This window comes from Camelus bactrianus, chromosome 7 (genome assembly GCF_048773025.1).
Source record: "Camelus bactrianus isolate YW-2024 breed Bactrian camel chromosome 7, ASM4877302v1, whole genome shotgun sequence".
NCBI lineage: Eukaryota > Metazoa > Chordata > Mammalia > Artiodactyla > Camelidae > Camelus > Camelus bactrianus.
This window is the reverse complement of record NC_133545.1, coordinates 77,529,271-78,031,625: the sequence shown is the minus strand read 5'-3', so window position 1 is coordinate 78,031,625 and position 502,355 is coordinate 77,529,271. Positions and strand designations below refer to the sequence as shown.

General features: G+C 37.5%; 6 protein-coding genes, 1 non-coding gene and 1 pseudogene across 15 annotated transcripts; 2 read left to right on the top strand and 6 right to left on the bottom strand.

Moving 5' to 3' along the window:
* Positions 1–19,664: 19,664 nt before the first annotated feature.
* On the bottom strand, positions 19,665–59,642 carry LOC105063053 (B cell receptor associated protein 29). 3 transcript variants are annotated; one of them, XM_045510983.2, is made up of 8 exons: positions 59,622–59,642; positions 58,883–58,989; positions 55,789–55,889; positions 49,401–49,551; positions 48,173–48,308; positions 42,993–43,101; positions 22,963–23,063; positions 19,665–20,802 (listed from the first exon to the last, which is right to left on the bottom strand). In XM_045510983.2, the coding sequence occupies exons 2-8, from the start codon at positions 58,972–58,974 to the stop codon at positions 20,767–20,769; spliced, it is 726 nt and encodes a 241-aa protein (XP_045366939.1). In that variant the 5' UTR covers positions 58,975–58,989; positions 59,622–59,642; the 3' UTR covers positions 19,665–20,766. The 3 variants fall into 3 exon arrangements, with proteins under 3 accessions (XP_045366939.1, XP_074223763.1, XP_074223764.1); XM_074367662.1 differs by lacking the exon at positions 59,622–59,642 and adding an exon at positions 59,452–59,594; XM_074367663.1 differs by lacking the exon at positions 59,622–59,642 and adding an exon at positions 59,206–59,309.
* On the bottom strand, positions 39,865–39,988 carry LOC123614685 (small nucleolar RNA U109). Its single transcript, XR_006722146.1, has one exon. It is a non-coding gene; the product is annotated as a small nucleolar RNA U109 (small nucleolar RNA).
* A 1,925-nt stretch (positions 59,643–61,567) lies between the features above and the next one.
* On the bottom strand, positions 61,568–75,890 carry DUS4L (dihydrouridine synthase 4 like). Of its 2 annotated transcripts, none has more exons than XM_010947521.3 (7): positions 75,774–75,890; positions 71,273–71,409; positions 67,891–68,012; positions 65,447–65,564; positions 64,282–64,404; positions 63,278–63,504; positions 61,568–62,164 (listed from the first exon to the last, which is right to left on the bottom strand). In XM_010947521.3, exons 2-7 carry the CDS (start codon positions 71,386–71,388, stop codon positions 61,905–61,907), a joined length of 966 nt encoding a protein of 321 aa, XP_010945823.1. In that variant the 5' UTR covers positions 71,389–71,409; positions 75,774–75,890; the 3' UTR covers positions 61,568–61,904. The 2 variants fall into 2 exon arrangements, with proteins under 2 accessions (XP_010945823.1, XP_010945816.1); XM_010947514.3 differs by having other exon boundaries at positions 75,664–75,802.
* On the top strand, positions 75,679–316,085 carry COG5 (component of oligomeric golgi complex 5). The gene is made up of 22 exons (XM_074367660.1): positions 75,679–76,043; positions 81,101–81,240; positions 84,175–84,232; positions 88,268–88,322; positions 88,423–88,492; positions 106,839–106,959; positions 181,397–181,527; positions 203,437–203,602; positions 210,923–211,035; positions 211,283–211,360; positions 229,076–229,157; positions 243,137–243,341; positions 250,140–250,301; positions 252,724–252,823; positions 274,101–274,211; positions 275,722–275,784; positions 284,979–285,082; positions 288,867–289,104; positions 294,440–294,516; positions 304,047–304,173; positions 304,642–304,721; positions 311,279–316,085. The coding sequence occupies exons 1-22, from the start codon at positions 75,683–75,685 to the stop codon at positions 311,391–311,393; spliced, it is 2,757 nt and encodes a 918-aa protein (XP_074223761.1). The 5' UTR covers positions 75,679–75,682; the 3' UTR covers positions 311,394–316,085.
* GPR22 (G protein-coupled receptor 22) lies at positions 133,047–142,726 on the bottom strand. Of its 2 annotated transcripts, XM_074367658.1 has the most exons (3): positions 139,730–142,726; positions 137,842–138,779; positions 133,047–136,100 (listed from the first exon to the last, which is right to left on the bottom strand). In XM_074367658.1, the coding sequence occupies exon 3, from the start codon at positions 136,073–136,075 to the stop codon at positions 134,774–134,776; it is 1,302 nt and encodes a 433-aa protein (XP_074223759.1). In that variant the 5' UTR covers positions 136,076–136,100; positions 137,842–138,779; positions 139,730–142,726; the 3' UTR covers positions 133,047–134,773. The 2 variants fall into 2 exon arrangements, with proteins under 2 accessions (XP_074223759.1, XP_074223760.1); XM_074367659.1 differs by lacking the exon at positions 139,730–142,726 and having other exon boundaries at positions 137,842–138,930.
* Positions 312,342–340,579, bottom strand: HBP1 (HMG-box transcription factor 1). 3 transcript variants are annotated; one of them, XM_010946710.3, is made up of 11 exons: positions 340,478–340,579; positions 332,602–332,785; positions 329,669–329,897; positions 326,544–326,682; positions 326,099–326,210; positions 325,894–326,006; positions 323,601–323,757; positions 322,797–322,941; positions 316,736–317,053; positions 314,494–314,635; positions 312,342–313,425 (listed from the first exon to the last, which is right to left on the bottom strand). In XM_010946710.3, the coding sequence occupies exons 1-11, from the start codon at positions 340,490–340,492 to the stop codon at positions 313,408–313,410; spliced, it is 1,572 nt and encodes a 523-aa protein (XP_010945012.1). In that variant the 5' UTR covers positions 340,493–340,579; the 3' UTR covers positions 312,342–313,407. The 3 variants fall into 3 exon arrangements, with proteins under 3 accessions (XP_010945012.1, XP_074223762.1, XP_010945013.2); XM_074367661.1 differs by lacking the exon at positions 312,342–313,425 and having other exon boundaries at positions 313,479–314,635; XM_010946711.3 differs by lacking the exons at positions 312,342–313,425; positions 340,478–340,579 and adding an exon at positions 340,391–340,414 and having other exon boundaries at positions 313,479–314,635.
* Positions 340,580–350,330: 9,751 nt separating this feature from the next.
* PRKAR2B (protein kinase cAMP-dependent type II regulatory subunit beta) lies at positions 350,331–438,847 on the bottom strand. 3 transcript variants are annotated; one of them, XM_045510510.2, is made up of 11 exons: positions 438,312–438,847; positions 415,326–415,361; positions 387,281–387,333; positions 377,082–377,165; positions 367,111–367,217; positions 363,942–364,095; positions 358,629–358,730; positions 357,120–357,194; positions 354,729–354,794; positions 354,522–354,602; positions 350,331–352,258 (listed from the first exon to the last, which is right to left on the bottom strand). In XM_045510510.2, the coding sequence occupies exons 1-11, from the start codon at positions 438,616–438,618 to the stop codon at positions 352,205–352,207; spliced, it is 1,119 nt and encodes a 372-aa protein (XP_045366466.2). In that variant the 5' UTR covers positions 438,619–438,847; the 3' UTR covers positions 350,331–352,204. The 3 variants fall into 3 exon arrangements, with proteins under 3 accessions (XP_045366466.2, XP_010945010.2, XP_045366465.2); XM_010946708.3 differs by having other exon boundaries at positions 354,464–354,602; positions 438,312–438,832; XM_045510509.2 differs by lacking the exon at positions 358,629–358,730 and having other exon boundaries at positions 354,464–354,602; positions 438,312–438,833.
* Positions 438,848–485,493: 46,646 nt separating this feature from the next.
* On the top strand, positions 485,494–487,318 carry LOC105062445 (large ribosomal subunit protein uL22m-like; annotated as a pseudogene).
* Positions 487,319–502,355: the final 15,037 nt, after the last annotated feature.

The following is a 502,355-nucleotide window of genomic DNA, read 5'->3' as shown; positions in this document are numbered from 1 at the left end:
CGAAAGAATTCTTTCTAAATTTATGTGGCAGTCCATTCCAATTTAAAGCAACTTCCAGTGTCAATAAAAATTCATTTTTATATAATGTAATTCAATAAATGTCTCACATAGTAGAGGTACATTCTGTACATTCTGTAATATGAATCCAAATTTGATATGTGGCTTAGTAAATTTGTCTCTCACTGGCATGAAATAATGGCACAGTTTTTTTTTTTAAACAAAGTAATTTAAAGGCCTGCCCAAGTTTCTTATTATTTAAAGGTATTTAACTTTTAAAGTTATCTTTGCTTACCTATTCCATGAACTCTATGGTTTTTCAACGAAGGGAGAAAAAAGAAACTTGAGCGATGTTTCAAGTAAACACTGATGTTCTGTGTTATCCTGAGTTGGATGTTTAAGTATCTCATTCATTCATTCATTCATTCATTCATCTGGACATATATTCAGACACTCGTTCATTCAGTGAGCATTTATGGAGTCCCCTACTTGTGTCAGACACCATCGTAAGCACTGGGGATACAGCAGAGAACAAGCCCTCAAAGGGCATGGAGTCTAGCGGGGGACAATGACTATACACAAATAAATCAGATACTATTCTGTGATGGTAAAACCTATTAGAGAAGTAAACAGAAAGGTGTCATGTAGAATTACCAGTGGGGGCAATGACAGCAGGGCGAGAGGAAGGCTTTAAATGGGGTGGTCAGGGGAGGCCTCTCTCTTTTGAAGGAGCTGACATTTTAAGAGGAATCTGAGTATGAGAAGGAGACCAGCCTTCCTGGAAAAGAGAACAGCGAAGGCAAAACCCCTGAGTCAGGAAGGAGTGTGATGCGCTTGAGAAACAGAAAGGAAGGTTGAAATCTGGATAAGGCAGATCTGGAGATAGCAGATAGTCCTCCGTACACATGCGGCAATTATAACCTGGCATTTAGGGAGAGAAGGTGGACAGATAAAACAAGGCCAGCACTCAGCCCCTGAGAGATCCCAGCAGGAGGGGGAGGGGGCTTCTTTCTGCTGGAAAATGCAGAGAATCCTTGAACTCAGGTGGAGGGAAAAAAAATCTAAAATACTTAGAATGCTTTGAAGAATTATTCTCTGAATAAATGTTTTTGGTAGCTATGCTTTTAAATAACACATGTAAAGGAAGAAATCCTAATATTTAAAATGTATCCTATTGGTTTCTAATTATTGCCTGTGTGCTTAATAGTTTACTTTTTTGGTACTGGTGGTGCCTTCCATTCAGTAAGTTCTCAATAGTCAAGGTAACTCAAGTAGTTCTGAGCAGAAATTGATCCAGGCAGTCACACCAACTTCCTTTGGTGGAAAACAACAGCAGATCACTTAAGGCTGTTTGTCTTTCTTTTGAGGAGAGGGAGCTGGATGACAGCTACTTTGCTTTAAAAAGAATGCTTTTAAAATTTGGTCATATCTCCTCTATCAAACTACAGATTAGTAACAACACAATTAATCCTAGAGTCTACTGTCTAATTCTTCATTTAAAAAAACGAAGCTTCAGTATCAACAGAGAGAAAGCGTTTCCTGCATAAAGGAAGAGGCTGGTCCATGAGCAGAGAAGAGAGAGGGAAGGACAAAGTGGAGGGAGGCAGAAGAGAAAAGAATCAAAGGACTGGGACAGGGGAGAGAGAGCAGGACGGAGGCTCAAGGCATTTTTCCCGCTGGCTGTGCCCTATTGCCCTGTGTGGTCTGAATTGAAAACTAAACTGCTTTTGAGCATAAGTATCACGGTGGATATTGTTATTCCCATTTTACAGATGAGAAGATACACCCAGAACGGTTAAGTCATTTGGCCAGGGTCACACAGTCTGGCTGAGCTGGGGTCTGAACCCAAGAAATTTGACTCCAAAGGCCACTCTTGTCACTTTTCTGAAACTACCCAGGACTTTATCAACATCAGCTCACCTTGCCCCCAAATCACAGAATGTCTAGTCCTGTCTTAGTGCCCCAGCCCAGGCTTCACAGTCCCTCTGCTAAATGTCAGCTTCAATTTCTCCTCTTTTGATATAATATTTAGAAGTATGATATACACAGAAAATGGGGTACTATAGGATCCTACCAAAGTGGATCAATGTATATGACATGGAAAGAAATCCAACATGTATTATAGATGAAAAAAGGCAAAGTACAAAAAATGTGTAGTGTGTGTTCATATCTGTATAAATGAAGGGGATGTACATTCAAATATGATATGAATCAGAGTCCTAGGAAGAACGAGATCACACACTGAGATAGAGCTATTAAACGGACTGTTTACAAAACTGCGGGCAGGCTCAAGGAAAACCAACGAGGCAGAGTGAAACCCCTCAGGGCTGGCTGAAGGGAGCTGTCAAAGGTCAGAGAAGAGAGCAGTCAGCAATCTTCACCCCAGGGGGTGGAGGAGGGAGCTGTTATCAGGACCCAGAGTGTGGCTGGAGAGGGCTGCCCTGCTGGACAGGCACTGTGGCCTAGGGTAGAGGTATGGAGCCTGCTAGTTCCAGGCTCAAGGAGGAAGGAGCTGGAGGAATGAGTACACATACTCCTCCCCTCCCGTCTGACCTCCTGCTGGTAGGGACTTCCCCACCATCCCTTCCTCCCTCCACTGCTCAAGTTCTATGGGAAGAAGCCAGAGAGCTGAGGAGCCTGTGGGCATCGCACATAAGGTGAGTCCTCAGGACACAGAGCAGAGGAGAGAAAAGTGCAGAGAGGACAGGGAGGAGCCAGTAGAGACTCTCTATGTATAAGCATAGAGTATTTCTGGGAAGAGTCACAAGATGATAGGTTCTGATGGAAGCAAGAGACTTTTTAAAAAATACACTTTTTAGAGCAGTCTTAAATTCACAGAAAAATCAAGAAGATAATACAAAGAGCTCCCATATGAACATCTTAAATTTGTATGGCATATTTGCCACAGTTTAAAAGGCCATAGTGATACATTCTTACTAACTAAAGTCAGTAGTTTGTTCAGATTTCCTTAGTTATTATCTAATGCCTTTTTATTCTGTTCTGGGATTCTACTTTACATTTAGTCATTATGTTTCCTTAGGCTCCTCTTGAAACTGAGCAAGACCCTGTAGGGACTCTTGGGTGCAAAAGCGCCTCAGTGTCCCCCATTTCTTGTTTATAGAAAAAGAGTTTGGTCTCCTAGGTCTTCCCTGAGTTCCAAAGAGCAGACTCAAGCAGTTACTAATTAGGGAAGTGAGGGAATACATAAAGAAAGAAAAAGAAGTCAAGACACAATAATTCAAGGATAAGACAGAGTCCTAGTTTCTCCTCAAGGGATATAAATAACAATCTAATGAAGAAACTAAGACCCCACCCACCCCCCAAGCAGAGGATGACAATATGCTGCCCCAGACTGGCTGGAACCAGAAAGCTGATGATTAAGATTCCTGAAACAGAACCCTGTTACCTCACTACCAGCCAATCAGAACAAAGTCATGGACCCTGCAGCCCTTGGGCCAAATTTTGACTTAAAAAAACTCTTCCCTTGGGGAGGGCCAATCTTTTGAGCATAGCTACCCATTCTCCTTTCTTGGTGCCCTGCAAATAAATGCTGTACTTTCCTTCGCCACAACCCCATTTTAGTAGATTGGCTTTGCTGCACAACAAGTGGGCCCAAGCTCCCTTCAGTAACACTCTTAGCGGTGACAGTTTCCCAGATTTCCCTTGTTTTTGATGACCTTGACAGTTTTGAGAAGTACTGGCCAAGTATTTTGTAGGATGCGCCTCTGTTGGATTTTTTTCTGTTTTTTCTCATACTTAGACTGGTGATATGTTTTTATTTTATGGAGGAAAACCACAGAGGCAAAGAACCATTTTCATTACTTACCAAGGATACATAGTATCAACATGACTTATTGATACTGACCTTGAGCACCTGGCTGAGACAGTGTTTGTTAGGTTTCTCCACCATAAAGTGACCCTCTCCCCCTCATCTCCTTTTTCTATACTGTACTCTTTGAAGAAAGTCACTATATGCAGCCCACACTTGAGTAGAAAGTTAAACCCCACCTCCTTGAGGATGGAGTAACTACACAAATTGCTTAAAATTCTTCAGCAAGGGAGATTTCTCTCCCCCACTCCCCATTGACTCAATCATTTATGTCACTAGGGAATCATAAACATTTATTTTATAGTTTGCTTTATAACCCAATACTACTTTATTTTGTTGATCAAATTGTTCTAGCTTGGCTATTGGGAGCTGTTTCAATTGGCTCCTGTGCCTCTTTGACATGTGCTGTCAATGGGTGGCTTTGTTTTTTGTTGTTGGAGCACTTCCTTACTTTTTGGTACTTAAGGATGCTACAGGCTTATCTTGTGTATGTCATATGCCAGTCCTGAAATCAGCCATTTCTCCAAGGAATCCTGGGTTCTTTTATTGGGAAATGGTGTTAGAAACCAACATGTGGACAATAGATGTGCTCTTTGCTACTGGAATGTCATTGCTTCCAAGCTCTCTTAGCTGATAGAACAAAGAAATATATGTGTGTGTGTGTGTTATGAAATAATACTATATAATATTTTATTATATAATATATTATGAAATATATTATGTATATAGACATATATAATATTTCCATATGTAACCATCTGCATATCAAGCTAAACATAAGTTCATATTAATGAAGAGACTTCTTTTTTTATTTTTGGAGGCACTGGGGATAGAACCCAGGACCTTATGCATGCTAAGCATGTACTCTACCACTGAACTATACTCTCTCCTCAAAAAGACATTTTTGTTGTATTTTGCACTGTTTGAGTTTTTTTTTTTGCTAGGTCCGTATGTTAGTTTTTCAAATATTTAAGAAATAATATGATGTTTGAAACTCCCTAGTGATGTGATAAACTGTGTATATATTTGTCATCATAGTTATGGATTATTAGATACAAAAAAAAAGTTATATTGGAAGACAGTGTGAATTTTGTGAAATTTTGTGAATCAAGCTTTTTAAAATAACTTACATGAGTTATTCTTTCATAAAGTATAGAATGATCCCCTGTGTATCTGTATGCTGCATGAGGACCTCCACACAGTCAAAATGGAATTAATTATCTTCTTTCCACCCTATTGTTGAACCTGCTTCTCTTTCAGGATCTCCCATCTTGGTGGATAACATTCCATCCATCCAGTTGCCCAAGGTAGAAACTTAGAAAGCCATCTTTGATTCCTTCTTCTTTGTTACTTTTGATGTCATTGTATGGTCACGTCTTCTTGTTGAATACCTCCAGTTCCTTACTTCTCTCTATCTTCACTGCTACTGCCTGGGTTTAGGTCAGGATTACCGACCAAGGCAATAGCCTCCTATGAGGTCTCCCTGCTTCTCTTCTTGCTCTCCTCAAATGTCATTCTCCAAACCAGCCAAAAACAGTTTTAGAAATGCCAATCCAGTCAAGTTCATCCTTAGTGTATAATCTTTCCAAATGGCTCTCTGCTGCCATTAGCCCTTTCCTTCTGGGCATCCATGGTCCCAAACTCTCTTTTATCTCTGGGCTTGGAGGCCTGCTTCCTCCTCTGCTTGGAATTCTTTCCCCTTTCGCCATTCCTAGCTTCTGCTTAGGTTTAGTTGTCCCCTTCATGGAACCTTTCCTCAGAGCCAAAAGCAAGCTTAGATGTTCTTCCTAGTAGGCTCTTAGCACTCTTAATACACGTGCACTTACCACGTTGAAGAGTACTTGTTTGAATTCACTATTAGACTACAAACTCCTTGAAGGTAAGGACTTTGTCCTGACTGCAGTGGAGTCAGACTGTCTTGAGTTTCAGCCCTGGCTCTGTCATTTTCTACCTTTGTGACGTTGGACAGTTACTTAGCTTCCCCTTGACTGAGTCTTATCATTTAAAAAATAAGGTTATGTGAGAATAGTATCTAACTCAACACGTTGGTGTGAGAATTAAATGCAGTTCCTGGCACATAGTAAGCACTTGATAAACGTTAGCTATTATAATTGAGTTTTGGAGCCTTGGGGAGTAGTTTGAGTTAGATCTTGGTATATTTTAAGCTTCATTTCAAAAAAAGGTACATGAGTGTATGTATATGTTATTTGATGTTGCCAGGAATAGCTAATTTTATCTGTCAAAAATTTCTTCCTAGCACGCTCTTTTGAGTCACGGATTTTGGTTTTTAAGTAAGCTAAAGGTTGTTAATTGGGAGAACGGCCAGAAAAACTTATCCACGGCTTTTGAATCACATGTTGAGCAAATTTGGCATCACAAGCATCAAGCTGCCTTCTGTTTCTAATCACTTTTCTTTCTAATTTAGTTTCTCCCACCAAAAGGGATTATAATTGATTTTCATTGCAGAGTCCATGGAAGATGTCACAAGATGTAAAGGCAATTATTTTCGAGTAGATGGAACCCATGTTTGCTGAACATTGCTGTTGGCTTCCTCCCAAATGCTAAGGAGTAGCAGTACTTCCCGAGATTGGGGAGGAACTGCACACGTTCTGACTGAGAAACTTTTCTTCTCATCTACCCCTCTGAAATTCTAAAAAAAAAAAAAAAAAAAGTGGCAACATCTTATTTATGAAAACATCTCCAATAGCATACAGGTCAGTGGTCTGCGCCACGAAGGCTCTGAAGCCAAGTCCTGTCTCAAGACAGACTTCCCTCGGGGAATTGCACTCTTTCCTAAACTCTGGATTTTCTTTTCTCTCATCCCTTCATTTCCCGGCATGTACCCTTCCCTTATTCTAAAGAGAACAGCCTTCCTCCTCTTGAGTTTCCATATTCTACTCTTTCACTCATGCCTCTTCATTTTCTAAGCTTAGGCAACTGGTGTCGGCTTTGAAATTCCTATAACAAGGGAGGGATCTGGGAAGGAGTTTTTGTCAACACTATCTTGGAAAATAATAAACATTTACAAAAAGAGGGAAATCGCAAGTATATAAAAGAATAATGCTGTTCACCCTTCCCCTCTGTCTATCCAAAATCCACACATCAAGCCTACGCTCATGAACATCCTCTAGGAAGTCTCCCAGCATCTCCCTTGGAGTGAATACTCCTTCCTTGGAGATCTTCCGGCACTTTTATTTCTACCACACATTTGCCATCATCTGTAGCTGTGCCAGTTCCTTCTGTGTGTGTGAACTCCCAGTAGAAATATGTTTCTTGAGAGCTGAAGCTTATCTCTGTGACTGTGGGAAAGTTTCCTAACCTCTCTCACAAATACAAGGAAGTAATAGTCATTCATCACATTGTCATGATGATTAAACACAGGAGAACTCTTTGGACCATAGTAAGGTGCGTAGCAGTTCATTCTTTCCTCTTTCTTTGGTTTTGTGGCCTCCTCTGTGGTGCTCAGGCTGTCCAATGGGAGGGGACAAACAGCACTGATTCAGAACATGGGCTCTGGGTTTGAGTCCCTGTTCCGCCCATTCCTAGGGAATCCAGGAAACATACTTAACCTCTCCATGATTTGTTTCCTTGTATACAAACTGGAGATAATAAAAGTATTTGCTTCATAGGATTCCTGCAATAATTAAATGAGGTAGATAAAGAAATGAAAAGCCAGCATATGGTGAGTACTCATCCAATATTGGATGTTGTTATTATCATAGTGCTCAGTGTAGAGTGGGTTTCTAAAAAATACTTAAAATAAATTGGAAAAAAATTCATAGCATGGTCCTTTTAATAAGCAGTTCAACTGAAGTAACCTTGGTCACTGTTTTCTACCCAATGGCTGTCTTCTTTTCTTTTTAGTTTGCCAATTTATCTTACACCTGGTCCTTGTAAACCATTTGCTGGACCAGTTCAAACTGCATTCATGTAATAAAAATCAAAAATTGTTTGGAAGACAAAAGCCAGGAGGAATGAGTAAGTGGAATTATAATCAAATAGGAAAGGTGTTTAACAGAGGGTGAATGAGAGATTCCCACCGGTATACATCTTACTTAAAATCTTAATTAGAGTTCTGGAAAAGGCAAAGTCATATGCTAATGTAATGTTAATATAATTACACTAGGGAAGAAGGGAGATGCTAGTAGGGGCCAAGGACCAATAGAAAGAAATCTAAGTAAGGCTTTTTTCTTCCAAAGAACTCCTAATGTATTATAAACATTACATTAATCTGAACAGTACTTCCAGAGAAGTAAAATAAGATTCCTAACTTAGCAATATTGTTTTCCTTTAACATTTAAAAAATTTTATCAGTGCTATGATTTAAGGAGTCGACTAGTTCTACAAGGGTGAATAAGATAAAATAGCAGTCCTCGTCAGCCCTGTCCCCTGCTTTCCCCTTCCCAGGGACAACCGCTTTTAAATCCTTTAGCTGATTTTTTGATCAGCCTTCCCATATCTCTAAACAGTATTCATGAATGTCTGGTTTGTTTCCTGTTTTCTCACTACGTGAGGTGAGAATGTAACTCTCTTTCCTGTGTCCCTGCCACTGCCAAATTTGTACACTCCCTGTTTCTCCATCTCCCAACCCAGGGGCAGAATTTTGGTTAGATTAATAGTGAGGATTCACGTTATTATAATTGTTTTCCATTCAGAATGGAGCTATGTGCTAAGCTGCTCACTTTTTACTTTCCGGACTGTTTTTTGGGTGGGGGTGTCTCTGAGTTTTGATTGTCTTGGGGTGTTTTTTTGTTTCTTTATGTTGTGTTATTTGCTTAGTTCCCCACGACTGGTAAAACTGATCACTATTTAACCTCAAATCCTCATCCAGCATAATTCAAGGCTCCTTTCAACATGTTTCATTGTGTTCAATATGTTCATTCACATCAGAAATTTGATTAACTTCAGGTTCTTGAAAAGCCTCTCCGAGGCTGAGCTGCTTTGAAGATAAAAATCTCCCTTCACCATCAACCTGTGGGTTTCTGGGTCTCTCTGACCGGGATCTCCATTTCCTGGTTCCCGACTTCCCCTTCCCGTTGACTCCTCCTTTGGGTAGGGCGCCTCCTCCACCCACAGCTCCCTAGTAAGGGTGCGTGGGAGGGAGAATTTTTGAGAACTTGTAAGCCTGAAAACGGTCATATATTTTCCCCTCATACTTGATTTGTAAATTGGTATCAATTGATTGAGTCTAGAATTCCAGGAGGGATATCATTTTCCCTCAGACTTTTGAAAGCCTGCCTCCAGTTTCTTGTCTTGTCTTTCCTTTTGAGAAATCTGAACTCATGGGGATCCCTTAATCTTTGTGTGTTGCATTTTCTCACTGGAAACTTGTAGCATCTTCTCTTTGACTCCAGGTCATTGGTAGAGGGCGGGGAGGGGTGTGATTTTTCTGTTTTCAGACACTGTAATGAGGATTTGATGGGTCCTCCTATTTTTTCCTGAGGGCTCATTTTTACTTTTGGAAAAAAAGGTTTTTTTCATAGCTTCCAATTCTATTTCTTGGGTGTATTAAAGTAAGAATCCATGACTTCTCTGAAGAGTTTAGTTGTTTTTTTTTTTCCTGGACTTTTCTTCCTCCTGCACACTTTGTATTTTCACATTTTTTAAAACATTTTTTATTGATTTATAATCATTTTACAATGTTGTGTAAAATTCCAGTGTAGAGCACAATTTTTCAGTTATACATGAACATATATATATATTCACTGTCACATTTTTTTTCTCTGTGAGCTACCATAAGATCTTGTGTATATTTCCCTGTGCTATACAGTATAATCTTGTTTATCTATTCTACAATTTTGAAATCCCACCTATCCCTTCCCACCCTCCACCCCGTTGGCAACCACAAGTTTGTATTCTATGCCTGAGTCTGTTTCTGTTTTGTATTTATGCTTTGTTTGTTTCTTTGTTTTTAGATTCCACATATGAGCGATCTCATATGGTATTTTTCTTTCTCTTTCTGGCTTACTTCACTTAGAATGACATTCTCCAGGAGCATCCATGTTGCTGCAAATGGCGTTATGTTGTCGGTTTTTATGGAGCATCCATGTTGCTGCAAATGGCGTCATGTTGTCAGTTTTTATGGCTGAATAGTATTCCATTGTATAAATATACCACATCTTCTATTATCCATTCATCTGTTGATGGACATTTAGGATCTTTCCATGTCTTGGCTATTGTAAATAGTGCTGCTATGAACATTGGGGTGCAGGTGTCATTCTGAAGTAGGGTTCCTTCTGGATATATGCCCAGGAGCAGGATTCCTGGGTCATACAGTAAGTCTATTCCTAGTCTTTTGAGGAATCTCCATACTGTTTTCCCCAGTGGCTGCACCAAACAGCATTCCCACCAGCAGTGTAGGAGGGTTCCGTTTTCTCCACAGCCTCTCCAGCATTTGTCATTTGTGGATTTTTGAATGATGGCCATTCTGACTGGTGTGAGGTGATACCTCATTGTAGTTTTGATTTGTATTTCTCTGATAATTAGTGATATTGAGCATTTTTTCATGTGTCTATTGATCATTTGTATGTCTTCCTTGGAGAATTGCTTGTTTAGGTCTTTTGCCCATTTTTGGACTGGGTTGTTTGGTTGTTTCTTATTAAGTCACATGAGCTGCTTATATATTCTGGAGATCAAGCCTTTGTCAGTTTCATTTGCAAAAATTTTCCATTCTGTAGGTTGTCTTTTTGTTTTACTTATGGTTTCCTTTGCTGTGCAGAAGCTTGTAAGTTTCATTAGGTCCCATTTGTTTATTCTTGCTTTTGTTTCTGTTGCTTGAGTCAACTGTTCTAGGAGAACATTTTTGAGATGTATGTGAGATAATGTTTTGCCTAAATTTTCTTCTAGGAGGTTTATTGTATCTTGTCTTATGTTTAAGTCTTTGATCCATTTTGAGTTTATTTTTGTGTATGGTGTAAGGGAGTGTTCTACCTTCGCTGCTTTACATGCTGCTGTCCAGTTTTCCCAACACCATTTGCTGAAGAGACTGTCTTTATTCCATTGTATATTCTTGCCTCCTTTGTCGAAGATGAGTTGACCAAAAGTTTGTGGGTTCATTTCTGGGCTCTCTATTCTGTTCCATTGTTCTATATGTCTGTTTTTGTACCAATACCATGCTGTCTTGATGACTGTACCTATATAGTGTTGTCTGAGGTCTGGGAGAGTTATTCCTCCAGCCTCTTTCCTTCTCTTCAGTAATGCTTTGGCAATTCTAGGTCTTTGATGGTTCCATATAAATTTTATTATGATTTGTTCTAGTTCTGTGAAATATGTCCTGGGTAATTTGATAGAGATTGCATTAAATCTGTAGATTGCCTTGGGCAGTGTGACCATTTTAACAATATTGATCCTTTCAATCCAAGAGCATGGAATATCTTTACATTTTTTAAAGTCTTCTTTAATTTCCTTCATCAGTGGTTTATAGTTTTTCACCACTATTTTTTTTTTCCAGTTAGTTTTTTGGTTTCTATTTTCTCACATGAAAGGCTTTTCTCAGGTCTCCTCAGGCTTGATTGCCTGCTTGTTTTTGGGCCTCAGGAAATGCCTGGCAGCTCTGAGTGGGTGGGTGGGTGGGTGGGGGTCCTGTAGGGAGAGCTGGCAAGAATACTCACGTCAGTGTCATAAGGTCTTTCTTCTAGGGTCTGCCCAATTCCCGCCTAGAAAAAGACTCGTTTGGTCTTCTGCATGGAAGTAAGGGACCAGCTGCTCTCATTGTGGGTTGAGGAAGAAGTTCTGCAATGAGTATGCAAACATCACTTCACTCCTCTCTTTTCTGTTTAGTAAAAAGGCCCTCTGCTTTACCTCTTCCAAGAGAGAAACTGTCTTCTGCTGGGGTGAGGGAGTCAGTCTCCCCACACTCTGCAGGAAGACCCAGGAGCATCTCGGGACCTAACTGCTTCTCAAATTGCTTTCAAGCAACCCTTCTCATCTCAGCACACGTCTCCTTTCCCGGAAGCAGCTGGTGCCACCGATGCCTTTCGTAGTTGGGCTTTGTTCCAGACTTTCCCCACAGAGGAAGTAGAGTTCATTTTTCCTCAGTTCTACTAGGTCAGTACGACTTGTTCATCTGCTTTGCAGCTTCCAGAACATTGGTACTGTTTCTTCTCATACTCACTTTATCCTTATAGGTCTATGCCTTTAAAACCTCTCTTTACTATTAGTACAATCTAGGAGAAAGTAGGAAAATGTGTGTTTCATCAGCTGTCTCTTGGCAATTCTGTTTTCTTTAGGCAAAAATTCTGCATCTAGTATTTTCTGTTGTTGGGAGAATTTTGCAGCTGCCTCCATTTGGAAAAACCAAAGGCAGCAGGCTCTGGGTGTGCTGAACTTGGAGTCCCCGCTCCCTTTCAGTTCTGAAATGTACAATCATGCTTTGGCTTCCCTCACAGATGGTCTTAATTAAGAATAAAAATTCTACAAATTGAGAACCAATAAAACATTATGGGAATCTGATCGCAAAAAGTATTTTCAAAAGTACTTGGTATTCAAAGAGTTTCCTCACGGTGGTAGACAGAACAATGGCCTCCCCAAAATGACCATATTCTAATCCCCAGAAACTGTAAGTGTGTTAAATTACATGGCAAAGAGGAACTGAGGTAGCAGATGGAATTAAATCAAAAGCAGATGTCCTCAAAAAATTAAAAATAGACTTACCATATGATCCAGCAACCCTACTCCTGGCATGTATCTGGAGAAAACTATAATTTGAAAAGACACATGCACCCCAATGTTCATAGCAGCACTATTTACAATAGCCAAGACATGGAAGCAAACTAAATGTCCATCAACAGATGAATGGATAAAGAAGATGTGGTGTATATACACATATACACACATACACAAAATGGAATATTGCTCAGCCATAAAAAAGAATGAAATAATGCCATTTGCAGCAACATGGATGGATACAGAGAATATCATATCAAGTGAAGTCAGAGAAAGACAAATATTATATGATATCACTTACATGGAGAATCTAAAAAACTGATACAAATTTTATTTACAAACCAGAAATAGACTTAAGGACATAGGAAACAAACTGTGGTTACCAAAGGGGATAGGGCAGGGGGTAGGGATAAATTAGCAGTTTGGGATTAACAGAGGTATATTACTATATATAAAATAAAAAATAGTAAAGACCTACTGTAGAGCATGGAACTATATTCAATTTCTTGTAATAAGCTATAATGGAAAAGAACCTGAAAATATATGTATATATGTGTATGTATACGTAGAACTGAATCGCTTTGCTGTACACCTGAAGCTAACATTGTAAATCAACTACACTTCAATAAAAATAAAATCAAAAAAAGAAAAGAATCCGCGGGAAAAAAAAAAAAGCAGGTGGTAGCAAATCAGTTCAGATAAAGAGATTATCCTGGACAGTCTGGGTGGACACAGTGTTATGACAGGGCCCATCAAAGTGAAAGAGGGAAGCAGAAGACCAGTGTCAGAGTGGGTGACGTGAGAGGAGAAAGATACCACTGACCATGGCTGGCTCTGGAGCAGAGCAATGCAGAGCTGGAGGCGAGGAAACGTTCCTCCTCTAGAGCCTCCAGAAGGAACCAGCTTTACTAACACTTGGATATCAGCCCCATCACACTCATTTCAGATTTCTAACTTCCAGAATTGTGAGAGAATGCATTTGTGCTGTTCTAAGCCACAACACTGTGGTATTGTGCTATAGCAGCAGTAGGAAACGAATATATTTACTAAAAAAAAAAAAAGTGATTGTGACTCATGTTCCTTTACAATTTGAGTTTCCAGCAACTTGACTGGGTTAACTTAGCCCTCCTGTTACTTACCTAGAGGCAGATTTTCACGGAGTTAATGATGTTTAATTTTCTATTCCCTCAAGTGCACAGATGCTGGAACACTGCAGTGGTAGAGCGTTTCCCCGGGAAAGGAGAAGCCAGGTGCAACCAGGAAGCATTCCTGATAAATTGCCCACAGACACCTTAAAAGAAAGGGATCTGGACCTGTAAGTTTCTGCCAATTTGCTGTCATTTCTGTTCTTATCCTGAATAAATTCTCATGTTCAAACCTCATTTTGCTTTGGTAATTTTTTGTTTGTTTTCTTCTTGCTTTGGTAATTTTATATTTTTTTCTTACAGAGCTCTCCCCAGACTTTATCTTCTCTAGTCTCCCCCAAAACCGTAGATCCACCTCTGCCCTTGACTTTTTTTCCCAACGAGTTAAAAGTATCATGCACAACAGGGACACATACCCAGGTGTTTATCTATATATTTGGGGGGCGGAAATCAGGTTTATTTATTTAATGGAGGTACTAGGGATTGAACCCAGGACCTTGTGCATGCTAGGCACATGCTCTACCACTGAGCTGTACCCTCCCCACTATCTATAGTATGATCATTGGGAAAGGAAAAATAAGAGTTGCAATTAAGGTTCAAGTGGCTCATAAAACACCCCAGACCCAGGCCCTTCTGCAAGATCAAATCTGCCAGTGGGATCTTTAGGGAAGTATGTTACTGGCCAGGAATAGGGGTTTATTTATATTTTAAGGAAGTTGGTCAAAATTGTAGCTCATTCTATCACAATCTTAAGACAACAGGACACACTCTGAAGACAGGGAATGGGCAGAGTCATCAGAAGAGAATCTGATGCAGTAGAACTGAATGCAATCCAAATAAGCAAATGTTTACTGTGTTCCTATGCAAAGCAGGTCCTGTGCTTTGCTTGGGGCAGGAGGGGAGGAGTCAGGGGAGTGACTGCCTGACTGCCTGTAGTTGCTGGGAAAAGTCATCCTACACTGCACCACAGCACATTTTCATGCTAAAGAACTAGGGGGTCCACTATTAAAACATATTTATAAATTCTCCTTCCAGATGATCTCTTTTTCTTTTTTGTTCCTTCCTTCCTTCGTGAAGAAGGCAATTTACCACCGGGTACCAGTTTTTGTATAGTGTTCAGAATAGCTTACTGCCAGGAAAAGATCTTAGTATGTTTTACCTCATTTGATCCTCTCAGTAGGTCGGTGAGGTAGAGCCTTACTGTCACTTTAAAGATGAAGAAACAGACTCAAGAGGGATTTCAGCCCAGGTGGTCTATGCATGTAATCACAATGCTCTACTGCCTCTAGAGCATTTTCTGCCAATAAAGGTTCTCATTAATGAGAATGTCCAACAACAGGGGGTAAATCACATGCTCTGTGTCACAGGAGCATGGGTCTCATCCCCTTTTCTGTTCTCACCCACTGGGTGGGTGTGGCACAGTCCCAGCACTAACACTGGTTGCCTGGGTCAGTAATTCTCAATGGTGTAGTGGTGGACGGAGCACGTGAGTATGACTGTATGTAGTCTGAAATAAACCCTGACACCTCACATGATGTTTATATGACCTACTGGAGGTCCTGTTGTAGAAAAAATATTACTGACGTGGGGGGAATAAAAACAGGTCACAAAATAGTATGTATGGTACGATCTCATTCTTACAAGTATTTGCATGGTAATGTGTATACGAGCATTAACCAAACTGCTAACTGTATGTTTTTCTGTGATTTTTTTTTTAATGTTTTCTGTTAGTCATGTGTCAATTTTGTTCCAAGAGATAAATACAAATAAACTTAAAAAAACTTTTCAGGAAGTAAACCCTGGTGGAGGATTATTTTGAAAAGCCCTTGGCTCAGAAGTGGCGGTGCAGAAGTCGTCTGTGTTCCAGGAAACTGGCAGCCTTTGGAAGAATGAAAATGAAATTCTTTACCATGGGTGTTGCTTCAGGGAGAACAAAGATATCTGAAGGAGCAAGGCACTGTGGAGAAACCTGGTTGACCGGGAAGGCATCTGGTTTAGGGGGTGAAGCCAAAACTTCAAATATGTTCTTTGCTCAAATTTAGGAAAAGGGGTGACCACCAAGAACAAAACCCTGTAGGAACTTCAGTCTTTCCAAATTTTGTCCCAATTAGATGTCAGGCTCTTAAGGTCCGTGTGTGTATACAGGATGTAACTGAATGTTCTTGTGTTTGTGTGGTTTGTTCCCCTTGTGACGAAAGTCACAGTAAAGGACAAGGAAGGAGAGACCAGAGGTCTTCTCTTGCAAACTCTTACAGTATGAAATGCACAAATATTGTGGAGGCACACTGTATGATGTTGATGCACTAATAATGGTTAAGTATAAAAAGCTGGACGTGCTGAGAAACTAGAGGATGTAATTTAAAACCATGACCCTAACGTCAATGGTAGGAAAGATGAGATGAGACTGTACAAGTAGGAAAGAGAAAGAAGAAAAGGCTGATGGTTTTGTGCAATCATGTTTTTGGCTTTTTATCCTTGTCTAGGCCTTTAGAAGAGAAAATGCCTTAAAAAAACGTGATGTCATTCATTTATTCAACTCTTTAGTGAGAAGCAATTCAGGAGTGGTCCGGTGCTCTATGCTGTCAGGGACACTGATCTTTCTGGCTTGTTCCTTTAGCTTGCAAAGCCTCAGTCTCATGATCTAAGATGCCAGTGCTTGTTTCAGGTGGCAGGATGGAGGAGGAAAAAAAAAAATGCTACCACATGACATTCCTTCCTATTTCTACCTACAAGGAGACTGGGAAATACTGTCTTTATGCTTGGCAGCTGTGTGTAAACAAACTGGGGTATCTACCACCAGAGATGCATGAGAGAATGGATACTGGGGGACCCAAGCATCTAACGCAGGGTAGCTCAACCTGGGGGACACTGACATTTGGGGTCAGATAATTCTTTTTTGTGGGGTCCATCCTGTGCACTGTAGAGTGGGTTTAGCAGCATCGCTGGCCTCTACTCACTAGTCCCTTAGCTTTGACAACCAAAAGCGCCTCTAGACATTGCTAATGTCCCCAGAGAACATCTTCCCCACTCCACTCCCAGGAGAGAAATGCTGTTCTACTGTGTGCAGGAACTGTGTTAGTCACTGGGACAGAGACAAAACCAAACCACAAACGAGACAGTTTCAGACAGTGATAAATATGAAAGTAAAATATGATGACAATAAAATAGGGGAAAATAAAATAGGGTTGGCATGCAGAGTGTGCTGTGTATGTAAAAACCCTGAGAGGGGAAAGAACTTGGCTTGTTCTAAGAAGAATCTGAATGCAGGTGTGATTGGCAGGGGAAGGGGACTGAGATGACGCTGGAGAGTAGGTGGGAGCCTGATGAGGTCCTGGGATTTTGATCTGAAGTGCAATGAGAAATAACTGGAAGACTTTAAGCATGGAAGGAAGGCCATGACTCCTGACAGCATGCACACAGGAGAGGGGAATGGAGAGAAAGCAGGGAGATGGGTAGGAAGCCGACATTGTAGTCCGGGTGAGAAATGATGGCTTGGTGGCAGGGGCAGAGGGAATGGAAAGAAAGAAAATTAAAGGAGAAAAAGAATGAAGAGGAGAGATGGTTAAAGCCAACCCTGGGGGAGGACCAGTGGCGTGAAGGGGATCTGTCTTCCACTCACTGTGAATCAGTCCAGCCCAATGCAGATTTGCCCTGAATGTGCCTGTGTTCGTTTCCTATGGCTGCTGGAACAAATTTCCATGCACTTGGTGGCTTAAAACAACAAATTTATTGCCTCACAATTCCGGAGGGCAAAAGTCCAAAATCAGTCTCGCTGGTGTCTGCGGCGACCTCCTCCCGTGGGAGGCTCCGGGGAGAAGCTGTTCCTCACCTCTTCTAGCTCTAGGGGCCACCACACCGCCACCTGCCTCCGTGCTCACAGTATCATCCCTCCTCGCTGTGGTGACATCTCCCTTCGTCTCTTTCCTGTAACGATACCTGTAGATTGTGTTAAGGGCCCACCCAGATTATTCAGGACAGTCTCTCCATCTCAAGATCCTTAACTTAATCATGTTTTTTCACCATATCAGGTAACATTCACTCTTTTGCTAGAGGAGAATATTCCCCAGTTCCCAGGATTAGGACATGGATATCTTCTGGGTGGCTGTTTGCAGTTTTGTAGTGTTGGAAATCCCTGTTGGCCACAGAAGGAAAGACTAATAAAGTTGTATGTTTAGAGATCAAGGTGGAAAGCAATACTGTGAAATAATAAAATGCTGTTTAGTAAGTTGGTTAGAGAAAGACATGCTAAAAAAACTATTTTCATCAGTGGAATTTTAAGAATTCTAGGAAAGGTAGGCTAAAGAATTAAAAAAAAAATCAAAAGGGCTTCAGACTTCAGACAACTCATTCTAGGTATCAGTCAAGGCCTAAAAAGGACTGCAGTATTTACACATGGTATAGTGGGTCCTCAAATGCAAGGTGCATCACACGTCAGCAGGGCTGGACATGGCTGTTTAGTTGTGGAGGGACGTAGATGGGAGGGATGGTGAGAAGGCGGTGGACAACCAGATGCAGGACCAGATCAACCCACAGAGGCAGAGCCGGACGACAGAGGCGGGGGCATCCAGGTGGCTGTGGCTGGGAGGTCCAAGAAGGCCAGGCTCTCTGCAGGCCAGGAGAGCAGCACCAGAGTCACAAGCATGAATATTTAGAGATCCAGGCAGGCTGGGGGCATCAGGACAGCACCACAGAAGGCAGTTAAACTTCAGGCTCTAGATTGGGGTTTCAGGTAACCTAGTTACCAGTCCTGGGGCCCAAGACAGACCCAGGCAAGCAATGAGGATGATTAATGTCAAATTTTAGATGCTTACCTAGAACTTCTTAGGTGCTCCCTTCTGGAGTCTGGAACTTCAACGTAGATTTGCAAATAGGGAGAGTCTGAGAAAACTCCTAAGTAACTAACTCTGATAGAAAAGGGTAAGGGTTACACTTCTGTGTGTGAATCTATAGTATAGCCTAAGATGTAAGGAAGTCATCACTGATGGGGAAACGTGGCTTAACATGCATATAACTAAATCCACGGAATATCTGTTAGTTTTAATAGGATTTGCTACATAACATCTCTGGCACAGAGCATCATAAGAACCAACAAGCAGAGCCTAGAGGCATTCGTTGTGGTAGACAGCACACAAGACTCGGGAGCCAAGCACCCTGGTTCAAACCTTGGTTAATACATGGCAATTTTTTTTTTTTTAAAGCAAACTATAGCTAATTTGTGTATAAAGGCTAGCATAATATCTGGGGAACCAGGATACCTGAACTTCAGACCCAAATTCTAGCCCTGGGTCTCAGATCCTTGTTATCTTGGGAACACTGCTCAAACTTCTGAGGCCTCAGTTTGCAGATCTGTAAAACAGAGAGTTGAGAGACTAAGAACACTTAACTGTACACTTTCAAGTGCTCTCTCGGGAACTTTCCAATCCTCCTGCTCTTCAAAGAGCGCCTAGATTTCCCCTTGCTGTACCATCTGAACAACTTTGAGAATCACTGTGTCATCTTAGTTTCTGTAGTGATCTTGACCCAAACCTTATGATTCCCACCTTGGAGACGACGAAATGGATGTCTAGCAAGTTTAAAGAATTCGTTCAAAAATCCGTGGCTAAATTAGTGGTGAAGCTGGGATTAGATTTTGGTTCTACCAATTCTAAAGCTGTGTATTTTCTACTTTTCTGTGTTGTTCTGTCAACAGATCTGATTTCTGTTCACTAGGCCAGGATCACAAACACTCAATATCTACCTGTTTACCCCAGCGTTTCTCAGTTGCTGCCCCAACCTGTCCTGTGGGCAGTTCCCTCCACTGTCAGCACTCCCCAGACTTGTTATGTATGGTGTTGTCAGCCCATATGGTCTAACTCCTATTTCTTACACTGCTAAATGTCTCCTACATGTCTGTTCCCTAGCAGTACCTCCTGATTCTTTCTGAGATAAAATTCTTATGTACTTGCTCATTTCACCCAGTTTACAATGAAAAAAAATACACATGAAGTTCGTGCTGAAATGACAGTAAACAACAAAGGATAAAACAAGTATCAGGAAAGTTAAAAACTTCAGTAATTATTTTCCATTTCTTTTACATTTAGGTCTTTATGAGACAAGGAAGATGGCTTTCAAGTCTAAACACTGGAATAACCTACATCACATTAATATTACAATCATCATCATCTAAAGGAAACTAAGTAATATTTGAATGGAAAAATGGTACTTAATGTTTAGCTTTCAGAATACAGAAATATCTCAAAGAAATTGTGACACCAGTGTATTTATATTTGAGGTAATATCTGTATAATTAGCAACTCTCACGCGATGGGAAATACTGCTTTTTGGGTATGTTATACATTAACTTCTAAGTCAAGAATTCCACATTGTTGTAAAATAATTTCCATTCATTGCTATGGCAGTTATGCAAATAGATGTAAACTCCATTCCTGGATTAACTTTTTAAAAGGTAGAATGCTTACCAATTATGTGCTATTAACAAATGTCAACACAAATAGTCCAACAGGTGTAGAAGCACAGTAAAAAAATATAATTATCAATATAGCTGTCTTATGACAGTAAACTATAGTACCAGCAGGCTTAAAAAACACAATTGAGGTCATTGTTTTTATTTTTGCTCTTTCTGACTCTTCCCTCTAAATACAGTGGCTAATTCTAATCATTTATCCTTCTTCAATCTCCCTATGAACAAATTTTCTGATATTGAATACTAGTTTCAAATATATCATCATCTGAACAAGCAGATTAGTATTATTATTGGAAATTCATCAAAGCTTTTAAGGCCATTTAATGGTTTCATGCAGCTTAAAAATTAATTTTGGAAGTAACTGGCTAATGAATTTTTCCTTTTATTGGTAAAGGGCCACCATACACCAGTGTTACTATCAGTATCTAAAGAAGGTGCTTAACATGCTTACATTTTACTTAAGACCTAGAATACAGACTTTACAATATACCTGAAAATCCATCAAATATTGTGATAATGCCATTATGATAACGGCCTATGTGTGTGGCATTAAAAAAAATATTGGCCATAGTACATTTTTCTGAACTGAATTTTAAATATTCTAGAGGCTAACATGATAACAAGTTCATCATCTTGACAGGGTGTATTACGATCTCCTTTCATAAAGTTCACAGGCCTTTCTTGTTGCCTTGCCCTGCACGATCCTGCAAGAAAAAAACATGACTTAGGTAGTTATAGCAAGAGTGAGAAAGATTCATGAATATGACAAAGACTTTGAAAAAAATCCTCTTTTCAGTGCACAGTTATTAATTATGAGAACAGTCAAACGAAAATACAAATTCAGAAAGTCTCAAATTTCAAAAAAAACTACAAAATTTGTTAGTTTTACTTCAAAAAGTGTCTAGAGGGAGAAAAATAAGCCTCTTGGTAAGTTCATTTTTCCCCCTGCTTTAATCTATTTTGCTTTCACTTCACAGGTTATACCAGGAAAACAAAATTTCTAAAATTCCCCTCTTGCAAACCCAATTAAGATTTTTGGCAAAGAAAGAATGAAGGGAACCAAAAAACCCATATGGGGTGGCCTTTATTTTTGTTCTTTACTTATTTGCCAACAGAACTGGCTTCTCCAATTATACTGTTTGCTGATCACAAGAAGACTATCGTACGTCATTTAAAACTGGAAGTGGGGTAGGGTACAGGTCAGTGGTAGAATAAATGCTTAGCATGCAGGAGGTCCTGGGTTCAATCCCCAATGCCTTCACTAATAAGTAAGTAAGTAAGTAAATAAATAAATCTAATTACCTCCCCCTACAAAAAAAAAAAAAAAACTGGAGGAAAATTGGGTAGAAATTAACCTTAAGTCCTCGCTCGCACTAAGAAGGCAGACGTCTAACCCTGCGAAAACAGCTTCACCAGGAATGGCCTTGGAGTGTTACTGCTGTGCAAGGAACGCTCATTATGCTCTGGTTCAGGCTGAGCATTAACACTTTCAGTAACAGCAACTCTGAGCAGTAAAGTCACAAGACGGGCTTAGAGGAGGGAGTCCAAATAGTAAGGTACCTAGTTTATGTGTTTCTGTGTATCTTACCACTTTAGATAAAAAGCGCAGCTTTAATTGAGCTGCTATACTGGACGAGTCCCTTAAGTGAAGGGTGATTTTCCAAAATGAAATTTACAAAATGGCTGGTGTTGACGGGTTTGTGCCGCCAATGACCGTTAGCAATTCTGTGTTTTCTTTTCTAGGAGACAGCCAGGGCAAACAAGGAAAGGCAAAGGCCACATATTTTCAAGGGACTGTTTTCTAATATTTATTTAGTGCCTATAACAGGGAGGGTATCAGATGGGGAAATCCAAACGGATTTAAAAGATGTAAAGTGAAATTTGTTTACAGCTTTTCCCTCTTCCACATGTTTCTTTAATATTTTAACAGTCCTTTATGTTATGACTATTTTGTTTAAAGTAGATCAAGTATGTAAAACTGAAAAGTTAAATTTCCCACTGAACTCTATAATGTAATCCAATTACTGAGGCTGGTTTGACAATAGAAGTTAAAACTCATGAAGGACAATTTGGGGTAGCTTCTTACTGTAGATGGTCTACAGCAATCTTCTGCTTCTCATATGGGTTCAGAACATGAATATCAAAGTGTAAGAATCGCTTTCAAGAAAATGATTCTTGTTTAATGACATCTAAATCTCAGAATCTTATTCAGGTTCTCATACTGGACAATGGAGGGTAAGCAGGTTGCTAGGAAAAAATGTGGCCGATCAATAATTAACTACTAGCACCTTAGGGGTGTAGAGAGTTTTTCTTGTTTAAAGATATTTAAAATGCTTTCTTCCACAGGATCTGATTTAATGCTGAGATATTACAATCCTCATTTAAGTATTAAAGAAGCCAACGTGCATGAATGTCAAATGATTCACCCAAGGTTTACAGAACGGGTAAACTACAGAGCTGGGAGTGTTTTTCTTCAAACAGGTATTACAGGGAATTGGTTTTATAGGTGATGAGAGAGTAGACACACCAAACAGGGTGGTACGGCACCTATGGGATTTAGTATCTCCAGAACCAGGCTGTTTTTCAATGCTGCCATTTTTATGGATCAATTCTTTTCTTTAAAACGTCACCAAAACTAGAATGCTGTAAGTCAGCAGGTCAGTAATTCTCTATGTTTTGATTATATTGAATTTTCATGCAATAGCCCGATCTTCACTCTCCAAGCAAAAACTGGCTTATTTAATCATTTAGCAAAGTCGGGATTAAGCACCTCCTCTTGACTTGGGAAGGGCAAATAACCCAAATAGATGACTTAGGAATTACTCCTTCAAAAAGCTGAGGCTCACAGCACGGACGGCACCTACCTGAAGTTCTGAGTGTTCTTTCAGGAGTCGGTCGTATTCTTTCGAAAGCCTCTCTGATTGTATCTTCATTGTCATCACGTCATTTTGTGCCTTAGAAAGGGCTAGAAAACATTAAACAGAATTTTTTAGTTTTTATTTTGAAATAATTTCAAATTGACAGAAAAGTTACAGTACTTTAATAGAGAACTCCTGTGTAGCTTTTACTCAAATTCACCAACTGTTAATGATGTGGTGCATTTGTCATTGTATTCTCTCCCCACACAAACACGATTATTTTCTTGAATGATGTGAGAATAAGTTACAGACATCATGCCCCTTTACCCTTAAGTACCTCATTGTGTGTTTCCTAAGAACAAAGATATTCATAGTACAGTTGCCAAATTTTGGAAATTTAACATCAATACAATAATTTTTATCAGATCTACCATCCATATTCAAATGTTGGCAATTGTCCCAATTATGTCCTTTTAATCATTTTTTTTCAGTTCCAGTGTAGGGATCTAGCTCTAGATCAAAGATTAGCATTAAGTTGCCATGTCTCTTTAGTTTCCATTAATCTGGAAGAGTTTGGCAGCCGTCCCCACCTTTCTCTCCATCTTGCATGACACTGACATTTTGAAGAATACAGGCCACTTTTTTCTGATAGAATGTTTTTCACTTTGATTTTGTCTGCTCATGATTAAATTCAGGTTATGCCTCCCACTTACATACAAATATGACGTAAATGACGGTGGATGTCTCTCAAGGTATCACATTCAGAGGCCCATCTGCCCCTCACTGGTTTTACCGTTTTATAGTTATTTTCCTCCTTGTAAGTAAGAAGCAGTGGGAGGACAACTAAGACTAGGTAAACATCCTGTTCCTTGTCAAACTTCCCCCTTATATTTATCATCTACTGATCATTCTTGCCCAAACCAATCTTCATTATGTTGGTGGCAAAATGGTGATTTTCCCACTTCACCATTCCATCCCCATTTATCAGTCAGCATTCTGCTATCAAGAGAGCCTCCCTTTCTTCTCTATCTATCCATCACTGTGAACTAACCAATCCCTATTTTTTCAATGATTTATAATTCATTACCATACTTAATTTCCCCCAGATTTGCCCAGTGGGAACCCCCTTCAGGCTGGCATCTATGTCCTTTGACTACGCCTCCAACATTTTCTGGCACAAAACATTATAGGCTTATGCTAACCCTTTCCTGGCTCGGCCTGGACTCATTATAGAACAGAGTTTATCAGAAAGATCTGCTTTTGAAAAACCTGAGGGAGAAAAAAATCAAGGGATCGACAACCAAATTAAGAACAAAGACAATCACTTTCTTATACAAAGTTGAAAAATATGGGGGTGAATAAGTAGCACTTAAACGCTTTACTTCAAGATGACACACAAATATTTATGTATTGGTCTTTGTCTGCCAAGGAGCTACAATCTAAGCAAGCAGATTAGACAGAAGTTAAAAAAAATATATATAATAAACATTTAAGTCAATACACTGTGGAGAAGCTAATGAGCAAATGTGGAGAAGGGAAGAGCAGCGTTAGATGGACTGGAGAAATTCTGGGAATCCTAAACTAGCTCTCCGTACAATTCTGCACATAAAGCCTTCAGAAGTTCTGCACTGGTAAATCTTTTAGAGTAGAGTTTTAGGAAAGAAAGTGGGATTTATAAACTTGAAAGTCACTTTTTTGGCAAAGTGAAATTAAACTATAGGTTCTATCTATACACAGTTTGGTTTCCTTTTCTCTTGAGAAGCCATCATATGGGTGTTTTATATATGTCACTGTCAATTGAAGTGCCTTCTGTATCAATACCTTCTAGACTATTTTGTCAAATTTAATTCTCTGCATTGTTCTACATCTGCATCGTCCAATAAATGTTGTATGTATGCATTGTTCAATATGGTAGCCACTACCTACACGTGGCTATTGACCACCTTAAATGTGGCTGGTGCAAATGAAGAACTGAGTTTTAAATTAAATTTAAATTAATTTAAAATTTGATTTAAATAGCCATGCATGGGCTACTGGATAGCCAATATTAGACAGTACAGCTTTATAATGTCCTCCACATTACTTCTACAAATGCATAAATCTAAATTAGGTGTTAAATGTTGAATTTGACAAATTTAATGTGTCACTTGGTAAAGGTATGGGTTAGATGTGGAAGAGAGATTTTTGGTGGTGGTTAGAGTTCTCTGGGACCACAGCCACAACATAGAGATTTATATATTTGTTTTTAATTCAGGCATAAGGCATTTCCTAGATGATACTTGAAAATATAAAGCATGGTGTTATCTTCAGGACCTTCCTTACTAACAATGTTTAAGAGACTGGATTTTGGTATATAAAAACCAAAAAATATTTTAGAACTTTAAAATGTCTGACTAGTCTATAATGGTGGTTTAAAAAATGTTAGTTAGGAGCTTATATTGAACAGTTCATCTTAATGTTAAAAATGATTTACACTTAGATTTCTGAAATGAATAAATTAGGAAATTCAGTAATCCTAGACATCAACTTCATAGTTTCTTATTAAAAGATACCATTTTCTCTTCAACTGTTAGGAGAAAGAATGAATCAGGTGGTCCTACGAGTTGGTAAAAGCAGCTAGAAAACCACGTGTTCAGCCCACCCGCAAGTTTCTTCTGATCATTACTGGTATGAAGCTACAACAAAACAACTGCAGGCAAATCCTGTTTTTCTCACACTTACCAAGCCAAGGCATGAACTGTGTTACTTATTTTATTCTATATTTTAGTGAATATTAATAAATCTAATGATTACTATCTTACTGAATCCAGATTAGTCACTCCAATCCAGAGAGGCTGTTAATTTGTCTAGGAGCCGTCTGGACTGTTTCCCAATCCTTTCGCCATCTCTCATTTTATAAAAATTACAATATTCTGTTTTGGTTGTCTTCTGCCTCCTTCTGGAACTGCCTTCATGACTAAGGGATTATATAAGCTTGTTATCTGACATTTGAATATGCCTGTTTTATTTTGAACCATGTTATTTTGGAAACAGCATATATAGGGAAGACATCAGACGAGGAAGCTTGAGGTGATACATCTAAGTCACTATTTCAATTTTCTCATCTGCAGAAATGAGTTGCTATCATTTGCCAGTGGCATTATGGAAATGCTGAGGTATTTTAAGACAATATTGGCCAGTTTCATTATGCTCACTGAGAACTTTGAGGCATATGCATCACTCATTAATATAAAGATAACCCCAATTAACGTTACGTGACATGTAATAAGCCAAAATGTTTGTGTAAATTGACATGTAAGCAGGCCAAAAATATCTGCGGTTTTCCAAGCACTAAGCTTACATTTACGGGGCTATTTGCACAGTGGGAGGGGCTGGTGAGACCAATGTGCTGTGTAAATGTACTGTCTCACTATGATTTCTACCTGAGATAACAGACACTATCAGCTAAGCTATGCCAGGAAACGTAGGAGGAAATTTTTAGAGGCACTGGCGTGACAGCTCAAGTTGGCTGTTGTAAAACAGCTGTAAGGATTGCGCCACAGGAAGACATCTTTAATTTGAAAAATTTTCATACATCCGGTGTCAATTTCCTTTCAGTTTATTTGGTTCTGTTTTTGAGAACTTGAGAGTGTGATATACCAGAGCTCTTCAGTACTTAATCCTCACATGTACTAGTCCTTTACTGTGATCAATCACTGGACTGTTAACCTACAGGAATACTTCCAAAATACTTGGAAAGTAAACACACAAACTTCTGGTCAGTAAGGAACATAGACTGTGGTGTTAATTATATTATGGTTATTTTTATACATGCCTATATTGTCAGGTACATGCAGGTAAGGTCTGTTTTATTTATCACTTCAGTCATCAGCACTCTCTTTTAACCTCACAGCCGAATGTTGATAGGGTGTGCTGATCCTTATCAACAAATCTATCCTTTCACCAATCTATCCACTCCATTTCACCTCTGTTTAGATTTTTTAAATGGATTCTTCACCTTGTGTCTTGGCTATTCTAATTCACTGTCCACAGTAATGTCAAAGTGACTGCTCACTCATCTTCCTGAAAACCCTCCAGCAGGGCCCCCCAAATGTTAACATATAAACACAGCTGAGGAGGCCCTGTAGGATGGATCCCAGGCCTGCTTTTCAACTCTCACCACTGCCTCCAATTTACTTTTTGCTCCAATCACACTGAGCTCCTTGGAGTACTTCAAAAAGATACACTCTTTCAGTTACATGCTGCTCATTTTGTTAAAACATCCTTGCCCATCTCCCCTAATATCCCTGCCTTACTCATTCTCTTGACCATTTCATCTGGCTAATTAACATTATCCACTGAAACGTCAAGAAGTTGTCCCTGATCTCTTCTGTTGGCTTCTACTTCATCTTTTTTCTTATTTTACATTGAAGTATAGTTGATTTACAATGTTGTATTAGTTTCAGGTGTAAAGCGATTCAGTTATATATATTACAAGATATAAAACGTAGCTCCCTGTGCTACATAGTAGGTGCTTGTTGTTTATTTTATATACACAGCAGTATTTGTTAATCCCAAACTCCTAATTTATACCCACCCCTCTTCCCTTTGGTAACCATTAAATATGTTTTCTATGTCTGTGAGTCTGTTTCTGTTTTAGAAATAAATTCATCTGTAACATTTTTTAAGATTCCATGTATATGTGATGTCATATGATATTTGTCTTTCCTTATCTGATTTTACTTAGTATGATAATCTCTAGGTCCATCCATGTTGCTACAAATGGCATCCAGTCCTTTTTATGACTGTATAATATTTCATAGTAAATATATATGTCTTCTTTATCCATTCACCTGTCAATGGACACTTAGGTTGCTTCTATGTCTTGGCTATTGTAAGTTATGCTGCTATGAACACTGGGGTGCATGCCTCTTTTTGAATTAAAGTTTTTGTCTTTTCTAGATATATGTCCAGGAGTAGGATTACTGAATCATACAGTGAATAATTTTTAGTTTTTTAAGGACTCTCCATACTGTTTCCCATAGTGGCTGCACCAATTTACATTCCCAGCAGCAGTGTAGGACAATTGCCTTTTCTCCACACTTTCACCAGCATTTATTATTTGTAGCGTTTTTGATGATGGCCATTTTGACTGGTGTAAGGTGATACCTCATGGTAGTTTTGATTTGTATTTCTCTAATAATTAGTGATGTTGAGCATCTTTTCATGCTTCTACTTCATCTTGAGCTTAACTTTATCATAGTACTTATGCTGAAGTGTAACTATGTCTCCACTAGATTGTGGACTACTCAAGAAAAGAAGCTGTCATCTCTATGTTCTGGGCACACAGCACTGTGCCTAGTCCATGGTAGGTGTTTAAAATATGTTCCTTGAAGGAAGGAAAGAACAGACAAGTGAAAAGTCTAAGCCTTAATCATCTGAAAAATTCACTTGTGTGGAGCTAGTTCATTTTTTGAAAACATGGTAAAGGTCAGGTAAAACAATGAGGCCCCACTTTAGTCACCTGCTAGGAATCTTGGTTGCAATAAAAACAATTATACCTTTAATGAAAAAAAATACTCAGGATAGCTGGAAAGTCACAAAGCAGACCATTCTTGAAATACTCAGATAAAAATATAATCAAGTTACAAATAACTCATGCCAATTCAGAATTCAAAACAAAAACCAAACAAATACTGTTACAGAATCCAGTTTAGTTTTTTTTTTTTAAAACTGATTGCAGGAATGGGGCAGGATACATACAGATAAGCCTGAAGCATTTTACAGTGTCAGAAAATAAGGATGTACTCAAAAAGGTAAAACAAGCAAAAAAAAATCCACAGTGATGGGGATACGTCAAAGGACACAGCAGCCAATAAAGGAGCTCCCAATGGCCAAAGCTGAAAAAATGACTTGAATAACAAAATAAATAAAACAGTATTAAGTTATAACCTAGAGTATAAAATGAATATCCATGAGTCCTTCTGACATAAATAAATACATGAAGCAATAAATAGGGGTAATCAGACAAACCTGCACAGAAAAGTTCCAAAAATTTATGTAGACACTCTATCCTCAAGAAGGTGGGGCATAACTCCCCAATTTCTAAGCATCGGCTGCAAATAGCAACTTCCTTTCCAAAGACTATATAATGGAAAGAGAGGGGGAAAAAGTAACTTTGCAGCAGAGAAATCTGAGAAACACTACCTCAGCCAGGTGATCAAGGTCAACATCAACAGTGACATATCATGTTGATATGTATTCTTGATATAATGTGATAAAAACGGCACTTTACCTCTTATGACTTTCAAGTTCCATAACCCCAGTCTAATCATGAAAAAATATGAGATAAATTCCAATAGAGAAGCATTTCACAAAATAACCAGTACTTCTCAAAACTGTCAAGGTCTTCAAAAATAAGGAAAAGCTGAGAAATTTTATAGCCAAGAGGAACCTGTGGTGTCATGGCATCATGAATGACATCCCAGAACAGAAAGAAGACAACATGTGAAAACTAAGGAAATCTGAATAAACTACGGACTTTGTCATTAATAATATATCCATATTTATTCATTAATTGTATAAATATACCATATTAATGTAAGACACGAATAACAGGGGACACAATGTGGGGTATATGAAAAGTCTCTGTAGCATCTTGCCTACTCTTCTATAAATCTAGACTGTCCTAACATAAAACGTTTATTTTAAAAAAGAACAATGGGAAAAACAATCCCACACAAAACACATGAACATAATAAAGGACAAGATATAGTATTATATTATATAAGGGTATAAGAACTTTCTAAGTAAGAGCCTATCAGATATGACCCCCCAGATTCCTTTGTTCTAAATAAACAAAAATTTAATTAAAATTTTCTTTTGTGAAAAATCTTCTGATGTTTTAAAATTATGTATTATAGCATGTATTAAAATGAAACACCAAAGAGGTAATCTTAAAAAAAAGTCACTGAATGTGGGTAGTGAGGAAGCAGATAAAAGAAAAGCAGGCATTCTAGTAAAGAAGCAGGGTTTAACACATTTCACGAATATCAAAGTATAGGTCACTTAACCTTCATATATAAATCTTATGTGTAAAAGGCTTAAGTTACTTAAGAGGAGGTTGGGGGCAATGTGATAATAAATGTCTTAAAAATATTTCAAGTTAGGGCTCATAAAAAAACTTTTATGAAACCTACATTAGGTCACTATGTACAACAAATACAGAAGGGTTGTGAGAATTAAGCTTAACAGTAATGACATATCTTTACTGTTTTCATAAAGAATACGAAGAAGGAAATGTTTCTCCCAATATCTCTCCCTGTTGCTCGTGACTATGAAAGATGAAGCTGTTACACAGATGAAACTGCCCTGGGGGTCATCCACTCATCTCTCCATTCAACAACACAGGAGATGCCTGCTAGGCATCAGGCGATTAGGTGCTGAGGATGAAAAGATAGTGAGGGTCTCTGATCTCATAACGCTCATCTAGGCAGGGAGCAAGACACACAATAAAGGAACCGACCAACTAACGGTGAGTAATGAGCGTCATGCACAAAGCTAAAATAGGGCGACGGGACAGAGAATGACTGCAGACACATCAGACTGAGTACTAAGGAAAAGTTTCTGTAAAGGTGAAATTGAAGCTACTATCTGTTCTGTCTGCTGCGGGTGCCTAGAAATAATGACACCCTAGTAGTGATAAGCACACTGGGGTCCAGATCTTACTTTCTAAATTCCATTCTCCACTTAAGGCTCACTGGAGTCATGCTTGATTCAAGAGCTAGCAGAGGAAAAGCACAAGATGAGCTTGGAATATCTTGTTACAGCAGAATGTAAGTGCTGATAGAATAAGGGCATGACAAAGTGATAAGGGCCAGCTTGAAAAGGCTCTCGGTAGTCAAATCTGAGATGAACTGAACACTCAAGAGATAATGCTCATAGCGAGTTATAACCCACTGAGTATATTAAACAAGCGAACAAGTAAATATGGGGGAAGAAAAGGAAAGCTCCTCCTTACAACAGAATGGCATCTAATAAATGAGAAGGGACAAGAGAACTGGAAAACCACCACTGGGAAAACAAAAAAGTAAGTGAGAGGAAAATATGAAGAGGGAGCAGGATAAAGCAAGTGTAAGATGTTATCATTTGGGTAACGGTGAAGGGTATAGAGGATTTTTTTTTTAGTATCATTTTTGCAACTCTCAAGTGATTTGAATCACTATGTGATTTCAATTTATTATGTGTGAATAAAAGGTTACAAGGAAAAAAATTTTGCTGTGAAGTAGAGCAGAGAAATGGGGCAGTAAGTGAAAAAATATGAGATGGAAAGAAGTTTTGTTTTTTTTTGTTTTTTGGCCAGGAGATGCCAGAGGATGTGTGTCAGATGGTACTAAGTGAGGAAGTAACTGCAGGAACATCGCCTTGTGGGGATAGGAGCCACAGCACTAGAAGAACAACTGAAAATCCACTGTGAACAAAGGACAGGCAGAGAATCTGAGCCCAGCTGGGGAGGGCGGTAGTTCTGCTGCTGAGAAGACGTCGTTTTTGATGAATTCTTTGTGCCCAAAATAAAGGAGGGTGGATTTAGAATTTAGAAGTGACAATGAGAAGACTTAAAGTAGTTCTGGATAGTGAAGCGGTGATTTTGGAGGAGTGCAATAGGAGTGTCCTTGCAGTGTTGAGGCTCATGGGAATGCAGTAACCACTTGTTTAAAACAAGAAGTCAGTTCCTTCAGCAGTGCTGAGATGTTTGGGTGGAAGTACCAAGCAGCTGGATGTGTGACTATGACCAGGGCTAGGCCCTTGAGAGAGGAGGGGAGTGGAGGAGGAAGCGGGGTAGGTGAGGGAGAGGGCAGGGAGTCGAAGGAGACAAGTAGTTTGCAAGAACCTAGTTACAATGAAACATGGACTCTAAATTGGGTAAGGAGGGAAGAGAGGGCATCCGTGTTTGGGGATGAGATTTATTAGAATCTATTATTCACCAGGCCTGGAACACTAGGCACATGCTGGGGACAAAGTCTTGACTTAGATGGGGCCCTTGCCTTCATGGCTCTCACCATTTAGTAAGAAAGATAAAAAATTTCTACAGGGCACACTATTAAATAAGTAACCCTGCAGGAATATAGAGGTTCAAAAGGAGGCCACTCAACCCAGCTTGAAGGGAGACAGATTCAGGGCAGCGTCTGAGAGGTGGCAGTGCTGCAGATGAAGGATGAGCAGAAGCCAAGGAAGAGGGAAGGAAGCGGGCATTCCAGGCGGACAGACCTGCAGCCCTGGACAAAGGTGAGAGTGATGATGCACCATGTTAGCAGGACTACACACTCCAGGATTTGACAGAGTAGGAGTGTAAGATTCAGACTGAACAAAAGCGGGGCGGGCAAAGCTGGAAACGTGCTGGGGGCCAGATTGGAAAGGAGCATGTGTGCTGCCCTGAAGAGTAACGGTGGCAGGAACCATCGTGCAAAAGCATAATCGGATCTGTGGTGCTGAAAACCGGCTCTAGTAGCAACGTGAAGAAGCCAAAGTAACGGTGGAGAGACTAAACTGGGACATGCTTAGAAGACTGCTTGCTTTGCAGGAGGAGTAAGACACTTTTGGAATGGAAATAAAGCTGCACAATTATACTACAGGGTAAATATTACCGAATAAAACCAAATACAGCTCTATTTTTCACATGCAAAGACAAAGGGGAAATGAATGATTTTTTGCATGTATCTCAATTTCTCCACCTACTACTAGGTATACCAGTGCCTGCCCATACTCTCTGGGGTACTGGGAACATAAATGAGGTTCACGGGTGAATTGCTTTTGGGTCTTAAAGAGACAAGGACTTAATTAAGGCATGCTGACACTTAGAAAGATTACTGATACTCTGGGTGGGGGAAATAATGAGTGGGCTTTCTAACTGAATAAATAAAATCAGCCCCACTGTTATGCTGTTGGTGAAAAAAAATCAATAAATGCATAAAGACTTCCTTCATTAATGTTAGGTAGCTAAGTAATGTATTTAAGAAAACAATTTTGGCTCTGTGATTTAGCAAAGAATAATTACAAATTATATTAATATGTTGGCTTTGCACTTAAAAATCAGGAATGTGCATTTTAGGCAAGGCATCATGTAGGTATAGCTTATATAAACTGCTTTGAAAAGGGTATGCTTTATAAAGCAATTTCATGTGTAAGCCGAAGCAACGCGTGAAATCTAGAATTTACAAATCGTCATATGTGAGAATTGAAGGAGTCAATTTACTTTGATTAGAAACAAAGAATTAGTCTGACTATACATAAACATATATAATTTCTTGAATTATGTGATCAATATTCATTCAACAAGCATTAGGTGCACAGCAAATTTTATAACCATACTAATGGCAGGAACCAATCTCTTCAGCATCACCTCATTTATACAGAAAAAAGTATACTTATTTGAAGACTGTGAATAGGAGTTGGCAAACTATTTCTGTAAAGGGCCAGAATGTAAATATTTTAGCTTTCTATGCCAGGCACACTCTGTCCAGTTTACCTAACTCTGCAGCCATAGAAAAAATGTAAACAAATGAGCATGGTTTTGTTCCAATAATATTTAATTTCTAAATACAAGTCAGCAGGCTGGATTTGGCCTACGGGACATAGTTTACTAAAACATACTCTTAAGTTTTTTAATTTTCTCTTAGATTATAAATTTACTCAAAAGAACTATAAAATAAAGTATCAGAACATGAGAGGATCCAAATCTAAGGAAATTTTTAGAAACCTTCTAAAAAGTTTCCCATTTTATCCATTACTTTTCCTTACAGGAAGAACAAAGGCTATATATACAGACAGGGGATGCTGTGATGACACTTAGTTTTAGGTAGAAAAGGTTTTTCCTCCTTCGATTTTCCAGCTCATTTTCCTAGCTGACTGCTTTCCATCCATTTCAAAAGTGACTGGGTCAGGAACCAAGAGGATGGACCAGATATGGACCAATATGGACCAGAAGATGGTTAAGTTCAATTTTGGATAAGCTGACTAGAGACTCTGGGTGAGTTGTCACGTGGAAATGTCCCCATCAGCAACTCTGAAAGCAAAAACACACTCTGGTCTCTAAGGCAAAAAACAAATTCATCTCACTGGTGTTCTGCATTTTTAAACACTGGGCAATTAGAACACCATGGATCCAAACAATATATTTCTAAGACACCCACAGAAAAGAAGAGTGCTATGGTTATACTTTGGTTTTATAAACCAACTCCAGATTTACTTAGCAAACGAACAACTCAAATATCTAACACTGCATGTTTTACCATTGAGAAGCACCCCCCCTTTTTAAAAAATCTTATTCAATTTAGAAACTTGTAAAGTATTTTACCTTAATTTTGACTACTGTTTTATTATAATATACAAAAGAGGCAAAATTACATGGATTTGTAAAGTAAGATAGATAGTGCCACAAAAATTATCCCTAAACTCGAGGACCATGTTTTTAATTAGTTTTGATTTTTTTTTTTTTTGGTTGAAAGTGAAGGTCGAAGCTGTTCTTTTTTGCTTTAGTAATTCCTTATTTAACTTGGAAAATTTTCCAATAGAAAAAAAATAATGATAACACCTAGTAACTTATTAAGTTTTAACATAGACAAGGCCCTGAGCCACATGCCTGATGTATGCAACAATTCCATGAAGAACTACAGCTTAGCACAAGTCCCTTCCCCGAGGTCACACACAGGCTCATCAGAGAAAGCCAGTCTCATATCAAGCCTGAGTAACTTTAAACTCCACATTCCCAAATACTAGTTAGATGCTTCCAGCATCTTTAAACAAATTAACTGTGCAAGAGAATTCTTAGAGAGATTTAAATATTTGAGAGTTACTTTATTCTCTTCTCTAAGCTAAATCTCTGTCCACAAATTATTTGGCAAAAGACTTTGTGGCTCTGTATTTTCTTCCTAAGAATCTGCTGCTGCCTCTGTACTTATTTTAGAATAAATTTTGGACTTCTAAGGATGGTCCTGGTGGCCCCTCAGATCTGGCCTCAGCTTTCTTCCAGCCTCATCACCCCTGCTCTCCCCCCTGGCATAAGCCATAAGCTTAGGCACAACGGCCTTTCGCCCTTGATTCCTGTGTGTTCCGGAGGTGAGGGGAAGACATTGCCCATTTCTGCTTCGGAAATCAGTTATGCCTGAGACCCACATCAGATAATACCTTCCTCAGGAATTTTTCCTCAACTCTGCCAGTAAGAATCACTCACTGTCGGCGCTGCACTATAATTACCCTTTGTATTATGCCTTTATTTTTGCTTAAAAATTTTAACTTTTCAAAAATGTTTAAATGGAGATACTGTGGATTAAACCCTGGACCTTGTGCATGCTAAGCATGTGCTCTAACACTGAGCTATACCCTCACCCTATTTTGACTTTTAACATCCCTTGCCTTACATTTTTGTTACCAGTGAATCTGTCTACCTTTCTTGCTAGACATCCTTGAAGAGTGGGATGACAATGTATCCATCTATGTCTCCCTCAAAGCATCCAGCACAAAGTACACCACAGGTACGAGTAAAAGTTCATGAACAGAACTGAAAAAAGACTCTGTGTCACTAAAATCCCTTTAGTATGCAACCGCACAGGAACATGTGGCCATCTGCAGAATCCCCCCAGGAAATGATCCTATAAAAACTGTTGAGGAGCATGTGGTTCACAAAGGTTGTGGGAATGCTCTATGAAGCAGAAGAGTATGCCACTGAGCCAGTGTAGAGGGTAAAGGGTTAACCTTTTCTGGGAAACTCACTTTGTGTGAAGATATACTGAAACAGAATACAAAGAAATCTTCGGAATTAGTGAGTAAATGAAGTTTACTTTTTGACAGCAATCTCTTGCCAACAATTAAGAAGGAGAAATGGAGGGAGGAAGTGAAGGATAACACGATCAGGTTACCTCTGAAGAAAAGATCAAGTTGCAGAGATGAGTGAAGAAGTCCAGGGGGAGAGGAGGGAGGAGCACAGCTAAGCAGCAGTTAAGTATTTGTTTCCTCATATACCCTAACTTCCTCCAGCTCCCGTTACCATCCACCTCTCATACAGTCTGCTCCTTTTTTGCAATTTAAAGGTATCTTCAGAAGAGTAAGATTTTAGCAAAAATTTTATAATTACACGTAGCATTTTATACTATCAACACCTTCTAGGTCATCAGTAGACTTAATGTTACTAATACACAGTGAAAAGACGTATCACCTGGGAGTCTTTACTAGTTAAAGGACTGAGAATTAGATGACTGGTGGCGAATCGCTATCAGGTAAAACCCCCGCTGATTCTCCCTAGCCTCCACCTCAGGCTGGCATGTGCCAGAGCCCTACGTTCAGGCTCTATCTGTCTCAGTCGATACAGCCTTTGTTGATAATCCCATCAGCTCCATGATTCAACTATCAGATCCACACGGATCAAGGTTTAGACTCTATTTTGAGACTACTTTACTTCCAAGCTTCAAACTTGTATTTCCAACTGTTTCTTGGGCATTTTCACTAGGATATCCTGATGTCCCTCAAACTCAGCATACTTATAACCAAATTCATTATTTCTGCTTCCCTTCTCCCCAAATAAAAGCACCCTACTACTCCTTTGGTCTAATCTTAAAAAGCATTACCTACCTAGTCAACCAAATTAGAAACCTGCAGTCATCTTAAACTTCTACCTTCCCTCGTTCCCCAAATCCTACTGATTCTGCCTGCTTCCTAACATATCTCTCAGGATGAAATTTCTGCTGCTTCACAGATTGTTTCCACAACCTTCGCGAACTAAGTACTCCTTGACAGTTTCTACAGGATCAGTTTCTGGGATGTGGGATTCTGCAGATGGCTGCATATTAGAGGGATTATAGAAAACAGTTTAAACTCCAGAAGAAAATTCTTCATTGTGCATGCCAAGGTAACTATTATTAACAGTTTGGTGCATTTTTTTCCAATTGGAAGTGTTTTTAGACTAGAGTTGTCCAGCTGAATTTCTGAACCTCACTCGGCAGTAAACAGAAGCCTGATATAGGATGATCCAATAGACATGTCTGTCAATTTATTCTAGAGAACTATGCTTGATCACATTCTTATCATCTGGAAAAGTCCTTTATTCAGTATGCATTTAGCGCTCTCCACTCCATGTTTTTTAGTATAGTAAACTAACTCATGTAGTTTACAGGGGAAGAAGAATATAGTCATTTTATGTATATATGTTGGATCCATCCCTCTGGGCTATAACCTCTTCAGAGAAGAGACTGTTTTCTCTTGCTTTAATGTCCCTCTGAAGTGATTATAAAAGCTTTTCCTCCGGTAGCATCAGTTATGGTTGCTGGTACTGTCAATGATATGAATTTCTGTCTTAAGTCACTCGCTCACCCATAGCTATTTCTCCTGGTCACTGGATGACAATTAAACAGTTTATTTTACATGTACAGGCCCTGGGAACAGATAACGCTCACAGGAAAAGAAAACATCACAACTAACCGGGAACGGAATAGGGAACCAAGCAGGAGAAAATACCACCACGACATACTAGTACCAGAAAGCTGCAAGAAAGCCTCCTTCTTCTGGTTTGACAATAACGTCAACTGTATGCGGAGATAATACAGAAATAAACTAATAAATGGTAACATACCCTTTGTTAAAAAACAAGCCAACCTAAGAGCTAAAATCTGACAAAAAGGTCGGGTCATGTATTTTATTTGCTTTAAATAACTGGTATACTATTAATCACATATAGTCATTGCACATCCATCAAGCAAACTATGCTATTCTTTCTCAATATGGGCTTTTATTTTTCAGTGAGTAAAAGAAGGGAAGGAGATGTCAAAGAAGCAGAAACCTCCAGATAAGTTAACAGAGGAGACAAAACACGCTTTCTCTTAATCCAATCATAAAAACTCATTAAAAGGTAATAAATATAGCAAAAAATATAATACGACCAAAACTACCAAAATAGTTAAAGCATTACAAATTTTAAAGTAAGATGGTAGCTTTGATATAACTGCAAGTAAAAGATAGTTTAGTTCCTGCCCACAAGAATTTGCAACTGTTAATATGCTTACGTTGGACTTAGAGAATTTATTTGTAGAGAGATAGATGGTTCAAATAGTTTCTTTGAAAGGAACTGGAAACCCCACAGTTTAACATTTTTATAAAAAGTTTATGCCTTATTCTTGTTTCAGACTCCAGAGGCAAGAATTTAGGGTTACTGGTATACAGAATAGTAATTCCTCTGTAGTTTTCTCTTATCTTGACTTTCAATTACTTCAATTCCTCTTGTAAAGCACTTCAACAATTTCTACTCCCTGGTCCTTATGTTAGAATGCCTTGTTTATTACCAGCATTAAAGGATGATGACTTTTTTTTTTTAAACTCTAACATCTTCAAGGGCAGTGAAGTTGGTCTTTAAAAGGAAATGCCAGAATGTTAGTTCTTTTGCAAGGTAAGCCACAATGATATGGAAGCATTTATCCAGGAAGAGAGTTGAAACTAGCTGAGAGCTGAATAAAATACATCTTCTAGTTGACAGAAGTTTAAATAGGAGTAGAAGATTCTGATTCCTGGTTCAAATCTCAAGTCCCTATTATATGCTGCTAATACTTAGGTACACAGAATGGGCCTTTACACTCAGTTTCTGTTCTGTTTGTATATACTTTGTTTAGGCAATATTTAAAATTTGCTTAATCTCCAGCAATACCCACTCCTGGGTATTTATTTGAAGAAAACAAAAACACTAATTAGAAAAGATATATGCACCCCTATGTTCACTGCAGCATTATTTACAATAGCCAAGATATGGAATCAACCTAACAGATGCATAGATGAATGGATAAAGACGATGAAGTACACACACATAAATATTACGCAGCCATAAAAAAGAATGAAATCTTGCCATTCGCAACAACAGGGATAGACCCAGAGAGTATCAGGCTAATTGAAATAAGTCACATAGAGAAAGACAAATATTGTATGATTTCACTTATGTGTGGAATTAAAAAAAAATGACAAACCTAAAACATAAAGAGTTATAAATACAGAGAACAGGTGTTTGCCGGGGGTTGGGGGGCAGAGCAAAGAGAGAAACAGGTGAGGTGATTAAAAGGTACAAACTTCCAGTTGCAAAATAAATGAGTCCCGAGTATGAAATGTACAGTGTAGGGAATACAGTTAATAGCTAACATTTTTGTCTGCTGACACAGGTAACTAGACTTATCATAGTGATCAGTCTGAAATGTACAAAAACATCAAATCACTATGTTGTGTAACAGGAACTAACACAGTACTGTAGGTCAGTAACACGTCAAAAACAAACTCAGAAAAAGAGACCAGATTTGTGGTTACCAGAGGTGGAGGGTGGGAAGAGGGAACTGGATGAAGGTAGTCAAATAAGTACTAGGTATATAATATACAACATTAAAATATAATTAATGCTGCTCTATGTTATATATAAAAAATCATTGAGAGTAAATCCTAAGAGTTCTCATCAAGAGGAAAAAATTTTTTTTCCCTATTTCTTTTCTTTTGTACCTATATGAGATGAAGGATGTTCACTAAACTTACTGTGATAATCACGTCATGATGCATGTAAATTAAATCATTATGTGGTATATCTCATATAGTGCCACATGTCAACTATATTTCAATAAAACTGGAAGAAAAACAAATAAATAATTAAATAAAATAAAAATGTGCTTTATCCTCTAGGTATGCTTTTTAAGGACAGTTTTAATTATGCTCCATGTTAAATGATCTTACAATGAATAAATTATTTGAAAAGTTCCTAAAAAATTGCTGATAAAAGAAAGAAAAAGAAAGGAAGGAAGGGAAGGAAGAAATGGAAGGGAGGGAGGGAAGTAGGAAAGGAAGGAAGGAAGAAAGGAAGGAATAATAAAGGCAGGGTCAAGGGATTTGACCAAGCATACTTTTCTTTTCTTTTTCCCTTCATGTAGGAGAAATACACCACCTCTCAACTTCTACTATTAGGGTGGTAGCTCTGACAACTTTCAGTGCAGCATGCTACGGATATGTCCCTAAAGGAAGGAGGAAGAGACATTTCCACATGCAACTCAATCACTTTTAAAATCATGCCTACTTCTACCACCGCCTGGATGCACACAAGGACTGAATGGTACATACTTCCACTAGTTTTAAGAATAAATACTGGGAAGATATTAAGAATAAATAATAGGAAGCTCTCCTAGAAGAGCCTTTGAAGTCAATCTCCCTGGACATCAGAAGCTTTCCCACTACATACAAGGTCTATTTTTATCATGAGAGCTTGTGAGCTTCATAAATTCTTTAAAGCTCAAGTTCTCATTTTTTTATGGCAGTGCCCTTTCCCAACTACTACACATGCTGGGACATCAGAGTTACCATTAAACAGATCATTAAAAATGACAGATCAGGTCCTTACACCTGACTAGGTTAGTCCTGAGTGTAAACTGGGTGCTTTGAGACATGCACGCTTGCTTTTGACTCACTAGGGTCATATTACTGCACTGAAGCACAGGTGATTTACTAACTCTGGTCAAAAATCTGAGCTGCTGGTTAAAAACTGATGGAGAGTTAGGTACTACTGGTAGAGTAAGTGCCCTTAATACCTGCCTGCAGATTAACAGTTTTTTAATTTGGGGTTAACCAGCTTTAATAGACATTTGTATTTACACTTTACTTTCACTAATACATTCAGAGAAAATGTTGCACTTAGATTCAAGAAATACCAAAGGTAAGACAATTCATATGGAAAATACTCTGTTTACCTCTATAAAAAACAAACCACATTGCTTTTCTACTCAATTATGAAATATAAAAGAACTTTCTGAAACATTTCTTAAGCACTGTCAGCCTTAATGTCCTCAATTTTTAGAAATCAATGAATATGTTTGAATGGTACTATGTACAGAGCATTGTGCTGCTGAATTCATCCCAATCTTGTACTAGTATGTTATTTCTTAGTTCTTAATGAATTTGACTGGTATAGGTCAAGAGAATATAGCTAAGGTTGTACTTCCTTTAGAAATGGAACTCTGATCTTCTCAAGGTCATTAATAATGTTATCTAAAATAACAACTTTGGGTAAATAAAATGTGTTCATAAAATACCACACACTTTGCAGGAACCAAATGGGACATACTCAAACAGGTAAAATCTGTTTTTACCTCAACACTGATTCACTTTGAAAGTAGCTTTGCAGTCTACATTTCAAACACAGAAGCTTGGTATCTCCTGTTATCAGATTATAAACAAAATGCCTATATTTTCAAAGTTCGTTTTCTCCAAACACCTGAATTGTCTGTTAAAGAAATATTGAGTTTCCTTATATTACTGAAAATAATATTGAGTTTAGAGTTATGTATCAGACTTCTGAGGTTAAAGCTCAAAATATCTCCGAGTTGGAATTCTGAAAGGCAAAGGAAGAAGAACCTAGCTAGCCAGGGTTGAGGGAGGGGCAGCACAGCACCCAACCTACCCTCGTCTTTTATTTCTGTAATACTCTGATTACAACATATGGAAAAGGATGCTTGGCAGATATGAAAAAAAGAAAGCAAGATTTTAAAATAATTTTTAAAAAACTAATTAAAGGTATTTTGGAAATAGTCCCTTGCATTCTTCAGAAGGATTAGCAGCAATATTTTGTGTTGGGTAAAAAAAGAACACTATTTCTCTTTTGAAATGTCTGATTACTAAATTCATTTCCCTATAAATGATAAAACTTCATGGTCATGTTCCAAATCTTTTGGAACTGCAGAAGAGCCAAGAGTACCAACTATGACAAGATTAGAATTTTGGGCTGTACTATACCAACCACGCATATAGTTTACCACCTTGTCTAGAAGAGTAACTTATTTTTTAACTTACTGCCGCTAAATGATTTTCTTTTTTTTTTCACTTTAAATAAGATGTAAGAAAGTGACTATATATTTTATATCATATTAAATAGGCTGTGATTTTTTTTTAAGACAAAAGTAGCTTTTATCTTCAGGCTTTCCATCTCAAATTCACATATATCTTGATGAAGTCAACTCTATCCAAACAATGTAAATAGATAACCAACAGTAGTTTATATTACTGAAACTTCTATTATATTGAGGCTTATTTTTAAAAAATCTAACCTTACAAATGACACAAAATCAGTTCTTGATTCAGTCACTGAACATTCTCCAATTTACTGCCAACACAAAACAGTGGAAGAGATTTGAAACTGGAGAAGGTCTACGCATTGATCATTATCTTGACTCTGGCTGAGAGGCTCCCCAGTTTCTGGACAACATCAAGGACTATCTGTCATATGCAGGAATGTTGCCAGGGGTCAAGCCATAAACTTATTCAGAGTTTCCTGGGATGACATCGGACTTGGCTATCTATCTTTCTGTGCTATGTGGCTGCAGGTAATAATGTGTTCTTTAACTCAGAAGAAGAAAACACTACCAGAACTATTTTTCAAAAAACAAAAAATGCAGATGAAATAGCTGCCTTTAGGGAAATGGAGTTGGGATGTTCTACTCCAAGCCTTCATTGCAATGTTTTTTTTTTTTTTCATTGCAATGTATTTTGGAATGAGATGTTTAAATTCTCAGCTGACATCCCAGACTGTAGCTTATTCTATCCCTGTCCATCTCTCAAGGAACGTTTACCTTCCATTTGGCAGGTAGAAAATACTAGGGGTTGAGATAAGCAATGTATTTTTTTCTTGTAACCAAAATTGTCCCCCTGCAACTGCCTCCTTCAAAGAAGCAATACACTATGATGGAAAAGTGTGATTCATTTTCCAAAAATGTGTTTACAAGCAACTTTCCAGGAACATAGCTCTTTTGCTGAGGCAGGAACATCTGTATTTACAACACAGATCTGAAATACCTACATGTTTTCCTGTATAACAGAGCAGGTTTCTCTTGGCTGAAACAATGTTTTATCTTCATATTTGAACAAGAATTTATAAATAGGTCACTCATGGTATTTCAGCCAGAAGAACATTTAGCCATTGGTTTTGTTTTAGAGAAAACAGTAAAGTGTAACAGCATAAAACATCATGCTACTCTTTCTACTTTTGCACATGCAAACAATGTTACCATCTGATGCCTTCTTTAATTCAGTCTTCAGTTTTTCTTTGTCTTCTACTAGTTTTTTATTTTCTGCTTCCAAAATGTGTTCTTCTTCCTTGCCATAGCTTTTCAAGAGCTATCAGAAAAGAGTTATAGAAAGAAGTAAGCTTAGACTGCAATAGCCAGACATCCTTCCAGGAAAAGGGATGAATGATATATTTTAAATTATTGGTCTTGATTTTATTCTTTGTCCTTTTCAGTATTTTATGCTTTATTACAAAGTATTTTTGCTGACAGAAACTTGGTATCTGGCAAACACACAAAAAGGATTTCTTCTTACTATGACTGAAATCTTTGAAATGAAAATAACAAGAGTTCCTGGTTGGGCTACAATTAAAATTATTATTTTCCAAAGTATTTAGATAAATGTGAATGTCTTTTCCTTAACTGTGTTAAGAAAATCTAAGGAAAAAAAAACAGTTCTGAGAATAGTATTACTTTGAAAACTATCATGTTCCAATTGTAGAGCTGTCTACTCAGACTAGGTTTATATAGACGAAGTAACAGGAGAAGAATGTAACGTCGTCAGAATAGAGAAAGGTAAGTGGAGAATGACAGGGCCACCTCTGTGTTTGGAAAATTCTATATAATTTTCATTGACTAGTCTCCAAATAGCTTTTATTCAGTTAATCCTTTATAATGCCCTTTATATTTAAAAATCTATTTTTGCTTTTAAAATGTTTATGTTTGGCAGCTTATCTTTTCTAGGCCAGAAAAATTAAGGTATGAAGAGCAAAATACTTGACTGAAATAAAATGGAATAAAAATTTCATAATACACTATGTCTGGATGGAAATCATAATTGTTAAGAGAATTAAGAAGCTGACTTATCTAAAATAAAGTTTAAGATATTTAAGTTACCAAGAAAGGCAAATTAATGTTTGAAAAACAGAACATGTACTACTCACTGGCATGGATTATCTGACTACATAAAGTGGCAGCAATTTGATGCTGAAAGCTTCCACAGTTAGATGAAACAGCAACTCAGGACAATTTTAAATAAACAGACACAGAAAAGAATTTCTACCGCAGGGTGATTCCTGTTCTAATGTAAGCAGATATATTAAATTAATGAAACTCACGAAGTTCTACTGAGCATTGACTACATGCAAATATTTTACAATGCTAAGTACTGCAAGCGATAAAAATGTAAGAGAAATATGGTCTCTGCTGTCAGGTAACTTTAATTTAGTGGAAATGATGAGACAAGAGCATAAATACTGTAGCACAAGATCACATACGCTGCTACTGTGTTGTAACAGAGATTAAGCAGATCCGAAGGAGGAATTAAAGCTCAAATGAATATATTATATACGATTTCAAGAAATTGTTTAGGAGATAAAGGACTAAAGTACCTACTAAAACTGAAGGTGTCTTATATCATCAAAATTTAAAAAAAAATTTTTTTAAAGAGAAGAAACAAGAAAAAAAACCTCTCCAAATCTCTATAAATTTGTTGATCACTTCAAATTCAAAACAATTCTAGCTATTACTTCACTGAATTCAGTTCACACAGTCTCCAGTGATTACCCAAATTAGAAGAGAACCACTGAGCTACAGGAATGTTTACACTGACTGCTTGAATTATTATGCCATTGACTTGGAAAAGTTGGATTTGGTGTTGGTCTTGTAAAAAAGCTTTCATTACTGCACCCAAAAACTTGTTCAAATTTATTATGTGTAACTTGATGTTGGAGAAAGACCAAGAGCCCTAGAACCAGAAATTCAATATCTACCAGCTACAATAATGCACGTGTTCACTATCCCACCACAGTAAGTGCCTGGGACAAAGATCAGTAAACAATATAACTCCTGTTGCCTGCCTTGCAGGGAAAAGGTGGTTGCTTAAAAAAAAAAAAAAAAAAAGAAGAAGAAGTAAAACTCACTGTTATTTTAAAGCAATTAAATTAAAAGTTAATTGGATTTTCATAATTATTTCATTTCATTAAATAAATATCAGAACAGAAATGGATCTCAGGTACTATCTGCAAGAACACGAAACAACGTGGTTAAGTGTGTGGATTCAAGAGACAGTCTGCTTGAATTTAAACCTTAGTTCTGTCTTAGTAGCAGGATGATTTTGTGCAAGTCACTTAAGCTTTCTGTGGAAGTCACTTTAACCATTTCTTCATACAGAGAATGCAGGCAACAACATTACCAACCTCATGGGGTTGTTACAACAGTTGACAGAGTTAATACCTGACTGTGAAGCATCTGAAGCAATGCCTGAAGTGATGTTAGCTATTATTTACAACCTTGAGGCTCAGAACATTTGAGGTGACTTGCCCCAGATCACAATGCTAATTATTGGTAGAGTTGGGACTGGTACCCAAGTCTCTTGGATCTCAGGGTAATGCATTTTCCATTAGATAACGTGTCTCTGATAGAGAATGATAAGGTGTTTTGGCAATTTTCTCCTTCCTCAGGTAGTATTCCAAAATCTACATGAAGTACACTGCAACAGAAGTCATCTTTGATGTCCTGACCTGTCTTTTATTGGTCAGTCAGTTATGCTTCGGGGACTGACAGTATTTATATCCAGCTTGCAGACTTTCTCCCAACTGTGTATTGGCTTTAGCCCAGTGTATCTGTGCACCCGTGATGATCAAGGGCCACTGCCTAGGTCACAGACATGCAGAAGTAGGGAACCAGGATGGCATGGAAACAAAGGAGAGGAAAACAAGAAAAACAAAGAAATTTGGGGGGATCAAAGAACCAGTAGTCATTACATAAATTTCCTTGCCAATTAGTACCTGGTTCTGTAAACAATCTCCAAAGAAATGTTTTGAGGAAGGCATTTTTTCCTGAAGGACAAGACTGGTAACAATACCACAACTACAAAAACACTTTCCATTTTCTCAGAGCGGAAGAGAAAGAGGAAAACAACAGAAGAATAAGAGGGAAAAAGCAATGTTCTATTAGTAGTTACTACTCATTACTCAAACACGATGGGCAAAATTTTTAATCAAGATAGGTACATGGTAAGTCTATAGATAAAGGGCTGTCTGCTTTTAAGTTTCACTATCATATATTAATAAAAAGCCTTGAGGGTTTTGTTTTGTTTTTACTATTGTGAGATGAGACCAAAGGATAGAAAATGAAGCAAATAATATTAAGGTACAAAATGAGGATGACTGTGTTGCTGAAACACTCCAGCGATGTACTGTTTGCTTCTGAATATAGAAATATTGATAGCTTCATTTCCCCGAACTATGTTTACAACAAAGGGAGAGTGACACCTATGACATCTACGCATCAATGCCTTTTCAAAACAGTAGAAAACAAAATAAAAAAAAAAAAAATGGCGCTTATCCTCTAAAAGTTTCCTTAAAAGATGCTGGCTATTTCCGGAGGGAACTCTAATTTGAAAAGATACATGCACCCCAATGTTCATAATAGCACTATATACAATAGCCAAGCCATGGAAGCAAACTAAATGCCCATCAACAGATGACTGGAAAAAGAATTTGTGGTATATCTATACAATGGAATATTACTCAGCCATAACAAAAGACTAAAATAATGCCATTTGCAGCAACACTGATGGACCTAGAGATTGTCATTCTAAGTGAAGTAAGCCAGAAAAAGAGAGAAAAATAACATGTGATATCACTCATATGTGGAATCTAAAGAAAAAAAAAAAGGACACTATGAACTCATCTACAAAACAAAAACAGACTCTCAGACATAGTAAACAATCTTATGGTTACCAGGGAAAGGGGGGTGGGAAGGGATAAATTTGGGAATTTGAGATTTGTAAATGTTAGCTGTTATATGTAAAAATAGATTTAAAAAGTTTCTTCTGTAAGCACAGGGAACTATATTTAATATCTTGTAATAAGCTTTAATAAAAAAGAATATGTAAATGAATATATGTATGTATATGTACGACTGGGACGTGCTGTACACCAGAAATTGACACATTGTATTTGACTATACTTCAATTAAAAAAATTTAAAAAGATGCTGGCTATAATCTACCCAAAGAAACATTTCTGAATCCTGTCTCTATGAAAAGGTCTTTCTTAACCTTCTTGCTGTAGTGGAAATAAGGCAGACACCAAAACATGGGCTTTGAATAGGTGACCAGGACAGTGTAGCATCAAAAAATAATTTTTTGCAGTGAGTTTTGCCTGGAGAGGTTTTAGAAACTATAACATTGTACTATGTAACAGCTAACTCATTTAGAATTGATGAAAGGTGGTGCTTACAGTTCTTTCTGTAAGCCGCTAAGCTTTAGGACTTATATAATTTTCTACTGTTGGACTCAATACTTTTTATACAAATATAGCTTGATGCAATATATAATTGACTGTTTATATTTCATTACTTTACAACAGGGAAATCATCTTATCACATTATTCTAGAAATGCTTTCTTCAAGAAAATTTGTTTTACTTCTGAATGGTTCCATTGATTATTCTTTCTAAGCATAAATTAGGAAAACTTATGGGACTTAATATGAACTGAAAATACTCAAGCTATGAGATCTGACTCCTAAATTTTAAACTTAAGGGAAAAAAAAAAAAATCCCAAGGCAATTTTGTAGCTTTCATTTTTCCATTCAGTCTTCTTTTTACTTAATGTAGAAAACATTAGTACCAGATTCACATGCTCCCTGAGTAGCAGGGAAAAGACAGCACAGGGTTCTCAGAGAAGAATTATCAGCAGCATAACCAAATTAAAGATTTTAAATACTACATGCAGTCATCAATCTATATCAACTATTTTTCTCTGCTTCCTACATAACCATCATTTAAACAAAAACAAAACAAACAAAAAGGGCTTGAAAGTAATTTAACTAAAAGGGAAATGGGAACATAGGAACTTCTAAAAACTTGCTTTAAGTTATAAAGTAAAATCAATGGTAATGAAGGAATTAAAATTCATATTCCCAGAATACTGTTTTCTCCTTGAACCATAGGAAGAAGGTCCAATGGCATTAACCTACTATGGAGGGAAACTGAGAATACACAAATTTAAAGGATGAGAACATGCTTCTGAAACAATCATATTGTTGAATTTTGTTATTTATGGTCATTTTCTGCTTATAAATTATGAAAACTTTCTTTTTGATGCTGAAAAATAATATACCACTCCTTGGGAATACCAGCAATATTTGCACCAATTAAAAAAAAAATTTAAATACCCGTTTTAGTCTTTCATTCTCTTCCATGAATTTTTTGGCAGCCTGGTTAGTATTTTCTGCTTGAACTTTAAGTACTCCTTTGTTTGACAGTTCTTTTGCCAGTTGAGTAATAAGAGTAACCAGACGTCGCAACACTCTAAGGAAATAAAAAAATGTCAGAGTAATGTATAACTAGACTAATTATCAGGAACTGTGACTTTAAGCAATCATTATCCAATGACTCCCCTTCAGGGGTGGGTGTGGTGGAGGGAGGTGCTGTTTAAGGAAGACACTTTTTTTTTTAAATCCAAGTTCTTCCAGTCAAAACAAGCCTATGTCTCATTTCTTTGGAATCTTGTTAGAAGACTAACATTTGGAATACAGGTTCAGTGGTACTTACTAATTTAATCATCTTCATTGTAGAGGCCTCTGGCCAGGAGGAGCAGAAACAGAATTTCAGAGTGTGGTAGGGCCAGTAAGAGATTCACCCCCCCACCCTCCGTTCAAGGAACATTGTGTGAGGCTGGCCAAGCCCCCAAACTGCTCATTCACATATATTTATGGGTAGCTTCCATTGTTAGAAGTAGTAATTGTCATTTTCAGTTATTCATTCAACAGACATTTCCTCAAGAACTGCTAAGTGTTAAACACTGGGCCAGGCACTGGGGATACAGCAGGAAACAAGACAAGTCCCTGCTCTCCAAGAGTTAAGGTTCTAGTTGGGGAAGAAAGAGTTAAAACAGTATTTAATTACAACCATGAATGAAGAAAAGTATATATCCATTCTCCGGGAGCATACAACAGGTGAGAAAGGGGCTGAAGGATGAGTAGAAATTAGCCAAGGAGAGAGGGAAGGAAAGAGTAATCTGGCAGCAGGGAAAGCTGGTGTGAAGAAGCCCCTGGAACAGGAAGGAGACAGGTACACAACGGGAACTCAGTGTAAATTATGCTGCAAGAATGAATGAATGAATGAACAGCGAAGGTCAGTGTGGGTGGGATGTGGTGCACACGTCAGAGAATAGTATGAGACAGGGCTCCAGGGAGAAGCAGGGCCCAGATCATGCAGGGCCTTGTGGACCAGTCAAACCTACAAGCCATGACTACTGTTGGTTATTGGGGTATGTCATCTCAGTTGTTTTATGAAGATGTTAGTATACTAAACAGTACAGAAAAAAAAATCTATATTATAGGCAGGAAAAATGAGAAACATAAAGCATGTTTTTAAGTTGTGCTTAAAAAAATAACTTACAGCCAAAAAAATAATGAAAATCCAGAAATGTAAAGATTTCTTTGAGACCTAAAAAGTTTCATCTGTGTATGTTCATAAGCAGCAGGTCTGTTGGCTGTGCCCTTTTCAATGGCATGAGTTGAGGAGTATTTTCTTACTTCTCTTACAGCATCTATTAGAGAAAAAGAGAAAATAGTACTTTTGGCTTTTAAAAATATAAGATTATTATTGAAATGGGAAGCAGTTTTAGAACTACTGACATAACTTTTAGGTAATGGACTTTAAGTAGGGACTCTCTATCTTTCCTCTACGATACCTGGGAGGGTACCATGCTCAAAACAGATGCTCTGTAAGTGGATATTAGCCATAAACTTTGAATATAACAGCATTTTTATTTTTTACTATTTATCTAGGACTTAGCACCATTGTATTGTCTCTCATCTCTAGCAAACTATTATCCTTTACTCTTTCGGTCCCTAACAGGTTGATGATAATTCAACTATTGACGATAACATTATATAGGTCATATCCCATTATAATCAATTCCAAGAGACTATTCCGTTTCTCTTACTGCACTAGCATTTTATTATACCATTACTTTAAATTATTGAGATTTTAGAAATATTTCGCTACACTGAGATTTCCACAGGCACAGATTTGTTACAATGTGATCTGACCTATGGTGGCATATGGTCCCCAACTGGCTTGTGGATGACACTTGCTACTGGAAATGTTCAGATAACTGCTCTTCTGATGCTTTCAGTTCCACTAAGTCTCAGATTCCTGGGAATCACCTCTTTCCAGTGGAAAACAGATTTCAGATTAGCAGCATCTATATTTAATGCACTCTTAGATACTGGATTCTTGTAGGTCCTAGGGAGGGTACCTGCGTTAGATGTCAGAGGCCAGTGAAAGTGTAAGCAAGTTAGGCTGCTCCTTTTGTGTAGCCACCAGCATTTTCAGGAAAGACTCATTGTCATATGGGAAAGAGATTCTAATTGGAAAACTGAGGCCATTTTAACCACTACTTTTTTTTTTTCACTGTGACTTCAATCCAGGACCTTGTGTATGCTAAGCACATACTCTGTGACTGAGAGTTATACTCACTCCCAATTTATTTTTTCATAGCAGCTTTATTGAGGTAAAATTTACCTTTAAAGTGTTATTGATTTCTCATTTACATATTCTGCATGGTTTCAATCTTTTGTAATTTTCTGAGACTTTGTGGCCTAAAATATAGTGCATCTTGGAGAAGAGAGGACAGTGTATTCATGTCCCCTTGCAAAGATTATGTACATATTACAGCTGTAGGGGGAGTCTTGATTCTCATACTTTTTAGAGAAGGTCAGCTTTGGTTTTATTTTCAGTTACAGTAGATTCCTAACTCATGGGACAGACTCTCTACTCCTAAGGAGTAGTACCCTTCTATGATTTTGGTGGAAAGGTCCAAGGTGTCCACCATGCCCCTCTAATTTGATGGGACTTAAGCTCCAAACCCTGTTTCTCCTTGGTGGGTAAACTCCAAACCCTGTTTCTCCTTGGTGGGTAAACTCCAAACCCTGTTTCTCCTTGGTGGGTAAACTCCAAACCCTGTTTCTCCTTGGTGGGTAAACTCCAAACCCTGTTTCTCCTTGGTGGGTAAACTCCAAACCCTGTTTCTCCTTGGTGGGTAAACTCCAAACCCTGTTTCTCCTTGGTGGGTAAGCTCCAAACCCTGTTTCTCCTTGGTGGGTAAGCTCCAAACCCTGTTTCTCCTTGGTGGGTAAACTCCAAACCCTGTTTCTCCTTGGTGGGTAAACTCCAAACCCTGTTTCTCCTTGGTGGGTAAACTCCAAACCCTGTTTCTCCTTGGTGGGTAAGCTCCAAACCCTGTTTCTCCTTGGTGGGTAAGCTCCAAACCCTGTTTCTCCTTGGTGGGTAGTAGCTAACATTTGTGCTCAGCCCTTTCAGTTCTTTCCACTGAGCTTCTTGGAATCTTCTCTATATATCCATGGTTTAAGATTCAACCAAGGATTTGAGGGGAATTGATACGCAGATTTTGGGGTTCACTTTCTGGGCCTCTCTCCTTTCTTGGATATCTCCCCTTAAATTTCAGCCTCTTTAACACCTGACACCTCAAGCCAGTTAAAAGTGCGGCTGTCAACTTTGACTTTTATCTACCCATGCCACATGGTCTGAGAAGCACCCTCAGAGGAAAAGTGAAATGCATGTGATCACACACAATGTGATTTCCTCATTTTTAACGGCTGATTTCCCTCCAGTTTCTGTCTGATTTTAGTTACTCTCCTATGCCTTCAAATATTTTTTTTTCAAGCTTTGTCCACAGTTCTTAATTGTTACCACAGGAGGGTTAGTCTAATACAAGCTATTTTGCCATTACCAAAAGCAGAACTCCTATGTCCTTTTAAAAATTATTTTAAAAAATTTTAGGTGAAATTCACACAACATGACATAAACTATTTTAAAGTGAACAATTCAGTGGCACTTAGTATATCTGCAATGTTGTACAACCACTACCTCTAACTAGCTCCAAGACATAACCCAAATAGATCACTCCAATTTTAAAAAACATTTCTTAATTTTTGACTTGGCATGCTATTTCTATTACTCAATTGCTTTATGTGGCAATATGCATAAAACAGTTCTCAAATTATTAACAATGAAACTAAGTAAAGTTTTGGATTTCTTTATAATCACTTTCGTTCTTGAAATATAGGCCGTCAAGGAAGTAGAGTACTATGTTCAAGAGTTACCTGAAACAAACTCTCTTCTCTGTGTCATATGTTATCAATCTTACATAACATTTGGTTTGTTTGTTCTGGTTTATTTTCAATTCTAGAGTTTATTTTTTTCTAGCTACATAAAATTTGAAGTTTTCTTTTTTTTTTTTTCCTTCCTGGTCAGGGGAAGGTAATTAGATTGACTGACTGATTTTTAATGGAGATACCGGGGATTGAACCTAGGACCTTGTGCATGCTAAGTATGCACTCTACTACTGAGTTGTAACTTCCCCCAGAAGCTTTCATTCTTTAACTTCTGGAACGGTTTAAGCAGCATTGGTAATATGTTTTTTGAAAGTCATGGAAATTCTTGCAAAACTATCTGTTTTTATGCTTTTCTGTAAAGAGGGGGTCGCTTTTTGATAACTTTTTACAATTCTTCTATGGAAAGTGGTTTGCTTAAAATTTCTGCATCTATTAAGCTTCATCTGGTAAATTATATTTCTCTACAAAATTATCCATTCATCTCGGCTGTCAAATTTGTTTGCATAGAGCTATTTTAAGTAGTTTCTTAAGTTATCTTTTTAAAATTTCCTTGGACTTAATGGTTATTTCCAGTTAATCATTACTCAGATTGCCTTAATAATATAGCAAGAGCAGGCCAACCACTATAAAACAACTAAACAAACAAACAAAATAGTATTTACGAGTTATTTTGAAAAGGCCAGAGGAACGAAATATGAAGGTCATTATTACTTGGCAATTAAACAGGAATAATACTTCTGGATCCATTACGCAAAAATGTTAAAGATTAAGCAATAGTATCAAAGAATAGGTGTAAGTGGTCATACAAACCCACTTACATCCGGAATCGCTTGCATAATAACAAAGAGACCATATCTGAAAAGTGGAATGGGGGCAACAATAAGGGGAGGATGTGACAACAGTCAATTTTCTATAAACCATATGGAGGCAGTCTTTTTTTAGATCACTCGTGGACACTTTTAAACTCCTGGGATGCATTTCTGCTGAAACTAAACACATTCCTGGGTTTCTTGCTTCCTTTCTGCCTATTCCAGCCTACTAAAACACACAGAGATGACCACATAATTTTCTAGTATTAGCTCTAGAAATATAAACATCTTGTAACAATTACGTTATTACAGAGATGATTAAAAATAAAAATAAAATTCCCAAATAAAAGATGAATTAGGCTTGAGTAACCTACTGGGTTTGCATTAGTGGACAAGAACACTGGACTATGTACTCTACACGTTACTATAGTTAAACCTTCCAACACCTCAATGAAGTAGATGTTATTACTCTGTTCTGAGATGGAAACACTGAGGCTGCATGGATAAGTCCTCATCTGCCTGTCTTTAACCATCCATGGTTAAAGCTCTTGCATTAATCATCTGCGATGTTCCTCTTCTCTGGGAATTAACTACCCCTGTGCCCACAGATGTAGGCTCCAGCCAGCAGTCTTATTCTGCTTTGTGATTCTGATCCCTGGCCATAGCTTATCTAATGGGGGTTGGATACGTGGTGCTAACTGGTCTGATTTTTTTCCCTTAGAACTGGAATTGGGATACAGAAATGGCTAATTAATCCTTGCATATGGCTGGAGTGACCACACTAGGCAGCTGTGTCGTGCCCATTTTCTGTCCTGGGAATAGAGTACAGAGTCTGCAGAGATAAGGAAGAATGAAGTAAAACCAGGAGAAAGGACATGGAGAACACTTCAGCTCCTGGGAAAGTCCCTCCCTGGAATTTGGCTTCTGCCCTTCCCTGGTCTGCCCTGAAACAACCCCCATATTTTATTTTAAATTCCTCTTTCTTGCTTAAGTGAGCTCAAGTTGGTTTCTGATATATGTAATCAAAAGAAATTTGGCCCAAGTTTCCCTTCCTTCTATGGAGATGTGGCAGTTTTCAGCAGACATTCTTGCGATGATTTGAGAGTTAGAAGGTCATGATACACTTCGAGAGCTAGTAAGAGCAGCAGAGATTATTTCCCCTCTCCCTTTACTGTGCAAATGGATAAACCAAACTCAGAGAGATGAACTGCCATTCCAAAGGCCACTGAGTAAGCTGGTGGCAAAGCTGGGACCTGATTTCCTTATCATTCTTTACTTGCTTAGTGTTATGTCGTCTATGGCTGGACATGCAATCAGTAACATTAATAACTTACTATGAGACAAATACATTTTGAAATGAGGCACAAAGCCATTCACACCCAGATACAATTACCTACTCATACCTTCTCACACCAGTTACTCATGTTTTATGAAGAGGATTCCATTTCAGAGGTTGGTGGTATGGAATGTGAGAAACATTTTCTGAAAACAGTGGCATATATGGTGGTTATGGCCTCAGGTTGGCCCCTGTAAAATCCAATTAACCCACAATACAATTCTGAGGCAATTCTGAGGGAAAACATACTCTGCAATGTATATCAAAAACTGAAGTATCAGGGTCAGGGGTATAGCTCAGTGGCAGAACACATGGTTGGTGTGCAGGGGGTCCTGGGTTCAATTTCCAGTACCCCCATTATGGCAAAATTTTTTTTTTAAAGTTTAAAAAGCTGAAGTGTCGAGAAACAGCTGGGTGATCTCAGACAAGTTACTTAATCTTAGTTCAGCTACTCCTCCTAGAAAACATAATTACTTAGACTCCTGGAATTTTTGGTTTGACAAAAACCTTAAAGGTCTACTTCTAACTTCTAAATACTTGTTATCATAAAAATTTCAAACATGCTGAAAAATTAACACAATAAACATCTCTATTTCCATCACCTAGAGTCAACAATTGTTAACACTTTGTCATATCTGATTTACCTGTCTTTTTTTCAAACATCTGAATGTAACTTGAAAATACCAAGACACTTTACTTCTAAATATTTCAGCATGCAACTCCTAAGAATAAGGACATATTCCTATGTAACAGGTGCTGGTAAACTTTTTTTGTAAAGGGGTAGATAGTAAATGTTATAAACTACACAGCCTGTGTTTCAACTATTTCACTCCGTAGCTGTTTACGGAAACATGCATGCATAATACATAAACAAATGGACATGATTATGTTCTAATAAAACTTTATTTACAAAAGCAGGCATTTGGTTCGCAGGCTATAGGCTGCTGACTTCTGCTATGTAACAGCAACACTAACACTTATACCTCAACTGAAGTTAACAAAAGTTCCCTGATTTTATCTAACGACCAGTTCATACTCCCCCAAATGTCCGTGTTATAGTTGTTTTTAAATTAGGATCCAATGAAGATTCACACCCTGCCCCTAAAACTCCTTTTGAGGGCCTAGTGAGTCCATTCCTCTGCCTCCCAACAGCTAAGCCCCTGGGTGCCGAGGAGACCACAGTAACAAAGGACTGTATAATTGGTAACTCTGAAAACTGGGCTATGCATTGCTGCATTTAAGTCTTAAAACAACTCAAGAGGTTAAGAACCATTGTACTCTGCTGAAATTTATGCTTGTGCATATATAACAGTAATATCTATCAACTACTTATCAATATATCAATTACCTAATCTAGATACGATCAATATACCACATAATATAAAGTCAATTGTACATCAATAGCAACATCAACTTAATTAAAAACTAATGAATCGTCAGTAATAATAACGATAATTAACTACAGTTAAACTTCTTCAAAGGAGGAATCTAGTACTTACCTAGAAACAGAACAATCAATAGGATTATAATAGTAAGGAAAGCCTTGTTCCAGAAAGTTGCAATTTTACCCCAGACGTTAAATGAAAAAATCTTCTGCCATCTGTAAAACAATACATTAGGTGTAAAAAATAAAAAGAACATCTTGATATACTCTCTAAAAACTGATGTAACATTTTGGTAATTGCATAGTGAGTGAAAAGAATTACATAAATTTAATTTCTTTATCTCATTAGAGAATTATCAATTCTTATCAGTAAGAATGTCTCATGAAATAAACAACTTTTCAAATTTATTAATAATATGACATTTGATTATCTTCTGTCTGGTGGCTTAAATATACTAAAATAAAAACTTTTAAAGTAAAGATACATGATCAAAACCTCAAAAAGGAATTCTTATAGTAAAATGTTAAATTTCTGATAGAAGTTATCACTTTATATCGTTTCCCTAATCAGGGAACTCAGAAATAACAAAAGATCTATTGGTCTAACAATTAGCAATGTTTCAGGAATAAGGAGTTCTATTCTCTGCACTATTTATTTTTATATAGCTCATTTTTAACATTTACTCCAAGAGAGTTTTTCTACTTTTACAAGAAGAAAATTTTAAAAATTGAGGTATTACACACATGAAGTCCAAAAATCTTAAAGTCCAAAAATCTTAAATACACAGGTTGATGAATTTTTACCCATGTAATTACCACCCAGATCAAGATCTGAACACAGAAAATCAAACAGGGAAATAAATACGCTAGACAGAATGAACAGTATAAGCAAAGACAAAGAGGTAAAGAGTGACAAAGTAATCCATCACATAATTGCAAAGGTGACAAACTTTGTACAAGGGCATTTTAAATTAATAATACAGTAACTGAGTCTAAAGGAGACAGCAGAGATAATAGGCACTTAGGTAAACTTCAAGTATTTACAACTTAAAAAAGTTTCACTTTAAGATTATGGCAATTTATTAACTAATAAGTTTTGCAAACAACTTTTAAGTAATAACCTAAAGTTGGTGGGGAGAGAGAGACATATAGATGCAGTTTCTTTTGCTTCTGTGCTTCCAATTCCAAAGTTGCTATTCAAATTTTACATGACAAACATTTGTGTTTTTAGAAAGAAAATGTAAGCGGCATACCTTGATCTAGGTCCAAGTGTAAATTCACATTTCAAGTAAACTGAGAGTATAAAAGGACACAAAAGAGACCGCCTACAGGGAACAACTAGCGGTTTGTAACAAGGCTCAATTCAAGGAAGCACTAATAACAGTTTACATAGAGTCCTTCCTACACTACTGTTCTAACCACTTTCACATGTTTTAGCTCATTTAATAACCACAACCACCCACTGAGGTGGATACTAGTATTACCTTCATTTGACAGATGAGGAAACTGGCCGGAGATGGTAAATAACTTGCCCATGGTCACACAGAGTTGGGATATAAACCTGGGCAGTCTGACCTCTGAGCATGTATCTTTCTTTAACTAGTGGGTTATGTGAGAAAAAAGTAGAGGGTCAAAATAAATGAAGACGGAAGTCTTGTCTTTGAAGAGTATGGTGATTACACAGAGTAGGGACATAATGTAAATGATCTGTGTGCATATATACCATGTTTTCATTATGTACGTGAGGATATAGTTATATAATGTGTCTGTATATACACAAATCTAACAAATAGCTATTTGATCAGGATAGGAAAGAAACTACTGCATTTGCCAGGAAGAAAAAGATGCATAATTTATGGACCATTTTGATGGAGAAAAGATCAACTGACAAAAAATAATTTTTCTGTGAAGTTAAGCCTTAATTATAAGTCAGGTGTTTATAAATAACATCTTTCTCTTGAATATAGGATTCTATTGTTGCAAGTATTACCGAAACACTTAACAGGGTATTTATTGCTGAGGATCTAAAACAAAGTCAACAGGACAAGAGATAAGGTGATGGAATAGAAGAAAAAGCACTAGACTCAAAGTCAGATTCTTGTCTGGATTCTGTCACAGGTCACCTAGATAACCTTAGGCCACTTTCCCGCAGAATGAGTGGGTTGAATAAAATTATCTCTATGGCCCTCCCTACAGTATGATTCAATTTTTTTTCTTTTATAAGAAAGGAAATATTGATGGTATAGCCGACAGACAATAGAAGTGAGTAGAAATCCAGGTAGGTAAGAAGCAAGCTACAAGTGACTTGTTAAAAGTCTACTGGACCCTTGAGTCAAGGTGAAGACTTTCATAAGTCTCTTTCAGTCAAGGGATCTTACTAAACTTCAGTGGGTTATTTCTAGCATCTCATTTACGAAAGATTTTCTTTTAAGTAAATAAACGTCTTGCAATATTTTTATAGAAGTGTTATTTCATCATTCACATTATCAAGTCTGGATCTAAAACTGCTCTAATAAGTGGATTATTACAGGGGTAAAGTGCCAATGCTTCAATTAAAATACTTCGCACAGAAAGACCTTTGAAGGTTCTTTACTAATGAACTTAGGCTAATGTAAGGTTCTGATACTTTTCATATTCAGCACTTTTCATACATATTAATTAATTCTGTGTGGAAATAAAGTACTAAGACTGCCATTAAACAAACATTAATGAATTGCGTAAGGCCAAAACTAAGAATCATTTATTGGCTTAAGTTTCGAAATTATCATTCCACTTCTCCAATGAAACATTCCTGCATCCATGCTGCGCTATAAACATCAATTATCCACTTACCTTTTTTTAGTTCACTGTTCTAACTCAGGGCAATAAAACAAAGGTAAAACCTGACCACAAGACAGGCGTCAAAAGAACCACCACTGCTTTGTTACATCTGTAATCAACAGAACAAAAAGGACTAGGCCCTTTTCCTTTTAGAAGGGAGGGGGAAGTTATCTGTATATATATATATATATAATAAGTAGTTTTATATAAAGTGCCATTTTAATATGGCCATTATATATTACTAATTTGTGAGTTTATTTTTAAAGACTACCTTTTATATAATGAGCACTCAGGCTTTTTTAATCTTAAGAAAACTTTTCCATCACACACTAAACCGTCTAAAGAGCTAACCAGCTATTTATTATTGTAGCGATTTGGAGGCTTCCTACCTCTGAGGAGGAATAAAAGGTAGACAGAAGATTAAAATGAGTCCTATTTCAGCATAAAGAAAAGTTGCAACTGCCGCCCATTGGAGTGTCATTTTTTTTCTTCACACCTAAATAGACAAACACTTAGTTTACTTCGCTGCCTTTCAAAGAAAGCGGGGTTAAACGAAAGGCCCCTGGGGCGCAAGGCTCTCGTCCAGGGGTTTGCGGCGTCCCACCTTCCCCCAACTGAGGCGCCCAGCAGTGACCCGGGGCGCGAAGGGAAGGGACGGGAGGGGAGGGGAGGGGAAGGGGACAAGGGAGGGCCTGGAGGCCGGCGTCTCCACCTCCCGGGCGAGCCGAGCCGTGAGCTGCTGGCCGGGCGGCACCGTGGCCGTCTTTTCGCCGCGCTCCGCGTCGTCAGTAGCCTAACGCCACCCTCCGCTAACGCCCGCGCCGGGGGCCCTCCCGCTTGGCGAACGCGCAGCGGCAGGGCCGACCCCGCGCACCAACCGCGGCGGGAGCGGCGCGACCCCGCGCCCCGTGCCGCCGCCTCAGGGGCCGCGGCCCACAGGGCTCCCGCCCGGCCTTACCCCGCCTGCCGCCGCCCGGCTCCCCGCGCTGCTCCGCGGCCGCCGACGGAGGGACGTCACACGCCACGGCGGGGGGAGGGGAGGGCGGCTGGGCGGGGGGGAGCGCCCCATCCCCCCGCCCTTCCCCCACCCCGCCCTCAGCCCCGCCCGCTCCCTCTCCCAGTTCTGGCCTCCCCTGCCGGTCCCCGCTGTGGTCTCAGGCGGTGCGAATACGACGATTAGCAATAATTGTTTTCTAATTGGTGGTGGAGGTAGCGGATGACTCAGACCCTTCGATCCAGTGCTTGGGGCTCCCAAGTGCGACTTCTTGGAGAGATCCCGCTTACAGTTTCTAACGCAGTGTGGTTTGGGTGGGAGGGGCGCAGTTAACCGACGTCCTGGAAGAGCTTGGTGGGGTCCAGGGAGGGGCGGTGGCGCAGGGGCGGGAGGGAAAGGTCGGGCGCCGCACGTCCGGAGAACGGGTTTAAAACGCTTTCCCTCCCTGTTCCCTACTTTACCCTAGACACAGCTTCGTCGTTAAGCTGTAGTTAAATAGGCCCTGGTTGCGTGGTTGAGCAGCATTTTGTTCTGAGAATGTCGGAGAATATGTAGCGTCAAAACATACTATGCGTGAAGCTTTCTTTTCTGCTCTTGTCCATGGCCTGAGGTGATAAACTGTAGGGTGATGTATGGGGACTGACAGGAAAGAATATGCCCGTACCATGTGTTCATGGGTATATTCTTTCAATTACTGTTTTCCAGGTTTCCAAATTAGTGTGAATACACTCAAATTATTACAAGTTTTTTTTTCAATATTAAAATCAGGAATGAGCACATAAGTGTTATCCTCCTGGAAACATTTTGGGAACATTAAACGATGAAAATAAAGTGGTGGCTATTGAAAATAAAAACACATTTAAGTCAATGCTTTCTCTTGTCACAAATATACTTGACCACATAGAAAAGAAAAAAAAAGACAACATAAATTAAGCGTAGGAACTTAAGAAAACGCGTTTAGAACTCCTTGCCCTTCTACACTGTTTCCTTCGAAAGGCTCTACACCTTCCTCTAAGCTGCTGTGCTCACAACCCTCGTTTAATTCACTTCTGAGTTAATTTACGAACAAAAATGACTAAGTTTTGACTATAGCTCCCTGTTTGCTTATATACTTAACATTAAAAAGCCAGTTATCTTAAAAAATCCATAAACTTATAAATGAAAGCACAAAATGTGCCTAAAAAATGGCAACATAGTGCTTATGTTAAAAATGGATTCATTTAATATTCCCAAACTCTTGAATTAAAGTTTTAGTTAATTGTCTCCTTATAATTTTTTAGAGGGTAATATAGACCCATATCTTAATTACAGAACTTTTATTTTAACCTGAGATAATTCTTGCAGTGGTACAGTCACCACTAACAAAATTCTACTAGTATTCCCAAACCATGGAACTTTAAAGTTAAAATTATCATCAACTGCTGGGAGGAATAAAAATGTTACTAAAAACAGGGTATGAAAACTAGGTTTTTAAATTAAAATAAAACCTGGTTACTATTCTCCAGGAAATAATATTTCAAATACACAGGTGTCCCTCAGTATCCGCAGGGGATTGGTTCCAGGACTCTAATGGATACCAAAATTTGTGGATGCTCAAGTCCCACATACAAGCGGTCTGGAACAGTGTAGCACAGCTGACTCTCCGTATCCCTGGACACCGAGGGCCAACTGAGTAACTATCTACAGATTAGTTACCACATTGTTTATACTTAACATGTGGGAGATGGAAATTAATATTATCATTTTAGATACAGGTATACTTACCAAGCTCTCAAACTTCTAAGTCTCTAGAAGTCTTGAAATGTAACAAATTTAATGTCACTTAAAGAATTTTTTGGAATCTTAGTTTTAAATTATAGAAAACATCACATCTAATTAAATTCTGTTACATACAAATTTAGAACAAATACCTTGAGGTATGTAATTCATGAATTAGGAAGTAGTTTGGTTTTCCAATTTGAACTTTTAATTTAAACCCTGAATGCAAGTCTATACAGAATTTCTTGTTCCTTCTGCACTTGTTTTTATTTAAAACATACTTCATGTTAACTTAACAGATACGATACTACATGAGTCATACTTTCAGTATTAAAAAGTTTCATTTATTAAAAAATGTTAAAAACACAATTCCTTTAGAAAAAAAATTCCCACTTTTTAAAATTCATAATAGGCTTCAGAGCAATGTTTGTCAATGTTTGAACCACCTGGGGTCTTCTTTAAAACTAAATTTTGGGTCCATCCTAGAGATCTACTGAGTTGAAATTTCTGAGGATGGGGTCTAGGAGTGATTTTTTAAAATTCTCTCAAGGCATTGTTTTTATACTAATGTTTGAGAGCCACTCATTCAAAGTAAAAACCAGGATGTGACCTTGAGTGGTTTCACTGAAGATATAAAATGAAGCATACGTTAAACTAATTTAGGAAGTCCAGTCAATCCCATAATGGTCTGTAAGGTAATCTAAGACTGCTGATGTGCTTGACAAAGCGTTAAATACTCTTTTTTCCTGCCTTGAAGTTATCTTTTCCATCATGTACATTAAATGTTGATGGAAACACATATATGGAGTTCCAAGTTCAAGAGCAATGTCAACCCAGTCCCAGATGCATTTCAGTGGGGTTTCCTCATATCCAGCAAACATGGCCGGGTTTCCTAAGAGTCCTCTTGCAACCATGACACCTACAAATTAAAGCACATCACATTTGTCCACACATTAAGAACTCATGGTTATAAGGTCAAACTCAATTAAATAAATTGAGAATATTAAAAAATAAAGTACTATTACAAGGTTTCACAATGTCCTTATATTAATCTAATTCTTATTAAACAATTTATTTTGATACTTTTTCTAAAAACCAGTTAGGTTTAAATGTACTTACAGTACTTTTTTTTCTTATTTTTTAAAGACTTCTACATCACAAAATTAGTCCTTAGGGTTTTTTTAGGGTAAATCTGGACTGTCATAAAATGAGTTTGCTGAAGTTAACTTTATCTGCATTCTCCCATCTCACAACAGGTATCACAGGGCTTGATATGCCAAAGTTTAAGGGGATAATGAAACTGCACAGCAGTCTGGGGTTCCTTTGGCTCCTGTGTCTACTCTTTAAAAAAAAATTAATTAATTGAAATATAGTTGATTTATAATGTGTTAGTTTCTGTGTACAGCGAACTGATTCAGTTATATTCTTTTTCACATTGTTTCCATTATAGTTTATTACAAGATACTGAGAATAGTTTCCTGTGCTATCCAGTAGGACCTGGTTGTTTATCTGTTTTACGTATAGTAATTTGTGTTTGCTAATCCCAAACTCCGAATTTATCCTTCCCATCCTTCCCCTTTGCTAACCCTAAATTTGTTTTCTGTGTTTGTCTATTTCTATTTTGTAAATAAGTTCATGTGAATCATGCTTTAGCGTCTACGTGTAAGTGATACTACAAGATATTTGTCCTATGACCACTCTTGTTTTCATTAATTTTCATTTCTATTCTACATAGTCTATTTTACTAATAGGCTATCTGGAAGATTCTTAACTGGTCACTCACTGCATATGATGGTAGGAGAAAAGTAACTGAATCACTTTTCCTCAATTAAAATAATCTCATTTCTAAATAGAAGAATTAAAATCATTTTAATAAATTGCTTAGCTTAAATTAGTACAACAGGGAAATATGGCTCTGTTTGAAAGAGAAATCATTAAAATCACATTAACATTACTCTCCTACCCCCACTCAAAAAATTTTTTTTTTTTTTTTGCTAATTAAAAGACAAAAACTCAAGTACTTATTTCTTACCATCTGTCCCAGTAGTATGCCACACATTTTCTGCTTCTTTTAGGCTTCTGATGTCTCCATTAGCGATTACAGGTATAGACAAACTTCCCTTAATTATTTTAATGGCCTCATAGTGAACTGGCTGATGTCTTTCTTCAACAGTTCTTCCATGGACTGTGATCCAGGAAACTCCTGTTGCTTCAGCCTTTCGACAAAGATCTACAGTTCTTGTAAGGTCATCATGGATCCTATAATTTCAGAATTATATCTATCTTTTCATGGCACACAAAGCTTAATGCTAAAATCAGTAAACTGAAAAAAACAGTATTTCATCTATTATTTAGTTAGCTTTGCTATGTCATATTATCACTGCCTGTCACTGTCAGTAAAGTTTTGTTCAGGAACCAATTTCCATTTAAGACCTTGAATTTAGCTATTTCATGACTGGAAACAATAGGATGACCAATAAGTTTTACCTAGTGCTCCTCTCTTTTGGTTTTGATAACTGAAAAATTCATCAAAGTACTGTCACAGATGAATTGAAAGTTCGTATCTTAATATCTGCTGTGCATGCCCCAATCCACAAGTTGGAAAAGTATAATCATGAATCTTAAAATAGATTTTTTAACCTATTACCCCAAAGCTAATTTATAGTTTATTTTCTTTTCATTGTGAAATTTTAGCGCAAATATCATTCCTATTTTCTACTCTTGGCATCAGGAATGTTTCTTAGCATGAATTAGTTAAATAGTACAAGGAAAAAATTATTTCTTTGGGGAGAAGTTTTTTTTTTTAATAATAAAGGGATACTTTAATTTTTCTTAAAAAATATGAAGAAGTTGTTTTGGATTATAAATGAAAATTATGGTATATATTCATTTACTAAATGCTTGTTTCAACATTTTTATATCCCAGATGCCTATTTATTGAGAAAGGATATCCCCACACCCCTAGACAAAAGGAATGTTCTTTTATTCCCTAAGTAATGATTATCTTGTCAATAGATTAAAAAATATTGTCTTTACCTTATTTTAATAGATACTGAAAATCTGGGATCTTCCACTTGATGTTTTACTTGTTTCACCATATCTTGAACAAGCTCTGGCCTGTTTATTAAGCAAGCTCCGTAGCCTTCTGCCAGTGCCCACCTGCATAAAGTAAACACAACAATAAATAAATTGTAAATAGCTGGAAGAGAAGATACAATTCTAAAAGCACTGTAACTGTATCTACCTATTTTTCTGCCTAGCAATCTGGAATGGAACCAGATTTTTAAATTCATTGATACAACATTTCGAAGTGTATCAAGATTAGAAAAACATGTTCCCAGGTCAAGAAGTACTTAGGGGAAATAGTTTTCACTGGCAAGTGAGAAAATTAAAGTTCAGTCAACCAAAACAGATTTAAGTATTTATAATTAATTGGAATTACTTCAGGTTTTTTAAATTCCAAATTTGATGTTTATTGTACATAACAAGAGATTTTATTAATCTTAAGAATAGAAACCTATTTTTGGCCTACAGCATTCCAACACCACTAAACAGCTTATTGAACTCCCCTAATGAGTATACAAATATGTCTAATCTGATTTGGATTATACTATACATAAGACCTCAGTTTTATTCTTTGAACACATTTTAAGTTATTGACAGATAATCTAATACCGTACCAGGAAGGTAGGGATATTACCATCAAATTAAGTACATCCTATCCCAGTTACTCAGACTCAACCAAGTAACTACAGTATAGAAAGAAAAGGTAATTATAAGAAGGAATGGAAATTAATTAGGAGAAAGCAAGTGGTGATCTCCCAAATTGTAGAATCATAATGTTTAGAGCAAGTATGTCTGACATAGCAGTAAAAATATGTTTTAGAGATTGCTATAAACATCAGAATCTCACATTACTATGTATGGATGTGTTTCAAGGCAGATCCACACATAAAAACATTTTTAGCAGGGAGGTGAGACAAAAACTTGTCAAGGGTCTATACATTGTTTTAGCCACCAGAAAATACCCTTGTATGTATGTTTATAAATAGTATTTCCTTATTTTTTTCTTCTTATTTAAAGCCCAAGTTTTTTTATCTCTATTTTCCTTACTTTTTAATTTTTGGCAATGGTAGTTTACCATGTTCACATAATTTTTTCTAATCTTTTTGAAAATTCTTCCAACTTCTTTGAGCTTTACCTCTGAGGGCAACCACAGTTAATGTCTATTCCATTCGCATAAGGACAGACTATACGAGCAGCATCAGATAAAATTCTTGCATCATTAGCAGCAAACTGAACAATCAATGGGCAATCACCTGATAAAATGAATAGCTCAACATTAAAATTCACAGAAACACACACACATACACACACACATGAGATATGAAATTCTAACATCTGTACGGGATAAAATAACAATAATTATTTTTAGCCTAAGAAGCATCTGTTCAAACAAGATAGCATTAAGATATTTTAAATTATATGCAATTTACACTTGGTACAAATTCAAACAATATAAAATATGATAAAATGTAAAGTTCAACATTCTTGCCAAGCAGACCCCTTTCCCAAAGGTGGGAATTAGTTTTCTGCATTCCACAACAATTTTATGTATACTTGTAAAATTGAAGTAAATGTGACCATTCTATGAACATTGCTGTGCCTACTGCTTTTTCCCCTGGATGTATCTGGAAGCTGCACTCCGACCTGTTTTCCTCTTTCTAGTGGCATATTCCGGTGTATGGATGGACCATACAGTGTACTTCGAGATTGTTCTTCATTTGTGGCTCTTGGAAACAATGCTGCAATAAGGATACTCCTATATACATGCTTCTGTGAGTATATTCACAGAGTAAATTTCTAGGAGTAAAACCGCTGGGCAGGTATCTAACATTTTGAAAGATATTAAAATTTTTCTTTCAAGAGTTTACCAATATAGATACACACCAATGTGGGTGACAGTTCCTGTTTCCTTATAACTAATCCTACCCTAAATACACACCCCTCCCCTCACAAATAAAAATAAATAAAAATCAATAACTGCACACCCAACAGCATGTGTTTACTTGTGGGCTCTCTATCCATAGTCTTTGCACATTTCTCTATGTGCAGTTTTTCTTTTAATTGTTCCTTTTTTTCTTCTTTAAGTTTTAAAAATAAAACAAAGAAATTAACTCTGTTCTCTGTCATAAATACAAAAAATCTTATATTTCCCCCAGTTTTTAGTTTGTCTTTATCTTTGCTCTTTCTTACACATAAAAGTTTAAATTTTAATATAGCCAAATGTATCAGAGCTTCCCTAGGTTTTAAAGGACATATTTTTCTCATTTTTGGGTGTTATAAATTCTGAATAGATATATTTCAATTTTTCTGAAGTTTTTTTGAGGACTGCCCTGTATGGGATTCACCAGGTGCTTGCCAAAGTGAAGACCAGTGGGTTCTGGGTATCACTCTTGTTCCACTGATTCAGAATTTCTGTGGCAATCCCGATTTACAGTGTTATTATGGGATAGGAGAATTTGCTTTTTCCTGAGGATGTAGGGTGCTTTCTCTTTTGTAACTCACGGGAGTTAGAGAATTTCAGTTTAACAACTATTTATTGGTCAAACATATTTTCAACACTGTACTAGAAGCTGAGGGTATAAATCAACAAGTAATAGTTCCAACCCTCAGGGAGCCCATAGTACAGTGAGGAGAGACAGGCATATAAAGAGGAAATTATTGTACAGTAGGATTAAGTACAACAGAAGGCCATGCTTAAGAGAGGGCACATGAATGGAGGGTGATTAATAAAGGTAATAAACAACTTCAGAACATTAAGAAGCATGAGCTGTCCTTTCCCAGAAAGACAGGGATCTGAGGGACAGGCACTGACTGTGAAGTAGAAGAGTGTGAGAGATTAGGGCACGTTTAGGGACTTAAAATAACAGCATTTTTAAAGAATAAAGTCAGTGGGCTATGAAGAGAAATCTAATGACAGATAAAGCTGCAGAACATGTATTCAGAGGCTAGATCATGAAGAACTTCATATATCATCCATGGGTGCTGGAAGTTTACTCTTTAGGTCAGTGGTTCTCAATCTTTAGCAAGATCAGAATCACCTGGAGGGCTTTTTAAACCACAGACTGCCCGACACATACCCACAGTTTCTAATTCAATAGGCCTGGGGTGGAGTCTGGGAATTTCCATTTCTAACAAGTTTTCAGATAATGCTGATGCTACTGGTCTGGGAAATCACACTCTGAGAACCACTGTTTTAGGCAATGAGAGGCTGAAGGAAGATTCTGAGCAGGGAAAAGAAGTGATCACATTTACATTTTAGGAAGGTCACTTTGGGCTGCCTGGATGATAGTCTGAAATGGGTTATGACTGGAGGCAGTGAGATATGAATCTCAGCTAATAGTCCAGGTGAAAGGACAGGGCCTTAATTAAAGCTGACACGCTCTGATAGAGTGTCCATAGTTTACAAGGCACTGAGTAAAAACATATTGAAAAACTTATTAAAAATGTATTTAAAAACTAAAAGATTTAAAAATAAAATCTCCAAACTGTGTTGTCTCTGATTAGTCAAGATTGTTTAGATTTTTTGTTTGTTTGTTTTTTTAAGTTTTACAAAGTTAGCAAACTCTAGCTTTCACATACCTCGGTTTGTGGTGAATTCACTGTCTCTGGCTTTTGTGGATTTGACAAAATCCGCAGCAACTATCATTGGTGTATAGCACAGATCACAACTGTATTTTCTGACTAGTGTTCTAAAAGCCAACCTGTGAGCATACAAAACTTTAATTAGGCATTTAAAAAACACCATAATCATGTATACTTCGGAGTTTAATTTAGTTAGTTATTCAATATTTATTAGAGGAAAGTTCTCCTATAAGTGGATGCAGCAGATGGGCCTTCCCCTGTTCCTCCTGCTCAGATAACTAAAACCCTGGCTATCACGTACAAACAAACATAGGGAAGCACTGCAAGGTGGAGAAAAGAGAGCAGTGACCTTGGGCAGGACCTAAGGAATGACAATGGTGAGTTGTCTGGGTTTTCTTTTTGCCTCAAATATCCCAGATTTGAAGCTGCATAAGCTGACAATCTGAAAACACCAGTGCGTGCAGACAAAAACAGCCCCAATAAAAGCCCGCTCTCTCTAACCAAAGGGCGGCCTGGCAAGACAAAAAGGTTTTAGATAAGAATGGCTCTACTCCAGCCCATCACCAGAGAAAAAACTGTGGCCCCCTACTCCACAAGCAAAGGTCGAGTGAGGAGGCTAGACTTCTACCTTTCCAAAGCTGTAACAAGGTTCTCCAGCACCCCTCCACAGAAGGCCAGGTAGGGAGCTGAGGCTTTAATCCCTGCTGGCCAGTAAACAAGGAGGGTATTAGTGGAGACCACGTGGGGAGCCAGGAATTCCACGTCTACCCAGCACTAGTGAGGTGCCCTGCTCCCTCCTCTCTGCGAGTAGTATCAGAGAATGCCTGGCACAGAGCCAGGACTTGCATCACTGCCCACCAATTACCAGGACACCCCCTGCATGGGGAGCTGGAACTCTCACCTCAGCTCAGCAGTAATGAGGAGCCCCATGCCCCCAGGGTGTTAAAGGAGACCAAGTGGAAAACCTAGACTTCTACCTCCACCTGAGAGTAATGAGGTGGTGCCTTCTCATCCTTCCCCTGCTGTGGTGGTGTCAGGAAAAGCTAGTTAAAACAGACATTTCAATATTCAGAATCAATCAATGTAATCCACCATATTAACAGGCTAAAGATGAAAAAAAAAAATCACACGATTGTACCAACCGATGCAGAAAAAGCACTTGACAGAACAATATTCATAATTTTAAAAAAAACAACTGACTCCCAGAAAAACAGGAATAAGAGGGAACTTTCTTGACATGATAAGAAGTATCCACAAAAAATTCTACAGTTAACATTACACTTAAAGGTCAAAGACAGAACAATTGTCCCCTGGATCAAGAACAAAGGAAAGATACCTGCTCCCATCACTCTTTACATAGTGCTCAAACTTCTAGTCAGTGCAGTCAGGCATGAAAAAAGAAATGAAAGGCATATGATGGAAAGGAAGAAGTAAAACTGTATCTACTTGCAGATGACATGACTGTCTCCTTAGATACTCCCGAGGAATTTATAAGAGCCTCCTAGTACCAGTGAGTGATTTTATCAAGTTCATAGGATATAAGATCAACATAGAAAAAGCAATTTTACTTCTATAAACGAGCAATGAACAAATGGACACTGAAACTAAACATACAATAACAACTGGTGTGAGCCTTACAAAATAGGTTAAGACTTTGCATGCTAAAAACTATACAACACTGATGAAAGATGCCAAAGATCTACATAAATGACTGTGTTCACGAGGAGACTCAACACAGTAGGGAATTCAATTCTTCCCAAATTGATATACATAAATCAGCATCACTACATAATATGATTCTTATGGAAATTCCAGCAAGATTTTTTTATAGATATAGAAAAGTTCATCCTAAAATTTATTTGGGAAGTCAGAGGAACTAGAATACCTAAAACAACTTTGGAAAAGTGGGATCTTTCAGTCTCCCTAATTTCAAGACTCATTATATAGCTACAGTAATCAAAACCGTGTGATACTGGTGGAGGGACAGATACACAGATCAATGGCTCAGAAAAGAGAATGCAGAAGAAGAACGACACAAACATGCCCAGGTGATTTTTGATAAAGATGCAAAAATAATTCAACAGCTTTTTCAATAAATTGTGCTGGAGTAATTAGACATCTATAGGCAAAAAAATGAACCTCAACGTAAGTGTCACACTTAGACAAAAATTAACTCAAAGAACTTAAATGTAAAACATAAACTAGAGGACTTTCAGAAAAAATTTAGGGGAGAAAATCTTTAGTATCTAGAGAGCTACACAAAGATTCCTTATTCTCAACAACAAAAGCACAACTTGCAAAGGAAAAACTGTTAAATGGACTTCATTACACAAAAACTGTTGCTCTCCAAAAGATCTTGTTAAGAGTATGAAAAGACAAGCCAAAAGGAAACATATGCATACCACCTACCTGACAAAAGAGTAGTATCTGGAATATAAAGAGAAACTCTCAAAACTTATTAGTAAACAAAACCACAACAACAAAAAATAGGTTTGAAAAATGGGCAAAGGGCTTGAATAGACATTTCTCCAAAGAAGATATACAAATGGCCAATGAGCACATGAAAACATGCTCAACATCACTAGAAAAATACAAATAAATACTACAGTGAGGGGAGGAGGGTATAGCTCAAGTGGTAGAGTGAATGCCTAGCATGTCGGAGGCTGTGAGTTCAATCCCCAGTACCTCCATTAAAAAAAAGATTAAATAAATAAACCTAGTTACCTCCAAACCTTCCCCCTCTAACCACCCCCCAAAAAACTAAACTAACAAAACTGCAATGAGATGCTCTACATCCAATAATATGTATAATAAAACAGCAACAACAAAAGCCCCAGAAAATAACAAATGTTGGTAAGAATGCTGAGAAACTGAAACCCTTGTGCACTGCTGGTGGGAGTGTAAAATGGTGTAGCTTCTACAAACAGCAGCATAGCAATTCCTCAAAAATTAAAAATAGAACTGCCCATATGATCTAGCAATTCCACCTCTGGGCATATACCCCAAGGAACTGAGAGCAGGGTCTCAAAGAGATAATGATATTCATGTTTGTAGCAGCATTAGCCAAAGCAACCCCCAGCTGGGTTGAATGTATGAATGCATACACAAAATGTACTATATACACACAATGGAATATTATTCAGCTTTAAAAAGGAATTGCAGAGATTATGCTCAATGAGATAAGCCAGTCTCAAAAAGAAATACTTTGTGATTCCACTTACATTACACACATACCAGGCAAGCGGTACGACCAGCCTAAAATCATGATCCCAAAGCTGGGCATTTGGTGATCCATTTGTGGTGCCATGGTTTTACTTTTTAAAAGTCAGAGCTTAAAAAGGAAATCATGTTAGCTCATTAATCACATAACAATACTTACTTTGAATATCGAACCATGGGGGCGCAGACTTTTACCAGCTGCCCAGAATGCAACATTTCTATTGGATCTTTTTTTCTTTCTTGACATGTTGTGGTTTGTAGGCAGTCACTCTTCATGAGTACAGATTTGTTTCAAATCTGAAAAAGATAATCAGTTTGTATAGAGAAAAGGTACTTTCACTTGATGAATCCCATCACTCTTAGAATTTCAATTGCTAAGAACATATTTTTCAACAGGTTTCCGGGGTCAGGACTCTTTTTAGTTTCTTTTCACAGTATCAAATAGTCTACTACAGAATTCTGCCTCTATAAGTTACAGATAGTTGTCTGCACACTGTGAAATTAAGACATTTATATTCTGTACAAATTACATTTGTTCAGGCCAAACACTAACATTTTTGAATTCTATACTTAACACTGTAGTACCATTTTCTGCTCAAATTAATAAATGCTCAGGATGTGGAAAATGAGATTTTCTTCCTTAGAATACATGTCATGATTTTCCATGTTACTTTTTAGTTTTTCTATGTAACTTTGTTTGGCATTGATAAGCCAAGAAATTTGATTTGAATTATTTCACATATAGTACTCTATGTTTGGCACTTTGAAATATCTTGTTTTATCCAGGAAAGTCAAATGGCATTAACAGAACTTTATATAGTTAGCATTTCAAAGATATATTGGTATATTTAATGCTTATTCCTATTCTCAAATCCTATTTTTTTTTTATTTGAATCAGGAGGCAAACAAACCTTTAATTATTGAAAAAAATTTAAGTGTGGTATTGTTTCATGGAAATTTCAACTGTAATCACATAATTGCATAGTAAATCACTATTATACCCAAAGAGGTACAAGTGATTAAATTAGGTAATTCCGAAGTGTTTTATAGTTGCTCTACTTAAAATCCTATCATTTCATAGTGCTGGCTGCTTTCCATATTTCAATTTTGGCCTTAATAACTTAGAAACAAAGATGGGCCAACTTTAGAAAAGTCTAATTGCTCAACATGCAAGTTTTTATTTGGCTATTCCTCAAAGTACTGATATAACCTAAATATAAACCAAAAACTTCAACTTATTTAGGTGGAATGTACAGCTGAAATAAGACTAACTAGTTTTAATGCACTGTTCATCACTTTATCGCTGTTTATCAGTCTGCCATCACCATCCATCCTGATGCACTCAAGTCAGAAACCTGGGGCTTGTCCTCCATCCTCCATCTCCTAGAAGTATGTCAACTAAGTAGTAGCTTTAATTAAACCTTGAGCATATCTTCACTGCCTCAGTCTCTGTACTCATAACCCCCCCACCGTGATGACTCGGACAATCTTCTCTGAATCCCAGTTGATCTTATTTTTATTCATTTAACAAATATTAAGTTCCTGCTACATGTCAGGAATACAGATAAAAATACACTTTCTGTTTCTCTAAAAATGTATTAGACTTAGACAAACTTACACAACACAATAGCTCTGATATACACACTCAGACACGATTTAAGCATTGTGGAAATAACTGTCTAGAGAAGTGAGGGAAATCAACAATAGAGGAGGGAAAGCTTAAACTGACCCTACCTGGGAGATGGTGAGGCATCCAGTTACAGAGCACAACACACACAAAGCCGAAGAAGCATGAAAATACTTGATGTTTTCAGTGAACCATTAGAAGTATAGCGCTGCTTCAGCTGTAACTAGACTAGAGAGGGTGTGAGAGGACCTAGATAGTAATGGGTCTTGATACCAAGTTAAGAGTTTTTTAGACTTTATACAATAGGACCTTGGTTTTCCTACTCCATGGATGATTTTTACATATGCACACAGCATGTTAACATGTACATATGGCATACTTCCATGGGTATATATTTTTGTGCAAGTTGTACGTCTCTCCTTGTATACTAGTTGGAACTGAAAAATTTTAGCAGGGAAATGACGTGAGCAGATTTCTGTTTTACAAAGATTCCACTGGAGAGTTTAGGGCTGTTGATAAAATATCAATAAGGAGGCCACAGTAGTAGACCAGGCCATGTGTAATGAGTGTGTGATCTGGGACAGTGGGAGTGAGGACAGAGGAAAGGGAACACATTTAGGAGTTACTTAGAAGTGAAAATAAACCAGCAAGACATTTAGGAGGTGAAAATCACTTGATGACAGCACACGTTAGGTAATGAGAGAGAATTCTAGTATGGTGTGTATACTTTTAGCTTTAGAGACTAGGTGGATGGTAATTCCAATCAATGAGACAGAGAGACAGAAGGAGGAACAGGCTTTGGCAGGGAAACATGGGAAACACACTTGGGCACACTGAACTTGAGGTACTCGGGATTTCCTGGTGGTGATGCCTCATAACTGGTTATATAGATATGGTGCTCAAGAAAAAGCTAGGGATATAGATTGAGAATCTTTAACCTTTAGATAATTTTTTTTTTTGGCGTGGGAGAGGGAGGGAATTAGGCATATTTATTTATCATTATTATTTTTTAATGGAGAAACCGGGGATTAAACCCAGGACCTTGTGCATGCTAAGCATGCACTCTACCACTAAGCTATAGACTCCCCACTAATCTTTAGGTAATATGTTGAAACTAAAAACATGGACAAAGCACTTATGGATGTCATATATTGTAGAAATCCTTAGAAGCACCAACATTTAAATAAAAGAGGAAAAAAAGAATGCAAAGGAGACAGAGATGAACTCTTGAGCTGGGAGGAATGAACTTGAAATGTGAAATTCAAAACCCAAGAGAGAGGATAATTACAAAGGAGGGAGGGGATAAGCATCTTAAATATTACAGAAAAGTTAAGTAAGGTAAAGACTAAAAAGTGTCCAATGGCAACTAGGTCATTAGTGACTTCAGCAAGAATAATTCCATTCTTCTTCATTCTTGTAGACCCTGTACATGGCACAAAGAATGGCTCCCTTAACATGTATTTGCTGAATGAATAAATCAGTAGTTCTCAATCTTGGTTATGTATTAGAATGATCTGGGGAACTTTTAAGAAGCAGGATGCCCAAACCATATGCAGACCAATTACATGCAAATCTCTGGCCTTAAGATTTAGGCATCAGGGGTTGTTAAAAGTTCTCCAGGTGATTTTAATATGCACCCAAGCTTGGGAATAAATAAACCCACATTCTTCAAAGCACCTGTTACAATTGTTTGTTTAAATGGGCTTCTACCTACCTATCAGCTCCTTTGGGATAAGAGAGGGATTGAGTCATGTTTGTAAACTCATGCTGCTATATATATAGTAGGGACTCAAAACTCTTCCTTGAAGGAATGACTACTATGCAATTTTTCAAAAAATTTTCAATCTAAAAGCCAACGGGGAAAAAAGCAATTCATAATCCAAAGATAATGCTTATTCATCGTTAATATTAAAAAATTATCAAAACCAAATTTTGTGTATTATAGATAACGAAACAATGTGAGACTGAGCACACTGCCCCCGACAATCTGTGTGACCTCCATTCATAACAATCAATCTTACTCACACCATGACTGATAACAAATTATATTAAGGAAAAAGGGAAAGAAACAAAGTAAGGAGAAAGTATAATGCAGTGTACCAAGCCTTTCTTACCTGAGTTGTTAGGAGTATTTAATGCATTTAGACTTATAAAGTACTTCGAACAGCGTTTGGCACAGGTAAGGACTATTCTCACACCTTCTCGAAATACTGTTAGTATAATCAATTGAACCTTTAGCTTTGGCACGGGGGAAAATTGGGTCCCTGTGTACATACTTACTTTACACAAAGTAAAAGATATATTACAGTTTTTCTTATGAGAAAATGCTTAACCTTCTTGCATACGTGTGGTTGACCGGTTAACTTATTACTATTTATTTTCAGAGAAACAGAGATGAAAAATGCAGATGTAACAGCGGAGAATATAGTAGGAACTAGCTTGATGACTTTACAGCTTCAATACCGTTAGCTGAGATACGGAAAATCCATCAATTTGTAATAAGGAAAAGTCTAGCGTCGCTCTTTGCACGGGTGAAATTAAGAGGCAGAAAAAGCATCAAGACACCGTCTTACGGGAGAGTGGGCAGAGACTGAGTCCCACTTGCCTTTTCCTGGTTCAGTCTTCGTATTTCACCGACTCTAGGCTCTCCTTAATTCTTCCCCCTATTCACCGTTTCCTTTCACAACTTTCCTCCCCAAGCTTTTTTCCCCCCCAAGCTTTTCCTGTCGACCTTTATGCCAGGAATGCGAACCAAGGCGTGTGATAGATAAAGCTGGGTCGTTATTAACACCCGCCAGCTGTGCTCGTGGGATGCAAGCGAAGCTCCCAGAAACCTCGCTCTCTTGCTTCCATCGAGAGGTCCCCGTTCTTAGGTTAAATATTTGCTTCAGAGGTAAGCGCTGTGGCCCCGTTCCGGCGCCCACCTTTTCTTGCGCCTGCGGAATGCCGCCAGCCCCAGGGGTGCGGCGGGAGACGGAGGAAAGCGCCGGCCCCACGGCCTCAGCTCCGGGTGCGCTGGGCCCTCGGCACCAACCTGCTCTGGGTCCCAGCCAGCTCCCAGCCTGTGACGGTCCAGCAGCCACAGCTGAGCGGATTCTCCAGCCCCGCCGGGAGCCACGGGCAGGGCGGAGCGGCCGGCGCCTGGATTCTACGTCATCACCCGGGCGGGCGCGGGCCGCCGCTGACGCCATCATCCCGGCACCTGCCAACATGGAAGGCGGCGACGGCGGCGTTGCTGGGGCTGGCCGTGGAGCTCCGGGCTGCGGAACGGCTGCAGCGACAGTCCGAGAGCTCCTGCAGGACGGTAAGGAGTCGGGGTCTGGCCGGGCCTTGGAGCAGGGAGGCTGTCTTGCTCCGCACCTGGGCCCGGGTAGTGGACTCATCCCGTCGCTTTGCGGAAACTTTTCCAGTCTCGACGTGACCACTCCCCTCCGCCCGGCCCCCTAGAGTCTGAGTGCTGGCCTCGCCAACCTGTTTCTTCTGGGACCTGCTGTCCCCCTTTTTTCCCGGGTGTCCCGGGGATACCTCATTTCTAGATGCTTCTCAGTTCAGCTCTACCTTCTTCGCTCCTAAGGCTTCGCTGATGTTCTGATAGCCCGCACCTGGTGACCCACGTTGGCAGCCCCCGCCGCTGCCGCAGTTCTTGACCCAACGGTGAAGTGTTTAGTTCCTTGAAAAGTGTAAGACTTAGAACAGATGACAAGCGCTTAATGAAAGCGGGGCTTCATTTTAAAGTAGAGTTGGAAACATCTTCTCTGTTAACAAATTTTTGGACTACACAGGTGGCCCCACTGAAAAGCTCGTTTGCTTGTTTTTCGCTAAGCGTTTATCCTCAACCAGACGTGGGGGAGGGTTGGGAACTTTTCACTCAGGCTGGGATTAACCATGTGTGTTGAAAGTAGCAGTCAAGTTTATTGATAGTTTTGGACAGACGTTGCTAGAAATAAGAAGATAAATTAGACACAATACATTTGAGAAGCACATAAAATTGTGTTAATTAAATTAACATGCCCCAAATCTCTTTTCTTTCAGAATAAAGTTTAAATTTGTAAGACCCTTCTCATGTTTTTAATTTTCTTCCTTAATCGCCATCACATTCTACTTTGTATTAAAATAATTTGTATTCTTAATTTTTTTGCTGCATTGTAAAACTACATTTTATATTCTGCAGTTAATAACAGTACCTTGCATACAGTAGGTGCAGAATAAGTGTTTTTTTTTTTAAATTGAACATCACAGAAGCATATGCGCACATTTGTAGACCAAAATAGGTTATAAATGAATTAAATAAAGTTTAAATTATTGTTTCCTGTTTCTACATTTTAATCATTGCCCTTAATTACTTGCCTTCTGATAATGTATATACTTTTGTCAAAACTTGTAATGATGTTTTCTGAACTAGATTGTGTTAGATTCTCTAGGATAGGCTCTCTGGCTAATGCATCTTTATATCTTAATTTAAATTCAGTTTAACCAAGTTTTGAGCTCCTAGTATATGTGCAAGTCCCACCTTCAAGTAGCTCACCCGTTTTGGTAGGGGAAATAGTCTTGCAGAGGTATAAGGTAGGCAGTGTAACATAGTGTTGTAAGGGTAGCAGTAGAATTGTGTACAAAGTAAAATATTAATTCAGAAGGGGATGATAACCGGGAGTGGTTAAGGGAGTGTCAAGAAAGCTTTTCTGGGTGGAATTGGTTTTGAAGTGTGAGTAGAACTTCCCCAGGTGAAGTGGAAGAAACATTATATGTATGCCACACATGGCTGCTTATTTCAGTAGGATGTGTCCCAGGAAGTACTCTTTTGGTTGTTTTTGGAGGGTAAATAGGCCTCAATTCTGCTTTCTGTGTTTTCCTATTTAGTTCTCTTTTCCATTTTTTTAGTGTAAGTGTTTAAATCTTCTTTACTCTTTTCAAGCCTCTCCCTTCAAGCTCAACAAATAACTTTAAGGTTTCCTAAAAAGGAAAAAAAAGAATCTATCCGATAATGAGCTTCCTCCATTTCTTGCCTTCAGACCTGTAAACAGCCTAAATTTTCAGGCATCCTTTCTTTTTTTCCGTTGTATTTTCAGTTACAAAAGGAGTGGAGTCTCCGTTCCTACCCTAAGGACAGCCCCTCCTCTTGATGCTCTGGATTTTCTTCCTGGCTCTTCAAGGACCATGTCACTCTCATTCTGTGCCATTGCAATCTCTTTGCCATGGTCTCCAATGAATTTCTTGTGGATAAATCAAACCAACACTGTTGTGGTCCATATCCTACTTGAACTTGTAAAAGGATTTGACTTTTTTCTTGAAATACTTTCCTCAGGTGGCTTGTGAGTTTCATGCCCCCTCCCCTTTTTTTTTCCTTTCAATTTCCTGATTCTCTGAGTGCTCTTTTCTGGCTCTCTTTAAATGCTCATTCTTCTTCATTTTGCCCTTAATTCAGTGGCTCACTCCTGGCTTCCCCTCCATAACATTCCTAAGGAATTAAACATTTCCATCAGTAACAGTGTTTCACTCTGTCAGGGATCTCCTGATGACAGAGGATAGGATTGATAGGGTTGGTGAGCAGATGCATAGTTTGAAATTTAGTGAGGTGTTTCTGATGTGCCTCCTGTAGGAATGAGAAAACTATAAAAGAGAAGCATTATGTGACTTGTCTCTTTAAGGATAGTCTGTCCTCAGACGCCAAATCCAGTGGCCGGTATTCAACCTTCATTGTATTTGATGATCTTTGACACTACCGACTACTTACTTTCTTTTTAAACTGACCCTTCTTTTGGTTTTTGCCATTCTCTCCTGTTTCTCTTTCTCGCTGAACATGTAATTTCTTTGATTGCTTTCATTTTTTCTGGCTACCCTCAAATTTTGGTGTTTTTCTGCTTCTGAACTCTATCTTAATTCTCCTGTTTTTGTGCATTCTAAAATTTCTTCCTAAATCATCTGGTCTTTTTTTCATGGTTTGAAAATTAATGTCTATGTACATAAATATACACATATATGGTTCTACCTCTCTTCTGAGCTATAGAAACAATCTCTACAAGACATTTCTATCTTTATGGTGAATAAACACAACTAATTCTACATATAAAAACACGTGAACAAATTGTACAGGTTCTGCATATGAAAAAGTAAAATGAATTCTTTTTAATTGAAGTACAGTCAGTTACAATGTGTCAATCTCTGGTGTACAGCACAATGTCCCAGTCATGCATATACATACCCCTCTCCTCTAACCTTTTCCTCTGGTAGTCTCTGTTACCATTCATTATATGTGGTAAGTTAGATGTGTGCTTGTTCCCCATGTAGGTTATGAGTTCCTTGGAGGCAGGGGTGCATTCATGTTCATCTTTATACATAGATTCCTGGTTGTCTACTTAATGCAAAGCTGAATTCCCTATGTCAGTTACTAAGTCAATCTAATGAATCTCCCATTTTCAGCCTGTCTCTGACATGGGGAGCTCAGCTTGTGCTTTGTCTCATCCCCCATTGTCAGCTCTATAATGCCTATACAGTAGTGTTTGAATATTTGTCAAATTTGTCATTTCCTTGACATTCTTAGTGTCACTGTCTTAGGTCTTCATCCTTCACTTGGGCTGTTAACACAGCACCTTACTGGCCTCTGTGGCTCTATTCTACAGGTGTGCTGGTAAACCAGCTTTCTGGAAAAACAGAAAAAGCCTGATTTTGTGGTGTATGCCAATGTTCATGGTGTAAATACCATGGTCAGTTTTAAGATACCTACGTGTGATATGAGCTGGCTCACACAATTGCTGAAAATTTAACAGTTGGCTTTCGGGAGCTAGTCCGAAGTCAGCTCCAGGACACGACTGCATGACCGATCCTTTCTCGGTCATCCTCTGTAGGGCTGCCAGAAACTCTTCTACAACACAAGGCTGAGCGAGCTCTTTCTGGGCTTTAAAACCTTAATTGGGATATAGTCTGAACATTTTGGATGTTTTTACCAGCCTTTCTTCAAACTGCATCCCGACCTTCCTTTGGAACCTCAGATCCTATCATTCTTTACCTTTTCTGCCCAACACACACACTGTGATCTACACATACTGAAGTCAGTGTTCCCCTTATTTCTCAAAACAGGCCATTGCATTTGCTACCTCTAAACATTCCCTTTTGGAATAGCCTTCTCCACTTGTCTGCCTGGCAGGATCCTTAATTCTGAGACCTACTTGGCGAATTGGAAGGAAATGGAGTTCTTAGAAATAAGGCCAAAGTAGCTGTTTCCTTCTTTCACTCCCCTGCACTTTGAGAGTAGTCAGGAATGAGTTTTTGCTTTTAGTACAATGATACTTCCAGCTCATGTATAGATTGATTAATTCATTCAGCCAATAATGAGCACCTGCTGTGTGTCAGGCATTATTCAGACTATGGATGTGGCAGTAAACAGCAAAGACCTTGCCCTCATGGAGCATACATTATAGTGGATACAGACAACTGAGGTTTTCTCATAAGTACTCTATTTTGCTTGTTAGTTTCATAATCTCTGTCAGGGCAGTCTTACCTATGTGTACCATATAGCTAGGAGACAGTGGTGTATGACTACATTGAGTTCACTTCTGTGTATCTACTTTTAACTCACAATTCTCCATTTTTTTTCTCCCACAAATGTGTGGATTTCTATACAGAAGGGTGTCTTAACATCTAGCATCACTTCTTTTTCCTGTCTATTAAAGGTCTATTTTGAACAGTTTCTCATTCCATTTACTTATTTCACCCATAATTCCAAAGTTTCAGTAATACCTATAACTTTGTATTTGTCTGCTTCTATTAAAAGTCCAGATTCACTTTATCATAACAGTATTTGTGCATCGATCTGGAGATAACCAGAGATGATAAATACCGAATATAGTCAATTTTCTTATTATTGTTATTAGTCTTGTTTTCTTGAGTTAAAGGCTATGGTTAGTAGTTGTTTTAAAATTTTTCACTTAGTATTTTCCTTTTGACTCACGGCTAAGCTTTTAGCAGTCTGCACAGTGGTCTAGAGCATGGGTTCTGCAGCTAGACTGCCTGGGTTCAGATCTCAGACAGTGAGGTTGTACAAGCTGCATGCCCTGCCTTTGCCTGTCTGTTTATCTGTGAAATGCGGAAAATGGTAGTTCCAACAGGGTTGTGTGACTGTTGAATGAATTAATGTGTATAAAGTGCTTAGACACGTGATAAATTCTTAGTGAATATTACCACTCTCTTCTGCTGTTGCCCTCGCTCCTTCTTATTTTCAACAGAAAGCATTTACAGCAGTTCCTGGTGTAAAAAAAGACCTCAAAATATGTTAACTATGGTTGTTACTGTTCTGTTGATTAATATCTATGGTTTCGTGCAGTGTAATTAATAATCAAAGACTTTTGTTCTTTATTTTTCCCCCAGAGTGTTACAGTGATTTTTTAAATGAAGACTTTGATGTAAAGACTTATACTTCCCAATCTATTCATCAAGCTGTGATTGCTGAGCAACTAGCAAAACTTGCTCAAGGAATCAGTCAGTTGGATAAAGAACTACACCTACAGGTAATTCCAGTATTTTGGGTCATACAGATTATTCAGCCCAAAGTGATAATTTATCATTTTTATAATCCTTTTATTTAATCTAAATGTATATTTACAAGAACAAATACATATTTTTCATGGTGTGGCTTATTTTTCCAAGTATATTCACATACACATATTTACATACACTTACAGTATTATTTAAATTTATTTAAGTAATAAAAGTATTTAAAATTATTTAAATACTTACATATTTATATATAGATAAATTTTTTTGATTCTTGTAAGAAGGCACTGGGGATTGAACCCAGGACCTTGTGCATGGTAAGCACTCGCTCTACCACTGAGCACTATCCCAACTGCCCCCACCAAGTATACTTCTGAAAAGCTTTCTGTAAACTGCTTTTTGTTAGTTGAAAAATTAATATACCCACCTCTCCAAAACCTTTATTTATGCTTTGTTTTCATCATCTTAACTGATATGAAAAGAATATACGTAGGCAAAAAATAGGATGTCTTTGATACATATAATAGAAAATGGAATTGTAAAGCAGAACAGCATGAATAAGAAAAACTGGAATGTTCCCATTGGCAATTCACATTCCATGAGCACAAAATGTAACATTTGATTAAATTATAGAAAGCTGGTAAATTTATGGTGGATAGAACATAATGAGGGGAGTTAGGAGATAGAGCCTAATCTCAGTTGTGCTGTTGCCTTTCATATCATGTAATGTCTTCAAGTCTTGGTTTAAAAAAAATGTATAGAATGGGTTGGAATAAGTAAGGAGCAAGAGGAGATTGTAGTCAAAAATCTTGAATGTTCCCTCCTCTTATCTAGAATGCTGTAATTTTCAAAGAGTGGTTTTATGGTGTATTTTCTAGTGTTGCCTTTTTTTCTGAGTAGGCACTGAATACATATGTAAATGAATGAACAAATGCATGAATAAATGAACTATTTACCAGGAAATCTGGATCTGGTATAACATGACCCATGTTCACTTAAATTGTATCTTTATCAATTAAAAGAGTAGCTTAGTTAGGACTGGGATGACTTCTAAGGTCTGTTTAACTCAAATTCTGATTATATAATTTGAGGTCAGTATTTATTGAGACACATTTATAAGATAGTTTTAATTGTCAGGCTTTGCATTAGGCTTGGGGATAGAAAAATGAACACATTTCCTGGCTCTTCAAGGATTCACAGACCAGTGGCAGGTACAGACAGAAATAATAACAGGCAAGTGATGCCTGTTTTTAGTACATAGTGTTTGTGGAGCAGAGAAAAATGTACTTAACCCTGCGTAGGTTTCTCAGAGGGTAGCTTTTTGCAAGAGCCACATGAAATTCTTTCTGCCTTTTTGTGATTGGTATTTTCCTTATTCTTTGCATCTAGTACCTTCTCTGAAGGAATCAATGAAAACAAAATATATTTAACATCTCTAAGTGGGGGCAAGTTGTATTTATAGTAGTTTCGGATGTGAGGTAAAGGAAGTCTGAGTCCTGGTCTGAGATCTGAACGTGCTATAATTGTTTTTATGCAGAAGCAAAATTGGGATAATGCTAACCAAACCCATAAATAAAACATAATAAAATAATTTAAAATATCATTGAGCTGAGTAAAATTATAAACGATGTACCGAGGTATGTATTAGTCTGGGCTTTAGTGCAGGAGCGGAAACCACTCTAGGTATTTTAAGCAGGAAGATATTTAACACAGAGAATTGGATGGACAGCTAGTGGACGGAGGCAAAGGATCTCCCATAGATGCAACACAGAGGCCTGGAAGCTCCCACTGCTAAAGTTCAGCTTCTAGGTACCTGGTAACTCTGGAATGATCAATATGACTATCTCAACTGTCTCTAAATCCTCAGGTCTGAGGACCTTGCTTACTAGCTGAAACAGTAATGGGAAATAGCTTTCCTCTTTCTTCTTTCTTCTAAATCTCTTAGAAATTCACCCAGTTGACTGCAGGAGGAGTCTGTGAAAGTGTAATTTTAGGCTTTTCAACCTTTCCACAGTATTTATTCACAAGGGACAAAGAATAGAGAATAAAAGAAAATTTGTCTTGTTAGGATGAACACATTAATGACCATATCAGTGGACTGGGAAAAATTCAAACATCTTCTGGGGAAGAGGCATAGGAGACCAAAAATAACACGTATTTTAGATGGATATGATTGAGATACTCGATAGAATGACAGTGACATCTGAAACAGGACAAAGTGGAAGATGTAAGGGTTCTAGTGAATGAAGCTTTGCTGATTAGGAGCTTCAGTTCACAGACTAGACATGAAAATTATTCATTGCAATAAAATGTACAAAACAATAAGGATTCCTGCATTATTCTGAAGATTTGCTTGATCTTTTGATGTCTCTGGGAATCTTTTGCATGTGTCCTTCAACTCTTAACATTCATTTATTTTTTTTGGTGTGCTTATTCACACTGCCCTAATTTTCTTAAAAATACTAGTCTTCTGCAAGGAAGAGGATTTGCTATGACATTGGGAAACTGGAAGCGGAGGGATATTCACGATAGGTGGACACTAACTCTGCTTTACTTTCCAAATTAGAATGTGGTCTTGATAATGTTAAGTTCAAGAACTAAAGGAACCTGATGTTTGAAAACATTCTTTAAAGGGAAAGCATGTATTAGCATGGCAAGAATTCGTTGTTTTTTCAATTTTGGCACAGCTCTGCCTGTACATCCCACTGGGAAAGGAAGGAGCTAGTGAAAAGACTGTATCTTCTTTGGCTCTATGTCCAACTATAAGCATGTTTGTGTTCCTACTAATAATTCATCTCAAGCACACCTTTATAACCTGTATTGTTTCCTTGGGTGTTAGCATTTTCCCCCTTTATCTGTGGAGAGAGGCCTTCAATTCTACATTGTAGTTAAAAAGAAAAATACCTAATACTTAGAGCAATGCTGATTATTCATTTCTTAATTTTCAGGTTGTTGCAAGACATGAAGATTTATTGGCACAAGCAACTGGGATTGAGTCTTTGGAAGGTATATTTCCATTAACTATTACAGATTATTATAGAGCTAGTCCAGGGCTCAGAAACTTTTCCAGTGAAGGGTCAGAAAGTAGATATTTTAGACTTTGCAGGTCATACCGTCTCTGTTGCAGCCGTTAAAACCTCTGCTATTACAGAGTGAAAGCAGCCAGATAACATGTAAATGAATGTGTATAGCTGTGTTCCAACAAAACTTTAGTGACCCCTGAGCTAAACTATCTGTGTTTAAATCCTTGCTTTGCCACTTACTAGATGTGTGACTTTGGACAAGTTACTTAACCTTTCTGAGCCTCAGTTTTATCTATAAAGGAAGAGTATTAATGTATACTAATTTGTTATTTTGAGGATTAAGTGAGTTAACAAAATGCTTAGAACAATTCCTGGCACATATTTAGTGCTTCTGTAACTGTCAGTTAATTAAAACAAGCAAACAAATCAACACCACCCAAGTAGTAGAAATAGGCTTGAATTCTTTCCTTATATTTGGCTTTCCTTAAAATTCTTTTCAGAAGTAAGAGTATAGTAGAATAATAATACATCAGATTTTTATTATTATGAATCCTCTTAATTTTGTTTGACTACAGCTTTTATGAATTTTTCATTCTCTTTATTAAATTAAGCTACATCTCAAATATGAAATGTTAATATTTTACATTATCATTTGTGTTGCGATTACTATTAATCATTGCACATCAAGAGAAAGCTATGTGATTTTTCCCTGTTGATCAAATTCTTAAAGAGGAAGAGTTTTGCTTTCTGTGATACAATGTTTAATGCTTCCCCTCCGTAAGTATTTCGTATGTGCACTCCAAGGTATTATTCTCAGCATGTACACAGTTTCTAAGACTTTGAAGAACATAATATTTCAGACAAATAGTTTGGTTTATTGAATATTTAGGATCGATATCAGACTATGGAAAAATTAAGAGGCTCTAAGTACTGATTAACTATTGAAAATTATTTTTTTACATCTCATAATACTTTTATGTGTTTCTGGAAGCAAATAAACAATACCCTACTTTACTGGTAATTTTTTAAAACAAATGATAAATGATTTTTTCATTTATAGAAACCCATAAGAATGTCATGGGTTCTTTCACATTGATTCTGAGTATATATAGGTGTAGATGAATCATCACAACAAAAACACTTCTCAGTGTGGTTTTCTCATATGTGTTTAGTTCTATAATATGCTTGTTTCCCCCAGGATGCTTTTCAGTTATTACAACATTTAAAATATACTGTTAGAGTTGGAATAACTATCCAATGGATGAGTGTATATAGTATAAAAGCTGATTTCTCTGAATTTCTATGATAATCTAAGAGTATTCTCCAGAATATTTGAACATAAAAAGTCAAAATATTAATCAGTTAGTATTCATTTAGGCATGATGTGTATTTCTAAGCACTTATTGAAATATTTGAGATATGTGTCATGTAATTGAAAATGAATTATTATTCCAACTTGTACTTCAACTGCTTTTTCTCCTATATATTAAACTTTTGCCATATAATTCATTTAGACATATATTTAATAAGTCTATTTTGTTAAAATTTGCTCCCTCTTCATTTATGTTCATTTAAATTTTGGTTGAGAATTTGCTAGGTTCTAGGAAGCAATAACAATATGCAGAGTCCCTGTCCTTATGAAATTTGGAGGTGTATTTAATTAAGCCTATTTTATTAAAAAGGGAGAGCCTAACTTACTAATTTGTTTGTTCAATGAGTCAAATAGTAATTGAGAACTTGTTAGATGCCAGGCACCTATGAGCAATAGACAAAGTCACTGTCCTCATGAAATTTATGTTCTAGGTGGGGAATTAGGCCCCCCCAAAATGTACAAGTAGGAAACGTCAGGTATTTGTAATTCCTAGAAGAAAAGAAAGTGGAGGAAGGGGAGTCCCTTACTAGCTAGGACAGGCAGGGGATGGCTTTTTAAGATGACGTTTGAGCTGAGATTTGAATGATCGGGAAGGAGAATGTTGTAAGCTGAAGGACCAGTAAATGGAATTAGCTTGGCATGTTTGAAGGGCATATAAAAAAGACCCATATGACTGGATTTTAGTGAATGAGGGAAGGAATTATAGATGTGGTTTTTGGAAAGGAATTTTGATTTTCATTCTAAGTGCAATGGCAAACCATTGGAGGGTTTTAATTAGGTATGTTGTATGATTAATGCTGTAAAAAGTTTTCTCTGGGGGCTCTATAGGAAGGCAAGATTAGAATCCAGCATACCAAGTTAGAAACAGAAGTAGAAGTTGATGGTACCTTGGGTTAGAGTGGTGGGTGTAAAGAGAGAGAAGTGGGTAAGATAGAGCTAACAGGATTTGTTGATGGGAAATGAAAGGTCTGAGGGAAAAAGTCACCAAGAATGAGTCCTAAGATTTTAGTCTGAAAAATTGGATAGATGATGATATTAGTAACTGAGATGGGTTAGACTAAAGAAGATTATGATTTTGATGGGGCAGGAGTAGGGCAGAAATTATCTTGGGTGTCTTAAATTTGTCATAAGAAAGTTCAAGGCTAGAGATCTGTGTGCGTGTATGTGTGTGTGTATATAGATAGGCAGGTATAAAGAAAATCTGTGTAGATATATGTACATATGTGTGTGTATAAAATCAGTATTTTATTGAACAGATTGTATGCAAAACACTGGGATTGAACGAAATCCCTAAGATTATAGATAGAGAAGAGAAGACGGTGGAGGATCAAATCTTGGCATACTCCAGCATGGAGAGATCTAACGGAGAAGTAGGAGCAGCTAATAAGATAGGAGGAAACCTAGGGAGTGTGATGACTTGGAAGCCTAGAGAAAAAAAATGTTTAGGGAGGGAATGGTTTTAACATATTGTAACTTCTGAGCGTTCGAACAAAATAAAGACAGAACTAACAATAGAATCTGGCACTCTGGAGTTTTCTGGTGACCTTGGCAAGATCTGTTTTGGTGGAATATGTATGAAAGCTATTGAGAGTGGGTCGTGGAGAGAGTAAGATATAAGGAAGTGATAATAACAAGTAAAGGCAGTTCATTCTTGGAGTTTAAGGTCAATGAACCATAAAACCAGCAGAAGTAAGGGAATCCTCGGGCTAAGAGAGGATTCTGTTGAACAGAGCCTTATTAAAACATATTTGTATGCTGATACAAATGTTTATTTTAATATTACTTCATCGAATATGTGACAACATTCTATACTTTAGAATACTGTGTTTCAAAACTACAACTATGGCAGTTGAATATACAAACTGGGTTTTAAAGAATGGAGTTCAAAATAATTAAATTTATTACAGATTTAATTTAATCTATTATAATATTGGACAGTCTATTTTTAGGCATATAAAATGGTAAAATTTAAGCTCCATCTTCCTGAAAATCATTTTACAATTTTGTAAGCAGTTCTTCATGTTGTGTAGATAGAAAGTGACAGCAATAAATACTTGCTGTCCGTGTTTATTATTTATGTAGCATGGGGGTTAGAGAGAGGATACCAGGCAGAGACTATCTCATTTCCAGATTATTCAAGGCCCTGTAGACCAAGCTGTGGACTTTAGTTTTAATGAAGGAGTGAAGGGGAGACTGTGAAAGGGTTTTAGCAGGTGTGTTATGTAAAATTTGCACTTCCAAAGATCACTCAGGCTTCTTTTTTTTTTTTTTTGTAATTTTATTTAGTACAATACATATTAACATGAAATTTACACCTTTAGCCATTTCAGTGGCATTAATTACATTTACAGTGTGGTGCAACCATTACTATCCAGTTCCAGAACTTTTTCATTACCCTAAATGGAAACCCTGTACGCATTAAGCAGTTTCTCCTCACTCCTTGTCACATTTGTTTAGTGGAGCAAGGATTGGAGGGAACCACTAGTTAGAGGCTTCTACGATAATTTAGGTAAAGATATTGGTTGCTTAGATTACAATGATGGCAGAAACAAATTGAAAAATTTCTCTATTCTTTTCTTTTAATTGTTTACCCAACTTGAACTCTTTTAAATTTATAAAGTAATATAAGCTGTTACGTTTTCCTAGGTGTTCTTCAGATGATGCAGACAAGAATTGGGGCTTTACAGGGAGCTGTTGATAGGTACTGTTGTTCATTTTATAAATAAATGAAATTTAGAAGATTATTATCCATTGATATTTTGAAGATGACTTTGTCACTCCTCTTTTTGTTTCTCCTTTAGGATGAAAGCAAAAATTATTGAGCCATACAATAAAATAGTAGCCCGTACTGCTCAACTAGCAAGACTTCAGGTGGGTTCCCACTGTCATTTCTTTGTACTTTTAATTCATTTTGTTTTTATAAGTGAACAAGTTTCAAAAGAATGAATTCTGAGGAAATAAGAAAATATGAGAGAAAAGGGGAAAGATACTAAAGAGCTTTAAAAGAAGATAATCCAGTCTAAAAAATAAAAATCTAAACTACTATTCAGGTGAACAATTTTCACTCTTATTGCAGTATATAATCATTTTACTAAATTCTTAGAATTCAAAATTATTTCGTTTAGTAGGAAGGGATAAATTGGGAGTTTGAGATGTACAAATCCTAACTACTATATATAAAGTAGATAAAAACCAGATTTCTTCTATGCAGCACAGGGAAGTATATTCAAAATCTTGTAGTAACCTATAATGAGAAAGAATATGAAAACAAATACATGTATGTATGACTGAAACGTTATGCTGTACACCAGAAATTGACACATTGTCACTGAGTATACTTCAATAAAAAAAATTTAAAATAAATAGGGAAGGGAAAAATTATTTTTTAATAAAGAACAGAAAGAAACCTAACTTTCATTCTTATAGTATGCTATGATCAAAAGTAAGGAACTCAAACCGATATTTTGTTCTAATAGCAGTACTAATTCGTTATTCTGGAAATTCGGTTTTTGACTAAAATGTAGTGATTTTCTAGCTTTATAAGAGAGGTACACAAAACATTTTAAAATTTATTTTTCACATAGTTTCCATGATTATTCAAAAACTATTGCCTGTAGTTAGATATGGAAATTGTTTCAGACTTTTCACACTTACAGATACTACTGCTATGAATAGTTTTATATTTGAAGTTTTTTCCTCTTTGGGTTATTTTCCTAGGAAATCTGTTAACTTTGCACACCATTTTACAAAGCAAAGTAAAAATTGCTTTTATTTTCTTCATTCCCTTTGTATGTTTTATTAATGTAATCTGAGGGTCTGATACTATCCTGTTATTTTTTTTCCTTGTGTGTGTCTTTTATTAGTAACACTTTTCCCTTCTCGCTTGGGGATCTTATTTACCATTCTTCTGTCAACACTGTTCATTTCCCACTGGTTTTTTATTTCCTGTTTTTTTCCTACAATCGTACTGTTTTATCCATACCCACTCCCCTGTTTTTATCTTTAATAATCTGGCTTCTAATATCCAGTGTCTGCTGTGTGACAGAGCTTTAGAAATCCTAGATTGGCCTTGTGTCTTTATTCAGTTCACTAAACATCACCAAAACTGTGCCAGACACTGTTCTAAGGCTCTGGCTAGAGGCATTCTTCTGACTATGAAGTCTTCTCTCAAATAGCTGAGTAGGGGGAGACAGGCCGATGATTACAATGTATTGTAATAGAGGTAGTAATTGTGGCAGTTGACACTACAGAGTGTCTACTATATGGTCAGTGCTTTACCTACGTGATCTATTTATTCCTGATAGTAATCCTAAAAGATTGTTTTATAGATGGAGACATTGAAAGTTTATCATTTACCTATTTTTGTCTCATATTTAAAGTGCATTTCTTGTAGGCAGCATTTAGTTGGGTCTTGCTTTTTTTAACCAATAAATGTGCTTTTTGAGATGCTTAGGCATTTGTATTTAATGTGCTTATTGTTATGTTTAGGTTTAAGTCTTTCATCTTCTTATTTTTTTCATTTGTCCTGATTGTTCTTTGTTCTTTGTTTCTTCTTCTGCCTTGTTTTGGGTTAACTGAGTATTCCTATGATTCCATTTATTTCCTTTGTTTGCTTATCAGCTATAACTTGTTTTTGTATTTTCATGATTGCTCTAGGATGTATAGTACACATTTTAACTGTTGATTTTGACTGCTAGTGATATTATAACAATTCACATGTAGTATACGAACCTCACAGTAGTATACTTTCATTTCATCCCTCCCAGCTTTTGTGCTGTTATCATGCATTTTACTTTCACATGTGTTGTAAACCCCACAATATATTGTTAAAGTTTTTCTTTAAACAGTCAATTATTTTCTAAAGAGATTTAAAAAGAAAATCTTGAATATTTACCTCCGCAGTTACCTGCTTTTCTTTTCTTTGATTAGACCCATGTTTCTAGGTGATATCATTTACTTTTGCCCTAGGAACTTCTTTTTAACATCTCTTGTAGTATGGGTCTGCTGTTGATGAGTTCTTTCAGCTTTTGAAATAGTCTTTATTTCATGATTTTGAATGCTGTTTTTGCTGGACATAGAACTCCAGGTGGTTTTTTCTTTTAGCACCTTAAGGACACTGCTCAACTGTCTTCTCATTTGCACTGTTTCCTGTGAGAGATCTGTTATATTTATCTTTGTTCCTCTGTACATGATGTTTTTTTCTCCTCACTTTGTTCTTAAGGTTTTTACTTTATCACTGGGTTTTGAGGCATTTGATTATGATGTACCTTGGTGTAGTTTCTTTGTGTGTGTGTGTGTGTGTGTGTGTGTGTGTGTGTGTGTGCGCGCGTGCGCTTACAGTTCTTTAAGCTCTTGGATCTGTGAGTTTATAATTTTCATCAGTTATGGAAAATTTATGGCCATTATTTTTCCAAATAGTTTGTCCCTCCCCTTTCCTCTCCTTTGGCGACTGCAGTTACAACTAAGGTGTCTTAAAGCTGTCCCACAGATCACCAGATACCTGCTCACTTTTTTTCTTCCAAACTGCTTTTCCCTGTGTGTTTTATTTTGGATAATTTATATTGCTTTGTCTTCAAGTTCACTGATCATTTCTTTTGTACTGTCTAATTTGCTGCCACTCTCCTTCAGTGTATTTTTCATTTTAGACATTTTTGTTTTCATTTCCTTAAGTTTGATTTGGGTCTTCCCTGAACTTTCTGATTTATCTACTCAACTTTTTGAACATATGGTATACTACTAAAATAACTGTTTAAATATCTTTGCTAATTTATAGAGTATGCCGGTCATACCACAGTCCAGTTTTAGAGATGCAAAAAGATCCCTTGTTGTCTATTTGCCATTTTCTTACTCTGTTCAAGCTGCTCTAACAGAACACCATACACTGGGTGGCTTATAAACTACAGAAACTTATTTTTCACATATCAGAAGGCTGGAAGTCCAAATCAGGCTACCAGCGTGGTTGAGTCCTGGTGAGGGCTCTCTTCTGGGTTGCAGACAGTCATTTTCCTGTATCTTCACATGGCAGAGAGGGAGAGAGCTTTTATAAGGGCACCAGTCCCATTCATGAGGGCTTCTCTCTCATGACCTACTTCCCTCCCAAAGGCCCCACTTCCTAATACCATCACATGGGGGTTAGAATTTCAACCTACGAATTTGAACATTTAGTCCATTCCAGCCATCAATTGCTGCTCCTATCCCCAGTCCTAAGGCAACCGCTCATCTATTTTTTTGTCTCTGTAAATTTGCCTTTTCTGGCCATTTCATATCAATGGACTCATAAAAGAGATACTAGTCTTTTGTGTCAGGCTTTTTTTGTGTGTGTGAAATGCCTTTAAGGTTCATCCATGTTGTAGAATGTCACTAGGAGTTGTTTTTTTTATTGCTGAATGTTGTTTTATGGACACATTTGTCCATTTACCAGTTGACAGACAATTGGATTCTTTCTAGTTACTGGTTTTTGTGAATAATGTTGCTGTGAACATCTGCTTACATGTATTTGTGTAGATCTATGCTTTCATTTCTCTCTGTGTATTTTTTAAACTTGGTGTATTCAGAAATATTTTAGAAGTTTTACATGGCTAGTTGTTATCTCATTGCTTGTCTTATTGTTAGGTAGATTAACTTCGTTGATGAAACAAAAACCTAATGTGTGCCTCAAAGTTATGCCATTATAATTAATAGTCATCTAAAGGAATCATCATTATACAGGAGTTGGCAAACTTATTTTGTAAGGGGTTATGTAGTAAATATTTTAGGCTTTGTGGGTTATGTGTCTGTGTTGCAAGTACTCAACTGTATTTCAATAAATTGAAGATTGGTTTTGGCTTGCTCTGTGATAACTCTTGTTCTATACATTGCAGATCTGTTTTCTTTGGAACATTCAGCTAATTAATCAACTTTGAATGTATTGTTGGACTTTCTTTTTAATTGTATATTATGTGTGACTACTAGTGGACCCTCCTCCCTCTGGGTCTATATGGGACCATTAGAGACTAGTGCTGATTGGTGTTGGGCTCCCAATTTTTCTGGTCGTTATGTACAATCACCAATACTAATTGGGCCTTTCTGTTTTGAGTAATACTACTATTTCTGGAATCATTTGGTTCGACATAATTTTTGTTCATTTTTCTATGTTTAAGCTTTTTTCTTTATGTTTTATAAACCATTATGTACTCAGAAGAAGAAATAAAATAGTGATATGTCTATATTAACACTTTAAATTAATGAAAAATTATACTTCTCATGTTCTTATAACCATCTTCTGTCTACTTCAAATTAATCTTTTCTCTTTTGAGTATCTATTTGGAATCACAGCCTTTCACAGACTCAACCTCTTCCAATTGATTTTATTTACGATACTCCTGTTGATGTTCAAATTACCAGAGTTTGATATGGTTTCACACTGGCTCTTTTGTTTTTTCAGTGAGCCTCTGCCATTCTTGAGAGTTTCTTTGTTTTCTGGGTGCAATGGAATATTCTAGACACATGCTGCTGCTTCTTGCTGGAAGAGATAGGCTCAACTAAACTTTAAGACATCCTGGTTCCTCTTAATGAATAATGTTATAAACTAAAATTTGGGCCTAGGGGAACTTAGGAGAATGGGTGATGTACAGAAAGTGATGCTGTTGTTAGCAACTTATTGTGACATCCAAAGCAGAAGTATTTCTTTTTCTGCTCATTAATTCACATTGTTTTTTTATTGTGTTGAAAAGCACTTAACATTAAGTTTACCATCTTAATCATTTTTAAGTATACTGTTAACTATATGTACATTGTTATGCAAAAGATCTCCAGAAATTTTTCATCTTGGAAAACTAAAACTCTGTACCCCTTAAAAATTAATTTTCCCTTTCTTCCTCCCCTCTTCCCTCTTGGCAATTATCTTTCTACTTTGTTTCTATTACTTTGACTACTTTGGGTGATACTTTATACAAGTGAAATATGCAGTATTTGTCCTTTTGTGACTAGCTTAGTTTGTTTAGCGTAATAGCCTTAAGGTTCATCCATGTTTTATCATGTGACAAGATTTCCTTCTTCTTTAAAACTGTATGATACTCCATTGCATGTATATAACACACTTTTTTTTATCCATTCATCCACTGATGAACATGAGGGTTGCTTCTACCTCTTGGCTGTCATGTATAGTGCTGCAGTGAACACGGATGTGCAAAGTATCTCTATGAGATCCTGCTTTGAATTCTGTTGCATATGTACTCAAATCATACGGTAATTTTATTTTTAATCTGTGGAACCTCCATACTATTTTGAATAGTGGCTGTACCATTCTATATTCCCACCAGTAGTGCACAAGTTTTCCAACTTCTCTGCATCCTCACCAGGACTTGTTATTTTCATTTTCTGTTATTTTGATATTGGTCATCTATTGGGTGTGAGGTGATATCTCATAATGGTTTTGATTTGGATTTCTATTAATTAGTGATGTTGAATATCTTTTCATATGCTTGTTGGCCATTTGTGTATCTTCTTTGGAGAGTTGTCTATTCAAGTCCTTTGCTCATTTTTATTGGTTTACTTTTGTTGTTGTTGTTGAGTTATAGAAGTTCCTTGTAAATTCTGGATATTAACTCCTTATGAGATAAATGGTTTGCAAATATTTTCTATTTTTTAAGTTGCCTTTTCACTCTGTTGACTATTTCCTTTGATGCACAGAGGTTTAAATTTGATGTAGTTCCATTTGTTTATTTTTGCTTTTGTTGCCTTTGGTTAGTGTCATATCCAAGAGATCATTGTCAAATTCAACATACTGAGCTTTTCCCTATGTTTTCTTCTAGAAGTTTTACAGTTTTAGGTCTTACATTTAGGTCTTTAATATATTTTTTTGCATGGTGTGAGATAAGAGTCCAACTTCATTACTTTTCACATGGATACCCAATTATCTATTAACCATTTGTTGAAGAGACCATCTTTTCCCTATGGTGTAGTCTTGGCACCTTGTTGAAAATCATTTGGCCATATATGCAAGAGTTTTATTTCTTTCTGGGCTTTCTGTTCTGTTCCATTTACCTATGTATCTGTCTTTATGCCAGTACCGCCCTTTCTTGATTACTGTTGCTTTGTATAGTATGTTTCAAAATCAGAAAGTGGGGCGCCTCCAACTTTGTTCTTTCTCAAGATTGTTTTGGCTATAAATTCACAGTGATTTTTGTAATTTAAAATTATACTATGATACCTTGCTTTTTGAAAACAGTATTGTGCTTATCAAGATTCATCTATGTTGTTTGTTGTGTAGTTAGTTAATTTTCAGTTTCCATTATATGATTATTCTGCTGCTTATGGACTTTTGAGTTTTTTGCAGTTCAGGGCTATAAACAGTACTGCCATGAATAGTTCTGTATAGGTATACTGGCTCATGTAGACACCCCTTTCTGTAAGGTATGTGCTGGGAATAGGATGGCTAGGTTATAGAATTTATGATCTTTAACTTTATTATATAATGCCAAACTGTTTTCCCAAATAATTATGCCATTCCTACCAGCAGTTTATGAGCATTCCTGTTAATTTGTATCATTGTGAACATTTAGTTTTTCAGACTGCTTAATTTTGCCAGTATTTTGAGTGTGTGGTGGCCTTTGTTTTCCAGGGAACTGACTACTAAAGATGTTGAATACCCAAGATAAGTCCTCTTATTATGTGTGTTTCACATATCTCATCGTGCTTGATTTTTTTTCCCTCCTCTCTAGAGTGTCTAGATGGTTAAAAGTGAAATTTACAGTTTTTCTTTTAGGGTTAGTATCTTTCTGTCTTGCTTAAGAGAACTTTCTCTACCCTGAAATCATGAGAGACTCCCTGTTTTCTTCTGAAAGTGTATTGTTCTGTATCGTATGTTTCAGCCTGTAATATACCTGAAATCTCCCATCCAGGGTGTGGCTTGTTTTTTTTTTTTCCCATAATGTATTTTTCATCTCTGGTGTTTTTATCTTCTTTTATCTTTTCCCTTGTGAAGTTTATGTTTTCGTATACCTTCTTGAACATACAGAGCATATTTATAGTAGATACTTAAGTATTTCAGTCTTCATTATTTCTGGGTCTGTTTTTGTTAATTGACCTTTCTTCTTGTTAAGGGTTTTATTTTTACACTTCTTTGCGTGTGTGGCAATTTTTCACTAGAAAGGGATATTTTATGTTTTAGGGTGCTGGATTTTTAAAAATGTCCTTGAAAGAGTGTTGGACTTTATTCTTGTTCATAGTTAAGTTACTTGGAATTAGTCTGATTTTTTGAGGATTGGTTAGTGCAGGTTCAGAGCAGCCTTTAGCCTCAGGATAGTGTAGCTTTGTTTACTACTAGGTCTTTCCACTGTGAGCTCTGTGGATTGTTTTAGTGTTTCTTTTCCTGTATTTCCTCTCACACATGCGCAGATCGGCACTTAGCCAGAGACTTGAGGCCATCTTTCTGCAGATCTCCCCAACCTCTCCTTCCTTGCTAATTCTCTGCCCATAGACTCTAGCTCTTTTTGGCTTTCCTGCCGTCTCCTCACTTCAGAGAGGCTGTCATGTTTGCCTTCCGTTTGCTGCAGCCAGAAAATTGTCTCCCAGCAGTAAACTGGGATAGCTGTTAAACTCATTTAACATTTTTTTCTTCAAGGAATCCCAGTCCTGTGCTTTCTGTTGTTCAGTGTCTGAAAATTATTTCTATATTTTGTTCAGTTTTCTAGTTGTTTAAGATGGGAGGGTAAATCCAGCCCTATCATTCCATCATTGTTAGAAATAGAAATTGCCTTCATTTAAAACAAATTGAATTATGACTCACATACTATAAAATCCACCACTTTAAAGTGCATGTTTAAATGTAAACTGAGTGGTTTTTACTATATTCACAAGATTTTGCAGGTGTCACCAGTATCTGATGTCAGAACATTGTCATTAACCCAGAGAGAAACTTTATGCTTTATGCCCATTAGTAGTCAGTCCTCTCCTAACCCCCAGCTCTCTAATCTGCTGTCTCTCTCTATGGATTTCCTGTGCTGGACATTTCATGTAAACACATCATACATTATGTGGCATTTTTTTTGTCTGACTTTTTTCGCTTAGCATAATGTTTTCAAGGTTTATCCATCTTGTAGCATGGGTCAATACTTCATTCCTTTTTGTGACCAAATAATACTCTGTTGTATGGATATACCACATTTTTGTTTACCCATTCATTTTGTTTACCCATTTTATTTGGGTTGTTCCATTTATTGGCTGTTATGAATAAGTACTGTTAGGAACATTTGTGTACCAGCTTTTGAGTGGACATGGTTTTTCATTTGTCTTGGGTATATACCTGAGAATATGTATGCTGGCTTATATATGAGAATATATGTGCTAACTCTGTCATAAAATTTTGATGTACCAGATCAATATACATACACCTTAAACTTATGCAATATTGTACGTCAGTTATATTTCAACAAACCTGGAGAAGAAGAACATTTGGAGGAGTGCCAAACTATTCGCCAAAGCAGCTATACCGTTTTACATTCCTAGCAGCTGTACATGAGGTTTTCAGTTTCTTGCTTGCTTGCTTCTTTTCTTTTAAGTGTAGCCATTCTGTTGGGTATGAAGCAGTATCTCGTTGCGATTTGAGTTTCCCTAAGGACTAATGATACTGAGCGTCTTTTATTGTGCCTGTTGGTCACTCTGGAGAAATGTCTATTCACATCTTCTATTAATTTTTAAAGTGGGTTATTTATCTACTTCCTCCCTCTTTTCCTTCCTTCCTTCTTTGTTACTTTCTATACTTAGAATATATTTAGTTGTTGAGAAGCTGTCAATCTGACTTGGTCTTTTGAAGGTAATCTGTAGTTTTCCTCTGGCTTCTTTTAGGATTTTCTCTTCTTTTTGATTTCCTTCAGTTTCAAAGTGGTTTCTTTGCATTCATTTCATGTGCAGTTTGTTTTTCTTTTTCCATCTGTGAGTCTGTCTCTTTCATCATTTCAAAGCTATGCTTTTTTCAAATATGTATCATTCTCTTTCTCCTTTGTCTTTAGATTATGATTAAATATATACTGAACTTCTTTTATCATCTAAGTCATTTACACTCTTTGCCTAGTTTTAATGTATCTTTAACTTTACTTGCTGTTCTCTGGATTTTTTTCTGATTGGTTTTCCATTTCATTAATTCTTTCCTCAGTCACTTATGTATAGTCTGTGGTTAAATCAGTCTATTATTATTTTCCTGAATTTTGGTTATTGTTTTATTTTAAGAAGTTCTGTGTTTCTTTTCCTAAAGTATTATATGACCTATTTCTTGTTCCTTGACTTTGATTTGAGTATATTCTGCTGAGGTATTCTGTTATCTGCCTCTAGTAGGTGTAGTATTTGTAGTCTTTGTGGGTATGTTTACTTCGGTGGTGTTTGTGGGCTCTGTCTAATAGAGTCCAGTTTTCCTGGGTGCCTAGTTATCGCATGCTGTGTGCTGGACGTTTTATTTGAAAAGTTATATTTTACAATATTTGAGTCCTTCAGAGAGGATTTGCTTTGTTTTCCTGTGGCAGCAGAGATTACTACCAGTCCAAGAACAACATTAAATTAAGTTTAACCAATTTTAACTCTCCTCTCCCACTTTGTCTCAGAGGCTATCAAAATGTAGGTTCTAGTTTTCCAGGGCTAGCAAGTGCTCTCAGTTTGTGAGTGGATTTGCTTCTTTTCTCTTTGGGTTCACTTTTGGATTGATATTCCTATTTGTACTATCATTTTTTGATGCTTTTTGAGACCTTTTTTTTTACATTTTTATACAACAGTTTTAGTTCTTAGAATGGTAAGCTAAAAATCTTGTCTGCCATTACTGAAAATAGGAGACTTACATGTCTTATCTCTTTATAAAATAAATACCAAATTATTTTATTCTCCTGATAAAATTATTTAGTACCTTCTTAACACTAAAGAGAGTGAAGTCTCAAGTCCTTAATGTGGCATATAAGGTCCTTTGTGATAGGACCTCTGCTTGCCTTTATCAACTTTACCTTTTGTCATTCTAAAGAAATTTATTGTGGATACTAATCACACTGAACTACTGACTATTGCTGAATGTGCTGGAACTTCTGGCATTTCTTGCTTTGCACATTTTTTCTTGTTATTCGACAAATTCTAATTGTTGTGTCAACATCTTTTGTGACGTCCTCTCCTGCCCTTCTGACCAAACAGAGTATTTCTTTTTCATTTTTTGGTTCCTTTAATATCCTGTAGATACTTCCATTATAATACTTTCTACATCGTTGTTCCCTTCCTCATACTCTCCTGTAAGACTAAGCTCTTTGAGGACTATGCTAATATGTTGTTAGTATTTGAATCTCTAGCCTTAGCCTAGTGTTACATACCGTATTAAATGCTTAAGAAATGAGTAAACTGACTTGTTCCTTGGTCTTTGCCTTAATGGTAATATTTTTTAAAAATATGTAGCATATGTGACTCAACAAAACATATATGACACTAAATTTTTTTTATTGTTCTTAAATATGTCTCTCATAACAATTTGGGAAATACAGCATGTGAGACCGGTTTGCTGTCTTAGTCTTTTTCAGAAGGAGGAGAGATACTTTCAAGTTATATCAGAGATAACCGACCTTAATGTATGTAGGGCAGTGAGGATACACAGGAACCTGTCTTAACATTCAAAGAGATGTCATGAGATGCTGGAATGTCACTCAGCCTCCAACAGCACCCGACAATCACCCTTTCCTGTACCTCAGTCCTTGAATCTTTGCATCTCTATCTGCTGCTTTTTCTGCTAATTTTCCTGCCCCTGTGGATGAACTCTCATTCTCCTTTTCACTTGCTCATTGTTTCTTCTCACTCGTGCTGCTTTTGTCTCAAGGCTTCTGCTTATTACCACCTCAGCTTCTGCTCCATTCTGTACACCCACTTTCCTGAAGAGAACAGAGACTGTCAGTAACAGTTTTGGGTATTTCTTATACACGACCATGTCTCAGGTCACTGATGACAGACTTTGTGAGGCTTCCTTTGAGCTAGTATTGTTCCCCTGATCTAGTCAGCTGTGGCTAAGGTCACAAGGTCACATGACCTGAAATAAGGTGAACCACACATGAGGAACTACCCAAGCTATTTTCCTGAAGAAGGGTGTGGGCACTGCAAGTGCTGCTCAGAGCATTGAAGCTAATGTTTTACTTTTCTGTTAAAATATACATTAAAACAGTACCTATTCCCCACAGTTGAGTTGGGATTTAAGTATTGCTTGTTAGAATGTCTTCTTCATTTTGTACTAAAAATCTTGGCATTAAGTTTACTGGAATTCCTTTTCTTGTGAAAGAATAGACTAATATGTGAGGATGGTGAGGATGGTATTGTTAACTAAGAAAGTGAGTATGCTGCTTGTATCTTCTTTATAGACTTGTCTCTAGTAAAATTTTAGAAAATATTTTGGTGTTAAGGACATTGATGGAAATTAATTTTTAGTTTATTAAACTTTAAAATATTTTTGTATATGAAGATATAGGAGTTTTTTTTATTGGCAAAACTATCCAGGGCTTTTAGTCTTGCACGTGCATCATATGTTTTAGTTATAGATGGTTGCTTAATTTTATGCAATAAATTAAAATTTAATTTGTTACATTAAAAATTTAAGTTCACTTTTTTGGTTTCAACTCCAGATCTTAAACATGTCAGAATCATGCATTTCTTTTTCTCCTTTGTTCAATATAATCTTTTGACAGTAACTTTTAAGAATCTTATTTATTTTTGCCACCTAGCTAGGTATTCATAAAATTTTTTTCATGTTTATGCAGGACTTGATAATGTATGAAAAATTTCAAGTATTATAAGTCATTTCATTTTTATAATAATTATGTTTAAAAGTTACGTACCTCATCATTTTGTGGGCGAGTAAACTGAAGTTCTGGAAGTTACTTCCTGAAGTTCATGTAGCCAGTATGCAGCAGCATTGACTGTGAAAAAGGATTTCTTTCTCTAAATCTAGTATTCTTTTCTTCTGATTCTGTGGAATATGTAAAAAAGTAGAACCTGTGGTTCCTGTTTTTCAGAAGCTTGCTTGTAGGTAAATAAAAATCAAATCCAGGTTCATAAAGCACAGGTGAAGAGGACTAGTCTAGGAGTTCTGATGCCTGACTGCTTTCTTCTTCCCTCTAGCTGCATGATGATGAACAAGTTGTAGTGTCTTTTTTTTCCTCCAGCTTTGAGATATAATTGACCTATAACATTGTGTAAGTTGCAGTTATTTTTATTGTTATTAAATATTAGCCCTTATATTCTACACTCTTTGTAAAAAATATTGTACTTCTTCTGTATAGGGACAACTAAGTTGAATACTTTGTTCAAAGTATTCAAAGAGAAAGGGGGGGGAAGGAGTATGTCTAGGTACATTTTGATATCTTTATTTCCAGTATTAATTTTTTCTGATTCAGCTTATACACAGTCTTACCTTAGGAAGGAAGTTCACCTTACAAGTTTGTTGCCACTCAAACTGCTTTGAAGTCTAAGAGCTCTTTGGAAGTTTATTTATGTTTTAACCATTTTTATTCTGCTCACTTTGTCTAGACATTTCCATTTTTAACTTTGGGGAAACTTTAATGTTCCTGTTTGATCTTTCTGTTCTTTGAGCTTTTAATTCATTTAAATGCACGTGGTATGAGAAAGCAAGAAAGAAATAGTTATGAGGTTGTTTTGCCTTGAATATAAAATCCTTCTGATTGTGCCTTCAATTAGAAGAAAGGACTTTTAATTTCTTTTGCTTTTTATCCCCATTTCACTCTTCTAGGAGAAAGAAAAAAAAGCAGAATCTTCTGACTTCATCTATATACATGAATACATGAGTTGAATTTATTATCACCCCAAGAATCATCTCTGTCTTAGCTTATTTTAGTAACATTGATTGCTTATGAACTGCCTCAGAGTTTCTCAGAAAGAAATGTTGAAGCGCTTATTACCCCTTATATAGAGTACTTAAATTTTTTTAACTTTAAAGTTACATAAGAAAATGAATTTTTAACTTTCAAATCTTGTGTTTCTAATACTTTTAATCCTTTAAAAAATAGAACAGCTTTATTGAGGTGTAATTCACATACCTATTATAAATTTTTTTAATCTTTAAAAAATTTTTAACTTTTTATCATTTCACTTTTTAATTTTTGTCATAAACATTTGCTTTTCAATTAAAAGTCTTTTAATTTAATTTTTAAACTTTGAAATTGTATAGGTGAGAAAGTTTGAGAAAATGTTGGAATGGAGTAGGAGGAAATGGTTCATAAAACCTTTTTTTTTATATTTATATTTTATATATACATTGTTTTCATCGTAAACTTTTGTAGGGTCCTTTTTAGTTTTCAGTTGATATAATATCAGGTAATTTCATCTACATTGTTGCAGGGGTTGGTAACTTATTTTCTTAGCTTTTTAGTTACCCACCAAAGAAATGAGCGTACTAGGAAGGAAGGAAGAGGGAAGAGAAGAGCAGCAGCATAAAATGCCAGTGTCCCCAACACTGTGAAAACATATAGAGCAGTGGGCCTAGTGATGCCAAAGAGCCCGTGCTGCTGGATGTGATGATGTGCTAGTCTGGGACTTAGCCATTAAGGGGTGCTAGAGAAACACTGAGGCACCAGATGTGTGAGTAAAGCCTCTTTGCTAGCTGAGTGCAGCAGAGGAAGTAACTCAGGTGATTCCACATGGAGGCCTTGAACCTGCCTAAGTTCCTGACTCACAGAATTGTGGGAAATAACAAATCATTTTAAACCACTAAGTTTTGGGCTGTTTTTTGTGTAGCAGTAGATACTTGATATACCAGCCCACCTGATTTTGACTGCCATGCACATAGAATCCAGGGAATACTATTCCTGGGACCCTTTCCTTAGGAATCTGATAGACAAGTTACTTGAGACAATCAGAATGACTGTGGAAACATCAGAGTGAAAGCTAGTGATGAGCATTAGAACTAGGGTTAAATGAGGGATATAAAGCAGTGTGTGATGGTTGTATGTTTTAATAAAGGAAATTCAACTTTCAAAAATTGGGGGGAGAGTATGTGCAGAACAGTTTTTTAAAACTTTTCAGCAGTCATATTTGTGTTTGTAGTGTTGGTTTTGTATTCAGATAGTGTTTTCTGCATATTGTGCAGCAAAGCAAATGAATAATTTTAAATATTCTAATTCTGTTATCTCTTTTGTCTGGAGCCAGGAGTCTCTGTGTGGAAGAAATAATTTACAGATGTAAGTTAGGAGATTAAGTAAACACCCTGTGCTCCTGAGTTTTAATTGAAGTATCAGTATGAACTCATGAGATATTTTAATTTTATCTTAAAATGGTGTATATATACTATATGTATATATTTTTGTACGTATGTATATGTATAATGTTAATCTGAGAATGTTTTATGTGTATTGCAGAATAAAGCCAATGAATATTTATGTGATATTTTAATTTTGATATTTCCTAGCTCTGTCTACAAAAAGCCTCAGAAAATGAGCAAGCCTAATTCCCAGAATGTGATATTCAGAAGCTGTTGACTTCTAGAAGAAACCAGGACTTCTTTGATAAATCTTTGATTTCAGATCTGGGGCATGAAATACAAAAAGTGATCCTAGAATGTTTTTGTACCATGTACCAAGGAAATTACCAGTAACTACTAACTAGAGTCATGACAAAAGGATTCAGGAGCCAACTTGAAGAGGCTCGGGGGTGACCAACTATGTATGTCAGTTTTAGCACTGAAAGTCCTGTGTCCTGGGAATCCTTTGAGTCTCAGGCAATTCAGCACAGTTGATCCCCCTCAGATGCTCCTACTGGCTGAAAATGGGACACTGTGAGCATCTCTAAGGATGAGAGCTGCAATGGATTGGCATTTTTTTAAATGTCTAAATTTAAATTTATGAGTCCATAATGATAGCCAGAACAGTGAACTAATTGTTCATCTTTGGTGGGTATTAGGAAAGCAGCCCTTCATTTTGAAAACTGATAAACCAAGAGAAAGAAGCAAGTGTTGATTCTTACTTTTCTGTATAAACAGTACCACTGGGTAAACAAATGGGTGTGGTAGTTTCTTTTCATAGAGAAATTTTATATGCTAGCAAATAAAGACAAAATGATAGAACTCGAGTATCACCATTTTGCAGTCATTATGTTTTAATGGATTTTGACATCAAGTGTCAGTGACTGTCAAAAACACACAAAAAGAGAAAGTCATACATATGTTATAAATACACCACTACCTAATGAATAATTTTGCCGACAATATTAAACCTGAATCTGATGAAGCTGCCTGCATCTAATTACTAACACACGGGAAACGTAGAAAACAGAGGGACTTACTAAACTGCCCTATGGGATGCAGTCAGGAAAACCCAGTCTGTGGGGAACTGTATAGAGCAGATGATCCAATATATTCAACAGATGGCGAAGGGAAGAAGGAGATGCTAATGAAACCTATGTAGACTTTTAAAAGGGTGAAATTAAACTATAGCATATAAGGATACACACTTCAATAATAAAACCATAAAAAAAAAAAGTAAGTAAGTGGTACCACAAAAGCCAGAGTGGTGTCTCTCTTGGTTGGGTTGGGGGATAGAGGAGATGGGTGGAGGGCGTCGTGATTGGGAGTGGGTACTGGCGGGCTTCTGTAGTGGCAGAGGTGGTTTTGTCTCCTGATGTGCATGGTAATTCCAAGTTCATTTAGCTGTAATTTCTGTATGTGGTTTTCTTTATTTGTAATATCTAAATCTATATTTTAAAATACTTTCATGTTTAGAGCAATTTAGATTCACAGCAAAATTGTGAGATACAGATTTCCCATATATCCCTTGCCTCCACACATAGCCTTCCCCTTAATCAGCATCTACCAGCCGCGTGGCACATTGGTTACAATTGATGAATCTTATTGACACATCGTTAGCAAAGTCCATTGTTCACGCTTGGTATACATTCTCTGTGTTCTGAAAACTGTGTAATGGCATACATGCATTATTATAGTATCGTACAGCATATTTTCAATGCCCTGAAAATCCTCTATACTCTGTTCACTCCCCCAACTCCTGGCAACCACTGATCTTTTTAACTGTCCCCAGAGTTTTGCCTTTTCCATGATATCTTATCATTGGAATTATATAGTATGTAGCCTTTTCAGATTGGCCCTCTCACTTAGTAGTGTGCTGTTAGGGTTCCTCTATGTCTTTTCATGGCTTGATAGATGATTTCTTTTTAGTGCTGAATAATATGTTTGTATTATATTTGATGGTAAAAGTCTGAAATAAAAATGAAGAAAAGGAAATGGATTGGAGTGGAGGCAACTGTATTATGAAATGGTGGGAATTGATGCCTTATAGATTATTGAAGACGTGTTGACTGAGGATTTTATAAAGTGCTGTTCTGAAAAGATTCAACATAATCTGTTAGTAGAGAGCCACTGAGGTTTATTAAAAAGGGGGCTGGAGTGCTGAGAACTGTGTTTTAAGAAGATAAATCTGACAGGATGGATTTCAGTAAGAGACTGGAAAGCTACCCAGGAGACCGTAGTGTTAAGGTGAAGGTGTTAAAGATTTGGATTAGAGTGATGCTTGTAGGAATAGAAGTAAAATAACTGTTGTGTTACACAACAGAAGTATAATCAGTAAGACTTGGTAACAAATGAAGTATGGTTAAACAGAAGAGCATTAGAAATAAGCTCAAAGATTTCACGTTTGAGGGCATATTCTTTATTGGGGAATACTGGCAGGACAGTTCTCGGAGATTGTACTGAAGTAAGGTCATGTTATCTGTCCTCATGATCTATTTAGAACCCCAGAGGAATGATTGCTAGGGATTCTGCGTTCCAAATGGTACATCTAAAAATGTAATTCTGACAAGCAAGAAACTGATAACAGTGATTATTTTTGGTAAGTGCGTAGTTGGGACAAAGATATGAGGGTGACTTTGTCTTATGAATTTTTTGAATTTTGAATCATATAATTCTATTACTTATTCAGAAAACAAAATTTATTTCAAAGATAAAAAGATACTCCAAATTCCAGTTTACAGGAGGAAATCCTTATTTGGCATCCTTTTATTATTTCAAGTACTTTAGACTATAGTTACTCAGAAAAGCAGTCAGGTAAACACATTTTATACTTGGTTGCCTTTGACTTACATATGTTTGTAAATGTTGTATATTTGATTGTATGTGTATGTTGTGTGTGCATATGTGTGTGCATAAACGTAGCTGTATGTGGCTCTAGGGTGTGTATATTTCACTCAGAAAAGATGTTTATAGCTGGAGCCTCAGGGACCTTGTATTCCTAGCGCTTTTAATTCTTATTGCCACCAGTTAGGATCTTCCTTCTTAGGAAAGGATGTGTTCTTGCTTCTCAAGCAGCTTCAGGGCCATTCAGAGATGGTGGTGATGAAGCAGCATAGACTTTCTTGTGTCTTCTTCATTATCACTGCTGGAGCTGAAGGTCACTCCATATCTGTTATTCGATCAGTCTCCCTTCTTCTCATTCTCCCCAGGCAGTTGCCCTGGATTGCCTCTGTAATAAAGTGTCCTGAAATACACAAGTATTCATTTCATGTCTTAGTCTTTCGGTTAGGTACAGACTCAGTACTGGATCTGGTAACGAAAAAGGGAATAGGACGTGACACATAAATGTTAATTTTTTTGTTTTAATAACTTTCTCTTTTACAGTTTGTCATTGATGATTTTAAAATTAGGAAAAATCAATAAGGACACGCTTATTCTGTGAGGTCTAGTGCAACTGGGCATTTTAAGTTTGTTCCCCTAGGGACACAGGGAAGAGAAACTAGGATTGGAAACGGTAGTAGGGAGCTAAGCAGCCCTAGCACAGTGGTTGTCAACCTTAGGCACACACTGAGTCCATGTGAGAATATTGGGGAAAAAACAAAACTGGTGCCTAGTTCCATGGAGATTCTGGGTTAATTGGTCAGGGCTCTGTCTACCCTGGGCATTGGAACTTTTTGAACGTACCCACTTGAATTTAATAGGAAGTCAAGACTGAGGACCACTGGCCTATAGAAGAAAACTGTCTAGGACTGAAGAGAGCAGTACCTGGGTTTCAGAACACCTCAATCCCAAATTCTCCTTGATTAGGATAAATTGGAGTTTATTTTAAAATTTTAAGACTTGTGATTATTTAGGTTTCTGATTGGTAGAAGGAAAAAATACATGAATGAACTTTAGCATCTGAAAAGAGTGGACAGATTCACATAGTAATAGTAATAAAACTTCATGGATTAATGTTACTTATTTAACACTGCACAGGTTGCCTGTGATTTGCTTCGGAGAATAATTCGCATCTTGTATCTCAGTAAGAGACTCCAAGGACAATTGCAGGGGGGAAGTAGAGAGATAACAAAAGCTGCTCAGAGTCTCAATGAACTTGGTAAGTACCTTTTGTTTATTGATTCACTGTTTGAAGGAAGTTTGTTTTTTCCAGTTCTTGGTGGTTATGAATAGAGCTACTTTAGTATTTCGGTACAGGTCTTGTGTGAAATGAAGTTGTCATTTCCCTAGGAGAAATATCCAGGAGAAATGCTGTGTTTTAGGTAACAGATCCCATGTTGACATTATGTCTAGAAGATCTGTTGATTTCATTTCTTCATTCGTTTATTCTTTTCTCTAACGTTTAGAGCAGACTCTTGACATTCAAGGGTTTTGCATTCATCGTTTTGGCTGTTAACAGGCTGCAAGGTTCATGATGAAGCAGTTCATGATTTTTCAGGCAAAATTTTGAGTATCTACTGAGTGCACATAGAACTACCTAACCACATGCATTTTAATGAGGCTTTGTGGTTTTCTTTTTTTCATTCGGTACCCAGTGATTTTTCTGAAGTGAATGTGTTTGTGAAATTTGTACTTTGTAAGTTCAGAAGGTCTTTGATTATATCCATCTCATATCAAGAGTCTCCTCATTATTGGTAATGTGCTTTGGAAGTAGTTATGCCAAAAGAATATCAGAAAGATGTGCATTACATGTTCTTTTTGAATCTTCCTGTCTTTGGTATTTCAATTACATTGTACTGTAATGCTTATTCCCTGTTTTTTTTACTAAGAAAGTGCAATATCCGTCACAAATCATGTTTCCTTTTAACCTATTACATTGCTCAAATACATTGCGTAGGCACATCATTGGGAATATAACTTGTGATTTAGTATTCTTGGAATATATTGTATAAAAAGTTAATTTTTAAACAGTGAGTAATGCTTCAGTGTTTCTTCCACAGTATGTGATAAATATAGAAGTGTAAAAATCCTAGTATCAGCTGTTATTTTTTGCTTTATCACATTTAATTTCTGTACTCCAAAAAATACACTGCAGGATAATAGGATCATTAAAAGCAAACACAAATTATTTCAAGACTTATTATGTATATTTGTCATCACTGATACTTTACTATAGTAAAAAGTAGCTAGATTGTGATTGTGATTGTCATCTCTTATAGAAACAACAGATGCTGTAATGCAAATGGTGATGTCTTCTTTTTTAAAAAAACAGGCACAATTATTAGTCATAATGTTCTAAGTTGTTGCAGTGTAGAATATAAATTCATTATCCTTCCGATGAGGCATTGGCTTTACCCAAAGTTTTATAAATAGTAAGTGAGGACAGGTTGTTGAGAGAGTATAGTAAATGGTCAAGTTATCTCAAAATGGATAGTATTAATTTAAATTTTTAAAGCTTTGCAGATTATGTGCTATTCAGAATTTGCAAAGGCATCATGTCTTCATCATTCATCACTGTGGTTCCGTCTTGCCTAGTCCTGACATTGGTAATAAAGGGGAGCCAAGAGGGAGAGAAAGTTTCTACATTTGGAATTAGTATTTTAATAAAAGCAATAATTTCATAATCACAGTTACTCATGTACACTAAATATTTCTATGAACATCTCTGATGTTATCAATGTCTGTATCTGTATGGTTCTGGTTCTCATTAGAAAGAATAAAATGAAGAGTAGCAGCCCTTGAAATTAACTTAAAACCAATCTATCAAATGTGAAAGATCTTGAGGCTTGAAACGCAGTGACCGGATGAAATACATTGTTATCTAGAGATTAAGTATATTTTGAGGGACTGAGGGGAATGTCAGTGACTGCTGGTGGGACAGATTTCTCTTTGAAGTGATGGAAATGTTCTGTAATTAAATAGTAGTGATGTTGCACAACCTTGTCAATATACAAAAAAGCCACTGAATTGCATGCTTTAAAAGGTTGAATTTTACGGTGTATGAATTATTTATCAATTAAAAAACTATATTCTGGTCCCTAGTGACTATTATCTCATATTGGTCTTTTTTTTTCTTTTTTTTTTTTGGAATTGAGGTCTAAGTGACATACAGTAACCTGCAACATATTGAAAGTATATGATTTGGCCAAGTTTTGCCATGAAACCCTTACCAATATTAAGATAGTGAACATAACTATCCCCCTGTAAAGTTTCCTTATGCCCCTTGGGAATCCCTCCTCAGGCATCTATGGATCTGCTTTCTGTCACTATAGATTAGTTGCATTCTACTGAATTTTATGCAGATGGAATCATGTAGCTTGTATGTGTTTTTGCTTGGCTTCTTTCAGTCAGCTTAATTGTTTTGAGAGTCATCTAGGTTGTGTGTATCAATAGCTCATTCCTTTATATTGCTGAGTAGTTTTCCATTATGTGGATATCCCACAGTTGGTTTATTCATTCACCTGTTAATGAATATTTGAGTTGTTCTAGTTTTTGACTATTACAAATCAAGCTGCTATGAACATTCATGATAGCTATTTGTTTGGACATATGCTTTCATTTCTCTTTGATAAATATGTGTGTTTAACTTTTTTGGGGGAGGATTAACCCTACCTGATTTGGAGACTTATTACAAAGACTTACAGTACACAAAACAAAAAGATAGACAAATAAGTCAATGGAACAGAATAGAGAGCCCAGGAACAGACCCACACATATAGAAACAAAGGATTTTTTATATATTTAGTGGAGAAAAGATAGTCTTTTCAACAGATGGTACTGGGACAATTGGTTGTGTAAAATGGTGAACTTGTGTTCATGCTTATCTTCATGCAGAAAACTGAAAATAGGTCATAATCCTAAATGTAAAATCTAAAACTATAGAACTTCTAAAAGGAAACATAGGAGATCATTTTTATGACTCTGAGTTAGAAAATGATTTCTTAGCTATATTATCTAAAGCACAGTCCCCCCTCCCAACAAATTGATAACTTAGACATTATCAAAACTTAAAACTTCTGCTGTTTAATACTGTTAGAAGAATGAAAAGTCAAACCATAGACAAGGAAAAAATATTTGCAAAGTGTGTATTTAATAAAGAGCTTGTTTCCAGAATGTATAAAAAAAACTTTCAACATTGCTAAGAACACAAACAACCCAATTTAAAAATAGACAAAAGATTGGAACAGATACTTCACTAAAGAAGATATGTGAATGGCAGATATGTGTATAAAATACTCAACATTATTAGGCTTTAGGGCAATAAAAATTAAAATCATACTGGTGTCTTACTGAAAGAGAATAAGCAGAATTATTTTAGTGCAGACTTATGCATACTTTTTCATGCAGATTATTATGTAATGATTGAAAAATAAAACTACTTAGTATAGATTTCAGGATTAAATTGTAGCACTTTGATTTATGGCTTTTTTTCAAGGAAAGTCTTGTGACTAGATGAAAATTTAATGGGCTTTACTACAAATTGGTAACTTGAGCATTAGTTAAGATGATATACTTAAAAATACATTTTTTTCATAATGTTGCCAACTACCTTTTAAAATTGTTGTTAGCCCATCTAAGCAGTCTCCACATAATTTAGTGTAAATTTAGTATTTTTCAGAAGTTTTTGAACAGCTCAGTAAACTGTCTTTGTGAACCAGAGGAAGGCAACTCTTAAAATTATTGTCTGACAGTCCTTTATCAGGATTAGAAATACAGTTTTCTCCTGCTATCCAAAAGTAGAGTGTTTCTTATGAAACCTTGTATAAGCTGAAATGGCAGAAAGTGAGGGAGCAGTTACCTTAGGACACATCTTGTTAAGGGATACACAAAACAAATTGAGATTAACGCACAGATGCTCACAAAGCTATGGCAGCTTGGTGCTGAGGTCTGAGTGTGGCTCTGGGGAAGGAGCTTGGTAATGTTACCCTCGCTGCTTGGGGTATGTGTTGCTCTTTGTGATGGCCTGCTGCAAAACAAACATTAAATGCTATTTTTGTATTTTGCCTTTTCTCAGATTTCTTTTGGTTGGTGAAAACAGGTACTAATGTAGGTCTTTTAGAAAGTGAAATGGCATATAGCAAAGTTATGAATACCTGTATTGAAAAGGTTCTCATAATATCAATACAGTTGGCCTGTATTGGTGGGTTTTGCTTCTGGGGATCTAACTAAAAACCAGGATCAAAAATATTAGAGAAAAAAAGGTTTCAGAAAATTCCAAAAAGCATAACTTGAATTTGCTATGCTAGCAACTGTTTACGTAGTATTTACAACTATTTACATAGCATTTACATTGTATTAGGTGTTATAAATAATCTGGAGATTTAAATTTGATTTAAAATACATGGGAGGATGTGCCTGGGTTTTATGCAAATACTAGGCTACTTTATATAGTGGGAGTTGAGCATCTGCATATTTTGGTGTCCTAGGGGGTCCTGGAACTATCCCTCATGGATACTGAGGGACGACTTTATATCTGGATCAGGTTGAGTAATAGTTTTGCTCTTTCTGTGGAGTGCATTGTGCTTTTTCTGTGTTGAATTGAAGCTATAATAGTGAAACCAGAAAATGCTATACTTCCACAGTCAAAATTAGCACTTTCTAGTTTCTCCTATGGAACATGATCAGGTATTCTACCCATAATACAGACACGTTGCTCCGCCTATCATACAGTCAGTCATTGGTGAGGAATCTAGTGTACTCTTTGCTTCAGTGTGATCAAATGATAAAATTCTGCTGGATACTGTTGGATTAGAATATTCAAATGTAGAGAGAACATGGGAGATGTATATCTGTACTTCTTAGAATTTATTAGCTGATTCTTTTCTTGTGTAGAGGCATACCTTGTATTTACTACGTGTTTGGTTCCAGACCACGGCAATAAAATGAATATTGCAACAAAGCAAGTGACATACAGAAGTTATGTTTATACTATTAAGTGTGCTATAGTATTATGTCTTAAAAAAATGTATGTACCTTAATTGTAAAAATACTTCATCGCTAAAAAATACTAGCCATCATCTGGCAATGCAGGGTTGTTACAAAACTTCAATTTGTTAAAAAAAAGTGCAATAAGCATGAAGCACAATAAAGTAAACGCCATAAAATAATGTCTGCCTGTACTAGTTTCCTTGGACTTGTTGAGAAACAACAGTTTGAACCTACTTCCTCTTTACCTGTAATTCATTTCAGTTCCTTCCATTTTATTTCTCCTTATTTTTATAAGAAATGACTCTTGCTTTTGAAAGAATTTTTAAAATGAATATCTTTATTATTTTGAAATTTATCAGACTTTTTTTGATAGTCATGACTACCAAGAGGCACTATTTACTTTGGTGAATTTATCATAATTCAAGATTTCTCTCAATTTTTTTGTGGCTTAGAAACTTTATTTTGTCAGTGGAGAGAATTGAGTTGATAAATATTTAGGGTGTTTTTATTGTCTGACTTGTTCTACAGAAGGCATTAATTTGACTTAGGAGAATAACAGAAATAACAACAAAGCAGAGATTGTCAGTAAGAGTGAAAAAGGAATAAATTGTATGGGCTTCCTATTGCAGCCTGGCCTTTCGTTAAGTCTTCATTTGAGGCTGTGAGGACTCATTCCTCCTCTTCCTCCCAGTAGTAGACATTCTTTTTCCCTGCTTTTGGAGAGAAATGGAATAGGGGATTCATACATGGGGAGGGGTGATTGGATCATTCACAAACCATAATGACAGCTAAACCTTCTGAAATTTTCTCAGTTCTGCAAATCCACATTAATGCTTAATCTTTCTCCTCATATAAACCAAATTCACAAGATACTGGTTTATAACTCAGAACAGTAATTCATTAATTTGCAGTGAGGATGTGTACTATTCTTTGGACTTGAAAGCATGTAATTCCTCTCTGGATAGATTAAATAGAGTAACAAATTTGTAATTGGAAACTTATTTGGTAAAATTTGAGTTAGATCAAGGCAAGCTAGTTGTATGATTCAGACATCTGGACTAAACTGTGATTACTCTGATGCTTATTACATCTTCACATTAATAGTACGCCTGCTTTACCTGGAGTGCTGAATATAAGTCTTGGGTCATAGGGAACGCTCTCCTTGGTCACTGCCAGTCTCTTGACTCTTAATTTTTTATTTCTTCTTTTCATGTTGTTGACTACTCCTATTTAGTTTATACAGCTTCTTCAGTTAGGACACAATAAAATTGATTAGGTTTCTGCTTCCAGTGAAAATTATCTCATTGCCAATTTCAGTTATATTCCAGGTATGGATTGGATTAGAATAATTTTCTACTAATCCCACTTGCTAAAACTAACTTGTTAGTATATAGATACTACAGATTTATAGATTAATATGATAAACTGTATCTTTTTATAGTATTAATGCTTTTTCTAAACAGAAACATCATGTTTCAGGCTACTTCTATAGTTTTTTAGTTTTTAAAAATAATAAATGTAGATTCTATATATTATATCCCATGATAAGTTCATTTCCAGGTAGTTTTAAAATTTTTATTATCTAATTATTTTTGACTTATTCTACCAATAGGGATTAAAGGAAGAAAAATTTTCCATAAAAAACTAAGCAGAACGCATTTTCATGGATACTCTGTAATCTGTTTATGAAAATCATGATTTATAATTCATTTAATTTATCAGACAGTTGGGTTGCAATATACATATAAGCCCTGTGGCTTGTTAGGAACCTGGTGTAAAAATGAATGACTAAGATACAGTTTTTGTATTTGAGAAGTTTAAGGTATATCCTTATCTAAAATAAAACTAAGCATAAAATATGATGATGATGATGATGATGATGATGATGATAGTAGTAATAATAGTATCATCCTTGGGAGAAACCGGTCTCCTCTCCTCCCAGCTTTCTCATTTTCGCTCATCTGCATTTTCCATGAAACGATAAGAAAAAAGTTTCGGTCATTCATTTACCGTTAAGACTTAGATAAATTTATTCATTCATTCAGCCAATGTTTATTGAATGCCTACTCTGTGTGCCATGTGCCATTCTAGGGGTTGAAAATACATTACTGAACAAAACAAAAACTCCTCTAGTCTTTATAGAGCTTATATTCTAACAGGTCCTAAGGTCACACACCTTGTGTATCTGTAAAAATCTGATTCTATAGCCTGACCGCATAACCATTAATGCTTTACTCCTTTTGAAAAACTCTGTGGCAGCATTTAATTGCTTCACAAAAGCTATTGCTGCCATTGGTAGATCTCCTCATGTCCTTTAAAAAAAAAAAAAAAGCTAAAAAAAATCACATTTAAGATATACCATGTTTATATAGTGAATGTATTTTATGTTGTGATAGTGGATTAATTGTTGTTAGTGACTTAACATTCTGTATCAAAGCTTTATTGAGTTATCATTTAAAGACCATTTTTAAAAAAAGAATAATCAAGTAACAAGTTATAATCAAGCAGTTGGATATAACAAAATGTTTCCTCCATTAATTTTAATTGTCTTTGGTTTGTTCTCTGAGCTTTATAATTTTGTTGCTAAGCTGCACTATATTAACACCATATATCATGAGAAAATATTCTTAAAACCAAATTTATCACTGAAGCATTTTATGAAATATTTATTATAGAAGGAAGGGATAGTCTGTTTCATCCACTAATGTTCTTACTGCAACTGGTATTTCCTCAGTCTGATAAAACAATAGTTTATGCAAACATTACTGAATGCATAGGTCAGAAAAAGTGTAATTTATATTATTTTTGTCACATTATAGGTGATTGATAGTGAACTAATGAATGTTTTTTGAGATGTCTATAAGATGATGTAGTTGGTGAAGAGTTTAGAAAGTTTTATTATTTCAAGCTTTAAAAAATTTTTTTTTGGTAGGAAAATTTGTAAATATGCCATATAACTGTTTCCAGTATAAGTGTTTCCAGTAAATTAGATCTGAGATGACTTCTTAAATGCATTTAATAGATACATAGGTTTTTTTTTTTTATGACAACTTCAGCATAGCAAATTCAATATGCCTTTTTAAACCTACAGTGTAATGGCATATGATGATAAACATCTACAGTAACTATGTTTGATTTAAATGGTCCCTAAATTATATGTGAATGGATTCAGCTACCACAAGGTAGGGGTGATGCTGTGCTCAAATCCAGAATAATGGATTTATGCTTAGGTATAGGTTTGCCAGTTACGGAAAGTTTTAAGCATATCAAAATCACACACACACATCCCATTTTTAAAAAACTAATTGAATGTGATGTTATTCAGATTTATATTTAACAGATGATACTCAGAGCATTTGTAGCCCTATATTATTGGTTTTATCTTTCATCACATAGTGTCAAAAATGAGATAATATCCAGACAAAAATAAGCAGCTTACATTTAGTAAACTTCAGTGTATTGTTTTTCATACATTTCAAAATTACGGTACTCTTTCCAGGTATATGTTTTATTCCATATGGTCAGGTAATGCTTATGGAACCTCTGTATTTTACCTTACTGTTTGTCACCCCCTGCTGGAACATTTGTCATTGTTTGAGAATTAATTCATTTAGTGTAAGGTTCTTCAAACTAGTAATGTATCAAATTTTTGATATCTCTGTTCTAAGGGGTTTTCTTTTCTACTTTGACCCTTAAGCCAACAGTTCTCTTTTACATTCTAGTATATGTAAGTTTTAAAAATTACAGTGTATCTTAAATGAATATAGATAATATCTCAGAAATACAGATTTATTATTTTATTGAATGTTCCTTTTTATTGATTATTTTACTGACTATTCCATAAAAATGGTGTCAGCCTACTTATAGTGAATTGCAGCTGTGAGTCTCTAAGTCTTACTTTTTGGGGACTATTAGGTGGGCTGTTCTACTTTTTATCACCATTGTACCTGATTACCTTATGTGTGTAAAAGCTAAGGACTGCATGAAACAGTTTTTACCAGTGTTTGGTTTAGTACATTGACATTGGCTATGGGCTAAGTTGAAAGAGTTCAATGTAAATTTATGATTATAGGTATACTTACACAATTCTACACTTTAATGCCATGTAAACAACAGGGCGGGTAGGCAGGCATGATTTTTTGAGAGACATGTTAAAGTAGGATGCAGTTTTATTATTGATTTGCTTTAATTTCTGTTTTAGGGACTTGAAATCTGTTTCAATGAATCAGAAATGTGTTTTTCTACCACATATAAATGGAATATGTTTATGATAGAGTTTTATTATCACAACCAGGGATATATTCAGTAGTCTATATTATTTCTGTGTTAAGTATATGAGAAATAATTCCACTTTGAGAAAAAGAATCTTCAAATCATTTATATCTGACTAACCATTCTCTAAAATCTAGTTGATTTAGACCATGTAATTTGAAATGGCCAAGTTAGTTTTCTAGGGATGTATTACCTATATCTAGATGGCTAATTTATTCTAGTGGGTACGTCAAGAAAGCATGACACTCAGAATAGAATTGTACATAGAGATTTATGAAGATTTTCCTGCAGCAGTTAAAGGGGTTGGTAACATCTTCTTTGAAATATCTCCATGTCTAAATTATATGGTCTGCATATCTGGAAAATTTTGAATTTGTCAGCAACTGAAGACCTCCTTCACATGTTGCAAGAAAGAACAATTGAATATGATTTTTATATTTCAAAACAGGATGCCAACCCTTACATTTTAATTTGGTTTCCAAAGCATATGGATCTGCACTTGGCCAGTCTAACGTACCATATTGGTTGACTTCCTAATTCCTTTCTCCTCATTCATCCTTTCTGGCAGAGTCCAAGTTGAGTTTTTATCTTCCTGGTAACCTTGGACTCTAGGAAGGCACCACTCCCCTGCTCCAGGACTTAAATCATGATTGGTCCTGATAGTTTCATTATTTTCTATAATTGTTTAGATACAGACATGTGACCTCATCTGGACTAAGGAGACTTGAGGGAAGTGAGCTGGGAAGTTCTAAACTTTTTGGAAAGGTTTTCTGTGCAAATAAATGCAGAAGAAAGGAGGAAGTAGAGGTGGAGCCTAGATACTATCCTTGTGTCTAAACTTTGAAGTTGAGGTATTCTACTTTACTATTTGCACCAAATAAACAGGCTCCAGATCTTTTTACCATTTGTTTCAATTCTCTCACTTTTTAAAAATATATGAACATAGTATTCGAATTTCTCCACATCCTCAGAAACCCCTGTTATTTTCTTTTTTGTTTAATAAAAAAATCATCACCCTAGTGAGTGTGAAGTGGTATCTTACGGTTTTGATTTGCATTTTCCTAAAGACTGATAATGCTGAGCATGTTATCATGTACTTATTGGCCATTTTATATTTTATTTGGTGAAATGTCTTTTCAAGTCTTTTGCACATTTTTAAAATTGGGTTGTTTTTTGTTGCTGAGTTCTAAATATATTGTGGATAGTAGACTCTTATCAGATATATGATTAACAAATATTTTCTCTCCTTCTCTGGGTTTTCTTTTCACTGTCTTGATAATATCCTTTGATGCAGAATTTTATATTTTGATGAAGTCCAATTTATATATCTTATCTATTGTTTTCTGTGTTTTGGTGTAATACTTAAGAAATCATTACCAAATCTAGGACAATGAAGACTTCCCCCTGGGTTTTCTTCTAAGAGTTTTGTAGTTTTAGCTCTTCAATTTAGGTCTTTGATGCGTTTTGAGTTAATTTTTGTATGTGGTGTAAGGTAGGACCTCACTTCATGCTTCTGCATGTGGATATCCAATTTTCCCTGCACTGTTTGTTCAAAACATTATTTTTTCCATATTGAATGGACTTGGCACCTTTGTTGGAATTTAATTGACCACTTATGTGAGGGTTTATTTTGGGGCTCTGTCTTCTATTCCATTAATGTATATGTCTATCATTAGGCCAGTATCGTACTGTTTTGATTACTAAAGCTTTGTAGTAAGTTTCAAAATTGAGAATAGCAAGTCTTTCCACTTGGTTCCTTTTCAAAATTGTTTTTGACTATTTAAGATCCATTGAAATTCCATATGAATTTTAGGATGAGTTTTCTATTTCTGTAAAAAAGTGTCTTGGATTTTTATAGGGATTGTATTTATATTTTCAGGTCACTTTAGGTGGTATTGTCACCTTTTTAAAGTATCAAGTCTTACAATTCATTAACACAGATGTCTTTCTATTTATTTAGCTCTTTGATTTCTTTTGGCAATCTTTTATAGTTTTCAGTGTACAAGGCTTTCAACCTTGGTTAAATTTATTCCTAAGTATTTTATTATTTTTGATACTTTTGTAAATGGAATTGTTTTCTTAATTTTATTTTTAAATTGTTCATTGCTAGTGTACAGAAATACAACTGATTTTTGTGTGTTGTTGATTTTGTATCCTGCAACTTTGCTGATTCATTTATTAGCTCTTAATGTGTGTGTGTGCTAGGTAGGGGAGGGGTCTTTAGGATTTTCTGTATATAAGATCTTGCCCTGTCTGTGAACAGAGATAATTTTGCTTCTTCCTTTCCAATTTGAATGCCTTTGATTTATTTTTCTTGCTTAATTGCACAGTAGTACATCTTCCAGTACTATGTTGAATAGAAGTGGTGAAAGCAGACATTCTTTTCTTGTTTCTGACCTTAGGGAAAAGCGTTTGGTCTTCATTGAGTTTGATGTTAGCTGTAGGTTTTTTATGTATGACTTTTTTGCTGAGGAAGTTCTCGTCTACCTAATTTATTGTGTTTTTATCACAAAAGGATGTTGAATCTTGTCAAACGCTTTTTCTGCATCAATTGAGATGATCATGTGTTTTTCCCCCCCTTTATTCTGTTAATGTAATCTACTGCTTTGATTTTCATGAGTTGACCTGTCCTTGCATTTCAGAAATAAATCTCATTTGGTCATGGTGTATAATCCTTATAATACGCTGCTGAATTCAGTTTGTTAGTATGTTATTAAGGACTTTTGCATCCATACATGTAAAAGATACTGGCATGTAGTTTTCTTTTCTTGTAGTATCTCTTTCTGGCTTTGGTATTAGGGTAAGGCTGACTTAATAGAATGAGTTAGGAAGTGTTCCCTCCTTTTCATTTTTTTTTTTTTTTTACCTTAAACTTGTTTTTATTTTTATTTTAATTCTTATTTTGTATTGATGTGTAGTCAGTTTACATTGTTAGCTTCAGGTGTACAACAAAGTAGTTCAGTTATATATATACATACATACATATAAATATTTTTCCAGTTTCTTTTCCATTATGGCTTATTATAAGAAATAGAGTGTAGTTCCCTATGCTATATAATAGGCTCTTGTTGTTTATCTATTTTATATATAGGAATGTGTAGCTGCCTCCTCTTCAGTTTTTTGGAAGAATTCGAGAAGTTTTTGGTGTTTATTCTTCTTTAGATGTTCGGTAGAATTCACCAATGAAGCCATCTGCTTCTGGGCTTTTTTTGTTGGAATTTCCTGTTTTCTTTTCTGTTAATCAGATACTTACGTGTATTCCATTTCATTTTGTCTGTGAACTTTTTTGCTATAAGTTTACATTATTTTTGTAGGAATTCCTTTAGGAATTACAACATACATCTTTAATTTAGCAGAGTCTGCTTGGTGTTTGTGTCGAGTTACTTCAGGTGAAATATTCCTTTGAAGTCATTGTCTACTACATTGCTCGTATGAGCTCACTTGCAGAGTCAGTTTCTCTGGACTGCCTGTAATTTTTTCCCTAGAGTATGGGTTATATACTCCTGTTTCTTTGCATATGGAGTGATTTTTTATTGAAAACTGGACATTGTGGATAATATATTTTGGTCATTTTAAAATTCTTTTATATTCTCTGAGGATTGCTTTTTTGGTTGTTATTGTTCTAGCTGGCAGTTAACAAACTAGACTTTCTTTCCCAGTACTGTGTAGTCTTAGTCTCTAATCAGTTCTTTCAGCTTATAGCTATTGCTTTAGTAACCTGGTACCTGATAGATCTCCCGTGTACCTCTGTAGTTAAATGGCACCAAGAATTTTGGTAGAGTTGATGATAAGATTATGGGCCTCATCTCTGTGTATATCTTTTTTTTTTTTAACATTTTTTTTATTGAGTTATAGTCATTTTACAATGTGTCAAATTCCAGTGTAGAGCACAATTTTTCAGTTATACATGAACATACATATATTCATTGTCACATTTTTTTTCATTGTGAGCTACGACAAGATCTTGTATATATTTCCCTGTGCTATACAGTATAATCTTGTTTATCTATTCTATATATACCTGTCAGTATCTACAGATTTCGAACTCCCAGTCTGTCCCTTCCCACCCCTCTCCCCTCTGGTATCTGTGTATCTTTTCTTCTTCCGGAGTTTCCTCCCTAAATTTCCAGCTGTTCTTTCAGCTATGAGCTCTGTCATCTGACAGCTCAAGTTAGTAAGGCTCCACTTTCTGCTGCTTGAGCTGTGTACTGTTTGGGGAATACCATCAGTCTGAAAAAGCAGTAAATGCATACATCTTGCAAGTCTTTTAAGGACTTTTAAGACTCCCCTCTGATTTTTCCTTGCTTTTCTGTGAATCCTCTTGGGTCCTCCCTTTACCGCTCCCCTGTATTTGAATGGTAAGCCAGGGATTTGGATCTTGCTCTTACTGCAGCTCTGTTGCTTATAGGATTTTTCTTTCTAAATTTATAGCCACTGTCTTTGCCCTGATTCCTGTTCTCTGGCATCTCCAGACTATAAATCTGTATTTTTCTGCTGCAAGAGCTGTGGGCATTGGAATGGTGATGTTGGGAATATTGGTGGTGAGTGCCCTCAGGCAGAAAAGCTCAAACTTATAATTGTTAACCATTGCAATTTCTGTATTTCAGATGTAACCCTTCCTTTGGTATGTTCCTGCCTTTGTCCAGTGCCTTCAAATAAGTGTGTGTGTTTTTAATTTATTGATTATTATTTTTACAATATATTTTTATTGAAATATAGTCAGTTTACAATGTTATGTCAATTGCTGGTGTACAGCACAATGCTTCAGTCACGTAGGAACATACATATATTCGTTTTTCATATTCTCTGTCACCGTAAGTTGCTAAAAGATATTGAATATAGTTCCCTGTGCTATACAGTTGTCAAATAAGTGTGTTTTTAAAAATGGCTTATCTAGTTTTAGAAATTATCTGCAGAAAACTGGTTGACTGCCATTAGAGGAAGCTGGACTAAAATAATTTGTATTTACCCATTGGTCATATGCAGTCAGAGTCCATAAAATCAGATGAGCACTGTAAATTTGAATAACTTCGATGAAAATCTGTGTAGGTTGAGAATCCATGTGTTAATTTTAGTTTTGAAGTATGATAAGAAGTAATGTTCAATGCAGACTTAAATTTTATGTATATAAAATCTCTGTATTCCCAAAGAGTGGATGAATACAGGAATGTTTCATAGAGTCTAACCTACAAACTAAGGATAGAACAAACATTTTATCATTACTTTGCCTTTTGGAGTCTACTACTATTAAATGTTATTACTTTGTTTTGAAAAGGTGACCTGTTATGTGGAAATTTTTACTTAAAGGCAAATTAATTTCTTGGAATCATTTTTTCTGGCAGTTTAAAAATCTGTTTTCTAAGGCAAGTCTTTTTTCTTTATTTGAAGAGCAACAGAAAAACTACACCCATTGAAGTAACTCTTTTTCCTTGCCAAAACTAGTTTAAAGCAGCAACACCCCTTCTTTAGTCTTAAGGGATATTTAATAAAGGGATTCAAAGTTTCTGGATGGTTGTGTCTTGCACTCCTGTATCTTATTACCATTATAAAAATTTCATTTTTGTTTCTGTAATATGAAAAGTGTCATGCTTTCCAGAAGATCTTATCTAAGCCTGTGTGTCTTCCAGTGTGTCTTTAGCTTTGTGGAAATAAAAAAATGAGCAGAGGGAGAAGAGTTTAATGGTAGAAACCAGTGCTCTTTTACAGTGAAAGATACAGTTAGCCTCTAGTGAGTTCTATTAAGATATTTAGGTGTTTATCCATTTTAAAAGAGGTAAGAATTTGGTGATAATGCCTATTTAAATTGTTGGATTCTCTGATAGTGGTAGTATTTCATGAAGATTGCTTAGCATTTTGAACTCTGTGTTTTATCCTAAGAACTCTTCTAGTTGAGCCAGAAAGTGGTGACATGCTGTTTTGTTCCTCACTTCAAGTCAGTACAGCTCAACGAGTATGGTTTGTATGGTAGGGACAATAAGGTCCACCCTCTGCAAAGATAATCTCATCTTAATCACTGGAATTTACGAATATGTTACATTACATGGCAAAAAGGACTTCACAAATGTGATTCAGGTTATGGACCTTAAGATGGGAGATTATTCTGGATTATCCTGGTGGGACCATTCTAAATACATGAGTTTTTTAAAGTGAAAGAGAAAGGCAGAATGAATCAAAGAGATGCAATGATGGAAGAAGAGGCAGGAGAAATCTGAAGTGTGAAGGTATTGACGGCTCTGAAGATAAAGGAAGGGGGCCAAGGACATGCAGATGTCCTGTAGAAGCTTGATAGCCAGCAAGGAAATGGGAACCACAGTCCTATAACCTGAAGGAACTCTATTCTGCCAGCAAATTACATGAGCAGGGAAATGGATTCTCCCTTAGAACTTTGAGAAAGGAATGCAGCTATGCCAACACCTTGATTTTAGCCCTCTGGGACTCATTTTGGGCTTCTAACCTCCAGAACTGAAAGATAATAAATTTGTAGTTTGCAAGCCTTTAAGTTTGTGGTAACTTGTTTGGGCAGCAAATATGAAACAAATACATATGGCATCTCAACTTCCAGCTACCTGGAAGGAGGATTATTTGTGTTTTAGAGGAAAGAGAATGACTAATCTTTTATTTATAATCTTTAAAGTTCTGCCATAGGAAGACAGAGTCAAAACAGAATAAAATATACACACAGTATTTTAATGTGTTCTGCTTGTCCTCACAGAAGAAGAAAGTGCCACAGTTGGCAGGAAACAGATACCTTTTTTATACACAGATACGAAATATTAACTGATGATTTTACAGTAAACAGCTATAATGGGATAGGGCTTATAAAAATATCCTGAATACTTTTCTGGTATCGTAGCTAATGATACCTTTCTTCCCCTGTTGCTCTTAAGAAACACATAATGGCTTCGGCCGCATTCAAGATTTTTATAGGAAAACAGTTTGGGATTTAAAGAAAACTACTTTTTATTCTAATCAGATTTATATTTCACAATTCTGTGCCTATACATATGTTTTAAAGCCTTACTATGTGCTTGTCTCTAAGACTGTTCGGGAGTTAGGCTGATTAATAAAATCCATTCTTGATCTCTGGAACACTTGCAGGATGTTATTCCAGATCTGATTATAGGCATGTGATGGAGCCTGGTTATAAGCTAGAGTCACTTAATTTCTAGCAGAAATAAGTACAATATTTAGTCAGAATCTCAGTAAAGTGAACAGGACATTTCTCATAGAATTTCCTAGTAAGGTTAGTAGTTCAAAAATCATGGTTTTTTTTTTTTTTTTTTTTTAACTGTGGGAATCCTCCTTGGTCTTCTCCATAAATACTGAACTGTAATAATTGCGAGACAGAGGGTGGAGGAGAGAGAGAAGGTATTTTGTTTGTCTGTTTTAAATAAGGTTTGAGGGCACTTAAGAATAGCCATCTAATTGATGTAGAGACTTTCCACCTAAAACAAAGTAATAAAATTGGTATTTTAGAGTGGGTTGAACTGCAGCAATGAAAATAAAAACTGAAAAAGAGTAGCTGGGAAGCTGGGAGGATAAATCACTTATGAACAAATCTTGTTGAATGGGCACACGGAGGCTAGTTATTTTAATGTAATAACTAGAACAACACAATATTCACAGACTTTTCTTTCATTAAAGTAATATTCACTTTACTAACACTTTAGAGACTTCAAAACATCATAAAATTATACCATAAAATAACATAATTGTTCCTGCTATGTAATTTGTAATTAAGACACAGGAGAGCATAGGCTTTGAAGCCACCTAGAGCTGGATTTAAATCCCATTTCTATCCCTCTTGCTAACAGCTATGAATTTCCACAAAGTAAATTCTCTCTCTGGTTTCAAAGGGCCGTTGGGTAGATTTAATGAGACAAATTTATAGATTGTCTTCAACCTCAGCTAGCATATAGTAGGTCCTCTAAATATTGCTGTCCTCTTACCCTTCTTTCTTTAGAAATAGAATGATAGGATGAATTTGTATGATATCTTGATGGTCACATTGGTTATGTATCATCATCTGTGGTTGTGTGTTCTGTTCTTATGCGTGCAAAAATGCTGCCATCCTCGTTTTTTCTCTAGAAAAGTCACATGATATATGTACATTTCTTGTGCATTTTTTCTGGTAGTAAAGTATTTAAGTATTATTATAAAGACTTTCAAGTAAAAGATGGGCACTGGTGTAGAATAAACACATTTAAGTGAAAATCAAGTCTCAAATACTGAGACAAGAAAAAGTAGCTTTTTGAGAAACTAGAATAATCAATCCATATTGATTCCTTTTCTACAACTACATCACATAATTGATTCACAGAATTGAAAATATGTTTATTTTTTAAAATAAAATTCCAGAAAAATGATGAAAGCCATCATGTATTGTTTTCTGGCAGGTATTGTGCTAAACATTGTATGTTTTATCTCACTGAGGCTTCACAACAGCCCTCTTCATTTTAAAAATGGGGAAACAGTATGGGTGAGATTAAGTAACATTCCCAGGATCACACAGCTAGTAAGAAGAGGATTTCTTTTTACACTTTTTATTTCTTTCACTTGTACTCTGGTGGAGGTGCTAACGAGAACCAAAGTACTATGAGACAAAAGTATTATGTGAATTTGGGACCTGTAAATTTTGTCTGGAGGCTATAACAATATTATTTGTTAATAGAAGTCGAAAGACCCGTACAACTTAAAAACAATTTAAAAATTTTTAACGTAATGGTTCCTCTTTGCTTCCATTTGATGCTGCCTGCATTTCCCTTTTGAGATACGGCATTGGTTTTGTAGTTAAATGTGTTTGTTTTGAGTATTCCAAGAAAATAAAAATACATCTTAGTCAGTGGTTTGTTCTGTTTTTGTTTTTGCTTCTGGTTATTTAAATGTATTCTGGAGAACATTTAAGAGCATTAAACAGACATCATTTCAATAGATGTCATAGTTTTAACATTTTATTGAAGTATAGAAAAGATACACAAACCTTAAGTATAAGCTTGATTTTTTATTTTTTATTTTTTTGGTTTTGATAGTCTGGTCTATTAAAAGTACAAGATAATAGCAGAAAAATTCTAAAAAGAACATCTAAAGCTGGAGAAATCACAACTTATGTGCTATTTATGGAGTTGCCAGGGTTTTTTAAATGAAGAACATTATGTTTCATATATTTAGCATTTTAACTTTGGGAAAATACATAGTTTTGAATGTAGTGGGAGGAAATGAGAAATAAGCTATCTATTACTGTTTGGGTTTAAAATAAACCAAGAAAATCAAATAACTATGATATGCTTTATCTTCTTTAATTTCTACAAAATATGGCATAGGAATAAGTATTTTATAAAGTATGCTCATAAATGAAAGGTAACATAAAACTAAAGATAAACAAGACTTGGATATTGACAAAGTAGTCTCAATCTGGACAGTACTTTTATGAGGAAAATAATCTGTTTTAAATATTATATCCAAGTGACCAATTAATTTGACTTTCAAAGGCTCAATTTTATTTGTATAAGTTTCATTTAATAATATGATCTTATACTTATGCTTGGTGACTATTATTCTTAAATACAGCTAAGAAGGAATTTTGACAAGGTCTGCCATACACTATATATTTTTATCTTTATTTTTCAGAATAATGAACTCACTTCTAGTGTTGTTTAAAAAATTAAGTACTACTCTCATACTACTATCAATGGTTTAATAGAATAGTTTTTTAATTTATAACACTATACTAATAACATATGTTCATTGTGACAACTGGAAAATTCAGATATATATTAGTTGCTGAAAACTAGAAGGTATAGGTGGGTATCACCTATGGATTCATTTTGGGAAACCCCCCAACTGTTTCCTTGTACATTACTGTATCAGTTATACATATTCTTTGTACTTAATATTTACATTATGGACATCCTTCCATGTTAGTAAACGTAAATCTACTATATTTTAATAGCTAGATAATCGCATGAAAACTTTCCAGTAATTTATGTATGTAAATAGTTATTATTAACTGTTTGCTCATTTATATATTATTTACTGTATAACTGTCCTTTGATCACCTTGTTCAGAAATACATTTTTTGCATAATTACTCCATTATTTCCTTAGCATAAATTTAAGAAGTTGAATCTTGGTCAAAGGTTATGTTAAAGGTTTTGCTTAATATTTCATAGTGAAATTTGTTTCTAATACTAATGTGAGTGAGAATACCTACAACTTTGTCATAATTAATAGGTATTAACATTTAAAATTATTTGCCAGTTACATATGTGAAAAATAGTATATTGTTTTTAACTTAGTCCAGTTTGCATTTGTTTTTGCTGTGGGTGAACAGTTTTGTATTTATCATTTGTTTTTCCTTGATGGGTTATTTGTTCTTGGCCTGTTTTCCTATTGCTATATTGGTTTGGAGGTATGTATTCCTTATACCATAGAAGTAAACTTGCACCATATAGGCTATAAGTATGATTCCCAGTTTGTTTTATCTTATTCTTTGATTTTTTAGTATAGTTTTTGCACCTAATGCTAGTCATCAGCCAGTCTCATTCCCCAGTTTATTTCAGGTTTTCTTTCTGCAGCTTTTCAGGGACATACGCTCCTTTTCCTTTGAGCTCCATTGCTCTTTGTACTCTTGTAGTCACATTTTGTCTTGTAATATTGATGTTGACATATTTGTTTTATTACCACCGCTTTTGTAACTGCGTGCAACACAAACCTTTTAGGAAATGTTCAAATTTGGGCAAGTGAGGGCTAAGTGCTATTATAATGAACCTTATAAAAGTGCTTTTATGTTTTTTAAAAAATGCTTACAAGATAACAGACTTGTTTATGGTAGTAACTAGGATTTTATGGTTATTGCTGCTCGACATTTCATTTTGTGATCTGTCTATTAGATCCTGTGACATAGGTTATTCATTAAGTTTTTGGAAGCATTAATGTGGTTTGAGAAGTTAGTTGTGTTGTAGAATCCATGTATTTGTTAATGTAAATGGTACTGATAGAATACTATATTTAAAAGTAAAAGCTTGTACCTTATTTCTTGTGCTTAACAGCAGTGATAAAATATTTATGTGGTATCTTTTATCATGTATTTGAAAGCACAGTTTTCTTTTGGCTCATTGTGTCTGTTCCAACTGTATCTTTGAATCATTGGAAAATGATGTTTTAATGAGGATTGGAAATTTCAAGATTTATCTTAAAATTAGTTGATGAAAATGCAGTTCACTAACCTGTCATTTCAGAATTTGCTAACAGCCATATCTGTGTAGAGTTGGAGTGTCATTCTCAGGATGTTAGTCTTTGCCTCACTCAGCTCAGGTGGCTATTCAAGTTTATGGGTTTTCACTTAACCATTTCTCTGCCAATTTTTTCCCCCAGAATTTTGTTGAGAGAGAATATTTATGGAAGAGTTTTCTGAAGGCTAATCTGTCTATCCATTTTTCACAATTACTGAATCTGAAAGGTGGGCAGTGGGGGGATGAGAGGAGTGAGTACATCAGAATTACACTGGGGCCTTTTTTTGGTTTGCTTTTAAGTAAACCTGTCTTCTTGTCAGTGGAAAGTGCCACATCTTTCTTCCAACCAATAATCTATCCTTGAATTAAACTAGAAGTGTAGAGAGGGTTTTATACCTGGACAACATTTTATTATTCATTCCCATGAAATTCTTTTCACTGAATTTTCCTTTAGTTTGATGCCATCGTTGTACATTGAGGAAAATTGTAATCATCAGCCTTATGAAACTTCTTGTTCCCTTTTCTGTAAGGTTGTTGTGGCCATTTTTATATCTTGAAGGACCTAAGAAACTACCATATGAGATTTTGGTTGTCTTTATAGTTGTAGAAACATCATTTACACATTATATACTTTCTGAGGATATCGAAAGGCAATGCTCTCTGGTCTCAGTATTAAGAATAGTTCGTACTTTTGAACAGCTAGAGGATTTTCATTTTATCAAAGCTAAGGGTCATGTAATCAACCCCCTTTCTCTCTTCATCTGACCTAATGGAAAACATAGGGAACAGTTTTGACTTTTGCATTTTTATTTCATACCAGGATTAATTTTAATTTAATTTCTTTCATTCTTTTCATCCTTCTTGGTCTGATTTTATTACATATTTTCTCATTTAATTAACTTTATCTAAAATTGTTCACTTTTTACAGTTGTCTTATAGTCTCCTTAGAATTAGGCAGGATGCAAAATAAATTATGGATAACATTTACCGATTTTGCTTTCCTACTTTTTTCCTAACATTTAGAATAGTTTTTGTTTTAGTTTTGATCACATGCTGTTGTGAGTATCTTTTTGAATTTGTAGATGTTTGCTCCAGAGGAAAAAACATGTACACATAACCAGTGACTTCTACACACAATTTCAGGGGACTTATGTGACTCCAGGAAACCCTACACCAAAATCATTGTTTATCTGAAATATATTATTTGGCAAATGTTTTCCTGTAAGGTAGCCATATCCAATCACCTAAACTGCTGTCTTTATATAACTTAAATTGTATTCAGTAGCAGCTCATTTTCAATAGTAGTAACTTGCTATGGGTTGATTCTATGACTCAATGAAATGCTACAAATAAAAAGCAAAGGAGTTATAACAGAAGAAACTAATATTGTTAGAAATAGTTCTTAGTGAAATGGTTAGTAAGAAGTGTTCCCAGAGTAGTGTTTCTGTAATATTGTTTGAAGTATTTATTGAGTATCAGTGTTACTTAAACTGTTACAAAACAGAGTAGGAAGTTTAAATTGTTGTAAATTATCAAAGAGTAGCCAAACATTTCCTAAATTGTGTTGATGGCATAAAGGAAATTATCATAATGAAAAAACGTTTGACTCAAACCATCTACCTAACTCAAATGACATCTATTCAAAAGATAGTCCAACTAAAATTTTATTAGTTAAAATGAAATTAGCTCTTTTTTTTAAAAAGAAATCACTATGGCCTGAATTGAGTTCAGAGCTGCTTCTGTACGTCTTCATTTATTAGTTACTTGACTGTCACTTTGATACATAGTCTGTCTTCCAGTATATAAAGTAATAATTCTTAAGCTTTAGCACATGAATCACGTAAGAGAACTTATTAAAACTTATTATTCAGGGCTGCAACTATAGAGATTCTGATTCATTAAGTAAGGGGAGGGCCCAGAAATTCAGACAAACACCATACAGGATTCTGATATGGGTGGGGTATGTTTTGAGAAACACTCTTCTAAACAAGAAGGGTCAGAAGTTTAAAATTGTTCATTCCAATTTCACAAATATTTGCTCATCAGTTATTATTTATCAGGCACTTTTGGGGAAGCATTATGAAAGGTTACATTAGTATTGCAGACTATTATTTTATTGTGTGGACTAAAGACAGTTTTATAAAGTTAGGTGACTGCAGTTTGCCAGCATTTTGTTGCTTGTAAGAAGTGATACTTGACTCAAACCATCAGTTGCTTTCATGGAAGCAGGGTGACGAAAATGACCTCAATCCCAGACAGACTCGCCTCTCCTTTTTTATCTTACTTGATGCTTCAGGGTTTGATAATGGTACACGGTTGATATGGGTGGCCCTGACACAGGAATGACAGCACTTTTTATCACTTGGTGGAAGTACAAAGCTGCCATGCTTGAAAAGCATGGATGCAGCTTATAGAGGTCAGTTTAAAAAAAAAAAAAAAAGGTGTGAATAAAAGGGTAGAGATACTTAGGGTTATTTTCACATGTTATCTTATCATGAACCGGGGAGAAATATTATTGTGTTGAATTTGCTCAGCTCTTTTTCTCTCACAAAAATGAGTACTCTTTAAAAAGTGATAGCTTTCATATTAATAATGAGCCCAATTTTTCATTTGTTTCTACATCTCAGTACTACTTTGTTCCAGATATTTGTGCTTTGTTATAATATTCCTTTATTCTACTTCTTATGATGTGATATATGTCATCATGTTACTAATCTGTGTAGCCTGTCGACTATTTTTTAAAATCCCTTCATTGTTTTGAATACTTTTCAGAAAAAGTCAGTCTTCAAATTAGTTTTCTTCTTTAAACTCTAACCCACAATTCTGTGTTCCTTTTGTATTTAAGAGCTGAGCATCTCTGAGTATTTTAGATCTTTTTCTTGCCTTATCTGGGTTTAATTACCTCCTTATTTTTGTCATTCATAATATAATCTGAGCTCCTCTTTTCCCTAACTTTTGTTATTAGTCATCTAATATTTGGCTTTCCTTGAGTTAACTGCAGTCCATAGGGGTTCACATTCAGAACGAGTGCACAGGTGTCCATCTCTGGGATGTAAAGAAAGTAAGTGCCAAAAATTTCCTTTAGTTCCATATTTGTCATCGTACTTAGTGGAAAGGAAGAAAAGAATTAGATTATTTTATGAGTTTTCCCTTGCTTTTAACCTCCATTTAGAAAAATAATCTGCGTCACAGTTTGCCAAGCTACCTTTCTTACCTTTTTGAAATTTAGCTTGAAGCTATTTAATTATAATAGAGTTTAAGTATATGACATTTTATCAGTTTTATTTTTTAAGAAACTTTGCCTTTTTTAATTTTTAAAAATTTTATTTATGCAGTCATTAACAAAGAATGAGGGAGATATGTATATAATGAGTTGAATGGATATTTATAATAAATTAAGAAAAAAGCAAAGGCTGATGTTAGTATTTTTTACTTTATATACCTTGGAGTTTTGCCATTGTTTATAATTTTTTGTAATAAAAAAATTACCGAAGAAGAAAATAATACGCTTAATGGAAAAACTGAATAAACCAATATGTAGAATATAAAGTAGATAATTTAAAACATCAATTTGAACTTTTCATTTTGAATAGCTTCTAATAACTGGAACATTCTTGAATAATGTTCTTTATTTTACTTAATTGAATTTTCTGCTTTGCCAGAAATTCTTTTTGTTTTTGCCCTTGTTACCCATGGACTCTATTCAAAGCATACTAAAAAGTTCTTAGATCATTGAGGATAATCTGATTTCTTGTAGCCCTTTTTATGGCCATCTTTTGTCACTCTTGAGTCTCTTATGTCAGTTGTCTCTCTGGTAGGTTGGCGTACACTGTTGATTGCGCCTTCTCGTTGCCTGTCACATGTGCTCCTTTGCAGAGCTACTGCCAGCACCTTCTGCCAGGCCTTTCTTTCCCTGTCAAGGTGATGGCAGCAGCTTCCCATCCTCCGTGCTTTACCCACCCAGAAATTTGCTTTCTCAGCTTCCCATTTCTGTGTCTTACTCCATCAGCTCTGTCTATGTGTTGCTGTTTCATGTATTTCTTTTTTGTAGCTAATTTCTTATTATTCCCCTGCTCAGATTTCTCTTTTGGCATTTAAGGTCTTCTGTCTTTGGTTCTAATTTAACTTAGAGATCAATTTCTCACTTCTGTAATACTTTTCTTCTAGAGAGGACAATTTACTGTTTCAAGACTGTGCTTTCCCAGCTTTCCTCAACAATCCTTTGTTTATATTTTGTTATTAAATCTAATAAAGTCTCTTGTTATTAAACCTGTTAGGAACTTTACTCTTTTTTAATACCATTTGCTGCATTTGCTTTTTTAATAGGTATCACCGTACTTTTTACTACCTTGATACTAGATTTTAAGCTCTGAAGTTAATACATGAGTTTCTGCCATATGCCGTCTACATTGTAAGAATTGAAATGTTAATTCAATTACAAAGCTTACCTAAAAGTACAGTCATAAAATTTAATAAAACAAAAAATTTTAATGGAAAATAGTTTTGAAATTACTGTGTTAAATAAAGCACTTGCTTTCTCACAGTTCTAGGTTTTTACCTTTAAGTCTAATCTCAGTGAAATGAGGACTTTAATTTTTTTTAATGTCCAGAGAACTGAGAGTTTGCTATAACTTTATTTGGGGATTAAAAAATAGATCTATACCTAATAATTGACTTACCATGGGTGAGAAGTATGGAATTATTATGTATGCGTTTCTTTAAAACATAATTGTAAATAATTCTTTTCATAATATGTTTGAACATCTTTTGGATACTAGTTGGTAGAATAACAACCTTCTTAAATTAGGAAACAAAACAAAAGAGAAAATAACAGATCCATATCTTACTGTGCTCGTCTTTGGTTAGTTTTTAAAATAATAGTTCTTATTTCTATAGTTTTGAAGAACTAATGCAGTTAGTTATATAGAAATTGATATCTGGGTCTGCGATTTGTGGCATGTGGGTAAAAAAAATGTAATTTTAAGAAAGATCCTGTATTGAGTTTACTGTTACCTTTCTTGCTTTTGCATTTAAAATTTTCATTCTAACATGAAAAATTAGTATTAATGCTTTTTTGGTAAGATTACTTGAAATAAAGTAAAAAAAATTACACATTGTAGTTAGGGCCGTCATGAGAAAAACAAGTATTTCATCTTTTCATTGAACAAACATTTTTTAAAAAGTTGTCGAAGCTTTTCATTCTCTCCTTTTACCTGAGGTCAGCAGTTGCAAACATTTGTTTTTAAAAGCTAAACTTCTAACAAATACTATTTTGGTTTACATATTACATATTAACACTATAGAGCTATTAGAGGTTGTCTGGTAAATATGAATATTCTTTGTTATAAATCAGTGGATGCACTTTTGTATACCTGAAAGAGCATTGCAGGTGGGCAGAAATGCTTGTTAATTATTCCAGTGTCAAATGGACAAATAGTAAGTTTAGAGGGCAACATTATAATATTTGCCATTTATTTCTTATTTTCTTGGATTTCTTATTACAGAGAATAAAAGGTCATGAAAGTAGTTCAGGCAAATTTATTAGAAAAATGTTTTTTAACTGAGTTCTTTGGCATGTTTATAGACTTGGAGATTTAAAATATTTAAAACAAAGGGTTTTTTCTAAATTTGTCTGATTTTTACTAAGATTATAAAACTAAATATTAAAACTTTAATTTATGCTCAGAAATCCAAGTATAAAATTAGTTTAAAATTTTTAATATATTAGGAAGTATTCTGTGCCAAATACATTTATCAAATGAAAATTTTCTTAATATCTTTATGAAGTCTTAATTTCTCTTTAGGGTTTCAAAAAATAAGTCTTACTTGCTTATGCTACATTTTGTCAAATTAAAAGATTTCTTTAATTCCATAAAAGAATACAAAGTAAGGCAGAAGGAAACTGCTCCTTTGCCAAGATTTGACATTATGTTAACATTATTAATCAGAAATATATCACTGTTAAATTTGTCACGTAACCTCAGTGAATTCAAGCTGTTGCATGGTGCTCATTTCCCCAAGGGTTAAGGTATTCAGTAAACTAGATTGCATGAATTTCATTTATTTACATAAAAGTGATATACTATTGAATTGTTTGACATAAAAAATTTTAATTTAAAAATGAGTTGCTACTTGTTTTAGTGAATACAGTGTAAAAAGAATAGAATAAAAAATTACCCAGTTAACCAATGATAAGGTAGCAGGTATTTGCCTACTTTAAATAACTTATTGCTTTTTTTCAGATACAGTGATAATTAGCACTCATTGATAGACTATTAGATTATAACAATTGGAAAACACTTGTTTGATATGAGATTCTCAAAACTGATATCTATAGCTAGGATTAGTAATTTCATAGTTTTCCAACATGAATTAAGGATTGGAGACAAAATGCTTTAAATTAAGTGGTGTGGAGTAATAAAAATCACAAGATTTATTGCCACTTCATTGATATTCAGAGTTGAAAAGAACTGCTGTATTTTGAAATACCTGGAAATGCTGATACTGTGGGAACACTGTGTAAATTGAATTACTCTAAAGTTGCTATGTATCTAGATAAATTAGAAATAGTAGGCTTTTCTATAATGATATATAGTCTTTCTTTCCTTCCTTGTATTGAGATTTTAGTAATTAACTTTATTTATACAAAAAGGCCAACTTGAATAAAGGTAGAATGTCCGTTTATTTTAATGCACTGGTTTTAGCAGTATACTTTATTAATCCAGAGCATTTGGCTTAGACTCAACAAAAGTGAGGAAGGAAGAAAGAGGCTGGTGCTTTAGGTTTTCTTTCTTCCTTTTATTGTCAGTTCATCTATATATTATAGGCATGGTGCCCTCAATATTAGGAAAATCAATCTCCTTTTCATAACAAACTTGAGTTTCAGAGTTTCCCTATCTTGGTGTGCATATACAAAGCTGTTTGTTTTTTGGTTCTTGAATTTTAAAATCCTGATAAACCCTACAATTTTCTACATTCCAAAAAGGATAAAGTTTCATACATAGTTCATTATTTTTGATGCATCAATTATTACAGCAAATAGATTATAGTAGAAAACACAATATAGGGATATAGGAAATCCTGGATTGTTTTGGTTGTTTGGAGCCAGTAATTTTGTTTTTTTTAATATAAAAATGCTACTCCAGTGTCAGCATATAAATACATCTACATTGGCTTAGAAGCAATACACTTTATAAAAAAAAAAACAAGAATATCTGTGTCAGTTATATTTTAAAGTTATACACTGTTTTAAGGCTATGTATTTATTCTTTAGAAAATATGACTTACATGAATATCTTCTGATGGACATAATATTGACAAAATATACACATGATATTACTTTAACAAACTGCCATGCAACAAATACACTAAGTAAAGAAGAAATTGAATATATATGACCTAATCTAATCTTGACATTTACATTGAAAATTTACAACATAACCAATACTTAAAATGTTTTTCTTATATTTGGCAGTAATTTCATTTTTTTACAATTTAAATTTAAAACTTCTGAATGTGGGTTTGGTGAAACTTAGACTTTTCCCTAGTCTGTGACAACCTGAGGTACTAAACACTTTTCTCTTATTTCACTATCTTCAAAGGTAATTTTTTTGTTTCTTTTAGGATCTATCCAAGAGTTGTGTATTACAGCATTATTAGGCATGGGGTCAGCTTCCACTATGGAAACAACTCGCTTTTTCATTTTACTTTTCAAGACCTTTTGAAATTTTTGTCTAGTGAATGCATATAATAGAGGGTGAAATATAGTTGTTCCATAACCCATGACTAGAAAACATAACCTTAATTTTACTAAAAGGTCACTTGGGCCTAAACATAAAATGGTGGTATTTAAAACAGAAATTGGTGTCCAGCAGAGAAGAAAGGTAGAAATAATCAATAGAGACATTTTGAAGACTCTTTTTTGCCTTTCTCGTCGTTCTCGGTGTCGTTTCACAGCTCGCCGGAGGGCAATTATTACAGAGACTGAAGTTCTAACACCAAAGACCACATTTCTCCCACCACTGCTTTGTGACATGTCTGTAGTCTCCTGTTGTGTGGTTAGAGAAATTGTCTTTTTCTTTCTTGCCTTCTTCTTCTGCCCTGTGGAAAATCTTGTGCCTATTCGAATATTAAGAGCCTGAAGTATTTTGGTGTATGTGATTAACATTACTATGACAGTGAAAAAGAATATTGGGATCTGTACTAGCAGGTGATAATACATTCCCAGTTCAGTGTAGTACTCATTCGTACTGACACACAAAAGTGTCTTGTTTTCCCATGTATTGCCGCTTTGAAGGCTGAAAAAATTTACCTCAATAAAGGGTATCAGGAAAGAGAAAAATGAAAAAATCCAAATGGATGTCATTAGCATTACAGCTCTGCCCATTGTCAGAATTCGGTTTGCAGGCTTCACAGAGATGTCGTATCTGTCCAAAGTGATAGCAAAAACGTTGATTGCTGTTGAGACACTTGCAAATGATACACAAGCCTCGTGGAAACAGCAGATGAGAGCAGTGTTACTCTCCAGTGAAAGCAGAAGGATAACTATAGTTAAAGGAATACATCCCACACAAATTATTACATCAAGTACATGAAGATTCATTGTAATAATGTTACTGACAGAGTTGATTAAGTTGGATTTCATGCAGTAAAGTACCAGTACGGTGAGGTTGCTGCCGAGTCCCAACACAATTTCTAACATAAGAAATCCGGTGAGAGACACTTGAAAGCTTAATGGATATGATAGTGGTTGGTACATATTGGTGTTGATGCCATCAATGTCATCTCGCACTGTAATGTTAGATTCAGACTGCATGTTGATTTCCAGAATGGGAGAAAAACACATTCTTTTGGAGCAGTTGGTTTTTTCCCTAGAAAGTGAAATAGAATAAACTATTTGATATTTGGCAATTTAAAGGACTCATAAAACCTGTGTTCCTCGTAAAAAAACCTTTTTATTGTGTACTTAATTTTAATTTTGGAAATTATTAATGGAAAGGTAGAATCAGGAAACTTCAGGGTTGCATTGTTTTGATGTAAAAGGAAGTTGGATTCCCCATTTGAAGAAATAACTCTATGGGGGTTACTCCTGTATGGTTCAAAATTATTCAGTAAACTAAAAAGGTTTTCCTTATTTGGGTTTTTCACGGTTATTATTTGAGATACAGTATATTTTTGTATAATAAGAATAGCCAGTGTGCAAAACTAATTTTAGCCCAGTGTTTTAAGATTTCATTTTAAAATGTTGTGAGTAGGTGGAAAATAAATACTATTTTAGTATGTTCCAACATAATTAGTGTAGGTGTCATTATTCCCATGAGATTTCAGATGAACAGGACAAATGTTCATTTAAAATGATAAACGGCACTGAGTACTAGTTTATTTTAAATCATTTTGTCCATGTTCTTGCTTAAAATTTATATTCAGAAGTCAACAGTGTGCTTGGGGATATCTGGAGTTATTTCCCACTGAAGTAGGCAAATGACAAATATTTCATATTTCACAGTGAAAGTGTTCACTGAACTTTATAATGAGCAAACTTACAAAAATTGGAAGAAAAAGGACATTATGTTGGAGTAAAACTCCACAAACCTTGGTAAAAGAGCACTAATCACTTCTGTGAATGAATGATTTATTTTGTGACCACACCCTTTTGTATCTTTTGGAAGGAGAAAATTGAAATTTAGTATCGTATTAAGAAATAGCCATTTTTGAGGTGGTTCAAAATAACATAGCAGTTGATTTTATTTGGTTAAGCAGAATTTTTAAAGTAAGAAATGAAATTTTAGTGAAAGGGAGTATCTGAAGCCCATTTTCTGAGGAATCTATTAAAGTTACACATAAATTCCCTGTGAAACCTTTTGTATAAATCACCCAGTGTATATAATTTTGAGGAAAATTAAAAACAACCCAAACTCTTGCTAATTCATGCATATCTATATTTTAATATATAGAAGTTTAGAGTAACTTAGAAAATAATGTCTGCTTTTCTGTGCTAAAATGTCAGTAGTTAGTATAGTTAAAATATAAAATCATACAACCAACTATATTTCACATTTCAAGTACAGCATTTTGACTGCAACTCATAAACCGATTATAAAAGCTACTAATTTTCAAACTCATGTTAGCCTTTCATTTAATGTAGCCTCTGACAAGTTTTAGAATACAATTTCATTTATGCATACTATTTTAGAGGTAGTATCTCAGAATGTAAATGATAACATTATTTTTTTCTTAGCTTGATATAAAGAATTATTAAAGGCATATATTCAAGTAAGGGAAGGTCTTAGCTAACACTGAAATCTTATAAAAATGGAAAATTTTAAAGTATGCCAATTTTCTGAACTGACAAATTAAACACCAGGTCTTTGTCACATCAGTTAGATTTAGAATTAAATAAAGCAGAAATGTCAAGTTAGATGATAATTAAAGAAAATGCATCTTCTCTAGAGCAAGATTCTTTCCTTTTGTAAATGTTAAACAGTGTGGTGGGATGCATGCATCTGCTGACCTACCTGTTTGCTGCTGCCTTATGGGCCTTTTGGCTCACTACAGCAGTTTTTCACAATATGATACATGATGTCATTGACAGATTTTAACATGAATTTTTACCTGACAACAGTGAAGTAGCTGTGTTTTATTTCATGTCTTGTAGGAATTCTTTCATTTTTCTCTCCAACACTTCAACTGCATGAATTGTGAGATTTAGTTGGCTGATGGATTTCTAAAGACCAGTAAAATATTTGTGTTTGTTTTGCCTTAAAAAGTCACGATCAAGAGAAACTTCCTCAAATGATAGGAATTGTTTCCCGCTGAGGGAATATATGATGATGTCTCTTTATTTTCCAGAACATGTGAAAACAAAAAAGGAAACATAAGGTTTCTAGCTTCTAAAATGTATTTAGACATCCTTTTGTTACAAATGTAAATCTGTTTCTATTGCAGTCCTCATCATTTTGAAATGATTTCTTGATCACATAACTTGCTTTATATTGTAAATCCAGTCCATGTTCTCTTGATAAAAACCATCTGCTATTTAATTTGGTTTGTTTTCATTAGAAGAGGATACATAATTGGTCATAAAACTCAGATGGAAAAATCCTTTAGTAATAGCAGTTGATATGAATATCTGAATATTTAGTGCAGAAAATACTTGCTAAAGCTTCATTCAACTTGGTGGTAATGTATGTCATTCTTTTGGCAATCCATGTCTCATTGTTTCTTCAATAATCAGTGGCTCCACAATTCCGGTATGTTGAAGTGTAAACTCCCCCTTTAAAAATGCTCACCATTTTATTTTCAGGCTTTTACAATTATATTGTTTTTCGTTTTGTGGCTATTTTAAGCATCTTCTTAGGATGATTACTGTCGATGTGTTATATCCCAGCAGTAATGTAGACCTAGGTTCTCTGGTTTTAACTCCTTAATGTCTTAAAATCATGTATTACAAGAATATCCTGCAGTTTGTGGTCCAGACAGCTAGGGAGATGATCGGTCGGATGCATTCTTCATATTGTCAGTTGTAATTACTGAATTAGCTGCTTTGGGCCCTTGTGAAAAAGAAGAAAAAACTAGTTAAGGAATAGGGTTCCTAATAATTTCAAATTAATTGAATGTTACTTTAGTTGCACTTATTTAACACCACACACAGTATTTGTTATCAAAGTAAGCAGACTGTATGTATTATTCGAGCCATAGCTTATGCATAAATTTAAGGGTTTCTTTAAATAAAACATTCTCTTTTCCTAACAAAGATTGTAAATATTATTTAATAATAGAATTAATCTTACAAATATTACCATGAAAGAAAAGATGTATATTTTTAAACTAATTTCTGTTCTCATTTTAGAGGCTAACCTGTATTTTCAGATTTTATGAGCAATTAGCAAGCATTAAACATACTGTCATTCCCTCTTTCTTTATAATAAATCTAACTATTTCCTGCTGTAAAATATTGTAGCTTACTTAGTTACTAGCACATGGTTAGAATTTTAACTGATTAAAACAGATTCCATGATAAAATACTATGGATTTCCATTAATGCTGTTTATGTAGTTGAAATGTAAAAAGTAATGCAAAGTGTAACAGCAAATGAAATAATTTTCAGTGAAAATACCCAATAATAAACTTAACCTAAAATTGCATAATAGATAATAGCTAAATAGAAAACCTGATTCTTTCAAGAAATACATTTTTGAACTCTTGAGAATGACTGTATTGATGACATTAAGAATATTTAGTATATCTGAAGTGACATAAAAGCTGATATCTTCATAGTGATTCAACAAAGAATATTCTTTGTATTTAACAGTGCATTCTAAAAAATTACATTTAAAATATATCATGTTTTAAAATAAATAGATCTAAGAGGTACATGTTTAGCAATAAGTAGAATTAAGCAAATAAACGCCTAAAATTAAGGCTGAAATTTTTCAAAGTTATTTTATCCCACTATGCCAGTTCAAAAGCAGCTGTATACTAAAATAAGGAACAGTCTTACCTCCGCTAAAGATTTGATAAATTCTTGATGTAGTTGAAGCGTTTCCAGTTTTGATTGATTCATTTTGTTCACTTGTTAGTAGAGGACTAGGGGAAGAGGGTCATAAACATCTCTTCCAAAAAGACCTTAATGAAAACATGTGTCTGTACCGTGCCATTGTTTCAGCAGGACTGCTAATGTATGGAACATGTAGTGCTGCTTAGAGGCTGCTGCAGTCTCTCACTCTTCCTACTGTGGAATCAATAGGCTTCTGAAAATACATAATGAAAGTAATTTAACATACTGAAGGCTTCTTGTCTCCAGAGACAGCATTTAGATTCAGTCTTTCTAAAAAGGAATGGCACTGCTTTTCAGAGGAAAGCCTGTTCTGGGCAGCTTTTGCAGAATGACAGCCTACCTTGTCGCTTCTCTCCACTGCAGAGAGATGCAGTGCATTCACTAATTTTGATTGGTCAGTTGTGTTGAGCTTAAATTGTGCTTCATATGTATAGCAGGGATTTTTCCCCCTCACTGTTTTATATAAGGATGCTTTTTTGAAAGGCTATATTTATAAGTGGTTGTATGTTGCTCTTAAATAGAACATGAGTAAATTAGTCTTTAAAAATGTGTATTCTATTCTGGTTAGTTGTTCACTTATGCTAAACATTAAAAAATACAGGGAGATGGCAGGGGGAGGGGAGCAAGAAAATTATATAGTAAAATGTATGTATTCTTTTTAAAGCCTGGGATAATTGCACTTGAAAATATTTTAGTTGTGTATGTTTTTGGGTGAGATTCTTTGTTCTACACATAGAAAGCCACTGCATCTTTACTGTGAACCACGTTGAATTTCAACTAGTTTGTTTGTATTCAAGTCCTCTTCTCTGTGTATTCCAAATTGTTGTGAATATATCAAGGTGTTAAACATTGTTATGACTGCAGTATTCATTTACTTCATTCATTCATTCAAAATATTAATAAGGCTTGATCTAAGGTGGCTATACCTTAAACTATTTTTTTTTAAATTCCATTGCTATTTAGCATAGTCTTAGTATGTAAAGATTTAATCATGTACATTACTTTTGAGGTTACTACTCAGTCTTCACCTCTGGTACCTCGTTCTGTTCAGTAGTTATACAGATCATGTGCCATAATATTTTATTTCAACTGGCTATCTTTCTGTTTTTAACCTGGGTACTTAGAGTTGATTGCTGTGCTTTAATATCATATGCCGCTATATGCTAATGTTATTGGGTAAATATATTGGTAAAGGAAAAAGGAAGTTAATTACATGTCTTCATAAGTTATAAAGCTAAATTATTTTAAGATAGATATGATGTCAGAAGAATAAAAACAATGGTATAAGTAATTTAAAATATTACTTTAAAATTAAATTTCTATTAACTGGTTACTTATAAATAGTATTCTATTTTCAATATTGAGGAAACCTTTATTGAGAAAAACTTTTTGTTTAAACTTGAGTATATAAAGTGGCTGGATTCTATATCTGTTAACAAAATAGAAGACATATTGCAAATGATTGAATTATTAGGCTATTGATCACCTATTTCCATTATTTCAGGAATATTAGTGATACTCATTTTTTAAAAATGTATGCCAGATTTTTAATTTTTAATTGGAATTATTCTTTATAATTTTGACAAATCAGTATACATTTTAATAATCTTCCATTGCTAGTGTTTAAGCTTCTTAGAGGCTGGCTGAGTAGTATGAGCTGTGAATTGCATTTTCATAGAAATTGAGAGTAACGTGGTGGAAAATTGTGTCGTGAATTTCTAAAATTTTCTGCACAGCGTTGGGTGGCAAAGCTTTGGTAATGATAAAAATTAAAATAGTATGCTACTTTTCATGAATTTTGAAAATTGGAGAAAAAATATTGTTAGAATGCCAGCCATGTTGAAAGGTAGCATGTGTGTGCGCTGCGTGCGCAGCGCGCACACTCACACACACACACACAATATTATTAAAAGCTTAAAATTAAAACCAGAGAGCATTAGTTGAAACTTGTGGTAGAGATGAGAAGTTATTAACCTGATGAAATACGTGTAGTGCTTTTTTTGCCAAAGAATTCAAGTATTTGCTAACATTTATCATCAAAATATTCCCATGAAGTAGAGTAAACAAAGGCACAGAGAAGTTTAATGACTTCAAAAAGTCTAGATATGTTAGTAGCAGAGCCAGTGTTAAGACTCTGCAAACCCCTCTCTACCTATAGCTTCCTCCTTTCTCTTTGGAAAATTCTGAAGGTACTTGGAACTTAAAATTGGATGCTTTGGGTTTAGTCACTAGTTATTAGTTATATGACTTTTGGCAAGCTAAGCATTCTCTAGGTCACAATATAGCTTTGCCTTTTTTAAATTGAAGTATATTTCTGTGCTTTGTTTAGCTCTCTCTGAAACAGTATTTCTGAGTTATATTCAGACCATTTTGAAAAAATAAATTGGGAATCTCTGTAAGAAATAATGACAGCAAAAAATTTCAGGTCTAAACAATGCTTTTTATTGTCTGTGCAAGTGACTTGGGGTTAAGGGTATACAAGATGTCACAAATAAATTACTTTTTATTGCATACAATGCTTAGTATAGTTTTCTTTATAAGAAGTACAAATTAGTTTGGTGATGATAAGATTCTCTGATTTCTTAGCAGGATAAGTCTAAATTCCTTTGTTTTTAATAAAAAATGAAAGTATCTAAACCCCTGAATTGAGAATCCGATTATATTATTTTCACACACAAAAAAATCAATGACAAATGTCAAAATTTACAAAGGTTCTTATTTCCATAGCAACAAATTTTCACAGATTTGCATTTAATATATTTTGTATTCATATAGGATGCCAATTTTGAAAAATATTACAGTTGGTGATTTAAAACCAGATGTTATAAAATCATTTTATAGATTACTTATTAATTAGTTAATTACCTGGGAAAGCAATTTAACTTTCCTAGTGTTAGCTGAGCAACGAATGTGAATCTGACCCTCAAGTATCTCTATTAAAATCCTTTTTCACAAGTTGTGTTTTTGTTTTAGTTATAAATATTTTGATAGGGGAGTCTTTGATTTTTAATTTTATGTATTCGCCCCCTTAAGTTAGGACAACTCCGAGTATAAGAAAGTTATTTATTGTTCACATTTACATTTCACTATTCATATCACATCATTCTTAGCCAGCTTGTGTCTGGTTCTGCTGCTACATTTTTGGTGATGCTGAATTTGTAAGTGAAAAAACTCAACTTTGTGAAATATTGGAATTAACCACAACTGAAAGTGCTTTGAAACTATTTGCGAAGTATATATGCAAAAACAGTTTTTAATTGCTGGAAAACCACTTTTTAAGTTGTATTGCTTCAAGGGTACTTTTTCAATGAATACTTACCATAGCTAACTCTCCACGCCCTCTGATACTGGAGGCCAAGGTAGAAAGGAGTATTTCTGTTTAAAGCCAATTCAAAAATTTCATTTGAAAAAATAAAAAAAAATAAAAAATAAAACAAAAACAAATTTCATTTGGCTTTTCAACTTAAAATTTCTTTCACAACAAATGTTTTACCAGAAAAATAGAAATGGACCATCTGCTGAAACCTCCATCAAGTGGGGAGTAGCCAAGGTAGGAGAGAATCAACAACATTGATGATTCATCGTCTATAAGAGAATAATTGAAAACTGATTGTAACTGGATAAAGGACATGCATCAGAATTGTATACTCTTAATTGAAAAATTCGCAAAGCAATCCTCCTCTTCCTTCCCTACCTTACCTAAGTTGGGCATTTAAGATTTTCCATTTTATTTTTCACAGTATGTAATTTTAAGTCATCTGTCAGCATCACATATGTTATAAAAGTAAATACATGGTATTTCTTTTCATTTTTCTCATCTAAACCTACATTTTGGACCCTGTCTCTATTACTACTACTTTTGTTTTCCCCAATATATTACTGCTTTCTAATCTCTGTCTTTTGTCCTGCTGTTGGCATGTTTTCTTTAGGGCCTTGTCCAGATTATTACCACCCCTGCCCCCAATTTTCTGGCTTACTCTTTTGATTGCCTTACACCCTTTTTTGCATCTTTAAATATTATAGGTTTTGTTGTTTTTCTCTTATATTTCCAAAGAAGTACACAAACATGTCTGCTTTTTATTCCCCCACACTGGTTCCTCTTTCTTTTCTGTTGCTTCTTCATTTTATTCTTGTAATTCTCCTATTGTAGGTTATTATGCAGAGTCAAATTCATTTCTGTGTTCTGAAGCTGAGTCAGTTGATTATTTAGATTATACATTTAACAGAGCTATGGCAAATCCCCTCTTCTGTGCTGTGATGAATCCTTTGCTCTGGTGGGAGATGTAGCTGAATGGCAGTCTATGAAATAGTAGTCTCTTATTGAAACTAGTTAGACACATAATGCTTTTGTAAGAAGGCTGCCATTCTTTATGTGTAGAGCCAGAGAACAGAAGAATTCCACTATAAACTCAGTAATTCCACGGTACTGCATGGGGCATCCATTTGGGAAAATGGATGCATTTTGAGTTTACTAATAATAGTTAAAGTCTATGCTCACTGGTGATATTCTTTTACTAAAATACTGCAGTGTATCTTCAGTTACTGCTACCTTCTAGTCCCCATTTAGGGGATATACTGTCTATGAAAAGTCTTGCTAATATCTACAAAAACTTCTGTGATTTTGGCTGATGTTGCAGAGGATTTATTGATCAATTTGGGGACGTCTGACATCTTAACAATACTGAGTCTTCCAATTTATGGACATGGTATCTCTACCATTTTTAGGTCTTATTTGTTTTCTCAGTGTATCATAGTATTTAGCTTATAGACCCTGCACATATTTTGTTATATTTATACCTAATTATTTTATATTTTTAGTGCTATTGAAGTAGTACCCAATTTTTAAAACAAAATTTCAATTGCTTAGTTTTAGTGTATAGAAATACATTTTTTTTTGCATATTGACTGTGTATCCTGCAATTGTACTAAACTCGTGTATTAGTTTTGAGAACTTTTCTTGTGAATTCTGTGGTATTTTCTATACGATTAATGTCATCTGCAAATAGAGACAGTTTACTTCTTCTTGAACCATGTGTAACTTTTACTTCTTTTATTGCCTTATTGTACTGCCTGCACCTCTGGTATTAGATTTGATAAAAATGTGTTGGGAGAAGCAATCTGCCCTCTGCCCTGAGTATCCCTAAAGGCCTGGGGCATGCTGGGTATTGCTGGGCGTGCTAAGAATGAGAAGACCTGACTGCTCTTGGTCCATTTCTCAGGGTTGTGTTTGAACCTAGCAACCTTGAGGAATGCAATAATTCCTCAGACAAAGAGCAGACTTGCTTCTGCTTATTATAAAAATGGTTTATTGTCCAGCCTAGTGTTCTTCAGCTGTGATAAAAACCCACTGTATCCAGAGTATACATCTAGGCCCCCCTGCCAGGAGGACTTGGATGGGACGGTGAACTGTCACTGACCTGATCCCTCATACTGCTTGCTGTATTTTGGGTCATTCGCCACTGATCCAGATCTCTTAAGTCTTCTGCCAGCATACATGACAGAAATAAGCTAGCTTCATAGCTTGCAAGTAGGGTAAAATCCTAGACCCTTCACTATTTTTGACAATTTGGCAACAAGGACAGGATGTTGACTGAAAATGGTTTCCTATGAAAGAGAAGACAAGGGCCCTTGTGGGCGGGTTTCGAGGATATGAGATCCAGCAGCGAGTACTCTTACTTAAGTGGTGGGCTAGGAGATCCTCTGGTGACTTCCCTGTAAATGAGTTTTTAGAGGCTAAGCAGTGAGAGAATTAAGCAAAGCTACCCAAATGGTACTTGGGTTGTTGGTCACACTCTAGGCTGTAGGAAGAAAGACTTACTACATCAATGAGGCAGCAGAGCTCTGGGGCTAGGCAAAAGGCAGTATGGCTGTAGCTGCTGAATCAGGGGCTCCACAAAGCCAAAATAAAAGGCATCAGCATTGAGGATGCAGAGCGTTTGGTAGACTGAATACATTATAAGTTCATTTGTTGAGTCCAAATAGGCAGTCACCTGAGATTAAACGTAGATAACAGAGTCTTGCTGATTGGTCCAGAGCTACTCATTCCCTTTGTGCCCTCTGATACCTCTCTCCTCCTCTGCTGTAACATCAGCTCCTTAAAATATAGGCCAAGTATGGTAGAGGACCTCAAGGAAGGGGAGGAATTCAGACTTTTACAGCTCTGTTGGATAGAGGTGCCCAAGCACCATCCAGCATCCTGTGGGGAGAAAGCATGGTAGGAAGCAGGAGGCTGAAACTGAGGACTGCAGGGTGGAGCTGCTGCAGCATGCACAAGGGCAAATTAAAGACCCCTAGGCTCAGGGGCTGAAAGGAGCTCGGAGGCAGGAAGGAGAAAGCGGCACTGACCCTGCGGCGTCAAGCCAAGCAGAAGAAAGAAGAGCCTCCCACCACCTCAGCCCTCTTCTGCAAATTGGCCTCCTGCACTTCCCTGTACTCCCCCTGCTCACAAAATAATGTCATCTCCTGGGAGCTATGTCTGTAGTCCCTTTTGTGTATGTGTTAAATTACTTGGTTTGTGTTCCTGCAGTGGGGGAACACTCAAATTGAAGAAAAGGAAAGTGTGGGCGGAGCCTCTGGGTTTATTCAGTATACTGTTCTGGCTTTCTCTGCCAAGTGTATACTTGGTATTGACGTTTTTTACATGTTTATATTGTGAATGCTTATGAGTTCACAGAAGAGTCTCCCATTCATGGGCTCTGGCATGTCCCCTCCCCAGTGATCCAGCACAATATATCATCCCAGGAGGAAAGAAAAAACCCACAGCTTTAGTTAGATTCTGTGGCTGCTGAAGAACTCAGGCCATTTCTTAGTACAGCAGTGCCACCTGCCTGACCCAGCTACCAAGTGCACCTCTTTTGAACACGCCTACTGTTAAGGTCTTGCTAAAACCAAACACCTGTCCCATAGATGCCTTGTGACTCTCTCACTGATGACACCATTTTGAGGAAGGTTAACTTGTACTTGAATACTGATAAGGAAAGGGCCCAATAGACTTCAATGATCAAATGAAAATAGTTTGTTCAGGGGCCCAGCTGGCCCTGGCTTTGCATGAAGGGGTGGAAGCGAACCCTTTTGGGGAAAACCTTGTCTTTCATTCCACAAACCACTGGCTCAGTGGTGCCCTTGATTCACAGAAGTTCCTCTAAGTACCAGGGCCTGGTTCATGATAGTTCGGCCAAGTTAAAGTTGATGGTATCCATTGTGCTGCGGCTGCCGTCCAACCTCAGTGCCGGCTGCAGGAAACCCAGAGTGGACATGATGCCTCCACTCCGTTCTTGTAGCTCTGACCACTGCTCTCCTTGATTAGCATTCTTACATTTTTCCTGACTCTTGGGCTGTTGCCTGAAATATAGCCTTTAGGTGTACCACTTATAAGGTAGATTAAGGACCAGTCTCTTTGGGCCTGCAAACTGTGGAAACAAATTGCAGCCACTGGTCAGTTTGGGTCATGCAAGCCTGTGCATCTCAACTGCTGCTGTTTCTACTTGGATCCATTATCAAAAATAGCAACGTTATCATCATAATATACTGAGTAACCGTGATGCTCTGGCTTTCAGGAAAGAGGATTTCTCAATGTCACTACCCTACTTCCACTTCTAGTGGAAGTCCTTTCCTCCCCTAGGGCTGCAGGGTTTTTTGCTGTTTCCTTGTCCTAGCTCGAATGGGTTTTCAACAGGGTTCAGAAAATGAGAGAGTTTGTTGCACTCCATCAGTGGTTTTAGGCTTTTGTTCCCACTTGTGTTAGACATGGTAGAAAGGATCCAGGCTGCCCTCCATGCCTTTCTCTCAGTGGCTGCTGTTCTCCTCTCCAGGCCTGCACCACCAGGGATGCTTTGTCAGGCCTCTCACTCTGTACCTGGTCTTTTTTTGTGCGAACCAGGTGAGGTCTGTGAAGAAGAACCTATGAATGGGTATACTGCCTTCCCTTTGTGTTTGTGACCTCCATGAGTTCTGTATTTTCTTTGTAGCACACATTCAGCCTTTAGCAATTCTTTAACAATTTTAGCTGAACTATTCTTACTGGTGTCCAGTACTGTCTTACCCAGGTGCTCAGGTGCTCATGTCCCCTCCTGTCCTTCAAGGTAACCTCTATTTCCTAAGTTTGAGTTGATTGGTTGCGTTACAACCTCAGCTTTCCCAGCAGCTGTTTACCATGATGATATAGATTAATTCCATGACCCTACTTGGTCATGGTACATTACCCTTTTAGATACTGCATGATTTTATTTGCAGTTATTTTGATGAAGTATTTTGTCTCTGTTTTTAGGAGGATATTGGTTTGTCTTTCTTTTATTGTAAAGTTTTTGTCTGGTTTTGGAATCAGGGCAATAATGTTGGAGTTATTAAACGAGTTGAAAAATGTTTCTCCCTTTAGTTTTAAGAAAGTTTAAGATCAGAACTAGTTCTTACTTACCTATTTGACAGAATTTAATACAGCATACATGTGAACCAGGAGGTTTTATGTTGCCTCAGGCTTCTAATTACAAATTAAAAAAAATTTAATAGGTAGTAGATTCCGGTTTTCTATTTTTCTTGTGTCTGTTTTAGTGGTAAGTATCTTTCACGTATATTGTTTTATCACTTAATCTGCCAAAATTATTAGCATAAATTTGTTTTTAACATTTTCTTATTACATTTTAATATCTGTGGGATAGGTACTGATACTTTCCGTTTCATTACTGATGTTGGAAATTTGTATCTTTTTTCTTGCTCATTTTGCCTAGAGGCTTATCAGTTTTACTATATTTCAATTTTTTAATAACCAGCTTTCATTTTCATCGTTCTTCGTGAACTGTGTTCTTATTGTTCATTTTCCGTTTTATTGATTTCTACACTTACCTTTAGTATTTCCTTTCTTTTACTTTGGTGAAAGTTTCTTTAATAGCTTTAAATCCATTTTTGTCAAATAATGTACTCAGTATGGCTTTACCTACATCCCACAAATTTGATTGTGTTTTATTTTATGTCACTCAGTAGGTTCTCTAATTTTCTAATTTCCATTATATTTCTTTGCTGACACATGGGTTATCTGAAAGTGTTTTTCAGTTTCCAAATATTGGGTGATTTTTCTAAATTTTGTTAGTGATTTCAAATTTAATTCTGTTAGGATCAGAGAACATATTCTGTACACTTTCAGTTTTTAAAAAATATTTCAGTTTATTTAATGACTCAGAATATGTGCTCTTAAAAATAATGTTTTCTCCCATTGTTTTGGGCATCGTGTTCTATAAAATGTCAGTCGTCAGTTCGATTGATAATATTGTTCAAGTCTTTTCTTGCCTTACTGTTTTTTTCTTTATTTGTATTATTAGTCTTTTGCTGAAGGTAACTTTTTACTGAAAGAAGAGATAGGAAGTTCCCAACTATAATTCTGAATTTATCTATTTCTCCTTTGACTTTTTTCAGTTTTTGCATCATGTATTTTTATTGGATGCATGCATATTTAAGTGCATTATGAATTATATGTCTTTATTCCCAGTAGTATTGCTTGTTCTGATGTCTGCTTTGTCTGATATCAATGTAGCTACGCCAGGTTGTTTTGATATGGTTTACATCATATATATTTTCTCAGTCTTTTATTTTTAACCCTTTGTTTTTATTTTTAAGGTGTGTTTTCTGTAGATAATACTTTGTTTTTGCTTTTCTTCCATTCTGATTTCTATCTTTTAATAGTGCAGAGCATTTACATTTAATATAATTTTCCATATGGTTAGGTCTCAGTCCTCCACATGGCATTTTTTTTTATTTTTCATTTTTCATTTTTATTAAGTAGAATTGTTACAATTTGACTGCACATATACAATATATTGCATATAATACATTACACAATATACTGCACATTTTAACAAATTTACATATATGTACCGTTCATTGTTTCTAAGAATGTTTAGAGCTTTAGCTTTTTAAACGTACATAGTTATCAAAGGAATGAAGCCAACCACAAAATAAGAATTAATTCATAAAGAAAAATACCCCTGCTATTAACAGCAACATTCTTTATAATTACCAAGGTACGGAAGCATCTTAAGTGTACATCAATAGATGAATGGATAAAGAAGATGCAGCATATGTATGTAATGGAATACAACTACCCATAAGAAAGAAGGACATTTTGCCATTTGTGGCCTTTTATTCGCTTTTTTTTTTCTTTTCACTTCAAAAACCAGAATTTTATAACTGGCGTAAACATTTCCATTGCATCAAAAACAACGAAGTACCTAGAAATAAACTTAACCAAGGAGGTTACCTATACTCCCAAAAACTGTACAACATTGATGAAGGAAATTGAAGATGATATAAAGAAATGGAAAGATATCTTGTGCTCTTGGATTGGAAGAATCAACATTATCAAAGTGCACGTGGCATGTGTTTTATGAGTTCTTTTTTTCATATTTTCTTCCTTTTCTACTTCCTTTTGGTGAGGAGTTTCTGCTATTCCGTTTTGCTATTCCAAACAGAATAGTAAAACTGGAATAGTAAAAATGACTATTTTTAGTCATTAATGAGTAAACAAAATGGAAGAGTAGTCTATTGGTTTATTAACTGTGTCTTTTAGATTTCTTTTTTTTTTTTAACATTTTTTATTGATTTATAATCATTTTACAATGCTGTGTTAAATTCCAGTGTTCAGCACAATTTTTCAGTCACGCATGGACATATACGCACTCATTGTCACATTTTTTTCTCTGTGAGCTACCATAACATTTTGTGTATATTTCCCTGTGCTATACAGTATAATCTTGTTTATCTATTCTACAATTTTGAAATCCCAGTCTATCCCTTCCCACCCTCCGCCCCCTAGATTTCTTATTTTAGTGATTCCTTTAGATTTTATGATACACATAGTTAACTTACCACAGTCTTTTTATGAGTAATAGATCATATCACATATAATGTTAGATCCTTACTTATAATATCACTTCCTTCGGCTCTCTTCCATCTTACGTGCTATTTTTAAAAAAAGTTTACTTCTACTTACATTATAAACTTCATAGTAGATCATTACTATTTTTGCTTTAAACAGCCAATTATCATTTAAATACATTTTAAAGATAGTTTATATTTATGCATATATTTATAATTTTTGACACTTTCTTTTTGTACATCAGAGATTCTGGTATTTTCTTCTAATCTGAAGAACTTTGACTTTTTTTTTGTAGTACAGGTTCTCTGGCAACAAAGTCTGCTTTTGTCAAAGATGCGTTCCTTACATCTTCATTTTTTACTCGTTTTCACTTTATATTAGAGAACTATATTGACCTTTTTTCATCATTTAAAAATAATTTTGTTGTTTTCTGTATACATAGTTTCTGATGAGAGGTCTGTAATCGATGTTATCTCTGTTTATTGCTATGTCTTTTTACCTCTGGCTGTTAAGATTTTATTTCATTGTTTCCATAGTTTTTTTTATGATGTACCTAGATGTGGTTTCTTTGTGTTTGCCTTCCTTTGGGTTTACTTATATTCTTGGATCTGTGTTGTTGCTACTGCTTCTGCTGTTTGTTGTTTGGGGATTTTTTCATCAAATTTGAAAAAAATTCCATTCTTCAAGTACTTTTTCTTTCTGTCATCTTTTCTTCTGGGACTCTGATAACATGTACTTTTGCTCTTGGTATTGTCCCACATATTATTAAGGCCCTGTTTGCTCATGTTTTGTAACTTTAGTTTGGGTAGTTTTGTTGGCTCTGCTTTTAGGTTCATTAATCTTCTCTTTCATAATGTCTGATCTGTACTGAGCCCTCTCAATGAATTTTTCAGTTCAAATACTGTGTTTTTCAGTTCTGAAAGTTTTATTTGATCAATTTTTTTATAGTTTCCATTTTCTCTTGTGTTCATATTTTTTTTAAATCAGTGGACATAATTAAAATAGGTATTTTAATTTTTTTTAATTTAATTTATTTTTTAATTCCATCATCTTTTTGCATCTTGGTATTTCTGATAATTTTTGATTGGATACTGGCCTTGTGTTTGAACATTGTTAATGGATTTTTTTTTTCTTTTTGGTCTTTCTTTAATGACAATTGTACTTTGTTCTTTCAGGTAGTCAAGTTACTTGTGGATCAACTTGATTCTTTTGAGATTTGTTTTTAGGCTATTTTGGGCAGCTTTAGAGGAACCTTTACTCTAAGACTAGTTTAGCCTTACCATTAAGGTATAATCCTTCGTAGATCCATAACGAATTGTGTTCAATGCTATCTACTCATTTTGGCTTTCTAAGCAGGAATATCTTGGGGTGCTCTCTCTGTGAGCTCTGAGAGTTGATCAGTTTGCAGGCTTTCTGGTAGTTCTTTGCCTGGCCTCTTTGTGTCTTTCCATATTTATGTATAACATAATAGTCCTTTGAAGACTCAAGAACCCCTATGTAGAAATTTCTGAAATTGCTTTTTTCCTTAGCTTGCTTTTTTTCTGCCTCAGCTGGCTGCCTCAGCCTTCCTTAACTCAGATTTGTCCCTTCAACTCGTCTAGACACATTATGCTTTACTAAGGTTTTCTCTTGTGTTGTAGGGGAATGTGTACGTAGGCAGAAAGCCTGGACAGTTATAGAGTTCACCTCATTTATTTTCCAGGGATCACAGTCTTGCACTCGCTGTTGTCTAATACCTGAAAATAGTATTTTCATAAACTTTGTCCAGTTTTCTAGTTGTTGGGGTGAGTCCTGTACCAATTACTCTCTTGGGTAATAAGCAGAAGTTCCAAATTTGCTTTAAAAACTAAATATCCTTGAATTTCCTTTAGTGATTAATTATGAACCATCTTATGGCATACCTTTCATTGCTGTCTTAAAATTATTAAAATCTTTGATTTTTACTTTTTATGCCTAATTTCTTAAGTTACAGTCTAATAATAGGCTGATAATATTTTGTGTCATGTAATTCAGATTCTTTGCACTTAAGATATTTGCCCAGCACAATTTTCTTTTGTAAGTACCTCTATTATTTCTTTTTCCCTATCGGAGAAAAAGATAACACTGTTGGAGAAGAGATCATACTGCTATATAGATTGATGCTTTTGCGAATTCATGTCTTCTAATCTCTAGTCATTTCCTCGCCTCCCAGGTGCTATAAGATAGACCAGGGATTGACAAATCCCTTTCTGTGTAAAGGGCCAGATGATAAATATTTAGGCTTTCTGGGACACATATAGTCTGTGTTGCATACTCTTCTTTGTTTTATTTTCTAACTGTTTAAGTGTATAAAAACTATTCTTAACTTGAATGTTTGGTCCAAAGGCCTTAGTTTGATCACCCTTGACATAGACCATCACAACTTTGTTCAAGGAACCGTCCTCTCTCTCAGTTTTACCAAAAGACCTTCCTTTCTTCTTCGTTGGAAAAACCAGGCTTGTCAACTTCTTGCTTCCTGTTTATCCCATCTAAAAGTTTATCAAGTTCTTTAGTACAACTTAATAAGAACAACAATAAAAAAAAAAACCCAATCCAAAAATGAGCAGAAGACCTAAACAATCAATTCTCTAATGAAGACATTAAAATGTCCAATAGGTACATGAAAAAAATGCTAAATATCATTAATTATCAGAGAAATGCAAATCAAAACTACCATGAGATATCACCAGTTAGAATAGCCATCATTAAAAAGTCCACAAATGATAAATGCTGGGGAGGATATAGAGAAAAGGGAACCCTCCTACAGTGATGGTGGGAATGTAGTTTGGTGCAGCCATTATGGAAAATAGTGTGGAGGTTCCTCAAAAAACTAAAAATAGACGTACCATATGATCCAGCAATCCCACTCCTGGGCATATATCTGGAGGGAACTCTAATTTGAAAATTTAAATACACCCCAATGTTCATAGCAGCACTATTATACAGTAGCCAAAGCACGGAAGCAATCTAAATGTCTGTCGACAGACGACTGGATAAAGAAGTTGTGATGTATTTATACAATGGAATACTACTCAGCCATAAAAAAGAATAAAACAATGCCATTTGCAGTAACATGGATAGACCTGGAGATTGTCATTCTAAGTGAGGCAAGCCAGAAAGAGCAAGAAAAATACCATATGACATCACTCATGGAATCTAAAAAAAGGAAAAAAAGAGGACACTAAGGAACTCATCTACAAAAGAAACAGACTTGCAGACATAGTAAACAATCTTACAGTTACTGGGGAAAGGGGATGGGAAAGGATAAATTTGGGAGTTTGAGATTTGCAAATGTTAACCACTATATATAAAAATAGATAACAAATTTCTTCTGTATAGGACAGGGACCTATATTCAATATCTTGCAGTAACCTTTAATAAAAATATGAAAATACATGTATGTACATATATGCATGACTGAGACATTACGCTGTACACCAGCAATTGACACATTATAACTGTACTTAAAAAATAAAAAGGATCTTCAATTATTTGTCTACCTTTCATTCTGTGCCAAGTGAAGCATGTATGCATATTCTTTCATTTAAGCCTGAACCTACTGTATGGATTCCTGCTTTCATTCTTTTCCAAGTTCATTTACACCTTGTTCCATTTTGCTCTCTTATGTATTATCTTTCCTAATTCTTCCAGTGGTACTCTGTCAACATGTGCATATTTGTTACTTATCCTGCTGTTTTAAATTTTGTATTTATGACATCTTAAAATGTTGATCTTTAGGAAAAAATTCCAAACCACCAGAATAGTTTTCCTTAGGTACTTTTAGTTGAATTTGAATTGAAAAGTAAAAAAATTGCTTTTAGACTATAATATAGTTTATACATATAAGGTGCTTTTATGATACATACTCATTTCTTAATTTTGGTCATGTTTTTCGTCATTTTATAAATTTAACATCCCCCCCCAAGTGACAACATAATAAGACTAATGAATTAGAACATGTCAAAGCAAAAATGTTCTGTTGTAGTGAGGGATATAGTTCTCTAAAAGGAAAAACATCATGTACAAATTTTTTTTTTTTTACTTAGAAATCAGACTACATCTAGGCACATTGTGTTGCAGGCATCACCTCACAAATCTGCCAACGCATGTCCTTTCTGAGCTTCAACACAGCTGTTGTCCCTAGCAGTCTCTCTTCTCTCCTTTTCCTGGTAGTGGTTTGCATTGGTGTTTTGGTTTATGGTAGGGAAAGAAAAAATAAAAAAGAATCCCTTCCTCATTTTTCTTATGATGTTATGGATTTAAAAAAAAAACAATACTGTGAGTCGATTAGCAGTGACTTCTGGATTATTCTCATACTAAGAAACATGAAGGGCATTAGGTGTTTTAAATATAGATGAGTCCATTTATATTAAAAAATAAACTTTAAAGAATAAAGTTACTTCTGAAGAATAAAGACACATTTAAAAACTACATGTTCTTACAACAGTTTGTTCTATTCTTTTTTCTGTAACACAGTTATTCCTCCCCCGCTCCCCACACAACAGATTTGTAATGTAAGAATAGAATCGTGGTTCAGCCTGCAACTCCCAGAGGTAAAACACACAGTACTAGACTTCCATCTGTAGATTTTACTTTTCAGATTTCATGTCATTTTTTGAGTTAAATTCAAATTTGAAATCATCTTAAGCTTTCAAGGACTGTATTTATGTTAAGTTGTTGTCTAAAGTGGCTACATCATAGAGTAGTTGTTTATCCTCTGTGTTAAGACTGTTTATGTTGTTAGATGCAGTTATTCTTTGATTAATCTTTTGCCATCACATATACTACAATTTTGCTTTTGCCATCACGTATACTATAATTTTGCAGTGCTCTGTGTCTTGAATTTTAATTGCTTGCTTTCGTCTGATTTGATTAGTTTGATGATGATCTTGAATTTTCCTGTCCCTGCCTCTTTTTGATGGATATACAATAGTATCACTTATAAGTGTTTTATCTATTTGAATAAATTTCTAAGATTTGTTTTTAGATATGTAAATATAACTCAGAATTCAAAATTGAAGAAAAGTGCTAAATGACCTGAAAGGATTCATAATACAATAATTTAATATTTTAAACTGCATATTTGACATCACACTTGGATTGAGAGTATTTGAGCCTAGAATAAAGAAACATAAATTTATTAGTATCATAATAGATGTGTCAGACATTTCAATCTGTTGAATCACAGATGAACTCTTACTTTTATACTCTTAGTAGAATCCAAATTTATGCTGTGCTATTCTTTTTTTTTTTTTTTTTGAACATGTGATGTAATGAAGATATTTCAGATAAGTTAAAAATACAGTTGTTTTCACTTTAGAAAAGAAACCAGTAAAAGTGCTATCACCATGACTTATATTACCTGGGACAGTTGCTCTGTGAAAACATTAGATAATTTCACATTTAAGGTTTTAACTGTTTTTCACTTGTCTTGGAAGATTCCTTGACTAAAGCTGATTTGTTTATTTGCTGAGACAAGAATATGAAACACAGGTTAAGAGTTGCTGATGCTCAGGGAGTCATTTAGTTAATATGTGAGCCTAGCCCTGCCTGCTTTCCTAGTCTCATCCTTGTCAGTTCTCTGTATTTGTCTGATTTTCATTAATGATATCGTGTGTAATAATTCTCATGAGTCATATATAATAACTAGGGAATTCTCAAAGTTTTTATCATTTACATTTTTGAATGTACTATTATTAATGTGGGAGATTTTTCTCTTCTGCTTTCAGCTGTAATTCTTATTTTTATGTTGCCAAGACATGACTGTTGTTCAGGGAGTTATTTTAAATGAAATCAAAATCACCATAGGAAGGTCTGATCATTCAGCTAGTCATTTAATGTATTTATCCAGTACATTCTGTGTGTCAGATGGTGCATAAAGTGCTAGGGAAACAGTGATAAATAACAAGTTTGTGGTTTAGTAAGAGAGACAAATAAACACACCATGATAGTATAGAGTAAGTACAATACTAAGGGTTCAGTAGGAGATGCTGTGGAATCATAGAGGGGCAGTTATCTGGAGGGAGATGACTGGGAAAGCTTTCCGGAGGAAGGAAGTAAGGTGAGATATGAATGATACTCAGGTATCTGCCAGATCAAGGGGATGGTGAAAGTATACCAGAGAAAAGAGACAGCCTTTTCTAGAAGAAGTTAGAGGAAGGGAAGACAAAGGAAGAGGATGGGGAAGTGGTGAGAGTTGGGGCCAGATGGTAAATATGAGCCATGTTAGACAACTGGAACTTTTAGAGGAGAAAAATGATGACTCCAGTAAAAGCCTTTATGTAAGAGAATAACATAATCAGACTTGCATTTTAAAAAGATCACTGGATGGCAGTGTCGGGTGGATTGGAAGGTTGGGAACATAATTAGATACAGGGAAACCTAGGATGTTAGACAAGAGTTGATGGTGGTAAGAATTATTGGAGTATTGAGGGTGGACCAAATAGTAGGATCCATTTTAAGGATGTGTAGAAGCATTGAGATTTGGTGAGAGGAGTAGGGCTATCTTGATAAATTAACAGGATAGTAGGGCTATTCACTGAGTTATGGCCCTTGGTTTTGTGGGGGGTGATTCTAAGTGTACGTTGCGACACGTTGAATTTGAAATGCTTGTGGGACACCCAAGTGCAAGTATCTAATAGGGAACTGTTTTTATGGATCTGAAGTCTAAGAGAAAAAAAGACACAACAATATACAGATATGAAAGTTATTTCCACATATAGATGGTGATTGAATGTGAAGAGGTATGGAGTGGGATCCCCCCGAGGGAATGGAAATGGGACTGACCCCTGAGAAATTATAATGTGTAAGGGATGGGTATAGGAAGAGAAGACCACAGAGAAAACTGAGAGACAATAGCCAGAGAGGTGGGAGGGTAAGCTATGATGGAAGCTAAGAAAAGAGAGTTTTAATGCTAGAAGTAGTCGATATTGTAAGATATTGCTGAGACTTCAAAGAAAAGAAGAGTGAAAAGTGGCCTTAGGATTGTGGCCCCCACAGAAAGTAGTTGACTTCAGTAAGCACAGCCACTGAGATCAAGTGAACACTGGTGTAAGAGCACTTTCCGTAGACCCCTCCAATGGAGAAGTAATTTCAGTTGTCAGTGCAATAATAAAGCACTTCACGTTTGACAGGGAGGGGTATCAGAATACAATAGTTTGTGGAAAATTATTTTTCGAAGACTATAATTAGAAAAAAAATCTAATTCTTGAAATGCTGTAACTTGAAAATTTACAAAAGAGAAAGAGGAATAGGTGTCATAAATATAGTTTGAATTTGAAATAGCTAGGGTTTAATCTAAACTACCAATTACTAGGACTTTCCTTTTGTAGATAATAATATCTTATTGACAGGATTTAATGAAATAATATATGAAAATGTTTAGCATAATGCCTGACCAGTGTACATGTGTGTATATAAATATGTGATATATTGAACACCTTATATATAACTGCATATACTGGTTAATAATTTCAGGGCACTTCTTCCCTTGGTTATTTGTTGTGTAAGAAATTAGTAGAAAGTTCAAGACAAAAACATTTGTTAAATCACACTGTTTCTGGGAATGTGGTAGGCGGAATAATAGCCCTCTAAAGACGTTCATGTTGTATTTCCTGAAACCTGTGAATATGTTACATAACAAAAGAGACTGTGCAAATATGTGTAAGAGTATGGACCTTGAGATGGGGAGATTACTTGGATTATCTGGATGGGCTCAGTTTAATACATGAGCCCTTAGAAGTGGAGAACCTTTCCCAGCTGAAGTCAGCAGAGCATCTAAGTCATCCATGTCCTGCTTAATCCTTTTTCAGATGCCTTGTCCTTGAAATTGTACAGAAGTTCCTTTCCTTATCTAGCAGGTATTGCATTCACTCAGTTCAGGGGTCACAGTGTGGTATAGTGGGAAAGAATCTTATTAAATTAATGTAATGGTAGGGTTTTCATTTTGAGGAGTATTTTGAATTTAAAAGTTCACTTAATTTACTAAATAAATCCCTGACTGATGGAATTTAAAATGTCTTAGTGAAGTGAATAGCTTTGGGCAGTGGGAGAGACTTTTCAGCATTAGTCATTAAAATTTAGCACATATGGTTTAAGCAAATGCCAGAAAAAATACAAGTAATATGCTGTGAAAATTCAGAAGATAAATTATTTACAGTTTGGGAGAAGACGTTTTGTGTAGTTAGCACTAAAGATAGAGTTTTATTGGGATGTTTGGAAATTGGGACTGTGCAAACATTTAGGGTTAGAGGAGAATCGTTACTATTTTAGTTTGACCAAAATGTAAGCTCTAGATTGCTGGTTAAGTATAGTGGATTGAATGCACACCTTTATTTCTGCCTCCTTATTAAAATTCACTAAAATGACAATAAAAACCTAAAAAGCACAAACTCACAAGGCTACAGAATGCAAAAAGAAATAGAGCAGATGAGAGAAATTAAAGAATTTTGCAATATGGAAAGCAGATAAATGAGGGTAATTGAATTACTGAAGTGTAGAAAGTAGAAACATAAATACCTGCAAAGGAGGAAGCCAAGGAGAAGCAGGTCACCCTGCAGAATTCTGGAAGGGCTCAGAATCAGAGCATCATAGCGCTTGAAGATGGGATAAAGGATGGGACTGAAAAAAGGGAATATGTTGAATTTCTTACAAGCTGTCACTGAGAACTTTGAGGAAAGCTGTTTGGTGTTGGAAAATAGGTACACTGACGGGTAATATTCTCTTTATTAGCAACTAAACATACCCTAACATGCACGCATACGGTCATTTGAAGGTTAGCAGGACAGACCATAAAAAACTGTGAAGTATATGGTTGTTCTAACTCTAGAAAAGATAGAGGAAAATTAGCACTCTTTAGTTCCCTGTGGGTAAATCCTTTCTCCTCCCTAATCTCCTCTCCTCTCACTTTGAGCCCTGGGTTTTCTCTTCTTATCAGAATCTGTTTTGATTGAAGTGTTTGCATGGTGAGTCTCCTCTCTGATTGTGTGTTACAAGACTGTAATCTTGTTAAAGCATTTCTTGGCTCATCTATCATGGTAATAGCCACAAATGTATTTGACTCACTTTGTGTGCGTGTATGTATGTGTGTCTAATTAACAAGGGAAACTGCTATTTCCTTCCTGCTTTTCTACCCTGTTTTGCTCTCTGCTTCCTACTGAGCATATACATACACATACTCCATTTTGCTTCTTTTTCAGGAGGAAGAACTAAAACTAGGTTGTCTTGTAGCTGCCAGACGTTTTAATTCTTTAACTGATTTCTGAGAGACTGCAGAATTAAGACTTATGAGAATTAACCTTCTGGTAATTAATTCATTCAAACAAGCATTAATTGAAGTTCTCTTGTGTCTTAGATATTGCCCTAAGCACTATGGATACAACAACCAAATCTTCTGCTCCCAAGGAGATTATGAGAATGTTTTATGGGGCAGTTCGATCATGTAAATAAATACATGGTGCTATTTACTGATACAGAGAATACTGAGGGAAGAGCTGGTTTATGGGGGAAATAACAATTCATGTTAGACACACTAAATTTCAAATGCCTTTTAGCTCCCCAAGAAGAAGTGATTTGAGTTACGGAATTCATGGTGGAGGTTAGGGCTGAGAATATAAATTTGGGGTCAGTATGTGTGGATGGTAATGACCCTAGAAACTGAGCTCTTTACCAGCAGGAGCATAGGCCTCTTTTCTTGGCTCCTTGTCCACAGTCTCTCCCCTTTGCTTAGACTCCCGCTCTCCTCCTCTCCCTCTTCCTCCTCTTCCTGCTGCTGCTCCTCCTCCTCCCCTTCCCGTCTCCTCCTTTTTTCCAGGCTGTCTCATTTTTAAATACCATTTTGGTACAGAACTTTCTCTTTAGCTCAGTTTTTCAGATTCTGGTAAAGTACAACCCATTTCGAATATACCCTCATCCAGTCTCCCATGCCTCATACTTTCAAGTCCATTACCATCTGGTAATTTTACTAAGGCTTACTAAGAGTTCAGAATGGCATTTTCTCTGGCCTCACCACTCACTGTAAGCCTTTACTTTCCAGAAACCTTGTGGATGAAGGAAAGGAATAGTGTTCTACCTATATCGGATGACCTATTAATGGATACTTGAGAACTCAGAAAAACTTTGTTCTTAGGGTAGAAGTCTTGAAAACTGTGACTTCTAAAGTGTGGGGGAATAGTGAGATATGTAGCAATATTGGAAAAAACATGGCATCTCGAGAAAGCTGAGTTTGAAGACTGCAAATTTAATTCAGTTTTAGAATAATCAGTTAATTATATGGACAATTTAAATGACAAAACATTTTCTAAATAGGTGGAGAAAACCTATAAAATATATTAGCATCTTTTTAAAAGAAAAACTTACGTAACAAGAGATAGTAGGGGCCTTCTTTAATCTGATTGTGAATATAAAGCAAATGCGAGGAGAGCCAGGTTTTAGTTGGAAGGGGAAGGTATAAATTTGTTTTCTTCATACAGACTTTGACTCTAAATTATACTTCCTTTCATGGTCTTCTCTTTTTAAGTACTTAAATTATAGTTTATAATTACTTATTTATAAGTACCATATATCAACCCTTGGTTTGTCTGTGAGTAACATAAACCCTGCTGTACCATGGCTTAAAAGTAACAGATGCATCTTTCTCATGTAGTTCAGGGGTGGTGTCAAGGAACCAAGTTTCTTCTCTTTTTCTACTCCACTAGTATTTTTATCCTTAGGGCCTCAATATGATTGCTGCCCTACCATGTATCATATTCAGGTTCCAGGTAGAAAAAAGATAGAAGTCCACAAAGGAACACATGTTGTCTATCTGATTAAGTGAAACTTTCTTGGAAGTCCTTGACACATTGGGTAACTTATTGACCTGAACCGAACTGAAGTTCTGTTAGTAGTGAAGCAGAGAAAAGCGGATATTGATCGGGCAACTTGCAGTGACTGCAGTTAACAAATACTTAATACACTACTGTTATAGGGAAACAGATATTGTAGTTTCTGTGAGGAATATCTGATTCTGTTACTGTTTTAAAAAAGCATTGTAGTATGCATATTAAAATGAGGCTCTAAATATACTCATATGCCATAAATAAGAAGAACAAACAAATAAACTCATGTAAAATCTTATAGTTCCTATCTCAGCAGTGAGGTGTAGAAGAGCAGCTGTGACACAGCAAGAAGCTGTTCAATAATAATTGTCCAGTGAAAGGAAAAACATATTCAGTTCTGTTCTAGGCACCAGCATTTTAGATCTCTAAGGTAGAAAAGATCACATAAGCAAGAATAAAAATTATAATAGTCTTTTGTCTAAGATACTCAAACCTCAGGTTTCAGCTAATTATATTTAAAAATGACAGTGCGAGCTGTGTGCACATATCCTAACATAATAGATTAGTGTCAGGTAGAATGCACAGGGGCTAGGTATTCACCTATTTGGAGCAGAGTGGGTGGAGGAAAAGGAGCTTCGTGAAGAGTAGGAGGAAAGAAAGAACCATGTGACAATATATCCCTTTGCTTCCTGTATTTAGTAAAATTTCTGATTATATTAACTTGTATTTGTATAAAACATTAACATTTTCTAAGAGATTTCACAGATACTTCATTTGAAACTTGTAGTAATCCAGAGAGATGATCCCAGTTTAATAAATGAGCAAACTGAGACTCTGAAAGTTCCTCGTCCAGAGTTTCTTGGCCTATAAATGGTGAAGTTGAGATTTGATTTCTATAATTCGTGACTTAGCAGTCTAGTTTTTGGGTGATACATGCTGTTTGACCACAAATTGTGTCACTGGAATGACTTATTAAGTCAGATATTACTGTAAACGGATGTTCACTTTTTTAAAAAGATATTTCTGTTTAATATTTATGTTATAAATATATCATGTTATTGATTTGCTTTAATTAATAAGTAATACACTTTTAGTTATCTTTAAACAGGGAACAGTGAGTCTTGATATTTGTTGAGCCACTGATAATTCAACTCTGCTTTCATTCTCTATTGCTTTGGTTTTTCATTATGTGAACCAATGAATTCTTTCCCCGCCTTTTGTTAAAGAGAGATTTAGTTTACTTTGTCAGTTACAAACAAAAATAAATATTTTAAAAACTTGATGCTACTGTAAATGAGACTGGGTTTTAAATTTCCTGTTCAGATTTATTGTTAATGTATAGAAATTCAGTGTTATTTGTGTGTGAATTTTGTGTCTTGCAACTTTGCTGAATTTGTTTATTAGTTCTAACAGCTTTTTGTTTGTGAAATCTCTAGGGTTTTTTACATATAAGGTCATGTTGTCCACGAGCAAAGATAATTTTGCTTCTTTCTTTCCAATTTAGATGCCTTTTCTTTCTTTTTCTTACTTAATTGTCCTGGCTAGGACTTCCAGTACTGTATTGAATAGGAAAAGTAGAAAAATCTTTTGGTAGAATTTTTACTGTAAAAAAAAGATGCATCCTTATATTTTTTATGATACATGGTAGAGTATATATAGTAAGGCATACCTTGCGCTTTGCTGTAGTGTGCTTTGCAGATACTGCATTTTTTTTTTTTAACAAATTGAAGGTTTGTGGCAACCCTTTGTTGTCAGATGATGGTTAGCATTTTTTAGCAGTGCAGCTTTTTTTTTTTTTAAGTATGCATATAACTTTAACACGCACTGGGAAACCAAAAGAATTGTTTGGCTCACTTTATTGTGGTACTTGTTTTATCATGGTGCTCTAGTGAACCCATGATATCTCCAAGGTGTACCTGTATAAACATTATATGACTTTGGAAATCCCCCTTTTCCTAGTTTGAATTATTTGAGTTGTTAATTAAGGAGAAAAGACTTTATTTTCGTCAAGAGGCAGTTTTGTTTTTTTTTTTGACGAGTCTAGTTTGATACCTTTTTTGAGGGTAATCCTTCTTTAACTGAGGTGCTTACACTGAAACTCTTGTGTTTTAGTATATGTATTGTAATATTTGCCTTCCGAGCTATACTCAAGTTACAGTATTTCAGTATCATAAGATACCCCCAGTGGATTTAATGGTTCTGTCTTGTTAACTCCATGTGTGCATGTGTGCACGCACCTGTGTGTCTGATATGTCAGTTTTGAATTGCCAAATTGTTTTCCAGCCTGGTGTATTTTATCCTAGCGGTGTTTTGTCTGATCTCCCTGTGCTTGACTTTTCAACTTCAGTTAACTAAAGGTGATTTTTATAGCACACTTCGGTCTTTTCACTTGACATATTCTCCTTGATAATTCTTTTGGTACTTAAGATGAAATGCTGATGCTGAAGTATATAGGGGAAATAACTTGATTTCTGAGATTTGCTTTAAAATGTTACAGCAAGACAAACATGGACAAAATAAGATTGATAAAATGATGAGAAGTTTTTAAACTCAGTAATAGAGTAATAGGGGGCTCATTATACCGTTCTCTCTCTTCTTTTTTAAAGTTTTCTTAATATTGAAGAAAATCCACAAAATTAACTGTCCACAATAACAGTTCTGTAGACTTTATGTCTGAAGGCTGACCTATGTTTAAAAATCAGTGTAGCAAATAGTAGGACTTTTCTAGTAAATAGCAATACCTCAATGGTAAGATCATCAAACTTGATGATGCCCCAAATAAAAATAGACTGCCTTTCATATATTATTTTCTCTGTACTTCAGTGATTTTTTTCCATCTTACTGTTTTGCAAATTTTCAAACTAGAGAAAAATTGAGAAAATAGTGAAGTATGTAGGCTTTTACCCATATCCTAGGTTTACCAATTGTAGAAATTTGGCAGTGTTTGTGTTATCACTCTCTGTAAATATCCTTACTAATTTTCTGTATGCTTGGGCTATCACTTATTAAGAAAAGGATATAGAAACATCTAACTATAACTATAGATTTTTCTGTTTTTCATTTTTATTAGTTTTTGTTACATGTATATTGAACTCTTAGTATGTGCCAAAACACTTAGGATGTATTAGGTGTGTTGGTTTACTATGGCTGCTGAGACAAATTACTACAAATTTAGTGGCTTAAAAAAACACCAATTTATTTTCTTTGAATTCTGAAGGCTAGAAATCTGAAATGAGTGTTAAGAGACTAAAACCCAAGTGTTAGCAGGGCTAGTTCTTTTTACAGTTTAAGGAGAGAATCCATTTTCTTGCCTTTTCAGGTTCCTGGAGGCTCTCTTCATTTCTTGGCTCATGACTCTGCATCCCATCACCTTTTCTTTCCCTTGCTTGCATTCTCACATTGCCTTCTTCTGGAGTCAGATCTCCCTCTGCCTCCCTCTTATATAATAATTATATTGGGGCCACCCAGATAATCCAGGATAATCTCCCCATTTCAAGATTCTTAGTTAATCACATTTGCACAGTCTCTTTTACCATGTAAAGTAGCATATTCAGAAATTGTGAGGCTTAGGATATGGCTGTCCTTGGGGCACCACTGATGGTGAAACTCGCCAATTAATCTACAGATTCAGTGCAGTCCCTTTCAAAATCTCAACTGGTGTTTGCAGAAGTTGACATAGTAATCCTAAAATTCATATTGAAATGCAGGTGACTCAGAATACCTAAAAGAAGTTTGAAAAAGAGCAGTTAAAATAAACTTGAAAAAAAAAAAAGTTGGGATTTCAAAACCTCCTGAAGGGTTACAGTAATTACGATAGTGTGGTATTGCCATAAGGATAGACTTATAAATCAATGAAACAGAATTTATAGTCCAGAAATAAACTCTTAAATTATAGTGACTTTACAAAGTGAAGGTAATTCAGTGGGGAATGAATAGTCTTTTCACCAAATGATGCTGGGACAAGTGGATATCTACACACAAACAAGTGAATTTGTATCTCTTCCTTACATCAAGCAAAAAAGAACTCAAAATATCATAAATCTAAATATAAGAGATGAAACCAAAAACTCCTAGAAGAAAACATATAGGAGTAAATTTTTGTGACCTTGGTTTCTTAGATAAGACACCAGGAGGATAAATAAAAGAAAAAACAGATAAATTATACTTCATCAAAATTTAAAAACTTCTGTCCATCAAAGAAAGTGTAAAGATAAGACAAGTGAAAAGAATAAGACGAGCCTCAAGAAAGTGAAAAGATAAGACACCATCAAGAAGGTAAAAAGACAATCTATAGAATGGGAGATAATATTTGTAAATCATGTATCTGACAAGGTATTTGTATGCAGAATGTATAAAAAACTCATTCAACTCAAAAATTAGAAAAGACAGCCCAACTAAGAAATGGACAAAGGTCTTGAATAGGTTTTTGTAAGAAGATATACAAATGGCCAATAAGCACATGAAAATATATTCACCATCATCGGTCATTAGGGAAATGCAAATCAAAACTACAAGGAAATACCACTTCATACCCCCTGGAATGGCTAAAGTTAAAAAGCTAGACAATAGTAAGTGTTGGTAGGAATGTAAGAAAAATTGGAACTCTCATACCCTGCTGTTGGGAATGTAAAACAGTACAGTCACTTGGGAAAGAGTGCTAGTGTCTCACAATGTTAACAGAGAGTTCCCATATACCCCGTCAGTTCCACTTGTAGTACCCAAGAGGAATGAAAACGTGTCTGCACAGAAACTTATACATAAATATTCATAGCAGCATTATTATAATTGCCCCAAATTGGAAAGAACCTAAATGTCTATCAAATAATGAATGGGTAAAGAAACATGGTACATTCATATGTAGAATATTATTTGTCAGTAAAAAAGAATGAAGTACTGATAATATACTGCATCATGGATGAACCTTGAAAACATGCTAAATGAAAGAAGCCAATCACAAAAGACCAAATTGTATTATTCTATTGATATGAAACATCCAGAGTAGGTAAATCCGTAGCAACAGAAACTAGACTAATTATTACCTGGGGCTGGGGCAGAGTCGGTAGGAGGGGAAACAGAAATAGGAAGTGACTGTTAATAGGCCTGGAGTTTCTTTTTGGGGTGATAACAGTTTTCTAAAATTAGATTCTGATAGCTGTACAGCTCTAAATATATACATATATATATTTGATATATAATCTATATATACATATTTTTGTATATATATATACACACATGCACACATACAGTTTAAATGGGTAAATTTGGTGGTATGTGAAATACATCTTAATAAACTGGAAAAACAAACACAGAAGTACCTAAGAGATTATTTTATAAAGTCATCTGGAACTATACCATTATTTTACCCATTCTTAAAGAGGAATCATTAGAATATTTTGGTTTTTGAATTTTCTTTACCTTTTATAATGGGTAATAACTTGTATTCATAGTTTATGTAGTATGATCAGGGTTTTATGTGTCATCTAGTCATCTAGAATTTCCCAGGACTATTCAAGAGCTAATTCAGAACTTTCATAATTAGAAGCATTACACTTATTCAGAGCTGTCACATTAATACTGTGCTTACCATAGCTCTACCAAGATTGCAGTGTATTTAATCACTTTGAAAGTTTAAGTAAAATATGGTTGTTCCATAGATTCAATACAGTAAAAGCTATGTATTTGTATACATATAGCTAGTATATTTTAGGTAAAATTTTGAACAGTAGTCTTCGTAAGATTCTAGTGCCTAGTATCTTTCATTGTTCAGTTGACGTTTTCATGCATAATTCTTGAGTATGTTCTTGTAATATAGAGCAGATAGACAAATGCTAATGGTGGAATTGACATCATGATCTCCATTTTTATTTCAAAAAATATCTGATTCCTTTGCTTTAAGCCAGAATAGTTTTTTGTTCAGTTTTCTTAATTGCTCCTTACAAGCATAATTCATTCATTGTGAAAACTGTATTCACTAGCTCGAGAGCTCTTAAGCTAAGAGACTCCGGGAACTTGCTGGTAATGGGCCAATGACTGTTGTATAGAAGATTAAATGGCTCATCCTGCAGCTGCTCTGCATGTGGAACCTTCGTTGACTTCAATTCTCAATTAACTCATTTGGTATATAGCTTCAGGCCTAAATTGTGGGTTGACTGAAGATGGGGAAAAGTGCATATATTAGAGAGAAGATGCATTAGTTTCCTAGGGCTAGTCTAACAAATTACCACACTAAGTGACTTAAAACAACAGAAATGCATTCTCTTACAGTTTTGGAGGCTATGAGTCTGAACAATCAAAGCTATTTGCAGGGCCACACTGTCTCTGAAGTTTCTAGGGGAAGAATCCTTCCTTACCTCTTCTAGCTTTTGGTCATTTTTGGAAATCCTTGGTATTCCTTGGTTTACAAATATGCCATTCCAATCTTTGCCTTTATCTTCACATAGCCTTCTTTCCTGTGCATCTCTCTTTACATGGCAGTCTTCTTTCTGTGTGTCTGTGTCTAAATTTCCCTCATTTTATAAGGACTCCAGCCACTGGTCCAGGGTGACTTTAGCTTGATTACATCCACAAAGAACCTGTTTCCACATAAGGTCACATTTATAGGTACTGTGAACATTTTGTGCACAACTCAGTTCATAAAAGAAGAGTATGTGTTTTTTGTTGTTTTTTAGTTTGATTTGGCTTTTTAAAATTTGTTTTTATAGAAGTGTAGTTGATTTACAATGTTGTATTAATTTCTGATGTGTAGTATAGTGGTTCATTTATGCATATAGAAGAGTATGTTTTGTTTTAAAGTGTTTAACTATCAGGTTGTGAAATAGTTTGTGAGTGCAGTGTTTTCACTTTGTTGCAGGGAATTAACATGAAGTGAATTTGATTAAGCGCAATGAAAGATAAAGAGAAGGAATTAGCAACTTTGGGCTATTGTCTCCTTTGATGTGTAGGAGAAGCCAAGCCTCAACTACTGGTATCTAGTCTCCTCTTTTGGAGCCCCTGGTATTTGGGACCCCTCCATTGTTCTCCTTTTTCCCTGCCCTCCACCCCTCAATTGAAGTCCAGCATCATCTCTGTAATATAGCCTGGCTTTTGGAGAGAGGTCTTGAAGCAACTTTAAGATCAGAGAAGTTAATTTTTGTGGCCAGGTTTGTCGGGTAGGCCCTTGACTACCTCACTGCAAAACTTAAAACTCACGTAACAAGCAGTAGTTAGAGACCACTTGGATATTTTCCTGGCTCTGTGACCACTGCCAGATTCTGTTAAGTACTTAAGCTTTCCCCAGCGCTCGAGTTCCTTCTGGAGTTCTCCTTATCTATCAATCATGGCTCCTTGTTGAAGCCAAATGAATCTACTCCTGCTAGTTTAAGCAAAAGGGAATAATTAGAAGATTTTAGAGAGTGTATGAAGAGAACGAAGCTTTAGAGGGCCAGAGAATCAAACTTTAATGTTGAACAGCCAGACAGTTGAAATATTCTGCCATGCTACAGGACTGTTCTGTCCCCACCACCGCTGGTGTCACTTCCCAAATCCTGCCTTTACAACTTAAGAATTGTGAATTTGGGCAAGATAATTAAATGCTCTATGCCTCAATTTTGTTGTCTGTAAATAGATGAAAGTACCTAACTGAAGGGTTATCAGATTAAATGAGTAGTGTACAGGTTCTGATAATAGTGTCTGGACACGTAGTGTATTAGCTTGCTAGGGCTGCTGTAACAAAGTACCACAAACTGGGTGGCTTAAACAACAGAAAAGTATTGTCTCACAGTTCTGGAGGCTGGAAGTTGTAGGAGAGAGAAACTTTTCCTTTCTTTCATTCTAGGTTCTTTGGCATAGGACAGATTAACGGAAGAAAAAAATTAATTTCATGTGTAAGCAAACCTCAAAGTTATGAAGCTCTCAGAGAGTCAGGCATTTGAGGCTCGTATGCCATCTTGAGCTAAGGAGAAGAGGGTAGGGGTCTGAGATCTGAAAGGGGAGGAAGGCAGCTCACAGGAAGATGGGAAGAGCAGATGTTTGCTAAGCCAGTGTTTGCCATGCCAGGCAGGACTCTGGTGTAAAAAGTTCTCTCTACGATTATTATTTGTCTTCCTGGACGGACTCTACCTAATTTTAGGCAGTTAAGGGAGAGGTAAAATAAACTCTCCCTGCGTCTGTTAGGGCTTAATTGCCCCTAGCTCAAAATAATCCATATCTCTAGTGATGTATTTTGGGGTCATGTGTTCAGTTCCCCCGCAAAGCCCAAAATCCAGATGTCGGTAGGGTTCATTCCTTTTGAAGGCTTCGAGGGAAGAATTTGCTATGTGCCTGTCCCCTCCTTATGGTGGTCTATAGGAGTCCTTAATGTTTTTTGACTTTTGTGGAAGCATTACGCCAACCTTTCCCTTCATCTTAACATGACATTCTCCCTGTGTGTTGGTGACTGTGTCCAAATTTCCCCTTTTTGTAAGAATATCAATCATATGGGATTATGGGCCTCATTTTAACTAATTACATCTGAAACTACCTTATTTCCAAATTAGGTTATATGCTGAGGTATAATCTTAGGACATCAACATATGAAGTGATGGTGGGGGATACAAGTCAGCCCTTGACACATAGTAAACACTATATAATTGTTAATTATTGCTGTCGTTATCCTGGTGACTAGTTGTGTGTGATTTTCATATAGCCATATGATGTTTCTTGTGTTTTTTCAGTAACATTCAGATATAGAATATGATCTAGGCTTCTGACCTAGGCTAAATAAGGACAAAAATCCCTCCTCCCTTTGGGAAGGTGCAATTGGAATAAAAAATCAGGGAATATAACACCAAACCCTTCCCTCCCCATGAATATTCTACCCATTCACTTTTTTAAAATTTTTATTTTATTAAGTTAGTTTACAATGTTGTGTCAATTTCCAGTATAGCATGCAATTTTTCAGTCATATATGAACATGCATGTATTCATTGTCACATTCTTTTTCACTGTGAGCTACCACAAGATCCATTCATTTTCACACCCTATGTAACCAACTTACCAAAGAAACTGAGGGCAGCTACTCACCTGAGCCTGCCTGCTCTCTCCTTGAGAGTGGGCTATCTATCCCTTAATAAATCCCCATTTTACTTTCTTAACCTCCGAGTCCTGTCTCTGAATTCTTTCTGCAACAAGACAAGAACCTGATCACTGGCAACATAAGGAGTCTTCATAGAGCGTGGGTTTTTATGATTTTCATATAGCCATATGATATTTCTTGTATTTTTTCAGTAAAATTCAGATATAGAATAAAAATTAATACAGCTAAAAATTGTTCTATCTTGTATGTGTGTACATATATATAGAGACAGAGATTCTATGGTCATAGTTTAATAGGTACTGTTCATACAAGAGTAAGACATGTGGATATGTATCTTCCTCATTTTTTGTATTATTGCTTCTTGGTACTTTATACTATGTAAATAAGATCCTTTATTGAAAATTTTAAAGGAGATAAATGAAAGAGTTGTATCAGGATTTACATGGGTTTTGTTTCTTTTAGTATTGCATCTTAAACCAGTGTGGTGTAATTACTGTGTTTTCCTAAGTGTGTTCCATGAGTGCTAGTTCTACTAGATCTTCTGTAATTTGAGGGGAAAATATGAGGGACAAATAGATTTGGGAAATATTATATATTATATGCCTCTTTTAGATGATTCTAGTACATATTATTGGTTCTGAGGAATAAAGAAACCCACTTCATTTTGTGCTTAACTCAGCATCTCCTAAACTTGTCATAATGCCTACTAATACAGTACAGAGTCACTGTCCACTAAAGATTTAATCTTTTGAAGTGCCAAGACCCCAGAAAAGCAGTCCCTTGAGTATCCATAATTAGGAATTATATGGACAAAAATCTTCTAGTGTGTGAGTTTATTGTTAAACTTTTTGGCTAGAAGGACTGCCTGGATTACAGTTCTGTTTTCTAGCTTGTCAGCAAAGCTGTCATATAAATGTTTTGAAGGTAGGATTAGTGTCTGTTGTCTATGTATTCAGGCAGTACCTAGCACATAGGAGGGCATTTAAATGGCTGTTTGAAATAGAAAATCAAAGCAGTGCAGATGCTTCTTGATGTCTTTCATAAGCAAGATGAAGAGGGAAAATGATTTTTTGTTGTTGTTCAGTAAGCCCTGTAGTTCTGTTTGATGTATTTCTGTTGCAGTTTTTCGTCATTAAAAAAAAAGCTTCATTGAGGTATGATAGATACATGATAACCTGCATATTTTTAAAGTCTTTCACAAAGCATAATTATTTGAGTTACCTATGCTGTTTGTAGTGTGAAGTTACTCATAATATTCCTTTTTTAACCATTTAGTATTGGTAATTTCTTTATTGATGTCATCTGTCTCAGTCCTGATATTGGTAATTTGTGTGTTCTTTTTTCTGACTCAGTTTAGCTAGAGGTTTTCATTCCTATATGTCTTCTAAAAGAAGTAGCTTTTGATTTCATTAATATTCTCTAAAGTTTTAGATTGCTATGTTGTTCATTATTGTTTCCTTTATTCTGCTTGTTTTGGGTTTTCTTCCTTTTCTAATTTTTTAAGTTGGAAACAGAGTTCATCTATTTGAAAACTTTCTTCTTTTGCAATATAGGTCTTTGGTGCTATAAATGTCTAAGTATTACTTTGGCTGAATCCTGGAAACTGTGCTGTATTGTGTTTTCATTTTCATTTAGTTTAAAATAGTTTCTTTTTTGATTTCCTCTTTCATCATGGTTTTTAGAAAGAAGTTATTTTGAATATTTAAAAATTTCTAGGAATCTTTATGTTTTTGACTTTTATCTATCCCACTTTGTTCAAAAAGCATACTTGATATGAATTGAATCCTTTTAAATTTATTGAAACTTGATTCAGGCCCAGGATGTTATCCTATTTGACAAATAATCTTTGTAATCTTGGAAAGAATATGTGTTTTGATGTTGTATAGAACTTTTTATAGATACCAGTTGGATCAAGTTGGTTGATAGTTTTGTTCAAATTTCCTAGTTCTTTGTTATCTTCTTGTACTGTAAACTCTTGATAGAGAGGTGTTGTAATCTCTTCCTATATTTTCCAATTTGACTATTTCTCTTTGCAGTTCTATCAATTCACCATTTTGAATCTCGTTTGTTAGGTGTATAAGTGTTTAAGATTATATCCTTTTAATGATTTAATCCTTTTCTTATTAAATGAAACCCTCTTCTTGTTATTCTTTGCTTTGAAATCTACTTTTTAAAAGATAAATTAATATAATTCAGGTGTTTTTGGCTTATGTATCTTGTGTGTGTGTGTATATATATATATATTATTAGCTCTATATATTTCTTTTCTTTAATTGAAGTATAGTTGATTTACAATATTGTGTTAGTTTCAGGTGTACAGCATAGAGATCTGTTTTTTTGTTTTCTTTTGTTTCAGATTATATTTCATTACAGGTTATTACAAGATATCAGGTAAAATTCTCTATGCCATTCAGTAAATCCTTGTTGCTTACCTATTACATGTATGGTAGTTTGTATCTGTTAATCCCATACTCCTAATTTGTCCTTCTCCCCAGTCCCTCTCCCCTTTGGTAACCATAAATTTGTTTTCTGTGTCTGTGAGTTTGTTTTTGTTTTGTAAGATGTAGATTCATTTGCATTATTTTTTATATTCCACATGTAAGTGATACCATATAGTATTTATTTTTCTTTGTCTGACTTACCGCACTAAGCATAATACTCTCTAGGTCTATCCATGTTGCTGCAAATGGCAATATTTTATTCTTTTTAATGACTGAGTAATATTCCATTATATTTATAGAATATATGTACAGACACACACACGCGTGCGCGCGCGCACACACACACACACACACACACACACACACATCATCTTAACCCAGTTGTCTATTGCTTGGCACTTGGATTGCATTCATGTGTTGGCTGTGGTAAACAGTGCTGCTGTGAACATTGGGGTGCTTGTATCTTTTTGAATTAGAGTTTACTTCTTTTCCAGATATATGCCCAGGATTGGAATCGCCACATCATATGGTAGCACTATTTTTAATTTTTTAAAGAAACTCTATACTGTTTTCCAAAGTGGCTGCATCAGTTTACATTCCCGCTAACAATGCAGGAGGGCTGTTTTTTCTCCACACCCTCTCCAGCATTTATTATTTGTAGACTTTTTGATGATGGCCATTCTGACCAGTGTGAGTTGATACCTCACCATAAGCTTGATTTGCATTTCTCTAATTATTTGTGATGTTGAGTATCTTTTCATGTAACTGTTGGCCATCTGTCTTCTTTGGAGAAATGTCTATTTAGGTCTTCTGCCCATTTGTTGATTGGGTAGTTTGTTTTTTGATACCGAGTTGTATGAGCTGTTTGTATATTTTATATGTTAACCCCTCATCAGTTGCATCATTTGCACATATCTTCTCCCATTGAATAGGTTGTCTTTTCATTTTGTTGATGGTTTCCTTTGGCTGTGCAAAACCTTGTAAGTTTGGTTAGGTCCCATTTGCTTATTTTTGCTTTTAGTTCTTTTGCCTTGGGAGACTGATCTAAGAAAAATATTGTGACAATTTATATCAAAGAATGTTTGCCTGTGTTCTCTTCTAAGAATTTTATGGTGTTATATCTTATATTTAGGTTTTTAAATCATTTTATTTTTGCATATGATGTGAAATGTTCTAATCTCATTGATTTATATATAGCTGTCCAGCTTTCTCCACACTGCTTGTTGATAAGACTCTTTTCTCCATTGTGTATTCTTGCCTCCTTTGTCATAGATTAATTGACTGTGGGTGTGTAGGTTTATTTCCAGGCTCTCTATTCTGTTCCATTGATACATTTGTGATCCATTGATTATTTAGAAATAAATGTGTTGTTCTTTTATTTTCAAATATTTGGGATAATTATAGGTTTTTTTTATTATTGATTCTTAGTTTGATTCTATTACAGTCAAAAAATACATTTTGTATGATTTCAGTTCTTTCAAATTTAAAATGTTTGTTTTATGGCTCAGGACATGCTCTGTCTTGGTCGGTATCCCTGTGTAGTTAAACAGAATTTATATTCTGCTTTTGTTCTATCGGAGTCCGTTAGAGTCTCTTGGTTTATGGTAGTGTTCGTTTTTTCTATATCCTTGGTGATTTTATCTAGTGCTTCTCAATTTTTGAGAGAAAGATTATTGACGCTTACTTCTGGTTAGGTACTGATAGGAAGGTAGGCACTGAACAAAGCACTTGAAATATCTTCCTGGAGGGAAAAATAGTTGGTTTTATATAAATCCATGTTTTAAAACTATAATGCCATATCAGTAGCACCATGGTTAGAAAGTCAGAGTAAGGGGAAAAAAAGGTGCCCAGAGGAAAGACTAAGGCTTTAGATGCTAAATTTCATGAAGCTTTGAAGAAGATCAACATGTCCTGAGAAGTACTTTGGACTTTCATGAAATATAAAGATTTCACCCAAAGGAGTTTACTTAAGCCTGAGGTTTATTCTCTGCATAGTTCAAGAAGCAGTATCAATTAAGAATTGGTTAGAAAAGTACAGATTTTAACCTCTTGTGTGTTATTTTTAATAATACTGAATTCCTTGTCTGATTTTGAAGGCCCTTCTCCCTTCCTTCCTCCATTAAAAAAAAAATAGAGGTTAGTAACTAATATCCCATTTATGAAAATAATAACTTACATGTTTAGGGAGGTTTGCAAAAACATTCTTCATGCGTATTATCTCATTTGATCCATAGAACCCTGTGAGATTTGTAACACAGGTATTTTATTCTTTACTCTTGTAATCTAAGAAAGATTAAGGGATTCTTCTCAGGTCATAAAATTGAGTAGAATAAAGGTCAGGTATTCTCACTCCTAATTCAACATTCTTTCTCTAATACTCTGCTTTTGAAAGGATGTACCTGTTTTCTCCAGAACTTCAGTAGAATTGACTTCATTTAAAGAATACTTTTATTGATTTTATAAGTGTTCCAGTTAGCATATATTATTTCAGTTTACATCAGGATAAATTGCAAAGATTATTAGAAAGCTTTAGTAGATTTTTAAACATTGACTTAATCCAGAATTTTCTCTTATATAAACTTGTTTTTTTAATATTTTTTGATTATTTACCCATTGATAACTATAAATTTTTTTATGCTTTTAATGACAGTACCTTTATGTGTATTCATATTATTTTATTCTCTTTTTCTGATTTTAATTTTACTTTTCATTAGAAAAAGTTAGAAATTGTATATTAATGGTTTTGAAGTTGCCCTTGTAATTCATTTGGATTAGAAATTATTTTCCCTCATAATTGGAATAAATATTTTATATTGTTCAAAATCTTTTCTATGATTGATTTTATTTGTTACAAGAAGCTTTTATTAATAATTTTTCCTATTTGTTTAGTTATATTTTGATTATTATATATTAAAATCTTACACCTTTTAAACCTATGTTATTCTGTTTTTCAGTCTGTGTCATCATTTTTACTTCTGTGCAAATACCACATTACTTTTTTAAAACTTTGCTTTATAATTTCATTGTTTTCATTTATATTACATATTATTGAAATCACTCAAATTGTAATAAACATTTTTCTTGAAACTATTTTTTCCTATAGGCCTATTTTGTTATCAGATTCAAGATACCTACTTAAGTATGATTAAATTATGTCAAGTATAAAACTTTTTACACCTAGAATAAGGAAATGAAAATCAGTGTGTGTGCATAGTTGTCATTTTTGGAGTTTTGTTGGACTTCTTGACTTTAAAGTTTCCTCTAACTTTGTGTGTTTTCTAAGGCTGCTTTAGTGAAATAATTTTTTTTAATCGGGGGTAGGGGAGTTTTTAAAACAACCCTATCTTAGACTTAACCATTTGAAATAAATAACAAATAGGGATTCTGAGATGATTTTGTTGTGGCGGTGGTGATGATAATGATACTTTCAGTACTTGGACGCCCAGATGTCGTTGTTAATTGGATAATTCAGTTTTACCAGTATTTTAACCCCGCAGCATCCATGTTGTTTGACGGTGTTTTGTGGTTGTTTTGCCTTAATTTAAATTTGTTATTTAGCTCAGTATTCTCCAGTAACTGTATTTTTTATAAAACATATGATGTGGGGGCAGGAAAGATTGATGTTGCAGAGCAAGGTAAAACATGGTCATTGTGATAAGCCCTGATCTTACAATACTATTTATTTTGATTTAAAGGTAACATTTTTATTGAGTGGATTCTACAGTGACATCTTTCCTTTCCAGATTATTATTCATCAGTCTGCCAGATAACCCTTTATAAATCATAGCCTTACATTTTACTATTTGCTTTTGTAAAAGACAGGCTTTAGTCTGCAGTTTCTTAATACTCAAGGCTTTGTAGAAAAGTCAGATGTGGTGCTTTTTAGATAATTGTATGATTGTATTCTGCAAATGGCCTTAAGAAGTAATATATAAATAAATAAAAATTAACAAACCAACAGACTGGGAAAGTATTCATAGCAAATATATTAGGCAAACAGTGCATATTATTGTATAATCAGTACAAAGTGATGTAAAAAGAAATAGGGGTGAAAATTCATAGAGATTTTCAAAAGGAGATACAGATAGTAAAAAAATTAGTTATTCAGCCTCATCATTTAAAAGTTCATGTTAGACTGCAAATAAGAACATACTTCTAGCAGCATATAAAATTTTCAAAACAGTGATACTATCCAGTGCTATCTATGGTGAGGTAACCCATAAATTACTGGGAAATTGTATAAACTGGTTATACCCTTTTTGAAAAGCAGTTTGATAATTTATGTCAATAAACTTACAATTGTTACTTTGATCTAATAATTTTATTGTTGTTTCTCAAGGAAATAATTAAAGATATTTAAAATCTTTATTTTTCTTTATGATAAATAATTACTCCATATTAGGAAAATGGTTAAATACTTTTTCATTTATTTGGTGAAATGTTGGGCAACTGTCAAAAATTGGCATTTATAAGTGCTATAATATGGGGGAATGCTTATAACATTAAGTTGATAAGAAGACATTGTAAATAAATATAATTAAAAATATGAACAAGACTCATGGGTAAGTTAAAAAGTAGGTTAAGAATGTAAAAAAATATAGTAGATCTTTACTTTTAAGCACAACCAAGATTTTAAGTATTTTAGGAACATCTGAAGGTTGGTTGAAATTTCTCTGAAGCGCTCATCTGAGTTGTGCTCTTTGCATAGTTGGTGTGTAGGAGGGGAGTCACTTTCATCAGTAAGTGACTGTAGCCAGCTGCCCAGTCCCCGTATGTCAGTTTTTGCTTTTCTGTTCTTTCTCACACAAACATCCAGAGGGAGGGAGTATGCTATTTTGATGCTACTTGGGAATTTGAAGATACGTAAATTGCTCAGACATATTCATGTATATTTCAGTGATTCACTTGGCAGTTGTGGCCTCTGTGTTGTGGGGTTATATAATTTCCTCCCTTCAAAATATTCTGATTTTCAAAAATTCTTTAATTAGCATGGCATTTTTAAATGGAAGAGCCTTTATTGAGTTAACCAGTTAATAATCTTAGTGTTAAACTCTTCTTCACGAGAAACAATGTATTCTGTTTTTCCCAGTGTCTCATTTGTCACTAATCCTATCCAGATCTGACACTTTTTATCTCTAGAAGTTCAATTTGTGCTTCACTTTATTATACGTGTCTTTACTAACATGTTTAGTCTTTTTTTGTTTTTGAACACGAGATATGGTTATAACTGTTGTAATCTCCTTGTTTATAATGCTATAAACTCTGCCATTGGTTCATACTTGTTTAATATTTAATGGGAAAATGTGAAATGCAAAACTGTTTTTAACATGTGTAAGCTACAAATACTGCCTACCAAGTTTAAGTATTAGAATATTTTAAGCATGTTGTATTGACTGTCTCTATAACTTTTCTAAATGTTGTTAATGTTTGTATGTGTCCCTAAGTAACTTATCATTTAATCTTACGCATGTTAACTTAATATGAATTACCTCTTCTGTGTGTATTATTCTAAAACTTGTTCTTCTTCCTTAATATTATGTTATTGAGAGGCATCACATTGATGTGTATACCTGTTTTTTACTTTTCTGTAGTAGTGCTTAGAATGAATATAGTTTTATTTATCTTCTGTCCAGTTGATGGTCATTTCAGCGATACTTGTTTTTAACAATGCTGTTATGAAATTTCCCTAGATGTGCTTCACAAGGAACAGATGCAAAAAGGCTTGCAATGGTGATAGTAATTGTATGCAACAGACAAACAGGAGGAGGGATTTAGTATGAGCCATCCGTTCTCCTGGGTGGGTGGATAGTGTTGCTACTTTTTTTTTTGTCTGTCTCCTCCCAACCCCCTGTTTCTACCTTTGTCTCTTTTATTGAAAAGCAGTTTTGTGAAATAATCAGGAAGAAAAATAATACGGCACTTTCTCTCTCCCAGCTGGTAGAACCCTTTGACTCCAAATTTAGCATATCTTTTGGTTATTTCTTAAAATGAGTGATTGTAAATATAGAAAGGTTAAACAGATTGGGGAGTTGGGAAAGGGAGGTGGTTAGATAATGTGATGAGGGCCACTGTTTACCTTAAAAATGTATTGGGGTTAATCATTTATGTCTCTTCTTTACTAGATTGTAAACTCTGTGAGGCCATACACTATATTTAGTTTTTTCTGTTTGTCCCAGAACCTGATATAATACAGATATTTATAATATATGTATTAATATACATGTATATAATACAGATATTTATAATATAATGACAGATATTTGTATCTGTCAGTGGTTGTAACTTTGTGCTTTTTCTTCCTGTCTTAGACTTGTCTACTTGGGCTCAGGATTTATGTCTGATTCTTTCCTGTATGTTTGTGGCTTATAAATGACTGATACTCAATAAATGGATTGAATGAATGATTTGAATCGTCTCCAGAGTTACAGATCAATGTTCACAAGAGTAAAGGAACTGTTGGCTTTGCTTATCCCTAGAAAGTTATAACTGGAGGGAACATTAGGGTTTATGTAGTCTAGTTCTTCATTTTTCAGATAAAGTAAGTGGTATCAAAGATTGCAAGACTTACATCCAGAAACATATATGGCAGAAGTAGTTAGAAACCAGCCAGATCTCTTACTCATAGTGCATTTTCCTTTTTTTAACTTAATTGTGATATTTTTTCTCAGATAACAGAAAAAAAGAAAAGTTGTTAACAAGCATGAAAAGAAGATATTTTCTATTATCTGTATGTTTGTAGTTTGATTCTATATGGTCTAGTCAGTGTTTCAGGGTGAACATAGCATTTCCTCATTGATCATTACCACAACTTAGGTAAGATAAAATTTTCTCAAATTTTTATGAAAAATAAAATTTAAAAATCAGATTAAAAATATTTCCTGTGGATTATAATTCACCCTACATTTACATAATAGATTGGTGTATAAAATGCTTTGTTATTCATGAACTTATATTCATTCTTCTGATAGTCTAAAGAGTTATGTAGGATGTAAATGATAAATTATTGACATTTTACTGATGAAAAAACTGAGGTTCAGTGAGGCTGTATTGCTTAATTATGATAACCTAGTGAGTAAATTATGAGGCAGAATCTAAGCTCAAATGATTTAAAGGCATTTTCAATACTCTTCCCACTGTAGAAAGCCAAAAGTCCCTTTAAGATAGACACATTTTTAAAAATGCTTGTGGTTGAAGGACAATTCGTAGTAACTACCATTAGCTACCCTTTGCATTGTTTCCTTTCATCCGCTTAGGTAGAACTACTATATAGTGTTCAGTCAGCAGATGCTTGGGTACTGCTAAGTGGTCAATTAGCATTGTACTGGATGCTTTAATGTAGTTTCAACTAGGTAGTACATTATGACCCACCTTAAGTAAAATACGATAGTATATAAGTGCTAGGGATATATTTTAATAAGATTTAAAGTTTAGAAATTAGTTCTAATCAAGAGAATATAGTGAGAGACACGTTTGATATTCTGTTGAGGAACTGGAAAACAATCATCATCTGTGTAGATCAGTTTTGTTTTTTAGAAATAATTTATCTTGTTAAAATAGAAAATATGAGTTTTAGAACTATGTCTGAGATGCTTAATAAAACCTTGATCTTTATTTGTAGCATGTTTTTCATTTTTCAAATCTTTTTATTAAAGCATAACACAGACTTTTTGTAGCATTTTAGTTACCTTAGGTATGTCTAGGATTAAGCCAAAAAATAAAAAAAAAAATTTCTATAAATAGAAATGTGCAGAGACAACTGTTGTAACATATTGTTAGATTTCTTTTCATACGTCTTGTTCTGCAGGTATAATTCTATAAATAGAATATATATAATTCTATGGAATTTATATTTATGTATTATATTTATAGTTTAATTCTATGTTTACATATTATTATATAAATACATATATGTTTACATATAATTATATAGATAGGTTAATGTCTCTGTAATTTTTTTATTCAATAATACCATGAAATTCCTTCAATGTAAATTAGGTCTGTATGATCATGTAATCATTCTGCAAATGTTGGACATTTGTTTCAAATGTTTTGTTATTACAGAATAACTTTTAAAACTGTCTTGCAACTTGAGAAATTTCTAAGATTATCAGGATATTTACTTACACTAAATAAATTGGGCACACTTTTTTGGTAATCTGTTGATAGTACTTTGAATTTAGGATAATCATAATTTTTACTCTTGCTCTACCAATTCTGTCGTATTTGGAATATCTTGCTCCAGAGTAAAGTTGCTTATTAAGTAGAAAATGTTTGGGTGACTATTTTTTAAATACAGATTTTGAAAGGAAGTAGTGTTCAACAACAAATCTACAATATTTTGAAGAAGTCAGACGTGATGCTTTGATACCTTGATATGTATTCAGTATTGAAATATTTAAATGTATGTTCTTTTTTTAATAGATTATCTTTCTCAAGGAATAGATCTTTCTGGAATTGAAGTAATAGAAAATGATCTACTATTTATTGCAAGAGCTCGACTCGAAGTGGAAAATCAAGCTAAGCGTCTACTAGAACAGGGTGTGGAGACTCAGGTAATAAAAATAATAATGCTTTTTTAATATGAAAAATATGTCATAATATAGATGAACATTTGATTTTGGTTTTAAAAAAGGGATATATGTCCTTGTTTTATCACTGAGGAATTATGGATTATGGTCTACGGTTTGAATTGGAGTTTAGGACATAAACTAAGTACAGGGAAGTTTTTTAAATATGTGTTTATTTACTTCTACTAAAAACAGATTCTAAAATTTCTAATATATGTAATATGCAGTATATTTAATATCGTGTGTATATGTGGATAGATAGTTAACAGATGTTGAATATACTTAGTTTGTCCGAGGCATGGTACTCACGTAAGGCTTTCAGTACCCAGTAAGCATGGTATCATTGCTGCTTCCATTTCATAAATGCGGAAACTAAGAGCTTACATAATTTGTTGAAGATCACGCATCTAGGAAATGATATAGTTTGGCAAACATGAAGCACTCTGACCCCAGAGACTTGCACCCTTAATAATCTCTCGGTTAGAATTAAAAAAAAAAAAAAAAAAAAAAGACTCGAGATTTCTCCTAATGTATCATTTTCCTGATGCTTAATTTTCTGAGTTAGAGGAAACCTAAAGGTATTGATGTAGTAGAATCAATGATTTAGATGTAAGTCTCGGTTCTTCTCTATCTGTATTGCACCAGATATTTTCTCCATTTGTATTGGACCTAAATACAGTTATTAATATACATTTTTATTCATATTCTTTAACCCAGGAATTTCATTTTATGCATTTGTATTGGACAAAAACAGTTTTATAAATACTCAGTTCTTTAAGTAGTCTCTAAATCAGGAAGGTATTTATTTGACTTCTGATTCTTAATTATAACTGATGTCAGTTACTGTTTTAAATGAACTTTGAAAGTTGATTATCGTATACGTGTTGAAAAGTGAACAAATTAGAGACATACAAATAGAATAAAATACCACACCTGTGAAATCAAAACTCAGGTCAAGAAATAGGACTGGAGTCTATTCACTGTCTCTCACAATCACCACTCTCTCCTTTTTTTCAAAGGTAACTTTTGTTCTAACACTGGAGTTTAGTTTTATTTGCTGCCAATTGTGTTTCAACTCTAGATCTCACTATAAAGATAAAATGCTTATACTGTTAAAAAAATAAGATACTTGTCTACATCAAATAAGAGATGATACCTTTTTCTCAAAGAAATGCTCAAGGAATTGCAAGTCAACTTTGAATTAAGATGAATATTTGTATAGAAAATTGGTAGCAGCCCAGTTCATTAAAAATAATCTCTGATTTAAATCTCTGTTTACTGTTTAAAAATTTTTACCTGTGAAGTTTTTATTGCTATATATGTACATATATGCATATATCTTTAACTTACACAATTCTTAATATTTTACTATATTTTAGAATCATGAGGAAAATGGTAGAAGGGAAACAATATTGAAGTTTGTAGAATTAAAATATAATTTTTAACAGAGACGAGGGATTTTAACACCCAAAGGAATGGTTACTTAAAAGCCTTTTTAAAATTATATTCTCATATTTTAAATATTTTCTAGAGATTCCTAAGTAAACTATTTTAGGTATGTTATTATTTTGTGTACATTTTAACATTTGTCAAGTATAACTTTGCTTCAGTTCTTAAATCATACTGAAATTAAAGTAGAACTGATAAACTTTTAAGAAATTATTCCTTAAATATTGATAGTATTATTATATATTCAGAATGTATAAAGTTAATCAAAAGATTATTCAGTTTTTCAATGGGTGACTGTTGTTTCACTAGTGGCCCGTATCTTATCAATGAGATTAAATAAGATAAAGAAGAAGATTAAAAATACTGTGTGTTTACTGGGTAGATGTGCAATGATCTGCGTGGAACCAGAAAGCTATAATTTTGGTGTATGTTTCTGTGTGGCTTGGAGGAGGGCAGATTTTTCTAGGTGGAAGGGAATATTATCTCTTTGTGAGACTGCATGTATTATATTATCAAAGTTTCTTAACATTAATCATTAATATTTTCTAATTCATTTGTCTTGTTAAATTCCATATGTATAAACCTTCAGAGTATAATTTGGCTTCCTACGTAATTTTCTGAAAGGGAGAAAATGTACTGATTTGCCAGTGTTAGTATGCTGGTTCATTTCACAGTTTTTACAGTGTTTCTTAGGTATAAACTGATATTCATTCTTATAATATCATTTATTTCTGAATTTAGTCATGTGTGTGTGTTTCCCTCAGACCTGGGTCCTGTGGGTTATTCTCATAAAGTCAGGTTTCTGGCTTTGGAGAGATGAGAAGATGAAACCCTCATCAATGATGATGTCACTGAGATAGTATTTTTGGGAAGCAGGATGTTTTAGTGGAAAGAGTCTGTGTTTTGGAGCCTCTTTCCTATTCCTCTTAGAAAGCAACAAGACAGAGGTAACATCCAGCTGTGTCAACAAGCAGTTTAGGAATTAAGGATGAAACTAACCTTTATTGAATGCCTGTTCTCTGTCAGGATTTGTGTTAGTCACTTTATATTTTTTACCTCAGTCACAGTAACAGATCTGGGAGGAAGATATAATTATCCACTTTTTATAGTTAAGAAAACAAAGGCCTGGAAAGGTTAAGAAATAAGCTGCAGACTACTCAGCTAGCAAGTGGTAGAGTCATGGTCTGGAGTGCCTGCTTTCCCTTTTTTTTTTTTTTTTCTTAACAGGACCAAGCAGTTTATTCTAATTTTGTTAAATAATTACATTTTATATCATTCAAGAATTTGTGAAGCAATTTATATTGAAAAAGGAATTTTTATAGTATAAAAATTTCTTTGCGAAGTCTCCATGTGATGACTAATCTAAACCAGTTTTTCAGTACTCCTCACAATTGTTATTTCTCACTGTCCAACTTTTTCTTTTTTTTCCATTCTCTGAAATGACTCTTTTAGACTGTCCACTGTCCATCAGCCCTCCCCTCACACCCCACACACCTAGTAAGGCAGATGCCCTTAATTTCTACTTCCCAGAGGTGCCTCTTGCAGCACCTGTACCCTGGGTCCCGTTTTCTTAAGAAACCTTATCGTTTGTATTTCCATCTCATTTATTACGTCATCCTCTCTCTTACCCTTTTCCTTCTTGTCAGCATTTAAATATACATCTTTTACGCCACTCTCCTCTGCATTCTCTGTTTCACAAGCTTTCTTTTAGTTGTTCACATGCCCATTTTCCTTCCTCCTTTAGGTCCTTCTTGTTCTTTTTATGCCTGGAATATTCTTTCCACTTCCCATTAAAACAGTTGGGGCCCTTATATCTATTTGATTCTCAAAATATATTCCCATTTATAAGAAATCATTGAAATAGTTAAACATATTATTAATATTTATTATAAGTATAGACTAATAAAATAATTACAGCATTTTAATTTTTAATTAATATTGCATGCTTGAAATATTACACTTAAGTAGTTTATAGACTCATAACCTGAATAGAGATACTCAGTAAAGAAGGAACTTTTGAGAAATTGCATGTCATCACTTGCATTTAAGAATTAACTTCTGATATTAATTCGGTTTTTCAAAAATATTAGTGATCTTTTATTGAGTCTGTAGTTGGTGGCCATCATTTTCAGTGTCAATTAATTGTAAAACTCAAATTTACTAAAAGAAAATTAGTGCAATTTCTTTTTGTAGCATTCTTTTTCCATAACCAGAAATGTTAAAATTAATGCAGATAACTTCTTTTTGAGCATTACTGTTTTTTCCCTAGTTAATTCCTTAAGTGTGCTGTATTCATTTGTAGGTTTTAATAGCTTTGTAGTACTACAAAGTCTCTAGTACTCTATTATAAAACTTAGGTCTTGGAAGACATAAACTAATAATCATTTAGATGCTAATGAAGTGTCATTTCTAATTATATTAAAAAAACTATAAATTTCTGACCTCACAAAGTCATGTTATTTCTGTATGAAACAGTTTCGTAGTGATACCACTGCCACTTTCTTTATAAAAAGTTGGGAAGCATACCATCATCACCGCATTAGGAAAAACATTCTTCAATTTACTTGGCAGTCTTTTTCACAAACATGGGGCTAGGTATGGTGACCATCTGCAGCTCTTCCTTGACTCCTCTTTCTTTCTTTCTTTTTTTTTACTGATTCTCAGAATCTTTCATTGACACATGCTGGACAAAGAAAGAGAGAACCTTATGGTGTTTTCAAAACTGCAACAGACTCCATTACCTCAAGCTCTAACTAGCTTTCAAAAATAGGTGATAGAGATTTTGATCTGGATGAGTTCCTGCATCACCATAGATACCAGGCCCCCACAGTGAAATGGTGACATTTTAATTAGAAAGATGGCTTTAACTTGTGAATTACAAGCTTTCCCAGTAAACAAGTGCAGGACTTTCTGGAGGTTCCAGGATGGAGGAAGATGATGTTCTTCTTTGTCTTTAAAAGTCACCAGGAAGAGGGTCTGCGCGCTGAGGTCTTTTCAGCTCTGTACTGGGCTATAATCTCCCTTGTGGTAGTTGTTGCCAGTACTAGGATGTAAACGTGCACCAACCCGCCTTTTCCCTGAGTCAGAAAATCTCTGTCAGGCCCAGAGTACCAGTGCTTAGCAGTTGTCAGCTAAAACTACCAGGACAGCATAATCTAGACAGACTCTCTAAGATAACAGTGTGGAATTGAAGTTCAAAGGCTAACTGTCTCCATGGCACACAGTAGATGATTATGATGTTAGGAACCGTTTTTACTCACGTAGTTAAAAATTCTAAACTGTTTCTAGTTCAGAAAGAGTACCAATTCAGATGTGTTGTGTTGAAGATTTCTGGAAGTTAAGCATTTTCTTAAGCTTCAAAAAGAACTTTCTGGCAAAGTCGAACCCACTGATTCCTTTTGTCATTAATTACGATAATTCAGTATGCAACAGTTCTTTTGTGATCCTTTTCTGTGGGCCCAACACCAACAGTGGGCTCAATGTCAATTGACTTATCAAGCTTAATATCTGCTTTAAGAAGTCTAGCTTTCCTATTGTTAGGGGCTGTTTTTCCTGGCTTGACTCATTAATTCTAGAACAGATCTCATCATTGAATCTATAGAAATGTTTTGCATATTTGGTCAAAATGTTTTTGCCATTTACTAAATATAAATTTCAAGAATTTTTCAACTCTTGTTTGAAGCATTTTCTCTTGACACACAGTAAACAATTTAGGGGAAGGGCGAGATGGGTGAAGGGGCCAAAGGGTACAAACTTCCAGTTATAAAATAAGTCACGAAGATATAACGTACAATATTGTGATTATAGCTAATAATACTGTATTGTATATTTGAACGTTGCTAATAGAGTAGATTTTAAAAGTTCTCATCACAGGAAGAAAATTTTGTGACTATATATGGTGACAGAGGTTTATTAACTGAACTTGCTGTAGTAATCATTTTGCAATACATACAAATATGGAATCATTAAATTATATACCTGAAACTAATATAATGTATGTCAATTATATCTCAATTTTAAAATGTATAAAGGATGATCATAGTATGAGCTCTTCAAGTTACACAGATCTAAAGATACCATACATTTTCTTTATTTTACCAGCCTCAGTAGATAATTTGCCACCCCTGTCTTTTGCCTCTATCACTGTTAGCTTTCCTTAGATTCTAAATTGATCATCTAAATGGTTTCCCTAAAGCTTAATTTGTCTTGCTTGTCCAGCTTGTGCTTACTATTTTATTCTTAAATTTGAATGGATATTAATTTGAACTCTTACTTAACACTCTAAATCAGGGGTTGACAAACTACATACAGTCTGTGGACTGTTTTTTTGTGGCCCAAGTGCTAAGAGTTGTTTTTAATATTTTTAAGTAGTTGGAAAGAAAAACAGAAAGAACATACAACAGAGACCATATGTGGCCTTCACAGCCTAAAATATTTACTGTCTTGCCCTTTAAGAACCTTAAATGTGTGCTGATCCCAATTTAAATGTATTTTCTTCGTGGTGGGTGCTTTAATATTTTCCCTCTTCCATCCTTTCTTCCTCCCAGCACCGTTTCCTCTTTTGCAGTATTTCAGTTATGTTATTTCTCTGTGTTTTTGTTCCATGCCACATGTAAAGTAGTAATGTTATTCTTGTTTCTGTATTGTACAGTCATGTTACTTTCTTCTTTATATGGTCTCTTGCCGTGAACAATGCACAGGAACACTGGCTGCTTCGTTACTTATTGTGGTCTTGCAGTGCAGATTCACATCTGACTACTTGCTTCCAGCCCTAGGGTCTTCAGTGTTACTGCCCTCCATGGTTTTTCACTTTGCTGAATAATGTCTCATTTTTATCCTGCCCTGTGAATAACTTTTTCAGAAACTGACTAAGGTTTCTTTATATTTCATATAGAATTCTATCACTACTCTTTGATTAAAATTTGGTAATCACTCTTTAATGTATGTAAAATTGTGTTCTGTTTCTCAAAAATTCAGAACTTTTTAATTTGGATAACTCTTCTTTATATTATTTTACTCAATTTAAACATCCTTATGCTGGCTTTTTGTTAGAGCAGTAAATGCTACAATTTTTATTTTGCAATTCAGAAAAAAAAGGGAAGAACCAGGCAACCACTTTGCATCACTATAGATTACTTTGCATTTTCCATAGATTTATACAATTGAAGTCATACAGTGTGTTCTTTCTTGTGTCTGGCTCTATCCATTCAACACAGTTATTTTGAAATTGATTTGTATCATGTGCATAGGTAGCTGGTCCTTTTTAAATTGCTAATTAGTATTCCATTTTATTGAAGTACATTTATCTGTTCACTTATTGACAGTCATTTGGGTTATTTCCAGTTTGGGGCTACTGCAAATAAAGCTGCCATGAACAGTCAAGTACATGTCTGTGTCAGCATGTTTCCTTTTGTTGAGTAAATACCTAATGCAAAGAATAGTTGGGTTTTTGTCAAAGAAGGGTATGTTTACTTTTTAGAGAGACTGCTAGTTTTCCAAAGTGGTTCTCCTATTTTATATTCCCATATGAGTAGATTAGAGTTTTGGTTCCTCCAGATCCTTGCCAAAATTTGATGTTGGCAGTCTTTTAAATTTTAACCATTTCAATAGGGTAGATTCTCACTATAGTTTCAATTTACCTTTTCTTAATTGCTGATGTGACCAACTTTTCAAATGCCTAATAATCTTACAAAGATCTCTGCCCAACATTTGAAGAATTTATTGTCTTCTTACTGATTTGTAAGGATTCTTTTTGTTTTGTTTGTGTTTTTTTGGAGGGGGGTGGTAATTTTGTTTATTTATATACCCCCACTGCCATTTTCTTTTAATGTCTTCCTGTTTCTTTTTTGGTTTTTGGTTTTTTTTTTTTTATGGTTTTGGAGAGGGAAGGTAATTATGTCTATTTATTTGTTTATTTATAATGGAGGTACTGGGGATTGAACCCTAGACCTTGTGCATGCTAAGCACGTGCTCTACCACTGAGCTATACCTTCCCCTCTGTAAGGTTTCTTACTGTATTCTGGGTACATTCTTTTGTCCTACATGTGTATTGTAAATATTTTCTCCCATTCTGTGGCTTGCCTTTTTTGTTTTAGCATTGTTATAGAGGTGTAATTTACACACCATAAAATTCATGCATTTTAAGCATTATAGTTTGATGAGTTTTACTAAATTTATAGTTGTGCAGCCATCTCACAACCCAGATTTTTTTTTTTAAAAACTGGTATCACCACAAAGCAGTCTCCTAATGCCTGTTTGCTGTCAGTTCCTCCTCCCACCCCTAGACCGAGGCCATTACTGATTTGCTTTCTCTCTCTCTGTGGAGTTGCCTTTTTCTAAAAATGTCATATAAATGGAACTAGATAGTAGGCAATCTTACATATCTAGCTTCTTTCACTTAGCACAATGTACTATTTAGGTTCATCTATAGTTGTTGAATATTTAAGTAGTCCTTTTTACTGCTGAGTAATGTTCCAATCTATGGATATACTCAGTTTGTTTATTGATAAGTTGATGAACATTTGATTGGTTAGTCTTTGGCCTTTAAGACTAATGCTGCCCTCCCCATCCCCCTGCCTCAATATCATCTTTTTGGAGAGCAAAATTTTTTAATTTGATAAAACCAGTTTATCCAGTTTTCATTTGTGTGTTATATAAGAAGTTTTTGTCTACCCTAAAGTTGGAAAGCTTTCTTCCTACGTTTCCTTTTATAATCTTATAATTTTATGTTTTAAGTTTAATTTTTATGTAAGGTTCACTTTTTTCTCATAGGCATATTCAGTTGCTCAAGCACCTTTTGTTGAGAAAGATTATTTTTTTCCTCCATTGAAATACTTTGTGAATTTGTGTGTATTATGGCACCTTGAGAGTATTTTAACTCCCTGTCAATCTTTCTGCTAATGGTTTTAACATCTATTGATAATTTTTGCCTAAATCTTTTTATTTTTTTCAACAGAGATTGTAAAAGAGTGGTTTTATATTTTTGTTATTACTGTGTATTTGTTAGCCATGATTCTTTTGTAAAGAGGAACTTTCACTCAATAGATAAGAATACTTGGTTACCCTGAACTGCAGTTCCTTTTTAAAATGATGAAAATGATGGGTAAATACTTAAATTTTATACTTTCATTACCAATTTAGAGAGTAGTTTATATAATAAATCACCTTCAGTGGTGGCAAATGACACATAATTTTGTTCTTTGGTTTTCCTTTTTTTTTTTTAATTGTTATGGACTCATGTATTTTTAAATATTGTTCTTTGATCAGTTTGGTGCTGGGTGAGACTGCTAGAGCTGTAACGAGCTAGACCAGCAGTGGCTTAAACAGTTAGGGGTTTGTCTGGATGTGGGCAGTGCTAATACTGTTTCAGCTATTTGACAAGGATGCAGGTCTTTCTTTCCATTCTACCTTCCTTAGTGTCATCTTACTTGTCACATCATGGTCACAAGATAACTGTCACACCCATAGGCATTATGTTCAAGGTGTGGAGACAGGGCATGTCAGCTGGCAGTCAAAAGGCTCTGTCACAAAATCCTTGTTCATGATTGTCCCAGCAGACCTGTCCTTATGTCTCATTGGCCAGAGATGGGTCTCATGGTCACCCCAGCTGTCAGGAGGACTGTGAAAACAAGGATCTGGTGAAGAGAAATGGAATTGTCAGCGTTGGCTTAGGCTGATAAGGAGCCATTGCCTGCTGCAGTGCACACTGCCACTCCTTGGGAAAATGAGGTTTTTACTAATTAAGAAAGAAGGAGAGAATGAATTTGGGGGAATAACTAACAATGTCTGCCATAAATACCTTTGGAAAAGCCCAGAATGACTAGAATTATTATATGGTATTGTTTTATTTAAAAGTAAGCTACAAATATACATTTAACTTAAAAATTATATTGTAGGAGGCGGGCGTAGCTACCTCTGTAGGTAGACGGTGTGCTTAGCATGTACGAGGTCCTGGGTTCAATTCCCTAGTACCTCCATTTAAAAAAGGTTTTTAAATAAATAAATCTAATCCCCCCCCCACAAAAAATCCAAAATAATTTATATTTAAAGAGTAAGATTTGGGGGCTTGCCACATTATCATTTCATGATTACTTTAATTTTCCTATAAAATTCATTTTATTATTACCCATTTTTAGTGTCCTTGAAATATATTCTGCTATTATCTAATATGATTAGAATATTGTTTTAAGTATTGACATCGTTTAAAAACTTCAGTGCCAGACTATAGTTCGTATAGACTGTGTTCTTCAGATTTGTTTTATATAAAGAAATTTGGAAGTTAAAAGAAACTTTCTGTATATTGATCATCTCTTTACCTTCTCCATTTTCTTAGGCTCTCTGCATGTTACTCTTTTTCTGCAGAATCTTCCTCTTCCAATCCATGTTCATTTTCATTCTCTTCTCTCTTTTTTCTTTATTCTCTCATTTTCCCTGTGCCTTTCTATAGATCTTCTCTTTTTCTGCTTCTCTCCAAAAAGGGCTAGAATAAAGTTGATTTCTGGTTGATAAGATTATATTGCACTATTAAATGTTCATCTTAGTTTCTTAATTTCATTTGGTTATGCACTGTTGACTGCTGATTGTTAACAGGATCTGAAATAATCATATTAGGTTAGCCAAGCAGTACATATCAAGCATTAGTGTGCTGTATGCTAGTGAATCAGAAAAGCCACTGGTAAGCTCTGGATCACAACCAAGATAGCTAATATAATTCTTGCTTTTAAATTGCGTTGTTTAATGTGATTGTCTCTTCCTTCAGTACTTGTAATCTCCCATGGGGCTCCATTAGGTTTTCAGTGTTTTAGGCATGTCATAGCCCCAAAAAAGTATCAGGTGTATGTGTCATGTTAGGGCACATGAATATTACAAATTGCCGTAAGTGTTTTGACCTAATATATACTTATTATGTGGAAGGTGTTGTGGATTTATTAACACTACTCTTGATAAATAAAACGCTTGGATTTTAGAATGCCTCATTTATTGTGCATGATGAAGGTGCTGTGCTTTTTTATTGTGTTAAATTTAAATGAAAACTAGCCTCAGTTTATTAAATACATATATTCGAATGAGGGAGCAGTTTAAAGAATTGTCTGCTTTTTGATAAAAATTCTCAGATCTGACTCCTTTCTATGCTATAGAAAAATAAAACAAAAATCTTTGGGGGGTTTTCAACAGTAAATGTTGTCTGTTTAGTGAAAGATAAGTGTTCTTTGACTCTTTGCTTGAGCTGACTTTGCATCTTTGTCACTATGATCTCTTTGACTTTGGGGAGCCAAGTTGGAAACATGTGGATCATTTTTCTCTCCGTCCCCACCTTTCTCTGTCACTCCCCGCTTTTTAATGTGATTCTAGTGTTCATCTTTTATTTTAATTGAATATGAAATGGCTTTCTAATCAAACCTTGAGGAAATGTTGTAGTCCTGAAACCTCCTCACTAACGATCAAAACAGCAGAATAGCAGCAGCAGAGTTTGTTGCGTTTGTCCTTTTCTTTCCCTCTGCTTATTGCATTCTTTTATATATGAAACCTAAAGAAAAAGATTTAGCTGCTGAGGAATTATTTCATTACTTTTACAAAAAAGTTAAATATGATCGTTAGTCTTTATGATACAAAGGTTATTTAAACCTCGCAGAGTGAACTCCTGGTAGTGGACAACTATGCAATGTTTGCATTTTGTTTCTGATTAGATCAAATTCTGTCACCTTTTCCATTTCTAACTTCAGTTATTTTGAAGCTTTTAAAATCCTACCAAACTTTTGGTTTAGTGCTGTATTTATGCTCAAAGAGGTCATCTGTTTTTTGCCTGTAGCTTAGTAAATGCTAGACTATTGCTTGCTGTTTTATGAACAGACTTGACAGCAGTGTTGCTCTATCTCTGTTCTATTAGCTCAGCACTAGCGGTTGCTTTGGTTACACTGCTCCTGTTTTGGCAAGCTTTTTAGGGTTCCTAAACAACTATGCCTCTTTTCTGACTGTATTCTTGTGGGATTTTATTTTCCTCTCACGTAATGCTACAGAAATGTTGAAAAAGAAAGAAAAAAATGCATCATATGTATTTGCTTCCAAAGCAGGAGAAATAACTTTAGTTTAATATAGAAAATGATTGTGCCATCTCCTGAAATGTTTTCGAAGAGGTTGAAGTCTTTCTTGATCTACTTACGAAGCTGTCCTTTTACCCTATTACATGACCTTCATTTTTATGTAACTATAGTTGATTTACAACATTGTGTTAGTTTCAGAAGTATAGCTTCAGTTTCTCTTCCATTATAGATTATTATAAGATACTGACTATAGCTCCCTGTGTTATATATAGTAAATCCTTGTTGTTTATCTGTTTTACATATAGTGGTTGTGTATCTGTTAATCCTGTACACCTGATTTATCCTTCCCTCTGCCCTTTCCTCTCTGGTAACCATAGGTTTGTTTTCTATCTTTGTGAGTCTTTTGTAAATAAGTTGGTTTGTATTATTTTTTTGAATTCCACTTATAAGTGATATATAATATTTGTCTTTGTCTCACTTAGTATGATAATCCTTAGGTCTATCCATGTTGCTGCAAATGACAGTAGTTCATTCTATTTTAAGGCTGATTATACTCCATATTTTGTGTGTGTGTGTGTATTTTCTTTATCCATTCACCTGTTGGTGGACATTTAGGTTGCTTCCATGTCTTGGCTACTGTAAATAGTGCTTCTTTGAACATTGGGGTGCATGTATCTTTTCAAATTTTGTCTTTTCTGGATATATGCCCAGGTATTGCTGGATCATATGGTAACTCTATTTTCAGTTTTTTACGGAACGTCTATACTGTTTTCCTTAACGGCTATGCCAATTTACATTCCCACCAACAGTGTAGGAGGGTTCCCTTTTCTCCACACTCTCTTCAGCATTTACTATTTGTAGACTTTTTGATGATGGCCATTCTGCCTAGTGTGAGGTGATACCTCACTACAGTTTTGATTTGCATTTCTCTAATAATTAGCGATGTTGAACATCTTTTCCTGTGCCTGTTGGCCATCTGTGTGTCTTGTTTGGAGAAATGTCTATTCAAGTCTTCTTCCTGTTTTTGATTGGGTTTATTTTTTTGATACTGAGTCATTTGAGCTTTCTAGGGTTATTTCGAAATTAAGCCCTTGTCAGTCACATCATTGCAAATATTTTATCCCAGTCTGTATGTTGTCTTTTTGTTTTGTTTATGGTTTTCTTCACTGTGCAAAGGTTTGTTTGATTAGGTACCATTTGTTTATTTTTGCTTTTATTTCTTTTGCCTTGGGAGACTATTACGTGGTCTTTCATCTCATTTTATACTATAGTTTATGAATTTTGGAAATTTGATGTAAGGTTAAGTGATTTATTGAAGGATACAGTAATAATTTGTAGGTAAATTATTCTTAGAATATCGACTCATTTAAAGAGAAGATGTTGTCTGGAAGAAATTGTTACCTTTTCAGTAGAAGTTTCTCTCTTCCTATCATGGTATTTTTCAAATGTGGTTATTCTGTTTTGAGATCTTTTGCAAATACCTGCAAAACTGGTATATGTGGAGATCTAAAGTCAAGTGGTGACAGGATGACATGTTTCAGAATAAAGAATAGGGAGTGACCAGGCTGAGGCCTAAAACTGGCCTGCCACTCAGCAGCTGTGGGCCTACCGTCTTAATGCTTTCTTTTTCGTAAGTGTAAGGTGAGCATTGAGATACTTATTCTACTTATGTTGTGTTGTCAAAATAAAACTAATGGCTATGAAGGCCATTTTAAGCATTGTTGTCGAGGGGAGAAAGCCTTTCCATGAAGTATACTCTTGCCGCAGATCAGGATGGGACGTTGCAGTGAATACAGACCTCCCAAGGGCTCCAGATTCCAATAATGGGTCTGGTTTTGTAAAGCCGGGGTTTGGGTGGGTGGTGGAAGGAAACAAAGAGAAGTCCTAGAACTGATCCTGGAGCATTGAGAAAGGAGGCCCACAAAGCTGGCAGTTCCAAGATGAGCAGTGAAAATTTGAAGTATTCACATTGTATTTGTCAGGATCACCCATGTGATGAGAAAGAGGATCCTATTAAGGGCAATTTATGATTTTACTGACTTATACTATGCTTAAGTTGTGATATGCAGCAGAGAGTAGGGAGTAGGGTGCGTGAGGCAGGAAGTTGATTAACTATTTGCTGCTGAATTAGAACCATCAAACTTCTAGAGAACACAGTGTCCCAGTGTACTAGGAGAGGAGGACTTTCTTCACAGGCAGTTTTCAGGGAGAGTTTTGGCCTGAGGCTATGCAAGAAGATAGGCTAACCTGTATATTTGTACAGAAAGATAACATAAGTGCCGGTTTCCCAACAGTGACCTGTAGATTGGTAGCAGTCATGCAGAGGTTTTATCAGCTCCCGTTAGAATTCAAAATAAGAACAAGGTAGTGACTTACTCTCAGAATTCCTCCTGTTTTTCTTATTATTTAAATAATCTTTCTTTTATGAAATTGTGATAGTAGATAGTGAGTTTTAAAAAATGTTCTTACTTAGCAAAGTAAAAAGATAGCATTCATTAAGTAAGTACGAGAGCTAGAGCTGGTCTCTGCCAGGGCCGCCTGGAGCTGGAGGTAAGCACGGCCCAGCAGCTGGCCCAGGTGGAGGTGAAGAAGTTCAGGCAGGTGACAGAGGCCCTGGGCCCCAGCACCATCAGAGACCTCTCTGTGGCGGGGCCAGAGATGTAGGTAAACCTGCTCCAGAGCCTGGGCCTGAAATAAGCCCTCATCACCGATGGCTCCACTCCCATCAACCTCTTCAGCACAGGGCCAGGGTCTGAGGCCCAGCCCCCAGCCAGGAAGAGGGCTTGCTTACCCAGGCCATTGCTGCCCCTCAGGCTCTGGGAGGTGGCCAGTTGTGCCTTAGCTCTGTACTGCACTGACAAATAAAACTGGCATTAAAAAACTGGGCATTAAAAAAATATTGACTTAAGGTTATTTTCCTTACTTTTAAACTTTATTTTACTGTTTAAAGAAAACCAGACTTTTCTTTAATTGATACTAATGGTTATTTGCAAATAACCGTTGTTATTTGGAAAAAGGGTGAACTTAAAAATCAGACATCTTAATGCTCGAATCCGCGCTCTGCCATTTATTCTTTGTTGTCTTGGAACTCCTGTTAACTCAGTTTCTCTGTCTTTCAGTAGGGAACAGAGACAACTGCTCTGAATGTTTTGTTGGAGAAGATTAGACATCACGTGGGTAAAGCCCCTAAAACAATGGCTGGTTCATAATAGGGCCTTACTAGATGACTGCAGCAGAAACATTATTTTTACCACAGTGATCCAGATTCCTTGGCCTCATTCCTAAACCTGTCAAATTAGGGTGTCTGAAGATGGAATCCAAGCATATGTATTTTTAAAATTGTGATAAAATACATGTAACATAAAATTAACCACCATAACCATTTTTAAATGTAGAGTTCAGTAGTGTTGGTATGTTCTCCAGAATTCTCTTCTTGCTCACGTGAAAGTCTGTATCCATTAAACAACAACCCCTGTTCCTCTCCTTCCCTCAGCCCCTGGCAACCACAGTTCTGCTTTCTGTCTCCATGAATTTGCCTGCTCTAGGCACTGTCTTCATATAATAATACATTAAATAATATTATCTTCATAAAATGTAATCATACAGTATTGTGTGTGTGACTGGTTTATTTCATGTAACGTAATCTGCTCAAAGTTCATCCATGTTGTAGCATGTGACAGGATTTCTTTTTAAGGCTGATTAATATTTCATTATGTGAATACCACATTTTTGTGATCCATTCAGTGGACATTTGAGTTGTAAGCATATGCATTTTTTTCTTGTTGCCCTTAACTCTCTATATTGATTTTCTAGGATTGTGGTAATATCAAATTACCACAAGCTAGGTGGCTTACAACAACAGAAACTTATTCTCTCACAGTTCTGTGGTTAGAAATCCAAATTGAGGTGTTGGCAGGGCCATGCTCCCTTGAGGGCGCCAGGAAAGTATCATTCCTTGCCTCTTCCTAGCTTCTAGTGGCTCCAGTCACAGTCAGGCCTTGAAAGTTCCATGGCTTGTAACCGTGTCACTCCAGTCTCTGCCTCTGTTGTCACAAGGCCTTTTTCACTGTGTGTGTGTCTCTGTGTGTGATGTTCTCCCATAAGGACGTCAGTTATTGGGTTTAGAGCCCACTATAATCCAGTGTGACCTCTTCTCAACTAATTACACATCTACAAAGACCCCGTCTCCAAATAAAGTCACATTCTGAGGTTTCAGGGAGACTTCAGTTTTGGGTGGACATATTCAACCCCCTGCACTCTCTAAAATCTAATCCATTTGTAAAGCATGTAAATATTTGGCAGCTTGTGCTACCACAACAAAATAACAAGGGCTGGGTGCCTTAAATAACAGAAATTTATGTTCTCATAGTTCTGGAAGCTGGGAAGTCCAAGATCAATATCTGATGAAGGCTCTCTTCCTGTCTTGCAGATAGCCACCTTCCTGCTATGTCCTCACCTGGTAGAGGAAATACACAAGTTTTCTGATCTCTCTTTTTATAAGGACACGAATGCCGTCAGACCAGGGTCCTACCCTCATGACTTCACCTCACCCTAATTAGCTCCCAAAGGTCCCATCTCCACATACCACATGGGGGGTTAGGGCTTCAGCTGAATTTGGAGGAGATACATTCAGTCTAAAACAAAATTCGAAACCAAAGTATATATTTTATTATTAGGCAATGTTTTGGAGTCAGTTTAGTTTTAAAAACAATGATACGTAATTGTGATTGTGTATACACACACACATACGCACAAAACTTGCTTATATTGTCTTGAGATGTAAGATTCATGTTTATTTAATTGTTTAAGCATTCATGTATTATTTTATTTAATATCTTTGTTGCAGAATAAACTAAAGCATTAATGAATGATATTTTAGGTATTTAAGCAGAGACCTTTTCTGATTTACATTTTTTGTTATGATCTATCTCTTTGATTTCTTATTATTTACTTTAGACTTTTTAATGAAAATGTAATCGATAGAAAAGTGCATATATCATAAGAGCACAGCTCAGTGAATTTTTCACAAAGCAAACAGACATGTATTACCAGCATTCAAATTAAAAAAACTAAAATCTTACCAGCAACTCACAAGTCTTCCATATGCCTCCCTTTTCTGTTAGCAAGTGCCCCAGGTAACTCTTCTATGTATACCAAAAGTTTGAGAGCCACTTACATAGGCACCTGGATTTGTAGCAGGTATTTTTGTAGTTCTGTTATCTAACAGGTGTTGTATTAGTGAATTTAGTTTCCACAGTATGCTCTTATTCATAGGCTTTTATATATACTGTTTCTCTGCTTGGAGCAGTTTTCCTTTTGCTTTTCCCACTCCTTCTGTAAATCTTCCACACCTCCTTACCTCCAGCTGCCAACACCTTCCCAAGACAACTTCACTTCAGGTCTTGGTGGGACTTCTTCCTTTCAGGAGCATTTCCTGACTCCTCCTTACTTCCTTCCCTCCCCAATTCTGAGTTAATCGCCCCTCCTGTGTGTTTTCATTAAACTCTTATTCCTCGTTTCATCATACTATACATTCTAATTGCTGTTTTAATTGTCTTTATCTCCCATTATTTCATTTCCAGTTTTTCTTATGTTCCATTTAATTCTGATTAGAGTATTCTACCATCCCAATTCTATTCTCTCTCACCAATTATTTTCTTTCTTTACTCCTTTTGTGATTTATAGTTTCCAACATGCCTATTTTCACTATTTATTACTTGAGTTTAGCTTACTTCTCCTTTGATTATCCATTTCAGAAGTGTTCTCATATCCAACCAAGAATGCCCCCACGTTGGCACCGCAGACTCAGCATGTCCGACAGCTAAGTGCTTCAGCAGCAGCCTTTCCTTCTCCCATCCCTGCACTCTCCCACCTGCTCGCCCAAATGACCTTTTCTTTTTCTTTTTCCATCCTTTCAGTCCCCCACACTTCAAACTTCAGAGATAACGGGAGACTCCTCCTTACCTCTTGTCCATTGTAGTCAGTGAGCATCCAGTTACTTTTCAGTGTTTCAGAATCTCATGTATCTGTCCTGCTCTTTATATTCTCATTGCAACTCCCTAGTTCAAGCCATTTTTCCTTTTTTTTTTTAAACTATTGCCAAAGCTGATTTAATTACTTTTATTTCCTCAAACGACTTAGATTACGATATTTAGAAAACATGAATCATTTTTCTATTACCAATGAAATAGTACAAAATAGAAATTTCACAGAATGCTATTCAAGGTTGTCAGTGACCTGACCTGTGTTTGCCTGAGCAGCATTATCTTTTATTATTTTTTTCATGTATGCAAAATTTCAAGCAGTGAAGTCTGTGCATCACTCCTGAAGTATATACTCTGTAGTTTTCCTCTGTCATTTCTCTGTGTATTCTGTTCCTTTACCACAGCATCCTATCTTGACATGAATAAATGATTCTCATTTTTTGAAATCTGGCAGAATCATCTAGTCAGGTGGTTTCCAAATGTTGCTTCCCAGGTGGCTGCATCTGAAGAGCTTTGAAAATACTATAACCAAGCCTCAGTCTGATTCAGCTGAATCAGAGTTTTTAGAGTTGAGATCTTGTTGGCTACATTTTTATTAAAAAGGATTTCCAGCCAGCTTTGGGAATCCCTCCTTTCATATATTCTCATCATTTTTAAATTTATTAATTTGAGATACATAGGAGAGACCTGAATCCCTCAGAGTTACTCAAATTGTATATATTGGGTAACTCTACTTATTTCAGTGCTAACTAAAATGAAGTGTTAAGAATTTCTTAGAACCTGGAACAAAAGCTGTTAAAAACATTTTTAAAAATAGGATATTAATAAATGATCTGAGAACTAGTATTTTCTGTTACTCATTTACTGAAAGCAGGTATTTTATATGTGTTATCTCAGTAGTCTTTTCAGTAGTCAAACAAAGAATATATTAACAAACCAAATATAAAATTTACTTACTCATTCACTTATTCAACTGATATGAATACCTATCCTTTCTAGCACCTGTGCTAGATGCTACAAGTAGAGCACTGAACAAAAATTTGGACCTTCCCTCAGAGATCTTAAAATCTGGTTAGGAAGTAAACATTAATTATATGAATAATTTAAAATTTGATCAATGATAAAGTAATTTGCCTACAATCATATGGCTTATTAATAACACAGCTGGGTTTTTGTCTTAGGACTATATAATTTTAAAAGCTCACATTCTTTTCACTATACCACGATGCCAACAGAGCCAGGAAGAGGTAACAAGAGTTTATTGAGCTCCTTTTCCCATCTCCAGTGCTAGATCAGTTGTAAGGATTACTTCACTTCTCTGTTTATGTTGGTGCTTTTATTTTTGCCATTGTGCAGATGAGGAAACCAAGTCTCAGAGAAGCTTAAGTAGTTTGCTAAGGTTTTGGCTTGGATTCTGTGATAATTCATAAAGCTGTGTTTACATAATTTTTGCACTCCTCTGTATGTATGTTAAATAATTTTATTTCAAATTTTCATTTTTTTATAGTTTCCCAAATCACAAATGATATATTTATATTAAACCACAAATATGAATAACAGGCATTAATAGAGAAGGTGGTCATGTTAATTAACAAGCTTAAAATTACATGTAGAATTTGTATAAGTGTATAAATTAGAATTATTACAAATATTGCTGTATTAGGTACTTTTCATTGAAATATAGTTGTGTACAATATTATGTTAGTTTCAGGTATACAACATAATGATTTGACAGTCAAATGCATTATAAAATGATCATCACAATAGGTCTTATTACCCTCTGTCACCATGCAAAGTTATTACAGTATTATTGATTGTTACTTCCTAGGCTATACATTACATCCTATGACAGATTTATTTTGTTATGGGAATTTTTGTTCCTCTTAATCCCCTTTACCTATCTCATCCAACCCCCCAATTCCATCTCCTCTGGCAACCACCACTTTGCTGTCGGTATCTGAGTCTGTTTCTGCTTTATTTTCCTTGTTCATTTATTTTGTTTTTTAGATTTTCCATAAAAGTGAGCTTATATGGTATTTGTTTTTCTCTTTCTGACTTATTTTATTCAGTATAAACCCTCTAGGTCCATCTGTGTTGTTGCAAATGTCAAGATTTCATTCTTTTTTATGGTTGAGCAATATTCCATTGTATATACATCTTTTTTACCTGTTCATCTGTCGAACACTTAGGTTGCTTCCATATGTTCGCTATTGTAAACAATGCTTCAGTGAATATAAGGGTGTGTGTATCTTTTCAAATTTGTGTTTTTGTTTTCTTTGAGTAAATACCCAGAAGTGGAATGAATGGATCATTTGGTATTATTTTTAACTTTTTGAGGAATCCACATACTGTTTCCCATAGTGACTACACCAATTTACATTCCCACCAACAGTGCATAAGAGTTCCCTTTTTTCCTCATCCTTGCCAACACTTATTTGTTGACTTTTTAATAATAGCCATTCTGTTATTAGGTGCTGCTTTAATAATGAGCTGTTATTGTTTTGAAAGGTTTTTGGAAGTTAATAATGTTTGGAGTAGGAACCTAGGAAGATGGATCCATTTTAGCCAGATCTTTCAAGTGAAATATGATTTAATGTTTTTCAATTAACATCATGTATAACTTACAATAAATCTACATTGTAAGTTATTGAAGTTACAGAGTTATAAGTTACTGAATTCCTGTATGTTGGGAAGCTGTGCTTTTTAACTCTTTTGAGGATAATAAAGGCAATAAATATAATTTTACAGTGTATCTCTATATTCTAGTTTTATAGGTGAAAATATTCTTTAAAATTGCTCCGATAATGCTTTCTTAGATCATATAGACACTTGAATAATGATAAGGGAAATTTCTTTACAGTTGCCTGATTTTGATTCTTGATATCTACTAGAAAAGTAAAAAAAATCATTACTTGGATGCAATGGAATTAACAACCACCAAAGTGCTTTACCCTATATTTTCAATTAATAATTTTGTATGAAATAGCATATTTTCTCCCTTTTTCTTTGTTAGTATGCTGATACAGCATTGACAGTATATATTTGAATAAAATTCTATTATAACCATATTAAGCTTTTTTCATTAAAACGTATTTTAACATAAAACAATGATCATTTGCTTCTTTTTCTTGTTTAATTTTTTAAAAAATCTAAAATGGGTATTGGTATTCACCAACCACGTTTCCTGATATTTGAAGCTGGTTCTGCTCTGCCTCTGAGTTTGTGTGTGTGCATGCGCTCGTGTGTGTGTATGTGCACAATGTACTATTACTGACTCCGATAGATTTCAGAAATAACATTTTGTCTTATTTATAAACTTAACAGTGAAGGAAATGTTAATGAAATAATTTAACTTTTTACCATTTGCCTTTAATAAGAGACACTGAATCATCAGTGAAAGAGGAATTTCAGCTATCTGGGCTTGGAAATACATGTTGGTGTACACCATCTCCCTTGATAATTCAGTCATTTATTTAGTAACAAATCCAGCGACCTATTTATATCATTGTAGACTTAATCTACTCATAGGTAGTGTTTCTACTACCCACCTCATTGCTTACCTCTCTCTGCTTCAGTCAATCTGCTCCAGCCACCATCATGGCCTAATTGCTGTCTCACTAGCTAACAAGCATGTTTCTACCTCTGCACTTCTGTTGATACTTGCGCCCAGATTTGTATTTCCCCATATCCTCCGTAGATTCTCTCCTTTGTTATGTGCAGGTCTCAGTTTAAATGTCACCCTAGAGATGCATTGTCTGACTTTTCCCTCTATGATAATCCCCATCATTCTCTATTCTTAGTCCCTGTTTCCTTTTTATAGTGTTTATCACTCCCCGATACTCTCATATTTATTTTTATACATTTCTCAGTAAATAAAAGTTCATGAGGGCAGAAACTCAGTTGGTTTTATTTACTACTGTATTTCCAGCGCCTAGAAGCAAAATAGACCTGTAGTAACACTGTATTATTATTTGTAGTTTGAATGAATGAATGAATGAAATGAATAGTAGTATCAGTCTGCATGGCTCAGCCCTCAGTCAACTCTGTAGAATTCATTTTTTAATCTTCTAAACAAATGTAGGGTTGTTACTTCCATCATGGCTCTCTTCATAGGGATCAGTGATGAATTTTAAATAAGCGCTAATAATATAAGAGTTTTGGTTTTTGTCATTATCCTTTAAAGAAGGAGGAAAAGGAAAGAGAAGGAAATCATGTACATAATATTTAACTTTGTCTTTTGTGAAATAAGTAATGACTAAAAACATTTTTTCCTAATGCATTATTTTTATTCTTGTCTGGGATAATTTTAAAACATAGTAGTAACTGCTCAAGTACCCCTTACAGATGTAGATTTATATTGGTTTTGTTTGTTTTCTTGTTTATATGGATTCCTAACCTTATGCATGACCACATTTTTAAAGAATCCAACCCAGGTCGGAACAGCTCTTCAGGTTTTCCACAATCTTGGAACTTTGAAGGATACCATTACCAGTGTCGTGGACGGATACTGTGCTGCTGTAGAAGAAAATATCAGCAGTGCATTAGACATCAAAGTTCTGACTCAGCCTTCCCAGTCAGCTGTGAGAGGTATGGATGTGCCTTATATTTAGCTTCTTTATTTATTTATAACTGAGAAGCCCTTTGAATAGTATGTGAAACACTAAAGTTTCAAAGTGATCTAATGACTCATTTGTTTAGGAGACAGAAAATGAGAGAAGAAATTATGTTTTAGAATTTATTTATAACTTTTTTGTCTAATCAGTGAGTTGAAGTGGCCAATTGGTATATTCAGAACTTCTAGATAAAAAATATAAACTGTGGCTTCATTTAGTTCAGAGGAAACAGATGCAAGAAAAAAAGAGAAGGAACATATTTTTCTTTCTGAAATCCTTATCCTTACATATACTTCTTATTGAGACAGAAAACATTTTTTAAGGAAATAAAATCTCAGCCTTATCGTTCTGCTTTTCCTTATGGTAATTCTGGTACTCAGGAGCAGTGATGGCTAAGTGTGGAGACAGAAGCTGATAAAAGCTTTGGGAACATTACAACTGTAACAAAATCTAAAGCAAATCAAAGACAGGTAGATTGAGAGTGGAGTAGGTAGATTCGAGGCAGCAGTCTGCAACACTTTTCCTGCCAAAATGAACCTGATGATGACATTCACATACAAACACACTTCATAGATAGGAAGGACTACATGTCATGTGTACCTCTCATTTTTCTAAGTAACCCCAACTCTGCATTTCTCCTCTTTAATTCTTTCTTCTTTCCTGTTAATATGAATGAACTGTACTTGCTCCTGGCAGAGACCAAGTATGCTACCTTTGCGTTAAATCCCATCTCTGAAAGGCATTGCTTTAGCAGATCCCCTCCCCCTCCCACGTTATCAATTTTTCCTTCTTTACATCTTTTTGCCATCACATACAGTTGTGCTGTTGTATCTTCTGCTTAAAGCCAATCAGACAAATCTGTCATGACTCCATTTCTTTCTTCAGTTTTACTGCCTTGTTTTATTCCTTCAGACTACAGAAAAATTCCCCAAAGTGTTTTATATTCTTACTGCCTCCAGTTTTTCTTTTCCCATTTTTCTATTGAAGAAGGTACTCAAATATCATGAAGTTGTCCTAAAGAATAAATAACGCATGTAGAATTAATAAGAGTTCTTGATACAGGGCTAATGCTAAAAAAAAAATTTGCAGCCATTGATTATTATTTGTAGGTTTGTTATATAAACGTAACCTTGAATAACACAGACTGTATGTCACTCATACATAATTTACACTAGAAAAAAAGATAAAAGAATCTTAGATCTTGAAGGGATTTTTAAAGGTTAGCTCTAAACTCTGAATAGGTCTTTACTGAGACCATCCCAGGAGAGCTTTGAAAAGTAGCCGGGGGAGACTTCACTGTCAGCTTTTCTGAGCAATTAGCCTCAGAAAGTTTGATCTCATCTTCAAATTTCCAGAAACAGTTTAATCTCATGCCCTCTTGTGTTGTCAAGAACAAGAAAAAAATGAAAGCAGTTATTCAGGTGCTGTCAATCCTAATGTATGCTCCCTCTTTTTGAACGACGAAGGAGTTTTAAAGCCTTATCATTTTGGGGGGAGTGGATACCATGATTTAGTGTAGAAACTTTAGCATGAATTCTTTATTTTTTAAAAACAATCACTTTTATTTTAAAAAAAATGTTACATTGGCAGTATTAATGTTAATTTTCTGATTTTGTTGGTTATATTGAGATCATGTAGTAGAATGTCCTTTTGGTTGAAAATACACATTAAAGCTTTCAGGGGTGATCAGGCTTCGTGTTAGTAAATGATTCAGAGGAGAATATTTTTACTATACTTCAGAATTTTCTGTATGTTTCAGATTGATTCAAAATTTTAAAAATATGTAACATTAATATAATTTTAAAGGAAAGTGTGCTTCCCAAGATGTAGCTAAAAGTTTATAATTAAATAAGATAAAGATAAGAAACTTAATTGAAAAAATAAAGAGTACGAATAGGCAGCTAGCAGAAGAACACATCCAGGAGATGTGCAGCCTTTGTAGGGGACGTGAATAGTTATTAGAGAAATGCAGACAGACAAGATGTGATTTCTCAGCTGAGACTGACAAAATCTGAATCTAAGAAAGGAGTAAATTTCGGGTGAGGACAGAAACACTTGTTCTCCGACTGTTCAAGAATAAAATGTTTCAACCCCTTTTTCAGTTTTATCAAATAGTGCATTTAGACCATTCAGAGGGATCATTGGTATGATTGAATTAAAACCTACTCTTTCATTACTGTTTTGTTTTTTGGCCTTATTCTTTGTTTCTCTTTTTGTTGTTAACAATTTTTCTGCCTTTTGGTTTTAATTGCACACTTTATGTGATTCCATTTTTTCCTTTCTTTATGTATCAGTTACACTTCTTTAAAAAAATTTTTTTAATGGTTGCCCTAGAGTTTGCCATATACATTTAGAACTAACCAATGTCCACTTTCAGATATTACTATACCACTTCCTAGATAGTTCCAATGCCTTGTGACAAGAAAATAATCCTAATTCCTTCCCTCCCATCCCTCGTTTCGTTGCTGTCATTCATTTTACTTGTATGTAAGTGTATATAAGCACATATACATATGCACACATAATCCAATTCAATGTTGCTGTTATTATTTTGAACTGTTATCTGTTAGATTAATTAAGAGTAAGGAAAGTTTTTATTTGACCTTCCCTTCCGTGTGCCTTCTTCAGTGCTCTTCCTTTCTTTATGTAGATCTGAGTTTCTGTCGTATATTATTTTCCTTCTCTCTAAAGAGCTTCTTTTAACATTTTTTGAAAGCCAGTCTGTTTGCAACAAATTCCATCATTTTTTGTTGGACCAAAAAGATCTTTACTTATTCTTCACTTTTGAAGAATATTTTTGCAGAGTACAGAATTCTAGGCTGGTGGGGTTGTTTTTTTTTTTTTTTTTTTTTTTTTTTTCTCTCAACATTTCAATATTTCACTTTCCTCTCTTCTTGCTTGCATGGTTTCTGAGAAGTTGGATGTAATTCTTGTCGTTGTTCCTCGATAGATAATTTTTTTTCCTCTGACTGCTTTCAGGACTTTTTGTTCTCTGTGATTTTCTTTAATTTGAAAATAATATACATAAGGTATTAGTATTTTTTTTAAAATCCAGCCTGGTGTTCTTGGAGCTTCATGTGATTTGGTGTCTGGCACTACTTTGAGGAAATTCCCAGTCATTATTGTTTCAAATATTTATTCTGTTCCTTTCTCTTTTCTCCTTCTAGTTTTACTATAATATATATGTCACACCTTTTGTGGCTGCCTGTAGTCCTTAGATATTCTCTTCTATTTTTTTTTTTTTTTTAACAGTTTTGGGGATTGTGTTGATATAGGCTGTCGCTCAAAGACTTTCCTCAGCCATGTCCAGTCTACTGATAAGGCCATCAGAGGCATGCTTGATTTCTGTTACAGTGTTCTTTTTTTATTTTTTTCTCTCTAGCATTTCTTTCTGGTTCCCTCTTAGGATTTTCATCTGTTTGCTTACATTACCCATCTGTTCCTGCATGTCTGCTTTATCCCTTAGAGACTTTAGCATGTTAATCTTGGTTGTTTTAAATTCCTAGTTTGAGAATCTCAACATCCCTGCCATGTCTGTTTCTGATGCTTGTCCTCTCTCTTCAAATTTTTTTTTGACATTGTGATACGCCTTGCAATTTGGTAAAAGGTACTTCTGTAAATATGTCTCTAATAATATGGGTGAGGTGTGTGGGAAGGGAAAGCATTCTATAGAGTTGTTATTAGGTCTCATTCTTTTAGTGAGCTTGTACCTCTGTACTTGGAACTTGACATGGGTATTAAATTTTCTTTCCCTCCTTTTGGTGGGAGAGAGGATGACTAGGGTGAGCTGGGGTTGGCTATCTCCCTTCCCCATGTCCGTTAGGCTCTGATAACACCCTAGCAGGTAGGGCTCTGTTTAATTAGTTTCTCCTGAAAGCAGGCCTTGTTAAGAACAGAGCGCTCACTCTCTGTTATTTTTTAAAAAAGAAATGAAAATAGAACTACATTTAGCAGTTCCACTCATGGGTATTTATCTAAAGAAAGTGAAAATATTGATTGGAAAAGATATATGCAATTCTATGTCCATTGCAGCATTGCTTACAATAGCCAAAATGTGGAACAGCCCAAGTGCCCATCACTGCGGGAATCAATAGCGAAGATATGGTATATATACAATGGAATATTAGTCACCCATAAAGAGATTGAACTCTCACTGTTTGCAACAACATAGATGGATCTAGAGGGTACTCTAAGTGAAGTAAGTCAGACAGAGACAGATAAATACTGTACAGTTTGATTTATGTGTAGAATCTGAATGTGGTCTTAATCTCTGTTACACATTTACACCGAGAATGTTTCCTATAATTACTTTGAGAGAGTAGGGAACTGAATAACCCTTCCTGTTGTTTCTTTGGGGAGTTTCTTTGGACCTATGTTTGTCATTGTTTTTTGTTTACGTCCCTTTCCTCCCTGCACTAGGGCCTCTCCCCCATATCTGTTTTCGGTCCCCTGTTACTTTGTTTCTGATCATTATTCATCTTTGAAAGGTGCTGTTTGTTGGTTGAAGAGTAATGTGGGAATGGTTGTAGGGAGAGACCTGGGACAGTCTATAACTTTGACTTAGGCTTATTATCTAGAATAACAGTTCACCATCTTATTTCCTTCTGCTTTGGGAGGACTTCTTTCCTCACATTTTGGACCATTCTAGAGCTTTGTCTGGATCCCAGTAAATCCATTCAAGCAATTTCTGTATGGAAACCTTAAATTCTCTTCTTTTCCTCTTTCACCTCATTTTACCTCTAGTTGTCTTCCTAAGCTAGAGGGCTGATTCTTAACACAGCATAAATTGCATTTTATAGTGGTTTCTCCTTCAGCTTTTCTTTCTTTGCCATTCTGCAACATTGAACATTTTTCTGGCTTCTTTCCTGGCCCATCCATGTCTGTCCCTCTCAGCCCTAAGCAAAGAATCATTGGATAGCCTAAATTTTTACAACTCATTTTTAAGAGCAGTTTGTTCCTTGCTATTGGTCTAGAATGTCAGCTATCTAGTTCTTTGTTCATTTTGACTTACCTACAGCATTTGGTATACAGGCTTCATAATCTCAAGTTTGAGGTTTTTTAGTTGATTTTTTGTTTCTTTGAAGTTGACATTTTTCTCTACTTCTTGTTCTTATTTCCAATAACCTTCAAGATACTAGAGCAAGAAAATGATTTTACTCCACCACCATTAACTAGAAATAACTCTTAAATATTATTTCTTTGAGAAGCTCTTAGTTTCTTCTATCACTTAAGTAAAACTTAGTTTACGACACAGTTATTTTGTTTCCTGAGTCTCCAACGACTAACTGATAGTGGCATCTGTTTTTCTGTTTTAATTGTTCTTACTCCCCTTCCTATATACCGCTATTCTATGTTCAGTTGATTATTTATTCCTTGTTATATTTTCAACAAGATATATTTAATATACTTACTAATAAGTAAGAAAAATGAAGCCTCTAGATGTAGTTGAAGCAGTGACTGTGATCTTGTTTTTCTGTGCCTCAGTTTCTCCAAAATAAAAAAAAATAGAAAATAACGCCTCCTTGTATTTCTGCCCATATTTACTGTAAGAGAGTAGTGGATTGATGCATTCCATAATTCTTTAAAATAAAACCAAGCTATACATATTCCAGGAATTTAATTAATATTTTCTAATTTTCACAAAGTTACTGCCTACCTGTTCTTTACTGTCACGTGTACATTCCTTATGTAACTTCTGAAACAATTGCATATTGTTTCAGCATTACCTCTCTAGTCTCTGTGTACTTTCCCTTCATATTCTTTGTAAAACACTGCAGATAATGTTAAAAAATAATTAGACCTAGATTTTGAACAGGAATTATTTGTATTTTTAAAGCCAGGCTCGCTCTCTTACATGTTTCTCTTTTTTATTGCTTTCCACTGTTATCAGAATAAAAAAATAAGTGTCTCTTTACTAAAATAAAGTGTAGTTTTTTCCTAAACTTATAATTTTTAAAATCACTATTTTAAAAGCTATTATTTTTGATATTACTTTGGATGGCCAAATATTCCCAAATTTGTTCTCTCGAAGCCCCCTCCAGTCAAGTTCCTATGTCCCATGACAAATCTCCATTTGTCTTTGAACCCTTTTTTATTCTGGCCCAGTGTGTACCAGGTTCACCTTCTATTTTCACTGCTCCAGATATGGAATTACTTTTTTCTTCAATGAGCCTTGGTTTCTTTTATTGGGGAATGGTGCATAGAAGTCAGAATTTGGATGTTAGGCATACTGAATTCTATTAAGGAGTCGTCTCTCTGTCCTTATAGTGAACAGAACTGGCAAATACGTCTAATCCCTGTTACATATTTGTGTCTGTATCCTGTTCACAGTGATAACTTTCATTTGCTCTATTCTAAAATACACCTAAACTAGTTTCAGTATTACAACGTCAAGCAACACATTATTAAATAAAGTACAGTATTTCTTTCTTCTTCTTTTTTTTTCTCCTTTAACAGAGGCACTGGGGATTGAATCCAGCACCTGGTACACACCAAGCACACACTTTATCACTGAGCTGAGCTGTTACCTCCCCCCCGCTGCCAAACCCAAGCACAATATTTCCTTTTTTTTTTTATTGAGTTATACTCAGTTTACAATGTTGTGTCAATTTCTGGTGTACAGCACAATTTTTCAGTCATACATGAATATACATATATTAATTTTCATATTCTTTTTTACCGTGAGCTACAACAAGCTCTTGAATATATTCCCCTGTGCTATACAGTATAAACTTGTTTATCTACTAATATTTCTTTTCAGTTCTTTTTACTCCAAAATATATCTTTCTAAAGTTGGAGTTCTGTAATTAAAAATAACTTCAATTATTTTCCCATGTGTGGTTGTATTATTAATTTGAAATAACATTAGTTGTGTGTGTTTCTGCATTTGTATTTAATTATAGAGTTTACTTTTTTCATTCTTTAAAATTTAAATTTATTTTGAAATAGATAAAACATTGGCATGGCTCACAGAGACTCACTACTTCTGTCTTCATTCTTTTACCTGGTGTTCTTTCACCACTCCAGCTCCCCCTTCTAGGAAGCCGTCTTCATTGATTTCTGTTTTCTGTATTGTCCTTCCTTGGTGCGTGTGTGTGTGTATGCGTGTGTGTGTGATCTTGTTTCCCTTTCTAAAACACAAAAATTTAAGATTCTCTTGTATATCACTCACAAGAAATTATTATTTCTTCAAAAAGAAATTTCTCATTTTTTAGCCTATGTATGTGTTTCATAACATACATTTTGTTATATTTGAAAATTTGTATTTTTCCTATTTTTTGTCACTCATAAACAGGGGGACCTGGACGATCTACCATGCCAACCCCAGGAAACACTGCAGCGTTTCGTGCATCCCTCTGGACCAATTTGGAAAAACTTGTGGATAATATCTATACTGTGTGTGGACAGGTAAATATTTTAGAGAGTGAAAAGAATATTAATTGTGAGTTAATTCCTGGTTATTCTAGGTTGTGTGACCTTGGACAGGTTTCTTAAAATCTTCCAGCATAAGCTGATTATAGTGTATGTGAGGGCTCAAGCACAATGCCTTTTGCCTTCCCTCCTTCCCTTACTGTTTCTAATGCTTACGCTTTACACTTGTTTCACTTCAAAATACTCAGTTATGTGCATTCGCCCTCTCTTTCCCCCCTTATAGGTACATCATTTACAAAAAATATTAGCCAAGAAGAGAGATCCTGTTTCTCACATTTGTTTCATTGAAGAAATAGTTAAGGTATGTTTAAATGAAAATATTTTTATATCTTTATTGAAGAATGCAGGAAGATAATGAGCCAGCATTATTTGTGTTCCAGAGAGGCTATATGTCAGTATTTGGCTGAAGGGAAGTTTATTTCTTGACAATGACAAATTTTCTATGCATGTTTGTTTATTGAATAGATGCTAGCAGTAATACTATTTATAGTCTAATTTCTGAAATGCATATAGTAATTTCCCATTTCCTGTCATACAGATGATTTATTGTGAAAGTTTTTTGAAGTCCTGCTATGTAATAAGATGAAAATTTTTGGTATATAAACAACTTAATTGTGGTTATTAAAATGTCTTATAAAGTCTTCTCTGAAGATGTTAGGGTCCATTCAGTTGTTCATTTTCATATAAAGTACATTACTGAATTAATTTTTCATATTTTAAAGTCTCTCTTCTGTCATCTACCAATATCCTGGCCTCATGGACCACAAGAATTCCTTCCACGCAAAGAAATCTCTGACTCTACATTTTATTCATTCTTTTTGATATGTTTTTGATAATGATGAATAGAAAGACTAATTACTATTTTCATCATTAAATCTTAACACCTAGTACTCCAAAGAAAAAAATTCTCTGTTTCAAGCATCATGCTGTGGATTGTTTTCTTTGTAGTTCAAAAATTTAAGTATTTCCTGTGTTGAGGATCTCTGCAGTCACCCCTAATTTTGATGATTTGGTAGGAGTATGCACAGCACTCAGTCATGCTCATGACTGTGATATATTGTAGTCAAAGTGTATGAAGCAAGTCAGACAGAGAAAGACAAATACTGTATAACTTCACTTATATGCAAAATCTAAAAAATGAATGAAGAAATGGGGTAAAATAGAAATTAAGGTATAAACACAGAGAACAAACAGATATTCACCAGAGAGGATGGATAGTGAAGAGAGGAGAGAAGTAGATGAGGGAGATTAAGAGGTACAAGCTTCTAGTTGCAAAATCAATGAGTCATTGGTATGAAATGTACAGTGTGAAGAATATAGTCAACAACTATATAATATCTTTGTATGATGACATATCGTAGCTTGATTTATTATGGTGATTGTTTTGAAATGTATAGAAATACTAAATCACCTATGTTGTGTAACAGGAACTAACATAATGTTGTAGGTCAACTATACGTCAAAAACAAATAGACAAGCTGAAAAAGAGATCAGATTTGTGGTTGCCAGAGGTGGGGGGTGAAGTTGGGGGGAATTAGATGAAGGCGGTCAGAAGATACAAACTTCCAGTTACAAGATAAATAAGTACTAGGCATGTAATGTGAAGCATGATGAATATAATTAACACTGCTGTACGTTATTATCAAAGTAGCAAATCCTAAGAAATCTCATAACAAAGAATATTTTTTTCTATTTCTTTAATTTTGTATCTGAATGAGATGTTGGATGTTCACTAAACTTATTGTGAGAATCACTTCATGATAATTATAAGAATCACTTACTGTGAGAATTACTTCAAATCACTATGCTGTACACCTTAAACTTATATAGTACTGTATGTCAATTATATCTCAGTAAAGCTAGAAGAAAAGAAACGAAATGAAGAAAAATAAGCAAAGGGAGAAAGTGCATAGCGTGAAATCCAGAGGAAACCAGGTGCAAGCTTCCAAGAGTCCTCTTCCACTGGAGTTAGGCAGGACACTCTTAATTCTTACCCCAGTAAGTTGTGACAGCACACGTGGAACGTTGTCTTCCCTGGAAGCTCACCTTCAGCCTGGGATAACTAATGCCAGGTCTTCATTTTTACAGGCAAGCAACCGCCCATACAGTGATACCATTCATTTATTTTTCTGGCTATGGTCATTTTTCTACCTAGGTTAATTAATTTAGTCTTTATGTGTAGTGATTTGATTGCAGTCTTTTACTATCTAATCCTTTGTATATATTTTTATTCCTTTTCAATAGTTTACTTAATATTCTGTTAGCAACATAAGAAAAATAATAATGAAACCATTATATTCAAGAGAGTCTAACGGAAAGGTTAAAATTTAAAAAAAATTTAAGGATAGTTACATTTGTGATATTACTGCATTGGGCAAAGTTTTACATAAAAACTCATATTACTTCTTGTCAACAGTCAGTTATTATAGTGAATGAACATTGGCAACTTACGTTGGCCAGGTTTTAAATGCATGTAAACTATTACTGATTAAAAAGAATTATTAGGAATAGGGATATATGCTTTCACTTCATTTGTCCTTTTCACTTACTTATAAAATTTCTTATTTAATTAAAAAAAGCCCTAACAATTGCTTTTCAAACGCTGTTAAGTTTTTTAAGAATATAGTTATATACAGTATACACATACATATTTACTTTTATTATAAATGTTAATGTAAATTTATAGTTTAGTTGACATTTGTTCTTTTAAGGTAATATTTATGAATAAAAATGTAGTCCCTCTTGGAATTCAGTGTATCACCTGTGTTCAGAAAGATCAGTCTTTTGTGGAAGGTTTTTAACCCTACATATTTGGGTATTCCAAGGCAAGAGAAAAGTAAAAATACCCTAAGGAAAATATCTGTCATAAATTGCAAAGTAGCACCTCAATTTTACTTTGTTTACTATAATTTCTTTAAGTAGTCCTTTCCTTTATTGTAAGGCTATAAACAAGTATTTTTGCTAATTATGTAACTATAGTGTAAGAATATTATTTAGTTAAAATAATTGTCAATGGCTTTGTAAAGAGTGTAGGATTTTCAGAATAATTTGAGACCCTAAATAATGATCCTGAAAATCTTCAGAAATTTTAAAAATTCAGGAGATGGTGGTATGCATCTGGTGTCTTGGGTCAGTGAAGAGCAATATCTGAACCAAGATCGCTGAGTCTTTGTGTAATCTGTTTTTGAGGAAAAGTTTATAAAAACAATGTTCTTACACTACTAGGTTTTTTGCAGCTGTTAAGATTTTTAAGAAGGATTATATCCTGGTATTGAAATTTCTTTCTAATTTAGGGGCTTACCCTTTTAAACCCCCAAGTATATTTCTAAAAAAAAATCAAAACACTGTAAATAATTCAAGTTGAAACAATTTAGAATTTATGCCATATACTTTCTACAATATCTTTTTAGAAATTAGTGCTGTTTTCCTAGGAAGATAATTTCTAGCAAATACTTGTTTTTAGATTGCAATCTACCAGAACATATTTTTTATATTTATGTATTAAATTTTTATAAGTAGTAGTTAATATTTTAAAATTCACTGAAAGCTAAATTAATAGATATTTTCTCTTTGGTTTATAATATGGAATATAAACAAAGTTACACTATCAGTTTCATATCAAGTAAGAAAATTAAGAATTCATTTTCCAGGTTTCTTTGTTTTTAAACCAGTTGATTCTAACACTTCTGTAATTCACTTTAAAATGTGATAGAATTTCCACATTTGACTTCTTGCCAGCTTGCTTCTTTTCTACCCCAAAGATTTTATTTTGCATTTTGCTTTGTTAAATATTTTCTTGTAATTATTGTCTCTTTGTTGTAGTCCAGTACCTGTAGATTTTTTTAAAAATTGATGGCTTTTATTTTTTTGAGCAGCTTTAGGTTTACAAAATAATTGAGCAGAAAATATATCTGTTACTTATTAGGTTATCATAACATCTGTTACACAGTATGCAGAACTTATAACTGCATAGCACAGTGAGCGAATCCTAATGTAATCTGTGGACTTTAGTTTATTAATAATGTATCAGTCATGGTTCATGAATTGTAACAAATGCACCACACCAATGCAAGATGCATAATGCATGATGCATTATGCAAATGCTTATTTCCCACATCCACCATTGTAATACCATACAAGAGACGTTCAGTAGTATTACTTCCTTAATAATCCTCTGTACTCTACCTGTTCGTCCTTCCCCCACGTATCCTCTTAACCCCTGGCAACCACTGATCTTTGTACTGTCTTTATAGTTTTGTCTTTTTAAGAATATCATATAATCGGAATCACACAGTAGATTGCCTTTTTGTATTGAATTCTTTTGCTTAGTAATATGCATTTTAGGTTTCTTCATGATTTTTTTCATTGCTTGGTTGCTCATTTCTTTTTATCACTGAATAACATTTCATTATATGGATGTACTTAGTTTGTTTACCCATTCACCTATTGAAGGGTGTCTTGTTGCTTCCATTTTTTGGCAGTTATGAATAAAACTGCTATAAACATTTGTGTGCAGGTTTTTGTGTGGATATAAATTTTCAGCTCATTTGAATAAATGCTGAGGAGTACGATTGCTGTATCTTAGGGTTAGGATATATTTAACTTTGTAAGAAACTGGCAAGCTGTCTTCCAAAGTGGCTGTATCATTTGCATTCCCACTAGCAAAGACAGAATTTCTTTTGCTCCACATCCTTGCCAGCATTTGATATTGTCAATGTTTGGGATTTTAGCTCTTCTAATAGGTGTGCAGTGGTATCTCATTGATTTAGTTTGTATTTCCCTATGGATTTTTTTTTAAAAATTATGTCTATGGGGAAAACTTGATTAGTAAAGTTTCTAAGACTTCTTCTGTAGGAAAATGAACTGCCTTGCATGCTCATTGTTCAATATTTATCTGTTTACTCATCCAGGTACTTAAAATATCTTCAAACATTGAAAAGTAATTTTTAAATGATTAACTATAGCTTTTTAGCATTTGGAAAGCCAAATACTTTAAAGGTCTTTCTGAACACCTAGGGTAGTACAGTGATTAAGAACTGAGTCGTTGGGCCTTAGTACTAGAGCTAAGATTTCCTTCACTGATTATGCAGCCTTGGGTAGCTCCTGTAATCTTTCAGAACACCAGATAGCAAATGGGGTAGTAATACTACCTAAAGAATTGAGATATTCTGAGGGAAAATTAAGTAATGTAGACTTAATTCAGAGATTGGCTCAGTAATTTGCTATCATAATTATAATTTCAGTCTTTATTTTTTAACTTTGAAACTTTTAAGAGTCATAGAATTACCATGTGCAAGGTAATTAAGAGCCTACCATAGGAGAAATTCAGGTTTTTTAACAGTTCTAATAACATGACATGCATGTACAGAAATTTACAGATTTGGAAATCTTAGTACCAGAAATTTAATTTAAGAAATAATTCATCCTTAAATAAGGCAGTATCAAGGATTTATTATGTATGTGTCATGATTGTATGTCTCACCTTACTAAAGAATCATGGGTTTATGATCTAACTTTGGGTAATTTTGTAGCCATAAAACAATGAGAATGATGATTTTCCTTCATTGTGTTTTCTGAGGTCTTGTGAGAATTGTTAAATTATTTATATTATTTTTTAGGCAAAAAAAAAAAAAAGGATTTACTTTAAAAATGTGTAGTTTTGAAGTTAATATTGCCAAATCTGCCTTGCTGTTTGTTAAGATATCTGATTCCAGATGATAGAGAACTGTACGTATTAGTATTCAGAGTCTATTCTTAGGAATGTTCAAGAGGAGAAAAAAAATCCTACATGATGGTGGTTTCTGTTCTGCTTTATTAATTCAGAAGGTTTTGCATTAGATGTTCATCATGTTACAAAGAATACATCAGAGTGTAAAGAGGGGATAAATGGATTGAATAAAGTAAAAGTGAACCGATTATATCAGGTATGACACATCTTAGGAATATAGTTTTAGTGTTGAGCCTTTTGAAAGCTTTTCTTTAATTAAGATAACTAATTCTGCTTCTGCTTAATTTAATAAATGTTTGGCTAACAACTTGTAACATTAGCATATTTTTTTCACTTTCTACTATAGTTTAAAGACACAGTTATATCAGTCAATCATATTAATTATTTATGGCATTCAAATGTGGGATATACTTTTTTCCTCTTTCTATATTGTATTTTCTAAGGCTTCTTTGAGTCATAAATCATTTCATTTTAAATTAGAGTTTTAGGCTGTTTCTTAGACATCAAAAATTCAATTTTGGTATCTTTTAAAACCAGCTAAGAATTCTAGTATCACTGTGTAATTATCAATACTGTATTGATAATACTTCCAGTGAAAGTGAGTGTAGCAAATTATTGACAAATTTTTTCAGGATCCACACAGTGGAAAACAGATTGTAGGTTCTCATCTGCAGAATTAAGCCAGTTTAGCTATATGTGGGAGTGTAGATATGATACTTTCATTTTCTGAGCCAGCAATTTTTATCATGGAACAGAATCTGGTAATCATGTGTGTAGGATGTATTAGGCTATGTTTGGAATGTGTTCAGTATTTTGAGCAGCTATAGTATGAACAAGAATTGTAACCATGAAAAAGAGTGTGCTTTATTTTGCGCTTTTAGACATATCAAATGATTTGGTAACAGCATAAAAAGACTCAGAAAAAAATTTAGGACACCCAAATGTGAAATTTTTTAATATTATGAGAAAAATGTTTAACCTGTTAAAAAAATCAAGTAGCAATAAGCCAGTTAAATTTCTAAGTCAGATATTATCAATAAATACTTTTAACCTATAAAGCTTAGGAGGTTTGTGCTTTTACTAGTATGGGGGCCAGATATTTTTAAGGTCCCTCTCTACAGTAAATACAAATTGTAGATAAATTTAAAAAGCATACTTTTAAAAATAAAACCTTTTCTTTTTCTTTTTTTTTTTTTCTTTTCCATTATGGTCATTTATAAGATACTGAATATAGTTCCCTGTGCTATACAGTAGACCCTGCTGTTTATCTGTTTTATATATATTAGCTAGTATCTGTTAATCCCAAACTCCTAATTTATCCCTCCCTCCTCACTTTCCTGTTTGGTAACCATTAAGTTTATTTTCTATGCCTGTGAGTCTGTTTCTATTTTGTAAATAAGTTCATTTGTATATTTTAGAGTCCACATATAAGTAATATTATATGATATTTGCCTTCCTCTGACTTATTTCACTTAGTATAATAATTGCTAGGTCCATCCATGTGGCTGCAAGTGGCCTTATTTCATTCTTTTTTTATGGCTGAGTAGTGTTCCATTGTGTGTGTGTATCTGCCTGCCTGCCTGCCTGCCTGTCTATCTATCTATCTATGTCTATCTACCGCATCTTTATCCATTCATCTGTCAGTGGACATTTAGGTTGCTTTCATGTCTTGGCTGTTATAAATAGTGCTGCTATGAACATTGGGGTGCCTGTATTAGAAAAGCATAATTTTAAATGCACTGTTTGCCCTGAAAAATGTCAGAGACTCTCTTAGGGGCATGTACATATATAGGTATACATAAGCACGTAAAGTAGTTGAAACTGTAGTGGAGGTTTGTGAGTTATAAGTAATTGTAAAAGCTGGAGTTGCCCTGGGGTCAAATGTCATTCAGAATGATGGGATCAGTTCACTAAGGCTCTGGGGCTACGGCAAGATGGAGGAATGAACCAGATAGTTTTGCATTAAGCTGAGACCTGTGACTTCAGCTGTCATGGTGCTTGGTTAGTAACAGTACCTCCTCCCACAAGAAACAAACGCAGATCCTCTGTAAAGTAAAACATTTCTAGTTTTAGCTATCAGAATTCTCCACATATTAAGGTCAGCCAACTATGAGCTCACAGTTAAAAATCGCCAGTCCTATAAATAACCTAGAAGCTATGATTGAGAGTCAGCAGGAAAAATAAAGATAATGCAAAACAGACTTTAGACTCTTAAAGAACTTCTCAAGGATGCTATGGATTTCAGGTGTTAGAATGAACTGATAAGGAATCTAGAATATCTGTATATAATTTAGAAATAAAGAATGGAATAAAAATGAGAATCAAATGACTGGTAAAAAATGACTAGGTAGGACTAAAAAAGAATCAAATAGAACAGTTAGAAATTAAAAACAAAATCAGTGAGGTAAAAAATTCAGCAGATAGATTAAACAGAGTCTACATAAAACCAAAAAAATGAATTACCAGTCTGGCAGTTAGAATTGATGAAATTATCCAGGCTGCAGCATAAAGACAAGAATATGGGAAAAAAGAAAGGCTAAAAATTATGGGGGATTGAATGAGGCTTTATTATAAGGCTAATGGGAAAAGGAAAGCCAGCAAACTAAAAAAGAAAAACTGTGTGATCATCTCAATGCATGCAGAAAAAATATTTGACAGAATCTAACATCCATTCCTGAAAAGAACTCTCAGCAAACTAGGAATAGAAGGGAACTTGATAAAAGGCATAAAAATCATGCATAAAGGTGAATACTGAATGCTTCTTCCTTAAAATTAGGGAGAGAAAATATTTTTTTCTGCTCTTAATACTTCTATTCAGCATTTTCTGAGCTAGTGCAATTAGCAAGAAAAAGAAATAAAACACTTCCAGTTTGGAAATGAAAAAGTAAATGGTCTTTATTTACACAAGACCTGATTATCCATGTTAATCCAACTTTGAAGGAATCTACCCAAAAAAAGCCTATTAGAACTAATATGTGATGTTTTGCAAGGTTACAGAACAGAAGGTCAATATATAAAAATCAGTTATACTTCTATATATTAACAATATACTATCAAGAATTGAAATTTATTAATTCCATATACAGTAACATCAAAGAATATGAAGTCTTAGGAGTAAATGTATAAAAGATGAGCATCTGTACACTGAAAATATTGCTGAGAGAAATTAAAGAAGACCTAAATAAATGGAGAGAGATCTTATCTCTGGGTTGATAGATTTATTGTTGTTAAGATATCCATTCTTCCCAAATTGATCTATAGTCCCAACCGGTGTATTAGAGAAATTGACCAACTGATTCTAAAATTCAAATATAAATACAAAGGTTTGGGATATCTACTACAAACTCTGAAAAACAAAAGCAAAATTGGAGGGTTAACAATACCTGATTTCAAGGCTTATTATGATACTACCATATTCAAGAAAATGTGGAATTGGCATAAAGTTAGGGTGTAGATCATTGATGCAGAATAGAGTCCAACAATACACTCACATTCATATGGAAAACTGATTTTCAAAAACAGTTGCAAAGGCAATTCTATGGTGACACAATAGTCTTTGTAACAAATAGTGGTGAAACATTTGGATATTCAGATATAAAACCTAAAAGTCTTAAACTTACAGAAGAAAATAGAATATATAAAACATTATGACTTAGGGATAAAGATTTCTTAGATTCAACAGCAAAAGTTTTATCCATAAATGGAAAGAATGATATTTGGACTGACTTATAATTAAGAATTTCTGCTCTACAAAATACCCCATTAAGAGAAAACAAGATAAGGCATTAACTGGGAGAAAATATTTGCAAATTATATATCTAATAAAGGACTTACGTCTAAAGAACTCTCAGAATTCAGTAAGAAATCAAAAACCCAGCTTAAAAAAGTAGACAAAAGACTTGAATAGACACGTTAGAGATAGATGTCAATTAAACACCTATCTAAAATTTAAAAGACCTGACCAAACTAAGTGCTGGTGAGGATATGGGGCAACTGGAACTCACATATATTGCTGATGGGAAATGTGAAATTGTACAGCCACCTTGGAAAACACTTTGGCAGTTTCTTAAGAAGATAAAAATATATGTATTATGTGACTGAGCAGTATCACCCTAGTTATTAATCCAAGAGAAACGAAGGAATACATCCATACAAACACCTGTGTACACATGTCCGTAGAGCTGCCTTCTCCGTGTTTTCACATCATTGTCCTCCTGTATGTGGCTGTGTTTCAGATTTCCTCTTTTTATAAGGACACCAGTCATTACTGAATTAGAGCCCACTCTGATGACCCCATTTTAATTTAATTACTTTAAAGACGCTGTCTCCAAATATGGTCACATTTTCAAGTATGGGGGTGAGGCCTTCAACATATCAATTTTGTGGGGACACAACTCAGCCTATATTGACAATTTACGTTGATGCCAATGAAAATGGAGAGAAGTGAACTGATTTGAGAGTTATTCCCGATATAAAACTGACAGATAGCAGTGATAGATTAGAAGTGGTGAGATGGAAAAGATGGTATCAAGGAAGATACCAAGGGTTCAGGTCTGATGAGGATTCTGGTAGAGTAGAGTAACTTTACTTGAGAGCATGAACTGAGAAGCACATTTAAGAGCAGACATAAGTTCTGCATCAGGTATTCATGTAGAATCTTGTTTTCCAAAGTGTGCATACCTTTTGGCATGCAAAAGGTAGTTATAATTTCTACCTATTCTTTGTCAAAAGCAAGGCTAGAATGTGTTAATTTCTTTCATTTACCCACTAATATTTACTGAATGCCAACTGTATCCCAGACCATCTGGGAACAGCTGGAGCTACAAGGATGAACAAGACAAACTTAAGTATTCAGGAAATATAGGTTAATATGTTTTTGACCCTACTGTAGGAAAGAATTTCTTTTCAAAAACCCAGAAAATGCTACCATGAAATAAAAAACTAATAAATTTGACTATATAAAAAAAAATAATTTCTACCTATTCTTTTTACAAGTTTTATCCTTTAAACTATTTTGGTACGTTTTATATTTTACATATTTGGTTAATATAGTAATATTTGTATATAATTTTAAACAAGTAAGTAAGCATATATTATTGTGTGTATTTAAAAATCTTTACATACAGTGAATTTAGGAAAACATTGTAACAGAGAACTCCACAAGTTGTGTCTCAAGAGGGGAATGAAACCAAAGAGAATAAGGTGAGGGAAGCCAAAGGAACAGTTTTCAGGTGTGTATGGTTCATAATAAATCTGATTTGATTGATACTATATTTAAAATGCCAGTCTACTATGCCTTCTCACCAAAGGCAATATTGACCCCAGAAAGGGAGAAATAGTTCTGTTTTGGTGGGGGAGGGGCTAGGCACAAAAGATCTTAGATAGCTCTACCCCCAGAGCTCAACCCTACTGGTACAAAATCTTATTCCTTAGTGTTTAATATCTCTTGTTAGGAGAAACTAAGCTAAATTTAAATTAAGTAAAATTACCTTATATAATTATATAATATGTGTTATATATGTTTATAATTATTTAAGTTAGTTTTCTCTTTGGAGGGGCAAGAATGAAAAGAAAGTTTGAGAAACACTACAGTAAGCCATATGGAAAGGGTTTTAAAACCCTTTAACACTGTGGTTTAACTGATCTCGAGAGATATGTGTGGGATAAGGGATTTGAGTTTAAAGAGGAACTTTAAATTTTCACCACACATATTTCAGTACTGAATTTTTTTTACATAAAGAATTCATTCTTCTCTCTAGAATTAGATTATCTTAATTACGCCTCCAAAAAATCGACAATAATGGAAGCATCATATTTAATCCTATCATCCAGAGTAACTTCTGTTAACATTTTGTATAGCTTTTTTCTGTTTAACTCTATACATTTTAACAAATCCTTTCTCTTCTGCCATCACAAAGTATTTGAAGTCTGAGTACCTCACACTTCAACTGCCACTTTAGTCTAAGTCCCCATTTTTTAAAAACAAAAAGTAGCTTATACCATAAATACTGTTCCTTCATCTTTTGAACAATATACATATAAAAGCCAGCATTTTTATTTTAAGTGGGATTCTTTTTGATGTATAGGCTTTCTCATTTTGCTCTGTGGTATTCATCTTTAAGCCCCAACTAAATTTCTATTCCTTCCTTCCTTTTGTTATCAGACCCTGCAAAATATTTCTCCCTGAAGGCTATTTTCCAGTAAAGATAATTTTTTCTTTGCTTTCTTTTTGCCCAGCAGGATCCCTCTGCTTTTATCTAGAAGATGATTAAGAGCTAATTTAAAATTCGTATCAATGTGGTTTCTTTGATCAAGTCTGCAAGCTTTCTTATTCACAACATGGTCTCTCCACAGAGATCTCTGGCACAGACTTTGCTTAATGTTTTACTTCCTCTTCTCTTTCGACCTTAACTTAGCTACCTGTACTTCCCTCTGACCTCCGCTCATTAAGCTCACTGTGTTACAAGATCTTTATCTGAACTCTTGCTCACCTTCCCCTTCTGTATCAAAGATAGAGGTAGATTGTATCTTCTCTTTCCTTAGACTTACCCTCTACTTTGGTTTGTATTCTTCATCTTATACTTGTCTAGGACATTCTCTGCTCTCTCCAATTACAGCCTTTCCCAATTACTTCCTCTCAAGGGTCTGCTGTCTAAAACCAAAACCAGAACAAAATCCCTGGCCCTGTGTCCCCCTCTAAGTATTTCTTCCCTTCATGGCCAGGTCTTAGGAAGCTACTTTGTGCCTCTACCTCCTTGTTTTGTTCCAAACCACTGAAATCAGGATTCTGATGCTCTGAAACAGTTCTTGCTAAAGGCATTTAAATAACCAACTACCAAATCCTTCTGCTCACTCTGTAGATCCTTTTACTTCACTCCTTTGAGGTAATAACTACTACTTCTAATATTGCTTTCCTCCTTCACAGATACTACATCTCTTCAGAATCCTTCACTGATTCCTCTTTCCCCACCTGCTCTTCCTTTTAAAACGTTTTATTCATAAAATTTCAAACATATGCCAAAGTATAGAACCAAAGTATAGGACAGTAAATCCTTGTGTAACTTATGACCAATCTTTTTTTTTTTTTTTAGTAACTATCTCCACCCACTCCTCTTTCTTCACTCTAAATTATTTCCTCCCCAACCTTTAAGTAATATCCTATCCTCAACATTCTTTTCTTCGCATGACACATGCAATCTCCGGAAAACCTCACTCGAGCTGTTTCCATCACCTGCAAATGCCGAATACGCTGAAATCTGTTTCTCCGGCTTAGATCTTGTTCTTAAGCAAGAGATTTGTATGTATGCACTGGTTTGGATCATCTTCACTTAGATGCCCCACAGGATCTAGAAGCATGCATTTAAATGAGCTAAGTAATCTTCCTCTCTTCACCTGCTGTTCCTTATAAAATTCCATTTTGGTTGACCAGTCTCTATCCTCCTTATCCTATGCAAATATACGTACTCCTAGTTCTTCACGAATAGGACTTGCTCATCCAGTCCTGTCAGTCTCCTTCTGCCCATTCTTCTCCTCCACTGTGGTGGCTGTAGTAAAGTCCCTTTCACTTGTGTTTTTTTTTTTTTTTTTTTTTTTGTAAATTCATAAATGATCTTGTGGTGCAGGTTCACCACCACCCCACACACTGTTTATCTTCTACATTATTACCAGAGTGATTTACTACAAGCTTTATCATGGTATTCTCTCATTAAAACCCTTAAATGTTCCACTGATGTCTGTAAGATGAATTAAGCACTCCTTGATCTGATCCTTGTCCTGCTTTTCATTCTCACCTCTTCCTTCTTTCCTGAAAACTCATTGTACATTTAGAGGATAGAAAATGCTTTTTCACATCTCTGTCTAGAATACTCTGGGATGCTCCTTTCTTCTTCCCTTGTGTATGGTGAATTCTGATCTTCCTTTAAGGTCTAACCCAAGTTATCCCTACTCTTCATAAAAAACTAAATCCTATGAAGTATTATTTCCCCTATTGCCTACATAGTTTACAAATTAGAAAGATGAAGCACCAACCCAAGGTTATAGAGCCAATAAGTAGCAGACTTCATGGATTTAAGTCAAGTTCCAGAGGCCAAGTCCTGATATCTGCAGTTTAATATATCAGTCACACAGACCTTAGATCAGATCCCAACTCTGATACTTTCTGTTTAATTCTAAGAAAATCACCTTTTCTCTTGACCTTTGTTTTCACTCTAGAAAGGGACTAAAAATGCCATCTTATAGATTGTTCCATTCATTATTTCAGTAAATATTTTTGTGTGCCTGTTATGTCCTGACCACATTCTCCATCCTGAAATTACAGTAGTGATAAAAAAGACAAAATGGGACCTCTGCTATCATGGAGCTTACATTCTCATAGTTGTTGTAAGATTTAAATGAGATATCCAGTAATGCTGTTACATAATAGACATTCAGAAAATGTTCATTTCTTAGCTATTTCTTGACATACATTCTAGAGTATGGACACTTTGTCTGAGTTCTCAGATTAGGTTTAAAGCACATACTTCTTGACTCTGAAGTTCTTAAGTGACTAGTCATTAAGAAGAAGTAGCCAGATTATCTGCAACCCTATTTTTTTTTTCAAAAGGTCATGTCTAAGGGTTAGGGTTTTCTTTTTACTTTGGCACTTCTAAAAAGCCTTGAAGAATTATTTCTAGAAATCTATTTCAGTAATTCTATGGAATTACAAAGATGATTTGCCTCATAGTAATTTATTGCTCGTTACAGGAATAGATAATAACAAATCCAAAAGATATACAAGAAAAAGGCTCTAGGGAAGATAAAAGCAAACAAAAATAATTTGCTGAACAAACACAGAAAACAAAGGAAACACAAAGAAAGCATAAAATAAGACGATAAAAGTAAGAGCAACCTATTAGGTGAACATAGACATGTTATTTATGAGAGTCACATAAACAATGTGGAAAGAATAAAAATAAATGGATTGGCAGACATTTCTCAAGTGAACGCAATAGTGACTGTTAATTTCAGATAAAATAAGACAAATTATAGTTTATATAGTAACGAGAGTCACACAAACTTTCTATTACTAGTCCCTTCAACAAATGATGATGGAAAAACTGGATATCCATGTGCAGGAGAAAGAAATTGGATCTTACCCTTAAACTGTACTCAAAAACAAATGCAAAATGAATTAAAGCCCTAAGTGAAAGATGTAAAATTTAAAACTCCTAGTAGAAAACATAGGGGAAAATCTTCATGGCATTGGAGTTAGCAGTGATTTCATGGATATGACTCCAAAATCACAGGCAACGACAGCAAATATAGACAAGTGGAGATACATCAAACTTCAAATCTTTTGTGAGACAAAGGAAACTATCAACAGAGGGAAAAGGCAGCCTACAGAATGAGAGAAAATATCTTCAAGCCATATATCTGATAAGGGGTTGATGCCCATTATACAGAAGAAACTCCTACAACTCAACAGCAGCAGTAACAACAAATGACTCCAGTAAAAAAAAAATGTATAAAAGACTTGAATAGACATTTCTCTAAAGAAGATGTACAGATGGCCAGCAAGCATATTAAAAGATGATCAACACCACTAATCACTAAGAAGTACAAATCAGAATCATAATGAGGTATCACCCTGCACTCATTAGGATGACTGTTGGAAAACAAACAGAAAACAAGTGTTGGTGAGGATGTGGAGAAATTGGAACCTTTGTACACTGTTGATAGGAATGTAAAGTGGTGTAGCTGCTAAGAAAAACAACATGGAGGTTCCTCAAAAAATTAAAAATAGAATTACCATATGAGCCAGCAATCTCACTTCTGGAGATAAATATCTAAAAAAAATTGAGAACAGAATCTCAAAGAGAGATTTACCTAACCATGTTCATTGCAACATTATTCATAATAGTCAAGAGATAAAAGCAATCCGAGTGTCCATCAGTGGATGAATGGCTAAAGAAAATGTGATAGACACACACATATACATACATGCAGTGTAATATTATTCAGCCTTAAAAAAGTGAAGTTATGTCACATGCTGTGAGATGGATGAAACTTAAGGATATTGTACTAAATGAAATAATCTAATCAGAAAAAGACAAATATTGTGTGATGCAAAATGAATTAAAGCCCTAAGTGAAAGATGTAAAATTTAAAACTCCTATAATTTAAAGGATCACACTCTTAAAAATAGAAAGTAGACAGGTAGTTGCCAGGGTCTAGGGGAGAAAGAAAATGGGAGCTGTTGTTCAGTAGGTACAGAATTTCAGTTTTGCAGGGTGAAAAAGTTCTAGAGATCTGTTGCTCATACAGTTACTACTGTACACTTAAGAATGTTTAAGATGCTAAATTTTTTGTTTTTTACCATAGCTTTTAAGACAAGAATCATATTATGCATTGTTTTCTATGAATTTATAAAAATATGAGGACTGGGTATTAAGTATTTTATTAACTAAACTAAAGGACATTAATTCCCTTTTGTTCACTCAGCTAAATGATCCTGCAGATTTCCTTATTGGAGACATTGAGCTATTATGTTAATAAGTCCTAATGTTTAATGATACATTGCTGACATAAATCCTACTTCTTTAGGTAATAATTCAAATACTGAAATCAATTTGCTTTCATGTCTGAGAATTTGGTATCTGTAGGCTTAAGCAAGTTTAATCCAAGTTCTCTTTTTAAAGTATATGTATGTGTGTATGTATAAGTAAGTATATAATCAAATTTTCTTCATCTTAGAGGGAAGCTTTCAGTTTTTTAACATTATGATTTTAGCTGTGGGCTTTTCATATATGGCCTTTATTATGTTGAGGTAATTACCTAGCTTGTTCCTAGCTTGTTGAGTGGTTTTATCGTGAAAAGATGTTGAATTTTGTTAGATACTTTTTTGTGCATCAGTTCAAATGATCATCTGTTTTTTTTTCCTTCATTCTGTTAATGTGATGGATCACAATAGTTCTTTAAAATGTTGAAAAACATCCACTTTAAGGTGTATGATACACATATTGCATACAGTCTTGGTCATCTGAATCTGTTTTCCAGTCACTGCATAAGAAATGAAAAATTATTTAATTTGCCTTTTTTATGATACCTGTATAAATTCAAAGCAAAAGATGAAACATAACAAGGAACATAGTCATGCATATAGGAACAAAAATGAGAGATCAGTAGTTTTCATTGGACGTTTTCTTCATTTATAACCTTGAAAAGTAGAATTTCATTTGTTGCAAGTTCAAAACTAAAACAGAATTAATGTATTTCCTAATTATTCTTTTTTATGACAGTAGTCATATTTGAACATTATACACTTTTTTTTATGTTACTAGGGTGAGCCATATGAAATTGGCCTTCTTGTACTTTAGACTACCTGCAATTTGATAGTGTGCACCTTACATGTAGAAGTACCTTAAAGGACTCGGTAAAATGTCTAGAAGTATCGTTCTGTTTTAACAGTGTTAAAGTACCTTGTCTTGTTTTAATAAGTGATTCTTGAACTAATGTTGATCTTTTCTTTTTAGTAATTACTTCTAAAATATATACTCATAGTTGAGTGACAATATCCTGCTGAGCTGATTAGCAGTAATTCCTATGACTTAAAACTGTATCAGTACTGCAGGCAGTTCTCTTTTGTAATTGGTGAATTATACCCTGGTGGTCAGTCTTGGTCTGAGCATGCTTGTCCTTCATTTTCTTATGGTCACACAAATTGCCTTTTGTATGTCAAAGGACAATGATGATAATAATAGTTGTAATAATAGTAACTAACATTCACTGAGGATTTATTGTATGTCAAGAACTATCCCAAGAGTTTACTTTTATAAATTTTTTTAATCCTCATAATAATCCTTCAATGTAGGTACTGTCATTCCATTTTACAGATTGAAAGGAGGCACAGAATGATTAAGCAACTTGCCCAAGCTCACACAGCTAGTAAATAGCAGAGAAGGATGAGACATGATTTGAGTCAGTTAATTAATAATTCCATTGTCTGAGATGGGGAGGGTATAGCTCAGTGGTGGAGTGTGTGCCTCATGCCTAGCATGTACAAGGTCCTGGGCCCAATCCCCGGTACCTCCATTAATATAAATGAATGAATGGATGGATGAGTGAATGAATGAAAAACCTAATTACCCCCCCAAAAAAAATAAAAATTAAAAAAAAAATAATAATTCCATTGTTTGATAGTTAGATGTCTTAGGAATTTTGACTTAATTTTTAATACATTTTCAGTGTTGCATCTTATCCATTATAATTTTTTTAAAAATTAATGAATATATCCCCTTTTTTGGGTCATAGGATGGACAATCTGAAATACTATACACATTTTGGAACTCAGTTACTCAAGCACTTTCTTCTCAATTTCATACAGCAACAAATTGTAAGTATAGTATTATTTTGCAAAATAACTTCAAAGTTTTTCAGTTACTTTAAAATTTAATGTCAAGAAGTTTTGCTCTGTTGGTTTATAAAAATATCTTTTTAAAACTCCTGGTTAATTGTCATTTCTTACGTTGCCTGAATATTTAGTTCTGTAAGCAATAAGATCATTTTTTATACTTTTAGAATAATTGGTATGTGAAATAAAATTCTCCAGAAGGAAGGTTAGTTCTTCATAATTCAGTCAGAGGAACTCTGTCTATTTTTCTATGTAAGAGGTGTTTGATGTTGAAGAATTTAGTTAATGCTTGTAGAATATATTAATTCCCAACGGAGATACTAAAATTTAGACTTCATGGCTTTTTCCTTATTGTTAAAAATGAAGATTTGGTGAGTGAACAGATGAAATACCCACATCATGAATTAAAAGTTGCTTAGCCAAATATGACCCACAAAATTTTTCTTGGTTTGTTTTTGTCATGTAATAATGGCACAGGGTGGTTCTAAACAATAAAATATACAAACTAGCTAATATCTTATACGTGTTTGTTGTCTAGTCACTGAATATAAGAGTATTGAATGTACTTAGGCTTTTAAAAAGGGTTTTGAGAGTTTGTGTATAGTTAAATTTTTATTCACAAACATTTACTACCTTGAATACGTAAACGTTATTTAATCCTGGGCAACCCCACATTGAATAAACCACACTACCTACCTCCATACTTCTATTTCTATAGAAGTATACAGTAAGACAGTGACCACAGCGGAGGTCTTCATTCATGTTTGGCCAGACAGACCTTAAGCAGAGGGTTTATTTACGACTGATTCACTCAATTTACTTCTACAAATCACACTACTCAGAGAATACTGTGCTTCTCTCTACATTAATCTGTTTTGGTCAGGTTTTTTGAGACGTAACTTTCATACAGTACAATTCACCAATTTTGAACAGAAAGTTCTATGAATTTTGACAGTTGTTTACATGCTTATAACCACCATCAGAATTAAGAAACAGAACATTTTCATCACTTCCCCTAGAGTTCCCTCCTTTTCCCACCTCTTGGCCCCTGGCAGCTAATGATTAGCTTTTTGTCAGTTTAAGTTAGCTTTTCCTAGATTTTCATAAAACTGGAATCAGCAGTATGAGTTTTTTTATACCAACATAGTTATTTTAAGATTTATTTGTGTTGTTGCGTGTATCAGTAGTCCATTTCTTTTTATTGCTGATTAGGATTGCATTGTGTAGAATAGGATTTGTTTATCCATTCCCCAGTTGCAGAATAACTGGGTTGTTAGAGTTTGGGGTTATTATGAATAAAGATACTGCAGTCAGCTTAATTGGTAGAGCACGTGCTTAGCATGCAGGAGGTCCTGGGTTCAATCCCCAATACCTCCCCTAAAATTCAATATTATAATAAACCTAACTACCACCCCCCCAAAAAAATAAAAGATAAGATAATAAAAGACAATGTTTTTTTTTTAAGCTACTGCAGTCATTTACCTACAAGTCTTTTGTAGACATATGTCTTCATTCCTTTGGATAAAAATACGTCAGTGGAATTTCCTGATATTTAATAAGTATATGTTTAACTGTAAATAACAGCTAAACTGTGCCCCAAGATGGATGTACCATTTTGTATTCCCATCAACAATGTGTGATAATTCCAATTGCTCTACATTCTTATCAATCCATGATATTGCCATTTTAATTTTAGCCATTCTTGTGTTTAGTGGATTTTCATTGTTTTAACTTCCACCAGCCTAAAGACTAGTGATGACTTATTTTCATATGTTCATTTCCCATCTGTATATCTTCTTTAGTTAAGTGTTTGTCAAAATTAGTTACTTTTTAGTTTTATTTAATTTTTTTAGCTTATTGCTCATCTTCTATATCTGGATTCAAAGTCCTTTCTCAGATGTATGTTTTGCAAATATATTCCTGTCTGATTTGCCTTTTCATTTTTTTAACAGTATCTTCCAAATGACAAAAGTTTATAATTTCGATAAAGTCCAGTTTACCAATTTTCTTTTATGATTTGCATTATATTATTTTGACCTAAGAAGTCTTCATCTATCCTAAGACCATGAATATTTCCTCCTATATTTTATTCTAGAAGTTTTACTAGATTCATTTGGAGTTAATTTTTGTGTATGGTGTGAGATAAGGTTCAGGGTTTATTTCTTTGTATATAGATCTAGAAAGTTATACTCTGCCTGTTGACTGTCCTGGTGCTTCTGTTGAAAATCATGTGGTTATACATGTGTAAGACTATTTTTGGCTCTTTGTTTCATTTTTTTTGCATGTCTGTGTTTATATAAATATCATGATTTCAGTCACTAAAGTACAAATCCTCCTAATTTATTTATTTATAATAATTTTGGTTATTCTAGGCCTCTTGCATTTCCATATATATATTTCAGAATCAGGTTATTTTTCCTATAAAAATTTCTCCTGGGATTTTGATTAGGATTGCACTGAATGTACAGATCTATTTGTGTTGAATTAACATCTAAACAATATTGTGTCTTCTGAACCATAAGTATGATCTATCTTCCCGTTGATCTAGGTCTTTTACATTTTCTCTTATCAATGCTATGTAGTTTTTAGCGTGCAGGTCTAGCAAATGTTGACTTTATCACTGTTTCATATATTTTGATGCTATTGTAAAGGGTATTATTTTAATTTTACTTTATAACTGTTCATTGTTATAATATAGAAATACAATTGATTTTTATATACTGTCCTTGTATCCTTGACTTTGCTAATATTACTTAGTAGTTCTGGTAGTGTTGGGAGATTTCTTAGGATTTTCTTTATCAATAATCGTATGCTCTGCAAATATAGACAGTTTTACTTCTTTTCCAATCTGGCTTTGTATCATTTTTTTTCTTGCCTTATTATACTAGCTAACACTTCCAATACAGTGTGAAGTTGAAGTAGTTTTTGCTTTGTTTACAATCTTAAAGAGAAAGCATTCAGTTAACCTTAATATGATCTTTACTGTAGGTTTTTCAATGATGCCCTTAATCAAATTGAAGAAGTTCCCTTCAACTTTTTTGAGAATTTTTATTGTGAATTGTTGATTTTTTTCCAGTGCTTTCCACATTCACTTTGATGATCAAATGATTTTAGTTATTTTAGTCTGTTAATATTACGAATTACATTGATTGAGTTTTTTCAGTGTTGAACTAGCCTTGAATTCTTGGATAAACCCCACATAGTCATGATGTATTATCCTTTTTATATGTCCCTGGATTCAAATTGCTAAAACAATTTAAGGTTTTTTTGATTCTCTGTGTATAAGATATTAATCTCTAGGGGTTTTTTTCCCCTTGTAATGCCTTTTTTCCAGTTTTGTTATCAAGATAGTGCTAACCTTAGAGAATGAATTGGTAAGTATTCCCTCCTCTTCAATTTTCTCAAGCAGTTTGTATAAAATTGTTATTATTCTATCCTTACATATTTGGTAGAATTCACCATGGAAGTCATCTAGGTCTGGAATTTTCTTTGGGGGAGGTTTTGACTACAAATTCAACTTCTTTTTACAAATACAGGGTTATTCCATTTATTTCTTCTTGCGTGAATGTTGGTAGTTTATGTCTTTTGAAGGACTCTTCCAGTTCCTTGAAGTTTTCTAATTTATTGGCATAAAGTTCCTTATAAGACTTCCTTATTACCCTTTGAATGTATGTAGAATCTGATGGAATGTTCCATATATCTCATTGAGGTCATTAGCTTCTTTCTTCTTTTTTCCTGTTAATTATGACCAGAGGTTTATTAATTTTATTCATCTCAGAAATCAGCATTTGATTTCATTGATTTTCAGTTTTATTAATTTCTGCTTGTATGTTTATTTTTATGTTCTTCTCTTTGCTTTGAGTTTGATTTGCTCATTTTCTTGTTTGCTAAGGTAAAGTTTCAATTATTGGTTTAAAGTTTTATTTCCTATGTTATGCTACGAATATCTCTATAAGCAGTGTTTTAGCTGCCTGCCACAGTCACCTTGCTATTTTGCCAAAAATGTAGAAAGATATAAACAAACATTGTAAGCAAGTTATGTTTAATGGAATACATTACTAATGTACAGTAAGGAAATTCAAAGATATAATTTACCTACAAAACATATAAGCATAATTACAAAATTCATTAAACCTCAGTTTTTAGAATAAAAGGAAGCAAATATAAAAGGTTATTTATGGCTGTTGTAATTTTTCTGTTTTCAAGCATTCATTAAAATGTACTTTATCACTTTAAAGATTTTACAACAATCTTGGAGTTGTTATAGACAGTATTTTATTTTCTTTCTTTAATGAATAAATTTAATTTGTATTTTGAATATTTCTTTTTTCAATACGACAGGAATGTACCTAAAATATAACCCTTAGCATACTTGGAAAATTTCAAACCTTTAATCATTAGATCTTCCAATATTGTTTATTATTAGTTGATTTAGCACATTTTTAGTAAAAATTATATAAGGTAAACTTCATCTCAACAAATCACACAAATGTTAAGAGAGTGGAACTGTAGAGAGTGGGACTGGAATGGAAATGCCCTTGTCTCTAGTTTACTCCTCTGTGTCAGTTCTGGATCTGGTTGATTGGATTGGATTTTCTTCTCATCATGGATAATTTTTCCTACTATTTTGCATGTCTAGTAATTTTTGATTGAGTGTCAGACATGTATGTTACCTTCTTTGGTACTAGGTATTTCTGTCTTCCTGTAAATATTCTTATTCTTAAATACTGTCAAGTTTCTAAAAAATTGTTGGGTTCTTTTGAATCTTGCTTTTTTAGATTTAATGGCAAAACCTGAACAGTTTAGTCTAGAGCTAATTATTTCCCACTGCTGAGGCAAGACTTGTTATTACTGTATGAATTATGAGGTTTTTTAGTTTGGCTTTTGGGAACAGGCACTCTTCCTGGTCTTGTGAGAGGAACAGGTCTATTCTCCCTAATCCTTTGTCTTGTTTTTCTCCCCCGAACTTTGGAAGTTTTCTCACACACTTATATTGATTAGTATTTTGCCAAATGCTCAAGGCCAAACCATTTGCAGGTCTCTGCAGTTCCCTGTTTGTGCAGCTGTCTGCTCTCTGGCATGCTGTCCTGTGAATTCTGTTGCTTCTGTCTTCCTGGTCTTAGGGACCGTAAGAATAGAGAGATCTCTTCCCCTTTCCCATGCTGTAGCCTGGAAACTACTGGTGGCATTCATATGGTTCACGTCATTTGTTTCCTCTTTCAAGGACCGTATTATGTTAAGTGTTTTAAAAACCATTATTTCATGTATCTTGTCTGGTTTTTGTTTTTTGGTTGTTTCAGATAAGAGAGTAATTCTGGTCCTTGTTATTCCATCTTACCAGAAGCAGAAGTCCATCATCAAGTTTTAAGAACAGTGATTAAAAATACATTTCAGAATATTATATGGTGTGTCTCTATGTTTAATGGTACTGTCATTTACTTACCTTTAGTCATCTGCTTCCTTGTTTTCCTTAACCATTACAAACCTTTGGCACTCTCCACATACTTTCTTTTCTCCAATTCTGCTCACTTTGAGTAACCAACCTTATTTCCTGGGTCATCAGGAACTCAGTATTCTGTACCTTCTCTCCAAAGAAAAGTGTCCTCCTTGTGGACCTAAGAGGGTAAGATAACTTTTTTCTTCTTCAAAATCACCCATTTACTAGTGATTGCCTGCCTGCTTTCTTTTACCCCTTCCTCTCAGCAACATCATTCTCTCTTTTTCATTTTGCATTTCCACTTTTCTTTTGATCCCCCCCCATTAAACCTAATTAAGTTGCTCTAATCTAATAAAAACTAAAACAAAACTGGAGGATTTCTCTTTACTTAGAATGTAATCTCTCCTTTTTTATTCAAACTTCTCAAAAGAGTAGTTTACTTTTTTTTTTCTTCATGTTCATACTGTTGATTTCTCAGCTAGGTGTACTCTGGCTGTCTTCCATTCTACTGAAAGTATTCTCTTTAAAGTAAACAATGAACTACCTCTTAATTACCAATTCCAGAAGATGTCTTTTCAGTTCTTATCCTAGGGTACTGATCTGGCTCATGTAGTTAGAGAAGCTACTGAGAGGAAATACAATATGTTTAAGCAGAAAATCCCATTAATGTTTCACATTCAGAGTAGTTGGTTACTTCTGCTAACATTATTACTGTAATAACTTCCTTTGGGAGAACTCCAAAGTAAGTTTTTTGTTAAGCACTGTCCATTTATCTAGTACATGCAGTCCCTGAAGTGTACTGTAGTATTCCTTAAAATTATAGACAGGCAGTATTAAGGAAATGCAGCCATCTGCAGAGTTGAAGATTATACACAATGTAACAGATTGTCTAAGTAAGTAATATTTTGGCAGAAAATATCTAAAGGAAAAATTTCCTAGTTAAGAACATGTTCTTTCTGATTATAAATGTTCATGTTTAGTAAAAAGAATTTCTACTAGATATAATAAGAATAATCTAGGGATTTGACAATGAAGTTACTTTATTTAAAAGGAAAAGGGCCTGAAGTTGTCACTGTGAATATTGAAAATAGCTTCTATAGGAAATGTGCTGCTTTAATTATCTATGGCTGATAGTTATTTCCAAGATGATCTCTAAGCTTTATCCCTGTTATTTCTCTATTATAGTTTCCAGATAATAATGTTTGTTCACCAGCCTTTTGGGTTATGATACATTTTTTCAAGTCTCAATAGGAATAAGCAAAATAAACATTACCATTTTGAATTCTTTGAAATGACATCATACTTCTTTGTTGTAATCTGACAATTTTCCCAGAGTGTCTCATCCTCCTTACTTAATTTTTCTCCAAAGCTTTTTATCACTTCCTAATACACTATTTATTTATTTATTTAGTCTGGCCCCATCTCTCCCTCCACTAGAATGTAATTCCCCATAAGACACAGAATACTGTATTGATCATTGTAGTATCGTCAATGGCTAAAAGAGTACCCAGACCTTAAAATATGAATATATATATGTATATATAATAAAGAGGGACACAAAAGCATGTTGCAAAAATATTAGGATGATTATTGTAGGATAATAAGATGTCAAATAATTTTTACATTTTCCCTTATGCCTTCATTTATTTGATTTTTTACAATGTGCATTTTATATCATTAGTTATAAACGATGAAGCAGTTTTCATTGAGGTAAAAGAAGAAAGCAAATATCGGAGACTAAAATATTTAATTACATCCTCCATGAAGATGTGTTGAATGGATAAATGTGAGCCAGTAGTTATGGAAATGAGTAAAGTGCTCAGAGTTGAACAGTAGATTGAGATAAAAAGAGCTCAGAGGGAAAAATCCCCACTTTACCTCACAGAGCAGGGTGAATTCGAAGTGGATCAAAGAATTAAATTGAAATATGAAACCATTCAAGTGCTAGGAAGAAACATAGTGAGCAAGCCTAGGAATAGGGAAAACTTCTCTGATTTAATATCCGGAAGCAATGATTGAAAGATTGATAAATTGCTTATATTTAGAAAATTACATGGCGGAAAAAAAAAAAACCTCAAGCAAGATAAAACAACAAATGACAAATTAGAAAAATATAACTTACATTAAAGAAAATGAATTAGTATCCCTGATACATAAAAAGCTTCTAAAATAAGAAGAAAAAGATCAACGACTCTACAGAAAAAAAGTGTAGATATCTCTTAAGTGTTTGGAAAAAGTTGCTCAATGTCACCCATAAATAGAGAGATGGAAAACAAAAGTATACAGAAACATCATTTCTCATCTATCAAATCAGAAAAAGTCAAAAAATTTGGTAACACCCTCTTGACAAGCCAGTGGGGAAATAGTCATGCTCACATTGTTAATTAGCATACAAACCTTGTGGAGGGGAATTTCCAACAAAATTATCTAATGAAGTATATAAGTATCTAACAAAATTATATAAGCAGTTGCTTTTTTTACTCAGCAGTTCTACTTCTAAGGATCTATTCCATATACGCACTAGCAAAAACAAGAAGAGACATTACTAAGGATTCATTGCATTATTATTTGAAAAAACTTGGAACAGCCCAAATGTTCATCACTGGAGAATTAGTTGAACAAACTATGGTGCATCCATAGAATAAAATACCATGCAGCTGTAAAGAGGAATGAGAAAGCAAAAAAAAAAAAAAAAAAAAATGAAGAATATCTTTGTATACTATCATGGAGCAATCTCCAAGTTACATTGTTCATTTGAAAAAAATAAGTAGAGAAATATGTCTATAGTGCTGATAAGAAAGGGAGTGATATAAGTAAATATACACTTTTGTTTATTTTTTTAAGAAATGGAAGGGTAAACCATAAAATCCAGAAAAAAATGGTTACTGATAGTGCAGAAGAGAGTGTGTGAAAAATAAATAGGAGAGGCCATGGATGAAAGCTAGACTTCTTTGAACATACTTTGTTGTGAAGATTTAATTTTGAAGTTATATAATTATTTTATATAATTATAAAATAAAATAATGAAAGAAGAAATTACTAAAAATCAAAGTAAAATGGAAAATCTTAAATGAATTCAAGGTTAACTATTTAAGAGGTTGGAGGAGAATGTGTATACTTTATATTCCTGCTAAAAGAGAAGGTTGTAGCATACAGTGCATACCCAGTTGCGTTGGAAAAAAAAACCCAAAACCTAAGTAACCTCTTAGGAACCACAGCCAGATATTTTCAGACAGCTATTCCATCCTAATTATTAATATAATTAATTATATATAGAGAGTTTATACAAAAGGATAATTTTAGGGTCCTGTTTTTTTTACTCATATTTTCCATTCAAAGGTTAATGTTTTAGGCTTTGATCAAATTTTTCACTTAAAACTTGCATTTTAATGTCTGTTCATCTTAAATGGAGTTTCTCTGATTTTTATAAAGGTCTGTTTTCTACTCTGATTTTAGCTTTTTAAATCATAATTTTAAAATTAAATCAAAGGCTTACTAATCCTCAATAAAATGAATTTGTGGCTAGTTTTAGTTCATATAAACATTCTTTACCTTTTAATATATGTCTTGGACCATAGGTTTCTGAAACTTAGAAAAAAGTTCTTTTTAGGCATAATGGGAAAACAGTAACTTGGGTGCAATTGACTTACCCATATTTTATTCTTTACTTTAGTTTACTTCTGAACTATTTCTGTAGTTTGCTTGGGCTGTTTTTTCAACAATACTTTAAATAATTTTATTATATAAAACTTTTATATAAAGAAAGAGTAATATAGTCCATAATATTTCAATATTTGAAAAGTAGTTATTGGCCAGACTACTATATGGCCTCAACATTTGACTTTTATAATTATATGATTTTTGTTGATTTGAATGAAGTATGGTTCATTTTATTGTGACAGATTCTAAGATAGCTCCGAATTATCCCTGCCTCTGTATTTACGTCCTTGCTAATCTCTTCCCCGTAAGTGTGGGTACAACTTGCTTCTAACCTATAGAACATGCAAAGAGGGTGTCCTTTATGTGATTATGTTACATAAGAGCAAAACTTCCATCTTGGTAGCAGGCTTTCTCTGTTGCCTTCCTGGATTAGAAGCTTTGATGAAATAAGCCGCCATATTGGAGAGGTCCACTTGGCGGGGAACTAAGATTGACCTTCAGCCGTAAGCAGGCTAGGAACTGAGACCCTCAATCCAATTCAGTTTGTAAGGAGCTGAATCCTGGCAACAGCCACATGAGCTTGGAATCACATCCTTCCCTAGTTGAGCCTTCAAATGAGACTCCAGCAGTTGCTGACAACCTGATTATAGCCTTGTGAGAGACCCTGAAGCAGACAACCCAGCATGTCTGACCCACAGAAACTATGAGATAATGAATGTATTTTTTTAAATAAACAGCTATATTGTAGCAGTTTATTATGTAGTAATAGATGTCTAATGCAGTTATGAAACAAAATATTGTCTAAGACCTATCGAACCCAGTGTATTACTGGCCTCCTTTACTTTCATAATGCACGGTGATTCAGGTGCGAGACTGACAGTTTTTATTGGGGACTGAGTCAGTTAGGAAAGGAATGAACTAGAAATAGGTGGCAATGTACTTAAAAAGGGGGGACTCAACCTAGCTATGGAGGTGGACTCTCTCAGGCCGACATATTTAAAGAGCATGTCAAGTTGTTAAAATAAGAGCAGTGGTCTCTGCTGGGTTTTGCTGTTTCTTCCCTCTGAATTCTTTCCCCAAGTACCCAAATGGGTCAATCTCTGCTTCACTCAGAGTCCTCCCTATCTGCAGTGAATAAAATCCCACTTCCTATCACTGTCTGTCCTCTAACCTTGTTTTATTACTCTTCAGAGACTTAAGGCTGCCTGACATTATGATACATAATGATTTGTTTATTGTTTTTCTCCCTCACTAGAGTGTAAGCTCCTTATGGGTAGGAACTTGGCTTATGTTGTTCACCACTGCATATGCAGTGGTTACAGCAGTACTTGTCATATAGTAAATGATCAGCAAATATTTGTTGAGTGGATAAATCTACCTTCCAGATTTCGCATTGCCCAGAGTTTGGTCATCTGAATGTTGGTGGGAGTTTTAAGGAGTGATGCCCATTCTCAGTGGCCTAGAGACAGGGTACTCAGTCTTTCGACAGGGAGATGCAGTAGCAGAAGCATACACACAGGCTGAGAGTGAGCACAGCTACTCAAGACTAAGGCAAGAACTATAAGAGCTGCAGCTCTGGGATAAGCAGATATTAGGGTTGTCCTCTGAAGCCTTGAACCAAGGGGAATGGGAGGAGGGAGGCAATTAAGACTAGGCTATTAGAATCTGGGGAAATGATTTCATTCCAAACCTAGACCCCTCTTCATTCTTTCTGCAGTTTGTTTGTTCATTCAATAATTCAATGCCTGGTGTTATTCTAGGTAAAGGAAATACAGAGACAAGTCAAATAATACCCCTGTTCTCATTAAAGTTGCATTCTAAAGGAGGATGGTAGTCAACACAAACTAATAAATAGTTTCTTCTAGTGCTCATTGCTATAAAGAAAGTGAAACAAGGTACTGGGAATAAAGATGAGTTTTATCTCCATGTTAGTGCCTATGTTGGAATCACTAGTTACTGTAAAAAAAAAAAAAAAAGCAATTGCTAACACAAGGACATAAGCTGAGTAATGAACTACTAAGTAACTGTCAATTAGTAACCTGTCATTTTCTAAGTGATTTGTTAGATTATTAAGGTGTGCAATATGTGTTCTTCAAATATTGATTATAATCAAGTTTATAGGTAATCAATGGGAACACTTGATAATTAGTTTAAAAGAAAGTAAAGTAGAATTTAGCTTCAAGATTTAACACCCAATATTTATTTATAAGCTTGAAGTATATTCACTTAAGTAGCTTAGAACTGATTAATCACATTTACTGAAATAAAACGATCAAAGTTTGGCTATCTGAAACACTCCACAATGATTTGTCCTATATAGAACTACTTTCTACTACTTCGGGCACTGTACTAAATACCAAATACTCATTGAAGAAAATAAGTATTGTCCCTGTCCTCAGGGAGTTTACAGTCAAGTAAAGGAAGCATACTTTAAACAAAATTAGAAATTGTGGTAAATGCAAAGGAGGCCAAGAACAGATTGTTATGGGAGTGTAATGAAAGGAATATGGTTTAGGTTAGAAGAGTTCAAGTACAGTGAAGGATCTGAGATTTTGTCCTGCTTAAAAAGGCTAGCCTCCCAAAGCTTTCTCAATATTGTCGGAAGACCTAAGTCTCCTGAGTCAGAGCAGAAGGAATATTACTCACAACCCAGCAAGCCGCGTGAGCGTTGGCATATTGTCTGTTGGTTCTCCATGCCTTCAGGTCTCCTGGGGAGACAGGATTTGAGCCCCTGTGAAGGGTATGTGTGCTGAGTTTGCATCACAGGTGAAAACCGTAAGCTTGGAGAGTCTACCACTTTTGCCTTAAGCAGTAAGCAAGCCTGCTTTCGGTGTGCAGGGCGAGGTTACCTCATCCTTCAGATTTGCTTGCTACAAATACAAACCTGATAAATGGCCTGGATGACGAGCAGCTGGGGCCTCGCATTATTACAGAACGTGCAAGAATGTGTAGGGACACTCAGGGCCATGGTGAATTGCTACTTCGTGGGGTCGGGGAGAGGGGGGGATTTCAAAGACGTCCTTTCTGAGGTTTTTTTTTAAAAAGGATTTTACTAGAGTATAATTGTCATACAATAAACTAAACATAATTAAAGTGTACAGTTTGGTAAGTTTTGACACATATACACACCCATGAAACTGTCAAGACAGTTAAAATCAATGGGCATATTTATCACCCGCGAAAGTTTGTCCCCTTTGTAATTCCTCTCCCTGCCGTCTCCTTTCTCCTTCCCCAGCTGAATTCTGAACAGCTTTTTGTCACTGTATATTAGTTTACACTTCCTTGAACTGTGTGCAAACTGAATGATAGAGCATGTATTATGGATTCTTATGTGTCTTTCATGCAGCGTGATTATATTTAGATTCATCCATATTGTAGTGCGTTCTTACTGCTGGAGAGTATCCCATTGTACAGATATACTGCAGTTTGTTTATTCATTCACTTGTTTTTGGACATTTGGGTTGTTTCCAGTTTTTGGCTATTACAAATAATGGTGCTTTGAATATTCATATATAAGTCTTTGAATGGACATAGACTTTAGTTTCTATTGGATAAACAGCTGGAAAAGGCATGGTTTCACCATATGGTAGATACATCTTTAACAATTTAAGAAAATGCCAGACTCTTGCAAAATGATATATAATTTTTCCTTTCCACCAACAATGTATGAGAGTTTCAGTTCCTTCATCTTCACCAACACTTGTTTTTTTAAATTTTAGCTATTCTAACAGGTACATAGTCATATCTCATGATTTTTTTTTTTTTTTTTTTTGGATTTGACTCCAAAAGCAAAGACGGCAAAAGGGAAAATAAACAAGCATGACTACATCAAACATAGACGCTTCTGGACAGCAAGGAAATCAACAAAATGAAAGGGCAGCCTACTAAATGGGAGAAAGTATTTGTGAATCATATATCTGATAAGGGGTTAATATCTAAAATATATGTAGGACCTATATAACTCAATAACAAAAAAAAGTAAACTGTCCAGTTAAAAAATGGGCAGAGGATCTGAACAGACATTTTTCCAAAGAAGACATACAGGTGGCCAACAGGTACATGGGAAGATGCTCAACATCACTAATCAGCAAAATGTCAATCAAAACCACAATGAAATACTACCTCACGCCTGTTAGAATGGCTGGCATCGAAAAGATAAGAAATAACAAGATATGGTTGTGGAGAGCAGGGAACCCCTGTGCATTGTTAGGGGGAATGTGTGGCCACTCTGGAAAACAGTACAGAGGTTCCTCAAAGAATTAAAAATAGAACTGATCCAGCAATTCCACTCCAAATATTTATCCAGGATTTTTAAAAGATATCTTTGTTACTGATTTCTCATCTAAAACTATTTTGATTAGAGAACATACTTTGTATGACTTGAAACCTTTTAAATCTACTCAGATTGTTTCTTGATGTCAGAAATTATCAATCTTCATAAATGTTTCATGTGTACTTGAAAATAATGGCTACATTGCTGTTTTGGATGAAATATTCTATAAATATCAATTAAGTAAATTCTGAGTTGTGGTGTTTAGGTTTTTTTTATATGCTTCCTGATTTTCTCTGGACTTAATTTTATCATTTATTGGGAGAATTGAAATCTTCAGCTGTAGTTATCAATTTGTCTATGTCCTTTTATATTAAATTTTGGAAATATGGTCCACATATCAAATACATTAGATAGGAAGGAAGATTACTGTTACTAGCATTATCTCGAAAGGCTTTATTAGAATACATCTTTGGTTTGTCCTATAGCAAACGCTTATTTGTAGCACCATCTTCATGTACAAAAGAAATTCTTTTTTGCTTCTTTTTATTATTTTATCATGAAGGTAATTCAAGTTACTATTTTGCTTGGCAGCTTCTATGTTTTTGAAGCAGGCATTTGAAGGAGAATACCCTAAATTGTTGCGTCTTTATAATGACTTATGGAAGCGTCTTCAACAATACAGCCAAAGTATTCAAGGAACATTTAATTCAAGTGGAACTACAGACCTGTATGCTGACGTGCAGTACATGGAAGATGACACACAAGATGGATTCTTACCCAAAAAGCCAGATTATGAGTATGTTTGTTTAACTTGTTTGTTGGCATGTTAAGGATTTTGTGTTTTATTTTTATTGTAAGTTAGAAAGTGGGAAAATGCTAATCTTCTCAACATTCTAATGATTATTATTTATTTGTTTACCTTAAAAGACTTCACAACATTTTTAACTGAAGAAGTTAAAGAAGTCAAACTTTATCCTGGCAGCCTGGTCCCCAACTAGAATTCGTTTTAAAGTATAACACCAAGCAAGGTGAATAGAAGCTAAGAGATGAGCATATGTAGTTATTATCTTTTAACTGATATTTTAGGATACCTGTGACTACATCACATGGCACTGTTACTGATTGACCAGTGGCATAAATATGATATCAGAGGAACTGGTGTGTTGAGGAATTACAGCAAAAATACGTCTTACGCTGGGATCGGTTTCTTAGTTTCATGGGAAAATACTAAGTAGAGTTGCAATAAACCTGCAGATCTGTTTGATCATTCGTGAAGTACAGCATATGTAGCCTTATTTAAGAGCCACATTGAAAACTACTGTACCATCTCAGGAAGTTTAAATTGGCCAGCTTTTCCCCCCACATTGAGAAAGAGTATTGTTTTCAGATTTCTGTTGGAGCACCAAATCAATTGACTGGTTTGCACACCTTCTTTAAACACTAGAGTCATATTTATTATGATGAGACTGACTCAGTAACAGCAAATCCTTATCAACTACCTTGTAAGAAAAACGTTGGATAGGTTTATGAATGCTGTTTTAACGTTTGTTTCTCTTTCAGCTTTTTTCTTTCTAAGTACTTATAGTTGAATTTGTATCTACTGTAGTAAGAAGTTCTGTCTGCTAAGGATGTACTAGTTTTGACTGGCAAAGTTAGTGGCATGAGGGTAGGATGGAATGATATATGAGACTGTTCTCGTCAGTTACTCTTTCATGCTAAACATGGAGATGCGGTAAGGACTCACGGAAGAGGAGACAAGACGACTGAACCTACAAGTATATAAAATAGCATATACAGTATCATTCTATTTTCGGCTGTTTTATTTTTAAATTCATATACTTGCACCTTAGGTCTGAAATACTCATAGCAAATGGTAATAGTGTGTTACTTCTAGGAGGTGGAGTTTTTATTTTGTATTTTCTGCTTTGATTTAAAATGAGTATATGTAAACTTGTAGGGGTAGGGAGAAAGGCAGTAAATTCAATGTAGAGGAAAAATTCAGAATGAAAAAAAAAAACCACTGTGTTTTGACTAGTGAGACATTGTCACCCTTAGGAGACTAGCTTCAGTAAAGTAGTTGGTGGGGAAGAGGAGGTATGACCTATATTCTAGAAAGTCAAAAATTAATGAGGGTAATAAGGAAACAAATACAATAGGTTTCATTTTTAAATTTTTTTTATTGAAGTATAGTTTACTTACAGTTTTGTGTAAGTTTCTGGTATATAGGAGAGTAATACAGTTATACATATATATATTCTTTTTTATTATAGGATATTACAAGATAATGTAGTTCCCTGTGTGCTATACATTAGAACCTTATTGTTTGTTATAGTAGATTTTATAGGTTCTTTTGAGAAGTGAGGCAAAGAAGAAAACATAAATTTGACTATGTTAGCTGATCCATAGGAAAGGTTTTTGTTGTTGTTGCTGTTTTTAACAATAGAGGAAGAATTGAGATTGTTTATAGCTAGAAGTAGCCAGTGGAGAGAGGAAGAGATAGGAGATACAAGAAAGAAAACAGGTAATGAATGGAACAGGGCCTTAGAAGAATTAGAATAGAATCAAGGCACAGATAACCAGGTTAGCATTTTTCATCATTGGGTATTCATGCTAAATTTTTGAGAGCCGTTAGTGCTATGAAGAGAATAAAACAAGATAATATGATAGAGTGCCTTTTGTAGTGAGACGGTAACGTTTGATCTTAGATCTAAATAATGTGAAGAAATCAACCACGGAAGATTTGGAGTAATATTTTTGCAGGCAAAGAGAATGGCATATTTAAAATCTGCAAAAATTAAGGTGGGGAGGTCGAGGAATAAAAAGCTGGAACACAATGAATGAAGAAAAGGGGAGGGTATAAAATTGGGTCAGAGAGGAAGGGAAATGTAAGATCATGTAGGGCTTTTACACCATGATAGGGAGTTTGGAGTTTATTCAAAACAGTGTTAACCATTGCTTTTAAACAGAGGAATGATATGAACTGATAAACATTTTAAAATGAGCACCCCAGCTTCTGTGTGGACAACTAAGGGGGAGGCTCACCACAGGGAGAGAGAAGTGGGAAATGGGGGCTATGTTTATGCAGGCAAGAAATGGTAATGACTTGAAGTAGGATGAGTGGATGAGATGGTAAGAACTGGTCCAGTGATTCAAGATACAGTTCAGAGAGCAAGTCAGTAGAACTTGCTGATAGATTGGATTTGAGAGGAAGAGAAGGATCAAGGATAAGCTTGGACAGGTTGGGAGAAGACTGTAATGACTGGAAGACATCATTCCATTTATGGAGCAGTGCTGATTTAAGGTTTTTCTTTTGAAACTATTGAACTGAAGTTGCAAATAATGTTTTAATAGAGTTGTTGCAAAGGTAGTTGAGTATGAATCAGGGCTAGAAAAAGATAGCTGAGAGTCATCACTGTGCAGATCTGTGGAAATCATGGCACTGGAGGAGATTCCACAGGGAAGATAGATATGAAGAGAAAGGGCCCTCGGCCCTAGTTAGGCACTCCAATATTAATAGATTGTGCAGAGGAGAGGCGGCCAGCAAGCCTAAGACAAAAATATGGAGAGAGAAGAGGAAAACTCAAAGTTGTCTGCAACCCCAAGGAATGAGCTCATTAAGTTGGAGGAGGAATAGTTAACTGTGTCACAGGCTATTGAAAAGTTGAAGAAGCTTAGAACTGAGAATTGACCTCTTGATACAGAAAAATAAGTTGTTCAGGACCTAGACGTGGAATGGTAGATACAAAAGCATTATTAGAATTGATTAAAGACAGAATGGGAGAAGACTGACTTCTAGGGTGACAGTAGTCCTTACTCTCTCACCCACTCCCCAGTGAGCCTGGTGAAAACTATAAAAACCGATTTAAAGGCTCTGAAAGTGGTTTTAAAAGCAAACAGCAAATGAAAAATCTACTCAAAAAAAAATTATGAAAATTTGGCAGAAAGAATTCCTTAAGAGCCTGTGACATTAGAACCAGGACTGTTGTTTCCTCCCTCCCTGTTCCCAGCTCAGCAAGGCATGGACTCCACTCTAGCCTAGGGCAGCCCAGAACCAAGGCTCCCTCCCTCCCTTGCTCCGCACTGGAGGGCTGCTTCCATAAGAGGAGCCGAGCTGCAGCATCTCTCCCCCTGCCCCTGGCTGCCAGTTAGCTGAGGCTGTGCCTCACACAGCTGAGATCAGTACGTGGGCGCTTCCTTTTGGTGCACAATACCCACGTGTTATGTATATTTTATCACAATAAAAATTAAATGTATTAAACAAAATTTTTAAAATATGTTCACTCACATATTTGTACACAACTGTTTATAGCAACATTCATAATAGCCAAAAAATAGAAGCAACCCAAATGTCCATCAGCAGACAAATGAATAATCACATGTGCATCCACACGGTGGAATACAATTCAGACATAAAAAGGAATGAAGTACGGACACATGTTACAACATGACTGAACCTTGAAAAAAATTATGCTAAGTGAAAGAAAACCTGTGCAGTGTATGATACTATTCACATGGAAGTCAAAAATAGCAAAATCTATAGAGATATAAAGCATATTAGTGTTTGTGTAGGGCTGGGGGTGGGGTGAGGGGGCAGAGGGTGAAAGCTAAAGGGTATGAGGGTTCTTTTGGAGGTGATCAAAATGTTCAAAGATAAGCATAGTGATGGTTGTGCATACCTGTGAATATGCCAAAAACCAGAGAATCGCACACTCTAAATGGTTGAACTGAATGTAAGTTAAATCTCAATGAAACAGTTTTTTTAACAAGAGAGAAGAGGAAAGAAGGAGCTAGGTTCACTTCTCCTGTGATGTTTTGATATGAACAAAGAAATAAAGCTACAGAGGGTAGATGAAGTTACAGAGAAAAAAAAAAAAAAACCCTTGAGAAGTGCCAGGCTGACTAAGGTCACTGCCACTGGTTTTGGTTTAGTAGAAAGTAGAGGCAAATGATCACCTGTAGAGAGTGAAGGGGGCTGCAAAGGTAGAATTTTAATGCCTTGAACTTCAGATCTCTTGAAGTTAAGGGATTTGCATACGTGTTCAGTATAAACAACTTTTTCTCTGCAGTACTTGGGCAGCTTAGTGACAGACGTAGAGACCATCTAAATGAGATTTTCTCATTAAGAGCTTTGAAACAAAGGTAAATTAGAAAAATGAGGATGCTAACAAGAACACCTTGAAATGGTCAGCTGCGGATAGAGGACATGAGACCTGGTGGGCTGATGGGGGATGCGCATGGGAAAGGGGTCCCTAGCACTGATCACAGTGAGGTCAAGAGAGCAAGTTCTTTTGAGTAAAATAGCACTTTCACTGATAGACAAAATCCAGCGTGATTTGTTCCATGTGTTTTCATCTTGTACTTCTACCCCTTCAGCGCTCTGCTCCTCTTAACTTTTTGGCAGACACAGCCAGGGAGGGTCCATTCTCAGGGCCTTTGCACTTGCTCTTCTCTCACAGAAAGTGCCTACCCTGGAAACCTGTTTCACTTGCTCCCTCTTGTCCCTCAGATCCTCTCAGGAAGCCTTCCTGTGCCTTGTCCTATCTAAAGTTGCATAGAAGAAGTTCTTTGCCTTTCATGCTTCATTTTTCTCTTAGAATTTGTTATTCTCCATTGTATTCCATATTTAACTCATTTAAAATTTTTAATTTTGTGTGTGTGTGTCTCTCATAAGCATATAAACTTGAAGAGGGCAGAGAATTTTTTTTAACCGGCTTTGATTGCTGCATTTCCTGCATCTAGGAAGTACTTGCCAAAATGTAGAAATTTAATAGTATTTGTAGGAGGGAAGGAACTAGGGGCAAATCAGGGTGTGGAAAGTTGTCTTCAAGCTTGTAGATCTTAGAGGTGGAGCAGTTCAGAATGATGACTCAAATATGGAAGCTCCATGGTAAAACTATAAAATAAACATAGACTTCTAATACAGAACACGTAGTAGAAAAGTTGTCTGTTTTGACATTGTAATCACCAAAGATCCTTACAGCAGACTTGGAGAACAGGAAGAATATTAGTGCTTATAATTTAGTGCTGAAATTTATGCAGAAGAGGGAAGAGGCTTCTTAAGGTCAGTAAGTGACAGGAGCACAAACAGGGAAGACATTTAAATAGCTGGTGTGGACTTTAGTAGGGGACTGACTCAGACAGATTGAAACGCTAATTTTTCCTGTTCCCTCTGTGGTCTTTCTATCTGCATCCACTGTAGAAGTTGTTATAGTCAGCACTTTACCTGCACATTTCTTCCCTAGACTGTAAAGCGATTTTAATCTCTGCCTTCCTAGCACTTAACAAGGGCCTGGTACAGTATTCTCAGGAACTATGTGTTGAGTGAAATATTTACTGAATGAGAAAGTGGTAAGAGATAACTGGAATTATAATGTAGGAGCCAAGAGTGTTCTGACCTCCAGGTCTCGTCAGTTGACCAGGAAGTGTGGAAATGGAGAAAGCCAGATTTCCTATACATGAAGGAGCTGGTCAGGTGTTTTCAAGATTAACATTTAGGAGGAGGGATTTTTGTTTGTTTGTTTTTAAGACAGTGGAAGGACTGTTAAGAAGGATCATAAACAGGAGTGATGTGAGAAGATACAGAGTTAACTATAGGAGTAAGAAAGCATAAAGAAAAATTGGTTATAGATACTTGATAGCAATTGTCAACGGTAAAATGTAAGGTCCAATAGATGGACTGCTAAATAAAAAGCAACGCAAATAATTGAAGACGTGGGAGGACTAAGATGGAAAGAAGTGTCTCAAGGCTGAATTCTAGCTTGTGAAGAATGCTGTAAAACTTAATTAGCTTAGAACTCCAGTTGGGAGTATTTATGTGGTTGTATGACTTTGACAAATACTTTTTATTTTGTCTTCATTCTTGATAGTAACAGTTTAATATTAGAAGGTTGATAAAAACCTATACCTTCGCACTTCCCTCTAAGACACTGAGCCTATGAGAGGGCAGCTGTGGGTGAAAAGGGTTGAGCTAGTGAGAACAGGTCTCTGCAGACTTGCCTTGTGTGCTCTGTGAAGGCATGCCCCATTAGAATTAATGTTACTCTTTTAGTTTCAAGTGACAAATTTACTACAGTGGGTACAGTGGGTACTGGTGCATATTACAGTACATTTATACCTAGGATTTATGTATAAATTAAAAAGTTTATTCCTTAATAAATGTGTAATTATGAAAAGTATTTATAAATGTATATATACTTTTTTAAATGTTTGTTTGTTTGTTTATTTGTTGTTTTAACGGAGGTCCTGGGAATTAAACCCAAGACTTTGTGCATGCTTAGCATGCACTCTACCACTGATACCCACCCCCCATATATACAATTTTAAACAGATTTTTAAATTTTCTTCAATAGAATTACATTTTGTATAGGAAATATGTTTTTAAGAAAGACATTTACAAGGTGAGGAGGGTGTAGCTCAGTGGTGGAGTGTGTGCTTAGCATACAGGAGGTCCTGGGTTCAACCCCCAATACCGCCATTAAAAAAAATTAAAAATAAATAACCACTCCCCCCCAAAAAAGAAAAGAAAGGCATTTACAACCTAATACAATAGCATTTAGTTTTATATATTTTAAGTTCATTTTTTTCACTCCCACAGTCCAGAAAAGGCTTTGAAAGACTCTCTGCAACCCTATGAGGCTGCTTATCTATCAAAATCTTTATCTCGACTCTTTGATCCCATCAACTTGGTTTTTCCCCCTGGTGGTCGTAATCCTCCTTCTGCTGATGAACTTGAAGGTATCATTAAGACTATAACAAGGTATGTATTTTTTATATAATCGCGTGCAGTAAAATCCCTGCCACGTTTGTTAGTGATGTGTGATGACAGTACGTTTTTATCTCAGACTGTTTAAGTAATTAGTCTGGCAATTGAATCAAGAGTCTTGTGAATGAGTGCACATATAAGTACTGGAGATTCCAATTAATAAGACCATTTAAATACAGTCTAAAAATAGGCAATTATAATTATTCTGTATCTTGTCAGGGATATAAAGTAAACCAGCCTAATTCTTTATGCCTTAGTCGATTTCTAATATTACACTGGAAAGTAGGTGTAAAAATAATTTTACAAATGAGAAAAATAGTTTTACAAATTACAGAGATTAATGGGGTTTTTCATCTTAAATCCAGAAAGTACTTCAGAGCATAGAAGGATTATAATCCTGATTAGCCTCCTCATGTTTGCTATTTTAAGCTTTCTAAGTGAATGTGACAACTTTTAAAACTCTCTGAAGGGAAGGTATCCTGACAGAGGTGCCACCTGGATGCTTGCAGACAGTGTAGTTGTACTGTTGCCTTTAGATACTTCTCAGCTACCCGGGTTAATTTGCAGTTAGTGACTATCTCAGTTCCTGTCATAGCCAACACGGTGTCGTAACAGGAAGTCTATACATTTATAGGTGAACATTTTGAGGAGTAAAAATAGCAGTTAGGCAATAGAGGACCAAGTCTAGATTCTGTTAGATCACAAATTTGAAAATGCTGATTCTGAGGCACGTGAGAGCCACAGGTGTAATATACATAAGCATGTCTCCAGCTGCAAACACAACTATGCAGTGTCTGGATTGCCCAGCATCTCGATCCTAAATCCCTCCACAGTTATCTGGACTTTCCAGTGCCCTGACTCTAGATTTTTTTACCGTAATGTCTCCACTATCTGTTTGGTATGATAGTGACAAAAACAGTCCTGGATTCAACTTGATCTCTTTGACCTGTTTATGGAAATGTTAAAGAGGTATTTCTCCCATTCCCCTGTGCAGCCTGACAACGCTATAATCAATTAGAATGTGGAACTTGAAGAAGCATACTTATTCCATTGTTTAATAGAATGTCAAAGTGAGCATTATAAATTGTGTCTCACTGTTATATGAAAGGGCATTTTTGTCACACATCCTATGCACTAGTGTTGTTTCAAAGTCCTTCACTTTCTTCATAAAGAGAATCTGAAAAGTGCCAAGATTTATTCTGCTACTTCAGAGACAATAATTACTTTTCTTGCTTTCTACTTGTATATGGGTTTTCTTTTTCTCTTCTTTTTCTTTTTTTTTTGAGATTAAGTGTTTTATTGGTTGATGACTATTAAAACAGGTCCATAATACTCTGTCCAAAATGCCAGTTTAAAAAATAATAAGCATGTGCAATAAACTAATTAGAATTAATAAACAATTTCAGCAACATAGCAGGATATGAGATCACTTGCAAAATCAATTGTATTGCTATGCACCAGCAGTGAAGAATGTAAAAATGAAATTAAGAAAACAAGGCCATTTATCATAGCATCAAAATGAATATAGTATTTTAAAATAAATTTTTTAGAAAGTGCAAGATTTGTACACTGAAAATTACAAAACATTTTTGACACAAATTAAAGAGTACCCAAATAAATCAAAGGATACCTCATGTTCATAGACTGGAAAACCCAGTATTGTTAAAATGGCAACACTCCACCAGCTGATCCACAGGTTCAACACAATCTGTATCAAAATCAGAGCTATATATATGGGTTTTCATGCAATTTTTAACTCCTAGTATACTTTCTGTGGTCTTTGTAAAACTTTTTTTTTTTTTTTCAATCAGCTCAAACGTCCTAATTAATCCAGTGTTAAAGTTGAAAATAAGCATGACAAAGAAATGCTTGAACAATTCAGATTTTTCAAATTTCAAATTAAATCTCTGTTTTGCTTTTGATGTATTTAAAAAGCTACTCTATCAAAATAAGCATGAATTGGCATAATTTCTGCAGAAACTGAGTACCTCTATGTATCATGTAATTTATATTTTTAGCTTATGTCCTTCCCAGGTCATCATTTCCATTCAAAAGCTGTCATTTCCTTGCAGATGTCTGTGATACGCAGTGTCTCTAATTGCACTTATCAGTATTAACAAGAGTGCTACTTTAAAAATCTGTACACAATTTGCTCTCTTAATCACAGCCTTAACCCACACATGACATGCTTTTATGAATGAGAAACTGGTCATTAACCAAACTATTTCAGAGCACTTTTTTCTAATGCTGAATTTAGGAGGGAAAATGAAACAATGCAATCAATTCTTAGAAGGAATCAGTGAAATCTATAAAAAGAATCACCACATTGTTTATTCGGTGTAGGTTTATATGTTGTTCTTTACTTTGTTGGTGAACTATGTTGCTAATAATTAAAGTCTGTTTGTGTGTTCTCCAGTGAACTGAATGTAGCTGCTGTTGATGCAAACCTCACATTAGCGGTGTCAAAAAACGTGGCAAAGACCATCCAGTTGTATGGTGTAAAATCAGAACAGCTGGTAAGTGATACTCTCTTCTGTAAACTTTCATAATTTTGTTTAAAATCACGAACTATACAATACTTGACTGACTATAAATATTGAATTGACAGTATTAATTTATTGGAAAATTTTACAGTGAAATTTTGAAACTTTCTTATAAGTTTAAACCAGTAAAAAAAATGTTACATCTATTAAAAAATGGCCCTCCTACCATTGTTATATTTTCAGAATGCAGGCAGGTTTTATAAGACTTTTTAAAAAATGCACGTTCCACTTTATATATATATGTGTATGTGTGTGTGTGTATATATATAACAAATTGTGTATATATGTATTGTGTATATATATCACAAATTGATCAAATTTCCTCTCTCATGTGACCACTCACCCCAGATATCATTCATGTGCTATTACTTAGTGTGAAATTGACTTGAACCATTAGAAAATGATTGCAGGAAGTGAATGCTTAAAATTGTAATAGAAAAATGTGGATTTACTTACTGAAGATTCTAACCATGGACCCTGGGGGTTTAACTCCAAAATTACTCTATTTGAAACAGCTGTTTGCATATGTTTGGTAGCTACATGACTGAATCATAATCTTAATTCTCTACATTAATATTTTAAAGTTAAACATACGTATTTAATTAGTATATATGTATGCTAACTGAAATCCAAGGAATAAGGCTTTAGTATATCTTTAACTGTCATTGATGGACTAATTTTAGGGAATGTGCCAAAACCTGATCTACTGTCATTGTAGGGGTAACCAACCATGTTTTGGTTTTGGTTTAGCCTCTCAGACTGCTCTCAATTGAAACATCATAAGATGAGGTGCATTTGACCCTTGAACAACTTGAGGGTTAGGGAGACCTACCCTCCCTGCAGTCAAAAATCTGTGTATAATTTATAGTCGGCCCTCCATATTTGTGCTTTCTCCTTCCTTCCCTCCTGCACAGGTGGATTCAGCCAACTGTGGATCATGTAGTACTGTACTGTTTACTATTGAGATAAAGTTGTATGTATACGGACGCTTGCAGTTCAGACCCGTGTTGTTCAAGAGTCAGCTGTAATCTGGTTTTGCCTGTATCCTAGTAGTTCCAGCTGGTCCTGGAATAACTTTTAGGGTAGGTTGGTAACAAATTGAAAAAATTTGCATAAAATGATCCTTGGTGGTAACAGTCATGTTATGAGGCTTCCTGCTTTCAGTTCCAATGGATGGCTCCATTTTTGTTTGCATATTAATATGGTGCTATTTTCTATTCAATTGTTTTTGCAGCCTTGACAAATAATTTAGAAGCATCTTTTTTAAAAATTTGTTTATTGAAAACTGGCCCTGCAGAGACCAGTGAAGCAAGCCCTTTGTAGGTAATTAGATGACTAATTTTTCTCTCAAACTTTTTTAATAGAAGCTTTATTTTGATATTTATTACTTTTAAAAACATGGCTTATTGCTATAAATGAAATTTGGTGTTATACCCAATAGAGTTCAGTGTAATTACTAAAAGTGTCAGGAAAACAATATCCTTAGAAGATGGTCCCACCTGAAGAGAACATTATAAGGAAGAGCCAATATGTACGGAAAGTGTTTTACTTCTCTGTGTCAGACGATGGGCAGTGGTGGATGTAACATGTAACTTTAGTTAAGGCAGTAACAGCAAAAGGCTTTGACAAAATATACCAATAAACATTTGATTGAATTAATATTTGTTGGGCAAATAGTCAGTGACCCTAAATTACTCAGGCCTACCAAATCTACAATGACGAAGTCACCGACTTAAATTTTTTTCAAGTAGATTTTTCTTTTTTTTTTAAGCAGTTTTTACTTTTCTACTTTCATTTTAGTGTTTAAAGAATAAGAGTACAAAGAGCATCATATGCTTCTTAAAAAAGTATTACTGATTAATGACAAATAACAATGTTCATCTCTCATTTTTTGGCTATTAATAACACTATATGTGCCACTCCTCTTTGTTTTTAAATTTGACAAGTTTTGGTCTTTGATCTTGCCATATTCCTCTTTTATAATTACTTCACTGAAAACATTTATAGGAAAATAGCCAAATATTAAATCTTTAGTGGGAGAAAGGTTAAAACAGATTTTAAAGTAGAATATCTACTCTATTTGTAGGTGGAAATGTTGCCTTGAAATTTGGTATAATGAAGTCTATAAATGGATAATTCTTTTTATAGATGAAATACTTAAGCCTCAGGTCCACAAGGTTGAAAAGTGACAGAAATCAGATCACTTATGAATGTTTAAGCAGTGAGGTAAAGGAAAGCTAGAATTTTAAAGACAATATACTTTCAAAAAGGATGACTTGAAAATACAAAACTTGAAATGGAGCAGCTTTCCAGAATCCTAAGTTTATTTTCCTAAACGTTACTTGTGGAAGTTTCTTGGCTATGAGAACATTTTATCATGCTTAATTATAGCTTTAATTCACATCAGGAGAAAGGATCATAAAAAGATTTTTCAGGTTGATCCTTTCCGTGGACCATCTTTATGGTCATCTAAACTCACTATGTGTATTCAGATATATTCTTTCATATGCCTACAAAAGCCATATGTTGCTTCTTTTCAGCCTTACTATTTTCATGTTTTAGGCTCTAGTAGAATATAACATATATGAATTATACATAGTATACATATTTGCTTATAATAATGTAAAATTTTATCATTACACATGTATTACTTTTTTTGAAGTCTTCTCTGTTACTAACCACCAAAGTTATGTGTCATATAAGCCTAAAGCCCTATAGGGACAAATCCTTAAATCCTTTTTCTTGACTCTTAAATGGTACCAGCGAATTCTTTTCTTAAGGTTAGGGTAGGGCCATAAAAATAATAACCATTATTATGCATCTGCAGTGGCTGGGATTGTGCCAAGCCTTTAAAGTGTATGATCTCATTTATTTCACAACAACCTTTGAGATGGAAGTATCAGTATCTGCCACTACAAAATGTGGAAATTGAGTCTGAGAAAGCCTGCCCAAGACAGATTGCTAAAAGTACAATCCCAGCTATTAAATCTTGAAACCAGCATTCAGACTCAGATTTGAGTCCAGACCAAGCTTTAAAACTCTCTTGTACAACAGTGCACCTTTCTTTTCTACTTAAGATAAGCAGTATAGTGCTATACATACTGTTTTGTGATTTTCTTAATAATCACTTTACAATATGTCATAGAGATCTATATCTACTATCTTAATCCATGTATAGTATATTTATGAACCGTTTCCCTTTTTGTTCTTAGTGGATAGGCTTAGTCCATTCAGGCTACTATAACAAAATGCCATAAACTCTGTGGCTTATAAACAATTTATTTCTCACAGTTCTGGAGGCTGGGAATTCCAAGATCAAGGAATCAGCAGATTCAGTATTTGGTGAGAGCCCCTTTCGTGGTTCACAGATGGCTATCTTATTTCTGTAAGCTCACAGGGTGGGAGGGGAAAGAGGGCTTTTCAAGACTCCTTAATAAGGGCACTGATCCCACTCATGAGTGCTCTGCCCTTATGACCTAATCACCTCTCAGAGGTCCCACCTCCTAAAAATAGTACTATCACCTTAGGCATTAGGTTTCAACATATGAATTGGCAGGGGTACAAACATTCAGACTGTAGCAGATATTTAGATGATTTAATTGTCTAATTTAGAAATAACAGGGATTTAGCCTTGAATGCTCACATGTGAGTTGTAAGTCATACGGTTTACATCCTTTAACATGTATTTAATTTAGTGTGTGTCATGTTAATGCCAGCTTCCAAGATGCTCTTTTGTGAAAACAAGATCAGTGTTTTTTAAGACTCTCTTCATTTAAAAATTATTCATTTGTCTTGACGGCAATTGTGAAGTTATAATTAACTTACTAAGTAGAATTTTATGTTCCAAATACACATAACACCTATAGATGTATTTATCATAATATTTTATCATTGAACTGAACAAATTGTTTATTTAATGGTGATATATTGGTAGTTCATATAGTTTTGAAATGTGACCTTTAGTAGAAAATGTCACTAGACCTCGCTATCACAAGTTTGAATCAATATTTTCTTTGTTCTCTGTATGTTAAAAGGAAATTAAGGGGGGAAGGGTATAGCTCAAGTGGTAAAGCACAGGCTTAGCATGCACACAGTCCTGGGTTCAATCCCCAATACCTCCTCTAAAAATAAATCAATAAGTAAACCTAATTACCTGCCCCCCGCAAAGGAAATTAAAATATTAGTGTATAAGGAATTTATTGTGGTACCTTGATAATATATAGGTTTATAAACTATTATAATAACAAACTTATAGACAAATATACTAATAAGTATTCCTTTTAAAAGGTAAACTGTTAGGGCATTTTCCAACAGTAACTACTATCTCATGGTTTCCAGGAATGACATATAGAATCTTAGTGTAAATGTCAAATAATATAAACTATGAAAAAGTAGATTGGCATTTAATTCGGTTGCAGACCATTTGAAACAATAATGGGAATGACATTTAAGGGGAAGTTTCAACTCCAGTGCAGGTCAGTAGCTGTGTGTGATGAGGTCAGAAGCTCTAGATGGCAGTAGGGTTTTTTTTTAAAGCTTTGTAAATATACACTTTATTCTTTGTATAATTGGTAAGTAGTTTGGAGACTTGACATTCCTACAATGGAAGGAAACCTACATGTGTGATATTTAAATGCTGACATAGAAACATACAAGTTTAACTTTTTTAGTTTTAAAGGGATTGTTTGATGCAGATTTAAATGTCATCTGCCTGGATACTGCTTCATATATCATATGGTAAGCTTGTTTTATTAACATTCAAATAACAGATTTTTTAAAAATATGAAATCACTTGGAAGGCTTTTTATATTATGTGCAAACAGAAGAAACTAGTAGATTCAGCAGATTCTCTTGGACCAAATGCACTATAGCTGTAATACAAATACACTTCTCCCCTTTGGTTACCTACCGTCTTGCTTCTTTAGACAGCACCCTGCTCTTGGTCACTCCTGTTCTCACGTTGGACTGTTTTTAGGATCACTCCTTCTTTTCTTTATGGTAGCTTTCTGACTTGCTTCCCAGACTTGTTAGAGCTAGATTTTCTGGGGGCTGTGCCAGCTCAGTAGTAAGTGGTCATGCTGTCTCAGGTTCAGTAGGCCGTAGTGAAGACAGGTATGTCAAGTAATGGTTTTTGTAATTAAGAAATATTTTCAATACACAAATATTCTGTCATCAGTTAAAGTCTGTCAAAGTCTGTATCATCTTTTGCCACAAGAATGTTGCATAATAGCCACAAAATCTGAGTGGCATACAATTAGCATTTATTCCTCACACATCGTGCTGACCTTGGCTGGATTTACTCCACAGCAGGCTGGCTGCTGATCCAGGCTGGCTTTAACTATAGTCAGTCCTCTGCTCTGTTCTTCATGTCTCTAACACTGCAGCAGGCCTTTCTGGGCTTGATCTCACGGTGAAGGCGGAGGCACAAGAGAGGAAGTATCTGCATAAGTCTGGCTCACTAAAACAGCCCATCCACAGTGCATTATTAAATAGCAAAGAGTGTGGGCACAGAAAGAGATGAAGGATTGGGGCCATTTGTGCCATCTATCACAATGCCAAGTTGGGAACATGACAGCAAAAAAAGAGTACATAACTTTTCTTGTTAATTCCCAAAGGCCTTATCTCCCTCCTGGAATCCTAATAGTGTGTACTGAGTTATTAAAATATTTATGTAAATGTGTATTGGAATATAATTGACATATAATTTTATATTTCAAATACACAACCTAATTTTTTTCTTGTGATGAGAACTTTTAAGATTTACTCTTTTATCAACTTCAAAATATGCAATACAGTATTGTTAGCTGTAGTGCTTCTATTGTACATTAAATCACCAGGACTTATAATTGAAAGTTTGTACCTTTTTGACCATCTTCTCCCATTTTCCCCACCCCATACCCCTGGCCTCTAGCAAGCACCAATCTGTTCTCTATACCTATGAATTTGGTTTGTTTTGTTTTTTAGATTCTATGTATGAGTGAAATCATATGGTACTTTTACTTAGCATAATGCCCTCAGGGTCCATCCGTGTTGTCACAGGTGGCAGGGTTGCCTTCTTTTTCGTGGCTGAATTACATTGCATTATACATGGATCCCCCGTTTTCTTTATCCGTCCATTTGTCCATGGACCTGTAGGTTGTTTCCATGTCTTGGCTAGTGTAAAGAACGCTGCAGTTAACACAGGGGAGCATGTGTCTTTTCCAGATAGTGATTTCATTTTTTCAGATTGCTTCATTCATTTCTTCAGAATCATACAGTAGTTCTCTTCATAATTTTTGCAAGACCCTCCATACTGTTTTCCACAGTGCTGCACCAATTTACATTCCCACCAGCAGTGCCCAGGATTCCCTTTCATCCACATCCTCACCAACACGTTATTTCTTGTCTTTTTGTTGCTAGCCATTTTAGCAAGCATGAGGTGTGTGGTTTTGATTAGCATTTCCCTGATAGTTAGTGATGTGGAGCACTTTTTAATGTACCTGTTGGCCATCTGTATGTCTTCTTTGAAAAATGTCTGTTCAGATGCTCTGCCCATCTTTCAGAGTATTTGTTTTTTAGCTATTGAGTTGTATGGGTACATGATTTGCAAATACTTACTCCCAAGTGTGTATTAAATTTTTATGGCATTTGGCTATCAGCTTCGTAGCCAAAGATGATAGAAATTCATTACTGTGATAATTCACTTAATGATTTTAATTACTGTTAATATTACTTTTAAAACATTTATCCTTTTTTTGTGTCTCCTATTTGATGATATGTATTTTGACCCCTTATCATATTTTCTAGTCTTTATTGTCCTAAACTTACTTTTATTACCACAAGCATATAATATTCAAATGAATATTTTCCCTCTCCTATTTTTCTTCAAGTCTTTCATTACAAAATATACTTCCATTTATCTTTCACTTTATTTCAGAATGTGAACAAGTAGCACAAATAGAATTTTCCTTACCAACTCCAGGAATTACAAGTAATAATTAGAGGCTTGAAACAAAGAAATTGGACAACTGAATTATGCCGCATGGGTTTTCACTGCTGTGTTAGTGCTTTGATACGATGAAGATTTTTTAAATATATAATTCAGCCTTTTAGGTGTTCTTGTTGACAAGATTGGTCTGAATTACCTGGCCATTTTTACCGGAATTGGAAGTCTTAAAACTGTAGAGCTTTTATATTTTTTCAAGCATATTAGTAATAAAGAAGGGCTTTTAGTTTTACCCCTGTTTCAAGGTATAGGAATATAATTTAATTCCCTAATGTGTACTTCAAAATTATACTGTTTTAAAGTATATTTCTGGGAGAGAGAGTTGTCAGCATTTAGTCAGGGTTAGGCTGTGATTTACTTAGAGCACCCTCTTCCCTAGCACACACAGGCATACAAATACACATAACCATAATGATATAGCTGTATTCACAAATAAAATATAAAGAAAACCTCCATTTACCTCCTGTAGCTGCCATACATATCAACTTACTGTGACATGAGGCAAGATTGCCTTGCAGCTGGAACCAAGGCCAGAATACTCAGGAATTGCATCTGCAGTATCCCAGTGTGCCAGAATCTCTGAGCCACCAGCATTAGATGTGGTTGTGAACTGGAGAGCTGTGGTGGTAGTGGTGGGGAGGGACACATGGTTGAAAAGGCAACTGTAAAACCCCCAGACACCAGGGACGAAGACAGGAAGAATAAAGAACCACTGACCATAGAGGAAGACAGTTTTCACAGAGAAACCTCTGAGAGCCTCCTCAAGCTACTAGGCTAGTTCTCATATTTCTTCCACATTTGTGACACATTTGTAAGTTCAGGGTGCTATTAAACTGAAAATGTATTGCTTTCTACCTGTAGATTGTGTGCTCCGGCTCTCTCCTGTTCTCACATGCAGAATATCAGCAGTAAACAGCAGTCTTAATTAGAAAAAACAGCAGCAGCAAAAACAAACAAAACTCCTTCCTTTTAAAAAAAAAATAGGAAGCAAGCTAAAAGTCATTGCAGTTGAGTATAAAAGAACTCATTTGTATCTTAGAGGCTCCTGAATATCTTTATCCTTTACTATATCAAGCACATAGCAGCTAACTTTAGGGCAGCCAACTTTTACTCAGCTCATTATATCTTATGAGAGTTTGCTAATTTAGATTGCCAGTTTGGACTTTCTTTTTCCTTTGTTGCTTCCTTATCTTTTCCTTTCTTCAGACTCTGTCCAAGGAGATGCTTTCCCCAATCTTCTGCAATCAGATTCCTTTCTTCTTCTCTTTTTAAGGAGAGAGGAACAACTGGTTTTTAGGCGAAGGCTTTTGGCCATAGTGTTGGACTAGTTGAGAGTGGTGGGAGATATTCCTTTGGTTCTAAGATTTTCAAGATGCTGTGGTCACCCTTGCAGAGTAATGGGTTAATCCCCAGGTCCAGGGTCCATATCCATCCTGCCCCCCCATCCCCCACCCCACCAGTGGTAGGTGGGGTCGCCTAAGCCACCTTGGGCTTGTCTACCAGCCCGGAGAGTCCCTTCCACACTCTCTGAGCATCTAAGCTGCCTCAGGTTCCATTTGTTCCTCTCCTTCCTGGAAGGCTTCCTTTTAAAATTTTAGTCCCCAAAATTGGGGGGAATGTTTTTAAGTGTCTTAAGGGTTTGAGCCCCTTGTTTTCGTTCTGCTTCCTTTTTTCCCTCCTTCCCTCTTCATGGAGTGATTATGTTGACAGTAATGTATAATGCACGTTCTCTTCACTGGTTTATCTTCAGAAATTTCTCTGGGCTTTTTTTTTTTTTCAGTTTGTGATTCAACACTGCATTAAAGGGGGATGTTGCATTGAATAAAAGAGCAGTGTGGTTTTAAAAACAAAATTTAGATTATTTTCTGAGACATACCTGAAAAAGTGGTGCATGTGGAAAGTGTTCTGTCTGATAGGAATCCAGAAAATCTTTTTTCTGCTTTGCAAGCAGCCTTTTTGAAAAAGCATTCTACAGTATCTTAGGGTAGGAATTGTTAATCTAGGAGGTCTATGAAGGGGTTTCAGGGCATCTACGAACTCTAGGGAACTATGAAATGTAATTTTATATGAGTTTTTTTCTGGAAAAATGTTGTAACAGATTTGAAAGAGCTCTATGACCCCCTCCTCCCAAAATAACCCAAAAATACTTGGAAAATTTCTCAAATATTTGGAAATTAAATAGTGTACTTTAAAATAATCTCTGGGTCAAAAAGGGAAATGTAAAAATATATTTTGAATTAAATAAACTTGAAAATATACCATATCAGAATTCATAGGATGCAGGTAACTTAAGGAAGTACATAGCATTACATACTTATATTGGGGGGGGAAAATGTCTCAAATTACTGTTTGAATCTTCCACCTCAAGAAACTAGGGGAAAACAAAACATATAAAACTCATAGCAGCTTAATTTAAAATAATTAAGGAAATGATAAGACAAGAGCAGAAATTAGTCAATTTGAAAACAAAACCAATAGAGAAAAGTCAATGAAACTTAAAGTCTGTTCTAGAATTATAAGTGACTTGTGTAAAATCACTGTACCTATAGGGAAGGAAAGACTTTCCCTCTGCCCTTAGGTTCTATGTCTGAGTCTATGAAGTAAATAGCAGGCAGAGTAACAGGAGAAAAAGTATATAAATTTATTAATTTTTAATAGTACATACATGCATTAGGCACGACAGAAAAAAAAAGTGAATACCCAAAAAAGGGATGAGATGGAGCACTTTACATACCCTCTTAATAAGGGAGGGAAAAGAGGAAGACATAGACTATGTAGGGGAGAGTAGGTGATTTTTAGAAGAGATGAATGGGCCCTTAGAAGAATAGATAGAAAATATGATACTTTATGGTAAACTTTGGGTGTAATGTCTACTTCTCATTTCCTCTCCTGTGATAAGTCAGTCTTGCCTGGTTGGGTATAGAGTTTTCACTTTTGTTAATTTCAAAACATGTGACCACTGTCTTCTCTGAGAACCCTCTTTAGTTGGGAAATCTAATTTCTAACTGTGATCACTCTAATAACCTTGAAAGACTAATAGTAATGACTAGGAATGTTGAGATCTGGGGAGTTCAGATCCCCTTCCTTCCTTTCTCAAGCATCCAAAGAAAATGCTTCAAGAAGTTATTGATAGTTTGGGAATTTCGTTACTAATCATTGAGAGAAGTTCTTTGTAGTCTTGTAAAGATTTCTACGTGCAGATTTGGAGACATCTCAAGGTTTATTATTATGCTAGAAAAAGAAGGTGAAAATGGTACATTTAGTAGTCCCACCTGTAGGTGAAATAAGCTGTTTTATGGTTTTTCTTTTTCTTTTTCTTTCTTTTTAATAGACGGCGACAAGAAACTGTTAGCATGTAACTCTGAACTAAGAATGTGGTGGGAGAACTTTGTTTTTCAGTTTATACCTTCAGTTAGCTCTGTTTCATCTTTACCATATGCAAGCTTTAAACAGAAGCAAGAATTGAATTAGAACCCAAGGGACTGATCACGCTGAATGAGGCTGAGGAGGCCAGCACAAGTAGCTTTAGAACCAACACGAGCCTGTTAGCTGTTGAAGCAGTTTGTGTTGTGGCCTTGGTCACACCATCACGGAGTAGCACCTTCAACCCAGAACCTCTAGTTCCAAGCACTCTGCCTTTTCAGTCTTGCTTATGTGCTGGGATTCCTGCGTACTGAAAGACTAGAGGCTGGCCAAATGCTCTTGCTTTCTTAGAATTCCTGTGACCCACTCTAATATCCTTCAAACTCTGACCTCAACTCAGGATTATGCCAGCCCTTGCAGGATATAGTAAGGTTTTTGGCCTTCACTCTTGAGTGAGAGGGAAGCTCTTCAATGGTTGAACACAGAATGAGGAAATCTAACTCAAAAGGAAGGCTTGAAATGCAGTAAGGAATAGTAAGCACAAACAGTTGGGTAAACATGTAAGTAAATCTAAGCCTTAATTTCATAAAATAAGAAGTAATGGTGACTAGTCAGGGGCATATAAACAAAAAACATCCTAAAATACAAGTCTGTGTTAAAGTTTAAAATGAGGAAGGAATAATGAATTTTAAAGCATTCTGAAAGGCTTGTATTGTTCAGGAGAGCTATAAAGCCATAGATACGTTGACTTAAATTGAGTATGGATTTTAACAATTATGACCACTGAAAGAATATAAATAGAATATATAACTTGTAAATTAATTGATGGGGAAAATGGATAAAAAAAGAAAAGCATCAGTTCAATTAAAAGCTGAAAAGTAAACAATAAAAAGAAGCAAAAAAAATATAAAAAGTTCATAGTAAAATGACTTCCAAACATATATATATATATAAAATTGATCTCAGTAAATGTAAATAGGCTAAACTGACCAGTGACATTTCTCAAATTGGATAGAATTAGTAACTAAATTTAGCTTTGTGTGATATACCTAGAATGTAATGAAAGTAAAGGAGTGGAAAAAAATATTTCAGGCAAATAGTAATTAGACAAAAGCTGATATAACTATAGTAACATAAGGCAAAACAGACTACAGCAAACGCATTATTAGGGGTTGGGGAGAGGGGTGTCATCAGAAAAGGAACAATTTACTAGGAAGGTATAAGAATTATGACACACCCTACAACATAGCTTCAGACTAATAAAATAAAGTGGATGAGATTTCAGAGAGAAATTGACAGTTCTGCTATCAAAATGGGAGATTGTGGGGGTTAAAGAGGTCAGTCAGGCCACAGTAGAATAATACTCTTTAGAATTACTTCCTTAAACTCCTTGGACAATTACAGTCATTTGTGGAAGACACAAACGTAGAATGACATTGGCAGATTTTGCAAAATACATCTCTAATTTTTTAGATAATCATTGCTCTCAATCAGGTAATTAACTTTTTTTTTCTGGTTTGACATTATGAACACAGCTATTAAGATTAATATTCAGAGAGCACCTCATTAGCTTGGAGCGCAATAATACAATTATTTAGGCTTTAGTTAAACTGAAAGTTATCTTTAGACTGCATAGAAAGAACTTCTTTGCTGTGAAAATGAATAATGCATACAAGATTATAGGTTTAATTACATTAGAATTCACATCTCTCAAAAACTGTGAAAGTACTAGTCTATATACTAATATATAAACTACTAATTATTTTTTAAAATTTTATTGGCTAACTTAAGCCTTAATATAGGATGCTGGGATTTTTGGTTTTTTTTTTTAATATCCCTAAGTGTAATAAACCTAACTTATTTTAGAAAATCTGTAGTCTGAAATTCAGTCTGTACTAAACCTAAATTACCCTAAATCAAAGAGGTCTTATGCTTTACAGTTTATGTGAAGAGTTTTTCTGTTGAGTCATAAATTAGTCTTAATATTCATTATTGGAAAATGGGAAAAGCTCAGTATACCTGACAGTGAACTGTTCTTTCTTCTTCAAAGAATTAAAACATGCAGACTTGTGACTCTTAAGTTTAATTAACAAGGCCAGTGTTTATGAGCCAGTGATCGGTTGTGGGTAAGTGGAAACTCTACCTATTGTTAAAAAGCATAAGGTCCTTTGAAGGAAAATAAAGTAAAAGCTCCAAGTGATCCTTTCTTAGCAAACTGTGTTTGCCTTTCTAACCCTCTGTAGTTACTAAACCCCATATACCAGGTGGAGTTTTTATAGGACAGGAGCATGGGAGGAGATCTAGAGGAGGTTGATGGGAAAGATAAATTGATTAAAGGACTTTGTAACAGTATTACGGGGCATCTGAGCAATACAGCTGTGAATTCCAAAGCTATATTTGATTCCTGTCATTCCTGATGAGCTGGTTTTGCTCATCTCTCATATATAGACAAGATTTGGTTCCCAGCTTTTTGTTACATGTTAATTGTCCAAAAGGGACCCCATCTCCAGCTGTTATCTCTTTGATAGCAGATTTGTGTGACGGTTTAGTCTGATGTCAGGAATTTACATCATCATTGAATTTGTTCTGTAGTTGAATGTACCTGTCCTTATTTTTAGCTAAAGAAATACGGAATAACTCCTTTTTTTTTCAAATCGAGTAGTCAAATATTTGACAAATTCAACAGTATGAAATATAAATAAGAACGAGGAAGGAAATTAAAAGCATGCTCTGACCTTCCAGAACTGATGTCACAATGGCCATGCATGAAAGTTGGCACTTACTTCCTAGGAAAGCCTCACAGCTTTCATGTGGTTAGTCCTCTGGTTCCCCACTTGAGAGCAAATTAGACCAAGATAATCAAAAAGAGAAAACTGACACCTTAGGAATAAAAGGAGTCTTAAAATCACCAAAATTTAAAGGGAAGGGAAAAGGAAACACAAAACTTCAAAAGATACAGTAACCCAACTGTTTAATGAGTGAAGGAGCAATATATACCCCATGAAGCTCTGACAGAGTTACTTTTAAAACAAAGATGTGAATGGCACAAACACCGCTCACTAGTGAACATAGACTGTACTTAATTTAAGTAGAATTTGCCTTTTTATGGTATACGTCCTGTGTATTTTATTTATGAAACCAGGAAAGAGTCACTATACGCTGTAGCCAAGATTTTCTCGAAGATATTTTCTGATAGTTTTAGCACCTAAGAAAATTATTTTTATTTATTAGGGAAGTTAGGTTGACATGCCAGGGAAATGAATTGCTCTGTAAACTTACGGACTTGTCCTTTGCTATACACTTGCAGAAAGATGCCTTATGTCTGGATTCTAAATACAATGCAATTTCTGATACATAACAAACTATATTTAGTATTCGGGGTGTTAGATAGTTTAATTGTGAGTGTGTGTATATATATTCTGTTTTATAAGAAAATTGGCATATTATAATAAGCTGATATTTAATTATAATTCTTGTTTTCTTTACTCTGAACCAGGTAAATCTGTGATGAAAGCATTTGATAAATAAATACAAGTAAAAATCTGTTATTTTAATCCATCACAGATTAGTAGATCAAAAGAGATTATCTTTCCCAAAAACCTTTTGGGGATAAACAATAACCAAAGTACTTTATTTCCTTATTTTATCTTAAATGTTTCAGGGATGGAATTGTATGTACACCTTTCATTTTTATAATAGATGAAATTATCATGTATAACAGTTTCTAAGTGTGTTGTACGAGTGAACCTGTTAGATGCGTTTTGAATTTCCCAGTGCCTTTTACTAGTGTTCTGGTAGCCTTCCACGTTATGTAATGCTTCATACCACTTCTTAACATTTTTGCTTTATTTCTTTCCAGTCTTTGAGAGCAAACTGATGCATAGGCAAACCTGCTTTTTAAAAAAACAGTAACACTATAACATAAGCATCTCCTGTGATTATTTGTTTCGTCATGTGAATTGCCTGTTATACCCAGCTATTCTCTTATTCTTAGACATGTAGGGTTTTCCAGTTTCTCTGTTTTATAAATAACATTATCCTTCTGCATTTAACTTTATTATTTTCTTAGGATACATTTCTAATAGTGGACTACATAAGGATACAGCAGTTTTGAGGTTCTTGGAATATATTGCTCATTAGCATCTCTTGACCTTAAAACATTTAGATGAACCATGGAATACATTTAGAATCACTGGCTCATATGTCCAGAAGAACTGATATGACATAGCTCAGGGATTACAGATAGATTTCATCTCCTGTGTCAGGTGTGAGATTTATGGTCACTGCCTGGAGCACATACCAGGGCCACAGTTGATTACCGATTTCTTCTCTGTGTTGAGGGGGGTAGTGATGATCTGAGAGCTAGATATTTACCTTTATAGTTTTCATTAAAATAACAACAATTATAATGCTTTGCCTTTTGTGTGTGTTTTTGCTGTGAACCCCAAAATTGGATAGAAAGCATGTATTGGATCAAAAGAATTCATCTTAATATAAATTTCACATTAAATTTTTCAATTTGTTAATTGTAATGCACATACTCTTACCACTTTCAGAAAAATAAGTGTAGATATAACTATAGCTGAAGGTTCAGCAGAACTTAAAGTTTTTGTTAAAAATATCTGATTTAATATAAAAATGCCTTGACTTGTTTTCATTCAGAAAGCATTGTAGATGAGTATACTTTTTGCATTGTTCTGCTCTAAACCTATGAAATTCTAATACATACTTTTTTCCTCATTTGTTTTATGTATGCTTGCAAAGAAATATTTGGAATTACGACCAAATCCATGTAAAAAGGAATTATCCTGTAGTCTTGATATTTCCTTAGCGGTAATGGAAATTACAGATAACAAGAACACTAGTGATATTTCCATAATATCTGGAAAGTAACTTAATCTTCTGTATTTCATAAATAACCCATAATGTATTTTCTTATTCATTTTAGACATTCTTTAAGTGACCAACTTTATAGTTTCCCAAAAGTAATTTTCAATAGAATTTCTGAATAGAAATTTAAAGCTTTCATCCAACTCACCTCTTGAATCGTGAAGTCTGTTTCTTTTACTTGTAGCCCTCAGCTGTGATGTTAGGGTGATCTTGGTCATTTCATCTATAAAGTAACAATTTTATAAAAACAGTCTGCATGTTAACTGTATAGCTTATCACTGTTTCAGGAATTTCATCTCAGTTGTTTCTCACGCATTGAATTCACACAAAGTTCCCAGTGAGCAGATGTACAGAATTAGAATTTCTGAAAAATATTTTCTTCTGATAGTTAAACTTAAAAAGGAATAATATCTCTTGTCATTTGCACATAGGAACCATTTTCATTATTATTCACTTAATCTTTGGATTCCCTTTCTTTGTGTGTATGTGTGTGGGGGGGGAGATTTTCAAAACTGGAATGCAACTCTGTTGGTTTCTGACATCCTTCCATACTATATTAAATAGTGTGACTTGATTAACCAGTATGTACACTTCTCACTGTTTCGAATATTCAATCTCTCACCGCTTTACCTTTCTAGTCCTCTTCTTCCGAATGTTCTACAGCCAAGGCTGTGTTTTTGTACCTCCAGAGAAAATTTTATTCACCTCAAATAAAGTGGATTTTGAACATGCAACAAGAAACCATTCATTCATTCCACAGATATCTAATAAGCATCTTCTACTTTAGGATGCCGCCCTGAAAATATACATGGATTAGTGAAAAGTCAGTTTCAAGGAGTTTAGATGAAGGAAATAGCTTGAAACAATGAAAGTTAAAATGGCTGAAGGTGAATGGAAGCTTCTGAAATACAGAATGCCTACTCTGTACAAGATGCTTTGATACTACAACCAAAAAGGAGCCAAGATTGAATCTGTACCCCTACGGAGCTTCAGTGGTTTTTGGTTCTGATTCCTTCACAGTCCTCCTAATCTGTGCCTGTGGTCCCTTCGCCAGTACTGAGATAGGCTAGAGCTTGGAGGAGTGGCTTGTAGCGAAAAGGACTAAGCAAAGGAGAAGTGAGGAGAATATGAGAACAGGACATAGACTTGTCTGGAGATAAAAATGATAGTACTTTACATTGCTAAGGCATTTTACAGTCTACAAAGCATAGTTTGGTATCAACTGTATTGTTAGTTTAGTGTTACAGATGGGGAAATTGAAGCCACAGGTTACTCAGCTAGCAAGTAGTAGAGAAAAGTCTAGGTTCTTAAGTGTTGGTTCATTTTATTGCAGACATTCTAGGAACGGCAGGAAAATCGGTAAAACAAACTCAGATAAATTCATACAGTAGAATAGTACACAGCAATAAAAAGGAGTAAATGTGGGTGAAAACCAGTAACATGCTGAGTGGAAGAAGCTTTACACTCACACAAAAAAAAACTTTTGTAAAGATACAGAACAGACAAAACTAATCAGTGAGTGAAGTCATTGGTAACAAGTATAGTGATGTCTACAAGTTATTTTGAGTTGCATCAAAAAAATATAAAATGGGTAGTGGGATGGATAACATAAGCAAGTATTATAAAATGTTAATTATAGAATTTAAGTGGTCAGTATATGAGAATTCACTGTACAGGTCTTTTAAGTGTTCATAATACAATATTAGAAAAAATCAGCTGTGCATTACTTTTAGTGGTTTTGAAAATAATATGTGTGAACAGAAATAATTTTCTTTCCCCCAAGAAGAACACAGTGGCAGCAGGAGCTGGTAAAAGACTGAATAATACGTGAAATACTGCCTTTGGAACTCGTTAAAAATATCTTTGCATGTTATCTGGGAATATAGCCCCACTTAAAGCCAAGACTTAATCAAACCAGAATTAGTGGGATTGACTGGGGAGTGGGATGAAGGACCCTCCTGGAGTGATGTGGTTAGCATCACATGAGTAAAACCGTTTACCAAATCTCAGTGAATTGTACACTTCACGTCTGCATTTCATTATGTATAAATTTTACCTTCAAAGCAAAAAAAAAACCTGAGTAATATATTGAATTCCATTTAATTATATGCATGCTTAATTGTTTAGGGATGAAGTATACTGATCTCTAAAAATTATTTTGAAAAGAATGAAAAATATAAAAGGAATTGAAGATAGGTAATAGATCTGTGATATAAAGCAAATTGTAGAATGTTAATCGTGAAATCTAGGCTATCAGTGTATGGGAATTCACTGTACAATTCTTCTAACCTGAAGGAGAAAAAGACAAGGAACTAAGTGAATCACCTGTATAAATACTGAATTAACTAAGAATTATTACAGGGGAAAGGAGCAGTGAGTACACCTACTGCCCACATCTTGGTCTCTAATACCACTTCCCAGTAAGAGAAACTGGAACTTCTTGGAAACCTGGCAGATTCCAGATAAAAGTATTGTTCCACTATAAATTTATGAAGTTGGTAACTGAACTGAAGTTTTGTAAGAGAATATTCATTTTCTTAGGAAATACTCACTGAATTATTTAGGGATAAAAGGCCATAATGTATGTATGATTCAGAAAAAATATGCATATACGTGTATGTGTGTGTGTGTGTGTGTGTGTGTGTGTGTGAGATTTTGAGTAACAAAGCAACTGGGATAAAATGTCGACAGCAGGTAAATCTGGGTAAAGCATACATGGGTGTCCCTTGTACTTTTTAAACTTTTTGTAACATTTGTAAGTTTGAAATTACTTTCTCCCAAAAGATAATGACAGGAATGGTGCTGGAGAGAAACACAGGGAGATCCACTTAGCTAAGGTTTTGAACTGATATACTCTGTGCTGTAAGGGCAGGATAAGCAGCAGGTCATGTTTAATTTTCCAATCTTCCAGTGTTACATTTCCACCTTGATATTTAAACCTTGTTCCTTGTTTTTGGCACAGTGAAATTTCATTTTTAGGTTTTGGGTTTTTTGTTTTTTTGTTTTGTATTATCAGTGTTTTGCTCCTGCAACTATAAGATTTTCTTCATTGAACTTTGTAGGTCTTTTTTTTTTTTTTTTTTTTTTTTTTTGTAGGTCTGTTTAACTGAACCATTTATCTTAACCTTAGTTTTCGCTAGACTGTCAGGGCATCCATCAGATAACCCTTGAAGTGTGGGAATTTTTCTTTCTCTACTTTTTAAAAAACAGCTTTATTAAAATATAATTCACCCATTCAAAGTATACAGATCAGTGGGTTTTTTAGTATATTCACAATCAAATTTAGAACATTTTATCATTCCAACAAGAATCCTCCTACCAATTAGCAATCACTCCCCACTTACCCCTCTTCCAATTACTGATTTACTTTTTGTCTCTGGATTTGCATGTAAACATAATCATTTATTATGTGGCCTTTTGTAGGTGGCTTCTTGTTACTTTCAGGGTACATCCATGTCATAATATATGTCAACTTCATTCCTTTTTTTATTTTATTTTTTTTGCTGAGTAATGTTCGTTTGTATATATATACCACATCTTACTTAGCCATCTATCAGTTGGCTGACATTTGGAGTGTTTCCACTTTGGGGCAGTTACGTTGCTGAAAAACCGGCCTCTGTACCCTAATAGCCGGATTGAGAGTCAGAGGCAGAGTTTGGGGAGGAGAGAAAAAGAATAGCTTTATTGCTTCACCCAGCAAAGCGGGTCACAGCAGGCTCATGAGCCTAAAAGACTGCGAGCCCGTCTTGGGATTGGGGTCTTGAGGTTTTCATAGAAAAATTGAATGGAACAGAAAAGGTGATAATGGTCCAGGTGTGAGGGGCTACATTCCTTTCATTTTGACAAGAACTTGCTGTTGTTATGGAGGAACTGAGGGTCTGCCCATTTTCTTGGCAGTTCATTCCATGACCTTCTTTCAAGACCTCTAGGATAGAAGGATGTTATTATAAAAAAAAAAAAAAGTGCACAGGGAGGGAAGCCTGTTAGTCATAAACTCAGTTTAGCTGGAAGTACAGGCTGAACAACTCAAGAGCCGTCTTGTTAGTTTCCTACTCTTTCACTTATGCTGTGGAATAATGCTGCTGTGAATAGTTGTATACACGTTTTTGTATGAATATATGTTTTTATTTCTTTTGTGTATATAACTAAGGGTCAAATTGCTGGGTATATTCACTCTGTTTATCTTACGAACCGCCAAACTGTTTTCCAGAGCGTCTACTTTATGTTAAATTCCGACCAGCAATGCACAAGAGTTTCACTTTCTCTGTATCTTGGCCAACATTTGTTATTATCTGTCTTTTTTATTATAGCACCCTAATAGGTGTAAAATGGGCCTTTCTATTCTTTTAAACTCTAAAAATATGATCGGTTCTCAGTAATAAAATGATCCCCACCCTTTTCTAGCAGCAAGCCTGTCTCTTTATTAAATATGGAATACATAAAATAAGTGGAAATAAGATAATGTAAGAAGAACTCTTCCCATTTATTTGTTAGTACTTCAGAATTATTTGGAGAGAATCTCAGAGAAATCCAATCTCTACAAGAGAGATTGGGTTTTTAAAAAGTAGTACTGCTAAAACTCAATTTTTAAATGCCCATTATAGACAGATACACATTTAGCACCTAACCCCGAGTCTGCCGTACTCATTGATGCTACCGATCATTGCCACTTTAATCTCCAAAGTGGCTTTAGGAACCTTTCCTCACCCTCACCGTAGCACAGAGCCCATCGTTGGCTTTCCTCTGGGAGCTCAGAGCTTCTGAGTATTGGTTCACCACCATATATATTAAACTGGACTTTGTGGGCTCATTTGAGGTCTGACCATTAATTTTTAAATTGTTTCTATTGGAGAAATATGGCTTTTTTTTTCAGCCCACCAGCTTACAAATGACCATTTTGTAACTTGATTTTAAGTTGGTGACTCTCTCTGTCCATGAGGAAAGACAAAATAAGCTGGAGTTACTTAATCTGATGTCAGAAAGCTTTATGTTGACTTAAAGTCATCCTCATGGATTCTAACTTTAGCTCAGGATTATTCTCTTTATTTTAACTGCAATTTTTTATGTTCTTAAATTGTATTTTATTGCCACAAGTGGGAATTAAATGGAGGTTGAATTTAATTTTGGAAGTATATGTGTGTATATTTATCAAAGAAAGTAGAAAGAAAAATAGTATTTCTTTCTCTCATACTTTGTTTCACTATAACAAAGGAAGGTGCTCTTAGTTTCAGCTCTCCTAAAAGGCCAATTTTTCATGTTTGAGATGTACATCCACATTCATAGTTACTTACATCATGTTTTATCTTCCTGATCAAATTTAACTGACCTTTAAATAATTGTTACAGGGGTTTCGATTAAAATCTGATCAATATAAGAATCATTTATATGTGATTTTTTTTCTTAAATGGAACTGTAATAGTTATAGATTAATTCAGTAAAGTACTCAATGTCCTTTTCCCTAAAATGCATGCATTAATACCACTTCTACTGATCATCCATACACAGTATAATCATAGGCAACTTCCTTTTTAATCTATAAAAAGTGAGGGTAGTACCCTCTTTTCACCACTTATTGCACTTGTAATAGTATGATGTCTGTCAAATGTACATATGTTTTTATTCCTTTCCCTCCCTTCCTTTTCCCTTTCTTTGCTTTCCTTTTTTGTTTATTTGGTTTTGAATAGAGAAAAGACTGTTGGCAGAAGGTATTCCCTAGATGTACTATTTTGACATATCAGAATAACAGCACATACTGGGCTTTTGGGTCACACTTGCCTCAGGGGTCCATCAGCTATGAAGTAACTGATCAAGGATGTCCTTCCTGTGCAAGACTAATTAGGCCTCCAGGTTCATGCTGTTATCTCTGTGGAGGTTCCTGGCTATGCTTAAAGTCCAAAGTTTGACCTGAACATTTCCAGTTAACATTCTCTTTGTCAGGGGACCATGAACTTCCCCCCAGTTAAAATATGAACTATCATTTTGGTAATTTCTTTTTGTGTTGAATTCTTACAGCTCTCCACACAAGGAGATGCAAGTCAGGTGATTGGACCTCTTACCGAAGGGCAGAGGAGAAATGTGGCAGTAGTGAATTCACTCTATAAGTTGCACCAATCGGTAACAAAGGTACCCTTTAATCTTTATTTTAATTAAGTTCTTCTTATGTAACTTTAAATTCTTCTTTCTTCTCCTCAAATTTAAACAATTATGAATTATTAATTTTTTGCAGAAAGATACAATGAAAATGTGGTTGTAAAATAAGCTGAAGAATGAACTCTTTCTAAACAGTCTTTGACCTAGGCATTTATTATTTGTATGACTTTTTGTCTATACATTTAGTTTAAAGCTCGTGAACCATAGATCCTCAAGTTTGCTTGGTATAATCAAGTTTATTGAATAAATGATCTAAGGGTAAATTATATGTATTTTATCCATACTAAAAACAAATAATTTGATATCATATGGGTGATAGTAAGTTATAGCAAAGCTTAGTAATGGAATAAGAACTTGAAAGCCCTCTAACATATCAGAAAGGTACTATCTTTGCACAAAAATGGTGGGGGTAGGATGCGTTACAAACAGTGAACTATTGTTATATAATCATTGAAGACTACTTGTAAGTAGAAAATATTTGTTGTTGTTGTTCTACTAATGCATTTTTTAAATGACTGAATTTTAACCTTTTTGTCTTCTTATATTAGATCTAAGATGAACTGTAAACATAATTATTAGGAAAGCAGCATTTTCAACCCCATCTTTGATTTTTGAATCACTTTGCTCTCTATTAATGATTTGCAAAAATATTTAGTAAGTAGGGAGGTAATTAGAAGACCTGAAGGAAGCCAGAGGTTAGGTGATGTTCTTAAAAACCTGACTTCTAATACGAGCTTTTATATGCTAGATAATATTTTAGAATAATTATAAGTGACAATTATTCATTTATTTAAAAATTCTAACAAGTCCTTTTATCCATTAGAGGTTTCAAAAAAGTGTGTATTTTGCACACTGAACAAAATATATTTTAAAAGGTTATTAACAGCTAAATCCCAGAAAAGTAAATAACAAAAGGAAATAAAAAGAATAAATGATACATTTTCCATTTCCTTTCATTTTTACTCTAAAACACCATAAGCAATGAAAAATTGTATTTATTTAGCCTGATTTAAATGTCTTTATTGATACTTTCAGAATTGTCATAATCTTGGTATTGATTTGTAAAAAGGGAAGTGGTTGACATTTGTATTTTAAAGACGTGTTAAAAATTATAGTCAGCCTAGAAAAAAGTGAATTTTTAAAAGAAATAAGTAAATATGGCTTTTGACTGGCCTTTTCAAATTAAAACTGTATTAGAAACTATTAAAGTACATAAAAGAAAGCTAGCTCTTAGAGTTCTTAATGTTTCAATTATTTGAAGCAGTTATTTACTTTATACAGGAAAACATTTTTTAAAACTATCCTAACTACTAAATACTAATGGGTTTTTAAAATATATCTGAGATACTACTCTAAGGTAAAAAAACAAAACAAACAAACAAAAAGAGCTATTTTATGTGTGGCTTGTAGAAAGTTTTATGTTATGATCAAAGTTAATATTTATAAAAATAAATGACTTAAACTATAACTGAATTTGTTCTAGGTGGTTTCCAGTCAGAGCTCATTCCCACCAGCAGCTGAGCAAACTATAATTTCAGCCCTAAAGGTAAAAGAATTTGATTTAATTTTTGGCTCTATAGATCAAAGAGTTTTAGAATTGTTTGGATGAGTGGGAGATGTCATTTGTAATTCAGAATCTTCTACATATGCCAAAAGTAGCTTGTTGATAATTATCCTAGGGAGAGAGGCTACATGTGTGTTTATATTTTCTTGAGTTTAAAAATAGACCCTGTTGGTGTCTACAGATTGTGTTCCACTTAGATGATTGTATCATAAGCAAGAAAAGCAAGAGTCTTACAAGTATTCATTGTATCTTAGGGCAGTACAGCCCAGTATTATCCCAGTAAAGCGGTAGCTCTCCACCAGGGTGATTTTGTCCCCTGCAGGGCATTTAACAATATCTAGAGACATTTTTGATTGTTGTGACCAGGAGTGGGGTGCTACTGGCATCTATTGCCAGGGCTCCTGTTAAACATCATGTAGTGAGTAGGACAGACCCCCACAACACAGAATTATCAGACCCAAAATGCCAGTAATGCCAAGGTTGGGAAACTAATGTGTATCTCTAAGGTGGGAAACCAGAGGAAATTCCCATTTTTAAAAATATACTAACATAAATATACCCCCTGTCTAGCACTCAGGAAGTTTAATAAAAAATGATTTTGGCATGAGATTCAGAGCTATATATAGTTCCCAATAGGTAACTCTTTATAAATAAGCAAATAATTCATTCTTATAATAGTAATAGATACTCTTTATTAGTCACATGCATTATGCTGAAATGTTATGGCAACTGTTCAAGTTATGTATTATCCCCATTTTTTACAACATTTTATACAATATCCTGATTTTATATAATTACTTGCTCAACATCATATAGCTGGTAAACCTAGACCTCACTGACTCAGGAGAGTGATATCTACTACACCTTGCCACCATCATCCACTCAATTCATTTACTAATGTTTATTTAGTACTTAGTATATAGTAAAGCAAAGACTCGGGAGCTAAACTCTCTCTGTAAATGAAATCTGTCTCAGCTATTTAACTAGTTGTACGACCTCAGACAAGTTAGTAAGTTTTCTCTTGCCTTAGTTTCTCCGTCTGTAAGATGGTACAATATACCTAAACAGAGGTAATAAATGTCAACTATTAAGCTGAATTTAGATCACTTGGGTAGAGCTGAGAGTGAGAGAGGGAGAGGGGGGAGAGAGAAAGAGAGAGAGAGATGGTTTACCAGTAAACTCCAAGGAGGAATAATTATATTTAGAGAGTAAAGAGGATACAAATAAAGCACAGTCAGAGAGAGGAAGAAAATTGGGAAAGGACAATGTCACACAAAGGGAACTTTTGAGGTGAAACCCTCCATCAGTGACATGGATGGGGACTTAACAGCCGCAAACCTTAAGGACACTGCATTCATATCTGACGTAGGAGGAGATGGTCTGTTTTCCCACAACATGGTAAAAGTACACTTGGATGTCTCCTCTGTATCCTTTTCTTTTTCCAAGCATGCTTACCTCATTACGATGAAGTATTATTAAAGCTGCAATAGTAAAAACGATTGTTTTTAGTAAGAGTTGTCCAATTTATTGATAATCATAAATATACTATAAAATTGGGCCATTAAGACAAACCAAAAGGTCTTAACATTCTCGCTTCCAGGCAGGGAATACATGCAGTCTTTTCTGTATATGGTTCCACATTTTGTCTTTTAACAGTAGCTGTCAAACATTACTTGATCACTACCCAAGATAAATAAGTTTTAGTTTGTATCCCATACATAATGCATAAGCATTTATAAATATATTCACACATATAATTGTATATATGTAGAATGTGCATCTATGCACATTTCTGTAATTGAAATAAAGATTTCACAAAACAATACTTTTCCTTATTTTGTGCAGTGATTCTGATATTTTCTGTACTCATCTGTTACTTTTTAAAACATTATGATAATGATCCACTGAATTGAGTTTTTGACCCCCTAATAATCACAACTGATGGTTTGAGAAAGTCCATTCGGTAGGTTAAGAAAGAGTGCTTACACCGTGCCTGATGGTAAAAGTCTCCTGGGCAAGTTAAAAATAGAAATTCTTCAGACACTATAATTCATTATAGGGTGGACTTTCCGAATCTGCATTTTTAACATACAACAGAGGTTATTCCTCATGTTAGTTACTTTGGGCTGAGAGTTGAGGCCAGTGCAGTTAACATTGTCCTGATGTTCTGAGCCCTCGTTCTGAGCTTTGCTCACCAGGACTGGTGTCCACGTCCCAGGGTGCTGCAGTTTGCCAAGGCACCACCACTTGTGCCTCAGAACTGGGTGAGAGAAGAATAGCAGTCAGTCCGAGGCCCTCCTGCAGTGACCCTGCCCATTAGAGATGAAACTGCCTGTGTTCACAGACCTCAGACAGTTTTGGCCATGCGTTTCAGTTACATCTTGTTAAAAATCATTGTGGCATAATAAGTGAAGGACAAACAAAACCCTTGGACTCAAAGGAAACAAGAATCTTGAATTTCATAAAATTATTATCGTATCACTTTGAATTAGGGATAGAATGTTATGATACATCAATGACTGTAGACCAAGAACCAAAAATCTATTATTTGACAGAAAAGATTTATTTTTCATTTGAATTTATATATTATTGTATTATTTAATTATTTTATTTTGGCAGGGGAGGGGTAAGTAGGTTTATTTATTTTCAAAGGAGGCACTGGGGATTGAACCCAGGACCTCATGCATGCTAAGCATGTGCTCTACCACTTGAGTTATACACTCCCCCTGCCAGAAAAGATATTAAACATACTCTTTTACTTACTAAAAAATATAGGTAAAGACACATAATAGTCTTTTCTTCTCAACCTTATTGACATTTTATCCAAAATTAAATTTTAATTTGCGTTCAAAGTTTATCATCTCATATTGTGAGCATTATCTACTGTGTCTTGGATGGCATAATTCATGTTAATGATTATACAGTCAGAGTCATTTAATTAGAACCACCTCAGCGATGAGTAGCATTTAAACAGCTTGGCCCAGTAATTCCGACTGAGATTGTCTTGTCCAGATAGTGATTGTGTTGCTAAGTTTATGTATGACAGTTCTTCCTCACTGTGTGGGTTTGATGTTCTGTATGAGGGAATATTCCAGATTGTTGAGATTTCAGTATCTTCATCATCTCAACTATTTTAGGGATATCTTTTAACAATGTATGACACACTTCCCTGCTTTGTAAAGAGCTTATGAAATAAAATCTAGTCTGCGTTCTCAGTTTCCTCCAGGGGTGGTTAACCCTCTACCCATCTTTTACATGAAGGCTTTCCCCAGGATGCTCTCTTGTCTGCTCTGTGTTTTCCCTAAGTGGGAAACCTCGCCTGGCTGTGAAGTTTCCTGTCCACCATCATGTCATACACAGACAGAGGCAGTTCAGTTCTTCCTTTCTGGTCTTTACGCCTGTTTTCCATGCTTGTTCCACCTGCTAGAACCTCTAGTACCACGTTGCATAGAACTGGTGGAAGTGGACTTAACTTGTTCCTGACCTGGGAAAAGGCACTCAGCATTTCATGACTGAAAGTAGGATGTTTTCTTAGATGACCTTTATCAGATTGAACAAGTCCTCTTCTCTTCCTAGTTTACTGAGGCTTTTAAAAAAATAACTGACGTTCCATCAGATAGATTTTTGTCTATTGAAATGATCATATGTCTTTACCTCTTTATTCTGTTAATAAGATACTTTACAGGAATTCATTTTCAAATATCAAACCAACTGTGGTCTTGTAGCATTACCCTGTTTCTGTGTTCCTGGATTGGGTTTGCTTAATTTTTGTTAAAGATGTTTGTATCTGTAATTGTAAGGGGCATTGGTATGTGGTTTTCTTTTTTGGAATTCTTTGTCTGGCTGTGAAGTGTTTCCTCCTCTTCTGTTTTCTGGAGGAATTTGTGTGGAATTTGTGTTGTTTTCTCCTTAAGTGCTTGGTAGAATTCACCAGTGAAGCCATCTGGGCCTATGGTTTTCTTTGTAGGAAGTTTTTAACTACAAATGTACTTCATTTAATAGATTCAGGGCTATTCAGGTTATCTGCTTCTTCTTGAGTGAACTTTGATACTTCGTGGCTTTCAAGGTATTTACTTGTCTGTTCATCTAAGTTATCTAATTTGTCAGAATAAAGTTGTACATAACATTCTCTTACTGTCTTTGTAATGTCTTTAGAACCGATAGTGATAATGTCTTTTTCATTTTTTATATTGATGATATGTGTTCTTTTATCTTTTTTTTCTTTAGCAGTCTAGCTAAGGGTTTGTCAGTATCATTATTCTTTTCTTTTGGCTTTATTAATTTCCTCTACTGTTTGTCTTTTTATTTCACTGATTTCTGCTTTTGTCTTTCATTTCCTTATTTTGGATTTTCTTTGCCTTTTTTTTTCCCCAGTATTTTTGAGACCTTATACCATGGATTTTTAGACCTCCCCAACCCCCACCAAAGAACATTTAAAGTTGTAAATTTCCTTCTGAGCACTTTAATTTTGATATATTGTGCTTTCATCGTAAGTAGTTTGAAATATTTTTTATTTCTTTTGTCATTTTTTTTTGATTCATGGGGTTTTTAGAAGTTTTTTTTTTAATTTCTATTTGCTTGTGGTTTTTCTAGATACTGATTTCTAGTTTAATTATTACCATCAGAAAATATATTCTGTATTATTTCAGTTCTTTTAAATTTATTGAGTTATTTTGTGGCCCAGCATGTGGTCTGTCTTGATGAATGAGCCATGTGTGCTTGACAAAAATGTGTATCTGTAATTGTTCAGTATTATGTTCTATAAATGCCAGTTACGTATCGAGGTGTCGTGATACAGTCAGATCTTCTGTGCCTCTCCTGATATTTTATGTATTTGTTCTATCAATTGCTGAAAGACAGGAATTACAGTTTTCTGTGATCGTGGACTTGCTTATATCTCCCTTTAATTCTGTCAATTCTTGATGCCTCAGTTCTGAAGCTATGTTTCTAGTTGTTTTGAGGCTCTGTTACATATATATTTATCATTTTTTATGCCTTCCTGATGAACTGACCCTTTTATCATTATGAAATTCCCTTCTTTAGCTTTGTTAATTCTTTTTTTTTTTTTTTTTTTTTTTTTTGGAGAGTAAGGTTAGTGGGTGGAAGGGGAAGATACAGAAGTAAACTAGCCTGTGTGTTAATTCTTATTGTTCTGCATTCTGTTTTATCTGATATTAATTTAACTACTCCAGCCTTCTTATGTTTAATGTTTAGATAGTGTATGTTCTTCTATCCATTTACTTTCAACTCCTCTGTGTTTTTATTTTCAAAATTTATCCCTTGTAGACAGGGTATATTTGGTCTTGCCTTTTTGTCTGTTCTGATAATGTCTGCTTTTTAATTGAAATGTTTAGCCTAGTAACCTAATACAGTTATCATTAAAGTTCTATTTAGGTGTATATTTTTATTATTTGTTTTTTGTTTATCCCCCCCTTTTTTTTTTAACTTTTTTTTTTTTGGAGGAGGGAGGTAATTAGGTTTATTTATTTATTTATATTTAGAGGAGATACTGGGGATTGAACCCAGGACCTTGTGCACGCTAAGCATGCGCTCTGCCACTTGAACTATACCCTCCACTACCCTCTGGGTTATTTTATTTTCTCTTTTCCTCCGTTTCTGCTTTCTTTTGGATAATTTGAATTGTTTTTCAATTTCTTTTTAATTTATTTCTTAGATTTTTGCCTATACCTCTTTTCGTGATTTTTTTTAGTTGTTTCTCTGTTGATATAAATATCCTTAACTTTCCAGTCTTTGAAAGTTAATATTATACTGTGTCATGTAAAATATAGAAACTTTGCGTTTATCAAAGTACATTTACATATAACTTGCATGTAGTGTGATTTCTTTAGTTTAAAATTTCCGTTTTGGTTCTTTTTTACATTCTATCACTCTGCTGAGATTTTCTCTTATTTATTATGAGCACTGTTTTCTTTACTTCACTGAGGTCCTTGTCTGATAATTGTAGAGTCTGGGTCATTAAAAGATTGGCAGCTATTGATTGTCTTTTCCCTTTAGAATTGATAACATTTCCTAGCGTTTTGTGTGTAATCATTTTTAATATATCCTAGATAATATAAATGTTATATTGTTTAGACTCAGTATTTTTTAAATATTACTCCTAAAAGTGTTGATGATTTCTTTAGCAATTACTTAGCTTGTTTAGACTCAGGTTGTACACTGTAAACCTTCAGTTGGCCATGCCTCAGGTCTCAGTACAGTTCTGGAAGCCTTAGCTGTGAGCCATTTGCAGTTTGCTTTGCACATGCGTGGTTGGTGAGTCAGCTGAAGACTAGTGCTGCGTTTACATGGAGAAGTAGGCATCCTTCTGGTTCTCTCCTTTCTGAAGCTCCCCTCTGACTCTCCAGCATCCCTAGTTGGACCAGGGCTCCTTCCTCTTGTTCCTTTGGACTGAAAAGCCGCAGGTTTTGTTTTGTTTTGTTTTGTTTTTCTCTGAGAGTTTTAACCCCCCAGCCTTGGTACTGCCATGACTATAGTCACTCTTAGAGCAAAGTCATGAAACAACGGAGAACTCACTCTCTTCTATCGTTTGCTATGGACTTCCACACTCTTCTAAAACTACCTGCTTTTTCCCCCACCTCCAGGAGTCTCCAGTAGGTTTTTTGGTTTGTTTTTAGTATTTTTTTCATAATTATTTATAGGAGGATCTGCAGTAGGCATTCACTCCTTCATACCAGTATAGAAAATTTGCCCTTCCTTCTTGGAATCTTCTTGTCTGTTTATTTCCACCGTACTCTGAGGTCTCTTCTTATTTCTCTACCCAGTGGCAAAGTATTAACAAAAGCTCACTGAGTCAAATACACCTTGAAATCCAAGCTCTTCCACTTGATAGCTTTGGACAATCTCCTTAGCTTGACTTGAGTTTCCACATTACAAATTACTTTAGATTCCGCATCAATAAATTAGATATTTTAGTAATTTTTAAAGGAAGGAATAACTGAGTTTTCAGTGGAATGATCCTATGTGAAACACATAGCTCAGTATCCAGCACATAATATATACTAAATGAATGCTGTCACCCTTCTTAACCCTTAAGGGCTCCTCTTCTGTGTGACCTTAAAATGGCATTTGGCCTCACTGTCCAAACCATCCTTTGGGATCTCATTGACTCTTTGGACCTCCACTCCTCTCTTAAAAGCCAGAGGCTACCAGATCTAGTGCGAATGTGTCAGAAACCACAACTGTAAGGATCTTAGGACCTGCTGGATGGCCTGTGTGGATTTCTCACAGGCCCTTCAAACTCATATTCAAAACTGAACTCATTTTCTCCCTCCATCTCTGCATCACGCCACTGCTTCTGCATTTACACACGTCAATTAATAATACCACCAAGTAATTAAAGAAAAAAATGTAAATGTACCCTTAAATCTTTGCAGTCCATATTTCTCAGATCTGCTCGTCAGGTGCTGCTCTTCTCCCTCAGACCACCTCCAGCCTGTCTCCTCATCTCCACTCCTGCTCCCTCTGACTTAGGTCAGCACTCACCGGCTTGCATCTTTACTCTTACTGTGTCCTCCTGCCCTTAGTCTCCTTTATCCAGCCTACTGTCTGACATGATTTTTCCCAAATTCAGGTCCTTAACCACGTTTTTTTTTCATTGCTTAAAACCCAGCATTGGTTTCCCGTCCCTTCAGGATAAATTCCCATCTCCCTAGCAACCTGCCCAGAGTACATCTGCTGTCTGTCTCTCTTTCACAGAAGCAGGCATCTCATACTCTGTTGATCGCTTTGCAGTTCCCCAAATGCATTAGTTTTCCCAGCTCCTGTGTCTCTGGCATGTGCTCTCCCAGCCTCATCTCCACTCCCCCCGCCATTTGGTTCTTACCTATTTTGGCTTTTGAAATTCAGTTAAAGCAACACCTTTTATATGTAAAATTTAAGTCCCCTCAGTATAAGCTGGAGGTCTCCCCTGTTCCCATAGCACTCTGCAGAGGACTGATATCACCACAACTTGTTAACCTGTTACCCCCAGATTTTGAGCTCCCTGACAGCAAACTGTATATGCCCCCCCCATTTGTCTCAATCCTATATGCATATGTTTATTTTTATCAGCGATTAGGGGCTAGAGATGGCATTTAGGAATTTAATGAATAAGGGTCCTATTTAACTTTTTCTTACTGATCGATCATTTAAATGAGCCGAAGTCATCCATTATATGCAATCATTATTGAAGCATATATAATATACTTAAAATTTAGATTTTGAGTGTTTATTGAGACCCAGTCAATATTTTCACACTTAAAAACCCATAACTGGGGGGAGGGGTAGGATATAGCTCAGTGGTAGAGCGTGTGCTTAACATGGTCCTGGGTTCAATCCCCAGTACCGCCGTTAAAAATAAATAAATAAACCTAATTACCTCCCCCTACCCCAAAACCTCCCTCCATAACTAAGGCCTAGGGTCTTACATAAGCTAACCAGTAATTACATCTCAGAGTAGGACAGTTTCTCAGCCTTAGCACTACTGACGTTTTAGGCTGGCTGGTTCGTTGCTGTGGGGGACTGTCTTGTGCATTGTAGGACGTTTAGCAGCATCTCTGTCCTCTACCCACTAGATGGTGTCAAACGCCTCCCCCACCCCAGCTGTGACAATCAAAAATGTCTCCAAACATTGCCAGATGTCTTCTGAGGAGCAAAATTGTCCCTGGTTGAGAACCACTGCTGTAGAACGCTGAATAGAGACTTAATCCACGAAATGCCTGACTGTTAGTTACCCTGTAAGAGTTCCTCATATATTTATTACATTCAGTCTGCTCAAAAGCATGTAATGCAGTTCTAGTTTTAAGGAATTACTTTTGGTCTTGCTTCAATCTTTTCAGAAACCTTAAAAAAAATGTGTTCGTATGATATTTACTTCATAGGAGCCACCATGACTCCTTTGTCTAGGGGATCATTTGAGCATTAAAACTTCCTGAAAATATGAGAAAAATGAGGGAGTTAAAATTTTTCAGTGCCACGTTCCACATATTTTATGCTTTAAAGATCATTGCTGACAGCAGCTAGAAGAGCAGGCTTCTGTTGAGTTATTATGGTTAAACTGTATGCAGTCTGAGTTTGATACAATATGAAAACTTTTAGTCAGAATGCTTCTCACACCTCGGATTTCCTTGTGTTGGTCTTTTAAGATTTTGCCTCTCCTGATTTCATCTTCTTTCCAGGGGATCCACGCTCTCATGGGAAGTGCCGTGCAGCCCTTACTGACTTCGGTGGGAGATGCTGTAGAGGCCATAATCATCACCATGCATCAGGAAGATTTTTCTGGGTAATAACTTCCGACCAGAATTTTCACTAACCTTTATTGCATTTGCTTTTCATTCCCACCTCCACCCCTACTCCCTCAGTCTTCTACCATGTAGGACCTTGTTCCTCTTGGGATGGGGTCGGCCTTCAACCTTATCCTACTCTGTTCACTGTGTACCATTAGCAGGTTGCATTTTTTAAGTTTTTGCTTTCATCATTTCTTTCCTGTCATTAAAACAGAATCATTCACATCTACTGGACTCAGCTTGGCACTTGAGGACTTCTGGTAGATGGTACTATTCTCCTTTGCAATTTTATCTTTTTCCTTACTTCTCACGCGTAGCCTGTCCTTGAGCCTCTGGTATAGGCATGGGGTTCCTTGTATAACGTGTGCTGCCTCTGCCCCTCGGCTGGTCCCGTTCCTGCTCTGGCTTTGAGGGCAAGCTCCTGCCCAGCCCCTCAAAGATGACTTTCTCTTCTCGGTGTCTGTGGCAGTCTAATCTGGCCTTACCACTCCTAGCCATAAGCACTTTGGTATTATTTCATAGCTGTTTTGTATGTGTGCCGCGTATCCATATTACATGTGTTTTGAGAATACGAATCATAGTTCCTAGCTTAGTGTTTACTGAAATCTTTTTAAGTAGAGTAAAATGGTTTTGACTGACTATTTCAGAAATCTGTCTGTAGGGAATTTGAAATAGTTATTTGCACATGCTTAGAGTGATTTAAAAAAAATTTAACCATACTTCAGAGCTAAACATTTATACATTAATGTACAGATATATGTTTTATATTCCTAGTTCATGGTTAGTTACTATTTTTGACTGTCCTGTTTCTCTTTATATTCATGTTGTTGAACAGAGTATCTTTATTAAATTTCCAGTGACTTATCTGGCTATTTGTAGAAAAATTATGAGATGATTACACTGTCTTTTAATTTTTCAAATCATTTATTATTTCATTTACAAATTATCTTTTGAAAGGTGAAAGGGTCAGTCTCTGCTTTTAATGGTGGTATGAAGCACAGAAGGATAAAGTGGATTTACACAAAAGTGCTGTAGTATTTGGGGACAGGAACATAAAACTGCTGATTACAGCATGTGGAAGGAAATGAATTTTGTTCAAAAGAGATCTGAAATGTCCCAGTTACACCAATCATGAATGCCTCTGAAAAAGAAGCAAAAATGATGTAATTTTTGAAGGCTTGTGCTGGTGAGAGTGGTCAGATACTAACTTTGGTGATTGTAATGGTGAGCCATGACTAGGAATAACACTTTAGACATTAAAAGTTGATTTCCAAAATAGATACGTTTTTGTTAGTTTGCTTAAATACCAGTGAGCCAGGTTGGTTCTTTATCTCATAGTTTGCCACGGATGTGAAGCATTGTTTTAAGGTATATAAACATCGTCCTTAATCTTTTTTCCCCCAAATGGCCATTAATGGCTCCGTTTCAGCTCGCTCTCTGTAGGCAGCAGACATTTGAGATTCCACTGAAAGCCATTTTCCACACTTGGCAGCAGAGGAGTGTGGCGCTCTGCCACTTTATAGCGTATTTAAAGCATTGCTCTCCTGGCAGTAATTTTACCACTTTCTAGACCCTTGTTACTAGTAACTCTGCCATGTCATTTCATATACGTATGGCTTATATGAAATATAAGATGAAATGGGATTAAACTATTCAAGAAGCAGGAATTACTTTTATCATCAAGCCAGGCTCCAGGGGTCACACTTGGAAAAATAATAGTATCTGCCCTTGCAAGCCCTCTCCACCTATTCTAGGTAAAAGGAGTGAAAATCAGGTTTACCTTCTAGGTCAACTTCACATGTAGTCTGGTTGCAGAATCCCTTGCTATTTAAAAAGTAGTCCCCAACACTGTTTCCTGGTATTTGAAATGTATTTAACAGGACCAGTTTCTTTCTTTCCAGGTTAGATAAGGCTTAAAATGTACACGTCTGACTGACATAGTATGTTGATTAAAATTCTTTTATTTCATGTGAAATGACTCCTGTCCAATTGCAGCTTTGACAGGGGGAGGGAGGGCAGTGAAAGGAGGAGGACCCGAGATCCTCCAAGTGGGGGGTGAGCCTATCTGGGGTGGGGAGAGCACATGCACCCTAGAGCGACTGGTGGCCGCTTCTCAGGCATCATTGTTTGGTCCTCCCCACTTCAGCTCCTGTGTTCAGACTCTCATTCCAGAGCCCTTATATTTCCACTCAACTGCCTACCGCGCTCGATCTATCAGTTGAGAACTGATAAAGCTTTGGCATTATTGGGGAAACTGAGCTTTAGCAATTGTCAGGCAAGTGTCATGTTCTAGTAAATTTTAATCAAGCTTCTGATCCATGCCGAGAATTGATAATACGTATTTCAGAATTTTGTCTAGTAGATCATTTTATTTTACTTATTTTATTAACATGTGCTTATGAAACTTGTTTTAGTATGTTATTTTCTAATCCTACAAGAAATCATATCAACTGGCTAGATTAGAATTCTTGAGTCAGTCCTCCAGAACAATACCAAGGCATTGGCAGTGATTTTGATAAACCATAAGAAAACTGGAAAGAGATTGGTACTTTGTTTTTTCCCAGCCTAGCCTTTTAGACTGACAAAACCTAAATGAAGATAGGCCACAGTGGACTGAATCTGGCAAAACCAAACCCCACGTGAAGATTGCATTCACTCCCTGCGTCTGTCGCATACTCTGTGCGAAGCCACTCTCCACCCTGTGATGCTGCGAACAGCAGTGTTCCACCTCGCCCCCCTCAGTGGCCTTGCCACAGTTAGGACATTCTTTCTTACATCCAAACAAAATCTCCTCCTGCTGGAACATAGCCTGCTTTCTCTATTTCTATCTGCTTTCTTTTTGGTTAACATCCTGCTTACAACAACCATTGCTGTATTTTAAAATAATTAAGCTCACCTCATTTTCTTGCTCTAGGCATTTGAACCGTATCTGTTGTTCTTCCTTTGACCATTGCCAGTTTCTCTACATCGCTCTCAGAATATGGAAACACTTATTTTTTTAAAAAAGATTCAACATTATATAGCCAGTGAGCTCCTGGGCTAGCTAAATAATATCAGGTGACTTCTAATTTTGGCATAACTCTTCTTTTCTATAAATATTTCACATTCTGCATATATTCTTTAAAGAGCAATTATAAACACTTATAAATTATAAATAGTATTTCGTGGAGCATCAGCTGGCATCATCTGTTGATCCAAATTAAAGCCTTTCCAAACCTCATCATCTGGGAGGAAAAAATTGCATACCATGTGTATTGTTACATAACCAATTCCACAGTCAGAATTCTACTATTGGACCGATCAGTTTAAATAGCACAAGAACAGAGATATTTTTGCCAAGAATTTGTTTGGGGAAAGCAGCATTTTCTGTTGTTACAAAGTGTAAAATGCTATTTGAGGATTTATTATTGATTTATTCCCTAACTAGGGAAACCATGTGAGTGAATGGAGAGCTGTAAAGCTGGAAGAGACCTTGAGAGGTCAGAGAGTGCGTAAGGCATTTATGTGAATCATCCAAGACAGATGGTTGCCTCTTTCATTCTTAATAGTCTTTAGGAAAATTAATTTCAGGATTCTTTCATTCATCTCCCTAGCATCTTAAAACAATCTTTAGAATACAATTTGAACATTATTTTATGCTCTTTAATGCTTAACAAAAGAAAACTATCTCTTTTCTACCATTAAAGGAAAAAATTGCTTAGGAGTGAGATAGCAGGCAGAGGGGGAGAAAAAAAGTCAAATAGTGACTTTTGGTGCATTGGCTGTTTTTTTCTTTTGCAGATCATTACCCAGCTCAGGAAAGCCTGATGTTCCCTGTTCTCTCTATATGAAGGAGCTTCAAGGTTTCATTGCCAGAGTTATGAGTGACTACTTTAAACACTTTGAATGCGTGGATTTTGTCTTTGACAACACTGAAGCTATTGCCCGAAGAGCAATTGAACTTTTTATTCGCAATGCCAGTCTCATAAGACCTCTTGGTGAAGGTGGGAAAATGCGCCTTGCTGCTGATTTTGCACAGGTAAATTCATGCATAGTTACAAAGGGGGAAATGTTTCAGCCTCAATTTTCTTTATTTAATGAGACTAACTGTGTATTCTTCAGTATTTTAAAGAGTTGAATCATGAAGTAAAGTAAATCTAAACCTAATTGGTTAAAAAGATAGGATGTAAAGATACTTTCGTGCCAGATACTTTTCATTTGTTTTTAACGAAAGAATCATCACTCATCTTTGGTATTTCCATGTTAAGCTGAAGTAGCTCCTTCCACAGTAAAGCAGCATTTCCCATTTTTACATAATATGAGGCTTTGTCAACATTTTACAATCTCACCGTATCAGTATTGATAAGAATAATTGATTGATCTTGCTGAAAAACAATGTAGGCGATTACATTTATCCTTTAAACGTTGGAAGGGGTGGTCTGTTGTCATGGAAAGAGAAAGAGCTCCAACACATTTGTGGCCCCTCCGCATTCCAGGCCAGGGTTCTGATTCATTTAGGTGCGCAGGGGACCAGGTTGATTATTTGATCTCTCTCGATTAAATAAGAGCACCCTTCTTGTGCAGTCAGCCTTGAAATCATTCCTCATGATCTGATGTGAAAGAACTAAGATTCAGAAAGGGGTAAGTCGTATTTACATAGAACGTCAAAGATGAACTTATTTTTTAAGCCTCTCAGAGCTGTTAGCTTTACTAAATAGTTTTTCAAATGGATTATTCATAGTGGCTTTGCCAGATCCTCCCTGTTTATAAAGACAGGCAAATTTTAATGTCCTTATTTATTCCTGTGTGTGTCTGGGAGCAAGTCTTGGTTCGTTATTCCCGCACAGAGAGAAGGACGTGGCAGAGTGCTTGTACTGGAACCAGGGTGGTAGCCGTCAGGCAGTCCCTCATACCTGGTCGTTACAGTTAGGAGCAGGTTCATGTCCTAGTGTTTCGAGAGCTGGGCTCTTTGCATATTAATTGGTCTAGAATTAGTCATTTCATCCCTAAATGATATGTCCGAGACCACTAGGTCAGCGTACAGAGCATTCCTTTGTGAAGTATGTCTTCAGTAGCCTCAGCATGAAGAAAGGAAGTCAGTGTCGCCGTTAGTGAGGCTCCTTTTACCTTTCCCACTTCCATTGGCTTCACTCTCCGGCACCTGTGCGTTTTGTTGTTGCAGGTAAATGTCAGCTTAAAGAGGGTTATGTAGTGTCTCACTTGTCCCTTCCTGGGGTTACAGGCCGCCTGTTAAAATGAAAACTCAGTGATGTACCAGGACCTGCTCTTAATTGTTAAAAACACTGAGCTGAGCTCAAATGGGTATCTGTTCTTCCTTTCCCCTTTCCTCCTTAATTTTGTTTTTCTTTTCCAGTCCTCTTCTCTCCCCGGGTCTCCCTCCCCCACCAGTTTATTTGCATTCTGCTCCAGCTGGTTCTTGAGTCACTTTCCTGGAGGCAGCACTTCAAGTCCAATTAGAGTGGCAGCCGAGCAGGAGACGGCCAGAATGGGAGTGCTGGAGGGAACGGGCTTTTGGGCTTTGTTTTTTATTTTAATGATCTATTCCCTTATGAGTCTTGAAGGCTGCAGAGCAGTGTCCTGTGACCCTTGCTCCCGCAGCTGGCACCTGCTCAAAGTGCGAAGCATCCAGGGGCAGGCTTGAGCTCCCATCTCCCTTAAAACTGTGCATTCAGCATTTTATTTGCCATTCTTTCTTTCTTAAGACATGTTACCCAATAAACCACACCTTTTCCCCGGTCCCTTTCCTTAAGATAAATGAAACTCATCAATCATTGTTACTAACTTGTGCTCCAAGGCAGCCTCTGTTTTCCATTTCTTATATATAGAAACTGCATTTATGCAAACAGCATTTACTTGGTGTTAAGACTATTTTCCAGCCCTGCAATGACATTTGTTGTTCTATTCTATGTGGGCCCGATTCCTTTGTTCACTCCTGGACAGTGTCCCAGTTTCAGGACATCCTGCCACTCACCGTGTAGATGGTTCCCCATCCCTGTAGGTCGTGGGCACAGGAAAGACAGGTAGCAGCACCTTCTGAAGTTAATCATGGTTGTGACTAATAGCTTTGGCAAAGGTCATCCAGCTGTTATATCATTATCTTTAAAAAATTAGAGTCACTTTGGGGTTTTTGTTGCATTTGATGTAGTTTCTCATCACAACTGCAGTTCTGTGATACTGCACCTCAGTTTTCATACTCATCCTTAGTTGGAAGCGTTTTCCTGGGGTGAGTCAGAACACTCAGATGGCATCACCCTGACATTTATATTCATGACAGGCATCAGCTGGGCCTAGAAAGCCTTTTTGCTGCCTCATTATCAAAAGTTCTATCAATTTGTATTCAAAATTAAAACAAAACCACTGAGGCCCCTGGAATCAAGAACACACAAATCCTCTGTGGGTTTGAAAAGAGTTCTTGTGATAAAAGCACCTGCTCTTCTGGCATAAATAAGAGAAAGAGAAGCGCTCAGGAAGAGACCAGTGGAGTAGGTTGGGAATGCTGATTATTTGGCATAACGTCCAGTTGCAAAGACAGACAATGATGTGTTTTGAAGACTTCTTTAGGACTCCTGACTTCTCCCGACCGGCACTGGTGCACAGGGAAAGAGAAAGTCATTGCAGGGTGCCATCTGGAGCGTTCATGGTGAGGGAAGTGCCCAGCGTACAGCCCACTGAGGAATCAGGTCACGGGCCTGAGGTGGTTTCCTCCTGGTAATTAATTCCCTACTGTGACCACATGGTCTCTGTGTTTACACTAATCACACAGCACTTCTAAAGCTCTAAGCTTGTCCAAGGCCGCTGGGGTGCTGCTGATTCCAAATCTCTCTGGGGACTGGTCCACACTGCCCTCTGAACCACACATTCCCCTCTGCCCCTCAATTTTGTTTCTTCCCTGAGGGAAAGCATGGCTTTTGAGGTTGGCAGTGGTTCTCCGAGCAGTTTCTATTTATTTCTGGTTGCCCTTTAAATATACATTTATATTTATTTTGCTTTTTGCCTGAAAATAGAAATTTAGGGAAAAAAGCCCAAATAATCAAGATTCTAATTCCTGTTGCCTTTTCTCCTGAACAACGTCAGGGCGGGAGTGCCCTAGGAGGATCCAAAGATGCCCTGTGGTTAACCACATGTCCGTGGTGGGTCAGGAGCGGCTCTGTAATTAGTTCACCGTGCCTGCAGCAGCTGACTGTTCATTCCTTGCAAACAAGAGAGCAGGAGAGATGCAGGGGCGTGTGCCACTTTTGTATCCACAGCTAATTACAGAGTCACCTCCCTCTAAAAGGAACACTCCTGCCCGTTAGAAACATGGCCTTGTTTAATGGAATTCTGGTGGAAGAAAATGGTTTTTAGTGCCCTAGAGATCCTTTATGGATGAAAAATTTATTTTAAACATTTAACATTTTGAATTTGTGGCATAGAATCTCCTGCAATCTTCATTGCTTACACAGCCATTCGAGGTCGTGTTCTCTCATACCATAGTTTTTTCCCAGCCACTTACTCGTTCTCACATTCAGTCCTGCTCAAGTGCCAAGGCAGAGGTTGTCTGGTTTAATCTTCAGTGATGATGAAGCCCACGAGGTAATTGAAAAAGAAATTGACAAAAACATTACATGAAAAATACCTCACGTAATTTCAGCATGTAAAAAACCATTATACACACACATGTGCACACACACAGTCATAGGTACGTGATAATCACATTTTTACTTTGTGCTCACTGTAAAATAAATACATGTTCTGTAGGAAACCAGAACCTCCCATCAAGTGAATAAGCTACCCAGGTCCCCAGGAGCAGCGCACACCCCGTGTCTTGAGTTGAGAACACTGGCTCGAAGCTGCTCTCTTTTGCATTGTTGGCAAGAATCTGACTTTTCTTCCTTAGATTTCTCTTTTTGTTTACTTATTCTTTTGTATTTTAAAGAATTTTCCAAGCATGTGAGATTTCCCTCTAGGACATACAGGGTGTACTCTGTGTCTTCTAAATGCTAAAGAGAGAAATCCACCATTCGCAAGTCATCCTCGAGACCAGCTGAAGGAGGGAGGCTGCCCTCCAGTTCTCCCCTGACAGCCAGTTCATACATTTGGTATCACACTTGTCATTTGCTTAATAATAATCAGCATGTGTATGTGTGTGTCTGTGCAGACACACACATACCTTTCTTGTAATTTGGGTAAATAAACATTAGATTGTTTAAATAGATATACGAATCACCTTCTTCACGGAATTTGAGAGAGCTTCTTGAAGGCAGCTCAGTCTAACTCATCTTCTCATCCCCGTGTCTGGCTTGGCGCCTGGCAACAGTGGGGAGTCAGAAGTGTTTCTCCAGTGAGTGATTGATTAGGTCTCCCTGGCTTTGCGAGGGCAAGGAGATTTGAGCAGGAGCTTTTTAGAAGGATGGCCAGCAGGACGGAAGCCCCACATTTCTCTCGTATGTTTTTCTTGAAGAAAGATGCTGATTTAACAGGGAGCAGCCTTCTCTCAGACATTTTCTAAACTGTTCTTAACCAAGGTCCTGTTCGTAGCAGGAATGAAGAAAGGGTTTATCATCTGAGTACCACATAGGAAAAAATTTTGCTTATGCAGTTGGTCAATAAAGAATAGGTAGCCTCACACTCCAGTTCATGACAAGTAAGATTTCCAGTCAGAGGAGGGAAGTGAAGAGAGGTGGAAGCAGTCGTTGCTCAGTTCTTCACCCAGGAAGCAAATTAATTTACTAAAAAGTATTAAAAGGAGGAAATTTAAAAAACACTGATAATGCCAACAGTTAACAAGCACTTACGTATGCCACGCACATAGTGCTTTGTGGGGTTATCTATTTTATTTGCATAATTTTATGAAGTAGGTGTTATTTTCTTCACTTGACAGGTGAGGAACCTGTAGCTTAAAGAAGTTAAGTCCAGGGCCACGCAGCTAGTCCTTGTAGGGGTGGGATTCTGAAACAGACGTGCTGCCTCCAGTCAGCGGTCTTTATCACTCGAACTAGCTGGGTGAAAACTGTCATCATTTATATTTAGTATAAAAAATCTTGTGATACTGCTAAAGAAAGTACAGGCACACAGTCAGTCTTGAAAGCCTTTGTCTGATTTTTCAATGGAGGGAGAAAGTCCAGTCTTTGTCCTCTTACATAACAGATGTTTTTCTGTTTTCTTGAAGGAATTACCTCATCTTACGCCCCTTTAGTAGATAAATGCAAAAATTATCTAAGTTCTTACCTTTTAATAAGTTTAACTGACTTTTAAAACTACCTCCCAGTGCAGGTAAGTTTACTGAAAGCTACAACTTCTATGATCCAGGTTTATCCCCAGTTCACCTTAGGATTCTGACATAAAAAGCTATGGCATATCTTTTAATATTTCAGATGGAGTTGGCTGTGGGTCCATTCTGCAGAAGAGTATCTGATTTAGGAAAGTCCTACCGAATGCTGAGGTCATTCAGGTGAGACACAGTTCTGTTACCACTTTCAGATACCCATATCCTATTAGCAGATAAATCCTCTCCTATTCATGTTGAACTGTATGAAATTGCAGTCATTCAACCATTTTGTGATCTACAACAGTGGCAATTTCATATGGTTCATCTTAAAAGTTATTCAAACCAGAAACTTGTGTAAAATTATATGTAATGACTAGTGAGTGTATGTGTATGTTATTTTTGAGTTACAGTTCACAAGATAGAACTGGTAAACTTTTTATTATGCTCTTTCTAGGGAGATTTTTTTTAGTTCTCCATTCTTGCAGAAATATATTGAGTAGTAATACCAGGCAGTTCGTAAGTATATAGACATCTTTTTCTGAAAAATGTGTTTGTTCATGTATCATTTCCAACCCAATCTACTTTTTTAAATGTCATAGGTTGCATTCCATAACAAAAGTGTTAAATAGAGTATAAGAAGGACTGAGTTTAGTGATGAATGCAGGGAATGCCTGTAAATGTAGTGAAAAATTGGGGCTAAAGATGGCTAGTGCAGTTGAGCACAAAATTTAGGATTGAGCTTCCTAGAAACCAGTTCAAAAAGAAAGACAATGAGTTAATTCAAACTCATGATCCAGTTTAACCAGAAAATCCTTTTCAGTTCCAAATGCTTAGATAGGCCTTTACTAACTCAAATGTTAAGGAATATTGAATAGCTTATGACTAGTGTCTTCAATATCAGATTTTAAAAGATAAGATGGTGTTCATATGGCTGGTTATTCAGTAAGCCAGACTTCTCAAACTTTTCAACATCATGACACGCATAGAAAACGTGTACATACAAAGATCACCAACCCTGAGGGCACAGGCGATCAGCATAATACTTATGACCATTCTGTGACCACAGCACACCAGATGGGAACCCATGATGTAGACTGTCCATAATACCCAAGAGCATAATGGCTTCTGAATGTTTCTTCATAAAGATAGGAAAGAGCATCCAGGCATGTGGCTTTCTGTAAACAAGACTCAGTATGAGACACTAGAGTAATGAATAAGCAGTGTGCTCTTTAAAGGGTTGCTTCACTCTCTTACGTCTCCAAGCTTTCGGTGGAAAATGCAGGTGTAATGTCACTTGAAATAGAAGAACCCAAGGTTTACAGATACAGAAAACAAACCTGTGGTTACCAGGGGGAAAGATGGGGTGGGCAGGGACAAACTGGGAGTTTGGGATTTGCAGTACTAACTACTATCTATAAAACAGATATACAACAAGGTCCTACTGTGCAGCACAGGGAGCTGTTTTCAATACCTTCTAATGTCCTATAATGAAAAAGAATATATATGTATGTAGATCTGAATCATTGTGCTGTACACCGGAAACTAACAACATTGTAAACGGACTGACTATACTTTAAAAAAAAAAAAACCCAAACCTAAGGTGGTTGATTGAAAGGGGAGGCCTATCCTTTACCTATTTGTAATTGGCAAAGATTTTTTTTTAATGCCAACACAAGAGCCTTAATTATTTTTCTCAAATGCCCATCTGTACAAAGTTGGGTTTCCAAAATACTTAAAGCGAGATCGTAAGTGTTTTCAGATACCTTCTTTGGATTAGCTCAAGCCTTTTATAAAGTATTTAAATATTTTGTTGAAGCCTTAGGGTTTGACACTACGAAATATGGACAAGTTGAAAGATTAAGAGGTCCTAAGGTTACCAGTCCACGAGTTATCTGGATGTACCATAAAAATAGCCTTAATAATACTCTTATAAAGTCACTTACCTTAAGGCGATAACATGGCAATCCCAGTTGGGTGGTAGAAGGCAGCCCTGAGTAACAGAATCAGTTAGTGTGCTGCAGGATAGTAACCATCTAGTTATTTTTAAAGATATGGGAAAAGCTGTGATTTGGGATTTGCTATTTATATAATTATTTTTTTTTTTTGATAGCCCTGGCTTCCGTGTTTAGTTGTTTATTCCATGTGCATGTATTAAAATAGTATTTATCTTCCTGTTCACTGAGGCAAGATGGCCTTTATCCAAGTGCTTTTAAAGTTGTGTCACAGAATGGAGATACAAGTTCTGAGGGTTTCACATGAAAACAATTCTGTTTTAAGCCATTTAGGATTTTCCGTCACCCGTCCCAATTTTTACATGAGAAAAGAAATCTCTAAGGAAACATTTAAAGTTTGAATGGTGACACTTTCTAATACCTGTTTATAGAAAAAAAATTAATAATTGGTTAGTGTATAATTTTTTAAAATCCTGCTTTTTATATCCAGCTTCTCTTATGGGGCAATGATCAGTCTAGGTGTGTTTCAGAATTCTGACCATGACTCACAGTAAGACATCTTTTATGTTACAATCTGGCATATACTTACATGCAGACACACTCAGACCCCCGTGCACAGACAGATGCACACCCACATGTGTGCCACGAAACAGTAATTACTTGACGTGACGTTCTCTGTCATTTATTTTTTATTAGATTATTTTAGCCCTTGAAATTGGCTTCATGACCCACTGTTTTGTGTCCAGTAGCTTCTTACCTTTCTCACAGGACCTTTAATTCTTGAACTTTAGCCGCTCTAGTGACAGGGGCAAAGGTTTTTTCCTTTCTCCATCTGTAAAGACTTAGGCCCTTTTCTCCTGGGATTCCGGCATTCCTGAGCTTCCTCCTGCAGACCCCTCAGCTCCCAAGGCCTCAGTACCTAGGTATATTATATAGGAAGAGTAATTGTATCTTGCCTGAGGGGCATTTTCCATATTTGAATTCAGTGAACAGTTCTATCAGATTTATGTCTAGCAGTGTACTCCTGCAGTTCTGTCGAATCTACAGAAATCTGTTGGACCGATCCTAGCACTCTCTCATTGGTGTGAGAGGTCTTGGACAACCCTTTGATAAAGATTTTAGGATTAAGTGAATCAGGAAACAAAATGAAAATGTAGTGTATTCTGGGGTTAATCTAGCCCTAGTCTGTCCATCTTTGGAGAAGCAAGATGTCAACACGTGCCTGTGAACCTTGCTGAGAAAACCCCTGCCAGTCTCTGTTGTCGTGAGAGGGGAATCAACTAAGGACGGCTCACCTGTGTGGTGGGCCTACAGCGCCCCTTCCTAGAGAGGAGTCGTCAGTACAGAGTAATCTTTATTCCAGTGTGCCAACTCTAGGCCTTCTATTTGTTACATTTGAAAACTCGTTAAGAGATCTACCTCTTCTCCAGAATTAGTCCTGAGCAGCTACAGGGCAGGGCCCACCCTTTTTAACCCCCCATCTGTGCTGTGGGCCGTGACAAGGAAAAGGCCTCATCCAGTGGTTGTGTGTGTGATTGACCTTGGCTCTTATTCATGGGTCTCCTCCCTAAAGATTCTCAGTCACATCAAAACCAGCTCAGTGGAGGCCAGTAGGAGATTGGCTAAATAGTATATGCCACATCCATAGGACCAAATATATGTAGCCATTAACAATTTATGTTGTTGTTAATATCTAATAATAGGAAAAATACTTCCTAATGCATCATGAAATGAAAAAACAGGCTATTACACAGTGTATGTGCTGTGATTCCTCCTATTTTTTAAATAATCATGTATGTGTGTAGAGAGAGGAGAGGCGAAGGGGAAACAGCAAAATGTCACCATGGGATAGTAGCGTTCTTACCAGTGATTTGTCCTTTAGAGATTTTCTATATTTTTCAAATTTTTTGTCTTGGTGGTTTTATATTTGTAGTTTGAAAAGTCAACAAATATATTTAACAATCCCTCGTGCAGTGTTTCTCCCATTTAAAAATAACAACGGACCCTAAAAATAATGTAACATATACTGAAACATACAGTATGGGGAGGGGGCAGGGAAACAGGCGGCCGAACAGCCCAAACCCAGCAGGTGCAGAGGCGGCGGCTGCAGGAGGGACCCGCGGGCCTGGACCCAGGTGCAGCCCGGCCCGGCCTCCCCCCACCACGCAGCCGCCCGCCGCGGGCACTCCTCCTTGACGGTCATGTTAGTGGACTCTTCAACGAGGCCAGCAAGCTGCCTGCGTACATCTACATGTCACTGTCCACACAGAGCTCCCCGGGCAGTGGGCGTCTTCGCTTACCCCGGAGAGCATGCTGCCTCAGAAAGCGGCTGACATGAGGGGTTTGCTCCTGAGTGGTTGATGTTTGTACATGAGACACCCGTGGCAGAGCTGCGAGGCCCCATCTTGTCCGTCCCTCTGCAGCCTGGCAGTGTCCCCCAGTGGCATCTGTAAGGGTAGTTACCTTTGCTCCACCTGGCCAGGCGCCTGAGAGCTCCGACCCTGGACGGCCTCAGTGCAGGAAAACCAGGGACAGACAGGGCTACATGCCTCTCACGGCTCAGGGACACAGGCCCTGCCTTCAGCTGGGCCCCACGCCCTGGCTCCCGAGGGAACAGGCTCTTCCCCGAACGTTGCCCCCCACCTGCCCTGCTGGGAGGGGCGTCCTCAGGTTTAATGAAAGAGCCCTGAGAGCTGTCAGGAGACGTGGGCTGCTCTGATGCTTCTGTTAGCACGAGGGGCGCTGGGAGAAGGAAGGCCATCAGCGACGCTAGAGTGTGTGTTCGCACCAACTGTGTGTCACTGTCAGAGTCGGGAGGGTTTTCCATGTCTGCCGCTCACACCCATGATCACCTGCCGCCTGAAACCTGCGCGGGCCATGCCATCATCTCTGCCGCTGCCGTTTCTAGCACCTTTAGCAGTGGGCCCCCAGACGTGCTCCTCTCTCCCCTCCCACTTACTCCGTCCTCTGCAATAACTGGTTCCCCAGGGCCTCTAGATTCTTGATTCCAAGGGTCTGGTGGCAGTGTTGAAGCCACAGGGTGGCCACATGTGGGGCTTGCTTTGCTGTGCTGTCTGCCACTTCTCTAGCCGTGCTAGGAGTCCCCGGGCAAACGTGGAGGGCTGGACATGTCGTTTATTGTTGGTTTTATTCTAGCCGCCATGATTTGAGCATTTACTATATGCTAACAAGCCTGTGTCGAGTGTTGTACTGATATTTTCTCGCTTCGCCCTCACGACCGGGTTGAGAGTCGGGGATGATGCTGTGAAGTCAGGGGCTGGGGGGCGAGTCGCCAGGGTTGCACGTCTGACATCATGTGAGGGTTGCAGAGCTGCATTTCAGACCCACCTCTGCCTGACCACGTCCTAGTCCAGAAATCCTAATTTGTTTTCACTCTGACCGGTCCTAGAACACCCTGTGACTGCTTGCGTGAATCCTCCAGGGAAATGTCAGAAAATGTTAAAGAGAATCTCAACCCCCCACTTTGATGGTGGCCTCCTGCTATGAAATGGCTCATCTCCCTGTCTTGTGCTGCAGACAGGCTTCCAGGAGATGCCTCGGGAATCTTGAGGCAAATGTGCACTTTTAATCGCTAGAGAGCACGTGCCTGAATCCTGCCTCCTCTCCGTCCTGGTCCCCCGGGACTGACGGCCTGGGCTCTAAGACAGGGAACTGGAGGACCGCTCACCTCTCTGCTTTCAGTCCTGACTCACCCCCAGTCATCAGCCTCCTGGGCCATTCTCTCCCGGGACACACATGGCCCTCCTGCCATGATGTCGGGGCTTCTGTAAAGCATCTCCACCGAGGCCCTCACCTCCTGCAGGCCTCCCACACTTACCCCTTCTCGCCTTTCAGAAGCCCTCACTCTGTCCAGTGCAGGGAGGAATCCTGTTTGATTTCTATGCTGCTTCCAGATCTCAGTGCTTTTGCCGCCTTCCCAGGCCCCTCACCGAGAGGAGGTTTGGAGTCAGGGTGGCGGCAGGTGGCACAGAGCACCCCTGATGCTGGCTGTGGATGCGGGAACAGCAGGACTGTGGTCTTAATTCACTTTGTAATTGGCCTCAACAGAAGACTGACAGCTACACAGCTGTGAGTCACTTAAATGTGGAGAGCCCAGGCCAGAAATACTTTTCTCTAATGGGACCTAAGACTTGATTAATTAAGACTACCAGCTGCCTATAAAGTTAATTTTGAAAGTGCTGTTGGTTAGAGTTTCTTTCTCTGAGAATGATATTGTGGTATTTGGGGTATCTGCATTTTATAACCCCTTAATTAGCTTCTTTTTGTTCCCCATGTCACCTCAGATGGTGATTTCTTTTTTAACTGCTGGTATTTCAGATTCCACCTGGAATCAGGGAGGAGGGAGGTTCTCATGCTGTGTTCTTTCAGACTGTTAAAACAGGCATCAGAAACAAAATCTCTGCTTTTGATGTTTACAGGTAATTACGTCAGTGATGCATAATGTGGAATCAAATCCAGTTTTGCTTTCCCTGGCTTCTTTGGCAGTCCTGTTGGTAGCTAGAGTGGAAGATTTGGTCTTGTCAGGAAAATAACAGCTGTGACCCAGAGCTCCAAAGGGACAGGTGACTGACCAAAAGATCCCACTTCAAAGTGAGCTGGTTTCTATCAGGCCTGCCCTGTGCGGGCGTCGCACTCAGCAGCCTCGGTGTGTAGCTCGGTTGGGCTGCTGGATGTGGCATGTTACAGATCATTCCTCTCTCCCTGTCTCCCTCTTTCCTGTCCTTCCTCCCTTTCTGCCCTTGCATTGTTTGCAGTTTGCATCAAGAGTATATTGAAGGAAAATAAAGAAAAACACAAATATTAAAACCATAAAACTAATTAATTGCTGTAGATAAATTTCAAATTTGACTTTAAAGGTCCTGAAGCCAAAGATAAAAGAGAAACAGAATCAGCTGTGTAAGTCTTGTTTTCGGGAGGGAGGAAATAGATCAGTTCTTAGGAGAAAGTTCAGTGTTTCTCAGTACTGACTTGTACAGCATCCGTGCACGGGACCTCATGTTGGGAGCACTGAGAGATGTGGGACCATAACTCTTGGTCACCTTTGTGTAGTAGAGGCAGAAAGGGTTCCATCGGGCTGCTCTTCAGTAAGTTGAGGCCTGTCTGTCATACAGGACTGACCCCCGTCTCCTCGCATCACAAACCAGGGCAGGATGAATCCTGCCATGGCGCATGCCACAGGCCAAGAGTCGGCTTTTCTGGGGAAGGGGGATTCTCACAGCACTGGGGACAGCCGGGACAGAAGTGCGGGCAGGAGCTCCCCTGTCTCCCCATGTCCCTCCCAGTGGCCTTTAGGGCATGCCAGGCCTGCAGTGGGAGCCTGTGACCCAGGGGAGGAGCCGCCTCCCCACAGCCTCTCTCCCCTCTTCCAGCAGCCCTGTCGAGGGACAGCCTGGCCTCCGGCTGGACTGGGGGCTCCAGGGCTGCTTGGGGAGCCGGCTGCTCAGCACCCAGGAACCTGGGGCTGTGAGCTGTTCCGTTTCCCCTGCCAGAGCATCAGCGCCCCAGCCTGTGGGAGGTGGAGCCGGCGGGGGACAGCCTCGTCCCGTTACCACCCAGAGTCAGCTTCCAGGGGCCTCTGACAGCGCCACTCACTGCCCACAGGACCTTCGGGTCCCGCCAGATGAAGGTGATTCCAAGGGAGGCTATGATAACGTGGTTCAAGTGTGTGGGTGACTAGTGGTCTTTGACCCATGGCGAGAATCTAGGGTACCTTCAGGTAGTGTCCTGGAAACATTCATTTTCTCAGATAGGTTTTTCTGTGGGAGTTGTTGACAGTTTGAGGTTGTATGTTCTCCAGGGCTCTCTGTTTCTCTCTGAGAATCAGTCTGTCTGTTGTAAAGACAGGATGAGTGGTAGCTACAGCTGATATCCTACAAGAGGCTGCCTGGCAAAGTTTAGAGCCAGGCTTTCCAGGTTGGAGTCCGTGCTCTGCCCCTTCTTAGCTTAGCTTTTACTTGATTGCTCCTCCCCCTCAGTTTACCTGTCTGTAAAATGGGGGGGGGGGGGGTAACGGTGCCTATCTCATAGGTTGTGTGGAGAAATAAATGAGTTCACATAAAACAGTGCCTGGCATGTTCTAAGTGCTGTATGTGGTCGCTCTTGCTGCTGTTGTTAAAACTAGGAGCTTGGCTAGTTGGAGACAGACCGGCTCATCCTCAGGCAAAGGTGCCCGCAGGCCAACCCAAAATTCTCTCAGTAGTGTTTTCATCCCTGATTGGGTGCTGGACTCAGTGCCCACGGCTCTGCAGCATGGAACTCCGTGAGATGGGTCCTGAAAAGGCCAGTGCACTGCACAGGGCCACACGCTCCCACGGAGCGCCTGCTGTGGGGCTTGTTGGATTTCTGGTCACAGACAACACGAATGAACTGAAGTGTTTCCCCAAGAGCTAAAGAAAATAAATTACAGAATAATGTTATTTTACAAAACAATTGAAATTAGAAAAATCTCTACCAGGGATAAATTTCACTTATAGAATATTTAATATGAAGACATTCTTACAGTACTCTGGATCCAGCCAGAAGCAGCTGTCTGGAGAGCACTCTGGCTCCTGATGTCACGTCCCACCATCTGGTCTGTCTCCAGCTGCACACGAGGAAGTAACCTGGGTGAGGGAGGAGCCCGGGGACAGAGCCAATTTACACGCTGCTCTGTCAGGAGACCCTGCTCCCATCCCACCTCGAGATTCAGCCTCTGCAGCTTGGCCTGGAATTAACTCTTGTCCATCCGAGCCTAAAGCCAGGGAGGGGTAGATAAAAGTTTCAAATTCTTCTTGCCAGCCTTTTGACAAGGCGGTAGGGGATTGGTAATGGGCAAATCTGCCTCAGGCCCCTGTAAAATGCAGAAGTACCCCAGAGATATTATGGGTTTGGTTCCAAACCACTATAGTAAAGCGGCTATCACAGTAAAGCGAGGCATATGAGTTTTTTGATCTCCCAGTGCATGTAAAAATTATGTTTACACTATAATCTATTAAATGTGCAATAGCATTCATTATGTCTGAAAAAAAACATTTGCACATAGCTTAGTTTAAAAATACTTTATAGCTAAAAAAATGCTATCATCTGACAATGCCAGGTTGCCACAAAACCTTCAGTTTGTGGGGGGGGGACACCATACCTGCGAAGCACAATAAAATGAGGTGTGCGTGTCGTGGGTGGTGACACCCAGACACACAGCGATATTAGAAGGGGAGAATGTTCACTGAGGCAGTAATTTCATATACAAAGACATAACTGCCATTAGAAAAGTTGCGTAGAAAATGTTTGGATTTACCCACATTAGATTATAGCCCAAGGAAGGATTTAGTGTAAAATGAAAGCTGAAAGTTTCAACCACCATAGGAATCTGTTACTTCTTACTACTTGAAGGCTTTCACTATGTGCTTTGATTTGAGCCTTTACAACCTCCCTAAAATCTCAGGGGATTCTGCTGTGTTACCTTGAAGTCAGTTCAGACCCAAAGGCAGTGAGCTGGGTGTCAAGGATGGAGTTGAAGGGCAGGTCAACCTGCGTGCGTGTGTGTGCACACGCGCACAAGCGTCTGGGCTGAATTAGGGGGTTAAGAAATGGTTAAGAATTAGCCAGTCTCAGCAGACTGCCACTATCATTCTTCTGCCACACACTATGCTGTTACACTGCCATGCAGTTACGTTGTACTAATATGCTATTACGATTCTTTTACAAAATCGCCGCTTTCCGTGTTGAGCAGCATGAAATAACTTCCGTGTTCCCTCCCTTTAGACCACTGCTCTTCCAGACAAGTGAACACGTGGCCAGCAGTCCTGCACTGGGGGACATTATTCCATTCAGTGTCGTCATTCAGTTTTTGTTCACAAGAGCACCTTCTGAGCTGAAATCCCCCTTCCAGGTAATGAAGTGAAGCTAGAACCCTGTTTCCCATCTTTCCCCTTAACCCTTCGAGTGCGGCCCCGCTCACTGAAGGTGCCCGGCCTTCTCTTGCCTTATTTAGTCGTGGATCTGTGTCTGGGCAGTGAATGATTAAGGAGGAAAATTCCCCCTGCCCAGCCCCTCCTTTCTCTGCAGAGTAAAAATTACCTGATGCATCTAGAATGAGCCCACTCAGTAACAGTGACACTAGAAATGTATGTTCATAAATCTTTTCTGACGGAGGCCTCGTTTCCTTGGCTGACCCACCTTCAGTTGGCAAATGCACGAGGCTCCCTGGGAGTCAGGGAGGGCTGGGCCGCCTCCCTTCCGGCAGTGTCTGGGGTCCTTGTCCCCGGGAGTCCCCGCGAGTCCCCGCACCAGCGCGGCGAGGCATGAGGGACGAAGAACGGGATGCTCTCTCTCCCCTGACTGTCTTCCCACCCCGCAGAGGGCGGAATGGTCCCACGCGCGCTTCTCCCAGTGGCTGGATGATCATCCCTCTGAGAAGGACAGGCTCCTCCTCATCAGGTAAAGCCACCTGTTCCAGGGACACCTGCCTGTTCTCGCAGCCGGGGCGGGGGGGGGGGGGGGGGGGAAGGAGGTGGCGATGGCGCTGGGGGGCGGCGGGGGAGGAGGAAGGAGCCGGGCGGGGCGGGCGTGTATAGTGATGCGCCTCGGGGAGCCGGGGAGGGGGCACCTCACTGCGCAGGCGCGTCTTGGGGCACCGAAGGGTGCTGCTTTTGAGCACAGCAGTTGTCGCCCTCCTTGTCCTCCACTTCCGCGACTTCACAACCCACTTTGTGCTGTCCCGGGCCTGATGCGGCCCTAAGGACCTTGCGCTGCTGATTTTGAAAACGACCCTCAGCCATGAATAGACTCCTTGCCTGGACTCCACATTTTCTGCTTCATTTCCGCTTGGGGCGGTTACTGAATTGGTGCGCAGATGTGAGTAAACGTGGTACGTTTATTAGTAGAAAACAAGGACACCAGCAGCCTAGTGCCTCTCCAGTGTGGTTCTACACGTGTGAGCGCACACAGACACGCACACACCCCGTCCACCCAGCTGCAGCCAGGGTGGGATGCTGCCACTGGCACACACGACTGTTTAAGCATCTCTGTTCCATCAGCATTCTCCTTTGAAATTCCTCTCACCACGATCTCTGGAGACCTCTTAGCCACCAGATCCAAACATTTCTGTTCTCCCCTTCTCACTCTGCCACCCCAGCTAGAGGTGACCACCCTTCCTTCTTGAAACTCCTCATTGACTGACCGAGTCCACACATTTTTATGACTATGCACTATGTGCCCAGCCCTGGGGACACAAGACAAACCCAGACAGGCCCCGCCCTCTCGGCCCTGCCGTGTTGCCCCCATCATGTTTCTGTTCCAACCTTTCTGGTGATTTTTTCTCTCAGTTTTGTTTGCTGAATTGTTGTGTTCTGCCCACTCCTTAAATGCCATCACTTCCTGCAGTGTGTTCCTGGCTCTTTCCTTCACGTTCGATCTGTCCTTTGGTCCCCAGGTGAGCTCACCCAGACCTGGGACTCTAGAGACCTCTTCTCTCCTGTGGCCCTGGGTTTGTGACTCTCCTTGGTGGTCCAGGGCCTCGGGCCAGCAGACTTGCTCTTCTTATGCTGCCGTTCGCAGTCCCACAGAAAGCAAAGCTCAGCCCCTGAATGTTAAATCATCTTTCCTCTCAAACTTGCTCATTCTCCTAGGCTCCCTGTCTTGATTGGGGTTTCACCATCATCTGTGTCCAGCCAAGCTGGGAAACCTTCAAGCCATCATTCAGTACCTCTGTCACCCTCATTGTCCAAAGCCAGTCAGCTGTACCTCTCAAATCGCTCTTGAAGCCATTCTCAGCTCTCCCAGGGGATCCTAGTGCTGTTGGTCTGGAGACCACAGCATCAAACAAGCCTTTGTTTGAGCCTAAGTGCAGGGCGTGAGTTGGGTGCTCCAAAGCCAGCGTGGGGCTGGTGTGAAGCGGTTCCCAGCCTTGTTTGCACACGCGGGAGTCGAACTTGGAAAACCCATAGGTCAAGGCCGACCTTCACCTACCTCAGAGCCTCTGGGCTGGGATCTGACAGCAGGATGTCTTAAAGCGGCCCAGGCAGTTCACAGCGCAGCCAAGGCTGAGCCCTGGCTGTCACCTGAGAGGCTCCACCAAGGAAGGAAGCTGCAGGGGGTTGTTGAAAAACTTCAGCTGGTCAGATTCTGGGGGTGGCACTGAATCCTCAGGCTTGGTGACCAGAGCCCGGGTGGGCCCGGCTCCTGTGTGGATTAGCCAGGGCCCTGCCCTTTTTCCTGGCTTGTCTGTTACCATCTCAGCTGTGAGCATCTGACCAAGAAATGGGGGGCGGGAGGCACCAGGTGTATCTGTCTGGTTATGCCTGGTGCCCTCAGGCTCTGGGTGTGGATGCGGGACTCTGCCTGGGGTGAACGCGGGGTTTGCAGTGTCCGTGGATTTTTTTGCCTGAGTCCCATAGACTTGCTCAGCCACAGCCCCTGTGGTAAGAGAGGAGGACTCATGATTCAGTCAGCTGAACTGGGTTCGTTTTTGTCTTCTTAACAAGTTGGAACAAGCTCATCTACAACAGTTGTCCTGCTGAGGGCCCATGACAAATCTGTTTTCTTTCGCTTCTCTTTAAAAATGTCTCCCGAGTGATTTCCTCAGCAGTGCTGTTGCTCAGCCTATATTTAGCAACTGAAAATCATGCTCAGAGACACTGTCATGCTTTCTGCAAAAGGCCTGCCCATCACTCCACATAGGGCTGCTAGCGGAACCTTCCTGCCCAGGAAATGAAGCCCTCCTTGGGGGATTCCAGAGCCCTGGGCTCCCGCTGTGGCCCAGGTTGCTGGCAAGGAGGGAATCTTTGTCCCAGAAAATGTTCTTTCCTATCTGTTACTGCAAACTGATTTCGTCCCTGCGTCCTGAAGCACCACTGATGAATTTCTTGCCCCTGTAGATAAACCCAGGGCAAGTATTGCCCTTTAAATGTCAGTATGTTTGTTTGAGTTCTGGGGGCAAACCTTGTCGTCCACCCCTCTGCTGCCCCGGGTGCAGTACGTTCAGCTGGAAGTAGGGCAGGGCGAGGGTCACGCACCAGCTGCTGCACGACAAATGGCAAATGGCGAACTCTCTTCCACCTTCCTCTCAGCTCCCTTTTGACACCAGATATTTCTCGGGAGCTTGCATGGATGCTAGTCAAGTTAATTTCAAAATCAGAGTAATCACTGACTCATGGGGCCAAATGGCGTAAGTGGGGAAGAGGGTGCCTTGTCGGCCTCCCGCGGGCCAGTGCTGCACACGTGCGGGCCATCGGGTGGAGGTGGCAGCCCGGGGACACCTGAGGGACACCCGGGGGTCTGGAAGTGGTGAACGTGTTCTCAGGAAAGACTGACATTTTGGTGCAAAGATTTCTCAAGCTCTGCAGAAGTGGTAGGATTGGCCGCAAACCCACTGACTCTTGCTGTTGGCCGTGGAGCAGCCACTCTCCTTACTGCGGCCTCTTCTCCTTTGCTTTCTCTGAGTCTGAGAGGGACGCTTTATGGTGTCAGAACTGCCCACAGGCTTTATTTGCCTCCTGGCACTTCTCAGGTATGCAGTTCTCAGGCAGTCCTCGTGTCAGGGGCATCCTTGGAGCCCTCGCTCTCCTGCAGGCGGCCGGGCCTGCGGGCTGGGAGCCATTCCCTCAGCTGCCCTGTACTTCTGCACAACACACGACCGCTGCGGACAGAGCTAAAGTTCGCTCCCTCCTCCTGGTGATCCTGTGGCACGAGGCACCTACCAGTTCTGGAAGCTGGGCGCCTGAGACGGGACCGAGGGCAGGACTGAGCCAGGGGAAGCCTGTGAAGGCACATGGTAGTTTTAAAGTCATTTACAGGTTTCGGTACTAAGCGCACTGATAATTAATGCCTGACAAAAATCAATTTTGTGTTCCATTGAAAACCTCCACTTGGTTAGTTGAAATCACATTGAGCAGTGTTGCTGTGTTGCCACAATCCTTCCTCTCCTGTTCGCACAATTCCTATACTAATTTTTTTCCAATAAGAGTAACTTTAATTATCTTCCTATTTTGGATGCACACCAGAGTTGAGACTCTTACATAATGCTTGGCCTGACTTCCAAGAAAGCTGATGTTTTGCCCAAGCAAATGGGTAATACAATAATTGCTTGAAAATCTTGCTCTGATTTTACGTGGGAGGGCAGATTTAATCTTTTTTCTCTCCGTAGTTCTGATGGTGTTTTGATGAATACCAGAAACACTAACCAAACTCATTTCTGAGCTTTCTTCCACATGCTGTGTAGTTTATGTAATTGTCTTATCCATCCCATGCAGATGAAAGTGTTGAGTGGGTTTTTGTCCATTTAATAGATAAAATGAATGTAACCAATTCACTGCAGAACATGACAGTTTCTGTGAACTTCAGTGTGTTAATTTCTAAGACTGATACATACATGTCATGTCTCAGACAGTGGGACCCTTGGTTTCTCTTCTGTGTGATGTGCAGGGACATCACGGTGGGAGTGGGCCGATTGCCCAGGATGCTACAGCAACTTGAATAGTATCACAGAAAGAAGCAGTTTTTTCCAAGAGAAACCCCTTCATTTAAGGCTCAGCTGTGAGGTAAACGAAGGTATCTCACGTATTGTCTTGGGGCCGTAAATTCCAGTTTGCAGGCCTGTACTTTTGAGGATCCCTACACTCGTGTTTCTGTTTACATTCTTCGGTGCTTTTGTCTTTCCTTTTCATGACAATTCTGTCTTCCTTATTTCTAATTGTTTTTAAATTCATTCACCATGTACTTGTCAAGCACTGGGTCCTGGGGCTACATAAATGAATAAAATAGCCCCCACCCCTCAATGTTGTTACATCTTTAGGAGGGAAAATTACCAAGGCATACATCCTTACACTCTAATGTGCCTGGGAGAAACGCAAACAGCTTGCTCCTTACGTGGAAAATCTGAGGCCCTGGGAAGCGTGGTGGGGAAAACCGTATTTGAGTGCTTTATAGGTACAGATATGTACCTGGAAGAGCCAGGTGCTTCACAGAGAATCTTTTAATTCTCACAACTAAACCCTATAGGTATTCTCCCCATTTTGCAGATGAGCAAATAGGCTCAAAATGTGCCTTTTCAGGACACAACCTTGTTAGGCAGAGACATTTTTATATCTGAGGAATATTTGCACAAGTACTCTGACCCCTCGCTGGATGGGCATCAGGGCTGGGCTAAGAGTCAGATGGGGTGGAGCTGCTCTGCACGTATGTTGGCAACACAAACAATGGAAACTGGTGATATGAGGGTCTTTTTAGGCCACAGCAAATGGTCTAGAACCCAGCAGTGGCACCAAGTTGGAGGAGGGCGATGATGAAGCCGGTGGAAGAGGGCAGAGCAAGGGATGCGCTCCAGGCGGCCGCCTCTTGCAACAGTGTGGCAGGTCCTCTAGCCCAGGGCTGATGGTGCCAGGGTGACCGCCACCTATGTGGCTGCCGCAGTAATTAGGGCACAACGTGGCAGGATTCAGACTGAAGCCAAGGGGAGAGGAGGGACCGGATGTGGTATGCGTAAGGTAAACAGGACTTGATAACTGATGAGGTGTGGGATTGAAAGAATTTTAGAGACCTTGGGGAAATGATGGTGTCTTTTGCTGAAATAGGGGGAGATGGGCAGAGCACTACTCTTAGGGTGTTTTGTTTTTTTTAACCCAAGGTTTCATTTCCTTTTTTTTTTTTTTTTTTTTTAATAGACTAGTCATTAGAGCAGGTTTAGGTTCACGGCAGATTTGAGAAGGCAGAGATTTTCCATATACATACACAGCCTCCCCCATTATCAACATCCCCCACCAGAGAGGTGCATTTGTTACAATGGGGGGAGCCACGCTGACATCACGGTCACCCAGAGTCCACAGTTGACTCCAGGGTTTGCTCTTGGTGGTGTACATCCTGTGGGTTTGCGCGGCCCTAGGTTTCTGACAGGTGAGTTTGAGGGATACCTGGCAGAAGTCAGATAAAGATGTCCAGAAGACAGAAGTCAGGAGGGAGGTCAGGGCTGGAAATAGGAGGTTGGAGATGCAGTTACTATAGTCACTGACACTCTGACAGTGGGGCGCCAGGGCACTGCCGTGTGAGCGCTGAGCAGGACGGACTCCTGGCAGGTATGTTTATTCCCTGTGAGCAAATGAAAAGAAGGAGCAGACCTGTCTAAGTAAGAATATTTTCAGTGTTTGGGAGCAAACAGGTAAGAATTACATATTAGATGGGGCTTGAGACGGAGTATGTGAGCTGATTAACGGTATTAACTTACCGTTATCTTAGAGTGTGGAACTTTATGACCAAAATGTGATGGTTATACTTGGAACTTAAATAGACCAACAATGAAAAATACCTTAAAAGGTTTCTTTTTAGCTTAACTGAAACATGATCTAACACTTAAACAGAACATCTGGTTCGGGGATTGGAAAACTTCTTCCGTAAAGGGCCGGACAGTAAATATTTTGGTCTTTGGAGGTCATGTGGCCTCTGCTTCAACAGCTGGGCCCTGCCGTTCAGTGCCGAGCGCCGCCGACCCCGCGTGAGCCTGCGGTCATAGGGCTGGACCCGGCTTGTGGGTGGTTTGCTGACCCCGCTCATGAGGACATACCTTGGCTAAATCCAGGCTGCCTTACCACATAATTTGCTAAAAATTAGAGCCTAAGAGCAATGTGTCCTACCCGTGGGTTCCTGTTCCGTCAGTGAACGGGAACCCACGGCACCCGCGGTGGCAGTGCCGGCGGCCCCGCCCCCGGCGCTGAGCCCTCTCCGCGGCGCGGGCGCCCCCTCGTGAGCCCTGCGAGGAAGACGGGCTGCTGGCGGCTTCGCGGAGGCCAACAGGAAAACGGAGGAAAGGGAAACAATCTGAGGCCAGAGCGCCTCTGACTGTGATTAGACCAGTAAGTACAGTGCAGACTCGGGGAGGGCTGCTGGTCACGTAGCTTGTGGAACTGGGCAGAGCAGTTCCAGAAAGGGGCTGCTTTTATATATTGGTGCTAAGCTGATTTCTTTCAGATAATTTTTTTTGTCATTGTTTTCATTTTGGTTTTCAGGGGAGCCCTCGAAGCTTATGTTCAATCAGTAAGAAGCAGAGAAGGCAAAGAATTTGCACCAGTTTATCCCATCATGGTTCAGCTGCTTCAAAAAGCTACGTCTGCTCTTCAGTAATAACGTGAAATCTTTCCTTATCTCCATTTTGTGCTAACCTGAACAAGGCTGGCAATTAAATTGTAACTCATACTTCTAGAAAACAGCTACTATCTCCAAGTTTAAGACTGTAATTGACTTTACTGTTTTTCTTACTGATCGTTTTGTTTACCTCTTAAACTCTTCCACCTTAAGTAGCATAAAATGTCAAAATTCATCAACTTCAAACTCCATGGACCTGATCTTTCCAGAAGGACAGCCAACTCTTTTCTATGAGGTGGGTTAAAATTTCTTCCCATCTCATAGCAGAGTCCCCACTGCTTCTTAAGGGATTTGATCAAGTTTATAGTAAAGATGCTTTTTTATCCTCACTGGATAAATGCACACAGCCTAGTGCTTTCCATACTTGGCTGCCCATTAGAATCACTGGTAGCTTTATTAAAAAAAAAAACTTGATGCCCAATTTGTATCTCATATTAACATGCCTGGGGGTAGGAGCCAGGCATTAGTATTTAAAAAAAAAAAAAGCATTTACAGCATGCAACAAAGTGTGGGAACCACTGTCCACCCAGAGCTAAGATGTGCGGCTAAATGTTTTCCACGTGTCATACTGTATCTTTACTAAGGGCAGAGCAAGGTTGTCTTTACACGGTGTCATCTTATTAAAAGCAGACTTTCTAATGCAGATGCCAAGATAAAAATTTTTACGAAGATTCTTATCAATAGCTGATAATCTGGTTTCTTGTTATTCTATTGCTCTTGTTACTAACACTTTGGATTTTTTTCTTTTAAACTCTTTGAAGTATAGTTGATTTACAATGTTGTATTAGTTTCTGGTGTACATTAATATTTTGTTTTATTGTTTAAGAAGTGGGTTGTGGGATTTTTATGTATTTTCCCTCCCCTGAACTGTTACTCTGATGACTCGTACAGAAAGTTCAGTCACAATCAATCGGCAGAAGTCAGAGATAAACAATTTTTTTTTCATTTTATTTGAAATAATATACAAGAATATAGTGTGCAAAATTTAGGGGCAACATCATGAAGTGTAATGAACTGAAATCAATTTTCCAGCTGTGATTCTAACCAGGAACACCACTTGGTAAGTAACACGAAAAGCCATGATTGTAGCTCAGAGCAAAAGCAGCTGTATTGCCAGTGTGTTTGCTCTCATTGTAGACAGTTGGAGGAAAGTAAAGTGCAAGTGTTGCACTGGAAGTGCAAAGTGCCCCCACCAGAGATACGATGACAAATACGATATTAAGATACGTGGCTGAGGAGATATAGGACACAAAGTTAAAAATACAATGGTGTCAACTGTTAATAGCACCATTACAGTGACTATATCCCAATGCTATTAACTAACTTGACCTTGGCCTGGGCTGCCCACCGCAGTAAGGGATGGGTGCTGCCACCCAGTGCCTCAGCTCAGCGTGCTCTGGGACCTGCAGCAGGTGGCGCTTAGGTGGGACCCTGACACCATCCGCCTGCTCCATGTTCTGGTCATCTCTTGGCACTGGCCAGCCTGGGAGCCCCCGTGTTTGGCACAGACGCTGAGCCAGGCGGTGGCTGGTCAAGGAAAGGCCAGCTCCCAGCTTCTGCTTCATTCCATCTTGTGTACAATACAGATTAATAAGCAGTAAGGAGCTAATGTATGAACAGCAGGTACATATTTTTATACTCCCCTTTTGTACAATTTAAAATAAAACATGTATACACTTCTCCTTCCTCTTTCTACTGTACTTTAGCACCACAGGATATCAATTTTCAAGCCTATATTACCTGATAGACATATATGAAGTTTGGAAGAAAAATAAGGCAATTTGGTTTACAATGTTGATAGTTTTAGCTTACTTAATGCTCTAATGGAGAAAGCAAATCCTCACTCGTATTATTAAATCATTGCAAGACTCAATGCTATCAGTATCTTACGGCCGCACGCTCCAGGACGAATCGTGAGACCTTGATCTTCTTAAGTCTTTCCATCAACAGTCAGTTTATGTGAATACAGACTTAAGAACATAAGCATCTTGGTTTAATGTTGTTGGGAGCCCTGTGGAGATAAAAAATTAAAGCTCAGTGAATGTTTACAATACGTAGTAATTCTACAAGTGAAAGCAAAGGTGGATAAATACAATGTTTATAACCTTACTATTTAAAAAGACTGCCTTCTCAAAGGTGGTTTTTAAAAGTCTGCTAACATCTGATGGTTCAGGCATCCGGAAAATGTATGAAAATGATGAGACAAGAGAGGTGGACTAGGATGAGCAGGAAGGATGGGGATCCAGGCAAAGTCCTACTGCGTGGAATCTGAAGGTAATGGAGAACTTCAAAAATCTAGTTCAGCCATCCTCTTGTATTGGAATCTGACTACTTTTTAAAAAGAAATTCTTAACACAGACGTGAACTGCATGTTACTACACAGAAATGGGCACAAATACACAGAATGAATCGGCACATCCTTGGCCCCCTCCTGCGAGGTGCTGATGTCTTCCCTTTATTTTTAATGCTGTTTCACATTGAGCTCATTCTGTTCTGTCATGTGAAGCTGTCTTGTAATTAATAGAAAACACTTAAAAGATGCTACTCTACTAATGGAAAAGCTCTATCAATCAAATCTATCCAAGATTCTTATTATAGTGCGAACTTGTTTACCAGCCTTCCTAGGCCTTGCCATTTTTTTCCTTCCTGAGATTTTTCATCTAGAAATTCTGTGCAGATGTCAGAAGTCCCCATGAAGGCTGGTCAGTTCACCCCATGCCTCCCTCCTCCTCAACCCACCACCAATTAAGAAAGGCTGCTGAGACATCCTGCCCCAAATTAGAAAATTTTTCTATTGTGCTATCGAGTTAATAACAGCTATCAATCTAACTAGAAATACTACATTCTAAAGTTTTCCACTTGAGCATCTCCAGACGAACATTGCTACTTTCCATGTGAAGAGTGGCATTAACGATGAAAAGAAAAGCAGTCCGCCTTAGATGGTGCAAAAACATGATTAGGTTTTGAAAGTGTAAAGGCTGGGAAATAGCCTCAACCGGCCTTTAAAGGCTTTAACAGCTGCTGCGATGCACCAGGACAGCTGTGGAGATAAGTCAGGACTGTTTTTGTTGAAACATACCGAATTGGTTCTTTTCCTTTTCCAACAGTCAGGATTTAAACGCTTTTGTTCTTCAGCCAATGCCTTCGCTTCTAATGTATACATCCTTCTCTCTTCATTCTTCATTTTCTTCCACCTGTCACCAAGGATCACACTTATGGCTCTGTAAAGTAAATATTTACACTTGCTGAAGGCAAGAATTTTTCAGAAAAGTCATTTCAAGTGCTGCTATTTCGGGAAGAAATAGAAGTTGAAAGACAACAATCTTGTCCAACATAGAGAAAGGGAAAAGGTCAAGGCGACAGCAGTCATTTCCAGTAAAGCCCCAAGTCATGCGGTCCATTCATCACAACCTTGGCAGTTAAAGCCTCCGGGAATAAGGCCATTATTTCCAATTGTCAACGGACATCTAAAATGGCTAAAAACTGGTTATTTTACACAGCTCAGATTTGAAGAAAAAAGTTAAATATTTCAAAGAAATGGTGTAAGTTAGTTAGGTCTATCCTGATACATTGGTTTTGCAAAGCTGTTTAAGCCGTTATGGCAGGTAACATTCAGTATCAGCAGCACAAAGTATTCACTACTAGAAGCTGTCCTTACTTGCTGGTTGCGCCCATAACCCACCAAGTAGTCATGGTACAGCTTTCTTCCTCCACGCAGCCCCAGTGAAAATGCACACTTACTGTGCATCTCCTAAGACAACACCAAATAAACCTTAGGCAATATTTATACTTAACACTTAAAGTCAAACTGGTCAGACGTGTGATGACTAATAGATATTTGAAACTATTTCCTATTTGTATTTATTCATCTGCCCCAAACCTACTTAAAATGTCTCATCAAGGACAGGCAGACACAAACTGTTTTCCTTCTGTGAAGAGCACTTAACCCTTAATTTCCTGACACTCAATACGAAACAAGGTCTGGGAAGACTACATGAAGTATCTACAAGTGATTTCACGATGACTGATACGGAAGCGAGAGAACAGGTATCTGAGCTTTGGAAAAAGTCACCACAGAAGCTCTACTCTGTAAAAAGAAATTAAATATATAGTAAATACATGTATTTTTTAATCCAAAAAAGCTAATGCAATTAAACATTGCATTACATGTTCTTTTATTAAAATAAGAACCAGTTTTTATAATCTCTGAGTTAAAGGTACCATATAATGGTTGACACTTTTACTAGTTAAATCGAGTAAGAAATACATATGTATCAATTCCCAAGTTAAAGATGAATTTGGTTTAAGTCGCTTCTCTCTTTAAAATGTAACTACTTGGGGTAGAAAAAAAAAAATGGGTGGAGGTAGTTAAAAGGTACAAACTCCCTGTTAAAAGTCCTGAGGATGTAATGTACAGCAGGGTGAGTACAGTGAATCACCTGTATGGCATATTTGAAAATTGCTAAGAAAGTAGATCTTAAAAGTTATCACAAGAAAAAAATTCATAACTGTATAGTGATGGGTATTAACCAGAGTTATTACTGTGATCATTTCTTAATATATACAAATATCAAATGATGTTGTACACCTGAAACTAATGTCATATGTCAATATATCTCAAGTGTGTGTATATATATTAAAAATTAAGACCATGAGTCATTCAAACCAGAATTCAAAACAATTATTTTATGTGCGTAATCATTAGACTTTTCTCATGATCTCAAGGGTAAAGGGAACAAGGAAGAAGGGCAAAAGATCATTTTAAAGTTCTCCAAGTTCATGGAGAACTTGGTTTGCGGGTGAGGAGTGGAGGGTTTTGAGAGATGAGGTAAGGGCACCAGCGAACAGCAGGAAGGGTTAGTGTTAACTTTTATTCCTGGGCTCTACTGAGGACACCTCTAAGCTAAGCTTAGTCTTTTGATAAATCTGGCAGTTACTACAAATCACCAATGCCCACACAATCCACAGCGTGACACGGCTGTACAGCAGTCACCTCCGTGAGATCTGACCCGGGAAGGTGTTCGTCTTCTCCATAAAGATGGAACTGTCAGCTGTTAAGAGCCGTGTCCTCTAACAGGCAAATGGCGCCATATTAATTTTAGAAGGCAGATCCTTACCTCTTAGCTAACTTAACTACCTGTCTAGGCATTACAAAATAATTACTCATGACCCTAAAAAGTCCACTTGAACTTTTTAAAGTAAACCTAGAAAACAAAGAATTCAACAATAAAAGCTATCGAAGTTCACTTAACTATTCCAGTTCCTATGAAACTGCACTTAATACACTGAATTATTATAATCCAAATTATCACTCTTATTACCTGTTATCTTTCCCTGGATACATCTGAGTATATTCAACTCTGTATTTTTTGGCAAAAAGCATGAAGGCATTCATTGGTCTTTTGCACTTGTTAGGAGAAGTGGCGCTCACAGTCCCTGAGCTGTGGGTTTTGACAGCTTTTGTATACAAAGAACTGGAAGAGAGCTGTGGTGATCCAGGCGAGCCACAGTTTTTACTGAATCCAGATCCCGCGAATTCTTGAGCTCCAGGCCCTCCACAAGACAAAGACGCACGACGCTGACGAGCCATACTACTTAGCACGTAGACTGCGGAAGAATCCATAGGCGTGAAGTCATAGCTAAAAATAAATTCATTAACATGGTTTTAATTCAGTGTAATGATCTGATTTGTAAAAACACAGGATTTGGGGGGAAAAAAAGAAAAAAACCTTAACATCTGACTAGAAATTTCAATGTATTTTACCTTAATGTTACCAACACTGTTTTTACAGCTTCACCATTGACAACTGCTTATAGGATGAAAGCTTATATATGCATTTACTAAAATTTTCTCAATCTTAGTAACAAAAATCTTTTAAAAACACATGAGCCCCCACCCCAAAGGAATCTGTTACAGTCCACATACTTTACTCACAGCAAGTACCTCCTTTAGATCCCAAGCAACTCAGTTATTCCAACTTTAGACTCACTTTTTGACAAATCTGATAATCTAATTTGATGACTATAGAAACTTAAAATTAGAAAGTTAAAGTGGAGTGGCAGATATATCCCAGGCCTAAGGACTAACTCCTAAGAAAACAAAATGCTGAGTGAGGGCAGTCAAAATTGGTTAAATGTAGCCAAAGGAACTCACAGTGCACAGTAACCTGGGTCATTTGTTGAGATGCCAACAGTCACACGTTCATCAGTCTCCCCTACAGGCTGTCCATATATCACAACACAGCCTAACAACTAAAAAGTAAAAACCCACACTGATCAGGAAAGGCCATGTTTTGTTTGGTATATTCAGTTCACACAGGCATGGGAATAAGCTATCCACGGTATCATTTTCTCAACCAGCCTGCTCGGAGGTGTTCATTATCCTCTTTGTATGAGGAAAACAGGATAAAAAAGATAAAATAATTGTCCACCCAAGGCCTCACAGCTACTAGCTCTAAACCCAGATCTGTCCGCCCACCTCCAAAGCCCCAGGTTTCCTCACCAGTACCGTGTGCTCGGCCCTGCTACCTGCTAACCTCAAGGTGAATAATCATCACTGAAAACATTACCTGAAAAGTAGAGTTAATGTAGACCACAGCCTGAAGATACACCCATCAAAAGAATTCTTGTTCCAACTCTGTTAACTCTTACTGCTTACACTTATCTTAGCAGAAAGCCTTTTATTCTAAACCCAACTCTATTTCTCTCCCTGAAACTGAAATTCTGGCAATACATCAACACAGGTTGATAAAAGCCATAGGAATAGTATCTGCCTATAGGTAAAGCAGTGTGAGATTACATCACTCCGCAGACGGGGGCGGGGGGTGGGGGAGCCACGTGAGTGAGGAGGCCATGCCAGCCACCGCACGCAGCACAAGTGACTTCTACTGATTACAATCACACGTCTGCTCTTTTAAGGGTATTACATGAAATAAGTGTCAAGTATGACTCTAAAATTATCGAATAAATGCTTAGCAATCAGTGTTATGTCAGGGAAACAATTTTTGCTATCTTAAGCCCCTCCCACATATAATTTAGAAGAAAAGCAAATATTATAAATGAAACTGGCACCAAATTATAATTATCTACCATCAGTAGAGATTAATAATTTGAAACACCAAAAGATTTAAAACCAGTGTAACTGACTACTGAAATTTGAAAACTCCACCACCTAGTGGTACAAGTGTAACTATCATCCTCTTCCATCGCGGACACAGTTTAAAGCAGTTTGAAGTACTCAACACACAATTCAGGAATTTGACGTGACTACAGCATTATAATAGTACACACAATAGCCTTTTAAGGAAACTTCGTCTTTTGCTGTGCTCACTATCTGTGGTTCTAAAATGGGCCCTGTTTCCCACCTCACTTCTACAAGCCATTCCTCAAGCTTAGAAGGCCCTTTCCCACCGTCATGCATCACTCAAACTCTGCAATAGTGTAGTCTATTAGCCATGTCACAGACTAACTCATTTAATACTCCCTCCCATATTACCCTCATTTTACTTTTTTTTTGAAGACCCATAGGAAAATTAACTTAGCCCAGTTTCCACAGCAAATCTATCACAGAACCAGGATGTGAGCCCAGAGAGTCCTGCTCCAGAGCTGTGTCCCTCCTGGGCCACACTGCCTGTCAGCCAGCACATACCCCACCGCACACATGGACTAATCCATTTCCTTCTCTAGACTGGGAGCAAAGAGTCAGGCCTATGTCTTAACTGATTTTAAATCCCCAATGCTCAGCACACACTCGGCTTTTACAATGTCTGATGACTGAATAAGAGAGTACATAATAATGTAAAATTTTAATTGGGCTCACAGTCTATCTATACCACTTAATAATGTAAGCTTGTGCAGGTTAAATAAACCCTGTAGCCTCAGTTTCCATACTTCTGAAATGAAGACAGCACATGCTGTGCGATGCTGCACCGCTGAGAGAACAATCTATGTAAAACACTAAAGGCAGAGCAGAGGCCAGCACACAGTAGGTATTCAACTGCGGTGTCAGTTATTGCAGAAGCAACCTCGACTGGTAAACTGAGTACTGAATCTGGATTCTGACAAGATTCAGGCTTGACTCTGGGTTCTGACACTAACAGCTATTTTCTGAACATGTTCCTCACTCTCAGCTTTAGTTCTCTCTCCCTCTGTAAAATGGGGACATCATCTACAAGACAGTCAAGAGTAAACAAGTTAGTACGTGTACAGCACCGGGACCTAGGAGGCATTCAGCAAGTTAAAATACATCACCTGAACAGACACACCAACTTCAGAAACAACTGTCCTAAACCTGCCTGATACTGCGAAGACTGGCTTCAATCCCCAATGTCTCAAACGGGCTTCTTCAACTCAAGTGCTTACTTGGAAGCTTCCTTTCTACAAGAGCCACAAATTGTACCTAAGAGCTTATCAGTTTATCACTGACATCTTCTGGTCCCCACCAAGCAAAAATTTCAAGGATTCAAGTGTCCTTCCCTGAATAGCACGACCCAAGAGCCTGTCCCGTATCCCCAGGGGGCACTTGGGACTTTAATTCTTGAGTTCCCTCTTGGACTAAGAGCTGCTGCTTCCTGCCCTTCTCTCCCTTCCTGACCTCCTCACGGCAGGCAGCATCTCCTCTGACCTGCCAAGTCATAACCCAGTCCACGGTGAAGATTTAGTCCACTTCCTGCTTCTCAACTTTTTCATGGTTTCTCCTGGATGAACTTCCATTTCCACTCCTTCACGAAGGGGGAAAGGAAGGGGGCCACTCTCACTCCACAGAGAAGTGAGACCAGTTGTCCTAGGAGTGAGCGCTGTTCAGTGGGACCAAATAATGGGAACCTGCTGTCTTACAAAAACCAAGAGACAGCCAAGTGTTCCTTCAGCTTAAAAAAGAAAGTTTTGCACTATGAAATACCTGATATATAAAAAAATGTATATAACATATAAATGTAAGCTATAATTCATACAAATAAATACGAATGAACTCACAATCTAATGAAATAGAATATTTCTGATATCACTAAACTCCCACATTTGCCACCCACAGAGAACCACTCTCCTGAGTTATCATTCCCTCACTTTTCCAATAATTTCATTATAATACACTCATAAATACAACATATAAAAACTATAGCAACATTACATTAATACAGCAGTTATATTACCATGTCATAGACAATGTTTCATTGTGCAGAAGAGTTAACACTGCAGTCCTGCTGTCCTGTCAGAGGGTCACTTACAAAGCTGGCCCTGACGAGCATCTGGAACTTGGATTTCAGGAAGGTTCCCATCATTCCCACAACTGATAGGAGAGGCTTACTGTTTCTGAACTATGTGCACAAACAATACAGTTTACCCTAAACACCTGCTTTCCTTTTGGAAGCTTTCAATTTTGGTACTTGCCAGGCAGAGGCAGCCTACGCGACCTCTCCCACTAAAACCCTGGTGCTGAGGGTCTAACAAGTATCCCTGGTAGAAAGCGATTCGTACACACTGTCGGAACTCGCTGCTGAGGGAAATAAGCTTGTCCTGTGTGGCTCCACCAGGAGAGGACTCCTGGGACCCTGGCTGTCCCAGACTTGAGCCCACGTCTTCCCTTTTCATGATTCTGCTTTCATACCCTTGCGTATCCATAGCTGTGCGTGTGACTATGTACTGGAACCTGTGAGAGCCCTCCCGCTAAATCACTGAGCCTGGGGTGGACCTGGGGACCCCCGACGGAACTCTATAATGTGTATTTTATATACTACAGAAAGATTATATACATTGATTTAACTTTTATTAGCTGTATTTCCAAAGAACATCTGATTGCATAAAAAATGGAATCATAACTATTTCTGGGAGGAATTTTTGTTATTTCTAAAACTGACCCTTGTTTTAAAATGTATGGCCACGGTTCATTCATTTTCCACTGACAAAAAGAATTCCACGGTGTGATTACATCACGACATACACATTCACTCTCCAGTTCATGCGTGCTGATACTGTTCCCGTGTTTTTTACACCATGAGCAACACAGCTATGAAATGGTTTACACATCTCCTAGCACATGTCTCTAGGAATCTACTTCTCTAGGTTGACATCCAGAGGCACGGGATTGCTGATATTCAGTGTTGTAAGATGAAGCCGAATTATCTTCCAAAATGGTACAGTTTACACTCTCACCAAAACATAAGAGGTAGCACAGATCTACATCCTAAGAATACTCTGAGTATCAGACCTTAACACTGTCTTGGTTTTCAGAGTGTATATGAGAGACAGAGAATCAAACAGCATTTAGATTTCAATCTTGGACATGTTTGTTGATCACACAGCCTGTGCCAGGCCATGCTGGGTTTTGTTTTGTTTTTAAATAGTCTCACTTATGCTTTCAAAGTAAAAACATATTAACCTTATATTTTATTATATTAAACTGAACAAAATAAAATCTACAGGCCAGCAGGAACTCTTGAGAATTCTCTACTTAATGCCTATGGATTTGATAATTATTTTAAAGAAAGAATGGGTCTTAAAATCCCAGATATTACATATAGACCTTCTCTGGCTTCCTTCTGGGAGAAGGGTGACCAACTGTCCATTTTCCCAGGGATGGGGTTTCCAGGGATGCAGGACTTCCAGTGCTACAACCAGAAACGGTCCACACAAATTCAGACAGTTGGTCAACCTTCTTGAGTGTCCGTACACATGGATTCTTGTCCTATTCTGCCACTTACAAGGTAATCTCAGGACAAATCACTTCCTTCTATAAGTCTTTACAAATGTCAACTTTTTGCTATTTTTATGATTTTATTAATCCATGCAACTAATGCCCTTGTCAAAATGAATATTAAACAAAGATACAGTTACCTAAAGGAAAAAAAAAAAGATACAATTAACAGACTTGTGGACTGGTTCAAGACAACTGGCCAGATTTAGCAGATTTTTCTTTTTTAAGTATCAAAGCTGATCTATTTAATTCTTGGTCCTAGGTGTTTTTCCTCATCTAAATGTTTTACAAACTCACTTTTCCTAAATGACTACTCAGTGTAAAACTCCTCTTGAACTATTATTTTACTTAAATTACCAAATATTTTTTCATTTAATCATATATAGTTGACCCTTGAACAACACGGGTTTGAACTGCTTGGGTCCACGTATATGTGGGTTTTTTTCAATAGTACGTACTACTCAGTCTATGGTTGGTTGAATCTGCCTATACAGAGGGCCGGCTAGAAGTTACACGTGGATTTCCGACTGTGTGGAGGATTGGTGTTCAAGGGTCAACTGTATATACTTCCTCTAACTAGTCCTTTTGTAATTCTCAGATCTTTAAACGTTTAACCTCTTAAACAGCAATCATTAGGGAGATTAAGCGTAAACTTTTGATAGAGAGGGGAAAAAAGAAGAATTCAATATTACCTTTTAAATGTATCAAAAACACCTGAATCATCAAAATTAATGGCATCGGGGTGTCCAGGAGGTAGACATACATCACCAATATGAATTTCACAACATGGAATGCCATGCTGTACCACAGTCAAGCTTGGATAAAATGAGGACCAACCTAAAGTTAAAACAAACAACAGTTACATAAAGGATGGAGACTGACAGAAAGCACTCGAATTATTTATTATACAATAGACATAGCACTTCTGCATCTTAAAAATAAAGTTATTACTTGAGTTTTTCTGTAACACAAGTCATGTATCTTTGCCACAAAGCAAGTCCAAGTATTTTATTTTGCAGTGTAAAAGCCTTCCAAAGTAATTTAATTCACCATTTTATTAATATAGCAATTCTACCAATCAGCACTTCCACTGACCTACAAGATAGTGATACACGATGATGATTGAGACCATGAAATAGTCTCTGAATCGTGATTCAGGTATATAGCATATTTGGCAACCCTAAACCAAAATGCAATTACTAGAATACTCCATTCCCCGAACTACTTGAGACAACAGAGAGCTACTGTAGCACGCTACACGAATCTCCACGTTCACACCCACAGGAAGCAGAGCTCTACCTGACGACTAAGACACTCAAACATCACTAGGTTTTACTATATAAGGCATTTCTTATGGTAGTTTTCTTTAGTTTGAAAGTTTTCCCTTCCAAAAAAATTTTTTTCTTAATCATCAAAGAGTTATGCCACAAGACATGATTATAAATTTAAGAAGCTTTCTTTAAAACAGTTACTACAAATTCAAATTGAAGCCCTACCTTTATTTTTAACATAGAAAGGGTGGTCCAGCTTACACTCTACAGTAAGTAAACCATCTTCTACTGTACCAGGATCAAAAGTCAACTTCAGTACAGACTCGCCAAATGATACACTTTCTTCATGTGATAACAACTTTAGACCATCAGAACCATAGCCCTGGAAATACATGCATATAGTAAATAAATTGGCAGTATTCAATTCAACATGGAATGAAGTTCCTGTTAGACGTAAGATTTTGTGGAAACGATAAAAGTAAGACAGGATCCCTGCCATTAAGGAGCTTTCGACCCAGGAGTGAAGAAAGGCAGATACATAAATTACTACTATAAAGCAGACTAGAGTAAGCACTTCAAGTATAAATAATGCTAATGGAGTTTAATACAGAGAGGTATTAACTCCAAAAGAAGATTAGGGAGGGCTTTCAAGTCCCATTTGGACTGGGATTTAAAAGAATGAAATTTAGAAAGGCAGAAGAAAAATGCCTCACACCAAGAACAGTTGTAACAATTTCTCTGAAGAGCGCGACTTATTTGCTGAAAATGCAAGGTGAGTTCAGACTGCGAAGGAGGGCCCAGTCAGTCAGTGAAGGGATCTTAAAGACAGCCATGGTGCTTACACTTTCCTTTGAGAAGGTACTGGGAAGTCAACGGAAGCATTTTTATTAATTGTCAATTTTAAGATGAGGATAAAGACTGTAGGATAAAAGGCACCTCTAGTGCTCCATTTACTTGAAGATATTATGAGGAAACCCCATTACAATCTTGAATTGGCAAGTGCAGGGGTGGCAGAACTAGGCTAAATTTAACTTCAACTAATATTTATTGAGCATTTAGTACATGGCAGGTGCTAGGCTCCGAAAACATGAAACATTAAACACCACGTGATCCCTACCCTTAAATTCACAGAAACACAAAGGAGACAGACATGCCAATAGGTAGCTGTAGTATCCAGTCACTAGTGAACAAAATAACCAATGAGAGAAAGGGATAAGTGTAAAAATCTTCAAGGAAATAGAACTGATCAACTGAATATGAAGGGAGGAAACCAAAACAGTCAACTTCCCAGTTTTGAATCTAGCAATCAAGAAGGATAATAGAAAAGAAAAGGGAAAAGAAAAGAAAAGGGAAAAAGGAGGCCAAAGGGGGAAGAAAAAGGTAAGTCCAGTGTTGGTTACACTAGTAACTAGATTACAGAATCTTCTAGTTCTTAGAGCTGTGAGAACTTAAAACTAATCCAATCCCATCTCACAGACCAGGAAGCCAATGTCTAGCAGCCTGCCCAAGGCCAGTCATGCAAACAGTTGCTGGCAGAGCAAGAAAGAGCCCAGGTTTCCTGACTCCGAGACCAGAGTGCTTTCCACAGGCCACCAAGAAGCTGCTGTGGGCAGTACGAGCAGAGGACGTGGTGACGAGGGTGAGGAGGCTAGAATGGTAGCTCACACTTGACGTCACGGGCAGATAAGCCACCAGTCAAAAAAGACGGGAAAGTGGAAGAAGAATCAGGGCGCCGCCACGCTACACAAATCAAGAGAAGACAACCCACTGCGTCAAATGCTGCAGAGATGCCACGCAGAACAAGCAGGAAGCTCTTTGGAAATCAGAATAAAGCTAGTGGCCTTTGAGACAAGGTTAGTAGGGCAACAGACGCTGAAGTCAGACCATGGTGAACTTTGCTATAATGGTAACAGGCTGAGGGGGACACTGAAGGCAGCCATGAGAGGATTTTTCTCAAGAGACTCAACAGCAGGGAACAGCAGGATCCACATAGGAATTTTAAACAAGCACACTTCACATCCCAATTTCTCTGCCTACAGAGGAGATGGAGAAATTAAAGATTTCAAAGCTAAAGGTGACAACCGGTATTTATCCTAGGCTAGGGCCGCCCATTACGGCTTCTGCTTCTTTACAAAATGCCATGTTTTATGGGGTCATTTTAAAAGTAACAATATAATCAACTCTCAGTTATCCATAGGGGAATTAACCACTTTGTATATTACCTAAGGTAAGGCTTTGTTTTATTTATTCATTTTATTTTTAATGCCAGTTTAGTTTTCCCCAAAATACAGTGTATAGAATGCCAATAAATACACTTTTTTCCATATAAGAAAGCTTAATTATAAAAGTAAAACCTACAGTCACTGCTCCTCCCCATCAGGCTAATAAGCAAGAGTAGTCACAGAAACTCTTCCCAAAATGTAAGCTGTCACTTAAATATGAAAGTAAATGGAGGATACACCTGTAGATTAATAATAAACCTAATGTTATGGAAAAGTTTTAAGAATCTTAAATCAACCTTGTGAGTGCCCATCTGGAGATCTTCCTCATTATCACAACCTTCGGTTCTAGCAAAATCTTCAACATCCTGCCATTCCTTATTGCTTCCCTTATGAAAGCACAGTCGTGTGCCTACAGTTTAAGTAAAATACAAATATTAGATAGGTGACTAGTGGGCTGCACAAGTAAACTGTAACAAAGTCAAGGGTTCTTTTTTTTTTTACCTTTCAAAAAACAGTGCCATGCAGTTGAAGGCCAGGAATTGCACCATCCCAAATCGTCATCATCTGAGAGGGAGGACATGCAGAAAATGCCAGACTCAGACTCACTGTTTGCCTACAGTAAAAAATATGACCAATTTTTTAATTTTTATTTTTTTAACATATTTTGTTAATGTCTTCATCTGAAGGTTTCAGTGGGCGATTTAATCACTCTAAACTTAGGGGGAAAGAATACCTTCAAAAACTGAAGTTCTGGGAAGTTTTAGTTCAATGCATGCTCCCACTGCTAACAAACCTTCTTAATAGTGTACATAAAACCTAGTCCACAACACGATGAGACACACTACTTCCCATCTGCATGGGCTTCAAAAGAACTTAGAGAGGGAAGTTAATGTACTGCAGCTGCTGTGCGAACTTCATAAAAGTTTCATCTCATGAATACACTTACCCTTTCGTGTCTGACTGGTGTTTCCTCCTTCCAGTGGTGATGTGGGAAGGCTGGCTCACTCTTAGAAGAGGACACTGGTGGAGGGCGTGCATAGGAATGTAAACTTTTGCTAGTGGCTATGATGTGTACAGGAGATGATCTAAAATAAAGAAGCTGTTTTAGCTGTAAAGCAGCGGTCCTTAAAGTAGATCTTTCCTTGTGATGAAAAGAACGTCATATTCCTAATGCCAACGTTATTACATACAACACCCCTACGGGAAATACTGGTACAGACATCAAGATTTCCTTTATAGTATGTTGTTCCCACTTAACCTCTTACCCAAGCCATCTTCACACATTTTAAAGGTTTTTATTCTTTTCGAATTAGACAATGTACTTTAAATTCCAAATTACTGCTTCATTTGTCTATCCACTCATTCATACAATAAGGACATGTACAAGTGCTATTTTCATTCACGAAGGTTAATACCCCCCGTGCGGGGTTCCCTCTCCATTTCTGTCTTCTTTTGTTTAGTCACCTCATCTCAGTATGAACAGGGCATCGAAGCTTAATGTGACCAACACGGACCTCTACCTACCAACTACCCATATCAGTGGGCAATAACACCAAAATGTTTAAACTTAATACAGTAGAAAGCAACCTATTTGAAACTCCTTGTAACTGGAACCATTTCTGATACAAACTTGTGAAAAGCATCTACATATGAGGTTAGTCATTTTCCAGCATGATCACCTTAAAAAAAGGTACCTCTTCTGCCTTTCTGCTTCAAAAGCCCCTTTACCAGGCAGTGCTCCCTTTAGAGTACATGGGGTTCCCAAGAACACACTCAGATCCTTCCCCCACAAACGGATCAGCCATCCAGCAACTGTACTGACTCGGGGGTTTGGACAGCAGCCCAGAGGCTGACCTCAGGGTCTGGGAGGTAAACGTGAAGATCTCAAACCAGGACAGTTCTCTTGAGATGTCAAACACAAATTTAGTCCTTAACAGAAAAAGGTTTACACGTGTCTGTACTAATCCTCTTTTTAAAAAGGGGAGAGCCATCTTACTTTCCAATTCCCCCCTTATTCCCTGAGAAATCTGATTAGCCTCTCAGTTTTTATTTTCTCTTAACATTTTTTCATTGTATTTCTGCAGAAATTACTTTTAAGTGAGGATCTATGTATAAAACTATGCTTTCATTTCATAGCACTTCTTAAATAAAAAGCCCTCAAATTTCCATGTGTTTTAGCCTACTCTCCAATTTTATATTTCAAAATACAAATACTACATATTTCATCTTTGCCCAATTTCTTCCTTTTATTACATACATTTAGATCTTTATGAAATACTAGGAATGGCCAAACTGCTAAAAATTCCTTTAGTTCATTCCTGCTTTCATAACGAATAAAATGAGTTTATCAGTTCCTCTGTTTAACCATTTAAAAGAGAAGTAACAATGCAATGTTCTAAAACGTACACGGCCTAAATGTTCTGAAAAATTAATATGCTCAGTGTGTCTGAACCACTAATTCCATGCTCTCTTCATCCTTCTATCAGTGCAGGGATAACACAGATTCTTCCTGTCCTCAACCCCCAGTACTGTACAGTTACGACTTCAGACATCCAAAGTTCAGTAACTAACACACTTCAGCACTCTACAAGGTGCGCGAACAGCCACTGACAGTGTTAGAGACAGGCAAGACGGCAGAGCATGACTCTTCGTCTCGTTCCCTATGAAGAAGGGAAACACAGAAAATGCTGCACAGAAGAAATTTACATCTTTAGGGAGCTACTCTTCTATTTTTTTTTTTATATTAATTTTCTTCTCAGGGCTTTACTCAACTTTCTGTGAACTAAATTATAAACCCTCATAAGTTTGCTGTGAAAAATGAAAAGCATTATCTCTAAACTAGAAATAAAGAAAAAATAAAGTCCACCAGTAAAATCAGGGTTTGCTTTTTTAATTATGAAAAAATGTTTTGCTTTGTGACTATTTAAAAAATTACAATGAAAACGGGGACAATTAAGGAAGTAACACTTCAAAAGGCAAGTTTTCATTCCTGTAGAAATTTTCAGGGACTTAAACTGAATTTGCTCTGATCAAGACCAATAACCTGCTGAACAGAAGACAAACAGCAAAACTGAAGGGATCCAAGAAAACCAGGGCTTCACCCCTAACAAGTTTACTCTTTAGCAAAGAATTGTACTAACTTAGGAAAACTACCAAAATTCAGTCATTCCTGCATCACCTAGTATGGACTCTGATCTGCTCACCCACACGAGTACAAATCTGGGCGTTTCTCTCCCCTGCAAACTGTCATATTTAACTATGTCTTTTTACACAGCCATTTTTATCACCTTGGGAAGAGTTAATGAAATATTATCTACTTAGGTCTCTCTAGGAGTATTAGTTGGAAGCTTTCCTAGTTTCACAGCACAGTAACTCATTTTCTTAAACCCTGGCTTCTAGGTGAACGAAACAGTGGTTTTTATCAATGGGAGTCTACTTTTGTAAGTTCACGATTTTAGTATTAGCAACCATACAAATAACGTAAAGCCACATACATTGTGGGAAAAAACAAACCTAGACCAAAAGGAACCTGAATCAAGATTGACAGAAGTTTAAAATAAAATGTTCAGGGGGATGGTATAGCTCAATGGTAGAGCACGTGTGTAACATGCACAAGGTCCTGGGTTCAATCCCCAGGACCTCCCTTAAAAAGTAGAAAAGCATAAACCTAACTCCACCCACCGCCCCTCCCCACCAAAAAAAAAAGTGATTAAAATAAAATGTTCATTTTAATTATGGTTCTTTAGACAAATAATCTTCATTTCTATAAATAGAAATTTATAGTAAGAGTATTCTTGGTCTAATTTATATTTTGATGCTTTTAAAACATTTACAAACATTTTTGACTCTGTTGTTCTCCTATCACTTTTATCTGATTCTCAAAATATGAAATTATAGTGTTGGGTAAAATAGCTTTGATCATTTTAAGACAAGGAGCTTAACTCTACCTGACTTTAATGAACCACTCAATAGAAGTCAATCACATTATCACTTTTAAAACCACAGAAAAAAATAATCAATAGCATTTTGTAATGGTAGAAGTTTTCAATAAGAAGACAGCCAATGTCCCACCTGTTGTAAAAGGAGCACTGCATAAGTGGGCTTTGTGGACTGGTGGCGATATTCGCTAATTCTGTTAGCCAATCCACCTCATTTTCACCGTATGTGTTTTCTGATATGTCTGAGGTATTTTGGGTCCAAGATGACCTTGGATATTCTTGATGTGACACATCTGAACTCAGTTGGTATATGGCAGATTGAGTAGGATCACTCTGAACAGCCTGAAGTTCAGGAAGATCATCTGCAAATAAGCACACTCAAAATTACAAGAAGTTACTAATACAGGGAACAATATCACAATTACAGTTGAAAAAGAGGTCCTCAAATTTAGCTAATTAATTTTGTGAGTGGAAAAATGTAAATTCGGAACATTTTCTTGAATGAAACAAGTTTTAACTGAAAAAAATGACACCTTATACATTTAAGGGTCAACAGAGTCTTACGGAAAAGTAACCCTAACTAATGTGAATGCATAAACACCCGCAGCACCCAACCATGCCATCACCACTACTGCTCACACACTGTTCCTGTTCTCTGATTTTTCCCCATTTTTTATTGCTCACCTGGAAAAATCCATACACCACACTGAGACATTTTTGCTAACATGTTAATGAGAAAAGAGGCATTTTTGTGTGCATGTATGTACTTATTGTTCACACTTTACTAAAATGTTATACAAAATCACTGCAGTAAATAAAAACAATTTTCAAAGATGAAATAGTCATGGTACACATTTTTAGGTACTACTCATTCAACCTTATCTATACTAAATTTTTTTTTTTTTTAAAAAGAGGAAGTCTGGGGGCGGAGGGCACAGCTCAAATGGTAGACCACAGGCTTGGCATGCACAAGGTCCTGGGTTCAATCCCCAGTACCTCCTCTAAAAATAAATAAATAAAAGTAAACCTAATTATATCCCCCTGAAAAAAAATTTTAAAAATTTTTTTTAATTTTTAATAAATTAAAAAACATTTTAAGTCTGAACTCAGTAACATTTACTAGTTATTTTTTCCAAAAAAATGTTTCCAAAATGTAGTCTATGACAGATCCTCAGCTACTCAAGAAAGAAAACTAGCAGTAGTCCTTAAGTACCACTCACATACATGCCAAGGCTATGATACTATAAGGAAGACTGAATTCCAAAAAAACCTGAATTTAGAAAATGAAAGGATGGGAGAAAAAGCATCTTGCATGTCTTAAAAAAAAAAAATCTCTGAAACACACACCTACAAACTCTACAGATCCACTGGGTCTCCAGTATCTGTCAAGAAACCCTTCTAGTCTTGGGAGTTCCCCAAAACTGTCACTACAAAAGTACATACTCATAATTCCTATTCAGGGGGAATAACCGGAATAGCTCACTAAACCCGAAACGTCTGACAAGTACCGGTTCAGGACATTCCTCCGTAAAACTGACTAGAAAGCATCCCACTTTCCAGGAGCGGTCAAAATATCTAAGAAAACTCCACCCTCTAATTCTCCTGGTGATGCAGCCATTTCCCTTCCCTCACTGCCAACTTCCTTCTGTGACCATCACATCTTTAACTACTCTAAAGGGAAAGGGTTCTGTCTTTAAAGTTAAGTTTCATTCCCAGCTGACGTCTCTACTGCTTTAGGGAGGGGTACTCAGGCGCTCTTGGTGGGGCGGGTCTGCTCCCTCTTCCCCAGCCCGGGCTTCTGGCTCCGTCCAGAGGCAGCTGCTCCTGGTTCTTTCGGGCCATGTGCCGGATACTGCAGTGGAGGGCCGGGGTGGGGCCTGGCCGTTCTTGACAGTGGTCAGCACATGGCAGAGGTGGGCTTCCACTGGCCAGATCTCAACTTCTTGACCACCACACCTGTGCCACCGGCTACCCGCCCAGTCCCACAGTGCAATCAGCCCATCGTAGCAGGCGCCTGTTGGTAGCCGGGGCGCTGCGGGCCTTCAGGTCATTGGGTTCCGCGCTGCACGTCTGCTTGCTCCTCTCCATGGAGAACTGGAGCAGTCCTGCCCGACCAGACCACCCGAGGCGTGAGCACAGACCCGCGGCAGCTCTTCCTTTCATCGTTGCCGCCAGAGACCAGAAAAATAGCGGAAACTACTTTTAAACTGAAGTCATGAGGGGTAGTACAAGGTTTTGACTCCTGAACCCTAGGCTCCTGATCTCCTCCTGAAACCTAAAATGTAATGATGGGGAATCAACTGCCTGACTGAAATGGTGCTCCTTGCTCAACTGTAACCACTACTCAATGAATATTGGGGCCCAGCAACCCCTTAGCACTCAAGCAGGCTATGTCAGGATCTCCAAATTCCCCAAGAGCACACTAGTATATAACCTCCTCCATTTCATCATTTGTAAAATGAGGATAACAACATCTCAGAGTCTTTGTGAACATTAGGGAAAACTGCACAATAAATGGGGACAAAGCCAAGATGAAGAGCTCGGCAGCAAGCCAAGGTTACCTCTCTTCATCACCTCAAAGCAATACGATGCCGAGTCATACCTCAACACACCTACACACTCCCACAGATCTCGTCTTTGGAGTAGCTGGGCAGCAGTGATAATCATAAACGTCAGATCCTCAAGTTTCAAGGGTCCACTGTAATCTCCCCATTGTACCAACACACCAGGCACGAAGAGTGGCCAGGCATAATTTACTGAGCTCAAAGGGATGTTTCGAAAGTAACATCTTCCGAAAAGCCACACAGCAAGGTTCTCATAAGGTATGTTGAAAGGCCCATCTTTACCCACAAAGACCATCTGTAAATGAGTCTATGATAACCAGAACTAGCCCAAAGTTATGTTGGCTTTAAATAATATTTTATAAGCAGTAACAAGAGAACACTGAAAACTCCTAATGTACAAAACTTCACATACTTTTTAGCAGTCAAGGTAGGTGGAAAAGCGGCTAAACATGAAAATTAATCTGAATCTCAGTGAAACTCCTAAAAACTTAATTTTGTTTACCAAGCTCCATGTGCTCATCACAAGAGTTGTACCCAGGTGAGGATGGCAAGTTTTCATTACACTGCAGCAACTCCAGTGAGTCATTCATTCCTGAAGCTCTCTTGTCCATTACCAGCAGGAGTTTCTGTACTGCATTAGGCATCTGATTTGTCTTCACTTCCCACACCATGTTATGGTGCTCCGACTTAAAAAATAACATAAGAAAAAAAATTAAGTGATGTGATTTGGAAATGATGTAAGTATAAAATCAATCAGAGACATCACAATGCTATCTTTAACTTAATCATATACTGCTATTTGTATCCCCCTCAAATCCTTTAGACTGGGATGACATCCTGATATCTTGGCCTATAACCATGTAGTCAGCACTAAATTATACCCAAATCCCAAAGGATTAATAGCTTAACTTACATTTTGTTTCTTTAATCTGGTTACTCTCCTTTCAGACCCCAATACTGAGATCAACAGAACTTTTTTTTAAAAACTTGTATCTTCAAAGTTAGAAAAAAATTAACAAGCTTTTCCTCAATTAAATTAAAAAAGGCTGAAGGACTATTACCTCTCATAAAAATAAAAATGTTGTTTTCTTAATGAGATTTGGGACCTAACCATAATAAAAAGATACCTGTGATTCTGAATAGGCTACTATCTCTAGAAAGATGCATAAGTGTGGGATATTTAGCTAAACAAATAGTAAATCTACCATCATCTCAAGACTGCAAAGTTATAACAAAGAAGAAAATAATACAGGTTAATACACCTAAAGAATTCCTCAGCAAAATATACCAACTAAATTTTATCATGAAAGTAACATGTGGTTAGACACCTGCTTCTGAACACACTCAAATTAGTTATCTAACATGGAGGACAGAAGCAGGAAGATTTCCTGATTTTTCAGGCTCCACTCCAAATCTGGTTTTTAAAAAAAGTTCTAATGTGCTAATGTGAAATACACAAAAAATTCTAATATAACATATAGTTTTTTTCCTTAAAATAAAACAGTAAAATATACTGCTGTTAAAAGAAGTCAAGTACCCAAGCCCAGGCTGATCAAAAAATGCAGCGAAAAGATATTTATACCAGAGCTTCCTAAGCCCTGACATAATCACCAACAAACATTGACAAAATATTTCTAGACAGGCTTTTTCATTAACTTTTTAAAATTATTAAATAAATGTTATCCTGACTATAAAATATGAGTGCTGTGGGAAAAAAATGAAAAAAGCATTTTTAAAAAAAGGAATATAATAATTATTTCTAATCCCGCTGACCAGCTATACTGTTACATTTCAGTGTATTAGTTTACAACTCCATCTTTTTCATGCAGATACCTACAATCATTAATTCTTCTTCATATTTCATATTAAATATGATCAATATACTTTTTCCTTAATAGGTTCATAAGCATTTTCCTGTGTCATTTTTTCAAAGCTCTATTTTAAACAGCTAAATAATATACATCATAATGGTGTGCCAAAATTTACTTACCCCTCCTACTCCTGAACATGTTCCCAGTTTTTCCACTCTTCTAAATAATACTGAATTTATATTCTTTTAAGTATTTGCTGACATCTGATTATTTCTTTAGATTCCCAGAGACAGAGTAGTAGTTGGATGGCAATTAAACATCTTCTTAAGGCTCCTGACACATGTAGCCAAACTGCCTACTGCCGTACTTTATTTCTAATATTTTATATTGGATGCTTTCTGCCTACACTCCTCAATTATTATCCATTTCTTGGACATTGCTTTAGAGCCTTATACAATACCAATTGTAAAATGTACTACGGAGTAGTGAGAAGGGCATAGGAGGAGATGTAAGGAAACATGGGTCTGATTCCAGCTCGATCACTTACTAAATCTAGGACCTAAGTGAGCTTCTCCCTAATTCAGTATCTCCTAATCTAGAAAGAAGGATAACGACACCTGCTCTCCTTTCCTCCCAGAGCAGGTGTGAGGCTGAACTGAAACAAAGTGAGTGAAAGATATGCAAAATGACTTCTTAAAAGATTTTTTTATCCCTAGACTGACATAAGGCAATACTATACACACTTTGGGTACTTAATGTCCTAAACAGAACAGTAATTGAAAATAATTAACAATAGGAGACCAAACAGCCAGCTATTTAGCTTTGGCAATTTCCTTTCTGGGAAATGTGTCAAGTTATCCAATATATCTCAATAAAAACCACGTATCATGCCATGACTTTAAGCAAATAATGGTTTATCTAAAAGATGTAAGGCATCTTTTGCCTTGAGTGAGGCATTCCCAAGAAATGAACACTTTTCCGTAAGGACAATCTACTATGTACTGATTGATTAATCAGTCCCATCATCAGATACAGCAAACCTGCTGGGGCATTAACAAATAATTTCCTACAAAATTGGTAGCTACAAGAGATGTGGCTAGTAACACAAACTGACTTCCTGGACAATTTACTTAAAATCTTTACGCCTTGTTTTTAAGATGGAAATAGTAAAGCACGTATATAGGTTGTAAAAACTCAGTGAACTAATAAATGTCAAAAGCTTACAGTAGTGCCTAACGGAGCAAACTCTCCATGTAGAGTGGCCAGTATTATTAGCAACTAGCAGACAATGGGAACCATTGAAGATTTTTGAACAGAGGTCTGACACAATGAGAATTATACTTTAAACGTTCTCTTTGTCTATTTAAAAAATCATATGAAACACAACTTGAGTTTGCAGGAACATTAAAAACAAAGATTTAAGGGACAGTGTACTAAAAAACAGAGTATATTCACATTCCTAATTTCTGTATTTCTGTCTAGGTAAGCCACCCACTCCCAGCTCCCTTTGCAAGACTTCTCATAAAAGAAAAGGCAATTGGTAGTATCAGTGCAGAGTCCTTATTTAGTAATGCCTAAGACATGAGAGGAACTAGTCATTCTATGTTGAGTTCTCAGAACAGCTAATATTAATTTTAGGTAGCACATTTTAACTCCTTCTGTAGAAAACTTCCCTACATCTTACGCACACAGAACACCATTTAACCTGTCTAATGATTCAAACTTCATGTGAATATCTACTGTACGTCCTTCACATACAGATGTGATCTGAAACTTGAACATGTTCTCATTTTCTGTTTATTACGAAGTTCAGAGTTGCACCATACGTACACATACACGCCTCCTCAGAGCTATCCCGAAGCGTCTGGAGCAGAGCTGCAGTCTGTCCTGTCCTCCTCCCTCTGCAGAGCGCTCAGGCTTTCTCATCCTTCCCAGTTAGATGTGCCCTGCCCCATCAGCTGGTCCGGGGGCCCACCATTCACCATTCACAGTACACTCACATCTCCTCGCAACTTCGACCACTTCTTCAGCACTATTTAAGTCATCTACCAACATCCCATCACAATAGTCCTTAGATGAAGTGGGAAAAACATTTTCCGCTTCAAAACAAGTAACAAAAGGACCAAAGTAAATGTTTATTGAATTTGAATTCTGTATGTTTGCACCTTTCATTACTCAAGGCTATCAAAAGTGTGGTCTCTTGAGACAGTGGAGGTTTTACTTCTGTAAACCTCCTGGACAGTAAACGGGAGCCTAGACTTCAAGTCAACAGACTTGAAATTAACCTGCTCTACAGGTAACCTCGGGCAGGTTGCTTAACCTCAAGTTACCTCTACTTATCTCACAGGGCTACTGTGAGACTTAATTCAAACCCATATACGAACATAAGTTTTCTGTCTCATTTTTCTGTCAAACTATTTGGGGGAAGCAAGGTCTCTGATACAGTAAAGCAACACCAGAGGAGTCTGTACTCAAAATCCTCCCTCACATACATCACGCCAATTAGATGTTCACTGGGATAAACAAGCTCCTCTTTCAAATTTCTCCTGGTAGAGCTAACGCTATTGTTCATTCACGCTTTTGTACACTGCTTTGGTATTACAGGACTCGACATAGCTGTCTTGTGTTTTTAGTTAACTCTGTAGATGTCAACTCTTCATTAGATCAGTGATTCTCAAAAGGGAGGAGTACAATTCTCCAGCAGTTATACTTTGAAATGTCATGTTCCATATTACAAAATTTTATTGGGGGGGGGGGAGGAGCGGGAAGGCCCTACTGCATTTGTTTTACAAACTTTCAGAAGTAAATACCCACAAAGTCTTAGAAAAATAAGGAGAGTAAGACATGACTAAAAATAGCTGAGTCTCAGTGAATGAAAAAGAAGGAAATTAGGTTTCAACTAAACACCTACCTACCACGTGTGGAGCATTTCCACACACTTCATCTAATTTTATATAAACCTCAAAACAGCTCTGTGAACAAAGTAGTATTCTGGATGAGGAAAACAGGACCCTAACGAATGAAAGGGACCATTTTCTCTTAAAAAAAAACAAAAACAAAAACAAAACAAAACCCTGAGCAAAAAGGGACAAAAGGTATAGACCAACATAGGTTAGTTGGACATCTACTTTCAAGTGCCTGTTCTTCCCTGAATCCTTCCTTATCTTTCCATCCTCAGTATGAGTATCAAGGAAAGGCTCTGCTATGTGTCCTGCCCTAATCCTGAAGGACTTCTATACCAAGCTCAAATTGTTTGGGGGCAGAGGATGAACTTTGTATCTCTAATGAGAAACTGAAGTAGTATTTAAAATGCATTACATAACGCCAAGCTAAAGCGAGCCTCCATAACAAACTTAACAAACTGTATTAAATGCAACTTTGTACACCGAAAGCAGCTGGGGGCTTTAATGCAGTTCTTCTAGAGTATTTTCAATGAAATTTCAAACAAAAGATTTCAAAAAAAATGTTTCTACAACTCTAGTTTGCCACAGTGCTAAGGAAACATAACAAAACAAAATCCATACCCCAAGAGTGGGCGGTATTCTTTCCATAGAACTACTGTAGAATATCACGTACCATCTATATGACCCCAAACAATTTAACCTCTATGCCTCAGTTTTCCAGGTAAACTGGACCAGCATCTGTCTATCAGTTATTAGAGATATAAAAGATATTACATCACACATCCTCACCTGGTTCCAAAGCATTCTTCTATCTCATTAGTCACTGCTGCCCCAACTAGACTCTTTGCCTTTACTGGACAGTATCAAATACAGCTACACAAGTTTTTACCAATTTCATGCCGATTTCACACAAAATACTGATTTGATGAACAACAGAAAACCTCTAACACACCACTACAAGCCATCCACAAATCTGTTTACATGAGTACTGTCAATTCAAACAGTAGTTAAGATAGGTGGTCTTATGAAAAAAAAACTTATGAAATAATATACGATTCCCAAACTTGGTTGTAATCCTAAAAAATTTCATATTACCTAAAACAATTTGTGAAAAAAGCTTTTCTAAGCTGTCAATAACTTTAAAAAATTCAAACAACTATACTAGAAATTTTTCTCTTCCTTCTGTAGCAAATGACAGTATAAATTATGATACGGAGTACCAAAGTAAACATAGATCAAAATATAAATACTGAGTCAGGCATAAACAAGAATATACAAGACTATCATTGCTAATAAATAATATCACTTTTCCTGAATTTTACGAAATAAAAGATATTTGTCAGCTTAAAAAATTTGTTATTTTCTCAGAATTAACTAAACACTTTCATGCTTAAAAGATAATACATGTAAAATATCTGGCGTTGCCTCATTAGCATGTTCTCATGATTATTTATGGCAGATTAAAAAAAAATTACTGATACTTTCATTTCAAACAAATACAGGAGACCAGTTTGCAATTCTCCCTCAAAGACCTTCAGGGTCCAGCAGTTTATTCATTCATGAAGCCCAGGTCATTTGCTTGCATCACTGAGCATTTGGCTAGTGAGGAAAAGGTCCAATGAAATTAAAATACAGTGGAGAAGACAACTCTTAAAGCGACAGTACCATGTTTCAAGGCTGAGAAGTAGGCACCGTGAAACAAGGAAAACTGGGGAGCCAGACTTGCAGGAAACCCTGGGAGAAGGTACTTTTCTAAATAATGTATGGAGTACAAGTTGGAAAAGCCAACAAAGGGGAAGAGTTCCAGGCTAAAAAAGGTAATCGGGCTTATGAAACTAAACAAAATAGAAACTAGAAAGTGAAAGCAAATCATTCTATAAATAATGTATTTGTCAAGTTCGAATAAACAGCAGTATTTTGCTGTAAAGTAAACGGCTTCCTCAAAAGTATAAAGTTGCTCAAAAACTTAACGAGTGTATTTAATTCTTTTGATTATAATTCAAATTTTCTTAAAACTTTGCCAACTATTGCCTTCTCAGAAAGAACTGAGTAGTTTACTCAGGGAAATTTAACAGCTGACCCTAACACTCTTGTTAGCAACCTAAATCAGAAGATAACAGCAAAACAACAATAACAAAAAGCAAAGACAAAGTATTAGGAGTACAATACAAATGTAGATCATTATCCACAGTTAAACAACAGGAAATTATTTACAAACGTTAAAATTATTTTAATTCTCTAAAGGTAACTTTGAAGGGGAGGGTATAGCTCAGTGGTAGAGAGCATGCTTAAAATGAACAAGGTCCCGAGTTCAATCTCCAGTACCGCCATTAACCAGCTAAATAAACCTAATTACCTCCCCCAAAACAAACAAACAAAAACAGGTAACTAATTTGAAAACCACTGTTAGGAATCGTCTATTACTGGGTAACCAACTGAAAGCACTTAGTCGGAACTGCTGGTAGGACTCCAGCACTTCCTAGTAAATATACATAAAACTCCCTTCGACCCTCCTGTCTTAGCATCAGTGGCTCCCAGAGCTAGACTCTTTTGAGTATTGCTCAGAGGTCCTTTTACAAAAGATTCTTGGTGAAGACTCCTTAATAAAGAGCTCTAACGAGTGTAGAATGCAAGGCGGCAAGTGAAATCCCCTAGACAGTATGTAGCGTTTAAAGAAGCTGCAAAAACCGGGCCCCGGCTGTCGACTTCGCCTGGATTCTTTTTTTGTTTTGTTTTAATCTGCCTAGGGCAGCAGCATAGGTTGGAAGGCGGAGACTGGAATCGCCTGCCAAGCCTCGGCTCTCGGTCACACAGAGGCAGTGCCTCCCAGTTCACGCCAAGTCCATCCCCCACCCTCTTTCGCCATTCATCGCGTTCCCCTCCCCTCCCCCCATCATGTGACCGCAGCCTGGACTCCAGGCTTGTTTTTCCCCTCAGTTCAGCCCCATCGCGCAGGCGCCAAGGAGCCCATTCATTCGAACTGCGTAACAATGAGCCCCGGGGCCCAGCGGCTCCGCGAGCTTCCCAGCTCGGCCAGATCCCCTCTCGGCCCCGAAAGAGGCGGCGTCTCGCTGGAGTCCCCCAACCCCGGCCGGCCGCCCACCTCGGGCCAACCTCCGACCCTCCGCCCATACGCGGGGAGTTGAAGTCAAACTTTCCTGGGCAGCCCTAGCGCCGCATCGGCCCCCTTCCCCGGCCCAGGCCCGCCCCATCTCCGCACCCGGCCGGGCCACCCACCGCGCTCCCCGGCCCGGAGAGCGGTCCGCGCCGACACCTCCCAGCCCCCGCCCCAAGACTCCCGCGGGCTGCGCCGCCGCGAAGCCCAGGTGAACTCGCGGGAGACGCCGGGCCGGTGGGTTCGCCAAGGGCAGGCATCGGCCGGTTAACTACCCCCACCATGAGGAAGAGGAAGGCCGACCCAGGCTCGCCCGGCCGCCGGCTCCCCTCGGGATCCTGCCCCTCCCTTCCCCACCCCCACCCCCTTCCCGAACTGAAAGACAACAAACCCGCTGCCGAGTGCAGGCAGCCGCGCCGCGAGCCGCCCTGGCCACGACAACACCACCAGCAGCTCGCATACCCCATTTCTGACTGGCGCCGGCTTCCCCAGCGCGCGTTACTGCTCCCGCCGCCGCTCTTAGTCCTCAACCGAAACTTTCCCACTTACCAAACCCGTCGCCATTACCAAGTCTTTCAAGCTTCGTCTTCCCCCTCCCTTCAAACCCCCGGGGGTTGAACCTCCTCCTTGCTCTTTTGCCCTCCTATTGGTCTGCGAAACTGCCACTCGATCATGTCCCTCTCTCATTGGGTGATACCACAGCCTATCTCGGGGGCGGGCTTGTATTGACTTTTGTGTTGTGTTTACTGGAGGAGACGGCGTGTCAATCACTAGAGTGAGCGCTTCGGATTGGATTGCTGCCGAGACTCCCGGGACCCCAGCCAAACTTTGCCCCCGAAATGGATTGTGGGTTCGTAGTCAGCCTAGCTCTGTTCCTCTCGGAAACCGCACATCGGAGGAACGGGTTGGACTACATGTCCCAGAGATACGTGCACTGTGCAGTCTTGATAGTAAACAAGAGTCATAGGGACACGTGTATCAGCTCGTTTGTTTTGGTGTCTGGGACAAAAGGGAGGGGGCGGAGGAAGGGAGTGTTTTAAAGCTTTGGCCTCTTCTCTTCCTTTGGGCCTCTCCTAGCACTCCGAGCAGCCTCAAGCCTCTTCCAGCACCCATTCTGGGTCATAAACAGCCAGAGTCGCTCGCGGCTCAAAGTTTGGCAGGAGGCCAAGGTATTGTTTTAGTGCGAGGGGAAGGAGATGACTGCACAGGCGGAAGCAGTGCGGCCTCGCGAGGTACCCAGTCACCCACAAATCACGGCCCCAGGCCTGATGGGGATAAAAAGATGGTGCTGGGCTCCAGTCAGAATAATTAGCATAATTCCTTTCACCTGAGCCTTGCCTCGCCACTCCCGGGACAGCAACTTGAGATTTCTCTGCCACCTGTGTTCAATTCACCCAAGATTAGATGAATGCCGGCTGTGTGCCAGGCACTGAGAGGCTTGCGGAAAAACAGTGATAGAGAAGCTCGGGGTCTGGAGAATTTACAGAGCTCCAGGTGGGGGGTGGGGATTACTATTGACTTTGGAATTGAGGCGAGTCAAAGCGGTGTTTCCCTTATTGACCAGCTTGCTTGTTGGTTAAGGCAATACAGAGGGGTATAATGTGTGACTTAAACTGATTTAATTTGTGACTCATTATCTAAGCTTACCTGGTTAGTTTTTGTTAACCATTTTTCCTCTCCAGAGGGCTTCTCACTGATAAAAGAAGAATGTCTTCCCACTTCGTTTCCACTAGGAGTTCCTCAAGTTACTAAAGCTCTGACTCACCTGAGAAGGATGGCTTCGCTGGCTTTATAGTTTACTTCACTTTAAACAAGGCTGTCCATCACAGTGCCTAGTCTATAATTGATGTTTATACCATTCCCATTACAAAGGCATTATTAAGCTTTTTTCCTTTGAACCTTTAGTGTTTAATCACTTAAGCTATGCTTTAGGTTTTGTATCTTTAGATCACTATACCTATGCTTAAAATTGTAAGAGGAAAACTTACACCAGAAGAAATCAAGTCAAAATAATCCTTTTGAAAAAGAGCCTTCAATCATAGCTAATTATTCCTTTAAACCCCCTACATTTCTTGAATTTTTAAATATACCGAAAAGCCACATAACCAAGAAATCCAAAGTAACTCCAATGTTGCAGCAAGTTTTCAAATTCTTTTAGGGACTCCCTGTTTGAATCCTTGAAGTGAAATTATAGAATAGTCCTCCTTACCATGTGATCAAAGATTTACTTTCTGTATTCACATATAGTAATCAAACTTTTTCTGTTTCTTAAAGTAATTCGGAAGGCCAATAAAATGCCTGAATTTTTCCCTGAGTAAAAAGGACAAGATTTGTATTTATCATCTTTCAGATTAACAGTGACCCCAAGACGCAAATACAGCTCTGCTATTTTGTATAATTTAATATTCTTCCCTTTTTTTTTTTTTTTTTTACAGTGGAGGATCGTGTGCCCCGGGAATTGAAAAATTGAAAATATGAACTCCAGTGTTTAATTTCTTGACAAAAAGAAAAATCATCTGATCATTTAAAACTAAAATCTGAGATATTTATGTCTAATTCCCTCCAGGAAACTAAAAAGCTTTCCCTCCCCAAAAAATGAGCTCTCAAGAGCTGGTGCTTTTTCCTCCCTTCACTGTATAAACCACGAGATCTGCTTTTGGCTGAACCATATTTTAAAAGGTTTTCCAATTTGAAAGATTTTACTAGATTTCCAGAATGTATAAACAGCTCATACAACTTAATAACAACAACAAAAAAAACCCAATCCAAAAAAGCGCAGAAGACCTAAACAAACAATTCTCCAGTGAAGACATACAAATGGCCAATAGGCACATGAAAAAATGCTCAATATTACTAATTATCAGAGAAATGCAAATCAAAACTACAAGGTATCATCTCATACCAGTCAGAATGGTCATCATTCAAAAGTCCATGAATGATAAATTCTGGAGAGGGTGTGGAAAAAAGGGAACTCCCCTCCTACACTGCTGGTGGGAATGTCGTTTGGTGCAGCCATTATGGAAAACAGTATGGAGATTCCTCAAAAATCTAAAAATAGACTTACCATATGATCTAGCAATCCACTCCTTGGCATATATCCAGAGGGAACTCTAATTCAAAAAGATACATGCACCCCAATTTTCATAGCAGCACTATATACAATAGCCAAGACATGGAAGCAACCTAAATGTCCATCGACAGATGATTGGATAAGGAAGTTGTGGTATATTTATACAATGGAATACTACTCAGCCATAAAAAAGAATAAAATAATGCCACTTACAGCAACATGGATGGACCTAGAGATCATCATTCTAAGTGAAGTAAGCCAGAAAGAGAAAGAAAAATACTATATGATATTGCTCATATGTGGAATCTAAAATAGAAAAAAAGAGGATACTAATGAACTCACCTACAAAAAAAAAAAGACTCGCAGACATAATAAACAACTTCATGGTTACAGGGGAAAGGGAGTGGGAAGGGATAAATTTAGCAGTTTGAGATTTGCAAATGTTAGGCACTATATGTAAAAAAAAATTAAAAAACCAAATTTCTTCTATATAGCAAAGGGAACTATATTCAACATCTTGTAATAACCTTTAAAGAAAAAGAACATGAAAACGAATATATGTATGTATATATACGGCTGGAACATTGTGCTGTACACCAGAAATTGACACATTGTAAATGACTATACTTCAATTTTTTTAAAAAAAGTTTTTACTAAAAGCCTTAGTGGAGATATTTTTATTTGTGGACACTATGGTGGGGAGAGTAACTTCAAGTTCAGATCGAGATATTGTATATTATTATAAATGATTTTCTTTTAAAGTTTTTTCCATTCGTTCAAAAATATTTAGTTCCTACTAGTTGTTGATCATTGCTAATTTACAAGGATACAAATATATAAAATATTCCACACACTTTCATTTTTGTCCGAGTCAATAAATAGAAGAGTAATATTCGTAGTTCAGTCACAACTGATTAAATATTGGTATTAGAAGCTCTACACCTTTTGGAGTACAATTAGTCATGTCTTCTGACTCTCCTAGGAAGCTAAATGCCTACCTTAGTACCTTATGTATATTTAACAGGAACATGATCATTAATTCTTGGATGACTAACAAAACCAGCCAAGTCATAAACCAGAAAAAAGATCAAAGTACAAAATTAGTAAGATCTCCTTAGAAATTTTTACATATGTGAATTCTACTCTTTAACTAATATGGATATAATTAAAGAATTTCTACATCAATTATATATTTATATATAACAAAATGATATTTGTATTATATATATTAAAAAACATCTTTTAATAAGGTATTTCCATGGTAAAGTTGACACTAAAAAGTCCATTTCTTTAAATAGCACCTACTTTTTTGGTTAGTAGATACCATATATACACAACACACATATTACACATAAACTATGCCCAAATATGTCAAGAAGTTGTCATCTAAAATCAAAATGTCTTTTCAGCAGTTTGTAAAATACTTCTGTTTTCATAAAGAAACATCAAGTTCTAATTTGTTAGTTAAAAAAAACTAGATAAATCCTTTTTAGGGGTGAAATTAAACTCTATATTTGCCTGGATTCCACCACATTTGGCACACCAATAACTACTTTGCTGGACTAAGAAAGACAGAAGTTGAAGCACAGGGCATTGCTTAACTATTTTAAATATCGCTGTTCAAAATGTTAAAAAGTAAGCAAATGAAATCATTCAAATCAAGTGCTAAAATTAGGAAATGGAACATGTATATGGACTGAAACAGGAAGTGCCCAAATTTCAGACAGTACCTTTCTTGGTGGATTATTTAAACTCTTACAAACATCCTTCCATATATCTTAGTAGACTATGTAAAGTGAGTTGATTTTGTCATGATCTTAGTTCAGGGTGCTCAGGTAAACTCAAATGGTATGGAATTGCCTGGAAATGAATGAAGGGGGCCATTTCAGAACTGGGTCTGAAATACGTATGTCTCTTGTGTTGGTGGTTTTTGATGCGACTAAAAGTTTAGATTTTACTCAGATGACTTTAAAACAAGACCTTTCTTCAGTGGGTTGGTGTGTGGGTGTTTTAACACTATCACCATTAGGAGGAAGAAATCAAGGCTTGTTGGAACAGGTACGGACAGAGCACAGAAGGGAAGACGCAGGTCACAGAGGCGGTGGGCAGGCAAGTGGGCCAAGAGGATCAGCTGTTTAGTAACAGACGGAAACTAAATCGTTGATGGTGAGCATACTGTATTGTACTCAGAAGGAGAAATATGTTGTATGTAGGAAACTTGTATAGTGTTATAAACCAATGTTACCTCAAAAAAAATTTTTTTTTAGATTGTTGGGTTTCTAAGATGGGCAGGTTTTCTGGCTTGGATATTTGCGTTCTGTCGATGCTACTGACAGGGGTAGACAATGTTGGAGAGAACAGACTTGGGCCCTGGGAGACGGGGAAAGGATGGATTCAACTTTAGATAGTGAGTCGCTGTGAAGGCAAGAAATGTGTGGCCAGAGTTCCTGTAAGCAGCTGAATGTATTTGGTGTTTAGGAGACCCAGATCTAGGGAAGTAAATGTGGCTGTCCTCATGACATGGAGGGGACTAACATTTGTGGTCTCAGTTGCCTTCAAAACGATTTTGTAAGTTGTGCAGTTGCATTTTTTTTTTTTAATTGAAGTATAGTCAGTTACAATATGTCAATTTCTAGTGTATAGCATAGTGTTTCAGTCATACATATACATACATTTGTTTTCATATTTTTCTGCAGTTGGGTATTAATGAAAATGTATTAGAGAAGGCAACAAATCATTCTAGTTGATCCCACTTCTGCTTTATAAAATCAAAAGGCAGAATGATGAAGGTTTTCATCTACTCAAATGATAGTTCATGTTTTTCACTGCAAATTTTCTAGAATAGATAGTTTCTGTATCTGAACCATTTAACACAAACTCCCACACATTTTCTCTCATTTCTGTTTGGTATCCTCAGCCTTTCACTATTTTCTTTTAGTTGCCAGTCAGATGTAGCTCATTTTAGAGGCAATTCTGATAAAAAGCAATTAAGATCATAGGAATACTATGTGCCTAAATGTGCTACACAACATTTTGCTTACATTTACCTCCACCCAAATTCACATTACCTCTTCCTTCCATATTTCTCATGCATCTTTTTGTCTGGTCCATATCAGATGCATCATGTGGTCCAAGCTACCTGCTCAACAGATGAATAAAAGAAAATAAGCCACATGAATTTTCTTATTAATATGTATTGTATTGGTGTGTTATACTGCATGTCATATGATGTTTTGAACACTGACTCCATTAAATAGCTTCCATGTGCTGTTTTAAACATCCCTTGCTCTATATATTATAATTTTTTGAAGAACAGGACATCCTATTCATATAAGCTAAGCACCATCTTGTAACTCGTTTGGATTCCCTCACAGTGCCAATCATAGAAAGGCAGACAGTATTTGTCTAATTAACATTCCAGCTTCTTGAAGTTATACAGCATATCATAATGTGCTCTATAGTCATAAAAAATATTGAGGATATTTAAGTTCAGCTTGAAGGAGCAATTACAAGAAAAAGATTTGCCAAAGATGTCTTTCGAGTGAGCACCAGTCCTAAAATAATTAAAATATTATTTGGCTTTACAGGAATGTCATTCGTATATAATTCAAGAATACAATTACTGTGTAAAGGGATGTATACTTCTGTGAAGTGTCAGTCTTCAGCCTACAAGAGGCAGTACACTTCTAAGGATACGTGGCTTCCTGTCTTGTTCCTTGGCAGGATTGCGGTAGGTTTTAGGGTAGAGATGGAAAATGAGCAATTAGAAGCAACTTTACACAAGATTTTGCCTGGTTATACTTAGTGCTCATAGACTCAGTCAAGGATTCTACTTTGTAAACTGCTTTTTCATGTTAAATAGAAAACATGGAGGGTCTCACTTCTGGGTTGTGGCGGTCAAGAGTCAACAGTCAAATGCTCTTGTCATTTCAGAGTCCCTTTCCAGTTCACACTTAACCTTTCCCTTGAACCTGAGGGGGAAAAAAGGCATTTTGTCTTTCCAAATGTCAAATGCAGGTTCATGTGCCTGATGCACAGTGCAACCAAACCAACCAAAACATCAGAGTTTGGAGCAGAGAAAGGTTTGCCAACGAAACAATCAGTCGATTTAAGAAAGAAATGGAAAATTTTATTTGAGCCAAATTTGAGGATGATAACCTGGGAAGAGCACCTCACAAAATTCTGAGAACTTTTCCACTGGTTAGAAATCAAGGTAGTTACTAAGTTTTTTGAGACAGAGGGCTGTCCATCAAATGATGTTATTGACCAGACCTAAGCAGCATCCTGGTGGGTCATGTGACCCCTTACGAGATCTAGAAGGAACGTCATTTTCTAAGGAGTTGTCTTGTTGATGCCAGGGAGATGTTGCTCTTTACAGCTGAGCAGGTATTCCTGCCAATGGGGGAGGTTCGGTGGATGCATGATGCAGACACACAGGCACAGTGTCGGGGAGAGGAAGCTAAAAGGCAGAGAATTTTTTTGTTTAAATTTTTCTTGCCTTGCCGTGAAATATAAACTTTAGTTCACAGGTTTACTGCAGGGCTAAGCAAACAAGAATGGGTGGCTCGTGCTCAAAGAAAACCCAACCTCCCTGACAGTTTGGGGGGAAGTTTTTAAAAGCAAAATTTGGGGTGAGGACTCAGGGTGTGTGACCTTCTTCTGATTGGTTGGTGGTGAGGTCACATGGCTGTGCTCCAGGAATCTGGTCTCATCCTGAAGTTTCCGTCCTTCACTTGGGTGAGGGCCTTAGTTCCTGTAGAAGAACTGGAAAGATCTGAATCAGATTGTTATGTATATCCCCTCAGGAGGGACCAGAACCCTGCCCCAGGGCTGCACTGCCTTTTGACAGCTTTTCCTTTGCTTCTGTATTCCCTCACTTCCCTAAATACTGTTTTAATCTGCCCTTTGGAACTCAGGGAAGGTCTAGGAGGCTGAAACCTTTTTCTACAAACAAGAAACAGGGGACGTGTTAAGGCTTTAGTACCCGGTAGGGCCACCCAGGGTCCTACTCAGATTCACGGTTGAGAGTAAAAAATACATTTAATATAACAACTCAGTTACCCTAACGAAACATTTCACGTGTATATATTTTGTAGTGGCTTATTTTTATTTTTTGGAAAATGGCAAGACCTAGGCTGTGGCTGAAACCTGGGAAAACCACCTACTTAACAGGTGGTAGAAAAAACCTACCTCATTTTTATGGTGGAGACAATTACTTCTGTATCATCCGCCATCACATCTCCCCACATCTAAAATTTATATGCTTCTTCAGGATTTGAGGCAACTTTCGATTTACAAATTTAAGAACATAAAAAGGGACAGGAAAACTCAGATCTGTTGGTAAAATAAAGTTTGCTTCTCAAAATCGGCTTACAAGCTGCACTGGAAACTTTATACAAATTTCTCTGTATAGCAGGTTCAATAACAGATCACTTTTAGGAGAATATAGAGTGCGGACAAAAGAATGTTGCTTTCCGTATCAGTAAACAGACTGTTGTGGCCATCAAGCCATCAGCCACTGCAGCCACCCCTGCGGGTGCCCTGTGAGATGCAGGATGGAGGAAAACTGGATCCTGACACTAGATAGTCAAGATGCAAGTCAAAGGAGTGAGTTTAGTGAGCCCAGACTTGCATCCTCCCATACATAGAAGAGCACTAACATCATTAACTTGAGATGTCTGTGATTAGCAGTCATCTTTTGATCTTTGACCTTTTTTTTTTCCTTTCCAGCAAAAACTCCTATATCCTGGCTCCTTCCTTACCTCTTGGGAACAGTTCCTCAGAGCTCTCTTGGGGGCTATTTCCTGGGCTTTAGTCCTCAAGTACATTTCTGAAATAAAATATAACTTGTAACTTTTAGGTTGGGGGGGGCTTTTTTTTTTTTTGGTCTTTTACCCCCAGTCAACACTAGAGACCAAGAATTGCAGTAGGAAGCAAGAAATCTCAATTGCCCGTGAGTTCTGCCATGGACTCACAAAGTAAATGATTTTGGTGAAGTCACGAATTTTGCTCAGTTATACAAATAGAACTGACTTAACCCCACATAGTTACTGTTGGCACACAAGTCCTGTGCAAATACCTGATTTACCTTATGCCTTACATTTCCACAATTCCTTATACCTTCAAGGTGTTTTTGAAAGATATCTGGTAAGTTTCAGTTGCTCAACCAGTTTTGCTGCCTTGAAAAGCATCCTGGAAGAGGTAAGGGTGTCTCAACTATTGTTACAATTTCTTCTTGGCAAAATTCTTTCTGATATTCAACATAAGGCTGTGTATCTCACACCCTTTTATTTTAGAAGCCAGCATTTCCTTATAATTCTATTTCTCCCTTAGGTATTAACATGTTATTTAGATATGAGAGTCCCTTCTTCAGTCAGTTAAGCTGGATAATACAGCTTATCCAGATGTATTACTTACCACTCCAGGCTTATATATTATTAATTTTCTTTGAGATTGCAAAGGACCATCTAATTCTTGTTACAAATATAACAATTCTTTTTCCCCCCTTAGTAGAGGCACCGGGGATTGAACCCAGGACCTCGTGCACACTAAGCACACACTCTCCCATTGAGCTATAGCCCCCTTCCCCTGACAGTTCTTGAAAAAAATTAAATCAGTATTTTAAAGTTGCTTTAGAAAGGAAAAGGACTCAGCACTTAATCCTACATAGTTCAGTAAAATCCAGAGTTCCTTGCTTCATGCCCTATGTTTCATTTGCAGCTTTTTAAAGCATTTTAAATAGTCTGCTGGCCAGGGTGTATAACAATAAATCAAATACATTCACACAACATGTGTCATAGGTAGTGTTTATGTTAAAATATATGCACCAAGCCCTAGTTCATATTGACAGACAGCTCTCTCTCTCCCTTCCTCCCCTCCTGCTCTCTAAATTCACAGAAGACAAAGGTAGCTCCTTTGTGTTAGAAAAATGTCCTCCCAAAATTCTTCATCACACTTCCTAGAATGAAACAGAGAATTTCCAAGTAGTAAGGACCCTCAGTTAGTGATTAAAAAATGACATCCACAACTCAAACTTGAGGTATTTTAATGACTTTAACAATATACATTTCCTAGTCAGCCACATTTACTTGGTTATCGTAAATGGCCAACTTAGTCTGCAACATACCACAACTCGTACCACGTATGACCACTAGTTAAGATTCTAACAAATCTCTTGCCCTACAGAGCCATGCTTTCCAGCCACACGATGCCCGGGGCTCAGCTGTCACAAATGCCATATCCATGCTTTTCACACCGTGCAATGTGCACCATGGAAGTCATACAAATGAAACAAGCAAAAAAAGAAAGAAAAAAAAAACTTCATTAGAAACATTTTATTATAAAAGTGTGCTTTATTATAAGGAAATTTTAAATATAACCAACAATACTGAAAATAATGTTAACTGGCATTTACAGCCTTGGTCAGAGTTCTTTATTAAACAGGCATTTGTAAGTTAACAATCAGCTTATGCAACAAAACAGGTAACTTGAAAAAGTGAATACAGAACACAGAAGGATGAACCAGGAATCTGGGGGTTCTTTTGTGTTTCTTCTTGTTTAACAGACATGGCTTTTAAAATCTGAAATAGAAAACAAGTCCTCTTCATGTAGTAAGCTCTCCTCCTACGGGGAAGTTTGCAGAATTGTTAAACAGTGTTCTAAGACGTGGCTGAAGGTATACTTAACATATTTCTTATATGTATGTTATCCAATTAACATATTTTACCCACATTTTCATTATACAAGCAAGACCATAAACATTATAAGACCACACTAGCCACAGAACATATTTACCCGGGTATCTATTTCTTCGAAACATGTTTCCCAGAATGAAGTTGCTCCCTTAAAAGTGAACAACTGGTTAAAATGAATTTCTCTAGACATGGGTCATGTAGGCCCAGAAATCATGGAAGAGTATATTGCATTGATTAAATATAATTAAATGCATTTTATGTAGCAGAAGTACAAATAGATCAATTTTCAGCTGAGTTCATTCTGCACTCCTGAGAGTCGACGGGAAAGCACACGGCCAGGCCTGATGGTCTATCCGGAAAGGGCAGAAATACCTTTCATCTATGTTTTTACTTAGAAAAAAATTCTTTTCTCCCACCTTGGAGGAAGCCCATGGGAGATGTCTGCAAAGGACTGTGTTACGTATGCCCAGTGAGGAACCGAGAAATATCCTGTGGGCAGGTTGATATGGACCCCAAATATTTTTGGTATAGGAGACTTTTTCCTTTTTCAGCATACATAATAAGCTCTTAGGCTTTTAGAAGACAACAATTAAGTTTAAAGAGCGTTCTAAAATACTTGTGACATTCAATGTCAAACTCAAATGTTAAAAGATAACAAATACAGCGAGTTGCAAAATGAAAAAAGGAAGCAGCAATATATGATTTATGAGGAAAATAATCTCTCAACTAAAAAGACTCTTGCCTATTACCATAATGACTGAATTGCCTGTCCTTAAAAACCACTGGAATATGCAGGTCACTGGCATTAAGCCAAAGAAGTCAGAAGGTACTTTATTGCAAAAATATAAAAGGTTTTTAAAATTGCATATGATGTTTCATATCATTTCACCAATAGGCCAAGGCCAGCACATAACTTATCAAGCCAGAAAAACTCTAAAACAAAAACGATTGAATTGTACTTACTATATAGAGTGAGAGTTGTACAAAGACTGTGATGCCACACTGGACAGCATGGTTCACTGCAAGTTCCCTCTTACATGGACGCCGTCACTAACACATCAATCCGAGTAAGTCAAAATGAACACACCGCCTATGACAACATCCTTTAATGAACTTCTTAAACACAGATACTTTCAATATGTTACAATTATCTGAATAAACCTTTCAGTCAAATAATTTTGTGGGATAGAAAGTCACTGTCTCTGGATGTGGATTTTTTTTTGATCTACTCTTAGAAAGTGATGTTAAAGCCTATGGACTATTAAATCACTACTCTGTTTACTGACACATTGTAAATGTTAAAAAAAAAAAAAAAAAAGAAAAAACCTGAAATCACAGGAAATGCTTGGCATGTACACAGACAGGCTCTCAGTGGACTAACCACTACGGTGTAATTTTGTCACTACAGGTCTTCTTGCTCCTCACGTTTGCTTCATGCAGTGGGTTCAACAATATCCATGTTTGTTCCAAACAGGGCAACTAACTGTTCCTCATAGGTAGCGATGTTCCTTTTCATAATTTCCATGCAAGGTCCCAAAAGCCTCTCAAATGCTTGCACATCCATGGCTAGGAAAAGGGGAGAATGAAAGAAAAAAATGACATTCTTTGCAAATCTGTACAATTTCTGTCATTTATGGTACCTATTCTGCATGTATCAACAAATGCAATGGCATCTTTAGATAAATATCAAATACAAGAAAAAGGCATAAAGAGAAAAACATCCCACTTCCCAAAGGAAGCTGCCAGCGTCCCCAGGCAGTATGACAAGCAGTTCTAGGTTGGTGGGAGGTTCCTGGTTCAGGTTTAAAAGGATGAGGGACTGTTCTGGCAAGGCCTTGGAATTTTTTAAATAAATTCGTTTTGATGTCACCACCTTAGTAACCGGAACTCCTCAAAGGTGGCAAGGGCGTGTTTTCTGTCTTGTTTTCCCTTCTCGGGGTTTACAATGCCATGTTGTGAAGACCAAATGTTACCTTTTATCATTTTTACTCTTTTATCCTACTGTCTAGTCAATTCTAAATGGCAGCCCAAAGAATGATTTTGTCCACTTCTGTAAGTACGTGCTCTACCTTGCTTAGCTTGCCTGGCTAAAGCAGTTTTTGAGACAGAATTTATAATACACACATGAAAATATGATCACACTCTCTACCATAGAAATACAAATTAAAATTCTTTCTTTCTGTCTTTCAAACATGCAAGAGGGAAAAGGCAGTGTTTACAAGAGAGACAATGGATATTCTTCCAGTGCTGGTAGCATGTAAGTAAGTACAAATAAAAGTGACCTGCAGTGTGTGTCAAAGCCACAAAAAGAAAACTCACTTCGAAAAACCATTTCTCAGGAAAAATCCTATATATGGAAAGGTAGTCTATGCACCCAGACACAAAAGCCATCCCCTCAAAAAAGATGGAAGGGAAACTCCCAAAATATTTAATAGTGGAGAGTGATTAAATAATTTATGTGTTTATTTACGTATATAGGATGTTACAATTCGATGTAATAAATAGGAAAAAAAATGTCTAAGCTATAATGAATGAAAAAAGCAGTTTACAAAACTGTTTAAAAACAGAAAACCCGGGGAGAGGGTATATAGCTCAAGTGGTAGAGCACACACTTAGCATGCACGAGGTCCTGGGTTCAACCCCCAGTACCTCCTCTAGAAATAAAAATGAACCTAATTACCTCCTCCCCTCAAAATAAAAAAAATTTAAAAAAAAATAAAAGCTTAAATAAAAACAGAAAACCCATACAAATTATAAAAAAACCAAGATGAGAAAGAATTATATATAACAGGATGTGGAAATCACTGGGCTGTGGTGGTACTTTTTCCTACCTTTTCTGTATTTCTCAAATTTCATGTGAATTTATTATAGAAAGAAATTAACGGGAGTTCACTCAGCTCACTTTTACTCTTACTATCTAAAGTAATACCACAAACTCAGGGAAATTACCTGTCAGCTTCTAATTGTCTTCTTTCTCATCCAAGTATAACACTTGACTAACATTGTTTAAAACCTTTCAAAAAGTGACTTCTCTTAAGAAAATTCCGAGGATTCTTGCAAATCTTAAGAACACTGAAGCTAAATTTATTCTGCTAACTGTGGATGAAGAGCAAAGGGTGGCTAATTACTTCTGAATCCGTTTTCTTAAAGAAAACGCCATCAAAATTGATAGCTCCTGAATTATATTTTTCATGAGTAAGGTAAGTTATTTCTCATATATAAAACCTCAGCTACATGTAGATGTCTTCCAGTTGAGGATGGCATCTCTGCCAAGCTGTGATGTGGTCCACGGCTGTGATAAACAGTCAAACGACAAGATTCTATTGTGCTTTGACAAACGTGAACCTTTGCTTCCAGTACTAGGAAGAGTAAGTCTCCCCACAGGCACCCCAATGCAGAGCAGACTCCGCAGGGCGGAGCATACGTTATCAAAATATTGTCTTAGCCTTCTTTTTTTGAGGAATATAGTGCACACTGTTCATCTGAAAGATTAGAAAGAAAACTCGGTACTCAGAATTCTTATTTTAACAACATGCAAAAATAAGATGTTATTTCAGCCTATAAAAAACACAACATATACTGTGTGAAATTTTTTTAAAGGAAAAAAAGTGGCTTCTACAAATTGATTTTATCATGCAGTGAATCCTAATCTTGTTGTAAGTTGTGGGGCCCACAAAACTTGTGAACCCAGTAAAAGAATCTGTGCAACACGTACAGTGCGGACAGAACAACTTCCACCAGGGGACGCACACCCACGGCTGTGAGTCCTACCTAAACACTTGACGGTCCCGATGGCATGTGCGGACGCGGCCCGCGGTTTGTTAGTTACCAGAGCAAGTTCTCCAAAGTACTGTCCCCGGGAACACCGAGCGATTTCGACTGCACCATTCTCCTCCACTTCTGATTTACCCTGACAAGGTCATTGAAAAATAAAAGCAGCTTAAGAAAAATAAGTTAACCTTAGTCTAAACATCAAAAAAATCTGTTAGGGTTCCTGCTAATGTTCCCTGGATTTTTAGGACTCATGAATGCTTACCTTTCTTTTCATGGTAATTTTCACTTCTCCAGATTCTACAATGAAAAAAGAATCAGCCAAATCTCCCTATCAGAATGAAACAAAAACAGAGGGTGAAAATGCAAATTTAGTTGACAGCTGTCCTGCTGCCTGACATACCCCTAAAATCAATCCAACCCCAGGGCACAGAAGATTTGCCTAAAAGGTGAAACGCCATGGGAACAGGTCATCTCTCTTTCTCAACTTAGAGGTTATGATCGACAATTATATCATCATGGCTTCACCTGTAAAATGATTTGAAATGATAGGCTCTCTTCCATAGCACTTCTGCTAAAACTAGGAAAGAAAATATGGCAAATAACACTAAGGGAAGGACTCTACCCCAACAGCAGCCTGGATAAAGCATAGAGTTAGAAATGGTAGCACTGTTTTCCATCAGCATCTCCTCTGTCAGCTGCTCCCATGCTCCTGAAGAAGTTTTAAACGTGTACCCTGTATCGTCCTAACAGCATAGCATGGCGACCCAAGATTATCCAGGGACTCCCAAAGAGAAGCAAGCAAACTTCACTTAGGAGGCAGTACATCTGGGTCCAGACATTTGTGCTGCAGTTGGCTGGGGACCTGACCCTGGATACCAGCTTATGGACAAGCCACCTCCAGGCCCCGAAAAGCCTTCTAAAAGAAAGTCCTGCCATTTCTAACTACATAGCCGTATTCTGTTGTTTTTTATTTTTGAATAGACTCTGCCTTGGCTTCCAAGGATGCCTGCCTTCTGAAATTAAACAGCATTATACTAGAGACAACAGATACTGAATTTTCTGAGCCTCTCAAAGTGATCTGGAGAAACCCAGGTATTTCAGAACCCCTCCGTACAATTCAAGAAAGACAGTATCAGATTCCATCACAAAAATAAATGGGGAGTCTAGATTATACTATAGTACAGACATGTATGTTTATAAATACTTAAAAGACAATTCATATCTAAAACTACCTTAAAATAAAGCCTAAGAATAGTATATACACCTCCTTTCCCTTACCTTATGTCAGGTTTTCATAAGAGCTTCATGTTAAATTTTCAAGTGTCTTACATCATAATAGGTTATCAACTGCTGTGTAATTTTGTTTTCAAAATGTGCTCAAAGTACATGTAAGGTGGGCAGGGCATAGCTCAGTGGTACAGTGTGTTGCTTGGCATGCACGAGGTCCTGGGTTCAATTATTAAAATAAATAAAGAAATCTCATCACCTCCCCCACCAGAATTTTTTTTAAAGTGCACGTAAAACTAGTGAAATTAGTTCTGCAGGTTGTGCCAATGTCAGTTTCCTAGTTTTGACACTGAACTAGTGATGCAAAATGAACAGGGAGAAACTGGGTGAGGAGTGAGCACACTGGCCGTCTCCGTACCACTTTTGCAACTTCCTGTGAGTCTGTAATTATTTCAAAATAATTTGAAAAAATCATTTCAAAAGTACTGTATATGTCGCAGTTTTAAAATTTATGTAGTAGAACCTTAGCCTTGTTCTCTGATTTGCCTCCATGTCTTCCCAGTCCCTGACTGCGCGAGTCTGTTGAGGGGGGCAGTGGGGGGGGCCTATTACTTGTTTATTTGCCTTCTAAAACAACTATTCTTTCCTCAGACCTTGAATCTAGTTTCATATGTATCAAAAGAAGAGATCATATTTTAGATAAAGGTTACAATACAGTATAATGTGATATAAAAATTACTGAATTTAACAGTCTGTTTAAATCATTCACTCAATGCTTCAAAAACTAGGAAAAAAGGTATTAGCATGAGTATGCTTTATCTGTAAACTTCAACTGTCTTCATAAATCCCACTTCTTGGTAGGTGTAGCTAACCGAGGCACGTATGTCCGACTGCTGGTTCCAACTGGGATCTTAGAAAACCAGCAGCGATTAAACAGCATGTCGCCCCATTTAGCGCCTGGGGACGAGCCGAGTATGCGGTGCGGTGTGTTCCCTTCTTGGCTCATCTTATCAGGGAGCAGCCTCAGGAGGCTTCACCAATGAACTGATTATGCAAAACTCCACATCTTCCGGAGTTACCTCCTGAGTCCTTACTAATAAATCTCCTGGAGCGATCACTGTTTCTTCCCTCTTACGAATGAATCTTACTCTTCATATACATTTGACTTTCATGTCACGTACAGATATAAAATTATACAGAAATGCATTTGATGACTTAATACATATTCACTAAGAGTGAATTATGAAAATATTCAAATAGGTCAACGGCTATAAATTAAACCACTTTTTACAAGTCATTTGATACAAATCATACTCATTTAATCCATCACTACATACTAATTATAGACAAATATGAAAGATGTATTAAGACCCACAATGTATAAGAGCCCTTTAGAAAATCCCAAACTGAATAAACAGTATTATACCTGAGCAATGATTTGTTCTCCATCGTTGTATACTTTGGTGCCTATTACATCTACCACTTTCAGGCGTTCAGAAACCTACAAAGGAAAAAAAGATAATACAGTTGACCGCTGAACAACATGGGTCTGAACTGTGCAGGTCCACTTATATGCAGGTTTTTCCAATAAATATACAGTTGGCCCTCTGTATCCACGGACATGGAACCCAGGGATGCGGAAGGTAAGGAACTTGAGCACCTGTGGATTTTGGTATCACCTAGTCCTGGAACCAATCCTGCGGATACCAAGGGACAACTATATTAAACAAACAGACTAATCTAATCAGATAATCTTAACTATTTCAGGGGTTTAAAAATGGTAACCTACAGGCCAAATAAACTGGTGTGTGGGTTTGTGTACGTGTCTGCTATAGTAACTGCTCGCATTTTAAAATAAACAAAAAATTTTACATAAAAACTTGAATTTCCAGCTTCTCTTGAAAATTCAGGGCACTCAGCAATACTTAGCTCAAATTTCCACATGGCAATAATAAGCTCTGGTGGACCAGCAGCTGTTTCTTTGGATGGAGTGCACGTTTTCCAATTTACCAAAGCCCCCTCCTGGCGTGGTTTTCATCTTTGTTACTTGCCTAGCTCTGAAGGCATTTGAATTTCCAGCCTCAGATCTATTTTTATTTAAAGAGATCTGCTGCTGGAAAAGATCGGCCGTCCAATATGCATTCTGAAACGTGGCCCGAATATCTACTAGGTGTACACTGACAAGCCAACCAAGACACGTGTCAGCAGATGAGTCAGTCAACCCCAAAGTTTCTGGCCAGGATGCTGGAAGGATGGCATTGCTACTGCTAAGAAGGGGAAGGGAAAGGGGGAGATTTGGGATGTGTCTTTGGTATGAGACAGAGTCTGAGACATCCCAGAGTCTCGAGATGTTAAATCTGCAGTTAGATAAATGAGCCTGGCATTCAGGGCAGGGCCCTCCCCAGTTCTGTCAATTTTAAGAGGCATCAAAATAATAGATACTTAAAGCCAGGAGATTTGACAAGGTCACCAAGTGAGTAAGTGTAGCCCGAACCAAGAATAAGAGACTCTGGAATGCCAATTTTAAGTAGAAACAAGAAGAGGATTAAACAGCAAAGATGACGGAGGAGGGGAGGCCAGTGAAGATGTCCTGTACTTAGATAACCTGTTCCTGTAAGGTATTACTAGTGGTTGCAGCCTAAATTTACATGACTATTTGAAGTTTGCTTTTAGATACAGACCACCTATAAATCTGTTATAGATGCTCATAGGTGCCTATTAGGTATAAACAATAAAACAAATGCAGTTATAGGCAATAAAAGAAATACTGAGCTATCTGAACACTCTTGAATCTTTTCAAATGAAAATACGGATAGATTATTATTCAAAGAACTATTAACTAAAATATGGTTAGATTATTATCCTTAGAACTAACTATTCCTAACAAAACAGGAGCGATTAAAGCAAAATAAAATAAAAGCACAAACATACTTACTTCCAAAGATTTAAGGAATGGCAGTGACTCGATAAAGCTTTCATACATTTTTCTCTTTTTGGCATTATTTTTTACAATTATTCTCCTGAAGGTTACCCTGTCCTAAAGGTAGAATATCAAATATGAAGACAGTTAAAAGGTAGACTTTATGAGGAAAGAAAGTTTGAAGAGATAGTTTCATTTTATTCCCAGTAAGGAACAAACAATAATTCAAGATTTTGAAATAAAAGATGAATAGTATCATACTTAACACAGCATTGTAAACTGACTATACTTCAATAAAAAAAAAATAAAAACACTATCATACTTCCAATGCAACTCATTTCAGATTCTTATTTCTTTAAGCATAAATGTAGAGCCATATAAAATGTCATTTTCATGTTTTTTAAAGAAAGCACCAGTTTACTTTTTATTCAGAACAATCTGACCAACATGTAACTTGAGGGCTAAATCCACCAGGTGGCGCTGTCACACCATTTTAAAATCATACTAGCTACTTGTTCTTTGCCTCCAGCCTTTTGAGATACAATTAACCTATAATACTGTGTTAAGTTTAAGGTATACAACATGTTGATTTGATATACTTATATATTGTGCAATGATTACCACAGAAGGGTTAGTTAACACCTCTATCAACTCACATAATTACCATTTCTTTTTGCGGTGAGACCATTTAAGATTTACTCTCTTAGCAGCTGTCAAGTATACAATACTGTTAACTATAATCAGCATGTTGTACGCTGGATCCTCGGAATGTATTCATTTTATAGCTGCAAGTTTTTATTCTTTGACCCACCTCTCCCCACCCCACCCCCAGCCCCTGGCAACCACCATTTTACTCAGTTTCTATGAGTTCACTTCGCATTGAGTTCCTTTGCTATATAGATAACAGCCCTTGAGTGTTAGGAAATCAGTGCGGTGAGATGTGATTAGCATTTTTTTTTTGTACATCTCCTTTTTATTTTTGATTAGCATTTTTGAGGTATAACTGGCATACATTATATTAGTTTAGGGTGTACAACATATTCCATATTTGTATATATCAGTCACTTACTGTGGAGAAATGACCAGTCACCACAATGAGTCTAGCTAACATCCATCAATCACCCCACACAGTTACCACATTTTTTCCTTGTGAGAATTTTTACGATCTACTCTCATGGTAACCTTCAAATATACAATACAGGGGAGGGTATAGCTCAGTGGTAGAGCACATGCTTAGCCTGCAAAAGGTCATGGGTTCAATCCCCAGTATCTCCATTAATTTAAAATAATAATAATAATAAATAAATAAACCTAATGAACTCCCCCCTCAAAAAAAAAAATATATATGTACAATACAGTACTATTAATTGAAGTCACTCTGCTGTATATTACATCCCCAGGACGTACTTAGAACTGGAAATTTGTACCTTTTGACCACCTTCATCTATGACCAGCATTTATTTTTATATATACTTATATTTTATATGTATATAAAAAATATATAAATAGAAAAATCTCAGTATGCATCCCTTTTAGTAAAGTGCTAAGTTATACTTCAGTTACACACAAACATATACACTGACTGTGATGTTTCCTAATGTGTTTCTTGCGAGTTGCAGTAAAAAATTCATGAAATCATCGTTAGAAATTTTTTTAAACCATGCAATTACAATGTGAGAGATCTTGGAAAATGACTAACTCTGGGGTTTTTTGGCCACATCTACATTCTATCACTTTTCTTTCTTTTTAATGTGCACAGAGAAACAACTTTCTTGAATAGAGCCTAATTCCAGTGTTAATCATGCTCATTCTAAAATGTTCCTGTGTTTTTACTACTCAATCTCAAAGGCACATCACTAAATTAAGAACTAGGGAAAATTTTAAAGGTAATGGCTCAAAAAATGGTTTTCCTATAAATTTTATGCTTTAAAAATTCCTATGAAACATTATTTTAGTTCAGTTAAGAGCTGCCAAAATTATGTTTGGCAAACACTGATAAACAACTATACCATTTTAATATAAAATTAATTGGGATATGTTCTTTAACTTGAAAATTACTATGCCAACATATTAAGGCTGAATTTAAATGAACTGATAAGATAGAGAAAAATGCCAGTGTGGCTGTTAATAAGTCTCTAGGAAATTAAACATCCTGTTCTCCAATTTAGTTTATTACAATTTTATAAGGGCTGTAATTTGGACATGTTGTACTCATCATTTTTTTTAAAAAGAGAAATAATTTCAAGATAATTAGTAAAAATACTGAAATAATTTCCAAGCCTGGCTCTGCTTCAGAATCAGCTGTAATGTTTAAAAAAAAAAGTTTCTAAGATCCCAGACTTCAATGACAAAATCTCTGCATGTGGGACTGTATTATAATCTGTATGTTTAATAAAAGCTCCCTAAGTGGTTCTAATACACAATCAGGTCTGGGAGCCAGCTGCAACACCATGTTATGAACAGAGAAGACTAGAATTAGCTTAGCGATTTAGAAATTAACCACACTGAGCTACATGTCTCAGGAAAAATATCCTATTAGTGGCCCTCCTCACACCCACTGTGACCTATGAACAAAATCCAGAAAGTCCCATCTCAAATATTTCCATCCTAGTCACTTCTATCACCACCTCTCTGAATCACAGCAGGACCGTGAAGACCCGTTAATCTCCCAAGGCTAACAGTGACCTAGTCTTATTTACAAAGGTAGACTATTCACAGTCTACCTATGGAAAGCTCCATAAAGGACCTTTCTCTTGAGATCTGCTTATCATTCATTACACCTGCATTTACAGGGCAGGGCTCCAACCTGTCCATCTTAAAAGGAAAATTTCTTTTCTACTCGACTTTCTCTGAAAGGCTAGGTTAGTTACGCCAGCTGCTAAGAAAGCAGGTCTGAAGTATTTACAGATGATGTGAATCACTGTAATTTTTAAAAACAGCTATTGCACTTAGGCACCTACTCCAAGGGGATCATCACAAACCGCCCACTTTTATAGAGTTTAAAACACATACAGATGAGTAAAAAAATCTCTGAAAATGCTTCATCCTTCTGAGTACCATGCACACTGGGAAATGCTGGGCCTCTGTACCTAGTTTAAGGTTCCATCAATACTCAAAGGGGCCAACCTGCCAAAGACATGAATTTGTTCCCAGGACACGCATGGAGGAAGCTGCCTATCCCGTGCGACAACCTGACCCTGGCTGGCCATCCCACTTTAAGTGATACCTCAGGAGTGAAACAGGTTGCCACCAACTCTAGACTGAACCCACAGCAGAAGCCTCTTAGGGGCCAAGTCCGCTCAGGTTTGCAGTTTTTACTTGGCTGCCTTTGGGTATTCAAATCTTTGATGGTCCTTTAAAACACTTTAGAGGACAAGTTTTGTTCCACCTGAAACAATTTCAGTTTTCCTTCCACAACTTAAAAGGTGACTCATCACATTTTTAATAAGTCAACAGTAACTGCCTGGTTCTAAGAAGAAGAAATGCACGTGATGCCTTATTTCTCCAATCAAGGGAGATTTTTTATCAGCTGAATCCACTTAAGTCAAATGCTACACCATGGTTAATGTGTAACCTCTGTGACGCTACTGTCGTTGGAAGCAGACTGTTAACAAACTGCCTGTCATCTCAACATCTCCCCCTTCCACAGAAGGATTTAAGAGAAATAACTGCATATCAAAACTATAGGGAGGGTGTTCACAGCAGCACTATTTACAATAGCCAAGACATGGAGACAACCTAAATGTCCATCAAGAGATGACTGGATAAAGAAATTTTCCTATAGTTATACAGTGGAATACTACTCAGCCATAAAAAAGAATGAAATAATGCCATTTGTGGCAACATGGATGGACATGGAGATCGTCATTCTAAGTGAAGTACATAAGAAAGAGAAAGAAAAATACCATATATCACTTATATGTGGAATCTAAAAAAAAAAGACAAACGAACTTATTTATAAAACAGAAACAGGCTCACAGACACACAAAACAAACTTAGGGTTACTGGCGGGAAGGGGAGGGCAGGGATAAATTGGGAGTTCGAGATTTGCAGATACTAAGTACTATATATAAAATAGATAAACAAGTTTCTACTGTATAATACAGGGAACCAAATTCAATATCTTGTAGTAACTTATGGTGAAAAAGAATATGAAAATGAATATATGTATGTTCCTGTACGACTGAAGCATTATGCTGTAAATCAGAAACTGATACAACATTGTAAACTGGCTATACCTCAATAAAGATCATATACATATACAGAAACTATAGGGAGGGGTGTTTTCAACAATTTGAAAAGAAAATGTAAGTATTATCAACATTCCCATAAAGCAAGGTGCTGCTTAAAGTGGGTTTTGGGCACCGGCAGCCCTGGTGTCTCCTGGGAGCTTATGAGACTCGCAGAATCACAGGCCTCATCCCAGACCCAGGGCATCGGAATCTGCATGTTAATTGGATTCCCAGGTGAGCCTGGAGCATCAGCTTAAACAGTCTTCCAGAATCAGCTGTACACGGGTCAGCCACTCGGCATCCTAATATCATGGATGGAAAGGATCTCCCTCCCACCTCTCCCAAATGGCCTAAAACTAACTCTGAAGTCTTGTAGAACTGCATTTTAAAAGCCCAGGTCCCAACCCTGAGAACCTGATGAAACCTGTCCGTGGTGGGACCTAGGTAAGAGGATTTTTTTTAAACACCCTCAAGTAATTGTAATGTGCATTCAGATAAAAGCACAGCTATCAAGTATTTCTTCTCTCCACAGCTGCTGGGCAGTGCAAAGTTGTTACCTATCAGTTTACACCATGAGGCTGCATTTCTAGTGATTTCTCGAGCAGGCATCACCATCACTTGATGGGCTGGTAGCTCAACTACAGACGGCTGGGCCCCCGCTCCAGAGTCCCTGGGCCGGCCGGCCTGAATCAGCAAGCGGGGCCTCTGTTTGCATTTCGAGCAAGTTCCCAGGCCAGGGGCCCTCACTCTGGGAACCATAGGTTACAGTCCTTACCGCAGAAAGCCATCTGAAAACAGCCCTGAAGGCTTCGTTTGTTTGTGTGGCTGGTTGGTTTTCAAGAGTGGGTAAAAGAGGAGCGTTTTGGATCTGAGTGTCTTTCCCGCAGCCAGCAGGCTGAGCTCCCGACTGGACTCGGGAAAACAACACGCAGACTGACCTCAGCACAGTCTAAGTGCCCAACAGTTCAGCATCTCGTTGCTTCATAAATTCTCTGATGACCAAATAAATCCTCCTACGAGAACTAAATTATGGTAGCTCCCTGGCTTCTGTCATCGCGATTTTTACAAATAACCTTCAGGTCAGATAAATACTCACCAAACCCCACAGAGCACCAGGAGAGGTAGCCGTGATCGTGGCCGCCCTGGGCGTGTTGTACATTAAGGCCAGTTCGCCAAAACTTCCACGGTTGTCGTAGTTACCAACACACCTTCCGACACCATCACATTTCACGTAAATGTCAAATGTTCCTCTGTTGGACAGGCAAGAAAGATGATGTGAAAGTAATTCCAGTAAAATCTCATTACAATAAAACATGAGCCCTGTGCAGTAAAATCTCATTCTTTTTAATCATTTATTGCTTAGTCTTGCTGCTCGGACATCATAACACACTGACCTGGATAAAACTGTAAATGTCTAGAAGGGTGATCAATGGGAAGTTCCCCGCCGCCCTGGCCCAGCCGTGCAGCTTCTTCCCCGACCACTGGCAGAGGTCTGCACACCCGGGGAGCAGTGGGAGCCTGGGGACGCACTGGGAGCCTCCCATGGGCATGTTTGGGCAACTGGAGTCCTCCTTGAGACTTAGCACACATCCCAGGGCAACAGCAGAGGATGGGCTTTGGTTTTCAATTCCCCTCTGATGACAGACTCTGCCAGTTCTAGGTAAGCATGAAGGACCATCAGGGGACTAGGGGAAGACCTGTGTGCCTGCTGGGGCGATGAGGCTAAACGAGCTGGTAAGATAATCAAACAAATGATAAAAATATAACTGAGACTGCAACCAAACAGGACATACAAAGGCAACCCTTGGAAATTCATGCACATGAAACTGCTGCCAGCAGTGATCTCAGGGTAAGAACTGTGGAGAGTTCCAGGGGACATTTGCTATCTAATTAAAGAGGTTTTGGTTTCCAAAATGAACATGTATTACTTTTGAGATGAGAAGAAAATAACTTTTTAAAAGAACACAGCTCTAAGAATCTGGTCGGCTGCTACTATACAGTATTTACAGGGAGGGTCCTGTCATCTGAAGGAGGGGCCGGCAACCTGGGGCCCAAGATGGGCTGCCTGCTTCCGAAAATCACGTTTTATTGGAACAACAAACACACCAGCTCATTCACACGTTATCTGCCGCTGACCTGTGCTGCGGCTGCAGAGCTGAGCAGCTGCGACACAGACGGCATAGCCTGCAAAGCCTGGAACATTTACTCTCTGGCTCTTTCCAGCATCTGGCCCTTTATGTTAGACTGACCCCCAACTTACAGCAAAAAGTGGTAGAAATTCAGACTAAGTATCTGATCCTGGTCTTTCTACAGCTTTTCTGTGCTTATCTTTTAATTCATTTTCCAGGCCAGTAAAACCCCGTCTGCATGTCACTGCACTGCGTGTCGTCCAGATCCTGTATTTCTATAAACTACGCTCCCCCGGGAGAGCGCTGTCTTTGCAGGCGCTGTGACTTATCAGAGACCATGGTTTCCAGGCTTGCTGAAACACCCGTGCGGGCAGACACGAGGAGTTTGTTGGCTTTATCCTGCTGGCTGAACCCGAGCAAAGACCAAACAGAGTGCTTTTGAGATCAGGAAAGGATTACAGATGGAAAAGATACAACAGAGGTAAAAACAGGAGACACCAGACAAAAGACATTCATGCAGAGGAGAACAACTGGTTTTCCATAAAATTCACGGGTGGAACGGCTGTTTCAGAAGCACCTTCCAGAATCTATTTCATGAAGTTATTTTTCAAGTATAGGTTAATTCTTCTATTTACACTATTTATGTTTTTGCACTAAAACCGTTTCTGACATTTCCTACTTGGAATAGGATTTCTTCCCCGAGAATGTGAGACCTCAGCAGGGCGGAGCCCCGGAAAGAGACCTGGATGCCAGATCACCTGGGTGACCTGCACCGACTCGCATCACTTCTGCGAACCTGAGAACTCTCATCTGTCAAAAGGGTGATGATGGTTCTAACTGAACAGGGAAGGTATCAAATACAAAGGTAAGGGGTTTTTACAGTCAAAATACCTACTGAAAGAAAAGTGTTGCTCTACTGTATCCAGGGTTCTCATATACCCTACAAATAAATACAATTAAACAGCTGAGAGAATTTCTGAGGTGCTTCATTAATGAAAGCTGTTCAGGGTACCAAAATCGTGACTTTAATTTACATGTGGGACAACTGGTTCTGTTCTATTCTAAAATCACAGCGTCCCCCCGAGCCCTGGCTAGCACAGCCCTACAGGTCACTGTGGCCTTAGGGATGAGGGACAGGAGGACCCAGACCACACACCACTGATGAGAGAAAGGTACCACCCAGAGAGCCCCAACCAGGAAACGAGGCCTAAGCAGACAGATGGGGTGTGACTTTCTGTGAGGCCTCTGAGCAGAACACAACTCAATCCAGAGAAGCAAATGTCATCCAGCAAATCAGGGTGGGAGACGGCCTGTGTTCCGCGCAAATGGGAGGCGCTGGGGACTCCACACGTCCTATAAACACTCCCTGACCACGTTACAGAAGTGGAGAAAGGGAGACTCAGTGCCGACTGCTCCCGTTTTCCATTTCAGGACTGGTACCTGATTACCGCTCAAAGCACGCTGTCCTTTGATGAAGTCAAGCCCAACTTAAGTTTTCTGAAATCAGACTTTTAATACAGATGCAGGCCTTCTCACTCAAAGTAATTTCTCTGTCGAGTTTTTAAGAGATGAGTATAATAATGCAGAAACAATTTCTGGGGGGACACGAACTACTCCCTCTGCTGATTAGATGATGCTGAAGCAAGAGGAAGAGACACTTAAACGTTCCATCTTAGGCCCCTCTGAAATATTTGAATTTTTTTAAAATGATGAGTGTGTTTTGCTTGGCAGTGAACCAAAAAGAACCTTTCTGGAAAACATAATAAAGACTGAGTTACACGGATTCAATATCCCAGGGGCTGTGTCATGCTTCTGTTCTCGCTGTAATAGGCATCTGAAACCATGTAACGGGCATAACTGCCTCTCCGGTAGAAGTTAACAAAGGAGGAGGCTCCCAGTGCAGGACTGAGATTTATAGATTAACCAAAAGTAACCAGTTCTTCCCCACACTTGGCCTCTTTGCACAATCTAGCGTGGTTTCACTGCAGGGATTCACAGCAGAGTTATAGGGCCTGTCATGTAGGAATGAAGGCAAAGAGCAATTATGGTGTATTAATCTGTCTGTTGTTGCAATAACCATTGAGATTTTCGCAAAAGGTTCATTGTGTTTCAGAAGTGACGTACTGCAAAACTTACCTATCAATTACGTAGAAGTTGTCGCCATCATCACCCTGATCAATCACATGTTCCCCCTCTTTGACCAATCTTTCAAACATGGCATCTAACACTTGAGACATCTGCTCCTATTTTTCAAAAAGAAAAGACATAATCTTTATGTGTATCTAGAATATGCTTTCTTAAATAACCATAATTAGCTTTATACTTCTGTGAACAAGCTAAAAGAAATGGAAATATCACCATTGCCATAAAGTCATGTCAAAAAATACACAGTATGACCTTCACCACAAGCCAACGAGGTCATACAGTTACTCTCATATTCAGTATCTGAATAAGTAATTATAATTAGCCTGTTTCAGAATATTTGCAACTATCACCACTTTGATATGAAAAATTAATCACCCAACCATCATGTACCTTGTGAAACATAATCTTAGCAATTAAAGTGACCAGGTTAATAAAGAACTATTGCAAATGTCTTTTAAAGATACCTAAACTTTTTTTTTAAAATACCCTATTTTAGTCATCACTAGGATTTATATAGAAATTACTGAAATATTTAGTGAATTCAAATCTTGACTCCAATCCTTTTTGGTTTAGCACAAAAAACCAAAACAGAACAAAAAAAACCCAACACAGAACAAAAAAACCAACAATGCTTGTAGCAAATATTTTATCACTATTCTCTGTCACTGTGGTTCTCTTCAAGAAGCAATCATGTCCCTCCCCAGGACAGATTTATTAAAACTGAAGCCAGAAACATCAAAGCTACTAGTCAACAACTATTTAAAATTTTTATTCTGGTAAAGTCCGTCTGACAAGGTTTAAGGGTAAACCTCAGCTAGTGAGAATAAACTAGGAGGGGACAGAAATCTTTCCTCAGAACACGTAAAGCTACAATTCAAAGCCCTTTGAAAAGACAGAACAAATGGATGTGGAAAAACTGCATGGTGCATAGTAACAGAAAAGCCAGAAGTCATCAGAAGGTTTTAAGTCACCCCCTCTGGGTATAAAAAGGGTAGAGCGCCAACTACCCAGGCCAAAATCATTTATTATTATAAACAAATGAAGGAGTGGGAGATAGATCAGAGAGGGGAAAAGGTGAAAGTGGAAAGCACAGGTTGAAGAAACAAAATACTCTGAATCAAAAGCATGAACAGATGACATGTGAGTCGCTTCTACTGGAGACCGTATGAACATCACACAGGGAATGTGAAGGTCTGACTCCAAAATCTACAGAGAGAGTGGGGAGGAGAGACAGGAGAGATTTTTAGAGCAAAGGGAAGTTAAGCAGGGGTGATAGAGACAGGGTGCAGCCCAGGGAAGGGCAGGCGGGCCTGCGGCATGGAGGGGCCAACCACCTGTCAGAGAACCAGAGGCTCCACTGGGAAACACCTGGTTTGGGCAGAACGGGGGTCCAGACACAGCAGAAAACAAGTGGGCTGATCATTCAAAGTTCCCCACGATCAGCTGATACCTTCCTTTCAGATGCCTCCACCCTAAACACAGAACACTCAGCAATCAAGAATTAACCCCAGCTCTTCCCAGACAAAAGATCAGAGTCAGGGTCGTGGGAGAAACTAAAGAAATAAGAGAAACTAGAAAAGCTCCTGTGAACACTGGTGCCCTAGAACAAGGACCACCACTTGCTGGGATTTGCGGCTTCCCCCATAGTACAGCTGGCTCCCTGCCACTCAGCCAACAGTACGCCGGTTGACAGCTCTGCCCTACTTCTTCAGGGCTCCACGTCGGCTTTGGGCTGCCCCTCTGGTAGCCTACAAGACTCAGATAAACAGCCAAATTACACCAGGTGAGACAGAGAATTCAGGAACAACGAAGAGCTTTCAGAAACTCCTACTTTGTAGACCCAGAGATGTTCAACATGATAGTGTATCTGAGAGGTAAAAAAAATACGACATTTAGAAAAATAGCCAATCAAAGAAAGGTGAGTAAATGGAAAACTGAAAACAAAATTGCCAACATTTTTTCCCCTTCCTTTTAGATTTCTTTTTTAAAAGCAGTTTTAGGTTCACAGCAAAATTAAGCAGGAAGTATGGAGTTCTCATATACCCCCGTCTCCCTGCCACTACACACCACCCCCCACCAGAGGGGGCACTTACTACAGGTGATGACCTGCACTGGCACCATCATCACTCGAAGCTGACATTCAGGCTCACTCTTGGTGCTGTACGCTCTGTGGGGTTTGACCAATGTACAATGACAGGTACCCACCATGACGGAATTTTTAAAAAAGAAAATAAAGAACTAAAAAGATAAATGAAACCCAAACATCTCAAGGAAAGTCGATAAAGAGATGAAAAGATAGGAGTTCCAAAGTGACAATAGACAAAACAAAAGGAAGAACATAATCAAAGAAATATGGGATGAGTTTTCCAAAACCGAAGGATGCAAGTTCCCAGACTGAAAGGGCTCACTCACCGGCCCAGCACAGTCAGGGACCAGAGCCTCCACACCAACGTGACAATGTGTTTCTACAACACCAAAGATACAGAATGGATCCCAAGGCTCCCAGAAAATCCCAGAGGGGTACTTCAAAATATAAAAAGATGTTCAACTTCTTTCAAAGTAAAGAGGAATGCAAATTAAAACTGAAACGAGATATCCCTTTTTTATCTGTCAGATTTAGAAAGATAAAAAACGTTAGCATAAGACACAGTTGGAGGTGGTGTGGGAAGGAGACATTCTCCAGCAGAGGGCTGCCAGGAGGTAAAACAAAACAGACCTCAGAGGACACGCCGTCAACAGTTAATATTTCAAACATGTTACGCTTCCCCTCACTATTTCTCATCTAGGAAGTTATTCCAGAGAAATTTGTGAACTGACATGTGCATGGGCATTTTTCATCCCTAAATGTGCATCCTAATAGCAAAACAATGAAAACCTCAAGTTTATCTACAGGGCACCGGATGAGTCAGCTTGCCACATCCATACATCAGAAAGCTACGCGGCTATAAAAACAGCAAGTGAGGATTGGAGACCGCGATCTTTTACTGGAGTCACTGACAAGCACTAGACACGCAAAGAAGGGCAGGTGGGAAACGTGGAATGCTGCGGACAAGGAAGAGTCAAGGGCCCCACAGGGAAGAGACCCCGTGTGAAGACACCTGCCACCTGCTGTCACACGGACGGCGTCAGTGATTCCAGAGGCCAGGACTGGGGCTGCTGGGTGGATGGTGGACATTTTGGAACAATGATAAGACCTGCCTGAGAAAGAGAGCTGTCTCGCAGTGACAGGGCCTGCCTCGCAAACAGACGAGCTCCACATCCCTCAGGGGAACTGTTCAAGCAGGCCTCCCATCTTCTACTTGCTGTCAAAAGGGTGCAGTGTTTCTCAAACTGTGTTCTCTGGAACCCAGGGATTGTGTGGAGGTGCTTCAGTGATCAATTCCGTAAACAGTCGATTTAACTGCATCCTTAAAGTGTATACTAACCATTAAATATTCAAACTAATGGAGATCAACATGTTAGGATGGATTACACATAAACTTTTTTAATGAAGTGAAACTTCATATAACATAAAATTAACCATCATAAAGTGGGCCATAAAGTTGTACAACCACCATCTCTACCTAGTTCCAAAACATGTTCATTACCCCTAATGGAAACCCTGTGCTCATTAAGCGGTCATCCCCCATTCTCCCCGCCAACCAGCCCCCGGCAACCCCCCATCTGTTTTCTCTCTCTCTGGATTTACCTATTCTGGGTATGTCACATAACAAAACTGTACAATTTGTGATCTTTTGTGTCTAGTTTACCAGACTCAGTATAAGGTTTTCAAGATTCATCTGTGTTGTAACATATATCATACTTTATTCCTTTGTATGGATGAATATATACGTGTGCGTGTGTGTATATATGGATATATACCACAATTTACATATGCATTCATTCATCGATGGACACCTGGGTTGCTTCCACCTTTTGGCTACTATGAATAGTGCAACTACGAACATTCATATACAAGCATTCATTGAAACACCTGTTTCCATTCTTTTGGATCTATACCTAGGAGCGAAAACTGCTGAGTCATACGGTAATTCTATGTTTAACTTTTTGAGTAACCGCCAAGCTGTTGACCACAGTGCCTGAACCATTTTATTTTACCACCAACAATGTACTAGATTCCAGTTACTCCACACCCTCACCAACACCTGTTGTTTTCCTTTTTTTTTTAAACGATACCCATCCTAGTGGGGGTGATGTGGGATCTCGTTGTGGTTTTGCTTTGTATTTCTCCAGTGACTACCCACGTTGAGAATCTTTTCACGTTCTTATTGGTCATTAGTATCTTCTTGGCAGGAGTACTCTGCCCTTTTCCAAGTGGGGTTGTCTGTCTTTTTATTGCTGAGTTGTAACACTTCTTTCTAATTCTGGATATGAGGCCCTTATTTTATATGTATGTGTGTGTGTATGTATATGTATATATTTGTATATGTGTATATAAACACACACACACACATACACAAACATACACACACACACACACACACACACACACACACACATGATTTGCAAATACTTTCTCCCATTCGGTACATTGTCTTTTCATATCTTTTGATAATATCTTTTGATGCACAAAATGTTTTATTTTTATGAAGTCTAAATTACCTTTTTTCTTTTCTTACTCCTGTTGTTGGTGTTAAGAATCCATCACTAAATCCAAAGTCATGAAGACTTACCCCTGTGTTTTCTTCAAAGGGTTTTCTATTTTACAGTTTTAGAGCTTACATTTGGGTCTTTGGTCCATTCTGAGTTAATTTTCATATATGGTGTGAAGCAGGAGTCCAACTTTGTTCTTCTGTGTGTGGATATCCAGTTGCCTCAGCATCATTTGTTGAAGAGACTGTTCTTTCCCCATTGTATGATCTTGGCATCTTTGTTGAAATCAAACAGCTACAGATGTATGGTTTTGTTTCTAGACTCTCCATTTTATTCCACTGTTCTCTGTGTCTATCCCTAGGCCAGGTAACACACTGTTTTGATGACTGTAGCTTTGAAATAAAAGTTTTTTGAAATTGGCAAGTGTGAGTCTTCCAACTTTGTTCTTCTTTTTCAATATTATTTTGACTATTTGGGGCCCCTCATCATATATATACAATTTTAATACACTGGACAACAGCAAAATGCCATGTGTTCTCATGGTTTAGCTTTGTAATACATAAATGTCACCAATTTGAACAAAAACAATTTTAAAAAAGAATACAGAATCTCTATACAGATACACTGTTAAGTTAAAAAAAAAAACTCAACAGAACACTGTGTATAGAGTTTGCTGCCACCAAAATTTTAAAAAGAATACATTTGTACATACACAGCATAATCCTAGAAAAATACACATGACAGTGCCAGAAGAACTTGGCTCCTGAGAAACTGGGCTGCTGGGAGCCGGGGGTAGAAGGGAGATTTCTTTTCACTGACTATTCTTTTGTTACTTTTGAATTTTTGTAAACTGTATATGCATACTGATTTAAACTTTTTAATTAATTAAAAAACCAACCTCTCCATTTAAACAGAGAACATGCTATTGCATCTTTATGAGGGCTGACAAAAACTTTTGGAAGAATGACACTGATGGGTTTGCAGGAAGTGGCGTTCGTTCCCTCCCTGGGTCCCTGTATGAGCTCTGGCACCTGCTCATAAGACAGCAGCCAGGGCTGAAGATGAAGCCAGTGGAGCAGTAGGACAGTGCTTTCCTGACGTGGGGCTAATTAGCCCCACGGGGATCATGCTACTCAAATGAGTTCATCAATCCAGGCAACATATGGTTATCTATCAAAATTACAAAGTTTGATATAATGGTTTACTAATATTTTGTTTTGCTTACTACTTACAGTTCAACTCATTTAAAGCAAATGGAGGGGAAATACTAGCTTTACTGATTAGCTGTAGCCCTAAATGTCAAATGGAGAAAATGATGACATGTATTGCTACAGTAAATTTTTTTTGTTACCCTGGAATTAGCTGTACTTTCAAACATTATAAAACTCAAGAATTTATATATGGGTATCTAAAAAACTAATTCCTGATAAAATACAGAACAATTCCCTTTTAGAACTTCTCTCTGTGACAGGTGTCTTTTCTAGTCAATCAAAATGTAATCTCCGCATAATTATGCACAGAGTGAAAAGAACTTAGGAAATATTTAATATGCAGAGACTTATCTCGGTGACTGACAGCGACTGGAGGAAATCCACATCTAATTCTCCTACAGAATGCAAATTCGAGACTGAGCTCTGTAAAAGGGCTCTGGCTCTTAAAAAAAACCAACAATTTACTCTCCATTAATGAAACAGCCCATCATACAGCATAGGACAATTATTTCAGTTTGCCTCAAATTAGAAATATTTCAGAAGAAAAATGGCCTACTGAGCCAAGCATTAAAATATTCATGAAAAGAGTATCTTCAAAGAGGTTAATAATTATAAATGCTGTGCTCAATGTATGAATATACAGAACTCCAAGGAAAAACGTTCTGAGGCCTAAGAGATGCAAGATTTTCAAGCTAAACATGACTTTAGGGAAGTCAAATGAGATAGAAGATGCCAACACCAAGATCATTCCTCTCACTAATTAGTAATCACTGCTGCCCCTTCCTCTTTCAAAGTTTTTTCACTTCAGGAAAAGATACCGCTTCTGCAGTCCATATGACCAGATACTGGGGGTCATCCTAGACTCTTCCCGTCGGGTCCTGATTTATTCAGTTACCAGGTACCAACTTCTGCTCATCCTGAGTATTTTATGAAACCAGCCCTTCCCCTCCCTTCCCTGGCCGGGCCCGTTTCCTTTCCGTGGATCACGGAGTGGTTTCCTCGCTGAGCTCTACTCCTTTGTTCCTGACCTGTCCCTCTCACCTTTTACTCCAGCCCCTCCACTGCCACCAGTGACCTTAGACATCTGATTGTTACATCCTCCGCTTAAAATGCTACTACTGCCTACAGTTCATGTCCAGTGCTACAGTGGTGGCTGGTCCACAATGGTCCTTCCTGACACGGCACGCACATCTGAGCTCCCACCACTGGAGGTCTCCACTGTAGAGTCTAGAGTTAACACTCTCTGTACTTTTCGTTCAACTGACAACTTCCTACTCATTTCCGCGGCTCAACTCAGGTGGCCTCTCCAGCTTGCTGGATCCTCAGGTGAGGCTGAGAGACCCTCATCCTCTCACAGCACCCAGACCATATTACAGCATTTCTCATGTTTTATCAGATTGATTTGTATGAGTATTTGACTTCCTCACCAAATTGTCTAAGCATTTCTGTGGCATCCAATGCTTTATACAAGCCCTGAACATAGTGGGTGGTCAAAGAATTGAACTGAAAGGAGTTGCTGTATGACAAGCAGACATAAGTTGAATCTGTAATTCAATTTAAATACATGTGGGTTATGGTACAACAAATGTATATGATAAAAAACTAGAAAGCTGCTTAAAATATGAGATTGACCTAAAATCTCCAATCTGCCATGTTTGGAGATAAATTTCTTATTCCATGTGGTTACACACTAAGAGAAACTAGTTTTTACTTTTTTATATTCTGTATCATTCTCAGAAGGATTTTAAGATAGTAAGGAAAATAATCAAGATGGTTTGAGCTCAAATTCAAAAAAAGATATTCTGGAAACAATTATGTAAATACATTTGCTTCTTCCCTATAAAACATTCAGTAATGATCATAAACTTGGTAATTGTATGAACTGGATGTTTTTCTTTCTCCCCTCTGAACTAGCCTTTAAAATATGTATGTTGAAGACCTTCAAGAAAGCAGTGAAAGAAATCTAAAAAAAAATTCCTGTTTTTATAAAAATAACCACTTTAATTATGTAAAGATGCTCTCTGCCAGAATATACCAGCAAAAGTTTTTTTAAAAAATTATTTTAAATGCAATCAAAATCTTCACAATGCTTTAATAGTTAAAGTTGAAACGGGAAGAAAAATCAATTTAATTTAGAGGATGGAAGAGAATAGGTAGCATCTCGGGAAAGTGCAACTGGCAGTTACTTCACTCACGTTGTTTATCACTTAGTGTTTAGACACCAGAATATCACCGTTGAGTCACTGCTGAAGCATTAAAATACCAGTTGAATTGCATAGGAAAGTATGCAAACAAAATGGCACATGATAGTAGCAAAATACTGAACAAGAGCATTTTCCTGTTGGGCTCTGGTCCTTCTTACTCAAAGTGTGATTGTGAGACCACTGCCATCGCCTGGGAGCTTGTGTGAAATGCAGACTCTCAGGCTCCAGAACAGACCTACTGAACCAGAATCTGCATTTTTAACCCGATCTTCTGATGATATATACGCGTATTAAAGCTTGGGAAGCACCGTTTTTGGTGACCCTGAAATTCTCCTATGCAAAGTTCTGGCCAGAAAGGGAAAAAAAAAATCTCCTTGGCTAACGTCTACACCTAAGGGTAAAACTAAGGATTAATTTCACAGCTGTCTTCTGTGTGTATCTGGAGCAAAAGAGTTAAACACTAAATTAGCTTAATTCCAATACCAAAATTATCCTCTTATATACACACACACATATATAAAGTTGTATCTTTCCACTGATAATTATTTGGACTCACTTTGGCGGAAGATCATTAGAGATCACATAGTTTCATGTCCTTTATTTCACAGAATCATCATTCTAGATAAATGAAATCTGAGATTATCTGGAAGCCCATTAAAATTTCACAAATTCTCTTTAGTCATTTATTCTACTTTTTAATACTACCAGGAAACTTTTCCATTCATAAACTAAATTCCTAAGTTTTCTATCTTAATTCCATTTCTTATCCTTCCATTATTAGAGAGAACAACAAGGAACCCCAGTCTTCAGAACTCCTAGTTTTGCAAACTCGGTGATAATTCTGGAGGACCTGGATCAAGCTAGACAATTTGTGTTACGGGGGAAGGGTACAGCTCAGTGGTAGAGCGCACACTTAGCATGCATAAGGTTCAATCACCAGTACCTCCGTAAAAAAAAAATAATAAATAAATAAAAAGAAAGAAAAAACTTGTGTTACGTGGCCCTAAAACAAAATCTCCCAAGTTACAAAATGTAACCTGTAACCTGTATTCCTGAAGGACATAAACGTAAGTGGTATTAGAAACAAAAGAGCTTTTAAAAATATTTCAGGATATGATATGACCCAGCATAGAAGACCTGGGATCATGTAGTATCTTATTCTTTATAAAACTGGCCTTTTAAAAAAAAGATCTCATCTTAAAAGAGTGGGTCTTGATTTAAACTTTCTTCTCTAGGGCATCTGAAAACTATAAAATGTTGAGTTTGACCAAAAAAAGAGTTGAGGTAAGTTACAAAAGTTGACTCAGTCTTCACATTTAGAACATGGCAGCAGAGGTTCTTTCCCAAGTGACCAGATAATGAATAAGCAAGATCTGTGATGAAGGAGGCTGAACATTTAGGTCAGAGTGCAGGGCAAAGTCTGAAAGGGTGTTCATTCACACCGAGAGAGGGGATTCTAGAAATACACTCAAAACCGAAGACTAGAGATTTCGAAATCTTTATGAAGGAAAAAAAAAATCCCTCTACCTTTAAAGCCAAGTAAAACTTTACTTTCAAAATATGCATGTTATGAAACTTATACATTAAAATATAATTAACTATCACTGGCTGGCGAGAGAGGCACTCCCCCCTGGGCCCTGCACATCCCTCATGTTCCGCTGAGTGGACAAAGCATGCCCAGTCTTCACCTCCTTCACCCGGGCCACTCCTCAGAGCTGTGTTTGCTGCAAGTAGCCTTGATTCAGCAGGCCTGCTCACTGCCTGCTCTAACAGCAGGGACCCCCCCACCAGCCCCCGTAACACAACCCACCATGTGTGCAGGGTTCCCTGATGGAGACTTTACATCGCCCCGGGTGATGCTAGCTTATAAAGAAGGAAAAATGCAAGACTGTGCACAGTTCTTCACACTGACACTGAAAAAAAAAGCCACTTTTATTATCGAGATTTCTCTTACCGGATCCAGGTTCTTGAACAGCAGGATGTCTTTGCAAGCCTCTTGCAATCGATTTCTTTGATCGTCAGTTTTGGGGTGTATGATCTAAAAGGACGCCAAATTAACAAACAAAGATTTAGTCTACTCGCCTTACTCGTAAGGGGTAAAATTTCCTAGCAGGACATTAGAAGGAAGAATCGTCAGTGCTAAGGTTCACGTTCGGTGACCAGACATTAACCACCACCCGGCTAAGTAAGGAAAAAAGCACTACAGTTTGTCTCAGGGAGATGGTCACATTCTTCAACACGGCACCTGAATGTTTTTCAAAGGAGGGTTTCCCCCAGGTTAGCAAGTGCATTCTGTAAAGGTCTGGGATTGGCTCATCACTCAAGATGCCAAGGCTCCAGCCAGCGGAAATGTACAAAAGGACAACAGATTACAACAGCTATGCTGAAAATCTGGAGACCACCTTTATTCTGTTTAATACTCTAGTATGTTTCATACTCTTGATCACTGAATTTAATATTCTTTCAGGATGTAGCTCTTTCCTCTGAAACTTGATGAAGCCTCTAGAAGGGAGTAAATTCTCACCTGTATACTGTATTAGATGTTACATACATTTGGGGGGGTAATTAGTGTATTTATTGATTTATTTATTTTAATGGAGGTACTGGGGGTTGAGCCCAGGACCTTGCACACGCTAAGCACACACTCTATCTCTGAGCTATATCCTGCCCCCAGATGTTACATACATTTTTATGCATAATGTATCTGACGACCCCCATGGGGTCATGTGTAACTATAAACTGAGTTCGAAAGGCAAGAGTCCTAGAAGCAGAAGACACGGAGTCGGTCCCCTGGAGACCCTTACACCACCTTTTCCTGCTGTGACATTCACACAAAGTGTGACCGGAGAGAGGAGGAGGAGGTGTCCCAAAATCAGAGCAACCGAGACCGGCAGCAGCGGACTCTGTGCCCGTGAATGTATCAAAGCTCACAATGGGAGACTCAAATCAGCATTTCAAACTCAGCTCAAGTGGCTAAAAATCCTGGGCCCAAGAAGAAGTGAGAAAGTTTACAGTGTATGTGTACTGTTCACGTGTGTGCTGTTTATACACCATGCAAAAGTCTATCAGCCAGTGAGAGAGGAAGTCACGGCAGTTTTTCCTTTAAGGGGAAAGGATGTGCAAACTTCTGTTCACTACTGAATCAGTATTACCCTCAAGCTAGATCTACAATGGCACATGATTGCACAATAAGCAGGTCCTGGTACCTAACAACGCACTGCTATTCAGAAAAGTTTTAAAATTTGACTATTAACCAAATTATGCCAACCGAAATTCACTGCCGCCTACTTCACTTAAGGAAGGCTAACACTAACACAGCACAGCAAGACAAGCAGGTATTTCTCACATCACAAAACCCATCTAGAACTTCAAACAGAAGCAATCACACATTTGCCTGCTGAGAAGCTCTATCTTCAGAGACAAGATGTTGGGGACCATGTTACCGACATGGAAACAACTTTCCAGGCCCAAGACAGAGCCACCTCTGCCAGCATCCACGTCAGCAAAACAAAAAGTAGATGAACTCCCGTGCCCCTATAAATGCTCCACTTCACCAGAAACACAGTGTATCTGGTCAGCCAACCCCTCAAAGCCAAGCCAACTCTGGGATCTATACTTACTTCCTTGTTCCTTATTCACTGTCTATTTTTCTCATCCTTGTCCTGTATTCTTCATCCTATAAAAGCTTCCTGCCTTCTGTCCCATTTTGCAATTCTCGGGGCCCTTGGGAATGGAGACTGCCTGCTTCATGCGGTGTTGAAAGTTTGTATCACCCACACTGCCGTCTTCAATCATTTTTAACACCATCTTGCACCTGCTTCACCTCTGTCATCAATTTAGGTCTTTCCCCTCCCCGTTCACTGGGTACAAATGCCTCACACAAAAGCCCAGCTTCCTCCTGTCTCTCCTACCACTTCTCTGCCTATGAATGAGCATTTCTAAATTTTGTTCCAGTCCTGCCCCCACTGCTACTGTCCACTGCTCTCCTCTTTGCTTTCCTTTTTCCCCCGGCTCCCCCTCCCTGCCATCACTTCTCTATGACAGATAAAGTAGCCAGAGTCCTTTATCTCCCATCGATTCCTCCCACCCCATTAAAATCCTGCTCTGGTTCCTGGGAAGCGAACAGTCAGAAACTGGGTGAACCTTCAAAGCTCTGGCTCCCCTGCCCTGTTCCAGCTGCTCAGAAGATGCTCTCCCACTTCTACAGACTCGCTTCTTTCTGCTGCATCTGGTGTGACCCAACACATGAGATCTGCATCTGATAACTAAGGCAAAGTACCCAAATGTGACTTTTATTAGACTAGAGGCCACTTTGTTTTCTATTAAAATTTATTTCTGATTTCAAAATTAAAAGTCTTATTGGTTAAACAAGCATTTATGATGTGCCAGGCACTGTTTTAAGGGCTTTAAATATATAACTCGTATTATCCTAGGAACAGACCCCACGAAGCAGGTGAATGCTAAGAGTTAAGTGAAATGAATCAGACAGAGAAAGACAAAGACCCTATGATCTCTCAAGAGAGAAAAGGTAGGGAAATTAACTTGCCCAAGTAACTTCTTCAGTGTCACACAGTTCAGAAGCTGTAGAGCTGGGACTCATCCCACGTAGGCTGGCTACAGAGTTGATACTATAAACCAGGGTCAGCACACCATGGCCAAAGATCAAATTTTTTTGCATGACCCCTGAACTAAGAATGGTCTTACATTTTTTAATGACTGGGGGAAAAAAATCAAAAAGAATGCTTCCTGACACGTGAAATTTTTACAAAATTCAAATTCAAAGCTCCATAAATGAAGTTTTAATGGGTCACAGTCACACCCATTCTTTTATGTATTGTCTATGGCTGTTTTCAAGCTACAACAGCAGAGCTGAAGAGCTGTGACGGAAACTATATGGTCCCCAAAGCCTAAAGAGTTTATTATCTGAAAACAGTAAAATTCCCAGAAAAAAAAGCTTTATAGGAAAAGTTTGCCAAATCCTGCTATAAACCTCTACTGCCTTTCAAAAAATTTAGAAAAACAATGAGTAAGTAAGACAGACTTATACCTTTACTTTAAAGAACACCGTGTATGTGTTTTGTTACACAAGGGACATCCGTGCAAGATATTTTCCTATCTGTCCAATCGAGTCTCCACCCAGAGCTGAAAGTAATCTTTAAAAAATTTAAATCGAAACACACCCATTCTCCAGATGAAGACCTTAATGGAGTCCATCACATTCATGGAGAATTAAATCCTCGCTCCTTCCTTTTTCACCCCCACCTCAACCACCCAGCCCCAGGCTCTCCTGCCTTCACTCACAACTTCCAGCTCCTGCTCTGATGTGCTTATTAGGTCAACCAGAAATGCACTCTTGGGCTTTTGGCAAGACTCTGTCCACATCCACCCTTCTGGTCTCACCACAAGAAGGCCTTCTCCCAACCATTCCATTTATTTAGGGACTCTGTCGATTTGGGGAGTTTGGTTTGGTGTTAATTCCTGCACCCTGTTACACTGTCCTTTTAGCACTTCAGTTTACTTGCTGCTTGTTAACTTCTGCTAATTTGACTCAAAGCCCCAAGATGGCAGGGACTTGTCCACCGTACTCATCACTGTACGCTCAGCACCCAGCCTGATATGCAGAAGGCACTCCCAACACATTTCATGGAGTAACAGAATGAAGAAATGCTCCACAATTCTTAAACGTACCAGCTCTTCTCTACCAGTATCTACATGCTAGATATACATAACCCCAATATTTTCATTTACTAAAGGCATTCCAACTAAAATCTCATGTGCTACTTTCTAAAATCAATCTTAAGTATTTAAATTTTTCTTTGAATTCACATAAAAATACATATTTATACTAGCCTATATGATTTCCAATCATATTTCCAGTAATTCTCCAGTATTTTCTTTTTTATTTTTATCTCAGTGCGACTGGGTTCTTGCCCACAGCCAAATGACTCTTAACTGGTATAGTCTCCCCAGCAAGACTGCCAGAAATTAGTTGGAGTCATCCAGTCAAATTATCTATTATATGAACCAAATGGGAGCTAACAGTTTACAAGTCTATAAGATACTATATATTGCTTTCAAATTGTATTTTAAAATGTTCTTTAATGCATATTTTTACTAAGATAAACCAGCTCATTGAACAACTCAAATATTGAGTTTTATACTATACATTTATACACAAATACAAAGAATATGTGTGAAAACTAAAGAAGGAAACAGATATTTAGGCACAGGAAGCCCAGAGGGTCTCAAACAAGATGAACCCAAACAGACATACTCTAAGACATATCATAATTAAAATGGCAAAAGTTAAAGATACAGAGAGGATACTAAAGGCAGCAAGAGAAAAACAAAGAGTCAGTTACAAGGGAACCCCCATAAGGCTATCAGCTGATTTCCCTACAGAAACTTTTCAGGACAGAAGGAAGTGGCAAGAGATATTCAAAGTCCTAAAAGGGAAAAAACCTGCAACCTAGAATACTGTACTAAGCAAGCTTTTAACTTAGAAGGAAAGATAAATAATTTCTCAAACAAAAAATAAAAGGAATACAGCAGTACTAAACCTATCTTGAAAGAAATACTGAAAGGTCTTCTCTAAACAGAAAAGAAGCATGAATTTATAAGAAAAGGAAAATCACAATAGGAAAGGTAAATATATAAAAGGATTATAGATCTCTCAAATAAGTACACAGATTAAAAACAATCAAAAATTCTGTGAAAGCAATCATAACTACAATGAATAGCAAAAGGACAAACATGAAGATGTAAAAACAGGACATCAAAATTACAAAATGTCTGAGAGCAAACTAAGAAAATGTAGATCTTTTAGAGTATGCTTGAGCTTATATGACTACCAATCTCAAGCAAGGAGATACTGTTGGGGGTAACATACTTGAAAACCAGGGTAATCACAAATCAAAATCATACAATAGATTCACAAAAATCAGAAAGAAATAATATAAAAGAAAATCATCAAACCACAAAAAGAAAAAAAAGAAGGGAAAAAAGAAAAAAATACAAAATCAACTAGAAAACAAGGTTTAAAATGGCAATAAGTACATGCTTTTCAATAATTACTCTAAGTGTCAATAGACTAAATGCTCCAATCAAAAGACAGAATGGCAGATTGGATAATAAAACAGTAACCTACAATATGTTGCCTACAGGAGACCCACTTTAGGGTTAAAGACACATAAAGACTGAAAGTGGGGTATGGAAAAAGATACTTCATGCAAATGGAAATGACAAGAAAACGGGGGTAGCACCACTCATATCAGACAAAATACTTTAAAACAAATGTCATTTTAAAAAAGAAAAAGGACACTATATGATAAAGAAACCAGTACTAGAAGAGGATATCACATTTGTTAACATATATGCACCCAATATGGGAGTACTAAATACATAAAACAAATACACTAACAGACATAAAGGGAGAAACTGATGGGAATACAATGATAGTAGAACACTTTAATACCCCACTGACATCAATGGACAGATCTTCTAGGAAGGAAAATCAATAAGGCAATAGAGATCATGAATGATACAACAGAACAGTCAGACTTAATTGATATCTACAGGATACTATATCCAAAAAAAAAAAAAAAAAAAAAAAGGAATACACATTCTTTTCAGGCACACATGGAACATTCTCTAGGACATACCACAAACTAGGACACAAAACAAGCCTCAACAAATTTAAGAGGACAGAAATTATTTCAAAGCGTCTTTTCTGACCACAATGGCATGAAACTAAAAATCAACCACAGAAAGAGAAATGAGAAAAAACAATTACACGGAGACTAAACAACATACCAAAAAACAAAACAAACCAAAAACCAATGGGCCAATGATGAAGTTAAAGAGGGAAAAAAAAAAAAAAAAACAAAACAAAACTCCAGACAAATGACAATTAAAACACAACCATAAAAAAAATCTATGGAATGCAGTAAAAGCAGTCCTAAGAGGGAATTTTATAGCAATACAATCCTTCCTCAAAAAACAAGAAAAATCCCAAGTAAACAACCTAACCCACCACCAAAAAGAACTTTAGAAAAAGAAGAACAAACAGAACCTAAAGTCAGCCGAAAGAAGGAAATAATAAAGATCAGAGAGGAAATAAATAAAAAGAGATTTAAAAAACAATAGAAAAAAATCAATAAAACCAAGAGCTAGTGTTTGAAAGAATAAACAACTGACAAAACTCTGGCCGGGCTCATCAAGAAAAGAGGGAGGAGGGAATACTCCCAAACTCATTCTATGAAGCCACCATCACCCTGATACCAAAACCAGGCAAAGACACTACAAAAAAAGAGAATTATGGGCCAACATCACTGATGAACATAGACGCCAAAATCTTCACCAAAATTTTAGCAAATAGAATCCAACAACACATAAAAAAGATTATAAATAATGACCAAGTGGGGTTCATCCCAGGGACACAAGGCTGGTTCAACATACGCAAATCAATCAGTGTAATACATCACATCAACAAGAGAAAGGACAAAAACCACATGATCATCTCAATCGATGCAGAAAAAGCATTTGATAAAATTCAACACCCATTTATGATAAAAACTCTCACCAAAGTAGGTATAGAGGGAACATATCTCAACATAATAAAAGCTATATATGACAAACCTACAGCCAGCATAGTACTCAACGGTGAAAAACTCAAAAGCTTCCCACTAAAATCTGGGACAAGACAAGGATGCCCACTATCACCACTCCTATTCAACATAGTCCTGGAAGTCCTAGCCACAGCAGTCAGGCAAGAGAAAGAAATAAAAGGGATCCAAATTGGAAAAGAAGAGGTAAAAGTGTCATTATATGCTGATGACATGTTACTATATATAGAAAACCCTAAAAGGTCCACACAAAAGCTACTAGAGCTGATTGAAGAATTCAGCAAGGTAGCAGGTTACAAAATTAACGTTCAAAAATCAGTTGCATTTCTTTACACTAACGATAAATCAACAGAAGAAGAAAGTAAAGAAACAATCCCCTTTAAAACAGCACCCAAAGTAATAAAATATCTGGGAATAAATCTAACCAAGGAGGTGAAAGAATTATACACAGGAAACTATAAACCATTGATGAAGGAAATTAAACAAGACTTTAAAAAGTGGAAAGATATTCCATGCTCTTGGATTGGAAGAATCAATATTGTTAAAATGGTCACACTGCCCAAGGCAATCTACAGATTTAATGCAATCCCTATCCAATTACCCAGGACATATTTCACAGAACTAGAAAAAATCATAATAAAATTCATATGGAACCATCAAAGACCTAGAATTGCCAAAGCATTACTGAAGAGAAAGAAAGAGGCTGGAGGAATAACTCTCCCAGACTTCAGACAATACTATAGAGCTACAGTCATCAAGACAGCATGGTATTGGTACAAAAACAGACATATAGACCAATGGAACAGAATAGAGAGCCCAGAAATAAACCCACACACTCACGGTCAATTAATCTTCCACAAAGGCAGCAAGAATATACAATGGAGAAAAGACAGTCTTTTTAGCAAGTGGTAATGGGAAATCTGGACAGTCACATGCAAATCAATGAAGTCAGGACACTCACACCATACACAGAAATAAATTCAAAATCACTTAAAGTCTTAAATATAAGACATGACACCATAAACTACTAGAAGAGAATATAGACAAAATATTCTCAGACATTAAGTCATAGCAATATTTTCTTAGGTCAGTCTCCCAAGGCAATAGAAATGAAAGCAAAAATAAACAAATGGGACCTAATCAAACTTACAAGATTTTGCACAGCCAAGGAAACCATAAACAAAATGAAAAGATAAACTATGGAGTGGGAAATAATAATTGCAAATGATAAGGCCAACAAGGGCTTAATTTCCAAAATATACAAACAGCTCAATGTGACTCTACAACAAAAATACCAACTACCCAATTAAAAAATGGGCAGAAGAGCTAAACAGACATTTCTTCAAAGAAGACATCCAGATGGCCAACACACACATGAAAAGATGCTCAACATCGCTAATTATTAGAGAAATGCAAATCAAAACTACAATGAGGTATCACCTCACACTGGTCAGAATGGCCATCATCAAAAAGTCTACAAATAATAAGTGCTGGAGAGGGTGTGGAGAAAAAGAGAACCCTCCTACACTGTTGGTGGGAAAGTATGCTGGGGCAGCCACTATGGAGAACAGTAGGGAGGTTCCTTAAAAAAGTAAAAATAGGGAGTCAGGTTATAGCTCAGTTGGTAGAGTGCATGCTGAGCATGCATGAGGTACTTGGTTTAATTCCCAGCACCTCTGTTTTGAAAAAGAAAAAAAGAAAAGAAAAAAGAAACCAAAATGTAAAGGTTAAAACAGTTATCATATGACCCAGCAATCCCATTCCTAGACATATATCCAGAAAAGAAGAAAATTCTAATTCAAAAAGACACACGAACCCCAGTGTTCATGGCAGCAGTATTTACAATAGCCAAGACACAGAAGCAGCCTAAGTGTCCATCAACAGATGAACGGATAAAGAAGATATGGCATATATATAAATGAAACAATGACATTTGCAGCAAAATGAATGGACTTAGAGATTATCATACTAAGTGAAATAAGTCAAAGACATATTACATGATATCACTTATATGTGGAACTTAAAAAATAGTACAAATGAACATATTTATAAAACATAATTAGACTCACAGACATAAAAAACAATCTTATGGTTACTGAAGGGTAAGAGAGGAGGCAGGGATAAATTGGGAGCAAGGGATTAACATATGCACACTACCATATATAAAAGAGAGAAACAAAGATTTACTGTATAGCACAGGGAAGAATATTCAATGTCTTGTAATAAACTATAATGGAAAAGAATAAAAAAAGAATATGTATACATATATATGTATAAACGAGTCACTCTACTGCACACCTGAAACTAAAACAATATTGTAAATCAACTATACTTCAATTTAAAACAAAGTTAAATAATACGTGTGGTCTTCTAAGTCACCCATTATTGTTTCTGCAAGATAAAGGATAGGAGAGGGGAGAGTCTAGATTTTCAGTCTACGTGGAGTGATAACGGCTCCTTACACCTTGGTAAAGATACCTTGAGCCTAAGGCTGCATAATTTGCAGACTGGAATTTGTGGACTTTACAAAAACACGTTAGGTTCTGGTACTGAGAAATAAGCACCACAAGCCTAGTGCTGGGAATCTCCGTGGAGACAGGAGTGAAATGGGATTTCCTCCAAGATCTTCTGCGTCATTTAAGGCTCCTGATCCCCCTACCACTGGGTTTTACATATTCGTCAGGGAGCTTAATGAGATAAGGACTCAGGGACACAGTATCTGCTTTTCTGCATTAAATCTCAATCTTACTGAAATATTTTTCAGAGCTACAGAAATGGATTTTTGTTTTAATTTTTAGGGCCAAATAAAAAAGGGGAACTTTTGCGAAGTATGTACTCCAAAAAAAAAAAAAAAAAAAAAAGTAAATGAATACTTTCCATTTCCAGGCTCAGTAATCTCATAGTTTACTTTTTACTAAATAAATAATAGGGGACTGGAGCTAAAGAACACAGTTTAAAAGCTGCTTCAAACCAAACTGGACAAAATTCTTGTAAAAACATTAGGACCTCCAAGAAACCAGTTTTCAAGTTAACTATTAGACTCATAGATTTTTTAAAAAAATAACAAATGCTGTTTGGCATCTTAGATATAATTTTACTCTGATTTTTTTTGTTTCAGAGTAAGCGTCTTTTGTGACAAATCAGTGAGAGCAGAATGCTTTTCCCAGTATTTTCCTTTTCTTTACTAGAAATACTAAGAAAAATAAAATTACCACTACGGGAAAGATAGCTAAAAACATTTTTCATCACAGGCTGTATTTTTGCAGAGAAATAAAACCACAACTGCAGTGAGTTTTTATGTTCATCATTCTTTTTATCCACAAAGAGAGAGACTCTTTGGATCAAAGTAATTCTACAAAACTTGAAGCAGAAGTAAGCTATCGGAGATAAGACTAGGAAAAGAACCAGTCAAAGTAATTCCATTATGCCTCGTGTGAACCTATATGCTTGATAACATCTTCCTACTATTATTTTCCTTATCCAGTGCAGGGGTATAATTTAAAATTAATTTGTTCAGTAAATTACATACCCTGGATTCTGCATCATCTTCTTCTTCATCAGGATTATAAGCTTCTGCACATACTATAAAAATAAAAATGGACATTTTAAAGATTCTTTCATCAAGAAACATACTATAATAAACATATCTTTAAAAATTAATCAACAAGAGTTTACAGTGTAAAAATAAATTAATACTCTTCATGTAGGGCAAACAGTCTACCCCCCAAAACTAGTTTGCTATTGCAACTTGAAAGAAATTTATTAAAATATGAAGCTGCATGTCAAGACACTGACAGTTGCTTTTGGCTTTCTCTTATTCAGAGAAACAGAGCTTAACCTTTTACACCTTCATTTCCAAGAATGCATAAGACCTAAAAATTACCTAAAAGAATAGACACCCCCCCAAAAAGAAATGATCAATTTAATCACACATTAAAGAGTGACTTTCATAAATTATCCTATCCCAATCTCCCAGGAACAAACACTACTAACATTTCATATATGCCTTTTCCAGTCTTTATTCTGAGCTGAGTTCATACTGCACACATAATTTTAAAATCTGCTTTTTCATTTAACACTGTAAGAATTCTGCATGCCATTAGAAACCTTCTGTAAATAATGTTTTAAGGACTGCTAATTATTTACCATAAGCTGTAATTTACTACTCCCTTAATGCTAGACCCAAAGTTGGCTTCTTAAAACAACCTTGCAATAAACATCTTCATACACAAATATTTGTCCAAATTTCAGATTATGCTGTAGGAATTATTTTCAAAAGGCTAAAAGGTACAATTTTTAAGGCATATATATCACCAAGTTTCTTTCTGGTGTTACTGTAACCATTCTCTGTCCTACAAAGAATGTACAAGAAGGCTCCTCTAAATGGTACAAACAGAGTTAGATATTACTACTCAAAATCTTTCTCAATTTAAATGAAAAAGAAATTCAAACTTTTAAAATTATTACTGAATTTGAACATTACTGAATTTGAGCCCCCAGGGGAACATGAGGCTATGCCTGGAGATGTTATAAACTGACTATATTTCCTCTTTCATCCCTATGTTTGAGGAATTTATTTTTGTTTGATTTTCTTTTTGACTTATACCAGTTTCTTAATACCATTTTATCTTATTTCTCACAGTCATTTTATCCAGTTTTATTAACGATAATTACCAAATTTTTACCAATCACACTTGTGTGTTTACTTTTAATGTAGGGACATCAGGTAAGAAAATTCCCCCATATGATTCAAACCCAACATTAAACATCACAAAAGTACCACTGCTTTGAGTTTAGTATTTGCAACTCTTCTTTACTCGGAAAACTAAAGATCTGTGACTTCTCTTTTTTCAGTTTGTAAAGGTAGACCTTTTTACATTTACCCTTTATTCCATAAGGGCTTTATTCTGGACTGGATGTAGAAGTTTAAAGAGCGGAGGGCAGCTGAAAGGCTGACAAGTGTCCTTCCAGGGGCCTCAGGATGGCCTCGGAACTATTTCCACCTTCGTTGCATTATTAGGAACCCTGACAGTAGCTGTCTTTCCTCCAGGCAGTGCCCTACACACCCAGGCCAGCGAGTGATTCTTAGCCAGGGCCAATTGCGCCCCCAGGGGAACATGAGGCTATGCCTGGAGACGTTTTGGTTACCACAACTGTGAACAGAGATGGAGGAGGCCAGAGATGCTGCCAGACACCCCACCATGCACAGGACAGCTCTCCCTCCCCCTCTCCCCAACGAAGAATTAGCTGGTCCAAAATGTCAACAGCGCTGAGGCTGAGAAACTCTGACCTTGTGTCTGTTTTCTCATTCAGTCTCACAACCTAGGGGATAGGTGTCCTATCACCTTTCGGCAGATGAAAGACTAAGGCAGAGCTTCATATCTTGGTCAAGATCACACACTCTAGCACCCTGGGGCCAACACCTGACCCCAGGATTGTCTGGTTGACTCCAAAGGCCTCGTTCCTAACCACTGTTCTGCACCAGCATCATGCCTGGCCTGCAGCCTTCTGCCTCAGAAAGCCATCAGGAGGGGACCTTTTCTCAGGGACAGGCCCCCATTAAAGAACCTCACTGATGCATATCACCAGGATGCCAACCCAATGACTATTTCTGGAGTTGGCAGGAGTCAGCATGACCAGCCAGTGCTCTCCTGCGGGAAGACCACAGAAGAAGCCAAATCACAATGAGAAGGTTGCTGGCTGAGAAGGAGACGGGAGGAAAGGAGTCTGTCAAATAAATGGAATGCTGAGCGGCATGAGTCTGGGACATCTGCACACACAACACGGATGGTCCTGCTACTGCAGCCGGACCCTAAGTGTGCTGCTGCAACTCTCCAAGAGGCAGGAGAGCATTGACTTCTAAAGGTCGGCTCTGTAGCCTTCTGCTTCCATGGGTGACCCATGTCACGGGCAGGGCTGATACATCAATTGCAGGACTCAGTGCAAAATGAAAGCACAGGTCCATTTTCAAAAATGAAGCATTTCAAGAGGGCAAGAGCAGAACATTAAACCAAAGCGAGGTTCCTGTGAGTGTGGGGTCTGTAAAGACAGCCATGCTCATGGGATCAATTACGTTCAATGAGGTAAGATACACTTGGTTCTTTAAGGTAAGCTGTTAAATATATCCTGACCTGTAAGTGTTGACCTTAAATTTTAATTCACAGAGGGAAACCTTAATCCTCTAATTTCTAAATTTCGAGCCCCAAAACTCTAAAAATCATTGCTAGTATAAGAATCTATTTTTTTTCCTAAATAACTTATCAATTGACCCAGTATTATTTATCTAACACCCTTCTGATCTGTGATACCTCCTTTATCACACGTTTGTTTACTTCTGGGCTATCCATTTCATTGAACCATGGATTGTGCCAATATTACAAGCTTTAGTTCCTGACATTTACATGCAACTGTGTCACTATATTCAAATTCATCTACTGCCACCTTCTGTGCCCAAATCAAAATACAGCACTTGCAGGCTAGTACCCTGCCGTGGTGACTTACACGTCCATATCTTCACTGACACAGTTCCCTCTGATGGGAGCTCCTGCCACAGCCTCCTTTCCAAGCCAACCCTTCACTCTGGCCCCAACTGAAAATCAGATCAAGAGTCAAGTGTTGACCTCTCACCTCCAGGGAGCTGTGTCAGGACCCCGCACTTCTGTGCTCCCCCTGCACTGTCCCTATGGTGTGGGCAGAGTGCATGACCATCGCTGACCACACATGACTTAACCAAAGACGTGACCACCTGTCTGCCCCTCCAGGCTGGTACTCCACGGACTGACTGTGCACTCTTGTTCATGTCTGCATCTCCCTAGCGCTGCCCTGGTACATTGCCCGGCTCTCAATGCACGTTTTTTCAAATGAGTGATGAGTTGATGAATAAACAAGTTTGAAGGTCCTTGAAGGCAAACATGTCTCTTTTGAATATCTCCCAATGGTGTACCTGTATTGTAGACTCTCAAACAAACACACACTGAATGAGTAAGTGGATGGATAAAAAGTCCTTTTTCTGTGTTAAAATATCCTACACCGTTTATCCAAAACATGGGGACAGAGAAGATGAGTGAAAATGAGGAACTTTTGTTCACCAACAGGCCTGGCCCACAGATTAGTAGCTCAGTAAATACCTGTACAACAAATGAATGGATACAAGGCTCTACGTCTGGGCAGACCCTCAAACCACAGCCTGCAGATAACTTGAGCTGGCTTGAATTTTTTTCTGAAAGGTACCCTATCTCCCCTGAGCAATCAGAAATTGAGCCTGAAATTATAGACTCCACCCTCTGTTTGGCAATTACACAGGAATGAGGGACAGAGTCTTCTTCTCTATGTGAACCCTATATTGAGTTTTTCCTGTTACGTTGTGCATACCTGCATTTTGATAATACATTAGTCATCCAGAGTGCTCCAAGAACTTAAGTAGTTTCCCACACTGCAGACGGTGTAATGTGCGTTGAGTGTAGCCAGACAGCTGACATAGTTTGCAGGACAGAACAGGAAAGTGAGAACTATACAGGCTCTGCATCTTCTGGAGCTTGATCTTCAATCTTTTCATGCCCATCTATCTACACCCACCCCCACCCACACCCACACCACGTGACAGACAAGGGATAAGGGTTTCATTTTCCTCCTGACACCAAACACACGTGGTCTTTTTCAACGCCATTGCTCCAGCTCTCTGATGCCAACCAGGTATCCAACAACTCAGTTAATTCTGACACTGTCTACCTGAAGTGAGCGTCAGATTCCATGAGTTAAAGGGCTCAGCCCACAAGACTGCCCCCACTTCAAACGCCAATCCCAATTTCCAAGTCACCCATACCTCTGACCAACCAGCTATAAAATTTGAGGCTCCCACAATGCCCTCCTTGGGTATGATAATTCAACAGAATGACTCCCAGAACCCAGGGAAGTGCTTTCCTTACTCTTACCGGTTTATTATAAAGGAACGACTCAAGAGCCGCCAGATGGACAAAATGCTGGCATGAGATGAGGGGGACGCAGAACCCCCATGCCCTCTCCTGGTGCGCCACCCTCCTAGCTCCTTGATGTGCCCACCAATCTGCAAGCTCTCTCAACCCTGTCATTTAGAGGTTTCCACAGAGGTTTCATTACATGAGGCACAACTGATTGAATCACTGGCCCTTGGGATTAACTCCAGCTTCAGTCCCTCGCTCCTTCTCCAAGGCTGGGCTGAAAGTTCCAAGTTTCCAACCAAAGTCTGGTCCTTCTGGGCCCAGCCCCCGTGCTGAGACTATCCAGGAGCACCCCCAGCCAAGATTCAGCTGCTTAGCACACCAAAGAAGTTCTTATCCCTCAGGGGATTCCAAGGGTTTTAGGAGCTCAGTGTCAGGCACTGGGACAAAGACCAAGCACCTTTCTTATTCTGCTGCACAAGGCGTTACACCAGCTCCCGGGGTTTTCCACCAAGTGGCCACTGTACTTTGTCAGTAATACATAAAAATCAGTGCAGTCAAAACAACTTTGACCTGGACAAGTTTACATAACCCATGTGAGCGCCAACAAAGCTAACAAAGAAGAAAGGAACCAACCCCGCTCCTAGAGTCCCTGGGCCCCAGCCCCTGGCACGGAGCCTTGCATACAGTACACCCTCAATAAATATTTGCTGAAGGAATAAAAAGCAAACGTGGCCAGTGCAGAAAGACTGAGTGGTTTGGAGGCCTAAAACCTAGGAAAAAATCAACTGCTACAAAATATATCAAATTTGCTTTTCCAGTGCTCTCAGATTTTAGCATACTTATTTAAATGGTAATCAGCTTAAAATAAAGCTATTGTAAAAGCACAGGTGTAACAGACAACAGAGTTCTCATTCAATACGGTTAAACTTAGCTTATTGAAGTGGAAATGCCCTCCTACAAAGGGGGAAAAATGTTCCTTTTACAATACTAGTTTAAAGCATGCATTTTCAAACAAGAAGATTGGTTGGGGGAGGGGGCAAAAATTATTTTTCCCCCATATGAAAGCACAGATACACATACAATACATAACCAGACACAGAGTGTATTTGTGGAATTAAAATCTCATGGGGTGCTAATTAGGGGGGAGAGGCAACAATAAAAGTAAGAATGAGAAACACCGGTATTCAGATACACTAGTTCTAACTAAGTAAAGGGAAGAGGCACAATGACAAGTCAACAGACCCTCCTCCTCCCCCTTAATTTCTGCCCGGGTCATCTGGTACCTATCTGCTCTGACACATCAGTGACAATCTTACACTGTAATTGACAAAGCAAAGGCATTTGGACAATATGTCAAAATACAGAAGTTCACATTTTGACCTCAAATCACATTCAAGCAAAAGGATCCACAGGAAGACTTAACGTTCATTTAAAAAATCATTTTTGAAAAGTGGGAGATGATGCGGAAAGTCAAAGAATGATGCAAAGCATCTATATTACCATTCTATATTATAGTGTGTGAGTTATTTCATCTATGTATTTCACAGTACTTAAAGTATTATCTGTAACTATGGATCATATATAAACCCTATGTTCTCTAGGCAATTACAGCTTAGCAAGCAAGACAGAAACAGAACAACCAGGATAACACTAGCGCCATGATGAAGGCATGTACAATGCACGCAGGAGCACAGAAGAGAAAAGGGTGACCTGCTGCTTAGAGAACAAGGAAGGCTTTGCAGAAAAAGAGATGCCCTGATAGTTCATGAGGAATGGGAAGAAGTTTACTGAGTAAATATGAAGGACTGTAGAAATGCATACTTTTGCTCTTTTTTCTCTCAATTTTTTTACTTGGAAGAGAAGACTGCATAAAGCAATAATCATCACACCAAACTGCTGGGTTTGTAACATATATAATACATATGTCAATAACAGCACAATAGGCTGACAGTCTACCTCCACCTCCTTCAACGCCTCTTGGCTCACACACCTGTGTAAGGCAGTCTGATCATTACACATGGCCATCCCCAGGAAGAGATCACCTCTTTCTAGTTTGATCGTGGGGAAAGACCAAAGTGAAAGGGGTGGGGAGGACAACGTGGACCTATGTTGAAAGGTCAGGATTCCATCTTGACCATTCCTGGCATGATCTACCTCTGACCAAAAATTTGTAACGCTTCCCACAACACACAGAATAAAGCCCAAATTCTTACCAAGACTTTCAAGGATCCCCCACGATCTGATTCAAACCTATTTTTTAAGACTTTCCTCTTACTATAATATAATAAAGCTCATACATTTCTAATCTTACAAGACTATTCACTATTTCCTCAACATATGATTTCATGTGGTTTGCACACTGGAAATGTGTCCCTTCTACTCCCTATTCCCACCTTCAGAAATTCTACTCTCCCCTCAAAGCTCTACACAAATGCCACATCTGCTCTGACAATTTCTCCAAACACACAAGTTAGGAATAAAGGTCCCCTTCTATGTAGGAACACAGGATGCACCTTATCTGTAGCTTTACTTTGGTGAGATCACACTCTTTGCAGGGGCTAAATTCTAAACACAATGCATGAGACAAAATCTCCAACCGTCAATGCTCCTCTTGAAAATCCCATAGGAAGCCACTGCTGAAGATGGTCATATGGTCTTACAATTAGTCTACAACAATGGGTTTTCCTTCCAGCATTAAAACAGACTGCTTTTTCTTCTGTTGAGCACCAGAAATTATTGCTGGCTTACATTCAGAAGCCATGTTGCTGGGTTAAATCCCCAGTACCTCCATTAAAAATAAATAAATAAATAAACCTAATCCTCTCCATCAAAAAGACACCTCACAAATAAACCAAAAAAAGTAATGATTTTTTTTTTAAAGCCATGCTGTGTGGGAAATGGATACCTTTAAATCCTAGAAGTGCTCTCAGTCTGAGAGGCACGCAGGAACTGAGCAGGCCAGTAGGAAGGGCAGACGCCCATCTCACCCCCACTCCACCCACTGAGGGCACAAACTCACTGCATGGATTGTCTATCTGCTCCTTTGCACACATGCTCTCTGTAGAATGTGGGCAGTGGTATCCAAGTGGTGGCACCATGACCCAGCTCTGCTGTGCTGTCCAAAAACTGTCCGGCAGGACAGTCACATGTACACGGTCAGCTCTCCCAGGGGCCTGGACACAAGCTAAGTCTTAGTCATCTTTAGCAATCTCACTAAACAGGGGCTTGCAAATAGTAAGTTAATAATAAATGCTTTTTAGTTTAACTAAACTAACAGCGCAACCAACTAGATACAAAGCCACCTCTTCCAGAGTTAGCAGAGTACAAACATTCCAAAAACAAACATCTCTGCACCAAGCAGTTCTCTCACAAATTAAAAACCCTTGCAAGTCTAGAAAAAAATCCAACCTGATTTAAAAATGCAATAATTTTGCATAATATGCGGGAGGCAGGTGGTTGGCTGCTCTTAAAGTTCTGAAGAAAATAACATCAAAAATGTTTGTGAGAAGAAAATTACAGTGAACTCTAGCCTCCTACTTTATCTCTTTGAACAGCTTTTGGTATAAATGTAAAGTATCATTGCTCCTTTGGGGCTTTTTCCATTAGTACCTAGATGAATTGATATGCAAGATAATAGGTTCCATTATTTTGAAGAGAAGCGACATTTGTCTGGTATTGTTATTGTCATTCTATGTGTAAAGCATTATCCTGTCATAAAATGGTAATGTTTCTCAATAGAAAAAGACAAATCCAAAGGCGTCACCTGCAGTCATACAGGCAGGTGGTGAAACAAGTGACTGAAGAGTCCCTGATACCCAGAGCTCAGGGCTCATCAGCTGTCTCTGACATGCAAAGGTCCTGAGTACACCGCAGATGCCCCCTCAGGCTGGAAAGGAAGCTCACAGGACATCCAAGAAGCTGCCTTCCACAAAGAGCACTTCCTCAGGGCAGCCAGCCTGACACCAAGCAGGAACCTGTGCGGTATTCCCTGGTACAAACCTTTCCACATTCCCAATTCTTGTTTGTAGGAAATAGGCTTCATTCAGCTTCCTTGACTTTCCCTGAGTTCCAAAGGGCAGATTCAAATAGTTGCTAATCAGAGAAGGGAAGGAATGCAGAAAGAAAGGAGGAACAATCAAGAAACAATAGTGCAGCCTTGGGGCAGGGTCCTGGTTACCAAGGCTGTTGCCCCCAGGATCATATCCCACCCCTCCCTCTCAAGCAGAAACCAATTATTCTTACCTAAGTCTCCGGAGGCAAAGAGAAGAAATTGTTAGAACCTGCAAAGCCCAAGATGGCAGAGGATGTGACTTCCAGTGGACCTTGAGCCTCATTATATGGTCACTGTAATGCATCAGCATGCCAAGTTGTGAAGGAAAAGACGGGCTGGGCTAACAAGATGACTCAGAAGTCTAAGAATGTGAAAGAAAAGCCGGGCTGGGCTAACAAGAAAAGCCCCCAACAAGAAAAGCCGGGCTGGGCTAATAAGATAACTCACAAATCTAAGTATCAGAATACTGATCTGAGTTCTGCTGGACTAACTCGTAAATCTAAGTTAATTAGTGTTGGTTTGCTGATTCCCTGTTCATGTTTTTTTTTGTTTGTTTGTTTGTTTTTGCTAGCCAGCTGGATTTTCAAAGAGATATATCTGGCTTTGGAATGTTGGTTTGCTGCCTCCCTGCCTCCACTTTTGTGATAATGATGCTACTAAAGCTGTTCCATGCCTATTGGCCAAATACCCCAAGCTTGTACTTAACCCTATAAAACCTCATGCGCACGTCTTGGAGGTGCTCAGAGCTTTGGAGCAGAAGCCCCTCTGAGCCCGCTGGCGTAATACATCTGAGTACTCCAACCCTCAGAGTGGTGCTTGTTTCTTGGCTCGCCTGTCACTTCCATAACAAAGTGACGCACCCACTAGCGTCAGGACAGGTGGCGATTGCCATGACAACAACCGGAAAGGCCCATAACAGGACGGAAGAGAAAGGTGATTGGCTCCAGCACACCCAGGACATGATGGTCGAAGCCTCCCTCAAAAGTCCTTGCGGCCCAAGCCGCAGCCGGAGCTGTCTCTACCTGCCACCTTGGCCGACAGCGCCCTGCTCGAGTGCCTTTTCTTCACTGAGCACTTTTGTTCCCTGCTCCCTGCCAGTGAGCTTTCCTTTCTTTCGCTCTTGAGAAATAAAGAAGCTTTCACTGTCCCTCTGCCTCAGCTGTGAATTCTTTCCAGCCAGCAGCCAAGAATCCTACTTTTGTGGGATCCCCATTCTAAGGGGGGAGTCTTCCATCTGCTAACAAGTCCAACCTAGTAATCAGTCAGCAGACATGATTCTGATAATCCAAAAATGGCTCAGCTAAAATTAGCCCCAGGGGAGGTCAGGGTTTCCAAGCCCTCTGCCACAGCAGACCCTGGACGTGCAAACGAGGCAACTTCAGGTCAATCCAGGATGCCTGGGCTAATTAATTAGAACCCTTTCCTGGGATTTTTAGGCTGGAATCAAGAGGGATTGCCAGGTCGGTCTCTCTCTGGTGGCTAATGCTGTAAAGTGTGGAGCTGCGGTGGTCATAAGCCCATCACATGGAGAAAGCAACCAACAGTAGGAGAGAGAGTCGGAGGGAAAAGATAGGGAGACCCTAACAGGGTTCCAAACCCAGTTGCCCAGCTGTATTCCTGCCCTCCCTGTAGCCTGATGGTTTTGTGAGGACCCCACCCCCAACATTATGTGAATAAACTTTCCAGTTTCCCTTGATTGAATTCAATGTGTCACTCACAGTCAAGGAGACATCAGAAATTAAGGGGAATACAGGTCCAAAAAGATCAGGACAGCAAGGAAAATATGATGATAAAGATCCAACCAATTACCAAAAATAAGGAAGAATAAAGCCACAGAGCATCATTAATAAGAAAGTAGTATCTGCAAAATGACAAGTTCAAGCTCTAGTCATTCAATGGAATTCTAACAACCAAAGTGACAGTTATCAGGTAGCCTGCAAAACTGATTCTCCTCTTCCACCAAATTTCTGTATCTTGCAGAACAAATAAGGTTGGCTTTAGGTCTTCAATCTAGTTTTTACGTTCCATGGATTTCAGAACCACTGCCTGTTTTTTTTTTTTAAATAGTTTTATTGTTTTTATGAAAATGATACATGCAAACAACTCATCTTTTTAACGATGAAAGTTGTGTTTTACTCTATGCAAAATGCCTCTAACGTTAGTGAAACTAACACATGGAAACAACTCTTAATCACGGACTATTTATTTGTAAAGCTGTGTTTGATGTTTATAACAATACAAGTATTTAAAAGGGTCCATGTGCTATACTAGCTTGCAACCTGGTTAGGGAGATTAATTCATCTAAAACAGGAGTATAAGTTATTATCCGTGGTTATACAGAGAGTGACTGATTTACAATATGGGGAAAGAGCATAGGATTCAGACAAAATGAGGCATATCCCAGCTCTGCCACTTTTTTCTGCCACTGATTAACTGTGTGACATCACGTCACTAAGCATTCTGAATCTCAGTTTTTCTAAGCAGTAAAAATGTAGCTGTTAAGATCTACCTCAAAGAGTTGCTGTGATTAAATAAATGCCAGCTGTATAGCAATCATGAGGTGTAAACCTCGAAAAATGTTTGGCTTAAGCTATCAAAAGGCACAAGGGATGAAGAGGACAAGATAAACATTCAACATGCTAGGAATGAGAGTAAGCTTCACACTTTGCACCCACAAGTCCCTGGAATGCTACCCCTCCAGCCCTGCCACCCTGTTCTTCCTACATGTCAGGTAAAATGTCACCCCCTGGAAGAGGCATCAGATATATATATCAATAGGTGTCATGTGTCACTCAATGAAGAAGTGAGTCAGATTATTCTTCAGGATGACACCTGAGTGGGGCTTTCATCCCAAAGGAAGTCTGTGCTGAAGAGCACACAGCCAGAGGGAAACTCAGGTTCAAACTTAACTGCAACCGCAGACAAGAGAAGGATTTTGGACCAATTATTCACCTTCTCTGTGCCTCTGTTTCCCTGTCTATAAAAGGGGGATAACAATACTGCCTTACTCAGAGTTGACGAGAGGATCACATGACACATTTTTAAAAACTTTTTTTTTAATTGAAGTACAGTCAATTACAATGTGTCAATTTCTGGTGCGCAGCACAATGTCCCAGTCAACACATGACACATTTGAAATCAAAGAACATTTAGAAGACAGTAGGCAGCCATGGCTTGACAGGATGGGAAGGTTTGTTAGGGGTGATAGAAAACAGGGTAACTGAGTGTGGGTTCTGCAGGGCCTTAAGTCGAGTATCAACTTAAAATGTATAGACTTTTTGAAGTGTGGTGCATAGGACATTATGACAGAGATGTGCCAGATGAATTAAGGAAAAAGAGGAATACAAAAGCAAGAGATCACTGAGCCTCGCTACAGCAACTGGTGTGTGTTGTAAGTGGTATGTTGCCCACAAAAATAGAAGGAATGGAAAAGCAACTGTAAAAGTCAGCACTAATCCAGTGACAGACTAGATACAGGGCCAAGGTTACTAAGTATACACAATAATAATTTAGTTAACAGATATGGTTTCTATCAAGAACTCGCTACAGTACATTACACTGAGTTACTGGGTATCAGAAAAAAACATTTCTAATGAAACAAATGTGGGTATTATTACTAAGTATAAGCAAATAAGAAGTACTATCTTTCTGAAGCAATATGAAATTAAAATATATTAATTTTAAGGCACAGAATACACAAGTAAATTCTAGCACAGTGATACAATACACCAATGGAGATTTTGAGAAAAGTCTGTTAGGATGCATTTTTTTGTACTTAATTCTTTCAAGAAGATGTTTTCATGAATAGTAATTCTAAGTTATTCTGTAAACATCAACTCTCTTCAACGTTTGCCTAAATGATGATTACAAAAATCACCTGTGTTTGAACAAATACCGCATTCTGGCAAGAAGAAAAGTTAAACATCATTTACAGGGAACTCCACTTAGTCCCTCTGTCTGCATCTGTATCTTTCACTGACAATTATTAAGACTAGGAAATGGATAGAAAGTAGGAAACTAATCGTTGATCAGCCTCTTCTAAGTCACACACTGTGCGAGGGACCTGAGCTGATTTAATCCTAACAACCACGGTAGGAGGCAGGGCATCCGATGACCAGTTTATAAATGCAGATACTAAAACTCCGAGTTCACACAATGGAGCGCTAGATTCTCACCCAGGTCTTCAGATGCCAACACACAGGAATTTCCCGCAACACTGCCAGCCTCCTGGATCCTCATAAAAACACAGCATACCCCAGAGAGCCGAGACAGGGAATTCATGAACCAACCAGGGGAACATTCACCATTACCATAAAATATCTTTCCAAAACACAACCGGCTATTCTTATGAAGAAACTTCATAAACTATGAAGTTTGTGCCTTTATTTTGTTTCCACAAGAATGTACTCTTCAACGACAGCAGGGAGCGCGTGCATCTTCTCACCATAGCAATGGCCCAGATTTACAACAATTAATTTCCAGCACACTAAAGACACTCAATAAATATTTGTTGAATGGTCGTAGCTCCAGCTTTGCCAGCAGAAGGAGTATTTGAAAGCGCATAGGATTGGCAGACAGAATGCCTGAGTCTGAATCTTGTCTCTGCCCCCTGTCACTGTTACCTTGGGCCAGGGCTTAACCTCTGTGTATCAGTTCCCTTACTTGTAATGCCAGAACAACAGAGGAACTGTTGTATACAGGTGCTTTAAGAACAAAACGAATTAAAACGTGCAAAGTACTCACAACAGTTCCTGGCTCATGGTAAGCCCCCAATAAATGGTAGCTATTGTCGTCATTCACAGCGTTTCTTGTTGGAATTCCAGGTTTTAATTATGTACCACTGTGTATACAGAATGGCCCGGCAGCGTGGAACCCGAATTCCAACTTTTTCAATATAAAGTGTCTTTACCTCACGCGTATCACATTTCTAATGTCCTTAGAACTTCTGAAGTTAAAAAGGAAGAATCAAAAAAGAAGTCAGTATTTGATGCATGAAAACGGTTTTAGGAAGGAAAACCATGAGAAGTGGTTTCCTTATGTATTTATTTCATTTCTCTGCTAGATTCCCAATCTAAAATTAACCTTAAGTAACAGGATTTGAGTCACCGAAACAATGTAACATACCATTTCCGAGCTGCATGTCCTTAAAAGGCACAAATCAGACCATACACTACTTTCCTATGTGTGAAAAAGTGTTCTTGCAGTTTTATAAAACTACACTGTGGTTATTACTTTAAAAGCTGTGAAGTACCTAATCTCAATAGGCATGAAAATATGAGGCAGAAACAAAATGTCATTTCTTGCTCCACAGTTTAGACAGAACAATGGCGACCTGTTATGTATCCTGACTAGTACATCTAAATCATACATGCTTCTTTTTGGGGTCTCTAGGCACCCCCAACCAACAGTTTCTGAATAGATCATTCCTAGCTGTGATCCGTAATTATTCATCTAAAACAGGAAAACACATTCAACAATGTTCTCTGAAATATACCTAAAAATTCAGAGCTCGATTAGATGTTAAAAAAAAGTTTAAATTTGTACTAAAATAACAGTTGCTATGTACTAATATTTTAAGAACAAAATTAATAATTAATGTTATAACCAAGCAGAGTTCATTCTAGGAATATAAGGCTAGTTCAATATTAGAAAATCTATTAATACAACTTACCATATCATTTTGTTAAAAGAGAAAAAACAAATGATCATATGAATCCTATGAAAGCATTTGACAAATTCTATTCTGAATTTTTAAAAAATCTCAGTAGTACTAGTAATGTTACTGGTAAACACATATTATTCTTTCTATACTTTAGGAAATGTGTTAAGTATTTTACATTGATTATTTCATCAAGCAATTAATAATACCCCATGAGTTACGTACTTTTACCACCACAGGTAATGAACTGAAGTTCAAAGAGACTACATAACCCTCTCAAGGTCAAACAGCTAGTGAGTGGCGAAGCCCAAATTTGAACCCAGAGCCATCTGACCTCAGAGTTCAAATACTTAACAAATCAAAAAGGGGAGAAAAAAAAAACCTGAACAGGCAGTGCACAGAAAAATAAATACAATGGCAAAAAATAATGAAAAGATACCAAGCCTCATTCATAAATTTTGTAAAATGCCAACTAAAATATACTGACTTATGGAATTAATACACATTTTAAAATTCAATAATTATATGTTAAACATACAGTGAGAGTATAAGTTAGTATACTATTTTAAAAGGAAATTTGACAATGCCTATACAAATTTCATATGCTCATACCTCTGACTAAGCAATTCTACTCCTAGAAATATATCCTACAGATGTACTTGTACAATTATGCAAAGACTTAAGTATCTAAAAAAATACCCCTGTTATATAAATTTTAATACATCCATATAATCCAATACCACTCAGTCATTAAAATAAGAATGAGGTACCTCTAGATTTAAGGTCATGAAAAGGACATGACAAAGAAAACAAACTATGGTTATCAAAGTGGAAGGTGGGGGATAAATTAGGAGTTTGGGGTTAACAGACACACACTACTATATATAAAACGGATAAACAACAAGGATCTACTGTATAGCACAGGGAACTATATTCAATTTCTTGTAATAAGCTATAATGGTAAAGAATCTGAAAAAATACACATATGTATGTATATGCATAACTGAATCACTTTGCTGTACACCTGAAACTAACACTGCAAATCAACTACACTCCAATAAAAAATAAAATTAAAGGAGAAAAAAAGGCACTACATGACATACTATTAAAAAAGGGCAATGTGCAAAGTTGGATATAATATTAATTCTAACTACATATGTATGTGTATAAAAATGTCCAAGAAAGTACTCAAGAAACCATTAACTGTGGTCACCACTAGGAGTAGGACTGGGAATGATGGGAGAAACAAGCACTTTTTGTGTTCATTTTATATACCCTTTGTACTATTTGACATTTTTACCATAAGCTACTGTATCAGTTTTACAATAAAAAATCTTTAAATGATACAAAAGGTACATGTACATAGTGACTACAACTATAAAATATATGGATACTGAGTCATAAAGATTGTTTTTAGAAACACTTTAGAAGTTGACCTCATCATTAAAAAGGAAAAAAAAAAAAAAAGATGCTGACTTATTGCTGCTGAAGCTATGGGAGAGTTGGGAGTGATTTCAAATAAAGACGGAGAAAAGGAACAAAGCGTCACCCCTCGGCCCTCCCCTCCACCATACCCACCTCCCCTGGCCCTTCTCATCTCACCCTCTCCCTTTCAAATCACCATGGAGCAGCTCCCACGGTGTTTTCTGACTGCTTGTAGTGCTGGACCAATTGGTTTCTAGTTTATACAATAAACAGATGTAACTACATCTTTTTATTTTTTATAGGATCCATAACTACAATAAAACAATTCTGTAAACCAAGCAAATATAGTTCACTGAGTTCTTAGCATCTTCCTAGGTATACCTGCACAATAAGCCTCTATCTGATTTGCAGACATCCGAAAAATATACAGATGGTAGTCATGACAATATAAATTAAATTGACTTTTACAAATATTAAGGTTTTTTTTTCTTTCTCCAGGGAGAAACAAAGAAAAATAATAAACCTCACTGAACTGCAAGCAAATCGTTTCTAGAAATGTAGTTAATTCCACGTATAAACAAATAGTATTATGGTTTATAATATTTCTAGATAGTTATCCATTAATTTGGGTGGCAACATAGCATTTTCAGATTTCCAGCTAAAAAGGAAAGGGGATAAAACTTAAATTCAGAACAAAATTAATCTGAATCAAGATGTCAAGGGGCAGAGGAAGGGCATAAGTCACACCAGGAACTGCTTTGTATACATTTTGTATAAGGACCACTTTGGAAAAGTCAGTTTTCATGAATGGTAGTAAAATATCACATGCTAAACCAGGTCAGAGTGAGAATTTTCTTTCTTTTTCCTTTTAATGGAGGTACTGTGGATTGCACCCAGGACCTCATGCATGCTAAGCATGTGCTCTTTGAGCTATCCCCACTCTTCAGGGTAAGAATTTTCTTATAAACCTTTTCTGATACTAAGAAATAAAAATGAGAAAAAAAAAAATCTGAATCATTCAAATTGACTGCTAAAAGCATCAGAATGTAAACCTTTCTGTAATTCTGGTCAGAGAAAATTTGATTAACATATAAAGAATACCTTGGGTGTTAGCAAAAACAGTAAATTAAAACGCTTCCATTTGCAAGAATATGCGTAGAAAAACAGTGCTGGTACTAGAAATTACCCTGAACCGTGGCTTTTTCTCTACCTTGATAGAATTTAGTGTGTAAAATATTCAACGTAATTTCAAAACTCAGGATGAAAATTATAAGAGGGAAAAATAGCTACAAGTCGTTTGATTTCAAGTTCTCCAGAATCCTCACAAACGGGTGCATGAGTTGGCTATGCAGTAGCCAAGACTTTTATAGTTGTACTAGACTGTGACTCCCATTTAATAAAACAGGTAAAAACTAGTTTGATTTCATTTTAAAGAATAAATGAATAATATGAAAAAAAAAAAAAAAAGAAGTTGATCTTGGTCATGCTAAACTTAGTGCCTCAGTTTCCACACCTGTAAAATAGAGACAGTAGGAGAACTTGAAAGACGGCAGCAGTGATTCTTGTGGGGAAAGTGGCTGAGAAAAGGTGCCTGGCTTACAGTCCATCCTGCATACACTTTAGTATCATCCTTACCATCTTCACAAATTAGACAACTAAGGTCCATAACCAAAATAAATGATATACTTATTCAAGCTTTTGAGCAACTCCCATTGCTAAAGAAATTTATTCTTTGCAAAAGCAAGGGGCAAAGCTTTGGGGATTATAAATTCACAAAAAACAAGACTACAGGTCCAGAATGGAGTTGCTTATCCTAAGCCCCACGTAACCAAATGGTCACCTGACTTATTTACAGTTCCAGCTCTCCCAGAAATGGAATCTTAAACCAGTCAATCGGGAATCGTCTGTTCAGCACTAGTGAGGTCCCCTGCGGGACAGACCCCTGCCATCCCCTAAAGGAAAGTGACCTTGCAATAACCAAGTCGCATCTCTGCCTAGTGTAACTTCCTTCCTTGTTCCAGTTCCCTTCCGCCTACAAAAGTCTTTCATTTTGTGCAGCATCTCGGAGCCCCTTTCTATCTGCTACATGGGATACCGCCTGATTCAAATCGATTTTTCCTCAAATAAATTCTTAAAAGTTTCTTAATATGCCTTAGTTTATCTCTTAACAGCGCTCACAGGCTGCCTTCAAACATACAATGATCTCTGCCTCAGAATCTCTGTCCAGGATGAGACATGTAAGCTGACCGTCCCGCAGTTACTGACAAGAGACTCCAGTCCCTTCGACCACACAGGCTAACATCAAGCACCCTTCTAAAAGGATGACTTAACTAAAGAAAAAGTCTGGTCTCCTTTATCTTCTAGTTTAACTGCCTAGGTGACAATATGAATGTTCATTTTTTTTAATCAACAAAAATATGTAATTCTGGATTATAAGCCTTTTCATTATTCAGATTCCAAGAACAGCCCTCCAATCTAAGAAAGGTACTTAAAATAGATTAAATTGTCCCCTTCATATAAGTGTGCTGAAGAAAAGCAACACTGTAACAGGGCCACAAAATCTGAATAAAGTGAAAAGACCAAACAGAATGGTAACTTGAAAGTAGTTTATTTTTAGAAAGCCACAAGAGTAGACAAGTGTAGCTCACCACTCAGCAGCCTGTTGAAGCTCAGCTCTGAAAATAGCCCCACAGCATGAAAACCAGGTACATTTCCTGGAACACTTTGCGCCTGGTACCCTGTAACTCTGCATTATGCAATGACACAAACTACCTACCTCTGTTTTTAAATCGGAGCTATAACTTGGAATTCTGCTTTAAAACATGTAAGAGGAGGGTCAGTTCCACCTTTTTTGATGAAGGTCAGTAAAGATGACAACATTCATAAATTCCTGGAAACTGGTCTAACAATACAGTTATTTAAGCTGCTTATTAGTCTTTCAAATGAAAGGCTCCTCTTTCCTACCATTCTGAAAACAATATATCATTAATCTGTATTTTAATTTTTTAGCAATTTGATTATACTGTCTTGTGTAAAACAACATCAAAATCAATGTTCTCTGGTTTTAATAATGCAAGACTGAAGACAGGAAAAACTGGCAGTGGTAGTGGTGACGGTGGTGAAACCCGCTTGTTACTCAGTTTAAAAAAAAAAAAGACCTGGATACTTTTTTTTTTTTTTTGGTTTTTAGTTGTACTATTAATTTTTTTAATATCAGAAAACATGAACAAATGATTAGTATAAAATACACTGTTGGGCTCTCAGAGTTTCACAACCCAATGACAGTAACATTCTCCAGTAATCAGCTCCAAGAAACAGCTAGTTCAATCTGATTAAGTGTTGGGGGTTGGGGGTACAGATGCACACAGATCCATTTAAAATTAAAGGTTAAATTTTATTAAAAAGAGGATTAACTTACTTCCAAAATAACTGTCTACAAATACAGCTTATAACTGGAGAGACTGAAGTCGCTTTTCTGTTTTTATCTAAAAAGTTAAAAGGCATTAGTTACACTGGAGAGAAATCTCTCCATCTCCCCAAAAATACTGACATGGTTAATTAAGTTAATCCAAATTGGGGGTAAAGGATTTAGCTGTAAGAGATACACAGAATTATGCACTCTGGCCAATTACAATTAAGTGGGATAGATTATTAGAGAAAATAACAAGAGATACGAATATTGCAGAATTTTTATTAGACTAAAATTTGACAAACTGAATCTAATGATATATAAAAGTTTATTTAGCACTCATTATGTGTCAGGCACTGTGCTTAAAAACAAAAAAAAGAAAGCGTTGCCCACATTCTCTTTGTGAATTACAACAATCCGATTTTACAGAACAGGGTCGAAGTAAGTTGCCGAAGGTCACACAGCTAATGATGCAACTAAAATCCTCAACTACATCTGTTGGTTGCCCAGTGTCAAACACACTGTAAGCCTTCTTTGAATATTTGATCAGTAAATGGAAGAATGGCCTCAAACCCAAGGTCTTTACTTGTACTGCCTTCTGCACTCATAGTAAACATCAGAAGGTGAAGGTGCTCTCACTGGGAACCTGACAGAGTTAGCCTTAAAGACTGTCCAGTTAAACAAGCACTTACAGTGAACAAATTATAACCGAAAGACCCTTGATCCAACTCTGCCCTCTTTGCTCTGTCATCCTTGGCCATTCATAAGACACAAGACCCTCCAGAACACCAGCTTCTCCCCAGTTTCATCTCCACACTCCTCTGAGCATCCCCATTAGTCCTCGAGGGCAGGGCGTGTTTACTGCTGCTCTCCCTAGTGCCCAGGCAATGGTAACGGCTCAATACATATCTGCTCAATTGAACTACAGACCTCTGGATGCTCCATCCACTACTACCCTCCTTTCAAACACTTTCCCTTGAGTGCATTTATAGCACATTTCTGACATTTTTCCACCTTAGCTGAAACCTGGTTCTCTAAGACCACCGCTACTCTCAGAAGTGCACACAATGGAATCCAAATGATGGTGAGGGATGCCCCAGGCTCCCCACTCAGCCACCCAGACCATACATGGTGCTCCCTGCTGACACCCGTGCTCCCAAGATTTGTGGCATTCAGGACCCTGAAGACCGGCATTCAGCTCTGTCTTCTTTCCACGCCACTTCTGCCATCACCACAGAAAACTTCAGTGTCCAAGCCCACCCTCCAACTTGTTTCACTTCCTTGACTTCAACAAAACCTCATCCAACATCCATGTTAGCCGTCTCATCCCGTAACTAACACACTGGTCCTGACCTCCAGAATCTTAAACCCCATTACACAAATCTGGTCAAATCTTCCCATCCTTCTAGGACTCCCATTTCCTTACTTCTCATTCTATTTTTTCCTTGACTTCAGCCAGAAATGAAGTCTTTTCTCTCAGTTCATTAATTAGGATGCTCACAGTTGAGGGGAGGAAACACGTGAACAACCACAGGACCAAACAGTGTGTACTGTTAATAGCAGCATGGGCACATGCTCTGCACACAGACAGCATCCAGGAAGAAAGAGAGAGGGCTGGAGGGTGGGGAACACCCTCGGTCGGGGCTGAGCTGTAGAAAGGTCAGCACAGGGGTGACTGCACTGGACTTTACAAAAGGACTGGTCTGCAGTGGATTAGGGGTGAGAGGGAGGGGAACTGGTCCTTCACACAGAGAGTTTGTGGAGCGGTGAGCTACACTCTGATCATACTTGGAGAATGGCTGTGTTAAGTTCAAATGTCCACTCTATCTACTCATGCCTGTTTCACCAGCAGTGTCCGGTGACGAGGGCACACAAGGCGGTCCCATACCACCTTCCAAGTCCTTTCACATCTGCTGGCCCTGAGTCTGAGGACACCATAGAAGATGTCCCACCCCACCCTGCCCTTCACTGTTGATCAAGTTTTTACTACTGCCATTTCCCGGGGGTCTCAAAGAGAACTTTGGAGAAAACGCAATAAAAGACAAGAGATGACTGAATTTCCCATCGGCCTTGAGATAGTTTATCCGCATTCCTGAGCCTAACAAAAGAGACTCAACACTTCCCATGGAGTCCACGGGGCTCTGGGGCTCTACTGCCCACCGCATGCTAAGAAGAACCAGGAAGTTCGTACTGCTAGAGTGAGAAGGAGGAGAGGGGAGAGGCTGGGGACCAGAAGAGAGCTGCATTTGCTCTGTTCACCTGCTTTTATAAAAAGAATCACAGGGGAGAATCCATTTTAATAGGAGCCTGGGAATAGAGAGATAACAGGTAGTGAAGTGGTTTGGAATCCTGTCCTCCCATCTGAGGGAGGAGCCAGGACAGAGAGCCCAGGGGCTGTGCGTCTCAGAGAACCTCTCTAGGTCCACCATCCGCCCTCTCTTCTCCCTTCCCTGCCCAGTGCTGGCACCTCTGGCTTCATCCAGCTGCCTCAGTGGAACTGTCTGACTCTTGACTTCAGCCTCACCCTGTGTGTCAACTTTCTACAGAGTTCTCCATGTCAAGTTTTGTAGTCCTCAAGCTATTTCTGACCACCACCCCCACATCCAATCCAGGCTCACAGAAGCCCCTCCTGGGCCAGGAGACCCATGTGGACAACAGGCTGAGACTGTGAAACCAAACTGGAGAGAAGACTGTGTGGAGTGTTTTTCATAGATTATCGACTGTTTAATCACCACAATCATCTTGTGAGATAGGTATCATCTCCATTTCATACCTGGAGAAATGGAGGCTTTTAAGAATGGTAACTAAGGCCACAGCCACAGCCAGCCAGCCAGCCAGCCAGCCACACACACACACACACACACACATTTTTAATACATGGGAGGAGTGTACAGCTCAGTGGTAGAGTGTGTGCTTAGCATGCATGAGGTCCTGGGTTCAATCCCCAGTGCCTCCGTTAAAAATAAATAAACCCAATTATCCTCTCTCCCCAAAAAAACAAAATAAAAAAATAATAGTAAGTGGATACGCGAATAGCAGAGCAAGTGCTCCAGCCTAGGGAGGGTCTAGCTGAATGCTGGGCCAATACTGCCTCCCCTGGTAAGAGAGACACTAACATCTTGAAGCAATGGTTAGGTTAAGAGACAGCAATGCCCCTGGCCTCAAGCCCCTGCTGCCCATGGCCTTGAGCACGCGCTGACTCTACGCCACAGGTATCTGATGGCAGAGGTAAGGTGCAGAGCAGCGTACTGTGAGAAAGGACTTTATAATAAAAAGAGCTGGCTATTAGTGATAAAGCACAAATGCTCTCCTTCCCTTCTTGTTGAAACCTGTGTTATCAGCCTTAAAGACCAGCTCACTTGGCACCCCTTTTGTGAGCTCCATGCCTTGGAAGAGACATTCTCTCCCTTTCACTCTGTGGATATTGTGATATTTACCGCCATTAAGTCACAGCCAGCTTCCCTGTAAGACATGACCTTCCTAAGGGCCCTATGTTTCTCTTCTAGCATCCCCCAGCACCGTATCTGGCAGAGTAAAGACTCAATAGATGTTTGCTGAATGAATCAGTAAATTAATGAAATATACATGTAAATATGCAAATTAATTAAATATCAGCAAATTAGTTGGAAAATATGAGAATGACATCTGGAAGAAAAAATAATTTGGGGGTTAAAAGCTCTTGTCAAATAACTAAAATAAAAACAATGAACACCAGGCTACAAAATATTTCCAAAACAAAAGGAAACATATGTTCCCTGAATCAAGGAAGCATATGTTCCCTGAATCATATTCAAGACAAGATCTGAACTTCTGCTATTTCACGGCTTTTCTTGGGGACTCATCATTTTCTGTTTGGGGTGATTTTACTGAGTTTTTAATGTGCCATTTTACACAATGGGTGTCTGAGATTGAAAGACTTCACCTCTGAATTATTCCAAATGCTAGTTTAGGGACAATTATAAGATTTTAGCTCTGTTAAAGAGATACTATAAAATTCACTGCTCATACAGTAATGGCTAAATACTGAAGAGTGGCAAATTACCTGAGAAAAGAAAGTTAGCAAATTCATGATTTGGAGTTCCATTTCCACTTCTGTTCTAAGAAATAATTACGTATTAGAACAAGAAATATCCAACAGCAGTCTGTGACAGCAATGCTAAATGTTAGTGCCAAGACTTCCCAGCCATCAGTGGGGCACCGTGACCAGACACTGGGTGTGCTCGTGCGATCTAAGAGCTCGTAACAGGCGATATGGGGAACCAACCGCTTCACTGTTGGGGATAACTGTCTGGACACTGAAAAAGCAGATTTCAAAAATTTCAGGGAGCCAATTTATGAAAGACAAGAAAAACTGCGTCATGACCATGAAATGCAATGTGAAATCCTTGAATGGGCTTCAATAAAAAAGAGAGGGAGAGAGAGCAAGGGAGAGAGGACCTAGCAAGACAACAGAGGAACTGGACTCCTGACTACAGATTAGATAATAGCATGGTATCAAGGTCAAATTCCTTTTGTGTTATAGTCTGTAGAAAATGTCCTTGTTTTTAGGAGATACGCACGAAGTATTTAGGATTTCTAAATAGTTCAGTAAAAAAATATAAAAGTGTGTGTCTGTGAATGCACAAGGAAGGGGAGAAAAGAGTGTACAAATGGGGCAAAATATTAACATTTGGGAAATCTAGATAAAGGTGTTTATTGAACTATTCTTCAAACTTTTCTGTAAGCTTGACTTTTTCCAAAGCAAAATCCTGGAGTTGAAAAAAATTCAGGGAGAGGTCTGACCTCAGGAGAAGGCACTGTCTCAGGATTAATGGGTCATTTCAATTTGTTTTTCAATTCAGAGCCAGAACCATTATAATATTTCAAAAGGAAGGAATCTTTATAAGGAAAACCATTATAATGTTTTAAAAAACTGCAATGTGCCAACAATGAAAAGAGAGGCCCATATAAAAGGCTAAATATCATATAGCGTTATGACTCTCTCAGGCTTCCTCACGACAGACTGAGGCACAGAGCTGAGCATTTTACTGCTTTGTTTTAAACAATGTTCAGTTGAGATCTGCAGATACTACTATATATAAAACAGATAAACAAGTTTATACTGTATAGCACAGGGAACTATATTCAATATCTTGTAGTAACTTACAGTGAAAAATATAAAAACGAATATATGTATGTTCGTGTATGACTGAAGTATTGTGCTGCACACCAGAAATTGACACATTGTAAACTGACTACACTTCAATAAAAAACTAGACACTCTGCTTTACATAAACCACCTGACTTACCCTTCATAACGTGACTATAGTTGTTATCAATCCAAACTAAAAGGAAATAAAAATAAGAAAGTAAAACTCAATGAGGTAAATAACTTACACGCAAAGTCACAGAGTAAATGGGTGGTTTTAGCTGGCCAGGAAATCTTGGCACTGACATTTAGTATTGCTGTCACAGACTGCTGTTGAGTATTACCTGTTCTAATATGTAATTATTTCTTAGAACAGAAGTGGAAGTGGAACGCCAAATCACGACATCTGTCTAACCGTACAGCCTGGGCTCTTTCCCATCTAATACACTAGATGAACAACGAAGCAGTACGACTGTCGGTCGCTTAAAGCTTTACTCTTCAAAGATTTATTAAGCTACTCTCTTTACTACCACCACTAATTTATAGTAACAATAAATGGTAAATTTCCATTTTCCACCAAAAAGAATAATCTTCATAAAACAACAAGTCCATCATAAACTTTAAGAAAAATTAAGCCCCAGTGTTAATTCCATCAGAAATCTAAAAGATTACGTGGATGACTCCTGTGTATTTAAAGACATACTAATCAGAAGTGACTACTCAGAGTAGAAATGGGTCAAAAAAGAACAAAAGCAAATCTTTTTCTTTTGTTTAAAAATAGGGCTACGGGGTGCTGTTTAAAAATAAAGTTATGGGTAGATCATACTATAGTACATAAGTGTACCAAATCAACTTGCTGTACACTTTAAACATACACAATGTTACATGTCAATTATATCTCAATAAAAATATAAGTAAACAGACAAAGAAACTAAGGTTATGGGGAGCTGTCAGGAAGATACCAGAGAGACATTTTATCTGGATATCAGAAGACATCTGACAGTCACATCCTGTTTTGTAGAACTCATCCAATGTAATGCGTAAGCAAGACCCTACTCTTCCAAGGTCCACCTGCTTTTATCCAGTAATCACCCTCCAAGATATGCCTTTCCCTCCTGAGCCAAATGGAAAACTAGCTTATGAAACCCTGAAACCTCTACAAACTCAAAATTCTGGGAATTTTGTTTGAAAATACCAAGTGAAACTGATTCCTTTGACTTATAGAAATAAAAACCAACAGGTTTGTGGGCAGGCACTGAAAACACCTGAGGACAGTTCGGCAGAAACAGTGTTATTAAAAGTGTAAAAATGATCCCAAATAATGTATTTGCTAAACACATTCTTAATATAAACATTCCCCCCAATCCTCATGGATCATAATAAAAGGAAAAGGCATAAAGGGGAGAAACATTTTGTTTGAAGTATTCAGGTTGAAATGTTTATTTTTGATAGATGGGGTATCAATATCAAACCCAAAACCTAAAAGATTTAGGAAAATCAGTTAGGAAATTAGAAATATATCATAACATTATTTTAAAAATTTCATTCAATCAAAAAGTGATTGAATACCTAGCACTACATAGAGTATATTTATTTTTGTAATGTATATGTACAGTGTTTATTGTTCTAATTATTATTAAAAGATAGACAAATAAGAAACAAACTCCTATGTCCTACAATTCTGGTTGATTTTACCTGATTTTTTCCCCTTTAATTTACAGGTATCACATTACAAATTTAAATTTACAGTTTATTTCTGAAAAGAATAAGTATTTCTGAACTAAAACTCCATCAGAAAAAGACATTCTAAGAATTATCAAGTATGAATTTCTGTATTTTAAGAGACATGTATTTTTTTATTTTCAGGGAATGCTACTTTAAAAGAAACTGAAGTATACGTCTACTAAATTACTTTTAGCCATTAAACTAAATTAACAGAGAGAACTGTAGAATTTCTTCAAGAAGTCTTAAGATCATTTCTACTGTCTTCTTTGCCAGAAAACTTTTAGACAAACTTTCATTTAAAAAAAAATAAAAAAGTCAAAATAAATCACAGACATGATAATTAAATAGGTTCCATTAATTTTTCTTTTCCTTAGACTACTGTTCTTTTTTAATCTAAGGTAGTAAATATAATTTTATTTCCCTTATCTGAAAGACTGAAAATGTGTATAAAATATTTAGCACAGTACCTGACCCATCGGGGTTACCTCATAAGTTAGTTCTCTTTTCCTTCCAATAATCAATGTCGAAGTTCATTCTCAGGGTGCTTTCCAGCGTGTTCTATTATTAGGGTAACGATATTAACGCCTTTTAAGGCTTATACAACATGACTCCTGAACTTGGTATCATTTTTTCTTTAAATCAAGTTACTTCCTATTGTTTTCACTGACATTTCCTATTGCCTGTCACCCTCGCAATAAATGCAACATTTGACTTGAACGTGTATTTCTTTGCTGGCATTCCACCTTGTCTGCATCTCCAGCCAAGTCCAGCTGAGATACACTGGACACACACTTCGCAGTGGCAGTAGGGACTGAAATAACAGTGTTTCAAAACAAACCTACATTCTGGAGCCTCTAACCCATCAACTGATGCTAAGAGTATTGAACAACAAATACTAGAATTTGACCAGAAATGAATCTCTCATGTGTTACAGTTAGAGGCAGAAAAGGAGGTAATCTATTCTAAGAGTCTTAACATTTCTGTGGAGAAAATCTAACATCACGAAGACAAGATACCACACTGATTCTATTGTTCTTCTGTTTCCACCACCAGTTCATAAAAGACTACATTCTACAACCAGAAAGAATACAATCACTCTTGATAGCTCTACTTTGGGATAAAGTCTGATGTCTTACTGACATAAACATAATCTCTCATTTCACAAAAGGCATTATAATCTACTCTTTGCTTTCAGTATTTAAAACAGATATGCCTTGACATTAACAAAAAGCTCAGGAGGATGAAGTAACAACCAACTCAATATAGCATATTTTCCTAACCCCTTGTCTTTTTCCTTATAGACCTGGTCACAACATAATAAGAGTAAATTATACCAGTAACTTCTGACAAGTTAAAAATAAAACTCAACCTTAAAACAGCTTTAAAAATGCAGCGCAGATGAAAATAAGGTACTTTTATGAAATAGATTAGTCGTTTGTATTATATAAACAATATGTATGTTTGAAATTTTATCTTGTGTTTTTCAACCAAAAAAACTTATTATATTTAAAAGAAAGAGTCATTTTCTCAAACTAAACATGGTAGCACTTCATTTGTCAGACAAGAAGGTATGTCACAGAGGTGAATTTTCCAAATGATAGTTTATCCATTTCAGTGCCCAAATTCATTTTACTTAAACCATTTAGAATAGAGATGCTCTCAACCGTGTCCTGTACTTCCCCACCAATGTCATATAGTTGGTACCCAGTATAGTGAAACTGTCAGTGGCTAAGGTCTGTCACTGTGAAGGCTAGGCTACTTCGGTATCTGAAGGACAGCAGCAGCCCCAGGGTATTAAGAGACCTAAGGCAATTTGCTCCTATTATAAATGGCCCCAGGATGACCATCTTATTATCTTACATCTGCATATTAAGAGTTTTCCTGGCCCTTGTTAAAAACTCTCCTCCCATATTGTTTCTAGAGTGTCCCTTTACCCAAGCTCTAAATCACTGCTTCTATACTATGGCTGGTAAATCAGATAATCATGCAGATAATAATTTATCAAGAGCAGAAATAAACAAATTGGGATAAGAGTCTTCATACAATAGCCTCAGTGCAGTGTAATTTTCAGGTTAGCCACTCAGAGAATATTTCCAATTATCTTCTGGTTCTTGATTTTATCAGATGGTTGTGTTTTCTAGGAAAACGACTGACAAATAAATTACTAATCTCTAGCAATTATTCGTACCTTCTTTTCCAATACCACCATCATTTCTAAAATGTCACCATTAGTAAGAAAAACCCATAATCAGACTTACCTGAGGCACGCCTCGTGAATCGGTTTATTACTGGAGCTGAAAGAGAAAAGCAAAATAGTATTAGATAAAATTTTAATTTATCCAAAACTTCAAAAAGGACCTAAATTATTAAGTGATCCCAAAGGTAAATAGGAGAAAGATATGAATGAATAAATAATGCCAGAAGAAATATCATAAATATATGAAAATTAAATGTTTAAATTCACTAGTAGGCAAAGAAATATAAATTAAAATCAATATTTCACATGTTAAATTAGTCCCCCCAAAACACCTTAAATAAAAATCCCTAGTTATGTGTGGCTGAAACCACTTAACTGGGACAGTGTAAACCTATATAATATTTTTGGGAACAATTTGGCAATTACACCAAGTGCCATAAAGGGTTTGTCTTCCTTTAATAGAGTAACTCTACCTTTACAAGATTTATCCCAAGGAAATACCACAAGAGAAGGATAAAGCAATATATATATACATCTCTTCAACAACATCATTTTTTCAGTGACAAAATTTGGAAACAAAACTAAAAATGCTCACGTATACTGAAATTAGTGTTAGGTGAAGGACGGTATATTGTTGATCTCAGATTTAGTATTTGTGGCTTTGTCAATTTTCAAGCAACCCAAAGGTCCATGCCATGCAAATCTGTCTACGGAAGGCTGCAATTTCAGCTGGTATGTGGAAGTGCACTCTCAGCTGGAAACCCCACTCCCGGCCACTCCCTGCATTCAACTCAGCTCTGTTGTTTCTTCTTGGTTTTGCTCAGTTATCTCAAGAAATGAGGCTTTTAAAAACTTTATTTCTTGAGAGAAGCAGGTATGTTTATAGTTCATATAATATACAGAAAGGACATCACATACCACACAGTATATTCCAGTGACAATGTCATGTGTCTACTACAATACTTTTTAATACTTCAATACTTTTAAAACACTACTTATAAAAATTGTTTACACTATAGAAATAGGTCAAATGAAAAAGGCAATATTTCTGACAGCATTATGATTATATTGCACAAAAAATATAGATGCCCAGGAATAAGCACTAGAAGAAAACTGTCAGGTGTTTTACACCAACCCTTGCAACCATGCTGTTAAACATCAGTACCGCCATATTACCAATGACCACATTCTACTGTAAGGCTCAGAGATACTGATTAGTTTGCTTTGGATCACACGGTCACCCTGTGGCAGAGTTTGAGAATCTGAATTTGGGCGCACCCGGCACCAAAATGCTGCCTCAGAGAGAACAGAAAGCAAAAATACAGATTACTGAAATCACACAATAATAGGTAAATATTTCCTTCCATATTGACCTCTGTTATTATTAGGATTAACTGTGAAATAATCACAAACCCGATTATGCAAACACTACAGTTGATAGCAAAATCATACCCTCCAAATTGATCAAGATAAAAATTTCACTATTTATGGACCAAAATAATTCAGCCATGTAGCTGCAAAGTCACAAATGAGTTATATAAAAACCTTTCATCAGGTAAACTATATGTATATTTCATATACCATACTAAAAAAAATTTTTTCTACGTTTTCTTGGACACTTTCAAACCCCTTTTCCACAACTCCTTCAGAATCTAGTCTAAAGAAAGCCTCCCCAGCAAGCCACAAGGACAGAGAAAGGAGAGGGTGCAAATAACTTCAGCCACAGGAATGCAGCACAAATAGTGCAGGCTGACCAAGGCAAGACAAAGGGAAAAAGCATATCCCAGCCTTGGGGAGAAAACAGAGCACACACTCTCCTCCTGCCCATCGAGCCTCTCTAGACAATGAAATCACAGCACTAGGAGCTTCAGGTTTGAAATGTTGGGTCATCTTTGTTCCCTAGGGGTCCCTTAGGTTTCTGGGTCTTTCTTTGTGTGTGTGTGTGGAGGGGTGATAATTAGGTCTGTTTGTTTGCTTTTAGAGGAGGTACTGGGGATTGAACCCAGGACCTTGTGCATGCTGAGCATGTGCTCTACCACTTGAGCTATACCCTCCACTTCTGTGTCCTTCTGAAGTGTTTAAGGCAGATTTTCAACAAAGTGGCATCGCCATCTAGGAGGAGTATTCTAAATCTGTGGGAGCAATTTTTTTCAACTCTCATAATAATTCAGAGAATGCCCTTGGCATGTGACAGACAGCACACAGGGCAGTCCTGTACAACAAAGACCTGTCGTGAATCCTACAGCGTGCGACTTTTCACATATCCCACTGGTCACTCATGTTGGCAGACAAGTCAATTTCTAACCATCTGAGCCTAAACTTTAATACTGTTTATGTACGAAGACAATTATTACATGCAGTTTTAATATCCATCAAATTTTCTACAACAGAAATCAAAGGAATTTGGGGGTTTTTTTGTATTTTGTTTTGCTTGGAATTTTACTAATAGATGTTCATTGCTTCAAAAAATTATGTCACGGCTGTAATGCCCCTGAGGGTATTCGAATGGCCAGTACAACATACCTGATCAGACTACATTTGCAGCTTTCATATTCTTAGTGATTCAACATGTAAGTGGGAGAATCTAACTACATTATGTCTTCTTGTGTACAAACAATGGCACATGCCCAATAAAACACATTTTGCTTACTATCAATTACTTGCCTTTATTTCTCCTTTCTATTTTGCTAAAAATTATAACAACTTTTAAATTGTGGGAAGATAGGTAGTGTGACTATGACTTCCATTTCCCAAGAGTAAACGGGGCACAGGATTGAGCAGTTAAGAAGACGGAGCCACCAGGCAAGTGGTACATAGCAGTCAAGGAAAACTCTGGGTTTTGACAACAATTACCAAAAATCCAAGCTCTCATAACCATATTCTTCCATATCCACTTGCAGGGATGAAATACAAGTGTCTTCTGCACAAACTTCTGGCAAGCTAACAGTAATCTTCACAATTTTTCTAGATTTTTCAATCCGGCTACCAAAATGGGGAAGAAGGCTGAGATTCAGGGTGGCGGCTTTGCTGGAAGTAAAGCAGAGTTCATCTTGGCAGGGCGGGCTTGGTCTCTCTCTCTCAGGAACCCAAGCACAAGGGAGAGGAGTGGGAGGAAGAGGAGGAAGGACGTGGGGTCAGGAGGCTTGGGCCCCACTGCTGGCCCCACTGCCCTCCATGAAAACTGGGAGGAATCAAGGAACTTAATCTAAATTCTCAATTTTAAAAATATGCAAAGTTAAGATCTGCCCTCCTTAAATCAAGGGGCTTTAAGAAGAAAAAAATTAACATCTTTGAAAGTGCCTGTAAACTATAAATTTCTATTCAAATATAAGACTTATGTTTGTTTATTTTGAGTATTACCAATTTTAACATTGCCATTTTTTAAATGCACAAAGTAAACAGCAGAATGAATTCATGAAAAGGTTAGCAGATGATGCTTTAAATGTACTAAATCAAATTAGGTTTTCTTACACTTGGTTTCCACCTTTAGATTTTCCTATTCTTGGGGTATTGCGTGAATATATTTATACACACACACAACACTAGAGACTAGGAGAATATAGAAGGAACAGTGCAGGAAATGTATCATCTGCCGAGAGACAGACACAAATATGACGGAAGAATATACTAAACTCCTCAAACATTTTAAAAGATACATAACCTAAGAGCTTAATAATCCTCAAGGAAAAATACAGAAATGTTTATACAGGTTTGACTTTCTCCCAAGTACCATTCCAGTGGAATACTGAGAGTCCTGTGTTCCTGTGAATATCTTCACACTTGTCCAACCAGACATCCCGTCAGTTGATGGGATGGGTCTTAATTCCTCTGCTCCCAGGAGACCCGGAAGTGTACCCGATTCAAATCTCCTTTCATCCTGGAGTAGCCTTACAAGGAAAATGCTCCACTGCTTGAGGTGGCTGAATGAGCCTCTCTGTCCTCAGCAGTGAAAACAGCCGCCCACACCTGTGACTCGAGTGCCCCATCAGTGCCAGCAGGACCTGCTTATCTTCCCACCTCTTTATGCCCAAAGCCCAAGACAAGCAGAGCCTGGCAGGTAAGAGGCACTGAGTCAACAACTCTGGGAAGTAAACAGAGTAGGTCTCTCCCTGTCCCACTTATTCTACTGCTTTATTGGATGTGGATGCCTGGTGCTGGAAATGTGAAAGTCCCTGCCCCCAAAGAGCCTGGCCAAGTCTGGGGGTATTTTCAAATACAATGACCACGAGGCCTAATACCACACAAGCAGCTACCCTTGCAGAAAAATTGAGGCAAAAAAAAGAAATTCTGTAGAAGATCAGGAAATTGAGGAAATTCTACAAAAAACAAAAGCACACACACACACACACACACACACACACACACACCCTATCTATATTGGAGCCACACTGATTAAATACACCTTTTGCAGAGAAGTGCTCATACACCCTGAAGGGACATGGACGTAAAAATCTCGGAGTCAGTGGAATAATTAGCATCCCTAGGCTCCTTTTCTCGAAACAAACACTTTCCAAATCTGCTGTCAAAATAAAAGGCTCTAGAAATTATGTAAAGTGAAGCCATGTTAGCTAATTACTTTTGACAAGATAAATACTTAGCTCAAAGGAAATTAATTTCTCTTATGCCTGTGCTTCAAAAATTAAAACTGAAATAAGGCTTACCCTTGAACCAAGGAAGAATTTACTTTTTAAAAACCACAATAGCAACAAAAGCAAAAAACCAACGAAGACTGAAATATTTTGCTAATTAACCTGAAAGACAACAATTGTCAAACTTCTTTATACATGCTTAATTTCTGACACTGAAAAGGATGACTTATTTTCTGTATTTCTGTTAAAGCCGTGTCCCCTTTAAGTACTTCTGATCAGACATGATAGAAACTGTATGAGAGGCAGGCAGCTGGGGGACCAACTTCCTTCCTCCTTTTTGATTATACAGCATGAGATCAGGCATCCAACCCACCCAGACACATGGAGCATGGCCGGAGGTAGGGCAGTTTCTCAATTTTTAGAAAATGCCAGCTTTAAGGACCACTAAAAAGATGCACAGTTTCATTTTTTCTGTTCATTAAGCAAGCTCCTCAAAACATAACTGAAATTCTAAAATACTGATGTAATAAAATATAACACTCCTTACTTTTGCTTATGAATGAACTTGATTCTCCATTTTTTTAATTCATGAGGACTTTACCAAAAATGCCCTCTTGGGAACAGAAAGAAAAATACAGTTTAAGCTAGAAGAGTCCTAAGGTAGCTAAGCTTATAAAACCACACAGGGCTGATGCAATAACAACGTTGAGAAAAAGGCTCCTAAATACTTTTAGGGTTCTAAAATGTGGGCTCAGAAGAAGAGCAGGAGATAAAAAAGGCCATTGTCCAAAATACATCAATTCAATCTCTGCTTCCACACATTCTAAAACTGTCTCTTCTAAACCGAAGGGATCAAATGTGTGCAAAGGGCAGATTTACGGAGACTTAATGTTTTGTCTGTAAGAGTAAACAATTCAGACTAGACCACTAAGAATACTAGGAAAGCCAAAGGCTAGGAGAGTTCATATTTGTCACATATCCCGAAAGTCACAATAAAACAGACCCATAAAAGGCTAACTAAGAAAAATGTAAGAGCTCTGAAATGAAAAGCAACTGAGAAAACAATCAGGGGGTGTGATTAAGGTTGGTCTAATCACAAAAGTACAGTCATAGAAAATACGGTAATCAAATCCTCCCCCTCATCTTTACAGAAAGAAGATATTTCTGCTATTCTAGGCTCAAGTCAAACAAATGTCCCCTCCTCAGGAAGCCTTTCGCTGAGCACCCAGGTTAAAGCAGTCCTCCCCAAGTCCTCTCAATCACATCATCCTGTTTCTTTTCTTCCAAGAGATCAGCACTATCTAAAGATATCCAGTGTACTGTATTTATTGTGTCTCCTCCCACATTACCGATAACGCAATGTCCTTCCATGTCTGTTTCACTACTGTAGCCCCAGCGCCTAGCACGTTGCTTGATATACTCCATACTTGGCTCAACAAATACTGAATAGTGCTAATGAAAAATTACTATAATAGGGGTACTCCTTATTATTAAGTTTTAACAGTTCTTTTTACATAGTCTCAATAACAATAAATTAGAGTATGTAATAGGAAAAATAATAAGTTACTTAGAAATAAAACTAAGAAAAGGTAGGAAAATTCTTTATGAAGAAAATTACAAAACAATGAAGAAATGAAAGGAAGACTGAATAAATGGAGATATACAATGTTCATCAATAGGAGGACTCAATATCATTAAAATATTTGTCTCCAAATGTGTTTATAAATTCCAATAAAAATCCCAAAAAAGTTTTTCACTATATTGAAGAATATTATCCTAAAAGTTCTATGGAATAATAAAAGCCTATGAATAATTAAACAAATCTCAAGGAAAATATGGTAGAAGTTACTTACCTTACCACAACCAGGACCATATAAAGTCACATTAAAAGGAAGAGATATTAATGAAAGGACAGACAAACCAACAGAACAGAATAGACTTTAAGTACATTCACATAAAAATGAAAAATTGATGTTTAAAAATCAGTGGGGAAAAAGTCAATAAATGATGCATCGTTTCAAAAAATGAAACAGGATTCTCATCTCATAACACACACAAAAATAAATTATAGATGCATTAAAACCTTAAGTGTGAAACTCAAGACTTTTTAGTTTTTACAAGAAAATTAAGAGATTATCTTTTTAATTTGGGGTAGAGATGGATTCTTAAAGGCACAAAAAGCATAAGCATAAAGGGAGGGGTTAATTTTAGGCTACAATAAAATTAAAAAGTTCTGCTCATGAGTGAACAGGTGTGAACATGAATGAAAAGACTGAAATAGGTGAGGGAAATTAAGAAGTACAAACCTCCAGTTACAAAATAAATGAGTCATGGGGATGAAACACACAACATGGGCAATATTTCAGTACTCAATTTTCATAGTCAGTAGTAATGTAATATCTTTGTACAGTGACAGATGGTAACTAGACTTATCGTGGTGATCACTCTGCAATATATAGAAATACCAAATCACTATGTTGTGCGCCAGGAACTAACATAATGTTGTAGGTCAATTATACTTCAACAGACAAACAAATTTACAGAAAAAGAGATCAGATTTGTGCTTACCAGAGGTAGGGAGTGAGGGGACAGGGAACTGGATGAAAATGGTCAAAAGGTACAAACTTCCAGTTGTAGGACAAACAAGTACTAGGGATGTAACGTACAACATGACCAACACAACTAGCACTGCTGTATGTTATATAAGAAAGTTGTTAAGCAAGTTCTCCTAAGAGTTCTCATCACAAGGAAAAAACGTGTTTCTTTTTCTTTTATTCTACATCTATATGAGATGATGGATGTTTACTAAAGTTACTGTGATGATCATTTCATGATGTACATAAGTCAAATCACTATGCTGTACATCTTAAACTTACACAGTGCTGTATGGCAATTATATCTCAATAAAACTGGAAGAAAAAACCAAAGAAATTCTATTCGAAGTTACCATAAACAGAATGAAAAGACAAGCCCAAGACTGGGAGAGAACTGTTTAATGTATGTTATCAACAAAGGATTAGTAACCAGGGCAGGAAGGAAGCAAGGAAGGAGAGAAGGAAAGGAGGAAGGAAGGAGAGAAGAAAGGAAGGAAGGGAGGAAGGAAGGGAGGGAGGAAGGAAGGGAGAGAGGGAGGATGGAAGGAAAGAAGGGAAGGAAGGAGAAAAGAAAGGAAGGGAGGGAGGGAGGGTAGGAAGGGAAAGCAAAAAGAAAGGGAAGCGAAAGAATGTTCCTACAAATCAGTAAGAAAAACACAATCAGACAGAAAAAAATGGCAAGATAAAAACTTTTTCACAGAAGTTGAAATGATCATACAAATATGATCAATGAACATAAAAAGATGCTCAAGATCACCAGTAATCAGAGTAAAGCAAATTCAACTCACAATGTGATTCCAATGAATCATCCATCCTATTGGCAAAGTTGGTTAAAATGTCAGTATCAAATGATAGCTTGAACCTGGAGAACCAGGAACTCTTACACTACTGCTGACAGTGTAAACTGGTATAATTGCTTTGCAGAGTAAATACAGCAATCTGAAGTGTAGTGGAAGTTGTATGCATTCCCTACAACCAGCCTTTCTATGCCTAGGGGTATACCCTAGAGACACAGTCCTTAAACTCTGCGGTCTCAAAACCTCTTCACACTCTTAGAAATTATTTGCTTATATGGGTTAGATCCACCAATACTTATTGTATTAGAAACTAAATTGTTTAAAAATATTATTTTACTTAAAATTAACATTAAAAGCAATTATGTTATCATAAATAACATATTTTTATGGAAAATAATTAAAATTTCCAAAATAAAAAAGTTTAATGAAAAGAATGACTGTTCTACCTTTTTTTGCAAATCTGGTATCATAGAAGACAGCTGGGTTCTCATAGCTGCTTCTGCACTCAGTCTGCTGCAATATCATATACTATGCACCCTCTGGAAAACTCCACTATATATTTATGAGAATGAGGAAAGAAAGTGCATAGAACTTATTATCATCATCATCCTCATTATTACAGTTTTCAGTCCATAGGAGTGGGAGGGGAATGGTCCTCCAGAGGTTCCCACACTCTGAAAAACTCTAGTACATCTGCACAACACACACATTGTGCTCACTACAGCACTGTAGTAACAACAAGTTAGAAACAAGCAAAATATTTATCAAAGAATGGATAAAGTGTCTATTTATACAAGAGTATACTAACAGGAGTTTAAAATAAATGAACTAGAGCTACATAAGTCAATGTAACGTCATCCCAAACACTGTTCTCAAAAACAAGTTGAAAGATGGTAATTTACATAAATGAAACTTTTGTAACTGGCACAATTTATACAAACTTCAAACATATGCAAAATAGCATGATTTCTAATCTATGAGTAAACGCCTATGTAGTAATAGTACAAAAACATGTACAGGAAATATAAAGATCAAATTTGTCATAGTGGTGGTTATCTATGGAGAAGAAAGTTAAAACAGGACAAGAGTCGGGTACACAATGGGACCCCTATGGCACATGTGGGATTTTCTTAAAAGAAAAAAACTTAAGTCTTGAAATTTGTCAGAGCTAGGGGATGGCTCATGTGAGTGCTTCTTATTTAGTCTCTGTTCCTTTCTGTATATTGGAAATATCTCACAATTAAAGAGAAAGAGTGTGAGAGGGAGAAAGAAACTCTACTTGGTTTTGGTAGGTGAAAATCTCTCAGTATGCTGTAACACAATCAGCCCAATTAGTTCACATTGCAATTTTTTTTTTACTTGATTACCTTTGACATAAAAACTGTATATATTTAAGGTGTGCAACTTGATATTTTGATATATGTATACACGGTGAAAAGATCACCACAATCAAGCTAAACAACTTATCCATCAACCTCTACATAGACCGTTGTGCGTGTGGGTGGATGGATTGGTAGGTGTGTGTGCGTGTGTGTGTGAAGATTTAATTTAAGAAGTATCCTCCCAGCAAATTTCAAGTATACAGCACTGGTAACTACCATCATACATAAAATCCCCATTCATCTTGCATAACTGAAGCTCTACACCCTTGGAATGCTAAATGGGCTCCTAAAATATTTTTCACAAAAAAATCCTTTTCACAAATTAGTTTTTCTTAGAAATCAAACACTGAAATACCTTTTGAATTCTTCTTAAGGAATTGTAAGGAAATCATTATGAATCAAAGACTGTAATATTGCTTAGCTGGTAAACTTGTTAATGACAGTCAAATAAGATATCAAAGATCTGTGAACAGCCCCATGTAAAAACAAAGATAAACAAAAGAATGGTCTTTTTCCTTTTCCTTCCAAAAATCTATTAAGATAGCAATTTATAGTGGAGCGAGTACAGAATCATGGGTTTTCAGAATAAAGCCACATTCAAATATAAAACTTAGGTATAAAAATTTGTCCCACCAGAGGTTTACTTTCATAAATATTATGACAGGAAGAAATGGCAACAAGCTGTCAATTTAAAGCAACTAATTTTTTCCGATTAATATATATTTCAGGCGCATACTCATGTTTTCACTGTCAGCATCTGCCTCGTTTAAATAAAATAACTATTTTCAATACCCCTACCTACTCTTTCCCAAGTCGTTTTAAAATGACTTATTAAAACCTGAATAAAGCCATAAACCTGGAGATTCTGCACACACAGATTTATTTATTCTACCAGTTAAACATTGATTCTCAAGGGATGGGATGGTGTGAAAACAAAGCAAAGCTTTATCCCACTGCTTTCTTTGCCTTATTTTTTTTTTTTAAGTCAGACTATTTACCTTGCATTTCAAATGGAATTAAAGAAAGACTTGAGACTTAAAAGAGCAGGATTTAAAAGTCTGAAACAAGTAGCTGAAAGATCTACAGACTTTACTTTCATATTCTTCATGAATAACTTTTAAGTACTATTACTACACTGCCTTGAAAGCAATCTCTAGTTTCTCACCTTTCCAATCAAACTTTATTTTTAAAAACTGTCATGTTCAGATTTCTCAAACTTGCCCTTTATTCCTTCCTTTCTTTGCTTTTTAACAAACCCATATATATATATGACTTAGTATGTAACAGACACTGTTAACTCATTTAATTCTTACCACAACCCTCTGAGGTAAGTACTATCATTATTCCCATTTCAAAGATGAGGAAATTGAGGCATGGATGGTAAAGTAACTTGCTCAAGGTCCCAAAAGTGATAAATGGCAGAGTTAGGATTCAAATGCAGAGCCTACACCAAAGTGAAGACATTTTTTTTTTTAAAACATCTCCACTGTTTCTGATTTTTCAGCACTACTCAAACTTTCAGCACTGAAGGCAATCTGTTTTGTTTGTTTCCCATAAACTATCAGGTTTAAGACGTCTGAGGTGGAGGAATGGGGCTCTATTGACCATGTGCATCAAATTAGTGGAGGGGGGAAAAAGGACTGATGTGATAAGGAAAAAAAAATAATTCAGGCAGATGATAACGCATTCAGTTTGGAACACAATTATTTGGAGGTGCCTGAAGAACAGGCAAGTAGAGGTGGCTGGTAAGCAGGGAGGTATGTCCATCTGAATCTTAGAGAGGGGAGGTCTGTGCTGAAGATAGAGGAAAACCTGGAGTGCTCCGAAGTGTGCCCTGAGGGGTGGGCAGGATTCACACAAAAAACAGAGGAAGGTAGCCTGCATTCCAGGTGGTAGAGGAAGGAATGATGAGGCAAGGTGGAGAGAGAGAAAAGGATGACGGGGGTTCAGGGCAACAGAGGAGTCTGGGACTTAGCACAGGGCTCACATAGGCTGAAGCAGTGACACGGGAAGTTTGGGGGGTCACATGTGTTCTCCATGAGAACGTGAAATTCTCACTAGCAAGACAAGACTATGTGCTTGTGTTCTTTCAGTTTTGCAGAGTGATCAAATATCAGGCCAGCATATAATGCCGCCTCATTTTTTAATATAATGAAGTCTAAGCCTGCAAAACTGAAGATAGGCTAAGGCTTTTATATTCCATGAAAACATTTTTAAATGCATTAATGTAAGGATTACTAGGAGTCTACTTTAAATATTTACATGCCCAAGAAGGTTTCAATCATTTTAGAAATATATACTTATAGACATTTACTATTATTAGATGTTCAGTATTTAACTTGAGGTGAATTTAAAATATATTTGAGCACCTACCGTGGGCAAAGCGTGGTGCATGCAGGAAAGCCTTGGAGGGAGGGAGGGAGGGATTCCTGCGAATTCCTGCCCGCCTATGGCAGGCATATCCAACATCCACAAAGCTTACTCCAACCTAGGGCATATCCATGCTGCCATATTGATACCCTAGTGTCAATCAGAGAATCCTGCAAGGATTTTTTGGTAGGGTGAAATGTAACCTAACCTTTGGAGAAAGTGGGATTTGGCAGAGCCTTAAGGAAAGAAGCCTGGGTACTCAGGACCAAGAGAATAACTTGTGCAAGAATATTTGGCTGCATCAACTTGGAGCCATGTTTTGTGCCTCTACAGAGAGTTTTATTTACTACTTGATGGATATTTACAAAAGAATTGCCTTTCTGACTAAATGAGGCAGAAGAACAAATCAGTGAACTAGAAGACAGATTAGTGGAAATCACTATTTCAGAAAAGAAAAAGGAAAAAAGAATGAAAAGAAATGAGGATAGTTTAAGAGAACCCTGGGACAACATGAAGCACACTAATATTCGCATTATACGGGCCCCAGAAAGAGAAGAGAGAGAGAAAGGACCTGAGAAAATTTTGGAGAGATAATTACTGAAAACTTCCCCAACTTGGGAAAGGAAACAGTCACCCAAGTCCAGGAAGCACAGAGAGTACCACACAGAATCAACCCAAAGAGGAACACACCAAGGCACACAGTCATCAAATTGACAACAATTAAAGATAAGGAGAAAATATTAAAATTAGCAAGAGAAAAGCAACAAATAACATACAAGGGAACTCCCATAAGGTTATCAGCTGATTTTTCAGCAGCAACTCTACAGGCCAGAAGGGAGTGGCATGATATATTTAAAGTGATGAAAGGGGGAAACTTACAACCAAGAATACTCTATCCAACAAGACTCTCGTTCAGATTTGACGGAGAAATCAAAACCTTCACAGCTAAACAAAAGCTAAGATTTCAGCACCACCAAACCAGCATTACAAGAAATGCTAAAAGACCTTCTCTAGTCATCAGACCATAAGAAAAGAGAACAAAAAGAGAAAGAGAAAAAAAAAAAAAAAAGAGAGACCTACAAAAGATTGCTTTGGCTGTTCGGGGTCTTTCGTGGTTCCTTATAAATTTTGGAATTGTTTGTTGTAGTCCTGTGAGGAATGTCGTGAGTACTCTGATGGGGGTTGTGCTGGATCTATGGGTTGCTTTGGGTAATGTAGCCATTTTAATAGAGTTGATTCTTCCAGTCTAAGAGCACAAGAAATCTTTCCATTTCTTTGTGTCATTTTGGTTTTCGGAGTATAGGTAACCTTCTTGGTTAAGTTTATTTCTAGGTATTTTGTTGTTTTTCATGTAATGGAAATGTCTCTGCCAGTTATAAAATTCTAGCTTTTGAAGTGAAAAAAAAAAGTGAATGAAGGGCCACAAATGGCAAAATATCCTTCTTTTCTATGGGTGAGTTGTATTCCATTACATATATATATGCTGCATCTTCATTAGCTATTCAACTATTGATGTGCACTTAGGATGCTTCCATATCTTGGCAATTATAAATAATGTTGCTGTTAATAGCAGGGTGTATGTATCTTTTTGAATTAATTCTTATTTTGTGGCTGGCTTTATTCCTTTGATAACTATGTAAATTAAAAAAGCTAAAGCTCTAAACATTCTTAGAAACAATGAACAGGACACATATGTAAATTAAAAAATATATGTGCAGTAAAAAAAAAGATCTATCAAGCCATGAAAGACATGAAAGAAACTTAAAAGACATATTACTAAATGAAAGAAGTCACTCTGAAAAGGCTATGAACTGTACAATTCCAACCAAATGGCATTCTGGAAAAGGCACAGCTACAGAAGCAATAAAAAGATCATGGTTTCTAGGGGTTTGGGGAGAGGGAGGGAAGGAGGAATGAATAAATGGAGCACAAGGGATTTTTAGGGCAATGAAATTATTCTGTATGATACTATAGTGGTGGCTACATGTCATTATGCATCTGTCAAAAGCCACAGAATGTACATCAGGAGTGAACCCTAATGTAAACTATGGACTTTGGTTGATAATAATGTGCCCATGTTGGTTCATCGATTGTGCCAAATGTGCCACACTGATGAGGGACGTTGCGGGTAGGGGAGTATATATGTGTGGGTGGGGAGGGCTATGTGCGAACTCTCTGAATTTTCTGCTTAATTTGGCTGTGAACCTGAAACTGCTTTAAAAGAATAAAGTCTATGAAAAAAAAAAGAATTGCCTTTCTTTTGTCTTTTTCCACTTAAAATGTATTTAATAGGTAATACAGCAAATGATAAGCATTTTTTCAAAAGTTACAAAGGAGACAGTGAGGAGTCTCCCTCCTGACTAGTTGTCTCCAGATGTCCTTCCTGAGATAACATACGTAACTGCATTTCCTTTAAACTATTTTAAACTTGAGGTTTTCTTATAATTCTGATTGGCATTTCCAAGATTGAGTGATTCTTAACTAAACTCCTATAATATGGCATCATTCTGTTTGTTACACCCCCCCAAATGTGCACCAAGAACATTAGTACAGATTTAGAAGAACGTCTACATCTTGCCTTTCAGGTGATATAATTTTATTTCCTTTTTATAAGATAGAAGTTTTCTCTTTACTCTGCCAAACTTCAGTTGAGTCAAACAATTATCTAATTCATGTCTTTTAAAAGGCAAACACAGACAGACATACACACACATGGACCCTGCCTACTGGAGGTCTTTTATAATCTAGGACCTTAAAAGAAGAAGCCACAGTTGATTACTACCTTATGTATTAAGAGTATCAGGTAAGTTATATTGTTCGGATTGTAGTCTCCAAAATGGGTTCATGCACCCCAAGGCAGAGGAAAAGGCAATCCTTCAGGGTGTAGGAAAAAATTAGATCTAAAAAAATTAACCTTGTTTTACAATTACTTCTTATTTCTTCCTTTCACAATTTATATCATGGGATGCTTTACTGTATGCATAATAAATTAATATGCTGGTACATGCACAAAATTTATAGATACATACAGGCAGTGCATATTCAAACAAATTTTGCTAATGAGGGTACACGATCAAAAAAGTTCTGAGAATTAAACAGCTCAGTATATGAGGTGTCCATTTCTAAAAATAAACATTTCATTGAGTTTTGAAAGTATCTGCAGTGCTAATTTGGGTAGAAAAGACAGAGAAAACAAATTGTATAAGGGACAGACCAACACTGGGCTACACTGTAAATTTTTAGAGGGAAAAGTAGGTAGCTTACTTTTGATATATGGTCCTTTTCAACCATGTTACTGCTGTAAGTACTACTAAAAATGAAGTGTCTGTACCATAGTTAAGGAGCCAGGCTCTGAACTCAGGACTGTCAGGTTCAAGTCCTGACTCCATCACTTAGCCTGGGAAGGGCTGAATGATATGTATAAACGGTCTTATTCAATGTCTGGCAATGAAGCAGCCAAAAATGAGTAACATTTAACAAACATTAGCTTTCTATAGGAACTGAAATGAAACAGCTGAGTCATGTTTTAATTCAGAACCTTTGGGAAAGATGCTTTTTGAGTCTAACTAAAATGTATTTAAATAAATGGAAGCTTTTTCCTTCTTTTTTACCCAAAGGAGGGTGAATATAGCTCAGTGGTAGAGCGCATGCTTAGCACGCACAAGGTCATGGGTTCCATCCCCAGAACCTCCATTTGAAAAAAAACAAAAAAACAATCCTCTCAATATCACTCCCATGAACTATTTGTCTTGGAACAGCTAATGTAAATTAAACAGTGTCAGTCCCTAGCCGAACGGATACCGGAATGACTGTATACAGTATATCTTCTTGGCTTCACTTTTATGTAGAACATGTGTTTATATTTTGACCTTTTGTCTTCTTTTAAAATACAAAAACATTTTTAAACAGCAGCAACTGGAAAGAATTTTTTTTTTTTAGTTTCCAAACATATTAAGCTACACATGGCAGAGCCTCTTGCCGAAACATTTATAAATGTTACACCAACTGTGTTTATAGTTCTGATTTTTTTTAGATTGTTTTGTTTTCATGTAAGCCGTGACCTGAAAATTTTAGCTCGAACTCTTTCCACAAAATAATTACATAATGGAACAGCCTGAGTCATTTTGAATTTCCGAAACACAAAACACGCTCCATTAAAATAAAGACAATGATCAGCATCACAGTGAGGTTTTTATATGGCGTTCTGCGACAATCCCGACCACAACTAAACAGGATGGGTAAGACTGAGAGGACAGTAACACCCGGAACAAGAACATGACAGTAACTCATCCAACTCCGAAAATCGCTGCACCCTTTATTTCTTTCCCAATGTCTCTTCTCAAGCAACTGATACAAAAATAAAATCCAATATTAGATTTCACTGCAATGGAAAAAAAAAGCAGAGAGAAAAAAAATTGGTAATTGTGAAAGCAAAAATACAGAAGCCTAGCCCTTTAAACCTTATCTCTCACCTTAACAGAAGAAAGGATTCGTAATATATAAGTTCATATAAATAGCACACAAAATGTAAGTGACAGTTCTATGAACAAAAAGACCAAAACTGACTAAATTTGGGTAAGGACCACCTCTGGCTCTCAGCTGCTCCATCAGTTCAATGAAGTAGATTACATTTACCATCTGTGAGACAGTCTCTAACAAAAGGATTGTTTCTTGAGAAGTCAATACATAGTAAACTTAAGAGATTCTTTCTTTCTTCTTAAAAAAAGGGAAGGCACTGGCTCTCAAGAAACATTTCTGCAGTGAGTGAAAGCATAGCACCCTTGCTCCCAGCTTGCACACCTGCCTTCTCCTAACAGGCCAGCCATCCCTGGTCTCAGACCTTTTCCTCTGTGACTCTAGGTGCTACTAAGACAGACCCCCAAGGTCAGTCACTGAATCACCTTCACTGAATCCCTCACCCCCAAATATTCCATCAATCCCAACCTCCACCATTGGCCTTCTCTGTTGCTTCTAGTCTCATTAAATGACTTTTTCAATGAGTCACAAACTCCTCCTTGACAAATTCAAAGGTCTCTTGTTACTATTGACACAGTTGAAAAAAAAATGCGTTTTCTATTCTGGCAAAGCAAAGAACCAAATCTTGAAGCTCGAAATTTACTAGAATCCATGGAATGAGATTTGCAACAATAACTAACCGTTAAATTTTTACTCTGTCCTATCCAGACACAGTACATCACTTTATGGGTGACCTCAAATGGAAAGCTTACAGGACATAATGGTCTTACATTAAATAACAGCTCAACAGTTTGATTTTTGGGATAGGTAAACATGAAAGTATTCAATGCTTCAATCTTTGTTTAGGTGCTTTCCGTCTTTGCCATCTCTTCAGAAAAGGTATAAGTTACTCCAAGAACCGTTCACAAATTCCAGATGATTTTGCTCTCTTCCCAGCCCTCCATCCCTCCCTCTTCCCAAAGTCTAAAGTAATAGCTGGATAAGAGTTTGAGAAAGGACACACTTTCAAAGCCCTCTGATTTCGCAATTTCAATCCCTAAAGCAATCCATTTAATGCTACTATTAAAATGAATAATGTTCTTAACTGTTCCACTTTGAAAATCACAATTACTATCTATAGCTCAAAATATTTTCTAAAATCTTCTTCAATGTTATTGTTTTATGCTTATAACTAAAATAATGGCTTCAATATTTTAGCCATTGTCATGAATGATGTAATCCATTTCAGGAGGATTTAAGACTACTATATAAATTTCAAATAGCCAAAAACCATAAAGTCTCATTAGTTACAAGATCCTGGAGCACTTAGCTACAAAGCATGAGTTGAAGGGATGTGGGTTTTATTACTATGCAACATAACTTCACATTAAACCCTAAGTGGAACTGCAGAGTAAGCTCATTTCCTACTTCATCTCTCTAAAAAGTGCAAACGTTAGATTCATTTCCACCAAGCACAATGCCATTGCTATCCTGAAAGAAAAGTTTACACTTCTGTTAAGACTTTATGTTAATGGATCGTGTATTTCACACATGCTCAGTGCTTGCAGTGTGCGCTGCGTGAGGGGCCGTACAAATATTACTCCATTTATCCTTTATAACATATCAACCTCCCTCACACACTGCTTCATACATAAGAGAAAATAAATGTCTGAATTTAAAGTTAATCCCAAAAAGCTGTCATGAACACTTTTCAAACCAATTAAATACATTTAAGAGACTGATCATTTATTAAAAATATATTTTAACATTCAGTCCGCTGTGTAAGAGAACTACCACTGCTGAAATATATTTCTTCCTTTAGTCCCATGATGACAGCTACATGAAGGAGGAGGCAAGAGCTAAGGACTGGCTGCTTCGATCATAATAATCTCTAGTAGCCAACAAGAGAGCAAGTTCTTAAACAAGGGCCCAGAGAAGTGAGCTTAAAAAATGGACCAGAGCAATGTTTCTTGAAAGCTGTGACTACTCTCTACAGTTTCCTGCTGTCAGTCAGGCCACGAGCTCAAGAAAGAAACATATTTTTTCACTCCCAGGACGAACACAGTTAAGAACGTTCTCGTGGCAGATTCCTGGGAAGTCAATCTGTCTACTGTCCTTAGTACTCTGCCATCTCATTTTAGGAATAAATGAACATACACCATTTCAGACAGATGAATTTCTGACTTTTATTCTTCAAGTTACAATAAATTAGTTCTAATTCTGTATCTAACAGAGATGAAGAATATTTGCTCATAATCCTCTAAGAAAACTTCTTCAGTTTTCAGAACCTGAATTCAGAATAATGAGGGGGAGGGTATAGCTCAGTTGCAGAGCACGTGCTTAGCAGGCAGGAGGCCCTGGGTTCAATCCCTAGGACCTCCATTAAAAATAAATAAAATAAATAAATAAACCTAATGACCTCCCCCCAAACAAACAAACAAACAAAACAGAATAATGAATATTATTCTCTACTCTCCTTCAACTATTTCCTCTCATGATAAATACCTTTGTTCTCTTAATCTCCCACAATAAGCTCCAACTTGCCAATATTTTGCCTGATTTTCAGGATCTCTGGTAAACTCTCCATTCCCTTTAAATTGTAAAAAAGCAAAGGTAGATAAAGTTCTCCAACAAAGATATGACATAAGTCAGAGTTAAGAGGATTAAGTCACAGATTTTACATGCTACGTTTCTATTTATACACCTTTGCCATGCTTGCTTATAAGCTATTGTTCTGTATTTCTGCCTTGGGTATCCACTTTGAACTCTAAATCATTTCCTTCCAAAATACAGACTATTAGATCTTCCATATTTTATATTAGTTTATTTTTCTTCCAGGTCGATTGCTCTTCGTGTGCCCATATGTAACTTATTTTGTTTCTATTTGTCCATTTATCAGGGTAATTTAAAATTTTCTTTACTTCACTTTATAATTTCAGCCCTTTCACTGAAGAAATAATTGAGTAACACTAGACTGCACAATGATGCCTGTATAAAACCATTAATTACCATAGATTCCACTCCAAACTGGTACTGATTCCACTCTCTGGCCTACTGTAAACCCTCCTAATAAATTCCAAGCCTGGGGACAATGCCCTTGCAGAAGTGACATGTCAAGTTTCAGTCGCTTCGTGAAGGATGGGGAAGCGGGAGACAGAGTTTCCATTACAGCTTCTTTCAAGACTCTAAGAGTGTCCAAAAAGGGGGTAATCTCCACATGCCATTATCATTCTTTCACCTAAAGGTTGCCCTTAACCAGAGTTGACAGCAAACTGAAAGTGAACATTAGAAGTGTAAAATTAGAAGAGAACAGGAGGGGGATGGGAAAACTATTAGCAAAGGAAGGGATCCTTTGGAAAGGCAAAAGAAAAGCAATGACCCTCTTCACCCATCTGACTGTTTGGTCCAGGACCATCAATAGCCATATTACCATACCGTGGCTTGCTTGATTCAACCACCATACTAGGAGTTCAAGGTCATATGCTTGACCCCTATGTAGGTCAACGGGCACCAGTTTCACGGTCAAAAACTCATCTTTTTGTCCAACCTCTCACAAATAGCACTGCTCATCCTGAAGACATTCATGACAGTGCTTATGAATCAACCAATGCAAATTCATTACCATTACTGGAAAAATAACCAGGGAAAACTGACCTGTGAGTCAGCCCATAGTATGAATTCCATTTAGGAAGGACTCCCTGATGGTCTTGGACCAGACAGATGTGTGTAGGAAACCAAACTCTGCTACTTACTAGTCTTTGCGTGACTTTGGAGAAGTTAATATTTCAGAGCCTTAAAGACAAAACACACTGAGGGTCTCAAGTAGAGCTCGACATAAAAAGGACACTCAAGTGATGCCAGCCCCACCCCCTTCTGGAGACAAAACCTGACTTAAGAGCATTGGGATGGAGCCAGGCCCACTGGTATTCCAATCCCTGCAGCATCCAAGCTGCAAAACACTGGGCAAGTGACAATCTCGTCTTTCTTATAAAGGTCGGATAATTAAAGCTTTTAGATAGTGCCTAGAACATAATGAATGTCAACAAATAAGTGACAATGATACTGTAATCAATACTACCTGCTGATCAATATTTCTCCAAGTATGGTCAGGGAACTGTGGATATCAGAATGCCCAGGATGTCTGTACAAAAAAAAATCCCACGTCCCACCCCAATCTATTTGGAAAACAAAACAAAACAAACAAACAAAAAAACCTCGCTGAGAATGGTACCAGGGAATATTCATTTCCAAATCAAAGTTTCTTGAGATGTATATGATACCTTAAGAACCACTGACTCAGCTAGTCTTATGCCATGATTCAGTAAATTAAGACTTGTCTTCTTCTAGTACTTACTCTGTACTATGCCAGGAAATTTACCCAGTATCTGGTGGGGATTTATTGTTTGGCGTGGGGGACTTTTTTGGACCTAGGCCTTAAATTGATAGGCTCACTCCTGTTGTTGTTTTTTCCCAAATGACATTATTTTGACTTTTTTCCCCCTCTGATCAAGGGTCAGCAAACTATGGCCTTGGTCTGAGGCCAGTTTTGTACAAGCCTAGCCTCCAGAGGGGATGTATGTTTCAAAGGCTGTTCTTAAATATTGTTTAAAAAAGAAAAGAATATGCGATGGAGACCATATGTTGCTCACAAAGCCTAAAATATTTACTTTCTGGCTCTTGACCAAAAAAGTGTGCCAAACCCTTGGTAGCCTATAATTGTTTTTAAACGGGGGGGGGGGGGGGGGGGTGTGTCCTCAGCATAATTAGCTACAATTAACTTAAAAGAAAATACTAAGACAGAACTGATTAGAACAGAAAATATTCTAATAGGTGTTTTCTGCTGCATGCAGAAAATGAAATAGTATTGCCAAAGTTTCTGTTTTATATATATATATGCATGTGTCTGCACTGGATAATGATCAAATTGCATTTGGTTGCAGTCAAAAAAGTCTATGAGGGTAGGGCTGGGGAATACATAGAGAAACTGGTTAACAAGTATTTACTAAAACTCATGCTGAGTAATTTTTACAACAAAGGTGCTTCGGAGAATATAAAACCAAATAAAACGTTCCCTGCCGTTTGGAAGTTAATGATTTATTTCTTCACTGCAAAAGGGAAATCATATCTGTTCTATGTACAATACACATGTTCAAAGGAAAAAAACTGAATCATCAATGCAAAGTACTTCAAAAGCATTATACAGACAAAATATTTTCGTTATACTAACAATATACTGTATTGAATGAATACAGGTTCTTTACCAAGTCCGTTAGTTCTTAGTTTCCCCCAAGCTGGAAAACTAGTCCTTTTTTTCCTTTGTGTGTGTTCCTATGTATGTTAATGTACTTGTGTGTGTATGTGTGTCTCGGAGCATAAAAGAAGTATTAGATGTCTCTGCCCTTTCTATGTCATTCATTATTGGCTTCTCCTGCCCATCTGTTTAAAAATGTAGTCTTTTATCTTTTTCTCATTTGTCGTAAGAAAAGCACTTAATTAAATTCTTGTCCAAAACAAACAATTAAGTCCAGGATCACCCTACCCACAGAAACACTATGAAGTCCAAAATTAAAAAATTTTAAGTAACAATCTTCCCTTTTATCTCCAGAGAGCACACATTTCCAGGGCTTTTTATAATTGTTTTTGACAAGCGAAAAATACATTAATTTTATAACACATTTCAACAATTTTGCAAAGAAAAGAAACACCTTCCTAGGAACTTATACAAGGAAATGACACTTAAGAATGTTTTCATTATCTGAGATGCACCGCAGACACACAAACCACAAGTAGTAAAAATAAATAAAAGCTGGTGCAACGCCGAATGCATGTTTGCTTTACACCACAAAGAGAAAGCACTTGCACGTTTGCACACCCAGATATTTTAGCTTGGGATGCCATAAAGATGGGATTTAGGCATGTTGTGTAAATACAGGAGGCTTTAAATGTGTGTGTTTGTGTGTGTCAGGGAAAGAGGGTTGTAAACAGAAGGGGTGGGACCTGCCAGGAGCAGCTATTGGAGAAAATCCCTTTTTCTTTCCCATTCATTCTTTCTAGCTTCAATGTCTGGCACAATCCTTACAATTACTCACTGGCTTTTCATTCTAAAGACAACCAACAAGCTTTCAGAACTTCCTACAGTGTTTTTCACACACTTTTTTTTAAGGCACCAAATCATTCAATATTTATTTTAAATTAAAAGCAAACCATTAGCCCGATGCCTCATTCCAAAGACCCCATGGGTTGCAGGCGAAACAGGATCCTTTGTTGTGGGTCCAAAAATAATACAACGAGGTATTATTGGTAAATTGGAAAATAATAGATTACCCTGTCTCCAAGAACGCCAAAGCCATCACCATCAATCTTGCTCTGCCCCATGAGTCCAATTTCACGCTCCTTTCAGTGAATTTGCCGTCCTAACAACAGTAAGGCCAATCCGATTGAACACCCCTCGTTTTTTCGCTTTGGACACTCCATTAATAAACAGAAGGGCTGAAAGAGGATGCCAAGTGGGCCAGCTTCCTCTCTGTACAATGATACCCGTCAAGGGAAATTTCTCCAACCCCAGTGAAAGTTGCTTCACAGATGCCCACCCCAAACTGGCTGGCCTCTGCCTCCGAGCTCAGGGCGAGAGGGGCGGGTGGGCAGAGAACCATAATCTTTCGGCTCCCCACCTCCACAGGAGGGAACGAGGGGGAGGGCACGACGAGAGCGCGGAGTAGGAAGGTGGGCGAGTGGGAGACAGAAATGGATGCTGAGGGGGTGGGCGAAGTGGGAAGGTGGGGAACGTGGAGAGAGGCGGGTGAGCAGAGAAGCGGGATGAAAGAGTAGCGGCGAGGGCGCGCGGGGGGTCGGGTCCTCACCGTTGAATGCCCCGGGGTCCGCGGCCTCCTCTTCCTCCTCCTCCCCGTTCTCCGATTCGGCGTGCACGGGCTCCTCGGCGAAGTTAACCCCCTTGCTGGGGGTGCCGCCCCCGCCGGCGGCGCCCGCTTCCCCCCAGGTCCTGCCCTCATGGCCGAAGCGCGCGGCGCCTCTGCGCTCGTTCTCCTCCTGCAGGCGCGTGAAGTGCTGCAGGGCGAACTCCAGCAGGTCCGCGGGCTGGTGCCTCAGCACCTCCACCGTGAAGCCCTGCAGCAGCTCCGTCAGTCCCGCGGGGATCTCGATGCTCATCCTGCCTTCCCGGCGGCGGGCGCCTGGGCGCCGCCCTCGCCCCCTCCACGGAACAGCCTCGGGCCCCGCGGCCGCCGAGGGAGAGCGGACGGCGCTGGCGGCGCTACCGGCGGCGAGCGCGGCGCACTGGGCCCCGGCGGCCCGGCTGGCCCGGCCCGCGGCTCCCGGCGCGCGGCTGCTCCGTGCGGCGGCGGCGGCTGAGCGAGCGCGGCCTCGGGAGGGCTGGCAGCATCTCCGGCTCCTCCCGCTCCCGCCGCGGCTGCTCCTCTCCCCCCACCAGGACCGCCCCGCCCCCGCCCCGCCGCGGCGCGCGGGAGGGGGCTCCGGAGCGCCCCACGTGATCCGCGGAAACCATGGCAACCGCTGCCGGCGGGCGCCGCGCACCCGCCGCTTGGACAGCTGCCGGGCTGAAGACGCTGGTGGGCGCCTGCGGGCTGGCGGGACGCGTGGCTGCGGGGCGCGGCCGGGGCGGGGCACCCCACTTGGCACTAGTCGGGTCACCCCCTGGCCCAGGCACGCCTCGCTGTCCACCTGTCCGCATGTCCCGGAGCGGGCGGGCCGCTGGGCCGAATTCCCACGCTTCATTCACCGCAGGGAGCCCACGCAGAGGGGGTGCCACTCGATTAGCCCTGAAACTTCAGCCTCCACCTCGGTAGCGTCATCTTATTTTCCTCCAAGAATATATATAGTTGTACTGATAAGTGTGGACGATGTCTTGTCTTTTGTTTCAAGTCATACAGTGATACTGGTTCTCTTTTGGACAAAGAAGTCATGCCCCATCTTTGTGACACCTTACTTTTTCTTTCGCCACATTTTATCCAGCCTTTTCTCCATCCATCCTGTTCCATTGTTTGCTTTACTGATGCTATCCCAGTGTCCACGCTGTGTAATTACTACGTGTTAAGACAGGTGCACCATTGATTGTGAGGCCCTTATGAAAGTTAGTGTGTGCCCTTCAAACAGGATAGTGCAGCAATTTGAATAAAATGTCATTGTCAGGACGAGTGGCCTTCAAGCAAAAAAATATAAAATAAAAAACTTTGCCTGATTAAACTGTTATTATTTTAAAACTTTCTCTTACGCTTTGAGTGGTTTTGATTATATCTCCAAAAATAGGAATTCGTACTTCAATATAAAGAGAAATAGATTTCGAGATGTGTCCTTTTAAAGAAGTCCTTGACTTTGAAAGGAGGCCTATTCTGCAAATGTTTAAGGTTTGAATTAAAAAATTGTCTTTTGCCAATTAAATGCTATTTTAAAGCACCTACTTCATTTTTTACAATGACTATCATATCATTGTAAATAAAATATTTCAAGAGCAAGATCACTTAGTTATTCTGATTTATCTTTCTATCCACAAAAAAGAGTAAATACATGGCTCTGAAAATTCAAAAGACTAGAAATCAAGATGTAACAAACTAGTCCCTTTTATAAAAATACATTTTGATATTAACCCTGTTTATAATACAACTTGTACTCACTCCATGACTGAATGTTTTCTCTATGTCCATTTCTTAACCTCAAAATAAAATGTTGTTTGTAAATACAGTAAGGTACTTCTAACGGTAAGTGTCAACCATTTTAAGAAATGAGCTTTTATAAAATATCATGATCCTCGCTGCACGGCCCACAATATTAGTCAAGTTTTAACTATTATATAAACCACATAAGCATTATGGAGACCATATAAGCATTATTATCTACTGATGCAGTAATTTAAGACAAGTATGCATTATCTGTCTTCATTTATGATGATGTTTTTATTAAGATTAACAAGAAAATGCAAAATGTGGTAGCTTAAACCAGATCGAAGTTTATTTCTCTGTAATGTAAACAAGCAGTTCAGGGCTGGTATGGTGTTTCCATGAGCATCAGGCACCCAGCCTCCTTCTAGCTCCTTGCTCTGTAATCCTCAGTTTGTTGTCCAAATTGCTGCTCTTCGTCCAGTCTACTCATCCATATTTTACCCAAGAGGAAAGTGCAAAAGAGAAGGGGACCTCCACCACCACCACACACACATCCCTCCTCTAAGGACACTTCCAGGAAATTACACACACCAATTCCTCTTGTATCCTCTTGGCCAGAACTTAGTCAGTGGCCACACCTATGATGTGACATTTTCCAAAGGTAGCTGCAAAACTCTCTCCTGTCCCATGTGCTTTCAACAGTCTGACCTTGCCACCTCCCCTCCTCCCGCCAAGAGTTGAAGCCTTAATTCCCCTCATCTTGCATCTGAGTGGGCTCATGAGACTGCTTTGAAAGAAGTCACGCCAGCATGACAGAAGCGACTAGCCCTGTGAGGCCCCATCCAAAATCTTTGTGCACAATAAAGAGGTTGTTGTAAGCCTCTAGGTTTTCAGGTAATTTGTTACACAGCAACAATAACTAAAATGCCTGGCTCTACAGAAAGCTTGGAAATGTAAGCTTTATTTAGAGCAGTCGTGTGCCAAGCAAACATTTGGAGATTAAGGAAAACCAATTCTGGGCACAATAATCAGTGTCTGCCACGATGTTTAACACCATTTCCCCCAAGAGTGACAGAAGAAAAAAAGCACTACTTTCCCAAACATTAACGAGAGCTATATTTCATAGGAGCAGGCTACATTTTTGTGTTTCAAAATGCCATGCTTCCTTTCTGTAGGTTTACCGTACGATGGCTCTGTCATCACCCACAATGTCAGGGTCATGTGGCTGTCATTTCTTTAGGGGTATAGAGGTGAGTCAAGCATGAAAAGGCATAATTGGATTAGATGACCTATATGGTCCTTCCCATCCTGGGATATTCCACAGCAGTATCACATTAAAAGAAGACCTTTTAGATTTTAAACATCTTTGCAAACAGCTCTCTGATAACAGTTTTTATTTGCGTCAGTTCTTAAATCAATAACCATGACCTGAAAAAGTAAAGCCTGATTCTGATATTCCTGTGTTAATATTGTTCTCAGAACAAATTCTCAAATCATAGTCTGGCTTTTATTCACTCCCCCATAACTGTTGTGGTATTATTGTATGATTTCCCTTGCTTTCATTTTCAGAATGTTTCCTTTTGAACCTTGGAGTACAGTGACAATGACTTATGGAGACTATATCTTCAAATTCTTCCAAAGAACATCACTGATATTGACTCTTCGGTTGCTGATTTACAAAGCAATTTGCACTAGTTTCTCTGAGAATCAGAAGCAATTGCAAAAGAACTCCAAGAGTGCAGCATTGGAATGAAAGAGGAGTGCTACCAAATTTGTTTTCACACATGGGAAATTAAACAGATATTGGACAGAGACATCAGAGTGTTTATATGCAGCTGCTCAGACAGGACAGCAGCAAGGATGAGCCCATAGTTTGGGCAGCTTTACAACAGATAATAATCACTAGGACCAATCGATCCTACAGCACTTCTTATCCATAGTTAATCTGTTAACTATTGATTATGTAATACAGCAACGATCAAGCCTCTTTGGTGCAAGAAATATATATCCAATCAAGGGGGGAAAAAATTGGCAAACTGAGAGAACACAGTATGTGCTTGCAGAGAGTTCGCTGTGGCCATCACTCTCAGCCTCATATACCTTTAACAGTTCAGCACTCTAGGTTTTCAGGTAATTTGTAATTTCAGGTAACTGCAGGGTTTGGAGTCTCTAGTTTGTATTCTCAGAGAGAATCCAGTTCATTGGTCTTGACCATCTGGATGGTGGACTGGCTGGCCTCGAGCGAGAGATTGTCTCCTGGTTCAGTCAGTGTGGCCAGTGGGATACGGGATTCAAAAGTGGGAAGGTGGTGTAAAAAGAAGACAGGGCCTGTCTCTTCAGCAGAGAGGAAAGTCCTAAACATGGGTGCCGTTGGGGATACAGGCACCTCACACTCATCTGTGGGAAGATAGTCACCTCGTAGCCTGAAAATCTTGTAAACATTAGGACTGAGACTAAATAAAATGTTTAATCTCTAGATGCCGCTTTGCTAAGGGCTTCCTCTAGAAGACCAATGGTTCTCAAACTTTAGGGAGCGCCAGAAGCACTTGCAGGACTTGCTAAATACAGTTGCTGGCCCCACCTCCAGATTTTCAGAATCTAGTCTGAGGTGGCCTGAAAATTTGCATTTCTCTCAAACTCTCAAGTGATGCTTATGCTGCAGGTCTAGGGACCACACTTAGAGATCACCTACACTAGATTCCCCAGGGAAGAGTTTATATGCATAGTCTATGCATACTGAGGAAATAACTATTAGAAGTAACTTTTTTGTTTAACATCAAAGCCTAAGTTTTTCTTTGGCTAAATGAGGACTATAAGCAGCTTCATTATTCTGTTCTCCTTTAAGGGATCTTGCAAATTTAAAGAGATTCTCAAAAGCAACAGAGAATGTGTCCTTAAATGCTACATTTCATAAACAGAACGTGAGCTTCCTATTAAGGACTACATTGAACTCACAAGTTTATTTCTTGAAACTCCACTAAAATAATTGCTAAAAGAATGGGGGAAATTAAACAAATCTATAAACGCATAAGGACAAAAGAACATGAGAACCATCATAAAAATTTAAAATAATAATTAAAAATGTTGAATTATTCAGCTTTTAAAAAGAGGGAAATTCTGACACATGCTGGAACCTGGATGAACCTTGAGGACTTCATGCTCAGTGAAATCAGCCAGTCACGGAAGACAGACACTGTGATTCCACTTACACGAGGTGTCTAGAGTAGTCAGAATTCATAGAAACAGAAAGTAGAATGGTGGATGCCAGGAGCCAAGGGGAGGGGCAAATGAGAAGTTGTTGTTTAATTGGTAAAAGGGTTTCAGTTTTGCAAGATGAAAAAATTCTGGGGTTGGTTGCACAACAATACAAATATACTTAACACTTCTGAACAACAGACTTAAAAATGGTTAAGATGGTAAACTTCATTATGTGTATTTTACCAATTTTTTTAAATTAAAAGAAAAAAAACTAGAGAAGAGACAAGAACAGATGAGAGTTGTCTACTAGAATTTTGGAGCTAAGCAAACCAGAGAAAGCTGGAACGTCAGCTTGGGTGAGGGGTGAGTAGGAGGAAGCCAGCAAGAGGCGCGATCACTACTGTATCACAGGAATCAGAAGCACAAAATCTGAAGGCCCTGGGTGCCTCTGGAAGGGAGAAGGAGCGAGGATTAGTGGAATGTTTGTAATGGGCATTGACAACACTGTCCACCCTCTGGCCCCTCCTCCATCCGACACAGGTGAGCAACTGCTCTCCTTCACTCTCAGCAGGAGATGGAGGAGCTGACTTTCTACTGAGGTCGGCAGAGTTGATTGTGGGGATAAGGGCCCGTGCTGAAAAGGGGATTGATTCTGATTTGGTGAACTACTTCTCAGTGGCCTCCTTCCCCTACTGGACTCTCCAAATTCTAAGCACCAGATTTACACCCTCCCAGGCAGGAAATCAGAAGGTCCCTTTTTAGGGACCCAAGTGGCAAGACCTACAGAGGCTGACATTTGACGTTCCCTCAGTGGAAAACTCAGCTGTCTTTTTACCCCATTTTTGAAGTTCACCAGTCAAAAGCCACCCCCACTCCTACATGCCTCACAAACCTGAATTTGGGTAGGAATTACTGGATTTTCAGGGGAGACTTTTAGTATGAGAAACTGGGACCAAAATAAATGAACTAAAAAAATAAACTCAGAGAAGTGAAGACTGAAGTGAATAGAAGAAAAATTTAAAAGCACTTTAATATCTTCTGACATACAATAATAAAAAATAATTAACATTTATTTATCAGATACTGTTCTAAGCACTGTATCTGTTAACTCATTTAATATTCAGAAGGACCCTATGAGGTGTAAGTACTATTACACTACAGATGAAAAAACCAAGGCACAGAGAGGTTAAGAAACTTGCCCAAGATCACACAGCTCACAAATGGTACTGGGATGGGACCCCAGGCAGTCTGGCTCTTTAGCCATTATTCTGTATTTGAAAAGAGTAACAAAGAACTGTTAGAAATTAAGACAATGATAGTAAAAATATAATCTATAAAAGTGTTCAAGATAAAGTTGAGGACATTATCAGAAAATAGAACAAAAGGGGAAAAAATCTAGAAAATGGCAGAGAAAAAATAAGAAAGAGGATTGATCCAGGAAACTCAATATCCAAATAATTGGAATTCAAGAAAGAAAACAATGAGAAATGGATAAAATTGTTAAAGAAATTGTACAGGAATTTTTTCAAGAGATGAAGGATAATAATTTTAGACTTGAGAGGACCAATGGACAGGCCCCTGGGACAATACATGACAACAGCCTCACCAAGCCTATAATACTGAAGTTTCAGAACACTCATATAAACAGAAGAGTATAAAAGCAAAGAAAACCATCAGATTACTTAGCAGCAGCGCTGGAAGCTAGAAAACAATGGCTTGACATCTTCAAAATGATGAGGGAAAATTATTTCCAACCCAGAATTTTGTATCCAGCAAAATAAAGGGAGAATAAAATATTCTCAGACATGTAGTCTTAGGTAATACAAACTGCCATTACCCTTTCTCAAGAATTTGAATAAGTTTTATCAAAGAAAGAAACTGAGAAATAGGAATACATAGAATACAATAAGCAGAGGGAGCGGATATATGCTCCCACTGCCACATGAACCAGCCTCCCTGCACCAGTACTCAACATTCTCTACCTTCTGCCTGTCAACTTGAACATCCATGCTCTACCTGTGCTCCATCCTGTTCCCTTTGACCAACTCAAGGAAATTGCTCCTGCGGTTGTCCCCTCTCTCCTATGTTATCACTGTTCCCATTTCAACTGAACCACTTGGTAGCAAACAGATTCTAGGAGACCTCTGCCTCTTACCCTCTGGCATTCAGGTCCTTTAGAATCCCCTCCCCTGAGTGTGAGTTATACCTGTTATTTCCTTCAAGCCAACAGAATGTGGCAAAGGTGAAGGGATTTTGCAGATGGACTAAAATCCTAAAGCAGTTGAGTTAATCAAAGGAGTTTATCCGGCACCCGGCTTAATCAACTAAAAAGCCTTTAGGAGGGACTGGGGCCTCCCTCGGGAGAGTCTCCTTGCTGGCTCGGTGAAGTAAGCAGCCAGAATGAGGATGCGTGTGTGACATGCTGTCTTCACTTAATTTTCAGGACACCCCTTCTTCTCAGTTCTCCTTCTTCCTCCTTGGCTCCGTCTTTTTGGTCTCATTTTCGTGGATGTGTCTTATCTCCCTGACCGCTAAATGTTGAAGCACCCTGGATATCTTCTTACTCACTTCCCCGGTGATCAAGTCCAGTGGCTTTCCTTACCATTTATATGTGAATGCTTTTCAGATTTCTACCTCCAGCCCTAACCTCTCTCTGAACCCACCGCTTCTATATCCACTGCCTTGAGATATCTAATAGCACCTCAAACCCCCCATGTCCAACCCTGAACTCACTATTACTAGTTCTGCTCTATCCACAGCACCTAGAACTATGCCTCCAACATAGCGGGCAGCAACATTTACTGAGTAAAAAGAAGGAAGGAAATGGAAGAGAAAGGAAGAAGTGGTCTGGGGGAGGGAGATCATGCAGAAGAAAGGCTAAGGGAATTCTTAGGATGACGGTGAAGCAGGGCTGGAGATGGCCGTTGTTGGGCAGGTCTCGAGATCATCCAGGCCCAGTTGAAGCCGGAAATCAGAGACGTACAGAAGGAAGAAGTCCCCAAGGAGAAAGAAAGACACTGACAAATTATCTGATGTGTCTGATTACATTGAGAAAACTACACCTCTGGCAGAGAGTTCAGGAAATGGATGAATGGTAGTTTAAGAGAAGACTAGACAATTGAATAAAACAGCAAAACCCACTCCTGGGAAAATAGAAGGTTGAACAAGAAAGGAAATAAAATCAAAGACTGTGGCTTAGCCGTGAGCGATATTTTTGTAGTCGTAACAGTGAAAACAATGAGTACTGATTCAACACAGAAGTGTGGTGTTGAATCTGTACATCGAGTGGACAGAAAAAGAGACAAGGGAAGAGTGTGTCTGTGTTGTGGGCACAGTGAGTAAGAACACTGGATCCTGAGGCTCCACAACAGGAAGTCAACAGAAATGTCTCACTGGAGAATTAAGAAATAGTAACATATATTACTTAAAAACATATCATTAAGTAGCAAAAGAAACAGCTTAACTAGAAGTGGTTGCTTCTGGGAGCTGGGAATGATAGACACATATTACTTTTTTAAACTAAAGAGTGTGAATTTTGACACCAAGTTCCAAGTGATAGGAATCCCCACATTTCATACATTTTCCCCCCTCCTGGTTCAGGGGACCACATGGCTGTGATTTTCCAGTCCTTACTTAGTGGGCTAAATAGCTTGTAGGAAATCCCAAGCCTGTATCAAATTCCATGAATTCTAGAAATCTGCTACTCTTGAGACAGGTAGCTACTTTTTACAAGGAAAGACCTTCAAAGTATTTATTCTCTATCCTACTTATTGTTCCACTTAGTTGAATGCTTATGAAACTTCCGTTTGTTTTATAATACCTTGTTCTACTTCAGTTATTTCCCTTCTTTGCTCTTCGTTTTCTCTCTCCAATCTAGTTACTCCATTGTCACTTGCGAAATTCAGGCACCAAGCTTCCCAGGTGTAGAATTCTCTTGCTGATCAGCATCCCTCTGGGATTGATGTTCCATTTTTGCTTTCAGTCCTCTTCTAGCTAATGTTGCTCTATTTGAAGCAGAGTTTACACTTTACCCTGCTTCAGGGTCATAGTATCCTTTATTTGTTGAACTGTATGGCCAAGTAAATTCTGTCTGGTCTTTTTCTTGACAACAGAAACAAATCACACATGTATCAAAGCAGAAGGGGATACTTGGAGGTGTTTAAACTACATTTTATTTACTATTTTAAAGGCAGATCTTCTGTATTTTCCAACTCTCCTTTACTGCCCAAGCTCTAGAATTTATAAAAACACATGTAAGCCAGGCCTACAAGGCAAACATGGAGATAGGTATCTTTTTTTTCTTTTTTAATTGAAATATAGTCAGTTTACAATGTTGTGTCAATTTCTGGTACACAGCATGTTTCAGTCATACATGTATGTATGTACATATATTCCTTTTCATATTCTTTTCCATTATAAGTTACTACAGAATATTGAATATAGTTCCCTGTGCTATACAGTAAAAACTTGTTGTTTGTCTGTTTTATATATAGTAGTTAGTATCTGCACATCTCTTACTCCCAGTTTATCCTTTCCTACCCTCTTCCCCCAATAACCATGTTTGTTTTCTATGTCTGTGAGTCTGTTTCATAAATAAATTCATTTGTGTCCTTTTTTTTTTTTTTTTAGATTACACATATAAGTGATACCATATGGTATTTTTCTTTCTCTTTCTGGCTTACTTCACTTAGAATGATGACCTCTATCTAGGTCCATCCATGTTGCTGCAAATGGCATTATTTTATTCTTTTTTTTTTTTTTATGGCTAACTAGTATCCCATTGTATACATATACCACAGCTTCTTTATCTAGTCATCTGTCAGTGGACATTTAGGTTGTTTCCATGTCTTGGCTATTATAAATAGTGCTGCTATGAACATTGAGGTACATGTGTCTTTTCGAATTAGAGTTCCCTCCAGGCATATGCCCAGTAGTAGGATTGCTGGATGATATGTTAATTCTATTTTTAGTTTTTTGAGGAATCGGCATACTGTTTTCCATAATGGCTGCACCAAACTACATTCCCACCAATGGTGTAGGAGGGTTCCCTTTTCTCCACAGAGATAGATGTCATTTTTGATTGACTCAGGGTCACTCAGATCTTTTTGTGGCTGAATGTTGTTGTTCATCCATGAGTGGTCCTTGATGTTATCCCTCTGCAGATGACTCCAAAATGACTTTGATTTTAGTTCAGACATCTCTCTTAACCACCCAACCCACAGTTTCATTTACCTGCTGGAAAACTCTGCATGACTATGTAGCCAACACCTCTAATTCGATCACCAAACTTGTCAGAAACAAAAATTAAGCTATGCCCCCTCAGAAATGTTCTTCCCCTTCTGTTCTCTGTATCTGTAAATGGCATCACAACACCTCCTAGTCACTGGTTTAGAGTCACCATTGACCTTTGCCTCCCACATCAAAAGGTGGATTAGTTGTTAAATCCTGTTGATTCTGTTTCCATGGTGTCTTGCTGACATTTGTCCTCTCTGCGCCATTCCTAATGTCACTGTCTTAGTATGCACAGGCTGCCATGACAAAATGCCACAGACGGGGTGCTTAAACAACAGAAGTTTGTTTTCTCACAGTTCTGGAGGCTGGAAGTCTGAGATCAGGGTGCCAGCAGGATCAGGTTCTGGTGAAGGCTCTCTTCTTGGTTTGTAGACAATCTCCTTCTCGCTGAATCCTCTCCTGGCCTTTCCTCGGTCAATGTGCTTGGAGAAAGAGAATGATCTCTTCTCTTCCTCTTCTTATAGACCACCAGTCCTTTTGGATTGGGACCCCACTCTCATGACCTCATTTAACCTTAATAACCTCCAAAAAGCCCTGTCTCCAAATACAGTCACACTGAGGGTTAGGGTTTCAACATGTGTATTTTGGGTAACACATTTCAGACCACAGCACTGTACCAGGCTGTGTCTCTATCACTTCTTGCTGGACAGTTGTCTTCTAATTAACCCTCCTGTCTCCAGTCTCTCCCATTGCTTGTTACACGTTGTTTTGAAAACTCTTTTCTAGCTACCTTTCTGTTTATGTCACCTTCTACTAAAAACAAAAAACAAAAAAATTTCCAATGGCTTTTGTTTTCTGGAGAATAAAAGCTAACTTCATTATCATGAAATTCAAGGACTTTGATAATCTGATCCCAACCTAATTTCCCACCTATAGCTCAAAGTCCCCATCATGCCGTTTATACAGCATTCACTCTTCTCCTAAAGTGCCTTTCAGTTTCCTGCCGCCACACCTTCACTTAGTATGTTTGCCCCACCTGGAAACCTTCACACATCCTCCCCAGTCAAAAATCCTACCTCTTGGTCAAATACCACCCCTTGTGAAGACTTCTTTGATCCCCTGGCCAGAAGTAATCACTCCCTATTTCGTGCGTCCTTTTGTACTGGCGTTGTAACTTTTAATCTTATTTGTGGAATTCTGTGGTCTCCCTCTGGAAAATAATCTGCTCTAAGAAGCAGGTCATGGCCTGGCTTGCATAAGCTACAGCAGAATCCTTGTGGGGCCTCACACCTGCAGGCATCCAGTGAGTACTTGTTAATATGAACCATGAATCCATCTAGGGGAATTACAACATTTCACAGTCAAACAGACATAAAATAGTATTTAAATCAGTGATTTCCAACTTACGTTTATTGGAGCCATATTCTATTCCTAACCTCAGGCTTCAACAAAGATTTTATTTGAAGAAAGGGTTTTGTTGCCAAATATTTCAAACCATTGATCTTGTGTAACTCCTTTACTTTGTAAATGAGGCAAAGGAGGCCAGATGGAGATTAAAAATGACATTCCCAAGGTTTCCCAACTATTTAGTAGCAGAAACAGAATTAGCAAGTTTCTATCTAACAACTGATATAAACTGTATCAATTGGGAAGATGTATTTGTAGAGCATCTTAGTGACCTTATCTTTTTCTAAGACACTGTCCTGCTACTGGGAAAATAAAGATAACATTTGAAACGAATCATCATAACTCAGTGAGGGCACCTAAGGCTAAACCTTGTTAAATCATTTCTTCCAGGCACTCTTTGGTACTTCAAGACCTTGTTTTCTCAGGAAGAGATTTCGTTTTCTCAGGAAATGTGTTACTCTCCAGATCCTAACAGAATAAGCCTGTTGTCTTAAAAGGCTGGACACAAGCTAAAAATCACATAAGCGCTACAAAATGTAAGGATCGAGCAAAGATCTGAGCCTATAATATTCCCCATGATTTCTCACAGACTACATCAAAGCAAGATCATACAATAATTAGGAAGTCAAATGTATTTACCGCTTGTGTGTGCTTGCACGTATGGCAATGTTAATATTATAATGGCATCTCTAGCTGTTGCTTAGTTCTTGATTTTTTATAAAATTTCTTTTAAGGCAGGCCCTAAATTCACAAGGTTTCCCCCAAATGAGGAAGGATTGAAGGGACATGGAAAGCTACCAAGAATATTGTTTTAAGTGCAATGTTACTTTACAGTAGTATTTCGCTCTTAACAGCAGCTCAGCCTGACAAGGCTTATCTATGTATTTAAATAGAACCTGCCAGTTAAAGGACTAAGAGCTCTGTGAAGCATGCCTTTTTTTGGTATGAAATAATCCAGGGAGGATGAGAAGCTATTGGGAAGAGAGTTTGTTATCAATAATAATAATAATATGTCCAGGAGACTACTTCCTGGTCCAATTTATGTATTTAGATTTGATTTCCTATTTTTGGGTACATCCCAATGAATCAAAAATATTAATGCTGAGAGTTGCACTAAGCAAAATGAATAGGAATAAGCTTTGAAAGATATTTGAAATGCAGCTATTTTCCAGGATTAAAAAAATGTGGCAAGTTACCTGTTTGACACAGATGAAGGAACTTTTCCTTCAATAGCTATAGTGTCTCTCTAAGAATTCATCCATGAAGTCAGCATTATTTAAAGCTCCTACTCTGCGCAAGACCCTGTCCTAGGAGTTAATGGTTATACAAAGGGACAGTTAGGGTATAGGTAAAAGGACCCTGTCCTTGTATCCTGGTTAGGGAGACTGACATTACACAAATAAACAGAAAACAAACTGCATAGTTACGGAGATACACAGGATGAGTCCGAGAGCACGTAAGCTGGAGGACCCAATTAATTTGGAGGTGAGTGGAACTGCACCCTCCTGGTCAACTGCTGGTATTGGGTACAGGCACGCCATCTTTTGCTGTTAAATAGGGGCAGAGGATGTTGGCAGCCCAGCAGCAGGGCCGTCAGAACCAGAACAGCTGATACTATTATGGGGGGACTCGAGATGGGTGTTGGCAAAATGTAGCCATCTTCCATAAAACTACCTCCCTTGAAACATTTCTCCCCACAGCGTGCAGCGGCCCTCTCAGGTCCCCCCAGCTGGCTTTACTGTATAATTGCAGGAGCCTCTGATTATAGTGGGAAGTGGGACGAACAGGTCAGTATTAGTCATGAAAAAAGTACTCGACGGTCTTATTTTTTTAAGCTGGCAATGCTTTGGTCATAAAACTTCATACATACTTTAAATTTAAAACAATTTTCCCAGTGATATAAAAGGAGAGAAAACTGGAAACACTCATAGTTGTAATATTTATCCAAAGCTGATTTTTTTCTCCTTTCATTATTTACATATTGATGTTTCTTCCATGAAGTTCTATTCACTTTTATAGTTCAGATTTATTCATTATTAACGTAACAGACACCTAAATTTAAATGTCTCCACCTACCCTTTATACATTTTCTTTTGGCGATTGTGCGTTTTTATTTCTACTCAAAAAGAATGTTCTTCCTAAGGTTTGGATGCACTAAAATCCAGCTTATTTCTGTGTTCTTGTGTTCCGTGTTCTGTGTTGCACATCTCCTGACTGGTCTGCCCTCTTTCTGCTTCCCACTTTTTATTTAAGTCATAGTTCCCTGAACAGAAGAATTTTTCACCCTTTGTTCTCCATTCATGACTTCCAGAAAACTTTGCTGCTTGGCTTTCCACAAAAAAGTTATTTATGAAGCTATCCATCCTTCCACAAACGTAGATCCTAAACACCTACAACATCACCGTTTTCAGTATCATCAGTGTTCTATATACAGCTGTCACACTCTGTCCATCCTCCCTTGATTCAACATCTGTCTCCGTTGGTTAATCTCCTTTACTCACGCTTCCTAAGTAGTGTTTGAGTTCACTGACATCCCTCAGGCCAACCCCCACTCAATCAATTTACAAATAACTTAATTTTTCCCTTCAGGTCCCTGTCAGTTATCCAATCCTCTCCAGTTTTAGAAAAGTTGAACACATCCCTTTAAAATATGCATTCTCATGTCAGAGCCCAGCCCTAGTGACGATTACTTCTCTTCTTTGGAAGTTGTAGGGGAAGACTGCAGTGCTCGGGGGAGGGGGGGGCACGAGCCACAAAAAACCAGACAGGAGGAGCGCTGAATGCAGAAAACCAGGTTTGGCTCACTTTGCCTTTCTCGGTCTCAGTTTTCCCTATAAAATGAAGGAATTAGATACTAGATAATCTCTAAGATTCTTTTCAGGCCTAGAGTCCTATGATTCTATGTATGTTTCAACACAAATACTTTGCATCCTATGCAATGTCCGCGCACATTATAATTTCAAACTCTACAAGAAATCAACTCTGTTTAACGTTCTCTTTATTTACTCTCTCTCCCAATTTTGTTTTGCCTCCTTTCGCCTTTTAAAAAAATCTTACTCTTAAAATCCTACTGAAAATCTTTCTTTTCTCACTCTTTCGGATTTTTCCCTCTTCTCTGCCTCAGTCCCTCCATAGTTGCTTACACTGAATCTAGAGCTACGTATTTTCCACAAAAATGAAAACAGAATCCATCCGTCCTTGTCATCCTTATAATAATACTATCTTTGTAGGCTACAACTTACATATGTTCTTTTTCCTATGCAGTGTACTGACCTTAAATCTGCAGCAAAATTTTTCAAAATAATAGTTTAAATAATAACATGAGATCATTTGAAAAACAAGAAAATATAAAGGAAAACTTAGGATTCCCCATATTCCCTATATCCAGAGACAACAGCTGTTATTTCTTAAAACAAGTTTGGGAACCTACTTTCTGTATTATTTTCTCCTGATTCTTTGATCCACAAAACAGACTGCCTCTATCATTTCTAATTCTGTCCTCTTTATTTACATAGCTGCTTTTTTCCCTAAATAAGAGATTTCCAATCTTTAATAATGCTCTACTTTCACTGATTATGCACAGAAATTTTTGCTTATTAACGTTTCATTAGCACTTTACCATGAAGTATATTTTCAGAATTTCTATTGTTATGTATATTGCAGAGGGTTGCATGAATATTCTTGCCTTATTTCAAGCTTAATCCATATGTATCGGGATTCTAATCACACTTTCCTAGCATTTTTATATATTTCACACAGTTAGAAGGCAACCCATATGCTGGCTCTATTTTTAAAGGATTTCTGTCTCATTGTATTGACGACTGTCTCTTCAGACAAAGTCACCATTCAAAGCTCTTTTTGGTCATTCTGTTATTAATTTTAAGATACTGGAAAGTCTAGTCTGTCATCTTTTCGTAGCATAATTTTAGGCCTGAGGTATTATTCTGGAGCCTGTTACTACTAGTCTTTGCAGTGAAATTATGACAAAATTTAAATCTGAATCCAAAAATGTCGAGCATCTCCAATTACGGTTATCCTTTTTGTTAGCTTCCTTAAATGAAATAGTCAAAAGCACTGGTGTCGTGGATTTTATTATTTCCCTTTTTTCCAGAATCAAACCGAACCTACCTGCCAAAGGCTTATTTTAACAGTAGGGGAATTATTTGCAAATGCAGTGGTAAGCCCATCTGTTCCAGGAACTCTCTTTTTCCTCCTGAACTTTATTATGCTTTCTAACACTCAGACGTTTGCCTCTGCCATTGAAAATACAGTCTCCTATTAGGAAAATAAACAGTAGAATCCCAGAGCATTAGAAGGAGCCCTGTTTGCACCCCTAATACTTACATAATCACAAGAGGCTCTCTTTTCAGAGCTGGACTGCATGGCCGTTAATCACTGCCTGGGAGTCTCCATGTCACTCACACGTTATTGCAGACTTCTCTTTCATCTGGGGAAAAAAAACACGAGGTAAACTCTCCTGCTGTTTTCATTGTCTCTTTTTACTGCTACTTCTTTACTTGTTTACTACTTTCTTATTCATCCAGGTATCTGTCGAACCAAGGACCACTTTCTCCTCCATCTGACTTGTATATATTAGTCTGTCCCTCAGTAAAACCTAACTTGAGTCGGTACCCTCTTGCACCTTTTGCAAATTGCTTGCTTATTTCTTCTTGACTGTCCCTGATTTCTTCTTGATTCCCCTTCGGGTGCCTCCTTGGTGCCACTCACCCAGACTCCCTGCCTCTGCCTGCCTGCCTGCCTTCTCCTGTCTCACGATCTGACGTTTCTCACCAGTCTCACGGGTGCAAGGTTAGGCATTTGACTCAAAGACTCTTCTGATTCCAAGCACAAAGCACAGCCACTCTCTTATCCCACATTCTTCCTTGCTTGTTTGGGAGCAAATTATTGTCTTTTATATGGCACTGTTCAAAAAAATTCAACTTTACTTTTTATGGCATTCATATTTCTCTCATTTTGCTCTTTTGATGTCTGTCCACTGTTGAGTCTGAGAAGATGAAAGTTGAATGGAAAAGGAATCAAAGCTTAGAAAAGCAATAATCCACGCTTACGGTGAATGACATCCTCAAATGTCAGAATCAGCAGAAAGGTCAGAAGACTTCCTCAGCCTGTATTAAACAAAACCTAAAGCTACAAAAGGAGAGGTTTACAGGGAGGCATTTCCACTTAGCAAGAAGGACTTGTGTCTTTCATAAAGGCCCAAACCACAGAATTAATTGACAGGATGAACCACTGCTCTTCATTGAGATTAGATCTTTCGTTGAGATGGGTAATGACTGTAACTTTGGTTATCTGACGGAGGCTTACTAGTCTGGTAGCCGTCTCCTCCCCAAATGTTAACACTGAAACAGCAGAGCTTCCTTTAGCCCCTGGGCTCCCAGACCTTCCTGCAAAGACTGTCACAAGGATTTTAGATGGAAGGATCAACTCTTGGAGCTTGGAGGCAGTTTAAGAAAACAAAAAGATCATAGAGATCTCAATATTTTTAAAAAAGCCTCTCTCTAAATATACTTATATCTGTGTATGTATCTGTGTGTCTGCATGGGTGTGTGTTTCACTCATATTTACGTACATACATGAGTGGGATTAGGAATAATGAGCATATTCTCTTGACTTCAGAAATTAGTGGCATAAAGAGTAACAGGGGAGGGTACGGCTCAGTGGTAGAGAGCATGCTTAGCGAGCACAAGGTCCTGGGTTCAATCCCCAGCACCTCCATTGAATAAATAAGTAAACACATACATAAACCTAATTATCTGCCCCCCCAAACAGTAAAAAAATTAAAGGAAAAAAAAAAGAACGATCATATCCTCCCACAAAATCTTGTTCCACCTTCATAAATAGAATGCTGGGCTTGTACAGACCACGATCTGATCCATCTGATCAGAGTGGCACTTTGCAAGGTTTTAAATTGTGAAACATTTTTTTCTTGTATCCTTATGGAAACCATGATGTTCTGTGCTCCAAATATGTTGATTTGGCATCTCCCTAACTCCTCAGGCTTCTGTGGTTTTTAGTTATTCTCTGAACATTTTTTTGGCTGTGCTGTGCAAGAAGATTTTACAAGCAGCATTTTTTTCCAATTACTCTTTCTCTCTTCTTTATTTCTGCCTTCCTTCCTCTTCTCCACTGTATTAACTATTGCCATGTAACAAATTACCCTCAAACTTAGCAGTTTAAAACAACAAACACTTATTAACTCATAATTTCTGCGGGTCAGGAATTCAGGAGAAGCTCAGAGGGTGCTTAGAGGGTGGAAATCAAGTTGTTATCTAGGGCTGCAATCATCTGAAGGCTGTTCTGGGGCTAGAGAATCTGGTTCCAGGATGGTGCACTCAAAGGGCTATTGGCAGTTGGTCTTGGACCCTCTCCGTAGGGTTGCTTGAGTGTCCGTACAATATGGCATCTCATTTCCCCCAGAGCATGTATCCGAGAGAGAGACAGAGAGCGAGGAGGAAGGCACCTTTCCTGTTATCACCTAGTCTGGGAAGTGATGCACTACTTCCTGGACCATAATCTGTTTGTTAGAAGCAAGTCAGTAAATCCAGCCTACATTCAAGAGGAGAGGAAGCTTGCTCCACCACTTGAAGGGAGAATTATCAAAGAAATCATGGGCATATTTTAAAATCACCATATCTACCTCCTTCCCCCTCTGTTTTTTGGAGTTCTTGTTTAACGAAAGAAAACTGTAAGACAACCATGTTGCTTTCTTCTTCTGGGAACCAAAACAGTATTTCCAGGGGGCAACAGAGTAGCAGAGGAACAGAAACCAGAAAGCCACCTGACTCTCTGTTCTCTAGGTAAGGAACTTTGTAATCCTGGGTGAGCCACTTAACCTTACTTGTCTCAATTTTATGCATTGTTAAGAAACTTGACAGTCTTTAAGGTTCCTTTTAAATTCAAAATTCTATTGTACTTTATTTATTTATTTTCCAGGAAAGTAATACCGAACATTTGTTCTTTCGCAGCCCTAAAGATTAAATTCCTAGCTCTTCGGGTCTTTATCACTGTATAACTAGTAGTCTACATATTTGTGCTCCAGTTTTATTTATCTTTACCTGCCATTGGTAATAATATATGGATTTAAAGTCAACACCAGCCGATAGCACGGTCTCCACAGGAAAGAGACAGCATGTCCAAAGTGGATAACTGAGGAGAGTTTGTAACAAAGAGACTTTAGAATGGTGTGGATGGGATTTAGGGAGACCAAAAAGGGACAGTGCACTGTCTTAGAAATGGCAACACCAGGGAACTGCTATCATACTGACACAGAGAGCAGAAAGAGGGACAAATATCCCAACCTCGTTTTTCTCCTCTCTGCTCTCTGATGTCCCATTCATTGGCCAAGCCAAACCTTAGCTGGTTTAGAGAGTGGGTCTAATAAATGGAAAATAGGCAGCACCCCACCCCATGAGGTTAAAATTACATTTTGAACATGAAAATAGGAATAATCAAAACATTATAGATAAAACCAGACCTACAGAGAGAGGACCCAACATATTGTGAGTACCCAAATATAATCTGGATAATCTGCATATTACCTTAGCGGGGCAAGACTGAATTGAGATTATATCTAAGAAAAATTATAGTTAATACATTGCACTGTGTCTAGAGAATTAATGTAGATAGAAGTCGGGAGTCTCTGAAAGGGTATTGAGAAGGATAGAATGTGACAGCTTCTCTAGCAGTGGCCAGAGGAATGGTGCCCTGACCCACGAACACCAGTATCTTCTGTGAGGCAGATAATGGCCATAGAATGCAGGTGAACGCACCAGGCTATCACTGCTGGGTGATGCTGGGCTTCAGGAGCATCCATCTCATGCCCCTTTGCTGTGATCCATTCTCTTTGAGCAATCCTTTGATGGTAATCCAACTCCTACCATGAAACAAATGTGCTCATCAGAGAATACAAATCTCCAAATCTTTCATATTTATTTCTTTTACTATAAATTAGTAAATAGGGCTTCTGGTGATTACATCTCTGTGAGCTTGGCTATGTCCAAGGTGTGTGCATCCCCAAGAGGTGGATGTTGCCATGGGAGCAGATCAGGTTTCTGCATATGCAAAGCCCAAGGCCAGCCCCTGGATTGGGGGCACCCTCCTCCAACACAAAAATGAAGGCAGCCCTGTGAGGACTGCCATGTGCACCTGCCAATCTTGGCACCACCACAGTTTATTATAATAGCTTGTTTACTTGTTTGCAGCTAGGCTCTAAGCTCTGTGATCGACATGTCGATCATACTTTCTAGTTTACTGTCAGAGAACAAGATTAGTTTGTTGACATTTGTTGAAATGAATGAAGGAAGGAAGGAAGGAAGAAAGAAATGAACTTGTCAAGGTGTATGTGTGGATCTTTCCCCAAATTACCCAACCTCACTCTGAAAATTTTCTTTAAGCTGCAGCACTTTACATCAACATCCTGCTGTACAGCTCGGCTGAACTCTTACTCTCCCTCTATACTCGGTTTCCTCGTGGGGCGTCCTTCTGTTTTATCTTTCCCTGTTCCTCCTTTGGAGCTGGATCCTAATCTCTTCATCTCTGACAATAATTTTTTTGCTTCTGCCTTAAACTTTGTCATTCAGCTTAATCTCGGTCTGCTTTGATCATTTTTTTCTTTTTTCTTTCCTTTCTTCTTTCCTTTTTATTTTTTTCTCCTGTAAGTGGGTGTTTAGAATTTCTAGGTTTTTTTTTTCATTTTCCCTTTTTTTGCTCCCATTTGTCTTTCCATTTCTGTTCTTCTTCCCTTGTTCTCATTGCCTTAAGTGGTCTTTCTCAGGCCCCTACCCCTTACTTTCTTCTATTTACTTCTCCGTCCATATCAAGGGAGGCACAGTTCTCTTTAAGCATCTGTACGTCCTTGGTTACGGCTGCTGCCAAGAGCTTCTTCACCTCACTGCTCTTTTTTGGTTTTGAGAATTTACTTATTTATTTATTTATGGGAATGCTGGGGATTGAACCCAAGACCTCTTGCATGCTACGCACGCACACTACCAGTGAGCTATATCCTCCCTTGGGGCTCTGAGAAATTAGATTTCATTTGCCATTTTAAGAAAGTTTTAAAATGCAAATTTTCAAAGATACATAAAAGTAGGGAGAATAATAGAAAGAATCTCTATCACCCAGCTTCAACAATGATTAACATTCGCCCATTTCGTTTCTACATGTGACCTTTTAAGATTATGTATTACTGAACTCTTTACCTCCAACCTGCAGGTATGAAGCAGATTGTATTCAAATGCCCTCTGGAGCCATAAGATGTCCAGGTGGAGTTGGCTGCTCACTGCTCGGCTCCCATTGCACACTCTGAACAAATCATACGGAGGTAGTTCTCATCACACTGTTCTGATACCATTTATGTTGGGTTGGGTTTTTTTTATCCCTGTCCTAGACTATGAATTCTTTGAGGCTGGGAGTTTTATCTTCCTTCTATCCCTAGCACCTTGTACACAGTGCCTGGCACTTAATGGCTTTTAAGAAAAAATTTCTCAAATGAATGAAAAAATACACTGCAATGACGTATCTCTCTTTCAAGTAAAATACTCAAGTATTCTGGACTACTCTCCTTTACCTCTCTTTCCAACTGTTTTTCTCTGAGGCAATGCAGTTTTTCAGTCAAATGATGTAAGTTACATGTTTTGATATCACTCACATTATGTCTACATTGTACCAACCATGTTGTTTCTAAATAACATGAGCACCAACATTTATCTACACCTTTGTGCTGGGCACTGTACAAAGTCCTTTACAAATGTTATCTCTGTTCATCCTAAATCACAAAAGCCCACAAACTAGAAACTATTATCATCACCCCCATTTTCCAGATGAGGAATCCATGGTCCAGGGAGAAAAGTAACTTGTCAAGGTCACATTACCAATGAATGGAGAAATCAGTATTTAAACCTGTATCTTTTTCAATCCAGAGCTTGAGCATCTAGCCTTGATTCTCTGCTACCATGGAAGTGGTCTTTGTCTTTGGTTGGCTTAGTGCTATTTGTGTCCAGCCAACAGCTCAAACTTTCTCTCTCTAGACACTGTGTCCAAAATAAATAAGAAATTGCTCCACTTGTAGGGCTCAAGTCTTGCTCTGTCACCCTTGGCAACTGAATCCTTGCAAAAATGTCTCTTGAAGTCTTCCCCAGTGAGTTTATAATCTGAGTTCCCACACAAAATCCTCCTGCAGGCCCTTGTTGATTACTTTTCATCTTCTCCCGATGACAAATAGTCCCTTGGATGGCTTCATGACCTACTCGCCTTCTCTCCAGGGACTGAAAGTCTTTTCCTTCTCCTTGTGGAAGCACAAGTCCACACTACCAACAGGATACTTCTTCCATCTTTTCTTTTTCCTTTTTGTTCCTGAACTCTACTTCTGCCTTTTTCTTGTGTCATCACTTTAGTCAACCTGGTCTTCAGATCTCCCTGTCTTGGGCTCACATACCATCGTGATCACGTCTCTGAGCAGTAAAGCAGACATACTTTGCCTTGTTCAGTATCACTTTGGGGCATCACCCTTCCTGGCCATCCTTCTCCATCCCTGTGTTCTGGTACAACTGGCCTCCCTGCCGGCTCTAGAGTGGGCATGTGAACCAGATCTGGCCAACTGTATCCTTAATCACTACAACCGTCGTAATTAGATCAGGATGAGCACATGACTGATGATGAGTCAATCAAATCCCTTAAGAGGACTTGTGCTTTTAAGCACGTCACTCTCTCCTGAGATTGCAGAGACTGAGGACGAAACTGCTGGTGGCCATCTCTGCCACAAGCAGAGAGCGCCCGTTTGAGAATGGAGTCTTCACAGAGAATGCAATATAGAAAAATGCAGGGATAGATATTCTTGATCCCACAGTTTACAGCTGGAATCAAACCACGCCTAAAGTCACCCCAACCTCTGAATGTGACAACCATCAATGGGAAAACACTCTACAGAGTAGATCTCTACATTGTTATTAGGAGAAAGAGAACGGCCCTTTCGTTATATGTATGTACTACGGGTGATTGAGAGTTGAGGGGAGAGACAGATATAAAAGCAGAAAGTTTCAAACCATGCCCTGAGTTAGACTGAGGGGTTCCATAGAAGTTCTTCAGGGGACATCATGGAAATCGGAGACCAGGACTAAGAATAGCTCTGTTATTTGTTTTCTATACTGGGCTTTAAGGTTTCTGAAGGAAGGCTCTGATGCTAACAAAAGCAGAAGCAAAAATCCTTTGAAAATCGTTGACATAACGTTTATATTCGTTCTAGAAATCCAACTTCTTCTACTCTCGACTCCTGCTTTGCAGCCTGTTTTGGCTGAATTTCTACCCCCAACCACACGGTCATTTAATTGCATTTCATACTTCTTTCTCTTCTCCCTCTCAGGGCTGATAAAATCAGGCATTTCCTCCACATACTTGTCTCTCCTTTTTCACGGGTGTCAGCCAACTCAGCTGTTCAGCAAAATTCGAATTCAGCAATTATTTATCGAGGGCAAGGTAGTGCTATGTGCTGTATTTTGTAACATTCATGAATTCTTTCAGCTCCCTGAGAGGTGGATTGCAGTTTATATTTGTGTTCGATGAATGAGGTGAAGAGATCATCTCAAAGGTCAGAAGGCAAACTGTTGATAGAGCTGGAAATACAGCCTCTGTCGTAGTCAGCATAATATAAAGAGCCTGAAGTTTGGGAAGAGACAGGTCTCCTTTGAATCCTGGTTTGTTACTTGCTAATTTTTGGAACTTGAATAAGTTATTCAGACTCCCTCAACCTTAGTTTTTCTACCCATAAGATGTAATATTTTCTACCTTGTAATGACATATGTGGATTATATTAAATAATGTGCTAAACACATTAGTGTAACAGGAACTGTTCGCTTCCCTCCACTCCACCAGGAAATATCTGGGTTCCTTTCTCCAGGATGCTTTGCACATAAAAGAGGTCCCCGTTACATTTTAACTCCCTTTAAATACTGTTTTCCATTTAGATGCTCCTACATGCAGAACATACTGTGCTATAAGTCAGAACATTCAGTCATTTCCTTATTGGTAAGACTCGTTGGCCAGGAGAGAGCCAAGACCTGTTACTGTGGATTCTCAACACTAAGATTAAGAGTAGAAAAGAATCAACACCAAATTATTTTTTCATTTTGTCCAAGAAGCACGAAGGGAGGAGGACCTGAAGATTTTCCACAAATTGTGACTTCTCTCCAGCCATCTGCATCTAGCCATCATTTACTGAATCAACAATTGTGGATTTAGGCGTCATATGCACCAGGTACTGTTCCGGGGGCTGGAGACACAGTGTGAACAAGATGGGCCAAGTCTGTGCAGGGGATGGAGGTGGATATAGATGCTCCGTCCCTTCTGCCCTCCTGCTCGCTGCAATAATTTAGGGCAGGGGCAGCAAATTATGTTTTTCTACAGCTGAGCTAAGAATGATGTTTACATTTTTAAAGAGATCCTGTGTAGCCTGCAAAGCCTAAAATATTTACCATCTGGCCTTTTACAGAAAATATTTGCTGACCCTAGTTTAGAGTGACCTATATAACTCTTTCATCAAGACCAGTGTAAACAGATTCATGGCATAAACATTTAGACTCTCTTTAATGAATGTTTTGCTATTTATATAATACATTATTAAGTATTATTTACTATGATTGTTAAATAGCATTAAAGGATATAAAAACTAGCGGGTAGTGGGAGGGTACATTTTCTGTTTCAATTTTGTAAGAAAATAATCCTCTTTTTAAAGTCATTTAACTGTAACTTTGCTTTCCTAGACTAAAACCTCCACATAAAATGTGGAACTTTTCTATCCAGTTTTTCTGGAATTTTTCCTTTTTTTCCCTCTGTACCCAAAACATAGAATTAGAAGATGACCTGGAGAAGGGCCATCACGCCCGATGACAATGGGGAAGACAGAAGAGAAGTTACTCTGCTGTCACTCCTGCCCTTTGACGATTGTTCCTTAAAAATACCTTAGTGTTTCCATCTAAATATGCTCTGCCTTTCTTCCTTGTGCCTTATTTATTTGAGATGAAACAGCCCTCCTTTCACTCATCTAAATGTGTCTCAGCGCTCTCTCTCTTTCTTGCACGCATACATTTCCTTCCCCTCCTGCCTGCCTTGGCTTCTCCTCCTTGGGCAAAACAAGGATCACTGACTCAGGGCCTTGATTTGCTACCTCTCACCCTGAAGGGTAATGCAGAGCCTTGGAGCTGCACCCTCTTCTTCCTGGAAGCTGCTTCCAGGTAACAAGACTGTTGGCACCCACGCTGAGCTTGTGCTAGGCTGTCTTAGTATCACCCTGGCATCGAAGAGTCTGGGCCAAGCCAAGCTCGCCTCGCGGTGCACGCAATTTGAAGAGGCTTCCAGCTCTAGCGCAAGTGTCCTGGCTTGGGTGCAGCAGACCAGTTTCAGCTCTTCTTCCTCTGATTTGTGGTTGGATCTGGGCCAGCTTAGTTTTTGAATGCCTAAATCCTCACATCTGTAACATTAAGATAATGCTGACTTTTATTTCAGCTCCTGGGAAAAGAATTAAACTGTATACAGACATTGATGTTCCCATAGTAACAGTCACATAAGGTATCTAGCATGCCACTGGAGGCAGTAAATTATTTATGACAAGTACTTGTAAAAACTCCGAACTGTCACTGTAATAAAAGATTCTTACAGGAAATCCTGGGGATCTATTTCACATTAATTTGCACTCATTATTTCAGGGAGGGTTCATTATTCTGCTCCAAACTATCTAATTCTAAGTTCGCAGAATAAAATCAATCAGCACAGGCTGGAGCTGCTGAATTCAAAACCAGTACAGAGTGCTCTGGGGCCCTTGGGGAAGGGAGGAAGGGGAAGGAAAAGACTGACTTCCTTGCGCTGTTGATTAAAACCAGGGAGGAGTCAATGGGTGTGGCTTGTTTGGGTAGAGAGGGCTCCAACTTGGGACCCACTGAAGAAAACAAGAATGTTAGGCAGCGTTCTACCAGAACAAATTTTCTTGTACTATTATTACTGTTGTTATCATTATTTTGGGAAAATATACAATAAAATACAAAAAAAAATGTAATGATACCTACCCATAGTATCATCCTTTAGAGATGATATTAACATTTTTGGTTTATAGCCTTCCTATCTTTTTTCTGTACTTATATTTTTCCAAATATTGTTTTGTCACATGCCTTTTGATTTGTGAACCTTTTCCCAAGCCCTTAAATATTCTTCCAGAATATAACTGGCCGACTATGCCGTCATAAAGATGTATTCATTTATTTAACCAATTCACAACTGCTAAACGTGTAAGTTGTATCCTGACTTGTCATTTAATTAAAATCAATTCATGTATCAACCTGAGATCTCATGTTCATTTAGCTAACAAATCTTAGACCTACAAATATCTTGATCCATCCACAGTATTTCCATTGCTGACAACACTCCCTTGTTTCCTCCCAAGTGATGCTGCTATCAGCCCACCAGCTCAAATACACCCAAATTCCCCTTCAAGTGCAAATTCCCATGTAACTCTCAAAAGGAGAGGGCCATTGCCTGAATTTTGTTTTTCCGTATTCTTTGTTCTTTTGATCCAGGAGATGGATCTTTTGCCTGAAACATTATTTTTTCTTAATCTTACTGAAAATATCTTTTTTTTCCCTCTCTGACTTCTTTCTTCCTTTAACGACCACATTGACCTCTTCATTTCAATTTCAAATCCATCCTTCTTGTTCTCGTTTGATAATGGGATTTGACTTTCTCTTTTAATGGGGATTTATTCCCTCCTTCAGCAGATCTTAAACATTTTAGTACCAAGATCCCTTTAAAAATTCATTGAGGACCTCGAAGAGCTTTTGTCTATGTGAACTATATCTATTACTATTTACCAAATCAGAAATTAAAACAGAGAAATTTTTTTAAGTGTTTCATTTTAAAGTAACATTAAGGAACCTATTATATATTAATGTAAATAACATATTTTATGACACATAACTATATTTCGCAAAGCCAAAAAAAATTCAGTGAGAAGAATGGCACTGTTTAACATTTTGTAAATTTCTTTACTGTCCAGGCTAACAAAAGGCAACTGGATTCTCTAATCTGCTTCGACATTGACATTATTGCCGTCTATCATTCTGGCTGAAATATCTGAAGAAAATCCCACCTCACACAGGTTCGTGGTTGGAAAAGGAAGGACCTGGCAGACCCTCTGAAAGGTCTTGGGGACTTGCAGGGACCCTCTGCCCACATTTTGACAACCGCTGCTCTAAAATGACTCGAATTGCTGAGCAGTCTTTTTATGCTTCAGTTTCCTTTTTGTAAAAATACAGGGGTAATAATAGTATTTCAAAGTGTTCTGAAATTACAACACAAAAAAAAAATGCTACAGTGACAGGCAGAAATCTCCAGCTGTACATAAAGTAGGGAACCACTTCCTATGGAGCATTTGGAAGATGTGACACTATCCAAAGTAACAAAGCAAGCTGGTCTTTCCAATAGATAATTTAGCTTTCACATTTTACCACGGCAACCAAAACCTAGGAATTTTCTTAAGAAAATTTAAACTATAGTTTTGGTAAAAAACAAAACAAAACTATTTTCATGAAGGTAAGATGTGAATTCTGGTTCAACTTTAAAATGGAGATACACTTCTCTGAAGCACACTGCCAGCAGTTACCTTGGCATCTTTTGATCTAAAAAATGGATTCATGCTTTCTTTGTTTCTTGGAAAATGTAGAAATGTTTTAACTTAATTTAGGACAGGGGTAGAAAACTAATCCCTATTGGGTATTTTAGAGTCAGAATGTAAAGTTTTCTTGGTGGACCTCATAATGGGTTCTGTATACTGCAACTGATCCAATATGGTACAGTGATCGCTATTACATGCATATTCTGCAGTGGGCTTGACTGCATGTATTCTGTGAAGCTGGAATGTTGGGATACCTCACATGGTCTATTTCACAACAGTGCACATCCTGTTTAACCTGACCCAGTGACTCAACTCAGCCTATAAAGGAGGGGTTTGGGGGCAGGAGGGCACAGAAGCCTCTGTCTTTAATCCTAACCCAGAGGTCCAGTAGATAATCCAGCCCTGTGAGAACCGCAGGCTAATGATCATTGTGTCTGGCTGAGCTCTGCTCTCAGCCTGGGGTGGGGCACAGATGTTTTCTCCGATCCACCCCCAACTCTGGATTGCATCTCAACATGGTGTTAAAGAGTGGTTGCAGCCTGGATTTCAGAGAGACTGAGTTGTGTCTGCATTTGGTAAATGGAGCTAATGGGTTGCCTGAAGACAAAAGGAGAAAGGCTATGATAGAATTTTGAAAACACTTTAAGTCCCATCTAAGGGTAAGAATTGTTACTATTTTTAAATGCCTAGCCCTTCCATAACGTGAGGAATTGTGGAGACTCTCATTTGCTTCTATCAGGTCAGAGGAAAGAATACACTGGATCCTTTCCAGATCTTCTCTTTATGCTAATCCTCTCTGCGGAGTTCCTAAAGTTCATCTTGGCTATAAAGCCCATTGTTGATGTCCCACTGCTCCCCTGTCACAAATGAAAGGTACAATCTGGTAGCGAACATTTTAATCTCCCTGTGTAATTGGGTGACTCACTCTGCCACATAGAGTTGGTTGCAGCATTCATTATCAGTGACTTTATTCTTCGAGTCTTATACTTCTTTGACATCTAAAAGTAGCTAATAAAGTCACTGCATCCACTCTTTATGAGACTATATCAAATACTTGAGTGTGTATATCCAACATTAAAAAATTGTCGATTAATTATTTTTCAGTTAAAAGTAATCAGAGCCTTGGAACTGAAATAATTTTGGAATTTAGAAATTGACTCGAGTGAAACTTTTAATTTCTTTGTGTTTAATTAGACTTCAATTGCTCCAATTAAAAAAGGTTACCTAAATTTGGAAAAGATAGCTGATTCTAATTGTGACAATCTCTTGCTTGTTGAAGTCTATCAGAAAGGAAGTTTTTTTTTTCCCATTTACTAAGTAGCATTTATCCTCATTTTTGATGCACACTGCCTCCTTTATACTTTCACAATGATGGCACAGCCCAAAACTCATAGATCCTAAAGAAATGAGGCAATCACACTTTAATGGCTTAGGCTTTGATTCCTTGTCTCAGAAGCTTTATCAGTTTACTATGTGCAAACATTTTAGACTATATGCACCTAATTTTCTTTGTTGCAATAATGGAACTATGTTTCACCTGGGTCTATTAGAAGTGTTGCAGGTTGAATGAGAAAATGTCTCTAAAGTACTTAGAGTTTCTAGAGATAGTGGGGTCATAAAGTGACTTTATTTCTAGAGAGCCAAGGTAGAATAAACTGGGTGACTAAGGGAGAAGGCTCACCAGGAGTCAAGGGGAAGCAACTTGAGAGAAGGAGCTTGGAGAAAACTGCACAGGAATTGCATGGGCACCTTCGCCAAGTTTCCCATGGTGAGGTGAAGCTCTTAGGCTACACAGTATTCAATATTGTTCTTTGGTTCCCTGGAAAATGGAGGTCAGTTCTAGGCTCATGGTTGAATGCTAGACAAAAGGCTCCAGCTAGCCTGTGAACCATGTTCACTTAGTTTATATACAAGTATTGGACAAAATGAGAAAAATATATTAGCCAAAGACTATACCCCAGAACATCTCATGTAGACCACCATTCAAGCATAAACTGAATTATTATTACTATTTTTTACTCCTGACAATAAACAAACAGGGATTTTTTCCAGCTTTATCAAGATATGATTGACATACAACATTATATAAGTTTAAAAGTGCATAGCATGATGACTTGACATACATACACTGTGAAATGATTACCACAGTTAAGTTTAGTAAACACCTATCTCCTCACATAGTTACTCTCCCCACCAAAAAAGTTTTTTCCTCCTGCTGAGAAGTTTTAGGATCAACCCTTTTACCAACTTTCCTATGTACCATACAGGAGTGTATGTTACATCCCCAGGACTTATTTATCTTATAACTGGAAGTTTGTACCTTTTGACTACCTTCTTCTAATTCGCCCTCCCCCTACTTTCTAACTTTTTTTCTTTGTGGTGAGAACATTTAAGATCTACCCTTTAGCAACTCAAATATACAATCCAGTATTGTTAACTGTGGTCACTCTACAGGGATTTTTTTAAAAAAGCAGGTTATCACCTTCATTTTGACGACCTTTCTCACATATCCATAATATGTGAGGTATTATATGTGAGATAAAAATATGGTCATTTCAAATCCTGTAGAATTATTGCAATGCTTACAATGTAGTTTTGCATTACAGCAAAATAACAGTCTGAGCTGAGCTGTCATGTTCCCATAGGTGTGTCTGAAAAAAAGAGGGTGACCACATCCAAGTTTAGAATTAGGGAAAAGGGGACCAGAGATAGGAAGGGCTATCAAAGCTACTGCCGCTGTAGCTCCTGCTGCAGCTTCCCTGATAAAGGCAGAGGAAGTAAGCCAGCCTGAGTCCTGGGCCTTGAAGAGCTGGATCTACCATTAAGAGGGGAAAACAGAAGCACTAAAGAATTTAACAGCCAACAGTTTCTTAAGAACAGCTGAGTGTGATGGAAGATGAACTGGTTTCTATTCTCCAGTGTTTCTAGCAAAAAAGACTTGCATTCATGTTTTAGAAATAATGACCACACTAAGAATTCAGAATATCTCACAGGGATATCTTTCCAAAGCCTCTAGGATGTGAGTCATTATATCAGAATCTTGAGCAAAAGACAACTTAGTTATAGAGGACTTGCAGGGAATGACATTTCATCTCCAAGTCTAGCTAACACAATTCCTTTAAAGGACTAGTTTTAGGATTCTTTACTGGTTAATGGTGAGAATGTTACTGAGTCCAAACTTATTCTCCTCACTGCACGACAGGCCAACAAATCGAGAGATGAGGTGTTGGGGCAAGGAATAACCACCTTATTTGGAAAGCTGGCAGATTGCGAAGATGGCAGACTAATGTCCTGGAGAACCATCTTCCCCAAGTCAGAATTCAGGCTCCTAAAAAAGGGAGGGGGTGTGTGGTTGGTTGTTGCAAACTTCTTCGTGTGGGAATCCTTTGTTCGTGTAGCTGTCCATGTGGGTCAGGTCATGGTGTCCCTGTAAACCTCCAACAAGATAAATGTTATTTTCTATTCTGCAACTTCTAATCTCTATGTGAAAGGAAAAGTCTAAATACCCTTAAAGGTCAGAGCCTTAAGAATAGACTACTTTGTGTATTCTAGGCTCTAGGCAACTTTCTTTCACAAAAGGTGCAGAACCAGCAAGACTAAGCCCTGGAAGCATCACAGGGTTAGACCCAAAGGAACAGGTCTAATATGGAGTCAGACTTGTTCTTCCCTATCACAAGAATAGGACAGAGGGACCTAACTATTTCACATGGCTCAAGAGAAGCCGACTAGTGTGTTTCTCTGTTTTCTCCTTACCCAAATGGCCCTTATTTTCTATTACACTGTTCTCAAGAAAGGATTTGATTAATTCCTATCTCCAAAGAGGCAGAAAGAGAAAATAACAAACAAAGGTCTGATGTGTTTTCTTTCTCAGTGGTATTCTCATTACGGAACTAAGGGATGAAACTTTACCTGTAGAATGTCAAGCATCAGCTAGCCTGGTGAGAAGGAATTTGGGGTGGCCAGGAGAATATTGTCTGTTCTACCCAGTTGTTTCTCTGCCTTTAGCAAGGCAAACCCCTGTGGGTTCCCACTACCATGGAGGAGACACTTCCTCATGTCTTGCCTGGCACTGCCACAAGGATTGGGTCTAAGTGACTCTACAGCAGCTATACTTTTGTATTTTTATATTTCAGACACACTAAAATGCAATCATACTTACTCCTTTCCAAAAATCTATAAAACCATTATTATCCCTGTCTTACAGATGTAGAAATTGAGATTTAGACAGATAAATGATTCGTGCAAGATGACACAGATGGAAAAGATAGAACCAAGATATTCAGTTCAGGTCTAATATCAAAATCCACATTCTTTCCACTCTGCCACCATACACCTCACGCCATTCTAAAAACAATGTGTCCAAACGATTTTGAGAGAGAGTTTTTCTGATACCAGCCATGCCCCTGTGGTACCACCATGGCCACGCAAAGACCACTGAGGCGGGAAGATAGAAGCCCTGTGCACCAGCAGGTGTGAGGTCTGGGGGAAAACTGCTCCAGTCTCCTGGGGCTTGTATGATCCTGGTCACCTGACCTACCAAGAGTGGCCAGCAGGGATTTTTTTCTTTTCTTTAGAAAGGATTGCAGAGTGGGGAATAACCCCATTCAGACGATTCTAGGGGCAAACCAGCTAACTAACACTTACACACACACAAATGGTTTGCATTTTATGCTTTCCTTACTGGAATCTTTTCCTTCTAATATCTTTTAGAAGACTCTTCCCAGAGAACAAAATGGGCACACTGGAATCATTACTGTATTTTAAATGACTATACTTTCTGAGACACATATTCTGAATAAAGGATTTCTTCCTGATTACTAAGTATATTATGAGAAAATTCTTACACATATATAAAAATGATGCAACCATTCAACTATGGTTATAAATCAATTGCTATTATTAAATACAGTAAAAATTATAGGAGAGTGGCAGTGGTTTGGGACTATGCTGTATTTATAGTAAGCACAGTGAACTGAAAATCTGACATGATAATTGTCATTCTTATGTGACAATACTTAAGGAACAATATATTTTGATCACATTATTCTTATTTTAGAATCTAATAGCAAGAAAAACCTCTGGTCAATAGAATAACATTTTAGAAACACTAGGGCATATAAACAAGAAGTGGTACTTACACAGGGAACTATATTCAAGATCTTGTAGTAGCTCATGATGAAAAAGAATAGGAAAATGAATATATGTATATTCATGTATGACTGAAGCATTGTGCTATACACCAGAAATTGACACAACATTGTAAACTGACTATAACTCAATAAAAAAATTTAAAAAAAAAGAAGTGGCATTTAAGGTATGATTCTTCTGTAATCAGCACAATGCCTGAGGTCTGTAGTGTCTGTACAGTTCACTATTGGTTTGTTGAAATCCCAAAATACAGAAGCAGCAAGCTTTGTTTTTTCCGGTGTGGCCAGTACCCTGAAATCTTCTCCAAAGCCATGGTCAGCAGGACAGCTCGAAGATGCCTGTTATAGCTACAAAGAATGATAAATGAACTACTGTTACCACTTTTTAAACTTCTACGTTAGCTCTTGTCATGGAATTCAAATTGTGCCAGCCATCTTTTATTAGTCAGTCCCATGGGGTTTTTATTGTTATTTTGAACAAGATCTATTTTTGTTTAATTCTATGGGAACCACACATAGTTCGTACATTTGCCAGAAACTTATTTTCCAATGAGTATTACTCAATTCTAAATAAGTACATTCTGCATTTTTATGCTGGGACATAGGAGGGTGAGTTCAATGAGGAACATCTTTTAAAATTATACAAAGTAGCCTGGACTTTTTTGTAACTCTAATATTCTGGTAACTAAAAGTGACTTGGGGTTTATTGTTTATTAACTTTCAGAGTGATCCATTTTAAACAAAAATATCTTCTTTTAAAAAGTCATTAAGAACTGATTTGTTACAACAGCGAAAATTATTTGTTGATTTACACCACAGCTTTGATTTGTATAGCTGCTCAGTATTTTTACTCATGCCTAGAGACAAACATTATGCTAACTCCAACAACCAGAAAATCAAGATCACATGTCCCATTCACAACAGGAAAAAGGAAACATTTTCTTATGCAAGTTTTGATGCATGATATATCTGGAGATCTTGAGCTTCTTTCCAGAGGGAGGAAGACTTTTTTGTCCTACTGCACTGAGTGTTAAGGTATGGATATTAAGACTATGTCTCTTTGATTTGAGAAAAGCAGAATATTTTTACTTGCAACTTGTTTAATTCCCAGAACTGGATAAAGAAAAAGGGGCAATCTTATTACAAGACAACCTTCCTGCAAGGGCAATCTTCAAGTGTCTCAGACCCTCAGGGATCCATTGATGTCCTACTCTGAATCTTTGAGCAAAATTGTCTAAGCAAAATCTACAGAAAATGATGAATCCTGCATGAAAGTGTAAAAATATGATAAAATTACAAAGCTTCTACAAAGACTGTTTGCAGAACACCAAGGAGAAAACTGAGGGTATTTTTAGTAAATGTCATTTATTCTCTTGTCAAAAAGAAAATAAACCAGGTTTTTGTCTGGTTGGTTGGCTGCTTTTGTTTGATTTGGCTTTTTATTATAGAGACATAAACCATGGGAGGCTGTCTGACTTAAATTGATCATGAAAGTAATTATTTGGCCAGATAGCTAAGGTATGAAATAGAATGTCATGTTTTGTCACATTTTGTTTTGCTTTTCAAATGAACATAATTTGTTTTAATATACTTCTTTATGTAGAGAAAATGATAAAGAGTTAAGATTAAATGTTCCATAATCTCATTGACTGGATAACTCTGCTGACATTTAAAAAATTTTTTTAAAGTAATACAAGCCCATGTTTTAAAAAATCAAATAGTACCAAGAGGTGTAAATGAAAAATAGATGCATTCCTCCCCTCCCACACCCCTGCCCAACTACCAGCCTATTTTCCCAAAAGAGCAATTGTTAACAATTGCTTGTTTATCCTTCCAGGAAAGGGAATATATACCTAGACGCCAAAATATATATGTATATGTGTGTGTGTATATATATATATGTGAGTGTATAATTAATATTTTTCACAAAAGGGTCATGTCATTCCATTATACTTTGAATTTTGTATTTAATAATATATTTGGAGATTTTCCCATATCAGCACACACAGAGCTATCATTTTATTTTTAACAGTTGTATAAGAAATAGTTCATTATATAGTAAGTATACTGTTAAGTACACTCCTCTATTGATTAACATTTAAGTTGTTTTTATTTTTTGTGACTACATCTGTAAAGATAGCTGGTGAAAAGACATCTACATTTTTACTTTTGTTAGAGATCATCTAATTTGTTCAATCAATTTTCTCTCTCACCAATCTTTGAGAGTTACTATTTCTCTAGCGCTGGTATTATCAAAATTTTAGATTTTCTCTCAAGAGAAAGTCAGTTTATAGTATTCTATTTTCACCCTTGTTTAAATTGACGAACATTTTACTTAAAGAAAAACCAGAATGTATTTGCTTTTGGAGTGTATGGTGTCTTAGCTCAGTGTTATGTGAACCCATAAAGGAGAAAGAAAATGTTTTGATTTAATAAGATTGGATCAGCAAATGTGGCTAACACCAAGCAAAACTTTGTAGACTAATGAAGTTTAGAAAACTTTTTTAAAAGAGTGGGTTAAACTGGTAAATCTGATGTTCAAAAGAGTGGGAGAGTGGGATGTTGTTCAACGGGTAGAGTTTCACTTTTGCAAGATGCAAAGAATTCTGGAGGTTGGTTGCACAATGCGAATGTACTTAATGCTATTGATCTGTACACTTAAAAATGGCTAAGATAGTGCACTTTATGTTATGTATATTTTACCATGGTTAAAAAAAGATAATGTGCAAAATTATACATCTATAGAGAAAGAAGACAGTTATCTAAAATATAATTTTAAGAGTGTAAGGGAAGAGCTTCTACCAGAAATTCAATGAAGTACCTTCAGGGGCCAATTAATGTCATTACATAATCAGATCAGGTCCAGAAAGCAAAATCCCTGGTAATGCACTCCAGTTTAATCTAAGGCACAAATGGCTAGTATCAGCAGCAGTACTTGCCCCTCTTCTGATGTGGAAGAGTTGCCTGCTGTACCTGATGACTACCAGGGTATTTCTCCAACTGGGAAAGCACCTGTTGTCTCGGGCCTCGTCAAAAGTGTCTTCAAATAAACTTGCACTTATCGTCTTCAACACTGAGGACCAGATCTGGTACCTGGAGTTGACGATGATGCAGGGCCACTGAGAAGAGGAAGACCACAGTGAGGACCAAGCGGCTCTGACATACAGCATTGTTTCAAAGCACTCTATAGGGGTGGAGGGTATAGCTCAGGGTATGGTGCCGCCAAGCATGCATGAGGTTCTGAGTTCAATCCCCAGTACCTCCATTAAATAAATCAACCTAATTACTTCCCCCAACAAAAAAAAATTTTTCAATTGAAAAAAAGATAAAATCTTTCAAATAAGCTCCCTATATTTTTCTTTGTCATACCTCACAGCCACCGTGTGAGAAAAAGTAGAATGAAAGGGAGAGTGAAATCTCCAGAATCCAGAAAATAATTTTGTTCACAATGACTTTGAGTCTCAGATCCTGATTAAGCGGGCAGACGAATCATTTATAAACATAAAATGCATTTACCTTGGGGAGATGACTCAGAATAAATATTATGGAATTATCTAACTAAAGTGTTTCACAATGGGGGAGGGTATAGCTCAAGTGGTGGAGCGCATGCTTAGCATGCACAAGGTCCTGGGTTCAACCCCCAGTACCTCCTCCAAAAATAAAAATAATAGAAAGCCTAATTAAAGTGTTTCACAAACTTCATAAACCCATTTCTCAACTATGCAGTGGAAGCTGAACTGTTGCTTTCTGGCATTTGCATGCTATATTTTAGCACAAAGCAGAGGTTCTCAACCTTGGGTGTATATTAGAATCACCTAGGGAGTTTTTAAGTCTGTCGTCTTGGAGTCATCCTAGACCAATGCATTGGAATCTCTGAGGTTGGTCTCCAGGTAATTCTAACATACAGCTAAGGCTGCAAACCAGTGGTGCAAAGATTCTCGACTTTGGTGTGTATAATCCTTGGGGGGCTTTCCCCTTCCCTGATGGGAATTTGGTTTAGTAGGTTTGGGATTTTCCCAAGATCTGCATTTCTTACATGCATCTCTGGTGATGCAGATGCATAAAGTTCTGGCGCACACTTAGAAAAATACTACTACAGTGACGGAAATTCCTGATTTTTCATCCTGATCACTGATCTCTTCTGCTTCTCAATAAACCTGATCCCCTGAGCTTTGTTACTAATGCTCTCTATCCCAAGCTAATAATTTTTAGTGCTTTGTCCCTGGAACACGCCCAAGATCTTCACATATCACTTGCAACAAATAGCTCCAAAATGGCCACATAATTCAATGAAGTCCTGGCCAAAGTGGAACAGAGTGTAAAGATTACATCATGGTTTCTCCATGCCATGCCTTTGCTAATAACTCCTGGAGTCATGCTTTAAAAAACAGCATCATAATATTCAGCACTATCACCAGCATCAAAATGTATCATTACATTGTTCTGCTGAGTCACTAAGAACCTGAGAATATTTTAAACTTTTGCAGAATTAGCCCTCTGAAGTATGCATTTGTATTTTTCCTTCTGAAGTCTTGTCCTTACTAAATTTTACCATGACTATATGTTACTGCTGCTCAACTAATGACCTTAATGTCATTGGCAAATGATGGACACATGTCTGTTCCATGACTCAAATTATCAAGAGAAATATGAAATATTCTTATACTCAGGATAGATCCTATACATTCGCACTTTCTATTTTGCCCAGGCTCATGTAGAAATCTATATGCTTGTCTGAATAATCGTACCAGAATGGGGTGGTCAGAGTCAGCACTGTGCAGTAAAAAGGGAATGGGCTTTGGGATGAGATAAACCTAGTTAAGATTCCCTGCTCCATCCACTTCTAGCTGGGTGACCTTAGGCAATAACTTAATACAGAGCTTTTTTTTTTTTTCCTTCTGGGAATGTGCAGTTAAAATACCTCCCTCAAAGGAGCATTTTGGCAATGATTAAATGAAATGCAAAAGTGTTTAACACACTGGTTGATGCATAGCAAGGTGCTTTACAAATAGGTTTTTTTCTTTCATGTAATGTATGATTGGTAAAATGAACAGCTGACAGGATAAATACGGATATTCTTGTAACTTAATCAGTTTGAAGAAATTATGGGAAAGGAAAAATAATTCAAACTAGTCAAACTAGACTAACCCTTAGAAGTTCACTCAACCAAGGGTGACTGGGTTAACTCTAGCATCAGACGATGCTGGGCAGGAGGCCCTCTGGGTCCTGCATGGGAGTCAAGCCAGGAGACCAACCTGGGCCAAGGAGAGACAGAGGCCAGTGCTCAAAGGCAGCAGAGGTCAACACTGAGTAATAGCCAGCCCTCAGAGAACCTAGAAGAAGCCTAGAGGAGGCAAAATGTTGGCCTCTAGGAAAAGACTAGGAACCCAAGAGTCTACATTGGGGAGATGGTGGAGCCTAGGCAAGGAGGGACTCCAGAACAGCGAGGCCCGGCTGAAGTCATCCATGAGACAGGTTACAGTCTTCAGAATCACTCTTGTCTTTTTATATTAGCCTGGCTAAACTTTACCATCCTCATCATAGTCTCTCTTCCTAGTAGGCTTTCTTTGATGGGTATAAATGTATCCTTCTATCATTAGACACCATGCTAGGATGTGCAGGCCAAATAATGCAACTCCAAAATCTCAGTGGCTTAACACATTAAGAGCTTATTCCAAGCTCCCATCCCTACCCACCACAAGCCTGTGGAGGTGGGCGGGAAGGGGACTCTGCTTCTTGCAGCTATTCAGGTACCCAGGTTCCTTTCCTCTGGTGGCTCTGCCATCCCCCAGTAGGGATTCTTAATTTCTTTTCCTTCTTCCTTCTTCTTCTTCTTCTTTTTTTTTTTTTTATCATGAATTCTTTTGGAAGTTTATTGACATTTTATGGACTTTCTCTCAGCATAAGGTTTTTAATTGTGTAAAAGAAAATGCAAATGAACAGTATTACAAAGGAAACCAATTAAATTGAAAAACTGATATCAAAATAATAAAAATATAAAGCTGTGATACAGCACGGTATGTGCTTCCTTATCAAGGTGTGATATTTTCACCTGGGGCATCATCATGCAGGAGGACTTCCAAAGAGTCACGGAGTGCTCTTTGCTAAACCTGAATCAGGCTCAGCGCCACAGCTGAGCACTTACCATGTGCTTATATGTACATTGTTCTGGTTATCTGTTGCTGTGTAGCAAACTACATTCAAAACTTGGTGGCTTAAAACAACCTTTTTATTTTGCTGGGCAATCTGTCTAGGATCTGTATGGCAGCCCCTAGGGCAGCTGGGGTTTCCAACGGGCACCTTCCAAGATGCTATCTTTATTCACATGTTTGGCACCTCAGTGCCCCCATCTCCACATGGCTTAGGCTTCTCACAGCACGGTGGTCTTAGGGTGCTCGTACTTCTTAGATGGCAGCTGGCTTCCAAGAACAAGTGCGCCAAGAGATAGAAGTGGAAGCTGAGTATATAAATATGGGTGCTTTTCTAACTTAACCTAGTCTGTAAAATTATGAGGAAGGAAAAATAATTCAAGCTAATATTGTACTAATCTTCAGAAGGTCACTCAACCAATTGTGGCTACGCAACGGTGGCTATGTCAGCTCCAGCATCAGGAGATATTAAATGGGCCACAAAGTCACGTCTGCCATAGTCTACTGGTTTAAATAATCATACAGCTCACCTGGATTCAAGGGGGACCTCACCTCTCAATGGGAGGGATACCAAAGCAATTGTGGCCACCTTTAATCTGCCATATATATAAAATCTCATTTAATCTGTGTAGTAATACTTATAAAGTAGGCATTACTGCCTCTATTTTACTGATGAGGAGACAGAACCTCAAAGAAGTGAAGCATTTTGTCCAAAGTCACAAACCTAGTGAGTTTGAAACTAGGTTAGTATGATTCCAATGACAGTGTTCTTAATTACTATATATTCTTTATGCTGCTTGACTTGAATCCACTACTTGGAGAGCAACAAAGAGACTCTATTAGAAAAGTAAAACAGTAGTGCATTGCAGAAGAGCTGTTGGTCGCCTACCCAACATTCATTCTCTCCCTCTTCCCAAACTTATTTGGAATAGCAAAGCACACCACTAAAGGGCCATATTTCACAGTCTACTTTACAGTTAGATTTGACCATGTTTTGTCCAATGATATTCAAGAAGGATTACTGCCTGACTTTCAGACAGTGTCCATGAAGAGAGAGTTGTTTGTCTCTTCTGGATGTCACGCAGATGTGATCACTGGCACTCAGTAGCCATTCTGGAACATGAGGGAACATGCTTAAGTGGCAGACTAGTAAAGCGTGGGTTTTGATGATCATGGAGCCCCCATATTGGCCTTGGGCTGCTGCCTCTGGACTCCATTAACTGAGGGAGAAACAAATCTTTATCTTGGTCTAAGGCACTGCAATTTAGAGTTTTTCTGTTTCTTACGGTTGAACTGAATCCTAACTAATATAGAAGAGATACGCATATGAATATAAACTTAGCCATAACAGCTTAACCTCAATGGTACGGAAGTTTAAGGAAGTGAGAAATCACCAGCAAACCAAAATTGCATTATAGAGAAGAGGTGCCCAGGAGCAGCTCACGAAAGCTTGGAAAACTCTGTGTCTACTTTAAAATATTACAGAGCGATTAGCATATTTGCCAAGGAATTGGAGATATTTTGAGGCAAATTCAAAAAGCCATGCTTGTTTTTAATACATATAAATAGGGCTGCCCTGAGGGAATCTTATAAACTGTCCCCCTCTCATGCTTCTTGACCATTGGTGATGTTTTCTTAGGATTGGTTCTGGGCCCGGTAGTATTTTTATTTCCTTTGGTGGTTTGTGTAATGCAATAGAGAAGTAGCTCATTATATTTCTAAAATAAAATTTCAGCATAAGAAGAGATAGGCCCTTAATTTGGAATGGTTTTGATTTAAGTTGGAGACGTTATCAGAAACCAGGTATAGAAATGAGATTCATCCACTGAAATGAGAAAGAACCTCTTTGAGTCTCAGTATCCCTCAGTGAAGGAAGTGGACAAGATAGTCCCCAGGGTTCCTTCTAGTTTTAGTCTTCAGTATGAAGGTGAAAAACCACATAAATATGATAGTCAAAGCTGAAAAATATCCAGTAGCTTTCAGGGGTTTGCATGAATGTTATTAAAGTGAAACAGCTGTAGAAGAAAAATATAGTTAATTATAGCAATAGCTCTTACCTGGGTATGTGGGTTAGCATTCTCAGTTGCAAGCAAGAGACATTCTGACTGGTTTAAACAAAAAAGCACTTTCTCAAAAGGCCCTTGGAGTAAGTCACAGCATCTCCAGGAAGGCCAAGCTCAAAATCCAGGTGAGAATCAGAACCCAAATCATGCCAAAGGACATACGATAGGGACATGTCTGCTGTCTGCACCATATGCTGGGTGACCCTGTGGGCTCCCTAGGACACTGGTGAATTCTTGACCATTTCAGCTGCTTTGCTTCACTCATTCCATATTTAAAGTCTTGGCAGAAGCATCTGATTGGCCGAGACTGGATTACACCGCTGAGCCCAAACTTTCGGGGATGGTGAAATCAAGGTTCAGGATCTTCCAGTGAGACCTATATAACACGGAACTCCCCCAAACATTGGAAGGGGTGCCTACAAATTCCCTACAAATCTTCACTACATCTGGCATACTGAGGATTGTCCCTGTCAAGTGCATCTACAAGTGTATTTATTATTATATAGTTTCTGCTGTGTGTATCTGAGACCCAAAGTAACTATGACTTAACAGGGTAGAAATGTATCTCCTGTCATGTTACAGTCAGAAGTAGATGGTTCCAGGGATGGCATGGAAGTTCTGCTCCATGAGGTCATTCAGGGATCCAACTTTTTTCATCTTATAGTTCTATGATACTTGGGACATTGCCCTTACCCACATGGTCCAATGTGACACACCATCACATCCACACCCACATTGTAAGCAGCACAATAGAAAATAGAGGAATGATGGGCATGTTCTTCCATTAAGATATATTCCAGAGTTGAACATATTTCCCAACACATGCAATTGACCAACTCTTAATAACATGGTCACACTAAACAGTATGGAAGGCTGAATGATACAATCTTTATACTAAGCAACCATGTAAATATCTACCAATCAAGGGTTCTATCGCTATAGCAGAAGGGGAGGAAAGACATTGGAGGACAACCAATATTGAAGAAATCTCTACTTCAACAAACAGCAAGCTGAAACTTTAGCATGTGGGATTAGGTGAGAATATAATAGCATTTTCTGTGAGGGTTACTGAACACAGGTACTTTAGAATGTGAGAAATATCTCCAGATGTCTTAAAATGGAACAGTTCTTCATTTGTAAAGAAATAGGTTGAAGAAAAGGGACAGTTCATGCTCAGTCTCTGCCTTAATGCCTATATTCAGAAATGACAAAGGTTAAAAGACAGGACTGAATGAAAGTTTAAAGGTCTTTCTCGGGGCTGATTGCTACAGCCAGTGTTGTATGCTTGGCAGAATGTAGCCAATCCAGGCGCTCCTCTGGGTCTTTGTAGAAAATGCAGTGGCCTCTAAGGAGGTCAGAGAGGCCTTGGGGCTAAAGGACATAGAGAAAAGACCAAGAGAAATTCACAGATGATAAATATAAGGGCAAACTGGGTGCAAGTTCAAAGCTGTGGAAATAACATGGAGAGTTAGAGGGCACGTGTATGTCTGAGTTATCTTGCAACATGCTCCTCCAGGCAAAGAGTAACGGGGCTCTAAGCCACTGGCGGCAAGGGCAGAGGGCAGCGTCTGGAGAATGACAGCTGGGTCAGAGCCTCCCAGGGCCACTGCTGCCCGGCTGACAGGCTCCGGGGCTGGCTCTTCTGAACCGCACTTTCTGACGCAGTCTTCAAGCAACTGATTTCCTGGGAGAGCAGTGATGCTTGGCTCATCTCCACCACCGTAAATGCCTCAGAAGCTTTTTATAGGCATTCTCTTTTCTCATGCTTTCAGGTTTATTATAAAGATTTACATGTCACCCAAGCAACCTATGTGTGTCACAGGGAGCTTTGGCTTAGAGTTAGTGTTTTTGTTTCCTTCTACTCCTTTTTTTTCCTCACATTATATAAATTTATTGAAATCTCTAATAAAAATATAGGTTCCTGGGACTGATACTAACATTTCTAATAGTAATTAATAGTAACCATTATTTGTTTATTGACTTAGTGCTCTACATGTACTTTCACATTTTAAAGAATTGAGGTATAATAGATATACAACATTTATTAATTTCAAGTGTACAACATGATTCTGTATTTGTATATATTGGGAAATGATCACCACAGTAAGTCTTGTTCACATCCATCACCACACACATGAATGTTTTTGTGTGTGTGTATGATAAGAATTTTTAAGATTTACTCTCCTAGCAAGTTTCAAATAGGCAACAGCATATTATTAACTATAGTCACTATGCTGTACATTACATCCCCATAACTTATTTATTTTATAGCTTTTGTCTCCCTTCACCCATTTTGCCCACCCCCAATCCCTACCTCCAGCAATTTGTTCTCTGTATCTATGAGGTGTTTTCTTTTTTAAATTTTAGATTCAACATATACGTGACATCATACAGTATTTATCTTTCTCTATCTGACTTCTTTCACTTAGTATATTGGCCCCAAGGTCCATCCATGTTGTCAAAAATGGCAAAATTCTGTTCTTTTTTTATGGCTGAATAATCTTCCACTGTGTATATATACCACATCTTCTTCATCCACTTGTAAGTTGATGGGCCCTTAGGTTGTGTCCACATGTTGGCTACTGTAAATAATGCTGCAATGAACGTGGGGGGTTTTCTTCTATTCCTGGTCTACTGCAATTACGTTAAGGTAAGGCAAGTCCAAGGAGTATATTTTTCAGAAAAAGATGGCTAAAGGCCTATTTATTGCTTTTCCTAGTAAAGTAACATGTTCTAAATTCTTCCCTATTCCACCAGTGAATAACAACAACAAATCAACATCCCTGGATGACTGGATAAGCAAAAATGTGGCATATACATGCAATGGAATATTACTTAGTCTTAAAAAAGAGGGAACTTCTGACATATGGGACAACATTAATGAAACTTGAGGGCATTATAGTCATAAAAGGACACATACTGTGTGAGTCCACTTAAAAGATACTAGAGTAGTCACATTCTCAGAGGCAGAAAGCAGAATGGAATGGTGGTGGCCAGGGCCTGGGGAGAGGCGGGGAATGGGGAGTCAGTGTTTAAGGAGTATAGGGTTTCAGTTTTTTAAGATGAAAAGCAATCTGGAGACGGATGGTGGTGATGGTTGTGCAGCAGTGTTAATGTACTTAATACCACTGAACTGTACACTTAAAAATGGTTAAGACAGTAAATTTTGTGTTATCTGTACTTTACTGTAATAGAAACAAATTAAAAAAAATATCAATAACCTCATCTGAGATCCCTGTGGTTACAACGGACTGGTCTTCCACATTCTTCTTTCTCTTCCTCAGACATCTCCAAGCAGTGTTTTTATAGCCCTGTAAGTTCTAAGTGTCTATAAGTGCTGTAATATCACAGGCTGCCATAGGCTTATACCTTCTTTGTGGAGATGTAAGCAACCCCCCTTTGTGGCTTCACTCAGACTCTATTTTCTTATTTGACTTTATTTCTCAAATGTCTACCCCGCTCAGATCCTAGGTCAGTGGTATGAGCACAGGCTCTCCATTCAGACTGCCCGCGTGGAATCCCTGCTCTACCCCTTGCTTTCTGCGGCCCCTTGGACGAGTGACGTAACTGCTTGTGTCTGTTTCCTCCTCTGTACAATGGTGATAATAATAGTATCTAAGCACTCTGTGAGCTTTAAAGGATTTAATACACATAAAGGACTTAGGCCAGTGCCTGTCACATAGTAAACACTCCATGACTATTAGCTATTACTGTAATAAAACTGACTATTATTATTTCCAGAAGTTCTCTGTGGGAGTCTTCGATGGGAAATGTCTCTTCCTGTTCCGAGCAAGCCTGCCCTCCCTTGTTCTGATAAGAATGCATCTCTTCCTTCTGGGATAACTGCCATTCGAAGTGGTGCTGCTAAGCTCGGTCCCACTAAGATTCCAAAGCCCTGCGTGGGGGGTGCATTTAACCCAGGCCTGGACAACCATGGAGCACTTCATCCCTCTCGCAGCAGGGACTAGTTCAAAGTGTGGGCCTGGGACTCAAGGAGGGCCGGCAGAGCTCTTCTTTGGCAGTGAGAGCCAGATGCCGGGATACAGCAGCGCATCTTTCTGCCGGGGCTGCTGAGCTGAGACAATGAAAGCTTTGGGATACAGGCAGCTGTCTTCCCTGTCTGCACATAGGAAGCCCATTTGAGATGGGGAGCAAGGCCAACACCAGAGAGAAACAAGAACTGAGAGACAGCGGGGGTGGCGGGGGAAGGGAGAGATAAAGGCCTATAACTTTGAGTTTGGGGGGCTGGCCACCCTTTGTCAACTTTTATCCTGACCTTCCCAGGCCTGGAAGCCCAAAGAGTCTCTTTTTGCTTAAGGTGGTTTGAGCTGAGTTGTTGTCATTATAACTAAAAGACTCATGGCTAAGATGCCCTTTACATTGTATTTGTCCTTCTCCCTTCCCTCCCCTCCCCTCCCTTCCCCTCTTTCCTTCCCAGACCCCTGAATGACATGGCCCTTGGTCTGAACCAGGACTGCCAGACTCCTACCCGTAGGGCCTACCTCCCTTCTCTTGGTTCGGGAGTTTTCCACCTCCAGCTAATTTTCCTAGTTTCCTTAGCTGGGTTCACCAGCTGTGAACTAATATCCTTATTTCCTCATTTCTCCTTAAGTCTCTCCTCACTGCCTCTGCCCCTCACCTCAGACAACTTCTCTGTCCTACTGTGCACAGATGCATCAAGCTCAGGTTTTCCTCTTTTGCTTCTGTTCTGCCTCTTTGCAGCTGGTACTTTTATGCCCTTCTCTTCTGCTCTTAATCTTGGGATATTTGCATAAATGTGTTCCTTTTTGACACAAGTATCGCATACTAACCCTCCTTCACCCACTCTGCCAACTTTTTTTTTTCTTTTTTACTACAGGAGACAGTGCTGTGTTATGTTTCATACCTGAAACACTTCCCAACTACACATTCCTCAACTCTGGCTGCTCACTATATCCAGTGAAATGATCGGTCCCTAAATGAAAACCACCAGCAAAATCTGATTTCTAAATTCAATACCTAAGATCTAATTTCACCCTCCTCACGCCAGCAGTTCTGTTTCTCTTATTCCTCCAGTAAAGCCTCACACCGACCCCTTTATCTAGGGCTGTTAAACTCTTAGAGTTAATCAAAGGCAAGTCAATCAGCTTTTTTCTTAGATTACTAGTCTAACTGATAAATGCAGAAGGAACGAATGATAAAAGTAGAAGGAAGAAAGAATATAGAAAGTCAACATTAGGCAAATACATAGCAGTAAGTGTTGTAGGTAAGAACCATTGATGGATGCTAAAATTAGTGAGCAAAAATAAAATAAACGAGCAAAGTATAAAGATAAGCAGAGTATTTGTAATAGTCTCAGAGAATCTCCCCACAAGATGTATATTGGTTACGAAGGGGAAAATTATAACTTTACACTAGAGACACCTAAAAGATACCACCTTAACCAAGTGATCAAAATGAACACCACCACTAATAGGACACATCAACATCATATAACCATGATACGATGCACTGAGAAGTGTACAGTATTCCTTCTAAGATGTTCTTACCAAAAATTCACAACCTCAGTTGAATCATGAGAAATCATCAGACAAATCCAAATTGAGGCACATTCTGTAAAATAACTGCCCAGTCCTCTTCAAAAGTGTCAAGGTCATGATAAGGAAAGACTGAGGAATTCTTGCAGATTGGAGGAGACTAAGGAGACAGGACAACTAAATGCATTTGACCCTGGATTGGATCGTGGACAAAAAAAAAAAGGACAGTAGAGGACAAGTGGTGAAATTTGAGCAATGTCTGCAAATTAGGTAATGTCATTATCCATGTTAATTTTCTGTTCAATAATTATACTAATTTATTGACTGAGTTATAGCCTAGGCTCAGGATTTTTTTAAAGCTGCTCCGATGTTTCTAATATGCAAAATTTGAGAACCACGGATCTCACTATATGGAAAAGGAGGGAAGTCTTAAATATGAATAATGGCCTGGGAACTAGCTGCAGCTTGTTCCACTGGTCCTTTTATAGTAAGTCCTTGGAAAGATTGCAACTAGCCAACGCCTTGATCAGGACTCTGTGGTGGACTGGACTTTTTAAAGGTGGGGCACCAGCAGACCAGAGAGGAGCCCCATGTCCAAACCTCCCAGCCCCACCTCCTATCTGGCCATTGCTGTGATGACCAGTTTCCTGTGGGCTCTGATGGGCTTCGTGCAGATGCATTTGAGCCTGTGCAGTGAACCTCTCACTCCTGGCCCTGGGGTTTTGCTGATGCTGAGGCAAGAGACGCCTGTGAGAACTCACCCATGCACAGCCCAGAAGCATGGGGGAGTTAACAACCGTTCCCCATGTCCTCCCCTCTGTAGGCAGTTAAGAGGTTCAGAGGTGCTTTCCATCAGCTCTTCAGAGGGTCTGGGCAGGACGGAGCACAGTTGTCCTTAGCAATGGCTGGCTCAGTTTCATATCCTTCTTTTGTTTCTCTCTCTTTCCCTGTTCCCCTCCTCTATCCTGCCCTATTGCTCTCAGAGTCACATTCCCAAATAAACAACTTACATGTTCCAGGAAATATGGTGGCAGCAAAACTGGAACATCTGGGTGAATTATGGACGCAGAATCTGAGGGGGAAGCTGGCCTTAGGGCGTCTTTCACCTCACAATGAAATGGGGAAGAACAAATCTGACTCCATATTGGATCTGTTTCTTTTACTTTAACCTTTGTATTCTATTGCTTTTGCTACAAGTTAATCACTAAAGGCATGTTGCCTATAACTTAAGTATACATAATGGCCCATCTCCTGGAACCTTGCCTCCCATGCCTGAGTATTAAGCTAAAATACCTTTGTTTAGCTCACAGGAGACATCTTGATCTGTGAATGGCTGCAGGAAAGAAGAAATTAACACATCCCTCTGGAGTCTGGCTGAAGCAAGAAATATTACAACAACTTCTGCCTTTTCTACTTTACCTCCTCACCTCCTTCTCTTTGTTCTATAAAAGAAACTAGCATCCAAACCCAGGCAAGATGGCTCTTTGGGACACAAGTCCACCATTCTCTCAGCCTGCTGGTTTTCCCAATGAAGTCCTATTCCTTGCCCCAACAACTCATCCCTAGATGTACTGGCCTATCCTGTGGCAAGCAGTATGAGCTTAGACTCTGTAACAACATTTTATTTCAATCACATATTCACATAAGTGCTTCTCTTAAAATTTCTTGAAAATGGGAGAAGAAGAATAAAATCGTTTCTCTTCCACAACTGCCTGGAGAACCTTGGAGACCAGGTGAAAACTACCACTGTCAAAGACAAAGTGCACCAAAGACAAGATGTGATATTTGGCAAAATTGATATGAGGAATGTTCATCAATTGTCACTAGAATTCAGTGACAAAAAAGGGGGCCCAAATAATTAAAAAGGCTTTCTTAGAAGCACCAGATACGGCAGTGGGAGACCACAATGTGGAAGTCAGATCCAGTTTATATACAGTTGAGTCCACCTCAGGGCAAGGCCAGTACCTGAAACACATCTGATACCACGGCATAGGTGGCTTTGGGATCATGGAAGTTGGTTGCCATTATTGTGTGACGTTGGTGGAAGCCACCGCCCCTCCATGTGAGGCACCAAAGACAGCATCCCCCACACCAAACAGTATATTCTGGAACTTCGCAGCTGGACCGTCACATTCACACTCTGTGATGCGGGAATTCAGACCCCACAGTGTATATATTTTACCATTCATTTCCTTAAAACCAACAAAAATTAAAGACAAATGCTTTTTATGGGGGTTGGGTGGAAAAATCTTACCAGTTCCAAAGGGTCTATTTTTCAGAGAACCCAGGCTAAGAATCTTCGGTGAAGACAGTAAGAGGACACCATGTCAACACATCATGGAAACTCCAGGATGTCTGATAAGAACCTCTCTGCTCTCTGGGCTCTCTGCCCCTCTTGCCTCCTCTCCTTTTCTATGGAAGGCAAAAGTGGCTAGTCCAGTGTCCGGCTGCTTTCCTTTTTGACTGGCTGCCCTAATTCTTCAGCTCCCCTCTGCTCTTCCTCTCCTTCAGTGGCTCCGTTTGTAGCCGACAGCTCATTCTCACTAGCCCCTTGGCCAAAGCCAGCAGAAAACTGACTGCTTCCACAGTTTTCCTGCTCTGCTTAAACCAACTCCCTCTGGTCAGCTGCTAATGCTGCTGTTGCCCTTGCAGCCCGCCCTTCCTCTTCCAGCATCTGCCTATCTGCGTTCACAGTTAGCTCCGGCTACCCTTCCCTTCTGACCTGTCGACCTGCCAGCCAAGTTCCCGGTCTGTACCTTCAGGCCTTGCAGCGTTCCTCCAGGGCATCGTCACCGTCCGGTCGTCAGCTGCTTTCCACACACGCCACTCATGCACTCATGCTCTTCTGACCAGGGCAGCAGTGCTGTGGGGCACAGAGGGAAAGAATCAGTGAATAGTCCCTAAGGGCTGTCTGACGCCTTCAAAATGATAATTTATTAATTCATTTGGTAAATATTTTTTCAGTGCCTATATATTCCACTCATTTTTCTTAGGTGCTGAGTATATAGCAGTGAATAAAACAGACAAAAAAGTCCCTGCCCACATTTAGCTTACATTCCAGTAACTAATGACAAGTCAGTGATAGAACCGGGTCCAAAATGCTACGTCTCTCTTTCCTCCTAAAAGAGTTCCTTTTTTTCCCCCTCATTTTATACTTCTTTTCACTATACCTTTTTTCCTTAATGGCAAGCATAGCACTCATTCTATACTTCATGGCTAAACTTTCTTGTTAGTCTTGTGGCTCAAGATTAAAATTTGTCTTTGCCCCACTAGCCCAGCCACCCCAGGTTCTTTTCCTCTGCCGAGGGGATGCTTGATACCTAAGTAATCTCCAGTTGTAAACTATTAAAGGCTGTTCATCCCTGCCTCAGCTGGGACCCACAACCCAATGGGCAGGAGATGGCACTCAGAGCAGGACAGGGGCTCAATTCTCCACCACGGTTTCACTCTGAGCTGCAGCTCTTATCCTTGGATGTCTCTCTTCTCTTAGCAGTTTTGAAAATACTCTGCCACATGCTGAGAGCTGTAACTTAATGTTTATCATAGTAACAGGAGAAAACTCTTCCTTATGCAATAGTCTGCATTAAAGCCATCGTTGTTCTCAGTAGCAGGACAACTAGCTCCTGAGACCACGGGTATCTGCGGTGTCTGCATGGGAGAAGTCCAGCTTCATCGATGGGCCACCTGAGTCAGAAAGGAGCCCAGGGAGAGACAGCCTTTCTTATTTCCCCTCATTCCCTGAAGAGGTAAATGGAAGACGACTGCATGCTCTTTCTGTCTGAATTGCACTCTTGTTGGGAATATGTCATCGTTTTTGAGAATAAAGGAATTTGTACCATAGGCTCCACATAGAATGCTATCCAACTTTTCTGTTTTCAAACATAATTTTGGAAAAAGGCATCTCCACTTCTAGATGATTTGAAAGATGGAGAGCTTGCCAGCTGACCCGTCTTTACAAGGTCTTTCTTTAAGCCTCCCCTTTCCTCTCACATTCTGAAAACCCAAGAGGATTTGAGGGATGTAAGACCCTCCACTGAAGGATTTACTTGGTCCTTGAAAATGTACCTTTACAGATTAGTTATGTTGGATTAAGGATTACCTTTCTTAACAGCTTCTAGCATATAAATACTCTTTTTGGAAGGAGGTGTAGGGGAGGAAAAATAATTTTCCCTCTACCCGGCTAGGTTCTTGGCTGAGAACCCTGGGTAGTAAGAGACAGATTAACAAGAGAAAAACAAATGTAATTACATATGTACGTATGTACATTTGTGCTGGAGCCCCACAAAGACATGAGATTCGAAGTGACCGAAACAGGAAGATTTTATACCTTTTAGACAAGGAAACAATACATCTGTAAAGAATTGACAGGACAAAGGGGTGGTAAAATGATGAAGTAACAAGCTTTGTTTACATAGCCCTTTGGCCCTAAATGCCCTGCCCCTGGTGATGGACCAGGATGCTTCTACTCTCTTGGTACCAGGTACCTTTCATGTGGGAGATCTGGTTCCTCCTTCAGGGGAACATAGGGAGGTCAGAGTGTTCATGCACAAGCCATCTCTCAAGTATCTTTCATTCCAAATAATCAGTATGCCAAAGTGGCATATTTCAGGGTGATATATTCTGAACCCCTGCAGTGGTAACACACTACTTTGTTTAGGCATTAGTGAGTTTTATCACATCCATCTCCTCAACTTGAAAGAACTGGGCAGGATAAGCCCTGAATATCTACCTTGTGGGGAGGGAGGCGGAGAGCCTTAAATGGTATGAGGGACAGGCACTGAGAAGGGATGAGAGTCCCAGGGACCAATAAGGAGCTGGGTGGCTCTGTGTGATTATCAAGGATGTCAGGGTGATGCTGGGAAGGGAAGAGAGGTCCCTGAGGGTTGTCTTTTCTAAGGATTTTTTTTTTTTTTAAGTTTAAACTCAGAGTGTTTTTAACTTATGTAATGGCCTAAGGATTTTGATGGCTCTACTTCCTCTGCGGACAGGCAGTAGAAGGGCTGCTTCTGGGAGTGAGCCCCTTCCACCTCCACCCCAGGGCAAGCCATGCCTCTCAGCCTCCTTCCTGGCTCTGAGATAGGCCAGACCACAGAAGATCATCTGGTGATAATGACAACTTGGCGTAGGTATGGCTCATTTTACTCTGGTTTCCTCCAGAAGCAGTGAAACAGGGCAGCACAAAGGTTATAAACAAGGTAAGTTTGCCAGAGTGTAGAAAGGCTCTCCACTGCCTCCCTTCATCTTATAGATGACGTTCTAGAGTTCAGGGTCTTGCCAGCCTGCAAAGATGCCTTTTATTCTGCAAGTCAGAAAAAACTTACACCAGCATACAAGGCAATAATTTTTACTACCCAGGAAGCTACTTCTCTTAGACCCTCTGTCTGGGTTTACAGCCTTGAAATTCTTACTGCATCAGCCCTGGGACAAATATCCCCTTATCTGTGCTTATGCTTCTCGGTTGAATTTTCTATTTATGTCCGCTAGGGATGATGACCACTACACATGCCTGAACTTCCAGGGGTGGGACGCACTTCTGTGAGTAACAGCAGCTCATTCTAGCAGGGACAGAGAAGAGGGGAAGAGTATCTATTGACCTTTGGGGAGTGGGGAAGTTTCTTACATACCCTACAAGAGACAGAGGACTCTAAGCAGTGTTTCTTTTAAAATGTATATTTTTAGGGAGGGTACAGCTCACTAGTAGAGCTCATGCTTAGCAGGCATGAGGTCCTGGGTTCAATCCCCAGTACCTCCATAAAAAAAAAGTAAATAAACCAAAACAAAACCTAATTACCCCTGCAAAAGGCAATGTAAAATAAATAAATAAATATTAAAAAAAAATAAAATGGGTATTTTTAGTGTTAATGGAAATGATGCACTTACAACATAGGTTGCTTTATAAGGCTTAAAGTAGTTTCCCATTGCTATGACATGTATTAAAGGTTGTATTAAGGATATCTATAATATATTCTTTTTAATTTTATGTATCCTAATTTCAAATGCTTGACTTTGCAATGCTTGAGGAATATAGATTGCCTTTAAGATTGTGATTTTTATAGTTGTTTTGTTTTTTCATGAAGGTAAAAATACCTAGGGCAGTCTATGAAATTATCTCCTGTACTTGGAGGGTAAAGATGTGATGACAGTTTTTCTTCTTCGGAACTCCCCCTATCTTTCTGGAACAAGCTGTGATTGTGGGTGGATTATTCTGATACTATTGCTTTGCTGTGCAATGTTTTGCAGCTTAAAGGTAAAAGTTTTCTCTGTTATCATTAAACATGCATCCTTGCTAATCCTACAGTGGTAATTCTCTAGATTCTCTTATTTCAGCTCAAAGGCTCTTAAATTTTAGCAGGCATTAACATCACCTGGGAAGATTTCTAAAGTGCACATATCTGGTTGTTACTCACAGAGCATACCACTGAGTAGCTGAGGATCTGCATTTTAAACTTTGGCCTGAGAACCACATTCTGAGGCCAAACCACTGCCTTACAGCTGATTTCTCAACCTCAGCACTACTGCCATTTTAGTTGGATGAATATTCGTTGTGGGAGCTGTTCTCTGTATTATAGGATATTTAGCAGCATCCCTGGCCTCTACCCACTAGACAGATGCCAGTAGCATCCTCACCCATTGTGAGGACCAAAAATGTCTCCAGACATTGCCAAATGTCCTCTGAAGTGGGGGATTTCCAAACCACTGCCATAGACTCTTTGCTCTTCCTAATTCAAACACCCTAGCCACCCAAGCATTCTTGTGAGTGATGGATTTTTATATGGAACTCTAGTCTGAAATTAGTTTTCTTACAACTGTGTATAATAAAATGAATCTTTTGTCATGGGGGCTCAAAATCATTTCCAGCCCCCCGGACAATTTTTACTTGACCATATTTTTCTTAAAATTATTAAAATTAGTTGCTAACACTTACAATTTGGGATATACTCATTTCTGGGTTTGCTTGAGAATTCAGAAGCTCTGACCACAGCAGTCCATGTGGACCAGAGGAACAGCTACAGCTACAGTAGAGACCAGGATGTGCTCTCCAGCTTCCCGAGTCCTCAGTTGCCCGATCTCGCCTATTCAAGTACCTACCTGGTTCCTAGAGGCCTTGGATTTGCAATTTCTGGTTTTAAACTTCCCATTCACTAAGAATGGAGCATTTCACATGGAATAATTTTGCTAGGGTTGGCAACTTTGATGCTAACTCCTGAATGTACTCAGATTAATTAGATTGTGAGGCAATGGGCCAAATGTTTTAATCTCCTGTAATTAATATATCTTCCAATTTTGTAATATATTTGTGTGGAGTTTTATGTATTTCCTCTTTCTGGAGTAAAATTTGGATTATAGGCATTCAACTCCCTTTGCTAATTTATCACATTCCACTAATACTTTTTGTTGTTGACGAAGGCAGCTCTGCATGTCTGTTGAGGATTCTTTTTCTCAAGTGCTGGTTTTTTTCTTCTTTAATTGAAGTATTGTTGATTTACAGTATTAGTTTCAGGTGTACAACATGTTGATACACTATTTTTATAGATTATACGTCATATAAAGTTATTTAAACATATTGGCTACATTCCCTGTGCTGTACATTATATTGTATCTTATTTACAATTTACTTATTTATTTATTTATCTATATTGAGGTATAGTTGATTTACACTATTATATTAGTTTCAGGTGTATGACATAGTGAATCAAAATTTTTATAGATTATACTCCACTTATAGTTACTATAAAATATTGGCTATATTTCCTGTGCTACACAATATACCCCTGGAGCTTATTTATCTTATGCTTAGTAGTTTGTACCTCTTAATCCCCATCCCCGATGTTGTCCCCACCACCTCTCTCCCCACCGGTAACGACTAGTTTATATCTGTGAGTCTGTTTCTGTTTTGTTATATTCATTTGTTTGTTTTATTCCGTAGACGTACATGTATAAGTGAAAACATGCACTGTTTGTCTTTCTCTGACTTATTTCTTTAAGCGTAATACTCTCTAGTTCTATCCATGTTGTTGCAAACGGCAAAATTTCATTCTTTTTTATGGCTGAGTAGCATTCTATTGTATATATACACCAAATCTTCTTTACTCAGTCATCTGTTGATGGACACTTAGGTTACTTCCGTATCTTGGCTCCTGTAAATAATGCTGCTGTGAACATTCGGATGCATGCTTCTTTTTGAATGAATGTCAAGTGCTGGATCTTGATAGGCAAATGAACCATCTCCAGGGAACAGAGAAACAAGGAGAAATGGATGTGTGATGCTTTCCTGTCCATATTTATTCTTACTCCATCCCAACCTACGCTCTTGTGTGACTAACAACTTCATATATGATGGCTAGAAACTTCGACTTGTGAGTGATTTCAAAAGAAAGGTGGAGAAAAATGTTGCAGGTGGGGCTGGCTGGCTTCATGGGCATGTGACTGTACAGTCCCACGAGGTCCTGTGTGTAGAAGGGCCCCGCACTTCATTTAATGCTCTGCTGTTGCCAACTTGAATTTCTTTTCTTTTTTTAAAAAAATTCATTGTAACTCTATTGTTATAGCAGAAAATTGGAAACAGGGCAAATGTCCATCAGCAGGGACTAGCTGAATAAGCCATACAGTGGAGGACTCTGAAGCTGAAAAAGGAACAAGGAAGATCTAAACATAACTGCTGCGGAGAGGTGGTTGGGGTGGGTTGTTCTGTGAATAAAGCAAGGTGGGTGTCCAGAACAGGCAATGTTTACCAGTTTATCATAAAAGAGTTTAACTGAGGAACAGCCAGATGGAAGAGAAGGACGGGGCAAGGTATGTGGGAAGGAGTGTGGCGTGGCCATGATCCATGGGCACACCACTCTCCCCAAATCTCCACGTGTTCACCAACCTGGAAGCTCTCCACATTCTTAATGATTTTCCAACAAGAGGCTTGCAGTTTCGTTTTGCACTGAGCTCTGCAAGATCTGTAGACAGATCTGTCTGGAGGAGGGGCTTTTACGTTGTATTTTATTTTATTATTGTGGGAGGTGGGAGTGTTCAAGAACATCAAGTTCAGGAATTTATTACTGTAAAGAGAAACAGGTCCTTTTTCCTTGGCGAGACTGGAATACATTTATCTAGGAAACAACCAGCTATGTGTGGGGAACTGCTGGGAGGCAGGGAGAGAAAGACAGAGAAGGCGGTAGGGTGGTGTGGAGCCAGGTACAAACGGATTCTCATGAAGTTAGATGAACCATATAATTTCTTCAAGCCTTAGTTTCCTTATCTGTAAAATGAGGATAATAGCTCTGATGTTATGAAGTTGTGAGGTTTAAATGAGATAGTGTGTGAGTGCCTCGTGATTGGCACATAGTAAGCCCTCAGTTTATGACAGTTATATTAATATGGGGCTTTGCTCTCAGGAGTCTGGAATTCAGAAGGGGAGATAATGCATCAAATCGTGGCAGCAGAACCTGTATATTAGTCATCACTGGCCGCCATAAAAAATGTTATAGACTGAGTGGCTTAAACAACAGAAATCTGTTTTCTCACAGCTCTGGAGGCTGGAAGTTGAGATCAGGGTACCAGCATAGCCCAGGCCTGGGGAGAGCGCTCTTCCTAACTTTTGGACAGCTGCCTTTTCGCTGTGTCCTCATTTGGCAGAAAGCTCTGGTGTCTCTTCTTTATTTATGAAAACACCAGTTCTGTTGGATCAGGGCTCCACTCCCTTAAGCCTTCATCTTAATCACCTTCTCAGAGGTCCTAGCTCCAAATATAGTCATATGGGGGGTGAGGGCCCCCATATGCATTTTGGGGGGCACAACTGAGGTCAAAACATCTGGTATAAGTACAACCAGGGCATAGATGAATGCCCAACTTTGGTAATGGAGGGAGGTCAGAGGAGGTGATTCCTGAAATGCATCTAAAAGGTTTTAGTTAAAGAAGTATATGCTCAAAATCAAACAGCATAGAGGAGTTTATAATAAAAAACAATAGTGTCCCCACCTCTCTCCAGCCTCAGGTCCACTTTCCACATTTGATGCTATGGAATGAATGTCTGTGTCCCTCCAAAATTCATAAACTGAAGCTCTAATCCTCAATGTGATGGTGTTTGGAGGTGGGGCCCTTGGGGGCTAATTAGGTCATGAGGGTGGAGCTGTTAAGATGGGCTTAGTGCCTTTATAAGAAACATGAGAGAACTTTCTCTCCCTCTCCCCCTGCCCCAGCCTGTCTCCCCGTCGCCTCCCCCTCCTTGCCCCTTCCCCTCTCCCATGAGGATACAGCCCTCTATAAACCAGGAAGAGGACTCTCACCAGATACTGGATCTGCTGTTACCTTGATCTTGGATTTCCCAACCTCCAGAAATGTGAGAACTAATTTCTGTTGTTTAAACCTCCCAATGCCAATGTGTGGTATTCTAACAGCCTGAACTGACTAAGATAGTCAACATTTAAAAAATATTTCTGTTTTAGTTCTCATATTTGACACTCCCTTCCAATGTTGGGTGTCTGTCTTTTTTTTTTCCAGTTCTTTTATTGGTTATCTTTGTGACTGTAGAGAATCGTACCTGTGTTTTTTGTGTTGTCAACTTGCAGCATTATCTCTTGACTCCAAGCTTTGTAAATAGATATTGGTGCCCCATCCTTTTCTCCAGTGTTCCTCCTCCTGCCATGGCCCTTCTGTCATTTTCACCTTTGACATTATCAAGATTACCAATTTGTATTCTGTCCTGCTACCATAGTCAAGTCTTTCTTGCAAGCCAAAAAAGCAGCTTTTGTGATTTTAGACTTGTGCAAATGCTGGCTCAAGTTATGTGCTTGAAATACTTTCACTTCTTTACTGAGCCAAATGATATAAACTCAGCATCAGTAGGAGGATTTCTTTTCCTCAAAGTCAAATGGAGTCTCTTTTCTTACAATTTAGAAATTTCTTAAAACCATTATGTACTTGAGTTTGCTACATATTTAGATATCTTTTTCTTGAGGAGTTTTATTTTTAAGTTTCTAAATGCCTTTCTCTCTCTTTTTTCTTGAAGCACTGGCTTTGACAAATCCTTTCCATTATACCATCTATTCCATCATACCATCTGTCTTAGTCAGTTCAGGATGTTATAATAGTGTATCATAGACTGGGTGGCTTAAACAACAGAAACATATTTCTCACAGTTCCGGAGACTGGAAGTCCAAGATCAAGGTGCCACTACCACTGGGTTCTGGTGAAGGCCCTCTTCAGGATACAGACTTCTTGCTGTAGCCGTACCTGGTGGGCAGCAGAGAAGAAGCAAGCTCTCAGGACACTTATCAGAGCACTAATCCCATTCATGAGGGCTCCACCCTCATAGCCTTACGTGTTCCCAATTATCTCCCAAAGGCTCAACCCCTAAAAACATCATATTAGGGGGTAAGATATCAACACACCAATTTTACAGGGACACAAATGTGAAGTCCATACACCATCTTTTCCATTAAGATCACTCCCCAAACACCTCCCTTTTTTGCAGAGAACTCCATCCTCCTGCTCCTAGAGGTATTGATTGTTTTCTAGGCCTGCATTTCAGCTGTCATTCTGGGAATACCAGTACTTTCCTTCATTGCTCTTTGGTGTTGCATCTACTATTTCCTGAATCCCATATCTTCCTGTTTCTTGGTTCTCTTCCTCATCTTGCTAAGAGAGATCAAGAAACTTCCTATAAATGGTATAAAACTAAGATATGAATGGCTCAAAATATCTCAGTTTTGTTACTGCATTTGATAATCTGGCTGGGTATAGTATTCAAGTGTAACTAGAATAGCGCAATTTTCAAATTGTTTTGTTCAGCCCTGTCTTGATATATTCATGTTGCCAATATCCCCCAAAATGTCTTAGGTGTATCCCATCAAGCAGTGGATAATACACCCATACTAATGAGTGCCCTATCAAACTGGACACTCAATGGATGATGACCAGCCATCAGACCACAAGGGTGAGGTTCCTCACCAGAGACTGCAACCAGTGTGGACAGCTCAGCACCAAGTCAGTTTCCAGGCAACCACCTGATATCTGCGGATGAAAAGCTTCTCCCATCCCACCAACTACTCTCGTAAATTTAGAGTTTTCTTTATTCCTTTCTGAACTGGTCCTTTTGCCTTTTTCTTCCCTTCCCTGGTTCATATTTTATCTAGACTTCAGAGTGGAAAAATTAGCTCTTCAAGCATGCAGATATATCTTTCCATCTGGTCCTTTGTCTAAAGGTTTTTTCCTTTTAATTTTATAGTCTTTGTTGCTGCTTCCAAAGTAGGTGACTCATATCTGAGTAGAACCAAGTGGAAGAAAAATAGACACTAGGGGTTCATGTGAGTAAGTAAAAAGGTTAAAGGAAACATAAAGATTAATACTTCAAGATATAATTTTACCACAACAGATTGGAAGTTATTTTCCCTTAGACCCTTGAGAACATAGCTCACTGCCTCCCAGTACTCACTGTTATTAATGAGAAATCAGATGCTAGTTTGGCTTGTTCTTTCGTGGCTGACTTGTTTTCACTTCCTGGAGGATTTGGAGATGTTCTCTTTATGCGTGGTGTTCTGAAATTTCATAGTAACATGTTTAGGAATATGTTTTTTAAATTCTTCGATTGGGCATTTAGTAGATCTCTTCAACTGGATCTGTGACCACTTGGCTCTAAATGATTTTCATTATTTCATCGCTAACTTCCTCTTCATGGTCTCTGTGCTCCCTTGAAATTTGAGTCATTGAATTCTAGACTTGCTGAATTGGGGTTACCTCAACTTTAAAAATTTTTTTATTGTGGTATGATACACAAAACATAAAGTTGTCTCTTAACTTTTATCTCATTTTTTTAACCTATTTCTTTGGCTTTTTGTTCTAAGGTCTGAGAAATGTCCTTGACTTTCCCATTCTTCTATTGCATTTTGTATATTAGTAATTAATAAATTCTAATGGTTCTTGCTGTTTTTTGATTGCTCCTTATTTATAGTAACTTCACCTTGGTTTATGGAGAGCTAATCTCTCTGAGGATTTTAATAACAACTGCTTTGTTTCCTGAACGAGTTCTGGTTTTCCAAGTACTTATCTTGGTCTCAATTCCTTGTCACTGGTTTTCTTCCTGTGCCCAGCAGTCCTAAATTGTTCACATATAGGAAGGAGAGGTTGGGTAGCTAGTGTGTGGCTTTCTTTGCTGTTTTGTAAGGACTCTTTAGGCTGAGACTCTGCTTGGGGCAGAGCAGGCAGGGCTGTGGCTCATACTCTTTGCTCTCAGGTGAACAGGGTAGGGGCTTCCCGCCAGGATATGAATCCTCCCAAGCAGCTGAATGAAAAGGGCTTCACTCACAGACACCGCTGTCCATACTAGTAACCTTAGCTTTTGCCAATTGTTGCATGTGGAATTGGATGGCTCAAATAGTTCAAGTTTGAAAACACAGTACAGATCTTTCTAGACTTAAGATGGGGTTACATCCCAGTAAACCTGTAGCAAGTGGAAACTATCAGAAGTTGAAGATGCATTTAATACACCTAACCTACAGAACATCATAGCTTAGGCTTGCCCAAATATGCTCAGAACACTTACATTAGCCTACAGTTGGACAAAATCATCTATGGACAAAATCATCTAACACGAAGCCTATTTTATAATAAAATGTTGGGTATCTCATGTAATCTATCGAATACTGTACTGAAAGTGAAAAAGAGAATGGTTGTTTGGATAGAGTAGTTCTAAGTAGTTCTACCCTCATGACTGGGAGCTGTGCTCACTGTCCTGCTATCACGAGAGAGTATCATGCTCTGTATTGCTAGCCCAGGGAAATATCACCATTCCAAGTTTGAATTACGGTTCCTACTGAACATGTACTGCTTTCACACCATGGTAAAGTCAAAAAATCCTAAGCAGGGGACCGTCTGTATATACCAGTGGAATTTTTCCAGTGTAGATGCTTGTTTTAAATTAGTGAGCTTTAAACTATTTTTATTCTTTTTATGGGCCTGAGGACAGTTTTAAAATTTTGAATATGAATTTATTTGCAATAGGAAATACGGCAGAACTAGAACGTCTAGATGTAGGAATGGATTTAATGCCATAATTGATTTCTCTAAAGAAGGATTCACCTGTGTATTGGGCTTCTATAGCTGTTCAAATGGACATTTTCCTAGTAATTAAACTCAAATTCTGGAGTTCTTAACCCGTTGCATTTTTTGGGGGGATGTTGCTTCATCATATATGCCTGACTTTTTTATGTCTCCAAATTCAAATGTGTTTTATGCACACGCACATATACGTATATACACATACATATTTTATAATCAGTGAATGTAAAGTCGGGTAGTTCCAATGATTGTGGTTAAAAAAGAAATAAAATTCTGGTACATCCAAATGTTAAAACATTTCCCAGTTTCTCCACTTTACTTTCTCCTTCCCTCCTACATAGAAGTTTAATAATGGTTCAGAACATGTCTATTCAGTCTATTCTTTTCTAACATCCATTACAGGGATCCTGAATGCTATGCAGCATTATGTTGGTTCCACATAGCAAAATTTAAGGCTCTAGGATCTTTGTGTTTTGTGGCCTCAAACTGGTAAATTGTCCTTTTGCTTATCTGGGTTGCCTCTACTTAATTCCTAGGCTTTAACTTTGGGTAGATCTCGGGGCATAGCTCATCTTTTCCTCAGGGTTGCTCTGGAGACTAAGGAGCAGCCCCCACTAGCTCCACAGAGGATCCTGGAGTTATCTCCTTCCGGATCAGCCTGGACCTGCACAGCTCTCAATGCAGCGAGTCAAGTTAACAACCCCAGACTTTTTCAGCATAATCTTAAGGCTCCTTTGTTCCCCTCATTCAGGTGGGATCAGGAAATGGCAGAAGCCCAGGCTGGAATTCTGCATACCTTGAGATTGCTGCAGGGCCCTACAGATACCCAATGAAGGCCACTCCGGGAGTCGGCTCTCTCTCCAGGGTGGATGCTGAATGCTGAGCTCACACTTTACATGCAGAAATCCTTATAGTGCCCCTACAGCCAAGAACCAGAGGGCTCTGCTTCACCATAGGAGACCCACGTGCTCAAAGTGAAGCAGAGCGTCAAAGCCGGGGGGAAGGTGGCGCCTGGACCCCTCAAACAGGTTCCCACCCTCGATGTCCTCAACCTACACGCCGCTTTTGGAATCAATAGATCTGTCACCAGCAAAGCCTACTGAGGTCCCCAGGAAAAATAAGACGGAATCTAGGGGATAAGGTCTAACCTCTCTTTTTGTGCTTAGTCTAGTTTCACTTGCCTGTTGGGGGCCGCGTGCAGAGGGCTTGCACCTAACACGTTGGACTTGAGCTCTCAGAGCCGAACCGCTGCGCTGGAGACCTCAGTCCCGAGGGTGGTGCGGGGAAGCGGGCGCGGGACCTGCAATTCAAGATGGCGGCAGTGGGCGGTGTGCAGAGAGGCTGCCGGGCGCTCCAGTGGGCAGTCCTGGGCACCGCGCCTGCGCCAGCCCCGTGAGAACTCCGCCCCCTTCTCGCGGACGGACAGATCCCTGTACAGCAGCCCCGCCCGCCGCCTGTCCAGGAGATCGTGTGCTGCAAAGTCAGAGCTCACACTTCTCCGTTCTTAGGTCAGAGAATAAGGCTTTCCTTTGCTTTTCAACTGAGCTCGGTTTTTTTATTGGCTCCAACGACACTGGGCAGAAGGACCCTTGTTGGTGACTGATTAGGGAGGGTGCGTAACAGGTTGAGTGGCCCTGTTTTTTGTTTTGGTTTGGTTTTTACATTCTGTTTTGTTGCCCTAACCCGATCCTTCATTTCCGGGAGGGTGGTAGTTTTATTCCAGGCTAAAGCTTTCATAAGGACTTGAGTCGCTAGCTCTTTACCCTGGTAACCTTAAGAGAGCAAACAGCCCCGAGGGGTTATATAAAGTGTTAGTTTCCTCTTCCCTTCTGCTCACTAGAATTTACCTGAAAATGAGTAAGATAGCTGCAAAATCACATACATCCATGCAATAGATGTTCAGTTCAACAAATTAAACAATTTCAATAGAACAAATTGAAATAAATTCTCTAACTAGCCTCTTTGCTGTGCCTCCACAGACTGGCCCGGTGGACCCATTGCTCAGCCACCGCTTTGTCCTTCTAACCCCTCAGCTGCCCCTAGTCCTTCTTCTCAGTTTAAGAGACAAGCATTCACCTAAGGGGTGATGGACACATGGTAACCAGGAGAAGACAAACAAGGACAATAAGGAGGGTGGCATCTCTAAAGCAACAGATGAGGCCCCTGCTGTGTGGCATTTGAAGGTGGCTCAGCGCAGCTCACTATCTGAACCACATCCATGCTAAGGAAGAGGTGGGTCGTGTACTTATTACTATCTTCTCAAATATAAGCTGGAGTCGCTGGCCGATCAGAAGAAACATAACATTGTAGTCAGATATGTTCCCCACCTATTGGGACCTTCAGAGAGGTTACTCTCAAGAAATTGAAACAAGGTCGCTGGCACAGAGTTAAACTATAAAAATAGCACAGCATAGCACAGAATATACAGAATGCAGAATATGCAAAGCCATTTAAAAAGCAATGCCTCCCCCAGCAGTAGCCGCAGCCTGCAAGACAGTAACCTGACTGACGTTAAGCAGAACCAAAGAAATAATGAGAAAATCAGACGCATGGTCGTCAGCTTGGGAGTGTAGAAAATTGAGTCATCAGGAACAGGTGGCAAGGCTCTCAAAAACATTGTCCAGGGGAGAGGGGATAATCCCCTCCCACTGGCCAGACCAACCCTATCATGTAGGTGGCAGCATCAAGCTATCTCAGCCTGAAGCCATTAAGCGCTGGCTATGGCTGAAGGACTCTCTTTGTTCTGATTCCTGCTCTCCAGGCGATCTCTGATCATTATCTGACTTCCTCTATGGTCCTACCTACAGAAATGGATCTATTACAAGGGCTTTTCGTATCCTGTTTCTTTTTCTGATTGTAAATGAACAAAATGGCATTTTGACCACTATATTTCTTTATTATTTGGCTTCCCCTGTAGTTTGACCAGCTGGGGGGAAAAGGGCTGGTTATACAATATATGTGTTTCTGTTTCTGTGAGAGGCACTTCTCATTGTCAGTGAATAATCTGGCATTCTGTTTTGGGGGCTGAGTGGCTGTGAGTCTGCCCCTGAGGAGATTAATATACTCAGGGAGCCCTTGGCTTTCTGAGCCTGGATGGGGGAAGGCCTGACTCTGGAACATGGAGAGTTCCCCTGGTGAGGACACAGCCCACAGAGCCTTGTTTCCCATGTGATAAACACATATGCTTCTAGCTGCTGTTATTTTACCATTTTTAGGCAAAGATAAAATGCTCAATTCATAATGTAAGATACAGCGCTTACTGTGCAAGGCATGCCCAACGTTAACATCTAGGTTTCTAGAACAAAAGTGTGGCATTGTTTTCCCTCGTAGTCATCATTTTAAAAATTCCCCTTAACCCAGGGTAAAATAAACAATGTTTTAAAATTTCAACCTAATTAAATTCCTGATGCAGATGCATTTATAATGAAGCCTACTAATTAAGAAGGGAAAGGAGGAAGGCAATGAAAGATTTCAACTCCATGCGCACCCCCTCCTATTCCCATACAAGCCAGAGGCAAGATGGAGATTTGTGCCAAAAGATGAGAAGAATTTCCATCCTGTTTGGATTATGCTGAGATGCTTTTGAAAGACACGTAAGAGAAGAAAACAGAGTGGTAGGAAGGCACAATTCTCTATTTACTTCTTTTTTGGAGGCACACTTATAAACCCTCAGAACCATGCCCTATGAAGGAAGGATTTCCAATCTGAAGCAAGCAGAAACAGTGGCTTTTAAAATAGAACAGCAGGATTGCCTGGGAGGGCATCCTGTCTAGTGACAATGGCTGCTGTTTCCATGGCAATTGCAAGCACAAGTCAGATTCACCTGCAACACTGGCATCTCTG

Excerpts from the sequence above, each read along its gene's own strand:
- LOC105063053 (XM_045510983.2), bottom strand. The coding sequence starts at position 58,974 with ATGACACTCCAATGGGCGGCAGTTGCAACTTTTCTTTATGCTGAAATA. Across the intron at positions 23,064-42,992 it reads ATTAAAGAAGGCATCAGATG|CCCTTTCTAAGGCACAAAAT; the intron begins GTAACATTGTTT and ends AATGTTTTCTAG. Across the intron at positions 20,803-22,962 it reads AAGAACACTCAGAACTTCAG|GATCGTGCAGGGCAAGGCAA; the intron begins GTAGGTGCCGTC and ends TTTTTCTTGCAG.
- DUS4L (XM_010947521.3), bottom strand. The coding sequence starts at position 71,388 with ATGAAGAGTGACTGCCTACAAACCACAACATGTCAAGAAAGAAAAAAA. Across the intron at positions 65,565-67,890 it reads TGAATTCACCACAAACCGAG|GTGATTGCCCATTGATTGTT; the intron begins GTATGTGAAAGC and ends TCATTTTATCAG. Across the intron at positions 64,405-65,446 it reads AACTGTGGTTGCCCTCAGAG|GTGGGCACTGGCAGAAGGCT; the intron begins GTAAAGCTCAAA and ends TACTTTATGCAG.
- COG5 (XM_074367660.1), top strand. The coding sequence starts at position 75,683 with ATGCCGCCAGCCCCAGGGGTGCGGCGGGAGACGGAGGAAAGCGCCGGC. Across the intron at positions 76,044-81,100 it reads CCGAGAGCTCCTGCAGGACG|AGTGTTACAGTGATTTTTTA; the intron begins GTAAGGAGTCGG and ends TTTTTCCCCCAG. Across the intron at positions 84,233-88,267 it reads TGGGATTGAGTCTTTGGAAG|GTGTTCTTCAGATGATGCAG; the intron begins GTATATTTCCAT and ends ACGTTTTCCTAG.
- GPR22 (XM_074367658.1), bottom strand. The coding sequence starts at position 136,075 with ATGTGTTTTTCTCCCATTCTGGAAATCAACATGCAGTCTGAATCTAAC.
- HBP1 (XM_074367661.1), bottom strand. Across the intron at positions 317,054-322,796 it reads GTTTTTGATACATTTAAAAG|CTATGACTTCACGCCTATGG; the intron begins GTAATATTGAAT and ends ATTTATTTTTAG. Across the intron at positions 314,636-316,735 it reads TATCCAGGGAAAGATAACAG|AGCCATAAGTGTGATCCTTG; the intron begins GTAATAAGAGTG and ends TTTACTTTACAG.
- PRKAR2B (XM_010946708.3), bottom strand. The coding sequence starts at position 438,618 with ATGAGCATCGAGATCCCCGCGGGACTGACGGAGCTGCTGCAGGGCTTC. Across the intron at positions 415,362-438,311 it reads GGACCCCGGGGCATTCAACG|CTCCAGTAATAAACCGATTC; the intron begins GTGAGGACCCGA and ends TTTCTCTTTCAG. Across the intron at positions 387,334-415,325 it reads ATTCACGAGGCGTGCCTCAG|TATGTGCAGAAGCTTATAAT; the intron begins GTAAGTCTGATT and ends TTATTTTTATAG.